This window comes from Podarcis bocagei (genome assembly GCF_964188305.1).
Source record: "Podarcis bocagei genome assembly, chromosome: 14".
Lineage (NCBI taxonomy): Eukaryota > Metazoa > Chordata > Lepidosauria > Squamata > Lacertidae > Podarcis > Podarcis bocagei.
In genome coordinates, this window is record NC_138139.1 from 29,754,527 (window position 1) to 30,299,335 (window position 544,809).

At 51.4% G+C, this 544,809-nt stretch overlaps 36 protein-coding genes and 4 long non-coding RNA genes across 80 annotated transcripts in view; 17 read left to right on the plus strand and 23 right to left on the minus strand.

The window, feature by feature from the left end:
- Window positions 1-663: 663 nt before the first annotated feature.
- Window positions 664-31,010, minus strand: ANPEP (alanyl aminopeptidase, membrane). Of its 4 annotated transcripts, none has more exons than XM_081170127.1 (21): window positions 30,867-31,010; window positions 18,799-19,629; window positions 17,564-17,706; window positions 16,211-16,347; window positions 15,915-16,041; window positions 14,635-14,789; window positions 14,171-14,284; window positions 13,093-13,236; window positions 12,700-12,765; window positions 12,343-12,408; window positions 9,739-9,911; window positions 9,411-9,487; window positions 7,878-8,017; window positions 6,676-6,731; window positions 5,438-5,585; window positions 5,091-5,182; window positions 4,197-4,307; window positions 3,073-3,240; window positions 2,323-2,463; window positions 2,132-2,213; window positions 664-1,238 (listed from the first exon to the last, which is right to left on the minus strand). In XM_081170127.1, the coding sequence occupies exons 2-21, from the start codon at window positions 19,455-19,457 to the stop codon at window positions 1,089-1,091; spliced, it is 2,949 nt and encodes a 982-aa protein (XP_081026253.1). In that variant the 5' UTR covers window positions 19,458-19,629; window positions 30,867-31,010; the 3' UTR covers window positions 664-1,088. The 4 variants fall into 4 exon arrangements, with proteins under 4 accessions (XP_081026253.1, XP_081026255.1, XP_081026254.1 ...); XM_081170129.1 differs by having other exon boundaries at window positions 18,799-19,636; window positions 30,871-30,969; XM_081170128.1 differs by lacking the exon at window positions 30,867-31,010 and adding an exon at window positions 21,843-22,169 and having other exon boundaries at window positions 18,799-19,636.
- A 3,967-nt stretch (window positions 31,011-34,977) lies between these two features.
- ARPIN (actin related protein 2/3 complex inhibitor) lies at window positions 34,978-47,065 on the minus strand. 2 transcript variants are annotated; one of them, XM_081170277.1, is made up of 6 exons: window positions 46,812-47,065; window positions 41,907-41,982; window positions 38,391-38,523; window positions 37,742-37,948; window positions 37,183-37,346; window positions 34,978-36,970 (listed from the first exon to the last, which is right to left on the minus strand). In XM_081170277.1, exons 1-6 carry the CDS (start codon window positions 47,003-47,005, stop codon window positions 36,962-36,964), a joined length of 783 nt encoding a protein of 260 aa, XP_081026403.1. In that variant the 5' UTR covers window positions 47,006-47,065; the 3' UTR covers window positions 34,978-36,961. The 2 variants fall into 2 exon arrangements, with proteins under 2 accessions (XP_081026403.1, XP_081026402.1); XM_081170276.1 differs by lacking the exon at window positions 46,812-47,065 and adding an exon at window positions 42,460-42,803.
- ZNF710 (zinc finger protein 710) lies at window positions 42,898-65,377 on the plus strand. 3 transcript variants are annotated; one of them, XM_081170267.1, is made up of 6 exons: window positions 42,898-43,165; window positions 46,122-46,277; window positions 61,646-63,101; window positions 63,529-63,720; window positions 64,133-64,307; window positions 64,548-65,377. In XM_081170267.1, the coding sequence occupies exons 3-6, from the start codon at window positions 61,677-61,679 to the stop codon at window positions 64,715-64,717; spliced, it is 1,962 nt and encodes a 653-aa protein (XP_081026393.1). In that variant the 5' UTR covers window positions 42,898-43,165; window positions 46,122-46,277; window positions 61,646-61,676; the 3' UTR covers window positions 64,718-65,377. The 3 variants fall into 3 exon arrangements, with proteins under 3 accessions (XP_081026393.1, XP_081026394.1, XP_081026392.1); XM_081170268.1 differs by having other exon boundaries at window positions 42,898-43,099; XM_081170266.1 differs by lacking the exon at window positions 42,898-43,165 and having other exon boundaries at window positions 43,939-46,277.
- Window positions 53,246-54,848, minus strand: LOC308573404. Its single transcript, XR_014002073.1, has 2 exons — window positions 54,492-54,848; window positions 53,246-53,598 (listed from the first exon to the last, which is right to left on the minus strand). It is a non-coding gene; the product is annotated as an uncharacterized lncRNA (long non-coding RNA).
- Window positions 65,378-65,516: 139 nt separating the features above from the next.
- On the minus strand, window positions 65,517-73,772 carry IDH2 (isocitrate dehydrogenase (NADP(+)) 2). Its single transcript, XM_081170274.1, has 11 exons — window positions 73,544-73,772; window positions 71,933-72,024; window positions 70,941-71,106; window positions 70,395-70,555; window positions 68,900-69,043; window positions 68,585-68,721; window positions 68,225-68,376; window positions 67,327-67,439; window positions 66,656-66,753; window positions 66,080-66,172; window positions 65,517-65,959 (listed from the first exon to the last, which is right to left on the minus strand). Exons 1-11 carry the CDS (start codon window positions 73,656-73,658, stop codon window positions 65,875-65,877), a joined length of 1,356 nt encoding a protein of 451 aa, XP_081026400.1. The 5' UTR covers window positions 73,659-73,772; the 3' UTR covers window positions 65,517-65,874.
- Window positions 73,773-83,893: 10,121 nt separating this feature from the next.
- Window positions 83,894-120,035, plus strand: SEMA4B (semaphorin 4B). Of its 4 annotated transcripts, XM_081170333.1 has the most exons (16): window positions 83,894-84,013; window positions 85,598-85,704; window positions 93,395-93,705; window positions 109,167-109,327; window positions 110,185-110,247; window positions 110,427-110,525; window positions 111,309-111,420; window positions 111,676-111,792; window positions 112,513-112,670; window positions 114,081-114,259; window positions 114,722-114,872; window positions 115,111-115,324; window positions 116,892-117,007; window positions 117,517-117,683; window positions 117,818-117,903; window positions 118,331-120,035. In XM_081170333.1, exons 3-16 carry the CDS (start codon window positions 93,612-93,614, stop codon window positions 119,116-119,118), a joined length of 2,505 nt encoding a protein of 834 aa, XP_081026459.1. In that variant the 5' UTR covers window positions 83,894-84,013; window positions 85,598-85,704; window positions 93,395-93,611; the 3' UTR covers window positions 119,119-120,035. The 4 variants fall into 4 exon arrangements, with proteins under 4 accessions (XP_081026459.1, XP_081026458.1, XP_081026457.1 ...); XM_081170332.1 differs by lacking the exons at window positions 83,894-84,013; window positions 85,598-85,704 and adding an exon at window positions 92,788-92,858; XM_081170331.1 differs by lacking the exons at window positions 83,894-84,013; window positions 85,598-85,704 and having other exon boundaries at window positions 93,234-93,705.
- Window positions 120,036-120,554: 519 nt separating this feature from the next.
- On the minus strand, window positions 120,555-126,594 carry CIB1 (calcium and integrin binding 1). The gene is made up of 7 exons (XM_081170335.1): window positions 126,003-126,594; window positions 125,575-125,609; window positions 124,860-124,962; window positions 123,894-124,047; window positions 121,836-121,954; window positions 121,600-121,688; window positions 120,555-121,404 (listed from the first exon to the last, which is right to left on the minus strand). The coding sequence occupies exons 1-7, from the start codon at window positions 126,051-126,053 to the stop codon at window positions 121,383-121,385; spliced, it is 573 nt and encodes a 190-aa protein (XP_081026461.1). The 5' UTR covers window positions 126,054-126,594; the 3' UTR covers window positions 120,555-121,382.
- A 93-nt stretch (window positions 126,595-126,687) lies between these two features.
- On the plus strand, window positions 126,688-128,688 carry GDPGP1 (GDP-D-glucose phosphorylase 1; the record flags this gene model as incomplete). The annotated part of the gene is given in 4 exon segments (XM_081170336.1): window positions 126,688-126,702; window positions 126,704-126,908; window positions 126,911-126,960; window positions 127,333-128,688. Coding segments are annotated over 4 exon segments (1,482 nt in total). The 3' UTR covers window positions 128,545-128,688.
- Window positions 128,689-130,008: 1,320 nt separating this feature from the next.
- Window positions 130,009-140,616, plus strand: TTLL13 (tubulin tyrosine ligase like 13). 2 transcript variants are annotated; one of them, XR_014002090.1, is made up of 17 exons: window positions 130,009-130,123; window positions 131,746-132,045; window positions 132,333-132,373; window positions 132,736-132,854; window positions 133,769-133,899; window positions 134,116-134,272; window positions 134,453-134,596; window positions 134,959-135,044; window positions 135,517-135,742; window positions 136,622-136,806; window positions 137,266-137,454; window positions 137,579-137,750; window positions 138,442-138,642; window positions 139,082-139,448; window positions 139,575-139,653; window positions 139,817-140,054; window positions 140,162-140,616. XR_014002090.1 is itself a non-coding variant. In XM_081170352.1 (16 exons), exons 2-16 carry the CDS (start codon window positions 131,759-131,761, stop codon window positions 140,172-140,174), a joined length of 2,556 nt encoding a protein of 851 aa, XP_081026478.1. In that variant the 5' UTR covers window positions 130,009-130,123; window positions 131,746-131,758; the 3' UTR covers window positions 140,175-140,616. The 2 variants fall into 2 exon arrangements, 1 of the variants encoding a protein (XP_081026478.1); XM_081170352.1 differs by lacking the exon at window positions 139,575-139,653.
- On the minus strand, window positions 140,570-141,657 carry LOC308573445. The gene is made up of 2 exons (XR_014002091.1): window positions 141,581-141,657; window positions 140,570-141,217 (listed from the first exon to the last, which is right to left on the minus strand). It is a non-coding gene; the product is annotated as an uncharacterized lncRNA (long non-coding RNA).
- A 58-nt stretch (window positions 141,658-141,715) lies between these two features.
- NGRN (neugrin, neurite outgrowth associated) lies at window positions 141,716-144,682 on the plus strand. The gene is made up of 3 exons (XM_081170353.1): window positions 141,716-141,851; window positions 141,939-142,049; window positions 142,228-144,682. Exons 1-3 carry the CDS (start codon window positions 141,736-141,738, stop codon window positions 142,736-142,738), a joined length of 738 nt encoding a protein of 245 aa, XP_081026479.1. The 5' UTR covers window positions 141,716-141,735; the 3' UTR covers window positions 142,739-144,682.
- Window positions 144,683-146,214: 1,532 nt separating this feature from the next.
- HDDC3 (HD domain containing 3) lies at window positions 146,215-148,314 on the plus strand. Its single transcript, XM_081170399.1, has 4 exons — window positions 146,215-146,473; window positions 146,696-146,751; window positions 146,979-147,219; window positions 147,770-148,314. Exons 1-4 carry the CDS (start codon window positions 146,359-146,361, stop codon window positions 147,898-147,900), a joined length of 543 nt encoding a protein of 180 aa, XP_081026525.1. The 5' UTR covers window positions 146,215-146,358; the 3' UTR covers window positions 147,901-148,314.
- Window positions 148,315-149,543: 1,229 nt separating this feature from the next.
- Window positions 149,544-158,584, plus strand: VPS33B (VPS33B late endosome and lysosome associated). Its single transcript, XM_081170726.1, has 23 exons — window positions 149,544-149,704; window positions 149,799-149,879; window positions 150,297-150,358; window positions 150,570-150,619; window positions 151,318-151,385; window positions 151,930-151,975; window positions 152,537-152,631; window positions 152,794-152,898; window positions 153,234-153,330; window positions 153,819-153,896; window positions 154,069-154,142; window positions 154,334-154,420; window positions 154,507-154,597; window positions 154,949-155,023; window positions 155,690-155,754; window positions 155,871-155,925; window positions 156,018-156,064; window positions 156,252-156,384; window positions 156,555-156,628; window positions 156,714-156,815; window positions 156,939-157,014; window positions 157,556-157,672; window positions 158,073-158,584. The coding sequence occupies exons 1-23, from the start codon at window positions 149,609-149,611 to the stop codon at window positions 158,150-158,152; spliced, it is 1,854 nt and encodes a 617-aa protein (XP_081026852.1). The 5' UTR covers window positions 149,544-149,608; the 3' UTR covers window positions 158,153-158,584.
- Window positions 158,585-161,294: 2,710 nt separating this feature from the next.
- On the plus strand, window positions 161,295-170,225 carry PRC1 (protein regulator of cytokinesis 1). Of its 4 annotated transcripts, none has more exons than XM_081170795.1 (14): window positions 161,295-161,464; window positions 161,661-161,793; window positions 164,071-164,193; window positions 164,281-164,514; window positions 164,605-164,775; window positions 164,881-165,030; window positions 165,284-165,431; window positions 165,533-165,669; window positions 165,799-165,894; window positions 166,010-166,156; window positions 166,696-166,806; window positions 167,625-167,723; window positions 168,183-168,362; window positions 169,047-170,225. In XM_081170795.1, exons 1-14 carry the CDS (start codon window positions 161,454-161,456, stop codon window positions 169,122-169,124), a joined length of 1,818 nt encoding a protein of 605 aa, XP_081026921.1. In that variant the 5' UTR covers window positions 161,295-161,453; the 3' UTR covers window positions 169,125-170,225. The 4 variants fall into 4 exon arrangements, with proteins under 4 accessions (XP_081026921.1, XP_081026920.1, XP_081026923.1 ...); XM_081170794.1 differs by having other exon boundaries at window positions 161,296-161,464; window positions 168,120-168,362; XM_081170797.1 differs by having other exon boundaries at window positions 161,296-161,464; window positions 168,183-168,285.
- On the minus strand, window positions 170,127-174,515 carry RCCD1 (RCC1 domain containing 1). 2 transcript variants are annotated; one of them, XM_081170798.1, is made up of 8 exons: window positions 174,314-174,515; window positions 173,674-173,874; window positions 173,402-173,555; window positions 172,312-172,433; window positions 171,475-171,579; window positions 171,181-171,339; window positions 170,720-170,749; window positions 170,127-170,636 (listed from the first exon to the last, which is right to left on the minus strand). In XM_081170798.1, the coding sequence occupies exons 1-8, from the start codon at window positions 174,498-174,500 to the stop codon at window positions 170,494-170,496; spliced, it is 1,101 nt and encodes a 366-aa protein (XP_081026924.1). In that variant the 5' UTR covers window positions 174,501-174,515; the 3' UTR covers window positions 170,127-170,493. The 2 variants fall into 2 exon arrangements, with proteins under 2 accessions (XP_081026924.1, XP_081026925.1); XM_081170799.1 differs by lacking the exon at window positions 171,181-171,339.
- A 3,320-nt stretch (window positions 174,516-177,835) lies between these two features.
- Window positions 177,836-189,040, minus strand: UNC45A (unc-45 myosin chaperone A). The gene is made up of 20 exons (XM_081170263.1): window positions 188,984-189,040; window positions 188,737-188,904; window positions 188,068-188,104; window positions 187,774-187,949; window positions 187,522-187,614; window positions 186,693-186,860; window positions 185,544-185,712; window positions 185,218-185,388; window positions 184,963-185,134; window positions 183,739-184,039; window positions 182,685-182,779; window positions 182,262-182,403; window positions 180,576-180,716; window positions 180,164-180,291; window positions 179,791-179,857; window positions 179,563-179,676; window positions 179,345-179,460; window positions 179,102-179,219; window positions 178,867-179,022; window positions 177,836-178,728 (listed from the first exon to the last, which is right to left on the minus strand). The coding sequence occupies exons 1-20, from the start codon at window positions 188,996-188,998 to the stop codon at window positions 178,450-178,452; spliced, it is 2,826 nt and encodes a 941-aa protein (XP_081026389.1). The 5' UTR covers window positions 188,999-189,040; the 3' UTR covers window positions 177,836-178,449.
- Window positions 189,041-194,961: 5,921 nt separating this feature from the next.
- Window positions 194,962-210,110, minus strand: MAN2A2 (mannosidase alpha class 2A member 2). Of its 3 annotated transcripts, XM_081170262.1 has the most exons (24): window positions 209,643-210,110; window positions 208,715-208,869; window positions 208,018-208,275; window positions 206,941-207,085; window positions 206,434-206,605; window positions 205,742-205,869; window positions 204,950-205,123; window positions 204,368-204,554; window positions 203,643-203,820; window positions 203,193-203,395; window positions 202,889-203,071; window positions 202,645-202,759; window positions 202,374-202,441; window positions 202,030-202,195; window positions 201,423-201,659; window positions 201,193-201,315; window positions 199,879-199,993; window positions 199,382-199,515; window positions 199,127-199,268; window positions 198,270-198,403; window positions 196,955-197,032; window positions 196,531-196,725; window positions 195,895-196,005; window positions 194,962-195,641 (listed from the first exon to the last, which is right to left on the minus strand). In XM_081170262.1, exons 2-24 carry the CDS (start codon window positions 208,844-208,846, stop codon window positions 195,486-195,488), a joined length of 3,534 nt encoding a protein of 1,177 aa, XP_081026388.1. In that variant the 5' UTR covers window positions 208,847-208,869; window positions 209,643-210,110; the 3' UTR covers window positions 194,962-195,485. The 3 variants fall into 3 exon arrangements, with proteins under 3 accessions (XP_081026388.1, XP_081026386.1, XP_081026387.1); XM_081170260.1 differs by lacking the exon at window positions 196,955-197,032 and having other exon boundaries at window positions 209,643-210,108; XM_081170261.1 differs by lacking the exons at window positions 196,955-197,032; window positions 209,643-210,110 and adding an exon at window positions 209,220-209,358.
- Window positions 210,111-211,950: 1,840 nt separating this feature from the next.
- On the minus strand, window positions 211,951-226,348 carry FES (FES proto-oncogene, tyrosine kinase). The gene is made up of 18 exons (XM_081170264.1): window positions 224,352-226,348; window positions 223,998-224,171; window positions 223,668-223,764; window positions 222,299-222,482; window positions 220,894-221,031; window positions 220,677-220,802; window positions 218,875-218,997; window positions 218,556-218,742; window positions 217,800-217,883; window positions 217,359-217,568; window positions 216,260-216,382; window positions 216,093-216,146; window positions 215,622-215,740; window positions 214,858-214,952; window positions 214,150-214,273; window positions 213,524-213,681; window positions 212,696-212,818; window positions 211,951-212,302 (listed from the first exon to the last, which is right to left on the minus strand). Exons 1-18 carry the CDS (start codon window positions 224,562-224,564, stop codon window positions 212,160-212,162), a joined length of 2,475 nt encoding a protein of 824 aa, XP_081026390.1. The 5' UTR covers window positions 224,565-226,348; the 3' UTR covers window positions 211,951-212,159.
- A 148-nt stretch (window positions 226,349-226,496) lies between these two features.
- On the minus strand, window positions 226,497-246,820 carry FURIN (furin, paired basic amino acid cleaving enzyme). The gene is made up of 16 exons (XM_081170265.1): window positions 246,264-246,820; window positions 242,313-242,647; window positions 237,778-237,876; window positions 236,684-236,779; window positions 234,887-235,015; window positions 234,323-234,399; window positions 233,870-233,958; window positions 232,883-233,055; window positions 232,542-232,754; window positions 232,343-232,443; window positions 232,112-232,215; window positions 231,902-232,019; window positions 230,928-231,107; window positions 230,710-230,834; window positions 229,695-229,811; window positions 226,497-228,186 (listed from the first exon to the last, which is right to left on the minus strand). The coding sequence occupies exons 2-16, from the start codon at window positions 242,490-242,492 to the stop codon at window positions 227,642-227,644; spliced, it is 2,346 nt and encodes a 781-aa protein (XP_081026391.1). The 5' UTR covers window positions 242,493-242,647; window positions 246,264-246,820; the 3' UTR covers window positions 226,497-227,641.
- An 11,537-nt stretch (window positions 246,821-258,357) lies between these two features.
- Window positions 258,358-262,281, plus strand: MFAP1 (microfibril associated protein 1). The gene is made up of 9 exons (XM_081170275.1): window positions 258,358-258,552; window positions 258,735-258,954; window positions 259,289-259,418; window positions 259,987-260,178; window positions 260,426-260,530; window positions 260,619-260,779; window positions 261,062-261,221; window positions 261,508-261,597; window positions 261,763-262,281. Exons 1-9 carry the CDS (start codon window positions 258,471-258,473, stop codon window positions 261,943-261,945), a joined length of 1,323 nt encoding a protein of 440 aa, XP_081026401.1. The 5' UTR covers window positions 258,358-258,470; the 3' UTR covers window positions 261,946-262,281.
- An 806-nt stretch (window positions 262,282-263,087) lies between these two features.
- Window positions 263,088-266,624, minus strand: HYPK (huntingtin interacting protein K). Its single transcript, XM_081170278.1, has 4 exons — window positions 266,410-266,624; window positions 264,030-264,085; window positions 263,442-263,493; window positions 263,088-263,310 (listed from the first exon to the last, which is right to left on the minus strand). The coding sequence occupies exons 1-4, from the start codon at window positions 266,581-266,583 to the stop codon at window positions 263,215-263,217; spliced, it is 378 nt and encodes a 125-aa protein (XP_081026404.1). The 5' UTR covers window positions 266,584-266,624; the 3' UTR covers window positions 263,088-263,214.
- A 9-nt stretch (window positions 266,625-266,633) lies between these two features.
- SERINC4 (serine incorporator 4) lies at window positions 266,634-284,494 on the plus strand. Of its 5 annotated transcripts, XM_081170270.1 has the most exons (14): window positions 269,946-270,365; window positions 270,437-270,947; window positions 271,152-271,316; window positions 277,853-278,020; window positions 278,983-279,161; window positions 279,296-279,375; window positions 280,311-280,404; window positions 280,536-280,747; window positions 281,380-281,475; window positions 281,574-281,700; window positions 282,089-282,161; window positions 282,944-282,995; window positions 283,324-283,465; window positions 283,571-284,494. In XM_081170270.1, the coding sequence occupies exons 3-14, from the start codon at window positions 271,215-271,217 to the stop codon at window positions 283,776-283,778; spliced, it is 1,533 nt and encodes a 510-aa protein (XP_081026396.1). In that variant the 5' UTR covers window positions 269,946-270,365; window positions 270,437-270,947; window positions 271,152-271,214; the 3' UTR covers window positions 283,779-284,494. The 5 variants fall into 5 exon arrangements, with proteins under 5 accessions (XP_081026399.1, XP_081026396.1, XP_081026395.1 ...); XM_081170269.1 differs by having other exon boundaries at window positions 269,946-270,947; XM_081170273.1 differs by lacking the exons at window positions 269,946-270,365; window positions 270,437-270,947; window positions 271,152-271,316 and adding an exon at window positions 266,634-267,112.
- A 2,797-nt stretch (window positions 284,495-287,291) lies between these two features.
- On the minus strand, window positions 287,292-288,831 carry SERF2 (small EDRK-rich factor 2). The gene is made up of 3 exons (XM_081170337.1): window positions 288,675-288,831; window positions 288,327-288,429; window positions 287,292-287,576 (listed from the first exon to the last, which is right to left on the minus strand). Exons 1-3 carry the CDS (start codon window positions 288,679-288,681, stop codon window positions 287,498-287,500), a joined length of 189 nt encoding a protein of 62 aa, XP_081026463.1. The 5' UTR covers window positions 288,682-288,831; the 3' UTR covers window positions 287,292-287,497.
- Window positions 288,832-291,598: 2,767 nt separating this feature from the next.
- On the minus strand, window positions 291,599-298,127 carry LOC308573454 (peptidyl-prolyl cis-trans isomerase FKBP8-like). Of its 2 annotated transcripts, XM_081170365.1 has the most exons (9): window positions 297,682-298,127; window positions 295,215-295,349; window positions 294,821-294,990; window positions 294,251-294,339; window positions 293,909-294,126; window positions 293,423-293,595; window positions 293,006-293,083; window positions 292,600-292,719; window positions 291,599-292,170 (listed from the first exon to the last, which is right to left on the minus strand). In XM_081170365.1, exons 2-9 carry the CDS (start codon window positions 295,249-295,251, stop codon window positions 292,141-292,143), a joined length of 915 nt encoding a protein of 304 aa, XP_081026491.1. In that variant the 5' UTR covers window positions 295,252-295,349; window positions 297,682-298,127; the 3' UTR covers window positions 291,599-292,140. The 2 variants fall into 2 exon arrangements, with proteins under 2 accessions (XP_081026491.1, XP_081026490.1); XM_081170364.1 differs by lacking the exons at window positions 295,215-295,349; window positions 297,682-298,127 and adding an exon at window positions 295,958-296,401.
- ELL3 (elongation factor for RNA polymerase II 3) lies at window positions 296,705-302,930 on the plus strand. 3 transcript variants are annotated; one of them, XM_081170362.1, is made up of 12 exons: window positions 296,705-297,358; window positions 297,809-297,853; window positions 298,404-298,537; window positions 298,625-298,755; window positions 299,297-299,472; window positions 299,544-299,665; window positions 299,856-299,946; window positions 300,349-300,592; window positions 300,979-301,018; window positions 301,364-301,535; window positions 301,616-301,660; window positions 301,738-302,930. In XM_081170362.1, the coding sequence occupies exons 1-12, from the start codon at window positions 297,224-297,226 to the stop codon at window positions 301,873-301,875; spliced, it is 1,473 nt and encodes a 490-aa protein (XP_081026488.1). In that variant the 5' UTR covers window positions 296,705-297,223; the 3' UTR covers window positions 301,876-302,930. The 3 variants fall into 3 exon arrangements, with proteins under 3 accessions (XP_081026488.1, XP_081026487.1, XP_081026489.1); XM_081170361.1 differs by having other exon boundaries at window positions 301,616-302,930; XM_081170363.1 differs by having other exon boundaries at window positions 299,297-299,400; window positions 301,616-302,930.
- PDIA3 (protein disulfide isomerase family A member 3) lies at window positions 302,844-312,085 on the minus strand. Its single transcript, XM_081170359.1, has 13 exons — window positions 311,805-312,085; window positions 309,750-309,828; window positions 309,278-309,395; window positions 308,851-308,955; window positions 308,277-308,406; window positions 307,606-307,722; window positions 307,375-307,500; window positions 305,992-306,174; window positions 305,666-305,774; window positions 304,119-304,247; window positions 303,800-303,879; window positions 303,466-303,523; window positions 302,844-303,261 (listed from the first exon to the last, which is right to left on the minus strand). The coding sequence occupies exons 1-13, from the start codon at window positions 311,945-311,947 to the stop codon at window positions 303,142-303,144; spliced, it is 1,497 nt and encodes a 498-aa protein (XP_081026485.1). The 5' UTR covers window positions 311,948-312,085; the 3' UTR covers window positions 302,844-303,141.
- A 4,755-nt stretch (window positions 312,086-316,840) lies between these two features.
- LOC308573737 (zinc transporter ZIP1-like) lies at window positions 316,841-318,670 on the minus strand. Its single transcript, XM_081170974.1, has 3 exons — window positions 318,550-318,670; window positions 318,323-318,453; window positions 316,841-317,720 (listed from the first exon to the last, which is right to left on the minus strand). Exons 1-3 carry the CDS (start codon window positions 318,662-318,664, stop codon window positions 317,037-317,039), a joined length of 930 nt encoding a protein of 309 aa, XP_081027100.1. The 5' UTR covers window positions 318,665-318,670; the 3' UTR covers window positions 316,841-317,036.
- Window positions 318,671-322,225: 3,555 nt separating this feature from the next.
- On the plus strand, window positions 322,226-338,570 carry STRC (stereocilin). The gene is made up of 28 exons (XM_081170972.1): window positions 322,226-323,126; window positions 323,209-324,243; window positions 324,366-324,390; window positions 325,069-326,365; window positions 327,121-327,183; window positions 327,461-327,577; window positions 327,798-327,964; window positions 328,760-328,949; window positions 329,384-329,499; window positions 330,225-330,357; window positions 330,655-330,825; window positions 331,462-331,500; window positions 331,946-332,113; window positions 332,210-332,353; window positions 332,628-332,686; window positions 332,771-332,894; window positions 333,025-333,116; window positions 333,596-333,734; window positions 334,199-334,401; window positions 334,486-334,576; window positions 335,623-335,782; window positions 335,908-336,077; window positions 336,831-336,986; window positions 337,295-337,440; window positions 337,625-337,773; window positions 337,872-337,969; window positions 338,175-338,322; window positions 338,457-338,570. The coding sequence occupies exons 1-28, from the start codon at window positions 323,069-323,071 to the stop codon at window positions 338,549-338,551; spliced, it is 5,553 nt and encodes a 1,850-aa protein (XP_081027098.1). The 5' UTR covers window positions 322,226-323,068; the 3' UTR covers window positions 338,552-338,570.
- Window positions 338,571-338,822: 252 nt separating this feature from the next.
- CKMT1B (creatine kinase, mitochondrial 1B) lies at window positions 338,823-348,665 on the minus strand. Its single transcript, XM_081170973.1, has 9 exons — window positions 348,367-348,665; window positions 345,933-346,131; window positions 345,747-345,842; window positions 343,324-343,545; window positions 341,128-341,213; window positions 340,101-340,224; window positions 339,733-339,867; window positions 339,365-339,490; window positions 338,823-339,052 (listed from the first exon to the last, which is right to left on the minus strand). Exons 1-9 carry the CDS (start codon window positions 348,519-348,521, stop codon window positions 338,936-338,938), a joined length of 1,260 nt encoding a protein of 419 aa, XP_081027099.1. The 5' UTR covers window positions 348,522-348,665; the 3' UTR covers window positions 338,823-338,935.
- Window positions 348,666-355,966: 7,301 nt separating this feature from the next.
- On the plus strand, window positions 355,967-384,564 carry PPIP5K1 (diphosphoinositol pentakisphosphate kinase 1). 8 transcript variants are annotated; one of them, XM_081170832.1, is made up of 32 exons: window positions 355,967-356,041; window positions 357,448-357,586; window positions 357,710-357,887; window positions 358,546-358,741; window positions 358,839-358,929; window positions 359,326-359,411; window positions 360,363-360,517; window positions 360,886-360,987; window positions 361,083-361,244; window positions 361,620-361,741; window positions 361,906-362,007; window positions 362,496-362,582; window positions 363,076-363,151; window positions 363,402-363,511; window positions 363,863-363,948; window positions 365,196-365,324; window positions 365,443-365,564; window positions 365,822-366,004; window positions 368,090-368,231; window positions 369,142-369,365; window positions 369,452-369,579; window positions 371,315-371,429; window positions 372,269-372,376; window positions 372,485-372,601; window positions 373,386-373,550; window positions 373,955-374,042; window positions 375,616-375,738; window positions 377,172-377,234; window positions 378,891-379,073; window positions 381,968-382,111; window positions 382,705-382,815; window positions 383,351-384,564. In XM_081170832.1, the coding sequence occupies exons 3-32, from the start codon at window positions 357,738-357,740 to the stop codon at window positions 383,896-383,898; spliced, it is 4,218 nt and encodes a 1,405-aa protein (XP_081026958.1). In that variant the 5' UTR covers window positions 355,967-356,041; window positions 357,448-357,586; window positions 357,710-357,737; the 3' UTR covers window positions 383,899-384,564. The 8 variants fall into 8 exon arrangements, with proteins under 8 accessions (XP_081026958.1, XP_081026959.1, XP_081026960.1 ...); XM_081170833.1 differs by having other exon boundaries at window positions 356,031-356,049; XM_081170834.1 differs by lacking the exon at window positions 355,967-356,041 and adding an exon at window positions 356,060-356,282.
- Window positions 384,565-386,746: 2,182 nt separating this feature from the next.
- Window positions 386,747-421,542, minus strand: MAP1A (microtubule associated protein 1A). Of its 2 annotated transcripts, XM_081170803.1 has the most exons (7): window positions 421,410-421,542; window positions 415,182-415,283; window positions 400,692-400,774; window positions 399,980-400,120; window positions 391,112-399,449; window positions 389,903-390,135; window positions 386,747-389,385 (listed from the first exon to the last, which is right to left on the minus strand). In XM_081170803.1, exons 1-7 carry the CDS (start codon window positions 421,537-421,539, stop codon window positions 389,230-389,232), a joined length of 9,183 nt encoding a protein of 3,060 aa, XP_081026929.1. In that variant the 5' UTR covers window positions 421,540-421,542; the 3' UTR covers window positions 386,747-389,229. The 2 variants fall into 2 exon arrangements, with proteins under 2 accessions (XP_081026929.1, XP_081026930.1); XM_081170804.1 differs by lacking the exons at window positions 415,182-415,283; window positions 421,410-421,542 and adding an exon at window positions 408,864-408,988.
- On the plus strand, window positions 415,276-421,366 carry LOC308573723. The gene is made up of 3 exons (XR_014002158.1): window positions 415,276-415,387; window positions 416,371-416,470; window positions 417,836-421,366. It is a non-coding gene; the product is annotated as an uncharacterized lncRNA (long non-coding RNA).
- Window positions 421,543-424,322: 2,780 nt separating the features above from the next.
- On the plus strand, window positions 424,323-445,952 carry TP53BP1 (tumor protein p53 binding protein 1). 5 transcript variants are annotated; one of them, XM_081170811.1, is made up of 25 exons: window positions 424,323-424,354; window positions 427,040-427,098; window positions 427,388-427,543; window positions 428,700-428,742; window positions 429,497-429,666; window positions 430,608-430,713; window positions 431,381-431,472; window positions 431,757-431,911; window positions 432,302-433,448; window positions 434,611-434,730; window positions 435,553-435,777; window positions 436,091-436,142; window positions 436,631-436,726; window positions 437,552-438,041; window positions 439,081-439,233; window positions 440,204-440,487; window positions 440,995-441,171; window positions 441,287-441,681; window positions 441,791-441,982; window positions 442,214-442,408; window positions 442,639-442,839; window positions 444,241-444,335; window positions 444,846-445,045; window positions 445,164-445,309; window positions 445,630-445,952. In XM_081170811.1, exons 1-25 carry the CDS (start codon window positions 424,338-424,340, stop codon window positions 445,812-445,814), a joined length of 5,151 nt encoding a protein of 1,716 aa, XP_081026937.1. In that variant the 5' UTR covers window positions 424,323-424,337; the 3' UTR covers window positions 445,815-445,952. The 5 variants fall into 5 exon arrangements, with proteins under 5 accessions (XP_081026937.1, XP_081026933.1, XP_081026935.1 ...); XM_081170807.1 differs by lacking the exon at window positions 424,323-424,354 and adding an exon at window positions 426,467-426,959; XM_081170809.1 differs by lacking the exon at window positions 424,323-424,354 and adding an exon at window positions 426,467-426,959 and having other exon boundaries at window positions 431,760-431,911.
- On the minus strand, window positions 424,399-426,373 carry LOC308573724. Its single transcript, XR_014002159.1, has 2 exons — window positions 425,555-426,373; window positions 424,399-424,476 (listed from the first exon to the last, which is right to left on the minus strand). It is a non-coding gene; the product is annotated as an uncharacterized lncRNA (long non-coding RNA).
- Window positions 445,953-446,377: 425 nt separating the features above from the next.
- Window positions 446,378-459,438, minus strand: TUBGCP4 (tubulin gamma complex component 4). 2 transcript variants are annotated; one of them, XM_081170856.1, is made up of 18 exons: window positions 459,247-459,438; window positions 458,905-459,147; window positions 458,164-458,268; window positions 456,730-456,783; window positions 454,339-454,395; window positions 453,922-454,001; window positions 453,501-453,702; window positions 452,844-453,009; window positions 451,688-451,812; window positions 450,951-451,001; window positions 450,697-450,802; window positions 450,315-450,422; window positions 449,867-450,005; window positions 449,528-449,705; window positions 449,217-449,351; window positions 448,096-448,212; window positions 447,564-447,703; window positions 446,378-447,060 (listed from the first exon to the last, which is right to left on the minus strand). In XM_081170856.1, exons 1-18 carry the CDS (start codon window positions 459,421-459,423, stop codon window positions 447,045-447,047), a joined length of 2,199 nt encoding a protein of 732 aa, XP_081026982.1. In that variant the 5' UTR covers window positions 459,424-459,438; the 3' UTR covers window positions 446,378-447,044. The 2 variants fall into 2 exon arrangements, with proteins under 2 accessions (XP_081026982.1, XP_081026983.1); XM_081170857.1 differs by lacking the exon at window positions 458,164-458,268.
- A 3,035-nt stretch (window positions 459,439-462,473) lies between these two features.
- On the plus strand, window positions 462,474-509,679 carry IQGAP1 (IQ motif containing GTPase activating protein 1). Its single transcript, XM_081170824.1, has 38 exons — window positions 462,474-462,701; window positions 467,355-467,454; window positions 479,957-480,113; window positions 480,666-480,743; window positions 481,048-481,124; window positions 481,955-482,022; window positions 482,411-482,524; window positions 482,874-483,052; window positions 484,219-484,309; window positions 484,757-484,920; window positions 485,354-485,438; window positions 486,278-486,441; window positions 487,194-487,354; window positions 487,866-487,990; window positions 489,114-489,277; window positions 490,088-490,178; window positions 490,947-491,114; window positions 491,374-491,519; window positions 492,487-492,657; window positions 493,476-493,559; window positions 494,611-494,682; window positions 494,877-494,946; window positions 495,475-495,683; window positions 496,303-496,458; window positions 496,560-496,723; window positions 497,485-497,709; window positions 498,488-498,628; window positions 498,733-498,817; window positions 500,195-500,427; window positions 501,098-501,230; window positions 501,891-501,993; window positions 502,339-502,477; window positions 503,903-503,990; window positions 504,218-504,430; window positions 504,634-504,800; window positions 505,174-505,296; window positions 507,592-507,700; window positions 509,349-509,679. Exons 1-38 carry the CDS (start codon window positions 462,647-462,649, stop codon window positions 509,460-509,462), a joined length of 4,986 nt encoding a protein of 1,661 aa, XP_081026950.1. The 5' UTR covers window positions 462,474-462,646; the 3' UTR covers window positions 509,463-509,679.
- Window positions 509,680-510,248: 569 nt separating this feature from the next.
- On the minus strand, window positions 510,249-516,161 carry GNPTG (N-acetylglucosamine-1-phosphate transferase subunit gamma). The gene is made up of 11 exons (XM_081170924.1): window positions 516,008-516,161; window positions 515,721-515,772; window positions 515,548-515,615; window positions 515,321-515,375; window positions 515,153-515,236; window positions 514,493-514,586; window positions 513,752-513,866; window positions 513,205-513,287; window positions 511,955-512,086; window positions 511,485-511,566; window positions 510,249-510,867 (listed from the first exon to the last, which is right to left on the minus strand). Exons 1-11 carry the CDS (start codon window positions 516,111-516,113, stop codon window positions 510,743-510,745), a joined length of 996 nt encoding a protein of 331 aa, XP_081027050.1. The 5' UTR covers window positions 516,114-516,161; the 3' UTR covers window positions 510,249-510,742.
- A 30-nt stretch (window positions 516,162-516,191) lies between these two features.
- On the plus strand, window positions 516,192-521,477 carry TSR3 (TSR3 ribosome maturation factor). 3 transcript variants are annotated; one of them, XM_081170922.1, is made up of 6 exons: window positions 516,192-516,634; window positions 517,929-518,122; window positions 518,775-518,948; window positions 520,162-520,225; window positions 520,370-520,554; window positions 520,884-521,477. In XM_081170922.1, exons 1-5 carry the CDS (start codon window positions 516,216-516,218, stop codon window positions 520,536-520,538), a joined length of 1,020 nt encoding a protein of 339 aa, XP_081027048.1. In that variant the 5' UTR covers window positions 516,192-516,215; the 3' UTR covers window positions 520,539-520,554; window positions 520,884-521,477. The 3 variants fall into 3 exon arrangements, with proteins under 3 accessions (XP_081027048.1, XP_081027049.1, XP_081027047.1); XM_081170923.1 differs by having other exon boundaries at window positions 521,226-521,477; XM_081170921.1 differs by lacking the exon at window positions 520,884-521,477 and having other exon boundaries at window positions 520,370-520,858.
- A 261-nt stretch (window positions 521,478-521,738) lies between these two features.
- On the minus strand, window positions 521,739-528,107 carry UBE2I (ubiquitin conjugating enzyme E2 I). 2 transcript variants are annotated; one of them, XM_081170954.1, is made up of 7 exons: window positions 527,932-528,107; window positions 527,218-527,296; window positions 526,327-526,410; window positions 525,567-525,639; window positions 524,129-524,238; window positions 523,036-523,115; window positions 521,739-522,384 (listed from the first exon to the last, which is right to left on the minus strand). In XM_081170954.1, exons 2-7 carry the CDS (start codon window positions 527,281-527,283, stop codon window positions 522,321-522,323), a joined length of 477 nt encoding a protein of 158 aa, XP_081027080.1. In that variant the 5' UTR covers window positions 527,284-527,296; window positions 527,932-528,107; the 3' UTR covers window positions 521,739-522,320. The 2 variants fall into 2 exon arrangements, with proteins under 2 accessions (XP_081027080.1, XP_081027079.1); XM_081170953.1 differs by lacking the exon at window positions 527,932-528,107 and adding an exon at window positions 527,579-527,691.
- A 538-nt stretch (window positions 528,108-528,645) lies between these two features.
- The window catches only part of PDPK1 (3-phosphoinositide dependent protein kinase 1), a 42,008-nt gene continuing 25,844 nt past the window's right edge, over window positions 528,646-544,809 (minus strand). For both annotated transcript variants that reach the window (XM_081170917.1, XM_081170916.1), the window contains 5 exons: window positions 543,212-543,320; window positions 542,650-542,741; window positions 542,196-542,291; window positions 540,875-541,000; window positions 528,646-534,021 (listed from right to left, as the gene is read on the minus strand). In XM_081170917.1, coding sequence (XP_081027043.1) covers window positions 533,992-534,021; window positions 540,875-541,000; window positions 542,196-542,291; window positions 542,650-542,741; window positions 543,212-543,320 — 453 coding nt within the window. In that variant the 3' untranslated portion in view covers window positions 528,646-533,991. The remainder of the gene's footprint in view (window positions 534,022-540,874; window positions 541,001-542,195; window positions 542,292-542,649; window positions 542,742-543,211; window positions 543,321-544,809) is intronic.

A 544,809-nucleotide genomic window follows, 5' to 3' on the forward strand; every position in this document is an offset into this window, starting at 1 on the left:
CCTCATAGGGTTGTTGTGAGGATCCACAAGGCCACACACTTAAAAGTAGCAAAAAAAAACCTTGTATGATTAATAAGCGGCAATCTTCTTGCTTGAATCCAAGGTTATTTTTGTTTGTTTTAGACCAGCGGTTCCCAAAGTAGGCAGAACTGCCCCCTCCCCAGGGGGCTGCTAAAAGGCAAGGGGGCAGCCAGGGATGCTGGTGGTGTAAATGACTATCAGACTTTGAAAAGCTGGTATCACCGGATCAATTTCATCCATTTTGTTGAATTAATTAAACTTAATGGTTTTACTTGGATTTTGAATAAACGTGCAATTAATTGTTACTGCTTTGAATTTTATTGTGTTATTATCTTCCTAAGTGAGTAGTGCAAGCAGCTTTTATAGGGTAGAGCACTGCACTGGGGATGAGTTTATGGAACCAAGGGAAAGTGGCCTGAAAAAGTTTGGGAACCACTGATTTAGGTTCTCTCTCTCTCTCTCTCTCTCTCTCTCTCTCTCTCTCTCTCTCTCTCTCTCTCTTTCTCTTTCCCACTCCCCAACCCCAAAGACTTGGTCTCTTTCAATTCACAAAGATATTTTTTTGGGGGGGGGATACACAGAGCTACAGAGAACCCCACCCCTCCCACTAATAAATTAAAGAACAGCCTGGGCATATACCGGTAATTCAGGATACTATTTTTAATTTATAAAGTTAGGGTTTAAAAATTTATAAAGTTAGGGGTATAAAAATATACAGAGCTTTCTGGGTGGGGGAACATCACCATGGTCGAGAGGGGGACCCCTCTCTCTTTCCCCTCCCTCCCCCCTCCCAGGACCCCTGAGGCAAATGTGGAAACAGGCAGTGCAAGAGAAGAGGCTTCTGGGCAGTGCGAAGAAGCAAGCGTGGCCCGTTTGCCCCAGGGCAGAAAGGAATCTGGGGTGGTGGACACGGCCAGGCCTCTTCAGTGGCCAGGAAGGAGCAGGACGAGGTTCACAAGGATGGGGGAGAAGAGACAGCTTTGGCAGTAAAGGGGGACTCCAGAGCAACGTGGAAAGACAGGCAGCAAAACTGCTTGCGGACAACCTCAGCCTGATCCCCCAGACCTTCACAGCTGGCTCTGGAACCACTTCAGGGCAGGCTCCTTGTTCGCAGCCACCCACTGAATGTTGGCCTTCGTCTTCTCCAGGGCCTGCTCCAGCGCTCGTGTCCCTGAGCCAAAGCCCACATCCGCGTTGTCTGCCTTAAACTGCTCCAGCTGCCGGGAGGGAGAGAAAGCAGGCAGGGGGTCGTCACTGTTATCATCGGAGAGTGTGAGGAAGTGGTCAGAATGCTGGACTAGGACCTGGGTGACTTGGGTTCGAATCCACACCCCCCCCCCATTCAGCCAAGAAGCTCACTGGATGACCTTGGGGACCAGCCCCAGTTTCTCTCAGCCTAACCTACCTTGCAGGGTGGTTGTGCGGATGAATTATCTATCACATTTACGTATATTCCACTTTGGAGGGGAGGTGGAATATAAATAAGCAATTGTGGCTTTTTAACTAAAAAGTGCCATGTGCGTTACACTGGGGTAACCAACACCATCCTTTGCTACGTGAGCAACCCATATAGAACAGAACCCATTTTGTTTTGTAAAGAATTGGCCCACTTCTTAACATTTAATCTTAAATTGTTGCAACCTGCCCTGGGACCTGCTAGTGGAAGGCAAGTAATATATTTAAAATGAAAAAGAATGAACACAACAGTAGCCACAGGGGTGAGTGGGGTGGGGGGTGGGGGGAGAGGATGGATGTGCAATTCACCTGAGCAGCCCCTTTAAAAAAAATCCTGTTTTTTAAAAAAATCAGTTGCTTAATTTACGCTATAACCCTTATTGATTAAAGTGTGGCTGCCCAGGGCAGGTTGGAAACCCCCACTTCAAACAAGTGGAGGACAGATGTGATGGTGTGGAATTGGGGGAGGCTGTGGCCCAGATCCATAGGGCAGTTTTTCCAGCACCCCACCAAGCCTTGGGTGTTCTGCTCAGTGCCTGGCATCCTTTGGGTGGCCTGCGAAGGGTCATGGCTTCTGGCTCATCAAGGTGTTTGCCCCCCACCCACACTCTGCACAGGCCTCCCTCCTGCTCCTCCAACTGTATACGGTCCTTACCTGCCGGAGCTCAAAGTCGGAAGCGAATCTCTGCGTCACCGCCTGGATCAGGTTGGAGAAGGAGAAGGAGCCTCCGCCGTACCTGGTTTGGTGGGTAGGGGGGTAACGGGAGGAAAGGGTGAGCCTGGGCACACACAAACACACACAACCAATGCCCCTCCCCTGTCACCAGCTCAAATCACCCCACTCACTGGTTAAAGAGCGTCTTCCAGTTGGCGCGGACAAAGTCCCACACAAGGCCCTGCCCAACCACGTTGCGGGAGATGCTGATGATGGTGGACGTGGCATCCTGACGGCGGATTTTCGTGGGGTCCAGCGAGAACTCAAGGTACCTGTGGAACCGGATGGGGGCAGGTCCTTCAGCTGGCACCACTGGCAGCAACTCCAGGGGACCCTGGGGGTCTGGTCACACACAAAACCTCACCCTTGCCCAACCTCCCCACCACCACCACCACCACCACCGCTGCATTACCTCTGGCATTCAGGCGCCTCAGTGGCGACTAGGCCAGGGCCTGCACCTCTGCCATGGGCCTCTGTTGGGGCCCACTGCAGCTGTAGGTGGAGGCCGTGTGGCAGACAGAGATCCCACGGTGGAGGCTCAGGCCCTGGTTCAGGCGTTGCTGTGGCTCTGGAGCGCATGTGCTCGCACTGCGCTGCAATGTCATCCCATCACAGTGAAAGCGGGCCCAAGTTGGCGCCACTGGCTGACCCTCTCCTGGCTGAAACCTGGCCCTCACTCCACCTTATTCAGTCCTTGAAGACCACATCTGCCCCTTGACGCTTGCTTCCTGGGAGTGCATCTCCCAGGGGAAAGGGGCCACAGGCCTGACCAGAGGAAGGTTGGCCCCTGCTCGTCCCTAGGTTCTGAAGAAGCCTGGCGCATCCTCCCCATCCCCACCTCCACACCCTACAAGGGCCTTGTCCGGCTGGGGCCACCTCACCTCTGGAGGATCCAGGGCTCCTGGCTGCAGGCCAAAGCAGAACGGAGCTTGTCAGCCTCAGACACCACGGTGGCATTCAGGAACATCTGCCAGCCAAAGTCCCAGGCCTCCTCCCCACCTGTAGAAATGGCACTGCAGTAGATGGCAGAGCGCAGGTTGGGTGCGATCCTGAAGGCGAGAATGAAGAAACGATTCATTTTCTGCATAATTTGTATTAAATTTTCTGGTTTACAATTTAAAATACTCATTTTATGCCCTTAAGATATGCATTTACACGCCAGTGAATATTTTATGCTACTATTTTATTGCTGTTATTAACAGATCCTATTTTTAATGGATTTATTTATATATATATATTGTTTTAATCCTATTGGTGTTTAGTTGATTTTTAATGATTTTTAGTTCTTTTATTTTAGCTTTGTTCCGCAATTTTTATTTGTAAGCCACCTTGAGCCCTGGTCCAGGAGAAAAGAGGGATATAAATAAACAATAATAATACTAGTCTGCAAACCACTCTTAGAAATGTATTTGTTTTTGATTAAGCGGCATATAAAACTTGCTAAATAAATAAACTAAATTTATGATTAGCTGGCAAAGCAGCAGCTGAGAACACACGGATCACTCGAGTGTCCTGAGATCCTGCAGGAGTGGAATTTCTTTGAAAACAAAACAGAGAGGCAAACTTGCCTGACTGGCCTAAAAAGGCACTGCTGTTACACTTTGATCTAGAGGATTTGCCTCTCCAATGCAACCGTGTGCATGCTTACTTGGAAGTAAATCTCTCTGTGCTCTGTGGGCGTTACTGGAAATGATGTATCTGATTGCAACTTTTACATTTGGAAAAAGCGAGGGTCACTTCCACACTTAAAGCACGTGGCTTCCTGCAAAGAATCATAGGGACTGTAGTTTCTTAGGGGTAGCGGGAATCATAGCTCTGTCAAGGGTAAACTACAGTTCCTGTGATTTTCCTGGGGAAGCAGTGACTGTTAAAGTTCTACAAATGTGCTTTCATGGTTTGGTGTGGATGTGACCCCAAACCAGCCTGAGGGATTGGTCTGCTCAAGGGGCGGAGGGCTCCCCAGAGGTCTGTCCTGGACCATTCAGGCACAGCCACAAACACTTACGGGTTATTGCTGGGGTCATTCATCCAAGTGTTGAACAAGTCACTGGCCAAGTTCTGGCACTCAGAGATGCCAAAGGAGCAGGCTGTGTTGATGGCAGAGATCTCGTTGTACCTGGGCAAGGAAAGGAAACTCAGGGGGTTAGACTGGATGAACCTTGAGGTCATAGAATCATAGAATATTAGAGTTGGAAGGAGAGTCCACAACCTCCTGAGGGAGACCAATTCACTGTCAAACAGCTCTTAGCGTCAGAAAGTTTTTCCTGATGTTTAGTCTCCCTTCTTGTAACTTGTAGCCATTGGTTCGAGATTAACCCTCCAGAACAGGAGAAAACAAGCTTGCTCCATCTTCCACGTGACAGCACTTAAGGTATTTGAAGATGGCTATCATATCTCCTGTCAGTCACCTCTTTTCCAGGCTAAACCTACCCAGTCCCTTCAGCCATTCCTCATAAAGCTTGGGTCCTTTCCAGCTCTACAATTTGGTGGTTCTCTGACTTGGAGCTAGAGAGAAGAGCAACCCAGGAGGCCTCCTGGCTGCAGCTTGGACCTGGAAATCCCAGGCACAGTATGTTCCCAGCTTGGAGCACCATTCCTCGGGCACAGAGGAAGCCTCTCAGCCTTTTCCCCTGGCACTGTGAAATGATGGGATGGAGGCTTATCTTCCCACCTCCCCTCTGCCCAGAGCCAAAGTGGGAACTGAAAAGAGGAGCAAGAGGCAACAGAGTCCCCCCCCCCCCCGGTGCTGCATTGCAGAGACACTTGGCCAGTAAGATTAGCCAAACCTGCTCAGCCCCTCCTTTGAGGGTCCTCCTGCCCCAAGCAGGCCAGTTGTCAACCCCAGCCTAGCCCCTCCAGTGCCCCCCTGACACTTTCCCCTCGTTCCAAGGAAACTCACTGGTCCATCAGGCCATCTGGGATTTTGGTCCAGTTAGCGGTGAGGTTCTTATAATAATTGAACAGAGGAGTGACCTGCTTCTGGATGTATTTCTGCAGAGGGAGAGGAGAACAATGCAGCAACGTTCTCTCTAAGAAAGAAATGGACCGATGCCTGCCTTGTAGCCCCCTGCCCAACTCCATCCCTGATTAGCACTAGGCTGGGAATGCCCTTCCCCATTTGTAGGGTGAGGCTGGGGGGGAGCTCTCAGAGGGTGCAGGAGTGACACTCTCTCCTCCTCCCTCCCAGCCCACCTGGCACCCCACGTCCCTGGAACCCCACCCATGCCTACCATGACCAGAGCTCACCTGCATGGGCCCATACACCTGGCTGCGGTCGAACATGAGCTGGAAGTAGCCCAGGTTGCTGAGTGCTGCACTCCAGGGCAGGTAGTCTCTCTCATTCCCCAGGTAGAGGGTGGTGTTCAGGGCCAGCTCCGTGCTGGTGTAATTTGCCCTGGAAGATTGAGACCGCTTTGGGTGGAGGGTGTGTGTGGAACAGACTGGTGGGGGCCCTCCCATCCCCTGCACAGATCCGCAGCCCTGCATTTAAGGCCACCAAGACCACAGGAAGTCATTACCCACACCCACCCCACCCCCACAATTCTTGGATCAAAACCTAACCCAGAGTCCTGTTTGCAGTGCCAGCAGTGAGACTTATGCAGCCTTTTGCAATCTAGAGCCCTCCAGGTGTTTTAGACCAGTGATTCCCAATGAGGGTGCTCTGGGGGAGGATTGCCTAGGGGGTACTAAGAGGCAAGGGGTTAGGGTTAAGTGGGTGGTGAAGGTGTAAATGACTATCAGAATTTGAAAAGCTGGCATCACTGGTTTGAGTCCATCCATTTTGTTGAATGGATTAAATTAAATAGTTTACACTGAATTTTGAATAAATGTGCAGTTACTTGTTTCCTCATCACTTCCCTTCTTGCAAAAAGCCAGTTTCTTTTGGGAGAGCAGCTTTGGCTGTGCAAAACTCTCAGTCAATATAATGAGGCAATCCAAATTTGCAAAGATGTGACTGAATCCCATGCAAAAGCTGCAACAGTCTGAAAGTGCCCGTAATCCAAAACATCCAGAGGCATCAGGATGTAGAAGGCTGGCCCAGGAAGATGTGAAGCTCCTGAGCATGGGCAAAATGCCCTGCTGTCACTACTAGGGGATCCAATGGACCTTTGCAAGGGGAAATTTCTGGGCAGACAAGCTCTGGCACCTCACACTCTTTCGATTTTACACAAGAGCAGCAGTAAGCCTGGGTGTCTTGGAAAAATGAGAGCATGCACACTCCACATAAGTGGGTGGGGGTATGTGCGTCAACTCCAGACTGGCTCGCTGGTTCCAGAGACCAGCCCAGGAAGGACCAGGCAGGTTGGACCTGAGATCACCGACAATAGCCACTTCTGCATCCAAGCAGCACAAGAACCCTGCTGTATCCTCATACGCCACCAGAGGGCACTTGGACAGAGGTTTGGCTTGAATGGCGTTGCGGGTGTATATGGAGATTAGTGACTCCCAGATACAGGGGAGCTGTAGGTAACCCAAAGTCTCACCTGGCCAGGTTGAAGGAGTCATCAATCAGCTGAGCACGGTTAAGAATTGGGATTTTCTGGAAAGCAGCAGAAGTTGCTGGTCAGGATGGGAGGAACAGGAGGGAGGGGCAGGCTGGTAGGAAAGGGTGAGGGCAGGAAGGGAGCTGAAACATTAGACCAGTAGTTTTCAACCAGTGTGCCGTGGCACCCTGGGGTGCCTTGAATGATGGTCAGGGGTGCTGTGGGCAACACTGGCCTCTATCCCTCTTTCCTTTCCTCCCTCCTCTGATGCCCTCTTACGTCTGCTCCACAGGCGAATGGTGCTTCTGGGAGGCACCTCTCTTTGGGGTGGGGGCAGCTCAGAGACCAGGCACGGCAACAGCAGCTGCCCTCGGGACTCCCAAGGAGAGAGGAGAGGAGACGAGGATGAGGGAACACTCCACAAGGGAGGGTGTGTGAAAAAGGGTGAGAGGCTGCCAGCTCTGCTGGCAAGGGGTGACATAACTAGGCTCCTGAGCCCCACAGGGGTGCCAGAGAAAGAATGTACTGTAATTGGTCAAGGGAGCTGTGGACTCAAAAAGGTTGAAAACCTCTGTGTTAGACCAAGCCAAATCCAGCCATAGGGGAGCCCGGCCCCACCTTCCTTGCAAGGCCAGGTTCCCACATTCGCCCGAGACTCATGATGAAGGCAGAACACTGCTGACATTTCCTGCTAGTTCAGAGTTGCGGACCAGTCCCTGGTTTGGGGTTCCCAGTCTGTCTGAAACAGCCCATTTCCTTTTGTGCTATGTCACTTAGATTCTAACCCTGAGAGCAAAGTCAGTCTTATAGCACTACTGGTTGTTGTCAGCCACTCTGGGAGCCATTTTCAGCAGAATAATTCCCTCCCACCCTTGATTTTACTGTTTTACCTTTTGTAAGCTACTTTGATGGTGTGTGGGGTTTTTTTGCAATCAAGTAGTGTATACATTTTATGAAATAAATTAATACTGAGTCAGGAACAGTATTTTCCCCACCCCACCCACACCCCTCCATCAGTCACCAAATTTCAAGGGCTGTGGGGGAGAAGGGGGGGAGCCTTTGCCTCACAGACTCTCCAGTTAAACCTTGAAGAAGTTGAACTGGAGGGAGATGGAGACCTGCCTGGGCTCCTGGCTGTGTTCAGATGAATGGGACCCTGGTTGTGTAGAGAGGGGAAGAAGGGAGTCCAGGTCTGTGGCTACCTGGTGGTCTGTCTTCAGCTGGTCCAGGAGCCTGTCCCAGTTCCCCTGGTCATAGTTCACCCGGAAATATCCTGTGACGTTAATGTTGAGGAGCAGCCACGTGTTAGGATCAGCCCCAATTGAGAAGTTGGAGTTCTGAGCTGCAAAAAGAGAGAGAGGGGTGACCTTGCGTGTGATCTAGAGAGACCCATTCTCCAGAGCCAATTCCCCTCCCCCTGCCAATGTGGGCTCAGAGTGGCCCAGCTACAAAGTGTGATTCTAGGAAAGATGGCTAGAAAGGCGTCTCTTGGCAATGGGGATGGCTGTCCCTCTTCTCTAGCTAGCCAGGGAATAGTATGGTGCCACTTTTGCCTACTTGACTACAAAACTTACTTAAAAGCCTCAACCAAGCAACCATCTTGCAAGGTTGGGGTGACCCAGTACTTTGGTCTGAAAAGCCTAATATATTGTTCCCTGCAGACCCTCCCAGGTGCTAAGATCAGCAGAGAGGGCCCTCTTGGTAGTTCCTCCACCCTCAGAAATTTGTGGGGGTGGCCCAGTGTGTGTTGAACCAAAGGTGAACTGTTCTGGACGCTCTGCAAACACCATCTCAGTAGTCAAGATAACCCCATAATTTATTAGTAGTTGTAGCAACGAACTCATATATGTTTATATTTTTTGCTTTGATGTTATCCTTATCTATGGGCTTGGGTGCTGGGCTCTCAGCCCAGAAAGGGGAACTATCTGTAAGATTTGGGTAGTTGCCACCTGTCGTCTCCTCTAGTCAGGTGAAGCGATGAGAAGTCCTAGACAAAGTGACATATACTGCTTTGTGTATTTAAAAATGTATGAATGTTTGCTTGGGTGAGGACAATCTGTCCCCTTGCTGAGGTGCCCGTCCCACATCTGTAAAGGCTAGGAGACCTGGCAGGCTGATTTGCTGCAAGTCTACACCCTTCTTCTTAATAGAACACTAGAACTGATCATTCTGGCATTTTGGGCATCCTTCTTTGTTATCCTGCACCCAACCACTCCCATGAGGCCTCCTTTGGGTCTGCAGTTCAGAACACATGGGAGAAGAAGGCATTCTCTGTGGCATCCCTCCCCACATGTATGCTGTGAAATTCCCTCCCCACATGTATGCTGAAGATGAACCTCTTTACCCTGGCCTTTCACACCCAAGATACATGTTTTCAGGACCCGCCCTACTCCTGTGACTGCAACTTAGCTATTTTAAATATTGAATATTGAATAGCTGTAAGCTGCCCTGGGGCCTGTTGGTGAAGGGTTGGTAATACGTTAAAGGAGGAGGAGGGGAAGACAGAGGAGGAGGAGGAGGAGGAGGAGGAGGAGGAGGAGGAGGAGGAGGAGGAGGAGGAGGAGGAGGAGGAGAAGTTGTATTCAACAAACTTTTACCCTTTGAAAATTAATGGTCCTCAGTTAGCTATGGCCATGAATTTCAATGGGTGTATTTTGAGTAAAAGTCAATTGAATGCAATAATAATCCCAGCGACATCACGGTAAAGCTGGGAAGATGGTCGCAGTGAAGGGTACCTGTTGTGCTTGTGAGCCAGTACAAGGGTATTGGATTATCTGACTTCATTGAGGAGACAGGGACGATCCAGGTGTAGCTGCAGAAAGAGACAGACAGGTGTGTCCTCCCTTGTTCTGAATCAAGCCAAAGGTCTCTTGGCTTCCAAGGAGGAGGAGGAGGAGGAGGAGGAGGAGGAGGAGAGTGCACTGGCCAGGAAGTCTAGTGATGCCCTGCCAGGAACTGCCAATGGCCACAATGCTCTGGACACAAGCAGACTCTTTCCTCCAGGTCGTTCTGGACTGGATATGGCCTTTCCATGGAGTCTGTGGCTCAGGGTTCCCTACTTACTTGAATTGTGAGGTTCGGTTAACAACAGATGTTTGGTCCAGCAAGAAATGCTTCTGAGTGAGGCTCCCAGTAGCAGTGTCCACAGTCACCACTGGGAAGCCCATCTGCAAGGTCCACCGGTCCATGATTTCTTTGACTGTGCCAGGGAGTTCAAACCTGTCTTCATCTACTGCCTGTCCAAGGGAGGGAGTGTTAATGAGGCACCGGGATTCATAGCAAAAAAACAATCAAGAAGACTTGTGGCAATGCAAAGCCTACCAAGCGCATTATGGCATCATAAGCTTTGTCAGATGCAATCAATGCAAAACACTCAGCTGTGGCTTCTGGCCACAGTCACACACCCCTTGCCAAAACTCTATGTTGCTTCAATGTGCCTGCCTAGGGCTGAGCCCTCCAGCCCCACATAAGGGTTTAGCCCTCATAGCTATGGATGGACAACCAGGAAATAACCCAATTCTGTTGAAAATCCCAAAGGTAATATTTAAGGGGAAAGGGGAAAGGGCAAAGCTCAGCATCTGATTTGCATGCAGAAGGTCCCAGGTTCAATCCTCAGCTGGGTGATACTTCCTTCCTGGAAACCCTGGTGTGCTGCTGCCAGTCAGTGTAGACAATACTGATCTAGATTGACCTAGACTCTGACTTGGTATAAGGGAGCTGTTCCTCCCCTTTTCAGCCTCCTCCATCAAGTCGTGTGCAGAGGCAGAAGGAAAGGGAGGGGGGCTGTTGGCACAGGGTCACATGCCAGAAAGCAAAGAGTGCCCAAGAACAAAAGCTACCATGAAAAGCTCTCTTCTTCCCTCCCTCCCTCTCTGGAGAATGAAGTCAGTCCAGTATTTAGCACAGGAGACACTGGCTTGTTGAGCATCACAAGCAAGGGAAAGGAAAGTCTCTGCCCCCAGCAGCTTGCAGTCTAAACTTCAACAGTGAGAGGTGCGACTGAAGGAGGGAAAGGGTGGCAAAGAGAAATGGAAGCAGGTCACGGTCACTGAGGCTCCTGTGGCTGGAGAAGAGGCTGGTGGGAGTGAAAAACCTATGGCCTGGAAGAAGAGGCAACCTTTGAGGGAATATGCAAAAGCAGAGAGTCGGCTGGGGGAAGGAGGTGGAGAAAAAAGAGAAAAGGTAGAGCCAATTAAATAAGCAGGAAGGGTGAAAATCATGGGGTGGTGGATAATGCAGGAACAGAGCAGAAAGAGAGGAAGGCTGAGCTATACTCAGATCCTGTGGATTTCCCTCCTCAGCCAAACTTGACACCTGTCTAAGTGGGCAGTGCCCAGGGCAGAAGATGGGCTGACTGGCAGCCCTGATGTAGGGGGACGTGTTTAAAATCTGTTGACAGCAAAATGCCAGCAGGAGAGGAGGATTCAAAATGAGCTCAGGGTTTGAGCAACGGCTGTGCTGCGGGATGCCAAATGCACAGCTGTAAGTTGTTACACACATGGAAGCAGAGCTCAGCAAAAAGCCCAAGAAGGAGATCGTGGCCTGAAAGGGAGCTGCACTGCAAAGGAGCCAACCGGGCAGAGGGGACATTTGGGCCCAGGGAAGTCAATCAATGCAACCATCCTGAGGCAGGCAAGTCCAAGACCCAGGCAGTTGTTGGACCAAGACACAGCCAGTCTTGGCCAAGCCATGCTCATTCGAAGACCTGAGTTCCTGGCATCACAGGGCCAAATGCATGCTTGCTGAGGAGAAGTCAGTGGCTTCAAGGAAAACTCCAAAGATAACCCAGAATCTAGAAAGCCCATCCTTGAGGGTGGGGGGAGAGGCTGGAGGAAGGCCAGGGGAAATATATTTGGCCAAGGAGTGTGTGTGTGTGTGTGTGTGTGTGTGTGTGTGTGTGTGTGTTCGTGTTCACAGTTTCCAGATGTTTCTGAGAATTCCAGAAATTAGCTAAGAGGATGACTGTTTGCCCGCTGAAGACAAAAAGCAATTGTGTTCTTATAAATAAGGATGGGCTTTTGAAAATGGATTAAGCAACTTCATGCAAGACAGCAAACAATATTGTGTCTAAGAACCTTGTGGATGTGTGTATGGTCTCACCCAAACTTGCCCTTGCCCCCGCTGCCTTTCCCCAGGGAAAGCCAATCTTAACTGCCAAATCGGAGCAAATGTCACTTGAGTTTTCCCCAGATTGATACTTGCACCGATCTATTGCTAATGAGGGTGTTTTCTGAGAGAAAGCAGCAAGAGAAGGGTAAAACCTCTCAGACCTGTGCCTAGAAAGTGCAGGACAAATGGGAAACCACTCATATCCACAGGACAAGGGCAAGTCTGGATGAGCCCTGTATAACCAGCACGTTGAACAAACCAGGATGCAACAATGGTTGGGAGACCTATGAAAGCCCTCCTCCCCCTCACCCCCACCTACAACTGAGAGAAGTAGCCTCCAGACACTACCTGGCCAGGAACACAGGAAGCTGTATTGTTTACACTGACTGGCAGTAGCTCTCCAGGATTTTAGGCAGGAGCCTCTCCCAGCCCCTCCCTGGAGACATCAATGGGTATTGAACCTGGGGCCTTTGATTTGCAAGGCAGATGCTCTCCCCACTGAGCTATGGCCCTTCCGCCCTAACTAAAAGCAGCCACTGGCATTTTAAATGGACGTACCCACTGGAGGTGATGCCAGAGGTCATCGTAGACGGTGTTTCCATATGCGAAGGCCTGAAAGTATGACTGCAGAGAGAACAGAAGGAGAATGAGAGAGAGAGGGAGAGAGATTGACGCCCCCCCACCCCAGCTGGGCCCTTGGGAAGCCCATACCTCCTTGGTGTGCAGCCCACATTGCCTTTGCTCCATTAGAGTTTGCTGGGGAAGTGGGAACGCACAGACCCTCCCCTTTGCTCACCCAGGTCTCTCCCCACTCCACACACCCCACCCCATGGCAAAGCAGGGGGAGGAAGTGCCAGACCAGGGCAGGGCAGGTATCATTATGAACGACCCAGCGCTTGCCAAGACAGGCCTTACCTGCAGCCCCTTTTTGAAGCGGTCCTCAGTGAGGAATTCGGAGAGCATCCGCAGGACTGAAGCTCCCTGTGGAGAGAGGAGAGGGCAGTGAAGGGAGAGGCCACAGGATGTCCTCTCTCACTCCCACCCATGATGGGGTTCCACACCCAAATGTAAATCCCAAAAGCCAGGCTTGGATAATTCCACAAGCCCCAGTAATGCAGCAGATCCTCTCAGAACCACCACCTTTTCATAGGTGGGTAGCCCTCTGCCAGTCTTAGCTTTGAGGTACCAAGGGAGAGGCGGCGGCTGCTCCCAGCTCAGTTCTCTGCAGCCAAAGTTGCTCCATCTGGGAAGGGAAGAGAGGCAGGCACTCCACCTTCCCCCAGACCCAACCACCCAAGGCACACTCACCTTGCTGTAGGCGATGGCATCAAAGACTTCGCTGATTTGCGCTGGTGTGTTGATCTCCGCTTCGGGGAAGGACAGCGGGTGCGAGGAAGCCAGTGCATCAATGGCCATCACACGGTACATTTCGTTGGAGACCATCAGGTCTTTCTGCAAATCAGTTCCCCAAAATCTCATGGTCCATCCTCACAACAAACGCTCTTAGGTAAGAGTGTGTGGTGGGGGACAGTGACTGGTCAAAAGCTTTATGGCTGAGCAAGGATTCAAATCTAGTTCTCCCTGGTCCAAGCTCACTGCCCACTATTTACATCCCTTTCTACCTGGAAAGTGGACCCATCATGCTCTGGAGGCTCTTCCTGTGCCACACAGGAGCTCCTTCCAGTGGCAACCACACCATTGCCACAACATAAGGAAGAGACCAGCTCTCCCCTCGCTCCTACATGGGCCACATCCACACTCTGCCTCTGTGTGGGTTTATTTTCATAGAATCATGGAGTTGGAAGAGACCACGAGGGTCATCCAGTCCAACTTCCTACAATGCAGCAATTATTCTTTTCTTTTTCTTTTTTTGTCCAATGCAGGGCTTGAACCCTGAGATTAAGAGTCTCATGCTCTTCCAACTGAGCTAGCTCTCTTCCTCAAGCCAGCTTAATTCTCAGAAGCCATGAAAATTATAGTTTTGCGGGGAGATTGGGGTTGTGTACACCATGCATTTAAAGCACCCCCCAAAAAAATCCTGAGAACTGTAGTTTGTTGAGAGTGCTGGGAATTGTAGCTCTATGAGGGGTAAACTACAGTTCGTAGAATTCTTGCAGTGAGGTGAAGGTGTTTTAAATGAGTGTATGAAAGACCTTATCAGCACCTTCAGAGAAATCCAGGGACCTTGAGATCACTTGGAAAGCAGCCATCTTTGGTTTCCAGGGCGAATATGTCTCCAAACCCCCCACTACCCAGCCCTCTCCTTTTGCCAGCTACCTTTGCAGAGCTCAGGCTGCCTGAGAAGGACTTGGGTCAGGAGCTGCATTATTCCTCAGAAGCCTCCCAGCACCATCCAGCCCTGTTCTATCTCACAAAAGCAACTTACAATATCCCATGTGGGCTCCGCCGCATCAGCACCAAGATATTCCACATAGGATGCAAAGCCCTCGTTCAGCCACAGGTCATTCCACCAACGGAGGGTCACGAGGTTCCCAAACCACTGGGGGTGGGGAAGCAGGAGGTTAGTCGGCCTTGAAGCCCCCTCAAAGACTCCCTCGGTGCATGGTATTGGGTGGGTTTGAAGTGTGTCAGGTGCCCAGCCAACAATCATCTCATGGGCTGGGAGAAGGTCTTCAGAAAACGGCCAATGAGAGTGAAAAGGGTCTATTGACTGAGCAGGAGCTCCTGGGAAGAGCCTTGCAGCTAGACCATCCTGGTCTACAACACAGCCCATCCTGCCCAGCACTCGGATCTCCCAGTGGCCAACCAGGTGACCCAGGGGAAAGCCCATCAACAGGACCCCCTCCCCACTCAAGTGGCCCGTGTGGTTCCAAAACCCGTAGAGAGTACCTGATGGGCCACTTCGTGAGCGATGACGGTCAGCACCCGCTCCTTGTTCCCAATGGAGGAGAAGAGTGGGTCAAAGAGCAAGGAGTTCTCACGATAGGTCAACAGCCCCCAGTTCTCCATGGCGCCAGCATTGAAGTCCGGGAGGGCGACCTGGTCTGGGGAGAAAATGTTCCATGAGCCAGGCTGGGACCACCAGCCAGGCTTCCACAGCTGGGAGTCAGCTGTCACTCCTAGGCCTTTTTACAAGCAGTGCTGTGTATATTAAAAACCACTTGTGAACAACACTATCATACTGTAAAGAGTTGGCGGGGCTGCAGACCTGCCCTATCATTCAGCCACAGGGAACTGAAGTCCCAAGCCAGGTTTCCCCACCTTGCTGCCTTCCAGGTGTCTTAGACTACCTCTGTGATTCCTGCATTGCAGGGGCTTTGACTAGATGAGCCTTTGGGTCTCTTCCAAAGCTACCATACCGTCATCCTATTAACTTCCATCAGGCCCAGCCAGCATGGATGTATTGTCTACTCCAGCACAGCCAAGCTGGCTGCGGCTGATGGGAGTTGCAGCCCAAGACTTCCAGAACATCCTAGGTTTCTCTAAACATGGTCTGTGGAAACAGGAGAAGGAGGTTATAAGAACCAAGGAGGGCCCATCTGGTCCAGCATCCTGTCCTCACAGAGGCCAACCAGATGTCCCAATGTGATGCCCAGAAGCAGGACCTGAGCGCAACAGCAGCAGCAACACTCCCCGCTAGTGATTCCCAGCAACTGCCATTCAGAGGCATTTAATGTCTCTGACAGTGGAGATCAGGCTTCAGAATAAGCAGGAACAAATTGTGAGAGCAGAGGTGGATTTAGGGCAGCGTGAGTGGTGCAGAGGTCCTGGGCACGCAGCCAGAGGGTCTTCTCAAAGCCCAGGAATTGCTTGCCCAGCTTCGGGGAAGGAGGTGTGAGGGCTCTGAAAGGGTCCTAGAGCCCTCCTTCCTAAAGCTGGGCAAGCACTCACAAGGCTTTGAGAAGGAGTAAGGACCCTACCAGAGCCTTGCATGCCCTTCCCAAAGCCTGCTCCTTGTTTAATAGGCTTAAGTGAGGAGGGGAAGGCATCAAATGTTGGCCATGCACAAGGCAGCATATTACCAGGGTCCACCTTACCAACGTGATTTTCACCTTCCTTGACAAGGGTTTCTCTTCTTTACTGAGATCCTCTTGCAGGCTCCCCCAGCCCCCGCTACCCGCTTCCCACCCGAGCCTCGCGTCAGCCCTCCCTCCTGCTTCTGCACCAACCTAGTTTGCTCAGTGGGTAAGGTGTGGTGTAATGCTTCTCAAAGAAAGCCAGGATGGGTCCAGTGACACTGATGCCGTAGTCTCCCTGGCCCTCTGCAATGGCTTTGGGGCGGCCCCAAATTCGCATCTGAAACAGAATAGGGATGTCTCAGCAAGGATCGTCAGCGGAGGAGCAAGCCTGGGTGGGAGCAGGGCCTGGGGTCCCTGCCTGGAATAGGTGCCCAGAAATCCCTCCGAGCAAGGAGAGCTCCCAAGGCCCACAAGAAGGAGGCAGTCTGCCCCACTGCCACGCCTACCAAGGTGTTATTCTGTTCTCTCTGCACATAGTTAAACTGGCTGACGATGAAAGCAAGCAAGTAGGTTGACATCTTGAGTGTGGGATGAAATACTGTCCGGTTCCAAGGCTGTCCGTCCAGCTGCATCTGTGTGGTGCCTAGAGTGCGGGGAGGAGAAGAGACCATAAACCTGCTCTGCTGATCATGCCTAAAGTCAAGACCCAACCATGACCCCTGTTTATCTCCAAAACCCCATAACTTTTTGTCTGCATTTGCAGTTTCTGGAGTCCAAGGGTACCAATCCCAGTGCAGTTGGTAGACTACATTGTTGGACTGAATGTGGCCATCCACCTTGTGAGTGTCATCAGTTAACACCAGGCAAACAGGCATTGTTACCCCAGAGAGAAGGAGGAGACAAGAGGGACCTGCCCTCAAATGACAGCACCCAGCTCAATGCTGTGCATTGCTCTCATAGTTCCTTTGCTCTGTGGCTGAGTCCATTCTGAAGCAGGATTCTCTCCCTCCAGCACGTTTTTCCAGTTGCCCTCACTTGCTTCCCTTTCTCTCATTTGGTGGACAGCTCCCAACAGTGCCAGCCCTGATGGCTGAGGTGGAATTACTGTTAAGCCCATTAATAGTGAGGCCAGTGTGAACTGACCACAAGCCTGGGAAGAACCAGTTAAAGAGGAACCTGACAGCTGACTGTTAAAGGGGGGAAACCAATTCCATTCAACATACAAAGAGGGGTCGGACAGGCACAGTAAAAAAGGGGAAGGGGTTGAGTCAGTTGTGGTTGGATGAGAGAGGGTGGAGTGCTGGTGTGGCAGAAGGTGATTGGGTAGAGGATGAACAGGTAAGATGACATATCTGTCTATATAGCGTGCATCCTAATGGACTCTTTGGACTCTGGCTGGGAATTTGGTGTGAGCCTCTGTACTTGAGCTCCCAAGGGAAATCGCCTCCCTCCTCCCACACAGGCTTCTTCCCTTCAGGAAGGCTGATTCAGCAGCTCTTGGACCCCAAACTTCTGGTGATTCGAAGACTTCTCCCCCTCCCATTCCACTGGACACAGAGCCACCCCCCAACCATGTCCTGACTCCAGACTCTGCATAATGGGAACACCATCCAGTACCTGTGGGAAGCAAGAGGCACCCAGTGTGGGCACAGAAACCTCCCCCTCAGTCTCCTCCCACTTCCAGTCTGGCTCTCCCCTCCTGCCCTTCTACCCATGCAGGGAAAGAGCAGCAATCTCTTGGGAGAGGAGGGAGGAGGTCATGAAAACAGATGGAAACTGAGGAGGAGGAAGTGGCAGGTGTGCTTCACCACCACCACCAAAAGGAGTCCCTTTGCCCCACCCTCCCTTCACCCCCTTACTCTGCACAGGCATGTTGGAGAGAGCCACATGGTCAGATGGGTGGATCAACACGATGGTGAAGGTGGCCTTCATGGCCGGCTCATCAAAGCAAGGAAAGGCTTTCCGGGCATCAGCCGCCTGCATCTGCGTTGTGGCCACCACCCTGGGAGGAGGACAGAGGCTGGTCAATGCATGTTCCCCCAGGTCCACCCGCCCGCCCGCCATGCCATGTCTTCTTGATTTATTGAGACAAGGGGGCTTGTGTCTTCCAGGGTCTGCCCTGCTTCTTAGCTGCCCAGATATTTTCAAGGCAAGTTGCAATGCAAATGCCCACCATGGGAGGAGGTAGGTGTGGGTGGAGCTCCCCAGGTTGGGTGCAGGTGGGGAGTACCTGGAGCTCTTGAGCAGGGGCGTGGGGGGCATAGCCCCTTTTCTGAGTCAAGTGGCAACAGTCTCCATCCCAACCTCAGAAGTTCCAGGCCTGATTTGACCATTAACCTGTCCTAGAACGGGGGTGGGGGGCATTTCAGGGGTGGCAGTCCAAGAGCTCAACTCTGGAACTTTCAAGCAATGCCACCTAGTCACTCACCACAGTGGCACCAGGTCCCTGATAACGGTGCTATGTCACATCCGTCCCACTTTGCTCTCCTGTAAACTGGTCTCCTCTCAACATAAGGCAAGCAGGAAGGGGTGGCAAGAGGGCTATGGGGGATCAGCCGCCCTGGGTGGGGCACCTCCACATCAAACTAAACAACAGGTTGTGGTTTGGGGTTCTACAGAGGCCCTAGGGAGGACACATCAAGGACTTGCAAAAGGGAAAAAGGAGCTGTGGGCAGGTAGGAGAAGCTTTGGAGTGTACAAACGGCTGGGGAGTCCCTTGCCTTCATCCGCAGCACCACCTTTTGCTGCAGTGTCCCATTCTGGGTGGAGTTTCCTCCAGGTCCTTGCTAGGGATCTCTGTGGCTGCCCCAGAGCTGCAGGGCTGGTGACCTGGTGCCAGGTGGGAGGAGAAGCCCAACCTGTCCTGAGGGCAGGTGGGTGCCAGGCAGCAGAGAGGGATGGCTCTGGCCTCCCCCCTGCTTCAGATGCTGCTAACACAATCCAGTGTCTATAGCCTCCCCAACTCGCACCCTGCCAGGCTTGTCCAGAGATCTTCCCAAACATGGAGACTGGCTGCAGGAACTGTATTTTTCATAGAACCATAGAACTGTAGGGTTGCCCCACCACACAAACACACACACACAGTTCCACCTACCTGGGAACCCCATCCTCCACGTATTCACTGCGATAGAAGCCAGCCAGGTCATCCGCCAGCTCCCCACGGAAGATGCTCAGCAGCTCATAGGACGCATTCTGCTGGAGGCTTCCGCTAAGCTGCACCACCAGGTATTCAGTGTTCTCCTGCAGCCAGGTCCGAGAGATGGCTGGTGCTGTGGACCCGTTTACCCCACGCAGAGAGACGAGGTTTCCCGCTTGCTCGGTGTAGCTGAGCTTCTTGCTGTGGATGAGGATGAGGTCAGTGGGCTCCACGCACACAAATTGCACTGTGCTGTTGCCCGTGAAGACATAGAGTCCTTGAGCATCCTGGGTCAGGAAGGGTTGCAGGGTGACATCATAGTGCACGGGCTCAAGGGTCTTGGGTAGCCGCATTTGATTCCAAGGGTCGTTTGGGTTGGCCGTAGTGCCAGGAACACTGGGGGTGGCAGCACTGGTGGTGGTAGCAGCGGTAGCTCTGGTGGTGGTAGTGGCGGTAGAGATGGAGCTAGATGGGGTTGGATCAGACACATCATTGCTTGACTTCTGCTTCTCCTCTGCATAGACAACCGCCAGAGCAATGATGGTGGCCACAGCGGCAACCGCAAGAACGATCCCAACTATGCCCAGCGTCCTGCTGATGAAGAAGCCTTTGGCCATGGTTGAGGATGGCAGGAGAGTGAATCTGTGAGAAAGAGAAGGCAAGGACCTGCAGGCCTCTTATATGTAGGCTCTGGGGTTTTACTGATCCTGGTTCATTAGTTAATCATCAAACAGCTGAGAGATGGGCGAAGGTCACTGAGGCTTCCCAATCTTGCAGACAACTTCTTCCCTTGGCCCTGTGGGAGAGTTAATGGGGAACTGAGAGCCAGCAGCTTCAAAGTGCATGCAATCTTTCCCTGCCTCTCTCTCACTCCTGGAGGGTGGGGCAGGGTGGGTGGGTGTGAATCCTTCCTTCCTTTCTTTCTTTTTTATAAAATATTTATTAAAGTTTCACAAATTATACAGACAAACACAACAATACAAACAAACACTAACAAAAAAAGAAGAACAAGTATCATTTCAAACCCTTATTTTCTTATAACTTACTTCTCCGACCTCCTCATACCTCCCCTTTCTGCATTCCAATTTCAAATTTCAGTGCTGGTTCAGACCCCATAAGCGAATATATTAAGTTAGGATGTTTCCTCCAGTGTTCATCTTTCACTTACACCGAATCACATTTGTCATTTTAATGTCCTTTCACCTAGTTTTGCAAAGATTCTTTCGGAGTTCTTTCTGAAAGCATAAGTACACTATGTCTACAGAATCACCCCTCTCCGGTGCCTGCCCTCAACAACTCTGACAACATTATTACAGGACCTAACTATGTCATCTGCAACATGAGGGGTTAATTCACCTCTTCTGGAGTGATCTGCATATCATCATCTGCCACCTGTGCCTTTCTAGAGTCTGCATGGGACAAACAGGCCAGTCTCCACTCAGAAGAACAAATGGACAGAACTCTGGTGTCAGCAATGGCAATAACTAAAAATTAGCAGGGGAACATTTTCTCCTTCCAGGACACTCTGTAACTGGCTGTAGAGCAGCTACCCTTAAACAAAGGAGTTTCAAAGGAACTGCCTGCAATACGAAACCACTGAATTGCAGTTCATTAAAGGTGCAGTGCTATCACTTGCTGTGACAAAGGTAGTTCTTTTTTTAGATGAATGGCATGTGCTGATTGGCTTATGAGTGCCAAGATGCCTGTGTTATCAAGAACTTTTTGAGTGAATAGCCTCTATTAATACTTATACTGGTAATCTTTTGTACGTTTTTTGTTTGTCTAACACTTCCTTCTGACCTCACTGCTCACAATCCCCTTCCCAACCTCGTATATATGTGCCTGCAACTCAGGGTCATCCTTCTTTCATGTATCTGACAAAACGAGCTCTTTAGTCTTTAAGGTGCCACAAAACCCTGGAGCAGGCAGAAGCTAACCATCTCCTGCACAGGACAGTATCAAAATTGGCCGGCTGTATATTATTATTATTATTATTATTATTATTATTATTATTATTATTCCACCTTTTCCTTGACTCAAAGCAGTATACAGCTAAAGTAGAAACAGCTAAAAACATAGAACTTAACAATCATTAAAAAAAAATAAGAATTAATGGAATAAGCACGCACAGAGAGATATCATTGCAATAAAAACATTATAGCAGCAGGGCTTTCCTTAGAAACAGCCAGTTCCCAAAAGCCTGTTGGAAGAAGAAAGTCTTCACCTGTCAGCAGAAGGACAGACAGGAGCAAACCAGTCTAATTTCCCTAGGAAGGGGCAGCCACCAAGAAGGCCTTCTCCTGCGTCCCTACCAAGCATTCCTATGAGGGTGGTGGGACCAAGAGAAGGCCCTCCCCTGAAGAGTTTGGATGAGGGAATACAGTCATTCAGACAGCCTGGACCTAAACCATATATGGCTTTATAGGATTGAGAATGTGTTATGAGTTGAAAAACAGTCAGTTCCTTATGTATAAGAAAAAGCTATAAATGGTGGGCACAGCAGGGAGGAGGGCAAAGGACAGTCCAAAATTTGTTTAAAATCTCAAGTTCCTTATTTCTCCCCAAAACCTGGGAGAAAGATGTTTCAAGCCACCTTTCCCAGTCAGTTCCCTGCCAGATGTTTTGGACTACGAATCTCATTGGTCCCAGGTGTCGGTGTCTGTGCTAGCTGGAACTGATGGAAGTCCAAAAGACGCTGAGGGCACCAGGTTGGGGAAGGCTGTGTTCAGGCATGTTGCAGGAAAAAGCAACGTTTTGAAAAGCGAGTGCCGTGGCCCCCCAAAGGGCGCTGATTTAAGAGCTCTGGGGCACATAAACACTAGCTCCTTCTCCAGGCTGCTCCTGCAGCTCCGAATAGTAATAATAATTTATTATTTTGTCCCCCGCCTATCTGGGTTGCCCAGAGGCACAGGGACCTGGGCGCCCACGTCAGCCTTGCGGAAACCCCATCATCGTCATCATCCGCTGGATGATCCCACACACCCCTCCTCTTGCCTACTCACCTTGACTCCCCCATCCCCAGGCTGGGTTCCATTCACAGCCAAGTTCCTAGTTGGGGCAGCTGGGGCGTTCTCCTGGCCCACGGCGCCTGGCCTGCTCTCGGCTGCTCTCTCCAAAATCAGTCACAAGGAGAGGGCTCTTTCCAAAGCTCCGAAGGAAGTAGCCAGCCCTGCGCTGATCCCTCACCGTCTTAACCCCTGGGCTGCTGGGCGGGACAGAGGAAACCAGGCTCAAGAGAGCACTGCCAGGAAAGAGAGGGAAAGGAGCGAGGAGGCTGCCTTTGTCCTGGCCAGTCGCTCTCTGTCATCCCACACTTGTCCCAGGCTCCTGCTGCGCCTTCAACTCTGCCCCACAACGCTGGACGCACAAACACACACCCCGGGCCCACCTCCTCTCCAGCTGCCAGACTGTCACATCTGGAAAGGATTTCAGCGGGGAGCGGAGTGGAGGCTCCTGAGTGCTGGAAGCAGGAAGGGGAAGCCTGGAAGTGGAGGTCCCTTTTCTGGGGAGGGGACGTTGGGAATCCTCGGGGTCATTTTGCAGGGCCTCTCTGACTGCAGGATCCCGGGGCTCCGAGCTAGAGCAGCTTTCGCTGCACACCCAGGGAGAGCTAGAGAAAAGGAGCCAGCGGAGGGACTCGCCTCTGGCTCCTCTCCCTGTTCAGGGCCCAGTTTCGGGCAGGCTGCACCAGCCTTGCCTCCAAAGTGCCAGCTTTGATCTACACGTTCCTTCTGCCAGCGACTCAGGGGCAAGTTGCTTTCTCCCAGCTTGAAATCCTAGTCTGTGAAACAGAGATGCTAGCAGCCCACCTCGCAGGGCTGTTGTTACAATAAACAACAGGTAATGCTCTACTTATTTAAAAGGCTGGATTAATGGGGAGGAGGAGTGCCGTCACCACTAGAGCCCACTCAAATGCACTAGGACCACTGAGGGTTGGAACTGACTCTTCCCCCAAAAAAGGGCTATGGGGAAAATGGACAGATCTTTCCCTGGGGGAGTCAAAAGAGCTCCCTCCTAAGGCCTGATTCCAACACACACAAACACACACACGTACCTGGTCTAAGCAAGATTGTACGGCAGGCAAGAAGGCAGGTGGGTTAGTGCTCCCTGCCCAGGACACAGCAGCTCCTTCCTAGCTGGTGTCCATGGCTGGAAGCGTTATTCTTATCCCTTGGCAGGAAAGTGGGGGCGCAGAAGGTGACCACAGGGAAATTCCTTCGAAGCCCTGTCATGCCACGAACTGTGAGGAGGACGTGCCCCTGGAGGGGGCCTGGCTGGCTAGCGGAACAAGTACAGGCTGTGAGCCTGATGCTGGTGACTAGTCCCCAGTTCCTCATTTCCATGAAAGCTTGAAACACAGCTCAGTCTGTAAAGAAGTCATTTTCTTCTTGCTTTATTTTGTTTAACTTGCAATTTACCGGCACGGCCAGAAGCAATAATGCTTCTGAATACCAGTTTCTGGAAACCACAGGAGAAGGAAGATCTGGGGCAAAGCTTACTCTGGGCTGTAGCCAGCTAAGTCCTGCGCAGAGTATACCTGTTGGAATCAATAGGACCAAGTTGTGTACATTAATTTCAATTACCCTACTTTGAGTAGGACTAGCACTGGCTGCAGTCCTTTAGTTCCTAAGTTTCTGACCAGGCTGAGTTTCAGACTTCCATGCACATCAGGAGCTGGGAAATAGCCACCAACTTAAGCATCTCCCAGAAGCCCAGCCCTTGGAACTGGAGCCAGGATGGAAAGGGCCATTGACTGGCTGGATTCTCACAGACCAGGCTGGGGAGCAGGAGAGAGCAGCACACACCCCCTTTATGCCAAGTGTGCTCACACCAAGAAAAGTTACAGAGCATAGGCAGAAAAGGCTTTAGAGCATGACAGCCACCTTCTTCCACTGAAGAACAAACAGAATCCAACACTTTGTTGTCACCTAACTTTTCAAAAGCTTAAAGCTTTTGAAAGCTTAAATGGCTTTTTGGGAAGAGAAGACTACTAGACAGATTTGTGGAATAGAAGGAGAGCTCTCTCAGGTCCTAAATGGAGCCCCTATTTTCAGAGGCAGTCTACTTCTGAGTAGCAGGTGTGCAAGAGAAGCACCAGGGAAAGCCTTTGTGTTTATGACCTGCTTGAAAAAGTCCCAAAAAGCTCTTGCCTGGCCATGCCACAGCTGGAAGCAAAACTGCTGGTGAACTATGGAGAGGGGGGGTCCTGCACCCATCTGGCTAGGTGACTTCTTGGGGTCTTCTTTACTACTTGTGTATTTAATGAGTATGTAGGGAAGATAGCAGAGCATAACCAAAAGTCAAAGCTGGCACCACTTTTCTTGTGGGGAGTGGCGGTGGGAATAGATTTATTCAGAAACTAGTTATTTCAGACCCAACCCTCAAGCGGTTGGTTGTGGGAGGCCAGTGAATGGTTGGTGAGTCACTCCAGAACTGTGACTTAGCAAAAACTCTGATGCAGCTGGATATAGGAAATGATAACAGGTTGCCTCCATGTTCTCTTACCTGCCTACTTCTATGCAAACGGATATCTTTAGCAACTATCTACAATTTTCAGGTGCATTATGTCAGTGGTCCTAACCACCACCTTTTAAGGTAAATAAATATTATCCTCCCCAGAATGCTGATGGGGAGGCTGATGTGCTTAAAACCTGGTGAGTTCATGACAGGGGTGAGATTTCACTAATTGTTTGCTTTATCAAGGGGCATGATGCCATTGAGAGATTCACAACCAAAAGGTTTCTGCACCCAAGGAGCCTACATTCCAGAAAGATGCAGACTCCAAACCTTCAATAATATGCGCCAGCCCTGGCTAGCTATGGGTCCAGTTCTGTTCCCTATGTGGGTGCTGAGTTAACTAAGCATGTTTAGCTCCCTGTAATTAATCCTACGACAGTGTCAGTGTTTTAAGCACCAACACAAATTGTGGTTAGTGTCAAACTTGGCAAGGCATGAGAGATCTATGATGGGAGCCCTTGGCATTTCCTTTGAAGAAAAATATTTGTGGTGGTGACAATGCTTGGATAAGAGCCACACTTTCAGAATAAAAAAAATGCTCACGCCACACTGATTTTTTTAATTGATAAGAAATACATTGGAAACCAAAAAGAAACGACTCCTATGTTATAAACCAAGCACTGCTAGAACACAAGTACTTTAAAATATGATCATGGGACATCCAGAAAGTATAAAACAATGCAGCTACACAAGTACATGCATCATTCCCAAAATATAATTATAAACATGCCTCTCACATATGTACCTTAAGTATGTGTACAAACTCAATGTGCATTTGCCAGGTAATCTCATTTATATCAGGTCTCATTTGAGACAAACTCTCCTCATGAACACAATACTCTGCTACACTGAAATGTTTCAAGGTTTCTTTGGTTCCTTCCTGCCACACTTGCCACCCTCTCCTGTCACACCAGTGTGGCACACCACCCCCTTTGAGAGCCACTGCCCTAACCCCTATGCTGTGCTCAGGATGAAGATGCATGAGTTACTAAGACACCTTATGGGTCAGTTCTTGTGAGATGCTCCAAGGAAAGTTCTCTCTGCAGCAGAGAGATGGAGGGTTGGGTTAGAGAAAGAGTGTGGGGAGAGGGGAACGACAGCCCAATCCATTTGACCCCTCCTGGGCTTCCCTCCCCCCTTTGAGATCCAATCATAGCTCGCCTGCTATGTCACCTAGTTTAACCCTTTCTGTCTCTGTGAAGTTTTAGAATAGAATTGCTTTAATGTAATGATGGTTTTACTGTTTTACTCTCATTTTAAACTTCTCTGAATTGTTTTCTTTTTTTTTAAACAATCAAGCAGTGTGTAAATTTTGTTAAATAAATAAATAAATAAAATTTCCACCATGAGCGCGGACTGCCTAGCAGCAAAGCCACACCAGGGCTAAAGCATTTTCAGGAGGAACAGAGATTGAGGGAGGGTCCCACGCAGAAGGAGGCGGATGAGGGGATGCGGCAAGAGGAGCCGGGTGCTGTGCCCAGCGCTGCCTTTGCAGAGCCAGGGAGCCCGCTTGCTCGGGGTCAATGGGAGAGAAATCCCAGCCTGAAAAGGCAAAAAAAAAAAAAAAAAAAAAAAGCTCCCGGCCTTTAGCAGGCGAGGAGTTAACCCAGGCTGGGAGGCGGGTGGTCCTGCTGCAGGTCCGGCCTTCCGGAGAGGCGGCTCGGAGGGCTGGGCCAGGCTTGCTGCCAAGCCCATGGGAAAATCTGTCCCGTGGAGAGGATTTCTTCTTCTTCTGACTCCTTGCTCTCGGACTAAGTCACACAAAAAGAGCGGCCTAGATCCTGGGCTAGACCCCCTCTTTCAGAGCAGGGGTGCAGAAGCTGGGGCGGGTCGCTTCGGGAGCTGTTGCTGCTGCACGGTTGGGTCTGAGGCCAGGATCGGGACCAGGAGACCCATTCTGAACCAGCAGGAACCGGGTTGAGGGACACAGGATGCTTGATCCCAGCCGGGGGGCGGGGGGCATAAGAGCATAAGAGGCAGGAGCGGCTGCTGACTCAAGCTCTGTGGCAGAGCAGCCCCCCCCCCCCATCAATCCACCCAGGGATAGGCGCCCCTGCAGACGCTCCAGGCACCCTTAGGATAGAGGCAGAAGCAGCTTCGGGCAGGGGTGAATAAAGGTGTCATAAAAAAGGACAAAGGTCCCACCCGAAAACAAGTAATCAGCCCAGCCATGTTGGCTGGGAAAACACCAGCCAGACTTGGCACAGGTTTGCTTCCTGCAGCTCTCCATAAGCACTGGAGAGAGCGAAAGAGATGGGGTGCCCCCACCCCGTGTGCCAGTTCCAGTTGGCAGCCTCCCAAGCCCTCCTGTACTCCCAGCAAGGAGGGCTGGGCTTGAGGGGCAGGTGCTGGGAGTGGGCCTGATACCTAGGCTAGGCTTGGAAGTTGCACATCCTTTCTGGCAGTGCTGTCTCCAAGGTGGCGTAGTGACACAGCCTTTCCTAGCCTGATGCCCTTCTGGTTATTTTAGACAGGCAGTGGCCAGGGACGATGGGAGTCTCATGACTGGAATGTAGTAAGTGAGGGGTATAACCTATAGGCCAAACAGGAAGGGAGGGGGGTAGCATTATGTGGAAAGGTGGATCAGGGGTATGCTTTCAGTAAGGCTTTTGACAAAGTCTCCCATGATGTCCTTGCAGAGAAGCTGGCAATGTGTTATTGTTAGGTGGATTTGTAGCTGGTTGACTGACTGAACCCAAAGAGGGCTCACCAGCAGTTCTTTGTCATCCTACAAAATGACAACTGGGGTGCTACAGGATTCTGTCCTGGGCCCAGAGTTGTTAAACATCTTTATGAATGACTTGGATGAAGTAATTGAGGAGATGCTCCTCAAATTTGCAGATGACACCAAACTGGGAGGAGTAGTTAATATCTCAGATGATAGAAACAGTACTGCTCTATTCTGCCTTGGGTCAGACCCCACCAGGAGTCCTGTGTCCAGGTCTGGGCACCACAGTTTAAGAAGGATATTGACAAGCTGGAACATTATGCAGAGAAGGGTGAACAAGATGATAAAGGGTCTGGAAACCAAGTGCTATGAGGAATTATAGCCATCTTCAAATATCTGAAGGGTTGTCCCATGGAAGATTGAGCAGGTTTGTCTTCTGCTGCTGCAGGTTGTAGAACTCAAACCAATGGATTCAAATGACAAGAAAGGAGATTCTGACTAAACCTTAGGAAGAACTTTCTGACGGTAATTGCTGCTTGACCATGGAACACACTACCTCAGAAATGGTGGACTGTCCTCCACTGGAAGCCTTTAAATAGAGGTTGGATGGCCATGTGTCAGGGGTTCTTTAGCTGTAACTAGATGACCCTTGAGACACCATCCAATTCTATGATTCCCAACATTTGAAGGCATTCGAGGGCACCAGGTTGGGGAAGGCTGACTGAGAACAAATCCAGACAGTGGCCAGATTCCCCATGCAGCACCTTTATTTGCTTGCTTGTTTAGATTTCTGTCCTAGTTCAACTTTAAAAAGTGACGCACATTGGGGCAAAACATCCTAATTTCACATAGATGTTTTGGGGGTGACTGACCAGAGGATCTTGGGGTCGTGGTGAAAGCTCAAAATGTCAACTTAGTGTGTGGCAGCTGTGGAGGGGAAAGCAGCAAAATACATAGGGGTCATTAAGACAGGGGCTGAAAATAAAACTGCTGGCGTCATAATGATGTTATACAAATTTATGCTACAAACACACTTGGAATACAGTTCTTGTTACTGCACTTTAAAAGAGATATTGTAGAGCTAGGAAAGGTTCAGAAAAAAGCAGCTAAAATGATGGTGGATGTTGGACTTGGCCCCATGCTCATGGCCCTCCTCTTCCCGAAACCCCCAGCCAGGCCACTCTAGGGCTCTCCTGCAAGGAGTGAGTGCTGCCTTCGCTTTCCTTGTTCAAGCAAAGCAGCTCCTTTCCTGGCAGCCCTGACTCAACATTCATCTGGGGCAAGCAGGAGGAAAGGGAAAACCCTCTTGAACCTCTTTTTCAGGACCTCCCCACTGGTCTGCTTCCCTATCTGTACTTAGCCCTTGCAGGGACACAGGATGCCTCCATTCTTCACACAAGGACCACAGCTCAGTGCCCACCCAGGTGCCTCTTCCAGGATTTCCCCCCTCTGCCTCTGGCTCCATAGGGATCCAAGCCAGTCTGTCGGCTGACCGCTCTAGTGTTTCTCCCCCTTCCCTTCCCCCAGAGCTCCTTTTATAGAAGGATATGAGGCACTTGAGAACATAGAACCTAAGAATAGCCCTGCTGGGTCAAGCTGTGGCCCATCTAGTCCAACATCCTGTCCTCTCAGTGGCCAACCAGATGTCCCGATGGGAAACCTGAAAGCAGGACATGCATGCATTCCCTTGCAGCTGCATATAACTCCAGCTGTTTGCTGTCAGGGATTTGCTCCCTGCAGAATGAGGCTCTGACTCTGCATCCAAGTAGGTGGGAAACATAGTGGGATATTCAACTGAGTTTTAGTCAGAGCAGACCCACTTCAGTGAACAATACTAGGTTAGGTCCATTAATTTCAGCTCTAGCAGGTCTACCTGGAGAAAAACATAGTTGAATACCACCCATAAGGGTGTGGCAGGGTGGTCCTTAGCAGCCCTTCCCTACAGGGATACAGCAAGTCCCCTATAGAACCATAGAGCTGGAAGGGACCCTGAGGATCATGTGGTCCAGCCCCCTGCAATACAGCTGCCCCATACGGGGATTGAACCAGCAACCTTGGCATTATCAGCACCACGCTCTAACCTGCTGAGCTATCCATGAGGAAAGGCGCTGAGTGGTGTGGGGGAAAGTGAGCAGGGAGTTCTGAAAGCTGGGATCATGAAGCTGATTCAGGATGGACAAAAAGGAAGGACTTCTTCACACAACATAGCGATGCTATGGAATTTCCTGTCAGAAAATGTAGTGATGGTCACCAACCAGGAAGGCTTTAAAATGAGATCAGAGGAATTCATGGAGGACAAAGCAATGCAGTGGCTACTAATCACGGTGGCTAGAAGCAGGAAGCCTCTGCATACCAGTTGCTGGGAATTGCGTGTGAGGAGAGCTGCTCCTGTTGCACTCAGGTCCTGCTTGTGGGCTTCTTCTATTTGAGGCATCTGGTTGGCCATTGAGAAAACAGGATGCCGGATTAGACTGGCCCCCTTTGACTTGACCCAGAAGTCAGCTCTTCTTATGCTCTTATGCATCATAACAACAAAATAATAATAGGTTCCTTAATGGTCTTAGAAGAGCCTGCTAAATCAGGCTAATAGCCCTGCATCTAGCCCTGCATCCTGTTCTCACAGATGCCTGTGGGAAACCAACAAGCAGGAACTGAGCAGAAGTGCACAAGCACATCCTGCAGCAACTGGGATTCAGAGAAGCATTGTTCCCTCCAACAGTGGAGGCAGAACATAGCCATCATGGCTAGTAGCCACAGATAGCTCTCTCCTCCGTGAACTGGTCTAATGGTCTTCTAAAGCCATCCAAGTTGGTGGCCATCTCTGCCTCCTGTCGGAGCAAGTTCCACAGTCAGCAGCCTTTGCCCCACACTTAACACTTGCCAAGCCTGCAAGATAAGATGTTCATCAGGAGAGTATATATGTTCGTGATGCAGTTGATTATTGCTGCTGAATTGTTTTATGGGCTTCCTCAGGGTCACTGGCAAATCGGGAACCCACGAGGACAGACGGCTCAGGGGAAACAGCAGTTGAACTATGCCGAGATGGTTGCTCATACCTGCTTGCAGCACTGATGAACCTGCGCCCTGCAAGGTGCCAAGAGAACAGTTGGCTATCCTGTTTTAGAAAAAGTAGCTCTTCCCCACTCTGGGATGTGTCCAGGGAGTTTGACTGCCTGTAAAAGGGCTTATCCTCTGCTTTGAACATTGCTCAATTGTCACCCTGGCTGATTCAGATCAGGAAGTGCTCAAAGTTTTTTTCCAGTCATCCATCAATGCCCTGTTATCACAGCCTAACGAAATAAAATAATACAACGGGGAAACAATAGTTGGCAGCAAAAGGAGGGCACTTATGCCACCCCGACCTCAGTAAACAGCCAAAGGCGTCACAAGTCTGAGTGGCCCAAGCAACTGCTGAGAATGGCCATAGCTACTGAGCTTGCATGCAGGAGGTCCCTGGTTCACTCCCCTTTAGCATCTCCATGTAGTAGGGAAAGGAAAGGACAATACTCAGCTGGATGAGCCATTGGTCTGGCTTGGTATAAGACAGCTTCCTCTGTTCCTCTGCTGACCATCAATTCCCACACATCACACCTAAGCAACTCAGAAGCTTCTGCATCCTGCAAGCTGCTCCAATGCATTCATGTTTACATTTTAAAATGTGCTCTAAGTTGCTCATAGGGCTTTGGGTAACAGGCAACTAATGAGTCAAACAAATTATAAATAATCCCAAATACTAACTGGCCAAAATAGGAAGAACAACAGCTTCACATTTTCCAGTCCTGACAACCCTTCACATCCCATTTATCCACTCTGATTTACTTGAAGAATGAGCAAAATGAACCAACCTGCAGCTTCCTGAGGCAGAAGGGAGAGGTCTGTGCCAGATGACCAAGAAAAGGATCCTAACGTTCGTTAGGTGGAAGAAGTCATGGCTTGTAAAGTGAAACCGACTTCCAAAGAGTATCAAATTGGGTAACCTCCTGTGGGTGGAACGTCCCGCTATCGGACTTGCTGAGCTGGTTCTAGGAGTGCCACTGTGGTTTTGAGGAAAGGGAAGCTGATGGATCTACGATGTGCCAAAACAAGATAACCACTGCCTCCACCCACCCACCCAGAGAGGCAGATGGGAAGGGAGCCCTATGCCCAGCAAGGGTTCCACCATTACCAGGGGCAGCAGAGAAGAATTAGGCAAACATGGTGGTCACAGCCTGGAATAAGGGAGCCTTCTCTCTTCTCAGTCACAGGGTGGATGGGAGCAGAAAAAACAGCAAAGTATTGTGCCTCCTTAAAGACCAACAGATTTCTTACGGCACAAGCTTCAGTCTTCTGCAGTCCATGGAAGCTTATGCTAGAAGAAATGCTGGTCTTCAAGCGGAAAACAATATTGTTTTGTTACTATTTAGGAATATGACCCTCTTGTAGGATTGGGTGTTGGTCTGGATATTATTTTTGGGTCCCCTCCAAGCCTGTGGCTTGATATCTGTCAGATGGGATTCTGTAGAAGGAAGTTCTGAAGTGGTCAGACTAGTCTCTTTGTTAAAAAGCTGACAGCACTAGCCAAGTCTCTTAAGCATCTTTTTTTACATGACAGAAGAGCTGGCCAAGTACAGGTGCTTTGTTGCCAGAAACACCCACCTAGCAGGGCTTCCACAAGGAGGGTGCAGACTCTCCCTCACTCGCTAGGACCACAGAGAGCAGGTTCAGGCCATAGAAAAAAAACAAAACGTTTTGACCCCCACAGCAAGGGCAGATTGGCTAAAAATCTTTATGGGATATACAATAAATGTGTTCTCATTTTTATGTTAATAATAATATTCATACTTGCTAAGAATATTAAGATCCTAATGATGCCAATAAAGTAAGCAGTCAAGACAATCATTGCTGAACCAGCAATGCACTTTAAATGTTTAACTTTTATGTGCAGCCCACCACAATGTGTATCACACAACAACTTTGTTGTATTTGCACAGCGTTCACTAAGGAAAACATACTAACGAGACTAGGCATAATACAATGAGACTGCAGTCATACTGTCAAAGCACAGCAATGAATGTTCATATAGAATCAGAAGTGCTTAGTTCACGACGTAAGTTTGCAAGCCATTATACAGAATTGTGCATGCATCGATCATGAAATATATGCTTCGTTAAGAATTACATAAAACCAGTGCTATTTTTCTAGAAAAAGAGGTGCTGGAGCTCATCACGAACTTTTCCTTTGTTAGAATGGCAATTGCGCCCACCTGAGAGGTGTTGGAGCTGAGCTCCAGCTGAAAAAAAAAATCCCAGCATCAAACATAGGCAAGGTAGTTGGACCCTGGATCCCCTTTCCAGATCTCCAGCCCTGGTAATTTGTACCAGTTCCCACCCCACCACCACCACGCTTGTCACCTCTGCCATCACCTGGCTGGAGGACACTTCAGCCTAAGCATAGGGGAGCAACTGGTCAGAGGCCAGTCTTGGCTTGAACTGGGAAGGCACAGTGGCTTGACTCACTCTCTCTCTCTGCTGAAACCGAAGTGAGGACTTTGAGATCATCCTGGTAACCTAGCAGGGGAGCAAAACCTGCTGGGGGCAGGGAATGCTGTGAGCCCTGCCATCTAATGCTCAGGATAGACATATGTGTAAATAAACCTGTATCTCACCAAGACACTTCCTTCTCCGGTGACCTTTGTTCCTAGGAAACCTAATCCGAGGTGGGTGCTGGCAACCCTAAAGCCTCCCACCACTTGAAAAGATTTAGGACGCTCACTTTGTTTTGTGTTTACTTTTCTCATAGATCAAGAGATGGGGTGTCAATGCTGTGTCACATGCTATATAATTGTTTTTTCCCCTGTAGTAGGTGATGTGCCACCTCCTTGACTTTGCAAGCAAAGTTGGGGGAATCTTTCAGGGTGGGACAAAGCCTGGTGAGAAAGTGGGAGGGTGGTCCTGCTGGACAGCCCGTGGGCATGGTGTTCCTGTCCCTTGTTTCAAAGAGCTCACAAGCATTCTCCTTTACCTCTTTAGGACTTAAAAGACCAAGGGACAGAGCATCGTCCCCATACTTTTCTTGAGCTTCAAAAACAGTCTCTCTGCAGCCTCAGGGGAGTGAAGTCCAGAGGCCTGGGCAGAAGGTTGCCCTAGAGACCTGCCAACAGTTAACTCTTCTGAGGCTGGATGACTCTTTCCCTTCCCCCTGGACACTCCACCCCAGCTGGCCACACATGAGTCCCCTTCCAGCTTCGGGTTTTCCCAGAAAGTTTCCCATATTTTATGATTGTGGAAGTTTGTGCACAGCTGTTCTGCGCTGAAGGAAATTGCCTCACCCAAGTGACACAACAGATCACTTTCAAGAGGCCTCATCTGGGCTACCCTCTTCCTGCTGAGAACCATGGCCAAGGCACAGGGAAGGCAATGAGTCAGCCAAGCCAGGCAGTGTTTGAGGCTACAGCCAAGAAGCAAGGAGCAGGCATGTGGGAACTAGTCCTCAGTGGCAACCAACCCTTATTTAATCCGCCTTGAGTTTGCACTGACACAGCATTCTGCTTGCCAGCTGCAGCAAAAACAAGTCTCTTGCAGCACCTTATAAACAAGTGACAATAAAATAGCTTGTCTTGGAAGTGCCAAAAGGCTTTGCTTTTGAGATTGTGGCATTATGAGGGGAGGGCTGCCAAACCAATACACAGGCTTAATTGCCGCATACAGGGCTGCCACTTGGAAGAGGCTAGCTGGTACAGAATACCACAGGCAGATTACTTATTGCCACTGGCTGCTTGGAAATACATTGCACTGGTTTCAAAACAAATCCAAATTGGCTTCAGCTGTTTCCAGGCACAATTCCAGGTGCTGATTTTTGACCCCTAAAGCTCTGCATCGCTTGGGATGGATCTGAGCTCCCAGGAGAACCTGCCTGTTTGTTTAGAGTTCAGTCAGAGGCCTTGCCACAGGTGCCCTTGGCTGCAGGTGTCAGATGAATGCATGACAACCAAAGACACCCCCTATGGCATTAAGCCCTCCCCCAACACACATCCCAGTAACACTTGCCCTGACATTCATATGATCAGCTTCCAGCCACCAGGCAGAGGTTTATTCTCCTAAGCTTTTAAGTGGAGCAGTCCATTTGGGGGGAGGGGGGAGCCTTTTTTGACGTTGCAATGGTTGAAGGGGTCAGAAAGCCTTTGCCAATCAAACACAAATCTCCCCAGAGAACTACAAGGAGATCCTCTCCTCTCCCTCCTGACTGCCCATGCATGTCCTGAAGACATGCAGGCAGAAGCTCTGGCATAAGTTCTTCACTCCAACCACCCTTTGCAGAGAGATGCCCAGGGCAGAATTTGCTGCACTTCCAAAGGCTTCCTTTGCTTTGAAAGCTTATCCTAAAGGCGCCACCTTCTGGCAAAAGGTCAGTAAAGCAAAGGAAGAGAAAAGAGGGTTGTTCTCAAAGCCTGTCCAGTCAAGGAGCCTAAGAACCTGCTTGTTTGGGCCAAAAGGGGCACATCTAGTGCAACGACCTCTCCCCATAGTGGCCAACCAGATGCCCCAAAGAGAAGAAGCCCACAAGCTGGTCCTGAGTGCAAGAGCAGTGTTTTCTCCATTTACGATTCCCAGCAGCAGGCATTCAGGAGCATACATCCTGTTCCTTACAGAGGGGAAATAGGCATTGTGGCCAGGAAGGGCAAAATTAAGGGATGGAGGGGCCAGCTAATGAATGCTGACTTTTTAGCCCCCAGCCTAGCCTATGTTGCCATAAGGATTCAACCTTTCCACAACAATACACCATTAGGGGTCTACAGTGGCTTGGCTCATTGATGCAACAGAGTCTAGGAAATCTCCCCCACAACCACCTGGTGGTCTTTCTGGGCCCAGAGGAGATATATTTAGATCAGGATGGAGGGTGGTCGCAGTTGCCCAAGAAACAGCCAAGGAAACAAACTTTCCCCAGACTCCCCCCACAGAAAGAGGCAGGCAGACTGGGGGGAAATGGAAATATTTTATTACAGAATGTATACAGAGCATTGAGCAGAGCTGAGGTTCTCCTACCAGGCCTTTCCCAGCTCCTGCCTGCTTAGCGCAGGCCCAGAGGCCAAATGGCAACTGTTTAGGACTTCCTCCACCAAGCTGCTGCTGCCCCCAAAGACAGCAGCTGAAGATCGCATCCTGTAGCCATCTTTTGGAAACATCCAGAAGGAATTGGTGGAGGGGCCGTAGCTCAGTGGTAGAACATCTGCTTTGAAATGCAGAAGGTCCCAGGTTCAATCCCTGGCAGCATCTCCAGGTAGGGCTGGGAATGCCCCTGCCTGAAACCCTGGAGAGTGGCTGCCAGTCAGTGTGACCAAAACTGAGCTAGATGGACCCAAGGGCTTGACTAAATGTAAGGCAGTTTCCTGCGTTCCTATGTACTTAAGGTAAGGCCTCCACCCACCTTTCATCTTGTACATACAGAGAGATGACCAAACTCTACCACCACAATCACATGTAAATCTCTAGTGTGAAATGGGTAAGTTATTATGCTCTATGGACTGTTTTCAGTATTGATGAAACAACCATCAAGTTGTATTTTGTTAAATGTGTTTATTGATTTCACACACACAAAAAAGTTATTTACGAAATGGGTCAGCCTCCATCAATAAGGGTTATGTTCCATCTCTTGGTACAATATATGACAAATCTATTCAGCTGGTCCAGAAGGATCAGACTGAATAGTGGGCGATTATTTATGTATGCAATGACAGCAGCGCGGATACTATTGGCTCAGAGACGGAAAGAAGATGAAGTCCCGACCAGAGATGAATGGTTGATAAAGATGATGGACTACACCGAAATGGCAAAAATGACTGGGAAAATCAGGAAGATAGAAACTTTAATAAGGAATGGGAGGAAATTACAACACTGTAAACAACTAAAACTTTGGCAGAATTTGAGTAATGTGTGTAATGTATAAAAAACTAAGGTAAAAAATGGGCTATTTTAAGAAAAATAGAGAAAATATAGAATGCAGCAGGAAAAGTTTGATAATGGAAACCATGGAGGAGTGGAGGGAAGTCTAAGGGTTCAAGGAATCCTAAATGTTGATGGTTATGATTAATCTTTGAATTCAAATGTACAGTGTAAAAGTGAATAAAAAAGTTTTTTTAAAAAAAGAAGAGTGGGCTGAGCATGGGCAGGAATACGGGAGAGAAGCAGAAGGAAGGAAGGTGTTGTCCAAGCACCAAATAAAAGCCCCATGAAGCTAAAACCTAGGCTGCCCCTCAAATCACCAGCACATGATGGTGAATCCCGCTGCTGCTCCGAGGAGGAAACAGTCCACTGAAAGGTAAGGCGTGTGGCACCAAATGAGAACACAAAGCAGAACCGGACCAGCAGGCTGCCTTCTGCAGTTGGTACCACTAGCCATTCAAGCTGCTATGGTGACACAGCCATCGCCTGCTGCTTGCCCACAGCATTTGGTACTCAGAGATGGAAGCTCCCTGTTCCAATAGCCTATTTCAGCACTGTGGCCAGAGACACTGACCAACCTGTCCTCCACACTTGTGGCTGGTCAAGCTACCTCTGCTGCTCCCGGTGGTTCTCCCACTGCTTGGCGCTCAGTGGCTGGCGGCCATCACTTTCTTTGGTCTTCCTGAAACTGCTACCAGTAATTTTTGGTATGCTGCTGAAGGGCTGAGGCTTTTGCTCCAGGGGCTGTGGCAGTGCCTGCCGTAGAAGAGCCCACAACTAGCCTGGGGTAACGTTTAAAAGTAAAATCTTCTGATCTGCCACCCTCGGGCACCCAGGAAGAATCATGTAAAGAGATTCAGGAAGGCTGCAGGAATCCCAGCCCTGCTGAGAGAGCACACACCACTCCCTCCCCACCCCCAAGCGTCCCCCTCCTTCCCCAGAAGCTTTGGAAACAGAAGAATAGAGATGAGTCCAGGAGCTGCAGGGAGTCATTTGCTTCCTCTCAGTTCTTCTTGCCTCAGTCATCCTGCAGAGAACAGCAGCAGTTATTCCAAGGGACCCCTAGACAGGCTTTGTTCCCACCCAGGGCTCCAGGCACAGGCCCCTGAAGTCAGCCCCACCAGAACAGGGTCAGTCTGGCTCCTGGGCTGGAGAAAATCCATGAGTTTCCAAGTCTCAGCCCATGCCAGACAGAACCCCCTGCCCTGGCTGCTCAATCTAGAGTGGTCATCCACATACCCATTCGGCATCTTCCGCACCATCCCCATGCCCTCGGGGTTCATCAGATGGCTCCCCGTGATCCTTGAAAGCCAAGATGTTGTCTGTCCAGGAGGCCCCAGCTTGCTGGTCACCAGCAAAATTGCACTTGGTCACTGTCCCCACATCCAGCTTGGCTAAGGAGACTGGAAAGAATAAAAAAGTGGCAAGAGCTAAGTGGCAGCGCAGCTGCTTGGCATGGGGGTTCAATTCCCCATGGCACCTCCAGGTAGGGCTGGGCAAAAGTCCCCTGTGGAGAGCTGCTGCCAGCCAGTGTAGGCAGTACTGAGCTAGATGGACCAATGGCCTGATTCAGCTGCAGGCAGCCTCCTACGTCCCAGAAGTTTCTACATGGAATATAGACTGGAGGAAGGAGTCTAGTCACACCAGGGTGTCCCCTTCCAGAAAGTGTCGATGCTTTGGCAAATCCAGGTCCTATCACAAGGAAGGCTCATTCCCCAGGCTGGCCCAGCAGGGATGGTAAATGGGTAAAGGGGTTGACCGGGGAAAAGAGTGCAGCAGCTCTGCCTGCAGCACTTACAGACAAAGGGTCCATCTCCCAGAGTCCTCAGGCGGATCTCCATCCCCACCTCCAGCTCCATCTTCTCCATCTCACTCTCACGCAGCCAGAAGGCCACAGCCTGGTTGGGTGTGTAGGGCTGCGTCACCTTCACCAACTCTGGCTTGGTCACCAGGTGCTCCAGCTCTTCTGGGGTCAGCCTGTCGGTCTTGCCCTTGGCCTCCACCTCTGTCCATCACAACACAGAAGGAAAAAAGACAGATGAGTACAGGGAGGGCCTTACCCAAAGGCCCAGGCACACACACACACAGGAGCCATCAACTCCCATCTCCTGGTTTTAGGCTGGGGACCACACCTGCCCTCCTTGAAAAAAGCCTTCTACACCCAAGCAGATCCTAGAGCAACCTTCTCCAACTTGGTACCCTCCAAATATTTTGGGGCTACAGTTCTACAACCATGCTGGACAGCTTGTTCCACTGCTGAGACGCTCTCAATCTCCCTACCCCACATGGCAGGAGAAATTCATGCGACGAGGAAAGGCAGATCACATGCTGAGACAACCCAGTTCACTACCCAGGAAAACAGGGCAACCTCCCAAGTCTGCTCTGCGGAAACACTACCCTCTGCTCTGCTAAGGCAGACCAAGGAGAGACTTCTGGGCAAAACTCACTGTAGGATGCCATGAGGAAGCCAGTATTGACCTTCCGAGTTTCGCTGAAGTTGGGCTCCAATTCCTTCCCCTTGGGGTCAAATTTGCGGCGATGAACAAGCCTTGGCCTGATGTATAGCACGAAGTAGCGCTCCTGGGGTTTGGGAAGGACAGAGAATCTGCTCACTCTGAGTCTTCAGAAAACACCATCACTTTTGACTGTTGTTACCACCTGCCAGTGCTATTGCCACTACATTTGCAACTCTCTATTACTGTGGATGCAGAAAAACTGGAGCATGTTGGCGTTCACCAGCCAGTGTTGACAATCCCCAGCACCAGCCATTGTCAACAATCATCATGAAGTAGACAGACACAAAAACGAAAACTGCTCATTTCTAGTTTCCAACAGTCACAGAACCAATGCAAAAATTACAGTGGGTTGTGCAAAAAAAATCACACTCACAACTAGCAAGAATGAATTACTCTATATTTCTTCCTCTAGAACAATATGCAGGGTATCAGTGTCATACTGGATGAGGGTGAGCGAGCTGGAACTTGAACCAGACAAGGCAGAGCTGCTCCTGCAAAACTGAAAGTCAGATCAGGAGAGTTGGTTTTGAATGAGGCTGCACTTCCACTGAAAAACCATGGGGTTCCTTGCTTAGGGGCTGCTCCCTAGATTCTTTTCTAGATCCCCAGGTGTGTTTTTTACTCAGCTGAGGTTGGTCCATGGAGGTGTCAGCTCTGGCCCTGGTGAGACATGCCTTTGTTACATCTTGTTTGGGTGACTGCTACATGGGTGACTCTACATGGAGCCGTCCCTCAAAGATTGTTCAGGAATTGCTTCTGGCAATTGCCCCCTGGACCTTGACAGGGGGTGAGAGAAGGCCTGGGACTCTAAGGTGACAACAGCTACCATTGCCTCCCAGACCATTTCCAGCACAATTCAATGTGCCAATTGTGACTTATAAATCCCTAAAAGGCTCAGGGATAGACTCCCTGAAGGGCACTCTACTGCACAGCCCTGATCTGGTATTGCGGTCTTCAAGAGAGGCCTTTCTATCTGTCCAGCCAACATCTGATGCACACTGCTGGGAACTCGAGAAAAGAGTTTCCCCAGAGACTGCATCCAGAGGCAGGGGAAGGCCATATAGTCCCCCTGAGGACGGACTCCATTTAGCCAGGATAAACCATCTTCATTCAAACAGGTGTTTGGCTCACTAGGCTGGTTTGTTTGGTTCTGTTGCTGTGTTTAAATATGTACTTCTAAGTTAACTATGCTTTCAATTAACTGCCTTTTTCTATATGCTTTTATCCAGTTTTATTGCCATGTTGTCTACAGACTGATCCTTTTTTATTGCGGATTTTATTACTGTTAATTACCTTGGACGAAGTACTGTTAGTTACCTTTTGATGGAAAGGCAGGATGTCAAGGTAACAAACAAATATCCAAGGAGAAACGTCAGCAATGCAATCTGGCTACATGACACAACCTTCAGATTGTGTCAGTCCCCTCCCTTCTCTCCCCATCTGGCAAATAATCCAGTCCACCAGCAAGGAGGATCACCTGCTCATCCTCTCAGGGTGGGGCAGGGCAGGAGGCTTAGGACCCAAGGGCCTCTCCTGTTTTGAGGACAGACTCCAGTTCCTAATCTCACACACACACAAAAAAAAAACCCTTGGATCTGCAGGTTATTCAATATTATCATCAAAATGTGCACTATGAAATATTCAAGGCAGCCTAAAATAAAAATAATATGCATTAATAGCCAAATCTGATGAAAGCAGCAGCAACAAAACCATCTTTTTTGGAAAAAGTCCACTGAAGCAACGCTGCCTTTACTGCCCTTCTAAAAGTGATGGGAAGCAATCTAGTCAGGCCAAGGAATTTCTGCAGGGAAGTTGTTCCAAATCTGGGTGCCACAACCACAAGGTATATACTGGCTTTATTTCTGAAGACTGCGGGACTCCCAAAGCAGAGTCCCAGCAGATGAATAAAGTTCTCAGACAGACTTGCATACAGGGAGGCATTTCTTGAGATATTCCAGTCCTGGGTGCTTTAGGGTTTGATGATGATGATGATGATGATAATTTTTATTTATACCCTGCCTATCTGGCTGGGTTTCCCCAGCCACTCTGGGCAGCTCTCAACAGAATATTAAAAAATGATAAAACATCAAACATTACCGTAAAAACCTCCCTAAACAGGGCTGCCTTCAGATGTCCTCTAAACGTCAGCTAGTTGTTTAGTTCCTTGACATCTGATGGGAGGGTGTTCCACAGGGCAGGCACCACTACCGAGAAGGCCCTCTGCCTGGTTCCATGTAGCCTTACTTCTCGCAGTGAGGAACTGCCAGAAGGCCCTCGGAGCTGGACCTCAGTGTCCGGGCTGAATGATGGGGGTGGAGACGCTCCTTCAGGTATACTGGGTAGAGGCCATTTAGGGCTTAAAGGTCAGCACCAACACTTTGAATTGTGCTCGGAAACATGGAAGCAAGTGGCAGTAAATGTAGATGGAATGAGACTGAAGTTAATTTGATCAGAATGACTGGCCCCATCAAAACCATAGCAGCTGCATTCTGAAGCTTCTGAAGGGTCTTCAAGGGCATCCCCACATACAGCACAATACAGTACAGTGGTGCCTTGGTTTATGAACTTAATCCGTTCCGGAAGTCCGTTCTTAAACCAAAGCTGTTTTTAAACCGAGGCACTCTTTCCCTAATGAGGCCTCCCACCACCAGTGCTCTTCCACCATTTGACTTCTGTTTGTAGACCGAGGTAAAGTTTGCTAACCGGAACACTACTTCTGATTTTACGGAGTTCTTATACCGAATAGTTCGTAAACAGGGCTGTTCTTAAACCGAGGTACCACTGTAGTGTAGTTTGGAGGTGACAAGACCAGCCTTGGTTTCTTAAGAAAAGAGCACAGCTGGCATTTAAGACACAGCTAGTAAAAGAAACCACTCCTGGCCACTGGTGCCACCTGGCCATCTAGAAGCAAAGCCAAAGCCAGCTCTCCCAAACTGCTGTTTATTGCCCTCATCCCGTCTAAAACTGCTACTTAGCAGGAACCCATTATCTCTCCAATTCAAGGCACACAACCTCGACCTGCCAGGAATTGTAAGAACTGATATTTTTTGTTATGGCAAAGGTTATGTATCTTTTACTCCCACACCAGGATTCGCAGGTGGGATTATTGTATTTGTGGTGCAGACACATCCCTTCATTTCCCACAGCAAAGGCAGCATTCTGAGTGGTGCAGATGGCACGGAGAGGGTCACACGAACCGCTTCAATGCAAACTACCTCCCAGTGTAATGCCGTGAACAAGTGAGAACTAATTCATGGAGAATAACGCTATCAATAGCTTTTTGTCTTGATGGCTGTGTCAGACTTCCAGCACCAGAGCCTCAGAACAGGCTATGGCTTTCCTGCCCTGCACTTATGGGGCTTCTCAGAGGCACCTGCAGGGGAACAGAAGGCTGAGTGCTGGTCCAATCCAGCAGGAGCACTCTTCTGCTCTCATTAGAAACCTCACCTTTTTGTCAGCATCATCCAAGATGAGATGGCGGGACACGTCCAAGAGCTGCCCCTCCACAATCACACCGTCACCACTGCAAGGGAGAAAAGTTAAGACACAGGGGAAGAACCCCAAGTGAAGAGTTTATGTCAATCGCCCCACAATCCCCTGGGGTTATATCGTATCAGGGAATTTTGATGCCATAGAGGGGAAACTTATTTTTTTCACTTCTCCATCTATGCCATTCCCTCTCTGCCTGACCTACCTTACAGGGCTGTTGTGAGAATAGCATTAAAGGACCCCATAGGTCTCCATGATTCTGTTCTTGGGTGGTCCAACTTCCTAATTGTCCAGTATTCAATGGGTGGGGGATTCATTCATTTCTCTCGCTCTTAAGGGGCCCCTCAAGGATTCATTCTTGGTGCTCAGCTCTTTTCCCTCCACACAAATGTCCCTGGGCGACCGCATCAAACCCGACCCCTCGACGCTGCACCCCCTCAGCCTGCAAGCGTCTCTGCGCACTCTGCACATGCTCAGAGGCCCCTCCCCGCTGAAGCGGCCCACCGCCTACCGCTGCCAGGAGGCGGGGTCCCAGCGGCCGCGCAGGCGCTCCGTGTGCACAGCCTTGGTGCTCAGGGCGCCCTGGTCGTAAATGCGGCTCATGATGGCGGCGAACGCAGCAGGGCCGGGGGAGGTGGGGCTACGGGAGACAGCGGCTCCGCCCACACCCTCCCTGCACCTGCGCAGTAGCGGCAAAGGGGGGAAAAACCACCGCCAAGGACAGAACTGTGATCGCCACTTGAGCTGCGTCAGGGCTCCGAGTGTAGCTGCGGGAGAGAGAGTGGAAGGATAGAGGCGAGTCGCCGTCGCCGCGGGGTTGGCCGATTCCGAGCCAGGCATTGGTCCGCCGTTCGGCCGGTGAAGGCATTGATTGGGTGATTAAGAGGGAGGACGGATGGACGAAGCCCCGCCCCCTGCACGCGAGAGGAGGAAAATGGCGGGAAAGAAAAGGGGGGAGGAAGACAGGGGCGACTACGCACTTGCGCACTTTAACCTACGCGTGTTTCCCGTGAGGCGAGGCACCCACAACGGCCCTGCGAGGGAAGCCAGCTCAGGGGACGTTTCAAAGCATGCAGCTGAAAGCAGCTGCCTGAGGCACCCCGTTGAGGCTGCCTGCCTGTGCCTCTCCTTGTAAGGCTGAAGCGCCCCAGGTGGGCCGTGGCAAGGGCCCCCCCTTCTCTCTTGCCTTTTTGGTAATCGAGGCCCTGTGGCCGCAGGTGAGAAGAGCAAGGGGCTGAGGGGACTCAGAAAGTGGCTCTGTATAGCCAGGAGGCTCAGCACTGCCAGCGGCTTTTTGCTTCACGCTCTCTGGCCTCCATAGTGAGAGTGAGCAGAGAGGAAGGGGAAGGAAGTGCTTCAGGAGCCTTTAAAACCTGGCAGGATGGCAGGTGCAGAGGTGCCGTGCAGAGCACAGAAAAGCCACATAAGGATCCTTTTGGCACCCCCCACCCCCGAGCTCTACTATTAATACTGTTATTATTATGCACAATTTATTTATATCTCACCTCTTCCCCAAATTGGGATTCAAGGCGGCTTCCACAAATCAAAACGACACAGATTAGATACAAAACGCTAAAAATATACAAAAGGCAGTTGTTAAAAAGCAGTTAAACTCTAATAGAATTAAAACAATATGAAAAACAAAAATACTGTACACTGTTAAAAGCTCTTTCCTTTAAAAAAAAAGTTTCCAAAGGCCTGTTTGAACAAAACAGTCTTCACCTGCTGGCAGAAGGAAAATAAGGAGGGTCGTCCCTCCCCAGGAACCTAAGCAGAGCTGCTGGTGAGCTGATGGTCCATCTGGTCTAGTATCCTGTTCTCACAGTGGCCAACTAGATGTTCTGGGGTCATTGTGGATCACTCCAAGGACATTGCCCCAGAGTCCTGTAGCAGTAGAAAAGTGAATTGAGTGGTAAGATGTGGGAAAAGCCTAGAAGCAAGGATCATGTTGCTCTTATGTCCATCCTTGGTGCCACTGCATCTAAAAAAAAAGAATATTGGGAAAATGGGAATTGCAACCAGAGGGGTCACCCCTTACTTTCCGTGGCAGCAGCCCCCTTAATGTAATGTTCTTAAAAAGTCATGGGGGGGGCAAATGTTTGACTAAAATTGAGGGAAGTGGAGTGCAGTTTGAGGATTTCATTAAGGCAGTCTTTGCCAACCTGGTGCCCAGCAAGTCCAAAACACCTAGAGGGTACTATGTTGGCAAAAGCTTAAGAGCCCATTAGCTCTACAATCACAACTACAATTCCTTTGTCGAGGTATGCCCACTGGATGGCAAGGAATCACTTCTAAAGCCCCTTGCACTACCAGAGGGCAACATTCTGCCAGCAGGGGAAAGTGGCACCCACATTAACGTCAATAGGGAGCCTCAGATGGCTGCCACTTTGGTCCTCCTCCCCCTGTTCCACCTCCCTTGCTGCAGTGCAGATCTCTGCATCCTCCATCCCTCATTACTGCTGGTGTGATGATCAATCTAAAACTTGGGACTGCATGAAGTGGAGAGTGGGAGCAGCAGGTTGGGTATGCAGCTGACCTGGGATAACAACCAGCAGACACTGGAAATAAAAATGAAGCTGTGTGGCTGTTTGAGATTAAGGGGGCTACACAAAATGAAAGAATCCTAAACCTGAATGTGATTATTGGGTCATAGGCCAATTACACAAGCTATCAGGCTGCCTTGATCCATATCAAGTGTTTTTTGCAGCTATTTTCCGTGGGAGTCCATAGCCAGGGTTTGAACTCAGGATCTCATATGTGCTGAGTCTCTGCTTTTTCCAGCTTAGCTATGGCTACATGGAAAGCTAGTCTATGGGTCTGAAGGAGAAGAAAAGAGGGGGATACCCTAGGAAATTAATACAATTGCTCCATCATGGCACTTTCTTCTGTGTCCGGCTGCCTGGAACAAGGGGCAAGGCCTGCAGTCTTGCTGTGCCATCCTTTTCTCACCTAAAACTATTCTTCCCACCAGGGCCTCCAAAATAGCTTTTAGATCTCCCTAACGTCCAGGTCCTGTATCCTTTTTATTATGTTGCTACTAATCCCCACACAAGGTGGGCGGTGCCAACCATAGTCTTACCACTGTCAGTTCCATTATTCCCCCTTTTTGTGTGGTGTCCCTTGTCCCCTGCAAAAGGCTGGTTCCAAACACTTTGTGCATGGCTGCTGCAGAGGAAGCATTGTTTTGCCAGCAGGGCTTAAATCCTGCATGGGGCAGAGGGCTCTTTGCACAGGCTGCTTCTTATCCACAAGTACCTGGCTGGCTTGTGCAGGGAAAGACAATATAGCTTGTTCTGGTAGCATGGCCAGGGTTGGGTAGCCCCACAAGGTCACCTGAATATTGCTATGCAGTGCTAGGAGCCTTCCTTGCCTGGCTGAAGATGTGTTGTTGGTGAGCATAATCTTTGTGGTTGGTGGCAGAATTGCCAGGCCCGCTGTGGTGGGTGTGTCTATTCAGTGTTGCTGTTGACTCTGCTGCTGGTTCACCAGAGGAGGAGCGTGACTGTGTTATGCTTGGCAGTAGCTGTGGCCTAGCAGCTGCTGGGGGAGCACAAGGGCCATCTGATGGCCCTGCGTTTGGAGCACTTCAGTGTAGAGGTTTATAAAACTATAAATGAGAACAGCATGAATGGAGGGTAGTTTTTTCTTTTCTAGTAAACAGAACTTGCAGGGTCATCTATTGACAGTGATAACCAAGCAGGATCAAGAGGCAAAGGCTTGTCTCTGGCTGCCTCACACACAGAACCCATTAGAAGTCCCACCTAACCCCAGACATGGAAGGTTATTAGAGACAATTAGAGGAGCCCTTTTGGGCTGCCCCTCCTCACCTGTGCAAAGGCCTGGCTGGGTGCACTTGCACACCTCGCTTAGAGAGACTAGGGTGGGAGATTGGGGGGGGGGATTCTGTGGTGCTGGGAAAGGAGGGCAGAGAAAGAGAGGGAGAAGCTCTGTGGGGAGGAGGGAGAGAAAAGGAAACTTGGCCAGGGCCGGAGAGAGAGGAAGTGCGAAAACAAAAGCGAGATAAAAGGGGCTGCTGCTGCTGCTGCTGCTCTCGCTCTCCCTCCTCTGCGCCTTTCTTTTTCTCTCTCCCTTTTTCTCTGAGCTGGGTTAGGAGGGGCTGTTTTGCATCCCTTCACGTCAGCCCTGCCTCATTCCCTTCTTCCTTCCTGCTAGAGAGCCAGAGAGAGAAAAGAGAAAGGGAACTGCGAGCAAGCGAGGAGCCGGCAGCACCCAGACGAGGATCTGCCCCAGAAGGAGAGGTGAAGCGGCCTCCCTTGCCTGCCTGCCCGTTACCCGCCCCCCTTGCCAAGCCTCTTCGAGAGTCCCAGGGTGAGTTCGCCTCAGCCCCAGCCAGCTGAGCCAAGCCCTCTCTTCCCGGGCCGGAGAGGAGGCGGGCGCCGAAAGCCCCGCGGGAGGCCCGGTGGGCTGCCCCAACCGCTGCCGCCTCTATCCATCCCGGCGCTCTAATGCCAGAGCAGGGAGAGAGAGAAAAGAGTGATGGCGTCTGGAGAAGGAGGGAGGGAAAGAAGGAAGGAAGGATAGAAAGAAGGGGGAGGAGGGAGAGGAGGACGCACAACTGGGCTTGGACTGCGGCGCTTCTTGTCTTGCTGGGGCTCGCAGCACGTGGGGGCTAACACTCGAGGAGCCTCCCCCACATCCTTGTTGCTCGCTTGCAACTTTCCCCTCTTCTTGCTGCTTTGCAACACAAAGTTTTGCTCTGCAGGGAGCCGATCCGGGGAGGAGGGAGGGAAGCAGGCAGCGGCAACCGCGGGAGGGGAGTCTCGGGAGGTGCCGGCGTGGAGCTGATGGAGTGGACCCCTCTTCGGTTGGTCGGCTTGCAGGAAGAGGCAGCCGGTGGGTTACCTGTTGCCGTCTCTGCTGTGCTTGACCATAGGGGGACGAGGCCCTCGTTCTCGAACCGCCCCTGGAGAGGGAAGTGCCGGCTGGACTTTCCCATTCTGTGCCTGGCCGCGGTGAACTTTCCCTTTAACAATCCTCCGGATAGGATAGGAGGGGACGGAAAGAAACTGGAGGGGGACGGACCTGGTCCCTTGCATGTTGGCGGAGGCTCAGTAGTAGCGGGGTTCGCTCTCTTGGAAAGCGCGCCGCCTCAAACTGCAGCCTGCGGATAGTGCCTGAAGCTTCTCTGCCTGCTGTTGGTTGGCCTTGCCAAAGAGCTAGGAAGCAGCTTTCCTGGAGCGGTGGCTGCAAAGGAAGGGGGGACTTTGCTCTTTGTCTGCCCAACCCCTGTGCCTTCCGTTAACTCTAACAGATGAGAATGTGTTTTTCCTTGACTGATTCTGTGGACTCGCATGTGTTGGGATCTGCGCTGTTCAATGGGAGTCATTCTGTGCAGCATCTTTGCTTTCTCTCTCCTTGACTGCCCTGCAGAGGTCTGTGTCATTGAGATGGTTCTTAAACATACTCAGAGGTGTTGCCCATAGAAGCTGCTCTTGCAGAGTGGGCTGGTCTGTGCTCTTGGGCACCTTCCTCAGCCCTGTCCATGTCCCTTCCTCTCCCACTTCCAGAACTATCTGAAGAATTTAGTACTATCTAGATACTTTGAGGAAACGAGTGGTGGGAAAGCAGCAGATGATTCTGTTGATAGACCTCTCCAATGATGATTTCCCCTGCCGCTGCTGCCCCCCCCCCCAAAAAAAACCACTGGCAACATAAAATGTTTATCTCAGAAATGCTTCAGCTACAGTTGTCTCCTTGAATGGAGGGTATGGTCCTTGCAGTATAGGCTAAACAGTGTGAACAACAAAAACTCACATCTAAATTCTAAAGTGTTATTGGCACTTGAGTATCAGGTATGCACTGTGTGGGGCACCCCAGATGGATTGCAGCAGGCAGCACAGAAAAGGTTGCTTGCTTGCCATCTTCCAAGGACTGTTTCAAAGCAACTCTGTCCTGGCAGAAAATCAAAGATTCACCTTTTAATCAATGCAACCTTAGACTTCCGATCTGCTTTTGGAATGGTGTCTGTAACTCTTTAAGCTACATTTGCAACTGGCTGTGACTGTAAAATGACTGCCTGGTGAAGATGGTGCCTCCTTCCTGACATAGCTTGAGAGGAAAACTCTAACAAGGGAGGGTGTTTCATAGGAAGATAGTAATACCTATGGTCTTAGATAAGTTATTAGATAATGTATATCTCTAAAGCAAGGATTTCATTTCCCCATATAGAGTATGTTACTGTTTTTGTTAATAATCGCCATCCTTGTATGGAACTGTTACTAAAGCACTTGTCATATATCAAGGGTGGGGAACCTGTGGATGTTCTGGTGTTAAGAACATAAGAAGAGCCTGGCTGCTGGATCAAGCCAATGATCCATCTAGTTGAGCACCTTGTTCTCACAGTGGCCATCCAGATGCCTCTGGGAAGCCCGCAAACAAGACCTAAGTGCAGCAGTGCTCTCCCAGCTCTGTACTCCCAACTCCCATCATATTTGTCCCTGCCAACTGGAGCTGATGGGAGCTGCAACAACATCTGGAGGGTCACAGGTTCCCCACCCCCGACATACATTATCTCAGTAATCATTACTCCCTTATGAAACTGAGGCTCAGAGAGAGTACCACGGGTCGGCCTCAAGAGGTCAGTGCCTTTTCCTTATGGAGCTCAGAGATGGTCTACTGTGTGGAATAGCTTGCTGTTTAATAGCTTTTCATGTCATTGGAAGGTGACGTTCCTATGAGAAATGCTTAGAATCGTAGAACTGTAGAGTCGGAAGGGACCCAGTTGTCTAAAATGGTGCATCACTTTTCTAAAAGCATGCACATACCTTTCTCTTCTTTTAAAGTTTTCCTTTATTCTTGCAGTAGAAACTTTATAATTGGAGTGTGTCTAATTAGAAAAGAGGTTGAAAGTTCACTGGAGACTTTTGAAATGTTTTTTTTTCCCCTGTTTGGGGTGTTACAAAGTTTTCTTGGTGTAGAATTTAAGGTTAACCAGAAAAAAGGAGAGAGAGATTGTTCAGGGCTAAGTTGTAGGGCAGTGGTTCTTGAACTGTGGTGGGGAAGGTCCATGCCTCAGCGGCAGAGCATCTGGATTGCATGCAGAAGGCCTCAGGTTCAATCCCCAGCATCTCCAGATAGGGCCAGGAAAAGACCATCTGAAACTTTGAGAACTGCAAGTCATTGTAAATACTGAACTACATGAACCAGTTACCCGGCTCACTATAGTGAAAGGCTGTAGCTTACTGTATAACAACTGTTTTGCATGCAGAAGGTCCCAGGTGCAGTCCCCAGCATCTCCAGGTAGAGCTACGAGAAAACCCTGCATGAAAGCCTGGAAAGTTGCTGCCTACCAGTGTAGAAAGTAGTGAGCTAGATGGACCAATGTTCTCTCAGTATATGGCAGCTTCATATACTTGGGTGGTGTGGAGAATGAAGTTCCAGGAGGAATGATAGAATTGTAGAGTTGGAAAAGATCCCGAGGGTCATCTAGTCCACACCCACCCACCCTGGTAATGCAGGAATCTCAACTAAAGCATACACGATAGGTGGCCATCCAGCTTCTGCTTAAAAACCTCCAAGGAAGGAGAATCTACCACCTCCTGAGGCAGGCCGTTCCACGGAGCCCAATTAAACTTTTGAGTATACCTGCAGAGCATGAGTTCTCAAACTTTCTACCCCCAGAGCCCACTTGAGACATCTGAAAATTACTGAGACCCACCAGTCACAAAGTGGTAGGAGGTGGAAGCTGAGTTTAGCATAGCAGTTGCAGACATTTTCTGATAGCTAATCCATATTTGGAAATTGCTAGATTCTATGCCATTGACATTTCCTCATGGCAAGGAGTTCCACAGCTCAGTTTTCCTTAAGCTAAGTACAGACATCTGCTCTGATGAGATTGTGAGGTCTTCTCTTTGTTTTTTAGGCATAATATGCTAATCTAGAGGCTCTTAAATGCAGAATACCTTCCTTTCCCTTTCCCTTTCCCTTTCCCTTTCCCTTTCCCTTTCCCTTTCCTTTCTCCTTCTGCCCTCACATGCCTCTCAGAGTATTTTTACTCTTCTCCTGTAGTTTTATCTTCCATTCTCCTGCCACACTCAACTTGAACCTTATTCCTTCCTCTCCCCCACAAAAAGTGCCATTTTTAATCTCTCCTCTCTAGCGCTGTTACATTCACTCTAACATTCCTTCTCCTACATTCTTCCTCTCTTATCCCCTTCCTTTCTATTCCCAGTTATCATCATCATCAGTAATATGTAATTTTGTAACAACATTTTATCTCACTAGCTAATTTCCTTCAACACCTCCTCCAGCCCTTTCCCATCAGAGGAAGTAAGCCTTCTTCCTTCCTCCCACCCCCCTCTCCTGACCACCTTTAATCAGCATATAAGTTGCTGGTGCTGGTCCAGCCAATTACTATGGCATGGCTAGGTGGCAGAGGGAGGCCAGTCAGGAGACAGTGGGCAAGCTCTGGCTCTGAGGCCAACCTGGAAGTGCTCAGTGTAGCAAGAATGGCCTATGTATGGAAAGGGTTGACAGTCACTGTTTCTCGCCTTGATACCATTATGCTAGGTTCTCCCAGGCAGGAGTTTCACTTTCTCTTGGTCCTCAAAGCAGCTACAGCTGCAGCTTCAAGCATCAGTTAAAGGTGGGGAACCATTATCAAGAATTCAGGATGTGAAACTGTCTCATAGAATTCCACTGACTTAGCTTTTGGAGCAGAAACACACAAGCATGTGATATTGTAGTTGGTTTCTCAGCAAAACATTTAAAATGCTTTCAGTGTATCCAAGAAGATACCGGTAATATTGGACCTGTCAGTGAAGGTCTGGTCTGCAGTTTTGGTGGCTATCCCAAGTGATCAAATGCAGGAATGAAAAGGACGGAAGGAAGGAAGGAAGGAGGGAGGGAGTGCTAGAATTACAGAAGGAAGAATGCTAGCTTGTTCTAATTTTATCTTTCCTGTTTCGCTCTCTGTCTTGTGTTGCCTGTGCATGTACTCAAATATTTTACAGTATTCCTGCCACAGACACATTTTCTGTCTTTCTGTTATCTTCACAGATGCGTACTTTGGTGTAATTTCCTTCATGTTGCATAGACACTAGGTCTTCTCAGTCCCATCAGCTTTGTAGCTGTTTTGCTCTGAGGTTTTCCTTCCTATCCCTTCCCCCTGCCTGTCCAGCTGAAAAATGTTGAGAACTGCTATACAACTCCCCCCCTCAGTTCCTTAGCCATGTCTGCAGTGTGTGGGGGGGGAGTGTTTCCATGGGAGCTATTCCCCTCCCAGGATCCAGTGTGCCAGCTGTTCTGTGGATCTTCTTACAGCCCTTGAGATTAAAGGCACTTTGGCTTCTGTGTGTTCCTGGGTAACAGCACTGAAATTAAAAGAAGTGAGCCTATGGGAGAACAGAGCAATGTTTCCCTTGCAGAGGTCTTTGTTCACTAAACTTACTCTGCTGCTTTCTTGTTCTCAAAAACTAAAATATGGATGTTTTCAAGCTTGCTGTCACATATGCACTCTGTTCTTTGGATGCTGAGTATTATTCCCACCTCTGCTTCTTATCAGCCTTTTGAGTTAATCCCCCTGTCACACCTGTTCCTTTTTCTAATATCATCTTTTTGCCTGCCATTCTGTGGTCTGCAACCACTGACCAATATTTAGACACATAAGCTCCAGAAGTATTCTGATCTCACATTTTGGTCTCAAGATCATCTCCGACTGGCTGCCCGTTGCATGTGAACTTCCCTTCATTTTGAAAAAGTTTGATAATAAAATCCAACTTGGGATGATGTGGAACAAGCAAAAAAAGTTTCATCAGAAATGTTCAAAAAAGTTTTTAACAACCCAAGACAGAAGCTCTCCTACAGTTCATGGTTGTTGGTCATTGTGCTTCTGTTGTTTGAGCATAGTTCTTTAGTGCTTGCACAATAGAGTGTGAGCAGGTTGTGGTCTATTGGGGTTGCAGAACTATGCCCCAGATTGTGAAATCTGTGTCCCTGGAGGAATTTGGAACCTCAGGAAAGCCTTGTTGGATTAGACCAAGGATTCATCTTGTTCATCATCCTGTCTCCAGCAGAAAGGTACCCCTGTCCGTACGGGCCAGTCGTGTCCGACTCTGGGGTTGTGTGCTCATCTCGCTCTAGAGGCTGTGAGCCGGCGCCGTCCGAAGACACTTCCGGGTCACGTGGCCAGCATGACGAAGCTGCAGCTGGCGAGCCAGCACCAGTGCAGCGCACGAAAACGCCGTTACCTTCCCACTAGAAAGCGGTCCCTATTTATCTACTTGCACTTGAGTGTTTTCGAACTGCTAGGTGGGCAGGAGCTGGGACCGAACGACGGGAGCTCACCCCGCCGCGGGGATTCAAACCACCGACCATACGATCGGCAAGTCCTAGGTGCTGAGGTTTTACCCACAGCGCCACCCGCGTCTCCAGCAGAAGCCACTGCCAAACAGATGTTCCTGGGGAGCCCACAAGCCCAGGCATGAAGGAAAGAGACCGTTCCCACAGCTATGTGGACCCCTTGCCTCTTGAACATGGAGATACCAGTGGCTAATAACAGTTGATAGGCCTCTCTGCCATGAACTTGTCATTGCTACATCTTGAGGCAGCAAAATCTGTGGATTAATTATGTGTTGTGAGAGGAGGTACTGCTTTCATCTATCCAGGCACTACTGTCAATCAGTTTAATTGGTTCTAGTCTTGTGGGATGTTTTCCATGAAATTTCAAATTTTCCCACTCCCCTAAATCACTTGAGATCTGACCTGGCATGTTTATTGGTTCATATTTAGTAAACAAGTGAAAACAAAATGCCATGTTAATTTTGTGTACTGTAAGTACCTCCAACAGTCAAAAGTAGTTGAACTGAAATATAAGGGTGGGGTGAATCCATAAAACACACTTGCAGCACAATCCTATAATCAAGTTAGGTCAAATGGGAGCTATAAGGTACAGTATAGTGGAAGCCCCACTGTCCTAGCATAACTTGAAGATAGTGCCTGTTGGACTGGAGATAACACCAACACACCTGCAGCACCAGCAGAACTCTTCTAGCATAAGTTCAAAACAATGCTGAGATGTGGATGGAACTGGGGAGAAGCAGAATTATGCTGAACCTTGTAGTGCTTCAGATGTTTTTCCTGCCCCAACGCCAGAAAAAAGTCCTGACCTCAACGCTAACTTCAGAACAGCTGTATGTGAAATATCACCCACTCAGTGGACTGGAGTAAGAGCCACTGCTCCCCATACCCTCCTGCCCTACTCATGATGCCACAGAATCTAATCACAGCACACCAATATCAGTGTCAAAATCCCAGGGAGAGAAAGACCACAACTCAAATGACGGGGCATGAGACTTTATTGCTCTGATCTCATGTCATGCATATATAGAAAGAGCACATTGGTAACACTTCTTTCCCAGACCTCTTACAGGTACTTTGTCTTGGGACATCAGGTCAAAACACTCTACTCCCTCTCTCAAACTGGGCAGGCCAGAACAAAGCATCCCTACAACAAGCTACTAAGTTTAAGTGTTGCAGCTGTCTTCATCACCTCTTGCTGGAAGCCTCTTTCCTCTGGACCAGCGAGGAGCAGCATCTCCCACCCAGGCAACGTGAGGGTCAGCATGCAGAAGTGTTCTCTGCTGGAGGGTGCTGATCCTGCCCAAGAACTCTTGCCTTGCAGGATCACAGCCTGGACATAGGGAACAGAACAAACAGCCGCTGCACACATGCTGCAATCCCCTGCAGGGGAAGGGGTGTGTATTGCCTACTTCTTAGGGGAGACTGAGGCAAGGGGGCTGGATGAGTGCTTAAGTGGCACCACTCCCTCTCTTGCTGTCACCCTCACAAGCACCTCTGCATCCAGGGCCCAGTTGTTCCAGTTGCTGATCACTGCTCATTACTCTCTGTGTGTCTCCCTTCACAGCTCTCTAACAGAGGAAGAGGGCAAGAGGGCCTTCCTTATGCCCAGCTACATGCAGGCTTCCAAGAAAGCTGCACCTGCTGGGATTATCCTTTCTACACAGCTATGAAGCCTTGCCCACTTTCCCACCTGACCACCCCACACTTCCAGTTCTTCCTCTGTAAGCAGCACAATTCCTGCTACTCTGTTGTCTGTCATGCAACTTTCAAAGGCACAGGAGCCCAGCTGGGGCTACCAGTCTGAAAACAGGCCTATGTTTGTTTAGGCCTCTATCTCACCCCCCACTTCCCCAAAGGCTATTCAATAAAGGCTATAACTTTGCCATGTGTGGTATTTTTTTATTACCAGGGCTTCGCCATGTCCTCCCTATCTCAGTCCTGTTAAGCTGGCCTCAGGACGGGAGAGGGAATAGGAAGCATGTTCCTGTGGGATGGATTTTAATGGATAGGAGAGCATATATTAATTGCAATTTATCTATCCAGGCGCCACATGTGTAGGTTGAACAGAGTTTCAAAATCCCATCCTTGGCAGCAAAATTAAAAGCATAGGAATTAGGCTGCAATGTCTTGTTTTGGACAAGTCCAGCTGGCTTCCCCCTTCTTACCCTGCTTAGCAAAGAATCAGCCAACAACTTGCAAAGTTTAAAAATATAATTTACTCACATAATCTTGCATTGGTTCACAGCAATGGCAGTAGTAAAAACTATGCAGGAAAAAGATATATATACATTACAACGAGCTTCAGGCATGTGCCTAAAGCTGAAGCAAGCAGAGGCATGTCTGCATCCAATGCTGGTCAAAAGAAGAGAGGAGAGAGGAATAGGAAGCACTATATGCTCCTTCCTGTCCAGGAGACGAAGGGAAATGACACCAATTGTCCTGTCTACCAATTGTATTTCTATGGTCTGAGTATCTGCCTATCAGCAATACAGCTCTGTGGTATTCGCTCCTCCTATTGCTAACTAGTAAGAATATGCATTTTTTTAGGTTTGGCTGCTAATCTCCCACAGTTCCTGCAAGAGCTCACTCTCTGCCTACTTAGACTCCAAGCATCATTAGGGTGGCAGACCTCTCAGACTCTACAGAGGTCATCAATCAGCGGTAGAGAATTCGCTTTGCATGCAGAATGTCTTAATCTCCAGTATCTCAAGGTAGTAATTGGAATGTCCCCTGTCTGAAACCCTGGAGAGCTGCTGCCAGTCAGTGTACACAACTCCAAGCTGAGTGGATCAAGGTTGTGACTCAATATAACACAGCTTCCTATGTTCCAACTTGGGTTGAGTGCTGCCACCGTGATGTATGAGACAGTCAGTTGAGGTGAAAGGACTGTGAGACCTGCTGGGATGAAAGCCAGAAAACTGGGTCTGTCAGAGAATCAGTATAGTGGCAGTTGCTTAGGTTGACATATTCATTCAAAATGCATATTGAATGGCCAGTGGTCAGGGAAGAGTCCAGCAACGCCTGGAGGACACCATGTTGGCCAGGCCCAGGTGGAACTTGTCCTGTTAGAATAAAGTTATAAACTCAAACACACAAAAAACCTGCTGGTCATTGGCGGAGGGCCCAGCCAGCTTAGCCCACTGTTACAACCACCCCAACCTTAAGCCCTCCAGATGTTTTGGATGGCAACTCCCATCAGCCCCCAGAAGTTATGAACTGAAACTGCTATTAGCTTCAGCCATCATGGCTGTGCTCCCATCAGCTCCACCATGCTACAGTTGTGGTGGCTGGAGCTGAGATGGGAATTGTAGTTCAAACCATCTGGAGGGTACTGGGTTGGGGAAGGCTACTCTATTATGCATTTCTCAGTTTTCCAAACTAAGCTTTTATGGATTCCTTGTAAAAAGATAAATTTTGATTACAGCAGTTATAGGAAGTGTTAGTTTGTGCTCTTGGAAAGTCCATTGTGGTGGCTGCTCCAACCTGCTGAACTTGGCAAATCCTCTGTGTGATGGCTTAAGTTGTCGTGCAGACTCTTGCTGATTTGAAATGCATTCTTGACTCCTGTCTTTCTGCAGAGGGGTTGGTTCTTCAAGTTAGAGTGCATGCAATTAATTTTTAAGATTGGAACTTCAATCTCAGTGTTTTGCTAACTTCCATATCAATCAGTCACCTAGAAAAGCATTTGTGTGCTGGGGCTGATGCAGTTAACACTTACTGTATTATATTGCAATCAGTGGCGTAGCGTGGGTTGTCAGCACCCGGGGCAAGGCAAGTAATTTGCACCCCCTAACCCGTGGATTTGCGCCCCCTAACCCATGGATTTGCGCCCCCTAACCCTAACCCCCAGATGTTGCGCCTGGTGCGGCTGGCCCCCCCTGCACCCCCCACGCTACGCCACTGATTGCAATGGGTCAAACTGGGACAGTACACTCCAGCTCTAAAGCATTTCCCACTTATTCCTTCACCTTCTGTGTCGTGGAGCTTACCTGAAGAAGCTTGGATCTCCCTGTACTCCCCCCCCCCCCAAACTCCTGTATTGGGTTTCACATTGTGCAGGGAGGAAGTCCACTGTTGTGAAAGGGGAGAGGCATTGTCTTTGCTGGTCCACAGCTGCGGCTGGTAGATCTGCCTTCAAATGGCATTCCTTTGCTGTGCATGTTTCTAACACTGTATCACAGAGAGTTTAGGTGTGGGAAATAAAGCTCAGACATTCACACTGGAACATCCACAGGAAGTTAAAATGATGATGTGCCTTGTAGGTCTGACCTGCTGCAGGTTAGGGCAGACACACCTGTCTGCCTTGAGAAGCATTGACAACAATGCTATGACTTAAATAGACAGCAGAGGGGTGGTTGTGTTGTGTGGACTTCATGCCCTCCCAGTCATTGTGTAGCATGCGGAGCAACTGAGCAAGGAAATCGCAGCCCTCAACAGACTAGCTTAGCAATGCTGTGTGTGTCAGAAATTACTTTTAAATGCTTTTGTAAACTTACATAGCCTTGTAAGCCAACCAATGATTTACTATTTCCTTTTAAAAACAAATCCTCAGTTGTCTTTAAAGATACTGCCTTCCAAGTGTGTAATTCTTCTGAGTTATGATTTCCATTACTTGAGTTATGGACCCTCCCAAGACCCCATCCCTGCTATTCCCAAAAACCCAATGCTTTTTTATTCTGGTGCTCTGACTCTAGCAATTCTTGGATGGAAGATGAGCCCTGCCAGCATTAACCCACCTGTGAGGAAGGTGGCGCAGAACCCTTCCAAAGTTGGCCAGTAGGCCACAGTTTTCTTCCTATTGACCAACCAACACTTTGGTCCAGTTGCAATAAATCTAAAATGTTGAGAGGTTGTTGAAAAATATTTGAGCTGTTTTGGCTGCTTGAGGGTTTCAAGGTTTATTCTCATTCATTCTGTCTCTCTCTATGGCATGGGACCTTTAAGGACCAGGCAAAGGGTCTCATCTCCTCACCAACACACATGCCCAGACAGACACTCTTGTTGTCTAGTTTGGAGGTTCAATGGAAAGCAACTTGTTCTCTGCCAGCTCCAGGGCTGGGTGTTTCTGACAAGCAGGTCCCTGTTTCTGTTGCCTCTGAATATTTTCCCATAAGAGAGAGCCCTTCTCCTAATCTGTAGGAGGCTTTGTTAAAGCAGAAGCTTTCCTCTTAAAGAACCTATTTATTTTTCATTGGATTGTGTGTGCTTTTTTTCAAACAAGGATTCTTACAAGTCGCTTCACCATCCATTTGGCCAGATTTATTTTCTGCTAGGTTGAGAATCAAGTCTCTTTCCCTCCGCCTCCACTGGAAAGAGGGAGAATGTGGGGGGGGGGGGGGAGAGAAAAAAAGACTTTTGCATTGTGGTGATTGGCACAGCCTGTGAATCAAGGGTCATTTTGTGTAGCTGTTTCTTTTCAAGCATTCTCTCTCTCTCTCTCTTTCTTTCTTTTTCTTTCTTTCTCTCTCTCTCTTCCCCCTTCCATGCACAATCTATTCAGGCTGGAAGCATTCTTTCTTTTCAGAGCCTTTTCTGCCTCTCTCTCTCTTTCCCCCCTCCTTTATTTTTCATCTCTTTTCATTCTGTTTCCCTCCACCCCCCCCCCTTAGAGGCTCTTTTTTCCCCTTTCCTCATTCCTCTATTCAGTTCCTTTTTTTTTTGGTTGCTTCTTTTAAAATAGCTTTTCTATTTTCAGAGAGGACAGGGAACATGTAGGAAGAGAAGTCGTTTCAGAAAGGAGGAACCTGAAAGTCTTTCTCCATTTATTTCAGCAAATGTTGTTTTTAAAGCAAGAGAACCAAGGGCGACAAAAAGAAACCCATCTTTATTTTGTTCCTGCCTCTTCTCCCACAACCCCCCCCCCCAAATATTCATAAGTGATCACATCTCCAGTAATATGCTAAAATACTGGCAGCTTTGCTTCTTTATTATGTTGCCCTGGGCATTTTGGTGCAGAGACTAGAAACACAAGAGGCATGGCTGCTTTCCTGGATAGACCCCATTGATGCCCCTCTTTGCAGCTTCTGACATCACCCATTTCTTTTAGCTCTGCACCAAGAGTTGTGGGCTGCAGGGCCCACTTGGGTGCTGGATGCTGCCTTTAGAACAATTTGTCCTTCATGGTGAACCTTCAGCAGGGAGCTTAGGAGATCTCCAGGCTAATGCAGAGAACAATTTTGTGGAAAGCAGCAGTGAAGACTTAAAGTTGTGTAATCTCAAGTTTGTAGATCTCTAGATGTGCATTGCTTAAAGCATTGACTAGCCCCCAATAGCCACATTAATCAGAATTTTTGTGCTCTGGCAGGATGCCACGAATACGGGCCCTTTGTTCATTACGACTTCCCAGCCTCTTATCTCCTGAATTTCATTGTTGAATTAGTGCCTTTTAGTAGTAATTGTCTTCTGTAGTATTGATAAACACTTTGCTTTGGGGAAAGAGTGTGAATTCTCCATTCCTGCTGGAGAGGATCAGGCTTGCAGGTGGTGGAAGGAGAGGTATAGTCAAGGGCAGCAAACTGCAACTCAAATACTTCTTCCTGTGCCATTAGAGAGAAACCAAGTTCTTCTGTGAAAGCCTATGATACAAGAGTGCCTGGCCCTTTCTCAGATGGTTCTCCTATGGCAACCTTCCCTAAACCAGTGGCCTCCACATGCCACCGCCCATCAGCTCCAGCATCACATGGCTGGACTGGCCGGGGTTGCAGTCCTACGTCAATTCCTCAACAAGAGATGGTTGGTCAAGAAATGAAGACAGGAGTCATCCAGTAGACATGGATTTCCAAAGAGAGAAATGGAACAAGTCTTGGGAGCCAGAGTGTTGGGCTAGGTAAACCTCTGGCCCAGTCCAGCAAAAGCCAATTCTTAGGTGCTTATGCTTTCATTCATGTCAGGGCATAAAAAGTCTGAAGGGGGCTGATGTAGATGCTTGTTTTCTGTGATGGAGATGCTCTCAAAAGTAGGAGGGTTGAGAGAACCTGCTTCAAATGAAAGCAAAGGTACAGATGACTAGGGAGCAGGGACACACCTGTCTGGAAGCCAAACCTGCACCTGGGTTGGTTGTATGGTGATGGTGATGTGCCTGCTTCTGTGGGAAGCAATCCTGGCTGTCCCTACGTAGCAGTTGGATCTGGTTGGTTTCTTGAAGGTTGGCTTGGTGTGAAGAGTGTCCCCTTCAGGTAGGAAAGTGGGTCTTGGTGTGGGTGGTCAGCCCCACACTTTGGGGATTAAAGAGGGAGGTAACCAATGAGAAGGGACCCCATCCAAAATCCATACACCTTGCAGAGCCTGGCTTTGAAAGTTTCTTCCACCCACCCACCGAAATATGTGATTCAGATCTAATATCACCTGGAAGCTGAGATGGGACATTAGAGGAGATGGAGGTGGGTGAGAGAGCGGGGTTGGAATACAGAAGGAGATTAGGAGATTGATGAAAGTGAGAGAGAAAGAGAGAGGAGATAAGAGAGGCACACAGGACTGAACTATCAAGCTGAGAGAGGCGTTGCCAGGGTAACGGAAAGAATGAGGGAGAGAGAGAAAGATGGAGAGAAGAGGCAAGAATCAGAAATGGAAGGGAAGTGGGAGGGAGGGAGGGCAGGCAATGGATTTTAAAGGGTGAATGAGAGAAGCAGATGGATTTTAAAGACTGAAGTGGCTGGACAGGCTGACTCCCTCCCCCAACCCAAAAAAAAAAAAGCTGCCTATGCCCACAATCAGTAATTCTAGGTGGGCTCCCCTCTGGCACCTTTGCTCAGGATTGCTACCATTCTGTGCCCAGGACATGCCGGCTGGTACAGAAGTGGCTGCCATCATGGCCAGTCTCCAGCTTCAAGGCTGCCTCCTGTGAGGAGGGAATCAATACTGTTGTTCCCCTTTGCCTCTACAGCCCATTGACATGAAAGTGTGCTTAACAGGGGCCCTCTTTGCATTGTGGTGCAGCTTGCATGCAAAATGGGTCAGGCACTGAGGCCAGCCTGCGGGTCACTACATGGCCTTCTCCTGCTTGTCTCTGGGTGACCTGATGGGCCCCTTCTTGGCCCTGCTGCGCTCATTGCCGCCTCTGCCTCCTCTAATCCTCCCCCATACCCAGCCTCCTTCCTTCCTTCTCTCTTCCTTTCTTCTCCGATGCCTGCCAGCCCCCTCTTCTCTTCTCCTTCCTCCTCTCTCCTTCCTGCCTCCTCCCCTCTCTCCTTTGTTTTGGCTGCCTCCATACACTGCTGTCTCCTTCCCCTCCTCCCCCCACCTGCCTCTTGCTATCTTTCCCCCCTCCATTTCCTCTTTTTGTCTTCCCTTGTTCACATTTCTTTTCTCTGCACCAGCCATCCTCACCCGCACAGGGTTTAAGAGCATGCAGGCAGCTCTGGCGGAGAATGAGGTTCATTTATTTCCAGTGGTTCAAAAGTGGGAAGTTCTGAGGTTGTTCTGTCTAGCTGTTTCCTTTGCCTCAGGGTTAGTCCAAGCCTGGCTTGTCTTTCTGCTCTGCACCCAGGAAGACTGGCTTTGTATTTCAGGCGACGAACAGTTATTCTGGCTCTTCTGGTCCTGCTAGCCCCATACTGGGGGAAAGAGCAGTATCCCCCCCCCCATGCTCTCCTCTCTCTGGCTTGGCTTTCTGGTGCTTCCCAGTCACACAAAAAGCACACACTGAAAGGGGAGGTCCTAGGGTTCTACGGGCTGCCTCCTAGGTGTGAGTCCTGCCTGGCCCTGCTTGCCACCTTCACAACCAAGGAGGCTGCTGTGCCCTTTCTTGTAGAAAGGAATCCAGCCCAACCTGGTGGTTGACAACATCCCGATACCTGGGGAGGTACAGTCATCAGACTGCCTGCTCTTTCTAGAAGTGCAGAATTTGCCACATTTGGGGAGGCTCCTGACCTGGCATGCAGAAGCCTCCCCCCCCCCAGGTATCAGATAGAAGGCCACAAGATTTTGCTACACACTGAGCCCTTTACAATAAAGAACAAACACAGCACAACTGAGCCATTGTACAGGGCTCTATGGAATATATGGTTTCTACTAGTCTTGGGAAATGGTAAGGATACAAATGTCTGGCCTGTCATCCGGCCACTAGGCATTCCCACCACCACCATCCCTCATCTTGCCAGTGAAGCACACCCATGTTTAGATTTCAGGTTTTGCTCCAGTTTCAGGAGTGCAGAATATTTGTTTAGCTCCAAAACATGGGATGCTTTCAGGTTCTAAGCTCTGCCCTTTGGTGCTCCTTTCATTTTAAAGGCTATGTCCAGAGTAGATGCCACTTTCCATTGCCATGATTTTGGAGCTGCCAGCTAGGGCCCCTGCTGGCCAACTGGGTTCTCTCAGCCCACAGCCCTCTGCTTGGCCAACAGGGTAATGGCTTCTCTTTCTCCCTTTTGTTCCTGCAGACAACAGAAGCTGTGCTTGATGGTATGAGCCATGGACCGCTTTGCCCACTCTGGAACACAGACAGATGCCGTGGTGGTGCTGTCTCTGGCCCAAGCAGCCGTCCTGGGCTTGGTGACTGAGAACGAGTTTTTTGGTGCCACTGTCAGCCCCGGAGGTTTCTTCTCCAGCTTCGCAGGCAGGCTCGACAGCATGTCCATGGTTGAGTTGAAGCAGCCGGAAAGCCATTGCCCTCTGGAGAATGAAGGCCAAGGTCACATCGAGCCAGCGGAGGAGGATGAAGCAGCAGAGGCTTCCTTCGGGAAACATGCCCGGAGGAGGAAGCGCCCGCCTGTGAGGCTGGTGCCAAAAGTGAAGCCCGAGAAGGGGGAGTGGGGGCAGGAAGACGGCGCTTACGAAGCATCAGTAGCAAGTGAGGGCAAGGAGGAGCAGATGGGCAGCCACCCTGTGAGCCTGGAGGAGTCCCCCTGTGAGCAGACGGTGCAGAGCAGCGCTACCAAGATGATAGATCTCAGCACGTTCAACAGGAAGCCTCGACGCCTGCGGCACCTGCGACAGCAAGCCCCAGAAGAGCTGTCCCTGGGCGGGTATGAGGAGAGGCTCCCAAGCACCCCACAAGCCACCCTGGACAGCACTCCGGGGAGTGCAGAGGCCTTCTCCAGTGACTGCGGCTTCCAGGCTGGTGCTCCTCCTCCCTTGATCAATCTGGAGCACCCTGTACCACACTCTCCTCCGGGGCAGGGCAAGAGCGAGCTGGGCTTTGTGTGGCAGGAGCCCCTGGACTTTGAGGCGGAGGCCCATGGCGAGCACAGCAAGAAGGTTCAGCTGGACCGCCTGGACATCAACGTCCAGATAGATGACTCCTACCTGGTGGAGAAGCGTTGGCAGTGCCGCCTGTGCGAGAAGTCCTACACGTCCAAGTACAACCTGGTGACGCATATCCTGGGCCACAACGGCATCAAGCCCCACTCCTGCCCGCACTGCAGCAAGCTCTTCAAGCAGCCCAGCCACCTGCAGACCCACCTGCTCACCCACCAGGGCACACGGCCCCACAAGTGCCAGGTGTGCCACAAGGCTTTCACCCAGACCAGCCACCTTAAGCGCCACATGCTGCTGCACTCCGACATCAAGCCCTACAGCTGCCGCTTCTGTGGCCGCGGCTTCGCCTACCCCAGCGAGCTGAAGGCCCACGAGGGCAAGCACGAGAGCGGGCGTTGCCACGTCTGCGTTGAGTGCGGCCTGGACTTCTCCACCCTCACCCAGCTCAAGCGCCACCTGGCCACCCACCAGGGGCCCACCCTCTACCCCTGCCCAGAGTGCAACAAGTCCTTCCATTATCGCAGCCAGCTGCAGAACCACATGCTCAAGCACCAGAACGTGCGGCCCTTCGTCTGCACCGAGTGTGGCATGGAGTTCAGCCAGATCCATCACCTTAAGCAGCACTCGCTGACCCACAAGGTAGGCCGGGCAGCAGAGCACCAAGTTGAAGGGCATGAGGGGGGCTGTTGGATAACCGAAGCCTTTTCCCATCCGTGGCTCTAAGGGCTTTTATTGAGGAGTATGTGTGTGTCTACCTGCAGTGCCCTGAAGGGGTACCCAAAGGGTTTCACCTTAGCTGGCTTGCTGTTTTTGTTGTCCTCGGGTCACCACAGACCTGGATTCTGAAAAAGAGGCCTTGCCACAATTTGGGTTAAAACTGCTTCCATAGGAGGGAGGGAGTGGGGATCCAAAGTGCCCTGGTCTCTTCCCCCTTGCTCTGAAATCCCCCAAACACTACTGAGCATGAAATCACCATGGTTAGCACTGTCCTCCTTGGCCAAGGTGGGATTGGGTGGTACCTCTTGGCTGCAATGAAGCCTTGTTACCTGCCTGCTGTTGTCTTCAGGGCGTGAAAGAGTTCAAGTGTGAAGTGTGCGGGCGAGAGTTCACGCTGCAGGCCAACATGAAGCGCCACATGCTGATCCACACCAGTGTGCGCCCCTACCAGTGCCACATCTGCTTCAAGACCTTTGTGCAGAAGCAGACACTCAAGACCCACATGATCGTCCACTCGCCCGTCAAGCCCTTCAAGTGCAAGGTAGGTGGCAGAAGTGCAAAGAGCAGAAGCTGCCGCGGGTGGTGGACTATGAAGAGCCTGAGATCAGGGCAAAGCGGAGTGGCAGAGGCTGCAAAGACAGGCCAGACTCAACTCCCAGAGTGGCAGTGGTCATTTCCAGAACAGACTTCCCACATAAGCAACATATCCACCCTCCTCTCAAGCACAGCTTAGTCATTCCGGTTTTGCCAGCTGCCTGGACTGAGCCCGGAAATTATTTTGCTGACGGCTTTCAGAGCTGAGTGTGGAGTGGATCCTGGTTCTTGGCCATTGGCCTGGAAGGGCAACTGGGGTGGATGCAGGCAGGTGAATCCCACCCCTGCTGCCCACAGTCCAAGCTGCCCCAGCCTCTGCCGACAGGTGATCATCTCCTTTCCCACCCCACCTTCCGCAGGTGTGTGGGAAATCCTTCAACCGCATGTACAACCTCCTGGGCCACATGCACTTGCACGCAGGCAGCAAACCCTTCAAGTGCCCTTACTGTTCCAGCAAGTTCAACCTGAAGGGCAACCTCAGCCGGCACATGAAGGTCAAGCATGGGGTGATGGACATCAGCCTGGACAGCCAAGGTAGGTGGAGTGGGGAGGGAGCTGGAGGGATGGGTCTAAGGCATCCTACCCCCCCCCCCCGAAGCCCTGCAAGGCAGAGGCAGCCTTCTCATGCTGAAAGGCTGCACTGCAGCTCCCTCTGCAGGCTGTCTTGGCTTGCTGGCAAAGGAGGCTGTGGTGGCCAGTGCTGAATCCACATTGCCTGCCATTGCAGCACTACCGCCCAGGTGCTGCTCACTTCTTGTCCTGTTGTCCCCTCAGATCCCATGCTGGAGCTGGCAGGTGATCATGCAGAGCTGGACGGACAGCAGGAGATGGAGGACTACGAGGAGGAAAACTCGTATGAGTATGGGGTGGTGGGGAACCCTGCCAACGAGTCTGCCTTGACCGAACACGCCATGAAGGAAATGGCCTACTACAGCATGTTGTAGCCTGGGGCAGACTGGGTGAAGAAGGGGACAGGCAGCGGTTTCCACCCCCTCCGAAAAGCTCTGTTCGGGCAGCACGGAATTTGATACTCTTGTCCTCTTCAGCCGTTTAGTCCTGCACTGGATCTGTGGAAGTCTTGCTGCCACCAACCCTTGACTGGGCTCTGCTGCTGGGCTGGGCTGGCAGTACTATTCTCTCCAGCTTGAAAGGACCAGGAGGGGGCAGCACTTGCCTTAGACTACCTCCCACAGCACCTTGCACCCAGCACAAAGAAGCAGAAGGCCTTGTAGTGGTGCTGATAGGCCAGGACCAGCCAGAGCTCAGTGCTACAGACACCAGGCTGTACTGCAGAGCCAAACTGGATCAGCTCCTGTATGTTTCTCTTACAAACTACCTCTGCCCTGCGCACAAAAAGAGGGGGACACAGAGCAGGGTCTCTACCCCAAAACCAAATGGGTCTTGAGTGCCCCTTTGCCCATCCCCTATCCCTGGCAGAGCAGTTAAGCCAGCCTGCTGTGGAGAACATCCCTGTGCAGCCTGTGGCCATCTTAAATTATTATGTCATTTCCACAAGGTGGATTGTCCCACTTGTGCATAGATCTACTGTGTTTATTTTCTGTTCTGAAGAAGTTCAGCAATAAAGGAATACTCTTTGGAAGAAGAGCCAGATGAGTTGGTGCTGAAGCAAAAGACGGGGTGTGGGGAGAGGTTCAAGGGGGGCTGAGACTTGCCTTTCCCCAGAAAAGAGTCACCATAACAGACAGTCGACACTGGGCATCAATAAAAACAACAAGCCATGTGTAAAAGCTATAATTTAATAGCTCTATTTGGCACCATGAGGCCCAAACCACAGTACATAAATTACAGCACAAACCATTATGACCGCCTGGCAGGGGGTGGGGGGTCCAGCACTGAGACCTTCCCCCAAGCCAGCAGTAGCAGCAGGTGGGACATGTTATTGGAGCCCAAGTAGGGCGGCTAAAAAAGTTTTTAAAAAACAACCAGGTTACAAAAATGTCTCTGGTTGACAGTACAAACAGCCATAATTTGTTCTGTTAAAAATGAGGCAATCCCCCTTCCTTCATCATGTGCCTCCATGCTATGCTGTGCCCTCCTCCACCCACTACCAGCATGTTCCAGCGCCCCCCTCCAGCTCCTCCTATTTGCCCAGAGCTTTGTTCAGGTTGTTCTTGATAGCTTCCAGGAAGTCGGTGGTGTTCAAATAATGCTCGTTGAGCTTCACACTGAAAATGCACAAGGGGGAGCATGAGAAGCCCAAGCCGGTGGCAAGTTGGGCTTCCTCAACTCGTGAGAGAGAAGGTAGGAGCCACAGGCTAGCCCTGCAGCAGCCCAGGAATACTCACTTGTTTAATCCATGAATGCAGCCAGCCAGATCCTTTGTCATGGCACCACTCTCCACCGTCTCAATGCAGACCTTCTCCAGAGTCTCACCAAACCTGGCCATGGAAAAAAGAACAGCCTCTAGCACAGGAGGAAAAACAGCAAAGCCCAACATCTCCCTGCAGCCTCTGACGGACAGGCCAGGCCCAGCCTCACTCTTGTTTTGCAGGGAGCAAAGCTTGTTTGTTTTCTCAGTCTTGCTGTGCTACTGCTGTTATTTGATTTGTGCATCACTTGTTGAAGCAACTAGCAGATGCAGCAATATGCAATATGGAGTGTGCCAGCAACACGCTTGACGCTCACCTTCAAGCAGGTCTTTCACAACACCTTCCAGGAGCCCTGCCTTTCCTTCTTCAGGGTCCCCCTTTTCCCCTGGGGGGCCCAGGGCACTCTCCCATTACAGTATCTGGGTCATTCTTATGCCTGTACTTCAGAAATCTCTGTCGTGAGCCTGACATAATTGCAGCCCTATTCCCTCCCCGCCAACTTGCTCTCCCACAGCTATGTTGTTTTTCATGCTGATGGGCAGTGGCCCTTACTTGATGAGGTCAGCATTGCTGTCCAATTTGCCTCTGTGCTTCAGGCCTCCTGTCCAGGCAAAGATGCTTGCGATAGGGTTGGTACTGGTGGGATTGCCCTGCAGGGGAGGAAAACAGGTAGGCACAGTTAATTGCCAGCCACTGCTACAGAGGTAGCAGACCAAGCATTTAGCTTGAGAGAGGGGGAGACCTGTGTCCCTCCAGAGGCTGTTGGACCCCATCAGTCTCAGTTAGCATGGACAATACTTAAAGAGACTTAAAGCAACATTAGAGGACTACAGTTTCCCTATCCCTGCGGTGAAAACGCAGATGCAGCAAGTTGGCCAGAAGAGGGCGCTCACATCCCTCCCACTGGTCTATTTCATTCATTTATTTTATTGGCCATATTTATATCCTCCAATCACAGTGTTCACTGGGCAGCTTACAGCAATAAAACATTAAAATAAAATGGCAAAACTATAATAAGCAGCATATTTTCAGCCAGAAACAAGCAAACTAGCACATCTTCACTAAAAGTACATGACGATTCTAAGACTCAGTGGATTAAAAGGGTGAAGCTATTTGAAGCCTGGGAAGCTGAAAGGGTCTTCACCTGGTACAGAAAAGAGTGAGACAATATGCCTAAAGAAGGGGCCAGGTGAGCCCCCTCCACAGCCACCCAGTTGACCCACCTTCTGGTGCTCCCGGTAGTGGCGTGTAACAGTGCCGTGAGCTGCCTCCGCTTCGATGGTCTTCCCATCCGGGCAGACGAGGATGGAAGTCATGAGGCCGAGTGAGCCAAACCCTAGAGGAAAAAAAAGCCAAACTCCTGTTGGCTGTTTCTGCAACAGCAGCTTTCCACACCCTCCTCTGTGGGGAAGGGGAGGTCCCTGGGCCACTTTGTTCCTGTGCCTATGAGGGGCTCCCCTAGGGCATGAGGTACCTGGCACTCTATATCAACAGATTAAAGCCAAGTGCTCAGCTGACTCGCAAGGAAGGAAGAAACATCTGAATTCTCCAGCTTCACCATCAGCGGGGCATCTGATCTGCCACCTGCACTCTGCAGAACAGACAACTGCAGCACAGCTGGAGAACAGCCACAGGGAGAGAAAAGCCCATCTCCTGAAATGCTAGTCAGAAGGGCATGAAGCGGGATGTAAAATGTTCTGGCCTTGCCTTGTGCAGTCTCCCTTCTGAGAACCATTAATCTAACGAAGACCTCAGCAACATTGCTTCCCCCCTTGAGAGCAGAAACCTGCCCTTTTGAGTGCTATGCAGTCTTGGAGAAAGGCAATAGCTCAGTAGCAGAGTGCGTGCTTTGCGCATACAAGATCCCAGGTGCCATCTCCAGAGAGGGCTGGGAAAGGCTCCTGGTGAGGTGCTGCCAGTTAAGATGAACCAGCGGCAGCTCCCTACATGGGAGGGTCAAGCCCCCTGAAGTGCCCTGGTCACACAGGAAGCCATGTTCTGCGGTGCTATTGCAAGAATAGAGAAAACTCTTTCCCCCTGCTTTCCGGTCCCTACAAGTTGCAAGCACACACACCACTTGCAGCCTTTCACAGCTGCCCTCTCCCCTGCCCAGCGCCGCACCTTGGGCCAGGATGTCAGACTGGACATCTCCATCGTAGTTCTTGCACGCCCAAACAAAGCCACCTGCGGATTTTATCACCTGGGCCACCATGTCGTCGATGAGACGGTGCTCGTACCAGATCTTGAGCTTGTCAAAATCAGTCTTGTAGTGCCTGGCAGTGGAGAACAAGAGGTTACTTACTCATGCAGCATCAACCCTCTAATCCTCCTCACACAGCACCTCCAACCCATCCCAACAGGGAGGTGCTCTGGCACTTAGGATCTCAGCAGGCAATGCTGGGTTTTGGGGAAGGTGGGAGAAAGCAACTCCCACCCACAGCTTCCTGGCTTAGGCCAAGAGGTGGGGTCAGAAGCGCTCACTTTTCAAAGATCTCCTGGAAGGTGTCCTTGAACCGCCCATCGTAGGCCTTGAGGATGGTGTTCTTTGTGCTCATGTAAAGGGGCCACTTCTTTTGGATGGCATACTGGAAGCAGCTGTGGGCAAAGCCCGAGATGGACTGCAAAAGGAAGACAGGGCCCTCAGTGGGACGTAACCCAGAAACAGCAGCCTGCAGGAGCTGCCACCCTGCTATTCAAAGGGGAGCAGCAGGTCCCCAGGATGTACCAGCCAGCCTCGTCCCATGGAGGGGACCCAGGAAGCAACTAATGCAGGGGTCCAGCTAGCACTGCCCTCACCTCATCTGTATTGTACATGCCCATGCCGACGCCTCCGCCGGGGAAGTTGTACACCTCCCACTCCTTGACTCCGCTGCCATCCTTGGGAGTGAAGACCATCTTAAACGTCCCAGACTTGTCCACAACGAAATCTGTGGCTCTATACTGGAAAGCAGAAACCCACATGTTAGGAGAGCCCAACAGTATCAAAGTGTCTCAATTCCCCACATCAAACCCCCTAATTAGCCGCATGCTGGGGCCTGCTCCCTCCCAATGTATTCTGTAGCTAGGATCCACAGTACTGTCCTGTAGAAGAACAAGGGGGCAGCTTCTGGAATCCTTTGGGTTTACCCCACCACCTGTAGGAGGCAGGGGCAATTTGAGCTGAACTTCTAGCTTCTAGACTAGCCCTGTTTCATGAGCCCCTCACTAAGGGATTGGGTTTTTCCAGTTAATTTCGGTTTTTATTTTTCTCTGCTTACAGCCACCCACCTCCTCCACACACCCTAGAGAGGGACATAGCTTTTTTAACCACATGGGTGAAGGTGGAGGAATTGGGAGGCAAATATGCCTGCCCCCCCCCCCAGTTATGACCTGCCTCTGGGAGGTTCAAGGGAAACCGAACCAAAGGAAGTTATGGCAGCTGTAGCTGGGCATTTACAGTGACCATCCATCCTTCCTCCACCATACCATGCTCATCACCCACAGCAGGGCTTTCCAGGCTGCCAAAGTCTGAGTGAGGGTCTGTTTGTTCCCTGCACATTTTTTGCAAAGCCTGCTTTACAGAGAGCATGGAGGAGTCAAGTTCAAGGCAGCTGGTCTCTCCTCCTGAAGATGGGAGGATCCAACCCCAAAGGATTCCAAATGTCCTCCTCACTTCACTGCAGAACAGGGCATTTACTATAAGAAAATTCTAGTTTTTTCTCTTCTGATTCTATTCCTATAGAAGATTATACAGCATCTGAATTTAGGACAGGTATTTAAACCAAGTACAGTGGTACCTTGGGTTACAAACACTTCAGGTTACAGACTCCGCTAACTCAGAAGTAGTACCTCGGGTTAAGAACAGAAATCGCGCGGCAGCGGGAGGCCCCATTAGCTAAAGTGGTACCTCAGGTTAAGAACAGTTTTGGGTTAAAAACGGACCTCTGGAATGAATTAAGTTCTTAACCCAAGGTACCACTGTACCTAGTACTCAAGGATGAAGGAGATTTATCAGTGAGGTTCTTTCAAAGCTTTCTGTACTCTTGCCATCACTTCCTGACGCAGCCAGCAGGATTCCAACAACATTCCCCCTGCTACTCCTGACTTTGTGCATGCCTGTCTGAGGTGGGGAGCAGATTGGAGCCAGACAGATAATCAAAACACAATTGCCAAGGGGTAAGAGAGACTGACTGGCCCTGCTCTATCCCAGAGTGTTTGTAGAGAAGAGAATGCTCTACTCTCCCAGTTGTACATCCCACCTTGTTCCCAATCCAGCAGCCCATCCACCCACCCACTCTCCCTTCCAACCCACCTGATCACCATGGGCATGCCTGCCAATGACGATGGGCTTTGTCCAGCCCGAGACCAGGCGAGGAATGTTCTTGCAGATGATTGGTTCTCTGAAGACTGTCCCACCCAGGATGTTCCTGATGGTGCCATTTGGGCTCCTCCACATCTTCTTTAGCTTGAATTCTAGGGGAAGAAGAAGTAGTTAGGTGCAGAGCAAGAGACCAGTGGTGGCAGTTCAGCAGAGTGCATCTGCTTTGCACATAGAAGATCCCTGATTCAGTCCCAGGCTCCATCTCCAGGTCCCTTGCCTGAAACCCTGGAGAGCTGCTGCAAGTCAGTGGAGCCTGTTACACCAAGAGCCTGACTCAAACAAGGTAGCTTTAATGGCTCCTTGCCAATCCACTGCCTTAGCACCAGCCACTCCAGCCATCCCAAGAGAAAAGAGGAACATTCCCCACAAGAAAGTGAGCTGCAATCTGCTCTGGGCTGAGGGACTCTTGGGAGAGGGGGCCTGGAGTGCAGGTCATGCCAGATTCCTTGAACCCTGCCATGGGCATTTCCCATGTACCTTCCACGCGGGCTTCATCGGGGGTGATTGTGGCACACTTGACAGCCACGCTGTATTTCTGGGTGGCCAGGGCAGAGTCTATGGTGACCTGGTCATCCGTCTGGTCCCGATTCGGCAGCCCCAAGTCAAAGTACTTCAGCTGGACATCTACGTTGGGCAGGATCAGCTGTGCCAGGATGAGAGGAAGGCAGTGAGGACAAAGCTATAGAGATGCAGACCCCGCAGTAGAGATCAACACACCACTGAGCAAGTGCAGAAGGCTCATCAGAGACATGCCCCAGGAAGCTTCGACGCACTACCATTCCCGTGCATGCAAAAAGCACACTTAAAAAATTAATAATAATTACATGTTATTCACACAATTTCTCTCCTGTTGCAAGGATGGTGTCTTCTCCAAGCTCCATTTGGTCTGTGGGGAAATGGGACACTAACCTGCCCCAGCCTCCCCAGCTCCAAACCTGGTGCCTTCCAGATATTTTGGACTACAACCCCCATCAGTCTCAGCCAGTATAGCTCTGCTTCCATCAGCCTCATCATCATACAGCCATGTTTGCTGGGACTTAAGGGAGCTGTAGTCCAAAAGAGCTGAAGGGCACCAGGTTGGCAGGGGCTGCCTGACTTTATATAACTCATTCATTGCTGCATGTGGAATACAGCTGTGTTAGATGTCATCATCTGGTTTACCTAAGATATATCCAAGGATGTTGAAAATTGTAAGGAGAAAACCCGGCTCTCTCCCCACATCATTCGTAATGTTATAAATCTCTTATCATACTTCCCCTGGGAACTTTTTCAAAGCTGAGAAGCCCAGACCGCCTTAGCCTACTGGAAGAAACATCTTCCAGTCCTCTAACTTTATATTGCCCCTTTTCTCACCCTTCCACAAACTGTGAGCATGCTAGAAACATGACTGTGCTACCAATGTACAGGCCATCACGACGTGGTCCTTGCTGCTTTATTCCCAGCCCCTCGGATCCAAAACTTCCAGGTACCTTCTCCTTGATGCCGGCCCAGATGATCCGGGTCATCTCGTCACCATCCATCTCCACCACAGGGTTGGCAACTTTGATCCTTTTGTCAGCATCTGTGGAGAAATGTCAGAATGCTGAAGAGACACCAGAGACAACCTCCAGCACCCAAACAATTGTGTGATGTGGGCTGTGCCAGGGTGCAGCTGCTAGAACCACTGGAAGAAAAATCCCAGGGCCTTGGCGTGTGTCTCCATCCCAGCACACCACTCTCAAAACAAATCCTTGTTGGGGTCTAGAGACTGATAAACTGCCTCCCTTGTGGAAGCTGCCTGCGCTTCTCCTGCAAGCCTTTCCCCCTTTGTATATGTAAACAGCAGCTGACTCCGGTGCTTCTTAAGAATCTGAAGTATTTCCCCAGCTCTACTGAGAATAGGCACAACACAGAGTGGAGCTAAAGCAGTCAGGCCAAGGTGCCTGCTGTGTCTACCCTGTGATTGACCCTGGCAGGAGAGAAAGTGAATTAACTGCTGCCCAGTGGCTCTCTAACTAATCCCAGCTGAGCCCAAAGCCCTGCTGACTTTCACAAGCCATAATCCAAGCACATTCGCCTGGGGTGAGGCTCCTCCGCTGGGGATCTGCCCTCAGCCCCTTTTCCACAGACTGGACCTGCAACTCCACGGCTCCAGCCAGCTGGTCAAGGGACAAGGTCACCCTCAGAGGACAGCAGGGGAGCAGCAGGCACACCCTCCCTCTGCGGTTTCCTCCGTGCCCCTCCGAGAGTGAGCTGGCACGGCTCTCCAACAGGTCCTGGAGCCAGCTGCTAGCTGTTCAAAGCAGGAATGGCAGGGCAGGGGGCAGCCAAATCCTCTGTTCGAGATCCACACGCAGAGGAAGGAAAAGGAGTCTTGGTCAAGCTGGAAAGAGGCCTCCACAGGGGCATAGCCTTAGGGTGTCCATGTGGGGCTGGGGGGGGGTCTTCCATGGCGACACAGAAGCAAAGCAACTGCCGGCCTACATTCCCAGGCCTGGCACAGCCTCAATGAGTCAAGCACGTATATGCAGACAGGGTCTTAATGCCCCCTCCAGGCCAGCTGTGTGCTGTGCCAGTTTCTGCTCCATGCAACAGGAACCCGCCAAGCTGGCAAGCCTTCTGCCCGCCAACCCCCCCACCCCACCCGGGCCACTTTTGAGATGGGGCAAAAGAGGGGCTGGCATGTGGGCCTCGCGTCCCCCAGCTGCAGGTCTCTCCTCCTCCAAGTCTCCCGGTGCCCCGAGGCCGCCCCGGAGTTGAGCGGGAGCGGCTCCACCCGAGGCGGGTCTAAATATAGTCCCTGGGGAGGCCCAGCATGGCAGGCGGGGCCGAGCGAGCCCAGGCGCAGAGGAAGGCAGCCGGCGGGGCCCGGCGGGGCATCGCAAGGTCACCGGCGGACAGGGGGGCCGGGGCGCTCCAGGACCCCGCCACACAAGGGCACGGCCATGGCGCCGGGCAACTTGGAGGGGGCAAACGCCTGGCCGGCTTCTGCGGGGTAGAGAGGTGGCTCCCGTCGCCAGGCCTTCGGAGGGGGGCAGCGCCGGGACCCTCTGCTCTAACCCCCCTCCCTCTTTCCTCCGCTCCCCCCCCCCGCCACTCACAGTGCCGGTGCGGCGGGCGCTGCGAGACGCTTAGCACCGGGAGCAGCGCGGCAGGAGAGCGGCCCAAAGCGGCCGAGGCGACGGCCGGAGCAACAGCGCGGAGGTAGTGGGCCATCGTGGCGGCGGACGGAGGAAGAGGAAATGGAGGACCTGCAGGCGGCAGTGGCGGCGGCGGCGGCAAAGAGGAGAAGCCGAGCAGCCGAGGCGCGCCAGGCGGAGCAGATGCAGCGGCCGCCCGCCTGCCCTGCCCCCTAAGTCCCCGCGCTTTGGGAACCTCCCCGTCGGGGCGGGGCGCCGAGGTCCGAAGCGGGCCACCCGGGAAATAGACACGCAGCGGCAGCAGCCATTGTTCTTTTACTGCCCCTTTGGCTCCCGTGAGTGCCACGCTCTTGCCCTCCCTTGGGCGACAGCATCTCCACTGCCTTTGTTGCCCGCCCGCCCCGCGTTACAAATGTGGCCTTCGCGGGGGCGCTGCGCGGTGGGGTGCCCTAGACGCCCAGCACGGAGGGCTACCCAGCTCACTCCCCACTGCTTCGCCTTGTGCTTGGGTAACAGTAGCTGCAACCGCCAGACAGGCGGGCGGGAGCGCCAAGGCCAGGTCTGGCTGCTGATAAAAGACATCCATCGAGACGAGAGGCGAAGGCCAGCTTCCCAGGATGCGCTTCTGTGCTGGACGTGGCCTGCCTGGGCCGCCGTCGGGGCTGAAGGGCATTGGTAGAGCCGAAGGGCATTGCGCCATTTGTTTGCACACAGACGGCAGCCGCCGGTCGCCACTAATCCAGGCGCTCGCAGCAAATAGCCCCGGGGAAGAGGGGCCGGAGCGGAGCAGATCAGGGTCCAGGCTGGGCTGGAAGGGCAACCTTGGCACCCCTGCCTTGCAGGGTGGTGCCCAAGAGAGAAGCCCCGTGGGGACTTCCTACGAGGGCCCCTCCTTCCATTCCGCCTGGAGGTGCAAGAAGCCCTCTTGACAACCCAGCCAAAGGGAGGGGGGAGCCCCTTTGGGAAGGCAGGCACTGGGCCTGGAGGGTTAGTACCCGTTGGCATGGTGGGGGTCGGAGCTGGCACTGAGCACAGTGCAATCCAAGCAGCCCTTGCTTTGTTCTTGGCTTGAACCACCCAGGGTCAGCACTGGTTGAGCTGTTAAGGTCAAAACACAAGAACAGTCTGGCTGCTGGATCAGTCCAAAGAGAATCCTGTCCTCATGGTGGCCAACCAGATACCCTAAAAGGAAGGCCATGATCCCCAGCAGCTAGCATTTAGAGGCATCCTGCCTCCGGCAGTGGAGGTAGCGCAAAGCAATCTCTTCCTTGAATTTCTTCAATCCTTGTATCTGTGGTCAGCCTCAGTTGGAACTCATCACTGTTAAACATCTGTTAGTCTGCCCCTTATATAGAGACCCAAAAGATCATTTTCTGAAACCTTTGTTCACAGAAGCAAGCAGGTGCATCCCGGCAGAAACAGTCCAGTTTCCTTTGGGTGACAATAATAGCTTTGTAACACACAGCGTGGCCCTCTATCCACAAGCTGCAAATAACTATCAGGAAAAGGGAGTTCGATAGAACACTATAAAGTTGTGGTGAGGTTTAATTTTAAATCAAACTGGATTTGAGTTTGTGGGTGTATCTGGCAACCTCTGTCTTACATCACTGATGTTGCCTCATATTATGGATGTATGATCTCTATTGTTTTATTGGGACTGTGGCTGCAGGTTTCTAGCCTTTGGCTAGAACAATAAACTTTGATTGACTGACACAGCCGGGACCTTGCATGCTCTCAGGGCAGAAACACAAGAAAGGAGTCACACAAACACACTCACCAGCAACACCACCAGTCAGGAAGCAGCCTGCCAAGACCACCCCAGCTTGAGTTTTGGGAAAGAGGAGGAGTTGCCCCTCTGCCCTCTTGGCTGCAAGGCCTCAGCCAGCAGAGCAGTTGAGCAATTTAGACTTTGGACTTAATTCAGTTTAATTCTGCCCATCACCCCCTTTAGAGTTGTGTGCTGACTGTGTATGGGGTGGCATTGTCCTGCCCATTCTGCCAAGTGGGGGCTTCTGCCCCAAAGCTCTGCCTCAAGGGCACCATATAGCTGACCCCTACACCTCCACCCATCAAAGTTCCAACTAAACGGGAGCTGGGGAGTCCAGCAGCATGTAGAGGGCCAAAGGCTCGCCCCACTCCAGTCCTGGTGGAGATGCCACTAAGTTTGATGGACCAACGTTCTTGACTAGATCAGAGGCAGCATGCATGGACTGCAACTCCCATCAGCCCCAGGCATAATGAGGCAACAGTGAAGGATGATAGAAGTTGTAGGCAAAGGTCTGCTTTAGAGCTTCCCCCTTACCCAGCCTCGCCTACCCAGTGGTTGGCCAGTTGGACATCCCCCTGGGGAAGAGAGGAGAGGGGGGCAGGAAGGCTAGGGGGCACCAGGGCAGAGCCAGGGTTCCCTGTGTGTGAGAGAGAGGGAATCTCCAGGGCTGTAGGGGTCACTCAGTCTGGGCTGCACTGGCTCATGCTGAGTGTGAGCACTTGTGACAACAGAATATAACTGCTTCTTTCCTACATGCTCAAAATTCCTTGACCTTTTCATGCATGAACAGACCAACTGTTTGTTCTTCGGCTTCTTTCAGTTCTCTGTAATGGATTCCCATCCTTTAGACTACCTATCTGTGAAATGGGTAGATGTCTTCTAGAATGACTGTGCATAAGACTGCACTGGACCTGCAGCTTGACATGCTATTTGCCACAGGGCTCACCAGCTGCTTGAGACACCTGGACTGGGCTCACTCATAGTTGCTACTCATGAGACAATTGGCATCTGAACTGTGTTGTGCTGCTTGGCCATTGGAGATTAGAAAGCACATGTTTTTTTGGCAAACTTCATCCTTGAAGCACCAGCCTCTGCTTCTTGCCTCCTGGGCATGGCTTGTTTGCCCTGAGCCACTGGGCTCCTCCCCTGGCAGCATGCTGGGCTCCAGGCTAGAGTTACTTGGCAAGAGTTGGCCGCTCTGGCCATGACTGGCTTCATCTTGGAGGAGGCCTCCTTGGTGCTGGACAGGCTTAGGCAATGGATCCAGGAGGGGAGAGGGCTCATCTGCTTGAATCCTGCTTTCAGGTTTCCCACAGCATCTGGCTGGCTGCTGTGAGTACAGGATGCAGGACTACATGAGCCCATTTGGCCTGATCTGGCAGCTTCTTCTTATGTTCCTAGTATTCTTTGATTGGCTGAGCCAAGGAGCCAGACCCAGAGGCACTCCAAGAGGCCAGCCTGTTTACCTCCCCTACTTAGGAAGAGGCTTGGTACTGCTCTCCTTCTCACTTGGGCCTCCTTGACTCTGCTTCCCACGGGGCAGGAAAGGGTGCCAGTTCGGCACCCTGGTTGGTTGCAGGCAGGGTTGGGCACCCTTCCATGCAAACTCTGCATTTGCCCAGGATCCCTTTCAACAGCAGCTGTGATCTTCTGGAATTGCCAGCCTCGCCAACTTTCAGACAAGATCTTTTAATTGAGCACAGACTTGATGACTTAACAGACATTAAAGCACAAAGTTTCCTCATAATTACGGCGTGTAAAATCTTCTCATGGGTTGCAAAAGTTGTCTTGTTGGATTTAGGCACCGCCTAGACTGTGGTCCTTTGCAGACCGCAATGTGCTTTTCAGGCAGGCCTGGAGAGACAATACGTGTCTCTCAGCTCCAAGATTAGGCATATTGCATGTTTAGGAGAGGGTGAAAATGGAGTGGCTCTGGCTGCAAAAAACGACTCACCCACCTCCTGTGCCTATACACAATGTGTGGCAATGCACAAGTGGCTCTTCTGACATCTCTCGCAGAGTTAGAGTGAGAAAACAGAAATAGAACTTGAGTGGAATCTACACACATATAAAAAAACCACTGTGAAAATGCTTTTTTAAAAAACGTTTTGAAAAATACATTGAATTTGCCATAGCTCACTGTCACCATCTAGTGTCACACAACACACTTAAGATGTTTTATTTGCAGCTGTGCAGCTGGAGTCCTAGCTCTTGGCAGGGCCCCTATTGGAACAGGCTGCATACAAACCCCCTGCTTCTGGACAAACCGAAAACTCACAAGTGTCTAAATCTGAGGCCCGATTTGAGCTTGAGGACCCTGGCCAAATGGCCATCCTGCCTGCCCGCCCCCCCCCCCCAATCGCCCTAATTGGCCCTGACTGTAAAAAGATGCAGCCACTCACCAGTAGCAATGAGGGCTAGATTCTGGCATTTCTTCTTACCTTCTACTTACCTATGGTGCAAATATCTTCTGCACTGCATCAGGTACCCAGAGCCTGAGGTTCCATCTGCAGCATGGACAGATCTGCAGGGTCTGTAGGCCCATGTGTGTTTATGGTACAGAAGCAAATACACTAGCTTAGATCCAATGAAGCCATGTTTGTCTCTTGGACAAACGAGGCAAGATTGCAACTTTTTTAATGTGCAGATATTTATAAAGATTCTCTCTCTCAAAAAAACCCCACCTATGCTGCTTGCTAAGGCTCATGCCCATATGGCAATGCTTTCAAAACCAGGATGGTTTAAACAGAAATGTTTCAACTGGATTATAGAGGTTGGATGGCCTCCTGTCAGGGATTCTTTAGCTGTGATTCCTGCATTGCAAGGGGTTGGACTAGAAGGCCCTTGGGGATCCCTTCCAACCCTACAATTCTATGAGTCTATGATCTGGGCTTGGAAAGTTCGGTTTTGGTCCCATTATATAAATGAACCAATTTATTTGGGATTGGTCTTGGTGACCAAAAGTTGTTGGCTTTTTTTTAATAAGATATTTATTAAGATTTTCAGAAAAATTACAGAATAAAAGGAAAAAGGAAAAAAGAAAAATACAAAATACAAAATAAAAATAGTTTTAAAAAAGTTCAATCTTTCTATCACATATTTTTCATTTGCTTATTTCCCAGACCTCCTCACGCCTTCCTTTTCTGTATTCCAGTTCCAATTGTTAATTCAGCAAATCCCTCCCCTCTTCATTCATCTTAATCTTCAATTTTTAAATGTTTATAGCATTAATTTTTTTTACCTATTAATAACCATTTTCTCATATTCCCTTATAGCATTACAGCAAAAGACCACTTAGTTTCTATCCAACATCATTCTAACATTCATTAATTTTACAATGTTTCTGTAAATAATCTTTGAACTTTTTCCAATCTTCTTCCACTGACTCTTGTGGTTCTTACTGTGTCTTATTGCTGCATGGTGATTTTATTTAAATTTTGTCATTGGCATCTGTGTGTTCCAGACTGGAAGAGAGGTGGGAAGGAAAAGTCACAAACAAGCAGAAATAATCTCAGAAGCTTCATGGGGGATATTGATCAGTGAGAACAAACAGGCACCCAAATGCAGAATAGCCAATGGTCAGGGGAGATGGGAATTGTCCAAAAACATCTGGAGACCCCCCCACGGGATACCCCTTCCTACCCAAAGGGCTCCCCATACAGAAAGGAACACCTGAAAAAAAGGAGAAATTACCGTATTTTTTGCACCATAACACTCACTTTTTTCCTCCTAAAAAGTAAGGGGAAATGTCTGTGCGTGTTATGGAGGGAATGCCTACGGGTGGCATGCCTACGGATTTTCCTCCTCTAAAAACTACGTGCGTGTTATGGTCGGGTGCGTGTTATAGAGCGAAAAATACGGTACATACTTAGTGGGATGGAATGGGACATAGCATCAGTTGGAGAGCAGAGCAGGAAAGAACAGCCCAGGAAACAAGCAAACAAAGCTAACCCATGACTTCTCTTGAACTTATAACACATGATAAGCTTCTAAGCTTGACCACTCAGACAGCAGTTAAATGAGGTCCAGGCAACTCTTAAACAAACTGCAAACATAGGAGATAGCGCAGCTGAGCTGCAGAACAAAGTACACGATGCGTTGTAAAAATATAAATGAAGAGTATCTCAAACAAGAAGACCTTGAAAAAGATGGCCACCAAAAGCTTCATTTTCTGACTTTGCTAAAGCAGTAGGGGGTTCAGGCACAGAACTCTCCCTTGGAAGTTGACTTGGCCAGCTCCTGGAACTGGAAGAAATGGGCAAGGCCTCCATGCACTGAAGGTAAGTCCTGAGCAGGCTTGGAAGCTGGTGCCCCTGAGTCCTGACATGTCTGCGGCCTCCACAATAAAGCATACACCATCTTTCTCCTCTCATGGAGAAGCAAAGATCCCAGTGGAGGGGACTTGCAAGATTTATGCACAATAAAACAAAGGAGACAATATTAGCTGAAGCCAGAAAAAAGATGCTCACTCAAAGAATTGATTCTACAAACTCCTTATTCCTGAAAAATATTTTTATACCACCCTTCATTAATAATACCGTGGTGGTTCAAAACAATGCAATTATATTAAAACTGGTACATTAAAATATATACAGTAATAAAATACATCACAGGCCAGCCAGATGTCACCCAAAAATGCCTTCTGGGTTGACTTCAGCAAGCAGGAAAAGCCCATCAACGCTGGTGCCTTATTTCAAAGGAGAGGCCATTCCAGAAGCTGGGTGCCACAACAGAAAAGTCCCTTATTTGGGGTGTTGCAGGAAGGATCTCAGCACATACGCAAGACAAGCTCATCCAAGGATCCTTGAACTGGGCTGGTACATACAGGAGAAGGCCTTCCTTCAGGTTCTCTCACTTCATTTATACATCAAGAATAAGAAAGATAAGCACAATATTTAAGGAAACAGTTTTTTTTATCATCATCATCCACTTTGCATACAGAAGGTCCTAGGCCCAATTTCTGGTGGCATTTCCAGGTAAGGATGGGAGATAACCCTGCCTGAAACCCTGGAGAGCTTCTGCCAGTCCGTGTAGACAGTGCTAAGCTAGATGGAACAATAGTCTGGCTCCGGGAAGGACACTTGCTGTGTCTCTGTTACTTTTTCTCTCTCCGTTTTGTCTTTTGCTTCACAACCGGCCTGGAGAGGAGGCCTGGAGAACCTGGAATCTCCCTCCCTCCCTCCTGCCCTTTCTCCTAGTGAAGTGGTTGCTCTCTTGTGGTTTGGAGGTGTTCTCTTCCTTGCAAGAACCAATACAGCTCAGGACACATTTTGCTCTTTAACCTTCGTTTTCTTTGGCTGGTTTTCTTGGCATAATTCTTGGTGGGTTTGAGCTGGAAGCCAAAGACAGTCAATGTCGCTTTCCTTTCTTCCACTGCTGGCATTTTGCCAAGGAAGATCACTGGAACAGACACCTGTCCTTGTAGGGCATGGGTTGGCAAACTAAGGTCCGCGGGCCAGTTCAGGCCCAATTGCCTTTTAGATCCGGTCTGCGGACGGTCCGGGAATCCAGACAGTCAGAGTAGTGCGAGAGCGCGCATGATGGTTTTTGTGACTCAGCCAGGCTTGGGGGTCAAAAGTGAGGCTAGTGGCTGCTCAAGACAAGCCCCTTCTTCGTCCTCATGCATGCGCAGCAATCATATATTCCAGGACTGGGGGTGGGGAAGAGGGAAAAGGATCCACAGTTTGGATTTCCACCATGGAGCTGCCGGCAACTGACCTCAAGAAGGGCAGTTGCGGTGGCAGGCGCTTGAAGGCGCCTCGGGAGTGATGCCCGCTGGTGTCTGTGGCGGCAGTGCTCCCCACCAAAGGAAGTGGGTAGCACCTGGGAGGCTGCACTCCAAAGCAGTTCTGCGCTCTAATGGGGAGGCCGCTCGTTAGCTACACGGTGTGAGCCATGGAAAGGTAAATAGCAAACTTAAAATTTAAGTTATTGACGGATGAAAAAGAAAGAGGTGGCTTCGCCCTGCCAGATATGAAATTATATTATGAAGCAGCATGCCTATGTTGGTTAAAAGAATGGATAAAACTAGAAAACAAGGATTTACTAGATCTTGAAGGTTTTGATAACAGATTTGGTTGGCACGCGTATCTATGGTGTGATAAGAAGAAAGTTCATAAAGGCTTTGGAAACCACATCTTCAGGGGTTCTTTAATAGAAGTGTGGGATAGATATAAAAATATATTGGAACCAAAAACCCCACATTGGTTATCTCTGCTGGAGGTAATGGCTGTCAAGAAAACTAATATGAGAAGTAAATGGAGTACATATGGTGAATTGGTAGTTAAAGAAGGAGGAAAATGGAAATTGAAACCATATGAACAAGTCAAAGATCAGGTATATGATTGGCTGCATTATTTTCAAGTAAATGAAATGTTTAAAAAAGATTTGAAGGAAAAGGGCTATGTAGAAAAAGAATCTAACTTTCAAAGGGACATAATAAACAATGATTATAAAACGCTGTCAAAAATGTATAAGGTACTGTTGGAATGGCATACGAAAGATGAAGAGGTTAAAACGGTAATGATACAATGGGCAAAAGATTTTGGGTATAATATTCAATTTGATGAATGGGGAAAATTGTGGAAAGAGAATATAAAATTTACTGCATGCACGTTACTGAAAGAAAATGTTATGAAAATGTTTTATAAATGGTACATTACACCAGTAAAGTTAGCAAAAAGAAGGGACGTTTTTTCATGTGTGGTGGGAATGTAAAAAAGTGAAAAGCTTTTGGGAAATGATATGCAATGAAATGAAAAAAATGTTAAGATATACGTTTGTAAAAAGACTGGAGGCTTTTCTCTTAGGGATTGTAGGAAAGGATATAAGAAGACAAGACTGTAAACTCTTTCAATATGCGGTAACGGCAGCCAGAATCTTGATTGCCCAGAAATGGAAACGAGGAATTACCAACGATAGAAGAATGGAGATTGAAATTGACAGACTATGCGGAATTGGATAAATTAACTGGGAAAATCAGATATACCAAAGACCAAAAGTTCATCGAAGACTGGGGAAAGTTTGTAGATTATCTGAAAAACATATGTGGTGTGAACACAACGCTAGTGGGATTTCAAGAGGCACTGTAAAAATGGAGAAGTATTGTTAGCAGTAAATAGTGGGAGAAGGGAAGTGTAATGGCAATACGAAAGGAGGAATGTGTAATTTTAGTTATGAATACGGATGATTGTCAGAGACGCTGAGGGAAGTTCAAAAAAAATAAGAAGTAATCGGTTGTATTTTGGAAAACTGTATAATTGTTTGGAAAATTAATAAAATTTAATTTTAAAAAAAGGAAAGGTAAATAGCCGTCGCCGCCTCGTCTACCCTCACGCAGGGAAAAGAACATTTTTGCTTGAGCGGCACTGGCCTGACTTAGCGTGGCCAACGGCTTTTCCCTGCACACACATGCACACACGCTCTCCAGGGCTGACAGAAATGGTGCACTTACCTCAGCCTCCCACCCTGCCTTATGAGAGAAATAATAACTGTCAACGATTAAAACGCAAATGAAGCAGTGTGGGTGTATGTGGGAACACCCCCCCCTCAAAAAAAAAATCACATTTGGGCAACGTTGGGGTTGGTCCCAATAAGGGTTTTTGCCAGAAATGTGGGTCATAATCATGGCAACATAGAGTCCGGCCCCCTACAAGGTCTGAGGGACAGTGGACTGGCCCCCTGCTGAAAATGTTTGTTGACCCCTGTTGTAGGGGCTTCTCTGGATGAACAAAGGCGCCCCTCCAGGTACCAACCGCCTTATAGGGCTCCATGCGCATCCCGCCATTGCCCGCCAGAGGGCGCGGCTTCCTCGCTCCGTGGCGGCGCCACTTGCTTTCACGTTCGGGAATCCCTTCGCTTAATTCCGCATTCTGGAAAATCCTCCCTGCAGGAGCGCCCCCTGGAGGGCATTGATCGAGTTGCATAAGGAAATGGAAGGAGCGATCTCTGCCCGCAAGCGGCTTACAATCATCCTAATAGGCAGCAGGGAATGCTATGGGCGGGGGAGGGGAAGGATTTGAACTCGACCCAACCTGGGAGCGGGGAGGAAGCCAAAATCGGGGAGCGGCGCTCCTGCTGCTGTCCTCAATGCAGCCCTGGGGGGTTGCCGCTGCTCCGAGCGGTGGTCAGAAGGGAATCCCGCTCCCCCCTGCCAAGAATCAGCCCCACACCTCTCCCTCTTCCACTTCCCCTGACAGAGATTAACGCGCGCCTTGTCTGTTTCCTCCACTGATTTGGCCAGGAACCGACAACGGGGGGCGCAGGGGGGTCTCTCTTGCTGTTTGAAAGAGACCTTCTTTTGCAGCATCTTCGGCTGACCGGGGTGAGGGTCGTGCTTACCTGGCATAGGGATAGGAGGCGATTCTGTCCAGGGGGCTGGGTGACATTTCGGGGTCCCGCCCCCTCCCCAGCCTCCGAGCAGCCCGCCACACCCCCGCCTCTGCATTGTGTGGACCCCTCCCCGTATTCAACCCCCCCCCCATCTCCTCCCTTTCTTGATGTCACCAGTTGGTCTGGAAGCACCGCCCCGAACCCTCCCCCCACCCCGACGGCGCCCCGCGATTCCGGCACAGACAGGGAGGGACGCACCACAAAGAAAGGCGACGGCGGGCCACGGCAGGAGAGGCTGGGGCCGGGGAGAAGGGGTCGCGTCTGTGCAGGAGGTGAGAGAGAGAGAGGCGGGCGGGCGGGCCGGGGGTGTCTCTGCCTACAAAGGCTGGCTCTGTGACGGGACTCAGCCCCGAGACCTGTTAGCAGGCAAGACAGACAGTGCCTCTGCCCATGTGCCGAGAGTCTTTTTTCCCGGCAGAGGCAGGACAGGCGGAGGGAAGCCCCTCTTCCCTGGCACAATAGCGCGCCAGGAATTTTGCCCCCCCCCCAAGAGAAAGCCCCTGCAGTTATCATCGAAATTTAGCGTGGGAGCGGCAAAGGCATTTTATATAGCTAAAGGGCTTCCGAGATTTGGGGTGTGTGTATGGCCGTCTGAATGGCTCTTTTCAACATTGGAGGGGCGCAGGTGATGGCCCCTCTGGCGCCCCCCCCCAAGTTTAGCCTTAGGCTGGTGATGTGACAACCAACAGAGCTTGTAACGGAGCTGGGACTGACCCCTCCTGAACTCTGGGGTTCAGCCGTGGACCTTGGCAAGCGAAACAACCTGATGCCCACGTGCCCCACCCATCTCAGCAAGGCGCTGGACCAGACCCCCGGTTACCCCACAGCCCTCAAGGGCCCTCAAGGGCCACCCTGAGGCAAGGAGAGGAAGGCATCACAAGCGGGGTTCGAATGCCCCCCCACCATATCGCCTGCATTTGCAAAACCCCACAGCCCTCAAGGGCCCTCAAGGGCCACCCTGAGGCAAGGAGAGGAAGGCATCACAAGCGGGGTTCGAATGCCCCCCCACCATATCGCCTGCATTTGCAAAACCATTCATCTGCTGTTCCCCTACACCAGGCTGTGCTGCCAATCTGGGCACCCATTAACAAATGTTTGTATCTGTCTTGGATAGAGCATGCTTGCCAACTCAAATTTTGCCACAGAAGCTGTGAACAAAAGTGCATTTCGGAAGGACTCTCTGCTACAGGGGGGTGGCAGAGAGAGAAAGAGAAAGGGAGGGTGGGAAAGAAAGAGAGAGGCTGTCCCCCCAGAACCCTAGGAGAGCACCTGCTTTATAGGAACATAGTTTTTTATTGCTTTTATATTCAATCTTGTTCTCCAGTGAGTTCAAGGTATGGTTCACTCCTCCTCAATTAATTCTCTCAAACCTGAGGCTCCATCTGTTGTTGTACTACAACTCCCATCATTCCTAGCTAGAGCACCTGTGGTCAGGGATAATGGAAGTTGTAGTCCAACAACAGATGGGGACCCAAGTTTGTGAAACACTGGATTAGTGTGTCAGACTAGGACCCGGGAAACCAGGATTCAAATCCCCATGAAGCTCATTGGGCCAGGTACTGTGTCTCAATACATGGTTGTCGTGGAACGGGGATCCACATGCACACCACCTTGAGCTCCTTGGAGGAAAAGCTGGGATAGAAATGCAATAAACAAATACCAATCATCCCCAAAACCTCTTTCCTGCTGCACAAGCTGCCCATGTTGCAGAGAACTTTGCACTTCCTGTCAGTGGACCATGACATCTTGAGAGCTTCAGGCTGGGGAAGGCTGAGATAGACTACATCTTTCAACTATTCCAACTTGGTTGGGAATTTTCATATTTGAAACCTTATTTCCTTCTCCCCCTCTCCTAGGTCCATTCTGAAAGCCTCAGCTGACCTCAGCATTGCTGGCCTCCTGGCCAGGTGAAACTAGTTCCTTGCATCTTTGCACTCATGCCAGCTGCTCAGAGCTGAAGGAGGTGAGTGTGAGGACCCTCCGCCTGTCTTCCTTTATGAGATGAAGCCTTGACAAATGGGCAAAGAAGTCGAAGCAGCTGCCAGCCAAGAGGGTATTTGGCATCTTCTGGGAAAGGCTGGGCAATCAATGAGAGAACCTGCCTGCAAAAAAGCCCCCCCCCTCCAATGAATTTGGGGCCTTCCTTGGCCAAGTGCCATTCTGTGAACCCCAGCCTACAATAGTGGGACCCACCAGGGTTATTGGGAAGGGCTTCCCCTGGTGTCATGTGGTGGGAGGCAGCACACGGCCACATATCTTTCTTTCTGACAATATCCCGAGCTATTTAAGGATAGTGTGTGTGTTGGGAGGGGGGAAGGGAGAAGGGATTGGGAGTCACCATGTTTTTAGGGTGGCAGACATTTCCTTCCTTCTCTCCAACCTCCCTACCAAAATGTTTGAGAACAACTCAACTTCCACCAGGGCATCAACGGAAATAAAGGAAGTAGCCTGGAACAGCCAGGTCAGAGTATTTTCCCCTTGGCTTTATTGGAAAGCTAGAAGCAGGGAGGAGTGGTGATAATTTATTAATTTATATACCGCGTAGATGCCAAAATGGTTTCTAAGCAGTTTACAAAACCAATATGCAGAGTACACAGCGGCATCAAAACACCCTTAATTTGAATTTACAATGAAACAAACAATTTAGAAAGCATGACATTTCAATCAAGTTTGAAAAAAGCAGTGAAAACAATAAAACCACAAGTTCAAGGAAAGGCTTACCAAACAGGTGTGTAACCAGGTGGTGGCAGAATGCCAACAGTAATGGGGTGTCTCGAATTTCATCAGGGAAGGCATTCCACAACACTGGTGCCACCAGCAAAAAAATTAAATAAAACCCAACCTCTCTGTTACCACAAGCCGATAATCATGAGATTGTGGGCCCTGCTGTGGTGCTGATGGCCTGGCATTTGCCCATGGGAGCTGCCTTACAGAATTGCTGTTTTGTTTTATGTGGCTGAATCTCTCCCTCCACCTGCCTTTGTTTCTGCCACCCTTGGTGCCCTCCAGGAACCAGCAGCAGCCATGACTGTACAGCCCTCTGTGGGAATGCTGTGACTTTAGGGGGGCAGATTCCAACAACAGTTGCAGTTGCAAAGAGGAACAGCCTCCCTGGAAGCCTGCTTGCACTGTTTGGAGTTATCAGTGGCCTTTGCTGGGTCTCTCTGCCCTGGGAGGAGGGCACAGGGCATCTTGATTGGGTTAGCGTGGCTTAGGACATGGCTCCTCTGAGCTGCTCCCCACATGCATGCTGACAGTACTGGGCAAGGAAGAGGCAACCCAAGAAGGCACGCACTCATGTGTGTCCTATCCAGCCTGGTTGGCAGTGACTGGGGAGAGTTCTTTCTCCCAGGGAGGAGAGGGGGCATCTGAAGGTCTACATTGGGTCATCCGACTGGACCAGTGGCTGGTTCTTGCTTCAGCATTGGCAGTAGGACAGCACCCAGCACTGCAGTGAGTCACACCCACCCCATACACATTGAAAGTGCGCGGTTTTCCCCAAGGAATCCTGTAGTTTATCCTCAGAGAGCTACAATTCTCAGCACCCTTCAACTGTAGGATTCTTTGGGGAAAGTCATGCACTTTAAATGTGGGAGAGTCCCTGAGGGCAGGCAGTGGTGGAGGCAGTGCTGCAGGTCATATGGCACATGGTGGTCTGTCTCCCAATACTTTGCAGGGGCTCCTTCTCCCCCACCCCCAACACAGCACCTGGATCCTATATAGGCGACAGGGCATGGGCTTGCCCTTCCCTTGTCTGAAGGCTGAAAGGGCCAGTGCTGAGCTCCTACCCAGCCTCTACAGGCTGGTCTCCCAGCTGCCTGCCCCTGCCTGCAACCAGATCTGGGCCCTGCCCTGAGCTAGGAGATCAAATGACACCATTGATTGTGTGCTTGATCCGCTGGCTTCCAAAAAGATCCCTTCCTCCCAAATCCCAGGGCACGACAATAGACCTGGGCCAAGCAAAGCTGGCTGGCTGCATTTTTCTCAGGCCCAGAGGTCTCCTGTGGGTGGGCAGCCAGCCAGCTAGCTAGCCGCCTGGGCAGCCACCTGGAATCTCAGCCTCCAGGCTTCCCTTCCTAATGTCCGGAAGTGGAGGAGAGTCCAAGAGAAGGCTCAGCAGGGGACTAACTGCCTTTTCGATAGGGAAGGAGTGCATGCGCACTTTGACATTTGCCCTCCTGGCCACATTGTTCCCAACAGGAGGCTCCCCAAGGTGCTAGTCCACAATAAGCAATGAGCCCCAGCACGGGGGTGTGGCTGTGAGGTCTGTAGATGGAAGAAAGGAACCCAAATCCACAAGGGCACCTCCTTACTCCAGGCATGGGCTGCCAGTCCCCCCCCCCCATTTATCCATTGCCTCTGCCCAGTTGAATTGACGCATTTGTTTCAGTGGTGGTGTTGTGTAACGATAACGGCATTAGAAACCCACCTGCCGCTGGAGATACCTGAGCACCTCTGCAGGCAAATTGCAGGATTGCAAAGGGAAGGGCAGAAGCGCTGGGCTGTTTGGTTTCAAGCCCTCTAGCCCCCTCCTCTCTCCCAGCCACTGGCTGCCCTTGGAGAGCTTTGCTCCCTCCTTCCATCTCTCGGCCCAGGAAAGGGGAGGCCTGGGGTGAAGCTGGCCTCTCTCCCAAGTTGCTTTTGTCCTGGCTGCCAGGGCTTTGCCTCCCTCCTTTTGCAGTGGGTGCTGCTGCTGCCTCTGCCGCCACCGTTTGCTTGGGACCAATCCAGAGCCGCCTCTTGGCCACCCTCCCTCTGGGAAGATGAAAACAGCCACTGCCTTTCCTCCTCCCCCACTTCCTCCACCGCCTCTCTCTCCCCCCCCCACTTCGCTCCGCTGGGCCCCTGATCCTCCCCGTGCTGATGCCAATGCTCATTGACCCACCACCTCGACCCTTGCTAGTTCCTGGGGCCATTCTCTCATGCTCCTCCGTTGCCATGGCAAACCAAGTGGCAGGCATTCATCACGGGTTGCCGTGGTTACTGCTGGACGGATGCAGCGAGGAGGTCCTCGAGGGGGCTCCTGAGCAGAGTCCCACCTGGACCCTCTTCATCCTCCTCTCCCTCCTGACAGCTGTGTTTGGGAGGAAAGAAGCCTGCTCAACCGTCCCAGCACCCCAAAGAAGGGGAATCAGGGAGAATCCTTTTTGTTTAGGGCCAAGCCTGTGCACTGAAACCCTCCCCCATCTCCTCGAGTGCTTGCTCCTCTTGCTGCACAGTTTGTTTTCCTAAAGTGAGGGGAGAGGTGATGGTTCTGTGCACTCCCCCTTTTTTTTCTTTTTTTTTTGCAAAGACAGGGTGTGGATGGGCCCCTGCCAGGGCTCCCAGAGTCATAATTTCCCTGGAAGAGTTGAGAGAGCAAATATCTGCACTGAGTTCAAGGCAAGAGTGGGAGATCTTCCTTTCTGAAAGTCACGTGGCGGTTCCTGCCATGATGCTCAGGAACTGCTCCTCCATTATATGTGAACTGGAAGGCCACAGGAGCCATGTTCTCTGCCATGAGCATGTCTCCCTCTCTGCTTCTCCCTTTAAGATGCAGAGGCCGAGTGTTGGGCATGAGCAAATGATTCTTTCACCACCATCCTTGGCAGAGCTGCCACTACCCACTGGGGGACTTAAATGCAGGCAATGCCAAAAGGTTTCTCCTTCACACAGAACCACCCCACAAGGGTGCCGTGGTTGCTGGATGTGGAAGGGAAGCAGAAAGATAGGGGGATAGAGTTCTGTGCATAGGTGACTTGGGGATTCCCTGAAGTACAGCCTCTATTTGTTCAGAGTGATGGTATCCCACCCTTTGCTTCAGCTCTAAAACCTCTCAGGGCAACTGACTTGTGAAATGAAAGCTAATGGAGTATTATTATTATTATTATTGCTGTGGTTGGGGATGCACACATCACAGGCCCTGCTGGGTCAGCATCTGGAGCCTTGCAGGGTCTGCCATGACCAGTTGGCTTTGCATTTTGCTGATGAAATTGCTCATACCTGTTCCAAGGTGCTCTGGGTGGGACTGTCTTTGAAGGTGGTTTTGAACCTGTAATAGTTATAGAAAGTGGCAGCCGAGGTTATATCGCACCTATACTGTACTGGTTAAAGTGACTGCCTGTTCATTCCTGTGCCCAGTTCAAGGTGCTGGTTTTGGTCTTCAAGGTCTTAAACCATTTTGGACCAGGTTACCTGTAGGGCTGTTTGCCCACCTGAACACTGAGATCAGCGCCTGAAGTCCTGAGGTCTGGCCTGCCAGCAGAAGAGGTTAGATTGGTGGGCAGCAGGGACAGGGCCTTTTGAGTGGGGATCCCACATCTCTGGAAGCCTCTCTCCAGGGAGAGATGTACATCTTGGACACTGATAGCCTTTAAGGAAACTCTGAAGATGTTTCTGTTCCAGCCTGTGTTTGATTATTTCATATGCTGTGCTTGAATTTCTTTTAAAATTAGTCGTTCTATTGAAATTGCTGCTGTCTTTATGAGCTTAAAACAGCATGTGAACAACTTTTAGAAGGTGGTGGGTTATAAATATTTGAATAAATAAAAACTCAAAATACAGCACAACAATACAACACAGCATTACTGCCCTGAAGAGGAAACACACGCATAATGGAACAGCACTACCAAATCATTGCTCAACTCCTTCTAGCTTCTCCATCGTTTGACTGCTATTCCTGAAGCAAGGAGCTTCCTGTGCTCATGGATGCTCCCCACAAATGCTCCTCCAGTGCAGGAGGCTTCCTGCATCAGAAGGAAGGGACTAAATAGTGCCTGAAGAGGACTTCAGTTAAAACCAGCTCCAAAATATGTTGGGTGAGCAGTAAGAGCATCTTTGCCTGGCACCCAAAGGACATCAGCACCAGACGAGAGTCTTGGTTGCAGATGCTGAGGTACTGCACTGGGTCATCACTCTCTCTCTCTCTCTACAGTTGCCACCCACCGGACTTCAGAGGGCTTCTACTGGAAGGCTCAGGTGACAAGCATAAAGTCTAGGTGGGCTTATCTGTGAGGAGGAGGAAAGATCCACAGCTGTGCCTGCCTGATATTGTAAAGCTGCTATTACATAAAAGCCCCCAGGGTGACTTCCAACAGCATAATTGAAAACAGACACACGTAGCAATAAATATAAAACCAGCAGTAATAAAAAAGAAAGCAGCAAAACAACAAAAACCCATAGCCAGTTTACAGCTTAAAGCTGTAAGGAAATGCAGAAGTCCTTTGCCTGGCACTGAGATGACATCAGGCCTTTAATGGCGATGGGCAGCACTTTGAATTGTGCCCAGAAATGGATGGGCAGCAGCCTGGTGGTCAGGGGTCCTCTCTAGAGCCAGTTCCAGCCCAGCAGCTGCATTCTGACATTTCTGGGGAATCTTCCAAGGCAGGCAAGCAGGCCCATGCGCACCGCAGATTGCAGCTGTGGTTTAAGCTAGGAAGCTTCAGCTCTCTAATTATTCTTGATGGAGGGGTTGAGTTCTAGTCTGAAGAACATCAGCAGAGCCTGCCTGCAGCAGCTGGGTCACACCACAGGCTCACCTAGTTCTCTATCTTGTTCCAAACCAATGCGGAACTCATAAGCAAGCAGGCCCTGAGCTCTCCTTTGCACTGGGCAGCACATGCCGCTTGGAAGCAGGGCAGAGCTGCACACTGGCATCTTAAAGCTTATGTGATGCAGGATTAGGCTTCCCAGGTCACCTTCTGAAAGGCAGAGGGCTCGGCCTGAAAGTGCACCCAGGGCAGAGGCAGAAGAACCTTCAGAAACCATCTAGTCAATAGCATATTAAAGAAGAAGAAAAAACTGGCACACAATTAAAGCATTAAGAATTAAAAATAAACATGTCCAAACAAGCTGACCAGGAAACTCAGCTCAGTACAGGGGTTGCCATTTGCAAGTCAAGGCCCATAGAACTTTCTATTGTTTGTTACAGCTTTTGTACAGCCATAGACAAGGAATTAATCCGTTTATTCTTAGGTGAAACAACTTATATACAAAAAAACTCTAAAATATTAAACCAGACAATTCAGCAACAGACAGAAGACAGGAAACGCATTCAGCTAATATTATAGTCACCATTTTAATTTATTGTCTGTTGTTTGTTTAACAAATATAGAAATATAGGATGCTCAATCAAGTGGTCCCCCACCTCCGCCCCGCCCCAAACCATGGGTCTTGGCATCAGGATCAGCATGGGAGAGTTCCTCAATAAATAGTTACTGTGGAAACTGGAGGGGCAAGAAAGATTAGTGGGCATCAATGGAGCTGAATGTTGGGAGACTGAAGACAGATAAGAAAAAGCACTTCTTCATGCAGTGCTTAGTCAAACTACAGAAATTGCTTCCACAGGAGACAGTGATGGCCACCAACCCAGACTGCAGTAAAAGAGGGTTTGCAATTTTGGGAGAGGGGAGACTGTGGCACTGGGGAGCGGGCAGGCTGGCGAGGCCCCCTAGACTTAGAGGCCTGAGTTGCCCTCCCCTCGCATGAAGTATTGGGTTTGCAGTTTTGGGAGAGGGGAGACTGAGGCACTGGGGAGAGGGCAGGCTGGTGAGGCCCCCTAAGTAGGCTTCAGCCTATACATAAATCCGGCACTGCCACTGGGACATGATAATCTTGAAGGCTCCACCCTCCAAGGCAGATGCAGTCTGTGTTAAGAGATTCAGCTCATTCAGGATAAGATTTTACATAAACAAAATCAAGGAAAGGGGTGTGATCCCTGCTCGGGAGTGTTGTAATGATGGTGTTGATATTTCACGTTTTACTTCCACCCTGCTGGTGGAGAGAGACGTTCAGTGGTCCCTGACCCAGGCAGCTGTTAGGGTGGACTCTCAGCCATTCACTGCTGGTGCACCAGAGGGAGTTGCAACCCAGGAGGAGAAGGAGGTCAGACTGGGCAGAGCCAGGTGCCCAGGGCAGGCTCAGAGCAGCGGGCCAGTTGCCAGGGGAACAGGCAGGAGCCTGTTGCAGGCCTGCCTCTCTGAGGCTGCCCTGCTGGTTGGCCCCACAGCCTCTCTCCCTCTCTGTTTGCCAGCCCTGCCTGGGCATTCTGCCAGGGCAGGGTGGGCATGGTGCCCAGGAGAGCATGGAGATTAGCCCAGAGTTCAACAATGCCCACAGGGCAGAGGAGCTGCCAGGGAGGTCTGGCCCAGTGCGGGGGGCAGGGGGCATGCGGACACTCCCACTCCTTGCTTCTCCCCAGTGGGGTGTTCTTGAGATGCCCCCATTCAACCTAGCTCCCGGGAGAAGCAGGCATGGAGCCCAAGGAAGAGTTGTTAGGAGAGGGGGTAGGGGTGGGGCTGTCTTTGTCATAGTGCCCCGGGGGGAGGGAGGTTGCTTTGGGCCCAAGAGACTCTTTTGTTTTGGGCTGCAGTTTTGGGGTTGGCGGGGGGGCACCCATGGGTGCTAAAGCTGTCGCGTGCTTTGGTTCGACGGCACCGCCAGGCAAAGCCCCAACGAGGGTAGCTGCCTAGCTCGGGATTGGGGCGTCAGTTTTGGAGGGCGGGAGAGAGGAGGAAAAGGAGGAACCGCATGGGGGTGGTGCGGTTCTTGGAGAGATTAGCAAAGGGACGTTCAGGGCTGCTTTCAACGGCCGGGGGAAGATGTTGGGGCGGGACCGGCCCTCGGAGCTTCACCCACATCTCCTCCTCCTCCCTTTCCCTCTCCCTCTCTCTCAGGTCCGGACCTGTCTCTTCCCGAGGGAGGGGGCGGAGGCGCGGCCACTCCCGCCCCGACGGGGGAGGAGGAACCAGAAAGAGCAGCAGTCCGAGCAGCTCCGAAGTTTTGCAACTTGATCTGCCTGCCTGCCTGGTCGAGCGAGCAAAGCCTCCGACGCTCCGCAGCCCGCCGCTGCTGCTGCTGCCCAGGCCCCGCTCCCCTCGGACCCACTGCGCCATGGGGCTCCGGGAGTCGGCGCTGCTGCTGTTGGGAGCGCTCCTGGCCGCCGCTGCCGAAGAGGAGCCGGTGCCGCGCCTGAGTCTGCGCCTCGGTAAGCCTGAGAGGTCGGGGGCGGCCCAGCCACAGCGGAGGCCCCGTCGAGGGATGCTCCTGGCCGGGGAAGCGGCGGGGGAGCAGACCGACGCTGCTCTCTCGGCCTGCCCCTTCGGGGTCTGATTGGTGGGAGGCGCTGATATTTCACGCTGCTGGTGGGGAGAACATCTCCGCAGGCTGATGGGGTGTTTTAGTATCTTGCGGGGGCTCGAGAGCGCAGAGCCCAGGGTCTTTTCCTTCTGCTCTTTGTAAAGCACCTCGAATACTGACACACACACCCCGAATACCGTGAGAGGCCCCGTGAAGAGGTTTTACCTTTGGGCCTCTTCCTCGATGTGGCGAGGACTGCCATGGCACTTTTGGTCTCCCCATTGGAGTCGGAAGCCTTGAAAGGGGCCGCCAAGACCATCCAGCCTTTCTCAACCTTGGGTCCCCAGATGTTTTTGGCCTACAACTCCCATCATCCCTGACCACTGGTCCTGTGAGCTAGGGATCATGGGAGTTGTAGGCTAAAAACATCTGGGGACCCAAGGTTGAGAACCCAACCTCTCGCGTTAGGAAAGGGTTCCTTGACTGGAGAGCAGTGCCGCTCCATGAAATCAGGAGCTGGGCCTGACTTGGCCCATGGCTGGACTTGGTGGCCAGCATCCATATGATAACTACACATGTCTTGCACCCTGGTGGGTGGGTGGCACCAAAATCACCTTGGCCAGGGCTTTGTTACCCTTGTTTTCCAGCTCACCCAGTACCAACCCCCTTTGATCCAGTGGGGGGCTTTGGCCAGAGGCTCCTGAGCATGTCCCCGGGGAAACTGTGGCTTTGGACAACTGTGTAGATGGGGTCTTTTGGAGCTGAAGGGGAGTCCAGCTGAGCCTGAGAAGGGGGCTCCCTGTCCCCTGGGCACTGCCATTCATTGCCGGAGCAAGAGTAGCTGCCAGCCTCTCACGTTCCAGGGGGTCCTACAGTGACTGCCCATCATCTCTTGCTCCATAGGGCCTGGGCAGTGCAGGAGGTCCTTCCTCCCCTGGGAGGTCACTGCAACCACTTTTGTGGTCAGTCAAGGCCTCTGCTGCTACCCCACATCCACAGCAGTCCCCTGCAGTCCCCACTCTCCCTGGGCTGTGTTTTTGTTGCTCCCCAGACCAGCAGGGGGCAGAGAAGGAGGGACCTGAGCACCCTCGCTCTCTCAGGTTTGTCTGAAGGTGGCGGGACCTGCCCCAACAAGCTTTTCTGGCAACTGCATTTTGCTTCAGTGGAGCTGATGAAATAGAGGCTGGGTAGCTACTGGGGACCTCCAGAGATCCAGGGTAGGATTGGGGCCTTCTCCTGAGCATGTGCCAGCCAGGTGCCAGCTGCAGTGGGTGACCCGAATGGTCCCAATAGACTCACCTGAAATACTTTCTTTTGTGAAAACCATTAATTATCGTATGGGGAGATGGTTTATGGAGGGGATTAGTAACAAAGAACTGCTTAGCAAAATTGGGTATAAGACAAAACACCCATCTAGTGGGCAGACTTTGGGGTGGCTGCTATTTCCTCCGGCCTTGGTTGGGTGTGTGCGTGCAAGAGGCAACAAAGTGCTGTCTCAGCTTGCAGGTTGCTTCTTCCAACACAGGGCCAGGTGTGCAGGTTGAGTGGGTTTGAGGAAGAGGCACCTGTCCCTCCGACAGCTGCCACATCAAGTGACAACATGCCCATAGGAAGCGCTCATCACGTGCCACAGGGCACAGCCCTATGTGACCTCAAAAACAATCCCTTCTGATAAGGGTGCTTCACAGGACTTTGTTTAGGAATAAGCCACTGGGAAATGAGATGGGCTCACCTGGGTGCCTCTACCTGGAAACGCCTCTTGCTGACCAGGAAGGGGTTGGAGTTTGGAAGACTCTGCTCCCTCTTGCTGTTACTCCCCTCACAGAAGCCAGTTGGCCACTCCAGCAGTAAAGACGACCTGTCATGTCCTGGAAGACCCAAGCTGGAAGCATCTGCAGTCAGTTCAGACAAGCTGTTGCATCTCCTTCCCTCCCTTCCCACAGCTTGCAAGGGAGAGAGGGGGCAGTTTTTTCTAGCGAAGCTACACAATTTGAGGTTCAGAGCAGGTGCATAGTTAAACTGTTGAACTCGCTTCCACAGGAGGCAGTGATGGCCACCACCTTTTTCAGTTTTTAATGGAGGTGGCTTGTCAATGGCTACTAGCCATGATGGCTGTGCTCTGCAACCACAGTTGGAGACAGCAGTGCTTCTGAATGCCAGTTGCTGGAAACTGGGGGGGGGGGGGGTGCTCTTGTGCTCAAATTCTGCTGGTTCCCAAATCCCAGAGGGACCTGGTTGGTCACTGTGAGAAGAGGATACTGGACTAGATGGGCCATTGGCCTGATTTTACATTCTTATGGAAGCTTTAAGAGATGATTAGACAAATTCATGGAGGAGGATACCAAATTCATGGTGCCCATGGCTACCAGCCACAATGCCTATGCTTTCCCTCCGCTGTTGGCAACAGAATGTTGCTAAATGCTAGTTTGGGGATTGTTGCTACCGTTGCGCTCAGGTCCCATTGGGGCGTCTGGTTGGCCACTGGGGGAACTGGGTGCTGAGCTAGATGGACCCCCTTTGGCCTGATCCAGCAGCCACATTCTTCTTAGGGCCTTGTATTCAGTGTCCATGGAGATGTTGAACCCCACAGCAAGTCCTGAATTCGTCTTGCTTGATCATAGGTGTGCGTCCCTAAAAGACTTTGCATCACAGCCGGTCCTTTTCATGGACACTCTTGTCTTTTGGTTGTGCCTTTGGACTCTCTTTTGCTGGTGTAGGAACTTGGCAGCCCAGTCCTTCCCCTCATATTCACTCATTTCCTAGAGAGCTGCTGCAGCAACAGAGTTGTCTGTGTAATACTTTGGAGTCCAGACCAGGAAATTCCTGGATTGGATAGACTGGTGGGAGTGGCCCTCTGCCAGCCTCTGCCCCTTCTGGGTCACAAGCGAGGGCAAGAGATTGCCCAACCCTGTGACGAGGTACAGAGTCACAGATGTGTGCTCTGCTGGTGCCCACGGATCACCATCCTGCGGAAGCTGGCTCATCCAGACTGGCAGGTAGGTGCCTGTTCCCCAGCGAGAGGCAAGCCTCCTGTTCCCTGCTCAGCTGTTTCCCTCTTGCCTTTCCCATAGTTGGACCATCCGTCCTCTGCTGGTGAATGTGAGCTGGGGCTTTTCTAAGGGATACTCAGAACTGCGCAAGTGCTACGTGATTGTAGTTTGCAACACACACCTCTGCATTTTCTCTGCGAGTGTGCGCACACACACTGTTGCTTGGAGTCCTATTCCAATGGCATTTGGAGGACAACACAAGAGTAGCAGAGAATCCTCAGAACTGGGAAATCTGGCAGCGCTAATGCAGAGACGTTTTATATTCAGGGTTTTTTATTTAGTTCATTAAATTTATATAGTGCTTGATTGTAGAAAACCTCAAAGCGGTTTACAGAAAGAATGAAACAGCAAGGTCATTAACAAAGCAATAAAACATTCAAAAAATTAGAAAGCAGCAATGAACTAACAAACACATCAGCATTCTAACATGTCTGGGTATGCTTGTCTGAACAAAAATGTTTTTAGCAGGCACTGAAAAGAATACAGGGAAGGCACCTGCCTAATGTCAATAGGCGAGGAGTTCCAAATTTGTAGGTGCTGCCACCCTAAAAGATCAAGTTACTATAAATGTGGAACAGATATTATGTGCCGCCTGTAATGGTGCCATTCCGTCAGATCAAAGTGGTCAAGAGGTCACATATGGGGTAAGGCAACCTCGCAGGTAGACTGGTTCCATGTTATTAAGGGCTTTATTTGTATAGTAATAGTAACACCTTGAACCTGGGCCTGGTAGCAAAGCGACAAACAATGCAGGTCTCTGAGCATATCTGTTATATGCTGGCCCAGTCTCACTGTCAGTATTATGCTGCAGTATTCAGCTTCACACAAGAGATGTCATGAATGCAAACAAAACTATGTTTGGAATAAGAGATTTTTTAAAAGTCAAGGGATGCACGAACATCAGTACAACGGAGCTCAGCTGTCCCACTTCCCAGTACACAGGCTGTATTGGAACCAGGAAGTGAGCTCTTAGAGAAATAGTAATCTTTGGTATCACAGAACCCATTCATCACCCAGAGACGAAAGTGTTAGTAACTTCCCAGGCACGTGGTCAGATTTGTTAGCTAGTTTCTTCCTGCTTCTGGGAGGCCACAGGGCTGGAAAAGTGGGGCAACTGAGACAGGATGGAGGAAAACTCTTCTCTCTTGCCTTGAGAAGCACACAATCGCCTTCTAGGGCAGTTGCAGGAGCTCCCAGTGTTTACAGAGCTGGCCTGCGTGAGCTGCTCTCTCGATTGGAGGACTTTGCTGTCGCTCTGTGTTGGAGTGGGGAGGGTTGGGCATGGTTCGCTCTTGTTATATGTCAGGAGACAGAGATCATGTGTGAAGAGGGTGACTTCAAGAGCTTAGAACATCCTTCCCTGGGGCCTCCTTGAAGTCAGGATGTGGCTAGCTTCTCATTGCTGTGACAAATCTAGGCAGCAGATTTCTGTAAGTTGAACAGTGTTGTTCCTGAATGTTTGTCGTCTTGTAGTATTTGGAGGAATCTTGGGGCGCTTCCAGATGAGAGTGTCATGTTGCGAATGAGCCATTCAGATCCAGTTTCTTGGTACATTCTCTTCCATACACTGTTTGGGTATTTGTTGCTGCACATTCTGGTGGGCAGAGATTGATGGAATATATTTGTGCTATTCTGGACATGCACACAGGTTTTTCTGTACCTGAGCACATGCAGGGTTTTAAAAAAATAATAATCACCAGAAGCACACAAGCAAATGTCAGCAGCTGTTAATTATCACATTTCACAACAGGCCAAATGGAGGGCTGTGCTTTGTCGGGGAGCAATATCCATTTCCATTTGAGTTTTTTAAAAATAATACTGAGGTCTTGCACAAGAGTGATTTCAGGTGACAAGGAGAAGTGGAGTTGAGTGTCATCAGCAAATCAATAGCAGCTCACTGCAAATCCCCTGTTGATGGTATCAAGCAGCTTTGTAAAGATAATAAAAAGCTGGGGGGGGAATATTGTGGGACCCTCAAAGCGCAAATGCAACTGATTTAAGTGGAAAACTGCTCCGCAAATAGGAGCAGAACCTCCACGTCTCGTGAGTCCCCTATTCCCAATTACAGGTTTGGTCCAGCAATACACTGTGGTCAGTGATATCAAAAGATATCAAGAGTTTTAGGAGGGTGAAGAGAGCCACAGAGGTCATTTATCAGGGCAACCAGCGTGTTTTCAGTACCAAAACTGAGCTTACACCCAGCTTGAAATGGATCTAGATCCTCAGTACCCTCCCAAGATGCCTGCAGCTGAGTTTCTCCAAGTCCCTGCCCCAAGGGAGTATCTGGACAGTAAATGACCATATTTCTTGGGTCAGCCACCTCTTTCAAGGCATCTAGGACTACCCACTCTCTGAAAGAGGTGTTGCTCATCTCTCAGACCATCTAGCCCAAGGATCAGCAAACGTTTTCAGCTGTGGGCCGGTCAGACCTTGGGGGGGGGCAGACTATATTTTTGGGGGGAAATGAACGAATTCCTATGCCCCACAAATAACCCAGAGATGCATTTTAAATACCGTATTTTTCGTCCTATAAGGCGCACCGGCCCATAGGACGCACCTCATTTTTTTGGGGGGGGGAATGAATTAAAAAAAATTATTTCCCCCCCCCCAGCCCTGGCTGCCGCCCCAAGCCTTGCGCTCACCTGCCGGGCAGGAGGGACCTCCTGCCGGGTGCGCGAGGCTTGCAGACACTCGCCCGAAGCAGGGGAAGCCCTCCCGAGGGCTCCCCGTGCTTCGGGCGACAGGCTGCCGCCCCAAGCCTCGCGCACCCGGTGGGACCTCCTGCCGGGTGCGCGAGGCTTGCAGACACTCGCCCGAAGCAGGGGGAGCCCTCCGGAGGGCTCCCCGTGCTTCGGGCGACAGGCTGCCGCCCCAAGCCTCGCGCACCCGGTGGGACCTCCTGCCGGGTGCACGAGGCTTGCAGACACTCGCCCGAAGCAGGGGGAGCCCTCCGGGGGGCTCCCCGTGCTTTGGGCGACAGGCTGCCGCCCCAAGCCTCGCGCACCCGGTGGGACCTCCTGCCGGGTGCGCGAGGCTTGCAGACTCTCGCCCGAAGCAGGGGGAGCCCTCCCGAGGGCTCCCCGTGCTTCGGGCGACAGGCTGCCGCCCCAAGCCTCGCGCACCCGGTGGGACCTCCTGACGGGTGCACGAGGCTTGCAGACACTCGCCCGAAGCAGGGGAAGCCCTCCCGAGGGCTCCCTGTGGTTCGGGCAACAGGCTGTCGCCCCAAGCCTCGCGCACCCGGTGGGACCTCCTGCCGGGTGCGCGAGGCTTGCAGACACTCGCCCGAAGCAGGGGGAGCCCTCCGGAGGGCTCCCCGTGCTTTGGGCGACAGGCTGCCGCCCCAAGCCTCGCGCACCCGGTGGGACCTCCTGCCGGGAGTGCGAGGCTTGCGGACACTCGCGGGGGCTGCAGGCTGCTGCCCGCAAGCCTTGTGAGCCAGCGGGTACTCCCACTGGGCTTGCAAGGCTTGCGGATAGCTTCCTGAAGCCTGGAGAGCGAGAGGGGCCGGTGCGCACTGATGCCTCTCGCTCTCCAGGCTTCAGCGAAAGCCTGCATTCGCCCCATAAGACGCACCCCGATTTCCCCTTCATTTTTGGAGGGGAAAAAGTGCGTCTTATGGGGCGAAAAATACGGTAAAAGGACACATTCTACTCATGTAAAAACATGCTGATTCCCGGACAGTCCGCGGGCCGGATTTAGACGGCCCCCGGGCCTTAGTTTGCCTACCCATGATCTAGCCAATGCCACTCATCCCCTGACTAGCGGTCAATAACCAAGACGGGCAAGGATCAAGGGTGTGGTCAGCCACACCTTTGCCAGATTCTTTATCCATATCCTCAGGCTGCTTCAGTTGAAACTGTTCCCATAAAGAGACTAGACACCATCATAGGAGCTGCATCCAAGTTGGTCAGGTTCACAGTGAATACGAACCACTTTAAGACACAAATGTTTCACGTCGCTTTCCTTCAATAAGGTCCCTGCTAAGACTGCTCTGTTTTCAGTCTTCCCTAGCTTGGAGCTGTCCATAGGTTTTGGACTACAGCTCACATCAAGCCCAGCCAGCACAGCTGTAAAATAAAAACACCTGGAAGGCACTAGGATATTATTATTATTATTTTATTTTATTTTGCTATAATCCTGGCACCACCACCCTCATAAAAACACTTGACAGTTCATGACTCTATTATGGAAGGGATCCCTTCAACTTTGAAACATTGGGGAACCTCTTGAGGACTAGAGTAGTGTGGAGACTGCAGTGACTGTGTTTGAGGAGGGGAAGAGAGATGGGTGGCCTGATCAGGCTCTAGGGTTCTAGAAGAGCCCAGACTGCTCACTAGATGCCCTCACTTTTTACAGCAGTAAAAAAATACAACTTCCGCATGATACTTGAATTTCAGAACTGCACAAGCATTTGGAGGGGGAAGTACACATCTCCCCTCTCCACAGAACATCACACTTTGTGTCCATCCCCCATTGGAAGGTAGGTTGGAGGGAGTTTCCTGGTCCTCCCTGAACAGGTTCTTCCTCCTCCTCCTCCTCCTCCTCCTCCTCCTCCTCTTCTTCTTCTTCTTCTTCTTCTTCTTCTTCTTCTTCTTCTTCTTCTTCTTCTTCCCACCCCTCTGACTGGGTTGCCCCAGCCACTTTGGCTGGCTTCCAACATATATAAAAACATAATAAAACAATACACATTAAAATATGATGGACTCTGCCTTTCTCTGCCCCATGGTGGTCCCCACAGACCACCTGAATGGGTAGTCTGAGACACTCCCTCTGTGTCCCTTGCTAAAAAATTTCGCAATGCCTGCAGTGGCCCTCTGAGATGTTGGCTGTTTTCTGTGTAAACACAAGCTGGCTGTGTTATCAGTGGGTTTGGGAGGCGTTGATTTGTCCAGCTGCTGCTGTGGCCATTCAAGGGGCAGGAAGTCACGGGGCGGCCCAGCTCCAGCAGGCAAATTCTGGTAATTCTCCTTCACCTCTTCATGCCTGACCTTCCCGCTAGCTACACTGTGCTTGGGCCTCTTAGCCGTTCTGTTGCACTGCCCCTCAAACTTGCTGTTATCCTGCTCTATGAACACCTCCAGAAAAGCCAGGATTTCAACAGTCAGCTGTTTTTCTCAGGGATGAGGAACATGTGCCCCCTTCCCAGAAATGGTTGCACTACAATTCCCATCATCCATGAGCCATGCTAGCTGCTGGGATTTGAAGTCCAGCACCTGGAGGGCTTCAGTTGTTCCCCATCCCTGCTGGACAAAATTGCATTGCTTACTTTAATAAATGTTTCTAAATGGTTGACACAAAAACTATACAAATACCACAACTCAGAAAAATGTCCCAAAACTAGAGAAAACTAAAACGGAGTAATCTGCAAAACAGAGAACTTTGAGTCAGAGTTCAAGACAGCTTGAGTAAACATAAAGTTTTAAAAGAGTTGTTTAAAGGTCATTCCTGTCTCCTCACAAATTACCCAAGGGGAGGGCATTCCAGGGGTTGAGATGGCTTAACAGACCTGCTTCCATGTTGTCACCATCAGCTGGTCATGAGATGACCAGGAAAGCATCCTGAGAGGATCACACAGATATGGGCTTTGGGGGTACAGTATTGGTAAATTTCCTTCCCCATACTTTCAGGGTTGAGATTTTTAAATGCCCTAGATCAGGACTGGCTAATCTATGGGCCTTCCAGATGTTGGACTACAACTCCCATCCTCCCTGACCCTTGGCCACCCTGACTGCAGCTGATTGAGGACCACAGACACACTCCACACCTGCTCTAGGTCTTTGGCCTGGGTCTTTCTGACACCCCAAGCTGAAGTGGCCGCCTCATACTTTGCCCTGCCCATTTTTGCTAGCATCCTGTTTCCTGCAGTAGCCAAAGAGATGCCTTCATCCCACAAGCAGGACATGAAAGCAACAACTTCTCTCCTGGTGGAGGGCAGGGAGGGGGAGTGCTGCTCCCCAGCAACTGGTATTTAGGCACAGTTGCATATAGCCATTATGACGGATGACTACTGACTAATGATAAGACTTCTCCTCTTCCTCTGTGAATTTGTCCCTCTTTTCTATAGCACTGATTTGGGACTTTCAGAATACAGTGGTACCTCGGGTTACATACACATCAGGTTACATACGCTTCAGGTTACAGACTCCACTAACCCAGAAATAGTACCTCAGGTTAAGAACTTTGCTTCAGGATGAAAACAGAAATCGTGCTCCGGCAGCGAGGCAGCTGCGGGAGGCCCCATTAGCTAAAGTGGTGCTTCAGGTTAAGAACAGTTTCAGGTTAAGAACGGACCTCCGGAACGAGGTACCACTGTATTCTGAATTGAGGTTTTATTTTAGGGATGGGGGAACCATGCCCTGATTGAGCTCTTTAGGATGTTGATTTGACTTACATTTAGTAAACAAAACTTGTAATTTAATTTTACATTTGTAGATAGACGAACAGACACTTCAAATGTGTTTTCAATAGCCAAAAGTAGTTAAGCTGAAACATTTGATTGTGGTGGGGAGATCGGTAAAGGGCACCGTGTGGTTTATATTCAAATGAAATGAGAGCAATTCTTGGAAACTGATTTTATGGGAATACTTACTTGGAAATGTCTCAAGAGATGTCAGCTCAACAGTTTGAACTTCCCTTTTATATTAAATTTGGATTTGACGGAATTTTAGCCTGCTTGAAGAACTGAGCGGAATAATATCTGCCCTTCCTATGGAGAGTCGCCTGAAAAGGTTAGTTGCAACTTTGACTTTAAGCTGCGGCCTGCCACTGTGCTGCTGCACTCAGCCAATGCATTCCCTTGCTGGTTAACTTTATGAAGCAAGGCATTTCTAAAGGTAAACTTTGCATGGAGAAATGCAGCAGTGGGGAAATCTCTGCCCCACTTTATTCAGGTTTGGTGCCATGGAGGAGGGCATTGGCAGGGAAGCCTAACTTTGAATTGTTGGTGGAAATTGTCAGAATTGGGACCTCTCCACCCTTCCCAGAATGCTGCTGTCACCCAAAAGGAGTTCATGGTCTCTAGAAAGCAATGCAGCAGAGAACTCTAGCTAGCCCCTCTGTGATTTCATAGCCCTTTTACTGTGTTCATCTTCTCCTCCCCTCACCCCAGCTAAACTTGTTCTCCTGGGATAGAAGGGGCTTTGCTGAATCCCACCCACTCATCCAGCCTGCCAAAAAGGGTTGTGCTGCCCTCAGCAAAACCCAGCTGGCTCTGTTTGTGCTCACAGATCTCTTGCCAGGTGCAGCTTGTTGGCCCAGTCTTTGAATCTTAGGGAGAATCCCATAGGAGAAGCAACTGCTGAGCTGGAGGGAGATTCTGTCTAGCGCTTTGCTTTGCTTGGATGGGTCCCTTTGCTGATGCAGCTCTCTGTGCTTTCTGTAAGCCTGCTTCAAGCTTAGTCAACGCTTCAGGGCACAGTGGCAAGAGGGAAAGTGTGTGTGAGAGAGGGGGGGGGGAGGTAGAGAAGCCTGGCCTGTGACTTGCACCTCAGTTCATGGCTTCCACAGTTGCATAACCTTTGCCAAGCTGGATCCTTTGGAATACAACTCCCATCTTCTGGACATGGGGGCTGAGGCTGCTAGGAGCTGTAGTCCTAATCATCTGGAAGGCTATGGGTTGGTGAAGGCTGCCAGAGAGAGGGGGGGCAGGGAAGACATGACACCTTGCCTGTGAGAATCAGCTGACAAACTAGGCATTCTTTGTGCCTCATTGGGTACAAAAGGAGGAGCCCCTGGGAATGCTGACACCTAGTTGTGGGCCAGGGCCTCTCTGTGCTACACAGAAGAGGCTGAGCCAGCTGTTCCTTCTCAGCCCAGCCTGACCTTCCTGCTGACGGAGCTCCAGGACTTCCTGCAAAGTTTGCCTTAGGGGTGCCCAAACTTTTTTCAAAGAGGGCCAGATTTGATGAAGTGAACACCAAAGCGGTTGACCTTTTTTTAGGATTGAAGTTGTTGAGCTTTTTTAAGGATTTTACCCTTTTACCCCAGGAAATAAACTGCCACAGGGGCCGGATTGAACCGACCAGCGGGCCACATTAGGCCCCCAAAATGGACTTGGACATGCCTGCTTTAGGTCCAGGCAGGTGGCAGCTTCCTGCTTTTTGGGGAAAAGGAAGAACTGCTTGAATGACAGAGGGTGATGTGACTGGAAAAGGGGAAGAGGAGCTGGGCGCAGCCTGGTTGGTGTCTTCTCCCGCCCCCCCTTGGTGGGATGCTCTACCCAGGAAGGCCCACCTGACTTTGTCATGCTCAGTTTATAGTCCCTAAATTTAGATGCTTTTGTCTCCATGTTCTGGCTCATAACATTGGACTGTTTTGAAATTTGATTTCTATTATAATTTTTATTTATGATTTTCAGTTGTATACATTTCAACAATAGCTTAACAGTAGTTCTAACATTTCAAACCTTGACTTACTTCCTCCTCTTTCTGCAATTCCTTAAATTTATTTTCATCATTCCCTGCATATTTTAAATTATCTTAATCTATTCTTTTATTCATTTACTTTGATATACATTTTTTGAAACTGCCAGTTATTACAATAATCCTGCCAATGTCTTTATCTGTTTACAGTTTGCTTGTAAATATACAACAAACAATTTCCATTCCCTTATGAAAAGTTGATTATCTTGATTTTTATTATTTTGAAATTAGATTTCTGACCTTTTCATACTTATTGATGGATGGGCACTTTTTGGTACAGTATTTGTGTATTTGGCTTGAGTGTTTCTTACACTATTCGTATTTTATGAATGGCATGTTGCTCTGAGGCATCTTTTGTGAAAAGTGATGAATAACTCGATTAATAGATTAATGTTGTAGCTTCCTGGGGTTGGACAGAGCCAGCAGGATCTGCCCCCTGCTCAAATGGCTGCCCAGCCTCTGCCTCAGAGAGAGATCCTCACCATCCCTCCAGGTCTCCATTGACGAGCCACACTTTTAATTCCAGAGTTTCTCCGAATGTGTTCCTGCTTCTTCTGCCCATGAGATCTATAAAGGCCCAGTGGTATCCCGACAGGCAGAGTGCCCTGTTACTCTGGCCAGCTGCTTCTTAGCACGGCCAGTTATCCAGGGACAGTCCCTCTTCCAGTCCTCTTCACCTTTTGTCACACATTCAAGGGGTGACTCAGCTGCAAGAGAGCAGGTCACCTGAGGGGCTATTGGGAACTCCTTTGGCCTCCTTCTCTTTCCTCTCATTTGCCTATGATGAGTAATTAGTGGTGGAGACAAGGCAAGACAGACTCTTGCTGTCCCTTTGCCCCTTTTGTATCACACCTATGCCACCTGTGGGGCTCAAGGCCATTAGTCATCCTTGGGGGATGGGCACCTGCCAAAGCTCTCAGCTGGGAAGTCTTTGGGAAGAGGCATCAGTGTCTGCATGTCCTCCCAGGTGTTCTTTTGATCCCTCACTGTACCTGTGAGATGCTCACCCACACAGCCTCACCAGTGAGACCAATTATCGTTGAATCTTTCTCACACTCACCTGTGTGGGAATGTTTTCCTTGCTCAGTTCATAGGAACACCAGTGCTCAAAGTGTCACCTTTCAGGTTCTCAACCAGATTCAAGCATTTTCTCTTGGCTAGGGCTGGCTGGCAGGTTTTAGATGAGGCTTGTGTTGTGGGAGAGCCAGGTGGAATGGGAAGAGTGTCACAAGGTGGATTGATGGAGGTGTGCAGGCACTCAGGTGATTGATGCATGGGGTGTTCTTGTAGCACTGCCTGTTTCAGCAGGCAGCTTCCAAACTTGAATGCAGTGGCGGGGGGATAAGCAGTGTAATCTGAAGGTGGCTGTGTTCTCTATTTGAAGAGCATCAGAGAGTCAAGTTTAAAGACAGAGAAGCTTTGGGGTAGGGCATGCCACCTGGGCAGCAGACTGAGGGTGCTCACATGGCCACAGACTTCCCCGTTATGCTGAGATGTAGTTTTATTTAAATGGCAGCAATTGTTTCTAAATTTGCATCTGTACATTTAAACTAGCGTATGCACATTTTATGCAGATCTGTGTCCGCTTTCTTTCTTTGGGGTGATGCATTTACTTTCCTGTCTGTTTTGGTGACCCATAAGTGGACCACCCCTCTGTTATCCTTTAATTCAGTGGTTTCCAAAGTGAGCAGTACCACTCCCTGGGGGGCATTGAGGTTACCTAGGGGGACACCAAGAGGCAACGGGATGACAGGGGACCCCTGTCTATCAGACTTTGGAAAGCTGGTATCACTGGATCAAGTTCATCAATTTTGTTGACTTAATTAAACCAGCAGTTTAATTAGAATTTGAATAAGTGTGCAATGTTGCTGTTCTGAAAGTCACTGTGTTATTACCTTCCTTAGTGGATCATGCAAACAGCTTTTCTTAATACTGCTTTTTATAGGGTAAGGTAGGGGGCACTGGGGATGAGTTTGTGGAACCAAGGGGGCGGCAGCCTGAAAAGGTTTGGAAATCACTGCTCTAGTTTATTAAAGAGGAATTTACATTCCTGCATTGTGGAGGCTTGAACTAGATGACTCTTGGGGTCCCTTCCAACTCTACAGTTCCATGATTCTATGAATTTCCAAACTCCCAGAGCCCCTCAGCTATCAAAGGAGCAGCAGAAGGGCACTGGAGGCTCCTCCTTTCTCAGCCACGGTCCACAGAGCTGCAGGGAGATGGCTGTTGCCCATGGCTGGCTGGGAACAAACTGTGTGGCTCTTTGAGCCACGTGTGGGCTGAAGTTGGGAAGCTGCTCCGGGTTCCCTTGGCAGGGCCGGAGCACCAGCCGCCCTCACCTACGCCAGGCCTGTGTTGCCACCCAGGAGGAAGAGCAGGGCTGGGAGAACTTTTCAGCCTTTTAGTGAAGCAGGAGCAGGAACGGGCTGGAACTTGTCCAGTGGCAAACAATCAGGCACAGGCTTGCTTGAAACACACAGAACAGGCTGTGCTGCAGAGCTGGAGTCGTACAACAGGGAAGGTCACCCAAGGTCAGCTGGGTTGGGCTTCGCAATCCAGCACCGAGGCTGTTTCCCAGACTCTGCAGGCAAGCTCCCAGGGAGAGTCCCTGTGATGGGTGCCACACCCAGGTGCTCTGCCCTTCCCTCCCTTCTGCTGAAGCTACGCAGACCCCGCCAGCCTCCCCAGCCAGTCCTCTAGGCGTCCAGAGCATGGTAACTCTGGCTCACGCTCCAAAATGAGAGGCCCTGGGGCTGAAAGCTGTGCCCTTGAGGCCTCAGCTGTGTGCCAGTTCAAATAGAGTTGGGTGCCAGTTGGGCCAAGAATGGCAATGGGTGACTCACAGGTGTGTCGTCGTCCCCCCCACTCAATAGGGTCCTATCCTGCACTGCAGCTGAATCATCCAGCAGTTTCAGGTACCCTCAGGCAGAGGTGAGTCATTTCCTGTTAGCAAGTGCCCTGACTGGAAGCCACCTGCAGGAGGGTCTTTCCCCCAGAGTCAGGTACCACCTCTTTGCTCCAAAGCGGAAGGGGAAAGGAGCACAGACAGAGTCATCCCAGGTGTGGAGGTAGAGGGGAATTTTGAGCAGCAGCCAGCTCTGCCTTGGGGCATCATTCATCCTCTGCCCCTCACCCCCCCCCCAAAATAAAACTCCATCATACATGCAAGAGGGAACCAGTAAGCCAGTTGTGGAGATTTTGGCATGTGCCACACAACAGCCTCTGGGAATGTTGCCTTGCCCAAGGCTGTTGTGGAGACGATGACACCACGAGCGCCACCAAGAACCATGGAATGGTAGAGTTGGAAGGGACCCTGAGCATCATCTAGTTCAATCCTCTGCAGTGAAGGAATATGCAGCTGTCCCATATGGGGATCAAACCTGCAACCTTGCCATAACTCTATCAGCACAGAGGTGGACATGAGAGAAAAGTAACTGCAAAACCTGTAGTGGGTAGAAAAGACTGGGAGCAAATAACTCCTTTTGATGATTTGAAAAGGCTGGACTCCTGTATTCTGCCTTACTGCTCGGGTGGATTATTGAAACTCATTCACCTTTTCTGTATTTGTGTGTGGCCAATTCCCTGAGCAGAATGCTGCTCTTGGGCATTCTGCAATACTGAATGTTGTTTGCAACACTCAAATGCCTTTTTGGAGTGTTCTGACCTGTTATGTCTACCTTGAGCTTTGTTGAATGAACTTTATTACGGTCACAGACCAGGATAGCCTTGAGCTTTGTTTTGACAAATGAAGTTGCAGTAGAGACATGCTTGATAAGTTGTTGAAATGTGGCAGCGCTTTTGTTCTCTGCTTGGTGAGGGGGCAGAACTACTTGGGACACTGGGGTTCAACCTGCCACTCAAAGGCCATCTCTCTCTTCTTATCCCCTTCCCCCCAGGCTCCCCCCTTCGGCCCTTGACCCGCTTTGAAGAGCCTGGAATCGCCAACTATACCACGATGATGCTGAGCCCAGATGGGGGCACCTTGTACGCAGGTGCCCGTGAGAGGCTCCTTGCTCTCAACACCACCTCCTTCTCTCCTGGGCCACAGCACCAAAAAGTAAGTGCAGGGTACCCACTGGCCACTTTAGAGCCCCCCAGTTCAGATGTGCAGTGGAAATATACAGGAAGGACATCACTGGCTGACGGACTGGCTGGTTGTTTCCGTTGTACCTCTCAGTCTGATGGGACCAGCAAGTCCCTACTCATCCTGGAAGCAGTTTGGGCCGCAGTCAAGGAGCCAGTCCTCAACACTTGCAGCAGAGGCTGCCTCTCCTTCCCCCTCTGAGGGTTCCTAGCCTGGGAGGGTTCCAAACCATTGCCACACACAACTTCACTCTTTGGGTTCAGGCACAGAAACTGACAACCTGAGGATCTTGGAGCCTGTGGTCTTTCTAAAAGCAAGCTGCTTCAGCCTTTGATTGAGGAGGACAGTTTGGAAATGCTGGTCAGCACCCCATGGCATTCCAGGTGCCAAAGGAGGACTGGGCAGCAGCAGCTGCTGCTGCTGCTGCTGCTGCTGCTGCTGCTTCCCTTAGCCCTGCCCCATGGAGGTTACTCTAGATGCCAGGGTCCTGCTCTTGGCATAATATTTGGCCACTTTAGGAGAATGCTGGGGTTTTCCATTTAATGCATCTGCAGCCCTGGCACTGGACATCACTGGGCTGGCCCCCCTTGCAGTGGGTGAGCTGTCTTTTGGGGCAAGAGACTGCCACAGATGAGGTTCACTGAGAGGCCCCAGAAAGTACCAGTGGAGAAATCAAGGGTCCATTGGGAATGGGGCAAGAGGGGCACTGCTGGGGCTCACAGCCTGCCAAGGATGGCTCTGAAATGCCATTCTAGAAACCGCCCTAGAGGGAGGCAAAGGGAGTGCCTGGACTAAGCCCCCTGGTCACCGCCTCTCTTCCTGTCTTGCAGTTGCTGTGGGGGGCTGAGGAGGAGAAGAAGCGTCAGTGTGTCTTCAAGGGCAAAGACCCCCAGGTGAGTGCCAGGGATGTGACTCCCCCCTCCCTACCAGAAGTGGGTCTGCCTTTCCTGTGCCAGGGGGGCTCCTTCTGCCCCTTGGATTGAGCTGTGACCCGCTCAAGGCATCCCCTCCATTGCTGGGGGGCATTCTGAGTTCGTCAGAGCTCAAAGCTTTCCTCTTCTGTCCCTTGCAGAGAGACTGTCACAATTACATCAAGATCTTGCTGCAGCTGAACAGTACCCACCTGTACACCTGTGGGACCAGCGCCTTCAGCCCTACCTGCACCTACATTGTGAGTAAGCTTGTGGGGGGAGGCACACCCTGCTGCCAGTATGGGACCCCTCGCCTTGGAGAATCAGAACTATCAGGTTGGGCCAACCAGATCAGCTTTCACCAGCCTGGTGCTCTCTAGGTATTTCGAACTACAACTCCCAGCAGCCCAGCCAGTGCGGCAGTTCCCCCATCAACCCCTGTATCACATGCAAGCTGGGGCTGATGAGGGTGGTAGTCAAAGCACGTGGAGGGCACCAGGTTGGCAGAGGCTGAGCTATCTCAAGAGACTCTCCCATACACCCTTCAGCAGGATCAAGCAAATGCCTTTTGGAGATGTTTGTCCTGCCAGGAGTTTCCACTACCTCCCTGGGCAGCCTGGCCCAGTCCTGTATGGACCTTCTCGCACTGGATCAAGCCCCATTCATGAGGAAGCCTCCAGCTGCCAGTTGTGGGCAGACCCTGGATGGGAGTCCTGTTTTCTGGGAAGGAGCCAGTGCTGTTTACTGCTGTAGTGTTGAAAACACAGCTCAGTGCTCTCACAGGCCAAGACCCTGGCAGGATTTGCACCTGGAGGCTGTGCAAGGGTCTTCTTGAAGGCCCTAGAGTTAGAGTCTACATGGTCAGGGAACCCCAGCCCCTACTATTTGGGGTTAGTGGGAAGGGTTAGGCTAGGTCTTGTCTCCTGGCCTATTTGAGCCCCCACACCTTTTTTTTAAAAAATAAATCAAACGTTTTTGCCTCACCACCACCCCCAAATACATACTTCCTGACATCTTCCTGACTGCACCATCCTCCCCTTTAGAACATTCCAGAATTCAGCCTGAAGCGAGAGGCCTCCGGGAAGCTGTTGCTGGAGGATGGGAAAGGGCGCTGCCCCTTTGATCCTGCATACAGGTCCACGGCCATCATGGTTGGTAAGGAGATCCTGCCTCCCTTCCTTCCATGGAACCAAGGAGGGAAGGGCCTGGGCCACCCCCAGGACTGGAAGAGTCATAGAATCATAGACGGGGGGACGGGGACCCAAAGGGTCAACTAGTCCAGTCCCCTGCAATGCAGCAGGGAGAGGGGAGCCAGCCAAGTTTTTCTAAAGCATTGAAGAAGAGGAGACTGTCCCTGGGTGTCTGGTAAAGGGCTCTGAGGGTCTCCCTGATGGGGATGCTTTCTGGCAGATGGAGAACTGTATGCGGGGACCGTGAGCAACTTCCAAGGCAACGAGCCAACCATCCTGCGGAGTCACGGCAGTCGCCCGGCCATCAAGACCGAGAACTCGCTCAACTGGCTGCAAGGTGTGTGGAGTAGCATAAGAACATGAGAAGAGCCTTCTAGATCTGGCCCATCTAGTCAGTCATTCAACCAGAGGCCCCAAAGGGAAACCCTGCAAGCAGGATCTGAGCAGAATAGCCCTCTCCCCTCCTGCGGTTTCCAGCAGCTGGTATTCAGAAGCATGGCTGCCTCTGACTGTGGATGCAGAGCCAAGCCTTTTGGCTAGTAGGCATCCATAGTCCTCTCCTTCGTGGAGATGGGTGAGCAGGGAAGCTCTGCTGCTCAGTGAGATGATGGGGAGCATGTTTATTGCCTCAAATGGCTCGGACATCAAGACCTTCACTGGCCCTTCCCATGGTCTTGGGGGCAGGAGTGAATTTGCAAGAGCCATCTTCAAGCCAAGGTGTTCTTCCACCGGCTAGACTCTCTGCAGCTCTGGTTTGGACTCGCCATTGGGATGGAGGGCTCCAAGCCTCTTCCTTGGATTCAGATCCATGGGATGAGGGAGCAACTGCAGAAAGGTCTCTGCCATCAGGAGGGCTGCAGCTCAGCAGCAGAGCTTCTGCCTTGCATGCGGAAAGTCCCAGGTTCAGTCCCCAATGGCATCTCCAGGGAGGGGGTCGGAGCGACTCCTGCCTGAAACCCTGGAGAGCCGCTGCCCGCCAGTGTAGGTAATGCTGAGCAAGATGGACCAATGGTCTGTCTCTGTATAAGGCAGCTTCCTATGTTCCTATGTGCCACAGATCCCTTCTTTGTGGGCTCGGCCTACCTGCGAGAGAGCCACCCGCCCAGCAGCCCCCAGGGGGACGACGACAAGATCTACTTCTTCTTCAGCGAAAGTGGCAAGGAGTTTGACTTCTTTGAAGACACTGTTGTGTCACGCATCGCCCGCGTGTGCAAGGTGAGGAGGGCTTCGTCTGTTTGGGGACCGGGATGTCCCCCCCCTTTTCCCTTTTTGCTCTTTGCAAAAGTTTGGAGAAGGTGGAAAGCTCCCTTTCTGCTGGGCCAGGGCCAGCCCAAGACATTTTGCTGCCTGAGCCAGAGCAGTAAATGGTCCTCCCCGCCCGCTTAAGTCAAGGTTCATTGTGCCCAAGGCTGGCCGAGTTATTTTGGCGCCTGAGGCAGGAGATTCTACAAGCGCGTCTCCCTGGGAGAAGAATGGTCATAAACTAATAAACTAGCAATATGCTGCTGCTCTTGCTGCTGCTCTGAGCCTGCAGCGTCCCCTGGTGCCCATCTCTTGGAACAGCAAGGAACCAGCAGGAACAGCAAGTGGCACCTGGGAGCTCCCAGCTGGGTTCAGTGTGGGAGAGCTTAAAAAAATTAAAAAGCCACCTTTCTGTCCCAGGTGGAGAACTTCATTTTTATGTGCAACAGGTTTCGACCAGTTCCTCTCAAAGTTTTATTGAAGCATTTCTTATTTATTGGATTTAAATCCCACCTCTTCTCCCTGGAGCTCAAGGTGGCTTACATGCTTCTCCTCCTCTTCATTTAATCCCCACAACCACCCTGTAAGGTAGGCTAGGCTGAGAGATTGTGATGGGCCCAAGGTTACCCAGTAACCTTGGCCAAGTGGGGATTTTGAACCCTGGTCTCCTGACTCTCTAACCCAGGAGTCAGCAAACTTTTTCAGCAGGGGGCCAGTCCACTGTCCCTCAGACCTTGTGGGAGGGCCGGACTACATATTTTTTAAAAAATGAACGAATTCCTGTGCTCCACAAATAACCCAGAGATGCATTTTAAATAAAAGCACACATTCTACTCATGTAAAAACATGTTGATTCCCAGAGTGTCTGCAGGCTGGATTTAGAAGACAATTGGGCCAGATCCGGCCCCCGGGCCTTAGTTTGCCTACCCATGCTCTAACCACTACACCATCCTTTACTGCAAGTGTAATCCCAGACTGTCTTACAAATAAAAGTGAACCCAGTTACACCCTCAAAGGACTCAAAACAAGGCAGGTGTTTCCAAATAGGCTGCCAGGGAAAATTCTTCTGGGCATCCTGGGCCTCTGCTCTGTAACGTAATACAACTTGGGACCAAACTAGACGTGAGCATCTGGGGTGCAGGAACTTGCCTCCTCCCATTGGGTGGGTAGGTGGGGAGGGGAGGGAAGTACAATTTGCATCTAGCCACATCTCATTTGGCCCCAAGTCTAACCGTGTTCCACCAAGCTTGTCTCAAGTCCAAAATTAAAAGCCCATTAGATGTCCTTCCTGCCACACTGTGGCTTTTCTAGGCCCGGCTCTTGCAACTTGGCATGACAGCACCACCCCTCCCCCCTCCCTCCCTTCCTTTCTCTCCCTGCCAGGGCGACGTTGGGGGTGAGCGGGTTCTCCAGAGGCGGTGGACGACCTTCCTGAAGGCCCAGCTGCTGTGCTCACACCCCGAGGACGGCTTCCCCTTCAACGTGCTGCAGGACATGTTTGTGCTCACCCCAGGCGAGAGATTGGCAGAGACCGTCTTCTACGGGGTCTTCACCTCTCAGTGGTGAGCAGTGAGAGGAGGCTGCCTCTGTGGGCTGCCAGGTTCCCTTGGCAGAGGGCACTTGGTGCATGCCCCATTACGTCTGCATGCCTGTGGGTCCTTGACTGCCCCAGTTATATATTTATTGTCAATTAATTTTTATTCATTTTTCAAATGTATAACACATCAACGCCAAATTAAAACCAATACATTCCCCCCCCCCAAAAAAACTGGCTTTGCACTCTCTCAGATATTTCCGTTTCTTACCCTTTTACATGCTGTTTATTTTACAGATTTATCTCTAATTAACACCTATTATTCTTTAGCAAATTCCTCATCTCTCAGCTGTGCCTTTACCAGGTCCTGCATGTAGATCAAACAAAATTATATCAAATGACAAATGAGGTTATAGTAGTTTAAATCTTTCATTCCTCTTTCTCGGCTGTCCCATCCTTTACCCTCCTTCTCCTTCCTCCTCTCTCACAGGGACAGGAAGGGCGCTGGGGGCGCTGCAGTCTGTGCCTTCTCCATGGCGGATGTGGAGGAAGCCTTCAGTGGGCTGTACAAGGAAGTCAACCGGGAGACCCAACAGTGGTACACAGACACCCACCCTGTGCCGGAGCCCCGGCCTGGAGCGGTATGTCCGTCACCCAGCGACCAGCTCCATGGGCTTGGGGGCGGGAAGGCCTTGGGACTGATGCTGGTGGGTCTGCCTGCCCTCCACCTTGAAGGCTACTAGGCTGCCTTCGGCTTTTGCCTGAGATCCTGCAGAGGGTAGGGGCTGCCAGAGTCCAGTGCTGGACAACTTATGCTGCTGCTGCCATGCACCCCTTTGCTTCAAGATGGCTCTTTCCTTTTAATCCCTCTGCCCACAGTGCATTAACAGCCAGGCCCGGCGGATGAAGATCACCTCCTCACTCCAGATGCCTGACCGGGTGCTCAACTACCTCAAGGACCACTTCCTGATGAGCAGCCCCATTCGGAGCCAGCCACTCTTCCTCCTGCAGGGTCAAGCCCGCTACCAGCAGATCAGCGTCCAGCGTGTCCAAGGCCTGCACCGGGCCTACGATGTCTTGTTCTTGGGCACAGGTGGGTGGTGGCAGCGGAGGCTGGGAGGAGGGAGGCAGGGGGAGGCCCTCAGGCAGTGGCTGGAAGGATGGACCCTCCAAGGTGCTATCTGCCTCTTACCTGCACTTCCTGGATATAATACCGTATTTTTTGCTCTATAAGACTCACTTTTTCCCTCCTAAAAAGTAAGAGGAAATGTCTGTGTGTCTTATGAAGCAAATGAAGGCTGCACAGCTATCCTAGAAGCCAGAACAGCAAGAGGGATCGCTGCTTTCGCTGTGCAGTGATCCCTCTTATTGTTCTGGCTTCTGAGATTCAGAATATTTTTTTCCCCTTGTTTTCCTCCTCCAAAAACTAGGTGCGTCTTATGGTCTGGTGCGTCTTATAGAGCGAAAAATACGTATATCCTATACACACACACACACACACTGTCCATCTGGCTGGGTTTCCCCAGCCACTCTGGGTGGCTTGCAGCACATAAAAATTGTAAAACATCAGACATTAACATTTCCCGATACAAGGCTGCCTTCAGATGTCTTCTAGAAGTCAGATAGTTGTTTATTTCCTTGGCATCTGATGGGAGGGTGTTCCGCAGGGCGGGCGCCACTACCGAGAAAGTCCTCTGCCTTCCATGGCTACCAGCCATGATGGGTATGTGCTGCTTCCACGGTCAGAGGCAGCAATGCTTCTGCATGCCAGTGGCTGGAAACCATAGGAGGGGAGAGGGCTCTTGTGCTCAGGCCCTGCTTGTGGGTTTCCCGTAATGGGCATCTGGTTGGCTGCTGTGAACACAGCAGGCCGGACTGGATGGGCCATTGGCTTGATCCTGCTGGTCTCCCCTTATGTTCCTCTTCTCAACCGGCTTAGATTTTCTCTTGGAAACTTGCTCCAAGCGTCCTTAGAGAGGAGGCATCCTGCAGAGAGCACGGCTGCATCCTGAGTACTCTTTGAAGGCGCCCCGGGCTGCCCCCTTTCTTGACATTCAGTTCTATCCTGCCTATCATGGAACCCAAGGGAGGAGGCACCTGGCTCTCAGGAGGTCCCCCACCCGCCCTGACCAGACTTGGGCCTGCTTATCTTCAGCAAGGTGGTGGTAGTGAGGCACATCTTGTCTTAAAGGCTGTTGATGGGATAGCTCAGGGTTTCCCAAACTTTGGCCTCCAGCTGTTTTTTGGACTACAACTCCCATCATCCCTAGCTAACAGAACCAGCGGTCAGGGGTGATGGAAATTGTAGTCCAAAAGCAGCTGGAGACCCAAGTTTGGGAAACCTTGGTCTAGCCCAACCTAAGGCCAGCCTTGCCACAAAGGGGAGTCTGTGCTGTTTCCACTTACTGTACTCAGAATAGCAGACAGGAAACATGCCCAACAACAGGAAAGAGACCAGGCCGTTGGATGTCTAGGAAGGCTGTCAGCCGTTCTTGGTTGGGACCTCCAGACTTCAAACATGCAGGTTTTGGTTCTCTGTGGCTGGCCCTGGACAGGTAGGGAGGGAGGTAATGGAGCTCTTCTGTGTGGGACTGGCCGGCAGGTGGGAGACAGCTATTTGCCCTGGCCCTCATCGCTGGGTTCCCCTTTCTGCTTTGCAGATGACGGCTGGCTGCACAAGGCTGTGGTGATGGAGCAGCAGGTCCAGATCATTGAAGAGATCCAGCTCTTCCCTGCTGGGCAGCCTGTCCTCAAGCTGCTTCTGGACCCTGCCCAGGTAAGACAGAGGGGCATCCTGGGAAACTCCCGCCAGCATCCTCATCAGAAGAGGGAAGCCGTCTCCACGAGAGAGAGAAGTGGCCAGTCTGGGGGTTGTGTGCCTTCCAAGAGGACTCAGCCCTGAGCTTCAAAGCGAGGATTCTCTCCTCAGTGGCTGCTGTAGATCCACCCTTGCCTTGATCTACGTGGGCACCTGGGGTCTCTGGAGGGAAAGCTGTGCCATATCTTGCCTCCACTCCTTCCCAGAAGCATTGCTCTGTGCTAGCCTGGACTCAGGCAGATACTTCTGAACCAGCAGGGACCCCCTTAGCTAGGCACAGTGGGCAGGACAAGGGCTGGTTTTGAGAGCTTCTGTTGCCTGGTGGCCAGCTGCTCTGCCCACAGGGGTCAGGTGCTGCATGACTGGCTTGTGGCCGCTGGAGACCCTCTGACAGGTGACCTACAGGGGGCACAGTGGGTCTGCTCTGTGGAACGAGCCTGACTTAGCTCCTCCTGTCCTCCCCGCAGGGCCTCCTTTACGCTGCCTCCTACACTGCGCTCGTCCAAGTGCCGCTCTCCAACTGCAGCATGTACCGGACCTGTGCCGAATGCATCCTGTCTCGGGACCCCTTCTGCATCTGGAGCGGAGGGGCCTGCATTCCACTTCTCCCAGACCGCTCATGGCCCCATGCAGGGTGAGTGCTTCTTCCACCAGACTTAAGTGGGGATGCCCATCTCCTTCCTCCCCCTCCCCCTCAACCCATGGGTGGCCTCTGCCCCCTCTCTCCTTGCCTCTCCCTTCACCATTGCTGCCTCCATCTCTCACCAGGCCCAGCTGGCTTCAGGACATCGAAGGGGCTGATGCCACCCAGCTTTGCCAGACGGACAATGGGCAGCCCAGCCGCTCAGCCACAGGTAAAGACCAAAGCTGGGGTGGGGGCTTTGAGAACTCTGGGAACAAAAGAGGGAAAATGAGATGAGGGGTTACAGGCACACTCTTTCTGGATCTGTCCTGCCTGCTGGCCTAGAGTCTCTCTGGCAACTTATTTATTTATCACATTTATATTCCACCTTTCCCTCAAGCAGCTCAAGGTGGCATACATTCTTCTGTTCCCCGCAATTTTATCCTCAGAACAACAAGCCTGTGAGGTAGACTAGGCTGAGAGACAGTGACTGGCTCAAGGCCATGCCCAGTGAATTTGATGGGGGTGAGGGGATTTGAATGCTGGTCTCCCAGGCCCCAGTCTGACACCGCACTGGGTCTCCTGGGCTCAGCTACCTGGCAGCCTCCCTGTGGCACCCAGGGCCTGACTGGTGGGTGTTCCTTCTCTCCCCTCTGCAGAAGAGCCCCCATGCCAGGCGGTGGTGATCTTGGGCTCCAGCGCTGTGCAGACGCTCCCTTGCCCACAGCTCTCCAACCTGGCTTCTCGGCACTGGCTGCACAATGGGGTTGCCATCAACACCTCGGCTGTTCTGGTGCTTCCCAAAGGGGAGCTGGTGCTGATGGGCAGCCCAGCCCAGGCAGGACGCTATGACTGCTGGTCGCAGGAGGGCAGATTCTGGCAGCTGATGGCCAGTTACTGCGTGCGTGTCGAGCCCACGCTTGGAGCCCGGATTGTGCCCCTCCAGAACCCCCTGGAGACCATCAGCACCTCCAGGAGTGTCTCGGCGGCAGCCGCGGGGAGCAGCATGTCGGCTCTGCTGGAGGGCAAGACCTACTGGACGGAGTTCCTGGTGATGTGCGTGGCCTTTGCCGTCACCGTGACGCTCCTGACCCTGTTCGTGCTGCACCGGCACCGCAACGCCGTGAAGACCTTCCTCAAGCAGGGCAAGTGCACCAGCGCACATCCCAAGAAACCCCGCAAGATGGGGCTTCCCGCGGAGAACTTGCCCCTCAATGGGGCCCATGCGCCCAGTGCCATCCTAGACCACAAGGGCTACCAGGCTCTCCACGACAGCCACGCGACCAACACGCCTCTGCATGCCGCTCCGGCAGCGCAGCCCAGCGTGGCCTTCTCGGAGTCCGACCGACGCCCACTCAGCGTCCACGAAAGCGTTGTGGAGGTCTTGACTCCCGCCCAGCGGCCGCGTGTGCGCCTTGGCTCCGAGATCCGGGACTCGGTCGTATGAGCCGCATTGTTGCATCCACAGACCCTGCTGTGCTGAGCCTTCTGAGGAACCAGGAGCTCCTGGTGCCTCCGCCCAAACCAGAACTGCCCTACGGACTGTGAATGGACAGAAGAGGCCCTGCGGTGTTGGGCACTTGGGCCGCGTCCTCTCGCCCTGCGCTGGGGCACCTGTGTGTCTCTGCGCTGGCCTGAACTCCTTGCAAACAACGGCCGGAACCTGCAGAGAGCAGAGTGGGCATTCCTAAGCCTTGAGCAGGGGTGGCCTGCTCCCTGGCTGCTGCAAGGATGCTCAGCTGGGCAGAAGGGGAGACACTTTGGCCCGGGCTGTCGTCCTAGGTCAGAGGAGCCAGACCCAAGCCCCACTGGGCTGGGGCAGGACGAGAGACTGCAAGGAGACTGCAGAAGGAGGCCCTGTCCTTGGCCTGCCCAGTTCCTGCACTTCCTTCCAAAGAGAGCACCCTATGGGCCAAGGAGTGGCACCAGCGAGCTCTCTCAATGGGTGGGTGTGTTGTATTGTGTGCATGGGGTGGAGTCTGGCTTCTCGTGAACTCTGTGGGGTTAGGGGGAGAACCTGTTGAATGTTTAGGGTGTTTGCTTGGTATGTGGAAGTGTGTGAGTGGGGCTCAGGTGCCATGTTGTGAGAGGAGAGGGACACACACACACCGAACACAGATACCAGGCCTGCCCTTCTGACTCTTGCGCACTCTAGGTTTGGCTGTCTGCCACTGAGAATTCTGCCTGGGCTCCATCACAGAGCTGCCTCCTGCCCGGGCCAGGTATGTGGAAGGGCAGGACCTGGCTTGGTCACTCGCAACAGCAGCCCCAGCGCACCCCCACGCTTCCCACAAGTGCACTTGCACAAGCCTTGTGTGTTGGTTGTGTTTATTTTTACATAAAAGTTGACGTCTCCTTTGACAACAGCTTGGGCCTGATCTCTCTCGACGCTGCCCAGCCTTCTCGCAGCAGCCAAGGCTCCCTGATCCCTGCCTCTCAACCCTCCCTGGCAGCCCCGGGGGCAGGGTGTATCCTTTGGAGCCTCCAAGTCCCACCAGCATCCCTGTGTGCCCCTTGAAGCGCTGGGAGCTGTGGCACATACCTATGGGCAAAGCCTCAGCCTCTACCACCAGGGGAATCCGGGCAGAATGGCTGCTGCTGCTGCCCTTGTGGGCAGCGCAGCAAACCTCCCCACCCCCTGTCTCTTTCTGGCTGCATGACTTGAAGTGGTTCTGAATGGGGCAAAGATCAAAGGGTAGAAGGAAACAAGAGGCAGAAGGAGCAGGGGCCCTGTTGGAGGAGGCAGTAGAGCTTGCTCCAGCAGCCTTTCCCACTCTTGTCACGAGGGGCCGATGCAGTCACTTCTCCTTACACTCTGCCAACCTGGGCTTAGTCCTCTCTCCTCTGAGGGGGTAAACAAAAGCAGGCCAGGGGACTTATAGGTGCCAGGTCCTGAGTTTTATTAGTAGCAGTGTAGAAACAAGATCACAACAGGTTTTGTAAAAAGAGGGTGGAGATTTAAGGCTTTCGGAAACAGCCACCAGCCTCGGGATTGCAAGTGCGCCCCCCAACCCCAGCCCCCTCCGCCAGCTCAAATAACTGGCCACAAAATTCAGATCCAACACCCCACCCCAACCTGCCTATATCACAAGTGGGCCAGCACAAGTGGGCTATATGACAAGTCTCCCAACAGCTGATCTCCAAGTGGGGAAGGTGAGAAGCTGGAAAGAGTTTGCAAAGGAGTGGGCAATCGTTAGGAGCTGCTGTCCGTTTCCCAGGGTGCGCAAGCCAGTCCAGGGCCCACAAAGAGACAGGCAGAGTTGGAGGCAGTCCCTGCTGCAGCAAAGGCACGGAGTCGGTGGGAATGTCAGTGTAGGTACAGCAGCGCCAGGGAATAAGGGTCGTCGTCGCCCAGGATAGAAACCTTGGACTTCCCTGCTGCAGGTGAGAAGAGTCCCATGCTCAGCACTCAGTCGGGGTCTTTTCTGTCCCAGGCTGCAGTGAAGCAAGAAGTCAAGAGTACAGACCATGGCTCCCAGCATGCCTTGCTCCACACCCGTCTCCTCAAGAACAGTTGTGTGGGGGATGAGGCTCAAAGACACCCCACCCTGTCAAGAGCCTGGTTGCTGTCTGGACCTAGAGCTTGGGTGGGGTTGCAAGGCAGGATCTTCCCCTTGGCACAGCTGTCCTCGGGTGGCTAGAAAGAGGTGGTTTGTTCCCTCTGTAGAGAGATAGAGGCATCTTCCAGCAGGAGGGAGAAGTAGGGAGGAATCAGAGCACAATTTTGAAGGAACTGGGAGAGAAAAGGGGAGAGGAGGAATAATGAGTTTGATTTTGCAAACTTGGGACTGCAGGAGCTCATAGGCAGAATACTCCCAGAGCAGGCTCCTGAAGCATTCACACATGCACACACCCCTGGCTGTGAGGTAGCTGGTCAGCCTGGAAGCAAGCCCAACCCCAAGTGAAGCAAGGGAAGGGCAGAAGGTACCTGGTGAAGTCTGGGGAGCGGGAAATTATGTGCTGGAACTCGGAGAGGTTGATGGTCCCGTCTTTGTCGATATCGGACTCCTCCAAGATCTGATGGAAACAAAGGAGCCTCGTGGGACAAGAGCAGCAGCAGTTCCCAGATTGGGCTGACCTTCCTCTTCACCCCACCGAGGGAGAGAGGTGAGAACTCGAACCCAGCTCCCCAGCAGCACTAGCCCCACCTTGGCTGGTACTCACGTTCTGGATGAGCTGGTCCATCTCCATGGCACTCAGCCTGCTGTCCTCGCCTTCCCCCGTCAGACAATTCACCAGGTTCTCCAAATCCTTCTTGTCAAGGGTTCCATCATCATCAAAATCTGGGGGTGCGGGAGGAGAATGGACCATTAGTTGGCACTTGCTGAGCTTACCAAACTTGCCTGCTCCCAAGGGTCCTTTTATTTTGAGGGGGGAGGCCTGCTCCGCTTCTAAGAAAGAAGCAGGCCACATTCAGCAAAGCTCTGAAGGATATTCTGGATTTCTCCACTGCTCTGTTTTTGAGAAGGGACAAATGGATACTGTAAGGGACTGCGGGGGGGGGGGGAGCAGCCCTGCCATGTAGGGCAGTCCAGGGGAACCTGTGGCCCTCAATATGCTTCTGGGTAATCCCTCACCCACTGTCCATGCTGGGATTCCAACCAAGTCTGAAAGAATATGGATTCTCATATATCCCTGGTGTGGGGTCAAAGAGGCAGAGACCACCTTCCTGCCTCCGTGGAAACGACCACCTAGGCATCCCCAGGCAGGAGCCTACGAACAACCTGCTGCATCAGGCCAATGGCCCATCTTGTCCAGCATCCTGTTCTCACAGTGGCCAACCCGGTGCCCCAAACGGAAGCTCACAAGCAGGACCCAGGCACAAGAGCCCTCTCCTCTCCCCTCTTGTGCCTTCCAGATACTGGCATTCAGAAGCATTACTCTGCCTGACCGTGGAAACATAATATACCATGATAGCCTTAGTAGTGCTCCTTGGGGACTCAAAGGGCCCCCCCAGGCTACTTCAAATTGAATTTGAAAATTGAATTGAAATTGAAATACTTCATTGTTACTTGTACAACTTGTATACAGTGAGATTACACAAGCACTCCGCTCTCTTAGTCTTAGTTCCCCTCGTTTACTGATGCACACCTACCAAACCCGAAAGTCAGTTGCCCTGTTGTTATCTTTTCATTCAGCAGCCTAACAGCCCACGTATAGAAGCTGTTCTTTACCCTGTTGGTGCGACTAATCATGCTTCTATATCTTCTGCCTGAGGGCAGGAGATCAAGAAAGTGCTGGCCAGGCTGTGAATCATCCCTGAGAATTATCCTCACTCTCCTGAGGCAATGTTATTCCGCTGTTTCATCCAGTGGATTCACAGGACAGCCCATAATATCTTGTGCTGTATTCACCACCCTCTGTAGGTACTTCCTATCAGATGATGTCAAACCAGCATACCACACCGTGATGCAGTATGAAAGGACACTTTCTATTGTTGACCGGTAGAAGGAGATCATCAGATGTTGATTGACATTGTTCTTCCGCAAGACTCTGAGGAGATGGAGTCTCCGTTGCGCTTTCTTAACCACCTGGGTTGTATTTATTTTCCAAGGAAGGTCTTCACTGAGATAAACTCCTAGGAATTTAAAGGAAGAGACTCTCTCCACACAGTCCTCCCCGATGTACAGCGGGGCTAGTTCTCCTCTCTTCCTCCGAAAGTCCAACACCATCTCCTTTGTCTTGCTGATATTAAGGTGCAAGTTGTTCTCTAGGCACCATGTAGATATTTTTTGGACCTCCCCTCTATACACTGATTTGTCTCCACCTGTTATTAAACCCATTATGGTGGTGTCATCTGCAAACTTAATAATTGCAGTAGACGGATCAGAAGGGTTTCCCATTGCTCATCAAGTCCAGCAGTGCCCAGGCAAGGGAGATAAAAGCCACTTCCCAACTGACCCCTTCCTAATATGGGGTAAGCAATGAAATATGCCACCTCCAGATGTAGAGAGGGTCCTTCACCCATGCCTGTTGCTAGCCATCAATCCTCGAATTTTTCTGATCCTTTGACTAAGCTGCTGGGAAGCCAGCACCATCCTGTCTTGAGGCTATGAATCCCATAAGCTCCTTTTGCACACTGTGTGCCTATCCCCGCACGGCTCTTGCATTTCAGCTCTTTCAAAGACAGTGCAGCTGCACTCTTGGCTCATAGAAAGTCTCCCAACAAAGTGCTTCCGCTTTCTGTGTCGCAGACTAAGCCCCAACCAGGCTGGAACTCACCAAAGATGCGGAAGGCGTAATGCGATTTGATCTCTGGCGTTGCAGAGTCACTGAAGACGCTCAGCATGTCCAGAAAGTCCTCAAAGGACAGGCCGCCTTCCCTGTCATCCGTAGTAGAGAAGACGTGGCAAATGCGGTGCCGGAAGGGGTTTGCCTGGAAGCACAAAGAGGGGAGGGGGGACTGTAAGAAGCTTCCTCCAGTGTGTTATGCAAAGCCAGTGCAGGTGGAAAGGAACAGAAGGCTAAACCCATACCAGCAAACTGGCCCTACAGATCGACCCATGGGAGGGATGGAGAAATGTGTTGGACCCTCCAAGTGACGCTGGATGCCCCCTGCCCCCAGTGATCATCTCCAGCCTACACAACCAATTATCAGAGATTAGATTTATTTGCAATACTTACACCTCCACTTTCATTATAAATGATTTCAGGACAGGTTCCAACAGTAAAAACTACATAAATCCAATCAAAAATTGGGACAAAAATCTGCAGCTTACAGTATAGTACAAAGATCACTCCCCTCGTGCTCCCTCTTATACAGGTCTAAACTCAAAAGACCTAGAGGAAGGCACCAGCTTACTGGAGGATGTGATTGTTCCACAACCAGGGTGCCACCACCGAGAAAGCCCTATCCTGAGTCCCAGCACCCAGGACCTTGTTTGGTGATGGTACCCCCAAGATGGCCATCCTGGCAGATCTCAAATCACAGGCTGGACAATACAGGGAGGGAGAAGACTGCCTTCAGAGGTGGGCTCTGGGCCCTTTAGGGCTCTACATATCAAAAACAAAACAATGAATTGGGCTCACTAGCAAATAGATGGGATGTGCAGCCCAGCCACAGCTCTTGAATGCACCCAGCTGCAGTCTTCTGTACGGGTCACAGAACAATAAACATGTATCCTGTACAGACCTTGCCCAGGGCCTCTCCTGAGAGGCAAACAGTGTTCCCCTCCCCTTCCAGCATACCCGCAGTTCAGGCAGCATCAAGATCTTGCTCTTGGGGATCCTTGTGGTGAAAGCCTGATCCCGGTCCTCCTTGGGCAGCAGTTCACTGAATCGCTTGTGGGCCCTGGAAGAGAAGATAGCGGGCAATGCCAGCCAAGTTCCTTCCTCCCTGGACGGATGCCCTGCCCAGCTGGCGCCAGCTTTCCATCAGCCCTGCAGCACCAGCTCCTCCTCTCTTTGGTGGTGGTGGGGGGGTGTTTTCCCTGTGCTGCACTATGCCTGGCAGTGCCCATCCCACTTATCTACCCACACTCAGCTTGGGGAATTCCCACTGTCATCACTACATCCCTCCAGGTGAAGCTGCAGGTGCCTCTGAACCCTTGAGCAAAGTCCGCCTGTCAACCCAGGGCTGAGGCCAGGGTGAGGGGACTGGACCTTGGCATTCCCAGGGGAGAGGGAGGGCCACGGCAGCTCAGTGATGGGACACCCAGTTCAACCCCTGCTGGTATCTCCAGCCCCTCCCTGTGCCAGTAGAAATGGCTTGGCTACCTTAAAATCATAGAACTGCAGGGCGGAAAGGGACACCAAGGGAAATCTACTCCAACCCTCTGCAATGCTCTTGGGAGTCAGGCAAGCTTGCTCAGCAATGGCAGGGTCGTTGGGATGCCTGTCTCCCCACTGCTCACTCCGAGGCACCGTAGAAAGCCTCACGAAGGAGGGGGGGGAATATACTCACAGCAGGATCTCTTGCTTGGTCAAGAAGGTCAGCTCCTAGGAAAGCGGGACAGGGCGGAAAGGAGGGAGAGAAGGTTAGTCTGCTGGAGAAGAGGGAGGGGTGGAGAGGTCCCATCATGCCCCCCTCACCAGTCTGCCCCGCGCCCTGGGGCTGCCCTCCAGACGTGGCTGGACTCCTCCTCCTCCCAGAAGCCTGCACCATCTATGGGCAACAGGGATGAGCTGGAGTCCCGCCACATCTGGAGGGAAGCCCTGGGGGGGGGGGGAGCTGACGCCCACACACAACTTCTGCTCCTCAGCTCCACCCCCACCCCGCCAAGCGAGAAAGGTTTAGAGACCCCAGCGAAGACGTCCATAGGTCCCCTCCCCTCCTCGGACGAAGGCAGCCCAGCGAGCTGCACAGCGAAGGGACGAGGCGGGAGTGGGTACCTGGTATTCCCCCAGGAGGTCTCGGGGTAGGCGGCTGCCGGAGGCCCCCATGGCGACGACGGTACAACTTGAAGCAAACTCCGGGAACTTCCTTGTCTCCTCCTCCTCCTCCTCCCCACTCCCCTCGACGGGACGTCACTGTTGCCAGGCAACCACTCCGTAGCCCCGCCCATTCCGAAAGGAGGCAGGCGGAGCCCGGCATGGCCCGTTGCGGGGGGTGGGGTGTCCCGGGATTCGTCGCTGCTGGGAGACTCCGAGGCATCCCCTCCTACGCTCGCCGGCCGGCAGTTAGGACAGGATGAATGGAGGCCCCCTCTCCCACCGTTCCCCGCACCAGATAAGCTCCGGCGGTCGGAGCCGTCGAGGGAGAATCAGCAGCGATGGCATCCCGCGCTGTGGCCAAGCCGGTGATGGGCTTCCTTCCCCAGATCAGTCGACGCTGCTGCCAGTCCCGCCCGACGACCGCGACTAAGGAAGCGCCGCCCGGGACGCGGCCACGTGGCCCACCGGCAGTCCGACGTGAGCAGCACAGCGGCGGCAGGTGAGGAAGAAGAGGGAGGGAACCGGCCGGACTTCGTCTACGGGGCCCAGGAGAGGTAGGAGGCTAGAAGCGGGCCGGGCTGTGTTGCTTGTGGGGCAGCGGGGAGGCTGCAGTCTGAGCCCTGGGCGGCGTCCCCTCCTGGCGATGCTGCTGCGGATCCCCCAGGCGGCGGCCCTCTGGACGCGACCCGGAGCACACCGGGCTTTTTCCCCAACCGAGGCTGGGGCTGGCGAGCCCCTTGTGCGTTAAGGAGCCCGAGGGGGACGCCATGGTCGAGGAGTGGAGGACACCCACTGGCGCTGCCCGGACTCACAGCATGAGGAGCTCCCCCCATTTCTTTTGCTTTCAGGAAACGTACAGTCCAGCAGGCCACAGAGCAGTAATGGGATGGGGAGTTTCATTCTTCACACTGACCCAGTAAGCATAACTGTCAACTTTTCCCTTTTCTTGCGAGGAATCATATTTGGAATAAGGGAATTTCCCTTTAAAAAAAAGGAAACGTTGACAGCTATGCCCAGTAAGTCTGGCTTTGCCATCCTGGTGCCTCCATTTGTTTTTGACTACAACTCCCATCAGCCCCCAAACATCAGGAGGGTACCAGGTTGGCGTTTGCAAAGGAAGATGGAAGAGCTGGTGGTGCCAGCCTCAGACTCCTCCTCCACATATGTTTGTCCTCCCAGTCCAAAGCTGAGTTACCCAGCCAAACTGCAGGCACTGAAAGCAACCAAGAACAGCTCTCTGGGGCTTCATTGTGGCTCTCTATAATGTTGGCTCTTCTGTCTTTCTTAGTTCTATTTCAGAGTAGCAGAGGAGCCTCTGGTTGCCTCCACCCTAACCATGGAGCTTGGCCCCACCAGCCATGAACCTCCGAGACCCCAATCTCAGAAGGGCTCCGATCTCTCCCCTGCAGAGGTTTTTGCCTATGACGAGAGGGACTTTGTGCTAAGTGGAGTAGAGTGGCAGGAAAACAGAGGGAATCGTGGACCCCCTGGCCACACCATGTCCCGCTTTGACAGAGTTCTTCAGTCAGGCTGGAAGGACAGACAGAACCGGGGACTCTTCCGCTACTACTTGGAGGAGCTGCAGACTCGGATCCTGCCAGGGATGGTAGGATTTGTGGCCCAGCTGAACATCCAAAGGGGGTCAGAGAGAAGGAGACCCCAGGAGATCCAAAGCATCCAGCAGAGATTTGACCCCCAGCAGTTCAACTTCAGCAAGATCCGGCCTGAGGAGATTCTCTTTGGCATGTCCAGAGGCCAGACTTCCTCCAGGCCCTGCTTGGCGGGCGCTCAGATCCCGCCTGGCTCTGCCTTTGTCCTTGTAGTGATCAATGTCAGCCCTTTGGAGTTTGGGCACATCCTTCTTATCCCTGATCCCACACTCTCATTGCCACAGATCCTTACCCCACAGGTCGTCTGCTTTGGCCTGGATGCTGTCCTCCTCAGTGGCCACCCTGGCTTCCGTGTGGGTTTCAACAGCCTTGGGGCCTTTGCCTCGGTCAACCACTTGCACCTGCATGGCTTTTACTTGAACTGGGAGCTGCTGGTTGAATCAGCCCCCTGTGAGCCTCTCCTGCCCGAAGCAAACTTCTATCTGCTGCAGGAGGTCCCAGTTCCCTGCTTCGTCTTCTATAATGAAGGGCAGCGGTTAGAGGAGCTGGCACAGCGTGTTTGCCAGGTCACCAACTATCTGGTAAAGAAGGAGATCACTCACAACCTGTTCATAACCAGGGGTGCTAAACCAGAGGGGCCCGTCCACTCAGGAGCCCGACCTGGAATCCGGATCATAGTCTGGGCCAGGAAATCCTGTTTTGGTACCAAAGAAGAGTCTGCCTTCAATGTGGCTCTCTGCGAGCTAGCAGGGCACCTGCCCATCAAAACTGCCCAGGATTTTGAGAGTCTCACAGAAGCACTGGCCATTCACACCCTTCAGAAATGTCTCCTCCCAGACTCTCTGTTTTCCCAGCTCCAGTGTGAGCTGGTGGCCCTCCTCAAAGAGTGATGTCACAGGGATGGTTGTGCTTCTGGAAATTCTGCTAATGTGTGCCTGTTCAGTAAGGAGGGGAGAGAGACCTCGTTTACCCACAAATGCCATGGTAGGAGGACATGCAAAATTGCTGGTCAATAAAGCATAAATTCAACTGAATTCCCACCTTTGTTCATTTGACTCACAAGCTGTAACACAATATTTGCTTTCCTTAAAGCGCTTACACAGAATCAGACCAGTATTGTCCACCCCAGGAGTTGCCAACATAGCCAATTAAGGGAATCATAGTCCACATCTAGGTGGGCACCACGCTTGTTACCCCTGGTCTACAATGTCAGGTGTGAGCTCTCTAAGGTATCAGATAGGAATCTTTCCCGGCCCCACTGGGAGATGCTGCCCGCACTTGAACTAGGAATCCCGTTCTGCACTGTTTGAGTGCTAAACTGAATATGTGTGATCCCTAAGCATTCCCAGTTAGAGCCCCCGTCAGTGTAGACAATACTAAGCCAGATGGACCAAGGATCTAATTTGGCACATCCTTAATTTGACATCTTCATAAATAAACTGTTGCAAAAAAGTAGGGTTGTATACAATGCCATGCTACTGAAAGCCAGGGTGGGATAAGCATGAGCCTTGGGCACTGGTTGTAGAGATCTTGTCTATAGAAAAATGCCCTAGTATTGCCTGAGCCACCCCTGAATAACAGGTTCTGCAGCTGTTGGTGGTATTTATTTGCTCAGTACACCTCCAATTAAGAACATAAGAAGAACCTACTGGATCAGGCCAATGGCCCATCTAGTCTAACATCCTAGCTGAACATCTGTCTGTGAGAAGCTGGCAAGTAGGATTAAGCACAAGAATAGCACTATCCCTTCTTGTTGCTTTCAGAAACTGGTAGTCAGAAGCATTGCTTCCTCCGACTATGAAGGCAGGGGAAAGCCATCGTGGCTAGTAGCCATTAATGGTCCTTTCCGTGAAGAAGAGTTTTGGATAACTCTAAAACTTGCACACTTGGCATGACAGAGGTGATTTCGGCTTCCTTCAGGGCCACCTTTTTATTTTACATCTATTTAATGACGCTTTTTTAAAACAAGGTCAAGTAATGCCCAGATAAACACAAGGAAAGAAGACAGGAGAAATGCTGCTCATTGGCTTTCTAATGCTGTCACAGGCAGCAAGGACTCTAAACCGGGATCTCCGAGACCGGATATCCGCTTCCACACACACTCTCTCTCTCTCTCTCTCTCCCCACCGCCATGTCAGGGAAGAGACGTCCAATAGGAATGAGCAAATCCGAGAAGCGCGGCTTGATTGTCCATGTAAATCGAATCACAACGCGGGCCAACGGCGAGCGAGATCCTGCCTTACGTCACAAAGAGCAGGTCGCCAGGCGATGACGAAATGCAGAAGCGCAGTGGGAAGGAAGCGGCGCTCAGTCCTTCGAACCGCCCTTTATGGTTGTGGCGCTTCGGCCCCGCCCCTTCGTCTGCGTCCGCCCGAGGGGGCGGGGCCCGCTGTCGGCATGGTGACAGCGTCAGGGCCCGAGGCAGCCCGAGGCCCAGGCGCCGCCGCCTCGGGGGAAGCCGCGGGGCCGGTAAGGAGCCGCCAGGAGGAATGAGTGGCGGTGGGGCAAAAGAGCCCACAGGCCTGCCGGTGGCAGGGCAGCCCTGGGGTCTCCCCGGCCCGGGAAGCCTCGAAGGTGCCCCGCCGACCCCTCTCCCGCCCCCGGTGACTTCTCTCGTCCCTGCGGAAGGGGGCCGTCGAGGACCTTCCTCCTCGCAGGGTGAACCTGAGGCCGCTTTAGTGCTGTCCTACACGCCGAGGCAGTGTGTGGATGTGAACCGGTCAGACCCCAAAGCAACCCCGGCCAGCCTGCCGCCTCGGAGCCCAGAACCGCAGCCAGTACCACTAGAGGTCCTCGCAGGCCCAAACACCTGGAGGGCGGCGCCAGGCTGGCTAAGGCTGCCAAAGATGGGGTCGCTGGTACCCTGCAGGTGTAGCTGGGAACAGCTCCCACCCACTCTTGGCTTACCTGCCGTCTGCTGGTATTTGTCCAGTAACATCTAGAGGGCTACAGAAGGTCCCCTGCCCCTCCTCTCCCCAATATCTGCTTCTCCAGAGCTTCTCTCTGTGGCACACCGCCCTTCCCCTTTTGCAGGCATGCAGGTCACTTGTGTATGGGCTCCTCTCCTGGAGGCTGTCTTCCTCTATCTGGTGCCCTACAGACTGTTTTATGACTTCCATAATCCCTGACCATTGACCATACTGGTTGGGGCTGATGGGAGTTGTCATCCAATACATTTTGGAGGGTGGCCAGTTGGGGAAGGCTGTCTTAATGCCTTCCTTCTCTCCCCCCCCCCCATGCCTTTGCAAGGAGAGCAAGTTGTGCTGAAACTGGAAGTGCAGAGTTGGCTACAGAAATAATATTTTAATTCTTTGGTTGTATTCTTTTGGTTTAGTTACTATCATTTACTTTTGTTTAAGATGAATAATGTAAACAACCCTGTGATCCGGACAGCCTAGAAATATAGTAAATAAACAATGAATATTATACTAGTACAGTAGTGCTCAATCTATGCTTAATATTGCTAAGGCCAGCACAAGTTTGTGCCACTCCCTGCCACACTTTGCTGTAGTCTGGCTGTCCAACCTCTCCAAGCTGCCCTCTCCCTGTCCCTTTCTTGTTCAGTGTCTCTGAATGTCCCACTCTTCAAGCAGGGCAACTCCTCTGTCTTTGGCTGCTAAACTGCATCCAAGCCTCTCCAGTAACTTGTGGGATATGTGCTCTGCTGGTAAACTGAATCAACTGCAAGTAAAATGTGGATTTAGAAATGCTTCAGTTTTAGAATCTGGAGAGTTACTGCTAGTCAGAGCAGGTATTAATATGAAAGTGGACCTGCCATTCTGATTCATTATGAGGCATTTTGGCTGGAAGTTTTAGAGGAATGGAGGATGTCCTAGGTGGCTGAAGAGGCTTGGAAGAAACCCACAAAGATGGTGCTACCATTTTAAAATTTACCTATACCCCGCATTCAGGAACATCCCTGGGCAGCTTACAAATAATTAACATTCCAGTAAAACAAAAGCATTAAAATACCACAATACAAAGGAGCATTATAAAGAAGACAAGTTTGCTTTGGATTATCAGTAACTAGTAAGAAATGCCAGAGTGGCAGGATCTGCTGACAATCCTTCTTCCCTGTGCTCTTTTGCAAGAGTGCCTGAGAGAATGAAGATCAATACAGACGAAAGCAGTGAGTCTGAGAACGAAACTGATGAAGACGAAGATGAGGATGACGAAGGGGGCCTGTCAGATGAGTCTGCCAATGAATGCCTTAAGAGGCTGGATGCAGAAAACAAGGAAAAGCAGCGAACCCAGGGCCAAGGGCACAAAGGCACTAAGCCACCAGGGCAGAAGAGTGACCAGCCAGGGGTCTCCCTGATCGATTTGGAGGAGCAACTGGCAGACGAATGTGAGCTGGAAGAGGCAAGGAGGAGGAAGAAGAAGAAACACAGGTGGGTCACTTCCGGGTTTTCCCCTTGGACCCCCTTGTGAATCTCTTCGGGGCAAGCTATGCAGTTTCCATTTGCACTTAGGAGTGCAGACACCGCTGCTGTTGGAATCCCAGTTCTTTACTTTGGCCCCCCAAGTCATTGTGTTCTGTGCCCCAAGGCCACGGGGGTCAAGGCCTGGTGGGTTGGCCCCATGTTTCCATAAGCATTTCCCCTCCCAGCAGCCGCTGCTTGTCAGCTCAAAGTTTGCTCTCCCCAGCCACTGAGCCACTGTTCCATCTCAATTCCAGGCTGCTGTCCATCAACCTCGCCAGCTGCAAATATGAGAGTGGTAAGTTAGGGTTGCTTCTTGGTGGCTTTCTCCTGTACCCTGAGAGCATCATCACATGGGCCCTGGTTATTGCTTGGTCTCTTGGACTGGCTTTATGCCATTCACAAGGGAAGGAACCAACAGCAGTCAGGGTGACTCCAGGCAGCTTCTGAGTTGGTTGGGCATGGGGACCTGTGAGGTACCTGCATTAGGATAAAAGTTCCCAGGGTCACTTTTGTTTTGGAGGGTTGCTTCCCCCCACCCCCCGCCAAAGGGGTGACTCCTGCTGCTCAGGTGGTTGCTGCACTCCTGCTGCCACCAGCAAGATCCAGAGGGGTTCCAGTGCCTCTTGGATCCATGTGGCCCTCTTTCTTTTGCTGCAGTTAGGCGTGCTGCTCGACGCTGTGGTTTGAAAGAAGTGGGGGAGGACGAGGAGTGGACCGTTTGCTGGACTGACTGCTCAGTCTCCTTGGAGCGTGTCATGGAAATGAAGAGGTTTCAGGTAGCTGGAGCAGAGCCAGAGGGGAGGGAGCTGTGGCTGGCAAGCAGGTTGGAGTCAGGAAGGGAGGTAGTTAGTCTCTGACATGTCACAGCACTTCTGATCTCTTATGCTGATTCAGGCAGTTTTGGGACTTGAGTGGCTTGTGCCCCTCTGCTGGGGGAAGCCCCTGGTGTCAATCAACACATTTGTCCATGGGCATAGCCAGGATGTTCATTAGTGAGAGCAGAACTTCAGTTGGCTATTGATTTTTATTCATTGGGGGGGGGGCAGCTGCCCATGCATCTGTCCGATTAAGCCCTGGCTCTTCCATGGCTTTGTCACTACCAGGAGGGCATGCCTGTGTGCACTCCACTGCCTTGCTCTGATCCAAATTATCACAAGGAGAGGGTGGTGGGCAAGGTCTGGCTACAACCCCTCCTAGACAGACACTGCTTAGCCACAAATTAGACTACCAATGGCAAAGCATTGTTAGACGGGCTCCCTTTACTTGGAACCTTTGCTTGGTGCAGAATACAGCAGCTAGATTGTTGACATTTATGTTGTGAACTGCCCTGAGATTTTCAGATGGAAGGTGGCATATAGATTTAATAAACAAACAAACAAACAAACAAACAAACAAACAAACAAACAAACCAATCACTTGCAAAATATCCTGCCATCTGCATCTCTCGCACTGGTTCCTGTGTATTTCTGTGTTCAATTCAAAGTGTTGGTTTTTATGATTGGTTGTACTCAGTTTTAATATGGAAGCTTTCTAGGGAATCCTACAAGAAAATTCCCCAGGCAGTTCCTACATTCCAATATCCATTAAAATGGATATTGGAAGGTGGCATAAAAAATACCCTAAACAAACAGCAACACTCCTTTCCAGAGATGCTGCTGATTCTCTTCCCCTGTCCCTGCTCTATTTTCAGAAAATCAACCACTTCCCAGGCATGGCAGAGATCTGCCGCAAGGACCTGCTTGCCCGCAACCTCAACCGCATGCTTAAGCTCTTTCCCAAGGAGTACAGCATCTTCCCACGCACCTGGTGCCTGCCAGCTGAGTGAGTGAGGGGACTCTGATCCAAGTGGTGATGCTGGGGGAAGGGCAAGCAGTGGGCCACTGTTGGGGAGGGGCTTCTATCACTTAGTCATCCTATGCCAGTTCTGGAGTGCACACACACACCCTTATTCAGATGAATAATTCCTGCCACTGGCTTGAGAGAGGGCAGCCTTTGTGGAATCTCCCATATGCCAGCTTCTGTGTTGTGCCTTTATAGCTATGGGGACTTCCAAGCGTATGGGCGCATGAGAAAGAACAGGACTTACATCTGCAAGCCAGATAGCGGCTGCCAAGGACGGGGCATCTTCATCACACGCAATCCCAAGGAGATCAAGCACGGCGAGCACATGATCTGCCAGCAGTACATTGCCAAGGTGGGCCTGTTGGACACCAAGAGAGAACGGCCTCCCTTTGCCTAAATGCATAACTCCTGCCCTCTTAGCATAGCTGGCTGAGAAGGCTGGCCTTGTCTGGGGATTTTTGGTGCAAGACTCCTGAGCTTACTGGCTGTCTGCCCCTGACCACCAATCACAGACCCACCCCTCTCTCTGCAGCCCTTCCTCATTGATGGCTTCAAGTTTGACATGCGCATCTATGTCCTGGTCACCTCCTGCGACCCACTGAAGATCTTTGTCTATGAGGAGGGGCTCGCCCGCTTTGCCACCATGAGGTACATCGAGCCCAGCAGCAGCAACCTGGTAAAGAAGGGATGTTTCCCAGGAACTGGCATTTGCTTTGTAGAATAATAAGCTGTTGTGGTGCCTGATGTGATTTCTGGGAGCTCTCCAAGAGGGGGTGGATGGATGTAGTGTCCCTGTGGCACTTTGCAAGTGAAAGATCAACCCAGATCCATTCAATGGAGACTTGCTTGAGAGATGCTGTCAGGAAAATGAACTGCCGTCCTTGCATCCCATGACAGGCAGCACTGAGGCATGGGGGCAAGAGGGTTCTGACACTGCTCAGGCAGGACTGATGAATGCTGTTGGTCCAGGGAACCTAGGCAGGAGGGGAACGGGCCCCCAGGTGCGGACAGTAAACCCTCCCACTGTCTCTCTTGCAGGAAGACATATGTATGCACCTGACCAACTATGCCATCAACAAGCATAACGAGAACTTTGTGCGTGATGACAATACAGGCAGCAAGAGGTATTTTCCTTGCCAAGCCCCCTGCAGGAGCAGAGCTGGGCCTTCTGCTTGGGGGAAGCTGCCTTCTGCTAAAGTGACTGCTTAGATGGGCAGAGGCAGCTGGAAGCAATGCAAGCTAGAAGGACAGTGCAGGGTGGGGGGGAAATGCACAGGTTCAGGTTTCCTCTTAGCCAGAAACTTATCTAAGACCACTCAGGCCATCAGTATTATGGAGGAGGGGTAGAGGGGACACATTTCATATGGAGAAGATCTCATGTTCAATTTCTGGTAGCATCTCCAACTAAAAAACATGGCTGAAGGCAGGAAGGGTCTTAGTGCTTGTTTGGAAATATGCCCTGCCGAAAGGGGACTGTTCTGGTTGTCCTGCTGAGCCCCTTTCTTTGTGGATGTGGGGATCAGGGTTTGGGGTTTGGCCATCCTCAGGAGCAGAGTCTGGCCTTGACATCCCTGCAGCCCATTTTCATCCCCATAGGAAGCTGTCCACGCTGAACAGCTGGATGCGGGAGCACAGCTATGACACGGCCGAGCTGTGGCGGGACATTGAGGACATCATCATCAAGACCCTCATTGCTGCCCACCCAGTGCTGAAGCACAATTACCGCACCTGCTTCCCCAACCACATATCGGGCTGCGCTTGCTTCGAGATCCTGGGCTTCGACATCCTCCTGGACAGGAAGCTCAAGCCTTGGCTCTTGGAGGTACGTGGAGTGCTGTTGTCCTTCTGAAGCAGAATTCCCAATGGGAGCATGCACTGCTTCTCTGCAGCAAGACCCTTTCATCTCTGCAATTCTATGATTTTGAACACTCTTTTGTTCTTGATCCCAACGAAGTCTGGGAAGAGTCTCAGCCTCTTCCTTGATAGTCCCTTTTCCCTGATCCAGCTAGTCTCCATCACTCAGTGGTAGATGGTAGATGCAAGCAGGTCCCAGGTTCAGTCCAAGTAGGGTTGAGAGAGAGACTCCTGCCTGAAACTCTGGAGAGCTGCCACCAGTCAGTGTAGACAGTATTGAGTTAGATGGACCAAGGGTCTGACTCGGTATAAGGCAGCTTCCTCTGTTCCTATGTCTACTCTTTTGTATCTTGAAAGAAGCAGGAAAGGTGTCTACAAATACCTTGGAAGTCAGAGGTGAGGTGGGGTGGGTATCTTCAGACAATAGTAACACAAACAGGCACATGAGACTGAGTCAGGATGCTTCCAGATCTGTTTTAAAATTGTCAATCCTGATTGGCTGCAAATGTCAAACTTCTCCCCACACCCTCCAGGGTATGCCAGCCTGTCGTTCATTCCCAGTCCAGCCACTTCAGGCCCTTGGGGAACATGTTCCATCTCCCTGAAGCACCCACTGTGATCGTGACTGCTCCAGTGTCTTACTACCCCCTACCTAACTAGCTGCAACTGTATACAAAAAACTGCAAACTATCTCTTGAAAAAAACTAAGCATCAGAATAGATGCCTCTGTCCTAGAAGGAGTGGAGGTCCTGAAGTCTCATGGGACAAACCAGATCCCAGAGTGGCCATCTTGTAAGGAAGCTGCATGTAAAACCCAGGCCCTTCCCCATTGCTCTTTCCCCTCCAGGTCAACCACTCCCCCAGCTTCACCACTGACTCCCGCCTGGACCGTGAAGTGAAGGATGCCCTGCTCTGTGATGCCATCAATCTTATCAACCTGCGTGCTTGTGACAAGAAGAAGGTGCTAGAAGAGGACAAGCGGCGGGTGAAGGAGCGCCTCCTCCAAGCCCACCAGCCGCCCCGAGAAGCCAGGTAACCCAGCCTTGCCCTGGCCATGCTGCCTCCTTCTCCCCCCAGAAGCAGCTTTTCCTGGCTTTGCCTTCAGAGATGCCCAACACCCAGTTCCTGCAGCCTTGTCAGGTTGCACGTCGGCCTCCAACCACCACGAGGGAGGGGAGAAAATGGAGCAAGGAGCCAATCAGATGGGTTTGCCTTTATTTCTATGGTCCTGTAATGGGCCATTTGGCAGTGCAGGAGTCCTGGATCCTGGCATGTGGGTCATTGGTTGCCTTGGCCGAAGCTGTGCAACACCCCATGCAGACAAGGTGGGGGAGCAGGGGGAAGAGAGGGAGGAAAGTGGCTTGAGTACCAGTGAGAGGGGAGGCCAAGGGGGACGCAGAGGACAGCAGTGCCCATTAGTCTCTCCCTCCCCGGCAGAACCTAGGATTTCTCTGCTGCCGGGGCCCCAGCCTGAACTCTCTCAATCTGCAGGCGGGAGCAGTTGGAGAGCAGTCAGGCCGCCTGGTTGGCCCAGGCCGAGAAGTACGAGAGCAGCCACCTGGGTGGCTACCGAAAGATCTTCCCATCACGGGGCACAGAGAAGTACAACCCCTTCTTCAAGCACAGTGGATCCCTCTTCCAAGAGACTGTGGCCTCCAAGGCCAGGGAAGAGTGTGCCAGGTAGGGCAAGGGGAAGCCATTCCTCACAGGGCAGGCTGAGCCAGGCCTAGCCCTTGCATGTACACACACATGGACATGCAAAAGGATGACACACCCACACACAATGTCTTGTGTCTTCTGTCAGGCAACAGCTGGAGGAGATTCGCCAGAAGCAGGAGCAGAGGGAGAGTACAGCTGCGAAGAAGAAGAGGGATGTGAAGGAGAACTTGCAGGGGGAGTCAGCAGGGGAGAAGGGAAAGGGCAAGCCAGCCCTAACTCGCATAGCCTACAGCCACAGCAAGACCTGGAACCCAAAGGTACCTCATGGGGGAGTGAGGAGCAGCTCTTGAGTCCCTCCCTCTTCTAACACCAGGGAGGAGGAAGGACTTTCAAGGCCAGCTGCTGCACCTAGAGATGGAACTATTCTACTTTAGGAGCCTGGTGAATGTTTCTTTTTTTTAACTTGCATGGTTTAAATCTTCTGCCTGCCCCAGGGAAAAGTGAGAGATCCCATAATCCCACCCCAGCCTCCCTGCTCCTTTCCATAGCTATTGCCCTCATATATTTAGCCATAAATGCAAGCAGCCTCTTTTTGCTGGAACTGAGTTTGCAGTTCTGAGGGAGCCAGTGGCTTTCTACATGCAGTGCAATTGCAGAAGGGTCATTTTTTGCCTTTGGGCAACCTGGAGCTTGAAAGAGCCTGAGTCCCGCCAGACCTGGCGATAAGGGCGGGCCTTGTGCTTTGTCTGGCATGGCTGCAGAGGAGCTGGCCAGAGGGCTCTGTGGGATACAAGCTGCAGGGCAAAACAAGATCTGGGGGCTAAAGCTGGAACACAGCGTCCTCAATCTTGGCCTTACCGAATTAGATCTGGTTTTGCTTCTTATGTGGAGGAGGAGGTGTGTTGTTTTGTTCTCTGTAAGCTGCTTGGTGAGCTATTGAGGATCTAAATATCTAAAATGAGCCCAGCTCCTCTTCTCAAGTCTGACCCAGGCTGCCTTTTTCCCTAGATATCCTCCATACCATATGACAGCATGACCCCCCAGGCCATTGTGGAGGAAGAGGAAGTGGAGAGGGTCAAAGCCCTCCTACGGAGGGAGAACCTCATCCGAGGGCTGGGCATCGTCGACCAGCTGACACGCCTGCTCCGCAACACGGAACCCAAGCCTGTGGAGGTCCAGAGGCCACACATTAACATCTCAGAAAGCCAGGTATGCAGGTGCTGTTTCCAGACCCCAAAACACACACTGGGTGGAAAGTCTTGGAGGAGATCTCTCTCCAGCAAAGGAGGAGGGTTGGAACAAACATTGTTCCCTGGCTTTGGAGGGAGCTGGGTTCCTGCTCCTGCCTTGCAATCAGCCTGCCTTGCTCTCCGGCTTTGTTCTCTGCCTGCAAAGCAGAAATCCTTCTGACTAGTCTGAAAGGGCCAACTGTTGTGCCTTACCAAGGCTACGAAAATGTTTAATGGCTGGTTTGGGGAAACATGACCAATGGGGAGTGGATGCCTGCCATTCCCTTTGGATGTGCTATGTGGGTCTTTGTAAAGAAGCGGTCAGTGTGGGAGGGGACACCTCAAAACCTGACAGCAGCCACAGGTGACTCCTGTAGGGTCCCCTTTCCAAGCCTCACCCTGCTGCTTTTTTCTTCCAGCCTCACTTTCTCCAGGACATGTTTAATAACCGAGAACCACAGAATCTGATGACCCTCGTCCCCCTCTCCCTCCTAGGGGGCTCCGTCCAGGAGCTGGGCCAGCAGATCATGCAGCAGCAGCCCACAGCCCGTGTCCAACTACTGGGAAACCAAGGCTTCATCCCAACCATTTTGGGTGCCCTGTCGGGCTTGGGCTCGTCTTCCCATGAGTCCTATTCCACACACTTCAAGCCGCAGCTCCACATCCAGCCCCCCAAGAACATGAGCTGGTTGGGTGCGGCCATGGTGGGCGAGCCGGGTTCTCTGGCCCGGATGCTGAAGGCAGGAGGGCGCCGGTTTGGCAGCGCCAAGAACAAGCTGGAAGTTGGTGAGTATTGTGGGTGAGAGCCTTGTGGTCCTCTGGTGCTGCCCCAGTTGCTCCACGACCACTGCCAGCAGCAGCAGGAGGGTTGAGACACCAGGAAATGTAACCTTTCCCTGTCTGCGTGCTCAGGAACCCCAAGACTCGGGAACAGGGGCAACATGAGGGCCACAGCCTGCAGTGGAGACAGGGCAAGCAAGTATCTTGGCAGGTGTGTCCAGCAGTGGTTCCAAGGGGCAGCCAGACCACTGAGGAGCAGGGAGCACAGGCGGTCTTCTTCAGCACCACCACCTCCTCCTCCCTCCCCCAGCATGTTGCTTGCCCTACAGGCATGGAGCCCGGCCACCCATGCCTCTCTCCTCCTCCTCTTTCAGGCAGCCCTGCAAGCAAGCGGCCCCTATACATGAGCTCCGGTTCCCTGAACTGCCTGTCACACGGTGGCAAAGCTACCAGCCACATGTACAGCAGCTTTCCCTTCCCCTCTGCGGCAGCTCCGCTAAACCGCACTGACCTGCATGGACTGGCCATTAATTCTGCGTCTGCTCCACTCATCCGACGCACCAGCCCACACCGCTCCAGCAACATGGCCACTCTGCATCTCAACCAGCCCAGGTAGCCTCCTCATCCTAGGTCCGCTCAGGCAGCAGCAGGATGGACCCTGCTAAGAAGGTCCTCCAGCCAAACTTCCTCATGATCTCCTTGTCTTTCTCCTCCCCCAGGAAAGGCACTTGACTTGACCTCTTGGCGGAACAGCAATCCAGGAGCCAGAAGAGCTGGGGGACTTTGCTGCTGCGGCCTGTGCCAAGAGGGGCAGTAGAGGAAGTGAAGCCCCTGCCCTGTGGAGGCAGTGGCAGCAGCAGCAGTGGCCTGGTGCCATGGCCCTGGGCACAACACATCCACCCCAGCCAGGCAGTTGTCCAGGAGCCCCTTGCCAACCTACTCCTCCATGCCAAATTCATTTCCCCCTTTCCCCACTCCAAAGCAGCAGCAACAAATTCTAATAACAGTATTAGACATCTTTGGCCGTGCCCCCACTTCCTCCATGCCAACTCCCCTGCCGCCAATGCCAGTCAGCCTGCCAAAGGCCAGGTCCCAATCCTGAAGAGCACTATGGGCTGGGAATGGAGTTTCTTTTGTAACCGACTTTGTATTAAAGTTTTATACGGTTATACAATCTGGGGTCTCTCTCTCTCCTTTGACTCTCAAAGCACAGCAGCTTGTTCTCCCAGACGGTAGTCTTTGCTGGGAGCAGGAACAGGGACTTCCTTACCCCCAAAAAAGTTTTTATCCCTCTCTCATAGCACTAGAGCTTGCAGACACCCAATGAAGTTGAATGTTGGAAGATAAAAGGATGTCCAGCACACAGTGCAGAGTTAAAACTATGGCACTCCCTCCCGCAGGAAGCACTGATGGCCACTGAATTTGATGGCTTTAAAAGAGGATTAAACAAATTCATGGAGGAGAGGACTATCAATGGCTACTAGCCACAGTGCCTATGCTCTGCAGCCATAGTTGGAGGCAGCAATGCTTCTGAATACCAACTGCTGAAACCACAGGAGGGGAGAGGGCTCTTGAGCTCAGATCCAGCTTACAGGTTTACCATGAAGGCATCTGTTTGGCCACTGTGGGAACAGGATGGTGGGTAGATCCAGCAAGCTCTTCAAAGAGGCAGAGGAATACAAATAATTCATTGTTCTTTGCCCTTCATCATACTTGAATTTCAGTGAAAGGGATGCAAAGGGGGCCATGGGTGTAGGCAGGGAAGCAGCTGCCCCCTAAATCAAGTAAATAAATAAAAATACTTAACTGACCAATCGTATCGCAGATAGCTCGGTTCTCCCCCCCCCCCCATAAATCCTGGCTGTGCCCATGGATGGGGGCTCTACTATTTACTTCTAGGCAAACTGTGGCAGACCCTACCCCACCCAGGGCTAGCCTCCTGGGTGGGATGGAAAGCATAAGCCTCCGGGCCCACAAGGTTTACAGGGGGAAAACGGGATGGACCTTATTTTAGGAGTAGAGTATCCAGTTTGCATGCAGCAAGTCCTAGGTATATTCAATGAAAGACTCTCCTGAAGAGCCGCTGCCAGTCTGTGTAGACAACACTGAACTGCAGGAATTCTGCATCAGGCCATTACCTCCGAGGCGCGCTTTTCCTACTGAAAATCAGATGGGCTAAGCTCGGCCTCCGTGGCGCCCGTTCCGGATTGCGCCCGCCTTCCGGAAGAGCCCGGCCCGCCCCCACGTGCTCCTAAACGGCGCGGCCTCGCCAGTCTCTTTCCTCTGAGCTACAATGGCCGGGTCTGGACGCTTGGTGGGTCTGAGGCGGGTGGCTGCTCGGCTGGCGGCGAGAGAGGCAGAAGGCAAACTGCCCGAGGAGCAGCCGGAGGTGGAGCAGGAGGTGGAGAGGTAAGGCCCGATCCCTCGACAGCTTCCCTCCCTGGCCCAGGAGCTCGCCTGCCCGAGACGCTCATCTCTCTCTCTCCCCGCCGACAGGTTGCTGAAGCGCCAGGAGAAGGCGATCCGCCTGCGAAAAATGCAGAGGCTGATGGAACCGCGCGGGCCCCCTGAGCGCACCTTGACCCGCCAGGCCATGGAGCAGATCCGGTAAGAGCGGAGGCCAGGGAGGTCGACCGCAGGGAAGGTGGCGGAGGAGGAGGAGGAAGGGGAGCCCCGACGGCAGCTCGCGACGAGCCGCGTCTCTCTCTCTCTCCGCCCCAAGCGGGGCGCGGGCGACGCTTCTCCAACGCGCCCCTGCAACTTCTCTTTCTCCTTTTTGCGCCAGGTACCTGAGCCAGGAGCTGCCGGAGGAGTGGCCCGTCTCCCGCCTGGCGCGGAGCTTCCAGGTGGAACCTGGGGTCGTCCTTCGAGTCCTCCGGAGCCGCTTCTCCCCTTCACCGGAGCGGAGAGCTAAGCAAGACGCCAAGGCCGCCGCCGCTGTGGCCTCGATCCCCGAAAGCAGCGCCCGCCCCAGGATCGTCGTGGCCACCGAGGCCGCCGGCCGTCTACTTCCCGCCCCTGGCGCTGCGGCGGCGCTCTCCCGGCCAGTCGCCCCCAGGGCGGCACGTGCGGGCCCCTCTGCGCCGGAGAAGCAGCAACAAAAGCAGCAGCAGCAGGAGGAAGAAGACGAGGAGGAGGAAGGTCGGGGTTGGCGGGGGCCGAGCCCGGAGGAGCTGGAAGCGATGGTGGCTGAGGGCACCTGGGAGTCCCAGCTGAAAGTCGTGCAGAAGGGCCGAGAGTTCTTCGACAGCGATGGGAACTTCCTTTACAGGCTTCCCCAAACCCAGCAGGCCTGAGCATCTGGCAGTGCTGGAAGGCACTGGCCTCTTTTTGCATGTCAAGGGCAATACCTTGTCTGGATTGTCCCTGTAGCTAAAATGGCCACATCCAGCTCCTAAAAAGGGGGTGGGGTCCTGTTGTGGTGGCCCCTCCTCACTAGAGTCAAAAGCTGGCCCTTCAGGGGACTTCCTGCTCAGATTCTGCTCCCAGGCAGCTAGGAGAAGTCTGCTGCCTGCAGTACAAGGGACCACCCTTGCCTAGGCTTTTTCTGTCTGCTCAGAGCAGAATCATCAAGCATTGAGAGGTGAACACCAGGCTTATATAAAGGGTCCTGCTGAGTTTCGCCTTTACAAAGTGCTGTGATGCAGGTGGTTAGAATTTCCCTTGGACACATGCAGATGAGAGACTCAGAAAGAGCCATGTGGCCCTGCAGGGACTCAGCAGTAGTGACTGCAGCAACAGCAGCAAGGTCTCCCAGGCCTATGAAAGCAAGTGCATGATGATAAGCCTCCATGCCTTTCTGAAAGCATTTTGGAAGGGATTAATAGCTTGGGATTCTTAAAGTTCCTCAGATGCCTGTTACCCCTTCTTGAGAGGAAGCCCCAGCCACCTACTATGAAAAGCAGGTTGGGGAAGCTCACTTACTCTTTTTAGTGTAGAAGTTGGTAGGTTGTTGTTTGGTTTTTTTGCAGGCGCCAGAGAAGTAATTCTTAGCAAACTGCCCAGCTAACCTGGGCACTCAGCCCCTCCTAACCTGCTGCCCTCCTGGTGTTCAGGACTATAATTCCCATTGGCCCCAGCCAGCACAGCTGATAGGAGCTAGTCCAAAATATCTGGAGGGTACCAGGCTGGGCTAGCGAGGCCCTGCTTGAATGTCTGTCTCGTGGCTGGTGTGTGAAAGGGTAGCCCATAGGCTCAGGGCTTGGAAGTGCCTTGCCTGCCCTCTCCCTTCAATTACTTGGAGCTGGGTGAAAGCTGTGCTCTTGCACTGAGGCCTCATTTGGGTGCCAGAACGCTCCTGCCCTGCTCCTTGGTGACAGTTTGGCCCTTCAGATCATGAAAATAGTTACCTGAGCAGGATTGGTGGCAGGACACAGCATAAGCAATTAAAAGGATTTTTATGGATAAAATTCTTCTCAGCCTAATAATAGGAGGGATCCATATTCTGTGCTCCTACCCATGTCTGTCATGTCAAACAAGCCCAAACCAGTTCATCCTGAGCATGAGGGAATTCCTGTGTGAGGAGCATGAAGTGCCTGCTGTCAGAGGGAAATGACTTTCTGATCCTCCTATCAGTGATTTGGGATGATCAATAAAAGTGCAAGATCTGTAGGGTAAGAGGAATGAAGAAGATGTGAGTGTGCTCTACCCTTCAAAACCTCAATTTTCTGTTGTTGTTTTTTATTTTACAGAATGTAAAAGATTGTGCTACAGGCAGAGGGGTCTCCCGTTTGCTGGCTTGGTGGGATACTTTTACGGGTTTCTAAAGTTGAGGTTTCAGAGTTCCCATTCTAATCAATAGGAGGTGAAGCCAAGCTGGGGGGGGGGGTGCTCCACTGCATGTGTCTGGTGAATGGGAAGCACATGATGGTCTTTGCTTCCCTCTGTCCTCAGAGCAGAGAAGAAGATGAGTGAGGCTGAAAAACCCAGGAAAAGAAAGTAAGCTATACTGGGCAAGGCTCACCTTTGTGGAATTGGCATTGCTCTTAGGAAGACTTCATGGGACTGGAAAAAATGGGATACCAATATGCTACATAAAAAGTCTTTACTACTTCTGTGGCATGGAAGTGGAAGCAGGAAAATAAATTTACACTTTCCAAGTTCATGAGTGAATTATAAGCAATAAAGATATGAGACAGTCTCAGCTCAAAAGTTTTTTCTGTTATCCAAGCATTTCTTACAGCTTTTTCTACCCTCAAATCCTTATTTAAGTAATAAAATACTTAAATATTTCAAGTTAATGCTTCTGTTTTATTCTACAAATGTGCAGTTAACTGCATTCTTATATAAAGCAGCAAGGGGGGTTTTTCCCCCCTTTAATTGGGTGGGGGTTGAGGCTTTATTGTAAGGAACGTGCGTGGCGCTGTGGTCTAAACCAGAGTCTAGGGGTAAGCTCCCGTTGCTTGGTCCCTGGTCCTGCCAACCTAGCAGTTCAAAAGCACATCAAAGTGCAAGTAGATAAATAGGTACTGTTCCGGCAGGAAGGTAAACAGTGTTTCCGTGCGCTGCTCTGGTTCACTACAAGCGGCTTAGTGTGCTGGCCACATGACCCGGAAGCTGTTTGCGGACAAACACCGGCTCCTCAGCCAGTAAAGCGAGGTGAGCGCTGCAACCCCAGAATCGTCTGCGACTGGACTTAACGGTCAGGGGTCCCTTTACCTTTACCTCTGAGGCTTTATTGCAGTCGGTCTGTGAAAGGGCTCTGCCCTTTTATTCATTTCAGTGAACTTGTGTTGCAGAACCTCCAGGTACCCTCATTGCTTTCAAGATGGGAAGGGCTACCACCTGGTAGCAGAACAGCAGCGGTTGCTTTGCATGCAGTCTCCTGTATCTCTAAAGGGGAAATACATTTTGCCAGAGATCTGGAAAAGTGGGCTGCCTGTTGGAGATGCTAACTGCTAGATGAACCTAGTTCAGTAGCACCTTAGAGACCAACTAAGTTAGTTATTGGTATGAGCTTTCAGGTGCATGGATTTTTAAAATTTTGTTTCAACTAGTCTTGTCAGTATCAGTCAGCCTTATGTCCATCAGTTGAATAGCATGACCCAAACATACTACCAGGGCTAGAGTTGCATACATTGCCCTGTTTCTGTGATGCCTTCGTTCGTTTTACACTTTGTAGAGAACAAAAGAACAGTGTAGCTGCAGGCTGAGTCAATAAAAGACCCATTACTGTAGGTAGCCAAGACAGAGGTTTGGGGAAGACTGGCCTTTTGCAGGGCATTCAAAACACCCTCAGCTGAAAGGGAATGTGGAGCAGCGGTTATGGTCCACCACAGCATTTTAAAGCCACATTTAACAACTCCAAGTATACATGATGGTGATTGTGTTTTTTAATGGAAATTCTGGTTTAATGTAGGTTGTGTACTTGATAGCAACACGGAGAGTAGGATGATTTATCCTCAATGCTACCCTCCTCAGCTCATTTCCCAGGTGCATAGAGAAACAGAGCTGCTTAAAGATAGGGGAACAGTTGGGGATGATCTTAATTGCGAAAACGGCCGCGTGCTGCTGCAGTCAAGTTTGCACAAACCCCTTCAATCTGCACGCCCCTTTTCAAACAACTAAGCTTGGATTTCCCTGCCTAGGTCGAAGTACGTATTGGATTTAATAGTCCTTTCCTGGCTGCTACCATTTGGTTGAGAGCGGTGGGGGCGATCAATTGTCCAGCTGATGCCACAGTTTCCTCTGCGTCTCATTTCCACCCCTGCGGAGGCGACGGCGGTAAAAGAACCCGGAAGGGGCCTTTCCATCCCGTTGGCAGCCCTTTCCCTTCCCCGCCAAACCAGCCCACCGCCCTCCCTCCATCGCCTTTGCAAAAGGGCTACCGGAGTGCCTGCCCGCCCCGCGTGCTCTTGGGCATTAGGCCGCCTGCGCTTTGCATCTGGGGAGAGCAACCGTTTCCCCGGCGGTGGCCATGAGTGCCCCGGACGCGGTGCGCCTGCTGGACGCCGCGGACTTCGCGGCCCGGAAGCACGCGGCGCAGCGCCGCAAAGACCCGGAAAGCACGCCGTACATCAACCACCCCATCGGTGAGCAGCCTCCTGAGCATGTGCAGTGTGCGCTTTCTTTTGCAATGCAGTGGGGACGGGGCTACACTTCCAGTTCGTCATCTGTCGTGGATGCATTAGTTGAGATTCCTGCATTGCAGGGGGTTGGACTAGATGGCCCTCGGGATACCTTCCATTTCTACAATTCTCTTATTCCTTTTAGAAGCTAAGTACTACCCCTCTGTCTAACCCCCCCCCCCCCAGGTGTAGCCCAGATACTGGCACAGGAAGCTGGAATAACGGAAATTGCAATACTACAGGTAAGGGCACTCCCTCTCCCTCCCCCTCCCTGATATTTTCCCTGTCCTAGTTTAAAGCTTCCAGGCACAGCGTGGCAAGGCTTAGCCTGGAAAACTCATAATAAGTGTGCCATTAAGCATGTGTGAATGGCCTTGCATTCCTGCAGAGAAGTACTTCAAAGAAGAGGGCAGGGTGTTGGGGATCAAAGTCTTTTAGAAACTGAGCATCAAGAACCTCCTATTTCCAGGCTGCTCTCCTCCATGACACTGTTGAAGACACAGACACCACCTTCTCAGAGATCGAGGAGCACTTCGGGGAGGAAGTGAGGCGAATTGTGGAGGAAGTGACGGATGACAAGACTTTGGCCAAGAAGGAGCGCAAGCGGCTGCAGATTGAACAAGCTGCTCAGAGCAGCCGAGAGGCCAAGCTGGTGAAACTGGCAGACAAGCTGTACAACCTGCGAGATCTCAACCGCTGCACACCCCGAGGTCCGTCTCTGGCCAGCCACCTTGGGCAGCCCTTCTGAAAGGAGGGGGAGTAGCTGGCATGGGATGGCAGGATCCTTGCTGTCCTTTTCTGTGTTACAGAACAGGAGCTCAATAACTAATTTATTAAGACTTCTGCTCTGAATCTATAATCTGGTGGGGGCAGGATCTAGTACAGCATTTTAAAATATTCAGCTTGGACAAAACATAATACAAAACCTTCCTATGCTGTACACAGTTCCGGCCACACACAAAAATGAGTTCAAATATCAAAGTCATGTAGCTTTTCCCAAATTAGTCTCTGGTGAGCTCTGCTGTCAACTGAAGAGTCAAGCACCTATGAGAACAGGTTTAGCTAGTAGACATCAATGCTGTTGTGGAACAGGTCAGGGAGATCACACAGTCTCCACCCCACTTCTTGAGCGGCTCTGATCCCCTCCTTAAAGTAGCAAAGCAAGTCCAGCTGTCACAGTGTGTGGCAAAGCAGTAGTCAGGCTTGTGTATGGATGCAAGTGTGAATTTCTGACTTGTGGGTTTGTCTCTCTTTGGCCAGGCTGGTCCGAGAACCGAGTCCAGGAGTACTTCCACTGGGCTTCGAAGGTAGTGACGGGCTTGCGCGGGACAAACCCGGTGTTGGAGGAAAAATTGTGGCTGCTGTTTAAAGCCAGAGGGCTACCTGAGTGACATGGCTAAGCTGCAGTCAAATCCACTGGAAGGGAAAGGAGGCCACAAAGCTTGCTGAGCTACTAGATAAAAAATGGAGAATTTCGCCAATTTGTCTGCGGTCCCACTTACTCTTATCCTGCCTCACTAGGTACTGTCAGTGTAAAGTGATGCCCTCTACATATATTTGGAATACTCTGAAAGTATGCTGGAAACAAGGCAACCTCGCCAGATGCCTTATCCATCCTCTGGAACAAGTGTAGACATTATGGCATACAAGGGGAGAGGATGAAAGTAGCTCACTTCTTTCTCTGCCCCTCCACCCCCAGTCTCTGCAAATAAAGAAGAAGGCAACCTAAGGGTACCACTTGGCCTACTCCTTTCCCCACGTGGCCTGGCTATTGCAGCACCTTTGGAGGGCAAGACTACAAAGAACTCTCTCACACCTGCAGTTCAAGCACAGCATCCTTCTTCTCTCAGCTCATTATGGGCATCTACAGAAGATCACATTGCACTATGGTTCCTGGAGCATAATGGAGTGTCTCCGTTCCCAGGATCTTACTTCTCTTTTTTTTAATAAATTTTTTTATTGGTTTTTCACAATTTATATAAACACAAGCAATACACAATACAAACATACATACACAAAAACAAACATGTATAATTTCATATCCTTTTTTTCTTAAATCTTATTTCACCGACCTCCCCATACCTCCCCTTTCTGCGTTCCAATTCCTAAATTTATTTCAGCAAATCCTCACCCTTAATTTTATCTAATTGTATTCTTTTCTTTTCTTTTAACTTAATCTTTACAGCTGTAATCCACTTACTTTTTATAACCATAACATTTTAGCATTCATTAATTTTACAGTATTCCTTAATATAAATTTTAAATTTCTTCCAATCTTCTTCCGCCGTCTCTTTCCCCTGGTCTCGGATTCTGCCAGTCATTTCTCCAGGATCTTACTTCTCTCACCCACCCACTTTGCTTGGCTGGATAGCAAAAGCATGCATGTTGAGAGTGGTTCTCAATAAAAGCCTTGAGCAAGTTGTGACTCCGCATTGGCATCAGTCTATAAAACTTGCAAGGAGGTGGGCTTATTCCCTGGCTATCGGTGAGGGGTAGAGGGAGGGTTTCCAGCTTCAAGGATGGGGTGAGTGGGAGTGCTGCCCCTGGTATAAATCACCAAAACAAAGTTTCTCCAGGTGATAATGCTTTTCTCCTTGGGCTCATGGAGCTGACCAGGCATTAATGCAGCAATGAAGTGGCTGGCCTGACAACGTTAGAAAAGGAAACTGCCCCAAGGGTGGTCACAGTTTGCTTTGGGACTAAGGAGGGGAGAGATCTCCGAGAGGTGAACGCTCGCCTAGGAAGGGAGCTGGCTGGGTTGGGGGGGCAGCCCCCCTCCCCCAGGGATGGGGCAGTATGCACCGAAGCAGCCTGCTGCGAGGAAGGCAAGTAGCGTTCCCTCTTAGCAGGGAAACAAATGCGGCCGCGGTTGGCTCTGCCCTCCCAGCATCACCGGGCAGCCAATGAGAAGTTTCCCCACCACCTCAACGAGGAAAAATGGGGGAGTCGGAACAATAATAACAGCGGACGAGGGCGCGAACGGAAGCCGGCTGGGCCGCGTTGTCATGGCAGCAGGTCCACTTCCGGGCTGTCCCGGCAGCAACAGCGTTCGCTGTGGAGGGTTCCGGGAAGGAAGGGCGACGTCCTACCCTACCAGCCATGGCATCCCCCGGTCACCGCGACGCCCCGGAGCTGCCGGACTTCAGTCTTCTGAAGCGCCTGGCGCGGGACCAGCTGGTCTACTTGCTGGAGCAGGTGGGATGGGCGGGTACTGGGGCGAAAGCGAAAGCTGCTCCTCATGGCCCTTGCCTGGCAATGACGCTTCGCCTCTTTCTCCGTCTCGCTGCAGCTCCCCGGCAAGAAAGATTTGTTCATCGAGGCCGACCTGATGAGCCCCCTCGACCGTATCGCCAACGTCTCCATCCTCAAGGTGCGCGAGGAGCTCCCCGCTCGCTCCCTCTTCCTGTTCCTTCAGGCAGGCAGAAATTCGGCAGGAGCAGCTTCTCGCCCCCGCCCCCTTGTAGTACGGACAGCGGTGGGAAGGCTTCCCATGTTGCGACTGCCCGGGCTTTAAGGCAGCTGCTGAAAGCACAAAAGCTCACCTAGGAGAAAAGGGCAAGGGGCGGGAGACTGACATGAGGGTGCTGGGGTGAGGAATTGAACGTGGAGGATCCCACTTGAGCTGTGCCTACTGGCAACTTCTGTCCAATTTAGTTGCTGCATAAATCAGAGGAAATGGGGAAAGAGGAAAAGGGAGTCACCCCACCACCACCACCACCACCCTCAAGAAGCAGGGGTGCTGTGCAGGATGTGGAGCTGATCACTCTGCTTCCATCTCTCTTTGCAGCAACATGAAGTGGACAAACTTTACAAAGTGGAGAATAAACCAGCCCACAGTACCAGTGATCAGTAAGTGTGAGGCAGGAGGCCTGCCCTGTCTGGCCAGGGCTTACTGAGCCTGCTGCATGGGGTTGCCTGCCTGCCTCTTTTCTGCTTTCCAGGGAAAGGTGGTGTTTCTCCATCCCTGAGCCATGGGACAAGGTCACCCACAGGCAGACAGAGCAGAGCTGTTTCTAAGACTACTCCTTTCATGTTGTCTGTTTTGTTTCTTTCTCCCAAGATTGTGCTTTTTGGTGCGGCCACGGATCAGGAACATGAAGTACGTGGCAGGTAAGCTGGTGGTTTGCATGTGCTGGCCTGAGGGAGGAGCAATAATGGTAGTTGTCAGTGGTAGATCTGATTTACATGCCAAAAGTTCCAGGTTCAATCTCCAGGTAGGGCTGGGAATGTCTCCCTGCCTCAAACCTTGGAGAACTGCTGCCAGTCAGTGTAGAAAATACTGAACTAAATGGACCAAGGCTGCTTCCTAGCTCCCAGGCTTAGCAGGAGGTCCCAGTATGGACAGTCTGTGCTGAGCACCTCTGAAAGAAATATGAACTGTGTAGTGGTCTGATTATAGCAGTGCCCTGAGCAATTATGGAAGAAGGGTATCATGACTAGGTTAGAGCAGAAGTCTTATCTACCCTGCCTATGGTAATGTTTCAGGCTGCTACCAGAATTCAGGGGGATGCTGAGTAATTGGGGAGTGGGTTTCAGCCTGTCTCTTCTCCTGGTTCTTGGCAGTCTGCCTACCTGCATCTATCTCAACAGGTATTTCTACCACACACCCCAAGCTGCAAGAGTATGGGACTAAGGGGTCTTTGTGCAAGTTCCTGGGGTGTTCTGTATTATTACAATCTGTTGCAAAGCTGCCTTGAGATTAAATTAAAAATATTCTAAATAAAAAAATGTGGACAGCCTTTTCCTGGATTGCCTAGAAAGGGCTTGGCCAGCCTTGCCTGCTCCTTGACTCATTTTTTTTTTCCTAGACATAGTAAACGCCGATAAGGCAGCTGGCCGGACCCGCAAGTACAAGATTATCTTCAGTCCTCAGAAGGCGAGTCTCTTGTAGCCGGGAGTTGTGGGGTCGGGTTTCTTGGGATTTACCTTCCAAGTAGTCCAGGGGTAGCTCAGCAATGATGTGATGTGTGGACCTTCTGAAGTGCTGCTGGCTGGCTGGTCCCTCTGGCTGGGTGGTATTTCCCAGTCTGGGCTGTGGCTGCTGCCTGGGCTGCCCAGCTCTAAGATGCATTGATTTGTGGGCAATACTGAGCTAGATGAACCAATGTTCTGATTTGTTATAAGGCAGCTTCCTGTGTAGTCTGGGCAGTGGGTGGTATGTGGGTGTAGAATTAGGCGGCCTCTTTTATCTCCCAAGCCCCCAGACGTTTGGTTGAGCTTAACATGTTTCAATTTAGCCACCGCCAATTTCACTCTCTGCAACAGTTTAGAGGCTAAAATTGGTTGTGCCTGTAAAACACCCTCCTCTGCCCTTGGAGAAGTCTCTTCAGTTTTTCTCAGTAGAAGGGGGTTCTAGGGGCACTTAGACTGCTTGTTCCCAAGGCTGCCTGGAGCTGATTGTCTTCTCCAACCCTTTCCAGTTCTACACATGTGAGATGGTGCTGGAAGAAGAGGGGATCTATGGGGGTGAGTTTCAGAGACAAAGAACAGAGATTTTGCTTGGCAGGACATCAGGATCAAAGTCAGAGGGTGGGGAGGGGGCTGTACTTGAGGAAAGCAGCAGTTCAGCTGGTGATTGGCTCCCCGGCATCCCCTACCCCAAGCTCAGAAACTTTGAGCAACGCTGTCCTGTTCATGCTTACTCAAAAGTAAGATGCACTGTGTTTCATAAGGCTAACTTCCAGTTAAATGGCATAAGATTGCAGTCTGAATATGCCAGTGTTCATTGTTCCATGTATGGGATTGATCTGTGTTGTGGTTAGTTAATTTGTGGTTAGTTTTTCATCTTTTAAGGTATTTTGATCATGTTTTAAGATGATTGTTCACTATGCTGGGCAACACCAGGAGGAAGGGTTGTGTATAAGAAGAATGAATGAATAAGTAATATTGCTACGTTTAAAATAAAATTTAAAAAACACCTCTGACCAGTCACCTGAGTTACTCCAAGCAGCTAATTTAAGCCAGTGGAGAGGTTGTATCATGGGTCAAAGGCAAAATCCCCCTTGTGTTGTCCTGGTTCCTTGGCAGACGTGACCTGGGATGAGTGGTCCTTCTACTTACTCCCTTTGGACGATGACATAATCAGCATGGAGCTCCCGGAATTCTTCCGTGACTATTTCCTGGTCAGTATTGACTCCTGCAATGTCCCTATCTATTCACACTGCCCTCCTCCCCCTTGTTTGCCTCAGTGTCACACAGCAAGTACCAGCTCAAGAATTTTAGGCACAACTTCAATTTCCACCCTCTTGTGTCAATCACAGCTTCCTTCTCTTGTGGCCCAGTAGGAAGGAGACCAGCGCTGGATCAGCACCGTGGCCCAGGCCTTGCAACTGATGAACTCTCTCTATGGACCATTCAGCAGGACCTACGGAATTGGCCGGTGTGCTAAGGTGGGGCCTTGAGGAGGATCAGCTGAAAGAATGTGAGAGGGGCCTGGTCCAGAGAGCAGAAAGTCTCTGGGTAGGATGGGGTGGGCATGTATTGAGTATATAAGCAGAAAGAGCTCTGAATACAGATGTTTCCAAGAGCTTTCCTCCACATTGGTGAGACCTTAGAATCATATCATAGTGGGTAGCAAAGTTAGTGCAAGACAAGCAAGCAGCTGGATTCTGTCAAGTCACTTAAACGGGGCTGTTGGGGTCAGAGGCAGGATTCCTGCCTCCTTGATGGGGGCTTCTCCCAGCTACACTGGTTGGGCTGACGGGCAGGTCTGATCTTCTCCCAGATGGTCCATGAACTCTGGCGTGAAGTGGTGGAGGAAAGCGACATTGACAGTGTGGGCCGGAAGCCAGAGATTGGTCACGTATTCCTTGTGGACAGAGGTAAGGGCATGAGAAGTAGGTTCTGTTAGACGGGCAGATGGGGCCTGGTATCATGCCTGGAGTCCTGGCCCAAGGTTGTGACTGGAAGTTTCTGAAAGAGCCTAAGCATTCATCTGTGTAATTCAAGCAAGTACAGCTATTTTTGTTAAGCTGAGATGCATGAAATGCTGTAAAACAAAAGAGATCTCCTGGACGTGGGCCCCTGGCTTCAGTGAATTCAGATCTTTGGTCCACCTAGCTCTAGGGGCAGCTATTCAGGATTTCAGGCAGAGTCTCTCTCCCAGCTCTTGCCTGGAGATGCCATTGAACCTGATGCCCTCTGCATGCAAGACAGTTTCTCTGCCTAGGATGGCCCTTCCCTCTTATGGGTGTGGGTGGGGAAGAAGCCTAGGGTGTACACCCCCTCTCCTCCCAGGAGGTGTCCCCTTCTGTTCTGATACTCTTTTCTGCCACCTGCCCATCTCACCCCCTCCTGGCTCTCTTTTCAGACGTGGATTATGTCACAGCCCTTTGTTCCCAGGTTGTGTACGAAGGCCTGGTGGACGATACTTTCCGCATCAAGTGTGGTAAGTTTCCATTCCTGGGGGGGCTGCTTCCCCACCTGCTACCTCTCCAAAGGTCAGGAGGGCCTGCCTGCCTCCCAGAACAGTCATTGATCAGCTGACACTTGGGGGCAGAGGCTGCTCGCAGGCCAGGTGTCCTGTCAAGCGAGCACCCTGGTGAATTCACTTTCTGCAGGGAGCGTTGACTTTGGCCCAGATGTCACCTCCTCCGATCGGAGCATCAAAGTCCTGCTAAATGCTCAGGACAAGGTGAGTGTCTGCCTTCCCTTCTCCTCCTGAAGGCAGGTTTGGTCAGGGAATTTAAGGCCTCTCGATAGCAGCAGAAGGTGCTGCCCTGTTGTGGGGGCAAGTGGTGGGAGCACTAGTGCTGTGAGCTGAGGGTTGGCTTAAATGGGGGGAGCTAGGTGCTGTCTGGCCACCCTACTTGCCTCTCCCTGCAGGTCTTCAGTCAGATCCGCAACGAGCACTTCTCCAGTGTCTTCGGTTTCCTGAGCCAGAAGGCCCGGAACCTGCAGGCGCAGTATGACGTGAGTGGGATAAGCAGAGAGGGGCAGTGGGGGGCGGGTAGGATTCCTGGATGCCTCAGGATGCAAGAAGTGTTCTACCTTTGCAGCGACGGCGAGGGATGGACATCAAGCAGATGAAGAACTTTGTCTCCCAGGAACTGAAAGGCTTGAAGCAAGAGCATCGCCTATTGAGTCTCCGTAGGTCTCCTCCTCTCCCTCCTGGGGCAACAACATCAAATGGGGGAGGGGCAGCTAGGAGCAGCAGAGTGTCATCACTGACTTCCTTCTACAGACCTGGCCCGGTAGCCTCGTTCTGGGGTGGGGAATCTGTAGCCCATGAGCCACATGCTGCCTTTTGCCCATGGAGAGCAGAAGAACAATGGGGTTGAAGTGGCACAAGGAGAGAGGGTGGGAAGAGTGCTGTGCACCCCTGCAGTGCTGTAAACTCCATCCCCTGTCAGCAACAGCTTGTGATTTGTCTTTTTCTCTGGGTCAGTGCCTCCCTTGATTAGTGCTGCCCTAGTTCAAGAGTCTTCCTTGTGCCTGCAGATATTGGAGCATGCGAATCCATCATGAAGAAAAAAACCAAGCAAGATTTCCAGGAGCTGCTGAAGACAGAGCATGGTGAGATTCTGACCTTTCCCCCCTCGATCTAGCTTCCTGAGCCCTAAGAGCCTCATTTTCAGGCATGTAAAAATCCAGGTGCTCAGTAGCTGAAGAAGCCAGGAAGCTGGTTTTACATCTTTTCAGGCTTCTAGAATATCTTACTGCCTCCTGAGTTTTGGAAAAAACCCAAAAGCCCTCAGTGCCTTAGATGTTCTTGTTGCTATTTCTCTCCCCTCAACTGAAATTCCATGCTTGCTACACCCAAGATTTGGACCACTAAACAATCAAGAATTTATCTATTGCAGTTGAAGACCTATAGCGGTTGAACTTGATGATAATACTCAGGTGCTGAATTTGGGGAGTTAGACTGGAAGACAAGAGAGACAATGGGGTGACCGGAGAGGGAACCCCCCATACTTGCCAATCTCAGGGCTCCTTTCTGTTTCAAAACCGGTACAGTTAAGAGGGTTCTCAGCCTCAACTGATGGATTCTTATGGAACAGTTTGTGCTTTCTAACCCAGAAGGTTTACAAGTGCCTCTGAGCATGGCTGTTGCAAGATATGCTGCTGGGAAGCAAAGGGATTTTTTTGAGGGGAGGGGGAGCATACTGAAACTCTCTAGTAGAGTTAGAAAGCATGGGCTGATTCTGCTCTCCCCGCCCCCTGCCCCGCTTGCCTTTGCAGCCCTCCTGGAAGGATTTGACCTCCGCGACAGTATCAGCTTCATTGAAGAGCACATTGACCGACAGGTAAGGGAGAGGCCCGGGGTGGGGAGAAAATGCAAGCACTGACCTCAGTTGGTGTCTGGGTTCACCAGATCATATAATTGTACAAAAAGTTAAAATTTCTTTCTCCCTCCTTGCAGGTCTCCCCCCTTGAGAGTTTGCGCATGCTGTGCCTGCTGTCCATCACGGAGAACGGTGGGTGCTCTGCTGCAGGAGGAGGGGAGCCATGGGAGCGTGCAGGGGTGTGCTGCAGCACATTCACATCTCCTTTCTTCTGGTTGCTCCAGGGTTCGCCCCCAAGGACTATCGCTCCCTGAAAACCCAGTACCTCCAGGTGAGGCGGGAAGGAAGCAGTCCTCCTTTGGGCAGGAGGAGAGGGAAATTGGCTTTCCTGAGCCTCTGTAGATGTGCAGTTCCTCCTGGCTGGTGCTGGTCCTGCTGGACTCATGCTCCCCTTTGTTGTGATCCCCTGCAGTCCTCCTCTGCCCTGATGCTCATCTCCCCCCACCCTTCCCTTCTAGAGCTATGGACCAGAGCATCTGCTGACCTTCCATAACCTGAAGCACCTGGGGCTCCTGACAGAGCAGGTGCCAGGGGAGACCCTGACAGCCGTGGAGAACAAAGTCAGCAAGCTGGTGACGGACAGAGCGGCAGGTACAGCATCCTGCAGCAGCAGTTTCCCTTTGGAGCCTCTGTGTGTCCTGTGGAGGGGCATCCTGATGAGCCAGGAAGGAGCAGCTCCTCAGCAGAGCAGACAAGAGCTCAGTGCTCCTTGAAACCTTGTTGGCCCCAATGACCAGCTTCCTTTTGCCCTCCTCTTCCAGGGAAGCTCTCGGATGCCTTCAACTCACTAGCCAGGAAGAGCAATTTCCGAGGCATCAGCAAGAAGCTGGGACTAGTGAGTGCTATGCGGGGGGTGGAGCCGTGAGGTTGGTGTGGGGCAGCAGGCATCCTGATAAGACAAATCTCTCCCCCTTCTCCAGATCCCCCGTGTGGATGGCGAGTACAACCTGAAAGTGCCCCGGGACATGGCGTACGTCTTCAGCGGTGCCTACATCCCCCTGAGCTGCAAGTTGATAGAGCAGGTGCAAACCAGATCTCCCCTCTTCCCTTGTGGCCCTGGCCAGCCTCCCAAGACAGGCCCCAGTGCCCATGTCCCTTATTGTGGCTTCTGCTAACTCTACTGCCATCTTGGCTGCCTCATGCAGGTGCTGGAGCGCAAGAGCTGGCTGGGCCTGGAGGAGGTGGTGCGGCTCCTCGGGGGAAATGAATTTTCTGTGGCAGGTCAGTGGCTGGGAGCAAAGAGTGGGCAGCACCAACATGCTCTGTCAATACTCTTTCACCCCATGGGGTATTCTCTTGTTATCATTTCCCCCACGTGTGATAACATACGTCCTCTGGGCATGGAGTGGTGTGGGGATTCGCCATAGCCTGAGCAGTACAGGAAGCTGTGTACGTTCCCTCTGTTGTATCTCTGGAGTGGTGGTTAGACATTATACTCATTATTTTAAAAAAATGCAGCATGCCTTCTTGACTTTTTGAAAAAACTAACCAAAAACTAATACATTTTTGTAAAACACGACATTATCAAGCACCAGAGCTTGAAGTGAGGAAGGTGCTTCATACCATCTAGGACACCGACTGAGAGCAGCTCTCTGGGGATTGAGGCAGAGTTTCCCCCCCCCCCAGCCCTCCCTGATATATAACACTAACACACACAAATACACCTGCTTCAGTTGTGTGTTCATGCCTGCCTAGAGCTTAAGCATTTCCTTGGAATTAAACCAAGGGAGACCAGCTGCATCCTCCTCTGTTCTCCTTGCAGAGACCACTGTGGAGGAGAATCCTGCCTGGGACTCCCAGCGCATCGTTCTGGCCATCTTCTTAGGTGGCTGCACCTTCTCTGAGATCTCAGCTCTTCGCTTCCTTGGCAGAGAAAGAGGTAAAAGCAATCCTTGAGCCAGAGGCAGCAGCGGCTTGGGAACTGGCAGTGGGCCTGCCCTGTTTTATGATCCCAGATAACTGTTTGTTTGGCATAATACATCTTTTTAAAGACTATTTTAAATGTAAGAGGAAAGCAAGAATTTAGCTCTTATGAAGTTTGAAAAAGGGATCAGAAGCTGGAGAGGCCTCTCTGTATAGCTCCTTGTAATACATTGTTTAATAAATTATGCAGATAAGCAAACACATGCAAGCTTCCTAAATTAACATATTTTCAAGGCTTTGAATTTAGCTATTTTTGCCTCTCTTAGAGCAAGCCAGTGGAGGCTTTTGTTCTCACCAGACTCCAGGCAGCCTGGTTTGCCTTTTGCAATTTCATTCTCTGGCTCCCCTTTTTGCAGGGATCAGGTTCATCTTCCTGACGACAGCCATCACCAACAGTGCCCGGCTGCTGGAATCAATGATAGAGACAAGGGCATGAGAGCTTCTGCAGCAAGGCATGGGCGATGGGCATACTTCAAGCAGCTGTGGCAGCCCTCGGATATTGCAGCAATGCTACCTGGAAAGTCTCCCCACTGCTTCCTGTAGGCTGGCAGCTGGCAAGTTGTTTCTCTACCCAGCAAGAAATCTGGGCTTGGACGTCTCTTCCTTCTTGCTCAGCCCGCCCATGGCAGGCAACGGGCTGCTCTTTCAGGAGCTTGACTCTCCACTGCTTTGAACTTTGGGCTGCCTCCTGTCCAGTGAGAGGGCCTTTCCTTCACCCACCCTGGAGACACTTGGCCTTCCACTGCCCCCTTCCACTGCGACTCCTCCTGGCCTGCCATAGCACTGGGAGTATGCAGGGAGAGGTGGTCACCTGCAAATGTGACTCCTCCTGCCAGTTTGAGCAGTGCAATAAAGATGTGTCTGGTAACTGGTCTGAGCACCTGCTCTTTCTTCTTTCTCCCTCCGTCTCAATATGGGGAAAGTGTGCTGGCAGGGAAACTGCTTCTTTTGTCATTGACTACCCGGTTTAAGGTGCTTTGGAGCTTCTGCCAACAGATCAGTGAAGCCAACCAAGAAGCGGGGGGAGGGAAGGAAGGCTGCTGTAGCTGTAGGGGAGTGGCACAAAGCCAGTGGGAGCTGGGAAGGGCCCTGGCCCCCAGGGAGACTGCCTCAGCACACAGGAGAGAAGAGGAAGCCATTGCAGACCCTCTCCCCTCAACGAAAAAGAGCCTCTTTCAGCCTCAGGGTCTGTGCAAGATCCAAAAGAAAACTGAGCTGCAGTTGCCAAAATGACTACTCTACACAACTATTTACATTTATTACTAAGGTTTTATATCCTTTTTTTTAGTTAAAGTGTTAGGGCTAAGGGATACATAAAAATAAAAATTTCAAATAAAATAGATCACGACATAAAAGCACAAGAGTGAAAAAGCAACAGAGAAGGGAGGTTCCCAAATATCTGAAATTCTACCTCCTTCCCTACAGACCGTCTTGGGGGCAGTGGGGGCCCTCTTGGTAGTTCCTCCACCGTCAAAGGTGGAGGGGGGGCAGCCCAGAAGAGGGCCTTCTCTGCAACAGTCCCTAAGCTGTAGAACTCCCTACAGAGGTGCATCCAGTGCCTTCATTGTATAGCTTTTTGATAATGCTGAAGATGCACTTCTTTGTCCTAGCTTTTGACATTTGAGGTGTGTTTTTAGGGTGCACCTTAATTTTATGGTTGTAAGTTGTATTGTTTTTTAATATTGTTAATGCTGAACCTATGCTGGGACCTCAGGGTGAAGGACAGGTAATAATAAAAAAGGAGGAAAAAGAGGACCCCCCCCCACTCTTTAGAAGAGGCAGAAGAGATAAGAGAAACTGTCACCGTACAAAACAACTGTGCATAATGGTGCAAAGAAAGCTCATGTCTGCTGGTGTATTGTGGAAGATAAGAGTCATAGGCCATTCAGACCTTTGGCCAAATGAGACCTTAGGACAGTATGTCAAAAAACGCTTTCTGCTTCTGGGAAACACACAGCAGCACTTTCCTCTATCTGCTTGCTTTCTCGACTTTCTTTGCTGCAGGAGAAGCTGCCTACTCAGTCAAGGTGTGGATATTTTTCCCTTGGGAAGGAAGGTGAGTAATCCAATGCGCAAGCTACAGCAAGAAGTGGAGAGAATGGCTGGCCGCCAGATCCTACAGTCATGGGGGAGGGGGGCTCAGGCGGAACAAACACAACCCTCGGAAGGAAATGCACCAAAAACAGAAAGGATAGCAAGACTGGCAGTGCCCACCAAGCATCAGCTGCCAGAGTCATGACACCCCATGGAGGGTGGCAGCCCCAGGACCATCTTCCCCTTTTGGCATACACAGCAATGGCACTCCAGCATCCCATCCCTTCCTATGGCAATAGTGGTAGTGCCTGCCACCCGCTGTGCAAGCAAACAGGAGTGCAAGTCACACCATTTTTTGGAGGAACAGCACAGCATAGACTTTGGTCCTTTGGCAGAAGAGATGCACAGCCTTGTGGACAAGCACTCAAGACCCCCTGAAGGGGAAAGAGTGCCTTTGTCAAGAATGCTGGGCAATGCAAAACGCTGGTGGTTGGTGCCCACTGGGACTGGCAGGAAGACCCAAGTAGGTAGAACCAGAGCCAATTTTTCTTTTATTGATTACATTTCTATCCCGCCTTTCTTCCTCCAATGATATCAAGACAGTGCATGTGCTTCTACCCGCTTCTCCATTTTACCCTCAGAACAACCCTGTGAGGTAGGTTAGATTGAGAGCAGTCATAGAATGTGGGGAGCAGCCCGAGGTCACCCAGTGAGCTCCATGGCTGAGCAGAGACTTAACCTCCAGCCACTAAAGCACACTGGCGCTCTAGGACTGACAGGCTAGAACAGGCTTCCTTAACCTCGGCCCTGCAGATGTTTTTGGCTTGCAACTCCCATGATCCCTAGCTAGCAGGACTAGTGGTCAGGGATGATGGGAATTGTAGTCTCAAAACATCTGGAGGGCCGAGGTTGACGAAGCCTGGGCTAGAACCACCCTCTGGTCGTCAGGAAGGAGCCAGGCAGGTGGGGGTAGCCTGAGGGTGTGGGGCAGCGCCCCATTTGCCTCCATGGCCCACGAAAGGGGTCCCGGGGCTATGGCAACTGCTCCCTCTGTGCTGGCTGCAATCGCCTGGCCGTTGCCGTTTTCCTCCCCTCCCCCTGGCCTGGGCAGAGACCAGGGGATGGCTGGGTGGCACCCGTCCCCGTCCCCTCCAGCAAAATCAGTGCGCATTCGGGGAATCCCCGGGCCAGTTTTGCAGAGGGAGGACCCGCTCCGTCCGGCCCCAACCCTACTTTTAAAGCAGGGGCTGGAAAAGCCGGTGGGCGGATCCCCACTCCAATCCACGCTCCGCTTGACCGGGCCGGCTCCTCCTCCGCAGCGCTATGTCAGAGGAGATGCTTGACACATTGAGATTCGCCTCGCGCAAAGCACCGTACGTGTGCAACTGTTACGTTCCTTCCTTCTACGTTGCTACCCTCCGATAGGCTACAGTGAAAACAGCGCTTCCCTCTCATTGGGCAGAACGAACGCTGTGACGGAATAAACGCCAGGGAGGTGTCGTCCGTCTGGCAGTTGGGGGCGTGGCGGCGCCTTATACGGAAGCCAATCAGGGGGCGGCGGGGTAGAGTTTGAATTCTAGGCGGAGGCGCAACGGCTAGCGGAGTTGCGCGACGCGGAGCCGAATAAGCAGCGGCGGTGGCAGCGAGCTAGAGAGCAAGAGGGAGAGAAGTGGGCTGGCTGGCCTTGGCGGATACCCGCGGCCATGAGGAAGAGGTGGGCATTTGGAGGACGAAGTAGGGGACACTCTCTGGTTCGCAGGCGGCTGCCCGTCCGGTGTAACTCCGCAGTCGCCTCGCTGCGAGCCAGGAGCGGCCTCTGCCCCGGAGCGTCGCTCTCTTCCCAGGTGGCTGGTCGGTCATGGGGAGGGTTCCTTTTCCGCCCCTGACGGACTACCTTCCCTCTCTCGCAGCGAGGTTTTGGCCAGCGAGTCGGTGGCCTGCCTGAACCAGGCGCTGTTCCAGCTGCGCGACATCTGGGAGGAAATCGGCATCCCCGAGGACCAGCGCCTGCAGCGCACCGAAGTGGTGAAGAAGCACGTCAAGGTGAGCAGGGCCGAGAGATCCTGCCAACTCTGCCAGCTGAGCAAGGGCGAGGCCATGGGATGCCTTATGCTGACTCAGAGCAGTGGCCCATCTCCCCCCGCATTGGCTGCACTGACCGGCAGCCAATGCTGGGGTTTCAGACAGGGCCTTCTCGCAGCCTGACCTGGGAGTTGGACTTTCTGCATACAAAAGCAGGTGCACTGTCACTGAGCTGACATGGTCCTTTCCTACTAGGGCTGGCATAGATATTAGGCAGGGTGAGGCTGCCTCATAGCCCCCAGGGTGGCAGGGCGGGGCACTGCAGCTGGAGGCAGCAGGGCAGGGTGGCATTTTCCATTTTGCCTAAAGTGACTAAATGAGACACCCCATCCCTGTTCCCCATTGCACTGTTCAACCAGGTGCTTCTGGGCTACAACTTCCACTCTCCCCAGTTAGCTTAGCTAGTGGTCAGAAAGGCTGATGGCAGCTGTAGGTCCAAAAATATCTGGAGACTGAAAATGGAAAATGCTGTTCTGGAGCAGGGGCTCGCAAACTGGTCAGAGGCTCTTCATTCAGGTCACTGTGGCATGTCTACTTTAACTGTTCATATCGATTTTTAACCATAATTTAATTGCTTGTTTCATTTGTTTGTGTTCTTCGTATTTTGTTGTATTGCTATCAATCTGTTTGTTTGTTTGTAGTTTGATTTATATACCACCCTTCATCTCAGAGCAGAATAAACCGCGGAATAAAATCATACAGCATCTGACAATAGAGCATTACAATTGCTACAGAAGGTGGAAAAAATCATTAAGCAGTCTGGGTGGGGGGAACAGAGAATAGAGGAAGCTCACCTGGCCTCACGGTTCAAGGTCAAGACCTGTAAGATGAGTTCTGTGACTGGATTAGACCAAAAGCCCATCTTGTCATGCAACAGAACACAGGAAAGTGCCTTAGTACTTTGGTCCATCTAGCTCAGTATTATTCATTGGCAACAACTCTTCAGATTTCCCAGCCCTACCTGGAGGTACCAAGGATTGAACACCTGAATGTAAAGCAGGTGTTCTACCAGAACTGTGGCCCTTCTCATCCTATAGTAGCCTCACTGCCTCCTGTGGGAGCGAATTCCGCAGTTTAACTGTGTGCTGCATGAACAATTTTCCTTCTGTTTGTCTTGAATCTCCCTACATTCAGCTTCATTGAATGACCTGTTTGGTTATCACTGTCTGCTTTCTCCACACCATGTGTAATTTCCTACTACTATATTGTAAACAAAATCTGCCCTTATTCCTTTATGGGGTACACAAGAGCCCTTATAGAGTCCTTTGTAGGTTCTCCATTGGTAGGAGAAAATAAAAGGCCAACCAGAGAATATTGAGAAGCAAAGCAGCTAGTATTCCTGATCTTTATTAAAGCTGTTGCAGCAGGGTGCTCCCCTCACAAGCAGGAGAGAGGAGGAGGACCCCGAACAATGGCGCACAAGGCCTTATATAGCCATTTTGAAATTCCCTGCCCTGGAGCTCAAAACCATCCCTTCATACATCATACCTAAATCACAGAAAAGGCGGTCTACAACAGAAATTTGAATGCTGTTCTGCCAGGTTATCTGACAATGCCTTATCTGATTGCCTTTCCTGGTAGTCTGGCCATTCCTTTGAGATGGTAATTACTTAATTCCTGAGACAATGGGAAGGTTTTTTCACCTCCTTCCTCCTTGCAGAGAAACACTTGGTCAGCTTGGGAGTCAAAATGGTTTAAGGACGGTCTTCCTGTGCTGCTTCAGACATGTGGTTTATATGTTTATTTATGTATGTGTTTCCTTGGTGCATTTATGAACATATATCTCTAAGACCTTAAAATTCTTATAACAATATCATGCCTCCCGTTATCACCTTTTTTCAAAATGCTGTAACCTATCCTCACAAGGGAGTTGCTTTAGCACCTTGATCATTTTGGTTGCCCTTTTCTCTACAGTTTTTCTAAGATGCAGGAACCAAAACAACCTCACAGTCCAAGTTCAGCTGTACCACATTTGTATGAAGATGTTACAATATAGGCAATTTTATTTTTGGCCCCTGTCCTAACAGGTTCTCTTTGGTGAAGGACTTGTGCATGATCATCACAAAAAGCAAGCCCACATGTACAGGGCTTTCTTGGGAATGATCAGCGGGGGCCTACTGATGTGGAGCTGCAAGCACCAGGGGAGGGGGTTTCCTAGATTAAATTGACTGGGCTCTGCAGCTGCTGTAGTGTCCTTGCTTGCTCTGGGTTCAATGCTGCTTGCTCTTGTGCCACCAGGGCTTGCTGGACATGATGATTGCGGAGGAGGAGAACCTCAAAGAGCGTCTCCTGAAGAGCATTGCAGTGTGTCGCAAGGAATTGGTGATCCTCTGCAAGGAGCTACAATTGGCTCCTTTCGAGGTGAGACTGTGGGCTGGCGAATGTGGCTCAGACGCCGTCTCTTAGAGGGTGGTCCTGCTGAGCTCAGGAGGACTGTTTTTATCACAGGAGGACGAGGAGACCACCATCCTGCAGCTAGAGAAGGACCTGCGCACCCGTGTGGAAGTAATGCTGAAGCAAAAGCGGGAGAGAAAGCAGGAGCTGAAGGTGCTGCAGGAGCGAGACCGGGAGATGTGTGACCTGCTTTGCACAGCTCCCTATGACATTGACAGTGAGGCTGTGCCCAGCTTGGCGGAGCTGGACCACTTCCGGCGCCACTTGGCAGGACTAGCAACTGAAAAGGTGGGCACACTTTGTGTGTGCATGAGCGAAGGGGGGGAGGCTGAGCTTGGGGCTTGATGGGTAATGTCCTGCTTTGTCCTGCTCCTCCAGGAGCGCCGGCAGAAGGAGTTCCTTGACACCAAGAGGCAGATCATCCTGTGCATGGAGGAGCTGGAGCACACCCCTGACACCAGCTTTGAGCGAGATGTCGTGTGTGAGGAGGAGGACGCCTTCTGTCTCTCGGAGGACAACATTGCTGCCCTGAAGGATCTCTTGCAGCAGGTCAGAGGGTGGGGTCTGGGGGAAGGATCTGGGGGGGCCTTGCCTGTGACATCCCATCTCTTCTGCTGCCTTTAGTTTGGCTAAGGCTGGTCTTTCTGCCCCTAGCTCGAGAGCAGGAGAGCCCAGAAGGAAGCCTTGTGCCAAGAGCTGCGTTCCAGGATTCGGGTGCTGTGGGAGCGGCTGCAGGTGCCTGCGGAGGAAAGGGAAGCCTTTGCCCCCTACATGGTGGGAGCCAAAGCCGCCATCATGGATGCTGTAAGGAATACTAAAGGCCTGAGGCCTCGGACCAGCAGCAGTGGTTCCTGTGCCAAGCCAACAGGGAGAAGGGGTGCTTCGTGCTGGGCAGTTGCGCTCAGGACCAAAGGGGAGCTGTTTCAAACCTTCCTCTGCCTGCTCCGAATCCCAGTGCACCATGAGAGCCCCCCTCATGTTCTGTGGTGCACGCAGGAGGGGAGAGGGGGTCAGTGCCATCAGGGCGTGTGTTGACCTTTTGCTCTTCCCCGTTTAGCTGAAACTGGAAGTGGATCGTTTGCAAGAGCTGAAGTTTCAGAACATCAGAAATGTGGTGGAGGCCACCCGGGCTGAACTGGCAGACTACTGGGACAAGTGTTTTTATGGGGATGAGCAGAGGCGAGCCTTCTACCCCTACTATGAAGGTGAGCAAGTAGACCCTTCCCCAGCTGTTGCTGCTGGGTATAGATTGATTGACTGTGGCCTCTTCCTACTGGGCATCCTGTTTTTCCCTTCTCCTTCCCAGATGACTTCACTGAAGAGCTGCTGCAGCAGCATGAAGAGGAAGTTTCCCGGTTAAAGCAGTGCTACGAAAGGCATCAAGAGCTGTTTGAATCCATCCACAAGTGGGAGAAGAACTGGCGCCTCTTCCAGGAGCTTGAGGTACAGCCAGAAGACACACAGGTGGCCAGATGTCTGGTGCTGGGCCAGGTGGGAAGCCACTGAGGGCCAGCCTAGGGTGGCTTCCCAAGCACAAGAGGCCTGCCCATTTCCCAACTTCTCCCTTTTCAGAGGAAGGCGACGGACCCCAGCCGCTTCACCAACCGAGGGGGTAACCTTCTGAAAGAGGAGAAGCTGCGAGCGAAACTTCAGAAGACTCTTCCAAAGGCATGTGGCCCTTTCTGCCCTTGGGAGGGACTGAGGCAGTAGGCCCAACCAGCCTGCTGTTTGCTTTGCACCCTGGTTGTGTAGCTTAGCTGAAGCCAGTTGTCTCTCGTTGCAGCTGGAGGAGGAGCTAAAGGGGCGTGTGGAGCTCTGGGAGCAGGAGCAGGAGCAGGCCTTCCTGGTGAATGGGCAGCGCTTCATGGAGTATGTGGCAGAGCAATGGCAGCTCCACCACATGGAGAAGGAGAAGGAAAAGCAGGAGCGAGTGAGTGAACAAGCTGAGAGCCCTCAAGGAGCTTCCATCTCCGCGTCGCTTAACAAGGACCCCTTTGTCCTCCTTGCTTTAGTCTGAAAAACAGACTCCTTTTTCTCTTCTCTGGCTGGTGACTGAAATCACAGGCGGCTTGGCCAAGGTCTCCAAAAGATGGGAATGAGCTGAACCATCCGCACTGGGTGTTTGAGGCCTTGCTTTGTGCGTCTGAAGTACAGGGGAGAGGGAGATATATTTTGGAGCAATGGTCCCAAAGCTGACACATGCTGCTGTGAGAACCACCCAGTAATTTGAAGCTTAAAATTAGCTGCTGGGCTATCTTGGGCAACCTGAGCAGGAGTCATCAGTACCCCTCTGGCAGTGGGTAGGTAGGCTGAAGAGAAGATGCCTGCAGAGGACTTCAGTCCCACCAGTCTTGTAGCCAGACATGAAGGACTTCTTGCTGCCTTCCCTTTTGTGGCTAATCTAACTCGCTTGCCATCCCCTTCTGGGGCTTCTGTGGATACCAATCACCCAATTCCTTTTTCTTCCAGCAACTCAAGAAGTCCCGCCAAATTGAGGAGGAGATGATGTATGGCAGCACCCCACGGACCCCCAACAAGAGACGGGGCTTGGGCTTCATCACACCCAGCAAAGTGCGGAAGGTCCGTGTTGCCATGTGATGCTTCATGCAGAAGGGGCACTTTCTTTGCTTGTTCATTCCCTAGTACCACATGTGCAATGAATTATGAATTTTGGTGGTTTTTTTTTGTTATTCTTGAAATAGTTATGGGATGGCAGTGTGGCTTTTGTTGAGCATTTCAATTGCACAGTAATGTAGAAAAGTGGTGTACAAATTAGCAATGAAATAAAAATGCTGGAAATGTAAACATTAGTGCAATAAAACCAAATGATTTTCATTGACCAAGGAAAAAATGCCCAAGGAGCCAAAGAGAATTGAGAATCCCTCACAGTGGCTGTAAGAACCTGTTTTTGCAAAATACTGAGTGGAAACGCAAATTCCAGGAATAGCTGAGATAAAAAGCAAAGATGTGTGAATCACAAAGCTCACACAAGAGGAAAGGAGGCAAACCTAATAAATTTCTGTAGAACTACAGTATATTTACTGATTGATAGTCTAGCAAGGTATACTCCTCAGGAGATGATGTAATAGTAAATAACATAGCTATAACCCTTTATTAATCCTGACCTTTTGCACAATATTTTCTTTTATATAAAAAAACCAAATCCTATGGTGCAGCCACATCCAGAGCATTATACACGGTTCTGCTTGCTCTTAATATGTATCCACACACCCTTCCGATATTTGATAGGGTTGGAGATGGTGTAAAAAAGGGGGGGAGCTGCACCTCCACTGTGAAGAGATGTTTTATTGCTAGGCGCTTGGGGTGGAAAAAAAGTGCTTTTGCCACCTGGAGTTAGGGAGAGCGCACTTGTGTTAACTCATGGCTTTTTCTTGCAGCTTAACACCACAGCTACCCCGAACAGCACCATCCGTTCAGCATTTGGGGGCTCTCTGTTCCACTCCCCAACACCCCACCCAGCACTCTCTGGAGGAAAAGTAAGCAGCAGCTGCTGGTATCTTAAATTCTTCCTGTTTCCAACATTCAGTCCTGGGTGCAAATCTTTATAGCTACGCATGGACCCAAGAGGGAAATTATCAGCAAGGGCTGGGGGCAACCTCATGGTTTACTGAAGTGCAAGAAAATTTTTATTTTTAAAAAAGTGTTAATGCTTATTACTTGCTTTGTAACACATTATTTAGGCAGCATACATTTCTTCCTCCCAACCATCTTAAGCAACGGGTACTGCAAGTAGAAAAGAGGCCACTTTTATGCCAAGTCAGAAGAATGCAGTGCCCTCGTAGAATGTTGTTCTGTGTTGTCCCCCACCCACCCCTGTGGCTTACTGGTTCTTGGTTGCTCAGTAACCTTTTCTGTGTTGCTTTTCTCTGCAGGGCTCCAGGAAGCTTGTTGTCAAAAGCTCTAACCTCCAGTGCTGCTCCCCTCTGCCTCCGCAGCCTCTCCGGACTCCCAGCCGCATGGCCCCCAAGTCCCCTCGCCCAGGACCCATGGAGCACAACAAGGAGAACGTCGCTCAGCTCAACAGAACAGTTCTGAGCGGTGGGTGCATCCCTGCAGCCCCTGCCCAGAGCACCTGCAGCATTAACTCTGTTGCCAGCACCTATTCCGAGTTTGCGGTAATTTCCCTCTTCTCTCAACGCCTCTAACCTGACAGCCACCACTCTCAGCAACTGGGCTGCCAACTGCCCTTGCCTGCCCCACTCATTCCCTTGGGGAGCCACAGGCCACCCAGGATGCTGTGAGCCACCCTTGAACTGTAATGAAGCATGCAGTACAACGGTAATCATTTCACATTTTCCTTCCCAAGAGCACCCCCTCCCTAGCTGAGCCAACCTCCTAATGCAACGAGCCAGCTGTCCACTCTCCTCTGCCTGGTTGGTCTCAAACATGGATGGCACCTGGCCCCACACCTGGCTTGCGGTGGCACTTTATGGATAAACTCAGGTTGCATGTGAGCCTATGTAATAAAGCCCTAGCCCCATGTATGTGTTTTATGGAATGGAAAGCAGCTTTGGGGAGGGGTGTGAACAAGCATAGAGCAGTGGGGAGGGAAAGAATGTACCTGGACACTGGGAGGGGGGGACATTTGGAATGGGGTTAAGCACCTCTTTATTCCCCTTGCATGTGTTTGCCTGCAATATACCTGCACGGAGCTTGGTGTCAGTGGGAAGGTGGGTTGTGTGGTGTTGGTACACCTTCCCTTCTGCCCTGGGCTGGGACTTCCACACTCACAAGAGGGTCTCCACTGCTCTTTGATCCAGCTTGCTCAGTTACATCACATAGAATTTATCTTTTCACAGCAAGAACTTTCAAAGGCTTCCAGATCTGACTTCAAATCCCGCATCCTTAACTCCACGGTTTCCAATGCTGAGAGCTGACGGGGAGCTTGTACACAGCGGCAAAGGAAGGTAGCCAAAGGAGCTGGCACCACTGGACTTCCCTCCTGGGGTTAGGCAAAGCTGTGTGCCTCCCTGCTTGGCCCTGTTGCCCGTGGCAATGGAGGCAGGGCCACTTTTAACTATTTGTTCCTTGTTTTTACCACACTGATTTTTTTAAACAATTTTTTTTTTTTTGTATATTAAAAAGAATAAAATGTAAATGTTGCAAAGGGTTTCTTATAAGTAAGCCTACTCTAGTGCACAACTTGCTGTCTAGTCTAGGGTTCCAGCAGCAAGGGAAGAGGGATCCTGGCCCACCCCAACCTATACTCTTGCAAGCCTCTGGAACGTTGGCTCCTGCCCTCTGCTAGGCAAAGGGTGTGAGAGAGCCCACAGTGGCAGCACTCCCTCCATCCTGTTTATGCAGGCAGAATCTTTACTGCCCTCCTTGGTGCTTATGCGGTTGCTTTTGGGGGAGGGAGTAGTTGCAACAGAAGTGGGGAGGGAAAGCAGGCAGCCCCTAAACTTGCTTGCAGTAGGAAAAAGTGATCAAGTCCTGGGGCTTTTTAGGACGCGTCCCCATGCTTGCTCCAGAGGTCTTGTTCCACTGGAGAGAAGCACAGCTCACCTTTAGTTATGACAAATGGGACAGGGCTGACTTCTTGCTGCTGCCTTTGAGCTGGGCTAGTCCTGCCTTCCTCTTGGGGATGGGGAAGGAGGAGGAGAGGCTTCTGCCAACCACCCCCACCCTCCCCATCATCGTGGCTAGATTTGCACCTTGTTTTCACTACAGTGTCCTTTTATTATTTATTTGTATGACAGTATGTTCACATCTTGTTTATCTGCTGTTCTGTATAATGACTAATCAATTGTATTGTTCTGATGAGGGCTCTTAGCTGAGGAGAGCAGTCTAACTCTACTCCACTTCTACCGCAATGTCCTGCTGCCTGGCATCTGGCTTCTTGCCCGAAGAACCATGACTGTGTTGCAGGCTAGTAAGGATGACGGTGGCAGCAATAGCTTTATTCACAAAATGACTGTTCCAACATCTGTTTTGTCCATCATGGCAATTTAGCGCTACATAAAATATGCTCTGTATAACTCTGCCTCTGTTGTGTTCTTGGAGGTGCTAAAACAGCTCCCTCTTTTTTCTAAAGATGCCCTTGTGTTGTCCATTGAAGTAGCTGTTACTGGAAGGCAGGTGGAGGGAGGATTAGATGAAGCCACTACACCTGATCTGGGACTTGGATAAAGTCGGATTGAGCCTCTACTCAGACAGTAGAGCATTGGACTGGAGCAGCAGTAGGAGTAGGTCCTGTCCATGCTGTCTTCCCAAAGGTTTCTGGATTCTTGCCCTCCATCTCACCTGTTATCGGGCCACAGCATGTACATAGGTAGTCCATGGTCCACATACCACGTCTACTACACGTAGACCCCAGTCCACAAAGCAGGACACCCTCTTTGCCTCATCAGAGCCGGCTGTCTGCCCATGCCCCAGTTGGCCATATTTACCTGCAACCAAGAAGAGCTATTGGCACCAGTTTGCCCTTGGAGCAAGAAGAGAAGACGGAGTACTAACCCCCCAGCTTACTTACCCCAGCCCCAGGTGTAGAGCTCTCCTGCACCTGAAATACAAGGATGACCTGCGTTTAACTTAGGTTGTTGAAGGATAACAGTTGAGCACCTCTTTGGCGGAATGGGGCAGATCCAAAAAAACAATGGAAAAGGAGAAACCTTCAGGACACTTTTACGCTATGTTGTGATTTCCCAACCATGCAAAAACCAAAGAGCTTGCGCTGTTTAGGAACTCCATGCGCAGCAATTTTGACAGTAAGCATTTTTGGAGGGCTGCTGGGCATCCTTACACATAAACTGTGTTAGACATCACACACATTTTACGCTTGTTTGTCCTTCACTCTTGGATGTTTCCCCTTCCACAAATGAGGCTCAGGCGGACAGCAACAGCCCCAGGATATTTTTCAGGTACTGGGCAGTGAAGCCTTCATCCTGCTGTCCCTGTGCTCCCCTCACTGAAGGAAACCCAGCGTCCTCTTACATGTCACAGCAGCGGTGTGTCGTGAACCACAGCTGATCTTACAGACATCTGCCCCATCTGGCATATCCAGCAAAGCAGGGAAGGCTTGGATCGAAATGAATGCAGCCTTGCAGGGTCCTTGTGCTGCCTCCTGCTCTGCCAAGCTCAACTCCATGTTCCCTAGAAACAACCCAGTATAAATAAAACTGCCAAAGTCAACTCATACCCCAGCAACAGCTGTGGGGTGTAGTGTATGTTTGCCCTGGGCCAAGTTTGCCAACAGAGCATCTAGCTCTGTCCCAGGAGTGGCCTCACCTCTCTTCACCTCTGCCGTGGTGGCTCTACTCTCAGCCACAGATTTGGAAGGTAGGGCCAGTTGTCCCGTCTCATTCCAGCCCCAGACGTACAAATCACCTGCTTCTGGCAGAGAGTGAGAAAGAGAGCAGCTAGGAGCTCTGTCCAGGACCAACGTGGCCTTTTTCCCCAAGGAAGAGGCCTCATAGGGCTGGCAAAATGTATTCTCCAGTGAAAGCTGGTTCTGGCCCTATGAGGGATTTGGCTTCCCATGCAGAGGGGAGTTTATTATTTGAAAGCGATGGGAATGGGAAGGGCTGTAGCAGAAGCCTCACCCCCATATTTATATTTTTGGGTTTATAACTTTAAGAAAGATTAAGACAGAAAAAGTAAATAAGGGCAAAGGAGGTAACTGTTAGCAGTATCTTTAACAGCTGTGAAGAAAAGGGAACTTCACTTCTGTAGGAGATGCATCTCTCAAAACCCCCATGAACAATTTAAGCAGCGGCAGTGGCTGATTGATGGTCTTAAGTCAGCCCTGGCCATTGAGGGAGGAGGTCCAACAAAAATATGTGGACAGCCACAGGGTCCCTGCCTCTGTTCAAGGAGCAGGAGCCCAGTTAACCCCTGACACCACATCAACAAGCCTCAAGAGGTTGGCATCAACAATTCTGTTGAAATTTTTGTTGCTATTGTTATTACCAATGTAAAAAAGCAACACACAAACACACAAAATGTAAATGTAAAAAAGCAACACACAAAAGCAACACACCGCAAGTCTATTTTGGGGTGCTGGAATCCCTAGCTAGTCATTGCTTAAGATGGGCCACTACAGACCATGCCCTCCTGCCCCCTTACCACTAATGCCAGCTGAATGCCATCCTCCAGCCGCCACATCCACCAGGGGCACCCCATACAAGGCTTCCACCAGTTGGGGCTCTGTCCTGCTCTCCAGCTCCCCATGGCCCAACTGCCCGTGCCTGGGAAGAAAAGACAGGAGGAGGAGGAGTAGCCACCATGCTTCCCCTCCCCCTCCCCCCAATGCAGAAGCCCACCTAGCACTAGGTAAGAACCTAAGAAGAGATCTGCCTGATCTGGCCAATGACCATTCTAGTCCAACATCCTGTTCTCATATTGGCCAACCAGATGCCTGTGGAAACCCACAAGCAGGATCTGAGCCTAAGAGCACTTCTCCCTTCCTCTACTGGCTTCCAGTAACTATGGAGGCAGAGCTTGCCATCATGGCTAGTAGTCATTGTGAGCTTTCTCCTCCATGCAGCAGCGTAGCGTGGGTTGTCAGCACCCGGGGCAAGGCAAGTAATTTGTGCCCCGCAGTGGCGTAGCGTGGGTTGTCAGCACCCGGGGCAAGGCAAGTAATTTGTGCCCCCTAACCCGTGGATTTGCGCCCCCTAACCCTAACCCCCAGATGTTGCGCCTGGTGCGGCCGGCTCCCCCTGCACCCCCACGCTACGCCACTGGCGCCCCCTAACCCCTAACCTGCCGCCGCTGCCAGCTTCTTCTAGCTGCTGCCTGGGCTGGTCTGGTGTGGTTCTCTCCCGCGCTCAGCGCTGCGCTGGGCAGCCGCTGCACTGTCCCTCCCCCAGATAGTCCCTCGCTCTCTCTCCGCACCACACGCCTGGCACCCACCCCCTCCACAGTGGGCGGCGACCCAGCGGCTCGGATCGGATTCGCACAGCCAGCACTACAGTGAGAGAGAGTGAGTGAGCCAGGTAGGGGCAGAGAGCTGCGAGTGTGAGCGCACCCCCCGCAGATGTTGCGCCCGGTGCGGCCGGCCCCCCTGCTCCCCCCACGCTACGCCACTGCCTCCATGAAGTTGCCCAACCCTCCTCTAAAGCTGCCAGCCATCACTGCCTCCTGCGGGAGGTCGGTTGCTAGTTTTAACCATAGCCCTGCTAGGAGGGCAACACTAGTCCTGCCCCAGACTCACCTGCCGCCTCCCCACGAGAAGAGGGCCCCCTCTGTGTTGAGCAGCACCGCATGCTCGTAGCCCAGGGCCAGCTTGCGAGCCTGCAAGGTGGAGGGCAGAGGGGTGAAGAAAGGGGGCCGAGGGGCCACGTACCCGCCAGGCACCAGGGGCAGCTCTGGGGCAGAAGAGAGAGAGGGTTAGGGGCAGAAGGGATGGCTCATCCTGGGGTGCAGCAACAGCTTCCTCTTCTTTCAGGACGGCGCTTCTGCCAGCACACCTACCTACCTACCTACCTACGGTCGCTGCTTCCTCGGGGAGGATCTCGCACTTCCACGCCGGCTCTCCTTCCAGGACCAGGGCCGAACCCTCCACCGGCCAGCTCTCCACCGCCGCCTCCCGCAGCACCAGCACGTGCGTCTCCGACGGCAGCACATCCCGGCAGTCCTCCGGCAGCGCCGCGCACACCGCGCCTTGCAACAGCACCGGGGGGGACCCTGCGGGAGGCAGAAGGCAAGACGGGGCGAGGGGGGCGGATTGGAGCTCTCAGTCCAAGCGGAGCAGGAGGCAAAGAAAGAATATCGGGGCCACAGAATAGGAGGAACCCCCCCCCCGCCGCCGCCGCCACCAGAAAGGCGGCTTGGGGTCACCATCAAGGCTCATGGAGAAACCTCCCGCTCTCCTCTATCGACGGGATGGGGCTTCTGTGACCTGCCTGGCGTCGTTGCATCTCCCGCAGCCCCAGCAGGCAGGGGAGGAGTTTGGGGGTGCTGATGGGGGATGCTGAGCAGCATCTCCCCCACGGCCGGGACCCCTTAGTCTGTCCCTTCCATATGTCTTGGAGCGCGCGGTTCCCCGCTGCTGCTCAGCCTAAGTAAAAGGGGTGGGGAAGCATGAACCCCGCATGGCTCCGGGACTCTAGTGGGTGCCTCTCACCGCCGGCGCGGACGATCCCGGAGAAGCTCCAGCTCGGCCTCACGCAGCGCACTGGCCCGGCCTCGCCCCCGACCAGCAGCGGCGCCACTTCCAGCCCGGCCTCCGTCGCCTTCCCGAAGCAGAAGCCGAACTGGAACCAGCCGCCGCCGCCGCCGCCGCCGCCGCCTCCCTGAGCTCCCTCCGCCATCTCCGCCGCCCGGAAGGCGAGCGCCTCTTGCGGCGGGTCGAGTACAAAAGGCGCCTCAGTCGGCAGTTTCCACTCTTTCTCTGGCTCTGGCGGAGGCTGCCTTGGGCCGCCCCGGTGTCCCGCTACCCTCCCCCCACACCCGAAAACAACTTGCTCTTTCCGCTCAAAGTTGATGGCTAGTGCCGGGACTGGGTAAAAGGCGGATCCAGATGATTTTTAACGTATCCTCATGAATTCATATTATTTTTTCATTCAAATTAAATAAAACCACCATGATACTGTAGACCATGTCTGTAGGCAGAACCAAAAAAATCACGCACCCACTGTTTCGTGGGGCCACTATGGTGCAAAAGCATGGTTAACAAAACACGGATCCTCATGATTTTTGCACTAGATCAGCCTGAAGCCACCATCAGATCAAACATCATGGCCATGGGCACAGCATGCACTACAAAAATCACAGATCCATGGCTTCCTGGCCATACCGTGGCCCAAAAACATGGTTCTGAAGCACAGATCCTCATGGATCCTCACGCTTTTTGCATTGGGTCACCCCAAACACACCATCAAATTACACATCATGCCCACGGGCACAGCCTGCACTACAAAAAACTCGGATCCACGGCTTCCTGGCCATACCGTGGCCCAAAAACAAGTGGTACCAGTCCTTGCAGTTTCCTTCACAGTAAGCCATAGTTAGGTCACCACTCTCCTTCATGGATCACTGCCTTGTCGTGGCAAAAGGGCTTGAACAACTCAAAGAAACTATGAATTATGCTGTGCAGGGCCACCCAAGATGGACAGGTCATAGTGGAGAGTTTTGACTAAACGTGATCTACCTGGAGCAGGAACCGGCAAGCCACTCCAGTATCCCTGCCAAGAAAACTCAATGGACAAAGACAACAGGCGTATAAAAGTTATGACGCTGGAAGATGGGCAATTCGGCTCCAGGGGCCACGCATTCACTCCATAAGATGCAGAGACATTTCCCCTTACTTTTTAGGAGGAAAAAAGTGTTGTCTTATGGAGCGAAAAATACAGTAGTTTATAAATGTTACCCAAAAGGTAGACCTCTGTTATGATGGACTCAAGTTCTGTCCTTTCTCTGATTTAACTGTCTGCCATACAGTCTTTGCTGAATCTGGATATTAGTTGAGAGTATGTAAGCAGTTTCATATTTTTTATCCTCTTTAATACTTCGGCATGTTTTTGATCTCTTCTTGAAGATGAACCATATCTTAGTAAAATATATAGTCGGACATTCGTCTCTTGGCTCAAATAGTAATGTCCCAGTAGTGACACTAACAGTGCTGGTGAGTGCCTTTTTATGATTTTTGTGGTGCAACTCATGATTTTTGCAGTGCATGCTGTGCCCCTGGCTATGATGCGCGATTTGATGGTGAGTTAGGGGTGGCCCAATGCAAAAAGCGTGAGGATCCATGAGGATCCGTGCTTCAAAACGTTTTGGGGCCTGTGTTGCCAGGAAGCTGTGGATCCGTGTTTTTTGTGGTGCATGCTGTGCCCATGGCCATAATTTGATCTGATGGTGACTTCGGGCTGATCTAGTGCAAAAAGCATAAGGATCCTTGAGGACCCGTGTTTTTTAACCATGTTTTTGCGCCATTGCGGTGCGACAAAACAGTGTATGCGTGATTTTTTTGGTTCTGCCTACAGACTAAGATGTGGTCTAAAGTATCATGGTGTTTTTATCTTGTTTCAATATAAAAAAGCTGTAGGTGCCTGAGACAGTGAACTGGGGCAGTACTGGACTTATAGTGCTTCTTAGAAGGTAATAATGGTTGTTCCTTCACATCTGTCATAAGCTACAAGCAACCCAGGTTGCCCCAAGAGCAGGCACACAGGAGCGCAGTAACTGCCTCCCCACCCCCACCCCAGTACAATGAAGCTGAGAAAGACAGTGGTAGAAGGAACTCCTCAACATACGGCTACAGTCCTTGCGATAATTACCTGGGTTATGTCCCCCTGGGCTTCCTGCTCAGTAGGCAAGCCTAAGAGTGCACATTAACTCTGCTATTAAAATCACTCAAGGCTTTTCTTCCCTGCCCCTTACCAGAGAAACAGCTTGATGCTTGTGTTACATGTGTTACCTTGAATGAAGCTGTGGAGAGAATATCCTAAATAATTCAAACCAGGAGCAGAGAGGAACTATTATGATGCCCCTACTACTGCCAAGCAGCTGGTGAAGCTGGACCACAGAAAACCAGGGCAAGCCTGAAACCAGGTCCCCTTTCCCTGTTTGGCAAAAGGTGCTGCTTTGGCAGGAGAGGGGCCGGGGGCTGAAGTACCTCTGCCCAGCTACTGCTGATGGTATTGCTAGTGAAGAAAACAGCTAGTGGAGAGAACCAGGAGCACTTCTGTGGCTTTCTTTGCAAAGGAGTTTGAAGGATTCTTCATTCTTTTGAAGTTTCAAAAACCTCTGTGGGATGGCAGACCCTCCAGATCACCTGAGAAACTTAACCTGACAGCAACCCGTTGCGCCCACATCAAATTGGTCCATGGCTCTCTCAAGGGTTAAAAACGAAAATCTTTCTTTCCCTAACGCATGAGGTGATATGAGGTGATACAGTCATACCTCATGTTACGGACGCTTCAGGTTACGGGTTTTCAGGTTGTGGACCGCGGGAAACCTGGAAGTACCGGAATAGGTTACTTCTGGGTTTTGCCACTCGTGCGTGCAAAGTGCTAAATCACGCTTTGCGCATGCGCAGCTGTGCCAAATCGCGCCAGCACCTGTGCAGACGCGGCGCTTCAGGATGCAAACGCTGCGGGGTGCGGACGTGCCTCCATCACGGATTATGTCTGCAACCTGAGGTTCCACTGTATCTTACTCTTTCCTGCAAATGACAGTTCATGCCATGACACCTAGAACCAGCTCCAGGCCCAGTTTTAAAGTGCAAAGGCAGCTGGCCTGAATTATGAATGTGCTGCAAAGCCCCCATCCCACCCCCGCTTGGTTTTTAAAAGTAAAATGGGGGGGGGGAGTTTAAAACCCTCAAAAGTATGCCATCTATTAGTACATGGCAAGTGAGTGGTTGCTTTCAAGAGTTTAATGTAAAGCAGGAGGGAGGGTGCTTCAGCCTTCGCTCCTGGGCCTAGCAACACCATAGGACACGGGCTTGGTTGTTCTTCCTTGTGGGAGGGAGGTTGGTCCAAGTGGGAAGGGGTCTGATCATCTTCTCCCTCTGCCTGAGTCACTCTGGAGGTCAGACATATCCCTAAATGGTGATGGGTCCCATCCCCTCAATTTACATACAGCCTAGTTCAGTTCCCTCCCCATTCAATCAATGCAATATTGAGAAACACACGAAATCAGATTTACCGAAAAAGTCATCTGTATAGTTTCCCATAATCTTTTCATACAGTTTACATTCTTTCCCACATCATATTTGCTTACAATAAACGGTGGTCCTGTTTGCCACAGAGGGCAAGAGGAATGGATTGTCAGTAAGGCAGTTTCTTCCTACCCCAAGGGAGGGGAGGAGGCCTCAGGAGCTGCAGCCTCAGACCATGAAGGAGCAACTCCAGAGGGACAGGAAGGCTGTGATTTCCAGCAGCAGGAAATTAAACAAAGGCAGCCATGCAGCACAAGCAGCTCCGTGACCCCAAGCCTAGGGGTAGTTGGGGAGCCCACCACCCGTCACCACCAGCGCTGCCAAGGTGTGTGGCAGCAGCAGCCCAGCGATACCCTCCTTTAGGTGAGAGACACCTAAGAGCACCAAGAGGCTGCCAAACAGCCCCTGGAGCTGCCTTCTGTGCCACAAAATGGTGGCACCAGCCCCTGTGGCTCTGAAGGGTGCCAGCAGCAATCGCTGTGGCTCACTCCCCTGGTCCCAGCAGCCCCAAGCCCCCTCCCTCCTGTGCCCTGGTGCTTGTGCCCAGCAGCAGCGACAGTGCAGTGTGCCCAAGCAGGTTGGGAGGGGGGCAGCTCTCAGTCCCCCTCCTTCTCGGCAACTGCAGGAGGGTTGGGCTTGATCAAGCCATAAGCCACAGCCTGCGCCAGGCACTCCTGGGCCACTTGGGCAATCTGGGGCTTGTCCTTGGCCTTGGCCATAACAGACAGGATCTCCATCGTCTCGCTCTCCATCAGCTTCTCGGCCACCTCCTTGTCAGCAGCCACCATGTTCCTCACTACCACCACCCCGCGGTGCTGGAGCTCGGTGGCAGGGCTGAGGAGCAGGGCCTGCAGGATCTCCAGCCAGTGAGTCGTCTGGGGAAAGAGAGTGAGAGGTCAGTTAGCAAGCAGGAAGGAAACCCAGCATCCACCCAGTTCCTGGAGACCCTCCAAAGGTCTGCCATGCCCAGTGGGCAGCTGCTGGGCTCAGCCCACCCTCCAGGCGGTACTCACCACTTGAGGGATGCGGGAGCAGATCTGGGGCAGCAACGAGGTCAGGACGGCCAGTGTCCCTGAAGCTGCCCGCTGGAGCCTCTCGTCGTCCTCCCCGCTGTACAGGACCAGCAGCTTCAGCCGGTCACTGCCCTCCACCAGGAACAGCTCCCCGACCTGCCCAAAAGAGAGATGTGAGTGGAGATAAACCTCCCGGGGCCCCAGCACAGCCAGGTGGCCCAGTACCCCTGCTCACCTCTGGGCTCAGCGCCATGTTGCACATGCACTCAGTGGCTGCCAAGCGGATCATTTCGTGCTCCTCAAACATGTAGCCCTCGATCATGGGCACGGCCTTCTCCTTCACAATCTTCTGCCTGCAGGAGGAGGAGCCAGCAGGAGAAGGTAATGGCCCCTGCCTCCAAGGAACGTAACCCTCCCAGAGGACAGGGCTGGGACCCACGGAGATGGCCAGCCTGCCTGCCTGCCTCTCCAGCCTTACCGGAGCCGCTCACTGGTCCCCGCCAGGTTGGTGAGAGCCATCAGCCCTTCGAAATTCTGCAGGGCACTGCGGTTCAAGTGCAGGAGGCCCACCAGGGGCCGGACCACCTCGTAGATCTGCAGCAGGAGAGACAAAAGGCTCAGGGTGGGGGGGAGAGGAAAGGGGAACCCAACCCCATCCACTGCCTTGCTGTGATGCTGCCCTCACTCCACACTGACCCGTTCGCCCGGAAAAGCCATTTCGGGGGCGGTGGTGATGGTGATCTTAGCCAGGGCCTGCGCAGCCTTCGTCTGCCCTATTTCAGTGCCTTCCAGGGCCAGAGGGATGAGTGCCTAGTGGTGGAATAAAATCCATATTCTGCTTGACTGTGAAAAGCCTTGATGCCCCAGTACTGCTGCAGGGCAAAGCCAAACAGGAGAGGGTGTGTAGGCATGTGTGAGGCTCACCTTCCCGCCTCCAGCAGCCACCACAGCCCCTCGGTCCTCAGGGTCTTCCACGACAGCCAGGAACACCCTGAAGCACACAATAGCAGGCACTGAATGTGGGACCCAGAACACTCTCTCCATACACACACAACACACATCAATTTGAGATTACAGGAAGGCGTCATCTTGGCTTGACTGAATTTTCTGAGCTCTTTGGCTAAGCAGAAACCCACAGGTAAGAAGGCCAGCATGTCTCCTCTGTGTAGCAGGTCTGGAGGACTTGCCTGTGAACAGCAATACCCGCATTGCATGGGGTTGGGCATGATGACCCTTTGGGTCACCTCCCTTCTATGAAAGCTCTACAGGGGTCAAGGCCTGTGGCCGCTGGCCTCACCTGGAGATCAGCTCCCGGCAGGCAGGGCTCAAGGAGGGGCTTTCACTCTTCACCATGCAGGTGAGCGCTGACACCACACCGGCAGCCAGCAGCTTCCTCACACGTTGGCGCACGAACTCTGGCTTGTCCTGGGCAGGAAGAGATGGAGAGAGAGGATGAGAATAGGTCGTGGGATGCCTATTATCCACCTCCTACTCCTCCTCTCACCCTCCTTGCTCCATCCACCAGCATCTCACACAATTGTGGTCTTTGCATCACAAATTTCTAAAAGCTTCCCACTCCAACCTCAACTCCCCATTATCCAAAAAAACATTCCTGAGGAGGGCAGAGGAGCCAAGCCCAGCCACACACACCCCAGCCTGCTAGAAGGCTTCCACTGGCCCCCTCAGGGCACTCCTCTCCCCACTCTCACCTTTGGGTGCTTCTCAGGGATGTGTTGCTTGGCATACTTCGCCAGCTCCACCATCTGGGGGTCAGGCTCCTCTTGGTCGTAGCTGCTGGTGCAATTCACCAGCGTGGAGGCCACTGCAAAGAGGACGCTTCGGTTCTCTGACTGAGGGGAGCAGATCGGCGGCAGGAACAAAGACAAAGAAGCAGAAGAAGGTGGTAAGTCGGGATCTTCATGATTCTTTGGGACCAAGGGCCACCACTTGTGCATTTGTTACTTCAAGACTAGGCTACTGCCAGGCAAAGTAAAGTGTGCGCGCCCTTGAGTACTATTCAGAAGCATCAGCTAATGCAGAAGAAGACAGCCCAGCCATAGAACACCAGAAGCTGATCAGAAGTGATCTCTTAACATCTCTGCACCCCTGGACGGACTGAGTTGGGCAGGTAGGTGGGGCCACCCACCTGTCAATCACCAGATGTAATGGTGATGCTGCACTTTAAAGCCTCAGTTTCCCGACTTCAAAGCACAGCATGGTGCTGTGTGAAAGGCTTTTTGGGAGCTGCCCTGCCCTGCTCTTGAAACCTCTGGAAACTGGAGACTGAAAGAGCAGTGCTAGGAGGAGCAGTTTTTCCTGAATGGAATCCACTTTCCCGCCAACTTGAGCAAGGCTGATCAGCTGATGAGAAGCTGGGAACAAGCCTTGCCTCAGCAAAGGAGCAATCCCCTTTAAGCTCTCAAGTCTTCCTTTGAAGCCCCCCCCTTACCCCCCCACCTAACATAAGGTGGCCATGCATGGCTTACCCAAAATGGTGGACCAAGTTTGGCTCACAGGCCAGAAGTTGCCAACCCCTGCTCCAGAGCCTGGTCTGGATTTGAAAGCCCTAAAGGGGCTGGTGGGCCAACTCTACCCCCCTGGGCTGGTCCTCCTGGAGGCAACCAGCATGTCTCTGGGCTGTACAGAGCCCACTGCGGGGAGATATAATCAAAATGCTTCCGCACAAACAAGATATTCACACACAGAGAAGAGGTGTGTTGTGGCAAAGGGTTCTCCGAAACACTCATTTCCTATGTGGAGGAATCCTTTTCTTCTTGGGTGCTGTTGAAGTGGGGGAAGAATTTCATCATGTGAAGCTCCAGTTATGGATCTGAAGTGGTACAGTAGAGACACTTCACTGAGACTCGGGAAATTTTGCTACAGAACAGCATTTTACATCTTAAATCTTCAAATATATGAAGGGCTATCACATAGAAGACAGAGCAAGGTGGGTTTCTGCTGCTCCAGTGGTAGGAACCCAAACCAATGGATTCAAATGACAAGAAAGAAGATTCCCACTAAACATTAGGAAGAACCTTCTGATGGTAAGAGTTGTTTGACAATGGAACAGACTCTCTCGGAAGGTGGTGGACTCCCGCTTCACTGAAAGTTTTTTTAGCAGAGGCTGCATGGTCATCTGTCAGGGATTTTTAGCTGTAATTCCTGCATTGCAGGGGGTTGGACTAGATGACCCTTGGGACCTCTTCCAACTCTACAATTCTAAAAATTACTGGGTACCATATACTACAGCTGGGTTGCTATTCCTAAGCAAGGGAAATTCAACATAAACAAGGCAGAGGCAAAAAGAGCCTCTGGACATGCCCAGCTGCCCATTCCTCCCACAGGTACCCCACCCACCCATCCACTTTACCCTCCCTCTTGGAAGAGGACCTCACCCTGGCCAGCCAGAAGAGAGCCTGCAGGGCAGCCTTGTCCTCCAGGAGCTCCTCCTTAACGTCCGCATCCAAGGAGAGGAAGGCCAGTCCCTCAGCTGCCCAGTAGCGGGTGCCGGCATCGATGGCCTCATTGCACAGCCACCTGGAAGCAGGAGAAGGAGAATCATGATAGTGCCTCTACCAGCTGAGACCCTAGTGGGCAAGGAGCATAGGAAGCCCCACCACCCCAGGCTTCAGTGGGGCATGGTCTGTTGTGCAGCTGCCAGAGGGACTCATTCTTGTCATCCATCAGCTCCCACCAGCTCCCAAGATTTTGAGAAAGGGACAGGCAGCCTGACCTCCTTCTAAAGGGGAAGGCAGTCACATGGCACAGAAGAGGCTAAAGCGCCTGGGACATGGGGGAAGAAAGCAGCGCTCACTCACTTTCTGCACTGCTTGGCCAGCTTCAGGGTAGAGCCTTCCGCAAACTGCTTCATGCTGAAATCTGTGCCCCCCGCCGAGCCCAATTTGCAGAGGCCCTGGAAAGAGAAACCATGATGTGCCGCAGTTGCCACCTGACCCCAGAACTTCCTTCAGTCTGGGAAGATGGAAGAGGAACAGTGTTTGGGCCAGAGATTTGGGTTATAATATACAGTTTAATGATTGGATAAAACTGTGGAATGAAAATATAAAATTTACGGCATGTACTGTGTTAAAGGAAAATGTTATGAAAATGATTTATAGATGGTACATCACACCTGTAAAACTGGCAAAAATGTATAAAACATGTAATAAGTGTTGGAAATGTAAAGAAAAAGAAGGAACATTTTATCATATGTTGTAGGATTGTAAGAAGGTGAAGGGCTTCTGGGAAATTATATATAATGAGATGAAAAAGATGTTGAAATATACGTTTGTTAAGAAACCAGAGGCTTTTCTTCTAGGAATAGTAGGAAATGAAATAAATAGAATGGACTGTAAACTTTTCCAATATGCAGTAACAGCAGCGAGAATATTATTGGCCCAAAAATGGAAACAGGAACAACTGCCGACGCTCAAAGAATGGAGAATGAAACTGATGGAGTATGCTGAACTGGACAAACTAACAGGAAAGATCAGATATATACGAGATCAAAAGTTCATTGAAGACTGGGGAAAATTTTCAGACTATCTGAAAATAACGCTAGTGGGATTTCAAGAAGTTCTGTAAATGATAGAGGACTATTGTATTGATGAAAACTAAGTGTGTGAAGGTTTATAAAATGCAATATAAAATTAGGAAATGCGTATTTCAAAATTTGAATAATGGATGATTGTCAGAGAGGTTGAAGGAAGTCTAAAAGAGAAAATATGTGATAAATTTAGATTGGATACTATAAATGTATGTTGGAAAATTTAATAATTTTTTTATATATATAAAAAAGAGGAACAGTGTTGGGTCCCACTGCAGCCAGAAAATGTCTCCCTCCTTCTCCAAGATCTGCTGCCTCTTGCTCACCACCAGGGCCCGGATGCGAATGCTGTCGCGCTCGCTGTGCTTGTAGATCTCCTTCAGTAGTGTCACCCCATTGGCAGTGATGAAGGTGGCCCGCTTGGCCTTGTCGGCAGCATGGATCAGGGCCTCCACGGCCACAAGCTGGTCGGCCTCCTGTGACGAGGCGCACAAGGCCAGAATGCTCTCCATGATGCCACTCAGCTCCAGCACCCTGTTCCCAGCCTCGGAGGGGCCTTGCAGGAGACAGGAGGCCGTCTGGATGGCCCGCAATTTCCCAGGGACGCCATGGTCCTGGAACCAGCCCCTGGGAGGTGAAGGAAAGGCGGCCCGTCAGGAGCAGCCAGGAAGCTACCACAGACATTCCAAAGCTGAAACCCCAAGCTCTGCACCAGAAAGAAGGCTGGAGTCTCAAATCCGAGATCAACCAACGGCACCTTCTGGCAGCAAAAGTCCTCCTCCCACCCACTATTATGTATTTATTTCATAACATCTATATATCACGTGATTGTAGAAAACCTCAAAGTGGTTTATAAAAAGAAACAGTAAGATTATTAGTACAAACAACACATTCTAAAAATTAAAACCAGCAATAAACTAAAAGCACACCAGCATTTTAAATATATGGGTAGGCTTGCCTACACAAAAATGCTTTCAGTAGACGTCAAAAAGAGTAGAATGAAGGCGCCTGCCTGATATCATCACACTAGAAGATCCATTTATTATAAATGCAGAACGGGTATTATATGGCACTTGGAACAGTGCCAATTCTGCAGATGGAAGTGGTTGAGTGAGCATATCTGGGTTAAGGCAGTCTCACAGGTAAATTATTAAGGGCTTTGCATACTAATAGTAACCTTTTGAACTTGTCTCGGTAGCAAATCAGCAACCAGTACAGATCTCTGAGCATGGGTGCTATATGCTGACAAGTTTTTGCTCCTTTCAGCAATCAAGCTGCAGCATTCTGCGCTAACTTCAGCTTCCAGATCAGATGCAAGGGAAGCCCCATATAGAGCGCACTACAGTAATCCAGTCTTGAAGCAACCAGTACATGAATTACAGTAACTGGGTGTCTCTGGCCAAGCTGATGGGCTGTTATGACGCTTTCGATGTCTGTCAGCAACTAAGCGCTGAGCATCACTCCCCACCACTTCATTTGCCCCCCATGCCTTCCCAGCACCCCCTACCAGAAGCAGCAGTGGGCAGCCCCCGAGTCAGTCACAGGCCTACCTGACATAGTCCTCGCAGAGCCGGTGGAAATTCTCCCGCTCCCCGTCACACTTCAGGTCCCCATAGAGCTTGCTGAGGAGGACGGCTGCGCTCATGAGGGTGTTCTCTGTCACCCGCAGGCCCCCGGGGCTGTGGCTCACTGTGCCCCCCACCTCCAGGATCTGCTTGAGACCTAGTGAGGACAGACATGCTCACTGGCGCTGGCGAGGGACCCAGGCCAGGAAGAGGAGGGGCTCAGGAATGGGCTAGACGTACCCTGGTCAATGACCCAGAGGGTCAGGCAGTTGTTGGGGTCCTTCAGCGACTTCCGGGGCACCACACTGATCAGCAGGTTGAGGATGCTGTCCCGGCCATAGGAGGAAATGCTCTCCCGGGTCAGGGCTTCCAGCAGCTGCTTGAGGAGCAATTTCAGCTCTTTGGATGTATCTACAGGAGCAGAATCAGAGTTGAGGAGGTCTGAGCCTCCTCTCTCCAGGCCAGCATTCGCAGCCCAGCTCCACCCAAGGCATCAGCACGAAGATGAGCTTGGCACGACACAAAGTGGATGCTGAGCCCAGCAGGGAGGCACCCAAGAGACTCACCCAGGACCACAGCTTCCTCCTTGCCACGCACATCCCTCTGCAGCCCCTCCTTGAGGGCATCAAACATAACCTGCAGCAGGCTGTAGGTTGCCAGCGAGACTTGCTCGTCCTCCATCTCTAGGATAGCAAAGAGGCGCTGGGGCCCCAGCTCAGCCAGGATCACTGCAGTCTGAAAGAAGGGCAGCATCCACTGAGACTTGGGGAGGAATCCAGGCCTGTCTCTCAAGAACCAGTTACCTCCCCCACATAGCTCAGAGCAGAGCTGGATACCTGCCTAGTAGGCAACTCCACAAGTGCAACTGTGGCTTGTCAGTAGGAACTCTGAGGACCCATAAACCTACCCAAGGAGACAGAGTTCAAGGGGGGGTTTTTTATACTAGAGGAATATCTAGGTTATCTTGCAGAATGTATTCAACAGTCTTGCTAGCCCTCTGTCCACCACGGGAAGTGATCATAGACTTGTAGGGTCGGAAGGGACCCAATGAGCCTTTCAGTTCAACCCTCTGAAATGCAGGAATCACAGCTAAAGTATCCCTGACAGAGGCCATCCAAACTCTGCTTTAAAACCTCCAATAAAGGAGAGTCCACCACTTGGAGGGTGTCCATTCCAAGAGGCTGAACAACATCAGGCCCTGCAGTACCCCACTTGTCACTGGACAAGGAACTGTTGGGGAGCACTCTTGGTGAACCACTGGTGGTTAGCCAGACTCCAGCAAATAGGAAGCCCGAGGTTTCCTCTCAACACTGGAGCAGCAGAGAGGGAGGGGTGATTCCATCCCCTTCCCCAGCCTGAAGCATGGGCGGAAACTCAAGTCTGTGCCTGCCAGGTGGATGGTGTTGCAACCTATAAGCAGGTGCAGAGGCAGAGAAAGCTCGGGTGCCTCTGCAGCCCCTCCCTGGCTCTGTGCTGGAGGGGGACAGAAGAGACCACTTGGTTTGCCTCTGACCTCCTGAGGCATTTCAAAGATGCAGTACAAGGTCAGGGACAAGTTCCAGGCACACACACCCTCAGAGAAGTGGCATGCCCTTGAAGCAACAGGTTCTGGAGAGAGTTTTATGCATAACCTGTCAGCAAATGGACTGAACCTGTTACCGCCCCCCCCCAAAAAAAAAGAGTGAAGAAGCTTTCATCTTAAAAAGTGGACATACCCGAGAACGATGCCCACTGCAAAGGCCAGTGAGGGTTCGCACAGCTGCTAGCACCGTGTCTGCCCGACCTGTATCCAGCAGCTGTAGCAGGAGGCGCACTCCGTCATTCTGGAAAATCTTCTCAGCACCAGGCTCCTCGCGAGCCAAAACAATCAAATTCTGAGCTGCCTGGACAGGAGAAGAGCCAGTTAGCTGGACAAAGGGACTCGCTTTAACCGCTCCCCATCAGGCCACACAGCTGTTGGAGGGGCACACCCAGAATTTAGAGCTGGAGAGGTTTGGAGATTCTGGCCCATAATAATTCCATTGTCCTTGCTTCTCTAAGAGCCATGGGGGTGGGGATCTCCTCCTTGGGCAGAGCTGGGAAGCCTGCAGAGTCCCTCCAGGTGCTGCTGCACTGTAACGCCCATCAACATTAGGATGACTTGATGTTATGAACCGCCCTGTGATTGTTGGATGAAGGGCGGTATACAAATCCCATGAGACAGAATGAATCACTCTAGACTGAGACTGATCGTATTAAAATAAGCACCACCCTAATATATTCTGGTTTTGTCAGTCACGGAAAAGGAAGTTACGGTACAATGACTCAAAGTCCTCCTCCCTTCCTCCCTCAGGTATCCTGATCCAGGCATCAGAAACCCTCCCTCTGGCTTTTGCCTACAGGCAAATTTGGAAATGCAAAACTTGCATTTTGAAATAGAAAACAGAATTGGAGACTGCCTAATTCTACAACTGCATCCCATATATGTACAGCTGCAGCACACCTAAAATTGCTCTTCATCAGGGCACATCACACCTCCTACCTGCTTGCTGATTAGAGGGGTACCTTTTGTTTCTTGTCCAGATCTTTTTCTTCAGGGTCCAGCAGCAACTTAAACATCTGCTCCACTTTGGAGTCTGTGCGGGACATGGCTGTCATCTGAAACAAACAGGCAGTTGGTGAGAAACCCCACAGTCGTACTTCAGAAGCCCAGTACACACCTGAAGCCCAGAATCCTTCCTGGTTGGAGAGCTAGGCTGCCCCACAAGGGAGGCGCCTACCCTGGCAATGCCCACACTCCCCCAATGCTTCTCCTACCTTCTCATGCATGCTGCTGCCAAGGTTGCGCAGAGCCTCCTGGAAGGCCTTGTTCTTGGGCTCCAGGCTCACACACCTCTGCAGGTCCAGGAGGGCCTGGTCGAAGCGGCCCAGTTTCTGCCGGGCTTGGCTGCGCCGGAAGAGGCTCTTCACATCATGCCCATCAGCTTCTATAGCTGCAAACAGGCAAGAAAGTATTAAGAGGCAGCAAAGAGAAAAAAGGCAGCTTCTGCAGAGAAAGAGACTTTTGGAAGGAGAGTAATCCCCCACCCCACCACACCCCTTGCAGCTCACCTTTAGAAGCGTCCAGTTCTGCCTGGACATAGTCCTCCTGCAAAAGAAGCAGAATGCCAGAGAGGCATTGGTGAAAGGAGATGTAAGCGGGGGAGCAGGGCGGGGGAGTGAGGGGAGAAGAAAATACTCAAGAGGAGCTCAGGCTGAAAATGACAGCCCTGACCACCTTTCTGGGGGACATCTGTCAAATCCTAAATTCTCTGCAGGTTACAGGAGGAGAAGGAGGAGGCAAGGCATCAGGCTGGCCTCTCACTATATGGCCACTGTCTTCTCAGTCCGTCATAGCCAGACAGCCAGGCCCGAGGGCTCCCCTTGACTGTGCATAAAGGCACCTCAGCTTCTAAGGAGCAGCAGGGTGAAAAGAAGTCCACCTAAAGGGGCTCAGCACAGTTAAATGAGAGATGCACAGAAACGTTGACACTGGGGGCAAAGGGAAGCTCTGTGGCCATTTAGGGGAAAACACACACACAATGCCTGCTACCTTCTGATGCGTACTACGTCACTTGAGAATTTTGAGAAGAAAAGACAATAATCCCTTAGAATCTCCCCAGGAGTGTCCAACTTTTCTCCTCCTGCAGAAGAGAGCGGCAGGTAGGCAGGCTGGCACTGCCCCTTGGGGGGCTCCCATAACTCAGGCAACCCTCCCGCTTTCCCCACTTCCCCACTCACCAGCTTGAGGTGGCAGGCGGCGCGGTTGCGGTGGAGGACAGCGCGGTGCGGGTCGGGCTCCTCGCCATCCCCAGGGCAGAGGCTGAGGGCCCGGGTGTAAGCGGCCAGCGCCTCCTCATAGCGGCCTGTCTGGAAGAGCTCGTTGCCCTCCCGGCGGAGCTCCGGGACCTGCGGAGATAAGAGGGGCGGGGTGGATGAGCGATTCGGTTTGGGGGTCAGCTGGGCTCCCACCGCCCACCCCACTCACCGCCGTCTCCTCCATGGCGCGCTCTAGTGACGCCACGCGAGCGCGACAGCCGCTCCCTAACCGACCCACGTGCTGGCAGCGCCTCCCTTGGAGCGCCCAGCGGAGAAGAGACCGGGCGGCCCGGGAGCGGAGCTGCTCCACCTCCCGCCGCGCCCGCCCCGCGTGCCTTCTTGCCGGCTTCCTGTTTCTTGCAGGGGCACCTCCCGAGGATTCGTCGGTGGAGGAGGCGGTGGAAGCTGCGCTGGTGAAGGCGGTAGAAGTGAAGGAAGTCGACGGTCATGAGGGCCAGGACGAGGCAGCCGTAGAGCCCCACGCCCAACAGCGGCCCCAGCGGGCTCCTGTGGAGGGAAAGCGGGCTCAGACGGAAGGACGGGAGGAAGAGGGGAACCCCCAACACCCCTCTCGCCCCCCCGTCCCCCCACAAGGGCATCTCACCGGGGCGCGGCTGGCGGAGCAGAAGCCGAGGCATTGCCGCGGAGCCTCTCAAATTCGGGCCGTGGGCAGCAGGACTTGAAGCGGCGAGAGGCGGCAGGCAGGCAGCAGTAGGCGTGGGTCGGGGGGTCGGTGAGGCGTGGGCAGTAGAAGCCGGCGTGGTGGAGCCCGGCGGGGTCCCGGTAGCCCTCGCAAAGGTGCACGTTTTGGGTACCAGCTGGAAAGAGGAAGCGATTGGAACAAGCTGGGTGCTCGGGGGGCTGCCCTCCCTGCCGGGGCTCGCGGGAGAATCGCGGGGAGGGGGGAGGATACTGCCGCTCCAGCCCTGCTGAAAGCCCATACAGGAGGACCCCGGGGAGGGGGCAGGCAGGCCCAGGACTGCCGTTTCAGCGTCTCTTCGGTCGCCTGGCTATAGAGTGGTTGGCAGTCCTGTGGAAGCGGGCTGAACAGCGAGGGAAAGTATCCTAATAAAAAAGGCTGCAAAGTCGCGGACACTTCTGCTAGAGGAGAACCACTTCCTGCCCTGAGCCAGATCAGACCTCAGACAACCAGTACCCAGGGTCCAGGGACATTTGTTTCCCATAAAGAGTAAAGCCAAACCCACTAAAGACTGAAAGTGACTGGTTCTGTGCTAAGGGATTTGAGGGTACCCAGTTCCGATCAGACAGATCTGCATTGGCAACGCACAGAAGTCTGTCTGGTGAAGTTGTCCTTGGGTTGGAAGATGCAAGGAGCTGGGAAAGGTTTTCCTCATACTGACTGGGAAACTGAGCAGAGCACTTGCAGGCAAACTGGCCTATGAACACAAGCTTAACTCTCTGTCTCAAACACATTCATGCACGCACTCCAATTGTCATGCACACAAACACAGGCCCATCATTCCTTGTCAACATGCTTGGATCCTAGGTTGATTCCTTCCTTCAGCTGGTGGGACACCCCAGAGCAAGTGGCACCCTGCAAACAGGGCTTTTACTTAGCTCTAGGGTGGCCCTGAAACCCCTGAGAGTGAGAGTCTTGCTCGAAGCAGATCTGCACATGGGCTGAGAAGCCCCTGGGAGACTATAGAGACTGCAATTTCAAAGTGTGGGTTTGGCACGGCAAGTTGGAGCTCCTGGGGGGCTACTGTGCTGGTGGGGAAGGGAGAGAAGGGAGACCAGATGCAGGTACCTGTCCTGAGAAAGGCCAGCAGCAGCAGGCAGGGCAAGAGCAGCATCTTCCCGGCAGCGGCAGCAGTGTTGAAGGCTGAGGCAGCACTGATTGTCTCCTCCTAGGGAGGGAAAGCAAAGAAACCACACAGAGCTGCCTGGCTCCCGCATCCATTACCGGGTACCATCAAGCACCTCCCTGCGCCATTAGGCCAGGCTGCACTTAACGGCTTGCCTCTGCAGGGACCTTGCCAAGCTGGGGGCAGGGAAGATCCATTAGGGAAGCGACCTGGCTAATGGGAGGGGCCAGAGTTTGGCCTAGTAGTGGGGAGAAACGATGTGGTCAGGAGCCTCCCCAGCGGGGTCTTCAGCTCAGGAGAAAGGCCCAGGGGGCTTTTTACGCCAAGGCAGGCCTCCACTCAGAATCCAGGCACCTGCTGTGTTCAACATCAGGAAAGACAGACAAGCACTTTCTGGGCAGCATCCCATATTGGCAGGGGCAGGGGGCAGGCTTCTACAGAACAAACAGCCAAGAATCCAGGAGCACTTCTCTTGGGTATGGGTTTTACTGGGCTAGATAATATTCATCTACTGTAAGAATGTAAGAAGAGCCTACTGGATCTAGCCAGCATCCTGTTTTCACAGTAGCCAACCAGGTGCTGAACCCTAACCCTGTGGGAAACCCCCAAGCTGTAGGCAACAAAAGTTTGCATTTGGCTTCCTAACAGTGCCACTGGTGTTCTTGGTTGCATTTGTAACACTCAGGGTTTTGTCATTGTCTAGAGCTACACCTTTTGATGAGGGTAACTGATGGGTCTCAAACCCTCCATGAGTTAAGGACTTTCCCTGCATGTGAAGACAGGCTCCAGCGGATTGAGCGTACGAGACCAGTAGTGGGTCCAACAGTCAGGAGGCAGTTTCTGCACATGCTGTAGTAGAGGGAGTGAGGGTCAGATGTGGCTCGTCAACCTGGGAAGGTAGCCTACGTAGGAGAAGGAAGACATTGATCCTAAACCTCTACTGCCTTGTGGGATATCTTCAGGACAAGAAAAGGAGTAAACCCTACAAAGAATGAATGGCACCTCGTACACTTGCTTCTGGCAACACTTGCAGCCAAGCTGGTGCCAAATGTTTTGCTTTCCTTTGGACCACATCAGCAAGGCCAAGAGGGTGGTCTTGTCACCTGGGAGATAAGGACCTCTGTATGCACTGCCCAGGCTTGGGCTCCATGGAAGGTCACTTCAGAGCTACCAATGCAGCGGTTTGACTCTTCAGGAGAGATTATGTGTGGTTCCATTGTCCCGTTTGTGAAATGGAACTTCCCCTCCCTCTGTCTGTGTTGTCTCCTAATACTATTCAGAGTGGGGCAGGGATTCTGGAACAGATTTAGGGGGTGCATGGGGAGAAGAAAGGGAGGAGGGAGCTCTGTGATTAAACCAGAGATTCTCACACTTTGCTGGATGCTGCCCTATAGAATCAAAACATTGATTGTGTCCATTAAAAAAAAATCCATTATTGTGAAATTTTGGGACATGAAACATTGGGTCAAACTGAAGAAGTAACTGGATAGAGAATCCCTTTAGACTCATTCCTGGTTATGTTATTTGAACGTTGTGGAGGGAGCTGCCAAACTGAAGACTGCATTTAAGTGTGAATTATCTACCTGTTGTCTATCACAGATGTGGGTTGCAGAGGGACCTTCTCTGCTCTGAATAAGCTGACTGAGAAGGAAGGCAATGGAGGACCACTGCTCAGGCTTTGCACACAGACGGTCCCAGGCTCAATCCCTGGTGGTATCTCCCCCAAAAGGTTTTGGGCCATAACCACTCCATACTTCATTTCCAGGAGTTCTGCTCAGATCCTCATTTCTCATTGACCGCAATCAGAATTAGATTGCATTAATCATTCATAAAGCTGGCACAAGTCCTTTCAGAAAGGTTTGTAATTAGGGCTTTGTTTTTTCTCTTAACTGGCCATATTTCTTTTAAGGGTGGGATCTGTGCATGCTTGCCTATGTCCTGTCATGCTTCCAGTTAATGATTCAGATGACCTTGCAGTTCTACCTTTTCCACTGCCTGCTACCTGACCTTTTTGTTTTTCCCCTTGAGCTGCTCCCAGGGATTGAATCTGGGACCTTTCAATGTGCAAAGGCGGTTGCTCTACCCCCAGTTTCCATTCTTTCCTTTTGGAGGTGCATAAAACCCCATGAGGCACATCCTGAGAACTCCCTTACTGCTTTCCCTGCCAGTGGCCTAAGCCCACAGAGCTCCCAGCATGATTTTTTGTAAGGGGTGCCTCTTCACACTTCTTGCAGGATTGGCCCTTCACTGAGAGCTCCTGCCTTCTGTTTATACTAGGAGTTTAGGGAATAAAGCATGGGATGGGATGGGTGTGGTGTCTCTCACCTTTTGAGCACATTTGCAAGGAGAAATGAGTCCTCTTGCCTGTCTACTGACTGGGGCAGGGGAAGCAGGCTTGAGGCCAAGAAGCTGCTAGCTTGCCAGGCACTGCTCCTTGCAATGAGAGACTGGCTGCTTGACAGGTGCTCCAGTCGACTTAGGAAGCCCTACCTTTGCCCTGCCACCCCTCCTGATCCCCACTTGAGACCCTGCACCACAGGTAAGGAAACAACATGTGACCTCTTGCTCCTTCACCCATCCTTCAGGGGCTGCCACCCACCCCACAACGCCTGAGCTCAAAGGTGCCATTCCCATCTCAAGCATCAAAAAGCAGCCGCAGCACATGGAACCAGCCTACCTATCACAGCCCAAGCCTCTCCGCAGCTGATGTCCACATCAGTTTGCTCTCCTTCTGGCCAGAGTCTCTACAAACCCAGGTACAATCTGGTTCTGGCCGCCTTGGTGCCTGCCCCATGAGACACGGATCACTTCCCCTCACAAAGGGAAGCCGCATTTTCTGGTTCCTATCCTGGGGTCAATGCAGCTGTTCTATCCACTGTCCCATTGTGCAGCAAGAAGCAACCATCCAGGAGCCACTAGAGACCATTCAGCTTGTTCAAAGCATGCCCAGGAAGACTTTTTCTGGTGCCGGATCAGTGCTGCAGGTGGAACACGGCTCTGCAGTGACCAGCATGCCCACTGGACAGAGAGAGCAGCTCTCAGGCGCTGCCTCTGTCCCTTCCTGGGGAGTTGCCTGAGCTTTGGTGATGCTGGTCCCCATGACAACCCGAGGTGCCCTAGAGGCAGGAGCTGCCAAGAGGGGAGGGAACTGGTGCCTGAAATCACCAGCAAGGGCTGCAGTCTTGGCAGGTGCCCTCTGTGCCTGCAGCCAGAGCAAGGCCCTCCTTAACAGCTGTACCTGGGGGGAAGGAAAGCATCCAGGGAGATATCCTTCCCACATCTCTCTCCCCTAACCCCAAGTAAACCTAACCTTTGGTAATTAGCCAGTTGCTCAAGTGAACCGCCCTGAGACCCCCAGGTATGAAGCAATATATAAATTTGATTAATAATAGGTAACATCCCATGCACTGCTCGGGGTTACAGGGTGTCATTTGGGATTCCCTCATATTGAGCCATAATGGCTAGAGGCGGGAAGGGAGTGGCAGTGCTGAACCCCAACACTGGGCAGAATGGCTTGGGCAAATCACAGCACAGTAAGTTTTTCCACCTGTAAAGTGGGAATGCCGGCACCCGCTTGACAAATGTTAAAAACCACTGGAGAGATTTTAAACCACCTGGCTGTACAGACAGCAGTAGACACACTCTGTCACTGTCTTGCTTGTTCTCCCACCCCACCCCAATCCCTACCCCCTCCTGGCCACCATTTTCTTGGGACAGAGAGAAGGGGAGCAAAAAGAAGCAGAGGGGGTTCCCCTTCCCTATCCAGTTTGAAATGGCTGTTCTGGGCTGAAAACTAGCATTTTGCCCTGAAAAAAGCATGAAGTTTCCAGCATGCCTTTGCATTTTGAATCCTTCCACTGCAAACTTGAATCCGGAGGTGGGAAGGGAAATTGCCAGCCAAAGTTGCTCTGGATCCATTCACAGCAGGGACATTGACACTCAAGAAGGTCTTCCTGATAAGGCAATGGCACTCATGCACTTTTCATTTTGGAAATTAAGCAGGGAGAGGGGCATGGGGATAGCCAGAATTTTTGTTGGGGGGGGGGGACAGAACCTTTGTTTGCTATGTGTATTTATTGAATTGTATTGATTGGGGGCAGCTGCCCCCCTTGGCTATGCCCATGGAGAGAGGGTGAGTCTCAAGGATTTGAGAGGGGTCAAGTGGCTCCCTCTGGTCACACATCCTCCATGACCTTTCTGCTCTGGCTTTGCAGATCTAGAGGATTGTGCACACCCACACAGAACTACCCCCGCCCCCACGTTCCCTTCCTGAGATCTGGACCACTAGAAGCCAGGCCCAAAGCACAACTCGAGAGCCAAACACTTTAAAAAACATTTTATTTTGGTTTTGTTTCCTAAAAACTTGTTCTGAACTCCAGGAAGCTCACAAGTTGTAATGTCCTTCCAGTATTTGCTACATCGAGTCTGCCTCCCTCTTGAAGGAGCTGTGAAACGGAGCCTCCAGGGTGCGAACGTAGAGATCTCCTTTCCTGAAAGCTGAGAGGGCGGGACTGAGCCAAGATCTTTGCTGCTGCACCTGTTGCCACAGCATCCCATCCTGACAACACAGCCAGTCACCTCCAGCATCTAGCACCCAACTGCAAGGGGTGTTGTGGAGCCTTTGCTCAGGAGACGTCACCATGCCAGGCCAGCCTGGTCTGGCCGGGCCTGTGGTGCCATACTGTCTTTTAGGAGCAGACAAATAAATAATGAGTCTCTGGATCCTGGCAGCCTCCTGGTGCTGGGCCACATCCTGTCTGCCCTGGATACCAGTGGGGGGAAGTGCTAACGTCCAGTCCAATGCCTAACTGGCCAATGAAATCCAGTCTGGGCCAGCGAGGCGTCTTATCCGAGACGGAGGCGGAAAGTGGCAATCTCCATGGGGTCCAGGTGGACAGAGGTGCTGTTGGGGGAGGTCGTGGCCAGCGGGTACATAAGTGTCAAGGAGGAGGGCTGCAGGGAGGCCAGTTCAAGGCCCTGGAAGAGGCCGCCCAGGGATAGCTGGTGGGGACACAAGAGGTTAGGAGAGGGGGGTCAGCGCAAAAGCAGACTCCAGTCCACGCATGCCAGAGGGAAGCAGCCTACCATTCAGTCAAGAAAGCAAAGCCCAGCATCATTGGCTGCCTCCTGCAGTAGCCCAAGGAACCCATCCTTCCACCCTCCCCACAGCACCAGAGCTCTTGCTCCCTCTCCCATGGGTTGCCCATTCCTGCCCCCCTCTCCCTCAGAGGCCCCATGGCATCTCCCCGCTTACTGTGCCGTGGGTGGTGGTGCAGTTGAATCCCAAGTTCCTGGCCTCCAGGCCACAGTCAAAGCCCTTTCGGTGCAGGATCAGAGCCGTCTCAGTGGAGGGCAGTGAATCGTCCTGGAGAGAAAGGCATGGGTGTTGGTCATAGAAGTGGGCGGGGAGAGAAAGCAGGGCCCAGTGCAGGGGAGAAGCAGGCAGAGGCTGGGTCAGGGTGAGCTGTGATTCCCACACTGGGCAAATGACTCTTTTTGTCCCTTCTAATGTTAACTGGCTCCTGGTACATTTCTGAGCACAATTCAAAGTGTTGGTGCTGACCTTTAATGCCCTAAATTGCCTCAGCCCAGTATACCTGGGCCTTTTTCATAGTGGCACCTGCCCTGTGGAACGCCCTCCCATCAGATGTCAAGAAGATAAATAACTATACAACTTTTAGAAGATATTGAAAACTTTAAGAAGGCAGCCCTGCATCGGGAGCTTTTTAATGTTTGATGTTTTATTATGTTATAGAAGCCGCCCAGAATGGCTGGGGCAACCCAGCCAAATGGGTGGGGTATATTATTATTGTTGTTGTTGTTGTTGTTGCGCTTATAGAAAGCTGTGATTGATCCCCACCAGTGCCCTCCCACCCAGGGGGCAACTCACCTCTCCTTGCAGGGTGCGCAGGTTGAGAAGATGGAAGTCACAAGGCAGGGGGCCCGAGAGGGGCAGGAAGGGCCTCAGGGTGGGGGGCGGTGGCTTCTCCTGGGCAACAGGCATCACCAGCACCTCAGCATTCAGCTGCATGGAGGTCAGGTGGCTGAGCAGAGATGGGAAACTCGTTGCCTGGTCAGCTTCCGCCTGGGAAGGAAGGAAAGCCCAGCAATGACAGGCAGGTGGGTGTCCCACCCCCAGGGGCCAAAGATGCTCCGGGGGCCAGGAGGTCACCCACAGGAAGCCCGCCCTCCCGCCTTCTAAGCTATGATGGCCACTGAGCTAGGAGCCGGGCTACCACGCACACACGGGCACAGAGGTGGGCCCAGCAGCTACGTCACCACCAGCTAGCACACCAGACAGGGCCGGGCTTTACCTCTTGGCTGTTGGCCTTGTGGATGGGAAAGACCAAGTCTCTAAGCATGGAGGCCAGTTTGGAAAAGAAGCTGGAGCTCTGGGTGGAAATGGGGGCAGGGAGAGGGGCGGTGAGAACAGCCATGTTACAACACGATCCGAAGGCGCACAGCCCTTGCAGAGCAAGGAGGCCAGGAACAGGCCGTCTCGCCTGGGCTGGAGGGGCTCCTGGCACATGTGGGGGGGGGTAGGTTCCACCCCACCAAAACCCCCCTCTCTTTTACATGCTACTCAAGGCAACAGTCTGCTTCCCACTTCTCTTGTTTTGAAGCCAGCCTGCCAGGGACTTCCTTCTGCTGACTCTGCATGGTGTTTCTTCCACTCACTGCTCACTGCTTTCTTCGGCTGCTCCATTTCACACACCCCAGGGCTGATCTCTGGGGGCATTCATGCTTCTCCCTAGGAGAAACTGACCACCCCACTCTCTCAACACTCAGTCTTCTGCCTTTTTACCAGCGGCTGACTGGTGGAACCACCTTTACGTCTCTACTGCAATTGCTCTGAAGGAGACCCTGCAGTTTGCCCTCTGAGAGCCAAAATCACTATTGCAAACACTGTTGGAATGTTTTGAATTTGTATCATCCAGTGTTATTTTGTACTTGCATGCATCTGTTTATTGGGAGCCTTTCAGCTGAAACACAACAAAGCAATCCTGTCCCCAGGATGAAGAAACTCACTTCTCCTTTCTCTTCCCAAACACAGCAGACAAAGATTGTAAGCGTTTTGTGTCTAGCATGTTTGATCTGATTAAAGCGCTGCTGGAATGAACAAATGGGTGCTCTGCAGTGTGTTGCAGGCAGGAGTTCCAAGGAAAAGTGAGGGAAAGGGCAATATGCTGAACATCCTGGCATGGAGTAATACTTCATGCAACAGGGCAAATGTAGGGATTTTGAGCTAGCTCAAGGTTCCATCAGCCTGGGACGGGTGGTAGAACGTAAGACTTTTATCATGCAAGATGAACTCCCAGCTATGGGATCATCCATGTGGGAACTGCTGTGGCTTCCCAAACACAAAGGAAAATCCTTCCTTAGGGGTGCTTGCAAGAGGTGCTGATGCCCAGGAGATTGGCAAGCAGAAGCAGCCCAGTGCCACTCTTGAGCTGTAGGGCTGGCCTGGGCCCCAAAGGAGCCTCAGATTTCGTGTCCTTCTGAACGTATCAGATCAAACTCTGCACGCTTATTGGCACTCTGAAAAACCCAAGTCAACTAGCAAGGGAGAGACAGGTGCCTGGGCAGAGTGGCCAGATGCAAGGGGTGCTGAGCACCCAGTCCTTGTACCTTGCTTGCCGCGCTGTGTCGCTCCAGGAGGAGGCGGAAGCGGTTGCAGGTCCGCTTGTTGTCCTTCAGGCCTTGCCCGAGGCCACGGTTGTCATCCTGCATGAGGCGCCGGTCCAGAATCACCTCCAGCTGGCCTGGAAGTTGAACCGGGGAAGGGAGAGGAAGGAAAAGGGGGAAAGTAAGAGGAGCTCCAACCTAGACAGGTGACCCACTTCCGACACACAGGCGGATCCTGCCAGCACAACAGCAGCTGCTGAAGCCCCAACACAGACCCCCTGCAGCTCATCTCCCATCCCACAAACTGCTCCTCCTCCCCACTCAGGCTTCTGGCTCAGTCCCAGGAGACCCTACTATCCCTAGAAATCAGAAGAACATAAGAGTCTGCTGAATCAGGCCCACGGCCCATCTAGACCAGCATGCTGTTCTCACAGTGGCCAGTCAGATGCCTGTGGGAAGCCTGCAAGCATGATCTGAGCACAAGGGGACTTTCTCCCTTCCTGTAGTCTCCAGCAACTGCAGTTCAGAAGCATTGCTGCCTCCAATTGTGGAGGCAGAGCACAGCCAACCTGTCTACTAGTAGCCATCAATAGCCCTCTCTTCCATGAATTTCTCCACCCATCTTTTAAAGCCATCTAGGTTGGTGGCCATCCCTGCCTCCTGTGGGAGCGAGTTTCACAGTTGAATCTGCCTTGCAGGAAGAAGGACTTTCTTTCCTCTGTTCTGCATCATCCAGCTTTCAGCTTCACAGGATGTCTGCATCCTAGTGTCTTGGGAGAAGGAGAAGTCCCAGGCCTGGTGCTTCCCGTCTGCAGCCACCCCAGGAGAGACAGCTTTGCCCACTGTCCCAATCCACTAACCACTGCTGAGGCTGGAGACGCCCAAGGCTTGGGCCGTGTGCAGCGTCAGGCGGCTCCGTGCATCTTGGATGTAGGCCATGACCGGCATGGGGTAGAAGTTGGCCTGGAGAGGCAGCTTCTTCAGGTACTGGCGGGGCTGGATCTGCCAGGAGAGGAGAGTGCTGAGAAGCCAAGGGGGCAGGCAGTCCCTCTCCAGCCTCTTTGCAAGGGCGGCAGGGTGTGTGTGTGTTTTCAGCCTCCCTCCCTGCCCATTACCTGAAAGCCGTTCAGGTCAGTGAAGAAAGTGCCTTTGCTCTCAATATCTGTGCTAAATCGCAGGGCCAGCTCCTTGTTGATGTGGTCTCGGATGTCCACCAGGCAGGAGATCTCTAGGGACAGGCCATCGACCCCTGCAGGGAGGAGCTCAAATCAAGCAATGATGGGAAGCAGGGCTTGCCTGCCTGCCCATGAGGCAGGTGGAGGCAGCCGCCTTGGGTGACCGAAGTCCAAGAGGAGGTGCCCCCATGGGATCCGCAGCTGCCCCCCCCCACTGTCGCTGGCAGAGAAGTGGTGCTGGCAGTGGCTTCTGCCATTGTTGTTGCTACTTTATGGCTGCCACCCTGGTAAGGGAGGCTTTGGCGGGGGCAGCACAGTGGGATGGGGTGGCACCTTCCCTTGTCGCTTCAGGCGGCAAAACAGGATGCATCGCCCCTAAGGCAGGGATGGGACAAGCTCTCCACTGCTGCTCTCTCCCAGTCCCCAAAGCCCCATACCTGCCACGTTGTACAGCCGGACCACCTCCTGGATGTGCTGGTAGTAAACGGCCACCTCTGAGAAAAAGGGTCCCTCCGTCACCCGCACCACAGGGGGGTCCTTGGGGACATAGGGCTGCAAGGGAGAGGAACATCAAGGAACTCTCTGCCACTAGAGATTCAGCAGATGCCTCCCAAGCACACTGTTTAAACACCTGCTGATTATTATTTTTTTAATTCTGCCAGGCCTATGCAAGCAATTCAGAGCAATTCCTCCCACAATGATTATCTGATTGTCAGTTTTTAGCTTTTGCTCTGCTTTCACTGTATGGTATTATGTATTTTTGTTGAAAACCACCTTGATTTTGATTTTTTTAATGAAATTGTGGCATGGTGGTGCTGTGGTCTAAACCACAGAGCCTAGGGCTTGCCGATCAGAAGGTTGGCGGTTCGAATCCCTGCGACGGGGTGAGCTCCCATTGCTCAGTCCCTGCTCCTGCCAACCTAGCAGTTCAAAAGCACGTCAAGTGCAAGTAGATAAATAGGTACTGCTCAAGCGGGAAGGTAAACGGTGTTTCCATGCGCTGCTCTGGTTCGCCAGAAGTGGCTTAGTCATGCTGGCCACATGACCCGGAAAAACTGTTTGCGGACAAACGCCGGCTCCCTCAGCTAGTAAAGCGAGATGAGCACCACAACCCCAGAGTCGTTCGCCTGGACTTAACGGTCAGGGGTCCCTTTACCTTTACCTAACATTCTAAATAAATAAATAACCAGAACAGGCAGGCGTTCTTACCAGGGGGAGGCTCTGGATTTCATTTCCCACCATTTCTAACCTGCCTTTTCTTACCTCCCTTTTCTTACCAAAGATGCCCCTTTACCAAGCATGGCATAGGTTGCCTGGAAGCCCAAGAATGAAGCAGACAGAGAGGAACATTGGTCCACTTGGGAGATTTTCAGGGGCGGAATGTCTGACATGGAGGACTCCACCTCCCTTAAAGGCAGGAGTCCAGCCTGCCCTAACCTGGTGCCCCTCCAGATGTTCTGAACTACATCTCTCATTAGCCACAGGGTACCGTATGGAAGTGCTGGCTGGGGCTGATGGGAACTGTGGTTCAAAATGTGTGGCCTGGCTATTTTGTCTTGAACCGCGTTTATAGTCCAAAAGAGAGGAAGTGGGCTGTCTCCTGTGCCAACCAGGACGATAATAATGCCAGCCACAGAAAGTGAGACACCAACACCTGGTCTAAGCTGGGAATCATTTCCCCCCAACCAGCCCACCTACCCGGGAGATGTCCTACCAACCCCAGCCCCCACGGGGGCTAGCCCTGCCCAGACCTTGGCTTCTCCGTCAGGCAGGAAGAGGTAGGCACCGCTTTTGTCTTTGGTGCTCCGGGTCCCATAGATGAGGAACTGTCTGCTCAGCTTCTGCTCCTGGGCGTCGCCTGCCCGGTGCACACTCTGCCAGGGAACAAGTGGAGTCCTAGTGAGCACAGGGGCCCACAAGGGGCCCTCCCCGTGGCCGTCAAGCTAAGCTGCACCTGCCCACCTGGTGGGCCCGTCCTCACCTTGAGGGAACCGCTGCCCCCAGAGAAGCAGGCTCGCATGTGCTGGTTCTCCAGGCAGAAGTCCTCCGTGGCTGTAGGGATGACCCGCACCGGGAAGGCCTCGTGTTTGTGCACAGGGAGGTCGCGCCCGTGCAGGAAGAGGCGCACCGAGGACTTCAGCGTGTTGTGGCTGTCAAAGGACTTGCTCAGCTGCAGGATACTGAGGCCCAGGGCCGGCAGGCGCATGTTGATGGACACCTGTCAATCGGAGCACAGGCAAGGGCAGCAGCAGTTCCCATTGCTCCCCCCAAGCACACACATTCGATGCACTACAAGGGGCCCAGCAGCCACCAGGTGAGCAGCAGAATTCCCTGTACAAATCCTTGGGGAAGAGGCATGCCGGTAAGGCTTAGTGCGCCCCAATGGTAAACTCACAGGAGCAGCCCAATGGGAAGATGGGAGCTCATCAGCATGGAAGGGCACCTGGGCACCTTCTCTAGCCAATTTCCACCTCTGACAACGAAGAGCCTGGTGGCATCTAGAAGATTATCAAGCTATGGCGCTCCCAAGCCCCAGGTGGCTGAACACCGTTGTCCCCACTTCCGCCTTCCTTCCCTCCAGGCTCTACCTGGTAGACATCGGGGGCCATGTCTGTGGCAGAGGTCCACTGGGCGCTGAGCTGCACTGCTAGGGGCTGCCCCTCCTCATTGAGGACCCGGATACGAGGCGTGTTCACCAGCAGGGACACAATGCTCAGCCGCTCCTGCTCCAGGGGGTTAAACACTACCACGAACCTGCAACAGAGAACAGGGAGGTTGCAAGATTGGCCAGTTTGGTCCGTCCCTCCCAGGCTCAAGTCCGTAACCCCATGATGTCCCAGCCCAGGGCCCGGGATACCCACTTCCCTGCTGTGTCTCCTGCCTGCTCCCCACCCTCTTTTCTCAAGGGCAACCCTCCGCCCCACTCACCCACCTGGGTGTTGCATCCAGCTTAATGATGGTTTTCTCCGGCAGGGAGTCCTGATTGAGGCGGGCCTCATCCTGGAAGAGAGAGAATGGGTCAGGCTGAGTGACCATGGGGTCTAGAAGCACAGGGTAGGACCTGGCTGGGGCCAGCTCATGAGCTGCAGCCCCCTTGCCATGGTCCCCTCTCCCTGGGGGCAGCAGAGCCAGGCCTCCCCATCCCATATCTTCTAGATCGCTCCCTCTGGGCACAGAGGAGCAGGGGGCAGGCTGTGACTCACTGCGCCAAGGAAGGGCACCGCCAGGTCGTAATGGTAGGCCTCCTTATCTGCCAAGACCAGATAATGGGCAGCGTTGATGATGACCCGCTTGAGGTTCATTAGCGAGTGCAGCAGCCTAGAAGAGGATGGGGGAGGGGAGAGAAAGATGACCATGAGGCCATAGGGCACAGAGCCCCACTGCCACACCCTGGTTGCAGGGAACCCATGCCAGGCCTTACCAACGCAGGCCAGGCCTTACACACACCTGACCCCATAGTCCACTACCACTGCCTCCTTGGCAGTGCCAGTGATGGCATCGTGGTGCTGGAAGAGGCCCAGGTTGCGCCGTGCGTCCGTCAGCATGGCGTAGTCCGAGAGTGGGTACTTGCTGTCCATGCCAGCGTGGCGGGCATGGCTGAGAGCCAGGCTGTACAAGATCTCGGCACCACTGGAGGCAAAGACGGGGTGGGGGGAAGAAAGAGGCTGTGAGTAAACCTTGTTCTCCCAGCAGAAGATGCCAGGCAGGGAGTCTCCTCCCTCCCCTCTGACCCACCCACCCACCCCCTCACCGGAGATGAGCCTCCAGCACCCTGCCCATGCTCTTGTAGAAGGGCCGGGAGGTGTAGTAGCCAGTCCAGTAGTGGTCCTCTCGGTCCGCGTAGGAGAAGAAGTCCCCGCTGACCACAGGGAAGCCAGGTGGGCGCATTCCAGGGACGATGCCCACTTGCTTGTACAAGGCGTCAAAGTAATCCGAGAGGGTCCCAAACTGTGCCTGTGGGGGAGGCATAAGCTGAAACTGCATCAGAATCCTTGGGGGGGGGGAGACACCCAGTACCTTGGGATGGTGGGGTGGCCCCATGCATGGCAGGAGAAGAAACTGCCCCCCAGAGCCCCAGAAGGAGACTCTGCCCCAAGGATCTGGAGTGAGGCACTCTGCAGCAGCCACCTCTTTCTCCCATGGGGGCAAACCACCCCACCCTTTCCCAGGAAGAGCCCCACTTGAGCCAAGGCGGCTGTACCTGCACATGGAGATCCGGGTGGGCGTTGAGGAAGTCAAAGAGGCGCTGATAGTTGAGGAACTGGGCATCCCACTCCTGGGGCTTGTCGTAGCGGAAGTCATCCCCCAGCGGCACCAGGAGCACTTTGCTGCGGTACAGCTTGGACTTCTTGCGGTACTGGTCAAGCAGGAGCTGTGCCCTGAAGAGAGGGTGGGTGGTCAACAACCAGGACCAGGACATGCCTGTAGGCCTGGCTGACATGGTCTGATCTTCATGGCCAGAGCCAGAGAGACAGGAGGAGGCATCTAAACTATGGCCACCAACTTGGACAGCTCTAAAAGCGGGTCGGAAAAACTCAACAGGGGAGAAGGGTCTATCAATGGGTGCTGGCCACAATGGCTATGTTCTGCCTCTGAATACCAGCTGCTAGAAAGCACAAGTGGGGAGAATGCTGTTGCGCTCTGGCCCTGCTTGGAGGCTTCCATAGAGCACCTGGTTGGCCACTGTGGGAACAAGATGCAGGACTAGATGGGCCTGTCCCAGCAACCAGGCTCTTCTTAGGAGATGCTGGAATCAGGAGGAGGCAGTTGGACAAATGGTCCCCAAGCACTCTGGGCTCTGTGGGGGTTGCATCATCCCTGGAGGCACAGAACCCAGCTAGGAGAGCAGAGGGCAGGTGGTCGATGGAAGAAGCAAGCAGGACCACCACCCCAAGGAACCAAGGACGACCATGAGAAGCCACTCACCGCTCAGCCACATTGGCACTGGTGATGGCCTTGGGGGGCACTTTCCAGGGGCAGTTGATGCGCCCCCCTGGCAAACGTTTGAAGTCGAACTGGCAGCAGATCTTGGGGTCGGGACCGCAGGTGTGGGGCACGTCGTAGCTGTAGAAGGGCATCATGTGGCACAGGATATCGGTGCTGGAGTCAGGATCTGAGGAGGTCAATGCCAGCGTCACTCAGGAAGGGCCCCGGGCAAACAGAGACTCAGGAACTGTCAGGAAGAACTTTCGCCTGCCACCCGCAATGCAGACACACCAGCAACCCGCAACAGCACACACCAGGAAAGGGAGGAGTCCAGAGCCCCACATAAGGTGTGTGTGGAGCAAACGACTCCCGGTGGCCGGTGCTGACTGCAGTGGGAGGAAGCCCCAACTGTGGGGACCAGGGACAAAGGACGCATTGGCCCCTAATGAGTGGGTGGAGGACACTGGCAGCCAGCTGCTCCAGCTGCCAGGCTGTGAGGGGTTCGCAGGCAAGACTCTGCAGAGCCAAAAAGGGAGGCTGGGGCATAAACAATCCAAGGGCCTCCACTCACACACCCCTCACCCCAACTCTGCCGCCACATGAACTCCAGATTCTGGGTTGCTGCAAAATGTTTCTTGATGGCGTAGTGGACCCGCTGGATGAGCATGCTGGTCAGATTGGCACGACGCAGCAGGTAAGGCATGGTGGAGCTGTGGCCAAAGGGGTCCACTGCCCAGCCAGAGCGCGGCGTCACCCCTGAAGAGCAAGGAGAAAAGGCAGGCGTCAGCAGCAGAAAAGGCAAGGGCCTGTGTTTCAGTCGCTGTAACCTGCCCCACTTCAAACACACTTGAGATTCTGAAGAGCCATGTGAAACAGGAGGCTTGAATGCAGACCCGAGCTATAATGTGGCATGCCCTGTACAGTGGTACCTCAGGTTACAGACGTTTCAGGTTGCAGACGCTTCAGGTTACAGACTCCGCTAACCCAGAAATTGAACCTCGGGTTAATAAGTTTGCTTCAGGTTGAGAACAGAAATCGCGCGGTGGCAGCACAGCGGCAGTGGGAGGCCCCATTAGCTAAAGTGGTACCTCAGGTTAAGAACAGTTTCAGGTTAAGAATGGACCTCCAGAACGAATTAAGTTCTTAACCCGAGATACCACTGTATCTTGTATCCTACACACAGCAGAGGGCTTCCCTATCCCCATCCAGTCTGCAGACCTCCATGGTGCTTCTCTCTATTCTATACCTCCCAGCACTCTCAGAGCTTCTGCCCGGCTCAAGCACTGACTGTCAGAAGAAATGTGGCTGGTGCCACCCTGCCACCCCTGATCCGCCCGCCCCCCAAACTTGGCCCAGTCTGTGCACAGCACTCACCAATGTTCTTCTCCAGCCACTGGTGACCCTCAATGAGCTGGTCAATCATGGCAAAGTAGTGGGAATTGGCTTCATCTGGCATCACCCACCCGCCAGTTGCCATTTCTAGCTGCCCATTGCCCACAAGCCTGTGAAGGAGAGGTCAGGGTGAGAGGCAACCACCATCAACAGCAGCAGCAACAGCAGCCCAAGAGTGGACCTTCCCACAGAGGAGGCAATCAATCAAGTCTGCCACATGAATATCAAGCCTACTTCAGGATACAACACTAATACCTCATATCAAACGTAACCGATCTGTAGAAAAGACTTTACAATGTGAAAAAAGAGACAATGCATGTACTTTTGTATATTGGGATAATCTTTAATAAAAATTACCTTCTTTTTTTAAAAAAAAACTTACTTCAGCAGGATTTCTTATTTGCATGAAGTATGTTCTTTCCATAAACATTTATGTTGTTGTTGTTATTATTTATTAAATTTCTATACCACCCTCTGTCCGTGGATGTCAGGGTGGTTCACAACATAAAAATACAAGAACTGTGTACGCCACACCTTGAGCTCTTTGGAGGAAAGGTGGAATATAAATGCCTTTTTTTAAAAATGAAAGAAATATTGTCCTAAACATCTTCCTACCAACCATCCTAAGAGAAGGGGAAACGATGAGAGTTAACCCCTTCCTCCCCTCTTGTTACCTGCGGACAGCAGCCCGTTTCTGGGCGCTGATGTTGTCCCACCATTTAGAGAAGAAGGAGATTTCGGACCAGATGAAGCGTCGTCGAGGATCCTCCTGCAGCTTCACCACCATGCTGTTGAGGATGTGCTGCGTCTGGTCAAAGTAATACTTGTCAAATGTCTTGATCCAGCCTTGGGGAAGCAGAAAAGGGAACATCACTGCAGTCCTGTTTAGAGCAGCCTTCCTCAACAATCGCCCTCCAGGCACTGGACTACAACTCCCATCAACCCCTTGACGGCACAGCCAATGGCCGCCAGATTGGAAGAAGGTCAACGTACCTCCACCTGCACACACATTTTGCTTCCTATCTTGAGTTCTACAAGTGTTAGAGACTCGGGATTGTGGCTCACTGGGGTGAGGAGGTTGCGACTGAACCCCCTGCCTTCCCTGCAGATGCTCCTGGCTACAAATGAGCCTCTCACCAAGCAATGGGGGAATGCTGCCTGGTGCCCCCCAGCTTGCTTACCTGGGTCGTTGTGGGAATGTGGCACCACAAACACTTGTAGTGGTTCGGCATCCCATTCATGTGGCTCATAAGTGATATCAAAGCCTTGCTTCCACACCCCGCCATCCTGGTTGTCATAGGGGAGCAACGCAGACACAGCCAACATCTGGGAAAGGACAAGTGTCAAACCGAGGCATAGCAATGGAAGAGTCTCCTTTCCACCCACCCCAAGCCAGTCTGCCCTTAGCAGCCTCGTAGCTCAGGGCACCAGCTACTCCCCTTGCCTTAGGAGGCCCTGGGTCCTGCTTGTGGGCTGCCCGCCGGGGCATCTGGGTAGCCACCGTGGGAAACAGATGCAGGACAAGATGGGTCACTGGTGGTGTAAATGACTATCATACTTTGAAAAGCTCAATGGATCAAGTTCATCCATTTTGTTGAATTAATAGTTTTAATTGGATTTTGAATAAACGTGCAATTAATTGTTACTGTCCTGAATTTATTTGTATTATTATCTTCAGCGCTTTTTCCCTAAAAAAATAATATTTAGGGGTACTCTTTATTTTCCTACTCATACTGAAATACTGCCCCTCAATGAGGCCAAACTTAGAGTCACAAAATATTTAGGGGTATGCATACCCCTGCGTCCCCCCCCCAGAAAAAGCATTGATTATCTTCCTTAATGTGTTGTGAAAACTACTGTTCTGAATACTCCTTTTCATAGAGGAGAAGTGTCACTGGGAATGAGTTTAGGGTAGCATACTTCTGGGAACCTCTGTGCTGTCATGTGAACACCAAAGGCACAGGGGTCCTGCTTCCAATCACAAGCGCTATGTTCTCCCTCTCCCTCCACCAAATAACACCAATTGTTGGAAATGGCAGGAGGGGAGAGAGTGCTCTTGTGCTCAGATTCAGCCCCAGAGGTATCTGAGGCATCTGGAGGACACTGCAAGAACAGGGTGCTTGGCTGGATGGGGCCCCCTTTGGGCTGATCCAGCAGCAACTAGGTGCTTCTCATGCTCTTCACTCCTCTTCCCCCCTCCAATTCTTTCAGGCAGCACCGTTTACACAGCCCTGTCCCCCACCCCCAACCCAGCTGACCTGCAGGTCTTCCTTCTGGCTGTTGCTCTTCAGTGCAAACTGACAATCCTGAGAGGAGATGGAGTAGAAGCTGGGCCGGCTCTCGGGAGGCAGGACCCAGGAGCCATTGGGCATGTGGAAAGGCAGCACCACCGGCTGGCCCTCCGCGTTGGCCGTCAGCTCCAGCACGGAGTCCTTGATGTGGCTGATGATTTCGTGGTTCTCCTCCAGGAGCTGCTCCAGCTGTTCAATCCGGTTCTGCAACACCGAAATCTGGCTCTGTGCGGGGGCGGGGGAGAGGACGAGGAGCAGAAGAGGTGGCACAAGTAGGAGGAAGTTGTGAGCAGCCTGCCAACACTCAAGGCTGTCTGCCTTCTTCCTTGCCTCCCTTTGCCAAACATTGCCTGGCTGAGCGAAAAGGGATGTCCAGCGTGGCATGGCCTCCTTCCCACTCTTGCCAGCAGTTGTGCAAGTGCAGCCAAGGGACTTGGGCTGGGGAGGAGGTCTTTAGAGTGTGGCGGGGGGGGGGGGGGCTGCCGCTCTTCTCTGACCCTGCCGCTTCGGACCAGAGATTGAGCCACTGCTGCGGAGACAGTCAGGGACCCCAACCCACCAAGTCACTCTTGGAAGCCCTTGGCAGTGGCTCCTGTGTCTCTACAAAGGGCACAAAGAGGGCAAAGCAGCAGGTGGAGGAAGGTCTTGCCCGCAACACACTTACCCTGGGGAAGTTGCCCCCATTCTGGTGCCGAGCAGGATCATGCTGGACCCTGTCCAGCATCAGATAGAGGGAGAAGACAGCCACGCAGAAGATGGCTGCCCCACACACCGTCACCTGCTTCTTCAGCTTCATCCCGGGGGTGCCAGAGGGAACATCTGCAAGCAAGTCAGGACAGGACACAGGTGTAGGCATCAGTCCAGGCGGGGGCACTTCTCCGGGCACTCCCCCTTTGGGCTCCCTTTTGCAACAATGCAGCCCCCTCCCACCCCACAAGGCCAAGGACCCCCATCTCCCCCGAGATCTCCCCTGTACCAGGGAGGCCTTGTCCAGGCAAAGAAGGCTGCCTGGCACTGCCCAGCCCCTGCTCCTTCACAGCAGGACTTGGTGGGGCTGCCGGGCCTTTCAGTTCGCTGCCCCACCAGCCGAGGAGGGAGCCCAGTGGCGCCAGAAGCCGAAGCCGCCAGGCCTGCGCTGTCCAGCTGGGAAGGCACCGGCGCCCACTCACCTGGCCTGGCGCTGGAGGGGAAGCCGCGGCCTCTCCCTCGGCGCCCAAGCGCTGCCTGCAGCAGGCGCGGCTCCCGCAGGCCGAGCAAGCGCCGGCCGCAGCGGCCGCGATATTCTTAGCAGCTGCCGGGCCTGGAAAAGGAGGAGGAGCCGCGGAGCCGGGCCCGAGCGATGGGACGCTCACAGCGGCTCGGGAGCTGCACGACCCGCTTTTCCTCGCCTGTGCCCGAGCGGGCAGCGCTGCAGGTTGCTCGGGCGCTCCGAGAGAGAGGGAAAGGCCGGCGCTCCGGCCGGCTGGAGGCGCATCGTCGCCGGGCACTGCTCGGCCCCTCCCGGCCCTGCGCCTCCCGAGCTGGAGTTCCCCGGGCCGCACGCAGCCTCGTCCCCGCCTCGGGGCTGGCCTTGGGGTAGGGAGAAGGCTTACTTCGGGGCAGGTCTTTTTCAGAGCAGGCGCCTCGGAGCAGCCCCGGCGTGCAGCCGACGCCGCCACCGGCCTCTCAGCGCAGGGCTGGCCATGGCGGAGGCGCAGCGAGAGCGCGCCGTCCCCGCACCCGCCGAGGCCACCAGCCTCCTTCCACACAAGCCCGCGGCGAGTCCCAAGACGGAGACCGGAGCCTGCCAACAGCTCTCTATTAATAGAGAGGCTCTTCCCTCCAAGCTGGCGAAGGGCGCTGTCGGCGGGCCGGGCGATCACGTTTCAGGCAGGGAGAAAGAAGAGGAGGCGGCCGCTGGGCGGGCTGGGGCTGCTGGGAGTCGGAGTCCGAAATAGCGGGATCGCGGGGAGGCGAAGGAGCCTCCTGGTGTCTTCTGGATGCCCCGCTCCCAAGACCCTCCTGCTCCTGCTTGGGGGTTTCTCCCCATAGAATTGGGGCCCTGTGGCTTCCCCCCACCCCGCATGTGCAGAAGGGACAGAACCAGGCGTGGGTGGGTAGCTATTTATTTATTGCGTTTAAATCCCACCTTTTTTCTTTAAGGAGCTTAAAGTGGCATGCATGGTTCTCCCGCCTTCCAAAGCAAATCTTGTGAGGAAGGTTAGGCTGAAAGGCAGTGCCTGGCCCAAGCTTCCCCAATGAGCTTCATGGCTGAATGGGGGTTTTGAACTCTGTGGTTTCCTAGTTCAACACATTGACCACTGACCCACCCCTGACTCTAGTGTCAGACTAGTTGAAGGGCCTGGCGGTTCCCATGACAATCCTGCTTGTCAGACTACGGAATGACTCTTCCGTTCCTCCTCCTCAGCCCTCCTGAGAAGCCCGCTGGGCTGGGCACAGGAGAAGGGCAGCTGCCTTGCCAGGCAGAGGGCAGCAGGCACTGCCAGTCAGTGTGGACAATACTGAGCTAGATGGGTTCTGTGTAAGGCAGCAGCATCCTGTCCACCTGTGATTTTTTGAAAGATCTGTATCACCTTCAGGGATGGTAAGTAGGTGGTAGCAGCATTCACTGGGTTTTGAGCATAATCCCCTCTTTCTAGGCATCAGCTCTATCACTTTAACCCCTTCACTTTGCAAATACTGTAGAGTTGCTTTAACAGTACTGTAGAGTACTGTATATCCATTGCAGCAAGGGATCCCCCGATCAAGGGTGGGAGGAGCATCTCACTCTTCCCCTATATGCACCGGTGGCAATTAAAACCCCTCTCCCTTAATATTTGGGACTGTCCAGTCAGCTACAGAATGTTATTTGGATCCCAGAAGCAGCCTGCTATTCCACTTCTGCCTTAAATTAAAACTGCTGAGGTCAGGTGCTGCTCAGTCATCCATGCCTTCTGAAGGCAGAAGAGCACCAGTGCTGTACTGTAGTTGTCATTTTCTGCTTCTTTTTGAGGCATTCTCACTAAATTCCTAATAATAGCAGCAGCAAATACTATTGCACACGAAAATAGTGTTTGCTGCTATTAATGATAGCATTGTAGTAGTAGTAAATGCCATCTCTAGCAATTTGCTCCTCAACTTCCTTCCTCAGCGTCCCACCCTACTTTATATCAGGGCTTCTTTCTCCTCATGGGGAAAATATGTAAAATGCATAAATCTAAATCAAATAAGTGTTGGAAATGTAAAGAGAAAGAAGGTTCTTTTTATAATATATGGTGGTCTTGTAGTAAGCTTAAAGCTTACTGGGAAATGATATATAATGAATTGAAAAGGATGGTTAAAATAACATTTGTAAAAACAAAACAAAACCCAGAAGCTTTTCTTTTGGGAATTATAGGGAGAGAACTACCTAAACTGTATAGAAACTTATTCATGTATGCTACTACAGTGGCAAGAATGTTACTTGCCCCAAAATGGAACTAAGTAGAAGTCCCAGCAAAGGAAGAATGGATTTAAAACCTTATGGAATATGTAGAAATGGTGAAACGTACCAGAAAAATAAGAAATTAAGATAACAAACTTTTTATAAAAGAATAGAAATGGTTTATTGGATATTTACAGATAAATTGTAAACAGATCAAAACATTAAAGTAGAGGAATAAATGAACAAATTAAGTTAATTAATTGTTAATTTGGATATGCAGAAGATATTAAAAATACATTTAAGGAACCGCAGAAAGAGGGGGAAGGAAGTCAAGTTTTAAAATGTTAAAATGACTGTAAAATTATTGAAATGTATAAACCTGAAAATCAAAATTTTTTATTAGAAAAAACCATCCCCAAAATATAATTATGTACTAATTTATCTGATTGTCCTTGCATCTTCCTGCCACACTTGCCATCCTCTCCTGCCACACTGGGGCAAATCACTGGGGTAAACAGTCTACTAGCCATGGTGCAGCTGAGACCATTTGGCTGACTTTGGATGGAAGACTCACTGGAGGGGGGCGGGCAAGGTATTCATGGCCAGAAAGGGGTGCCAAGAGCAAAGGTTTTGCATGGATGCAGCCTTGGTGCAGGAGATGGTTGCCACCCCTGCTGCCTCCCAGTGGGTTCTGGAGCTAGTTCTCTCACCGCTGCTTCTTCAGAATGACAACCAGCTCTTGGTGGATGGTGCTGAAGCTCGGCCGGTTCTGTGGCTCATATTCCCAGCACTTCTGCATGAGCTGGTACACCACCTCAGGGCACAAGTCTGGGATGCTCAGGTGCATTCCTGGGATTGGAAAAGACACAGCCAGGTCACAGGAGGATGGAGCTGGCAGGTGAAGTAATAATGTGTTTTGGTTGCAATTTCCTGGGACTCCCAATGTGTGGATTAAGTGCAGGCCAAAAGATTTTCCATTAACATTTCTGTGCATTGGTACTTTCCCCCATTCTTGCTCACCTTCAAAGAGCAAACTTTTGAGAGACAGGAGAGGCACAATGCACACCTCCTTCCGTTTTATTAAAAAATACTTACCACTCATCTTCCTTGGTGCCAGTCCATAGCATGTCTTCAGTGAGTGCCAAGAGAAGATGGGTGCTGGTAGAAACCCAGACCTTCCAAGGAGACCAGAGACACAGCTTCCCCCCACCTCCCGCCTAGCCTACCCCGCTAGGCTCTCACCCTTCTCCACAGCCTCGCGGGTCTGATGGTTGGTCATGTTGGGGTACGGTGTGGCTCCCAGACTGAAGGCTTCCCAGAGCAAGATCCCAAAGCTCCAAACATCACTCTCTGAGGAGTACCGGCCTGAGGAAGGAGGAGAGAGCAGGCATGAGAGGTGGCTTCTCCTAGATCAGTGATGGTCAGACTTGGCCCTCCAGCTGTTTTGGGACTACAACTCCCATCATCCCTGTTTACATTCCAGAGATTCCATACTGTTGGAAGTCTCACGGGAGACGGATGTGACGTTACTGGTTTCCTGTTCCTTTGTTGTTCAGTTGCTCTCACAGAGAGATGATGTATTTTTTTCTGTCTGCATAGCTAGAAAATAAAGCATAGCAATGTAGCCATAAATCTTATCACTTCCCCGTGCTGCTTTGATTCTCTGCTGAATGGGAATGTGCCTGGAGCCTCATCAAAGGCTCAGGTCATTAATCACGTCGGAGGGCAATTCCGGAAGATGAGCTTTATCAGCTCGGTCGAACGGAGATTCCGACAATCCCTAGCTAGCAGGACCAGTGGTCAGGGATGATGGGAATTGTAGTCCCAAAGCAACTGGAGGGCCAAGTTTGCCCATCACTGTCCTAGATTAATGGTCTCAGGCTGGGTTCCCACGAACCCATATCTGCCTCTGGTAAGCTACACATCTGTACCTAGGAGCTGATTTGATCCAAAAGCTCATTAGGGTATCCCTATACCAGTTTGGAGGACAAGGGGCCCTGCCCCCTGCCTGCCAGCCAGGCTGGAGGATACTACTAAAGCAGATGGGCCTGGAGCCACAGCTGTGGGTACCGTGACTGAGTGCCTCTGGGGCTGTCCACTTCACAGGGATCTGTTTCATGCCACCAGTGGAGGCGTAAATGCCGTCCTCCTGCTCCCGCGACATCCCAAAGTCACTGATCTTCAGGGCGTTCTTCTCTGTCACAAGACAGTTCCGGGCCGCCAGGTCCCTGCAAGGGGTAGCACATCCAAATGTCTGACTGGTGCCGAAGACTTCAGGGAGGGGGGCAGCTTCCCAGACACCAATGCCTGGAACTTAACTCCCAGCTCTTTCCCGTACCTAGGCAAGAGACTCCCAGCTCCAGCCCCAAACATCACCTGGTGGGTTCTGTACATGTAAACTAGCCTGTGCACATTGTAACAGATTTGCAGGCAGCTCATTCCCTCCTTGATCAAAGATGGGAAAAGCCCACAGGCGGGAACTCTGCCTCCTTCCCCAGGGAAAAAGCCTCTCCACCTGCCTGCTCCACCCTTCAGGTTTGGAAGTGCCACCAACCCCACAGCACAGTCTCTGCCAAAGCAGAGAAGGAAGGAAGGAAGGAAGGAAGGAAGGAAGGAAGGAAGGAAGGAAGGAAGGAAGGAAGGAAGGAAGGAAGGAAGGAAACCCTTTTTGCACAGACAGGGGCAGGGGTACCTACCGGTGGATGCAGTGCTTGCTGGCGAGGTACTCCATGCCTGCTGCCGCATTCTCCATCATCTTGAGCAGGTCCTTGACTCGGAGCTGAGATCCCTCATTCCGCAGGAAAGACAAGAAGTCACCCCCTGTGAGATGAGAGAGGGAAGCTGGGCTGGGAGCCAGCTGGCCAGTGTCACACTAGGGAAGCTGGGAGCCATGGCAGGATAGGGAGCAGAGGCTCTGGAGCTCAGCCTGAGAGCTCCTGGTTGAGATTCCCTCCTGGACAAACCATCAGGGGCAGGAAATGCTTCTGAATACCAGTTGCCGGAAACTGCAGGAGGAGGAGAGGGCCGTGACCCTCAAGTCCTGCTTGTGGGCTTCCTATCGGCATCTGGGTGGCCATAGTGAGAACAGGATGCCAAACTAAATGGGCCCCTGGACTTATCCAGCAGCCAAGCTCTGCTGAAGTCAGCAGGGAGAGAAGTAGAGCAGCTGGAGCTTTGTGAATAAATGCCTCTAGACTTCAAGGCAACACAGAGTGCCTGTTCTCAAGAGGCCTTTGCAAAACCAGGAAGCTTGCATATATCTCGTAATGGGCAAATGTTTCTCCCTCCCCCAGCTGCAGTGCAGAAATCTTCCACCCAGAAAACAGACACACCCTATAAACGGCTGGGGGAGTTTAAAACAGAAAGCCTGAAGGCTATGGAAAGCCATGAAATGCTGGGCTTACCCTGAACTAGCTCCATGACAATGTAAATGGGGTGCTTCTGGGTGCAGACACCAATGAGCCGGACAATATTTGGGTGGTTGTATTGCTTGAGGATCCTGCAAGGGGAGTGAGAGGAGACACAATGAAGGGAGGGCACGCCAAGTGCCAGCCAGGTAAGGGATTCCAAGGGGCGTCCCCAGCACCTCACCTGTCCTCGCTACCCTACCCCCAGTACAAAGATGCTAACGGCAGAGGCAGGGTGGGCAATGCTGCAACTCTGCGGCAAGGCAGCAGCACTGGGAGGATGCAGTGGTCTTGAAGCTCCCCCAGCCAGGCAGGTCATGACATTCAGCAGAAAAACGGGGGTCAGGGCAAAATGATCAGTCCCCACAATCTCTGCAAGACTGGAATCTCTGCCACTTTTCTCAAGGAAGGTGGGAAGCCTGCCTTTAAAAGGCTCCGTTCAAAGAAACCATGGGAGTGAGGACCATGGAATCTCCCACCAGCACCACTCAGCTTGGATTAGGACATCTGCCCTGCATGCAGATGGTCCCCTCAACACTTCCGGGCTGGGCCTGAGGGGAAAAGATCCTTACCTGAATCTCTGGAGAGCTGCTGCCAGCACTGAGCCAGGTGGACTCAGGTAGAGGCAGCTTCCTAAATTTGTTCCAAAGAGTTGGGAGGGAAGATCCTGCCCTCGCAACATGCCCCAGAGTGTCCAGCTCAGACTCAGGAGGAGCCTAGCAATGTAGTCCCTGTTGCTCACGAGTTTGCTCGCTACACACCTGGCCTCTTGCAGGAATCGGGCCTTGAGCTCTGGCGGGAGAGTTTCACGGCAGGACTTCACAGCCACTGGGGTGTTGTCACAGCGGAGGCGCCCACTGAACACCTCTCCAAAGTTGCCCTGGAGAAAGAAGACAGATGGCACTACTTTCCTCTCCCTGCCCTTTTGCCCACAGAAACAGATTGCAAAATCTAGTCCAGGGATGAGGCTGAGATGGTTTGGACTGCTTCCCTTCAGCAAACAAGGCAGCAGCAAGGCTTGCCCCTGGCCAGGCCTCCAGAAGGCAGGCTGCTGCTCTGCCTCTCTTACCTGGATTATTCCCACTTAGCAAAAGGAAGGCTGAGGGAGAGAGGCAGTCAGCTGCTCCACAGCGCACAGCTTTTGTCAAGAGTCCAACAGTGGGACTCCTGAAGGTGGTGCCTAACCAGAGCATGCCTTCCACCGCCACCACCATTGCCAGGGAGTCACTCACCTGCCCGATGCGCTCCCCAAGCAGCACGTCCTCATGGTCTAACACCCACTTGTCCTGCAGCAAGAGCAGCCACTTAGTCACAGGTCAGGGAACTCTGCAAGCCCAACCCTCCCTTCCTTAGCCTGGCCCAATCTAGTGGCAGCAGAGGGTGAGGCAGAGAGCAGTACCTTGATGATGGGCTTTCCCAAGACAACACCACTCTTTTTAGTGATGGGCTGTTTGGTCTTCAGGAAATGGTCAATCAGCAGCGGAATGGTGGGAAAAGCTTCGCCCTCCAAGCGATACATGTTCTAAGGGGAAATCCCACAAAGAGCAGCCGTCTTAGTTCTGGCACAGTCCTAAGGCAAACACCACTGCTCTGGCATCTCCAGTGCAATCTTTTAATATTGCAGCACTTAAACTCTGGAACTCCCTGCCTATTGACATCAGATAGTACTTTAGCACCTACTAAAAGCATTTTTGTTTAGACAAGCCTCTCCAGATATGTAGAATGCTGAAGGTTAATGTATGTTTTAATTTGTTTTTAGTTTATGGCTGATTTTACCTTTTTAATATTAATTGTTTTTACAGATAACTTTATTTTATTGTGCTTGTAAACCACTTTGAGGGGTGTATACAAACAAGTGGTGTATACATTTTATGAAATAAAAATAAATTGATAAATCTCCACTGTGCTAAAAGCTACCACAGGCAAGAGGAGACTTAATTTCTTCCTGTTCATTCACATTAATTGTTCAGTTGCAATGTGTTTTTTTAAGTGAAAAGTTGATAAGCAATTGCTCTAGCGGCAGAAAGGAAACCAGCAGTTACAGTCTCATTCTACAGGAAACAGCTGGCAGAAACTAATTATAGGAATGTCTTGGTTGGGCAAGTGAACAAGAAGGAATTAATTAAAGGGGCACAAGATGAGAAGTAGAAACCACTGAAAATGAAAAGGCCATGGAGGAAGCTATTAATTAAAAGGCCAGTGGCCTGGAGAAAGCCCAGAGTTTTCTTTAAAAATCCCACAAATTGAGTGTAAAAAAAGACCAGAGTACAAGCCCAAAAACATAGGAATGTTTTGGGATGGTCACAGTGTCATCTGGGTTCTCTACAAAAATTGACTGAAGAAAGGATTGTGATTCCAGGTGGAAGTAATAGCAGGGGCACCACGTAACCAGAGCCACAACTGTAGTGGCTACATTTGGGCTAGAATGTCTGCCTGCCTGCTTCTGTCTCTCCTCTGCCCACTTCACCCAGCACCACCACCCCTTTTACAACACTCACATCAGCAGATTGGAGGATGAAATGCCGAGGCTGAGCATCCCACAAGACTGAGAGGACGTATTCCTGCTTGCCTTGGCTCTCGCGCACCAGGAAGTCTCCGCTGGCCTGCAGCAGCCTCTGTACCTCCATGCGGGGGATGGCGCCATGGTACCAGGCTTGCTGGCCCAGGGGCTTCTGCACCTCAGGCAGGAGGGGCACCGGGGGCGGCAGCTGTGGATGGAGAGAGGGGGAATGGGCACAGCCAGCCACAGTGGCAGCTCCCTTTCTAGTAGAGAAGGCCAGGAAGGGAGACCGTGTGGAGGAGCATCTCCACGCGCGTTCCCTCCACCCACCCCACTCCTCCCAGTTGCTCCCAGCACATCCTTGGCACTGCCAATTCAGAAAGCAGGGCAGAGCAGGGACACGAGTGAGTGGGTGGATCAGTGGGTGGGAGGCACTCACTGTGAGACGTGGTCGGAAGATGCCCGAGAAGTGCTGCTTCAGGACCTCCAAGGCCGGGATCCGACCCCCATCACGCTCCGCCTCCTGTCCAAGAAGGAAGGCACAGAGTGAGGGTCAAGGTCAGGGTGGACTGCTGCGCACTGGCTCAACCAAGCTAGAGACAGTGTGGCATAGTGGTTAGAGCATCAGGCTAGGACTTGGGAGGTCAGAGTTCAGACCCCCTCTCTCATTGGGTGGGTGGCCAGTCACTGCATCTCAGCCTAACCTACCTCACAGGGTTGTTGTGAAGATAAAATGGGAACAGGGTTAAAAACACATGCCACCTTTAGCTCCTTGGAAGAAAGGTGGGATAGAAGTCAAACATTTGCCAGGTTTGCTAACCCCAAAGGCCAAGGAGCCAGGAGCATAGCCAGCTGCTCTGGCACCCAAAGCGGTGGGGGCAGGGCGATCCGCCCAGGGGGGAGGCGCGGCGAGTTGCCCACGGAGTCCACCTGGCAGATGCAAGCCCCACGCTGCCATTTCAGGCAGTGTGTGACCCCGAGCCACTGCGTCACTCCCAAGAGAGACGTGTGGCTTGGGTGCACTGTAGGCCAGGCCCCATGGTAAGTGCCGACTCCCGCGGTGTGCCATTTTTTCATCCCCCTCAAGGATGACACCCATGGCGGATCGCACCTCTACACCCCCCTCTTCCTACTCCCCAGCAAGGAGCTTGCCCCATGGGCTTGCAGTGATCACACCCACGCTGGCTCCACGCACCCCAGACGACACCGATTGATTGTCCTCCTGCAGGGCTGGAGCAGGCGGAGGCTCACGGGTTCCCAGCTTGTCCAGCCTGTGCCACAGCAAATCCCGCTGTGCCTGAATCTTGTCCTGCGTGCCCTGGGCCAGGTGGCTTTGGTGCTGGGCTTCATGCAAGGCCTGGCGCTTTCCCAGGAGCAGGATCCTGCAGGAGAGAAAAATGGGGAGGGAGAAACGCCCATGCACAGTGGAGCAGTTGAAGCTGGTAGGGCACAGCGGAGCTCCTACCAGCCCCTTCCCTCGGTGCCCAAGGCCTTGGCCTCACACCCAGCCTCACCGTTCTCCAGGGCTCACAACTGCCTCTTCCTTCTGGATTTCAGCTTTCAGAATCTGGGCGAGCTGCTGGTGATCTCGGGTGTTTTCTGTGGCATTGGCCAGCTCCTCCTCCAGTGAGGTGAGGCTGCAACAGGAGAGAGGCATGGAGGCTTCAGCTAGCCCAGGGACCAATGGCGCAGACGGTTCTGCCTGGCTGCAACTTGCCTCCAGGTCATAGAAAGATCTACATTGGCTTGAAAGATCTACATTGGCTCCCAGTACGTTTCCGAGCACAATTCAAAGTGTTGGTGCTGGCCTTTAAAGCCCTAAATGGCCTCGGTCCAATATACCTGAAGGAGCATCTCCACCCCCATCGTTCTGCCCGGACACTGAGTTCCAGCGCCAAGGGCCTTCTGGCGGTTCCCTCACTGCGAGAAGCCAAGTTACAGGCAGAGGGCCTTCTCGGTAGTGGCACCCGCCCTGTGGAATGCCCGCCCACCAGATGTCAAAGAGAAGAAGAAATACGAGACTTTTAGAAGACATCTGAAGGCAGTCCTGTTTAGGGAAGCTTTTAATGTTTAACAGACCACTCTATTTTAATACTTTGTTGGAAGCCACCCAGGGTGGCTGGGGAAACCCAGCCAGTTGGGTGGGGTATAAATTATTTATTATTATTATTATTATTATTATTATTATTATTATTATTATTAACATAGAATGGTAGGTGGGAAGGGACCACGAGGTTCAACCCCCTGAAAGGCAGGAATCTTTTGCCGAACATGGGGCTTGAACTCGCAACCCTGAGATTAAAAGTCTTATGCTCTGCTGACTGAGCTATCCCAGCTGCTTCTTAGCAGAACATCTCTGTCTTCTGGGCTCTCAGCAAGGCAAGAGAAACACCGAGAGCACAGAAAAGAAGGAGGCTGGCTGAGCCAGAGCTCCTTCTTGGCCCTCCCCCCACCTGCCCAAATCATTAGCCTCTGCTCTCCCACCCAAAGTGCCGAGCACTGATCTGTGCTCCATGAGGCTGGAGTGGATCTCCCCAGAGATGGACCTTCTGCGCCCTTTTTGGCAGGAGAAAGGGAAGGAAAATTTCTACAGGCACAGCTTCTCCCCCCTGGCACTGCAGCGGTGGGGGACGCTGCCCTTGCTCTCAGCGGTTAGGACTGAGCCTGCAAAAACCCACCCTTACTCCCCCAACCAGTATTGGAAACTCAGATATGTAAGCTATTCACCAAGTGGCACCTTAAAACTAGGTTGTGGTCACCACAACGGAATATCTATTTGCCAGGGGGTTGGACTACATGACCCTTGGGTTCCCTTCTATGCCCTCAACTCAGGGCCAGATTTAGGCCTTAAGCTACTGAAGGTAATGGGGCCCTTTGTCAACAACAAACTGTCACTGTTTTTTGTGTTGAATAAATGCTATATGGTAATTTATGGACCTAATAGGTATCTAAAACCATTTTATTTGTTTTTTATCATATATTTTGGAAATGTACATCTGATTCCCCCCCCTTAAAATATTTTTTTGTGGGGCCCAAGAGAGTGGGGCCCTAAGCTATAGCTTGTTCAGCTTATAAGTAAATCTGGCACTGCCTCAACTACATTGCTTGACTACAGCTTGCTCTTACAGCAATTCACTTGTCCCAGGATGCAAGAAGAAACATACACAGTGGAAATGGAATTAACTATGGGCTAAGGCAGAGGTTTTTAAACTGTGGTTGCCAACCTGGCACCCAGAAATCTCCACATAGTCACAACTGGAACCTGTGCCACTAGCAAAACGCTCCTGGCTAATTTCTAACACTGCCCCCAACGCACGTGTGCTGCATGCTTTCCAGTGTCAGCTCATTCAGCTGGAGCTCCCCGGCTTTCAGGCCCTCTGTCTCCATCTCCTCCAGCAGGCTCGTGTCAAAGGTCACCACAGCAGGGGCCTCGTTCCCACACCTGGAGAGAGACGGACCAGAGGAAGGTGGCAGAGGCTGCTGGCTGGGAAATCCAGCCCCCAGAATCTCAGAGAAAGCACAGCAGGCGCTACCTGCACTGGGGATGAAAGCCTTCGTATTCCACATCCGGGCGGAGGCGCTCAATGGCTCTGCCCATGGCTTGGTGTACCGTCACCATCTCCTCCTGCACCAGGCTGGTGATGCTTGCGTACTCCTGGAGGGTCCCCTTCCTGCCAGCACAGAAACAGGAAACTGCTGGTGGAAAAACTGAGCTGCTGGGCCTAATTCAAGGTGCTAGTTCTAGTACACAAAGCCTGAAATGATTTGGGACCTGAGTACCCAAAGGCACAGTCCCCCCAATAGCAACCATCTCAGGCTCTGTTAGTAACGCCACTGGGGCTGTTTCGCTGTCCTTGAGCCATGACAGGGCCTTCTTGGTGGCAGGTCCACATTTGTAGGATGCCCTCCCTGGTGGGGTGTATTTCCTTCTCTCCTGATTGTTTTAAACTGTTTTAAACTGTTTTTTAAAAGAAGATTCCACCTAAACATTAGGAAGAACTTCCTGACAGTAAGAGCTGTTCGACAGTGGAATTTGCTGCCAAGGAGTGTGGTGGAGTCTCCTTCTTTGGAGGTCTTTAAGCAGAGGCTTGACAACCATATGTCAGGAGTGCTCTGATGGTGTTTCCTGCTTGGCAGGGGGTTGGACTCGATGGCCCTTGTGGTCTATTCCAACTCTATGATTCTATGATTCTAATATTGTTTAAAAACAACAGCGGTGGGAACATACAATGAAGTGTTGATGAGAAATCAAATCATCATCATCATCATCATCATCATCATCATCATAATCATTCAGGGGTTGGGCTAGATTTGCAGGATTTGCAGGGGGTTGGACTAGATGACCCTCCGGGATCCCTTCCAACTCTACAATTCTATGATTCTAAAAGCATTCCTATTCATCCATGCCTTTGATGGCTGAAATGTACTGTTCTTGGCAATCTTGAGGGCATCAGCTGTGAGGGCATGGGACTGTTTTAAAGGTAAAGGAACCCCTGACCATTAAGTCCAGTCGTGGCTGACTCTGGGGTTGTAGCACTCATCTCGCTTTATTGGCCGAGGGAGCTGGCATACAGCTTCCGGGTCATGTGGCCAGCATGACTAAGCCACTTCTGGCGAACCAGAGCAGCGCACGGAAACGCCGTTTACCTTCCCACCTATTTATCTACTTGCACTTTGACGTGCTTTCGAACTGCTAGGTTGGCAGGAGCAGGGACTGAGCAACGGGAGCTCACCCCGTCGCAGGGATTCGAACCGCCAACCTTCTGATCGGCAAGTCCAAGGCTCTGTGGTTTAACCCACAGCGCCACCCGTGTCCTTATAGACTGTTTTACATGGAGTCAAATGTGCTACTATGGTTGGTGCCACTGGGCTCCTTTTCTCAAGGTCCCTGGCCTTCTCCATCTCACCCCCCCCCAGCCCTTCTGGAGCCCCTCTTACGTGATGTGGGCCATTTCCTGGTGCAGGCTGTGCAAGGACTGGAGCACTCCAGGCAGGGTGTGCTGGTAGTGGTGGTTGTGCTGCACCTCAGCCGCCTTCAGGGCCAGCACATACTGATTGTGCAGGGAGTAGAGCTTCCACAGGCTCCGGACGTATCTGTCCTTGGCCTTCTCTCGGTCCTTCTCTGCAGGGAGAGCGCAAAAGCATAGGAGGGTCAGGAGTGCCAATGCAGTCGTGCACAGTAAGAGATTTGTGTCCTGTGGCTGACATGGTTAAGATGCCTGGGGCTGGCAACTAGGTGTCATGGCACAGGCTATAGCCTGCCCCAAGAGACAGAAGGGAGGGAGGGAAACAACCCTGCCACTCAAACCACCCCCTCCTTATGATTAACTTCACCACTGCCACCAAGCATAGCTGTCAACTTTTCCCTTTTTTAAAGGGGAATCCTATTCGGAATAAGGGAATTTCCCTTTAAAAAAGGGAAACGTTGACAGCTATGAACCAAGTAGATCTCTCCATTTTTATCGTGCAGTTTCCACTAGGCAGTCCTTCAGCCTTCTGGACTCTAACTGGCCTTCCCCGCTCCTAATAATGGGTAGAGTAGTACATCACTTAGATGAATGGGATGAATGACAAGACTTAGATTTTTTTAGGGGGGACCAAAATAAATAAACCACTTACTTAAGTAAGGCAACAAGTTTAGCTAAACTTAGATTGGCTTGTTACTTTACTAAAACCTCTACAGTTTGGGTGGTTACACAAATACAAATAAACAGATACAAATTCATCCTGCTATGCCTATTCTAGACAGTTTCCCTAACCATGTCAGTATTTTATCAACTCTCATCTCTTGGTTAACCTTCTGGATCCTTTAATGGTCCACTCCCGGCTCCTGCATCGTGAAGCTCTTGAAGGTTCTGACTCCACTGCTCTTTCCTTCTTTAGTTCTGCAACTTATGTTCCCGGTCAACTTGCATACAATATTTTCACTCCCCATCCCAACCTTTTAACCAATCGGATAGAGAGTGGACATCTGGTTACATTTGTGTTTCCCTTTAATTGCCAGGCTCCTAGACTTTCACATGCAAACACACACGGAGAAACAGGACATCCTGAGCAAAACTTCCCTCCAGACTTTTGAAATACCAACTATTTCATAACTATTTCGAGTTCTTTCAGGCTAGGTGAATGGGCAAGTATTTGGAAGCTGCCTTTTAGGCCAAAAGCTACGTTCAGAGGATGCTGCATTCCTCTGAATAGCCTTGGCTGGAGGGAGGATGGGAGGAAGATGCTCCAGAACAGGTCACTGGCCGAGGCAGGTCTTTGGGCTGACCAGTTGGGTTCTGTGGGGGTCTCCAGCCACACCCACCTTTGCTGGCCTCCTGGTATTTACGCTTGGCCTGAGCACTCTCCCGGACATGGCTGCGGTACTGTGCCTTCAGGCGCTCAGGCTCCTGCTGGGTGGTCTAGAAGAGCCAAGGAAGAAAGGGGGCTTAGAGGTCTCCATACAGAGAGGGTTTGCAGTTGCGGGCTTCCTGCGGAGGGATGAACTAAACGTCCTTTGGGGTCTGAGTCCAGCCACATGCAACCTTGGCACCAAAGCCCCGATAGAGCGCCACCGCAAGTGCCCACCAGGGGCCGCTGCTGCGCAGCCCGGACGGGACGGGCGGCGGGCGCGAGGGTTGGTGGGCTGCCGTACCCGGAGGAAGTCCTGGCTCATGTGCTGCCACTGCTCGCTGTAGCTCCTCCGCAGCTGCTGCTTGTCCCGAATGAGCTGGCCCAGCTTGTGCAGGGGCCCCGAGACCAGCGCCTCGGCGTGTCGCTGCAGGAGCTGGCTCAGGGCCTCCGTCTGTGTTACCAGCGACCACCAGCACTGCGGACAGAAAAGGACCAGGAGGGCAGATGGAGAGAGAGAGAAAGACGCAGAGAGGGAGAAGCTGCCCAGCCGCCCCCCTCCTAATGGAAAGGGGACGGGGAGCCTCCCCAGGTGAGGATGGAGGGAAGGGTCAAGGGGGCTCCGCGCCAGATGGAGGGGGGGGTCCTGGGAGCCTACCTGGGCGACCTGGCTGTTGCTAGGCTGGCCGCCGCTCTCCTGCTTGCCGGCCTGGCTGTGCATCTGGTGTAAGAGGGCGGCGTACTCTCGGTCGCTCTTGGCGCGCTGGCCCATCCACTTGCGGAGCCCCTCCAGCAGGCGCAGCTCAGCCTCCTGCAGCTGGAGCAGGGCGCTGTGGCCCTCGGGGCAACCCAGCGCGAGCTCAAAACCCATGGTCAGGCAGGCAGACCAGCAGCCTTCGCCCTGCAAGGGAGAGCCAGCGCCGTCAGCCTGCCCCGACGGAGCGGACTCCCTGGCATTGTTTTCCTGAGAAGCGGCCCGGCCGCTGCAAGTTCCCTTTTGCGGCCGCAGCCTCGCGGCGCTCCCTAACGTAACACCCCAGCAGTTCCGGAAAGTGCCTGCGAAGAACCCAAGTCCCTACTCTGAGAAACTGGACTCAAGGCAGGTGCCGGTCCGGCTCGGGGGATACCGCCGCCCACTCACCACCGTCAGATTTGGTATCCGAGAGCTCCCTTCCCCCAGTCGAGCAAGTTTTGCAACCTGTTCAGAGTTCATCTCCCTACCCCAATTTGCAAGAGGCTTCAGCCAGGCTGCACTGTGGTGTTGCAGTGACACCCAGCACTCAAGTGCGCCTGCTGTGCATTGGTGCCCTGGGCTGCTGAGGACCACCCGAACTCCATCTCCTGTTTTGGAGTTTCTGTCTCCAGTTTCGAAGGCAACAGGAGTCTCCAAACATCACATTTTCTGTAGAAGGCCCCCCCATGTTGGCTGGTGGTATATTAGGGAAGGGGGCTGGTTGGGGGTCAGTGGAGCCTTTCTTGTATCCCTGAGGAAGCTCCCTTCTGCCCTTGGACATACCTTGCCCGGGGTGCTGTCTGAATCGGCACTTGACTCCTTCCTGGGCCGTGAGCACTAAAGAGGAACAGGAAGACTCCACAAAACCTCCAGGCATTGCAAGATCACCCTTCCTGTCTCCTGCACTCTCTCTGTGGCTTCTACCCCCACCCAGGCACTTGTACGCAATACCTCCTTAAGGACCAAGAGGCTCCTTCAAATTAAACTGCTTTTTATCTAGTCCTGTCCTTGTGAGACAATTCATCAACTCAGCTCCACCAGGTTGCCTTCACAAGATGCCTGCAGGCAGGACACAAGTGTCATCACCTTCTCCAGCTGTTTGGTCCCAGTGCCTACTGCTATATTCAGAAGCACGGGTGTGTGGGTGTCTGCTGGGCATCATAACTAGTGGCCACGGAGAGCCTTTGCCCCTAGCGATTTGCCTAACCCCCCTTTTAAAAATGGGAAGTTGGCAGCTGTGACTGTAGGTCATGGGAACAGATCCCAGTTTCACTATTATGCTGTGTGAAAAAGTATTTCCGTTTGCCTGCCCTGAATCTTCCACCATTCAGTATCATTTTGGAATGCATTGGGGAAAGTTGCCCTTGTCCACTTTCTCTAAGACATGGGCAATTTTACAAACTTCTGTCGCATTTCCCTCTTCCCTACACGATTTACTCAATAAAAAAATTTCGGTGTGGCGCAAGCAAATTTTTATTCTGAAAGTGTAGCTAAGAGAAAAAATAGTTTGATAACCACTGGGTTAAACAAATGTCAAATTTCCAGGTAACGTAAATGATGCACATTTGACAGTGAAGCAGTTCTGTGAGCAGGCAGGGTCGCTTGTGTGGCTTTAAAAGAGGATTAGACAGATTCATGGAGGAGACTATTGGCCATAATGGTTATGCTCTGTGCCTCCAGGTGGAGGCAGCAATGCTTCTGAATACCAGTCGCTGGAAGTCACAGGAGGGGAGGGGGCTCTTGGGCTAAACTTCTTAGTGTGGGTTTCCCTTTGGGGCATCTTGCTGCCTACTATAAGAAGAGGACGCTGGACTAGGTGGGTCCCCATTTGGCCTGATGCAGCTGGCTTAGGTTCTTACATCCGGACTGGACTGTGTCTGGGCAATACGTTGGCCTCCTTGATTCTGCAGCAGACCCTGGCCAGGGAGACCCAAACCAATCAATATGGATCAGCCAGAGGCGGCCTGTTAGCAGCCTGGGAGGTGTGAGGCAGGCCTGTGTCTGTGGCCAGGCACCTGCAACCCACCAACACAAAATCTCTGTCTAGAGAACACAGCGGGACACAGCAAGTTTGCATAGTTCCAACATTTAATAAACTTTAATCTCTCTAGCGTTATATCCACATCCATTAAATTAAAAAAACAAAACAACTGGCCACAGGAATTGGCTCCTTGTTTAAATTACAAGAAATTATTTGTGCACCAAAAAAGTTATGATAGAAAACGAGTCCTGGGCAGCCCGTTCTTTCCCCTGCCTACAACTGCACAGCCTCCACCTCCGCCAGCAGCAGAGAGCAGGGAACAGACCTGGAGGGAGAGAGGCAGGCGAGGCGGGCAGTGCAACCCCAGGACCAGCAACAGATTGTCATCAAGGAGGAAGAAGAAGAAGAGGAGGAGGAGGGGGAACAAGGCACATGAGGAAAGATGGAAGCTCCAGTGACTTTGGGCAGATCCAGGGAGGGGCTGGGCACAGCTCAGTGGTCAAGCAGCAGCCGCCGCCCCCAGGCCCCCTCCCCGTGGCCCCAGAGGAATTCCTGCTCCTGCAGGAGGGAGGGCAGAGCCGCCCGCCTTGGGTTGAAGAGACACACCCATGGCATCAATCGTCCATCTCAGCCCCAACTGTCACGGGTGGGGGCAGGGGAAGAGGAGGAGGAGCCCAGCTCACCTCCCAGTCTACCAAGGCATGGGTAGGCAGGTGGCCGGCTGCACAAGGAAGAGGCCCCAAACGGTGGCACAAGCTCCGTGGATCAGTGGGAAGGGCACGGAACGGAGCAGGAGAGGAGGAATCAGGCTCTTATTGCTGCTGGCAGGGCAGAAAGAAGGCGACGGAGCTGGGGGCCTGTGCCACTTTAACCCCCCCTGCCCCACACTGGGCGGGGCACTCTCAGCCACGCCACTGCCTGGAGACAAAGGCTTGAGGGGCTTTTCCTGCCCCTTCCCAAGCAGTGAGGAAGGCAGCCCCGCGCAGATGCCCCTCCAACCACAGCGGAGGCAGGCAGAGAAACTGGTTCAGTCTTTAAAAAATCACTTTGGCGAGTTAAAACCAGTGCCTAGGGTGCCTGGGCGCCTTGTCCTCCAGCAGCATCCCGGCCCACACGCAGAGTGCCTCTGTCCAAGGTCCCCACCCAGCCATGGGGGGGGGGTGAGAGAGCAGACCGGTACAGAGCCTCTGGCCCCTTGGTCTTGCCCCTGATGCGCCGGGGGGCTGCAGGCTCATCAAAGGGTGCTTTGGTCTCTGATGAAGGCAGTCCTCTCGCCCTCCTCCTCTTCCTCAGGCCCCTCCTGCCAGGCGTCCGAAGGCAGCCCCTTGTAGGCGATGATGCCTCCGCTCTCCAGCGAATACACCTTGACCCCGCGCAGGCACAGCCCGGAGCGCAGCTGCAGCACCAGGAAGACCAGGACGAAGACCAGGACGATGAAGGCACAGCTCAGGATGGCCACCACCACGGGCAAGCGGGAGGGGCCGCCGGCAACCTGCATGCCCTCCCTGAGGAGGGTGGGTGAGGCCCGGCTGCTCTGGGTCTGGTGGGAGCACATCTGCTCCTGGCTGTTGTAGTGGGCGTGGGCCGGGCAGGACAGACACTGGGTGGCTTCCGGGCCCAAGCAGGTGGCGCAGGACGGGTGGCAGGGCACGCAGAGGCGGGAGCTCAGCTGGGGCTCCAGAATGTTCTCCAGAGGGGGGGCCACAGTGCCCGGCGCAAAGGCAGGGGGGCACGTTTTGAGGCAGGTCTTCTGGTGGAGGTAGAAGCCCTCTTCGCACACTGCAAGGAAAGAAGGGGCAAGAGAAGGGGTCAGGCCTCCAGGCTCTGGAAGAAAAGGCATTCAGGCAGTGCCAAGGAGCAAGGTCCGCCCCTTACCTGCAGTGGAGAGAGGGTGTGGGGTCTCCTGTCCACACAGCCCCCTCTGTGGGGGGGGGCCCTTTGCCCAGGGACATGGGCAGAAGATGGCATGGTTCCCATTTGCGCCAAACACATTGGACAGCTTATGAAAGCTGCCCTCTGTACGCCCAGTCACTCAGAGCAGTGCCTAGTGGGAGGAACCTGGTGGCAACTGCAGAGGGCCTTCTTGATAGTGACACCCTCCCTGTGGAATGCCTTCCTTCAGATGACAGGGAGATAAATAATTACACAACTTTCAGAAGACACCTGAAGGCAGCCCTGTATCATGAGGTTTTTAACGCTTGATGTTTTATGGTTTTAGATATGCTGTAAACCACGCAGAGTGGCTGGAGAAACCCAGCCAGATGGGCGGGGTATAAATAATAATAATAATAAAATAATTCTTGGTATGAGCTTTCGTGTGCATGCACACTTCTTCAGATACAGTGTATCTGAAGAAGTGTGCATGCACACGAAAGCTCATACCAAGAACTAACTTAGTTGGTCTTTAAGGTGCTACTGGAAGGAATTTTTTTATTTTGACTATGGCAGACCAACACGGCTACCTATCTGTAATAAAATAACTGTTGTTGTTGTTCAGAGCAGGGCTCCAGCATAGACCTTTCGAGTGGAGCAGGTTTGGGGGCCAGTGGAGGTGTAGTGGTTGGACTATGCCCTAGGACAGTGTTTCCCAAACTTTTTTGGGCAACGGCACACCTGTTTACTGAAAAAAAATCTCGCGGCACACCACCATTAAAGCCCCGCCCCCGTGACGTCAGCGCGCAGCATCACGCCGGGAGGGACGCACGGAAGTGAAAGTTTTTTCCCTCCCCCCTCAGTCCCTCGCTCGGAATTCAGCTCGTTTGGGGCATCGCTCCGGCTGCTCCCTCTCCCGCCGCGCAGGAGCGATGCCTCTCTCTGGCTCTCCCTCCGCGCAGGCTGAGGGAGGGAGGGAGGTGCGCGTGTGACCCGTCTCTGCTGGGAGACCAAACCCAGTGAGGCAGAGTCGCGCGGAGGCGCCCAGGCAGCGCTGCCGGCTGCGAGGAGGAGCGCCAGGCAGCAGCAGGAGGCGCGGCCTCTCCTCGCCGCCGCCGCCCCGCCTCTCGCCGCCCGACTCGCCCGCCTCCCTCCAGGCATCTCGCGGCACACGAGGCAACGTCTCACGGCACACTCGTGTGCCACGGAACACCGGTGGGAAACACTGCCCTAGGAGACCAGGGCTCAAATCTCTGCTCAGCTGTGAAGTTCCCTGGGTGACCTTCGGCCATTCGCTGCCTCTCGACCTCACAGGGTTGTTGTTGGAAGGGAAAGACTGTGGCGCCACCTTGAGCTCCTTGGAGAAACTGGTAGGATATGGATGCAATGAAACAAATAACTACAACAAAACTTACCAACGCAGGCCTGGCTGCTGGTCAGGGTCTTGCAGCCGCTGCTCTCAAACTGGTTGGAGAGGCTGGGGGGGTCGATGGCCGTCCCGTACAGAACCAGCGTGAACTTGGTGAGGGTGCCTGCAGGTGGAAGGGCAGAAGATGTGAGGAGGAGGCAGAGCCACCCAACCTGCCCTCCACCCTGTCACTCAAGGAGTTCTGCCTGGCACGCTCTGCTGCGCAACAGCCCCCAAGAAGGGCCTAACGCCGAGGAGCACTGGTTCCCAAACTGGGTGGTGGGATTACAGGGGGAGGAGGACACTAAGAGGCAAGGGGGTGACTTTCAGACTCTGAAAAGCTGATATTGCTGGATCAAGGTCATCTGTTTTGTGGAATTAAATTGAATAGTTTTAATCGGATTTTGAATAAAGGTGCAATTAATTGTTTTGAATGTTATTGTCTTATGATCTACCATTAAGGGGGTGGTGCAAACTGCTATTCTGAGTAATGCTTTTTATAGGATAAGGGGGGGCACTGGGAATCAGTTTATGGAACCAAGTTTGTGAACCGCTGCTGTTGAGGCCACAGGTGGGGAAGGGGGCCACATTCAGGAGCTCAGCACAGCATCCCCATCCCTCCCTCATTCTGTCCAGCCGGCAGCCTCTTAAACAGGCAGGGATGGCAGCTGGGGAAGCCCCCCCCCCGCCTTTCTGGGGTTTCCGTCACAGGGAATTAAAACAGAGCAAGAGGGAATTAAACAGCTGTTGGGGTTGGGGGGGCGGGAATGGAGGGAATGCCCACAGCTGGGCCCAGTAAGCAGGGGGAGGGAGGTGAGGCAGTGCTCCCAGGAGGGAGACCAAATTGCAGCTGATGTGACAAGGAGCAGAGGAAGCTGAGGGGGTGGAGAAATGACAGGTGGCTGTCACGGGGACTGGAGGGATTTGAGACAAGGGGCGGGAGGCACAGGATGGTTGGAATATTTTTCTTGCCACAACAAGTGGGTCTGGGCGTAGAGAAGTAGGTGCCCTTTCCCCGTTACCAAAATTGTTGGCTTCACTGGTGTTCTCAATCTCCAGCACCCACTCGCCAGTGGGGTCCTCGTCCCACGAATGCGTCGTCATGAAGGCCCAGTCATTGAAGCCGTCAGCCGAGTAGTCGTGGGGCCTGGGGAGAGGACAAAAGTGAGAGGCATTGGGGGGCAGAGCCCAGAGGCAGCTTCGCAGAAAGGAGTGGGTCCAGGGAAGGTAGGGGGCTTACCGGGCAGCCAGCAAGGTGGAGCGGGTTCCCATGGGACTGACAAGGTGGATGGCTAGGTCACCCCGGCGGTTGTAGGAGAGGGTGAGCCGGGCCTGGACGTGCTCCAGCTGCCCCACATAGCTGGCCTTCCCCAGGCAGGCATCCACTTTCTGCCGCACCTCCAGGCGCTTCCCAATGTCCCTGCAGGAGGCAACAGGCACCCATGGTCAGGGCCGGAACAGGATGTGAAAGGAGCAAGAGCCCTGCCACTCCCTTTCCCGCAGGAGCTGAGATCCCTAGCCTGGCTGGAGGAGGCTTTGCCAGCCAGCACCAGCCTCAGAGGGCAAATTCTGCAAGGCAGAACTCTGGATAAAAAAAGGATTTCAGTGGGCAGGAATGCTGGGGCTGGCCTGCTCTAGCAAGGACCACCAACCCAGCCTCATCCCTGCTCCACCCCCCGCACCCTCTGATCCCCTGAGGTCCAGTACCACAGGACCACAAGGTGTTGTCCACCAGCAGCAAAATATCCTGAATTAGCCTGAAAAGCAAACTCCAGCCCGGTCCTTGGCACTCAGCAGTGTTTGGAGGGCAGGGCAAGAGATGGGAGCAGCCCCCGCTGCAGCAACACCCTGGAGAAAGGCAGCTCTGTCCTGTCCTTGAAAAGCCTCCTCTGTCTGGTTCATGTGGATGGATGGACACTCCCTCCCTCTCTCCCTCCAGCCGCTTCCAGCCAGTTCCAGTCCACGCCAAGGGAAGCTGCAGCCACCTCTCCTTCCCCGATTTCTAAGCCACTGCCCGTTTCAGATCAGATGCTCCTTAGGATTTCTACACATTGTTTGTGCGATGTTCAAACACAGATGACGCAATAGTCTAGTCCTCAAGGAGCCCGACGCCCCAAGCTCGTTTCACCCTCAGTAACTGGCCACATGCAGGCTGGCCCTAAGGAGGGCCTGACCCCAAACCCACCCCCTCCCCGCTCCACTGGGGGGACGCACTTTGGCTCGGTGAGGATGTCCAGGACACACTTCCGCTGAGGCCCCACCGAGGTCCAGTTCCTGGCAAGAGTCACCATGGCGCCGGCGTCCAGGAGTCCATAGCCGTACGAGTGGCTGACTGCAGGCAGAGGGAGGAAGAAAGGTGTGTGAGAGGCTCAGGACCTGCCCCTGCACCCCAGAGTGGCATGTCCTTGGCAGGCGCCTGCTTACCTTTGCGTCCCACCCCGTTGGTGGCCCAGTCGTTGGTGTTGAGGTGGGCGGGCTTGGAGGTCTGCACAACCAGGTGCTGCATATCGCGCCAGGTCAGGTTCTTGCTGCGGAGAAGGAGCAGCCGTGTCTCACCGGAGAGGGCAAGGGTGCCAAACCCCTCATCTCCATCAGGGACCAAAGCAGCACCCGCACCGCCACAAGCCCTTCTCCCCTCCCTCCCGGCCCCCTTACTTTGCTTCCAGTGCCAGGGCAATGATCCCAGCCGCCAACGGGGCAGAGGCGGAGGTGCCTGTGTGGGACTCGGTGCACTTCTGCCTCAGGTCTGTAGTCACCTGGGGAGAAGGAGGCGGAGGCACAGGGTGATTGCCAGGTTGTGACCCAAAGCCTGCACCCAAACCCCAATCCCCCGTCAGGCTCGATGGAGACTCACGATCTGCTTCTCGTTCTGGCTGCCGCTGCTGTAGGTGGTGGCAAGGGTGGAGGAGCAAGCCTCGCTGTACCAGGGCACGTTCCCGTACTGGGTGGTGCTGCTGATCGAGAGGGTGTAGATGCTGTTGGTGTAGCCGTCGCAGTTGCAGCTGTCGTGCTCGCGCCCGCCATTCCCAGAAGCCCAGACGAAGATGGATCCCAGCCCGTTGCGGCCCTGGGGTGGGGTGGGGACCAAGTCAGGCAGAGGCAAGACTAGGGGTGGAGGTGGGAGGCTTGGGAGCAGCCCAATCTCACCCCAAGGGCCACCCTTCCTCCTCCCCTGGCTGCAGACCACAGGCTCACCTGGCTGACGCCCCGGTAGAAGGCCTCTTCAGCCAAGCGGGCCGGGCCGTCCACCGTCTTGCCGTCGTCCTCAGGGCCCCAGCTGGCGCTGTAGATGTGGATGTGGTTGGGGTTGAGGCCCAGGGAACGGGCCTCCACAGCATCCGTCACCTCTCCATCCAGCATGCGGACACCTAAGATGATGGCACAGATGGACATCACTAATGGCACTGCTCTGGTCTGCCTTGGCGGGGCCCCACCTGGAGTCCTGTGCCCAGTTCTGGGCACCACAGTTTAAGGAGGGTATTGACAAGTTGGAAGAAGTGCTTAAGAGGGTGACCAAGATGATCAAGGGTCTGGAAGCCAAGCCTTATGGGTAATGATGGAAGGAGTTAGGTATGTTTCACCTGGAGAAGGGGTGATATGGAAGCCAACTTCAAATATCTGAAGGGCTGCCACAGGGAGGATGGAGCAAGCTTATTTTGTGATGCTCCAGAGTGTAGGACCCAAACTAACGGATCCAAATGACAAGAAATGAGACTACAAGAGCTGTTTGACAGGGGAACGACCTCCTGTTCCTTTAAAAGACATCTGAAGGCAGCCCTGTTTAGGGAAGTTTTTAATATCCAATGCTGTATTGTTTTTAACACAATAGGGAGCCGCCCAGAGTGGCTGGGGAAACTCAGCCAAATGGGCAGGGTATAAATAATAAATTATTATTATTGTTATTATTGTTGTTGTTGTTGTTGTTGTTGTTGTTGTTGTTGTTGTTGTTGTTGTTGTTGTTGTTGTTGCTGTTGTTGTTGTTGCTGTTGTTGTTGTTGTTGTTGTTGTTATTATTATTAATTATTATTATTATTGCTGCTTTGCAGGGGGGTTGGATTAGATGACTCTCGGGGTCCCTTCCAACTCTACAATTTATGATTTCAGGCCCCCTCTGGGCAGCTAACCCAGTGTGAGAAGCTGGATGAGGAGTACAGCCCAAGGCGGAGACAATGCCCTCCTCACCTCCAATCTTGGCGTTGTAAGCAACACCTACGCCACAGATGCCATTGTTTGCCACGGCAGCTACTTCGCCTGCACACCGAGTACCATGCCTGTAAGAAGGAGAGAGGGGGGTCGGACTTGAGCTGGGTGGGGAGGGACTGGCGGCCATACATTAGAACAGGGAGAAAACAGGGAGCAGGGGACAAGACAACCTGCCCCAAACTTCTCTCCCTCTCAGTGCAGCCTGAACAGTCAGGGTTCAAATGGGCAAAGGCGGGGAGGGGGACAAAGGGGGGGAAGTGCAGCATTCCCAGGCGGTAGGAAGCTCCATCCACCTTTCCTTCTGCACAGCGCCGTTCCCAGCCCACATGTTCCCAGTGACTGGGCTTCCAGGACTGAGCCGGAGTGGTGTTCCTCTTTCCCTACCCAATATCTCCCATCCCTACCCAACCTCTCTCCGGAAAGGCTCCCCACCTGTTGTCATTCATTTGGGTGTAACGCGGCTGAGGGTCTGAATCCTGATCGTTCACATCAAAGCTGGCGGCAGGATCCTGAAGGAAGGCAGAATTACAGTATTGTAGAGTTGGGAGGGATCCCAGGGGATCCTTCTAGTCCAACTACCTGCAATGTAGGAATCGCAACGAAAGAGCCCAGCATCACCTCTTTCCCTGCTGGAATTGCCCTCCCCACAATCACGTTTTCTGCACCAGCAGTAAACTCCCAGTTCCGAAAGCTCCAGTTGTGACCCCAAGAGTCCAGAAAGGACCACTGTTCCACATGTGATGCAAAGTGGTGCTGCAAGTAGCCACAACCAGAGGCTGAATTTGCTTGGGCTCATTCCATCACAGGCAGGGCTTGATGGGGCTCAGGAGGACTCTGGGATTTTGTTACTGCTACAAAGCTTCCCTCAGCTTGCGTGCAAAAGTGGCCTCAGCTTGGATGGGAGGGGGTTGTCCCAGGAAGACTTGCTGCCCCTTCTACCAGCCGTGCAAAGTGGGCACGGCATGTGCCAATGGAGCCTGCTCACATCCCACTCACATAGTTGGCCTCCAGATCCGGGTGGTTCTTCTCAATGCCGTCGTCCAAGATGGAGATCACGATGCCACGCCCCGTGTAGCCCTGCTGCCAGGCCTCCCGCACGTTCAGGTCTCGCTGGTTCCCATTGGACTGGAGGGCAAAGGGGCAAAGGTGGGGGGAGCAGAAAGCTAGTCAGCACAGCCAGTAGGGCAACTCTAAAGGCTACGGAGCCGTGGCAGTGTTTCGTCACATGGGGGTGGGGGAGGCAACCATCTCTAACTAGACCCCAGATGCCTGGCTCACAGAATCATAGAACTGCAGAGTTGGAAAGGACTCCAAGGGTCATCTAGTCCAACCCCCTGCCACGCAGGAACTACAGCTAAGTCTTTAAGGAAGACTCTGTAGCTGAGCATTGGGGAACGCTGGCTGCTGCTCCCTTCACTACCCCCCTCCCATTTTCCTGGAAAGTGGCAGGATCAAGCCCCACATATTCATTGGGGCAGGAGAATGCCAGTTCCAGCCTCTTGGCCCTACTATTCTATGCTATGCAAGGAGGACTCTACAGTGGGGAGGAGGGGTGGGGGAGAATCTGCTCTGCAGCAACACCTCCTTCAACGCCTGACAAGTCCCCAGTTGGAAATGGACCGTGAAAGACCCCCAGCTTTGGGGGAGAAACATTGGCACAAAGAGAACGTGCTGGGAAACAGCCTTCTCTGTAGTGGCCCCTAAAAGCTGTGGAACTCCCTCCGCAAAGAGGTTCGCCTGGCACCTTCATTGCACAGCTTCTGGAGAATGCTGAAGACACACCTCTTTCCTCTGGCTTCTAATTCTTATGGTGGGAAGTTGTTTTAAATTATTTGTAATGCAGGCAACTCCCAATTTACACGGGGATTATGTTCCGAGGCACTGCCCGCATCAGTGAAATCACATATACTTGAAACACCATTGGAAATGCCTGCAAACCCCCTCTAAACCAGTGTTTCCCGCACTTGGGTCTCCATCTGTTTTTGGACTACAACTCCCATCATCCCTAGCTAGCAAGGCCAGTGGTTAGGGATGATGGGAATTGTAGTCCGGAAAAAAAAAACAGCTGGAGACCCAAGTTTGGGAAACACTGCTCTAAACCTATGGAAACCCTTGAAAAACCAGCACCACTTACCAGACCACCAAAATCCACCACAATCACTCCCTCCAAACCTCCTTTCTCAAATTCAAACCCTCCACAGGCCTCAAAGGTCAGTGCAAAGGCTGGTGGGATTCCTGGGCACTGTTTCTGGGCTCTCTGAGGGCCCATTTTTGCTGTTTTAAAAGTCACTTCCGGGTTTGGTGCAATGCATGTGTATGCAGTCCTGCTGAACACGCGTAAACTGAGAGTTGCCTGTATTGTTTTTAATGCTATGACCTGCCCTGGGACCTTGGGGTGAAGGGCAAGTAATAAATAAATTAGCAACAACAACAGCAATGATGTTGCCCCATTGTTTAGGACAGAATCCGGATGGTGCCCCTCAGTGGCCTCTGGGAGCTCCTGGCAGTCCAAGGGCCGGGGCAGATTCTGTTCCGGGGCGGTGGCAGCTCCTGTGAGCTCAGTCATGGAGGGGGCTTTGTTCCCAGGCTGCCACTAATCCTCCAGGCAGGGAGGGAGGGAGTGATTAACTCTGTGGGAGGGGATTAGCAGTCACATCAGGGCGCCCTTGCCCAACCACCATGTGGGTGGAAGGGCATGGCTGGCAGCAGCCCTGGGGAGGGCAGAATCCAGTGCCTGTTGCCTGGTGGCTTCTGCTTCCCTTCATCATCACGCCGCCCTCCCCTCCCACTTACCAGGTACCACTGCTGAGGGAACTTGGGGTCTGAGGGCTCCAGGAAGGTGTCCCGCTTTGTCCGGCGCTTGGACACCTGCTGCTCCAGCCAGTGCACCTGGGGAGGCAAAAGGCAGAAAAGGCACTGAAGGGCAGCCTCCCAAGTGCACCCTTGGGTGCGAGGAGCAACCAGGTCCCCATGGAGGTGGCTGGCGGGGGCACAGTTGCTGGCAAGAATGACAGGATGCTTTGTGGAAAGATCTTGGCACCAGCAGGGGTGAAGCCACACACAAAGTGGACTCTCGAACCCCACAACGCCCAGGAGGACCAGGGTCAGTCAGGCCAGGGACATCCTTGGCCAAATGTGGAGGGGACCCATCCCTTCCCCTACTGCCACCCATAGGGAGACCAGAAGGACTCAGGCAGCCACCAAAATGCCTGGCAGGGTGGGCTCCACCCTCTCATCTCTTTCTTGGACCAGGTCAGGCCAACTGGCCCACCTAGCTCAGTGTCGTCTGCACTGAGACTGGCAGCAATGTAGTGCCATTGTAGTTATTGCAGTGTCAGGCTAGGATTCAGTTCACATCCCCAGGCATGAGGCTCACTGGCTGGCCTTGGGCCAGTTGCTGTATTGCCCAGCCTGCCTCCCAGGATTGTTGTGAGGGTGATGTGGCAGGAGACACCTTGGAGGAAGGGATGGGTAATGAAGAGCCAGAATTGCAGGGGAGGAGGTGGCCCAGACAGGCTGCTAATCCTCTGGGCTTTCTTCTGCAGCCCAAAATGGAACCAGGCTATCAGGCCCATCTGGTTTAAAACCAGCCTGATTAGACACCCTCCACAGCCTATCCCAGAACCAGCCCCAGGCCATGTGCAGAGCACAAGAGTGCCCAGTCGAGGCATGCTGGAGGCAGAAAGCCCTTCTGCTCTCTCCACCGTGGGAGCTCAGCCAAAAGCCTCAAGCAGGAGCCAACCCCAGCTGTCTCCAGGAGAAGTGGGTGCCAAAGCCCTACAGCGCATCAGGCCTGCACTGACCAGAACCAGGGCTTCTGTGCTCTGTAGCACCCCCATGTTGACTGCCTCTCACTTGGAACAGGTTCCCTGCTTCTGTGGACTCACCTGTGGCTCTCTGCCCAGATAGCTGTGGTGGGACCGGTGTGGGGAGAGGGAACGCTTGGCCACCCCTCGGTGATGGAAGTGGTAATAGTCTCCAACGATCTAGGGTGGGGGAGAAAGGAGGAATGAATGAGACAAAAAATCTCCCATGTGTCGGTCCAAGCAGGGCAGCCCGTGATAGCACAAGGCAGAGGTCCCATCCAGGGGAGGCTCCCCATGGGCAAGTATAGCCCCACATGCTGGCACCCAGTTACATGGAGGGGAGGGAGGAGAGGCCAAATCCAGGAGCTCCTCTCCCCACCGCTCATCCCCATGAGGGCCACCAGCTGGCTCCTGCTCCTTCCCCACATGCTGCCTGCAGGGCCTGGCTAAGATGCTAAGAAGATTCTGATGTAAATCTCTAATCTTTAAACAAACCCCTCAAAAGAAGGGCAGGGCGAGAGCAGCAGCTCCTCAAGTGACCTCATGGCGCTGGGCCCAAATGGCAGAGAGGAGGAGGAAGGAAAAGGGCAGCTTGCTGGCCTCCCTAGAGATGGCACAGGAGGAGGAGGGGGAGAGCTATGTTAAGCGGACACTTGAGGGACCCCCACCTAAGCCCTGCCAGCGACGGGCTCCTACTCCCTTCCAGCGTCCAGTGTGCAGCCTCCCAGGCAACAATTTCTGAAGGTCCCCTCTCATTTCTCACACCCACACTCTTAGCGGGATATCAAATCCAAACTCTTATTCTTAGCAGGGTACAGACCACCACTGCAGGGCAAAGGCAGGAGGATCGGGTATGCCAGCAGGTCAAAAGGGTTGCCCTCTGCGAAGAGGAAGCTCAAGGGAAGGAAGAAAGCAGGCATGGAGGTCCCACAGCAGTTGTGGTTGACCCCTCTTGCCCTATTCTCTTCTTGGCTGCAAGGCTCACAGGGGAAGTCCCTTTTAGCCTAGCCAACCTCACAAGGTTGCTGTGAGGATGAAAAGAGGGAACTCCACGACCACCGTGGAATTGTCTCTGCTTGGAGAAAGATGGGTACAGGAGTATTTATCAGCATCCACAGCCCAACAGCAGCCCCTGGCCCCTGGCCCCAACAGACCCCTTCACCAGAGGCTCCTCCTAGGACATTTTCAGCCTGCACATTCCAGGGGCTGAAGCCTCCACTCCCAACGCTCAACTGCAAAAAAAGAGGTCGTGCAATTCCCCCCTCCCCAGAAGACAGCTGAAAAGAATTGCAGGGCATTTTGCCATGGAAACAAGGGCTTAAGTGTAAGGGGACACCAGCTCCTGCCCCGAGAATTGGCACTGTGCCAGCGGTGGGGGCAATTCGCAGACAGAGCGTCACTGCCAGGCAGAGAGGAGAGGGAGGTGCCCCACCCTGGTGGGCTCCAGCCTTAGCAAGGAGAGGCTCTTCTGGTCCCCCAGCCCCTTGCTGAATGCAGCACAAGCCCTCAACTGGGCAGCTGGGGCCAGCCCCAGGTCTTCAAGGAAGGGACTCCCCTCTTCCCAGATCCCTTTGCCTTCTTCCTGGGAGCGCCTCAGAACCCCGAGCTAGTTGTTGCCTGCCCCACGCCTGGCTGTGCACCAGCCCCTGGCTCCCTGCCCTATTTTCCCCAAAACAAACAGGATTCCCCTTTGCAGGGCCTCTTGCCTTGGCTGCTGCCCGCAGGTGCCAGCACCACAAACCTGCTCAGCCTGCCCTAGGAAGGATCCAGGAGCCACAACGGGCACTTAGGGGGTACAGCGGCACAGGCCAGGGCAGGAAGGAAGAAGCATGACCCACAGAGGACTGACACCCCACTCCTTAGCTCCGCTCCTGGGCCTTAGGCTGCGCCGGACTGAGCCCTGGTCCATTCCAGTTGTGCCAGGGGCAAAACATTCCTCACAGATGAACAAAAGGAATTTCACTGAACAGCTTCTTTCCTGCCTCCGGAATCAAAGGCCCAGTGGCAGAGAGAGCCCACTTCTGCATAACTACCTCCTCCACATGCCCCCTGCCCCAGGGGTCTTGGGTTTTCTGCAGAGTATTCTACCCCTCCACCCCAGCCCAACTGAGCCTGAGCCCCAGCCTGCTGCACAGCACCTCCCCTCACTGGGCTCTCAGGATCTGACCAGGACTGATACTCTGCAGAAGCTCAGCACCCGGAACGGAAGACTCTGTTGCCGCCAGCACCCACATCCAGCTCCAAGGGATAGTTCAACCCCCAGAAATCGCAGCAGGGAAAGGTTGTTACCTCATGTGCAAGGCCAGAACGCCTGGCTCTCATCGCCTGGGCGGTGGAGGCCTTGAGTTGGTGAGGGAGGAAGCGGTGAAGGGGTGATTGCAACCAGGAGCTGGCAAATGGCAAGCAGCCTGCATTGATCCTCATGCGAAGAAGAAGACCAAAGTGTGATAGAAGTTTATAAGAATTATGCATAGCATGGGGGGAAGTGGGTAGAGCAAGTTTTGCTCCCTTCTCAACACTAGAACTCATGCATGGACATCCAATAAAGCTGACTGTTGGAAGGTTCAAGACTGATAAAGTGATTCTTCATGAAATTTAGCTATGGAACTCATGCCCACAAGAGGCAGTGATGGCCATCAACTTGGATGGTTTTAAAAGAGGACTGGACAAATTCATAGAGGAGAGGGCAATCAATGACTACTAGCAGGGTGGCTATGCTCTGTCTCCACAGTTGGAAACCACAGGAGGAGAGAGTTGCCCTTGTGCTCAGGTCCTGCTTGCAAGTTTCCCAGAAGGGGCACCTGATTGCAGGACGTTCACTGTGAGAATAGAAAACTGAATAGATGGGCCCCATTTGGCTTGATCCAGCAGGTTCGTCTTACATTCTTAGCTCCAAAGGAACAGCTTGCTTTGTCCCCCGAAGATGCTCTAGCAGGCCAAGCCCCCATCCTGCCCCCCAACCAAGCTTCACTCTGGAGACAGGGCTTATCAAGACTGTGCCATGTTTTGCAGGCACAGGTCCACACTTTCTAGGTCCATGTGGTTTTTTGAGTGTGTTTCACCGCTTCCCCTGGGAAAACCCACTGTTTACTGTTGAATTGGAACAAATGGTAATCAGTTTTTCCACGGATTCCCTTTTGCTCCAATTCAGCAGTTTTTCCAAGGGTAGCGGCAACACATACATATAAAATCACTTGGACACGGACCTAGAAAGTGCAGGCCTGTGGCAGGAAAGTGTGGTGCAGAAGGAAGTCTGGGTGAGCCCTAAAACAGCTGGTGAGCTCAGCAAGTGAGGAAGCCTCTGGGCCTCCCTCTAAGGCAGCCATATGACCAGGAGATGAGGTGGGAGTGGGGTGCTGCACCTCCCTGTCAACACGTCAAGTGCTTTCAACAGAGCCAGCCCCAAAAGAGCTGGACTCATCTCCCCCTGGAGCAAGAGATCCAATCCATCCCGAGTGCCAGTCCCACCCTGCAGTCAGCCCTGCCTTAGGTGGGCTTCAGTGAAGCTCTTCAGCCCGGTTGTCAATGCTGGTCAATGCCACGTCTTCCCACTCAAGGGTGAAATGATTCAAGAGTTGCAGGGCAGCAAAGAGCATGGCATGAAATCCCACCGGATGAGAACAAGGGGTGGCCTCAAGGTAGGCAAACAGCCCCAGGGCACACAGTGTCCGATCCCACATGCAGGTGAAGTGCAAACAGCCTCAGGGGGCAGGCTGTGCTTTTGACCTTTCCAAATCTGCCCAGAAGATGATGCAACTGGCAACTCCATGCCTGATGCCAAGCAAAGCTTGCATTAGTCGTGCGTCAACACAGGGCAGCTGGGCCCACCACCACCTCCAAGATACGAGGCTCCTGGGGAAAAGAGAGCCAACCAGCCACCCGCAAAAAGTCACTTTTCAAGAGGCAGCAACAAATGCCCTTTTGTAAGGCGCACAAACGTCACCTTTCCACCTGTAGGGAGTTTAACTGAAGCACATTCAACTAGAAAGGACAAGGAAAAAGGTAGAGCAGCCTGCTGCCACTAGAGCCACATTCTACCTTCAGCACATCAAGCAACACCTCCCACCCACCACAGCCAGCCCCTCTGCAGAGCACATGAAAATATTCTGCCAAAGGCCTACAAAAAACTCAATGCAACTCCTGAAAGCAAATTGAACTATAGGTTGTAGGAGAAGGAAAACCAATCATATGACACCATAGTCGCTGGCCAATCCCACCTGGGCAAACATTGGTTCCTCATCCCAATCTCAGCTAGCTCTGAACTCCCAACAGACTTTCCCAGGTGGAGTTTCCAGCTCGCCCACCACAGCCAAGCACCCTGCCTCTATTGTTAGCACCTCCCAGTGCCTCCATGCATGGAAAAGAGCCCCTCTCCCAGACCCCAGCAATGAGGAGAGCAGCAGGTCTGCCTCAAACCCAGCAAGGCTCTTGGCTTCAGCATTTGTTTCATGGCTTAAATATCTCCCTTCTAAAGGCAGCACCACCACACCTGGCCTTCTTCTTTACCCCTTCCAAGCCCCGAATCAGGGGCTGCTCCCTCCCTCCCTTAGCCCATTTCAGCTTCCCTTCAGGTTTGGGGTTGCACTAGCTCCAGGGAGGCTGCAGGCGTCACTCACCGGGCCCAAGTTAAGGAATCCATGCTTCCTGGCCAGCCGCTCCGCTTCCTGTGGCCCAGCAGGGACTAGGACGGCCCAGGTGTTGGTGTAGACGTGCTGGCCAAGCACTTCTCTGGCCAGGAGAGCTAGGGCCCCAATCAGAGTCCACAACAACAGCAGCCAGGGTGGCCTCAGATCCATGAAAGCCGGGAAAGGGGGGAGCCCAGGGAGCACCTCAAAGCAGGCCTTCACTCTGCCGCCCAGCAAGCCCCCAGTCAGTCCGAGGCAGCATCAGGGCTAGCGGTCAGGAGAGGGAGAGCAGGAGGCAAACCTCGAGGGTGTCACCTGCGCAGCACCTGGGGAGAGAAAGGGAGAGATTCAGATCCTGGACAGAGACTAGCAAAAGGTCAGGATGGTGATGAGGAGCCACACACAGACCTGCTCATGGGCACCTCAGCACAGGCTTGATGTGCCACCACCCCAAAGGTCTGTCCCACACCCCAGGATGCAGAGAAGTGTGACAAGTAAGCTGTTCCTGCACCTAGCATGCTGAGATCCCTTCCCAGAGCTCTTTGCCCCCCAATGACCATCAGATGCCTCCTCGTCCCCTCCCTTAACCCTCCCCAGGAAAAGGGCCCTGCTCCCAAGAGCTGAAGAGGCTGCATGTTCAGGAGGGGCGGGGAACGTCCAGGGCTCTTTTGGCCAGACAGGCACTCATCCACTTGGGTGGCCTAGCAGGGTTGAAAACTCCAGCGGGAGGCTCCTGGGCCAGGCTGGCCCCGGGGGCAAACTGACAAAAAGAGCTCCCCTACCTACTTCACAGGCCTTGAGCGAAGAGAGAGGCTGGGCTGCAGCTGAACTACCTGGGAGTGACCCAAGGAAGCCACGCTTGGCTCAAAAGACGGTTTAGGGAAAGTTTCAAGGCCGGGAGGCTCTGACTCGGGTTCTTGAGCAGCCAAGAAGGGATCAGCCCCCCACACCCATTGCTGAGGCAGCTTAACCCTCATCTAATCAGAGGCTCTGGAATCCTATGAGGGGGAGAAGAATGTGCAATTAGACTTTGGCAAACTGTATTTGCATATGGTTATCGGCAACTGTGAGCTGTCCTGGGATTATTATTTCTAATTGAAGGGGTATAAAATATCTTAAGCAGATACTTGCAGAATGTGGAAATTTGCAGTTCCGCATTTCCCACACTTCTTTGGAAAGCTATTGAGAAGGCAGAGGTGGGGCTTATGGAGACACGAGATAAACAGGGGTCAACAAGTCTGCAGGGATGGGCAGGGACCAACAACGCCCACAAATTACCTCCTCAGAATCCCTCCTGCAACACTTGGGGAAACTCAAAGCTCTATCTGGCCCTGGGCTGTCACCCCAGTTCCACCTCCCTATGCTGCTCTGTCAACCTTCTGCACCAAGGCAGGCAGAGCGCAAATTGCTCCACTCACCTCCCAGGGACACAGAAAGCAGGGGAATATCAAAAAGGCACACTTGATAGAGGGTAGGTGGGTAGAAGAACAAGAAGAACCTGGGACTCAGGACCACTGTGAGGCCAACCATGCAGCAGACAGAGACTACAAAGCACTCCATTGTTGGCTTAGCAATAAGGAACTTAGACTTTGGAACAGAACCTGAAGGATCGTTTGCTCTCTGCAAGGCCAGAGTCTCCTCTCTTCCATGTCACCCAAACCATCATACCAACAACACATGACCAGAAGTGACCCAAGGTGGGATGGATCAGAGGTGAGCTTCTGTACTACCAGTTATGAAGTTGCTGTTGCTGCCACCACCAGAGTCAAGCCTTTGGTCCACCTGGCTCAATATGGCTTCCTCCAATGGGCAGGGTCTCAGGCACAGAGGACGGTCTTTCCCAACAGCACTGGCCACCTGCTCCTGCTCCTTGGAGATGCTGCTGGGAACTGAACCCAGGAGGTTCTGCAGGCACAGCAGCTGGTCTGCCCCTGAAGCAGAATCCAGCCCCCTGAGATCACGGTCTCCAGGAGGCTTGGCTGCTCCCCGCAGATGGCAACCAGTTCCTAACACATGCGCCCTGTGCCATCAGCTGTGCTCCTGGGTCCTTTATGACCTGGCCCTTCTAGGTCGGTCTGTGGCCAGGGCTGCTCTGCCACATCTAAAATCCTGACAATAAAACTTGTTCATTGAGACAATGCTGCAAAACGAAGGGCCCTCAAGACACTGCTAAACAACTCCCATATGGCTAAGAGGAGGGACACAGATGTTGCCCCGCATGCCTCACTCTATGGGAAGAAGCTTATTCCTTTAACTGAGGGGCCCAGAGGGATAGGGGAACAGAAGCAGCTCCTGTGGTTCAATGCCAGGAAGTTTTGAAATGCCATAAAGAGGAGAGGGAGTGGCAGCTGCATGCCAGGCCAGGCAGGAGGAGATGGAAGAGTCTGTCTGAATGGAAAACCAGAGGAGTTTCCATCCCCAGGCAACAAGGCAGCAGAAGAGTGTCTCTTACAGCAGGAAGGGAAGTGAGTTAACCCTTAGAGGTATGCAAACCCAAACTCATGACACACCACAAAAGCCTCATCTTCTTTGGCGATCACTTGTAGCCGAGTAAAATTGTCTTCCATGAAAACGGTCTTAACAAGGAGTCTGTAAGTGACTGTGGAGGCCAAAGCCTCATACCATGACCCTGAGAGAAGGTGGCTTAGGGACTTTCATCCTGTGACCTCTTTGGGCACAGCACCAAGCTGGGCAGAAAACCAGAGGCCCAACAACCACACTATGTCCACAGGCAGCTGAAGAAAGAGCACCGGGGTGGGAGGACGGTTGACATCTTCCCTCCAGAGCCAGCTGGAGAGCTTCCGCAGGCAGACTCAGGTACACCTGGCTACATCCCTCCCACTCCCGCCTCAGCCTCCAGCATACTCAGATTCCCCTGAAGACACAGACCCCCCCCCCCACACCAGCTTGCCCCACATGAGCCTAGGCACACGAAGAGGCCACCTGTGCCCCGGGAATATCCGCTGAGCCTTCTAGCCCCAGGAGACTGCAAGCAGGCAGAATCCAGGCGCTCTTGACAGCACACCTACAGAGGGAAGGGCTGGGGAAAAGAGCACCCAGAAGTGCCGAGGACTATGACAGCATCGACTCATTTCCTTAGAAGCGGGAGGACAGTGCAGCTGGACAGAAAGCAGTCAGCCTCGCCAGCTCAGCCGGCAGCCGCCATCCCCACCTTCCCGGTGGAAGCTAAGCAGTGGCCTTATATCCCCCCCCCCTCCTACTCTAGGACAACTCCAGAGTAGCCAGGTCCCCCGTATGGTACCCCAAGATATTGGCAACCCACTTCTCTCTGTTTATTAAATGGGGGTCCAATCCGTGGGACCCTCTCCCCCGTTTCATAGGGGGCGGGGAAGTGGTCCGGGGGAACTTTCTCGGGGCAGCCGGGCCGTCGCTTCCGTCGGGAAGGCCACGTCCACGCCGACTTCTGCCTGGCCCCCCAGCGCAGCGCAGCTGGCCGCCCAGGCTCGTCTGGCAGGCAGGGTGACTCACGCCTCCCCTCGCCGCGGTTAAAGACGGAAAGCCGGAGGAGACGGCGAGGGAGGAAAACAAGCCACGCCAAAGAGGGGAGGTTGCCGTTGGGGGTTCCTGCCGCCGACAGGCCCGGCTGAAGACGGCCTCGGGAATGTGCCATGCCCCGAGTGGGCATTGCTCGGGGAGGCCGGCAAGGGCCAGGCGCCACCTGCGCCGCCTCCCGGGAACCTCAGACTACTCGGCTTCAAGCGTCACGGCCGCGCCGTCGGGAAAGACCTGGCCGAGCCCTTCTCCAGTCAGGGCCGTCGAGGAAGCTTCCCTCGGGAAGGGCCCAGGCGGGTCGAGCGAGAAAAACCCCGTCCCGTCGCCTCCAGGGGGACGGGCAGCAGCAGCAACAGGGCGGACGGACCGACTGCTAGATAGCTCGCTCCCCCCCCCCGTCCCTGCCCGAAACACCGGCCGCTGCCTTACCGGGCCGCCGGCGGCTGCTCCTCTCCTCCGAAGGGCTCCTGCGTCTGGCAGCGCCCGCCCGCCCCGTCTGGCCCCTTTATGGGCGGCGGCAGGAGCAGCGTCACCTAGACGGGAGGGAAGGACCGGGAAGCCCAGCCCGGAGGAGCCCCCGCCCCGCGGGCAGCAGCAGGAGGCGGAGGCGCAGCACTTGTTTACTCCCAGGAACCGCCGGACGGACCGGAGAGGGGGCGGCCCTCTACGGCTCCTCCTCCCGACGAGGGGCACCGAGAGCGCAGGCGAAAAGGCAGGCAGGGAAGCGGGCGGGCGCCCCCGGATGCCGTCACTCCCGACTGCAGCAGCGAGCAGGAGAGGCGGGCCTTCTTTGGACCCCCTGCCCGCTTGCCCGAGAGGAGGAAGCGCCCCCCGGGCGGGCGAGCAGAGAAAAGGAACCTGGAAGCGCCTTTGGGCCGCCCCATCTGCCAGCATCCGCGGCGATTCCAAGGCCGGCCCTTCGCCTGTGCCAAGCCTGCGGCTCTTGGCTTGGCCTGGCCTGACCGCGGCTCCCGGGCTTGGCCCGAGCGCTTCCCGTGCATGAAGCGAGTGATCGGTCCTCTCCGGAGCGCTGAGCAGCTGGCCTCTGGGCACCCGAGCAGGTCACCGGAATCCTGCGCAGCTTAGCAGCAGCAGCGCCGGCCTCGGCCGCCGATTTTATGTGCCCTGCGAGGGCAGCTGTTTGTTACTTTTATGCTTTTACTGCCAGGGAGGGGGCGAAGTGCTTGTGCCAAAACAGCTTGGCTGCCCTGAGCTCGCTTATCCCCCCAGAACGTCAGACGAGCCCTGCTGTGTCAGATCAGACCCGCATCTAGCCCAGCAGGTGAACCGTCTTTCCTCTCCCTCCCTTGGCAGGTAGCTGCCCGTTCCTTCCCCATCCGGTCCCCTCTGGTTAGTCTTCCTTCAACCAGAAATCAGACGGGTGGGACGGGGAAGCTCAATTGCACTTCTCATGGCTCCACCTTTTTGTTAACTTTCAGACCTCCGTGGGCTTTCTAGTTTGAAGTGGCAACAGTTAATTTGTGCCTAGTTGGCACCTCTAGAGCTGCTAGCACGAGGGACCCCCGTTATGGCCGCCCCCCACGGGCGGGTGAGCAGAGAGATGCTCCAGAGATGCTGGAGGGTGGCGGGCTCATCAGGCACCCCCTCACATACAGCGTCTGTGGCCTAAAATGTGATTTCCAGAAGCAAAGCACAGAGTTCTAAGCGGAAAGTGGGACAGAGCAGAGAGCTGGTTTCTGCTGGGAGTCAGTGCTAGTCCTGTTGTGCTCAAAGGAAGGGGGCCAAAGGGTCCTAGCCCTCCCTTGCAAAGCTGGCAGGCCTGAGAAAATGAAGGTGGCTGCAGTCCTAGGCTTAGTTTATGTCCATAATTTATATCCTGCATCTTCAGCATTCCTAGAATTCTAAGGGACTAGTAAGAATCAAAAAGCACAATTTAAATAAAACATTAGAAAGTAAAACACAAAAAATAATTCAACAAACTGAAAAAGCAACTGTCAGTTTAAATAAATGGTAAAATCAAACACTTCTGCCACCTCCAATATGTCAGCTCAAATGAGAATCAGTTCCTATCAGTGTTCTTAACTGGAGTTGTGATGCTGTTTTGGTTGATCTGCTGTATGTATTGTATTTTGCATTTGTTGCATCATGCTTTTACAATATATGTTAATGTAGCAGTCTAGGAAAACCAACATGCTTTTGCCAGTTCTCTAAATGACAGCAATGAGGTATCCATGTGGACCACCATGGGGAGGGTCTTCCAAAGTGAGAAGCCACCACAGAAAAGGCTCTTCCCTGTTGCCATCTGCCACATTTTGGGTGGTGGAGGCACCCAGGGAAAGGCCTCAGGTGCCCAACTCATTGGGCGGATGGATTGATACAGGTAAAGGTGGTCCAACAAATGACTGGATTCAGATAAGACATGTCAGGGTTTAAAGAGCCCTTTGAATTGGCTCAGAAACTCGCTGGGAGCTATTTCAACATCGGAAAGGTTTGCATTCTTCGCTCATTTCCTGTCAGCAATCCAAGCAGCAGGGGCGTTCCAAATTGTCTTCAATGGCAGCCCCATGCACATTGCAGTAATCAAACCACAGCCAGGGCATGGACAGCTCTGACTAACTACCTTGTCCAGGGCGGGTTGCCATTAGTGTATTGGCCTTGGCTGATAGGCAACCTTTTGTGCCACAGAGGCTACTTAAGCCTCAAGAAATAAACAGCAATCTCCCAACTATGCACCTTATCACTTAGATAGTGTTTTCAAAGGGGCTTCAGTTTATTGTGAGGACATGCAAAGCCCCTTTCAAAGCAATTTGCAGGCACAGGTGATGGGTGGCGCCTGCAAGCCCACTTGTGTCTGATCCAGGTTGCTGCCTGCCCCCTCCTACCTGACACAGTATATGAGGGTACACCAAGCTATGGCCTTTCCTGGTATCTTAAAACATGGACACATCACAGGCAGACACTGCAGCATTGCAGCCTTATTCTGTCAAATCTCTTTCCTAATCACTCTTAAGATCACTTTGAGCTTTAACTGGGATGGGCTCAGAAGCTAGACCTCTGCAGCCACAACCAAGGAACTACCCATGACTCTTACTTCCATCACCCAGAGGTGATAAGACACCCTCAGGCTCCAGGAGGCATCTTACGTGAGCTTCTCCTCACAGTGCACAGGAAATCAAGCAGGTAGCTTTGCTGTCACTAAAATACCAAGCAGGCAGGAAACCTCTTACATTAACCAGAATTGGGGTCAGCTTAGTTACTGGAAATTACTGATAATTTTGTTTCATAACCCAAATGCTGATTCAAGGTGGTTTTCAGGGGAAAACAGAGATATGCATCGGAAACCCAAGAGGTCCCAGGATTTCCTGCTAATGAAGCAAGTTCTCAGTGTGCAGAAAACAGGCCCTGCTAAGCACAGCTCACCTGTCGTCGTCCCCCCCATCCTCTGGAAATGGTCCTTCCTAAAATGGCAAAGAGGCACCCCTTCTCCCCCCCCCTAAAAGAGGCAGCAGCATCCATTTCCCCACCACTGAAAAGCTCTTGGCTCTTGCACGTTCTCCACATATTGGTAGCAAAGGCTATAAACAGCCCCAGTATTTGGGCCCTCCTACAGAAAGCAATCACACAGGCAGGCATCCCCTGAAAAGAACTGCTTAGCTTATCCACAAATGCCACACTGAGCCTCACTAGGTGGCCTTGATCATAATGCTGTCAGCTTGGTACTTCATCTGTAAAATGAGAGCAATGGTGAAGCCATCTTTGAATTTGAAAACTGAATTTTGGACAACTGGCAGCAAAGTACTTTACAAATTCAAATTGCTCTAAAACAGATTAAAAGGAGCAGCTAGTAAATTCCTCTGCTTACTACCGATTATTGAATGGGTGAAAGCACTACGGAACAGCATACTGAGAAAGAAACCCCACACAACGCCACACTGCCAACATCCTGCATATTCCCAGGCAAACCTGAACAAGATGTCTGCACAGCTCTGCGTGCTCTCAGGTGCTCAGGTTTCAGCTTCCCTCTGTGGCATCATCATGCCTGCACTTTGGTAGCTGCCAGCTGATTTTGCTGGAGCAGGAAACTCCTGGCTGAGCCTGACTTGAGGAAATAATGCCTCCTTGCGGAGAAATAGCTGAGAAGGTGGATTTTTTCTTCTTCATTTAATAATGTATGTAAAACAGAGAGAACAAATGAAAATTAAAAGATGCAAAACAAAACTGTAACAGACAGATAGAATGAGTACAGCTGCACATGGAATAAAGTAACAAAGTTCAAATAAAGACTATCAGCGTTAATGGATGAGAAGTTCCAGTAAAGCTGAGTCAGATTTGTCAGGCTTGTGATAAGAGTTGCTGGGATGCCTAGCTGAACATCCTAGGCTCCAACCCCTGCCATTGCTAACCCTAACCCTTCTCACCACAAAGCTACAGGGTTGAGGGACAAACTCTGCCAACATGAATTCTGAGAGGCAATTTCTCATATTCCCTTTGCTCAGTCTTATCTACTGCTTCATGCATGAACTCACAAATCTCCACAGAAGTGGAAGCTCATTCATTTCTGCGAAACCTACCAGGATGTATTAGATGATGAAAGGCTCCACTCCCATCTTCACCAGTTTTGTGAATTGCGGCTTTGTTCAGGTGTTAAAGCTTGAACCTTGGCAGAAGAGCTTGACATATGGATCTGCCAATGTGTGTAAGTGTCGGAGATAGTTACAACCACTTTGGCACTTGAAGAACCCAGTGAAAAGGCAACGGGGTCCTCAGGCCACAAAAGACTAACCACCTCAGCTCCAGAGCCGTCTTTCCCAATCTGGCATCCTCCAGGTCTTTTGGCCTATCACTCCCATCATCCTTGGACCACTGTTCATGCTGCCTGGGCCTGACTGGAGCTATAATTTAAAAATATATATCTGGAAGGCACCAGGTGGGGGAAGCCACTTCTAGAGAGTCAAATGGAAACAGTTCCCCCCCCCCCACACACACAAGGCTAGAACTCTCTGGGCCATCCAATAGAGCTGAACATTGAGAAATTCAGTACCACTTCATACAATTAAACATACTTAAACACACACACAAGAGGTAGTGATGGTCACCAACCTGGATGGCTTTAAGAGAAGATTAGATACATTCATGGAAGATAGGGCCACCAATTGGCTACTAACCACAGTGGCTCTTTTACCTCCAGTACCAGAGGTGGTGTGCCTCTGAATACCAGTTGATGGGATGATATCCTGCTAGCAGGCTTCCCAGAGGCACCTGGCTGGACACTCTGGGAACTGGCTTCTGGACTAGATGGGGCCTCTTTGGTCAGATACAGCCAGCCTCTTTCATGCAAACAGGAGTGCCTGCCATGGGGGGCACAACAAAGGGGAACAAACACTGGGAGGAGCAACTTCCACAGAGATCTTTGCCCCATGGCCAGAAGCCAAATTGTACAAAACATCAAAGGGTCAGATTTGGAATCCCAGAACAGGAACCAGACACTAGGAACCCTGAGGTGGGAGCCAGCAGAGCACTGTCTATGGGGGACCCAGTACAACCTCTCACTGGCATACCACAACCCAATCCCTACATTCTCATGAGTCAGAAAAGAAAGCCATTTTTTAATTATTTTACTTTTCTTACATTACACTGGGGCTTTTCTGCCATGCCTCCAACCACCACCAGTACCCGCAATTTTTAATAAACATTCAATCTAAAAAAGAGTCCAAAAAAACTTATGTCATAACTTTTGATTGTCCTAATAAAAACACTATCCTGTTGTTCTACTGATCCAATGCAGCAGCACACACTTCATAAACACTTTACAACTTTATTTTTTTCAACAGCAAAGAAGGATAGAACCTTCTTTATGTATGCCACAACAGCAGCAAGAATACTTATCGCAAAGTATTGGAAGACACAAGATCTACCCACCCTGGAAGAATGGCAGATGAAGGTGATGGACTATATGGAATTGGCAGAAATGACTGGCAGAATCCGAGACCAGGGAGAAGAGTCGGTGGAAGAAGATTGGAAAAAGTTTAAAGACTATTTGCAGAAATATTGTAAAATTTATGAATGTTAGAATGATGTTGGATAGAAACTAAGTGGTTTATAGCTGTAATGTTATAAGGGAATATGAGAAAATGAACTATTAATAGGTAAAAATCCAATGCTAAAATATTTTAAGATTGAAGATCAGGATAATCAAAGAGGGGAGGGATTCGCTGAACCAACAAACTGAACTGGAATACAGAAGAGGGAGGCGGGAGGAGGTCCGGGAAATAAGCAAATGAAAGATAGGTTATGGAAAGATTGAATTGTTTTTAACTGTTTTTATTTTGTATTTTTCTTTTTCTTTTTTGTAATACTTTGAAAACCGTAATAAATATATTTTTTTTAAAAAACTTTATTTTTTTCCTGGACTTTTCAATTGCAAAATCATGTACCATCCCCCTAAAGTTTATTTATCTTGCCAGTTTACTCTCAAAAGACAAAGCACACAAAACAGCCAGGTGGCCTAACTGTTCCTGCCTAGTGTGTGGCTTGAACTAGACATTCCCCAAACACATACTTTGGACTTGTCAATCCGCCTAGCAGTGCTGGCTCCGTCCCTGGGATGAATGTCCTTGATTATTATGCTTTGCCCCTTCCGCAAACTTGTACCTTCTTCCTTGTGCACAACCAAGTTTGGATCAGGCCAAAAGGGGCCCATCTGGTCCAGCATTTTGTTCTCACAGTGGCTAGGCATATGCCTGTGGGAAGCCCGGAAGCAGGACCACAGCACAAGAGCCCTCTCCCCACCTGTGGTTTCCAGCAACTGGTATTCAGAAACATTCCTGCCTCTGGCTGTGTAGGCAAAGCAAATAGTTTGCTGCACTGTAAAGAGAAAGGCAAATGTTGTTCTCTCTCAAAGAGCATGTCCTAATTTAACTACCCAAGCTCACTCTCAGAGATAGGGACGGGCCTGGCCCCACAACTCACTGTTCATAATGTTGTTTGTCCTGCTCTAACACGGCTTCTGATTGGCTTCAGCAAATCTCACAAGATATCTAGACAATAGAGGCACAGATAATGTCCATAAATATCCTCAAGCATAATCCACAATTTAGCCTCCATTTCTTTTCCATGCAGCAATGGGAATGTAGCCTAACTTGCCTCCATCACAGATCTCTGGATCCTAATAAACTGTACCATTTCCCCTAACTGACTTTCTAATACTTGGGCCTGAAATGAAGGGGAGTGAGGCATGTAAGGAGTGAGGGAAAAGATGATGGGAGACTGAGAGACTATGGAGCAAGCTCCCAGGCCACAACAAGACCCCCAACCAGGAAAACCTAACCTCACATCTCCACATCATGTCAAGTAACATGTCAAGTAACCTGAAGATACACAGACATTATGTGGTGGAACAGCTGCTCTAGCAAGTGCTCAGCTGGGAGAGAAAGCCCAACTCCAGAAAATCCAAAAGCAGTGTTGGCGACTTCCGGGTTGGCGCCATTGCCGAATGGCGGACTCCCTCCGAGCTCCGGAGGGAGTCTGCTCGGCAGGGGCTGGGTCCTACCGCGCCGGCGACGCGGGGACCCTCAAAAACCACGGGCACGGAGCCCGTGGACATGGGGACTCGGCTGGTACCATCAGCGCCCTCCCGACTCGTGAAGGAGCCTTTTTAAAGGCTACGGATCGGGTGCCGGGGAGCGGCGTGGTGCTGTGAGTCTATCGCTTCCCCTGCCGAGCGCAGCCGCATGCCATTCGTCGGAGAGCGCTGGCTTCTTCCATTGAAAATTCGGACATTTAACAACAACCCGTGAGTAATTGGGTAACCGGGTATAAAAGGAGAAAAAAAGGAATTTTTTTCGGATTCGGCACGAGCGGGGGGGATCTAAAAAGGAAGTCAGTCCCCTACCTGATTGTAAACATGCTAAAACAAGGACTGAGAAACCAAGATCGATTCAGAAGTTTATTGCTGACAAAAAATATCAATTCCACGATGGGATATTACAAGAATTGTGCTGGAGGAGAAAAGTCGAGGGTGAGAGGGAAAAGGCAACCCCCCCTGGGAACCGGGGCGATTCGGAGAACCTGGCGGAGAGAGATGGAGAGTTTGACAGCTGTCAAAGTAGCTGTCAAATCTTGAGAATACAAAGAGGACTTTGTTACAAGTATTTTGCTGGTTAATTTTGTTACAATTGGACATAAATATGGATACAAAATGTCGGGGGGAAAAAGAAACAACAACTTGACTTTTGGATTAGAGGACACAAAGTTACTGCAACCCCCCTAGAGGGGCTTTGGGACATTACAAGTGGCGTATGTGGAAAACTACTCTGGGATGTGTACTGGTCTTAGCTCCTGGGAAAGTAGCAAAACTGAAATATTGTTTTGTCTACAGAGGTGACAACACAATAGAATCTTTCTATTGAAGTAAGGTAGGAACTGGACGTAAGTTTTTGTTCCTGAATAACAAACCTCTGTAGAGATACTAGATTTCAGAATAAGAATGGTTTTGCAGCTGAACAAGACAGAAACCTGAGAAAGTAAGAAACAAAAGAGCAAAGGACCAACTATGCCACGGAAAGAATAATGGGAGGAGCAACAATGACCAAGGGAAATTAAAGGCCTCTATTAGACTGGATTTTTGAAGTTAAACATTATCAAAACAAGCAAATTCAAAGAAAACCGGCAAGATGGATTGAGGAAAATTTGGTTGTGGACTTGAGACCTCCAGGCCGACAACATACAGACTGATGGACATGGGGAATCCAAACCGGGGAAGGGAGGGGGAATTCTAGAATCCAAAGGCTATGTAACCAACTTTTGGAATCTTCTTCTATCTTCTATCTTTTATCTTTCTATATAACTTTGGTATTTTGATTTAACATGTTTTGGGGAAAAAAGGGGGAATTCGTGGAAGGAAACGGGGCAGATCTTGGGGGAAAAATCTTTGTTCTATTTTGTTAAAGATGAGGAGTGATGTTAAGATTGTAATTTAAATTGGCTAATAGGTATAACATATTAGGTTTAAATTGGGAATGAGAACTTGTGGAACCAACGTAGGGAAAGGGGAATACAGTCGGGAGGGGAAGGAGGGAGTCCCAGAAAGAAGGTTATGAAAATAAGGGTTTAAAATTGGTCTTTCTTTTTCTTTCTTTTCTTTATCTTTTCTATTTTTTCTATTCTGTTATTATTGGAAATTTTAATAAATATGATTATAAAAAAAATAAATAAAAAAGAAAATCCAAAAGCAGTGTTAAAAGAACAGGCATCCCTAACATCCCTGACACAGCGCACCAACCAGAGATGATGGCCTAGTCTCCATGTGACATGAAGGCATACCATAGCTTTGCATGAACAAGAGAGCATGCAAGTAAGTGCATGAAGCAAAACTCCCAGCTCCTTACTCCTCCCTTCATCCTGCTACCACTATCATGTTACCCTGATTGAAACCATAGTTTGGCTTAGCATTAAACCATAAGCTCAGGTTCAGATGTATCTCCCAGTGACTACGGCCAGTGTTAGTAACTAAAATATGAAAGCTAGGAGCTAAATGGCACCTTAAACCTAGGTTATGGGTGCAACAACGGAATGTCTAGATGTGCTTTTGTATACAAGAATGCAAAGCTGAAAATGAATGAACTGCAGTTAAAGTATTATATTATGTTCATTTTTGACATGGTCTAGTCCTTCCCCTGCCCACCCTCCTAATATTCTTAAGAGGGTCTCTTCTTCAGTCTTCAGAGAGTAGTTGGAAGTGGGGATGCAGAAAAAGGTCCCCCTTCCCTTCCACTCTGTATTTTTAATCTGAATCTTAGACACAATGCTGCGTCCAGAGCTCAGAAACTGCTCACGCTAATGAAATTCCCTGTCGCAAAATGCACCTAGAACAATGGGAGTTTCCAACACTGGCTATGGCTTGTGGCTTATCTGAACAGCAGTACCAAGTGAGGGAACTCTGTGGTTTAGTCCACAAAGCAGAAACAAACAAGTTCAGGATGTTGCTGATTCTAATCCACCTGGGGCAATTTTCTGCAGTTGAAAAGGATGTTGTCAGCACAGCTATGGAGAAACATGAGCAAATGCACACACCGGTTCCTGTGGAAATTCAATTACCCCCAGGGGAAAGCATGCATTACGCATGGCAGATGCTGGCTGGGAAGGTCTGGCATGTCCCCATGGTCCCTCAGGAGGCAACACTGCACCAGGGTGGGGCTCCACTTGACACCCTGGTCCACAAATGTGTCTCGAGGGAAGTGGAAGGGTCAGAACTCAGGAGTCAAACAGGAAATGAGTACAACAGCACTAACCCAACTTGTGTGCCCAAGCAGGTGGTGTCCAGAGGCATGTTGTCACCAATACTAAAGGTAGTACAGAGCCATTATGGCTTGTAGCCAACAGACTCAGTCTCTGCGTAGTTTGAGATTAATAAGAAGCTGATCAGGAAAGCCCTAGGGGATTCAGGTGTGCAGGGTTACATTAAATGAATTCCATCCTTTGGTACTAAAGCAGGTTGCTGAGAACTTCTGTGTATCATGTCTGAGAAACCCTGCAGAACAGGTGAGCTGCCTCAGGACTGGGAACAGGCAGCTGTTGCTCCGAACCTGATCCCTCAAGAAGACCCTGTCCAGTCAGTCCCTGCTGACTCCTCCTCAGCAGACCAATAGGTTTCCCCATCCACACTACCATCACCACACCTGGATTAAGTTTCAGCTTGTTTGCCCTGGCCCATACCACAACTGCCTCTTTCAGATGGCCTCTCTGGAACCAGGAAGTGGAAAACAGAGGCAGAGCAAGTTATATGCACACTGATGACGTTGCAGCCCAAATCTTAGTCACAAGTAACAATAGTTCCACTTTGCTCTGCCCTCAGACCACACCTGGGGTTATGGAGGATATGCAGACTGGAGCAGGTTCAGAAGAGAGCAAGAAACATGCTCTGAGATGTATAGGGAAGAAGCCCTATGAGGGAATGTTGAAGAGATTGAGCATGTTTAGGCTGGAAAACAAAATGGGTGGGGAACATGACTGCACTCCTCAGGGACCTGAAGGGCTGCTACATAGAAGAGGGCAGAAATGCATCTAATGGGGCTAAAGGGGAGGTTTTGGTTTAACACTAGGAATAACTTCTTAAGAGAGCAGAGACAAAAGAACCACTGGCTCTGGAAGGGATCACTGGGTGGGTGAGCTCCTCGCCCTCCATGTAAGTATTGGGTGGGCAACCACCTGCTGCAGGAGCTTCTAGTTGTGGTGTTCTCTAGATCAAGGAGTGGGTGGGAACACATGGCCAACAAGACACCCCTCCCCCTTGTAATAAAAAAATTAAGATCTTTTATATATATAATAAATGTTCATAAATGTACCAAGCAAGCATGTACAATATGTGGACCACATATCTGGAGCAGCACAGGAAGACCGCCCTGAAACCATTTTGACTCCCAAACTGACCAAATGTTTTCTCTGCAAAGAGGGAGAGGGTGAGGGAACCTTCCCATTGTCTCAGGAATTGGGAAATCACCATCTCAAAGGAATGGCCAGACTACCAGGAAAGTCAATCAGATAAGGCATTTTCAGATAACCTGGCAGACAGGAAAAACAACATTCAAATTTCTGTTGTAGACCATCTTTTCTGTGATGTAGGTATGATGTTTGTGGGGGTTACACCCCTTCAGTGATGTATGTATGATGTATGGAGGGGAGGTCTTGAGCTCCAGGGCAGGGAATTTAAAATGTCTATATAAGGGCAGGCACACCTTGGTTCTGAGTCCTCTTTCTTTCCTGCGTGTGAGGGGAGCACCCTGTTGCAACAGTTCAATAAAGATCAGGCTTACTAGTTGATTTGCTTCTCTATATTCTCTGGTTGGCCTCTGTTATTTTCTCCTACCGATGGAGAACCTACAAAGGACTCTATAAGGGCTCTTGTGTCCCCCATAAGGGAATAAGGGCAGATTTTGCTTATTACACCCCTCTGATTTTTCTAACACAGATTTTATTTCATTATTATTTTTTAAAAAAGAAAGGTACTTTTGGGGTGGGTTAAAAACGTCTATTATTAATTGCACTTATTAGTGGCTTTATTTAAATAAGTATCAAAGCGTCTTAATTATTAATTTCATTAATAATTAGTATTAATTTCATACTATTATTTAATAGCCTTGCAAATACAGAAGCAAAAAGTGCTCATAGTTCTGCCCCACCCCGCGCCCTCACGAAGGCTGGACTGGTTGAGAGTGGCTCACGACACCCCTGCAGTGCAGGCCAAGATGAATAATAGCCTGGAGGGCGAAAGGGCCTCTTTCAGGAAAACGAAACGGGGGCAGGAAGCTGAAAAATGGGTCACAGGACATGGGGAAGCGGGGGAGGAAGGAGAGGAACGCGCTGCTCAGCAAGACCATTTTTCCCCGTGTGGAGGCGGAGCCACACGGCCCCGCCCTCACCCTCACCCGCGCGTACGTAGAGCCAGGGGGGCGCTTAAGGAGCGTCGAACACGCTACGGCGGAAGCTCCTAGTCTGGGTCAGGCGACAGCGGAAGTGACGCCTAAACTTGTGTGCTGACATGCGTAGTGGCGTCCTACCTGGCTTCCGATTCCGGTTTGTTCTGGACAGAGCTTCCGGCAAGAGCTTGGCGTCTGTGTTTGTGTGCCTGGTTCAGTGAGGGCTCCTTTCGCCAGACCCTGAGGAGGAGACACCGCCGCCATGTCGGGCTCCAGCAGCGCCCTCATGAAGCAGCCCCCGATCCAGTCGACGGCGGGGGCCGTCCCCGTCCGCAACGAGAAGGGTGAGGCGTCCTGGGGCGGGGAGCGGGGCATAGGGGGAATCATACGTATCCTGGACGATGGGGGGGGGAGAGAAGCAGCTGAACCTAAGCTCTTCTCCCTCCTGGGGCAGGGGCTGCGGGGGGGGGGTGCGCCCTGGGGCAGGCTCAGTTTCTCCCCTCCTGACCTCTCGCTCCACTTCCAGGGGAGATCTCGATGGAAAAGGTGAAAGTAAAGCGCTACGTCTCGGGGAAGCGGCCAGATTATGCCCCCATGGAGTCCTCGGACGAGGAGGACGAGGAGTTCCAGTTCATCAAGAAGGCCAAGGAGCAGGAGCTGGAACCGGAGGAGCAAGAGGAAGAGCTGGCCAGCGACCCCCGTTTGCGCCGCCTGCAGAACCGCATCTCAGAGGATGTGGAGGAGAGGTGAGGGGCAGCAGAGGGTTGAGGGCAGAGTTGCTTGGGAGGTTGCGCTTGGCATGAAGTGGAAGAGGACAATCTGTGGGGGAAAGGCTGTAATCACCTGACATAGGAGGGGTGTTTTGTGAGCTGCATGCCGTTTTGTCACGTTAAAAGTGGGTTAGTGTAAGTAGAGCTTTATTTGACTCATGAAGCACCTGCCCAAACAGTATTCTTGTGTCACATTCCATATTGCTTTCCTTGATTTGCTTGTTTTATTTTCTTTGATCTTATTTTGTGAGTATTGCAACTATAAAAAACAGTAAAAAATATAACAAAAAGGTGGGTGTCTGTGTTCTAGGCTGGCGAGGCATCGTAAGATTGTGGAACCAGAAGTGATAGGGGAGAGTGACTCAGAAGTGGAAGGAGAGGCCTGGCATGTGGAGAGAGAGGACACCAGTGAGGAGGAAGAGGAGGAGATTGACGATGAGGTATGAGCAGGCCTGAGGAGCTACATTTTCCAGTCTTGGTGTTGGGTTCTGAATCTTGGGTGGAAATGTGTGTAGTTGGCCTCCTTTATAATGTTTTTATTTTGAAATCTTTAAGATGATATATTAATTTCCTGTTAAAGCATTCCTGTTTCGTTTGTATATTTTATATATGACATTTATTCTGGATGTTCTAATGTAGGATGTAAACCGCTTTTAAGATTTTTTTTCTTAAAAAATGATAAAGCAGTATAGAAGTGAAATGATGATGATGAAGTTTACAAGAGACTCCTTGCTCTTCAAGGATATGGGCACTTTCCCCAGTTCTACTTGGGAGATGCTGATGGGGACCATTGAGCTATGGCCCTTTTCCAGATATGAACATATGAAAACTGCTTTATACTGTGTTGGCACATTGGTCTATCTAGCTCAGTAGATCTACAGTGACTGGCAGCAGTTCTCCAGGGGCTTAGATAGGGGCCTCTCCTAGCCTTACTTGGAGATGTTGGGGATTGAACCTGGGACTGCATTGATGCAGATGCTGTACCACTGAGCCCTTCTTTCTTGATAGGAAATTGAACGTCGCCGTTGCATGATGCGGCAGCGTGCACAGGAACGTAAGAATGAGGAGCTGGAAGTCATGGAGGTGGAAGATGAGGGCCGTTCTGGAGAGGAGTCTGAATCAGAGTCCGAGTATGAGGAGTACACAGATAGTGAGGATGAGACTGAGCCACGCCTGAAACCTGTCTTCATCCGCAAGCAAGTGCCATCAGTCCTGAGCAGGGAGGGGGGAGGCTGGTTTCTAAAGCACAGTTGGTAGTTAAGAGCCTTCCTATCAGAGCTTCCCGGCTTGGGCTACTTTCAGAGTTGCCTTCTGTTGACAACACATAAATGCAAGTCTGTGGGGTGCTTCTTAGGAGAAGGTTATTACAAGGGAGACGATTGGTTCTAGTGAGCAGCTGGTTTGGCTTGGGTGGTTTGAGTTGATCTCCAATGTCTTCTACAGGAAGGACAGAGTCACAGTCCAGGAGCGTGAGGCCGAAGCACTGAAACAGAAGGAACTGGAGCAGGAGGCCAAGCGAATGGCTGAGGAGAGGCGCAAGTACACCCTGAAGGTATTGTTAGGAAAGGCAGACACATGGGTTTCAGGGTTAGAGGAGCCTGAGTACCCCAAAACACTCACTCTCTGTTAACTTACTGTAGATTGTTGAAGAAGAAACCAAGAAAGAGTTGGAGGAGAACAGGCGCTCCTTGGCAGCCCTCGATGCTCTGGACACTGATGATGAGAATGATGAGGAAGAGTATGAGGCCTGGAAAGTGCGGGAGTTGAAGCGCATCAAGCGGGACCGAGAGGAGCGTGAGGCGTAAGTGAAATGGGATGTGGCACAGTCCATTTGAGGAGGGAGAGGTCTTCTGGGTTGCTCCAGCCAGGAAGAAGAGGTTCCTCGGGTGTGGGTCTGATCTTGCTGATATCCATTCCCCAGCTGACGGAGTCTTCTGCAGTGAGCAGAAAGTTGGGGAGTGGACATCCGTAATTGAAGTGGAATGGATTTAGATCCATCCACACTTCTGGAGAGGGATGTTTACAGAGATCTCCTGTGCAGAATCAAGTGTCTGGAGTGAAGGATATGTTCTGCTTCACACAGGTTAGAGAAAGAGAAGGCAGAAATTGAACGAGTGCGTAATCTGACTGAGGAGGAACGACGGGCTGAGCTCCGAGCCAACGGCAAGGTCATTACCAACAAGGCGGTGAAGGGCAAATACAAGTTCCTGCAGAAGTACTACCATCGGGGGGCCTTCTTCATGGTGAGTTCCCAGTCAAAGCCCTGCCATTGAATACACAGCAAGAACTCAATGTGCACTGGAAAGGAAAAGGCTGCTATCCAGGATATAGCCGCCATGGGGAGAGGGGGGCTGAATTCCATCACTTCTCTCAAGGAGTCCCTGAACAGTGGTGTTCTTTTCTGTTTAGGCTATACTATGCAGACCTTTTCTCCCAAGGCCAGCCTAGGGATGCTTGGTAAAATAAGGGTGGAGAGGCTACTGTGAGCAAACATGTCTCTACTTACCTGCTGTGCTCTTTGTTCTCTAGGATGAAGATGAGGATGTATACAAGAGGGACTTCAGTGCTCCAACTCTGGAGGACCACTTCAACAAGACCATCTTACCCAAAGTCATGCAGGTACATGAGAAGGAGGGGGTTCTGTTGTTTGGGCTCGGAGCCCCAACTAGCTTTGGCTTGCTGGTGTTGTATGCATGTGCCCCCTCCAACCAGAATTCCAGAAGGGTTGAAGTAAAGTGAATTCTCTTTGAAGCTTCTCCATTTCTTAAACTCTTTCCTCTGCAGGTGAAGAACTTTGGGCGCTCTGGACGAACAAAGTACACCCACTTGGTAGACCAAGATACAACCTCTTTTGACTCTGCATGGGGACAGGAGAGTGCACAGAACACCAAGTTCTTCAAGCAGAAGGCAGCTGGTGTGAGGGATGTCTTTGAGAGACCCTCTGCCAAGAAGCGGAAGGTTACCTGAGTCATCAAGAATAATTTGGGGCACTGTTAGGATCTTGGATCAGTTTTGCCCTGTTTCTATGGCATGGGACTATAGATTATCAAAGGCCTGGACCCACTTTTTCTGTCATCTTTGGATGGAGGATTTGACTCATAACCATAACCCGTTTTTAAGGAATTAGCACCAGCTCAGCAGGCTCATCATTGCCCTTGAGGTATGCCAGCTCCCTCTACAGCCCTGCTTTTAGTTTTGGGAGGCATTTGCCAATTGTAAATATTTCTCGTTCTCTTTAGAGGCACTGTAGGGCGGGGGAGAGAAAAGCAAGGTGACACCTGTATTAAATGTATTTCTTACCAAGCTGTTGTTGTTGTAATGTTCTAACAAGTAGGGAACCTGTTGTGGCAGACATGATGCTCTAATAAGATAGTCAGACCCACTTCTAGTAGAAAGGGGGCTTGGCAGTGCTGTGTGAGAAACACATTTTGTAACCTCTCTGGCTTGTGGGCAGAATTAGGCCCCACACTCATAGGACATCAGGTGTGGGATGTAAAAGCTATGAAAGCACAAACAGGAGCTTCAAGTTCTTTGTAGGTACAGCTTCCCTTTGGTGCTGTTTAAATTGGCAACAACTGGATAAGGCCCAGCACCCCAGTGTGCAAGATGTAAGTTTTTAAATCATCTAGGTATAGTTTCCTGAAAGATTTCAAAACTGGCCTCCTGTTCCCACAAACCCGTTCATTCTTCTGAGTTCCATCTAAAGGATTGCCGATAGTAGCTTAGGAAAATTCCAGTACTGGTTGCCTCAAAAATAATGGCTATGGGGAATTAAGGGCCCACAGTATAGTTTACAATGCAACTCTGCCTACCCAAACTGGAAAGGGGGGGGAAAGCTGCCCACTTGTTGATTTCTCTTCCTGTCTCCTGCGCGTCACTCCACTGTTTCTCCTTGTCTGGAAAAGAACACCCAAGAGCTTTAAAAGTCTGAATTTTAGATTGAATTTTGCAAGTTGTTGTTTTAATGGAACAAAAGGATCCCTTTTGTTTACCACAACTAGTCCTTCAGTCAGCTGAGAACCACCCTGGGATCTTTGGATGAAGGGCAGTATACAAATTTAACAAATGATGATGATAATAAACATCTTATAAACCACATTAACAGCAACTTCAAAAAAATTGGTATATTTATTCCAGCAGCTTTAAAATATCATATGCAAAGAACCTGTGCAGAACAGGCCAAAGAGCGGCTATCTCCTTCCCTTGCTCCCCAAAAGTCCATCTAGCAGGTGGCCCTCAGTTGGTGAGGGTAATCAGTGCTTCCACCACGTTCCCCATGTGTTCTCGCAAGCTGCGTTCTGCTGCTGCCCTGGATATTTCCATCTCGTTCATCTGCAAGGAAAAGAAGAAGATTTTTCACCAAGAGGTGACAACTAAAATGGCCTGTAGTGACATCAGAAAGCAGCCCCTGTCAATGCTGAGCCACCACCCAAGCTGTCCAATCAACACTGTGCTAGACTCACAATCAACTCCAAATCTTCTTTCTTGATTGTGACTTTGGCCAGTTCTTTTTCCCTGAAACGGAAGGAAGGAAAGAGGAATTAGGACTCTCTTATCCTGCTCCACTTTCTAGTAATGGAATGCAGACCTTACTGCCACCCCATCCCCACTCCAAGTGCTCTGGTAGGGCAGAATGGGAACTACACATAATAAAAACAGCTCTGGCTTTCTGCAACCAAGCACCGCTTCACTGGTGTGAAACAGCTCCCCCCATTAATGTCAAGTGCAGCAAAACAAGCCTAACTCCTAAACAATTTTAGAATATGGAAATGTGTCCTTAAACAGCAGTTTAGCATGTAGACACCATTCCACTGTGGTGTGATGTTCATAAAAACACTGCTACCTCCAAGCTTGGTCATGGTTTTTAATGTTTTAATGCTGTAACCCACCCTAGGAACTTCAGGTGAAGGGTTGATAATAAATTAGCAATAATAGTATGCATGCACATCTGGCACTGAATTTTGTTTACACATTGTGTGTCACCTCTACAGCTCTGGCTGAAGCAAACAAGGCTGCTCTCCCTTAGCAGGAGATGAAAACAGGGCACTCACCGCTCCTGCTTTGCTTTTTGCTCTCTGGATCTTCGATCTCCAATCACTGACATTGCCTAAACAAGAGAAAGCAAATTAAACACACACCCTCAGACTTTAATATTAATAGCCAGACCAAAATATTGTACTTTAAAGAGCAACCAAATTATCTCACAGTGGCGCTGTGGGTTAAACCACTTGCCGATCAGAAGGTTGGCAGTTCGAATCCCCGCAATGGGGTGAGCTCCCGTTGTTCGGTCCCAGCTTCTGCCAACCTAGCAGTTCGAAAGCACCTCAAAGTGCAAGTAGATAAATAGGTACCACTCCAGCGGGAAGGTAAACGGCATTCCCGTGTGCTGCTCTGGTTCGCCAGAAGAGGCTTAGTCATGCTGGCCACATGACCCGGAAGCTGTACGCCGGCTCCCTCGGCCAATAAAGCGAGATGAGCGCCGCAACCCCAGAGTCAGCCGCGACTGGACCTAAAGGTCAGGGGTCCCTTTACCTTTTATGAGCTTTTATGTAACACAAGTATAGAGAAAAAACAACCAGATGGCAGTGAAATTCAAAAAATGTAGTCAAATGGCAATGAAGTACAGTTTACTGTACACTTTAGTACACTTAACTGGGGTGACGGTAGGCCTGGATGATGTATCAATACAGTGCCCGGGACTGGTTTGAGGGCTAGAGTGCAATGGCGCCTTCACCTGGCAGTATATCAATGTTTGGTTGGTGATACATTGCGATATTGAAAAGCTGATCTCTCCCAGCCCTAGATGATGGAGCCCAAATAATTCTAGGTAGTCAAAATCAAGCAGTCTATGAAAACTCCAATCTATTCTCTTCTAATTGGGTGGGTGGCCAACAGAATGGATGATGAGATTCAGTGCATGTCAATTCACAATGATACACTTTCGGGTAGACGTCTGGCTGTGAACAACCCTGAAAATTAGGCTTCCTGTCACTGAACTGCTGCTGTTGAGGTATGTAAAGAGAAATTGGTGCAGGGAGTTTCTAAGCTCAATGTGCACCTGAAAAAACACAAGTCTCATAATTATGCAAAAGTTCTCTGTGGGAGAAATTTCCACACCTAGACAATGTGGGTAATCTACAATGCAAATCTGAATTGTATTTTTTTAATGTTGACTGCAAGGAATGTTAGGGAAAGGGGTTGAACCAGATGGTTCAGATAATAATTTGCTGATGCATCAATTCCTTTTACACATCACAAGTACTGTGATAAGGCAGCCACAAGTACTGATTCACAAAGCACAGGAGGGCTACTTTTAATCATTTATATTAAAATATTTTTCAAACCAGCTTACAACAAGTAGTACAACAAAATACCAATTAAAAATAGTGTGAGAAGTATAAACAACAACAGCACTGAAACAAGCAAAAGAAACTTCAAAACAGCAGGGATCAAATCAAAAAGTCCTAGATTAAAATGACCATCCTTGAGAATGTTAAGGGAAAGGGTGTGGATCTCCCTAGGTAGAGAATTTCACAGCTGTGGCGCCACCATCAGGAAGCACAAGAGTTTCTCCTTGTTTCTCTTTGCAACAGCCTGATGGAATGGCAGCTGCTACATGGCAGATGCAGGAAGTAAGGCTGTTCCATCCTCTCTGGTAAGAGACCAGTGCCATTTACCGGTACCTCTTTCTCTCCATCCCAGCTGATCATTATGAGTACTACTATGTAGAATCGGTGCCTACTTGTCTTCTTGCTTAATTTTATTCCTATTTGCAATGTGCCTCTTAGACTGTAAACCTGCTGGCAAGGACATCCAACTGAACAATTGGGGCGGGGAATCTCTTGTCTTAAACCTTGGGCAGGCTCACAGAAGTGAAAGCAACCCTTAAGAACAGAAGTAGGGAAAAACAATTTTCTCTGGTGGGCCAAATAAAAAAATGGCCACCACCCCCAGGGGCTGCCTACCTGTCAATCACCTGATGCCATATGACATCGGGTGGATCTGAACCTGCCAGAAAACTGCCATGCCCTCTTACAGATGCGATGGAAGGAAAGGCCCGCACAAGACTGGCATGAGGCGTTTTGCTGTCTGAAGAGGCGAAACAATGGGCTCCCACCCAGAGCACCTCGGGAAGGCCAAATAGTTCCAGCCCCAAAGACAAAGGACACCGCAAGCAAAAGTCCCCAAACCGGCAGTAAGAGAGAAATAGCAACAAGGTGGCAGGGCAGGCGATGCTTCACACGGGCGGTCCAGCCATGCTTGCAGGGGCCTCGGGCAGCCTCCACACATGCAGGGTTCCCCGTTCCCACGTACGGCGCTGGGGCTCCAAGGGGCGCTTCGGCAGCGGTCCAGTCCAACCGGCTCCGCCCCGCCCGCGGTCACCATGACAACCAGAGCCCCCCAACGCGGCCAAACGCATGCGCTCATCACCGTTTCCAAGTTGGAGCTCTGGATCTCTTTCTCCTCCGCGTAGTCCGTGACGCGCTCGAGGTCGGCCGCTCCGCTGTCGTGCTTCCGCGGCTTCTCGGCTGGTCGCTCTCCGCTTCCTGCCGAGCCATTGGGCTCCGCTTCTAACTCCAGCTCGACATCCCCTTCAGCCGCCATCGCTCCGTCTGCCTTCCGCGCTCGTCACGTGGTAAGGCGCGCTTCCGGAAGCAGCGGAAAAAGGAGAAAGCCGCACTAATATAGAGATCAGCGCAAGATCCTAGAGCGCCGATGCAAGGCTCCACCATAGAGTGTGGAATGTAGATTGGCGAGCCAAACATCTCTGCGGGTGGAGCTTCCAGGTTCATTTTGACCTTCTTGCTCCCACCCCAATAGCTGTTCAGAGAAAGCACTATAGAAACCTAGCAGTTATAAATAAGTGTGGTGGGCGGAGGACAGAAAACTGAACGAGAGCAAGAAAAGCAAAGGGCTCTACTCCTTTGGAGTTCTCATAGGAATAATGTGGCTTTCACAAGATTTTCAAACACTAAAAAGTACCATGTCAATGCAGCCCATTGTCTCTTTATTGGGTGGGGAACCGTGGCTGAGACAGCTACTGAATGACATTCCTGCGGTGTAGACTACTGCAATGTATGCTGTACAATAGAGATGGAGGCAGACTGCAGATATTGAACAACAACCCTGCAAGGTAGCTCAGAATTATTTGTTCATATTATTATTATTATTATTATTATTATTATTATTCAGTCTCTTAGCAGGTTTTATTTAAAGAAAATGCGGATTGAGTGACTGTGGAATTGATCACAGGAATGGCCCAGAGGGAAGAGGTGAATCACTGTTTCCACATTTTTGCAACAAAATTCTCCCCACTTCCTATATGTTATCTTGCATGGAGAAAGCAACTGTGAGAGTGATTTTGATAGCAAAACAGGGGTAGAGAGAAAGCCTTCACCCCTGGCTCCCCTGGGATCATGTTTGCAAATCTTCTCTTTGTCTCCTTAAATAAACATGTGCTTTCTTTGAGCACTGCATTACTAACTGCTTCCCCCTTTTCACTTTGTTTTCCCCCCACCCCCAATGTCCCCTGAGATTGGAGGATAGGTCAAGCTAGTTCATTGACCCTCCTCCTCGCAGCCCAAATCCAGAAGCCAACTGTATGCCATTCATCCAATGGACAGTCACTTTTAGATGCTTACAAACTAAAGCTAAAATAAACAGCACCCCATTTACTGGAAACAAGACTGAAAGAGCAGACAAGCCTCCATTTTCTGGGAAGGGGACACAAACACTGCTGCCCAGTCCCAGCTATGATAAAAGCCTGGCTTTTTGTATTGCTGCTCACATTTTTGTCCAGGGGCCCCCAAAAGAAACAGTCAGCATTTAACCCTGAAACTGAACAACCTGCATCAGTCTAAATGTTAGGGACAGGTATTTCTATACACCAGTTATGGTGGGCGGCAGGCATGGAGATAAGCTGCCACAGACTTCCAAACACAACGTTAAGAAAAAACAAAGTGTCTTGTGCCACCTTAAAAATTAACCAATGTAAGCCTTTGTGGGCCTACAGGTCATGTCCTCAGTGTTGTCCTGAGTTATCCTGGAAGGGCAAGCATGTGGGTAGAATTGTAAACAGTGAGGTCAAAAGAAAAAGCAGAAAAGTACAGATGGCGGACCTCTTGTGGATGTGGACTGAAAGTCCATCTAGTCTAGAATCTTGTTCTCACAGTGACCAACCAGATGTCCCTAGAGGAAGCCTACAAGCAGGGCCAGAGTGCAATAACAGCACTCTCCGCACTCGTGATTCCTATGAACTGGCATTCAGAGGCATATAAGAGAGTACAGGTAGAACACAACTATTGTGGCTAGTAGCCATTGGTAGCTTTTTCCTTCTTTAATTTATCTAATAATTTTATTTTAAAGCTATCCACATTGGTGGTCATCATTACATGTTGTGGTAGCAAATATCGTCGCTAAACTATCCACGGTGTGAAGTGTTTTTCTTTTTCTCCTGAATCTCCCACCATCCAGTTCCATTGGACGGGCCCCAGTGAGCTCTTAGTATTACGAGAGAGACAAAAAAATCTATCTGCTTTCTTCACAAGACAGCAGGCCTGGAAAGAATAAGAGGCAGAGTGTGGGTAAGGTGGGATGTGCCTAATGTCACAGGGGAGGCGGTGTTTGTTAGGCGGAGGGAATTATTATGCCATAGCAGAGAGCTCAGAGATCAGGCAGTTCATGGGGAAAGAAAGATCAGAGGGTGTGGCAGTGGCTGGGTGAGGACAGATCCCAGGGAAAGCAGGCTGAGCCTTTCAGTGGACCTGGGGCCCCTCCGTAGCACATTGATGGGGAGGGCACAGGAAGGGAGTCAGCAGAGCCATCTTTCCCATAGGGCATAGTGGTGTGTCGCGCCAGGGCGCCGGCCTCTCAGGGGCGTCCCAGCAAGTGGGGGAGCTTTGCGGCTTTGCCTGCGGCCTCCCCTCTCCCTGCATACCCGCCAGCTGCGCCCCGCCAACCATAAGGCTGGCGGACGTGGAGCTTCCCTCCCAAGCCTCCTCGGGAGGTGAGCGATCCCCACAAAGGCTTAGGATAGAAGCTGTGCCCCACCAACCATATGGCTTGCGGACGCACAGCTTGCCTCCCAAGCCTCTGCGGGGATCGCTCTCCTCCCGTGGAGGCTTGGGAGGGGCGCAACTTCACTCCCAAGCTTCTGCGAGGATCGCTCTCCCACAGCGGCATGGGGGAGAGTTGTGCCGTCCCCCCCCCGGATGGCTGGCACCCCAACACTGTCCGTGGTAATTTGGGGGGCGCTGGGCGGATATTTGCACCCCAGCGCCGCATTTGCTAAAGACGGCCCTGGGAGTCAGATACCCACCCACACTTCCTTGCAACAGCTAGGGTGTGGAAATCATTCTCTAGGACTGGATAAGCAGGATGGTAGAGCGATTGTCATTCTTGTGGCCTCCCCACCTTGTTTCACAGGGATTAGACATCTGGCAAATCCCCAAATGTCAGGTTCTCACCTGTTTGTCTTCAAGGTGACCCAAACCTGTTTGTTGCTTTAGAGTTGTTCATATCATTAATTATTATATTTATTTATATCCAGCATTTGCCCCCGACCAGGATTCAAGGTGACTTGCACAAATTAATACAACAGATAAAATACAGAAAGCTAAAAACATATACGCCCTGATTGCTTAGTTGGTTAGAGTTTGGTGCGGATAATGCCAAGGTTGCAGGTTTGATCCTTGTATGGGACAGCTGCATATTCCTGCATTGCAGGGGTTTGGTCAAGATAATCCTCATGGTCCCTTCCAATTCTACCATTCTATGATCATCATTAAAAAGCAACTAAACTCCAATAGAAGTAAAACAATATAAAGAATAAAGCTATTAATAAAAACAGTAAAAATAAACAGTGGTATTAAAATACCTTTCCTTCAAAACCCCCACAAAACAAGTCAGTTCCCCAAGGCCTGTCGGAATAAAACAGTCTTCACCTGCTGGCAGTGGACAAGGTGGGAGCCATTCTAGCTTCTCTAGGAAGTTCATGGGAGCAGCCATCAAGAAGGCTCTGTGTTGCCACAAAGCATGCCTGTGAGGTTGGCAGGACTGAGAGAAGGGTCTTCCCTGAAGATCTCGGAGTGCAGGCAGGTTTATGTGGAAGAATATGGTCTTTCAGATAGGGCTTTATTGGTCACAACAAACACTTTGAATTGTGCCTGGAAACAAACTGGTAACCAGCGGAGCTGTTGCAACAAGGGTTCCTATAACCTGCCCCAGTCAACAGTCTATCAGGGGTCAGCAAACCTTTTCAGCAGGGGGCCAGTCCACTGTCCCTTGTGGGGGACCAGACTATATATTTTGGGGGGAAATGAACGAATTCCTATGCTCCACAAATAACCCAGAGATGCATTTTAAATAAAAGCACACATTCTACTCATGTAAAAACACCAGGCAGGCCCCACAAATAACCCAGAGTTGCATTTTAAATAAAAGGACACATTCTACTAAGTAAAACCGGCTGATTCCCAGACCGTTTGCGGGCTGGATTTAGAAGGTGATTGGCCAGATCTGGCCCCTGGGCCTTAGTTTGCCTACCCATGGTCTAGCTTCACCTTTTTGGACCAGTTGAAGTTTCTGGGCACTTTCAAAGGCAGCCCAACGCAGAGTATGTTAACAGTAATCCACACAGGGATGCAACTAAAGTGTGCGCCGCTATGGCCAGATCAGTTTTAGTTCCCTGATGGAAGTCCTGCCCAGTCTCTGGCAGCCAAAAGAGGCCAGTAGTCCTGCATGGCTGAAGGCTGGTGGAGTCCTCTGCCTGCCTGCCACCCTCCCTGCCCTTGGAGCAGGTTCACAGAGGCTCCCTTGCCAGGCAAGGCCCTGGCGAGGGAGCTTCTGTGGCTGCTACTTTGCTCCCTGGGGGGACCTGAGGTGAGAAGGCTCCTGTCCCTTCCATCTTGCAACAACAGCCTGAGATTCACCTAACCCAACGGAACGGCTAAGCTCTCTATTTCTGCCGGGTAAGAGGGTTAAAGAGGCAGATTTGGCTCCTGACATAATCAGGCAGAAAGGCAAGTGGAGGGGAAAGGAGCACCATCCCCCCACCCCAGGAAGGCCAATCGCTGGTCCCAAGGATCAAAGGTGGAGGCAGCGGGTTGCCAGTTGGCCAATCTCAGCCTCTCAACTAATTGGCTTTCTCTTTGCAACCGCTTTCTGGAGAGCAGGCTCCACCTGGTCCCAGGGATGCGCTGCTGAGCAAAGGGCTGGGCCCACGGAGCCAGGAGCAGATGACTGGGGGACGAGGGCAGGACGTCCAGCCGTTCCCTTGGGGAGCTGGGGGCACCGGGAACAGAGGAGGAGGGATGGTGCCAGGCTACTGCAAGGCCCAGGTAAGCAGAGGGGAGGCTTCAAGACTTGTCAGCTCTGGGGTCTGGCCAAGGCCTGGCCCAAGAGGCCCCCAAGGGAGGGAACAGCCAGAACAGGTGATGCCAGCTTGAACACGAGCTGCCTCTTCTACCCCTGGGCCACACTGACTGGCAGCACCTCACCAGGGTATCAGACAGGGGGCATTCCTAGCCTTTCCTGGAGATGCCGTGGGTATCAAACCAAGGACCTTCTGCCAAGCAGGTGCTCTGCCACTGAGCCACAATGGACCTTCTGCTGTTCCTGCAAGGCCCAAGCTCAGGCCAGAGTCCCAGCAACCTCCCCTCAAGTGAGAAAGCCTCTAGCCGTGGCCAATGTTGGGAAAAGCAAGCTAGCCATTTGCCCAGCAGCTCACTTGGCCCTTGCCCTCAGATCCAGGACCAGGGAAGGATCAGGCCTCCCACGGAGGTTCAGAGGATAAAGGCTTGTGAGCCTCAGCCTTGATAATCAACACAACTAAATGAAAGATAATTGGACTCACAACGAGAATGTAGAAAAAAAGACATGCAGAGGGTTCTTGGGATGATGCATGTGTGGCCGGGGGGAGGGGGTTGGGTCGCCCTTCTTGCCTTGTTCACACAGTCTGTCCAGCACTGTTCCCCAGTGCTCATGGGGACTTCCAGAAGGGGTTTTCTGTTGCAAACGGGTCCTGCAGGGCTGGTTTTCAGATGCATGCAATTGGCACGTGGCCTTCCACACATCTTGTTTATTCAACCGTGGATTTTCACTGTTACCCCGCTTGCCATCCACATCAGAGGGTGGAGCCTGGCAGAATTAATTCAGTTGGTGGCTTTTTTGCCCCTCCTCTGCATCGCTGGCAGCACAGAAGGAGGCATAGCTGTCAACATTCCCTTTTTTTGCAAGAAATTCCCTTATTCCAGCGCCGTTTCCCACTGCTATCCCGGATTGTTAGATATCCCGTAGGCTGTCCCCGGGACAGGTGAGGCTGCTGATCCCTTATTTTCAAATCTGAAAGTTGACAGCTATGAGAAGTAGGCAAGAGGGCAAACTTGGCTAGCCCAGTTAGTTGTCGTGTTTCACAAGGCACAAAATGGAGGCCTGTTGGCAGAAGGGGGAGCGATATCTCTTGATTCTTTTTTTGATACTTGGGGAAGTGCTATATTGATCTGCTGTTTGGTTTTGTGTGGCTGGGACCAAGTGGCAACATTTTTTTAAAATATGGCTAATCTTATCTATATATCCCTGTAACCATTAACAGCACAGCTATGCAGTCTCTTCCCCCACCCCACCCCCAAAGCGCAGCTTCAATGAAAGACTGAAGTTCTCTTATTTAAATAATTTTTATAATAATTACAAAATTATTGTAAGTATTAAATAATTACAAAAAAATTAAAATTCATTATATATCATCTCCTAGAATTCCTTTATCTTTTTACAATTCCACCACATATAATAAAAGGTGCCAAGACTGAAGTTCTAAGGAGGAGGTTTTGTGCATGAAATTCAGATTAAACCTTTTAAAAGAGAAAGTCTGGTGTATGTGCTGTGATTACAGTCTGAAGAGGTAATTCCCCACAATGACTTGATATCACAACTTCCTCTCATCAGGCCACTGAAATTCAAATGCACCTTCAGCATTGTAGTCATTACTGGGAATGAACATCTTCTGTCTGTTACTGGTGTATCTGGAACAAAATAGCTTAACTTGTGCTCTGGAGAGGAGCTGACGAATGCAGGGTTTATGTGTGTGATAGAGGCCACCCACCAAAACTTCAGTCAACACCACACACATGACAAACTACCCCTCCCCACCCCTCAAAAAAAAACCCACAACAACTCTGTGCCAAGAAATTTCTACACCAGACAGTGACAGCAGATGTTTAACAGGTTGTTTCTACTTATCGGATTTCCCAGAGGAAGGGGAAATCCGGATTAAATGTAAATTTAAAAAATGTGGGCTGGGATTTTGATGGCGGTGATGTTGTATAAACAATGCAGAAAACTTGCGTGCCTGAGCAGCATTGTTTTCCACAAAGAATTCCTGCCTGGAAGGAGCCTCCACAGGGATGCTACCCCATAACCTGGTGCCAGCTCTTGCCTCTAGAAGCTCAGGATTCACCCACTCATCCATCCGTTTTCTAAACTGGTACACTTTTCTCCTCTGACATGTTCCTTGGACCTTCCCCTTCCAGGTATCTACTATCCCTTCCTCATAGGGGCTGTCTTGATTCCTTTTGCAGTCACAATATCAAGGCCAAAGACAGTCCTGGGTGCTTCTTGTAGGTCGTTAGCTGCCCATGAGAGCCAGTGTGGTGTAGTGGTTAAGAGCGATACTCTCAATCTGGGGAACTGGGCTCGCGTCTCCGCTCCTCCACATGCAGCTGCTGGGTGACCTTGGGCCAGTCACACTTCTTTGAAGTCTCTCAGCCCCACTCACCTCACAGAGTGTTTGTTGTGGGGGAGGAAGGGAAAGGAGAATGTTAGCCGCTTTGAGACTCCTTCGGGTAGTGATAAAGCAGGATATCAAATCCAAACTCTTCAGGAATGGAACATGAGCACCTTCTTTGTGTAGAGTAGCTTCTAGGAAGCAGAGCACCAGTTTCCCTCTAGGTGTGGTCCCCTGCCTCTCTTGTAACAGGAATCCAAGGGGGTGTTTCTCTAAGATGCTGGTTGGTGCCTGGAGGGGTCCTCTCCATAAAATCTCCTTAAGCTGATGGGCAGCAGTTTCAGGCCCCTGGCTCTGGGCACATGGAGAATTAAGCTCCCCATCTTGAGGTGATATCCCAGCTGGGTTGAGGAACACATTTCATTCAAACTCTTTCCCAGGTGTGCTTCTTGACCGAGGAGGGTGAGAGGTGTTCAAGGAGCTTCCTGAGGCAGGCCAAAAATGTGGCCAACTAGACTTCCGGGTTGACGCGATCTGGAAATGGCGGATTCCCTCCGAGCTCCGGAGGGAATCGGCTCCACTGAGGATGGGTCTTTGCCGCGCCGGCGACGCGGGGACCCTTAAAAACCGCAGGCGCGGAAGCCTGCGGACTGAAGACTCGGCGGGTGCCTTAAGCGCCCCCCCTGATTCGCAAAGAGCCTTTTTAAAGGCTGCGGAGGGGATACGGGGGTGGCGTGGCACTGAGAGTCGATCGCTACCTCGGTGGAGCGAAGCTGCGAGCCATAACCAGAGAGCGCTGACTTCCTTCCTTGAAAATTTGGACTGAAAGAATCGCCCGTGAGTAAGACGGATTGGGACTTTATAAAAATTCTACCTTGAATTGGAGACGAGCGGGGGGTGTCTAAAAGGAAGTCCGCACCCCCCCCCTTGCAGACGATCTAAGCAACGGCGCAAGAGCTAAGCTGGAGAGCCTACCCCTGGTGGGGTGAGTTAAAAAGGACATTAACTTCCGAGATTTAACTAAGGGAAATTTTGGGCTGGAGAGTGGAGTTTTGGGAACCTTCTTTTTGCTTTAAACAACCCCCCCTCCCGGGCCCGGGAACGTCCTGCCTTGGTGCCTGTGTAAGAGCTGCGGAGTTTGACAGCTGTCAAAGCTGTCAAACGGCCGATTTAAAGTGGAAAATTTGTCATCTAAGATCCCTCTGGACTAAGACGAGTTATAATTGAGCTAAAACTGTTGGAAACAAAGTAATAATAATCAGTTAAAGGATTGTTGGTGAAAAGGCTAATAAGTAACCAGATTCCCCCTAGGGGGAATTCTGTGAAACTACAATGGATACAATGGCTGTGGAAGGAAAGTTACTAGTGGAAATCGAAAGGATGTTTCAATTGGTGGGAATCTTACAAGAACAGAGCTTGGCCATGAATAAACAACTTGAGACTATGACCTTGGGAACAGGCAACTCTGCTCTTAGTATTGAGGACCTCAATGAGAAAGAATCCACAGCTGAATGGGAAACAATACCTACAGAGCTGGAAGAGACTAAACAACAAGAAAAAGAAGAAGTAATCCTGGGAAGCAACAACCAAAAGCTGACATCTGCGGAACACAAGCAAGGAAATGCTGGGAACATATCTACTACAACTCTGCGAAAGACACAGAAGAAGAAGGAGGAGGTCCCGGGACAAAATGGAATACAGAAAACTAAAATAAAGAAATACGATTGGGGCCTCCGTTTGGACTTTGATTGTGAAGAGATAGGCTTTGTGGAAATTCTCCAGCAGTTACTTTTGAACCCCCTTGTGGGAAGAGGATACACTTTGATGGTGAAAGAGGTTTTCCCAGACCTGACGACTGACATAAAGGACTACCAACAGGACAGGCGGAGAGGGACTGAAAGGGATTTGAAAGCCTCGGACGTGAGGAACCCAGGCTGAGAATCTCGAATCTGGATCTTTATTGGGAAGGGACAAAAACCGGGGATGGGAGGGAGGGAAGAAGAGACTCTTAAAAACTCTTAAGACTTCTAGGTTTGGTTAATATGACTCTTAATTAAGATAAAATGAAAATTGATGGAAGAGAACTTAAGTCCAACTTAGGAAAATTAATTTTTATTATAAAAAAGGTAATAAGATTAATAAGAATGTTGAGAGGAGAAATACCAACTTGCTGATATAATCTTGAAACTGGGATGCACGAGGGGAGGTGGGGGGAAGTCAGGGAACAAGTTTATGAAACGGGGATTTGCTGATTTTATACATGTTTTTGTCTTTTGTCTTTTCTTTGTGTATGTTTTGTCTCTATAAAACCAGAAAACCAAATAAAAATTTTATAAAAAACAAAACAAAAATGTGGCCAACTAGCAAAAGTGGTCCCTTACCCTGCAATGCGTCCCTAACTTCATTGGCCCAATTGCAGATCATGGGGAGGGGCTCTGCTCAGCTCAGGTGGGAGGAGGGGGTGGGTGCTGTGCCTGTGTCAATTAGGAGTGACTCTAATCCCTCTCTAGGGTTATTGGTGGTCAGCTGGGCAGGATGCTCAGGTGCAGAGCTAGGGGTGGGTGGGTGGCTTTGGCTGGCTCCTCTTTGGGGCCATTGCCTTATGGGATCCAGGTGTTGTTGTGCTAGACCCAGGGAAAGAATAAGAAATGCAACAGCTGCAAAACTGGTTGGAAGCAGCAGGCAGAGAACTCAGTGACTCAGGAGCTTTGGAGTCTTTGGAAAGTGGGCTAATGAGAAGGTTGTTAGCATCCAAAGGTGTCCTGCAGAGTGATAATAAGGCAATGCAAGCAAGTTAAAACAATGAGCCTTAGGAGTGTCAGGAGCCATCTTCTACTGAATCAGACTAGCCAGCTCAGCATTGTCTACACTGGCTGGCAGCAATAGCTCTCCAGTCTTCATTCAGGGGCCTTCCCAGCCATACCTGGAGAAGCTGCTTGAGATTGAACCTGGAACCTTCTACATGCCAAGCAGATGCTCTGCCATTGAGCCACAGCCCTTCCCGGTCTTAAAGTGTGCCATTCAGTATCCCTGCTTGGTATACAAACTCATCTTCCTGTATGTGCTCACTGAGATTTACCTTTAAAGTATTGCACTGTCAATTGGACTTATTGACAGTGCCAGAGCAATCCTCCTGGGCACACGTGAACTCCAGATTACAGGGAAGCCTGTGGAGTCAGACTGGAAAACCCATCTCTGCTCACAGATCGGTGCCTATTATGCTACTTCCATAGCAGACTGCTCAGCTGGCACGTCTCAGTGACAGGAATGTGCCCTCCCTTTCTAACCTATTGTGTGTTCCACAGTCTCAGGATGGGTGGCACAAAACTTTCTGAGGGCACAGAAACATTGCAACCCACAGCTGGTTTTCCCACAAGGGAGAAACCATGCATGAATTGTTTTATTTATTAACTGCAGTTGTATAGCTGTTCCATAAGAGGAGCTGCTCTAAAGTACAGTGTAGAACAGCAAAGAGAAATTACCATTAAGAACTAAAACACCATCTTAGAAAGTCTGTGTCACTGCCAGTTCGTGACCCACAGCTGGCCCCAAGAGCTGGGTTGCTTGTTTTGCATATTTTGTCTGGCTGAACCAGAGACTGGTGGGTTGGTGGAAGCACGTTGGACCCTGAATGTGATGCCTGCCCCCCTCCAGCAGCAACAGATGGCACCTGAGCTTCCCAATCCCCTTAATCCTGCCTCCTGCAGGCTGTGCCCCTCACTCACTGCTCAAGGACCTGCTCAGGGACAGCCTTGTGGGTGGGCCAAGTCTAGGGACTGACCCAGGACAATCCGGCTGCCCAGCGCCCAGTGGCGTAGCGTGGGGGGTGCAGGGGGGGCCGCCCGCACCGGGCGCAACATCTGGGGGTTAGGGTTAGGGGGCGCAAATCCACGGGTTAGGGGGCGCAAATCCACGGGTTAGGGGGCACAAATTACTTGCCTTGCCCCGGGTGCTGACAACCCACGCTACACCACTGCCAGCGCCTCACCCATGCAGGCAACAGACCCCAGCTGCTTTCTGCTGACAGAGGTTTGGGGTGAAGGGTCCAGTGAGAGGCAGGGAGTCCAGCTCATTGTGGGTAGGGAGGCAGAGGGTTGCTGGGCATGCAGAGAAGGTCTAAGTAGGTAACACTCAACTTCCCTCTCCCCTGCTCAGATTTGCTGCTGCTGCGGCCCAACCCCTTGCACCTTGTGCTGTCCCTGCTGCCCTGGCATCAAGGTCTCGACGGGGACCCGGCTCCTCTACATGCTCTTCCACATCCTGGCCTGTGCCAGCTGCTGCTTCATGCTCTCCCGCACTGTGGCCGAAGCCATCAAGGAGAACGTGAGTGAGTGAGAAGCCACTGCCATTGGGAGCCTCCTCCACCTGCATCTGGAGGCTCATTGGGGCGGGGGGGGGGGGGAGGAGAGGACAACTGGCCACTATTCCGAGAAAATAATCTCCTCCAAGTGGCAGGGAGGGGCTTGAATGACCAGCTTCCTCTTATTAATTCACTTCCTTTTTTAAAATGCTATTACTCTAGTTCTATTTAAAAAGAGAAGAAAGCAGAGGATGGGCTCTGCAAAGCAAACATTTTAATTCCACACTAAATAGTGGCACAGGGATGCGGGTGGTGCTGTGGGTTAAACCACAGAGCCTAAGACTTGCCGATCAGAAGGTCGGTGGTTCAAATCCCCGCGACGGGGTGAGCTCCCGCTGCTCGGTCCCTGCTCCTGCCAACCTAGCAGTTCGAAAGCACATCAAAGTGCAAGTAGATAAACAGGTACTGCTCTGGCGGGAAGGTAAACGGCGTTTCCGTGTGCTGCTCTGGTTCGCCAGAAGCCGCTTAGTCATGCTGGCCACATGACCCGGAAGCTGTACACTGCCTCCCTCAGACAGTAAAGCGAGATGAGCACCGCAACCCCAGAGTCGGTCACGACTGGACCTAATGGTCAGGGGTCCCTTTACCTTTACCTTTTAAATAGTGGCACAATGGTTAGCATGTTGAACTCGGACCAGGAATACAAGGGTTCAAATCCCTACTTGGCCATGAAGCTCACTGGGTGTGATTTGGGGGGCCAGTCCCCACATTGCAGCCTATCTTGCCTCACAGGGTTTCTGTGGGGATTAAATGAGATGGGAAATAGCTATGCATGCTGCCTTGAGCTCCTTGGAGTGGCACAAAGTGGGATATAAATGCAATCAATCAATCAATCAATCAATCAATCAAATCAATCAAGGGTTCCAGTGTGGAAGTTCTGGCAATGCTTCCCCCCACCCTGGGTCTCTCTCCCTTCCTCCCATAGGTGCCTTTCTACGCAGTGCTGTGTGAACACCTTCCTGGGGGCAGTGACTGTGACATCCTGGTGGGCTACTCAGCTGTCTACAGGGTCTGCTTTGGCACCGCCTGCTTCTACCTGGGCCAGGCAGCCTTTTTGGTCAACATCAAGTCCAGCAGCAACGTCCGCGCCCTCTTGCACAATGGGTGAGGAGAAGGGAGGTCCTGACACAGACCTGGCAGCCCCTGGGCTGTTACGGAGAAGCAGGCAGAGGAAGCCACAGGCCCGTCCATCCAGGGCTCACCCTGGTTATTCACCGCCTCTTTGGGGTCTGTTGCAGGTTCTGGTTCCTGAAGCTCCTCATCCTTGTGGGGCTCTGCGCAGCCGCCTTCTTCATCCAAGACCAGCGCTTCCTCCGAGGTAAGGAGAATAGAAGAGCAGCCCACTTGGCTGCTGGATCAGGCTCGTGGCTCTGCAACTTGCTTTTGCCAAGAGCCCACCCCTTCTCACTGTAAGGACAGCCCTCCAGGTAGGAATGGAGGGAGGCAGCCATTTCCCTTCTTCAGCAGCCTCATTTCCATTCTGCTGCAGTTCAGTTTCCACCAAATACGACGTAATTTGTCTTGCTGCCTGCAGTTTGATGTAGGTTAAAATTATGTAATGTGAATAACTGTTTGGGTAACTTACATGCATTTCAAGGTGAAAGAAATATCAAAAGAATGTAATTAAAGAAAGAAACACTTATCATCCATTGTCATCTGCAGACTTGAAAACAACAAGGGGAACATATATGGACCCTTTTTGCTTGACAGATTTCTGAACAGGCAAAAATGAGCCATTCCCTCCCTCATCCTTTTCTGTTTCTGTCAGAATCAGCATCCCTCCCTCTGGCGGGGCTTACTTCCTTACTGAGAATCCTCTGAGGGGACCCATAGGAGGCGGAGATGGCCACCAGCTTTGAAAGATTGCTTTAAAAGATTAGACAAATTCATGGAGGCAGCTGTACTTCTGAACACCAGTTCCTGGAAAGCACAGAAGGAAAGGGAGTTCATGTGCTCAAATCCTGCTTGCTGGTTTCCCATTGAGGCATCTTGTTGGCCACCATGAGAAGGGAATGCTGGACTAGATGGGCCCTCATTGGCCTGATTGAGCAGGCTCTTCTTCCCATCATCCTGCTTCTCAGCCAAAAAAGGCTTATCTTTGAGGGATCTAAGCCAGAAGAGCCTCTTTCCTGGCCAGAGCTGAGCTGGCTTTCCAGAGAGGAAAGAGCCTGGCAGGACAGCCAGAGGTGGCACTTGGCTTCTTTGGTCCCCCTGACCACCGCCCACATTTCTGTCTTCCTTTGGCCCTTGCAGCCTGGCACTTGGTTGGTGTCTGCGGAGGCTTTGCCTTCATTCTGGTCCAGCTGGTGCTGATCACAGCCTTTGCCCACACCTGGAACAAGAACTGGTGAGTCTGCCTTCTGGATGGAATGGGTTGGGGCACTTTCCTGAACCAAGTGCCCACAAGGGGGCTGGAGAAGGGAGGGAGCTGGCCTCAGGTCAGTGCTCCAAACAAGCTTTTCCCTCGTTCTCTCACAGGCTGACAGGCGCCTCCACGGACAAGCGCTGGTACCTGGCTATCTTCCTGGCCACACTGGGCTTCTACACCATAGCCTCCACCGCTTACACTTTCCTGTACAAATTCTACACCCACCCAGGCGGCTGTTTCCTCAACAAGGGGCTGCTGGCCTTCAACGGTGCCCTGTGCCTCCTGATGTCCTTCATCTCCATCACTCCCTGCGTCCGCCTGCGTGAGTAATGGCACGTGTGGATTTTGCAGCACAGGGTGGGATTGGAGGGGCGGGGGCTTGCAGCCTTCCGAGGCCTGCAACAAGCAAAGTGTAGAGCACTCTCAGGACTTAATTGCCCAAACAAGAAGCCCTGAACCAGTGCCCTCTTCTCTCTGGAAGTTCCTCTCCCAAGGATGTTGAGTTCTAGGTGGTTTCCTTAGAGGGATGGGTGCTAGGAGGGTAAATAATTTTATCAAATACTCACCTAAGAAACTAGGCTTCTAGGTACACAACAAGGTGAAGCAGAAAGAATAGGTCCAGGTGCAGAAGGTGATTCAGAAACAAGGTCATGAGACAGTCCCAGGACCCTGTCACAGGGAGCTCAGCAAGGAAGGGGATCAGAGAGCCGGAGGCCTGTGATGTTTCCAGCAACTGGAAGGGTCAGGAGGCGGCTTATATACTCTGCCTCCTAAAGCACACCCTAACTACAGCTTCTGGCAGTGAGGGAGCATCAGGAATCATGTACACACAAGTAGACCAATGACTCTGGGCCGATAGACACAGACTGCATTTTCACTCTTTATTGCTGGGATGGGGATGTTTTTTGAGGACACTGATAACCCTTTATTCCCCTTGCACCTGTCTGCTCCCAGGACAGCCAAGCTCCAGCCCCTTACAGGCCTCCATCATCTGCTGCTACGTCATGTACCTGACCTTCTCCGCCCTGTCCAGCCGGCCACCAGAGAAAGGTCTGTGTCAGCTCGGAGCCTTTGCCTTCTGGGGAGATCCACGGGGGTGAGGCAGGCCCTCAATCAGCTAATGGCATTTTCCTCCTCCTCTCCCACAGTGCAGTACAAGGGGCAGAATCTCACCATCTGCTTCCCCAGTGTGAGCAAGGACGGGATGCAGACTGAGGACACAACGGTGGCTATCCTGGGGGCTGGGGTCATGTACGCCTGCGTCCTCTTTGCCTGGTGGGTACCTGCCTATGTGCCCCCAGAGGTCTCAGATCCCAAGCCAGGGATTGACCCCAGCTTGCCAGAGTGGGGTCTGGGAATAAGGGACCTGCACTGCCACCCATTCCTGTTACAAGATAACAGACTGGTGGAGAATGCGGGCAAGTTGCACCCTGGTCACATTGGACTTCTGGGGTAATGCCCTCAGGCTGCCCACCAAGTGATTCTTTCCTCAAAGTAATTTGGGGCAGCCCTGGCATACTGGGATGGATTCTGTGTCAGAGAAACAGGACATGCTGTCCATCCCATCCTGTCAGCCTGTCTACAATGGCTGGGAAGAGGATGGGCTGTGCTCAGGAAGGGCTCCTGCTGCTGATTTGCTCATCCTTGTCCTTCTCTCCTGCAGCAATGAAGCATCAATGCTCGCTGAGCTGTTTGGACCTCTGTGGATGGTCAGGATCTACAGCTTTGAGTTTAAGGTGGGTTCCAGAAAGGGTCCAGTGTGGGGCAGAAACCCTCGAGAGGCAGCTGCTGATCTTCAATGCTTTCCCCCCTAACCTCCAGCTCCTGAAACAATTCTCCATTGCCTGAGAGGATTCTCTGCTCTTTTATCATTTATTTGTTATTTAGCATTTCAGGTTGCAACCATTGTATGTGTTTGGGCAGAAAAGCAGGCAATAAAATGAATTTCTCAGTGCCTGATGCCTGCTTCTTGGGATACTGCCTGTGTTCAAGTTCTAATGTCCAAATGCACAATCTGCTTTGTTCCCACAATGTATATCTCATGGATTTCCCCTGCAAAACACTGGCAGGGGTGGGCCCATTCCTAGCCTGGTTACCACTTCCAAATACAACCAGAGTAGGATTCCCCCTTTTTCAGCTAGAGGGGAAAAGCCAGCACCCCCTGTAACTGATACTAGGCTCCCTCTTTGTTTCCTGGGAAGTCAGGACTCCCCAGACCACCCTCAGGATGGGGATGGAGAGCCTCTAGCCTTCCAGGTGTTGCGGGACTGCAACTCCCATTCTCTTCTCCCCATCCCCAACCCCCTAGAGCTACTGGCCAGACAGGCTGAGGCTGATGGGAGCTGTAGAGCCAGGGGTCCCCTATGACCACCATCGTGACTTAAGGGTTGGGTGAGGGTGCGACCCTGGCAGTTGCCAGCTGTGTTTCCATTGTGAGCTAAGGGGCAGCCAGAGAAACCACAGCCAGGTGGCAAGAGGTTGCATGAGCAGTGGATGACCCATCCTGTTCTCTTTGCAGAAGGCGTCCTGTTTCTTCTGTTGCCCTGATAAGATGGAAGAGGAGGTAGCAGGTGAGTGCAATGGAGCCCCAGCAGCATCATAAGCCACTTAGGCCTTCCAGTGCCCCCCCATCCACTGTTGGGGTGCAAGGCAGGTATCTCAAGTATGCATAGCAGGAGGAGCATCTTTGGGGACACTCCTCATCTCAGTCTCTCCTGAATCTTTTCCCCAGATGCTCAAATAAGGGACAGGGGATGTGTACAAGACTCCCCAACATTGGGAAACCCCATAAGAGTCAGGATAGCTGGTCATTCGACTAGACATGGCTGTTGGCGCAGAGCAGGGCTTTGGATCCCTGAGCTGTGTGAGCAGGAGGGCCCTTTTTCACCCCTGGCCTAGGGCAGAGAGGTGAGCAGGAAGGGTCCCCAGTGGAGCAGCAGATTGTGCACGGCGACCCTGTGGTCTACAGCTACTCCACCTTCCACTTTGTCTTCTTCCTGGCCTCGCTGTACGTCATGATGACTCTCACCAACTGGTTCAGGTAGGAACAAGATGCCCACATCCAGGGGGAGTGGCAACTTGCGTGGCAAAAGGTGGGGGGCAGCTTTGGAGCTTGCAATGTGACCTGCCTCTGCTCTCCTTGCAGCTATGAAAATGCAGTGCTAGAGACCACCTTCACTCACGGCAGCTGGTCAACCTTCTGGGTTAAGGTCTCTTCTGGCTGGGCCTGTGTCCTCCTCTACCTCTGGCTTCTGCTGGGCCCACTCTGCCTCCCAGGCTCACGCCAACGCAACAACACCTCCCTGCGTGTCTTGCGGCGGCGCAACCTTCACCGCATCAGTGTTGCTACGTAGCTGATGCTGCCGCCACCGCCAAAAGGGCCTGGAGGCTCTTTTGCTTTTGCCACAGCCTGCCGTGGGCTCAGCCGCCTGCCACGATCACCAAAGGCCGGTGCCAAGAGACCCACCTGGTGCCAAGAGACCAGGCCTGGTCCGAAGACTGCCTGCCACTGGGTGCTGCATGTGAAGGCCGCCCACGATGCCACGTCCCGGTGCTGGCCACAGCATGCCTTGCCCCAGCGGGTACCTTTAATGTGAACGAGCCAGCAGAGGAGGCAGGTGCTTTAATGGAAGGAGAGGATAAGGGTGGTGCTGATGCCCATCCATCCATCGTCCCCCAGTGTTGGTTGCAAGGCTGGACAAAATACAAGGCAGAGCTCCAAGTGGCGAAGTCCCACTAATATGGACCAGAGAACTCCAGAGAGAGGAAGGAGGAGGGTGCACACAAAGAATCAGACACAGGAACACAGCGCCTCCCCCCATTATCAGACACTGCAGGGTCTTGGCAGTGAGCAACATTTGACCTGTACTGGGTGTGTGTGTGTGTGTGAGGAGGCCTCCTGCTGTGACACCTCTTCCCATGTGCACAGGTGGTGGAAGGATGATCCTGCCAAATGGGGGGAGGAGGGTCCTGTCGCGGTGCTGATTAACAAGGAGAGACAGACCCAAAGGACTGGTGCTCATTGTGGACGTTGTATTTGCTCTGCCAATAAAATCTTGTTCAACTGTAATGCCGCTGGGTGCATTTGTAGATTCAGGGGCCCACACAGCTCTCCTGAATCCTAATGTCTGCTTGTGGACCTGCTTCCCCCACCGCTACTTCTTTCCTTCCGTATGAATTGCCCAGCCTTAGAACTCACAGCAGAGTAGCTGAGACTAATGCGCCAACTTGACAGGGTGGTTGTTGTTAGGCAGGACCTTTTAGTGTCGGGGGTGGGAGGATAGTAGAGGCTGGGCTTGCAAGACTCAGCTGAGGAAACGATGGAGTGAGCCCAGCATTGGAACAGCCTTCTCTCTCTGCTGGCTCCACCTGTGGTTCCTATTCCCAGTTGTACCTGGAGAGGCCATCAGCGACTGAACCTGGGACCTTCTGGCGTCTGAAAAGCCCATGACGGCCCTTCCTGTAAATGTTCCTACAAAGCATCACCTGGGAGGACTCTGTCCCACAGCCAGAGAACTCTTGAATTGGAACTTTGGTTGCCTTCCTTTCTCTTGGCTCCTCAGGGGCAGGGGAGGAATGGGGAAGAGCACCTCAGCAGAAGAGGCTAGTGCCACTCTTTATGCCAAAAATTCCCCCTATCCTCTTTATCCCAAAGCACAGCAGGGAGACCTCCTATGGCCAAACATACTGTGGGTGTGGGTGGCATTGCCTCAACTGAGGCTGCGCAAGTTGCTGACAGTTAGGAGATCTTGGGTTATTTCCCTGGGAGAGGAACTTTTGTTTAGAGTATCTCACCCAGGGCAGGTGGAGAGGGGTTAGAGCATCCTCCTTAGGTGTGGATGGGGAATGCTCTGCCTTGCAAATCTGGGGCATCCTGCCTGGTTTGGGACAGCTGCAATAGGAGGAGAATCAGAGGACAGACTCATCCAGGCCAGCATTTGGGACAGGCTGTGGCGACCTGACAAGAGCCAACAGAGCATAGTCTCTCCGTGGGGAAACTATGATCCCTGCAGTCATGGTAATCCCAGCCTTCTACCCAGGTTCTTCTTCAAGGTCCATTGCCTCTGAGGCAGAGTCCACATTTTGGGAGCCACTGGATGGGCAAGATCCAGTTCTGTGGGATTAAACCAACCTGAGCCCCTTCCATTCTTTGTCAAGCAAACAGGTGATGCAAGGTCAGTTGGGGAGGGCCCTGTGAAACCCAGTATGCGAGGTACTCCTGTGCCTGTGGGATGCAGCAGGTCTGAGATCAGGCCCCTCCTGATGACCAGACACAAGGTTGACCTCCCTCTCCCCCAGAGATAATCAGGGTCTGTGCAACTCCTGGAAGGAGGCTGGCCACAGAAAGGGAGAGTCAGAGAAAGCAACTACAGGTGACCAGCCCTGGGTACAGTCAGTCATGGGCTAGGCCCCGATTTTAACTTAACTGGTGCCCTGGCAATGGAGCAAGGCAGGCACCGCACCAAACTGAATGGGAAAAGCAACTATTCAAAATATGGCCAGGAACTCAGCTCTATTTAATTTTAAAAGGGAGGATTCTTTATCTTTTATGGAGGAAGGCTTTGCTCTAAGAAAGCCAGTTCAAGAAAGTGACATCACTTCATTAGAGGTAATTTAAAGCCACCAACGTAAAGCCTGAAATAAAAGTTGGTTTACAGTCTAGAGGAGATCAACTTTATACCACAGGATGCCAGCATGGCTAAGCAAGAGGGCTGTAAAAGGCAAGAAGGGATACAGGAGAGACGACCACAGTCACACCCTGCCTGCATCTGAGCTTACACAGACATCTCTCTGGGCACAGGGTGCTGGACTGGACCCCTGACCCAAAGAGGCAATCCTGGGTTTTTATGGGAGTCCTGGTATGAGCTGGTCACTGACTCTTGTCTGAACCTGTCCTGAAGAGTAATTTTCTTGACTTGCCCCAGCTGGGTTCTAGCATTATGACAGAGAAGGAGAAAAGCTTATCTTTAAAAAGCCCCAAATATTGCAACCTTGCCTCTTAAAGGATTTACTGTAACCACTGGATTGTTTTGACTGCTCTTTCTGAACCTTTCCAGCTCTACTATTTTCTTTTCAAAGGTGTGGTGAGGAGGCACCAGGCAAAGTCTCTCCTGTTTCTTGGGCTTTAGGGTAAAGGCTGTGTTTATGTAATTTTATATTCTTAGTCTGCCTGCTTTGCATGGCTTATCGGCTCGTGGCCTGATCTCACAGCTTTAGGGTCTCTACATTGTTTTTAAGCATGTTGTTGTTGTTTTAAATCAGGGGTGACCAACTCCCACGAGACTGCGATCTACTCACAGAGTTAAAAACTGGCAGTGATCTACCGCCCTTATGGGGGTTCAGGTCAAAGTTGTTGAGCTTTTTTGGGAAGGAAAATGGCCCATTTTTTAGGGGTGCAGGGCACGAAAGTTGAATTTTTTTTTAGGGGAGCCAAAGTTGTTGAGCTTCTTTTGAGGGTCCAGTGATCTACCTCAGACGTTCAGTGATCTATTGGTAGATCACAATCTACTTGTTGGACGTGCCTGTTTTAAATCATGACTGTCTAGACGTTTTTATGAATTGTTAAGTCAGTTTAAATGCTGTTTATGCCCCAAAGGTGGCAGACAAGCCTTTTAAAAAATCAACATAAGAAAATCTTCCATGAAGCTACAAGTCAGGACTGTCTCCCATAGGCACCTCATCCTTACGCTGTGCCAAATCTCAGCTTCTAGCTGTTGGTGATAGGATAGGCCCATGACCACTGTACAAGGCTGTAAACCACATAAACACACACACGGGTGCGCACAGTGGATAAATTGCTCCATCTCACTTCAGTGCAGCTGACCTGGCCCATCTCATTTCTTGCAGTAATTTTTTCAGCCTGGACAAATGGGTAAAACTACTTTAATGAAGTATCTTGATTCTAGCATTTGCCAGCTCCCACCAGGCTGGGGCTCCTCCTTTCTTCTCCAGCCTCAGCAGGAGGTGGTCTGGTGGCCCCCATAATGCCACTGTGGCTATAAGCAGGAGTGTGAGCGGTTGAGGGAGAAGGAAAGGGAGCCACCACCTGGGCAGGCCCCCTCAGGGCTCTTGCCTACTTTGGCTGCTGCTGCTGAGGCTCTTCCTTCTTCTCCTTGGCAGCCTTCTGCTTCTGCTGCATGATTTCTGAATCTCTGGGGAGAGAAAAACAGGCAAGGCAGTCAGGCTGTGGCCACTGAGTCCGGAAGGGGCACCTGGGCCTGAGGGCAGGTGCTGGGCTGCTGGCAAATAAAGGTGCCACTGGGTCGCCTGAGTGAAGGGGCTGTCACTCTGGCCTCTGAGGGCTTTGACAAGGGGCTAGGCTAGGATTTGAGTGGAAAGTAAGAGCAGGGATGGAGCAGCAGCAAGGACAGTTCAGCGGAGCCTCCATAACCAGTGGCGGAACCTCAGGCACAGCTGCATGGACGTAGTGTGGGGGGCAGCTTCCCCCCTAAATCAATCAAAATCAATATAAATCTGAGGTTCCGCCCCAACAAATGCCTCTCCCCCCCAACAAAAATCCTGGCGACACCTGTGACTGGCAGCCTTAGCCTTCAACAGCAATGCCATGGAGAAGTCTTGAGACACCTTAAAGACAAGCAGACTGAGGGCATCCAAGGAAGCGGATGCCAGGAGCCCCGGAAAGCTCACCCCGCCCTAAGGTGCTTCTATTTCTAGTGCCACGAGAAGCCTCGTCCCTATCAGAGAACAGGATGATGCCCACCGCTCACCACCAGGGGCGGAAGAAATAGGAAAAGCAGGAAGGGTGGGGAGGCAGCCAACCGTTCCTGGCTCTTGCCCCGGCCAGGTCTTTTATGCTAAGGGGGAGGCGCCGCCTCCGGGCTCGAGGCCCGGCCCAGAAAGACAGCCAGTCCGACCTTGTTCCCCTCCCGCCCGGCGCTCACCGTTGCTTGCGGGCGGCGGCAGAGAGGCCGTCGTCGCGGCGCTTGCCCTTGTCCGCGTTCTTCTTCATGTTCTTGCTGCGCGCCAGTTCGCGCTGGTTGCCCCCTGCACCGCGGAGAAAGGTAGTGCACGTGTAAGCGCGGCGGGGGCCGGTCAGGCGGGGCCCCGGGGGCCACTGCGGGCCGCCGAGCCTTGACGGGCGGGGGGAAAGGGCGGCAGAGGCGGAACTCCCCCCGCCGTGAGCAAGTCAAGGAGGCAACGGGACCTTCCAGCCCATATCCTCCCCCACCCACCGGAGGGTAATAAGGGGGCGCGAGACCGGACCGGGAGGGGGGGGGAGTCCCGCTTACGCGTCATGGCTCCGCTTCGCTCGAGTCCCCGAGGCAGCTACGGCCACAGCCCTGCCCTGCTCCGCCCCTGTCGCCTGATTGGCCAATCCGCACAGAGGCCAGGAGGCTATTAGCCCGCCAGCGCCAAGAGGCGGCTACTGGACCAGGCGGACCATTCAGCGATTGGCTGCAGGGGAGGACGGCCAGAAATGAAGGCGGGGCATCATGGAGGGCAACAGGCGCAACGTGGCGGTCTTGAAGCCCCTCCCCTGCGCCGCGAATGGCTGTGGAGCCAAGAGTGGCGGGGCCCGTAGGAGCTCCGCCCTCTCCTCTCCAGTCCTGGGCACGGAGTTAGTGCTAGCAGTGGCAAGATCGACGGCCAAGCTCCCCCAGCAGCGGTGGTGCCGCGCGGGTTCCGTCCCCGTGGGATGGAGGAAGGACCGGCTCAACCATGAGTCAAAGTGAAGCCATTGTCTCAGACGGCAACGGATCCCAAAGCCCTTGTTTCTGATGTAGATCTTCATTCACTCCCTTCTTATTTGGCAGGGAAGGCACTATTATGCGGTTCGCCTCAGGCACCAAAATGTATTGGGCCAGCCCTGGATGGAGCAGAGGGTCAGAGGGGGGCTTCCCAGCTGCTGCTCTGTCAAGGGGTCAGGGAAGGCTCATTCTGCAAGGAGTCAAGTTCTTTACCATAAAATCATAGAGCTGGAATGGATCCTGGGGGTCATCAATCCAACCCCTTTGCAATGCAAGAATATGCAGCTTATCGAACCTGCAACCTTGGCATCATAGGTGCCACACTCTAAGCAATTGAGTTATCCCTGGATTATTCTGGGGCAGTGGTGGCAGGAGAGGAGTGGAACATGTTTTCAGTACCTGGTTAGGGTGCAGCCTCAATCACAGATTGGCCAAGTCAGGATGGCTCTTGTGCACCAAAACCCCTCTCTCAAAGCCCAGACCTTATGCAGGAAGCGCAGCGGCAGAGGAGATTTAGACTCACCATTGTCTGCCCTTCCCCCCACACACGCCAAGGGAATCCTCATTAAATAACCAACATTGTCTAATCTCCCTGTGAGCAAATCAGGATCAATGCTCCATAAATGGATTGCCTGGCAGCACCACCTTCTCTTCCTCAGGAACCAGCTCCCCAGCTCCCACTCGCTCTCTCTATATATAGAATTTTGATTTATGACAAACATTTCAAACAGAATCAACTTTACATATTATATTTTGACTTTCCACTCCCTTTCTCTCTTCCTTATATTTACTCTTATTTTCCTGCATACCCGAATCTAAATCTATTTTATATTTTATTTCCATCCATTTCATATATGTTTTCAATACTGCACACTTTTACATTAATCCTGCTAATGTTTTAATTTGTTTACAATGAGTTTGTAAATATTCAATAAATGATTTTCATTCCCCTTTAAATACTTTGTTATCTTTATTTCTTATTCTTCCGATGTTTCGCCATATTCCATTAGTTTCTGTAGCCATTCTTCTTTTGAGGGAACATCGCCAGCTCTTTGCCCTCAGCAGCAACACCAGGAAGACTTCCTCCTGCAGGCAAGGCTCTTTCTTTGACTGCCCACCTGTGGAACTCCTGACTGCTTCAAAGAAGGCTGCTCACTACATTTGAGCACCAGGGCCTCTGCTAGGCTCCTTTTCACCGAGGCATGCCTGTTGTTATGAGGCTGAAGCTGTTCCTTTGTCCCATCTTCAACAGAGACTGGACGCTTTTAGGCCAAGCACCCAAAACAAAGTAGTTGAGTTGCTCTGCAGCCTACATCCCTTGCATGAACTCACTATTGTGGTGACCCAGCACCTAAAGGTGTTCCTCCCTGAAAAACCAGGCCATAAGAGAGTCCTCCTGAGAGTTCTTAGAGGGAGGTGGGAAATGTTGTTCCTAACTGAAACTGCAAGTACACGCACAACCCTCTATGAAAATCCAGTTGTTCAGAGGTTATCTGCCTTCTACAATTTAGGGGATACTTTTAGGACAGAAGAGAAGTTATTCCTACTCTCCTACTGAAGAAGGAGGACCTTCTCTGTACTTGACCTGCTACAGCTCATGAGTGAGGCTGCCACAAGAGAGGTGATGGTGACTGGTGGTAAATATTGTGTGTGCAGATAGAACACAGACAATTTCAACAGCAGGAAGAAGAAGAAGAAGAACCCTGCCAAGGGAAACAAGGCAACTGGGATATCAGAATGGCCTTTGGTGGATCTTCAGAGCAATAAGGAACCCTTGAAGTACATGGCCCTTATGGTGCACATAGATGTACATCCTGAGGGGGGACAAGGCTGCTCTCCATACAACCAATTTTCACTCTTTTCAGCCAAACTGCAAAGTGCTGCCTGGCTGGCCCTTGTGGCAGTCATGAAGCCCCTCCTTTGCCCAGACTTGTGTTTCAAAGAGGTATGGGAGAAGAACACAACACAGTAAGAGTGGTGTTTGTCTGCTTTTAGAAAAGGGAGAATAATCATGCCAGAAGCAGAGCACCCCACCCCACAATGCAGAAAACCCTTTGCCAGTCCGTGCAGGGAGCTGTATGTCTGTCCACACCCTGGAATTTGTTCTCCTCCTCAGCCATAGGCGCCGACTCCATGGGGCTTGAGGGGGCCCGAGCCCCCTCAAAAATTCGTTTTGGGGGCTCCGCCCCCCAATAATCTCCGGCGCCCCTCCAGCAGAGCGCCATCGCCGCCCCTCCCCCAGCCCAAAATGCACAGGGTCGGGCTGCATGACTCCTGCCCTCCCTCCCGAGCATAAGCTCCACCCAATTTCCTTCGGAGCTGATTAATAGGCGCAGCACGCTCTCCCCTATTCGCTCACGAGGAGGCGGCGCCACTTTATTTGCATATTCATGAGCTTATTTATTATTCATGAGCTTTCCCGGGGCCCCCCCAATATTTTTTATAAGTCCGCGTCCCTGTCCTCAGCTCAACACTAGGAACAGGCCAGTCTTTGGGGTGAATGAGACATGTATTCCAAGGTGGCTTCCCTGCAGATTGGCAGGGAAATGAATAGAGCACAGAAGAAAATATAAGCAGCAAGCTGGGTTGCAGGGCAAAATCCAGCCTCAGAGTATCCAGCTTCAGCTGGAAAGGATCTTCCCACCCTTTCACAATGATAGCCTTCCTTTACGCTTAGGGAACATCATCATCAAAGGTGTCAATGAGAGCCAGCCACTTGACTTCGGGTGCCATGTTTCATTCTTGGATAAACTTCGCTTGCAAACCTCTCAATCACTGGTGGTGGTGGTGGTGGTAGAGAAAGAGGAGGAGGAAGAGTTCCTTTTGGGACTTAGAGCCACACAGTTCCATAGCAGCTGTGGGTCTGCCCCATCCCAGGAGAAACAAGTGGGCACACACAACAAGTATTTGGCCCTGATGCCCCTCAGAAGTCCTTGCTGTCAGAGAAGGTGGAACTTCACACTTCTGCAAGGCTTTCTAGGGTCAACCCAGGAAAAGAAGCAGCAACTCAGCTTGGCTGGGGAGCAGGAGCATCTGTCTGCAAAAGATGGCAGTGAGGAGACACATGAGCTTTCACAGCCTCACAATTTCTTATTTATCTCTTACATTTTTTCCACCTTTCCTCCAAGGAGCTCAAGGTGGCATACATCTCCCCATTTTATTCTCACAACAACCCTGTGAGGTAGATTAGGCTTGGAGGCAGTGACTGGCCAAAGGTCACCCAGTAACACTAATGGCTGAGTGGGGATTTAAATCTTGGTCTCCCAGGCCCTAGTCAGCACTCTAACCACTACACCACACTGGCCAAACAACATGCCCACAAAGGCAGCTGCCACAAGGCCACGGGAACAGTCTTGGGGAAAAAACCCAGCAGCAGCAACACCCCGCAGGATAAAGGGGCAGGAAGGCACCTGCTAAGTGACAAGGACCCTCAATCCTTTGCCTTAACTAGGCCGTGATAACAAACCTGAGCACTGTGAGCAATGGTGGGTGTTGCCATGTCTTCCGGAGTGGCCCCTCCTGGGCCAGTGCATTCCAGCTGCCCCCTCTGCCGCCTTGCTAGTTTGGAGAGCTCAGCATGGATAGCCTAGAGACAGCCAAGGTCATTTTAATCCTTCTGGGGAGCAAATGGTTAATACACTTGGAAGACGGGGGGGGGGGAGAGGGATCACCTCCAGTGCCCGCTGAGCACCCTCCCACCAATGCTAGGAATATGATGTCATCTCAGCGCGAGCTGAGCAAAAGAGGAGATGCCAGTCGCAAGTGCCGAAAGTGGCAGAGGATGAAGCTGGCCCAGCAAAGATGGACCTTCCCCACCGCCTCTGCTATTGTCCCTTGCCTGCCTTTGCCCCTAGTGTGTCCTGTTGCCCCACCTTGGTAGTTGGCTCCAGCTGCAGGGCCCTCTTCAGAACGGCGGTGGCTGCCTGGTCCTCTCCCCGCTCTGACAATAGCTAAATAGCAGAGAGAGAGTGACAGAGATAGGATGGTATATGAATTGGGTAGGGGTTGGGGAAACCTGCCCTTGTCCACCTCTTTCTCTGGCTGTTCTCTGCAGCTGTTCCTTGACCCTCCCTCATGCCTTCTCTCACCTCTTGTGGTCACAACTCCCTTTCCCCCACTTCAATCCAGATATAGCATTAGGTCAATATTGTGGAACAGGGACCTTTGCCACCACCACCCCACTCTGGATCTCAGCCAGCTGTACGGCCTTCAGCATGCCGTTCCCTAGCCAAGTTCTTCCCTCCTGGCCCTGGAGCAGGTGAGGGGCTGGGAGGTGTTTCCCTCATCACCTTCCCTTTCCTGTAAAGTGCCTTGATGTTCTCTGGGTCAAGCTGTATAACTTCATTGCAGGATGCCAGGGCCTCATCCAAAAGCTTCAGCTTCAGCTGGGCGGCTGCACAGTTGTTGAGGCATTTGACCCGATGGTCATGCAGCTCCTCTTCCTCCTCCTGGCTTGGGCAGTCTAGAGAGAAACACACATAGGTGCAGCATCACCCCCAGCCAGGAGGTGCAGATGGGGCTGAGCCCCAGAACTGGGCTTCTGCAGTAGGGATGGGTCAAGTGTGCCTTTGCGGGAGAGCACTTCTGGGACAGGGTTCCTCTCCCTTTTCATCCAAACTGCCCACATTTGGGATCACGGCACTATTTCCAGGCAAGCTGCCCGTCAGCTCTAATTGAACCCTTGCCAACCCCATGTTTCCAACACGCACCCACATGGCTGCGTTGGGAGGGCTTCATCCCCCAGTGCATCCCAAGCCCTCAGAGCAGTGCCTCACCTGTCCCCGGCAGGGAGAGGACATGCAAAGCCTGCTGATAGGAGTGCAGGGCCTGCTGGTAGTCCCCCCGCTCAAAGTGGAAGTTGCCCCACTCCCGCTTCTGGTTGCCCAGGCTGAGGCGCTCCATGGTGGGCAACAGTGACAGGTCCGGGCTGTCCTGCACGTGCAGCAGAGTCACCTCGTACAGCAACGTGGCATCTTTGGGAATATCTGGCTCTCTGCAGGAGGAGGAGGAGGAGGAAAGGCCTCTGAGAACACACAGCTCTCTTCCCCCACCAAGGACCCAGATGTTGCCCCCTCCCTGCCCAGCAGTCACAGTGCAGAGCAATGATTGATGACTACCTGCCCAGGTGACCGTAGGCACAAGCAGGGCCAGCGAGGAAAAGGGCTATTTCACCAAGCTGCATGGAGAGGACGCCAAGGTCCAAAGCCTAGGGAGAGAAAAAGGAAACAAGGACCTGACCCAAAGTGCCCCCCCAACACACACACACACACACACACACACACACACACACATCCTGCTGTCACACCTCTCAGCACCACTACATGCAACAGTACATTGGCTTGGGAGCAACAGCCATTCTCATGTGGTCTGCATTGGCCTCTGCTATGATAGCGCACAGGCAGAAAAGGTGAGATCCTATGTAGAGGGAGGGCCCTATGAGCATGAGGTTGGGGGTGGCTGCAAAGCTGACAGTCCTTTCCACTGAAACAGAACAGAAGCAGAACGACAGCAGGATTCCCCACCATTTGTGCCATTCAGTTGCTCAGGCAACGGAGAGAAACGGGGGCTGAGAATGGGCTGCCCCTGTGGGGCAGGCTGCCAGGCAAAGCCAGGGGAGAAAGGATCAGGAGGAGAAAATGCACAAAGGAACAAGGGAGCCCCTGGGCTGCAGCCTTCCCACACCTCACCTGTATTGCCTCCCCCTGGCCGAGGACAAAGGTGAGCTTTTGGTCCTTTTCCACCAGGCTGTGGTCCTCCAGGATTCCCAGCATCTTCACAGTAACCTCTTGGCCCAGTTGTGGCCAGCTGCCTCCCTCTGGACTGCTCTTCACCAGCCGCTTCCGTAGGGACTTGTCCTCTGGAGGGTGGAAAGGGGAGCATCAGTTCAACTACAGGTGCAGGTGTTTGCTTGAGGAAGTGTGTGGAACTCCAACTGCCCAGGTGCAAAGGAAGGAAGGCCAAGGGAGTGATGGAGGATGAGGAAGTTACAGCCCCTCTCTCACAACACAACCTGCTCTGGCCAAATGGAGGGGCCTTTTCTCTCCACCATGAGGTACTGCAGTGTCCCACCTGCCCAGTTACCTCCAAATGGTCCTGGGGCAGGGTCTGATTTACGCATAGGTGAAGTACACCACAGTTTAGGGCTTCAGGTGATGAAGGCCTCCAAATGCAAAAAAGGGACTAGTTTGTTTTCATTTGCCTTCTCTGTACTCATATCTACGCAAAAACAAAACACTTATTCCTCTCTTTGGCCTTCCCGATCTGTTAGACTAATATACTTTTGGGGGAAGGAGTAGAACAATGGGGCCTCTCAAACTTGGCAGAGCTGAGGGCATCAGAAGGTCTTAATGTGGTTCCCCACACCCACCAGTTTTTCTCCTGCCTGGGGGAGGGGGGGAATCCACGTCACCCAGGACTTTAAGCATTTGCATTATGCTGCCTTCGTTTATCCTCTTATTCCTTTTGATGCACCACCACACATTCTGTGGGGTGCTGAGGTGGGCATCAGTCAAGCCACTCCTCATTCTGATGCACCTCTAGAACCCCATGGGTGTGAGGGCAGCCCCTGGTCTGGGTCGCTGAGGCGGGGGCAGGGGGCTTTCTGGCTAAGAGGCAGCGAACCCAGCAAGCATCTCCTGCCCCCAGTGGCTTCTGGCTGTGGCGCTTGTTAGCCAGCGATGTCACCCTGTCCCCCAATGACTGGCACCAGAGAGGATCATGTAGGGTCTGAGAGGCCGAGCCGCCCTGTTGCCTCCAAGGCCCTCTGGGGAGCAGCGGGACCCTCCATCTCCTGGCCTGAAAGCCCCCTGCGCTCCGGGCCTCACCTCGGAGGTCCTCCCAGCCGTCAGCCGCAAAGAGCGCTGCAAAGCCGCCTCTTTCTCCTCCCAGCAAGCGCTCCAGCCGCTGGTAAAAGGCTCGCTCCTGAAGCTGGGGCGGGGGCTCCTGGATGATAGTGTGGGGCAGCAGGAAATGGACCCTCCGTCCAAGATGGGGGCTGCCTCCCTCCAGCAGCACCGGCCCGAGGCTGGCGCCCGCCCCTTCACCTTCCTCCTCCTCCTCGCCCTGAAACATCTTGACCAAGAACATGGTGGGCTGCTCCTCCGTCCTCGGAAGGGGCTTCCCGGAGCGAGGGGTTTTGCCGGCAGCCGCGCATCAGGATCTCGAGGGATTTGCTTCCCCGCCTTGCATGCGACGGTCGGAGCAGGCCGGCAGCGGCAGAAGCGAGAGGCCGCTTAGCCGTCTCTCCTTCCCTCAGTCTACACTTAGCGCCTGTAATTCAATTATAGAGTAAGCCCCCCTACGCCCCAGCTGCGCTCAGGCTTACTTCCAAGGAGGATCTGGGCGTCAGGCTGCGGCTGGGTTTAGCAGGGATCAGCAGGGCCCCCTCCCACATCTCAAGCGGGGCCCCTCCCTTTGGGCTGCCTTAGTAAACCCAAGTAAATGCCTTCGCGTCTATAACAGAAGAGGCGGCGAGCAGCAACCCGCTGTTCACCCAGACGCGACGGAAAAGGGGGTTTCCTCTTATACTACGCGAGGCCCCAAAGACTTGCGCTAAGAGGGAATACCTCCCGTGGATGAATGGGTTCCTCCCCATCTCCTGACAGGCTAGATTCTGAGAAAACTCAGTTGGCTTTGCCCTCCATCCCAATTCTCTCATGTATGAGCAAACCACCCAGAAGCATAAATGCCAACCTCAATAAAAAATCGGGGGAGCAGGTAAGCTCCGCTCGCATAATTGATCACATGATGCGGTGCATGCACACTATTTGAATAGCAGTGCCCATCAACTGGGGGGGCGGCCCCCGCAAATATTTTCTGGGGGCTGAACACCCCATGGCGCCTAGGAGTTGGCTCCTATGCCCAGAAGTAAACGTCTATGAAGGTCTTCTGGGCGAGGGAAGCCGCTCAACCGAAGAGGCGCATCCGAGTTTTGGCGGTTCTTAGGGGATGCTGCTCCGCCCCAGATTATTGCCCGGTGACCTGCGGGGCTCTAAGAGGCTTAGTGGAGAGTCCCAAGAAGCACGTGGCCCCCACTGCACGTGGCCAAGCGTCCGGGGTCGGCTGCCGCGGGGGGCTTTGGAGTAGAAGCGATGCCCGGGGCCCAAAGGGGGGCTCAGCCCCGGGATCTCCGGTCTGGGGGACCGGGGACAATGGGCAGAAGCTCCCCCGAAGACCTGGATAACGGACCGGCCGTTCTTCCTCGGGGCAAACTGTTGAGGTGCTTGGTGGGTAATCGGCGGCGCCCTTCTTCTGGAAGGGACGGCAGACTAAAGCTCCGAGGTCTTTTCTTGCTCCGGGCCTTTCCCACGCCCCAAACGGAGGCAGGTCTGGCCAGGCATCCCGGGCTGGGCACGCGCACCGGTTTGTGGAGCAGCAACGGCTGCCGAGCAAGGAGCAGCGGCCCCGCCCCGCCGTCGAGCCCAAGTCCCGCCCAGGCGCCGCCGCCACAGCCGCTCACTCTAGCAATGCCGCGGCGGGCGACGGAGCGCCTTTCCTACCGCCCCGGCTCGCGGGGCGCCCGCCTCAGCCTCTTCCACGTGAAACTGACCGACTCGGCCCTCCAGGCCTTGCTCGCCTACCAGCGGTGTCAGGTAATGGGCTGGCTTGGAGGCGATTGCCGGACGGCCGGTCACTTGGCGGGAGGGGTGGTCTCACTGCCCGCTTTTTTTCTGCAGGTGGCGGCGCCTCCTCCCGTGATCGCCTTCCAGGGCAGCCAAGGGGTAAGGATATTTCCTAGCGCCGTGCATTGGGCAGAGGTCCTGTCGAGTCCCATCGCCGGGGCTGGGCAACGGAGGGGCGCCGTGGCCGTTGCTATCGCCGTGGGCGCCGCCTGCTTGCTAACGAGCTCCCCGCGGCTTTCTGCAAGGCGGCTAACGAGTCTCGCGCGAGCGGCAGACCGAGCCTGGCTGCGGCGTCCTCCCCGCGGAGTGCTCTGCTGTCTTGGCGCTGGAACGGGGCAGCCCGCCCCGTCGAAAGCCACTTCTTTTTCGGGCTGAAAGTCCCCTTTAGTAGCAAGGGAAGAGGGAAAGAGACGGGGTGGGCAGGAGCCGCGCCTTCGCTGCTCTGTATGGGGCGCTCCGCCCACTCCCTTCCTGCGCAGGGCCAAGACTGACCCCTGGAAAAGCACCGCCGCACAGTGTTTTTCACTCAGGCAGAGCCAGGTCCCACAGACACAGAAACAGCCCCCAGCCACATGTCTAGGGTCAGGCCCTGCTCCTGAGGCCAAGGGGCCAGACCAGATCCCCCCTCTTCTCTTTCTATGCTGTCCAGTATCTGAAGGTGCCCTGCGGCGCCACTGCTGGCCGTCGTGACCCACGGACTTTCCGCTTCACCTTCTACCTCTCACGCTATACGAAGGAGCAGCCGCAGGCCAGCTTTGATTGCGTCCGCCAGGCCAGTACCAGGTAAGCTGGCCCAGCCCAAAGGCTATTTCCCTGGGGGGTGGGAATGGGGGAGAGAGGCTTCCCTGAACCTTGCTCTTCTTTGCCCAGATGGCTGGAGGGCAGAGGAGCCATCCAGGAGAAGATCACCATCTGTGCCATGGTTGTGGAGGCCTCCCAGTCCAGATGGGGGGTAGAGAGGTCGACCTGCCATAGGGCAGGAGCTGCGTTCCCAAACCCAGGTGAGGAGAGAGGGGCAAGGGGCAGCAAGGGCTTCTTGGATAGGAGCTGAAGGGGGAATTGGCACAAATTGCCACCACCTCTCTCCCCTACCCACTTCCTGAAAGGAACAATTTGTGAGCGCTGCCATTCAAAGGTCTCTGGTTCTAACCTAGAATGTATATATCCTAAGAAGCAGTGGAACTTGTTTTAAAACCACCTAGCAAACTGTTTTTACTAACGTGTGATCATAATGGAACAGTTTAGTTTGGTATCTTAACGAAAACCTTATAACTAGTATAAAGCTACCCTGGATTTATGAAATCCTTCCATGTGTGAACCACCTTGAGATCTTTGAATTAAGGGTGGTATACAAATTTAATAAGTGGATCTGAAGTGCAACATCCAAATTTCAGCTCAGTTGCTATAGACAATCACTGTGGATGAAGAATGGAAACTGTCTTCTGCAATTAGCATTGGGGAGGGGGTTGAGCTACTGACAGCCAAGGCTGGCTCTATTCCCTCACTCCCTTTGCCTTGACTTTCTGCTTTTCTGCACTGTAGAGACTGGCACCCTCCTCCCAAGGAAAGCAGCCTCAGAGAGCCCCAGAGGGAAAGGCAATGAAAGCAGTCCCCCAGCCAATGAGCCCCCATGGCCACCAGTGCAGGTGCTGGACGGAAGTGACCAGAGGGCTAAGAGGCTGTTGGGCTTGTTGGAGAGGCCACAGTTGCAGGCTGAGGTAGGTCTGGGAGAGGCCACTGGGCTTCCTCACCTTGCTGGAGCCTCCCTCACCACCCCTTTACCCCACAGATGGGGCAGCTGAGCCCCCCAGAAAGAAGTTACAGCTTGAAAGAAGACAGTCTGCAACCTAGAAAGGAGGCCTGGACAGGTGCTCTGCAGCAGCACCAGGAAGCATCTGAGCACTTGCGCAGGTAGAGCAATGAGTCTGGGAGTTAGAGTACTGGGGAGGGATAGGGGATCCTTGTGGTCTTAGTCCTCATTCTCTCTCTCTCCCCTCCCTCTCTAGCATAATCCTGTCTCTTTATGTGTGGGTGCATAGTTGTTCCCACTATTCTGCTCTGCCATGGTTAGCTTTTAACAGTTCTCTTTCCACTTCTGCAGGAAAGAGGCCCAGCAAGCTTTGGCCAAGCCCTTCCCAAGCCCTCCATCTGAAAAGTTTGCCCCTTCTCAAGGTGGTAGTCCTTTAAGAGCGGTGAGTCCTGCAATGGTGGTGCTTTAATTCAGAGTCCTGCAACAGTGCTTTAATTCAGAGCAGTAGCAGCAACAGCCGATGATGCCATGGCAAGGCTGTGGTTGCATCACCCCCTCTGGGCAGCCTCTCTAATTCCCAGGCATTGCAGGCTCCTGTGGGCACAGGGGGAAAGGGACTTTCTTGTCTTCCATTTCTGTTCTCATTTGCCTGCCTGTGTGTGCTACTGCATGGTGGTTTTCAGTTGGTCTTCCTGCCTAGAGGGAACCATCATTATCCTGTTGTTCCTAGTATCCACTTGGCAGATTAGACTGTAAGAGAGGGCTTATCATTTGCCATACTCAGACACAGTGCTTTAAAGTGGACTGTGCCTGGAAAGAGTGAAGTGTGGATATTATTTTTCAGAGACTACAACCTCTCCGAGCTGCACTTGGGCCAAGATCCAGGAGATGGCAGGGGCCTCACTTTACAGGAGCCGAGAGCAGCTGGTGGGGACGCAAAATGCAGCCTGCAGCGGCAGTGAAAAGCAGGGCCCAGACCGATTGCAGTGACATCATAGGAGAGGTTCAGAGCTCGGATGAGGAACCTGAAGCAGGAAGTCATAGAGCACCAGAGGTTGAGTGGCCAGGGGAAGAGGAGAGGCAGGCAGGTGAGGAGTCTGGCAGATGCACTCCCAGCAGAAACATCAAATATGATGGCAACTGGAACCTCTGCAGTCTGCTCCTGACCTTGAGCAAAATGGAAAGCTCAGCCTTCCCAGTCTGGCAGAATGGTTTAAACCAGGAGGTACCTGTGCTGTCAACTTGGGCCTAAAAAGCTGTCTAGAACCACCTTCCCAATCTTCCCAACCTTCCCGGTGTTTTGGACTGCAGAGCAGTTGGGCTGATGGGAAGTTTAGACCAAAATATCCAGATGGAATGAGCCTGGGAAAGCATTGAGCAACACACACTGGTGGGAGATGCTGGTGTCCTATGCAGGGCTGCAGGGCGACTGCTGCCACCACAATGACTCTGCTTTTTCTTTTTCCCTCCCCAGACCATGCCAGCACCTCAGAGGAAAACCTCAAATACTACTTGTAAGTATTTAGCTGCACTGCACACAAGGCAAGGGCATTTTTCATAGGCCTCAGCCATTTGGGAACCAGCATCATTTTCACTGGTGCCCAGCCTTGTTGTACATTTGGTGTGGGGATCTCATGCCTAGGGACCAAATGGAGCTTCTGGAAGACTGTCCATGCTGGAACACAGTCCTTGGGACCAAAAAAGGTTCTACTCCTGATGTTGGAGATGGATTGGAGAGGTGGCTGCTGCTGTTGGCCTTCCCAACCAATACAGTGTTTGATACCTTGGGTCAAATTCCCCAAGGGAGGAGGCTCTCCCTTTCCATCTTCTGACTCACATAATGTGTCTTTTGAAACTAGGAAATATGTCCCCATTTGCTCAGTAAAGCAGTACCGAGCCTACCAGGAGGACTTCAGTGCAGACTACACCACATACCGCCACCTCCATGCCAGGATTGGGAGTGTGAGCAGGAGGTTTGTCCAGCTGGGCACAAGGCTTAGGCGAATGCAGCAAGGAACCAAGGAGTACAAGGTAACAACATTTCAGGAAACAAAAGGGAAGGGACCTTTCCTGCCTGGGTCCTGGGCTGAACTAGCTCTCTTGGGTTACAGGTCCTAGAAGATCAGATTTTGCAAGAATACAGGCACTTCAAAAAGGTGAGGAACCCAGACTGGCATCAGGGAGGGGGGTGCTTTCTTTCCCCCTGGTGGCTGAACTGTTTCCTTCTCTGCAGGTGTATCCTAACTACCAAGAAGAAAAGAGGCACTGCGAGTATCTGCACCACAAGCTCTCCCACATCAAGGCTCAAATCCTAAACTTTGAGCAGAATGTCCCTCCGGCTGGGCAGAGGGGCTGTGGCGAGAGGAGATGATGAGGGCAGCATCACCTGCAACTCCTCACAGCAAGCACAGGGGGGCTCTAGTGTTTCACTGCAACTGCTTGCTCTTGGAGTGAGCTTTGTACAGCTTAAGAACAGGCCTGGCTTACAGTACGTTCCTCTTATGTTTTGGTCCAAGTCTGCTCTGCAACATCTTGCTAGCTGAAAGCAATTTGAAAAGAAACACTTAAAGCAGGGCAAGGGTGCTCCCTTTTCCCCGTCCTTCTGTAGCAACTTGTTTGTGGCAGCATAAAGTAACTTCAAGCTATCCACAACCAGAGCAGCCATCTTTGGCTTGAAACAAAGCTGTGCTTTAGAATTGTTTCATAGTCAGCAAGTATATTCTTGTGCCTTAATTGGAAAAACTGGAGTGTGGGTAGTCTTGCATTTTTAGGTAGGACAATCTCAATATGCTAACACTTAGCTTGTCCAACTCCAGTTGACATTTGTTCAGACACTCACACCCAAGGCAGTAGGAACTTTGCTAGAAACATTTTCTTCAAGGAATACTTTAATCTTGCCTGGCTTATGCTGCTTTGTTTTCAAAGTTTCGAGTGGCTGCAGAGACAGGTCTTTGTCACACAGGCTTAAAGCTTGGCACCTACCACATCTCTCAGAGACTCTCCACATGAGAAGTTATACAAAAAACTGCATTTTGTGAAGATCGTTTAAACAGATATGACATCTCCCTTCACTTCGTATCAATCAGTTATGTTATCAATCTGCTACATGTTCATTTGACAATGCTGCTTAGGCCCCTCTGCAGAGCTAGGCTATCCCAAGCTAAAATCAACATGCAAAGTTCTCAAGAACAGCTGAGTTGTTCAGTAACTTCTATGGGGAACAAAAGTTATCTGGCAGAGCAGCCTCCCAAGTTAGCAAAGTACCAGAAACAGGTAAATGTATCCCGCTCAAAGAGACACGGAGAAGTCTTTCCCCTTCCAACATCACAGAAAGGCAACTTGGGGCCTAAGGGGGTCATTTATTGATTCACTTCTTCAAATGTACAAAAAATTAGAAAACAAACCCTCCCCCTCCCCACCCACAAATATCAGCCAGTCCAGGGCATTCAAGGCCAGTGCAGTTAAGAGATGAGGGGGCAGGAAATTAAACAGAACAGCAGCAGCAGCTGGGTCCCCTCTGCTCAATGTGGCTTCACTTTCCAACAGCTTAGACTGCCCCACAGGGCCCCACCTCCAGGAGCGGCCATGGGCTCTTCTGCAGACAAGGGCGATGATGACACCAAGCCCCCCTCCCCGCTCACAGATCCTCCTTGGGCGCCTTCTTCTTCTTCTTGGGTTTTTCATCCTCCTGTAGAATGGGTGGGTAAGTGGCCTCCCGTTTCAGGTAGCTGACAAAGTCATTCACCTCACGCCCCCCCTGTCAAGAAGACACAAGTCAGGCAAAGTGCAACAGTGCTCAAGGCATTAAATTCCAATCACTAACACACACAGCAACCTCAACACATTCCACTTGATCATTTATGCTACTTGCCATATTTTAGGATTACTGGGCAAAAGAAAAAAGACTTCATTACAGCTGATGATTATTACTCTAGGGAACCCGGTATAAGCATGAACTCACCTCATATTTCTTTGGACTTTGCTTGCTCCCCGCAGGCGAAAAATAAATTGTGGGGAAGCTGTCAACAAAGAAAGAAAGACCACTCAGCAGGGCATTCAGTGCTATCCGGAATGACTGCCCTGGAGGAAATATGCCTGGTGTTTACATGCATAAGCCTCCATACAGCAGCCATTCTTCAAGGGGGCATAGTGCAAGCACACAATGTAGGTGTGGGTGGGGCGCAAAGGACTCCTCCTAAAAGGCCCAAGACTGTGCCTGCAGGACAGCTACTCTATCATTGACAGCAGAGGGCAGGCAAGAACCAGCCAGTGGCTACCAAGCATAATTCTCTTACCCTCGCACTTCATAGGGAGAAGGCACATCATTGGCTGTAGCATCCATCTTGGCTATAATAATGTTGGGATCTTTGCTGAGCTGTTGAAAGATAATCCAATCAGCAATTTCACACTGGTAGAAGCAGTCAATTCATGATAGCAGAGCAGTGCCAGTCCCCTAGGGGCTATTCCCACACCCAGGAGAACCTTGCTCAAATACACAGTATCAAGGCCCCTGCAGGTAAGATCCCTTCTCTATGGTCACCTATGAACAAGGACCTCTATTAAGGGAGAGAGACACTCAGGCACTCAGATCCTCCTCCCGCACCTTGGGCATACCTTCTCTCCAAGCTCCTTGTATTTGGGTTCCAGGTTCTTGCAGTGGCCACACCAAGGCGCGTAGAACTCCACAAGCACATCCTTGCCCTCAGCATTCACAATTTCGTCAAAGTTCTCAGCCACAACCACCTGGGGGAGAACATACAGTCTCAAAAGGGGAGGTTCCCAAGACACACTGTGCCTAATTTTAGTGTTATTACAAGCTGAATAATATGCAGGAAGCTTCTCATTTTCCCAGCAGTTCAATCAATATACAGATCACATAAAAATCTGCCTGTTTCCCATCTATGAATTGAATTCCTGAATTCCAGGTGTCCAGAAACAGTTTTGGTATGCATCAAGGACATATAAACTTAAACTTGATTCAGAGAAAACATAGCTACTTTAAGATTTCCTTGTACTTCAAATTTTGGGTTTGTTCAACCCAACTTGTAATTTCAATTTGTCTTTTTCATGTTTGTTGATGAAACTGCCCAGCAGCTATTAACATCAGCCACCCTGGGAAAGCTACAGCCTCAAGACGTAGCTCAGAAAGAGCTGAAGTTAATAAATGTGCACAATAATCTTATTTAAACTGCATGAAACTTAGAACAAAGTGGAGAAATTTGTGGGCATTTTGGAATTTGATATGGAATGTTTTGGGGTGTTGCACATCAGTCATAACTTGTCACCTGCTGCAACATGACCCAAAATACAACAGAGGAGTCCCCTTCTTGGTTAATAATAATAACAATAATCAAATTTTATTTTTATTCCACCCTCCCCAGCCAAAGCCGGGCTCAGAGCAGCTAACAACAGTAAAATAATACAGCATTCTAAAATCAATTCATTATAAAATCAGTTCAAATCAAATTGATGGCAACTATTGGGCTAGAGTTCTGTGAAGAATTACCAAAGGAAGGGGTCAGGCTGTGCCTTGACCAAAGGCCTGGTGGAACAGCTCTGTCTTGCAGGCCCTGCGGAAAGATGTCAAGTCCCACAGGGCCCCAGTCTCTTGTGACAGAGCGTTCCACCAGATCGGAGCCACAGCCGAAAAAGCCCTGGCTCTGGTTGAGGCCAGCTTAACCTCTCTGTGGCCTGGGACATCCAAGGTGTTTTTTGTTTGAAGACCGTAAGGTCCTGCATGGGACATACCAGGAGAGGCAGCCCCGTAGGTATGAGGGTCCTAGGCTATATAGGGCTTTAAAGGTTAAAACCAGCACCTTAAACCTGATCCTGTACTCCACTGGGAGCCAGTGCAGCTGGTATAGCACTGGGTGAGTGTGATCCTGCAACGAGGATCCCATAAGGAGTCTCGCCGCAGCATTCTGCACCCGCTGGAGTTTCTGGGTCAGTCTCAATGGCAGCCTCACGTAGAGCGAGTTATTCTTACGAGATCTAGTTTTTTTAAAGCTAGAAGCAGGGGACCCTCCAGCTGCTGTTGACCTATTGCTCCCATAATCCCTTATCTTTGGGCAACACTGGGTAGGGCTGATGGAAGTTCAATATCATCTGAAGGGGCCCAAGGCTCCCACCACCCTTGAGACAGAACAAGCAGCAGCTCCCACCTTCACAGGCCCATCATTGTTCTCTGGGATGGGCTCAGATTTCAGGTATTTCTTCAGGTTTCCATCAAAATAATCCTGGAGGAATCTCTCCAGGGCCTTCCCATCACGGCTGCAAACCAAACAAGAGAATTGTTTCAACCAGTCCTTCCCCAACTTGTAACCCCCCCTTCTAAAGTCACTAGAAGAAATCCCAGACTTTCTGTCCTGGATTGGCCTATGATGCTTTGTGTGCAGAATTGCTCAGGAAAAGGCAGTGGGATGTCCCCACTCCAGACCACCCCAGAAGTAGTGTGCACCCTTGCAGTATAAACAAATGCTCCACTTACGAGAACTCCTCCTGCATGACAAATTTCTCTCCCTTAGCTGTCCTGATGGCAACAAGAGGAACATCGGTGGTAGAGCCATCCAATCCAAACTCTGAGAGCTCATGACCGAAGGTCTTCCGACTAGCAACAGCAAAGTTGAGTTTGTGTCCAGCATCCAGGAAACTCCGGGCTACCTTCATCACTCTGCAGAAGCAATAACAAAACTTTTTTGTGATAGCCCAAGATAATCAGGAGTCACAGTGCACCTGTCTTCTTCAAGGCATGCATGAAGGCAAGCAAACCATTTTAATTAATTAAGAGCCAATTTCGGAAGTACCCTGGCTCAGGCAGAGGTGGTAATGTGTTCAGGTCAAAGCAGTTCCAAATTATATAGCTAAAGGATCAAGTGTGCTTGGAGCAGCCTCAAAGAGCCACCAAGGTGATCAATGATTGGCCAAGGGCAGAAGTGTCACTGCCCAGTCTCCTTCCATAAGTTATTTACTGCTGATGGGGGACCTCCATAGCTTATACTACTGCTGGCTTCTTTCCCCCCACTCTTCCTAGGGAGGGGGATGTTTGCATGCTGGAACTGCTGCAGCCCTTCTGTTTGGGCTACAGAGCAGCCACAAGAGGCATGGCCTCTGGCACAGACATGAGTCCACTGGATTAAGACAAAGTGTCCTGCTCTCAGTGGTCAACCAGATGCTCCAGTGCAGATGTTTTCAACCTTATTGAGTCCACTGCTCCCTTGACCAACTATATTCTTTCTGTGACACCCCTGTGGGACTCAGGAGCCCAGTTATGTCACCCCTTGCCTGCAGAGCTGGCAGCCTCTCACTCTTTTCAAATACCCTACCTCACAAAGTGTTTTCTCAGCCTCTCCTCTCCTCTTCTTGGAGTTCTCTGGCCAGGTCTCTGAGCTGCCTCCCCTGCCCCATAGGGGCCTAGGACTTGTCTGTTCATTCCCAGCAGCAAGGGCTGGTGAACTGCCTGGCTAGGCTCCCTCACCTGCTTGCTTGCTTGCTTACTTACTATGAGGCCACCTCAGCTTCTGGCAACTAGCAGAGCTTGTAGCCAAGGATGCTGCAACAAACAGTCACACAAGCCTTTGGGAGGCAGAGACATGAGAGGGCATCAGAGGAGGGAGGGAGGCACCCCTGACCATCATTCAAGGCACCCCAGAGTGCAATGGCACACTGGTTGAAAACCACTGCCCCAGTGGGAAGCCAGCAAGCAGGACCCGATTGCAGCATCAGCAGTGATCTCCCTGCCTATGATTCCCAGCAACTGGCAGGTCAGGCACATATTGCCTGTGACAGTGGGGGCAGAACATATCAGTGGCTTGCAGGTCTCTCCAACCTCACTCATTTCACTTCCCCAGGGAAGTGCTTGCTGTGTTCTCACCTGTTGCGCCAGTAGTTGGAGCCCTTGGGATTCTTTTCATAATCTACGTCATAATAAGCCACCAGCAGGTCCTTGCCTTGGATCAGCTCTTTGTTGTCTTCCGTCATGTGTGGGCAGATGCCAAAGCTAAAGAACAGAAGGAACCCCCAAATCACGTTAGCATGTGGATCTCACGCTGCGGACACAGACACTCACTATAGACTGGCAGGAGGGAAGCTGCCATGCACTTACATGTTCTCCTGAAGGAACTTCTTGATCTTGCCAGTTGTGATCTTGTCCTCTGTGTATCGCACAGTGTTGTCCTCAAATTTGTTTTCCAGGTGTGGGGGACGGAACAGGATAATGCCTCTGTGGAAAGTTGATCAGTGCAACTTGACAGTGAACGAAGCACACATCACCCTCAAACAGGCTGTGCTCTTGCTAGGGCTTGGCTCACAAACAGGACTCCCTTGTTCTTTCAACATGGGCTTCCAGCCACATTTGCTAGCAGGTGTCTCAGCTGCTTAACCAACTCCCCAAGGAAAAGCTGAATGACAGTCAGCAAGCACCTCAAGCTCTGACTTGCCTGCTCCCTTCAGGTGGCAGGAAAAACAAGCAGGAAGCAGCCCAGCAGGGACTTGAGTGTTGGCAGGGGGGGAGGGATGCTGCGTAGGACCGTGGAAAGTACAATCACTATTTTACAAAGACAGTTGCTAGGAACACGTTTGAGTGTTGCTCAAGCTCAGTTCAAAGAGAACCAATGGTCTATCCATCAGAAACAGCTTGCTATACAAGTGGGGGAAATTCATTGTGGGGAGCAACAGGAAGCCAGCCAGAGCTGTTATGCCCAGATGCATTTCTGAAATTTGTTTCTTATATTTTGGTAGACCAATCAGGAGAATAGAGGCCCATGTGCTACTTACTCGCCATCTGGCTCATATTTCTTTACTAGATCCTCATCACTTGTGTGCCCAAAGCGGTAATGGTCTCGCAAGTTGCTCGCTGCTTTCATGTACTCTGAATGTGCATCACCAAACAACTCCTTGAAGAAACCTGCAGAACATCATAAAAGGCAAAGGACTCCATATGAAAGAAGAGTAGAAGAAGCAGTTTAGCTATTACATCTGGACACAAAAACAACTTGACTGCCCAAACCAGTGAGCCATATGCAAGAACCTACAAATTGCATCCAAGGAACCCATTCCCCGGCTTCTAATACTTGAAGCTGGGAGTGGCTCAAATCAACACTGCAGAACGTTTTTATCTGAACATTTTTACTACTGAGATCAGGTTAACAGGGTGCCACACTTAAGACTGGAATAGAAAAGGCAACTCTGCACTGCCAGTTCAAAGCTCTGTGAGATACTGTGCTAACACCTGCAGTCTATGATGCCTAATTCCAGAAAGACTGGAGATCCCCCTCCACATCTTAGCATGTGAAGGCTCAGGGGAGAAAATCTGATCACCTCCCCTACCCAAAAACCCCTCACTACTTACCCACCACAGCAGGATCCTTTTCACTGATGAATTTTTCAAAAGTATCAGAGCGGAGAGCAACTGAGGCTGGCCCAGCCTGTTTCTTCAGGTGGCTCACAATTCCATCTTGGGAGAGAAGTTTGGCATAGTTAGTGGCAGGCTATATGTAGGGACTGCTTTGCGGACATCCAATGTCTTCAAAAACTGCACTATACAAGGCATTACACAAATACCCTTTAAATGAAGGCTTCAATCAGAAGAGCCCTATAGCTAGATCAGAACAATGGCCCATATTGTCCAGAATCTTGTTCTTGCAGAGGCCAACCAGATGATGTTGGGAAGTCTACAAGCAGAATATGCATGCAATAACCCTCCACTCTGTGCCAGGGCTGCTGCAGACTATTAACCAGCTCCTCCAGCACTCACAGCCTGGCCTACAGTTCCTTACCAGCTGTTCTTGGACCATCATAGGTACCAGACTCCTCCCCGTTCCTGAAGATCTTGAGAGTTGGATAGCCACTCACTCCATACTTGTTGCAGGTGTTTGAGTTTGCTGTACAGTCAACCTTAAAGAGAATGTGAGCAGGGTTTGCCTTTTCCACAGTAAAGGATGGTAGCATCTCTAAAAAAAACAACCATCTAGTCTGCACATTGCCAACACCATAGATGCATGCAAACATCCTCATCCAAGCATTCCCATCTAACACCAACAGAGGCTCTTCCTATACCTCCAGGGACTTTGATCAAAAGAACAGCAGACATAGATTCAAAGCTTTTTATCCCACGTTACTCCCCACCACATTCACACAGGCATCAATAGAACTGACTCCCAACTCCACTATCAGTAGTCAAGCAATTTAACTTATGGAAAAGGTCCCTTTTCTGCATAGTTTCATGCAGTAGCACATTACAAAACTAACCTTCACAAGTGGCACTATTCCCTTTAGCCTGGTGGCAGCAGACTCATATTCAGGAGCAAGGCGTTTACAGTGTCCACACCTATAAGATTAAAAGTTCAATGCATGGTTGACATACCACTTTCTTTCATCAGCAAGGACTGTTTGGCCCAAGATCGCACTTGTATCTCAACAGGTCAGATAAAAATCCATGACTAAAACTGTGCAGGGTTTTAAAATTTAAATTTGTTTTAAAGGAGTCAATACTCTTGAATAAGTAGGTTAATGTGACATAATCTAGATATAAGCACATTAGCCCATCCTTGTATTCAAGTACTAGTCTGGCACAGACAACCAGAATTTATTTATTGTGATTATTAATATCCTGCCTTCCAGACGATGAATGCTTTTGAGGCATGCTGCAATTAACATCACTATCCATGGGGGCAAGGGAGAAGAATGAGCAATATGGTAGAACACAGAGAGTTACGAGAATCCTTCCCAGAAGATAGCTGGTAGTTGATGGCCTTATAGCAGGGACAAGCCAAGTTAGACAGAAGCTGGCTCTTGACCTTCTTTTTGTCTGCCTCTCTTGATTTCCTGAGATCCTTCCCTCATGGCAGTTGTGAGTTCTATGCAAGTGTGATGGGAGGGATGGAGCAAGAGACTGAAGCAGTCTCTCCTCTGTGCTCAACACAGAAATCAAGTGGGTTGCTAGACAACGGAAGTCTCCTCTTCCATACACCCAGCATAGGCTTAGACCTGCAGCTTCCTATCTCTGGTCAGCCTTCAGTAGGCTAGCATTTAGCTGGCTTGTAATTTTGAGTGGTTTTCTCTACAGTGAATCATTACCCCTACCAGATGCACATTCAAAAGGAGGATTTATGAATACACAATTTGATATTTACTAAAATATGAATACTTTCATTAAACCTACAAAATGTAGGCATTTCATTTACTTTCTTGAATTTCTATCCCACCTTTCTCACATCATAGAACCCATGGAGGCATAAATATGGTTCCCTAATTCCTGTTTTGGCAATGATCAAACCTGATTGTCTTCAGCAAAGTATTGGCCTTGTGTACCAAGTTTCATACCACGGGATTTTATGCTAAACTGTCTTTTATTGTTCTGTGAAGGGCTATGTTTTGCTTTTATTACAAGTATACACTGAGATTCATTTGCATCAAGGACCACTGAGACACTTGAAGCCAGTGGGCTGGGCACCATGAATCATCCATCTTGCTTGGCAAGGGCACCCCGCTCCCGCAAAAAGGACAAGCTAATAGTGGCCCCATCAACCCCATGAAGCGGACAGAGCGAGGAGTCTTCGCCGTTCTCACAAGGGCAGCACCTACGGTTCACCCAAGAACCAACTATCCACCGGAAGCTAGCAGGCGCCCCAACCCTTCCGTTTCTGCCGATAAGACGCCCTGATGGCTGCCCCAACTTCTCCGCAAAGGTAGCGGGCACTTCCCAGGGGACCAACAGCCAATCCCTGATAGTGACAGCCCAGCGGAGCAGCCAACCGGGAGCAGCCACGGCAACAAGATCCCGCCCTCCGCAGGCACTTGCCCCGGTGTAGCCTGGGGGCTGCAGTTTCAAAACCGGCTGCGGCACCAGCGCCGGAGCCACCGCGGCTTTCCCCGCCCGATAAAGAGGCCGCTACCAACCCAAACCAGCTGCCCTTCACGGCGGCCGGGCGAATCGCGGAGAGGCTTCCGCGGATATCGCGTCCGGAATGCGCAGAATTCACCCCCACAGGCCTGACAGACAAGAGGCAGCGGCGTGAGGCAGATCGGCAGGCGGACTCCCTCCTTCCTTTCCTCCCTCGCTCTTCCCATTCTCGGCTCCGCGCCAGTTAAGGCAGCGGCAGCGACGAAGGGATCCACCGGCCTGCCAACCTCCCTCTCCCCGTCTGTCTATGGACCTGTGGGAGGCGCGCGCACGAGAAACGTGCCGCTCCTCTTCCTGCGCGCGCAGAGCCGAAGCAGCGGGGGCCTCGCCGCCCCGCCCCCCATGAGCGCCCTGGCCCCGTTGCCCTCCCCGCCCGCCCTCCTTCTCTCCCTCCGACCCACCATGGGGCGTAGAACTCGACGAGGGCGACGCTGCGGTCGGCCAGGCCGCTGTCGAAGTCCTCATCGCTGAGCTCGAGCACGTCAGAGGCGCGTCCCGGCAGCGGCACAAGGGCGAGGAGCAGGGCGAGGAGAAGCGCCTCCATGAGGCCCAGCCGCCGGCGAGCGAGAGCGAGAGAGGGAGAAAGGCGAGGAATACGGAGAGCGAGCCGGAGAAAGCGGCGGCTGAGGCGAGTTTCGCTTTCTCTCGTTCTCGCCTCAGCGGGAAGCTAAAGAGGAGGCGGAAGTCCCGCCCCTCCAGGAGACGGGGCCGGATTTGCAGTGTGGCAGCTGCTCACTGGCCCACGCCGGCGGGAGGGCGGCCAATGAGGAGGAGAGATGGTGGCAGGAGGAGGCTGGGTGGCTCTGCGCTCGTCGTCATAGCGATGCCGCGAGGGGCCGCCCTGGCCTCGCGCTCCAGAGCGGGCTTCGCGTGTTGGCCCCGCCTCCCGCCATTGCGGCTCCCTCGTCTCCCCCTCAAGAGCAGCGCCTGAGGGCCAGGGAGATGTCCGTGCCTTTTTCAAAAAGTGCCCCCTGTTGTGAAGAGCTGGTCCCTCAGCCGAGAGGCTGAAGCCAAACTCTTTTATCACCCTCGTTGCCCAACTGCAGCACAACAGCCCTGCAGTGCTGCCAGTGGGCCTTTCTCTCCGGTGCCTGCCGCCGCCGCCACCCTCCCCACTTACTCCTGCATCCCCAAATGGGAAGGAAACTGGGATGCATTAAAACAACTACTTTAAAAAAATGTTTTGAGCCAGTGGCCTAGCACTTCTCAGTCAAATCTACGCACACAAATTGCTGGGGAAAGCAGAGCTAGCTAGCTTCCAGCTGCCTTTTCTTTGTCCAAGATCAAAGCAGCTAGCTCATTTCTCTGACAGACCCCCTTCAACCAGGAGCTCTGAGACCAACTGCATCTCTGTTTCCTTATGGGCTACTGATCCTAAACCCAGTAACCTGAATGCCATGCAGCTAGGCACATGGGAATTCTATGGCAAACAGACCCACTTCAGCAGTCAATTTGGGAGACATTGTTAGGAATAAAAGGGAAGCAGACAGAAAGGAAAAACAATATAAGATGAACCTTGGTATTATGGCTCTAAACTGAACTAACCCTAGCCTATTCACTACATTCACTGTTCAAGTTCACTCATGAAGAATAAGCAAGGCTGTCCTGTGTGGTCTAGTTGAGATTTGGTGAGTGATTGCCAAAGAAGTTGAGATTCCTGCATTGCTGGGATTTAGATTAGATGACCCTGAGGTCCCTAGCAATTCTATGATTCTAAGGAGCAGCTCAGCTTTTTAATCTCTTCTCCCCTCTCACAGCTCTTCAGATGAAGGGTGGTATACAAATTTAATAATAACAATAAGCCTGTATTTCTGTGCATTTTCTTGCCTGACATGTAGAGATCCTGGCTTAGAGATGCAGCACCTTTGTTATGAAGGCGCTCATTTCATTTGACTGCACATGCCCTGTTGTTATGCAATTCCTTTAGCTATGCTCAGCAATGCAACGTGTACATATTGGTTGAAGAGGAGGCAAACTTTTGGCTTAGAGTGGCTGCCCTCACTGAAAAGGGATTACGTGTAGACACGGAATTGAGAGGAACAAGAACTCCAACTTTATGCTAACACGTCATTATGCACCTGTTCATTAGCCAATTGCTAGCACAAATGCAAGTCTTAACTTGAGGGGCACTTGAACAGGACCACGTCAACCCATTGCAACACCACCAGAGACTAGCAATGAGCCTGGCCATCACATGCTTGCACACATCACCCCTCACACATCTAGCAGAATCAAGCAGGGACAGAGTGGTTTTCATGCTCAGCACAGCAGAGTGGTTTAAACCTTTCTCCCCAGCCCAGTGTTATGATGGGGGATACCAGTTGTCCCATCCCTGATAATCATATCAGATCATGTGAGGAAGAAGCTGTGATGTCACTAGCTGCTACCATCTTGGTTGCCGTGGGAAAGCACCTGGACTGGACCCTGTATGTATGACCAATGCTACCTGATGCTACCTTGGCTTGGGGGGCCAACCATGGTCTACAGGCCAGTGGTCCTTCACCATCCCTGCCTTTTTTGTATTTGCTATACAAACACATTTTGATTCTGTAAATGGGGAACCCATTGCTCCCAAAATGTTCTGGCAGCTCTGACCTTCAGAAAGCTATTGCTAATATTTCATCAGAATCTCTTTTATTGTCACTTGCTTTGGGTCCCACCCTCCAGAGCAGCAGAAAACCAACTTGCTCCATCTTCCATGTAATAACCTTTCAGATATTAAAGGTAAAGGTAAAGGTAAAGGGACCCCTGACCGTTAGGTCCAGTCGCGGACGACTCTGGGGTTGCGGTGCTCATCTCACTTTACTGGCTGAGGGAGTTGACGTTTTTCCACAGACAGCTTCTAGGTCATGTGGCTAACATGACTAAGCCGCTTCTGGCGAACCAGAGCAGCGTACGGAAACGCTGTTTACCTTCCCACTGGAGCGGTACCTATTTATCTACTTGCACTTGACGTGCTTTCAAACTGCTAGGTGGGCAGGAGCTGGGACCGAACAATGGGAACTCACCCCAGTTGCGGGGATTTGAACCACCAACCTTCCAATCAGCAAGCCCTAGGCTCAGTGGTTTAGACCACAGCACCACCTGTGTCCCCTGAACACCCATGTTCAGATATTAGAAGATGGCTATCATATCACCTCTCAAGTTTCTTGTTCTCCAGGCTAAACATACCCAGCTCCCTCAACTGTTCCTCATAAGGTTTGGGTTCCAGCCCCTTGATCATTTTGGTTGCCCTCCTCTGCACGTTCCAGCTTCTCAATATGCTCCTTAAATTGTAGTGGCCAGAACTGAACACGGGACTCCAGGTGGGGTCTGATCAAGGCAGAATAGAACAGCACTATTACTTCTCTTGATCTAGACACTAGATTTCTGCTGATGCAGCCTAGTATTGCACTAGCTGGATCACACTGTTAACTCATGCATGCTAAGGTTTTGATCTACCAAGACTCCTCGCTCCTTTTCAAGCCAGATGTCCCTCATTCTATATAGTGTACAACTGAATATTCCTTGCTAGGTGTAGAACTGTACACCTATTGAACTTGTCCCTATTGAGATTTTCTCTATTGTGCAGAGGATGGCAACCAAGATGATCAAGGGTCTGGAAGCCAAGCCTTATGAGGAACATTTGAAGGAGATGGGTAGCTTTAGCCTGGAAAAGAGACTGATAGGATATACAATAGCCATTTTCAAATATCCTATGGGCTGTCACATGGAAGATGGAGCAAGCTTGTTTTCTCCTGCCTGGAGGGGAGATGTTTTATTATTTTATTTATCAAATTTATATACCGCCCTATACCCATGAACAAATGACTTCAAGTTACAAGAAAGGAAATTCTGACTAAACATCAGGAAGAACTTTCTCACAGTAAGCACTGTTCAACAGTGGAATGGTGTCCCTCAGGAGGTTGTGTGCTCTCCTCCTTTGGAGGTTCTTAAGCAGAGGCTGGATGGCCATCTGTCATGGATGCTTTAGTTGACATTCCTGTGTTGCAGGGGGTTGAACTAGATGGCCCTTGGAGTCCCTTCCATATCTATGATTCTATGAGGTATTAGCCTCCCAGTTTGATGTCGAATTTGATGAGCACCCCCTCTATTCCTTAATTCAAGTCATTTATAACGATATCAAACAACACTGGGCCCTGGAAAAAAATCCTGTGGCACCCCATTTGTCACTTTTCCAGGATGATGAGGAACTGTTGGTGAGCATTCTTTTGGTTAGTCAACCAGCTACAAATCCACCCTAACAGTAACATTGTCTAACCCACATTTCACCATTAACGTCTTGCTGTTTTAAAGTCCAAATTGGTAGTGGAATTTGTGATTTTTTAAAAAGTCTGGTAATAAAGCAAGTTAAGTTACAGTACAATATACCCCCACTACACGGCAAGGGAGTTCCATGTTTGAAATCCCAGATATCACTCTTATAATATGTATGCCACATAAAGTGCAGTCAGGTACACATGTAGGTTTGGCAACACCTTTAGTAAGTGTACAGTTTTGATGCGCCTACAGTTCAATTCAGTGGCGGAGCTTCATGCTCCGGCATGGGGGGCAGAGAGCAGGTGGGGCGGAGCTGACGTGCCACCCGCAGGGACGTGGCGCATGTCCCAGGGGTGTGGCACCCAGCGCACGCAGGGGGGGGAGGGGAGCCACGATGGCACCCTGCCGGGATTGCGCTTCTGGGGGCGGTGTGCTCCCCCCGCACTCCTCTTCTTCTGCCAGTGGTTCAATCATCTGATGCTGACAGGAGCCCAACTCTGCCAAAAGTCTATCAAGGCACAAATGGCTCCCTTTCCACTTCAAGGAAAGAGTCAGAGATGAGCAAAACTCTCTGATCTCACCTAGTTTCATGAGGTGCTGCTTGCACATGCTGCCCAGCTAGAAATGTCTCCTTTCAGGTATCTGCACCCTTTGCCTTTTTGGTTTCAGAAACAAGTATAGCATCCTCTCCGGCTAGTAACTGGTTGCAAACTCCCCCATGTTAGTTGAAAACATGTCAGAAGCAAAGCCTTTGGAGAAAGGCCACAGCCCAGTGGTGGAGCAGCTGCTTTGCATGCAGAAGGTCACAGGTTCAAACCACAGCAGCACCTTCAGCTAAAATGATCCAGTAGGGGGCAATGAAAACAACCAGTTTCTCTGGCAGAGACCCTCCTAAAAGTTGCAGCCAGCAAAAGTAAATGTACCAAGCTATATTTGGCAGCTGCCTATATATCTTCCCAGCAGGGGGTGCTGCGGCCCTATCTGGTTTTGGGTCTCCGCACACACCCTGCTCCAATTCCCCTTTCCTAGCTGTCTTCCCAATTGCTGTGGGGGACTGAGGGGAAAGACCAAAGCAATTTCTTATCACCTGAGCAAAGAACAGAACTATGCCGTGAGTCTTACTGTCACAGGAATTTGGGTGAGGTGGAAAAGCAAATAAGAGCCGGAAAGGCCTTAGTTCCAAAGAGTTATAAAGTGGTCAGATCTTTAATAAAAACATTTGAAGGCACAGCCTATCAGTGTCCGCTTGGGAAGAGGGGGGAAAGGGAGGAGAGAAGCCACCATCCCTTCATTCTAAAAAGCTGCCTCCTGGGAAGCCGAGCCTGCCAGCGTCCATCTCTGCAGGGAAGAGCATCCCACTCAGCTGCTGACCCTCAGCCCAAGAAGCGCAGGCCAGCCATCCCTGAGAAACCCAGCAGCACAGCAAGGACTTTGAGCAGGCGTCTGGCAGGATCGTTCAGCTCCTGAGGCAAGATTTCCAGGAAGGTGATGTACATGAAGGTCCCGGCAGCCACGCCTTCCAGCACACTCCGGGTCATGGTGGGACTGCCGCTTGCATCAGGACTATGCATCACAGCCATGCCCAGCCCCACACCCAGAGGGGACATCAGCGCAAAGGTGATGATGGAGGCTGCCAGCCAGCGCAGGGGGAGGCGGCTCTGGAGCAGCAGCAGGGCCAAGCTGGCAGCGATGATGGTCTTGTGGAGGAGAATGGCCACAGCCAGCTGGAGGACCTTTGATTCTGTGTCTTGCAGGCCCACCGCCAGGCCCTCAAACACTGAGTGGAAGGAGAGAGAGAGCGTCAGCACCAGGGAGCGGAAGGACGAGGGTGCTTTGGTGTCCCCCGTGTGGCAGTGGGGGGTCCCCGCCTCCAAGCGCGGCTGCTGCTGCTGCTCAGCCAGGCTGCCCTCTTCGCCGTGTGGGGGAGAGGGGCAAGGCAAGAGGGGCAGGGAGGCCTCATCCCCCTGCTGCTCGCTGCAGGCCAGGATGATGTGCTCTAGGACCAGGACCAGCAGGAAGCCCAGCGCCAGGACCAGTTCGGGCATCGGGAAGTCCAGCTGTGGGGCAGGGAAGAAAAGGAGGCACCATCAGGTTAGGAGAGAAACCGTTCCCTCGAGGCCCCGATGCCCACCCAAGGGCGTCTCCCCTGGAGCCAGGAGGGCCAAACCACCAAAGGAGCTCCAGAGCCTGTGGGTTCCTGAGAATTCTTCCCCAGAGCCGCAACAACCCCTTATCTTGGGCATTAAACAGGAAAGGTTTCAGGAATGCTTGGCTACTGCTTTCAGAAGGTTACAGGGCAGCCCTGGTGTGCTTAATATGGAGGGGAGGTAAGCAACCCATTTGAAGATCACCCTAACCTTTCCCACAGGGCAAATCTGAGAGCAACTCAGGCCTTTGTCCAGTCAACATCTCGCGGCCTCTTCCCTCCTCCTCCGAGCATAGGAGCGTGTGAGTCAGCTCAGCCCCATCACATGCTGTCTCGCAAAAGCTGGGCGGGCAGGGCCAGCGGGACTCCGGCGACCAGCAGCGCCAGCAAGATGTTCGCTGGAGCCCCCCTCCCCACTTTTTGTTCGGGGGCTGCAGCCCGTGATGCGGCTCCAACCCTCCGGGCCCGGTCACAGTGTCCTGATCCCCCGCCCTACTCTTCCCCGCTCGGTACCGGGGGAATCTGTTGGCTCAGGTCCTCGCGCAGGTCGGCCAGCGAGTCCGGCACGATGTCCAGCAGGCAAGCGGACAGGAAGACGCCCCCGGCTGCGCAGCTCAGGACGCCCCGCCAGCGCGCAAAGAAGCCTGCGGAGGGAGAAAGAAAAGCGGGCGCTGAGAGGGGGAGGAAGGAGCCCGGCCGCGACCCCCGCCCAGCTTTGCCCTGCTCTCGCCCTCACTCACCGGTCCCGCCAGCCCCCCGGAGGCTGAGAAGGACGGCAGGCAGGAGGCCGCAGAGAAGCGGCAGCAGCGCCAGCCCCAGCAGGCAGCCCAGCTTCAGAACCTGCAGCGAGCCCATGGCGCAGCCTGGCCCACGCGCCCCGCCCCGCCCGCCCCGAGGGGTATTTAAACCTTCGCGCCACGTGATGGGTACCGCCCATGGGTGGGCGCCGATTGGCCGACTGCCGCCTATGGGGCGGGGCTCGCGCCCACGTGCACCAGGCTAAGCCCGGGAGCGTGGCTGCGGGCTCACTTCTCAGCAGCTTTATCTCCACCCGAGGGGGAAATTATGACCGGGGAGCGGACTTTGACCCCGGGAGCAGAGGTGGCCTCCTTTACGCGTCTCTCTTCTGGCCGCTTGGCACCCGCTGGCCAGAGCTATGGACAAGAGTAGCTCATAGCTGTCAACGTTTCCCTTTTTTTAAGGGAAATTCCCTTATTCCGAATAGGATTCCTCGCAAGAAAAGGGAAAAGTTGACAGCTATGGGAGTAGCTGCAGAGGCAAGGGGGCGTCGTCTGGTTCTGTAGCCTCTGCTACCAGAGGCCCCCATGGGAGGGAGCCCGCAGGCAGGGCCAGAACAGCCCCTTCCCCTCCTGCTCTTGCTGGCCATCTAAGAGCATAAGGAGAGCCTGCTGGATCAGGCCCGTGGACAATCTAGTTCAGGATTCTGTTCTCACAGTGGCTGACTAGATTCCCCCAATGGGAAAACAGCAAGCAGGATCCCAGCACCCTAGCAAATCTCCCCTCCTGCAGTTTTCAGTAGTTTCTGCCTTTAGCCATGGAGGCAGACTGTAGTGATCAATAATAGCCATCAACTACCGTGAGTTTATCTAATGTTTCTTGAAAGCCATCCGAGTTGGTATCCATCACTGCCACTCCTATTGGAGTGAGTTCCACAGCTGTGTGAAGAAGGACTTCCTTTTATTTGTCTTGAATCTTCCATGTGCTTCCTTGGGGGTTGGTGAGAGTTGCCTTGAGCTGAGTCAATTTGACCTTTAGCCCAGTCTTGACTGCTGGCAGGGCCAAAGAGCCTCCCCCAGAGTGTGCAACGGACTGCAACATGAGTCATGGAAGGCTCTCAGAAAATCTGACTGGGTGGGCTGTAGGGCCATTGGAAGCTTCAGTCCAAGGCAGTGGCGGTGTGGCCACGTGACTTTGGAACCCTCAGAAGTAGATGAGGGCTGTTTGGCTCTCTGTCCTGTTTGGGTGTGGACTCCATTTAGCAAAGGGAGTCCTTAATGCATCCTCTGGCACTTCTTTCCAGAAGAGAGGTCTGCTAGGCTTACTTTGTGGGAGCCTTTGTGGTGATGGTTATCATTTTGTACACTGGAATTTGCTCTGTTGCATCTATTAGTTTGTAGACTTTAGACACAATCCTATACAGTGGACGCTCGGGTTGTGAACATGATCCATGCGGGATACACGTTTGCAACCCGAAGTGGCACGTCTGCGCACGTGTGGGTTGCGATTCGGTGCTCATGCGCAAAGCACAATTTAGCGCTTCTGTGCATGCGCGACCCCCGAAACCCAGAAGTAACCCATTCTGGTACTTCTGGGTTTTGGCAGGTCTATAACCCCAAAAAATGCAACCTGAAGCGCCTGTAACCCGAGGTATGACTGTACTCGAATTCTGACAGTTTGTGAGCTACAGCAAAGGCACCTCTGTGTTAGTGTAACTTAAGATACATCTCCATCACTTCATACAGAGACAGGAAACTTGTGGCCCTGCAGTTGTTGCTAGACTCCAGCTCCCATCACCCTGATTGTTGGACATGCTAGCTTGAGCTGTTGGGAGTTAAACTGGAGGGTCTCAGGTGCTCTGTCCCAAACAAGCTATGCCACTACAACGCTGCAGTGCAACTCTGCTGATACAAAATCTTATGCCACTTAAATCTCCATTCAGGTTTCCCACATCAGAGTGGGTGGCTTATGTTAAAAGGCATCCATTGAGCAGAGTGGTGTATTGGTCTAGAGTTGGAGCCAGAGATCCTTTCCTATTTCTGCAGCAGAGTAGCTGCCATCTTCAGCCTCCTAGAGCTGCCCCTTCAGCTCCAAAGGGGAGCTTTTCAGCTACTGTGTGCTCCAAAGTCAAGGGCAGAGGAACACTGAAAAGACAAGCCAGGCTTCCATTTCAAGAGAACAGGCTGCAAGTTCTGTTATGTGCAAGGGAACTTCACAGGAAGCACAACTTAAAACACACCAAAGGAATGTACTGAAGTACTTCAAGGCATTTGCCCATGTACATGCACAGAAAATAGTAGATTTATCTGGGAAGCAACACATGGAAATCTGCACTGGTTGTTGCAATGCATTCCTCATTACTGCATAATCATAGGATTATTTTCTAATCTTGGAAGGGGCATGACTGTCATGATCGTGAAGGGACCCTGCACTTCTGAATTTGCCACCCCCACAACAGAAAGCAAACACAACTAAGTACTGGACCCACCTCTCCCCACTCCAAGCCCAGGCCATCACAATAGACAAACTCTGCACCCAATCACAGGGCACCAACTGTGTTAAATAACCCCCCCTCCAGCCCACTACTCAGAGGGCAGGGCATGTATCACCTGAGTCAGTTGTATCACCTGAGTAGTTGTATCACCTGAGTCAGTTTTTAAGATCTTCTGAAGAGACCTGCTGGCTGCTCTGTGAGGGGCATATTGCTGACACTATGGAAACAGGCTTTCTCCTGATAACCCCCACTGTGCGCACAACTCGTGAGGTGGAGAATTGGAGACAGCCATGACCCTTAAATGCTTCTTAAAAACATGTATGTTTACTCAAGTTTTCCCAGATTCCAACTCTTCAATTTATTTGCTTTGCACACTGGTTTTGTAGGATGCATATTTTTTTCCTGGGTTTTTAAGGACTCTCTTTGAATGCTGTAGTTTGCATTTTTATGGTTTTCAAATGTAAGCTGCTTAGATTTGTCCTACTAAGCAGTATGCAATGTTTATAACATACATAATGGAGATGGAGTATTTTTTTTACAGAAAGTGGCACACGTGCTTGAGGGCATTGCTGATTTGGATTCCTGGCATTTGGAGCAGCTTCCCCTAAAGCTAGGCAGAGTAGAAAAGGTGAGTCCTTCTTAGGGGCATGGACATAACCAGGATTTATGTTGGGAGGGCAGGCTTCATGGGGGGGGGGGGAGAGAGCAGAACTTCCATTAGTTAAGTATTTTTATTGATTTACTTGATTTAGGGGAGCATCTTACCCCTGCCCCCCTTGGTTATGCCCATGCTCAAGGGGTCTGGGAGTTGACACCCACATGGGACGAGGGGCTTTCTGCAGAGCTGAGCTGCCTTCTAAAGGGGATTCCCAAGGGGCTGGAACTAGCACTGGTCTCTGGGATGACTGGCCTTTGGCTGACTCTGAATCAGCACAGGGCCTTGGAGCTCAGGAGACGAAGTTCCAGCTTCTTCCTCTTTCTCTAGATCACAGGCAACTTTGCCTGTCTCCCTCCTCCTCCTCCTCCTCCTCCTCGAGTGACAGGCCCCATACTGCTTGCATACCCAAGGCATCAATAATGGATCAAGCCCCCATTGTTCCCCTTGATGTGTCAGGATGGTGGGGCCAGCCTCAGGTTACCAGGGAGGGAAGGAGAGGGCAGGGTAGCTGCACCTGGCAAGCTAAACAGGCACATTGGTTTCGTGGAGCTCCTTCTGTGTGGTGTTTGGGCTTCCTGTGGGGCTTCTGTGCACCAGAAGGTTCGGGTCACCTCCCATAGACCTCTAGAAACAGCAGAAGCCTGGGCTCACACTTGTGGACATGAAGGATCCTATAGCTCTGATCTCACAGCCTGGCACCCTTGAAGCATCTCAATTCCCACTGTTACTTTCTGGGTTTATCAAAGAGAGCGCCCCAGTGGCCTCTAGGCCTCCTCATCTTGAAGGACTCCATAGTTTGTCATAGCATGGAAGGGGGGCAGAGTTGCTGCCTAAGAAGTAGAAGGAGATATCTGAGGAAGCAGGAAGCAGATCCAGGGGCTGGAGCAGCTTGTATGCCAGAGCAGACAGGCAGCATTCTGCCCTCTTATGCAAAGGGCAAGATGGTGCATCCCCTCTCCCCAATTCCACATGGAGCAGCTGATCAGGTTGGCAGACGGGTCTCATTCCCAGCCAGGCAATGGGATTGCAGAGCCTCCTTGTCTCATCAGGGCACCTTTGTGGGTACAGGGCAGATGGCAGGGCTCCACCCCCCAGCATGGGCGACTTCCCTCTAGGGTCCAAGGGTAGGGAGACCTAGCTCCTTGCCATCCTGTGGGGGTTTTGTTGCCCCTGTGGCTGGACCCCCCTCTCCTGCATGTCAGGCTGGGCTCCTTTCCTTCCTGGATGTAACTAATGCTCTGGATGGCAGAAAGGGATCGGCTCTGCAGGACCAGCACCGCATCTCCAGTGTCAGCTCCTATTTCAAGCCTCTCGGAGCAGCCGCCTTTTCCCTGGGCCCAGCCGCTGTGCGCATGGGACGGGTGCCAGCATGGCCCCTTTCTTCTGGGGCCTCTGGGGGCTCTTCTTGCTGACACATCCTCTGCCAGGTACAGGGGCGTAGCAGGGAGGGGAGTTGAGGGTCTGTGTGCATTTGGCCGTGGCCGGTGACCCCTGTCCCCTTTCTCCCAGCAGGGGCAGCAGGGGAGCCAAGCAGAAACCTGCGACAGGGTTTGGCAGGGCTATTGGCACCTCCCGGAGAGCAGCGCCAAGGGGGCTCTATTTCTCCCGGGCCCAGCCCAGGCTCGGCACATCAGCAGCACACGAACCCCCTTCTCCTCAGCCTGGAGTCCCTGTGGGGCAGGCAGCCTCCCTCTCCCCAGGCCCGGAGCCCTGAATCCCACCTGTCCAGCTTCCTCCGCAACATCTCTCTGTACCTCCAGGGCGAGGAGGAGCAGGAAGCCCCGGAGTCCTGGGAGAGCCTCCTGCTGCCACTGCTGCTGCCACCACCCAACGCCGAGAAGCCGCTCTCACCAGCAGCCTCTGGACGCCGGCTCCTCCAGGACATCCTCTTTTCCTGGCAGCGAGGCAGCTGGCATTGGGATGGGTGGCTGAGCTTTGCCCAGGACTTGCTGAGCCTGCTCCTCAGTTGGGCCCAGGACCCCCCTCAGCACCTCCATGGGCAGCAGGGCTGGGAGGTTCTCAGCAGCCTGATGGAAGCCCTGGGCCAGGCCGTCCTCTCTGGGTTGCTTGGCCCACAGGGGCCCCTTTGCCCCCCAACAGGGCAGAGTGGGTGCCAAGTGAATGCCAGTTGGCTGGGGCAAATACTCAGGCTCTTTGAGGGCACTGGCTGGACAGCCATCCTGCACATTCACCCAGCAGGTTTTGCTCCCACTGATGGCCAGCTGAAGCCCCTTGGCCTGGTGCCCGCGACCCCCCGAGAGCTGCCCCCTGCCAACCGCAGTGCCCCCAGCCTCCCAAAGACCCTCTACCGGACGGAGCAGCCAGGCACGGGCGGGAAAGTGCAGGAATCGGCAGGAGGCTCCGAGGGCAACATCTTGTGGGAGACGCTGGAGGAGCTGAGGCAGACGCTGTGGCAAAGGGCAGGCCCTACCCTCATCACCAGCTTCCAAAGGAGGGTCTTGCATGTGACGGGCCTGCTGGCAGCTGAGGCTTCAGAGGCACTGGGGGTCCCCCAGCCTGACCCAGATGGGAAGTGCTCTGTAGGTAGGTGGGTGGGTGAATGAGTGGGGCTGCAAGCCATGGTAGGGAGGGCACAAAGGGAGGGAGAGATGGGCAAGGCCTCCTAGGGAGTCACAACCCTAACTACTCCTCTTCTCTGTCCCTAGGAAGCCTGCAGCAGCTGCTGCTGTGGTAAGTGGTTGTGGGGACAGCTTCTGAATACCAGCTGCTGGAAGCCGCAGGTGGGGGAGAGTGTTGCTTTTGTGTTCGAATCCTGATTACTGGTTTCCCACAGGCATCTGGTTGGCCATTGTGAGAGCAGGATGTTGGATCTTTCTCTTGATGCAACAGGCCCTTCTTAAATGTCCTGGAAGGGGGTGACCAGCCTCATTTCCCTGGACTAGGTGGTGGTGATGCTGTTCTTGTTGTTACTCTTGGGCTGAGTTTTGTTGTTCCTTGGGCAAAGGGTAGCAAAGCCACGGGGTATGACATGGCATAGAGTTACATTCAGAAAGGGTGGTAGTGCTGCCAGGGCAGTGACCTAGGCAGAGGGCCATTTGTGGCAGGACCCTGGGAGCATGTTTAGGGAAGTTTTTAAAGATTTAATGCTGTATTGGTTTTAAGACTCAATTGGGAGCCGCCCAGAGTGTCTGGGGAAACTCAGCCAGATGGGCGGGGTATAAATAATAAATTATTATTATTATTATTATTATTATTATTATTATTATTATTATTATTATTATTATTATTATTATGGTGGTGGTGGCGGCTGCTGGCTTGCTCTGCTGGTCGCCACTGAGTGACCTCTGGTATGGCACTGAGTCATCTTGTGCCTGGTAAGTGGTGGACCCTTTTCTCTGCTGTTCGCAGGGGAATCAGACACAACATCAGCTGGGACACCCTGCGTGTGGAATTGGCCTCCAGGGCCTCCTTCCCATGGCCTCCCGCGGTGCCCAGTTGCTTGCTGCCTGCTGGGGGAGGGCACAGGGTGAGCGAGACCCTCCCTCCAGCCCCCCGGAGAGCATTTGCTGAGCCCCCTTCCCAGGCAGAAGTCCTGGAGGCCGCCTGCAACGAGAGCATCCCCGGTTTGCCAGGAATCTCCAACTTCACCATCTACTTGTATTGCACCCTCTTCAACGGCTCCAAAGAGCCCCACCGGCCCCCGCCGGACCTGGAAGCCTTATGTTCCAGCACCACCTGGTACTTCTCCTCCATCGAGGGCGACCCGGTCTGGATACGAGCCTGCAAGGAGTACTTCCCCCAGCAGTTCAACAGCACAGTGTGTGGCAATGCCTCTGTCCTCTTGCACCTTGGGCCCCACCAGGAGCTGGTGGAGGAGCTCTGTGCCAACCTCTCCATGCCCTTCCGACCCAACCGTTGCTCAGAGGCTCTGAGCAGGCCTCTGCTGGGCCAGGAAGACTTCTGGACCTGCCTCTCCCTGGAGAACCAGACCCTCTGGACCCAAAACCTCTGCAGCAGCAGCCTGCGGGAAGTCTCTGATGCCACCAGGCAGTGGCTGGGCACCCTCTGCCACAGCCCGCTGGCCCAAGGGGCTGGGCTGAATGCCTCTCTGCGCCAGAGCATGGAAGCAGCAGGGTGTGGTGCCAGGGCCTGGAGCCCCCAAGCGCTGCATAACACCAGCTTCCTAGCTCAGTGTGGGGATGCCCACCTGCAGAGCTTCCAGGAGCTTGTGTGCAGCAACGAGTCCCTACTGGAAGCCCTGCAGCTGGCCCTCCCCTGGGTGTGGGTTCACTGCTTGGCTGTTGAGCAGGATAGGAGCTGCTCCCTTCCATGGCTCCCAGGGGTGCTGCCACTGCCCCTGCAGCTCTGCCAGGATGCGCCGGCCTTCCTGACAGCACTGGTATCCCAGTTGGCCCGGTGCAAAGAGCCTTCCCACTCCTCTTCCCAGTGGGCTCCCAGTGCTGGCTACCTGTTGCGGCTGCTGGACTTCCTGCTGGCTTCTCCTGCCCTTGGCGAAGTGGGGCAAGAGGGAGCCAGGCAGCAGCTGGGCCAGGCTCTCCTGCTCTCCAGCCTCCTGGCCAACAGCTCCTTTGGGACTTCTCTCCAAGCCAACTTCTCCTTGAGCATCCTGGAGGATGTGAGCCAGTTCCTGCAGGAAGGCGAGCTGGATCCAGCCACCAAGGAAGACCTGCTTAACTGCTTTGGGGTGGGTGATGCTCTGGGGACAGGAGGAGGGTTGGGAGGCTACTGCCAATAGCCACATGGGGAATGCCTGATAGGAATTTGTCCCCGCCCTAGGGGAACACACTGGGGAAGCCCAAGAAGGGGGTCTACCCTCTGGGCTGCATGAATGGATTTAGACATGAGGAGAGGATATATTGTTTAGTTATTACCATTCATTTCTCATGTGAGTCAGATCACGGGTTCAGTCCCTTCCTCTTCCAGGACAGTTTCACAGAATCATAGAATTGTAAAAAAATCTGAAGGGTCACCTAGCCCAACCCCCTGAAAAATCATCAAGAAATACTAAAATGTACTTATTTTTCCCCATTGAGGGAACATTTAGTGGACCACATACAATCACTGCAAACTACATCAAGCACTCTGCTTCTCTGTTCAGCATACAATGGAAAACAAGGTTTAACACTTTTCTCCATGGTACATCTTACACACTTATAGCCACCTGTCTCACTCTCACCTACCAACCTAGATGGCTTTAAAAGAGCATTAGACCAGTTCATGGGAGGAGAGGCCTGTTGATGGCTACTGGCCACAAGGACTAAGGCAATGATGCTTCTGAATCCCAGCTTCTGGAAACTGCAGGAGGAGAGAGGGCTCTTGTGCTCAGGTCCAGCTTGTGGGTTTCCCCTTGGGGCATCTGGGTGGCTACTGTGAGAACAGGATGCTGGCCTAGAGAAACCCCTTTTGGCCTGATCCAGTTCTTCTCTCTCCTCCTTGCAGCCTTTGCTCTGGAATCTGCTGGAGAGGGAGGAGAACATCTCAGCTCTGGAGTTCTTCATGCAGGTACCTTCCCTCCATCCCAGTCTCCAGTCCTGTTGGTCCTGAAGCCACTTGACTTCTTCCTTGGCCCAATACTGGTCCCTGGAGCAAAGCTGCACCTCTCCTCCTCATCTTCCTCCTTCAACCCCAAGGCTGACCTCTCCCCCTTTCCCCTCCTTCCTGTCCAAGGCGCCTCCCTGCACCATCTTTCAGGCTCCCTTGTGGCAGCTCCAGTGGGGCAGGGAAGGGAGTGGCACTGCTGTTGCTGCCTTGCCTCCTCCTCTCCCTCTCACTTTTCCAGGAATACCTGCAGATGCCCCATAAGGTTGTCCAGAGGCTGCTGTGGTCAGCGGAAGGTGAGACCATCCAGAGGTTCCTGGCCCTGCTGCACCGTTCCTGGGATCACCTGCAGATGAAGGTAGGTCTGTGGCAGAAGGGCTGGTCTTGCTTAGGGGTGCAGCACCTGTGCACCTGTAGAGCCTTGACATGCCCACCAGGCTCCATATGGAAAGGGGTTTTTTTGTTTAATGTAGGTCCTGGTTGGCAGCTCTAGACCTCAGTGCCTGGAGAGTCCCAGGTGGAGGACAGCTGCCCTGTGAACCCCTCCAACCCCCTTTCCCTCTGCTTCCCTCCACCAGGTGCCTCCGTGGGACGAGCGGGCGGTGGAGTCACTGGCTGCCCAGCTCCTGAGCAAGTTCCCTCAGCCATCCCCACAACTCTTCCTCCACCTCTCTCACTTTGTCCCTTTCATGGCTGCCTCGGACATCCTTCGCTTGCCATCCGCCTTGCTGGCCAATGATAGCGTGTGAGTGGTCCCCCAGGCACTTGCATGGCTTGGCCCAAGCCTTCCTGGGGCATCTTTCCCCAAACCACCTCCAGAGCCCTCAGGTCCTCCCTGCCCAGTTGAACCCCTCTGAGTTTAGCCCCAGGTCCTAATTAAGGTGGGGTCAGTCCCTAAACCCACTTTCAGTCTTGTGGCAGGAAACCTTCAGGAAAGATGGTGCCTGAGCATTTATTTATTAAAATTGTCAGTCACTTTATCATGCCCAGGGCAACCCAAAGTGACTTACTACCCAGCAAATAGACAAGAAATCCCACATAGATACATTAAAACCAAGAGGAAGGAGAAATACGTTAGAAACATCCCACCTACTTCTAAAAGGTCACAGAGAGCTCAAGGCCAAATGCCTGGTTATAGAGGAAAGCTTTTGCCTGGTGCCTAAAGATAAATGATGATGGTGCTAGGCGAGTCTTCCTGGGGAGAGCATTCCACAAATGGGGAGCCACTGCAGGAAAGGCCTGTTCTCATGTTGCTACCCTCTGGACCTCTTGTGGAGGGGTGGTCAGAATAGAAGGTCCTTTCTGTCACTTCTGAAGAGCCACAACCAGCCCCTCTTACTGCAAGGAGGGTCCAGGCCCTCTCATTTCACCTGCTTATGTTGGTCTTCCTAGGCTGTGCCCACCCCCCTGACCTCATGCCTGGCATTGGGCCAGGTGGTCCTTCACTCAGCATGCTGTCTGTGTGCCTGTAGTTTTCTCAGGTGAGGGGTGGGGGAACTTCTCTTGCTAACATGGCCTCTTTCTTCTCTTCAACCCTCAGCTTGGCCATCATTAGCAGCCAAAGTGCCCGGATGACGCTGGCACAAAAACGGGCCCTAGTGCAGCGCCTCCTGCAGGCCGAGCACCTCCTAGGCGAAGTCCCTTCCTGGCCCCTGGAGTTTCTTCACAGCCTCCAGCCTCTCCTTCCTCACCTGCCACTGGGCCACTTCCTTCAGCTGACACCGCAGCAGGTGGGACCAGGGTGCAGAGGCTGAGAGCAGGCGGGGTGGGTGTCCTTCAGTTGCCCCTGGAAAGCTGGGCAAGCTCTCTGCTGCCTCTGTGGGGATAAACCCTTTGTGAGAAGGTGCAGTCCCTGCCTCCAGGCTCTTCCCCACAGGACTGGAAGCTGGTGGTGCACCCTCTGGAACCCCGGGGGGGGGGGTTAGCATGCCCCAGAGTACCCACTTATGCCAGGGATGGTGCTTCCATAAAATAATAGAATTGTAGAGTTAGAAGGTTGGTCATGTTGTCCAACCCCTGCAATGCAGGAACCACAGCTAAAAAATCCATGCCAAATGGCCATCTGACCTCTGCTTTAAAACCTGCACGGAAGGAGAGTCCACCACCTTCCAAGGCAGTCCATTCCACTGTCAAACAACGCTTAAATGTTGGTGTGTCCCTCCAGATCCAGAGCTTGGTGAATGGCTGGCAGGAGGCTGAGCTGGGCCTGGCTCAAGGGCGCCATGTAGCACGTAGTTTGCTCAACAGGAGCCATGAGAGCACTGAGGAGCAGATGTGCAGGTGAGCAGTAGGGAGGCAGGCTTGGGAGCAAACTGGCGTGGGTGATTTTGTGTCCCAGGGTATCCCACTTATTGCTGGGTGCAGCTGTTCAAGGCAGGAGTTCACAGGGGAAGAGATTTCCTCCCAAGGCAGCACTCCACATGGCTTTGGGTCCAAGGGAGAGCAAGGCATGCTTCATTCAAGAGACAAGCCAAAGGTGACCCCGGGGACATCATTGTTGCTAGATCAGACAGGAGTTATGTCCCCAAAGTATTTCCTGGCAAAGATGTGTCATGGCAGCAGGAGTTGAGGAACCCCAGATGGAAGGCTATTTGTCCACATGGTTCTCTTTCAAAGTCTATGGACACATGGGGTGTACAGAACATGTGAACTTCAGAAGGGCCCTGCAGCAGCAGCTGGGTCAGGCTGAAGGGGTCCATCTGGTCCAGCATCCTCTTCTCACAGTGGCCAGCCAGATGCCCCAGTGGGAAGCCCAAAAGCAGGAGCTAATGGCGACAGGAACTCTCCCCAACTTGATTCCTATGAACTGGACCTTTCTTGAAAGAGCAAAAGTTATTCAGAGGGGGAGGAGCATCACCTTTTGCGTATCTGGAGCAAAAACCGGCCAGAAGCATCAGAGTTTGTGGTCTCAAACAGCAGGCAGGCCTACATGGGGTGTGGCTAGCACCAAGTGAGCAAGTCCCAACAGCCCACTTCTGCCTGTGCCCCCTCCCCCATCCTCACAGGCTCGGGGCTCTCACCTGCTTCCTCAGCATCGGGGACTTGCGTCTGATCTCCCCCTTGCAAGATCTGTGGGGGCCGATTGAGAAGCACCTCCTGGAGTGTGTGGCCAGAGGGGTGGTGGACCCTCATGGGCAGGTGAGTGGTGAAGAGGACCAGGCTCTCTTGGGCACAGCAGAGCCTAGCCTAGGGCCAGTGCTGCTGAGGACTTTTCTCCCCATTGTCCTTCAGCCTTCTTCTGGGGGCAAGCTACTCTTCATAGAGATCCAGCTCTGGTGATGCTCTCCCAACTGGAAGCAAACCTGCAGAACCCTCCTCTGCTCCAGGACTGAAGCCTCCTTTACCAAAGCTGGCTCCTTCCCTTGGTTAGGCCACCACCTCATCTGACTTGCCATTGCCATTGCCTTTATCTCCTTCTCCTCCTCCTTCTTCCAGCTGGCCCATGCCCTGGCAGAGCTCCTGCCTTCCTCGGTGGGCTCCCACGAGCTGCAATCCTGGCGGGGTCTTGTGCCAGCCATGGGGGTGGAGTTCCTGCGGGGCCTGTCAGAGTCTCAGGTAGGGGCTATCCTCCCAGAGCTGCAAGCAGCACAGCTTAGCCGTGCCCAGGTGAGTCATCCTGAGGGTATGCCCTGCATCTGCTGTGGGGGTGGGTTGGTGTTAGGCAAATTTGAGCCATTCCTCTCCAGAGCTGGGGGCAGCAGCAGCCTGCCTAGGTCAGTCCCACCAACTCCCTGTCATGGGGATGGGCTAGGGCTTCCACTTCCTTATGCTCAGGCAGCTTCCTTATTTGTTGGGGTTTTTTAAAGCCACCTTCTAAATATAAAACAATGGCTATCAATAAGAAAAATTAGCAACAATCATTTTAAACTTTCAAAAAGTTACAACAGCAAAAAAACCTGAAAGCAGATTTAGGGGCGGATCTATCCTCATGCTTTATAACATTAAAAATGTCTTATTAAAGTGTGACACCAGAGGGCACTGCAGAGCAGCGAGCCACCAGCCATGGGAAACTGCATTAAACGTTACAGAACATTACGTATATTTAATAATGTTTAAAAGGTCGATGTAGATCCAGCCTAAAACTCAGTCAACTTTCTAAGCATCTGGGTGGGCTTATATAAATAAGAATGTTTTTAGCAGGCACTGAAAATATAGTACAAGGAAGGAGCCTGCCAGGTATCAATAGGCAGGGAGTTCCAAAGTGGAGGTGCTGCCACACTGAGAGATCCTTCTTCCCTTCAGGCTCTCCTGCTGCTCTCGCAGGCCCTGCGGATGGAGAATGTGAGTATCACCCAGAAGGTGAAGCTCAAAGGTGGATGTGGAGGTCTGGGGCAGAGGCCTCCTTGTTTGACCTGGTCCAGACAGCAGGGACAGGTCAGCAGTTGGTAGGCCCACAGCTCTGAAGACGGCAGACCCCAGCTTGGCTTGGAGAATCTGCCACCTCACTATTCTTCAGGAAAGAAGAGCTGAAAAGAACTAGTGAGAAATAAAGTCTAGTCTGGGACGGGAGGAGTTCCCTGGGAATCTTGCCTCTATTATAACCGTTTTGTAAATCTGCAAGCTACAGACATGCTTGTTCAATCCAAAATGGAAAGCAAAGCATCTCCCTGTCTGCTGATACTGTTAGGCAGGGGGATCCAAAGCCCCACCAGTACCACCACTCCACCCCTTGGTTGCCAGTGATGGATCTGTGGCCTCCCTCCCACCCTGCCTTCTGTCTCTGCAGGTGACACTGAGTGGGGCTGAGCCTCTCTGCTCCCTCCTCGCGGGCCTGGGTCCCCAATCTCTGGAGGTGGCTGTGGCTGCCGTCTTGGCCAGAGGCTGTGCATGTGTGGGCCCCACTCTGCCCCATCTCTCAGGAGCTCAAAAGGCAGGTCTGCTTCAAGCTCTGCAGGTATCTGGCAAGGCCCACAGGGATTCGGGTGGGGGTGGTGCCCTCAAATGGCTTCAGCCACCCTAACCGCATGTCCCCTTCTTGTGCCTGTCCCAGAGGCATGGCCCAGAGTCTCCTGTCCTCAGTGCCCACCTGGACTGCCTCCTGCCTGCTGTCCCCCTCAAGCTCCTGCAGGTGGACACCCAGGCCCTGCTGGGGAGGAGCAGCTGGCACCGGAAGGCACCTTGGTCCCCACAGCAGGTATGGGAGAAGAGTGCTGGGCAGGGCGATGGGAGGCCAAAGCAAAGGGTGCCGTTTACTCCCTGTGGTGTCTCCATAGCCCAGGGGTAGAGCATGCAGACAGCCATAGGCTCAGCACCTACCAGCATCTCCAGGGGAAGCTGGGAATTGTTCCCTGCCTGAAAGCCTGGAGAGCTGCTGTCAGTCCATGCTGACTATGCTGACCTAGATGGACCCACAGTCTGGCTTGGCACAAGGCAGCTTCCTAGCTTCTTTTTATGTTCCTCTTTCTCAGGCCCAGTTCCTTTGGCAGAGCATTGAAGCCAGTGCCAACATGACGGGGGACCTGATCTGGTGAGAGCCAACTCCCCTCCTTCTCCCCTCCTCTGCTAACGGGATGCCATGGGTGGCGATGGCTGAACTCTCTCCCCATGGCAGGGCACTGGGACACCTGGCCATGGGACTATCCTGCACCGCTCTGCAGACCTTTGAAGCTGGGGCAGATTTTCTGGCTGTTCTGGAAGCTCTCTACAGCCAAGACCTCCACCTGCCCTGGAGCCTGGTAAGAAGGCATTAGGGACAGGCCTACCCTGGATGGAAGCAGGGAATGGGCTCACCGGGTGCAGAGCAATGGGCCTGGGTACATAATGCCCCCCTCCTCAATTAATGTCAAGCTGTGCCTTTGCTTCCAGAAAGGATGCATCTGGGAGGAGATCCAGAGGAGACCCAGCCTCTCTACTGCAGAGTTGCTGGGGCTGGGACCCCAGTTCCTCATGGACTTGCCGTAGGTGACCTGCTTCCCTACCCCGAGTTCCTGTCCTCCCTCCCACTCAACACACCCGGTTGGGTAGGTGGCGGCAAACCTCTTGTGCTGCCTCCTTGTGACCAAGGATTTGATGGGCACCGGACCTCTTGGCTGCATGGAAGCTCCCCCTAGTGGCTAAGAAAGACATCAAAGGTGCTGCATATGTTTTGGCAAGAGAAGAGAGAGCCATATTCAAATATCTGCCACGGAAAAGGCTTTAGAGACTGAGGAATCTATAGGAAGACCTTCCTGAGTCTTCAGGCTTTTCAGCAGTGCAGCAGGCTGCCTCACGAGGCAGTGGGTTTCCTGTATTGACTGAGGTGGGGGGGGGGCGTGTTCCTTTCACCCCCTTGATTCTGTGCTACTAGGCCAGATCAACATCCAGCGCTCCTCCCTGCCTCCCCTGCCTTGCCTGGCCTGCTTCTTGCTGCTGAAGTGAGGTGTTCCTTCCTGGCCAGGACTCACCTGCTGGACAAGCTTCCTGGCAAGTCCTTCCTGCTGATCTTGGACTATGTAAGGAGCCACCCACACAACCTGCTGGTCTTGCCACCCCCTCGACGGGCCGCCCTCGCCCGGCACAGTTTGCAGGCACTACTGGTAAGGGGGAGAGGAGCAGCAACCAGTTTTGAGAGCCAGAGTAGCACAGCTGGAACCCAGTGCACTTCTCCACCTCCCCACCACCACCACCAGCTCTGCTGTGGGTTTATTGGTTTGCTTGGGATCTGTGAAATGCGGACAATAGTTATAGTGTGAGGTCCAAAATGAGCCAACAACCGGAGGCTCACCTGGGACACATTCCATCTTTTCCAGGTGCAGGAGGACCACAGGGAAGGGTGCAGTGAGGGAAATTCCTTGGGGCACACTCCCCTCCCTCTCTTTCTATGCCAAAATGCAACAGTGAGCTCTGATGGAGTGCTGTGTCTTCAGGCACCCTTTCCTTGGGCTCAGGGATGGGGCAGCAGCAAAGTTACCCTTCCCAGGCCAAATTCCTTGCAGCACCACCACTCCTGGCTGGGACCAGTGGGAGCCACCCACCCATCTCCCTCCCCTCTGTATTTCAGCAAAGGTCCCAAGGGGAGGCAGACATCTCAGTGGAGATATTGAGCTTGCTTGGCCCTTTGGTGGGCTTCCTGGAGCCCGACAACCTGGTCCATGCCAATCCTGCAAATCTGCTCCAGCACCTGGATGAGCTACGGGAGACCTGCCTCGATAATGGTGTTGCGGAAGTGCTTGGGCAGCTGCTGATGGCAGATGGTGCTTTGGGGTGAGGAAGGTGCTTTTTTGGACTCTGGCTGAGCTCAAGGCCTCGGCTTGCCTACATGACCACCTCACTGTTTCACCACTACAGGGACCCAGAGCACTGGAGCCAGGTGGAGTTGGAGCAGCTGGGGCATTTGGTGTTCAGGCTCCCTCCGGAGAGCACCCAGCGAATCCCCGAGGTGAGGCAGGGTGAGGGTCTATATCCATGTCTATCTCCTGCGCTGGAGGGTCCTTCAGCATTCTGTCTCACTGCCAAATAGCTCTGATTGCAAACTGTGGCCGTGGTGGGTGTGTTCTCCCCACCCTCATCCCCATCCAGCAATCAGCTGCAGACTGCCTCTGGACATGGAGGCTCCACCTAGCAGCCAGGGCTGACCTCCAGTGGCATCCTCACCAGTGGTGGACCTACATTTGGGGGGCCCTGAAGCTTGGAATGTTATGAGGGCCCCTTCACAACCTGGAATGAGGTCTGGGTAACCTCTGTTACCTTCTTCAGTGGGATTGTTCCACGACAGATCACTTAAAAATAATAATAATAACTACTACGTCTCAGTTTTTGATTAAAATTGCTGTCCTCGATCATCTCACATGTCAAAGTCATTGGTGTAAATAAAATTTTCCTATGCCTTATCATTTTCAAGTTACTGCAACAGTTCACCTTTACAACATCTGTGCTGCTGACTCTCAAATTTTGGGATCATTGAATTATATCCAACAAACAAAATAATCCATTTTAGTCATGCAAATTGGGTCTACTACACCCAAAATTGTTAAGCCATGTGAACTAAAATCACTTCTGGGGCCCCTCTGGGATTAGTTAAGCTTCATTAGTTTACAGTAGATCTGCCCCGATCCCCACCCTCTGGACCTTTGCTCATGCACTGCTTGGCAAGTAGTTCTTTATAAGAATTATCACACATTGCATATGTAAAATGCACACACACACACACACACACACACACACATATTTGTCAGACATTGCATGAAAGCGCTTCCTATTGTCTCATCATCTGATTGCTTGGGGAGGGGGGTGGGCTGAGAGGGTGAAGTGGGGAGAGGGGCCCCACAGATGGGCTCTGCTGTGTCAGTGTGTCCCTGCCTCTCTGGCTTGCTTAGCTGTGATTCCTGCATTGCAGGGAGTTGGACTAGATGATCGCTGGTGTTCCTTCCAACTCTACAGTTCCATAATTCTATGACCTGCCTCTCCCATCCTGTTATGCTCCAGGCGGTGCTGAGCAAGGACCTTGTGGAGCAGCTGCTGCAGAGCCAGAAGCTGTGGGAGGAGAGTGAGCAGGGCCGGCTGTGTGACCCTCAAGGGCCAGCCGGGGGGCTGCAGGCCCAGAAAGAGGCCCTGGTGAGGAGGAGCCTGCAGGGCTCCCAGGAAGGTGAGCTTCTGTCTGAGGAGGTGCCTCTGAAGCACACTCAGACCAAGGGGAGGGGTTAGGGACCCTCCCTGTCCCTTTGGGCTAGCTCATTGCCCACCCCCACCCCTGCCGGACTCCCTGTGCAGAACCTGTGCCCAGCTGCTCCGACATCCGGGCCTCTTTCCCCTCGGCCTGGAGCGCCACCCAGATCAGCGCGATGGAGCTGGACCAGTTCCATGACTGCCTGAGCCTCATCAGTCAGGACCTCGCCCTCCGTCCGTATCAGCGCCAGGCTGCTCTCAGCAAAGCCAAAGAGGTGAGTTCTGCACCAGACTGTATTCTGACTCCCAGTGGCGTAGCGTGGGGGGTGCAGGGGGGGCCGGCCGCACCGGGCGCAACATCTGGGGGTTAGGGTTAGGGGGCGCAAATCAACGGGTTAGGGGGCGCAAATCCACGGGTTAGGGGGCGCAAATTACTTGCCTTGCCCCGGGTGCTGACAACCCACGCTACGCCACTGCTGACTCCAGAGGGTCCCATGGCACCGGGGGGCGGGGTATTAGCCAACTCTGACTCAGAGCAGACCCTCCAAGTGTCCCTATTTTCAAGGGACCACCCCAGATGCACAGAAGCTGTCCCTGTCTATGATTTGACCCCAGAATGTCCTGTTTTTCCTTAAGACGTCCCTATTTTCATTGGAGAAATGTTGGGTATGTCAGAGTAGACCCATTGGAATGAATGAGCCTAAGTGAGTCTTGTCAATTAACTTTAGTAGGTCCCTTCCAGTGTGTAGGCCAGGCCTTGAAAGCCACCCAGGGCCTTGGCTGAAGACAGTTCCTGCCATAAATAGCCCACGGACATTTTGGGCCTCCCTCTGCCCCAAAGGGGCGGGTGGGGGGTTGCCCGGGGGTCAGCCTGTCCAGCCTACAGGGAAGCCTTTCATGCAGTTGGACCTTGAAGCCCTCTTGTTCAGGAGTGGGACATCCATGAGCAGGTTTTGCTTTTGGGGGAGGGTGTCTCCACGGTGCGAAGGAAGGGACGGTGGCTTAGGAGGGTCCCCCTGTGCTTGCAGGTTCTGGGGCCGACCTGGGCAATGGGTGCAGTGGAGATGCTGCAGTTGGGTTTCCTGGCCCTCCAACTGAGCGAAGAGGAGCTACAGGAGCTGGAGATTCCTGACTGGGGAGCCTTGTCAGTGCTGGGGGGCCTGGAAGGCTGGACAGAGAGGCAGGTGAGGTGCTCTTCATTTTCCTGGCTCACCCACTGCATACCTCCCAAGTGTCCCGATTTTCCAGGCAAAGTCCCGGAATTACGAAAGCCATACCGACTTCTGATTTGATCCATGGAGACAACTGTGTCCCTGTGGCCAGGTTGAGCTTCAGAGGGAATATGCCACCTTCCATCCCCTTTTGTGATCTCAGGCCTTCTGAGCCAGCCTGGGCAGAAGCTGCCATCCAGCCAGCCACAACCACGTGGCTTTGCCTGGGTGCCTGGCCATAGTCCTGATGGGGCCTCCCCATTGTCTCTCTGCACACCCAGATGCAGGCCGTGGTTGGCAGCCTCCTTGCAAAGCAGCACAAGGTGAGCGCAGAAAATCTGGCACTGCTGGACTTGGTGTCTCTCGGGCACCTCCTATGTGGGCTACAGGTGGCGGAGATCAGGCAGCTCAACAGCCAGGAATTCAGGTAGGGAGGCTGGAAGGCACAGGGATTGGCAGAGGGCCTGGGAGCCCTGTAACCTTGGAGGGGTTGCTGCTCCCAGCCTTCTACGGTTGCAGGCAGGACACATGCACACCCAGTTTCTGTTTTGGTGCAGAGGCCTCCACCTGCCTCCCTGTACCCCGACTACAGCCCTCTTCCTTCCCCACAGCAAAGCGGCCTCCTTCCTGGGGTTGCTCCATCTCAGCTGCTCTGAGGAGAAACTGGAAGCCCTGGCCTGGCTCCTGGTCACCCCCTCTGCCTTTGGGCCTGTCGCCATGTGGGGCCCAGGGATTTTCACAGAGATTGGGACGCTGGCAGGTCGGTGGCTGTGTGGTGGAGGGAGTCCTTGCTTCTGTCTTGCTTTCGGGGCAACACACCCTGGGTGGGCACCACCGGCCTCTTTCTCTCCTTCCCAGCGGGGCTGCCGGACATCGTCCTCTCGTCCCTCGTCCCAGAGCAGCTTCGGGCTCTGACCCCAGAGGCAGTTGCCTTGATCCCCGCCCCCAAATTTGCAGTGAGTGCCTTGTTGTCCTGGGGGTCTGGGACGGGGAGGGGGAAGCCCGGGACGGGCCTCTCAGCTGGGGCTCTAAATGTGGGCCAGGCAGGGGCTGCCCCTCCAGGGCTGGGCCCAGCGGAAAGGGGTGGGGGGTGGAGCATCATCCCCCTTGCGCTGGCAGCTCCTGGTGGGTTCTGCCTCGCCTTTCTCTGCTCCCCCTCAGGTGGTGTTCAGCCCAGCGCAGCTGCTCAGTCTGACAAGCCCCCAGGCATCGGCTGTGACAGCCCAGCAGTACGGACTCCTCAGCCCTAAGCAAAAATGGGCCCTGGAGCTGGCGCAATGTGAAGGGGAGCCTTGCCAGGACCACAGGAGTATGTGCCCACCCCTGCCTTGACCCCTGCATGCCTCACCATGGGCACTGCCCCCTGGCATGCCACCTCCCAGCACTGCTGCCCCTGGCCCCTCCAGTGAAGCTTTGCTCCTCTTCCTCCTTCTTCCTCCACAGGCAGAAGTGGCTCAGGGCTTCGTCCTACTGTTTTGCTGCTGCTTCCATCTTGCTGCCTCCTTTTGACTTTCGGGGGGCCCCTGGCCTTGCAATAAAGCTGCCCCTTTGCACTGATTGACTGGTGCCTGCGACTGTCTTGTGCCCCCCCCACTGCCTCCAGTACCATGGGGCAGACGAGGCGACCAGTGTGACCACCTGTCTCAGAACTGTCGACACGGACTGGCAGCATCTCTGCAGGATAATTTTGACTGGGGATTGAACCCTGGGTCTTCTGCATGCTGGGCAGGTGCCTTGGCCCTGTCTGGCCTGGGGCCCCTTCCTCCCCCCTGCCCTCCAAGTGGTACAAATCTCAGCCAGAGACAGGAGAATGTTACAGCAGCCAGAGTTTTATGGGGTTTGGTGCAGTGCATCGTGTGCCTCCTGCCCACACAGGACTTCTGCCCACTGGTGTCTGCAAAGAGCCCTGGGCTGAACTGGGCTCAGCTGCGGAACTGGGCCACAGGCGAAGGGATGCGGATGTCCTGGCCCCGCTCCAGGCGCCGTTCGCAGTCAATCAGGTAGTTGACACCGTCAATCACTAGCTGCACCAGCTCCACCTGGCAGGGGCAGGAACAGAACAAGCCAAGCTGGAGAGGGCAGCTCAAAGGAGACCCACCATGGGCCTTTGAGGCACTGGTTGTTGCTGCCACCCCACATCCATGGCTCAGCCCTGTTGCTCCACCGAGTTCCTTCTCCTCCCCCAGCAAGCTGCAAAGGGAATGAGGGCCTTCCTTGCAATCTCCCTTGCCACATGGACATCCCGCTTCATGCTCCCCTCCCTCCACCCAGGATGGCAAGGATGCTCGAGTGCCAGACCCTCTACACTCCACGCTTTGCACCCAGCAAAGCTGACTCTCCTCCCCAGTTACCTCTGATTTGCCCAGGCGATCCAGGTTGGAAATATCAAAGGTGCCCCCCGTGGCGGCTGTGTCCACACCACCTGTGCCACGTTTCTGCAGCCTCAGGTTCTCCAGGATCTTTGAGAAGCGGCTATCCTGCAGAGGGGGTTGCAGGTAGAAGTCAGTGCGGCAAAGTATTTGGGGTTTACAGAACTGTGACTGTGGGGTGGGGAAGCGTTAGCTTGAGGCTACTGGGGGCAGTCTACGGTGAGGACTAGATACCTGAAAGGGAGAGTCCTGCTTGGAGTTTCAAACATCCTGTGGGGAAGGAACTGTTGGGGGCCTCAGCCCAGGAGCATCACGCTGTATAGGACCCCTCCACCCACCCCAGGCTTTACCTTGCTCAGCAGCGGCAGCTTGATGTGCACCCCAGCACGCAGTCCAGTGCCCAGGTTGGAGGGGCACGTCAGGATGTAGCCCAGCCTCTCGTTCCACATGAACTCCCAGCCCCTTTCCTGGATCAGGCGCTCCACCTGTATGCAGGGGAAGCAGGCAGAAGTCAAGGACAGCACTCCCTGAGACTGGGCCCCTTCTCCGGGCCAGCTCAACCCTTGGAGCAGAGCCTTCCTCCTGCCTTGCGATGTGGCCCAGGACCAGATCCACGGTGGCCTGAGCTTTACTAATCAGGATGCTGCCACCATGTTCAGCTGAACCTGAGATGCCTTGGGCAGGGTGGGGCTATGGGGCCAGAGGACTTGCTGCTCACCTCCTTCAAGCCCCGGCAGAACCTCTCAAATACTCTCTTCATGTTGCCTCCTTTCTCCATGGAAATGACACGGGTGTGGTCCTCCTCATTGACCCAGACCAGGAAGGTTTTCTCATGGTTGTGCCTGAAGAGAGGGATTGGCAGTTACTGGGGTGGGGTGGGAATGTGCCAGGCTAGACACTGCCTGGGCTTGATTGGAATCAGGGCTGGCCAGAGGCGGAGCTGGCTGCTCTGGTACCCAGAGCGGCGCACATGTTGTGCACCCAGGGGCAAGGCTAGCCACCCACTGGGGTGGGGCTAGGGTCCTGGGGGGAGGGGTGCCACATGCAGCAAACGTCCCAGGGGCGTGACGTGGCAATGTCACCCCCCTCAGGGATGACACCTGGGGCAGACCAAACCCCCGCACCCCCTTCCTCCGCCAGTGGGGCCGGCCCACACATGAGGCAAAATGAGGCAACTGCCGCAGGTGGCGATTCACTGGGGCAGCAGATCCTGATGTAGATCTTCCACCTCCCTTTCTTCCCTAGTGGGGGGTGGATGCTGTTTGGGGGTCTACCTTAGGTGCCAAAAGTTCTTGGCCTGGCCCTGACTGGACGTGTCTCCCTGACCTGTGCCAAGCAGGGGTTTGAACCAGATGATGCTTGGGGATCCTTCTAACTCTATGATTGTTAGCTCTTGCTTTGCCCTTCATAAGTCTGGGCTTCCGGAGTGACCCGCTTCCTGCTTGAGATGCAGCCTTCCTCTCCAAGGCCATCTCTCTCCAGGTCAGCAGGTGAATATGCGGAAGAAGGGGCCCCCTTCAATAGACCTTCTTGAGAAGTAGGCACTCCCCCTCTGCCCCCTGCTTTTCATTTCATTTCTAAAAGATTAAAGGGGGAGCATTTGAGTTTCAAGAAAGGCATGTCAGCTGCTGGGGACAGAGCTATTGATCTGAGTGACTGGGGGGGGTGCCTGCCTCTCAAGAGGGTCTATGGCTGGCTGCCCACCCACTCTGTACCATACCAGAAGAAGAAGCCAGAAGCCATACCAGATTCCTCGGGCATCAGGCCAGTCACGAGCCATGCCTGCAGCTGTCAGCAGAGGGGAGACAGGTTTGTCAAATAGGAAGTGATCCTGGGAAGGAGAAGAGGTGATGATGAGCTGGGGTTTTGCTAGGACCCACCCAACTGGGCAGGCAGGAACTAGGAATTATGGCCAGGGTCAACCTGAGATGTGGGGCAGTGCCTAGGGATGTTCTCCTGAGGACACCTGAGGGGGGATGTGAGGGTGCAGCTGCCGCTGACTAGAGAGGGAGGCAATCAGCACAGCAGCAGTTCCAGTCCCAGGGGAAACAAGAACATCAGAAGAGCCTGCTCTATCAGGCCCATCTAGTCCAGCATCTTGCTCTCACAGTGGCTACTCAGATGCCCATGGGAAACCTGCAAGCAGGATTTGAGCACAAGAGCAACTCTCCGCTCCTGTGGTTTCCAGCAGCTGGTCTTCAAAAGCATGTCTGCCTCCAACTGTGGAGGCTGAGTATAGCCATCATGGCTAGTAGCCATCAATAGTCTTACATGAAATGAATGGCATGCCTTGCCATGCTACACCAAAAGAGGCAGTAACAGGCTCCCAGCAAGAAGGGAGAGCAGTCTAAGGCCAGGCTGCCTTTGGGCTGCCCAGCCCAGTCCTGCCCACTAAGAAGAGCTTGGGTGACAGTCCACACACAAGCAGGCCCTGATTCTGCACGCTAGTGTTACCAGAAAATTGGAAAGGGGGTGAGAGACCTTCCCCCCACCACAAGTCAAAGGCAGAGACAACAAGCCTCCATTACCAAATGAAGCACTGATAAATGTATCTATGTACTGGCTCAATGGGAAAACTTTAGAAATTCATATGTTGTCGGAGCCAGCCGTTACAAAATGGTGCTGTTTAGCATAAAATAAAGACACAGAGAGCCAGCAATATTTTCAGGATGGTATGAGCAGCTCCTTTCGAACGTCTCCCTCCCTCCGGTAATTTTTTTAAATCCTTTTTCTCTCTCCAGCCGCATGGCCGTTTGCCAATGTCTCACGTTACCTCATCTGGTCAAGGCTTTTATTACGCCCATCACCATATAGGGTCATCACTGCCCAGAGGAAACACAACTCCATTTAAGGTCAATACATTCCAATACATTGTAACGCTCAGAGTGCTGGTCAGCCGAGGTCAGGGGGCACCCTGCAATATTACAAGCCTTTACCGTGGCTTTATGACTCCCACAATATGTGATGGATATACACCATTCCAATGTTGTTCTACTCAGAAAGAAAATGGCTAATAGGAGAGGAGCTTGGGACATAGGTAGGGGCAGCTGTAATCCCTGAAGCATGAGACCACGCACTCAGTAGCCCCACTGCCTGGGGGTTGATAATCGCTGGCATCCTGGCACCTGAGTGCTGGACAAGTCATTCCAAGAACAATCGCAAACACAACTTCAGTGGCTTGGGGTCTCGGTCAAGATAACGGACGTGCTTAACTTGGCTGGAAAAATGTAAATACCCTTGTTTCACCTAAAAATTGGGAGGTGGAGGTCATGTGAGGGACAGGACAAGCCTGGTGCTCGGGTTTCGGCCAGGAGACCCGTCCCAATTTATGACGTAGTTATGACAAATGTATGATGTTTTACTAATGGTGTTATGGGTAATTTGGGAAACTTATAAAAAAAGGAGCCATCCTTTGTTCGGAGCTTCTCTCTGCTTCTTCTATGTGGCAATTTGAAGTCTTGTTGAAACAATAAAGATCAGGCCTACTGGCCGCTGTTTTGCTTCTATCTCCTGGCTGAAGTCTCTTGCTTGTGACCCCGACCTGAACCTATGGAAGTCAAGGTTAGGCAATTGTGGGGTGCTCCAATGTCTCCCTTTTACACTAGGGCTGGGCAAAATCTGGTTTTCGACATGGTGATATATCACCAGCTAAACCGCAATATACTGATATATCATGATGTCTGAAATAAGGATGGAGCAATGTAGAGACATTGGCTGGTGTCACGGTTTTCCCTGCATCATGATTTTTGCATAGTGCACACATACACACACATATCATGATTTACAATATATTGCCAGGTCAAAAACTATGAAACCGATAACCACAATATGGACTGCAAACTGGTTTTGGACGATATGTTGATATATCGCTCAGCCCTCGTGCACACCCACCAACCCACAAATGCACCCCACCCCGGCCACTGGGCTTCCCCACCACTCACATCAATGAGCTGCTGCTGCTCCTTGTCCGTCATCTCACTGAGGCGGTAATATTTGCCAGCCAGGTCTCCACTCAGGCCAGCCAGGGCTTCTGCCGTGACCCTCTCCACCTCTCGGCGCTCGGCCCGGCTGCAAGCTGGAGGCAAGCTGAGACCCCGGATGCTGCGGCCCGTCCGCACTCGTGAGGACAGCACGTAGCGCTCATCAAAGTGGCCTGCCTTGATCTGCGGGAGAAGATGTACCCCAAGGAAGCGGGATGCAAAAGGCAGTTAATCACCAGGGGGTGACACATGTGGGATGGGGATGATATAAAGGACAGGACCTTTGTTGCCTCTGGGAGCTCAGGGGTCTTGTTTTGATTATTTTGTTTTGATTTATATTGTTTTGATTATTTTGGCTTTTTTTTGTTTTTGCTCCTGAATTTTAATTTTGTTCAAATTTGGAAATTTTAAGATTGATTTTTAATTGTTTTAATGGAAGGAGGGAATTTAGTTGAGGCAGAAGGCCCCAGACTACCCAAGCTCAAGCAGGATAATTTCTTACACTGGAAGAGGTGTTTAGAGATATGGCTGGACTTGAAAGGAGTTCTGGTCTGCATTGGAAATCAGAATTCTACTGGCACCACTGCAGAAGAGAGAGCCTTAATTAGAGCATGGGAGCAGCAAAATAAATTGGCAATATCTATAGTCACGGACAGCATTTCAGTTGCATGGATGGTCCGTGCTAAGGAGATCCTGCAGCTCAAGTGACTGATAATTTGGAACTGGTATATGGGTACACAAGTAAATATTCCCATAGAACATGGATGAGAGATTTGTTTAAACTAAAGCTAGAATCCAGGAGGGACTGTAGCAACCATGCAACACAATTTATTGCCATTTTTTGGGAAACTGGAGATTGCTGGTCTGAAGACAGAGGGTGATTTGAAAGTTTGTTATTTATTGGGATCACTAGGATCTAAATTTGATGCTTTTGCGACTCTCATGGATGTAGCACAAAATTTAACAAATTAGCCGTCTGAGAGAGGAGTGTACAGAAAGGAGAGGAAAAAAACTTTGTCACAGAAGATTTGGCCACAGAGACATCAAAGCCATTATGGATTTGCAGAGCAAGGAGCTTGCAAGAGGAGTAAAGGTAACTCAGGATGCCTCAAACACAGCAAAGTGCATAAGTTGCATCACTGAGAAGAGTGTTAAGCCTTCATTTCCTCTATGTACTGAACAGATAAGCACCAGGGTGCTTGATGTTGTTTATAGTGATGGATGCAGTACTTCCTTCCTGCCTGAGCTCACCCTCTCTTTCAAGTCAGAGATGTGAGTCCAGACTCCAATTAAAAACTATTTTTTTTAACTAAGAAGGTTTTTTATTACCTGAATACAACTTTGATGTATTTGCTGCCTGCATTGAAATGTAAGTAAACCTTATGTTTATCTTACTAAAATGTGTGGTTCATTTGTAGCAATGAGGACAAAGAGGGGAAAGGTCAGCAGACCACAAATAAACAGAGAAAACAGATGCAATTGCCTAATTCCTAGCTTTCAGTAAACTGCAAAAGCATAAGTTTTCTTACTCTGCTAAAAGGGTTTTACAGCCTGTTTACTTTCACATTTCTCCCACACACGTGGGACAGGAGGTTTAAATCTTAATTTACATAGTTAATCCTTAATCCATCTCCATCAGGATGCAGGGGGCAAGACAAGGGATCTTGGCAAGTTTTGATAGGAGTAAACTGTCTCTTCTAGTTTCCCAGGGAGAAACCTGGCCTTCTTCCCACTTCCTAGAATGAAAATTTTGGTTTCCTCTTGAAGCGAATTGGTAACATTTGGTCCTGAGCTGATGGTTAACTGGGGCTTTAATGTTGCCTTTCCTCAATTTGATGTTGTTTTGTGTTTTATACTGATTGCTTTTCACTGTTTTATGCAACTTGGAAAAACATACACACACTCAGAGGGCTTTTTTTCAACAGGAACTGCAATTCTAAGAGAATAAGGGAGGCATTTATGGTGAGTTCCGGCACTTCTTTTTCTAGAAAAATAGCACTGTGTGCGTGCATGTATGTACACGGTATGTACCTGGTTTTCGAATGTAATTGTTCCGGAAGACCCTTTGACTTCCGAAACGTTCGAAAACCAAGGATCAATGGGTGGTCGGCAAAATCCATTAAAAAAATGGAAAAACACGTAGCAGAAGCTGTTCAACATGCGAGGTGTGTTCGAAAACAGAAGCAATTGCTTCCAGGTTTTCAGTGTTTGGGTTCCAAATCGTTCAGCTTCTGAGACGCTCGAAAAACGAGGTTCCACTGTATATGTGTGTGTATACACACACACACACACACACACACACACACACAGATATACATATACATATGAGAGAGACTTTGCAGTGACCCTTGGGCAAGGGCTCCTTCCTGGGGTGCTGAGCATACCTTACTGGAGTCCAAGTCCGTGGGATGCTTCATAGTGCGGGGGTTGTAGCCATTGTGGCGCTCCTCAATCACTGGGTCGAAAAGACCTGCAAAGACCTAGAGCCACAAGGATGGGGCTGGGGTTAATGGCAAGCTAAAGGGAGCCCAGGTGGGTGGGTGGGTGAGAAGGGCTGCTTGGGGACTAACCTCATAAGACTCCTCATCCCCTGCTACCATGCCTACAGTCTTGATGAAGGGGTGCCCAGGGTTGTCCACGCCGGTCTGGATGCACTGGTCCAGGGTCCAACCGGTGGGGGTGGCCTTGTCACAGAGCTGGGCGTAGATGGTTGGTGTCAAGTTGCTGGCCATGCAGTTGTTGTGCTTCCGCAGGTCAGGGTACTCAGCACTGCGCCGGGGTGGGGGGAGGGGACAGGATGTGGGATAGAATTAACATACTGCAGGCAGTGGGGCACCCATTGCTTCTTTGGCTTTTGTTGCAGGCTTCCCCTTTCCTCTGAGAGGGTTTTGTATAGAAGGAGGCAGCCTGAGAGCCATTTATAAATGTAGGAGGAGGAGGATCCCCTGAGCAGTAGCCTCCACATTTGCTCTGAAATTTCCTGTAAGTGAAATTTTGTGGCCACACTTTTACATCCTTTCAAGGAAATGCACTCTGCATGTGCCCAGATGTACCAATGTATTTATAATTTATTTCACATGTACCACAGCTGAGTCCTGATACAGGGAAAAAGATCTGACTTGTTGTGTTGTGGGTCCTTCCTGCCCCCTTTGTCCCCACCACCACCCTTCAGTGAGAAGGGTGGGAGAGAGGGAAGCTCACTTGCTTCTGGGCTTCCAGGACTCCACCCCGCACAAGCTGCGATATTTCTCTTGTTTAGCTCTGGTTTCTAGTCATGGATTTCATCTCTGGTGGGAGCCTGTCTGAGCTTTGCGTTTTTAACTGCGTTGAGGCAGTTTGGGAACCAACTTGCAGGAGGCTCGGCTGCTCTCCACTCCTGGCGCCCCTGCTTCACCTATTACCTCCCACGCAGAGCCTACCAACAGCCCCTGCAGGTGATGGGGCGTGGATGCTGGACCTCAATATGGAGCAGCTGAGAGGGCCTGACCCCAAAAGGCAGCCGCAGCAACCAGTGAGCAGAGCAGGAGGCGCGCGGGGGACTTTATTGCATTAAGAAGACTCTTAATCCGCTTAGAGCGGCCGTCTCCTGACCTCGTTCCCAGTTTAGAGGGGCTTTGTGGTTTTCCTGGCCTTCCCTGGAGTTGCGAGGGGGCGGGGAGGGTGAGAGGCTGGAGCAGCTGAGCGAGGGAAATTTCCCTCTCCCAGGCTTAGAGAGCTGAAGGAGGCCCCGCTTGAGCCCAGAGGGGCGCACTGCAGCCCCCGCAGCTGTGAGTGACCCGATCCTTCTTCGCGAGCTCATCGCAGTCAGTGCGGGATGCCCTCTTTTCTTGGCAGTGACCGGGAAAAGAGCTGCATGACAGGCAGGAGTTCAGCAGGTGTATTTTTCCTCCTTGGTGCCTGTGCATTGGCTGGCCTATAGGGGGCAAGGGAAGCAGTCGGGACGGTTGCGGAGAAGTCCCAATTCTCCTCCCTGGAGGCCCAATTCTCGGGAGCACTGGGGGAGCGAGCAACCGGCGCACCAGTCTCCCGCAAACGTAATAGGCAGCAGCCGAAAGGCTCCTCTCATTCTGCTGGTGACATTGAGATCTCGGCGTCCTCCTGTGGGAAGGGTGTCCCTGGGGCCACTCCTCCCCCACCGCACCGCTTGCAGGAGCAGCTTCTCCGGCCTCCTGTGCGGAAGAGTAGCAAGCCTGGAGGTGTGTTGCCCAGAGGGGTAGATATTTCCGAGCGGGGCTGGCACTATTTTTTCGGTGCTGAGGACTGGGACGAAAGGGGGGACCCTGGATGACAAAGCTGTCTCTGGGCGCTAGAGAAAGCTCCACCGGGTTCTTTCGGTCCGGCAAGGAGGAGGACCAAGCAGAACCGGCCCCGCTGCAGCCCAGCCAGAGGCAAGGAAGGGGAGAGTGTTCCAGAGCATGTGTAGAGCACCTTGCCCTTAGGGGATGTGCCCAACAAGCCCCTTGAGACAGCTCTTCCTCTGTGGCTCTTCCCGCCCCAGCCCCTCCTCCCGCCAATGCCGCAATCTCGGGCTCTGGGCCTCCTCCTGGGAGTGAACAACCATAGACCACGCGTCTGGATTTAGACCAAGCCCGGGTCGGCGGCTCAGTTAGGCTCGCATTGGCTCAGGACCACCACTGAACCGAGGGATAGTCCCGCCTCTGGCTCGCTCACGGCGGACAGGCAGAGCGTCCGGACTACGGCTTGCTCGGATCAAATCACCAGTCTCTAGCCACTAAACCAGACTGCCTCAATGCTGCAGTGCTAGAGAAAAGGTGGGGTGGGGAGGCGCCCTGTTTGTCGCCTCTTCCTACATATTGCAGGTGACTGGGGAGGGAGCTGGTGTGGGGCTCCCCCTGCCCTGGCTCTTCCCGCGGCCCCTTGACCGCGAGCGGACCCAGCGCCATCCGCGTCGGAATGTCCCCGTCCTCCCTTCCCGACCGCTCAGTTCCCTGAAGGCATCTCTCCGTGTGTGAGTGTGTGCAAGGGCTGCCTGAGGAGCCATACCTAGCCGGGTAGCGGCGCCGGTTGGCCACCGCGGCGCCCACGGAGTCCCGGGAGAGGAGGAAGCCAGCGGCGGCGAGTGAGCCGGCTGCGCCCGCCAAGGCTAGGAGGCCGGCGGATCTTCGGGCCGAGACGATGCGGGCGAAGGTGCTGGCCATGGCGACGGCGAGGCCGAGCGAGCAAGCGAGCGAGAGAGCTGAGCAGGCAGGCAGGCAGGCAGGCAGGCAGGGAGTGCGCACAGTGAGGCGGGCGGGGACGTGCGGCGAATGGCAATGGTTCGCGGGGGAGGGGAGCGCGGAGATTACGCCGCCAGCCCAGCCCAGCCCAGCCTAGCCCGGCTCGACTCAGTCTGGCCGCCCGCCAACCCGCCCGCTCGCCCGATGCGCTGCAGCGGCCGTGGCGAGGTTTCTGGCACGCTTCAGCACCACCGCAGTGGACAGCGCCTGCAAGCCGGACGCCCGAGCGGCAGCCCACGCGGCGTGTGTGTCTGTGGAAGTGGGTGGGCTGTGCCCCACCGATCGCCTATGCCTCCACCCCACCCCACGCGGAGCTTGGCTGGCAAGCATAGTCGGCGCGGAGGATGTCTGGCTGGCACTCCCGGAGGGACAAAGTCCACTCGCAGCGGACCCACCTGAGCTGCGGGAGAGGCAGGTGCGCCTCCCTGCCCAGCCACGCGCTCCTGCAGACATGGGCTGGGGAGGCTAATACCGGCCAAGTGAGTTCCTAAGGAGGCGGTTCCCCTCCAGGACAGAGGGAGAACCCGATTGATTGCTTCGCAGGCCCAGAGCCGCGGAGCTGCCGAGTCTTCTGCAGAGCGCGCGCCAGGAGAGCGCGCAGGTGGGCGAGCCGACAGCTGGCCCATGTGCTCTGGCCTGGCCTTTGCGCTCGCCCCGAGCAGACTGAGGCTCAGCAGGGCTGCTCCGGAGGACTCCTGCTTCTGCCGGGCTGCCTCCACCCCCCACATACCTAGTTAAAATAAGCCTGCCTATGCGCGGGGGTGGGGGGTAGAGAATGCGCAGGGCCAATGCGCTGGCACAGATCCAGCCCGGGCAACGCACGCTTGTGCCGCCCCCTGCCCAGGGTGCAGAGTGCCCCCTGGATTGTGCCCTGGCACCCACCTGCCCGGGGCCAGCAGCAGAAGGGGCAGGCGTCGGAGAAGAGCGCGCGCGCTACTTTCCACGGCCAACTTTTCTCGGGAAGTGCCACACCACCAGTTGCGCTCTCAGCCGGACCAGCGGAGCGGAGAGATCGAGTATCAGATGGCCTCAGGATCAGGCCCTGAGGAGGGCAGGCAAGGCGTCTAGTGGACACAAGGGCGGCAACGGAGCCGCCTTCCTCCCTGCCTCTTCTCTCTCCTCCCTCAGGGTCCATGGATTGTGTGGGGCTTCTGGGGTGCCCAAGGTGGGTGGGTACTGCTGCCTGCGGGGAGGACGAGGAAGTCAGCTGCGGGAGAGGAGGGCAATGAATCCTGCGGAGAGGCTACCTCTTAGAGTTGGTTTATTGGGCAACGGTGTGGAGGGGAATGGTATTATGGGTTGCTAGGTGTAATGGTGGCTCAATGAGCTGACTGGCTCGGGCACGCGCCAAGCTTTTGGGGGGGAAGGTCTTCTGCTGACGGCTAAGGTGTGCGCCGGTGTATCCTAAGCTTCTCCCCAGGCTGGGGCTGCGGCTGCCTCTCTGCCTTTCCTGTCCGTGGCTGGGTCCGGAGGGCAGGATGCAAACGCCTGGTGGCTGTGACTGAGCGGCTCTGGGTTGCCTGCAGGGCAGGGCCGAGTTCGGGCAGCTCCTCAGCCGTGGCATTGTTGCCCGGCGCGCAAGAAGCTAGGAAGCTTAGATCTCCCGGCTTGCTGCTTCCCCCCACGCCCCCGGAGGCTGCTGCGCCGCGTCAGCAGCCGTCTTCTGCCAGGCCAATGTGCCTTCCCTTCCCTTGGGACGTGAGATTCCCAGGGGTGCTCCTGCCTCAGGTTGGCTCTCCTTCTTCGCCTTCCAGCATTGCGCTTAGAAACAGGTCCTGCGGGTGCCAGGAGTGCGCGTGCTGTCCTGAGGGTGTGTGTTAGTAACCAGGCAATGGTGAGAGGAGACGCTGGCTCTGCCTCCCGGGCTGCTGGAGGGAGGGGCAAGCGGGCGGGAGTGAGCAGGCGGGGACGCGACTGCGGGCTCACCCTGAGCCTGGTGCTTTGATACTGGGATTCCTGTCGTCCTGAGCTCAGCCCTGTTTTCCTCTATACATGTTTGTGCGCGCATGTTTTGCAGCTGACGCAGCCCCGCCCCCATGCGCTTTGGCTGTGCACCCGCGGTCTCCAAAGTAGCGGGGGTGGGTGGTTTACACCTACTGTCGTCCTGCCATTTGGGGATTTGTGGGCTTCCCCATCTCCCCTCCCTGGCCAAGGGAGTCCACAAGGCAGCGCAGCTGGGTAGTCCCCCCTCCCCCACCTTGGCAGAGGGGGAGGAGAGTGCTGCTCCTTACCCTCCTCACTTCTCTGGGCTGCAGAATGAACCGCGGGGTCCAGGGCTGGTGGCAGCTGCTGGAGAGGGCAGTCTGGGCGCAGCAGGGACGGAGCCCCTGCCAGGATGAAAATGGTCCATGCGGCCTGCTCTGGAAGAAGACGGGGTGGGCAGGGCAAAGAGAGGCAACTCCAAAGTGAGGGGCTCCGTGAGGGAGGCGGAATGAGGTGGAGGGTGAGCTGAAGGGAAATTCTGAGAAGGGATCTCATTGATGGGTGGATATATTTATTTATTTAGCATTATTTATATACCACTTGATCACCCATAACCTCTAAGTAGTTTACATACTTGTAACATAACATAATGATGAAATCAGACATTAAGAGCAAGTGAACCCAGAATTTAGTAAAATGGAAGTAAAATTGGCATTGACTAAAAATATACCTAATAATCTAAAATTATGTGTCTGGTTAGGCTTGCCTACATAAACAAGTCTTCAGCAGTGGCCAAAAATAATGCAGCAAGTGCACCTGACTAATATCAATGGGCAGGGAGTTCCAATCCACAAGGAAGGATTGTTTCCTTACAAGCATGGAAGAAGCATTAGGTGGCATTTGTACAGTGGACTGGTCCCAAGCTGTTAAGCGCTTTATATACTATGTATACTTATATACAATACAGTATACCAATTATAAACATGTCTCTCCCGTCTCTACAGCCTCAGTAGGCACTGCAACACTCCAACGGTTTAACTTCACCTCTGAAGGCACACTCTTCCACTGTTTCCCGAGAGACGGATGCCAACAATACTAATTGTAACAGCTTGAATTTGGCCCAGTAACAAATCAGCAGCCAGCACAGATCTCTGAGCAGGGATGTGATATACTGACAGATTCTGACTCCTGTCAGCATTCACGCTGCAGCATTCTGCACTAACTGCAGTTTCCACACCAAGTGCAAGTGAAGCCTCATGCAGAGTGCATTGCAGTAGTCCAATCTTGAGGCTACCAGTGCCCACACCACTGCGGTCAAAGCTGGGAAGAAGACAGGGACCCAGATTGTGTTGCCACAGACTTAGATTATGCTTCTCCACCATCACAAGCCCTTCTGTAGGTCTCTCCCATGCGCTGCCATCTGCCCAGCGACTCTCAAATAACTCCACTCCACCAGTCCCCCTTGCCAGCTTCAGCAGGCCTTTGAGGGTGGGCCAGCCATGTCCATATGGTAGTTGGAGGAAGGACGCCTTCTCTCATAGGGCCTTTCTTCTGATAAGGGTCCCTTTCAGAGTCTGCTGATAACAGCCACCCACACCTGAGTTCCTTTGGCAGCAAAAAAACTCAGAACTACCAATCGTGCTTGCTGAGTCAATCTTTCCAAAGAACCAGAAGCTGCTGCGGCCGCTACCTGAAGGAGTGCCTGCCCTTGCTTACCTGTGGCAGGTATGCTTAGGTGATTCCCGTCACGTACTCCTGATGACCTCATCACAACCTTTGGTCTCTGCGGCAAGTCTCTGGCTGGAGCCGCACCCTGGCAATGTCTCAGCCATAAACTGCCAAGGGGGTGGAGATAAATCTAGCTGGAAGCATTTGGTCTCTCTGTTTCCTCTGGTTTTCTGTTTGAGGAGCCTCCCAGGAGCATGACTTGCCTTTGGTTTCTTTTTAATTTTTTATTAACAATTTCAACATAATAAATTATTAGAACAAATCTTCTTAACTATTTCGCCGCCTTTGCCCCCCCCTCCCCGAAGAACCCTCCTTCCTTCTCCCCCAAGACTTCCCTCAGCTCCTCTCTCTGATTTCTCAACATGTTATTCTCTGCATACTGTAAAATTGTATATATCCTTTTATTATCTGTCTAGACTTGCCCTTGGTTTCCGTGGCTTCCCCCACCCTGCTACTTCTTCCCTTCCAAAGCAGAAAGATGGTGCCTGTCATAAATCAAGCCACAAAGGGCATCCCAGTTGGCTTGGGAAAAGGGCCTGTCCACACTTTTGGGCTACAGGGCTTCTGCAGCAAGATGTCACCAATGTGAAAAGCGCCAGAGTTGCAGCAGAAATGGTTTTTCAAAAGCAACGCTAGATGCCATTTCCACCTCAGATTACAGTGTCCCAGTTGCCACAGAGGTCCACAGACAACACTGCTTGCCTTTATTTCCTGCTGCTCACCTTGGCTACATGTGGCCTGTGGAGGCCTGGTGAGGATTTTGAAACCCTGGGATGCTGGTTGTGGGGAAGTTGGCCAGGGCAGGGTGCAGAAAAAGAGGCCATGGGGAGCCGGGGAGCCCAAGTCCTGTTTAGCAGCTACTCTGTAGTGGTGAGAAATTGCCCAATCTTGAGTAAATAATCACCCATGAGGAAACAGATTTTTTTTTTTAAAGAAATGTTTTTATTAAACATTTTATTGGATTTCAAAAGTATATAGAGCATCTCTACCTTCAGTTCCTCCCAATCCCTCCCACCCCCACGAAGAAGCGGATTTGTAAATGTTAAGGTACAATCCTGTCTCTGAATGTCTCCTTGGTACAGTGGTACCTCGGGTTAAGTACTTAATTTGTTCCGGAGGTCAGTTCTTAACCTGAAGCACCACTTCAGCTAATGGGGCCTCCCGCTGCCGCTGTGCCGCCACCATGCGATTTCTGTTCTCATCCTGAAGCAAAGTTCTTTTTTTAATAATTTTTTTATTCAAAATTATAGCAAGACATATTATCCAAAAACATATCATCCTTGTTCCCCCCCATATTTCCTCCCTCCCCCCTTCCACACAAAACCCACCCACCCCCCGACTTCCCTCAGTTCCAGTCTTTGGTTTCTCTAAGAATGCTGTTTTCTGCATGTTACAAAGTTTTATGGATCCTCAAACTATTTAGCTGATTATTATCAATAAAAAGTTTGTGAATGTTTATTCAAAACCTGCCAAGGAGTCCAGTTCGCTTTGTTGCATGTTCAGATATTTTGTAAAGGGTTCCCATTCATCCTTAAAGTCACAGTTATCCTTGTCCCATAGTTTATATGTCAGTTTTGCCAGTTCTGCATAGTCCATCAATTTTTCTTGCCATGATTCTTTAGTTGGGGTTTCTTCAGTCTTCCATCCTTGTGCTACCAGAACTCTCGCAGCCGTGTTCGCATACATGAAGATGTTTTTCAACTTTTTTGGCAGGTCTTTCCCTACAATCCCCAACAAAAATGCTTCGGGTTTTTTAACAAATGTTAAATGGAACATTTTCTTCAATTCATTGTATATCATTTCCCAAATTTTTTTAATTACCTTACAATCCCACCACATATGATAAAATGTCCCCTCCTTTTCCTTACGTGTCCAACATATATTTGAACTAGTTTTGTACATTTTCCCTAACTGCACTGGTGTTGTGTACCATCTGTACATCATCTTCATGTAATACTCCTTCAATAGGGAACAATCTGTAAATTTTAAGTCAGTTTTCCATAATTTTTCCCAATCTTGCATCATAATGTTGTGACCTACATCTTGTGCCCATTTAATCATGGGGGAGCCCGGGAGCCCAAGTCCTGTTTAGCAGCTACTCTGCAGAGGTGAGAAATTGCCCAATCTTGAGTAAATAATCACCCATGAGAAAACAGATGATTTTTTTAAAGAAATGTTTTTATTAAACATTTTATTGGATTTCAAAAGTAAATAGAGCATCTCTGCCTTCAGTTCCTCCCAATCCCTCCCACCCCCACAAAGAAGCAGATTTGTACACGTTAAGGTACAATCCTGTCTCTGAATGTCTCCTTGGTACAGTGGTACCTCGGGTTAAGTACTTAATTTGTTCCGGAGGTCTGTTCTTAATCTGAAACTGTTCTTAACCTGAAGCACCACTTTAGCTAATGGGGCCTCCTGCTGCCACCGCACCACTGGAGCACGATTTCTGTTCTCATCCTGAAGCAAAGTTCTTAACCTGAAGCACTATTTCTGGGTTAGCGGAGTCTGTAACCTGAAGCGTATGTAACCCAAGGTACCACTGTATTCTCTGGGTTTGAGTGTTCCCATTTCAAGGAACAGAATGGAGAACACTTTATAAACAAATGGCACCTAAAAGTTGCACCCAGAGAATTTAAAGCTGGCATTTTGCAAAGTGGAGGATGGTTGTGCACTGATGCAGCATTTGCAGACACAGAAACTCACAGTGTGTGTGTGTGTGTGTGTGTGTGTGTGTGTGTGTGTCATTTTCTTTGCCCTGCTTTTGTGGAACTAATTTGCAACACTTGTCTCATCACAAGCCACACAAGCCCTGGACATAAGGGCACACACGTGTTGGCCCGGGAGGATGGTCTAGAAACTCCCATGACCATAAAACCTTGATTCCCCCCCTCCATTATTTGATTTAACAGCATGAAACGTGGGGGGGGGGATACTTAGAGTGTACTTCACGTTTCAGATAGAGAAACACCCTCACACTGTATATAGGTCTCATGATTCACACTGTCACTAAAGATAAAAAACCCTGTCTCATCTGGCCTGTTTTACATATAATCGAGTGCAAGAAGTATCAGTCACAGTAACAAATGTACAGTACTGTGAGAACATTAATGGAAAATGGTGTGTGGCCGTCCAAGCTGTGTCCCAATAATAATGATAATAAAACTTTTATTATTTATACCCTGCCCATCTAACAGGGTTGCCTCAGTCACTCTGGGTGGCTTCCAACACGAACAGTATAAAATAATAAGACGTCAAACATCAAAAGTTCCCCGATACTGGGCTGCCTGCTGGTGTGGGGCTGGATGGCATAAGACAGCAAGAGCAAGAAGATGGGGATGGGCGGCCACTGGCCTCGGGTGCTGAAGGCCAGGAGCCCAGTGGGTCCTCCGCCTTCTTCCCTGCACTTGGATGTCCCCTTTGGGGAAAAGAGCACTCAACGGCGACTCCTCATCCTCGCGTGTCCCGAGGCTGCAGGCTTGCAACGGAGAACACACCCCGTGGCTGGGATGAATGAGCCTCGGGCGGGGCACGCTCCTGAGCCGCCTCCCCTTCGGCCTGCAGGGGGCGCCGCTCGCCCTCTTGCTCCACCGGAGCCACTTCTCCTTTCGTCCACCAGGGGCCGTCCTGGCGCAGCGGAGAAGCCCAGGGGACAGGAGAGCCTGACCTTGCCGCGTCCCGCCCCTGCCGCGCGCCAATTGGCTGCCTGTCGGCAGTAAACACGCGCCGATTGGCTGGGCGCGGTTCGGCGGAGCTGCCGGGTTAGGCTGTCCCGAAGGCAGGCAGGCAGGCAGGTAGGCGGGTGAGCGAGCGAGCGCGGGGCCGAGGCGCCGGCAGGGAAATAACGGGCGCGCGCCACTGGGCGCGCCCCCCACCCCCGGAGAGGAAGCGGGACGGGGCGCTCCTACCTAGCACCGCCCCCCTCGGGGCCCCGGCTTCAATGGCTGGGGGGGAGGGGCGGGGAGAATTTCCGCGGGAGCCGCTCCTCCCCCGCTCCGCGCACAGGAACCTCCGTGGGAGTGGGGAGCTCTCTGCGTACGAGGGGAGGAGGGGGCGCTGGCGCGGGTGGGGTGTGGGGGCCCATTTCTCCCCGCTCCTGAGGAGCTTACTCTCTGCTTGCAGGGATCGGGCTGGGGGCCCCCAGTTGTGAACTCTTTCCCCGTGTGGCGACGACGGGCATGGAAAAGTTTCCCTCCCCCTCTCTATCCCACAGTGAGTTCCAAACGAGAGCTGGAAGATCCCGGCTAGGGAAAAGGCAGGACTATGGAACTGCCTGCCACTAGATGTAGCCATGGTCACCTACTTGGACGGCTTCAAGAGTGGAGGTTTTAGTCCTCAGAGTTACTAGCCACTATGGCTAGTTTCCGCCTCTGCTGTTGGAGAACCAGTGGGTGTGAGCTTATGAAGAATAGTCACTGGGAGTCACAGGTGGGGAGCATGGTGTGGGGGCTTCTGCTGCACTCCAGACATCCTTTGGGACTGCCCCTTGGATGCGTTTACGGGGCCAGTGTGGGAACCTGGATGCTGGTACTGATGAGCCCCTTTAGCCTGACCCAGCAGCTGAGCTCTTCTTGGAGAATGAGAAGTGCTGGGTCAATGAGTTCTTCATCCTTGCACGCCACAGTTGAGGCTGTGTCAAGACTGACCTTCGGCCTCTCTGGGAGCAGTCATGGCTGGCAGGTGGCATCAGCACCAGTCACTTTCCCGGCAAGTGCCAGTGCAGTCCAAAGTGTGTTTTCTCAGAAGCAAGTTCTAGCCAGCATCTTTTCCTTGGACCTCTGCTTCTCATGCCCAGCACTGACCCACTCTGCTCTCAAGGATCTGTGCCCTTGCAAAGAGGATATTTTAAGTTAAAGGTGGGGATCCTTTAGCTCAAGATGGCCTTTTCCTTATTAAAAATTTTCTGAAGTCTGCAAGAAAAGGGGCGGTCCATTGTTAGGAATTATCAGGGAAGAGCCAGCAAAGCTGTGATGGTCCCGAGACCCATTTTCTTGTTCTGTGGGAGTGGCGAGGGCAGTTCTGCTTTCCACCCTGCTGTGGCTGCCAGCTTTGCAAGTTGGCATGCCCATGCCTCCCTCTCTGGCCCTGGCATCCATCAGCCTCCTTCGCAGGATGGACAGGGCTGGCGTCCTTGTCCAGCCACGTGCCTCTTTTGCGACGCTTTGTGGCTGCCATCCTCAGCACTTCCTTCTTTCCTTAGGCTGCCCAGATTGGCGAAGAGCTGGCGGCGTTTGAGGAAGCTGCCTGTGCCCTGCGAGGCTCCCTGGTGGAAGCAGCTGCCAGGCCAAGCGCCGCCTCTGCCTCCTTGATTTAGCCAGCAGCCTGAAACATGCAGCAGTGTAAGACCACCTTGCTGCTTCCTGTAGCGCTGGAGGGTTGGGTGATTCTCCCTCCCAGCTGGCTTCTGCTGCCACAGGGGAGACTCCTCTCCCTGTCCCCTTTTGATTCTGGCTTGCTTGCAGAGCGGGATGGTTGGCCACCCAGTCTGGAATGTCGTCCTGGACGACCACCGTTGAGGGCGACGGCACGACTCCCAAGTTCTTTGTGGGCTCCCGAGATGACGAGGTGGACCTCCCGGGATCAGACATGAAGATGGATGAGATTGACTTCTTTGAGGATGACGAGGAGGAGGAAGAATCAGTAAGGAGCCTCCTTGTGTGGCTGGCATAGGTGCCAATGGGCTCCCTCAACATATGGCTTATGCCTGGGCCTCTGGGATGTGTGTGTGGTGTACAGATGGGAGCCTGTTGCTGTAATCTGAGAGGGAGGACCTTTTGGCTTCCCCAACTTAGGCCAATTGCCCTCCTGCACCTGGGGAGGCTGCAGCTCTCTTGAACAGATGCTGTTCGTTGCAAACAGGGGCACCTCTCTGCACTTGGGCAGAGGCTGCCCTATTTTGGGGCTTCTGGGGGAAGGAAGAGGTGCTTCTTCCACCTTGGTAGTAATCTGCTCTCTTACCCCCAAAGAATCCCATTTAAGGCAGTGAAACAACTCGGTGCCTATTGTGGAGAAGGCACATAGGGGGCTGCTCATGTGTCCTCTCCACTTAACTGCTTGTGGATGGGATGTCTCCTTTAAGGCAGACTCTCCCTTGGGCTACCAGCTGCCTCTTCCATTGGGCAAAGGGACACCAACCCCCCAGTCTCCCCTTGGAGCGGCTCTTGGACCAGGGTCTGTGCGTTTGTGCGGCCCCTTCTTGGCTCTGTTATCCAGACTTGCTGAAGGCACTCCTTGATGATGCAGCGGGTGGGCAGTTCCCTTTCGTGGCTCTCTGACGATCTCCTGGCATTCCCCTCAGCCTCCGGAGCGGCAGATTGTGGTGGGCATTTGTGCCATGACCAAAAAGTCCAAGTCGAAGCCCATGACACAGATCTTGGAGCGGCTGTGCAAGTTTGAATACATCACGGTGGTGATCATGGGGGAGGACGTCATTCTGAATGAGCCTGTAGAGAACTGGCCGCCCTGCGACTGCCTCATCTCCTTCCACTCTAAAGGTAGGATGCCTCCCAGGCTGCCACCCCAGCTCCTTCTCTGCCTGGTTCGTGTGCCCCCGACTGGCCAGCCTCCTCTGCTCCTTTTTATCTCTTGCAGGCTTCCCGCTGGACAAGGCTGTTGCTTACGCCAAGCTCCGCAGCCCTTTTTTGATCAACGACCTCAATATGCAGTATTACATCCAGGACAGGTAGGAATGCGGAGATGCTATGGAGGGGATATTGGTGGCTTAGGATAGACTGCCTCCTAAGGCAAACTGTTGGATTTAGATGAGTAGGAGAGGTTATTTATATTTTATCTCACTTGCGTGAGAATGCAGATATCTATTACAGCTTCAAAGGTCCAGGGTCCAGCATGTGTGCAGCCTAAGATAGCCTAGCCTGAGGTCTGGGTAGTGTCTTTCCTGGGCTTCCCTTGCTGCTCCACAGCAGCAGAGAGGGAGGCCTGTCGGGTCATGTCACAGGGGAGAAAGGCTGGCTGGCTGGCTAAGCAGGATGATCTGTGAGATGATCTGCTAAGAAGCAGGGTCTGGCCCTGTAGCATCCTTCAGGTGGTATCCTTGCTCTCTGGTCCGCTTCCTCTGCAGGCGGGAAGTGTACCGGATCTTGCAGCAGGAGGGAATTGACCTGCCTCGCTACGCAGTGCTCAACCGGGACCCTGATAAGCCGGATGGTGAGTGGCCTGTGAGCGAAGGGTGAAGGTGAGGATGACGACTGCAGAGTCTGAGACATGCAGATGGCAAAGGCTCCCTTCTCTGGTCTGAGCTTGCGATCTCTGTCAGTGGAGCTGCTTCTGGAGCAGACAGGTGTGGTCTTGAATGCCTTCATGGTCCAAGCACCAGGGGGCTGTTCTGAGCATCCTTCTCTGGCTAGATGCTGCAATAGAGGTTTGATGGATTGCTGCATCCTCCTGCTGTTGGGGTTGTCCTGAGCTGCCACCCTCCTTGCTCAGGCTCTTCTGGAGATGGTTTGGCGTGTGTCCTGGACGCAAGAGGGGGAGCAGATGCCAAACAGCAGAGTCCTCTTAAGAAGGGCTGGGGAGCTTGCTGTGGCCCTCCGGACTTTGTTGTTGGCTGAGGTGTGTGATGGGAATTGCGGTCCAAAGAGACACCTGGAGGTCTGCTCCCCATCCTTGCCCTTAAGGATGAGTGATCCTGAGGCAGGCCTTGTCTCCTCCTTGCAGCCAGCCACCCACCCTCCCTGTAGGGATTTCATATTTTTGTTTCATTTCCCTTTTCCCTATGAGGACCCCAAAGGGATGTCCATGCCCCCCCTGCCCCATTCAGGCCGAGTTGAGGTCAGTCCAGGCCTTGTCCCACAGCCTAGGTGCTGCACCACCATATATAAAAGCCCGATGATTTTATAATTTTGTGGTGCCTACATGATTTTATTGCTGTGGTTTTTTTAAAATGAGCCGGTGATTTACGAATACTCCTATAAATAAAGCCTCAACTCCACCTACTTGCCTCCTTTGCAGGGCAGAGGCTGGCTTCACCATCTGTATCTCTGTAAAGGGGAAGCAGTGGGGCTGCCTGGCTGTGGGGAGGGGCAGGGGCTGGAGGGCTTGGGTAGCCTCTCCCACCCCCCACCCCCACAAAAAAACATGGTTGTGCTTTTGCTGCAGAGTGCAACCTCGTGGAGGGGGAGGACCACGTGGAGGTCAATGGGGCCATTTTCCCCAAGCCCTTTGTGGAGAAGCCGGTCAGTGCTGAGGACCACAATGTCTACATCTACTATCCCACCTCAGCTGGTGGGGGCAGCCAGCGCCTTTTCCGCAAGGTGAGCAGGGTGGGAGGGTAAAGCTGGGAGCCCAGCCAGATTTGGCCTCTTGGTGCTGCAAGAGAGGAAGAGAGAGAATTTGTCGGATTAGCTGGTGGGATTCCTGGATGCTCACTGTGGTTCTAGGGTGATAGAGGCCCCAGTGGGACTCTGTCCAGAGGTGAAAGGCCACAAGGCCTGCCCCCCACTCTGTTTTCTGGTGCTGCTTGGCCAGAATGGGGTTGGAACAGGGCAGGGCACTTGTTCTGAAGGGCTGACAATTGCCCCCTTGACTGGGGAAGGAGAGTTCTGCAGCCGTGCCCCCCGCCAGCACCTCCACCCCAGACATGCACCCCACTCCTACTGTTTGAATTCCCTGCTTCTTTCAGATTGGGAGCCGCAGCAGCGTCTACTCCCCTGAGAGCAACGTGCGGAAAACTGGCTCGTACATTTACGAGGAGTTCATGCCCACAGATGGCACAGATGTCAAGGTATGGCCTTGAGGGGGGAGGGGCAGAGTCGCCACCTGATCTCGGAGGCTGCGGGGGAGGGACGAGGGTGTAACTTCTCGACTTTGGTGGCTCAGGTGTACACGGTCGGCCCAGATTACGCCCACGCAGAGGCCCGAAAGTCCCCGGCTCTCGATGGGAAGGTGGAACGGGATAGTGAAGGGAAAGAAATCCGTTACCCTGTGATGCTGACAGCTATAGAGAAGCTGGTGGCCCGGAAAGTCTGTGTGGCTTTCAAGGTTGGTGTTGCTCCTCCTGCTGAGGAGTCCCCTGTGCTCCTCTGTCTCCGAGGCCTGGGCGTCCTGGGGTGGAGCTTTGGAGGAAGGCCCAGCTGAGTAGTAGGGGCCCTGTTCTCCCTCCTCCTTGGCTCCAGCACCTTCTGGTTGAGGTTCCTCAGAGCCACCACCGAGGGGTCCTTAAGCGCTCTTGGGAGGCCTGCCAAAGGGTCATGGTGCTGCTCCTGACCTCAGTGGCTGCAAGCAGGGGGAGGGGGCTGCTCCTTGCACCACTGCCTCCTCCTCATCCTGCTGCTTGGCTTGGTTCTGCCTGTGGCACCTGCTGAGCACTTTGGCTGCTTTAACTCTTCCCATGCCCCCCCATTTCTCCCCCTGCAGCAGACAGTGTGCGGCTTCGACCTCCTGCGGGCCAACGGCCACTCCTTTGTCTGCGATGTCAACGGCTTCAGTTTTGTGAAGAATTCCATGAAATATTACGACGACTGCGCCAAGATCCTGGGGTGGGTTGCACTTTGTCGTTCCTGGTTTTCCTTGGGTGGTGTGTTCCTCCCACGTGGGAAGATGGTATGCCCAGGGTGGGGGACCTGCCTGAAGCAGCTACCAGGATGGGAAGATCCGAAGTGGATCTCTGACCAGGTCTGGCTCCTCCCTCTCTCCCTGACAGGAACATTATCATGCGTGAACTGGCTCCCCAGTTCCAGATCCCCTGGTCCATCCCCACGGAGGCAGAGGACATCCCCATCGTGCCCACCACCTCGGGGACAATGTGAGTGTCATTGGGCTGGGCATTTCTGATGTGGCTTCTGGGGCATTTTTAGATTTTACTCTTGGCAAGCGTTCTTACTTGCCACTCCTTGGACTACAACTCCCAAAATCCCTGAGCTCTGGCCTTGCTAGCTAGGGGTGATGGGAGTTGTAGTTCAACAACATCTGGGGACCCACAAGTTGAGAAAGACTGCCTTAGAGGATGGTGGACTGGTTCTCAGAGCTCTGGCCTTGACTGGAGAGGAGGGAGAAGAGGATGGAGGCCATCCTTGGGTGGGAATACGTGGAGTGGGGTTGTCCACTGCCCTTCTGTCGCCTCTGGTGGGCAACTGCAGAGCAGGGCTTTTCAAAGCTCGCCATCTTCTTGCACAGCCTTCAACATATTCTCCACCTTTGCAAAGCTTTCCTTGCTTGGGGAAGGAGTTTGCCTCTGCTAAGTGTGGCTATTTTGAGAGCGGGGCAGCCTGAGATTGGTATCTTTTGCCACAGGATGGAGCTGCGCTGTGTGATTGCGGTTATACGGCATGGTGACCGGACTCCCAAGCAGAAGATGAAGATGGAAGTGAAGCACCCCCGGTAAGAAGAGCCCCCCCTGGGGCTACACTCTGGGTGGGTGTCTGTTTGTGCAGCCTCTTCTCTGAGAGAGTCTTTAGTAGGGCTGGGCGATATCTGGTTTACAACATCTATGATATATCACCAGCTAAACACTGCGATATACTGATATATCACAGTGTCTGAACTAAGGATGGAGCTACATAGAGAAATTGGTTGGCTTCACGGTTTCCCCCACATTTTGATTTTTGCATAGCATGCAAACACACACATCATCATTTGTAATATATTTCTAGGTCAAAAACTATGAAACCAATATCACGATATGGGCTTCAGACTGGTTCTGGATGATACATTGATATACTGCCCAACTCTAGTCTTTAGCTGATTTCCCTTAAACGCTTCATCACCCCTGAGCAGCAACATAAGTGGCCACCTCATTCTGGACCTTGTCCAGCTCTGCATTTCCCAGCCCTTTCCTTCTCAGACCCTGGACCCCCTCTAACTTTGCTGCCAGGTTCTTTGCGTTGTTTGAGAAGTACGAGGGCTACAAGGCTGGGAAGCTGAAGCTGAAGAAGCCAGAGCAGCTTCAGGTGAGGAGGACTGGCGGCTGGTGGGGCCAGGGGCCCTGGGGCACCTCTGCCTTTGCCTTCCTGGCTTGGGCTTTGCTGTGCAGGGGGGACCTCAACACACGGGCCTGGCTGTTGGGGGCTGGCATGTGGGTCTGTGGGGGGTAGGGAGGTGGTGAGGCCGAGGGCCAGGTGTGGGGAGCTCATGGCCCTCTGGGCCCAGAGGATGTGCTCGGCTGCCCTGCCAACCCAGCCAACCCTTTGCCCTCGGCAGGAAGTGCTGGACATCGCCCGCCTGCTGGTGCTGGAGGAGGGAGCTCATGAGGACTCTGAGGCCGAGGAGCAGAAATCCAAGCTGGAGCAGCTCAAAACTGTGCTGGAGATGTGAGAAGAGGGGTGGGTGTGGGTGGGGGCAGGTGGCTTGATGGGCCCCCAGTTCCTGGTTTTGAACAAGAGCTCCGGGAGGGTAAGGTCCAGCGGCATCCCCTGCCCTCCCCACTCTCTACTGGGGTGGTTTCCTCTACTTGGCACCCAGCAGTTCATGCCACCTGGTGGCTGTGCCCTTAGAAGGCCCAGCCCCTTGTGAACCTGTCTGGCACCTTCTCCCAGGCTCTCCCTCTTGGCATGCAGCGGTGGGTGGCCTGAGTGGCGAAGGAGGGAGGAAGAGGCCTGGCTTAGCTGGAGTTATCAAGGAAGCCCTTCCAAGCCCCTGCTTCTTCTCTCTCCTCCCGGCAGGTACGGGCACTTCTCTGGCATCAACCGCAAAGTGCAGCTGACCTACCTGCCTCACGGGCGCTCCAAAGCATCCAGCGAAGAGGAAGGCAGGTATCTGGCTCCTGCGGGGGCTGTGGGTGCCTCAGGCCTGGTGCTGGCAGGAGTGGGGGGCAGGTGGGAGTTTGCCCCCTACCTATGGCTGCCCCTGATGCCACCTTGGTTGAGCTGGGCCTTCCATCTCCTGGCCCCATCCCGCTTCTCTGTGGCAGCGTAGCTGAGCAGGAGGGGCTTTCGTTTCCTTGACTTGCTGGAGTGTTGTGGCAGTTAAGAGCATAAGCTGCACAGGACGTACGTATTTGCACATGTTAATTTTATTTAGAGGAATTCTTCCTTGCCTTTTGCTGCACTGTCCCATTGTTGGGTTCGAACAATGTAGTATAAAAATGGATGAAAGCAGATATAATTATAGGGAGAGTCCCAACAAGTCCAAGCGTTCCAAATGGAACAGAACTGATTCCGCAAGACCTTCATTGTCAGAAGCAAAGAGGTGTAGATGGCAAAAGCTGTGTACGAAGGCACCAGGTGCTCCTTCTTCTCCAAAACTTGGAGGAGGTAGAACTGCCAATCTTAGCACCTGAGAGGACCTGTAGGCATGGAGGCTGTCTTTCAGACATTTTGGACTTACAGAAGCCTCTTGAATAGAAATGAACTAACAGCCAACGCAGCTGTTTTAACGTAGGAATTAGATGAGGTCTGAACAAACCCCAGCCAGTACTTCGGCTGCTGCATTTTGGACCAGTTTAATCGTCTTCAGGTGCAACCCCACATAGAGTGTATTGCAGTAGTCCAGTCAGGAGGTTACCAGAGCATGGATAATCATGGCCAAGTCACCTGTCCGAGAGGGGCTGTAGCTGGCAAGCCAACCAGAGGCGGAAATAAGCATTCCTGGCCACCAAGGTCACCTGAGCCTCCAGTAACCATGATCTGGGAGCACCCCCAAGCAATGACCCTGTTCCTCCCAGGGGACTTCAGCCCCCTTCAGTGGAAGTCATTGCCCCACCTTCCAGACTTGGGAGCTCTGAACGCAGAACTCCTCCAACACCTCTTTAGGATTTTGAGTGCTCTGTCAACACAGAATCCTTGGCCAGAAGCCATGGGTGGGGCTTTGGGCATGGCTCCTGTGGCCTTCCCCAGCCCATTTCCCAGCAAGCAAGACTGACACCCACTTTGGTCCCTTGTCCCTCCTTCCTGACTGGTCCCTCCTTCCTGACTGTGGTGGTGGGGAGGCCATAGCGGCTGCTGACCTCCCTCCTGGGGATACGGGGTCTGACTCTTGACTCTCTGCTGTCTCCAGAGGCCCGCAAGGAAGCCTCCCCGTCTTTGCTGCTGGTGCTGAAGTGGGGAGGCGAGCTGACTCCCGCCGGAAGAGTGCAAGCTGAGGAGCTGGGGAGAGCCTTCCGCTGCATGTACCCGGGGGGCCAAGGTGAGGCCAGGTGTGGGGAGCACGGTAGTGTGATGGGAGAGGGAGCTGGGTTTGGCCCGGAGGCCTCCATGCCTCAGCCACTATCTTTTGACCTTGAGGCTCTCCTCCCACCTTCCAGGGGACTACGCTGGCTTCCCAGGATGCGGCCTCCTTCGCCTGCACAGCACTTACCGCCACGACCTCAAGATTTACGCCTCTGATGAGGGCAGAGTCCAGATGACTGCAGCTGCCTTTGCAAAGGTCCTTGCAATCTCTGTCTTCCCAGTGACTGGGGGTGGGGGTGAGGGTACATCTTGACCTGGCTGTATCCTCTTGCAGTGCTGCTGTGGGTGCAGTGGCAGCTGAGCCAAGGCCACCTGGGGATGACTGCTGCTCTTGCCTGTGGCCAGGCCAGGATGGCTTTCATTCCAAAGGACCAAGCGATGATCTGTGGCGTTCCCTTACCACCACCACCACCAGGTGCTAATGCCTGTGCCCCATCCCATTTCGCTCTGCAGGGCCTCCTTGCACTGGAGGGGGAGCTGACCCCCATCTTGGTCCAGATGGTGAAGAGTGCCAACATGAACGGCCTGCTGGACAGCGACAGCGACTCGCTCAGCAGCTGCCAGCACCGGGTGAAAGCTCGCCTCAGGGAGATCATGCAGAAGGACGCCAACTTTGGGGAGGAGGACTTTGAGAAGGTGAGGAGGACAGGCAGCTAGGCTGGCTGGCTGGCTGGTTGACTGGCTGGCAGGAGCCACTGGTAAAGGGGAGGGCAGCTCCCTGGGCCAGGCCCGCTCAAGGCTTTGGCCCTTGCATCAAAGAAAGAATGTCAGCTTTCATGGGACCTGGTGCTGGCAGTGAGGCTGGGAGTGAGGAGGTATATCCTATCAGCCGTTCCCTGCTGTTCCAGTTGGAGAGGGGGCCCAGGGGTGGGACTTCTGCATCCGTGATTTGGCCAGTGTCCCTTGGCATGATGGGTAGGCAGGTGAGTAGAAGGGCCTTCCAGCCGGCAAACCTCCTGCTCATTAAAACAAACTTCTGGTCCTGATGATGGAGGGGGAGTCTGTCTTCCCCTCTGGAAAGCTTTGGGAAAATGGGCATCAAGGCTGCAGGATCCGGGAGGAGCAAATGTTGGTCATATGGCACCCGGAGGGAGGACAAAATTTGCCGCCCCTCACAATATTTCATATTCATTATTTTTTGGCACATCTGCTTTTTTAATGGATCTTCTCCGTAGGTATCTGTATAAATACAGATTATGATTCTAATGCACGGGGGGTGGGGGTGAGGGTGGGAAGGGAACCATCTGCACCACCTTAAATCTGGTGCTGATCCAGGGCAGGGTTAGGGGAAAATAACTTTGCATTGTTGGTGGGTTATTTCTAAGGGCGGGGGGGACAGCATGTGGTAAAGCAGGGAATTGCACCTCCACTGATCTTAAAAAACAAACAAACCCTCTCTGAATACAGTGGTGCCTCGCAAGACGAAATTAATTCGTTCCGCAAGTCTCTTCGTCTTGCGAGTTTTTCGTCTTGCGATGCACGGTTTCCCATAGGAATGCATTGAAAATCAATTAATGCGTTCCTAGGGAAACCGCCTTCAGACCAGGCCCGGGGACAGTCTGTCCCCGGACCTCTTCTGAAGGCTGGGGGGGGGGCAAGGGCTTTTCTTCCCACCCCCAGCATTTTAAAAAACCCCGGGACAGCGGAGGACAGCGGAGGACAGCGGAGTGTCCCCGCCCCCCCTCCCCGCTTCGGAACAGCGTTCCGAAGTGGGGCGGCTGGGGCAGGTAACCCGCCCCCCCTCCCCGCTTCGGAACAGCGTTCCGAAGTGGGGCGGCTGGGGCAGGTAACCCGCCCCCCCTCCCCGCTTCGCAACAGCGTTCCGAAGTGGGGCGGCTGGGGCAGGTGTCCCCGCCCCCCCTCCCCGCTTCGGAACAGCGTTCCGAAGTGGGGCGGCTGGGGCAGGTGTCCCCGCCCCCCCTCCCCGCTTCGGAACAGCATTTTAAAATGCTGGGGGTCGGCAGCGAACGCTTCGCTCCCGACCCCCAGCATTTTAAAATCTCCCCGGGACAGGGGGAGATTTTAAAATGCTGGGGGTCGGTAGCGAACGCTCCCGACCCCCAGCATTTTAAAATCTCCCCGGGACAGAGAAGTCTCTGCTGTCCCGGGGAGATTTTAAAATGCTGGGGGTCGGCAGCGAACGCTTCGCTCCCGCCCGCCAGCATTTTAAGATCGCCCGGGGCAGGCGGGGGGAAGGCAGGGGGGGGGAGCAAAGACTTTTGCCCCCCACCGGCCTTCAGAAGAGGTCCTCTTCTGAAGGCCGGCTGTGGGCGAAAGTCTTTGCTCCCGACCGCCAGCATTTCCCTATGGGCTTTCGTCTTGCGATGCAAGCCCATAGGGAAATTCGTCTTGCGAAGCGCCTCCAAAACAGAAAACCCTTTCGTCTTGCGGGTTTTCCGTCTTGCGAGGCATTCGTCTTGCGGGGTACCACTGTATTAGCTTAGCAGTCTTGAAGCAGGTTTCTAAGAAAAAAGGGACAAAATAAAAGATAAAGCATGCAGCTAGTCCTCAAGAGTGTGGCGTTTCTAAAAGCCATAGGTTACCACTAGAAGCCCAAAGGCATCCAGAGAGGGAGCCAGCACCAGTTGGCGCTTGTGGGGTTGGCTGAGCCAGAGTTTGTGGAGGGGAGGGAATGACTTCCAGAGCCCTCCCCACATTGGGAGGGGAACTGCTGGCTGGGCCCATGCTTCAGCTCCCCTTTCGCTCTGATCCTACCTTCAGCTGGCGCCCACGGGCAGCATCTCACTCGTCAAGTCTATGAGCATCATCCAGAACCCTGTGGAGATCTGTGACCGGGTCTTTGCCCTGATTGAGAGCCTCACGTCCCAGATACAAAAGCGCCTGGAGGACCCCAAGTCTGCAGGTAGGGAGTGTGCATTGCGCCGTAATAACATTGTGTCGTTTGAAGCAACTGGAAGCATAATAACTGACTCCTTTTGGAAGAAATCGTTGTCCAGGCCCATAGAAATATCATTCAAACTTTTACTTGCAGAACTTGCTTCATAACAGAATTAAAACATCAAATATACAGTGGTGCCTCGCAAGACGAAATTAATTCGTTCCGCGAGTCTTTTCGTCTTGCGATGTTTTTCGTCTTGCGAAGCACAGTCCGTCGCAACTTCACCTCTTCAAGCGGCTTTAAGAAAAAAGCGAACAAACTCGCAAGACGTTTTCGTCTTGCGAAGCAAGCCCGCAGGGAAATTCGTCTAGCGAAGCAACGCAAAAACCGAAAAACCCTTTCGTCTAGCGAGTTTTTCGTTTTGCGAGGCATTCGTCTTGCGGGGCACCACTGTACATCCGAAACATTCATACATTTTCTAGTGTTGTCCAGCACAGACTCAGCGTCTTAGAAATGCAGTCGTACCTCGGAAGTCGAACGCCTTGCGAGTCAAACGTTTTGGCTCCCAAATGCCACAAAGCCGGAATTGAGTGTTCCAGTTTGCGAATGCTCTTTGGAACCCAAACATCTAACGCAGGTTCCACGGCTTCTGATTGGCTGCAGGAAGCTCCTGCAGCCAATCGGAAGCTGCACCTTGGTTTCTGAACATTTTGGAAGTCGAACGGACTTCCAGAACGGATTCTGTTCGATTTCTGAGGTACGACTGTAAAAGATAACTTCAAAAATCAAAACTATGTGTAGGGCAGGGGGATAGCTTGGCAGTTTGTGTTTGTGTGTGAGCACTTTAGTCCTTTATCGGTCCTTGTGTGAGTGTCCTAACCTTCCCCCCGCTCCGTGGGTGGGATGACTGATGCTGCTGCTGCTGATTCCTCAGACCTGCAGCTGTACCATAGTGAGACACTCGAGCTGATGCTTCAGCGCTGGAGGAAACTGGAGCAGGATTTCCGCCTGAAGAACCGGCGCTATGACATCAGCAAGATCCCCGACATCTATGACTGCGTCAAGTACGATGTGCAGCACAATGCAGCTCTCAAACTGGAGGGCACCTCCGAGCTGTTCCGGCTCTCCAAGTCCCTGGCGGATGTTGTCATCCCCCAGGTGAGGCCTGGCCCTGTGAGGGAGGGTGTGGTGGTGGCATGGGGCTTGTGGGTTGCCCTGGGCTGAGTCCCTTCCTGCTTCCCCAGGAATATGGCATTAAGAAACAAGAGAAGCTGGAGATAGCTGTGGGCTTCTGCCTGCCTCTCATCCGGAAGATCCAGCTGGACCTGCAGAGGACCCACGAGGATGAGTCTGTCAACAAGCTGCACCCCTTGTAAGGATCACCTCTTGTATTTTTATACAACTTAAATCTCCTTACTAGTTATAAATAGAAGAGCCACTGAAAATTGTGACCTTCCGTTATCAATTGTTCCCTTGCTTTAATTTTTTTAAAAATAATTTTTATTGAATTTTCAAATCATAACAACAAATTTTCCACAAATCTTAATTAAACAATTTATATATCCATATTCCCCCCCCCCTCACTCTTTGGCTTGCCCCGTATTTCCGTATTGATTTATTAAACAATTTGTATACCTTGCCGGTTTTACTTCTTATATAGTTGTGATAGTTTAGTCAAAACCTGCCAATGAGTCCAAATCTTTATACTGTCTTTTTATATACAGTGGTGCCTTGCAAGACGAAATTAATCCGTTCCGTGAGTCTCTTCGTCTTGCGGTTTTTTCGTCTTGTGAAGCATGGCTATTAGCGGCTTAGCGGCTATTAGCGGCTTAGCGGCCATTAACGGCTTAGCGGCTTTAAGAAAAAGGAAACAAACTCGCAAGAACTTGCAAGATGTTTCGTCTTGCGAAGCAAGCCCATAGGGAAATTTGTCTTGCGGAACGACTCAAAAAAACGGAAAACTCTTTCGTCTTGCGCGTTTTTCGTCTTGCGAGGCATTCGTCTTGCGAGGTACCACTGTAGTTTATAAATGGTTCCCACTTATTTTAATGGTTCCCTTGTTTTAATTTTTTCATCTCCTTGATGCAATTCTAATAACTCTTAATAGGTTAACCATTTCTCTTTGCCTGCCAACTCTTTTCTGTAGATAGCTTCTTGTGGTGAAATCCATTTGGGGGTGGGTGGGTGTTTGTGCATAACACATTTACTTTAACTGTATCGTACCACAAATGCCCATGCCATCCAAACCTTGTTGCATCCTTCTAATTCCAAAAGTTTCTAAATGTCATCCATTCCTTCATCCATCCTAAGCAACAAGCTACAAAATACAGTTTCAAGTCAGGCAAGCCCTATCCTCTTTTCCCCTTTGCATCTTGCAGAACTTCAGATTTAACTCATGTTTTCCCCTGCCATACAAACGTAAATAAAGATTTTTGCCATTGTTTAAATGGTATATCAGTGGTCAAAATAGATATTGTTTGAAACAAAAAAATCTCATTCTAAGCAAGACATTCATCTTTGTCACAGAAATCCTGCCTAACTTGACAATTTTAGTTTCTCCCATCTTGATATATCTTGTTTAATTTCAGCCCATGTCTTAACATAATTATTTTGAAATGACATACAATTCGCATTTGTCATGGTTATACCCAAATACTTCACTTTTTTATTAATTTGAAACCCCATTTTCTCCATCAAAATCTTTGGGTCTTCAGTTGTCATATTCTTTATTAGCATTTTCATTTTCTGGTGATTAGCCTTAAAGCATGCTAGCGTACCAAACTCATTTAATTTATCCATAAAAGTCTCTGCTCCCTGTAGTGCATTTTCCAAAACTGTCATCAAATCATCGGCAAATGCCTGTAACTTACAAGTTTCTTTTTAAATCTTTGCTCCCCAAATTCTTTTGTCTTGTCTAGTGTCTCTAAACAAAACTTCCAAGATCAAATTGCAGTGTAATGGGCACTGTGATTGCCCTCTTTCCAAAAGACGTCTGTCTTTTTCTCCTTGTGAATCTGCGTTGGCCTCCAAGCCCTCTTGGTGACAGAACTCCCAGAATTGTTGGTGAGCTTTTGGTCCCCTCACTGCTTTGACTTCTCTGCCTCCAGGTACTCGAGGGGAGTCCTGTCTCCGGGGCGCCATGTCCGGACACGCTTGTACTTCACCAGCGAGAGCCACGTCCACTCCCTGCTCAGCATCTTCCGCTATGGGGGCCTCCTGGATGTACGTGAGCCAGCCATGGTGTTGTGTGTGTGTGTGTTTTGCCCATGGAGAGGGGCTGACCCAGGGCTCTCCAGTGCCCTCTGCTGAAGGGGGAACCCTTTGTCTCCTGATAACTCTGGCAGCGCCCTCTGCTGGTGGCTCCAGAGTCAGCCTTGAATTTCGTTCAAGTGTCTGGAGGGTGGGCCTGAACTGTCCTCCAAACACGGGGGGGGGGGACGGGGGACAGGAAGATGCTCCCTGCAGCCTTTTCCTCTGAGCCATCCTTGGAAGACTTGCTCAGTAGTTCACCTCCCTGGTTTGACCCAATAGTCACTGAATATCATTTATAGATGTGCTTTTCAGGTGAACCCACAAAGCAGTTTACATAGAAATACTTAACCAGCCAGCCCCCATTAAGACTTTATAATGGGAAGGCCAAGGCCAGCTACCAAGGGAAGAGAGCACCTTCTGCCATTAGGGCAAGGGTGTCTTTGGGCAGCTCAAGGAGGCAGCTATGGGAGGAAGAGGCTACTCCATGGACAGTGTGTGTGTGTGTGTGTATTGGTGAGTTAAGCCACTTGCTTCTGCTAGACGGTCACCTGGATTTTGGCATGTCATGAGAACTGGTTGGAGCTGGTTCATCTGAAAGGGTTCACAGCACAGTGGGTTTTTTGGCCAATGCTAGAAAGAAAAGCTGTGGGCTGTGAAGTCTGCTTTGTGTTGAACCCCTTCAGGAGGGTTTATGCGAAATTCACTGGGGGGAGGAGTGCTAGAACCCTTCCAGGTCCCTTCAAGGCTGAGCCCGCCCCCCTTCCAGGCCCTTTAATCCTGCCTGCCCTTGTCCTCCTCTTGCCTTTCAGGAATCGAAAGACCCTCAATGGCAGAGGGCCATGGACTACCTGAGCGCCATCTCGGAGCTGAACTACATGACGCAGATTGTCATCATGCTGTACGAGGACAACAACAAGGTGAGGGAGCAGAGGAGGAGGAGGAGGAAGCTGACGGGGGGGGGGGAGGCCGAGTGGCCAAGCCACTGTGACTTCTTCTCCAGCAGAGCCTCACTGCTTTCTTGGCAGGACCCTTCCTCTGAGGAGAGGTTCCACGTGGAGCTGCACTTCAGCCCAGGGGTGAAGGGCTGTGAGGAGGACGGCAGCGCCCCGGCAGGCTCTGGTTTCCGCCCGGCTTCCGCAGAGGTGAGTCCATGGCCTCTGAGGCTGCTGGGAACAAAGGTGCTTGTAAGGCAGCTGGTATGACCAGTCCCCATTGCTCCCAGACGGTGCAGGAATGGCCGTCTGCTGGGAAGGTGGGATGAAGGGCAGCTCTGACCTGATCTGGCGCAGGTGCTGAGAGATCCCTTCCGACTACCAGAGGAGGGAGAGAGAGGGTGGACGCTGCCTCTCTGGGCTGTGTGTCTTGCTCTGCCCTGAGGAAAGAGATTATGCTACCCATTTTACCTCAGGCTAATGATGGAGGCACATCCGAGTGACTGAAGGTGCCTTGTTTGATTTCTGCATTATCACAATGGTAGTATTACTAGAAAGAAAGTCTCTGTCCTCTCTGGCTGACCTCTTTCCTCACAGTGTGGGGCAGGGGGGAGACTTTCCCAGCCCAAGGGTTCCCTCCCCTCCTGGACCCACATGCCATTAGTGGGCGGGACCAAAACCTAAGCGGAGGATGCAAATTTCCCCTTTGTTCAGTAGGCCCATTTCTGTACACCTTCACACACAGAACCTGTTCTGGATACAGGCATGTGAGAGGCAGAAACTCTTGTGCAACGCAGGGCCAGTCTGGGATGTGGCTTGGGGAGCATGCCAGGGGCCAGAGAAAGGGGCCCAGAGGGCCACTGCATTCTACCCCAGGTCTGAGGTTCCCACCTCTGCATCACCGCCTCCAACCTCCTTTTCACTGCCTAAAGTTTCCCCTCACTTCCAGTTCTCAGCCCTTACACACCCACCCCCTTGTGCTGCTTTCCTGCAGAAGGAAGCCAAGAAGCCGGAGGAGGGGAGCCTGGAGGAGCTGGCCAAGCCCAAGGCCATTGTGGAGATGGACCAAGCCCAGCACCTCTCCTCTCCGCCCCCGGAACCCATCTACGTCCAGCGGAGATCCCCTCTCATCCGCAACCGCAAGACCGGCTCCATGGAGGTAGAGTAGAGGGGCTAGACAGGCTGTGTGTGTGTGTGTGTGTGTGTGTGAGAGAGAGAGAGAGAGAGAGAGAGGGGAGAGATGCCTGCCAGGACAATGAAAAATTCACCTGAAGACATAACGAAGACAAGAGAATGTATTGTTCTTTACTTCTACCAAAACATTTGTGCTATAACCAAAGCTCTGGTTGGTGGGTTTGCCTGCATCTTCTAGAGGGAGGATCCCCAGATGTCGTGGCCCAGAAGGAGGGGAGGTGTTTTTCCCTCCTCCAAGAGCTGCTTCCTCCTCTGCCCCACAACCACTTTCTGTCTACCAGTTTGTCCCTTGCTGCTGCTGCTGCTGCTGCTGCCCCCGGCCAAGGTGCCAGAGGCCTCCAGAGCCACCTGAGTGCTTGTTTTCCACAGGTGCTGTCTGAATCTTCCTCCAAGGCGGGTGGCTATCGCCTCTTCTCCTACTCACGGCATTCCTCAGAAGTGAAGCAGAGCGGGTTAGGTAGGAACTTCTCTGTTCTCTCTCTCTCTGTTGACAATCCTGGTTGGTCAGTGGGTGGGATTTTGTATGTTTTTTCTCCCAGCCAGATAGGATCTGAGGCTGTCTCTGTAAAGTGCCCCCCTCCCCCTGAGCCTGGGCTGCCTGCCTGAGGCCCTGCGCTCCCTTCCCTTCTCTAGCTGGCCTTTTCTCCTGTGGTGCTGCTCTGGGATCTCACAGACATTTTGAGAGTCCAGGCAAGGAATGTCTCAGGTAGGTAGGTAGGCAGGCAGTTTCTGACAGTCAGCAGGAGGGACAGGGAGTCTTGGCCTGAGGGCTAAATGTGGTTTTTCTTTTTTCAAAAAACCTTTGGGATTGGGGGGGGGGGCAGAAACACATAAATGGATTATTACCAGCCCTTCTCGGGTGAAGAAGCAATGGCAGTGGCCACCCTGTGCCCTCCAGCTTTGGCAGGCTGTTTCCCTGGCACATAGGAATGACCCCCTCCCTGCAAAATGAAAGGAGCTATATTCATGTAATGAATGACTATTACATCTTAACGTAAGAACAATAGCCCCTGTCTCATTGAAAAAGCCCTGGCAGTGGAGAACCCTACCCCCAAGACACGAGTTGTCTTCCAAATGCCTCGTGTGTGTGCAATCACTCAAGAAAAAAAGGCAGGTTCTGATTTAGAGCTCTTTTTCTGAGGCGGGGGCAGATTCAGGGGCTTCCTCACAGGCCCTTCCTTCCCAAAAGAAGGTCACTGGCCAGGGGACCCCTTCCCATCTCCCCAGAGCCAAAGACAGAGGTGGGAGGAAGGAGCTTCTCCAAGGTCAAGATTGGAGGGTGCGGGGTGTGTGTGTTTTGCGCCGTCTGTTTGAATCCGGGCACTGACCCAGCACCCAGGCCTGCTTACCTGCACCTTGAGACCATTATTCCCCTTACGTAACAGGCTGCTTGCTAAATCTGGAGTCTAAATTGGGGGTGGGGGACACTCTGCAATTGGCTCCAGCCTGCTCTGCCTGGCCTTGCTGGCGGGGGAACATGGTGTGTGGTCCAATCACGGTGCTTGCCTCAGCCAGTAAAAGCCCACCCACCCTACTCCACACCCAAACCTGTGTTGTGATGCTCCCTCTTGCATCTGCCCTTGCTCTGATCCACAGGGCTCTCTGCCTGGGTGGTCAGCCTCTTCCTCTGTCCCTCGGGCTTGGGAGTGTTTTGGTCTGGTCCTGGGCTTGTGGGCTGGACCACTGACCATCGCTTCTGGCCACGGCATGTGAGAAGATGGTGAGGCTTTGAGAAGCTGGAGCAGGCTGGCTGTGCCCTGGGCCACAAAGGTCTGCCCCTGCTCTTCTGTTTTGTGTTGCCCTTCAGAGCAGATTTAGGAGCTGCAGACCCCCTCTCTCCTTCTTCCTTTGCCACTTGGAGGGGAGGACGGTGGCAATTGGGGGCTGCGGCGCCTTCTTGGGCCTCTTCCTGCAAGGGCTGCTCTGCTGCTTTCTGCCCCACTAAGCTGGGTTGCCTGAGCTGCATGTGTCTGTGTGGGGGGTGTTTGTGTGCACACGTGTGCTACTAACAGCTTGATGGACCTTTTCAGGGTCGCAGTGCACGGGTCTCTTCAGCACCACGGTCCTGGGGGGCTCCTCCAGTGCCCCCAACCTCCAGGATTATGCCCGCAGCCACGGGAAGAAGTTTGCCTCCAGCTTTCTATACAAAGATGGTAGGTGCACCCTCTGCAGAGACATCCTGAAGCTTGGGGCTGGGCGCTTGGCGGGGAGGTTCCAGGGAAGCATGGGGGCTGAGCACTCCGAGGACCCCCTTGCCCTCATGGGTCCTGGGAGAGCAGGGCTGGGAGAAGGTGTCTCCACATCCTGAGGGCCTCTTGCCTGGAGCTGCCTGGTCTCACCAACACCACAGGTCCTCATAAGGACAGAGAAGCAGACTTAGTCACGGCATCCATTAGCAGGGAGATGGAGAGCAGGTTTGAAGCTCTCAGGGATCAGCCTCACTAGTGAAGTGCTCCTTCCCCTCCCAGAGCAGGATGGGAGTTGCCTAGCATTGAAGAGAAGCCGCAGGTGCCAGGAGTTGTTCTGGGCGGCATCGTGGGGCAGGGTGAGCAGCTGGGTTGGCTTTTCAGGTGAAGCAGAACAGGAGATGGGGTTGCCGCTCTGCAAGTCTCTACCAAACAGCCTGCAGGAATGATTCTCCTCCTCCTCAGTGGCATTTACTGGGTCTCTTGGGGTTTATTCCTCTGGCAGCTGCCTTCAGCCTTCAAGCATACACAAGGTTGTTATAAAGTCCTGGCAGGGTTTTCACACCAAATAACACCTTCCCTGTTTGAGAGGGGCTTGCTTTCTGCCCCTTGCAGCGGAGAATTCTTCTCGGCTCCAGCCCTGTTGTGACTAGCCTGTCTTGCAAACTGGGCTTGGAGCATGGCTCTCAAATAGTTGGGGAGCTGCTCAAGAACTTTCTGAGCCTCTTCTGGCACCTTCTGGTCCTCCCAAGGTCTTTTTCGCTTCTTGCATTTGCTTGGTTGTTGAAAGAGAGAGAGAGAGAGATTCTACAGTGCTTGCTGAGGCCTGGGTTGGCATGGCAGAGGAAGGGGAAGCCTGTTTTTGTGGGCTATTAAGGTTGGCCTCTTGGGGGCTGCTCCTAGCACCATGCTGGGGTGATTTCCCACAGGGTTGTGTGGTGGGTGCTTTCTCTTCTTTCCCAACCAGAAGCTTAGGGGTGTCAGTAACACTGTCTGACCCAGCTCAGCAATATTGGCAGGTGAAGGAGCTGGGCTGATGCTGGTCCTTGGCCAGTAGAGTGTTGGTGTATTCCTGCACCCTTCATTGTGGCTCTGGACAGGGAGGTTGAAGAAGCAGGGTCTACTGCCCTCCTCCTCTGCCCTTCTCTCCCATGGGACCCATCTGGGGAGTGCTTGTCTTCGGTCTCCTGTTGCGCCGCTGTCCTGTGGTGCCCATTGCCCCTCTGTGTGTGTGTGTGAAACCGTCCCTTGTGCATGTTGCTCCTCCCAGCAACCTCCTGGGGGAGGGCAGTCTAGTGTGGGGTGAGGCCCCTTCCTGTGGTGGGCCTGTGCTTCCAGCAGGGGGCGCCACAAGCAGATGTGCGCCTAACTGACGCGATGCTCTCATCTTGTTTCCTCAGAGCTCTTGTCTATGCCAGCTGTAAAGCGGTTTTCTGTGTCATTTGCAAAGCATCCAACTAACGGTACGTTTGCTTCTTAATTTGACGCCCCTCCCCGCTCCTCCTGCTCCCTCCACCCTTCCTATGTCTTCCATCCCCGCGTGAATGAGTGGGCAGCTGTGTCGTGCTGTGCTGTCCCCCCCCCCCGCCGCCGCCACTAACCACCCTCTTGGCTCTCCCTTCTGTGTTCTCACGGGGATGGGGTGGGAGCAGAGGGACCCCTCAAAACACAAACAGCAGCAGCAGGGAGGGCAAGATGAATTACCTGCCCCGCCCCCGGCTGGAGTGACCTGATGGGAGAGAGCCTATGGGGTACCAGCTGCTCCCCCCTCGCTGTGACCCAGAGTGGGGAGAGAGCCTTGGCCAGTTCCCCCCTCTCTTTAGGCTGCTTGCCTGCTTGCTTGCCTGCCTGCCTGCCCTCCAGTTCTCCCACCCCCAGGCAACAGGTCTTGCTGGGCAGTGTGAGTTCAGAGGAGGGGAGGTGCCTCTCTCTTTTCTTTGGGGTCTTTGCCTCTGCCGGGGTGTCTGGCTCTTGCCTGACTGCAGGAGGTCTTGGCTGGCCCTGGGCAGGCTTGGAGGTGTCTGGTGGGTGGAAATTGGGGTGGGGGAAGCTGCTCACAGCCCCTTGGGGAAGGTTTTCTTTCAGAGTAAAACATGCTAATTGCATTAGAGAGATTTCCAACTCTTTTTGCTTCTGGAAAAGACAGGTTCCTTCTGTTTCTGCTTGCTAAAGTAGAGGGCTGCAAACTCCTTCTAAGCCTCAATCATCTCCCTTTCCTTTGTGCTTATTGTCACTTTCTTCTTTGCTTCCCTCTTCTGTTATTTGCCAGCTAGCAAAAAGTCTTGCTTAAATCACTGGAGGGACCAGTTGGAAGACAGGGCTGATTGTAAACTCCAAGCCTCATATTTGGTGCTTCTGTAGTTCTACAATTTATTCATTTAAATTTATTCATTTCATTTTATTCATTTAAATTGGGCTTTTTGGTTTCTAGGAGTTAAAAGCAAGGTTTTAAAAACCAGTCTATGGTGCTTGAGTGCATTTCTCTCCTCAGTAGAGCTGAGGAATATCCCTGCCTCCCCTGTGGCTGGCTGCCAGTGGAGGGGCACCCCCACATTTTGCTCAGTGGAGTCCTTTGCATCCCATGTGAGGTTTGAGAATGAGCGGTGGAGGGACTCTGAGGAGGAGGGGCAGCCCAGAGCTGCGAGGGGGGGGGGGCGAGGAGCAAGAGACTCAAAGGCTGTAGGCTTACATGCCCCTTCCTTGCATGCCGAACAGCAAGGCCAACTTCTCCTCCTGACTGGCTATTTCTGCCTGGGGGAGGGTTTCTTCCAAATGGGGGCTTCCCTTAGGGACATCTGGTGGGCCACTGTGGGAAGAGGATACCGGGTCCTTTGGGTTCTTCTGATGATTTTATGGAAACTGAATTGGTGCTGACCAGACGATGCTTCTGCCAAATGTCTCAAAGGGCCTTCAGGTGCCCAGAAAGTGTTTGCCTGTGTTGTCTCTGAAGTTGGAACAGAGTTTGCTCCACGGCGGGTGGTGCTGGCAGCTGTCCTCCCTCCCCATGCTCTTCCATGGTCCAGGCTGGGCTCCCCCCCCTTCTCTTCCCCTCTCTGTTGCCTTGGCTTTGGCTCTGCTGTGCCCCTCCCCCACTCACCCTTTGTGGCCCCTCCCCCCAGATGAGCTGGAAGGCCCCTGCGGGCGGCTGCTGCTGCGCCACTTTTCCTCTGACTTTGCCGCCAGCCAGCCTGCCTCCCTCCTGGATGCCGCCCTGGCACATCACCTCCGCCAGTGCTCCTACCACTTCCGCCTCTTCCGGGACTGGCTGGTCTCTGGCCGGGGGGACCTGGAGAGCCTCGACGGTACGGCATGGCACTGCATGGTGCCTTGGGGGCCTCCTTGGCTGGGCCCTCCCTGCCCAGGGGGTCCCTGTGGCTCTGCCTCTTCAGGGGCTGCTTCCTTCCCTCCCCTGCCCAGCTGCCCTTTGCCTGGAGGAGGCCAGCCAGGAAACCTCTTCTCTTGTCCTGCCGATTCTTTCTCCGCTCCTCTTCACCGGGCTACAGCAATGTTAAAACACAACGTTAAAAAAACAGCTAAATTCCTGGCTACCTAGAAAGGCTGCGAGCCCTGGTGGGTCTCGCTTGCCCCTTGCCCACCCCCATGGAAGCCGGGCAACTGAGGAAGGGCTGCCCCTGCTGCCGCCGCTGCTGCCGCCGCTTCTTTGCATGAGGTTTGGTTTGGCTTCTGGGGGCCCCCCCCCAGGTCCTGGGCGTTGTCTCCCCAGCCAGCCCAGGCTGTTCTGCACCTGGTGCCAAAACCCTTGCAGAGTGTGCATGTGTGGGTGTGGGAATTGTGTTGCATGGGCAAAGCAGCTTCCCTGCCCCACAACCTGCCAAGGGGGAGCAGTGTGGGACTTGAAGGATGGAGGGCTCTTGGGCAGGCCCATAGGGACCCTCCCTTTCTCTTTCCCACCCTGGCACACAGGCCCAGCCACTCCCTGCATGGCTTTGAGCACTGGGCTGGGCTTTCTTCCCAGGAGGCCAAAGCTTGATTTTAGGGCAAAGCTGCCCAGGTGGCTCTTGACTGGGAACCTGCAGGTGGGGGAGGTTGGCAGCTGCCTGCAAGATGCCTGGCTTGTCTTCCAGAGGAGTCTACTGCTTGGGTCATTGCAGACCAACACTGCCCAGGAATAGCCTTATTCCTTCTGTCTGTCCCTGCGTGATGGCCAGGCTGGTTTGTGTTCCACTATAAGGGCAGCTCAGCAGGAAAGAGGACCAGGCCTCCCCTCCCTTTGGCCTGCGTCTTCTTGGCGGGAGCTTCTCTTCCACTGGCGCCGTTCCCTTCCTGGGGAGAGGAGGCTCACTTGCAGGCTCCTTTCACAACCCTGCCTTATTTGCAGCACAAGTTTAAAAGCCAGCAGCTCTTTTGGACTGGTGCAAAGCGCCCCCCCCCCCGAATGGTGCTCAGCATCCAAGAGAGGAACAGTTTCAGGTTTGTGTATAATTTGCACAGTGGCTTCCTAAGAGTTTCTTGGGTCATAAATGCAGATTTTGCAGCTTCAGAAAATTGGCTCAGCTCCCCTTAAGACGGTTGAATGTTGGTTTGTGATGCCAGAATTTGTTAGCGGATGTTCCGCTGGTTTGACCGACGTAAGGCACTGGAGTCCAGGCTTCCTTACCTGATGCAGCCCTTTCCCTTCCACGCAGACCCACTAGAGTATTGCTGAGCATTCTGCAGCATCCTCTGCTCAGGTGCTGCAGCGGCAAAAGCCACCTCCTGGATTGGGGACCTAAACAGCCTGCAGGTGGGAGGCAGCTCCTGAGCAGCTATTTGCAGACTGTATAGCCCTAAGCCATGAGGGCCTTGACTCCAGAGCTCAGTGCATGGTGGGGCTGGCTGACTGACAAGGGGCAGGGGGCTCTGGACCCCCAACTCCTCTGGAAGTGCAGCGGCCTCTCCCGAGGCCCAGTGTTAGAAACTGAAAAATGAAAGCTAGGAGCTAAATGGCACCTTAAACCTAGGTTATGGGCACAACAACGGAATGTCTAGGACTAGGTACATTTTTTCAATAACAAGAATGCAAATCTGAAAATGAACGAACTGCAGCTAAAATATTATGTTCATTTTTCACATGGTCTAGTCCTTCCCCTGCTCACCCCCCCCTAATATTCTTAAGAGGGTTTCTTCTCCAGTCTTCAGAGAGTAGCTGGAAGTGGGGAGGCAGAAAAAGGTCCGTTGCTTCCACTCTGCAGTTTTAATCTGAAATCTTAGGCACAGTACTGCACCCAAAGCTCAGAACTGCTCGTGCTAATGAAATTCCCTGTCAAAAAAATGTGCCTAGAACAATTGGAGTTTCGAACACTGTTCAGGCCCAACCGCTCTGCCCTTCTTATCCCTTCCTGGCCAAGCTTTCGTCCCAGCCCAGCTTGGAGCAGGCTTTGTGTGGGGCGCAGGCTGCATAAAAGTACAGGTCCACAGGGTGGGTGTGGGGGGTGATACTGGAAAGGGAGCAAGGAACCAAGTGTGTGTGTCTGTTGTGTGGAGAACAAAGCGGTGACCTGCTCTAAAATTTTCAGAAATGCTTTATAAGAAAAGAATGAGCAAACTGTTGTTGATGGGACATTTCAGAAACAGAGTGGTGGGGGCAGGGGCTTCATCCTTCCCTTCCATGGGAACCAGGAGGCAGGAAGCTGAGGTTGTACAGTATATCCCTAACCCTAACGCTCTCCCTCTCCCATCTGCTGGAATAGCTCCAGGGTTAGAAATGCCAGTTCACCCAGCAGGGGTAACACAGACTGAGAATGGCTGCCCAAAGGTTGGGGAGGCTGGGGCTACCATCACCAGGACCAGTTACGGCGCACCACTAGAGTCCCTGGGCAAATTGGTTTTGAAGTTTGTCGCATCACCTCTAACAGCCCCCTAGGCAGGTCGAGAAGAGCCTTTGGGAGTCTGTTCAGGGCTCCAGGTGCCAAGGAAGGACTTTCCCTTCCCCAGGGACAGGGAGGAGCAGCAGCCAGGCAGCGGGAAGGTGGGCTAGGTGAGCTCCAGGTTTTCCTCCCAGCCCCTGCGTGCTTTTGCTTCTGAGATGCTGGGCTGGGTCTGGCCTGCTCTTTGGTGTGTTTTTGGGGCTCCATGCCTGTGGCTCGAGGGGGACATTGGGGCTTATTTTGGGCGTCTGGTGGGGAGGCAGCCGCCACTGAGTTTTCTCCTCTGCAGAGGTCCTTGACGCTGGGTGGGGGGTCTGCTCTGCCTGCAGGCTTTGAAGGCTGCTCCATGGTGCCCAGCATCTACCCCTTGGAGACCCTGCACAACTCGCTCTCCCTGCGCCAGGTCAACAGCTTCCTGACGACCGTCTCCAGGACCTGCAGCACCAGCACTCCCCACTCAGGAGCTGCCCCAGGTACCATCAGAGGCAGGCAGGTTGGGCGCTATGCTGGGGTCCCGGGTGGCCACCCCCTCAAACTGAGCCCCCTTCTGCCCCAGGGCTTCCTGCAGGGCAGCACCCATGTTTTCCAAAGCAGCTTTGCCCAGCTGTGTAGAAGCAACACATTTCACTGCACGCAGAAATAGAATACCCGTTTTCTGGGGTGCCACCACCGAAAGGGCATCCCATCTCAGCACGGAGACCCTTTGGTGTCTTGGTATTGCAGCTGCATGAGCTAAGGAGCTGCAGGATATTGGAGAGAAGCCCTTAATCAGCGAAGGAAAGCTTGAGAGTGAAGAAGACATTTATGTTTACTGAGAAGTATGTGATAGATGAGCAGAATTTGGCTAAAATAGGAGAAGTGTGGGGGCTGGCCTAGGCTGGGGAAACACCTGGGGGCTTCGACAGAAGTGCCTTCCTGGTCACCAGGAAAGCCCCAGGCCCCTCAAAGGTTAGCCTGAGCAAGGGGCATCTTTGACTCCAAGGTGGGGGTGGGCAGAAGGGGTGGTGCCCAGAAGCAGGCCCTTGCCAGGGGGCTCACAGTGTTGTCCTCCTTCTCTGTCCTGCAGCGCTCTTGGACTCCCTGATGGAGAGCCAGGGGCCAGGCGAGGACTTGACGCCGCAGCAGATTCTCTCCTCTTCTCTGCCTCTGCGCCCCCGCTCAGACAAGCCCCCCTGGTGTAAGTAGGCACGGGGCTTGGGAGGGAGGAGCAGTTTGATGGAATAGACTCGGAGGAACAGAAGGCAAGGCTGCCCAAGGGGACCTTACAGGCCTTTGGGGTGGTCTTTGTGCCAGCAGGAGGAATCCCAGCCAATGGGAACAGAAGGAGCGGGGGCTAGGGGTGGCAGCAGCAGCAGGTAGGTAGACTGGGCTGGTTGCAAGGTTGCCAGGGGCCCTCAGCCCAGACCTTCCTGGTGCTTGGAGTTGGTCAGGGCAGCATATCTGTCTGTGGGGGAGCCTCCCTGCGGGCTGCACAGGATGAGACCCTCACCCTAACTTTGCTTGGGGCAATATGCACCCCCACCCCGCCCGGATTGTGTGGCTACTATTAGATGCTGCCCTGGGATCCTCCTGGCATTCTTCAGGGTGGGACAGTTGCCAGGTCCTGTGCCCAAAGCTGTGACGGTGCCAAGGAAGGGGTTTGCAAGGAGCTTGGGGGGCATTCTTAGCACCTCATCCCCCCCCATGACCACCTCGTTCTGATTGCCTTGCAGACAGCAGCGGCCCCTCCAGCACCGTCTCCAGCGCAGGCCCTTCGTCGCCCACCTCCTCTGTGGAGAGCTGCCCCCGCTTCAGCTTCGTCTCTCAGACCAGCAAGGAGCGGCTGGCAGGGCCCATGGAGGGGAGCCAGCCGGGCAACAACGGAGCCTTCAGGGAGAAGGGAGATGAACAGAGCCTTGCCAGGAAAGCCTCAGCACAGGAGGAGAAGGAGGAGACAGAGTCTGGCGGGCAGGCAGCCACAACCATACTGCAGAAGGGACTGGAGGGAGGGGAGGAGGCTGCCTCACCCCAGGAGGAAGAGGAGGTGGCGGCTGTGGTGACGGGGGAAGAGAGTGAGCAGCTGCCCGCAGCACTGGAGCTGCTGGAAGTTGGGAGCAGCAGAGGTGCAAGGGAAGGGCAGGCAAGTGAAGGACGGAGGGAGCTGGACCTGCCAGAGGAGGAGGAAGAGGAGGCGGCGGCAGCAGCGGAAACTGGCTCAGGAGAGGCCACCTGGGAGGAGGCCCTGCTCAGTCCCTTTCTCCCGGTTGGGGAAAGCACTTAGGCAGGAGAGGCCTGCTGCCAACTGAGGCTGCCCTAGTGGGAACCTTTCTTGCCCCTCCAGGAGGCTGCCTGCCTGAGCCAGGGCCCCCGTCTTGCTCGGAGTCCACCTGGCGGGGATGGGCTCTGTACCAGCAGAAGTTGGGGCTGTTCCCCACTTCTGGGACATGAGCCTCACTGGCCCAGCCAGGATGGCCTTCTTTCTCCAAAGTGTCTGGCTGCAGCTGCGCAGAGTGGGGGGAGACTTGAAGAGACACCCTCCCCCAAGTGGTGTCCCCCTGGCTGTCTGAGTGCGAGAACTGAAGAGGTCTTCCTTGCTGGCGGCAGCGGTGGGGGTGGGAGGCTCTCAGTGGGGGGGAGGTCCTCCAATCCTGCTGGCCATTGCCAGGGTACAAAGCTGCTTTGGAAAAATCAGGTTTTCTTAGAAACACGTGGATGAGATGCCAAATGGTGTACAGTGCAGAGCAAATATTTAATATATTATTCGTGCTGGCAGGTGGAGGGGGCTGCTGGAGGTCCCCACTCCCCCACCCCCGCTCCATGGCCAGGCATGTGTCGCCCGTGGTTCAGATGTGTCTGTGTTTCTCTTGCGAGGGATTGTACAGCCGTCCCCTGGAGTCCTCCTTGTGCTGCATTTTGTGCGTGGAGTAAAACGCCGACACTCCCAAGACGGGTGGCTTGTGTGTGTCTCTTTGGAGGGAGCCGCTTGGGGGTCTCTTGGTGTGCCTTTGTGCGGGGGCAGCTTGGGGGGTCCGGGAGGAGGAGGAGGAGGCTGCACAGAACAGGGCTAAGCTGGCAAGAATTCCTGAAGTACAGCTGTCCTGCACATTGAGAGGCCGCCTTGCTGCACAGTATAGAGGGGATTCCTTAGGCAGAATTGGCAGCTGCACTAGAAAGGACTTAAAATGCCCCTGCTGGCTCAGGCCAGCGGAAGCCCATCTAGCCCAGTGTCTTGTTCTCACAGTAGCCAACCAAGTGCCCCAGTGGAAAGCTTGCAAGCAGGACCCGAGCACTGTTTCCTCCTGTCGTTTCCAGCAAGGGCTATATAACTGCTAAGAGAAGCTGCAGAAACACAAAAGGAGGGTGTCTGAAAACCCTTGCAGGTCTGTTTGTGTGAGAAGGAAGCAGTCTTTCTTGAGGCAGGGGCATTTTGCTCAAAGAGGACAGCTTGGCCACCATCGCAACATCTGGGTGGTTGGTGGAACATGTTTTTGAAGTGAAAATTACAAAGCATCATATAGAACAAGGGGAGCCAACACGCTCCCTTACAGATGTTTTTGGACGCCAATTCTTTTTGGCTCCATGTAGCCTGCCTGACACATCTGGGATGTTGGGAGTTCTTCCAGTTGAACAACATGGGGGGGCACTAAATTGACTACCCCAATATGGACGAACAAATATGGCCTTGCTAGACTTTTGGAGTTCTTTTTAGCATGTCAACAAACACGTGGATCCTGCATACTTGTATTTTCAGTAAGACTTTAACAGACGCTTGCCAAAGGCTCCTGAGCAAATTTAGCAGCCTTGGGGTGAGAGGACAGCTCTTCTTTATAGGTCAGGAACTGGTTAAACAACACAAAACGGAGAGTAGGAATAAACCTGCAATTCTCAGAGGGGAGGGATTCTCTCCTCCCCCAACTCCTACAAGGCAAGGGCCTGCACTGGTGCTGGTGCTTTTTAATTTCTCCCTCTGGAGGTTGGAAGGAGCAGCCACCTTAGATGCCGTTTTGGTGTGGGGTTTTTTGTTTTTTTTTAGTGTGTGTGGGTATGTAAAATCAAACTATATTGTGCAGCACCCTAAATGGTTCTCTCCAGGTTTGGTGAATGGGCAAGAAAATGGCAAATGCTGCCCAATGTAAATGTAAATTGATATGCAAAGAACAGAACAAAAACTATGCATGCTGCCATGGTTATCAAGGAAATACATATGGAATACTGTGTGCAGTTCTGATCTACCCCACTGAATTGAAACACCTTCATGCAAGGAAAGACAAATATTGGTGACTCTTTAGTTTGGAGGGGGAAGGCAATTAATGAAATGGACTGAACTAGATTCGGGATGAGTGAGAAGAAAAAATTGCACATAATCGGTTGTGATGGGGATACAGAATTTCACAGGTTCAGAGGTGGGATTCAACAAGCACAGTTGCAGGAGGCAGCTCTTTCCCTCACCTTGAGGGTCTCCCAGCTGTCTGGCCTGTGTTGGTGGCCCAGCTAGAAGGTTGCTCTGCTCTTGCACTCTTTGTTGGTGTTCCATACCTACAAGGGAAACCAGTTGTTTTCTAGGGTGCCATTCTCTTCTGGATTCTTTTGCTCTGGACTAGGTGACCCTTGGGTACCTTCCGACTCTTAAGATTCTGTGATTCTATGGCTCATGAGGAACGTTACACAGACAGAGGCCAAATCCTTGTTCCTGTGCTGCAAACATCAAACCTGAGCAGTTTTCTGGAAATGCCGTTTTGAACAAAAGGTATGTGGACAACAAAGCAGGTTGTTCTGTTCATTCCCCACCAAGCAAAAAAGGAGATAAACTTTTTGGCCTGCCCTCCCCTGACCCCTTTAGGCCTCTGCTGTGTGGGGTGAGGGAAGCAGCAGGAGCAAGGCCCAGGCAGGCAGGCAGGCAGCTGCTCTGGAATGCCCCCAGAGGGGCTTTGAGGGAACAGAGCAGCCCTTCTCCTTCCCTTGACCTATGGAGCTCAATGCCATTGGGCCGGAGAGACACTGGGTCATGGATGCTGGCGGAGGAGCAGAAGCCCAGCTCCAAAAGGCTGGAAGAGACTCGGCGGTGGGTGGAGGATCAGGGCTGGGCACTTTGCCAGTGCATCAGTCAGTCGAAGCAGGACAGGAGCCCCTTCTGAGTCGCAGTTAATGTGGCTTTATTGGTTAGTGCAGGCCCCTCCATTTACAATCATTAGAATTACAGAGAGTTGCACACAGAAATGCGAGGGGAGGGGGAAGAGGAAACTCAGGACCTTGGATTGTACATAACATGGAGGAGAGGAGGATGGCAGGGGGAGCACTGGGCTCTATTTATACAACATTCAGTAGCAACGGGAGCTGGCCTAGAAGTCCTTCTCGCCGCTGCTGCCTTTGAGAAAGGTCCCCATGAGCATGACGCAGCAAAGGAGGAATTGCGTGCTGGGGCCCCCATGCAGGAACAAGCAGAAGCAGGAGCTCAATGTCTTTCTCGGCATTTCTTTCCTGGGCTCCCCAACGGTCCCTCTGGGTGGGGGGTGGTGGGATTGCTAATGGAGCTCAGTCTGGGTGCATTATAAACAGCAGTTTTTACAAGGTTTGCCGTAGAATGTGAAGAAGGGAGATGCTGAAGCCAGCTTCAAAACTACAAATTTTGGGGAAGGACTCAAGCTGGTTGGGTGGGGAAATTGGGGTTGTGGAGAGCAGATCATTGAGTAACCATGGGGCAGGGAGGGATGTGGGGGAAGATATTCCCCTGAAGTACTTTCTCCTCTGATGGAGCAGTGGGTCTAAATCCCACTGGCCCCTGCTTCAAGTTTTAAGATAGACACATTCATAGGTGGGTTAGCGCAGCAGCTTGTCTGTCCAGGCCCAGAGACCCACCACCTCTGCTGCTGGGCCTGAGCATACATGGCTTGTAGGCACTGGTCTCTGGCTGCGGCCTCATCACAAGCCATGAGGGCAAGTCCAAGACCCAAACCATAATGGATAAGCTCAACAGGAAAGCAACAATTGGGCTTGCTGGGCCCCTTCCTGCAGGGCAGGGAGCTGGAGCATGGAACTGAGCCCCTGGAGGCTGCAGAACCAAATGCCAGGGGGAAGGCAGGGGGGCAGGGGCTTGTCTATCATCTGTCAAGCTTACTGCATTTAGAAATGTGATGTTTACCCTGTGCCCTGAAACCCAGAAGCCTTCACTGTGGTGATGGCAGCTCACAGTAAAAATATTTTAAATACACACACACACACACACACACGCACACACACACACACACACAGCATACACAGTTCCAATAAAAGGTCAGTTCCAATTACAACCCAAAGAAACCCAAAATAAATATATAGACAAGTGACCAGAAAAATAGTTCCTATGGGATTCTCCCCAGCTCCACTTTTTCTTTTCTTTTTTCCGTTTTTGCCAGTCTGATGGCAGGAACAATTTAGACCAGCTAAGAGGGCTGAGCACATTCTTTCCTAGACCAAGAGCCACACCCAAAGACTCGGTAAGGCTTTTTCAGAGCTTGCCCAAAGCTTCACACCCATGATTTGTGACTTCCCAAGTGTGCTCTGCCCTCTCCCTCCCTGTGGCTACAATGTGCTGGGCCATCAGCCCTGGCTTTGCCAGCAGCACAGAGGACAAAAACGGGGCCCCTCACTGTGGCTGCTGACAGCTTGAAGGGCCTCTAACGCTATCTGCAATAGCTGCGAGGAGAATGGCAGTGCATGCGGGGAGCCTGCAAACACCCCCTTCACTTGGTTTGGCCCTCAGTTCTAGCAAACGGGAGGAAAGGATGTCCTTGTATGTGCAGCAGTGCCAGCTCCATCCCCAGAGGGATCCAATCCCCACGCACCTACCCCAATTTCCCCCCTTCTAGCCACCGTTTTGCTCACAGGGAAATACTGGGACTTTATAAACATGATCCTCCTCCAAAGGGCACAGTCACTTGGCAGGGGCCAGCTTCGCCTCTGGCACTGCTGAAGATGCAGTATTTGGCATTTTCTAACTGCAGAGCTGAAGGGCTTCTCTGCAATGTACTCCTTGGTGCGCCAGGCTGGATTCTTTTTCCAGCACAGCTTTGGCAGAGTGTTGGGGGGCAGGCAAGCCGGTTTCCACTTTTCTGTGTCATCATCTCCTCCTCCCAGCTCAGTTCTCACTTCACACCTGAGAGGCAGAGGAATGGTGTCTCTCTTTCTCTTCCTGCTCTCGTCCTCCTTTTTACTGGTCTCTTGTGCTGCTTCCATCTGAAGCTACCCCGTGGGCTAAGTCGGACAAAGTTCTGGAGGTCAGAAGAGCCCTCAGGCAAGGAAGCGGGGAGGGAGGGGGCAGCGCTTTCGCAAGCAGCATCAAAGCAGCTGAATTATTCTACAGCAATGACGGAGGCAGCAAAATAAATCTGGAAAAGTGAAGCAGCTCCCAAGAGGGTCCCTCCACTCCACACACATCCAGGCATGCTGGACACGTCCTGGGCATGGTGGCAAACAAGAGCCACGTGCAGGCAGCATGTGCCCAGCAAATCCAGACCACATTTGGGACAGGAAGGAGACTTGCGCTGTGAGTAGATGGATCTCCCAGTGCTGCATGGGGTGGGGGGTGGGGAAGGCGGATGGACGGATGAGACGCGCTGCTGCAGCCAGGGGGGCCTCAGAACTCGATCTTGCATGCAGGAAAGGACTCATCCTGCATCACCACTGTGCTGCTGCTGGCCAGGACCATGATGCTTAGCTCCTGCTGCTTCTCGTGGGTCTGTTGGTACCATTCCCGGGTCACTTCCGTGTCGTGTGTTGGGATGAGAGTCACCTGAGGAAGCACAAGAGACAGGCTGGGAAGGGGTTTCCCTGGTGCTCTGGCCAATCACAGCAGGGACAGGAAACAAGACAGCTACCTCTGGCTAACAGCATCCCTTGCAGAGGCAGAAGGAGGTTTGCTGCAGGGTTGGGTCAAAGGAGCAGGCTGGAGCTAATTTTTCCAGCAGCTAGAGCAGATCTGGTGGGGGTGAGTGGGCCTCCCTCTTTGGACTTGGCTCAGAATTATTCTAGGCCAAGGAGAGGTGGCTGGGTGGGCCAATGGAGACAATGCCTTCCTGGCCAGATCAGACCAAGCAGTAGCTGAGCACTGGCTTGCCTGGTGGCTTGCCAGGACTGACTTAGGCAGTTTCCCTTCAAGTGAACAGTTCTTGTTGCACTGAGAAGTCATACTTTGCAGAGAAAGTAAGCTCTCCATGAGCCATGCTCTGCTGTAGCCCTTAGGCATGCTTGCAAACTCTCGCCCTCTCCTCCCCCCACTGGCTCCACAGAGAAGCCAACCCAGCCCATACCTGCAGGTTCTCCCCCCACTGGGCCTTCCCTTCCAGGAGGGCGTCCAACACTGCGCGACTGGGCTCCCCGCTGCCTGGGTCGTTGCCGCTCATGACGTAGTAGGAGGCCCGGACCCTCTTGAAGAATTCCTGGTCCGTGTTCTTCCCACTGCAGTGATTGGGGATGTAAGCCAGGTCCACATAGATGGGGGGCCCAGGGGGCACAGAGGAGCTGCTTTTGGGGTTGCTGGAGACTTAGGGAGAGAGAAGAGGGAGAGGACATTAAACCAGCTGGTGGCAACTGAGCAGGGTAGTTGCCAGCCCATCAGCTCCTGGTGAAAATGCCCCAACTAGGGATCTCTCACATAACATCGTTCTTTTTTTAAAAAAATAGTATGCAATCACAGCCCACTTTGCCCAGTTCTGCAAAGAGGTGTTCTACTGGGAGCCCAAGGACCACCTTCCACTTCCAGCATAGCACCGCCTGCTGGTGGAGGAAAGGATCAGCTTCCAACTCTTTGGAGCAAGTGAAGGGGCCTCCCTCCCCCTCCACACAAACAAGCCTGGCCCTGCCTTCTAGGGTTCTCTGAGATTCCATCCTTCATCCAATGTGTTTATAGAAAGGCAGACTATTATAGGGCCCAAGACAGAGCTCCACAGTCTGAATTACTGCCTAAGAAGAATCCTGTAGCTGCAGTAGGGTCAGGCCAGAGGAAGTTCATCACAGTCCAGCACTCTACTCTCCCCTTGGCCAACCAAAAGCCCCAAAGGGAAGAAGCCTCCAAGCAGAACGTGAGCGCAACAGCAGGACTCTCCCTGCTTGCAGTCTGCAGCAACTGGGTCTCAAGAACCTATCACCTCTGACAGTGGAGGGCTCACCTGGCTGGTGATCCCTTTGCATCTCTGCCTGAGATCCCCCCAGAGAGATTCCCCCTCATAATAATGTATTTGGTAATAGCCACACCAGAGTGCAGCGTTTCAGAACTGGAGACAGTGTATTTTCCATCAGGAAAAGGTAGGCCTGATTTGTCATTCATGCCCAAGATTAAATCCACAGGAAGTGCTTCTGGCAATCTTTGTGCCTAAACCAGGGAGCAGAAGCAGCACATCCTGGTTCTGGGAAAGTCTCCCCGACTTTGGGCAGAAGACAAATGGCTTGACAACCAGAGCTGAAAGCACAGACGCCCCCACAATTCCCACCAAGAGGGCCAGGCCTCTGCTCAGTCTTACCTGGGCTGGTTTTGACGCCGTTGACAAGGTTCTTGCCAGGGTTGGGGGGACCCGTCTCTTCTCCATGGGCCTTCAGGGGCTTCTCTCTCTTGGCCAGTGCTGGCTTTGGAGGCCGGTCTGGTGGCTGTTGCTTCAAGGGGGTCGGGGACCATTTCTCAGGCTTCCGGGCAGGGGAAGAGGACTTGGGCTTGCCCAGCGGCTTCCTCACCCCTTTGTTTTTCTCCTTCAGATCCTTCTTGGATATTTTGTCAGGCCTGCTCATGTTCTGATCGTTGAGCAGCACCTCAGGGTCCATCATGCAGACATCTGGGTGTGGAGGGTGAGGATGGGGGTCCACCAGGGTGATGGGTGGGGGATCATGACCAGCTCTTGTGCTGCTGCTGCTGCTGCTGCTGCTGTGATGGGAGCTGCCCACAGCTTTGTCGACTGGGAGGAAATCGGCGTCTTCGTCGGAGTCCATGGCCGCATCAGCTGTGATGGAGGGGCACTCCTCTGTTTCTGGAGGGACATCCGAGTCAGACTGGGAGGTGCCAGAGTCACTTGCGGAGGTGGGGGGAGTTTCTTCTGTTGTGGCAGGGGGTTGCCTATGGCCACCAGGGATGGAGTGTGGCCTTCCTTTCACAGAAGGGTGACCTTCAGCCTGGGAACATTCACTCTCCTCTGATGAATCTTGAGGACTGGGATTGATGAACGATGGGGACAGCTCTCCCTTCCTTTGCTTATACTCACACGAGAACCTCTGCCCGTACTCTGAGGTAGCTCCCAGAGATGGCTCCAACTCATGGGAGGCGTCACCATGATCCTCTGCTTGGCTGCCATGCTGGGCATCTGGAAAGAAAGGCGGGAAAGCTGGCTCACAGCTCAACAAGGAAGAGGGACGGCTTTGTCTCTCACAGTCCTCCTTCTCGTCATCCTCCTTCTCCTCCTCATCTTCCTCCTCGTCGTCCTCACTCCTTGTTGCCCCTGTGAGATGTGGCCCACCATGGAAAGCAAGGGGGCTGAGGCTCACCTCTGTGGGCCCGTTGGCAGTGGCAGCTGCCTCCTGCTGGCAATGGGGGGAAACAGCCAGGATGTCAGGGAGGGGAGTGGCTGCTGGCCACTCTCCAGGGCTTGGGGGCTGCTGTGTGCAGCTAACTGTGCAGCTGGACTCAGACTGCTGATTGGGCAGAGAGGGCAGGCCCAAGCTGGCAGAGGCATCTCCTCCCATTTCACCTGAAAACATCTTTGCAGAACCTGCTGGAAGCTGTGGAGACGTGGGTTGCTGTGCTCCCTGGGCATCTGGCCCAGCAGCTGTTCCTCGATAGGGGGGGAACAAGGGGCTCTCACTGACTGCTGGATGTGTTGAGATGGAGCCCCTCAAGAAGGTTTCCTCAGGAGAGCTAGATGACTCCCTGTGCAGCTGCTGCTCTTGGGGTGCCCCAGAGAGAAGCTTCCCTCCTCCTGCTGGGAATGATGAATCCTCACTAGAAACCTTTTTGGATACCTCCAAGTATTCATCTCTCTTGCCCTTTTCAAAGGGGTCAGAATCAGGGATGCCAAAAGCGAGGGATTTGTCCCTTAAGTGGGACGAGAAATGTGCTTCGTGCCGGAACAGGATGGATGGCTGGTGCATGCCCAGGGAAGAGAGTTCAAAGCCCGAGGAAGAGCAATCCAGCCCTTTCGTCAGCAGCGCTGGGCCCTTTGGAGGGTCCTTCTCTTTAGCAGCAGAACCAAAGCAGAAGCCTTTGGAGTCAGTGTCACCAAAGCCTTTCCCTATAGAGACCTCTTCCTCTTCTTCTTCTTCCTCCTCCTCCTCTTCTTCTTCTTCCTCCTCCTTTTTGGAGCACGGCTTGCTTGAGGCCCACTCCTGCCTTTCTGGACCTGCAAGGCTGCCATAGGCAGCAACATCCTCAGCCTTCAAGGCTCTTCTCTCTGTCTGACTCTCCTCTCCCAACAACGCACCATAGGATGCTCCTTGCCATGTCGCTGACAGACAGTCCTCCTTCTCCAATCCCGAAATGTCTGCATAGGGTTCCTCTTCCCTCTCGCTGGCTGGCTTCAGAGCTGAAGGGGGCTCCCCTGGGTGCTTGGATTCCTTTTCAGACTTCTCCTTGGCCCCCTTCTCCAGCTCTGAGTCGCTGGCGCTCTCTTCTCCCCTTCTGGCTTGCTCATAGTACATATCCTTGGGCAGGGAGTGCTTGGGAGAAGGAGACCTTTGCTCCTGGCTGATGTTTGCATCTGGAGGGTGGGCACCTTCAATGTAAAGAGCTGTCTCCTCCTGCTTCAGCACGCCTGCCACATCAGTGTGGGAGGTAAAGCCCTTGTCCCCCAGAGAGGCTGCAGGCAGGGAGCTCACCAGACTTCCTGGCAGAAGAGGTGAAGAGTCTGCAAGGCTCTCATCAGGCTGCGGGTTGTCCTGGGCTGCCAAGCTCTGTGGTACACTGGGCTTCTCTGCTCTCTGAAGAGGATGGCCCTGGGCATGGACCTCTGCATACTCAAAGGAGGGCTCTGCTTTGTCCTTTGGGGAAACTGGAGACGAGAGCTCTTTCTCAGTAGGAGTGTAGAGGCAAGACTCTTCTTCCTTGGAGGAGATGGGGTAAAGGGATGTCCCTATCTTGAGACCCACATCTTTTCCAAAGTGGCCAATGCTAGACATGACAACATTCTCATAGATATCTGCATAATGGAAAGTCTTCTCATGAGGGTAAGGAGTTGCTTCTCTCTCTTCCCCTTTCCCAAGAGTGTCAACTTTGGGTTCACAGAGCCCAGACTGACTGGGAGAGTCTGTGGTGCTGAGCCAGGAGTGACGCTCTGCTTGGTCAATGGAGACTGTGTCCTGCAAAGAGGTTGTGAGGTCTCCACTTCCTCCAAAGTGGGTGGACTCATTCTTCCCTGGCTCCACAACTGCAGGGGCCCTGTCTTCCTGGGATCCTACTGGACTCAGCAGAGCTGCCTTCACAACCTGCTCCTTTTGGCTTTCCTCTGAGCAAGTGTGAGATTCCACCTCAGCCTCCTGCTCTCTGTCCTGCATCTCTTTGGGATCCCACTTGCTTTTGTAGACATCATCACCCTCTGATCTCCTCTCTGTGGTTCCTGATTGGAGTGTGGGCACACTTTGGTCTACTGCAGGGGACTTTCGCTGCTCTGGTCCAGATGCTTCTCTCTCCTCTTCCAAAGCAGGAGGCTCCACCACAGAGCTGGACCATGGCTCTGTGGCCACTTCCTCCTCAGCTTGCCCAAGCGGGGACTCCTCCCTCCACCCTGTTGTAGGTGGAATCTTGACAGGGTGTGGAGGGGACAGTATGGCCCATTCCAGGCCGGATGTTGACACACTTTCTAACCCAGAAGATGGGGGGCTTTTGGAGCCAGGCATCTTGGATTCCTTTGTGTCCATGGCACTGTGTTCAGCAGCTGCTTGTGGAAATGCCTGTGTTTGGTCAGATGTTGTTTCTGGCATCTGCTGGGCCACAACCTTGTCACTCACATGGGAAAAGCGATTCTCAGGAGGTGTCTCTTGCTTCAAAGTTGCAACGTTTTCATGGAAGTGCCTGTATCCTGAGTCCCAAATGTCTTTCATGGCCAGTCCAGAAATGTCATCTTCAGACTCTGCCGCAGAGTGAGAAATCACTCCCTCTTCAGTCATGGGAGGAGGAGGAGCCTTTGTTTCATGTTTTTCTACTTCCTCGTCCAAGAAGGTACATTCCCCTCTTTCTTTCCCATACTTTGGCTTTTGCTCTTTGCGTGGCACTTCCTTCATCTCCTCTGTAAACCACACTTTCTTCTCAGAGTTTGTGTCTTTCAGATAAATATCTTCCATTTCAGGAGATTCCTCTTCTTCTTCCTCCTCCTCCTCTTCAGTATCCTGCTCCTCTTCCAGCAACCGACAAGGCTCCATCTCCTCAGAGGAGACTTGTGAGGGCTCCTTCTCTAGAACTGGGCTTGGTTCTGTGAAGCTTGAAGACTTTGAACCTGGGCTTTCTTTGGGGGAAGGTCTTGGAGATGGTTCTTTGATGGGCTCTTTTTCAGCTAAGGATACGGCTCTGGCATCTTCCATAATAGTGTCTGCAGAAGACATCGTGAGGGTGGCATGACTGTCTTGGAATGGATCCTTCCCATGGAATGAAAGGGAACTAAGTGAATTGTCTTTGGCCAAAGCTTCAGATGTTTTGCTTCCAAAAGGGCTCTGATCTGTGTAAGCCTGGTTGCTCATTTCAGGAGAGAATTGTTCTGTGAACACGTCTGATGAGGACTTCTGAGCAGGGACCTCTTTTGTAGACGGAGACTGAGCATCAGGTTGAGAACTCTCTCCTGTGAACATGTGCAAAGAGGTTTCTTCACTAAGGCTCACAGAAATGTCGCTGCCTTCTGGGGAAGTGTATTTGATAGCAACTGTGGGGGGTCCCTCTTGGCCTAAGCTGCGCTCTGTGAAATGTAGGGCATTCCCATCTTCTGGCAATTTTTCCATGGCAAAATCATCTGAATATTTTGCTTTCCCAGGAGTGTCTTCAATAAATGGGAACACCTTTGCTTCCTCTGGTGAAAGCGATGTTGTGGGCGCTTGTGAAGAACTCTCACCAAAAGCTCTATCGGAAAGTTCCTCCCACCCTTCTGGAGGAGGAATTTCAGCCGCAGAGAAGAGCACCTCATGGGCAGGGCACTTCATGCTTTCCTGGGAGGCTTCCTCGGTAGTGTCTGCTCCCTTCAATGGAGAGCCCTCTTTGGGCTCTAGAAGTGTGTCTTTGGTGAGAGGATAAAGGTCAGAAATGTCCAGGGTCTCTTGCTTGTGGTAGAAACTGATGGCCAGCTCCTCTTTCTCAGGAAGCAGTCTCCGATCCTCACTCTGGACAGGTGCAGATTCTGATGCAGTTACACTTTCTGGGACAGGCTTGTCCTGAAGGAGAGTTGATGCCTTTTCCCCCCCAGAAAAGAGCCCCTCAGTAGCAGCGATCTCTCCTTCAAAAGCCCTGGAGATCTCAGTAGCTTTGCTGGGACTTCTTTCTTCATCCCATTTCACAGGGGCCTCAGAAGACTTGTCAAACAGCTCAGCCTCCACAGTGTCTGATTTCTCCTCTACAGGGGACTGGTGGAAAGGTGTGTGCCCAGCGCTGGTGGGGCCCGACTGGGTGGGAGATGCCATCTTGACTGTGCTGTCATCAGGGCTCATGCACCGCTCTTCAGCCTCACCAGAGCCTGCAACTACCTGCAGCAACTGGGCTTCTCCGTCGAGTATCAGCATGGCCTCTTGGGATCCTTCCACTGGCACTCCTGTTAAATCATCTCCCAGGGGCCCTTGCTGAGAAAACAAAGGTGCATCATAATGACCCTGCGCTCTCCAAGGCTTCTCAATATTTGGTGTCTCATCTTCTTCTTCCTCCTCCTCTTCCTCCTCCTCCTGTTCTGGTTCCTGTTGCTGCTGCAGGCCCTTTTTGCAGGCCTCAAGCCTTCTCTCACCTTCTGCTTGTATACGGAAGTCTTCTGGAGGTGGAGACTTGAAGCCTTTGTCCTCCTCTAGTGAAGATGTGGGAGAAATGGTGCCAGCGGAGGGAACATAGTCCAGACCTTGGGTAGCCTCTGTTCTAGAGGAAGGGATGCTGTTCACTGTATCCAGCAGCAAGGAGCTTTTGCCAGTATCCTCTGTCTGCGGTGCTGTTATCGAGGCAACAGACTGGTCCTCTGCAACAGAGGTGGCGAAAGAGGAGAGCTTGTCACATTCTGTGATGGATGTTGCTGAAGAAACATGCTCCTCTTCCGCCAAGGGGGCAGCCACAATGTTGGTGGGGTAGGCAAGGACTGCAGGGTCTTGGCCAGCAGCTGCCATGGCCTGGATCCCGTGGATAGCTTCAAAGGAGCCGGTCTGGTCTGGCACCGCAATGTCAGAGGAGCTAATATCTGTCTTGAGCTGGGGCAGCCTCTCCTCCTGCTCATCATGGATCTCTTCATCGGAGATGGTCTGCTCTGTCTCTGAGTAGCCAGGGATGGTCTCATCCTGGATGTAGGAGATGTGTTCTCCAAGTGGGGCTGGAGCACCACCCAGGCAAGATTCCTCCTCCTCCCCCTTGCCCATTCTTTGCTTCCCAGGCAGTCTGCTTTCCTCCTTGGCCTCTTTTTCCTTCCCTCTGGAGGGAAAGAGGGGACCTTCTGGCTGCTGGAAGAGAGAAAGCTCACTCTTCTCTGCCTCTTCCCTTTTGGCCTCTGCAAGGGGCTGTTCGGTCCCTTCCAGCTCTGCCTGTTCCAATCCCTTATCTCTCCTGTCCATTTGCCTCTCTGCCTGTGTCTCCATCCACTTCATTTCCAAAGGAGAATATTTGTCTTCCAAGTAGTCACCAGAAGCCTGCATTATATCTCTCTCTCCTGCTTCTTTTCCGGAGACTTCTTCTGTTCTCTCAAGGGGCTCCCCCAAGGCGGCTGCTCTCTCATCAGGTCTTTTGGGCATTTCACCTCCTCCCTCCTTGCCCGTTTCCTCCTCTGTTGCACCTTGGGACCAGGAGTCTGGGCCACTGACCCCTTCTGGGATCAGGTCTGTCTCCTGAGCAGCCACATCACCAGGCCCCTGCTTTCCTGCCTCTCCTTCTGCAGGACCAGGTGCCTCTGGAAGCCTGGCCTGCTTTTCAGCCTTCAGCTCCTCAAAGTCCTTGGTGAGGTCTTCTGGGGAAGACAAGACCAGCCTGTGCTCAGCCACGCCTGCTGGTTCTGGGGGCTGGCTTGGTGGCTTCCTGGGCACAGGCAAGGCCTTCTTTGGCTCTCCATGGGCAGCGTCCTTCTCAGCTTTGCTGCGAGCTTTCTCTGCTTTGATCCGGCCAGGAGCTTTTGCCTTGTACAAAGTCTTCCTCACTTCAGGGGTGAATGACTTCAAGTCTGGCTTTGAAATCTTTTTCAGCTCTGGCTTGGCTTCCTTCTTTTTCTCTTCTTTCTTTGACTCCTTCCTTTCCTCTTTCTTCCCATCGTCTTTCTTAATCTCCTTCCTCTCTTTCTTGATCTCTTTCTTCTCCTTGTCCCTTTTCTCCTCCAGCTTAGACACTTTCTCCTTGAGGTGCTTCTTGCCCATTTTGTCTTTGTTGTGTTTCCTTTTCTCTGCTTTGAGGGCATCGCTGGAGTCCATTCTTACTTTCTCTGCCTTGGGGGGCTTTTCCAGTGGCTCCTTAGCCTTCTTCTCTGTTTTGGTCTCTTTGAGGACCTCGGACTTCACCTCCTTTGCTCCCTCCTCACCACCTGTCTTGGCAGCTGCTGGCTTAGAAGACTTGAGGCTCTCCTTGCTGTCTGTCCTCTGCTTGATCTTGGTCTGCTTGAGTGCCAGGGTGGGAAGGCCAGAGGCAATTTCTTTCTGCGTAGCAACAGGATACTTCAGGAAATCCAAGTGCCTGAGTTTCTCAAGCCCTTCCAAAATCTTGTTTTGTGGTGCATTCCCAGGGAACAAAACTCGCACTATTTTTTCCGTAGGACTTGCTGGGAGCCACACAACCAAGGCGGTGATGGAGGTCAGGTAAGGTACAGAGATCTCCCCTTCCTTCCCATTGGGCAGAATGATGCCCGTTTTGGCCTTGCTGTTCCCAGCCCACTTCTGCATGAGGAACTGCATCTCCTTGCTCTCCTTGACTGGGTTCAAGACATACATGTCCAATTTCCCAACACCCATTTTGTGGAACAAGGTGATGGGCTCAATTGTGTTGCTGACCACCCTGTAAAGGGGCTCTGGCTTCATGCCCAGCCTGTTGAGGTACTGCAGGGTCAGGCTAGCCTCCTCAATGCTTCTCTTGGCCTTCATGGAAGACTCGGGCATTTTGAGCTTCTCAGGGACGTTGAAGAATACCACCCCAAGCTCAGGGGAGATAAGATTCTTCATCCAGTCACTGTAGTTGGTGGAGCCCTGAGACTGCTCCTCGTCCTGCTCAGCGATCTTCCTCTGCAAGAGACCATTGATGCCAGGGAGGTTATCGGCCCCAATGTGGGTCAGGAGAACAGAGTCAATTCTGTCCAGGTGCCGCACCAGCTTCCAGAAACAGGACTTCCTCTCTGAACCGCCATCCACCAGGATGTTGAACCCATTGACGGCAAAGAGCGCTGAATCCCCCCTCCCTCCAGGGAAGATGTAGCAGCAGGGCTTGGACAGCTTGAGGAAGCCTCCTGAGGTTGGGGGTTCCAAGAGGTCAAAGGGAGATGGGACATCCACTGTCTCAGAGACATACTCGGCAAACTCAGAGACCCCATCCATCTCTGGCAGAATTGGGTCAGGGTTCAGTCTCAGACTGAGAAGGTCTTGGAATCGGGGGTGTCCTAGGTTGCTCCAATCTCCCTCTCCTAAGCACGACACAGTCAGGGAGGCCTTGGAAGCTGGATCTGTGTTGCTGAGAAGCTGGGCAACCTACAAGAGTCAGAAGCAGGCAATAGTCAGAAGCACCCCAAAAGGTCCTTGACAAAAAAACCCAAAATGTCTTTTTTAGTCAAATCCATGCAAGCTCAACTTTTAACTAGAAGTGGAAACCTACCAGTCAACCTATGTAACAAACTATTGTTCTTGGGTGGCCAGAGGTGTCCACCAGATGTATCAATAATAGTATCCTGGAAATATGTTACTCTGTGTATGTGTGTGTGTTGGAGATGTGTGTGTGTTGGAGACTAATAATCTGAAAGGGGCCTCTGCAGGAAATTGAGTGTTTCCCAAGCCTACAATAGGCCAGGAGTTGGGATGCATGGTGAAGAAAGTTCTGGTAACACATCCTGAATGCCTGGGAAGATTTGTAACGTGTACAACAGTAGTAGCAGCAATCCTCATTTAAGGTGGTCCCAAACTCAGTACCCCAAGTCAACAGCCTGAGGATGGCCTCCAAAGCCACCTATCTCAGCCAGATTCCTACACATACAAATCCCAGATTCCCCACCCACCCAATTTACCTCTGGATCTGCAAGGATCTCAGCAAATTTCTGGTAGGTGAAGGTCCCAGCCTGCAGGATCAAATCTCCTTCTTGGTCTGTGCTCTGTCCAGAGAGCACCAGCAGCTTGTAGGCAGAAGGGTCACATATCAAGGAACGAACCTGTTTGCAGCAGGAGAGACAGTTTCAGCTCCTGAGTTTTGGACTTGCAGAAATGCTGCCCTCACTCGGATAATGCAAACGGCCATGTCTGATGAATGAGCTTGGAAAGGCAGTCCTCTTTGCATGTTGCCTAAACATGCTTGAGTCTGGGCTCTAGACACAGCCCCATAATATCCCAGCCCTGCCCCAGGCAAGGTCACAGGAGGGGTGGCAGGGAACCTAAATACTCCCCACACCTGGTCAGGATAATCTGTGCAGTCAAATTTAGCTGCAGGCAGAGAGGAAAAGCAGAAAGGCAGCCAGGTCCCTAGAAGTGGGGGGGGGGGAACTGGGTGCAGTCCTGAGCACAGGGCTTTGCAGGAGGGTCTTTGTTTTAAGGCCTTTATCTACTCCCCTTCATAAATATTTATCCTGACGGGGCAGGAGGATGGTTTCACAAGGGATTTGCAGCTGGTTTGCCCCCAAAGTCAAGAAGCGGGCAACTTTTGCACCATGCCACTGTAGCAACTCTTAGAGGTGTAATTCCATTGGTTACATTGACCCCAGGTAGGCAGGAACCCCAGAGCTTTACCTCTGACACAGTGCTTTGTTCATCAGGGTTTACTAGGATGACTGTGTCCAGGTCCTCGCTCTGGTGGTGGAGGGTCCTCTGACCTAGGGAGACAGTAGAAAAGGCTATGTTCAAAACAAGTGCTCGTAGTCAGTGCCCAAGGGCAAAACAACTGCCTTCAGAACCAGGCCATTGTGGCTATCCAGGAGAAGCTGGAAGGGCTGGCAGTTTCCAAGCTGGCTTCAGCTTTCCCTGCCCTCTTCCTGGGGGAAGTGACCTCCAGTACAGTAGCCCAGACCAGCTACTTTTGAACTCCCACCCCAGGGAAGCTGCAGGAAGATTCCTTGGTGAGTGGCTTCAAACAACAAATGAAAACCAAACTAGACCAATACATTTTGGCACAGGCAGTATAGCTCTGCACAGTTTATGCTAACCATTTGGGGGGCTGACTTCAGCTTTCAGTGGGACGGAAAGTGATTTGCTTTAGGGCTGAAAGGCTGCTCTGGAGTCCTGCAAATTTGAGATGTGTGCTGATGAGGAAGCTTCTTCCAGCACTGCTGGATATGCAGATGTGTTTGGATGTTCAATGAGCAAGACATAAACATGCCCATAGCATGGATCTTGCAAATGCTCTAGCTTCAGGCAGCCCCTCCCCGCTTCTCAGAATTGTGCAGGCAGTTGTGAGTTTGGGAAATGAGCAGAGTGTGTGTGTGTGTGTGTGTGTGTGTGTGTGGCGAGGGTTCCTCATGAGCCTGCAGTGATCCTTGCAAAAGAGATGAGCTGCCCAACCCGATACTTTCACTGGGAGCCTGGACTCCTGCTGCTGAGTTGTAAAACACTCCATGGGTTGAGCTCTGTGGCCAATTTAAAATGCATCCATTAAAAAAAAAAAGACAGACACACAGTGTGTGTGTGTGTGTGTGTGTGTGTGTGTGCGCGCGCGCGCGCCCGCCCAGGATTTTGCACTACAGCAGCTGTTCCTGCTTGGCATCCATCGTACAGCAGCTGCTCTGGGCTCCAAGGACTGAGCTGAAGCCATGAGCTGCTCAATTCCCCTCCCCTCCCTGGCCCTTCCAGCTCTCCGTATTTCTCTATAGATGAAGATGGACAGAGGATTTTGAAAGGAGGGAGGGTGTTCTGGAAATGCTTTAAAGGAGGGAGGGTGTTCATAAAATGATTTTATGACAAAAATCAAGCACACCTTTCATTCTCTAGGGTCAAGCTCTGGAAAAAATGAGTCATGCTCATTGGAAGCATGAGGCTGCTCTGCCCAGCACTGTGTGACTAGCAACCCAGGAACTTATTAAGAAAGAAGTGAATGGATATACAAACAAACGTTCCTCCAAGCCACTAAACAAGGAGGTTGAGCCAGGCCAAAGCTGAGGACCACTTCTCCCCAAAGGCCTCTGCTTAGGAAACCATCTCCCTCTCTCCCTCTGCTGCATCCCCTTCCTCTTTCCTTTCAAGGTCTCTTGGGAATGCCCCCTCACTTGCCTTGCAGAGAGGATGCAAAATCTCTTGTCAATACTGTATACATTTGCTGAGCAATGGTTCCCCCCACTTAACTTTCTTCTGTTCCCAATCCCAAGGGACCCAGAAAGTGGTGGGAGGGGTGTGGGTGTCTTGCCACTGAACCTGCAGCATTTCATGGATTGCAGGCACCGCAGAGGAGGATGCTCACCACACTGCTACTGGTCCTCTCCCACTGAAGCCCAGCAGGGAGCGTTTCTGGTTGGCCTTGGCCTCTGTGCCTGCTGCACCAGCTTCAGACTAAGCCTTAAAGGACAAAGCTGGCCACCAGAGAGCACCCTGCCTGCCTCCAACCCTCTGTGGGCCTGCCCAGCTGCTGGCTGCTGCTGCAGCAATTCATGTCAGTAATCTCTCCCAGGAAAACAAAGCTTGGCTGCTTAGTATTCTGCTTGCATCAGAGGATTTCCTCTGCTCACAGCTGATATTGCAAGAAGTGGGCAGGGGAAGGAGGCAGGCCAGGCAGGGGCGTGGAGAAGCCACTGGGTCAAGGACAGGTGTCCAGGAGATGGCAGCCTCTTGTTTGCTGGCCTTCCCACCCACCCCCCATCTCCCCTCCCCAGCAGATTCCAGAAGCCTCTGCAGAACTCCTGGCTGCTTCCACCATCTCCTGGTACCTGCAGCCTGCAGCCCATCTCTCCTTTCCTCTTGTACTCTCCTCTTGCAGGCCAAGCATCCCATCTGACAAATGCAAATGAGTTGGCCTGCTTACAAATGTGGACCAAACTAGGTTCTCCAGTGCCCCAGTGGGCAGAAGAAGCTGTAAATGCCTCACAACCTGGTTTCAAGGCTGTCTATGTAAAGCTCCCCTGCAACACCTTTCAGGCCAAAGCTCTTCCAGGCAGCTTGCAAAAGATCTTTAAACCATAAAACAGTTTTTAAAATATAAAGGAAAGAATCCAGTTACAAAAACTAAAAACAGCAGCAGGGTAAAACCCACCTCACCACACTTCTAACAGAATGCAATCTGAAACAAGTAAGTTTTAAAGTCTCATTTTAAAATGAACAAAGATGTGGCCATGCAGACCTCTTTTGAGCAAGAATTCCAAAGATCCAGAGCCACTCCTAAAAAGGCCTCATCTCTAATGCCTGTTAACCTGCTGTATCTGGCCACGAGCCTGCAAGGAAGGCTTCTGGGGCCCAGGCAGCTTCATATGCAGATGGTCCATCAAATAAAACCAACATTCAAACCATTTAGGGATGGAAAGGTCCAGATTAGCATTTTAAATTGAGCCCAGAAGCAAATCAGAGCTAAAGGCATCTGGTATGTAGTAGTGGTGACTTATTTATTTATATTTTTAAAAAAGTAATTCTAAACTACTTAATATTTCAAAAATCTCTAAATAGTGCACGTTATATACAATATAAAATCTAAAATACAGCCAATAAGACAAACACCTAAATCAAGCAGAAATTTAAGGGGTTCATACCCATAAAACAGGGTCCAAACCTATGGGTCAGGGAAAGCCCAGGCTTCTTCTATGCTTTTTTATGCTCTCCTCCACATGCATTTTGTTTCATTTGAAGTCTCCATATTACAGCAGTCTATTCATCTACTATAACATGCTCTACACAGAAGAGTTTGATCAACTGATCTAAAGAAATCTAAGGGAACTGGAAATCTGACAGCTCCTCAATACCCTGCCTGGCCCTTGAGACATGGTGCACCAGATCAAGAAGTTAGATGGCGCTAGAGCTCTGGACTAAGCCATGCATACTGTGGCTGGGAGTTCTTTGCATCCTCCCTGCCCATAGTTAAATTTATTGCAAGAAAACCCCAGCCCCACCTCTACTTCTGCCTTCAAACACCCATGCAAATGGGGGAGGGTTCCACTCTTGCCCTTTGGAGAGGGGGCAGACTAGAAGCTGGGCAACGAGAGAACCCTTGGCCCTGTGAGTGGGCAGGAACTCCTCTCCTTGTGGCTGACAATGTGTGCCAGGCCAATGGCTCCAGCAGGGCTAGACAAAGCACAAAGCCATCATCTGTTCTGGATTCCTGCATACCATTCTGATGGCTGCTGGGATTTGGCTCTGTGGCTGACCATGTGGGGGAAAAAAGAGAGTTTGGCCCTAGAGGGGGGCAGTTTTGCCATTGTCTATTCGCTTCTTGGCACTGCCCAGAAACCTGTGGGGCTCAACTGATGAGCCCCCACTCTTTTTCCAGGAAGATGTCCACTCCCTTTCTGATTCTGCTGGTGGTGGCCTGCCTTTGCAGTACTTCACAGCAACTAGACCTACCTGTAGGATGACCTGTCAGTAGCTGATGGGTCAAAGAGAACTAGAAAAACAGGAGACACCCACCCCCAAATGCCTAGGAATCTCTGACTGTGGTGGGAGCAGTGATGCCAGCTTTGCAAGGCGGATGGGTGGCACCCACGCAAAAGAGGGAGCGCAGACGCAAGGTGGGTAACCTAGTGAGCCTTCAGGTAATGTTTTTGTAGATGGAGCCACTCAACTCCTGCTGTCCTCATCTGACTCATCTCCTTGCATTTGAACAATTCCCATCCTAAAGGAGGGGCTGCACCTAGACTAGATTTTTTTAACTTGTTCATTAATAAAACTGCTCAGAGAAATCATGCAAGTTTTGGGGATTTGATGCTATTGATATGTGGAGGACACCCAACTCTATATTTCCTTCCCATCTAAATCTATTCTCCCCCCCCCCAACTCCTACATTAGCATTTGCAGTTAGCATTGGATCAGAAAAGGGCTAACAAAATGATGCTTAATCCCAACAAGACAGATGTTTTCCTAGTCACAGAATGGCAGCTCAGGGAAAGGGGATTCAGTCTGCCTTGGCTGAAGCTGCATCCCCCTTGAAAGCTCAGGTTTGCAGCTTGGAATGCTCCTGGATCCAGCCTTGGACACAGATGTCCAGGTCCTGGCGATGTCCACAAGCAGCTTTGCTCAGGTGAGATCAGTGGGCCAATTGCATATGGTGAATTCCTTTTGAGGGATCTTTAGAAAAGTGGGTGGGTGGGGGGATTTCCCTATATTGTAATGACTTGGTGCAACCACACTTGGAATATTGTGTACTGTTCTGGTTTCTGTACCTCAAAAAGGCCATTGTAAAGCTGGAAAAGGTGCAGAAATGGCCCCCCAAACAAAGGAGGGAAGGGGTTGGCACAACTCCCCTATACAGAAAGGTGACATAGTTTAGGGGGTGAATTGGAATGAATAAACCTAAGGTAGTCATGTTTAAGAATGTCAGCCCTCTAAGTCTTTTTAGTTTAAGAAAAGGGTAAGCAGTGTGTGTGGTGGGAGAGTGGGAGAGAGAGAGAGAGAGAGAGAGGTGCTAAAGAGATATAAAATTAAGCATGGTATGGCAAAATTAGATACAGAGAAGTTTTTCGGAAGACACAAGATTTACCCACCAGGGAAGAATGGCAGATGAAGTTGATGGACTACATGGAATTGGCGGAAATAACTGGCAGAATCTGAGACCAGGGAGAAGAGTCGGTGGAAGAAGACTGGAAAAAGTTTAAAGACTATTTACAGAAATACTGTAAAATTAATGAATGTTAGAAAAATGTTGGAATGAAGTTATATGGCTTTAGTAGAAATGTTATAAGGAATTAAGTATAAATAGATTAATAGAGCATTAAAGGGAAAAATAAGGTTAGAATGTGTTAAGACAATTATAGAATAGAAAACAGGAAGATGGAAAGGAATTGCTGAAACAATTAATAGAAGTGGAATACAAAAAGGGAGGTGTGAGGAGGTCGTGGAAATTAGTGAAAGAAAGATAAGATATTGAAATTGGACTGTGTTTTAAATGGTTTTTGTTTTGTTTTGTTAGTTGTATGTTAGTGTTTTGCAGTGTTGTTGTTTTTTTGTATTGTATTGTATTGTTGTATGTTTTTTCTTATGTACTTGTAACTCCATTTAAAGTTTTAAAATTTAAATTTTCCTCAGTTGGCTGCAAAATACAAAACTATTTTTTGGCTTTAGGAACAAAACCCAGTTCTAGTACTTTATCATATACTTAGGGAAAGTCTCCCTTTCTTTCCTTTCCGCGCAGTCTTTCAAGGTAGCTAAGAGCATTTTAAGAGGGTACATCTTCTTGGAGGGCATTTGGAGGAGAGGCCCGATTGCTGCTATTAAATGTTGCTTAGTGATTTGTTGTTCTTTTAATGGACTGTGTTTTTTATGGATTCTTATTTACTTGTTTTATTGGGAATTACTCTGTAGCTTGGGGAAATAATACAAAGTTTTAAAACATACCATGAAGAAAGCAGCCTTAAAATGATCAAATACAGGAAATGAGTTTGTCCTCCAGAACTCCATGAGGCGTGCCTTTGGGAATGCAAAATTATTTGCATCTGGGGTGCAAAATCCACTCAAAAATTTGCATAGCGGGTTGGCCTCCTACACTGGGTCTACTCTGGCTACTTTGGAACCGCAGTGGAAGCAGTTGCCTTATACAGAACCAGACCAATGGGGTCCATCAAACTCAGTTTTTTATACACTGACTGGCAGCAATGAGACTCCAGGATGTCAGGAGACATTCCCAGGTCTACCTGGAGATGTCATCAAGGACTAAGCCTGGGACCTTTTGCAGACAAAGGAGGTGATCTAATGACTGAGGCACCACTACCCTTCACCTTTCAGAGCTGGAGAAGCAGGGAAGCGATTCTGGATGCAAACTCTGGCTGTATCCTTCTGCATAACTAACCCAGTCCTTACCCTCAGAGGTAATTGCACTGCACCTTGGCCTTTATGACTGAAGGAAGATTAAGAATTCAGTCCTACACACACTTACCTGGAAGTAAGTTCCAGATAACTCAATGTGGCTTACTTCTGAGTAGCCAAGCATAGGGTTGCAACCAGGCCTCCTGGCTCCCTGTAATGCCCTGCAACCTCTGGCAATCAAATTGATATTATTCTCTAGTGTTGAAGCGTTTGCAATGGATGGCCACAGGATGCCACTGGAAGCTTCTGCATGAGGAAGCAGCTTCCCCACCCCAAGATTTGGCTTCCTTTCCATTCTGCCTGATAAAGAGGGTTGTATGGCTCAAAAGCCTGTATCTCCTCCATACCAGCCAGCTGATCCAATAAAGATAATGCCTTGCTTAGGGCACAATCCAGCCAAAGCTAAGCACCTTTAAGTCCCACTGATTTGTTCTTAGACAGATGTTCCAGTAGCTTCAGATAGTGACTTTCACGGATTGTCCACATGCAGGAAGAAAAGCCTTCCATCAGCAGGAGGCTTCTGGGGCCTCCTTTCTTTGGCTCAGCCAGGATGGTCCAGGCCAGACAAAAGGAAGGACTCTTTCACACAGCAGCACAGAGGTAAACCCTGAAATTCACTCCTAGGAGAGGCAGTGATGGTGGCCACAAATGGGGAAAACTTGAAAAGAGGAGTGGACAACTTCATGGAGGGGGATAAGGTTACCAATTAGTGCAAGCACAAATGGCTGTGTTCTCTGTCCAGGGTCAGGATGCTGAGAAAATGTGGAGGAGCACTGTGCTCTTGTCCTGCTTTTGAGCTGCCCCTTGGGGCATTTGCTTGGCCACTGTGAGAACAGAGCACAGAACCAGCTGAGCCCCCTTAGGCCTGATCTTGCAGCTTCAGGGCTCCTCTAAAGTGCTTAGGACCCTTGACTAGGAAGGGGCTTCCAAGAGGAAGTGGGACTGGGGTGGGTCAGAGAGAGAGAGAGAGAGAGAGAGAGAGAGAGAGAGCTTGACCTGACTGGCAGACAAGATGATGCTTGGCACTCAGTCCGGCCTCAGCCCCAGCAGCACCGTGCTGCTGGCATCCTCACTGGCACCAGAGGGTGGGGCACCCATGTTGGAAGAAGAGGGCGAACTCCACGGGACTAAGCTGAGACATCTGAGCAACAACGCGGGGAACGACGGGGCTGGGCAAGCAGGCCAGGAGAAAGCATGTGCGGGGGGGGGGGGCGCAGTGCTTCTTTCCAATCCATCTCCGGCAGCGTTCAAGAGCTCTTGGAGAACATCCCCCCTCCCGCACCGCTTCTGGAAGCATCGGTGTCTGAGAAGGCGGGGGCTGGTCCCGGAGGAGGCGTGCTCCCAAGGGGTCCGGCAGGCCGGAGGCCGCCAAGCTGACTCCCTGCGCCCCCCACCCCCACCCCACGCGGCACTTGGAGCAGGCGGGCGCCAGCTGCAAAATTTGCCGCAGTGTGCGCGCCTCGCGTGCGCGCTCAAGAGCCTCCGCCACCGCGTCCCCCCTCCCCGGCAAAGGCGAAAGGGGGCGCTGGCCGGACCCTTTCCCGGAGGCCTTGATGGGCAGGCTAGCTAGCCAGCCTGCGAGCTGCCCCCTCCGGAGCAAAAGCACCAGCGCCTCCGCCTTCCAGTCCCAGGAGGGCTAGCTGGCCCATCTGCCCAAGACCAGTCCCCCCCCCCGGGCAGGGATACCCCTCGGGGCACGTCCCCGCGGGGGGAAGCAATGAAGCCCGGGGGGGTGGGCAGCACCTGCGGACGAGGATGCTGCTGCGCCCCCTCCCTCCTCTCCCCACTCCGCTCCCTTCCGGAGGTCGGGCATGCGGGGTGCAGCCCCCCTTCCGTCCCCCGGCGGGCCTCCTCTCGGCCCGTGCGATGCGCGGAGGGCTCTGGCCACCCTCGCCCTCCCAGGATCCCACCCCTCTGGCCGGCTGGCCGGCCGTGGCCGGTCCCATCCCCGCTCCCCCCACCCCATGCACGTACCCGGTGAGGTGGCGACGCGTCCCTCCGCCCTCGGCTGCCCTCCGCGACGATGCCGGCTGGGCCTGGGCTGCGCCAGGCAGCTGCTGTCAGTGCAAAGCGGCGGCGGCGAAGTGGGGGGGGGGAGGGGGCGGAGCTGCTCCCCCCCGCCCCGGCAGCCTTAACCCCTCGTGAGCCGCGGCAAGGCCCAAGGCCTCCGAACTGCCCAAGCACACGACTGAGCAGGAAAGGGGCAAGAGAGGGCTGGAAGTGGGGGGCGTTGCACGGCTCTTCCGCAGGAAAGGAGCTCGCTCAGGTTGTGGATGCAAAAGGAGCCACTCCACTTCCCTCCTGCAAGACCTGGGGAAGGGGAGCCCGCAAGTGCTGTTCTAGAGGATGCATCAACAGTGCAGTCAAGTCGTCTCCAATGAGGCTTCCTCCCAAGTCAGCGAAACGGGCTGCTGTGAAAATGGAAAAGGAGCCAGATTCCCTGGGAAATGTGGGGAGCTGTTTCCACACAAGAAAATGATGCCCAACTGCAGAGAGAATTATTTTTTTGGGGGGAGCAGGATTTGGCATGTCTGAGCTGAGCCCCCATTTGGATGTGCTTTAGCATACATCCAATGTCACCATCTGGTGCCCAAAGGGAACCACAACAGGAGGCATCCTCCCATCATTAAACCATGCTTGGCTGTCATCTTGGGCCTGGAAATGAACGTACAGATCACATATGATTAAGAGAACTGAAATGAATTACAGGTCCTCTGAACCCCAGTTGCTGCCCGGAGGGTCTGCTAAGCTCTGCCAGGCTGGTTGTAAATAAAAAGACAAGAGAGATGGGAGGAGTTTGGGGGCTTGAAGCAAGAAGTTCCACTTCCGAGGCCAGTAAGCCACTCTGGCCTCGGAGTGCTGTTCATGGCTGTTGGAAGGATTTGCTGGCCTGGAAGGAAGAGGAGGTGTTGCCACATTCAGAGCAATTGGCAACAGGAAGCCTTTCGACTGGCCAGGCCTAGTATGTGCTTGGCCACTCCTGCTATAGCTTCTGCCTGTCAAGCCCAGCTCAAATCTGGTCTAAATTAAGGTGTCCAGGGAGATGTCTAACCTAGTCCAGGCAAGGGATGCATTTAGTGGACTAGTTCTGCTAAGGTTAACAAGAACAGGAAAGCAGTTAAACTGTTGCTGTTCTTATTGATTAATTAATTTACATGTAGCACCACCATTAAGAAATCACCATTAAAAAACACTAATTCTTAATGTTGCCATTTCTGGGGTCTTATTCGTCTTTTGTGTAGAGGCTGGCCTGTTCATCTTACTCAAAATGTGGAAGATCAGATATTGTCCCAGAATATCTCTAGCAGTGGCAAACACACTTGAGTTCTGCTTCTCTGTCCAGCACTGAGAAAGCTGAACAGGGAGACTGGGACATCATTTCCATCAGTATACTGTAATGCATTCCAGCGAATGCAGCAAAACTCCAGGAAATTAAGATGCCTACAGAACAGGATATCCAGCTGATTCCTGACAGATGACCAGCTTGGTGCCTGTGAGGGTAGAGGTGTGATTTTCAGCTTGGGAAATACATTTGTGTCTTAGAAGGGCTTTGCATATAATGGAATTCCAGCCTCTTCATGGAAGAGAGTAATAGGGAAAATTCCATGCCTCACCTACAGGAGTTGACAGGTGTCTATAACTGACTTGGAAGTGCATGTACTGAGCTGCAATGACTACACAATCCAGGGAGGTTCTATATGGAAGAGTGACACTTTCATAAGAAACAACAATAAATATTGTATAGGTGTGTCATCCTCCTTCCCTCTCTTTGCAAAGATCAGGGGTGAGTACAGATCTGCCTGAAGGCAAAACAGCACCATCCACTAGGGATGGGTGGGTATCATTATTTCAGATTATCAGTTTTCCAATCTTAAATTCAGATTTTCACAGATTAAATTCAGATTTCAGATTGCTTCATATCCACGGAACTTGTGGTCAGTTGGCAAATAAGGCATAAGGAGAGTAGGAGGTGGGCAGCTTGGCCTCTGTGCTGCTGTCTCCTCCTCCAGTCTCTCTTGATCCATTTCACTCCACTTTTTCCAGCAAAAGAGAGACACCCAGATACAGAAAGGACAGAGATGGCCATTGTGTTGATAGGCTAAATTGCTCAAGGGATGAAAGTAAGAGTGACCTATATAAATTAATGGAGAAGTCCAATATTTTAATATAGATAGATTTGGGCAGCAGTGTGTCCATCCACCCTCCAAAAAAATGTTAGAGCAGAAACTCTTTCCTTTATTGCAAATTCATTTCTTATTTAGTGTGAAACATTTTTAAATTATCCCTGCTAATACAAACTCCAAAGCAAATACTGTTCATTAACTCCTTGGCAGGGGTTGTGGCTAGCAGGGAGTGGCAGCGCAGCTCACACTGAATCCTACGGTTTCCAAAAATAGGGGTCTAATACTTGTCCACAGCTGTTAGGCCCCTGTTGCAGGTTGGGTGGAAGCTGAGAGTGCAGCTTACACTTTTGCCATGATATCCATCATTTTATGCTTACATTGCAGATTGAGCTGGGAAGCATTAAACAAGGATCAGCTCACTGTTATACCCCTATTGCTGACTGGAAGACTGTGGCAGGACAGAGTAGTGCATGGCAGACCTTCAATGCTCTTAATATTTCAGGTCACCAGCAGGGCTGAGGCAGATTTGGATTCTCACATTTGTCAGGTTGCAGCAAATCTGTCATGCACTCAGCTCTCCATTGTGGCCTAGCCAAGCACTCAGCTGCATGTAGAAGATGTGGGACATTAGAAATACATATTCTTAGAAATTCAACTTTAGAAATACATATTCTTGCTAGTTAGCATGAGAAGGGGCTAACACTACCGAGATGTGTTGTTGACAGGCTCAGACCATAGAAATACAATTGGTAGGCATTCCCCCCTCCTCTGCTGTAGAAGGCGCATGTAGCATTTCCTGCTTCTTCCTCCCTCCCTTTCTTTCTTTGACAAGCGTTGGATACAGACAAAGCTTTGGGCACATGGCTGAAGTTGGTTATACTGTAGATATGAATACATGTTTTACCTGCATAGTTTTTACTGCTGCCTTTACTGTGAACCAGCAGAAGGTTATAAAGTAAGTAAATCTTGTTTTAAACTTACTTTACAAGTTGTTTCTTGATTCTTTGTTAAGTGGGGTAAGAAATAGAAGACCAGGTTATTTCATAGCTGAACTTGCTCAAAAGTAGGCTTTACAGTGGACTTTAAAAGCAGGCATTAAAGTAGACTCTCCTTCTATGGAGCTTTTTAAGCAGAGGTTGGATGACCATCTGTCATGGATGCTTTAGCTGAGATTCCTGCATTGCAGGGGGTTGGACTAGATGACCTTTGGGATTCCTTCCAACTCTACAATTCTATGATTCTACAGCCTAATTCTTATGCTTTAAATTTTTGCTGCCAATTATGGGATTTTAAAACTCTGTTCAACCTACACACGTGGGAGCCAGAAGGGATAAATTGCAGTTAATATATCCTCTCCTACCCATAAAACTCATCCTACAGAAGCCTCCCGTTCCATTGACTTGCATGGAGACTTTGAAATGTCAAAGAGGTGATGACGCGTGAGCTGAAATCTCCAGGGATCTTGCAGCCCAGAACCTGTTAGAAGCAAGATTGAGCTCTGTGTAGATCTAGCCATGAACCAAAGGCCAGGATACCATGCGTAATGAGCTGCACACAAACTCCTGACTCTCTTGCTATCCTTCCATGAAGGGAAAGCATCAGGAGACAGGCCTGTTTACATCTTTTCCTGCATCTCTGACTTCTCGCATTCTTCAGGGTTGTCCCGCCTTGCTTTAAACAAGCTGCTTCCCCAATTTTTCGTCAGCACTGACCATGGTTGCACGTAAGGAAGTGGATGTCAGTCACCAAAGCTTAGAAAAATAAATGAGATGTCAACAAAGAGTGTTGTGGCACCTTAAAGATGGAAGTGCAACACTCTTCGTTGACATCTCTTTCTTTCTTAGTTCAGTTTGCTCTTTGAGATGTAGTAACATCCTTCCATGAATTAACTCCTGTGGTTTTGAAGTCTCTTTTCCATGGCTACCTCTTCTCAGGTTTCTCCTTCCGTTTGGAGACCTGATAGTTCTCTGTTCTCAGCCCCCTCCCTTTGTTCCTTCTAGGCTACCTCTGTGGTGTTATGCTGATGATATCTAGCTTGATCTTTCCGCCCTTCTCTCTTCATTCCTACAAGGCCAAGGTCCCTTTGGCACCATCCTGAAGGATGCCCAATTTCAGGCTGCATCTTGGGGCAGGGAGAGCATTGACCAGGGCAGCAGCTTCAGCTTTATTTAAAAAAATAAAAAGAGAAGAATAGTTGTAGGCAGTGCTATTTTTCTAGAAAAAGCGGTCCCGGAATTCACCAGGAACACCTCCCCTTGTTCTCTTATAATGGCAATGGGCCCACCTGAGAGGGGCCAGAACTGAGCCCTGGTTGTAGGAGATGTTGGCTCAGAAGAAGCAGAGCTCCAGCTGCCACCACCCTGCTTCCGTCTCCTCAGGATGCCTACCATGACCCTGAACCCAAGCAGTTACCAGGAATCTTGAAGCAGAAGTGGAAAATCCTGCTGCACCAGGCATAGCAGGAATACAAACAGAGAAGGGGCTAAACTTCAATTCCCAACAATGAGCCTTAGTCTGTATCTGACCCCCCACCCCCGTCGCAGACAACCCCACAAAGATAGCACTTCCGGAGCCTGAGTCCCACAAGGAACCCTTGACACCCCACCCCTACCCCACTCTCAAGCACGGGCGATACAGAAAGCGGGAGAGGATGATGATAATAATAATAAAAATAATTTATTTATTTGCTACTCATCTGGATTCGGTTACCCCAACCACTCTCAAGGTAACAGGGTGATAGGTGGGATCCAGGCCAGAGGATTGGCTTCAGGGAGTCTCCACTCTTGAGGATCTAGGGGAGAGACTGAAGGAATGGGGAGATTTGGCCCAAGACCAGGGGTCCTCGAACTACAATCCATGGGCCAGATCCGGCCCGCCAGGGTCCTAAATCCAACCCACACAGCCATTGCAGAACCCAAAAGAGAGGAGGAAGCGGGGGAGGGGGGAAAGGAGGGTGTTTATGAGGCGCCCTTGGAGGCTGGCTCTTCATTCATGTGGTGCGCCACTGCCGCCTGCCTCAGCCCTCCCACTCCTCCTCAGTTGGGTTGCCCTCCTCCTGCGAATGGTAGGGGGGGCACAGCGGGGCTGGACCATGCAGTGGCAGCAGAGCCTACTTCCTGTGAGGAGAAATGGGGGGGGGTCGCCTTCTCAACCCCCCTCACTTGAATGGGCAGGTGTTTTGTTTTTTGGGGGTGGGGGAGGAAAGGCAAGGAGGGTTCTCCCCTCCCACAACTACTTCCCTCCTAACGGTCGGGAAAGGGGAGGGGGTGAGCTGGATGTTTAGGGGGTGCTGCCAGGCGAGAGGTGGTGTGGAGCGAACACCCCCCTTCCCCAATGCTGCTCAGGCCCCCTGCTGACAAGCTGCGTGGTCTCCACCGCCAGCCCTCGACTGCCACAGCCTTGTGGTGGGATCGCAGGCATCTCTTTCCCTCCCTCCTGCCCCCACAGCAATATCTCACCCTTTCCCCTTCAAAGGTGTGTGTATTGAAATGGGTGTTTGTGTGTAACAGCACATTTTCGTAGCCTTCGGTGGCCCCACCCCAAAATATTATATGCAAATGCAGACACTTCGAGATGGGATCCCCCTACCCCACCTTATCCCCCCCCCCAGCTTAGGCCTGGCTTGTTTATGTTGATTAAAATTGTTCTTCATTTTAAATATTGTATTGTTTTTCCTGTTTTTTGTGCACTACAAATAAAATACGTGCAGTGTGCATAGAAATTTGTTCATATTTTTTTCAAACTGTAGTCTGGCCCCCAACAGTGTCTGAGGGACAGTGAACTGGCCCCCTGTTTAAAAAGTCTGAGGACCCAATACAAACATAAAACGCCAGTGGAGTGCAGCATCTCCAAGCTGCCCATTTGGAGCTGTCCATGGTGCTGCGACTGCAGCCTGAGGCTGCTTCCTAGCCCCCAACTTGGACTCCCCCCACCCAACTTGGAGGAGCCCATTGTGCCCCATAGACTCTCCCTTGGGGCTGGGTCAGATGCCACTAGCATCCCAGTGCACTGTAGGAAAGAGTAAGGCTGGCAGCAGGCAGAGCTCTGCTCCTATTTCTGAAGCCACCAGGAGACAGCACATCACCCCAGAAGCCTCCCTCAAAGCTGACAGTAGGTCTGGGCACAAATACAAATCTCAAAAATTAAGATAAACAAGATGGGCACTGACCTTTGACCTCTGATGAAAAATGTGCAAGATGACGCGTAACAAACAGTCTCAGTTGCTGATTAAGGTCACAGGAAGAGAGGTCAATGTCCCATGAGCGAAGACCTGTTGAGACAAAGGGAGAGAGGAATGAGTTCATGTGCTCTCCTGGAAGAGACCAAAGCTGTACATTGTGATTCAGAGGAACACAGGCCTGGCTTGTACCTTGGGTGAGGAAGTGGGTTCGACCACCCAGTAGGAACAAGAGTCCTTTTCTGTGCATTGGATGCTTTGCTCCTTGCATGAGAGTCCAACTCTAGTCCAAGCTTCTACTGCCTAATCACTTTCCCAAAGCCCCTGAGCATCCTGATAGCCTCAGAGTTTGCTCTTTAATCCATGTAATCTATGAGGGCTAATCACCTTCCTATCCCAGCAGGGTGCTCAGTCTGTCCTTCCAAACAGCAGTTTAGCCTCTCCAGGTAATCCATGTGGCTTCCCCATCGTGATGTGGGAGTCACCTTCAGGTCCATGAGGTGAGTTTCTTCCACACTGTCCAGCGAATATTCCTTCAGAGGGACTGTTTGCCTCAGTCACCTGGCACCATGGAAAGCTGAAGAATGGGCTTGTGTATGTCCTATTTCATTTAGCACAGATTTATACTACACTGCAGTGATGTACACTGCATTGACCAGCTTCATCAATGCTGATCAGCTTCATCGATGTTGCCTTGCTGACCAAAGCAGTTTTAGTCCTAAAAGCAGACTGGAAGTGAGATTAAATAAGTCCACATCATCAGCACCATTTAGGAATATTTGGAGCCAGGTCCTTACCACCAATTCAAGCACCTGTATCAATGAGTAAGGCTGGACACACAAAGAACTGGAAGGTACCTCAGCTCAGCCTCACTTGTCAGTCTACTGCTAAAGCATTTATGATGGGTGACCATACAATTTGCACTAAAAAACCTATAATCAAGGAGAGCCCCCCCACCTTCCAAGGCAGTCTCTTCCACCATTGAAAGCTCTTTCTAACGGTTAGTAGAAATCCCGTTTCCTACAATTTTAACCTATTAGTTCAGGTCCTATTCTCTGGAGAAATAAATTGCTCCATTATCTATGTGACACTCTTTAAGTATATGAACATGGTTTTGTCTCATCTCACCTCTTAGTTGTCTCTTCTCCTGGCTACACATACCCAACCTCCTTCCTCATAGGATGTGGTTCCCAGGGGCCTCACCATCTTTGTTGCCCATTTCTGGGCACACTCCAGTTGGGCACTCCTTCAGCTGCTGTGCCCACCACAGCTGGACACAGGTAGGTCTAGATGAGGTCTGACCAAAGCAGAATAGGGTGCCATCATTAGTTTTGTGCTGTGGACATTTTATACTTAGTTAATGCAGTCTAGAACTATATTGGCTTTTTTAGTTACTGCATTGGATTGCTGATTTATATTTAGCTCATGGTGATGGTCCAAGGAAGGTTTATTTGGCAGCAGCTTCCAACAGAGCACAGAAGTGGGAAACTTTGTCTCTCCATGCATCCTGTCTTCACCTTCTGGCTGCAACAACTGAAACTCATCCAAGCAAGTGCTACCAGATGCAGCCAAGGCAGCAGCCCATATTTTTACAGTATTCAAAGCAGAACCCAATTTGAAGTTATTGGCAAGTAAATTACAGTGGGTTACTGAAGATTTATGACCACAAGCTCCCTGGAGTACCAGGGGACTGACCTGGAGCTAAAGTATTATTTTTTTCCTAACACTATTGGGCTTAATTTGCTTGAATAGACCGGGGGTGGGGAGAATACCTTTCAGTGCAATGGGGCACCCTGAATGAAATGCATCTCTTCTACCCTGGGCTATCTAGCCTCAGGTTCTGGTCAAAATTGTACACAGAATATTCCAATTTCAGTAAAGACTAAAGGAACTGGGACAATAAAGAATGAAACTGGGACCACCCAAGTCAGGCTCTCTGGCTGTCCTTTCTAAGGTTATTTAAAATGTACAAGACATACACACAAGAAGCATGTATGTTCAATTTGATAATGACAGAACAATTTAAGACCAAACAATATGTACTAATTTCAGTTGCATACATTGTAATCTATACTCCATACAAAACCAATTTCCTCATTATGTTCCCTAACATTCAGTTTATCATGGTGCTGCTGGAATGAATGAAGTGAAATAGTGGGAATCAGGAAAACGTCCCTCAAGGACCTTCCAGTCTTCCTTGAATTTAGGAGAGGAGCTAAAAGTTCTTTTTTTAAAAAGCTATTTTTATTAAAGCTTGAAAAACAAACAAGGAATAAACAATATAAAGAATTCAGCATTAAATTTCCAGCATTTTTAAACATAAAAGCTAAAATAAATAAGTTACAGAAAAAGAAGGAAAAAAGAAAAGATTTCCAATTCTCCATCTATTAGTTTTAAAAGCTTGTGCAAAAACTTACTCCATAATAACATCCAACTCTTCTACTTTACATAAACCAACTTTTTTCAGTCTTCAAAATGTCAACAATGATTTTTCTCTAACATGTCAACTTTGCAATCTCAGCCAAATCCATTAATTTCAATAACCATTCTTTCATAGTAGGTAATAGTAAGTTCTTCTGTCTTTGTTGTGCTTATTAAAATCTTACTGCTGTGATCATATATTGTATTCCATATTCTTTTTCTAGTTGTACAGCCATTAGTCCCAGCAGGAAGAGCTCTGGTTTCAGTTGAACAAGAGGAGCAAATAGTTCTGAATAGGTGTCAGAGGTCAGTAATGGATTGGATGGGGGCTTATATACTATGTGAGTCCAGGCAAGGCAGAACTGCTGTGGAGAGGAATTTCATCTAAGCCAGAATGGTATAGAAGTTAGAGTGTCAGACTAGGACCTGGGAGACCAGGGTTCAAATCCCTAATTGGCCATGATGCTCACTGGGTAACCAGGGGCCATCACTGCTTCTCAACCTAACCTACCTCACAAGGCTGTTGTGGGAGTTAAATGAAGAAGGAGGGGTACGATGTACACCACCTCAAATTCCATGGAGGAAATGGAGAGTTATAAATGCAATAAATTAATAAACAAATAAAATGTGACTAGGAAGACAGTTTTGGCCTGTTCTGAATGAGATTATACACCACTTAAGGATCAAGCCCAGAATTTTGGAGTGCTGTTAAATCCTTCTAATAGTTTGGATATCCTGGGACATCTGCATCATCAGACTAGTCAGGTTCACTAGCTGTGACCCCTTGCCACTATTGCCCATACTATGCCCATCTATCTTTAGATTATATTTGAAGACAATGCAGAAATGTAAAATGCTGCAGTTTAGGTTATTGTTGGTACTAGTAATGAGGAACACACAATTATGTTCAAAAGTAGCTCCAGATTTCCTATTTCCCTAGGTAAACTGCTAGTCTTAACCCTTAAAATCATTTATGCCTTAGAACCTTGGTATCTGGAAGACCACCTACTCCTATGCAAACCTTCCTTTGCCTGCAGAAGCAAGGCAGGTGGTAGCTGGAGAGATTATGTCCCATCACTGCAATGCCCTCCATATACAGCTGCTCCACATGTTTGCTAAGTTTTCAGTGCCAGATAAAGACTGTTTCATTTGTAGGAGCTTTTCATGAGCAACATTTTAATTTTATTTGCTGAATTGTGTACAGCCTGTTTTATTTTCCTTGTTATGCTGTCCAACTTATTTTATTTCCACTGATCTTCTGAGTTAAAAATTAATAATAATGTGATATTCCATTTACAGTACATTGTGCTCTGTTTTACCAGCATTGTGCGTTGCTTTAGAAATTATTTAAATTTAAAAACAAGAGATATGCATTTTTGAAATTAAATAAGAATAAAGCAATGCCCTTCCAGACTTACAAAGACAGCCCCTCTCCACAAACCCTGCAGTGTAAGACTGCTTTAAAAAGATTCAGCCAACCACAGGGGAGGAAAATAAAAGAAAAGGAGGTGATTTCCATATTTCCAAAGGAGGAGTCAACCACAGTGGCAATTCTTCTTTCATTCCCTTGAAATGACCCATCCACATTGACAAGGTGCTACAAATATCACCCTAAGGAGAGACAAGAGGGCTGCCTTTACTCCATTTCTGGAGAATGCCAGGTAAGAAAAGAGCCCTCACCTACTTCCTGCTCACCAAGGAGGCACTTTCATGCTGCCCCTGCTTCACACTCACTGCAGAGAGAAAGTCCAGGAACTAGCAGGAAAGAAAGCTGCACTGCAGCACCAACTACACACCACAGCAGCCGCAGCAGCAGAAGCAGCCACTACCTGCCTCTTTCCAAGCTTGCCTCCATCTAATCCCCTTATGTGCAGCAAGAAAGATGTGGGTTTCCCATAAGTTGCTGAAAATCAGAGCTGCAACTAGGAGGTCCTTGAATAGCACTGCAGTGTCAATCCCATGACACTGATTTGCATTCTTGGGGGAGGGCCAATATGGGACATTTTGCTGGCAGCAGCTGGGCAAGCACCAGCCACACCCTCCAGGCTGCAGAGAAGGGGAACCTTCCTCACTTACCTGGATACATGGTCAGTGGGGTTGCATGCCTTTCCCCCCTGCCAGGCTGGAGTTCCTGAGGATAGAGGGCATTAAGGGTTCCACCCCAGCTATAAAGCCTTATTGGGAGTGCACTTACTGTCTCATTCCTTATGCCCTTTGCAGGAATGATTACAGTATATGCTTTGTATTTGTTTACTCCTAGCTTTATACTCCACCAGTTCAAGCAGCAGCATTGTGCCAGATAGAAATACAACTACAAGTCAGTTTTCTTAAGAAAAAGTCATACCAGATGAACTTCATCTACCTCCCCCTTTTTACAGCTAACTTGATAGAACAGGGGGAAGTTACGAGATGTAGTATAGCTTGTTTTCAGCAAGGCTTTCAACAAGCTCCTCCACAATATTCTTGTTGACAAGCTGCTAAAATGTGTGATAGACTAAGCTTGGGGACTCTTGGATTCAGGGGCAGAATAGAGACTTCCAGAACTCCTTATCCAACTCTTTAGACTTTCCCCAAGCCAAAACCCTCAAGGGCTCTGGATCCAGTTCCTCCTATAGGGCTTTTGCCTGGCTGAAATGTGTCCTTGAACTGTCTCTGTGGATGGAGAAGGGTGTGTGGGGAAATCATTGGCTTGATTGTGGCAGGGCTGTAGTCTATTGTACTAAGAAGAGTCACATCTGTTGCTTATTTTGCTTCTAGTCCTGCCCACCTTTGACAAACAGTTCCCAGAATGCTGCCTATGAAGGTTCCCCACCCCCACATGAAAGACACTGTTAGGCAGATGTGTAGCTAATGGCTCAACAACTTTGTATAAGAGACTTGGACACAAAAGAGTAGAGAAAATGTTCATCAAATCAGTAGATAACACCAAACCAACAAAATTCAAGGTGAGTCTAGCATGATGAAGAACTGAACCAAAGTAACAAGTTTAATTTCAACACAGATAAATGCAACATTATGCATTTAGGTAGGAAAATCAAGACACACAAGTACAGGATGGAAAGCACCTGGCTTGACAGTAGAGCCAGGTTTCTTAGCACACCATGAGCTAAAAATGAGCCAGCAATGTGATGCTGCTACTAAAAAGGCTAATACAATTCTAGGCTACAACGGAAACATAGTGTCTGGATCATGAGAAGCTATGGGATCGCTAAATTCTGCTTTGGTCAGCCTTCAGCTGGAGTCCTGTACTTCTGGGCACTGCAGCAGTTTAAGAATAAAGGACTAACAGACGAAAACGATGACAGTTCCCGGGCTCTCCCATAGATGACAGAGCAAATTTGTCTTCAGTCACTCCCGAACCGGCAAGATCAAAATGGCAAGACTGACCGCCAGGTGGATCTTCCAGGGAACGGCGCCTCGGGAGCTCCTGCCCAGGTGGCAGCGGGCAAGGAGAAGGGTCCGGGCCAGAAGAAGCCGCCCCGCTCAGCGAGCTTCCTAGGCAGGTCCTGCGGCGGCGGCTGGGCCTGGCGACCCGCTTTCCCTTCCTCCTCTTGGCGGCCAGTGTCCCGCCCCCTCCCCGCCACAGACTCTCCAGGGATGGGGATGCCGCCGCTCTTGGGAATTCCGGTCCAGGGAGCGCCGCGCCAGGGCGAGATCCAACCGGTCACGCGCCCCTCAGGTGTTCCCGACGGCGGCGACACAGCAAGCCCTCTCCAGGGTGCTGAACGCGCAGGCGGCGGCGGCGGCTTCCGGCAGGCCTCCCCCTCTCTCTCCCTCCCTCCCTCCGCCCGTCCTTACCGCGCTCGAGGCTCCGGCGCAGCGTTTCCCGCTCTTGCTCGGTGCCGACCTCGCCGATCACGGCAAGCACCGCGTGGCCCCGCCGCTGCCTCCCCCGCCTCTCGCTGCCGGGCGCCGCCGGCGTCTCCATGGCGACAGGCCCGGCCGCCGGCGTCCCCATAGCAACTGGTTCCCAACTCCGCAGATGCCGCAGCGGCCTCCTGCGCGCACCTCTTAAGGGGAGAGCCGGCCGCGCGCGGATTGGCTCCTCAGAACGCACGTGCCCCACGAGGCGCTGGGGCGGGGGTTCCCGTGGCCCCGCCCCCAGAGGCCGTCCCCGCCCACCTACCCATGCGTGCTTAGGATAAGCAGGGCGTGGGCGGAGTCACAGAAGGGGCGGGGCTCTTTCCACTCCCCGCGTCGAACGGGCTGGGAGGGGCGGGGCGGAATTGCATCTTCCTTCTACTCTCCTGGAGGGGGAGATAGATATACACGCTCCTTCCAGGACCCGAGGCGATCCCGGCCGCTGTCCTGCAGCCCAACAGGCGCTTATCTCTGTTAGCGGAGCCTCCTCCCCCACGCGCCCGGGTTTGATCCAGCTTTTGCTCCTGCTGCTGGGCTCCGGTGATGTACCCCCAGCCGGCACCGAGGAATGAGGGCGACCCTTCCCTCTTTCCATCGGGTGGGGCAAGGGAGAGCGAACCCCTTTGCCTGCCGCAAGAAGGCGATCCCTCCCCGCCGGCCCGAGGTCTGCCCCCCCCCCCCCAGTCAGGCCAGCGGCCTCCAAACGAGCGGAGGTGGGGAAGCTGCCCTTGCCCCCAGCTGCAGCGCCTGTCTACAATGCAGAGTGCGGGGTGGCAACCCGCGGGCGGGACCTTGGAATTCTGGTGACCCTATAGCCCTCCTCCCTCAGAAGGGCAGCCCTGACAGCCAGTTCCCCAACCTTCCTCTTTTACCTCCACGCTGGCGGCAGGTGTCCATCCCCAAGGGGCTGCATGTTCTTGGCACGGCAGAAGGTGGTGCTGAGCATTGGGGGCTTCTTAGCTTAGAAAAGAAGAAAGGCAGCAGAGGAGTGATAGATAATTATACATGGTGTGGAGAAAGGGGACAACTGCCCTTTGGCTTTTTTCAAAATACTAGATCCTAGGGACATACAGTGAAGCTGAACACTGGAAGATTCAGGTCAGACAAAAGGAAGAATTTTTTACACGGCACGTAGTTAAATGATGGAATTCACTTCCACAACAATAATTTAATTTTAAAAATATTATTTATATGCCACCCATCTGACTGGGTTGCCCCAACCACTCTGGGCAGTTTCTAGAAAATTATAAAACCACAGTAAAACATTGCACACTATAGGTGTGGCGATGGACCAGAACTCAGATGCCTTTGAAAGGACATAAGAAAATATGGAAGACAATCACCTTGTGTTTTGCCTGTTGTCAGACACTCATTGGGACACCTGATTGGTCACTGTGGGAAATCAGATGCTGGACCAAATGAGTCTCCTTTGGTCCGATCCAACAGGGCACTTCCTAGCTCTTTTTCTTCAAAGAACCTGAAGTGGGCTGCTAATTTAAGCAGGGAAACAGCACTGAGGGGAGAGCTTTTAATTCTCTCCCCCTGCCCTTTCCTGAATTGTAAGAATATTCCATATGCTTGCATATGCCCCACTGGAGAGGAGGGTAAATACAAGCACCTGTTGCCCCACACCTTTTGCCAGAGGGAGACGACGTGGGACAGGTACAAATAGCATATGTTCACCAGTGCAATTTCAGTCAAAGTAGCAACTATTCTGAAGAAAATAAAAAGACACCAGGTGATCAGATTATACACCTCCCATCTTTGTTGTAAAACAAGGAAGCAAAGGCAGGGACAGCAATAGAACTTGCAGGACCAAGGACAGTTCCCAACAGCAAATAACTTTCTCCAAATGGTTTCAAGAGCTGAGTACTCCTGATTTTCCATCTCCCAATCTTATTGCCTTTCACAGTCTTTTCGACAGTTCATATCTATATAGTATCTTTACTGCTATATCCTAGTTTGTTATTAACCAATAAATTATGTTCTGTATCAGGGCACCCAGCTCCTCTGGATGGATGATCATGGGGCCTCTGGTGTTCCCTTGTGATCAGTGTCTGATCAATGCTTCAGACCAAAGACAAGACAGGGGCCTCTAGTTATAGATTATCTATCTGGTATTGATCCAGGATTAAATTCCTGTTCAGGGAGCTGGAGTCCAGTATCATATGAAGGAGCAGAGGTTGCCCACCTCTGGTGGTATGAGGAGTCTCAAACTTGGCCTGAGCTCCTTAGAGGAAAAGAGGAAAGGAAGGAAATAATGTGAAATAAGTCAAAATCCACAAATGTCCATATATCTGTATCGCTCTCTATCTATTTGACAGCCACAGTGCAAGACTCTCCATTCCTGAAGTGTGTAAGTTACTACAGTAACTGGAATACACTGAGGCTAGACCAATTAAGGCTGTGCTCCTGTGGACATTTACCTGCACGCAGGTTTCATTGATTTTAGTGGGTTTCAAAGTAAACATGCCTTTTATCAGGCTGTATTTATTCAACAAATCTCTTTCTCTTACCCAACAAAACTCCTTAGTGAGCAAACAAAATGTGATTGAACGGGGATTCAGCAGCAACTGAATAAGAGCCTAACTATATTTCTTCCAAAATCTAACTGCTTCAATTTTAATTGGGGGAAAAAGCTCTTTCTTCAAAGTAATTATTTATGGAGGCAATGTACAAAGACCAGTATTTCCTGTTTTACCTATCATGCAGGACCTGGTTCCAGAGCCATCTCTTTCTCTTCCAGGAGTAAATGGCATCATAGAGAATTGATGCTTAGAAGGAAGGCAGCTCCTGCCCAGCTCTGCTTCTTTTAGTTTTGGAATACCAGCATTTATTGCAGGAGAAACCAACTATAGAACAAAAATGTCGTCTCTTAACAGGTAAAGAACATTCTGTTTATTTTAAGAAACAGACTAACTTTTCTTCTTTCTCCTTCAGGTGTTTTGTTTAAAGGGAACAGGCTGCAGACTGGTCTCCAGAGCAGGGTGGGCAAGGCTTCTTCCTAGGATGCAAAACACATCTCTGATGACAAAACCAGAGGTAGCTCTTCTCCTCCCTATGTAGCACCTCAGCATTTTAAAATGTGACACAGTAGGGAGGGGCAATCATCTGGTCCCTCTGGCTCAGAAACTGGCAATTAGGTATGTAGGAAGAGCCTTGCTGCTGGATCAGGCCAAAGGCCCTCCTAATTCAACATCCTGTTTTCACAATAACCGACCAGTTGCCCCAATGGGAAGCCCACAAGCAGAACTTGAGGGTAACAGGACTCTTCCCACTTGTAATTCCCAGCAATTGGTATAAAAAGTCATATAGAAGAGCATTACAAAGCATAAAAAATAACAAGTCTTGCTGAAGATGAATCAGCATGGCTTCTCCATGCACACGGAACTTATACCCAGAACAAACTTAGTTGGTCTCTAATTTTTTTTATTTTATATATATATATTGACTGCGTCAGACCAACATGGCTACCTACCTGAATCATTAACCTTTCAGAGTGTCAATAACTACATTTTTGATTATGTGATTGACACTCTAAAGGTGTTATCTGGTAGACATTGTGTACTTGGAAGAAATGGGATTCCCCAGATATCTGTACTGGGACCGTGCTATTTAATTGCTTCATAAGTGATATGGAGTCAGGATGAACATTGAGGTGGTCAAATATGCTGATGACACCTAGTTATTCAGGATGTTAAAAGCAAAACGGGATAGTAAAGAGCTCCAAATGGATATTTTCAATCTGGGGGAAGGGGCATTAAATTTGCAACACTGCTTCAGTGTAAGCAAATGTAAAATGATGCACATGGGTAAAAAATCCTATCTTTACATCTATATATTTTGGAAAGTTGACTGTTTGCTATGCGTTTGGACACCTCTTAAGATATCATGACCAAATTGTTTGTTCCTGAGATGGAGGTTTTTGTCTATGTTTGGATGCCATTTGGAATCAGATTTAAATAGCACTAATTTGATGGGCATGGTTTGAGGAAAAAGGCCTTGTGGCCAGAAGTAGGATCCCTGTCAGGTCTAATTTGGCCTGGAGGATCAGAGCTCCCCTGCCAGCTCTGTCATGTTACCAAACTAAAAAGTCCCAAATGTTGTAACCTTCTTCTTGCAGGGGAGTTGCTTCTGCCCCCAAAATTGTTGCTTGCCCCTTTGTGATCCTGTACCAGATCTACACCATCCTGTTCCAAATATCCCATGTATGGAATTATGACCCCATAGAGAAGGGCTGGAAGGAAACATGAAAGACTCAGAGGGTTGCAGCAGGGGGGTGTAGCCAGGGGGGGGTGCAGCTGCCCTTCCCCAAATCAAGTAAATAAATAAAAATACTTAACTGACCAACAGCATCACAGATAACTCAGTTCTGCCCCCCACAACATAATGCCTGCCTCCCTGCAAAATAAATCCTGGCTACGCCCATGGCACCCCTCCTTCCTCTGTGGGTGCTGCTATGCCCTTGCACAAAGACAGTTCTAGGAGTGTGCCCTTGCTATCTCAGGTGTGCGGCCAGCCGGATAGTGCCAAGCGTCTTTCCATCAAAATCCCCCTTCGTCATCTGTGCCATCTTTGACAATCCACCTGGTGGAGCTGCATCTATTATATTATTATCGTGTGACCGGGCACACGTGAGCCTCGGTTTGGGGAGCTTGTGCACTGCTGCCTCCTGGCGTGCGCTGCTGGCGACCGGGCCTTCAGCGCCAGCTTGGACTCCCATCAGCGTCACCACCCGCGACCACGGGCCATTCTCTTGCTCATTTATATTCATTGGAAGCGGGGAGGTGGAGCTTTCTGCGAGCCCCGCCCCCTCCCCGGCCTTGGCCGGGGCATGTGGCGCCGCGTTGTCACGGCAACCCCCGCGCAGCGCGGAACGCGTGGGGGCGGGGCCTGCAGCGTGGCCGGCCGAAGCCGCCGCGCGAACGCCCGAGGGGGCGGGGCAAGGCGTTCTTCTCGCGCGTGCGCTCGCTCCCCGCCTTTTTTTTTTTGCCTGTGCGCGCGCGCGCTCGTCTCTGTGTCTGTTGGGGGAGGATTCGCAGCTCTCGCGACCCTCCGTCCTCCCCTCCGAGAGGCCTCCTTCCCCGCCTGGCGCAGGATGGACCCCGCGGGGAGCCCGCTGGACTTGGGCTTCTGCCCGTCGGCGCCCTGCCTGCTGGTAGAGGACTCGCAGCCGGAGCCGGACTCCGCCCAGGACGACGGCGAGGAGCCGCAGGCCCTGCCCGGCCTGAAGAGGAGGTGCCGGGGACCAGGGGCGCAGGACGAGGCGGATGGGCCGCGGGTCGTTCCGGGAGCGAAGGCGGCAGGAGGAGGCCCGGAGGAGCAGCAGGAGGAGGGCCGGGGCTCTGAGGGGGCTGAGCGGGGTCCCTCAGGGGGCTCTGGGCCCGCTCCCTTGCCGCCTCCGCTGCCGGCCTCCGACTCGCCCCGCGCCCTCCTCAGCCAGGTCTTGGAGCAGCTGCCGCCGCCGCTGCTCGCCAGGAACACCAGGTGGGCACCGCCATTCCTTCTCCGCGGGTGGGCTTTCGGCCTGCTTGACCCCTCTGAGACATTGCTTGTCTCCCTTGCAGGGCGGCGGACGACCCCCGCGGCGGCGCTGCTGCTGCACCGGGCTCGCTCTGCGCGGAAGGTAAGTGGCCTCCTCCGCCTGCTGCTGCTGGGGGCTGCCCCTTCGCCATTGCTGAGAATTCAGCCGGGGGGGGGGCTGCACAGGCCGTCGCCTGTTCTCGCTGGAGGCTATCCTTGAACGGTGGGGGGGGGGTCGGGGTCCCCTCGTGACTGTTCTGCAGCCCTCTTGAGTTCACAAGTAACCTTGGCGGGGTGGGAGAGGGAGGGGTTGTTTGCCGGGCCCATTTCCTCCCTTTGGATGCTGGAGCCCTTCCACATGTGCTGAGGAAGTTCTTATCTTCTGATGCTAGAGTCAGGCATGTCGCAGCTGGGCTTCGGTGTTTTGGAGCTCTCCCAGAGCCAGAACCTTGAAGGAGACTCCACAGCTAGTGTGGTTAGTGATAAGGAGCAGCTGCAACCCAAAGTGGCCTTGGAAGAAGAGGAGCAGGAGGAGGATTCCAAAGGCGGTAGGTGAAGTGGGGGCGGCCTCCTGAGTCTTTAGCTGAGCATCCCTTTCCTCTGGGATAGGAAAACTTCACTCCAACCCTTCTGCGAAACTACCCACACTGCCTCAAAAGGACTAAAGGCCCAAACAGAACCTTCTTTCTTTTAAATCATCCTTACTTGTTCATTCATTTGAAGAACATTTTACCCAGTTTACAATGTAGATGGCAAAAGCTTCCAGAATGGCTTACAAAGTAAGCGGTCCCTTCCCTTGGGCATACAGTCTAAAAGACATGCACTGGGCAGCAGGGTGAGTGGGGGAAAGCAAGCTCAGGCACCAGGTTTTAAACATACTATTCTTACAACAATCTGGATGGGATAGAGACAGGCCAGTTACTTCCCCTTCCTGCTGTTCTGCAGCTGGATGGAATGGCTGCTTCTGGGTGACAGATGGGAGCCTTTCAGTTCTGTTCGCCTAGTACTTACCAATAAACTGAGTCTCTGGAGTAACAGTACTTTTGTACACAGTATTCCTGCAAGGCAATTGAGGGACTGTAGTTGCCAGTGGTAGAGCATGTAGTTTGCAGGCAGAAACAAGGGAGCCTGACTGAGCTTGAGCCCTGGGAAGCTGCTCTCAGAATAGACTGTCCCAGACTAGGGGGGCAAATAATCTGATCACATATCAGGCAGCTTCTTATGTTCCTAAATCTTTTGAAGATAGTAATGCTGATTGGATTGTGGTTGGATGTGATGTTATAAGTATCTTTTGGGTTGGCACTCACTGCTATCCTGTTGTCTTCTCCATTAGAGATTGTCTTCTAAACTAACATTGAGTTGTATCCATTGTTAGTACTAATCTGAATAGACCCATTGAAATTAGTAGACATGAGTGATCTAGGTTCATTAATTTAAGTTAGGTGCAATCTTAGCAGTGTACGTAATAAAATTACCAATAAAATACATATAAAACTAGCAAAAAAACCAAAGCCCATAATAGATAATAGGTCATACAGGGAATGCCATCAGCCCTGAATCCAAGCAGATTTTGACTTGGCACCTAGATCGAAATCAGATTTAGTAATTCTCTGGAAAAGTCCTTAGAATGCAACATAGTGCAGTTGTGCTCTGGTATTTCAAGTGAAGCACCAATTCCTGATGCCTTTTTTGCTCTGCATGCAGATCCAGATGAAGTGACAAAGTCTGGGAGTGACTCTCCTGATAGGTAAATATCTGCTTTCACCTCTCATACTTGTTGGCTAACTTGTTGCATGGTTGAACCTTCAGGAAAGGGAGTATGGAGAGCTTGCCCTTTCTGTAGGGGGTGCAGTTTCTTTGCCCATTAAACCAGCTGTGAAGCACATGTGGTTCCATGAAGTTCTTCTTGCTGTCACACATGTGCCGAACATTCCTGCTGCGGGTAGGCGAGAAGCTGCTACTACTTTTCTGCCTTGTTCTTTGTGAAGGAAAGATATTTTCATTCCTGTTAGTTGGGATTTGGCTAAAAGTATCGGAGGTGCCTTGCTGTTGCCTCCTGGCCAAGAAGGAAAGAAAGAAGGGACAGACCTTCCCATTGGGATTTTACAGGAGGGGGTTGCACCAAGGTGCTTACTAAACCTCATTTGAATGAGAAAAAAAGTTCCCTGACTCTTTTCTCTTCTGCATTACCTAAAGAAATGGTGGAGTAGCTTATATCCATTCCAACTGGGATTTTTCAGGCCCAACAGCAAAGTTCTGTTTGCACCTTTGGCAAAGCTCAGCACAAAAGCAAACATTCTTCCACTCCGCAAGTTCTGTGCATGCTTTGTGTCTTGTTTTTAATCCCCAGGGAAGCTATCAGCTTGTTTGTGTGGCATTCTTTCAGCTTGTCGTATTATTTTTCTCAAGATGTAGTCCACCCTGGGGCCTTACAGTGAAGAGCAGGCAACAAATATAAACAATGACACCCTGGGAAATATTGATTACACTTATGTTCCCAGCAGCACCCCAAAAATTCTGCAGTTCCAAAAAGAACCTGCAAGGAGTCCAACTTCTGCCTGCCATCCACTTGACAGAAGGCCAGAAGGGACGGATCCCTCTGGGTGGCATACACAGGATGCTGATGTCTTATCTACTCAGGAGGACATGTTTGGCCAGAGCAGCACAACAGGTGAAAACAGACTGCATGCCTGTGCCGTGGCCCCTGCGACCCATGAGGGGGAAGCAGGTGCAGTTTGCTGAAGCTCTGCCTATCCTGATAGCAAAGGAAGGTTTCCTACTTGATTACTATATAGATAGTGCTACATAGGTTCATGGGACCACATAGACAGCTTAGGGTATGTCTCCTATGCACGACACACAGTTGCTGTGGGAGGAATGGTAGGCAGTTGCTTTGTGGATGATGGGAATTCCAGTGGCACTGATAAAGTTGCCTTTTCAACGGATGTGTTTCTATGTCACCCGTTGCTGTTTCTGCATTTTGAAAATGTCTTAGTGTTTTGAATTCTTCAAATTTTGCCTCTTTTGTTTGTGCAGATGGCTTTGAATATGTAGTGGCACAGATCACCAGTGCTGAACAAGTTGTACAGGCTTGTCAGATTCTAGCATGGACTGCTCAAAACGTAGCTCATCAGTTGCATTGCTGACTTGCGTTCAGCACCCTGAGAGTTCTAGTTTTCAGGCAAATATGCAAAATCATTCTTTGGTGACAGCATTAAAACCTGCCAGCTGCCACTGTGGCTGAAGGACATACTATTTGCCCTTCCAACAGTGGCCAATTAGGTGCCCAGGAGTAAATTTCTCTAGATTTAGAGATAGCAGCTCTTCGGGAGAAATCTCAGCCGGTCATCAATATTTGATGGTGTTGCTGAGGAACGTAAAACATTTTCCATCCCTGTTGGGTTTACTTAAATTTACAGTCATATTTTTGCACACCACAAATTGTGGGTGGTCTTCTGCAATTTTGAGCAGTTGCAACAAGGTATTAAAATTGACTCCGATGTAGGGGAAAGATCAGTGCAGCTGGGAGACAGATTTTCAAGGCAGTGTCCATTGGGTTGTTTGACAAAACTGCTAAATGGTTTTGTTAATTTTAATTGCCTCTTGTTCCAGATGGTGACAGTGCTGTGTCCAGAGTGGAAGCAGCAAATTCTCCAGTGTGCACTCCTGCCGATTCTCTGCATGTCCTTCATCTCTCTGGACAGGGACCTCTTTCCATGTAAGTAACAAGCCTGCTCAGGTTGCTTTTGTTACCTGTTTCCCTGAATAATTGCTTCTAGGAAGCTGCCTTACACTGAGTCAGGTCCCTTACACTGAGTCAGGTCCATCTAGCTCAGTATTGCTCACACTGACTGGCAGCAGCTTTCCAGGATTTCAGATGGGGGGCATTCCCAGCCGTGCTTGGAAATGCAACCCGGAATTGAACCTTGGGCCATCCTCATATGAAGAAGGTGCTCTTCCACTATGACCTTTTTCCTTCTCAGCTAATTGATGATCCACTTATTACTTCCTTGCCTCCTGAATTCACTAATTGAGTCAGTTGCGCAGTTGGTTATCCCTGTATTGATTGGCTCTTATGCTTTCATTGATAGTGTTGTAATTGTGTCCACCTTTCAAAGTAGCTGAGCTTTCTTTGCCTCTACTCCTTCTGCGCTCGTTGGTCTTTGTTGCCTTCCTTTTTCTCCTTTCTGTTCCCTGATGAGACACACAACCGAGCGCTGTTTGTGTTTCATGTTCCGTGGGAGGTACAAATGTGGTCTGTGCCTGCGAGCTGAGCCTTGGCTTCGGCCTTCAGATCTCTGGAATAGATTAGCTCATTGGCTTTTTTCTTGTGACCTTGCATATGCAGACAGTGAGGCAACTGAGTGATCTCTTTTTCTCTGTAGTTGTGCTTCAGGCCTTCCTACGCCATCTCCTGGCATCTCACATTCTGTACCCCTCATCATTCCAAGAAGCCCAACGGAACAGGGAACAGAAGGTATGCCAACTCTTTCTGCTGGAGGCCTTGATAGCCCTTGGCCCAAGCTGTGGTGTTCAAAAAGACAACTTAGTAATGGTGACCCAGGTTTCTTTTCTTTCATTTCTGAGCGAATGTGGAGGCCCCTCCTCTTTTTGAGCACTGAAAGAGGGGTGCAGAGGGCCAGTTGGTACCCTTCAGCTTTTTTGGCAGTGAGGTGTTCTGCTCCAGTGGCAGGAACAAGGCTGTCTTTCTCTGCTAAGGCAATAACGTTAATTTATCCACATCTTCTGTTGTTGTTGCAGCAGCAGCAACAGGAGGAGGAGGAGGGAAGCAAGAAGAAGAGCCAAAGGAGATTCGGACTCCAGGGCTTCCTCAGTCCTCTACACCTGTCGCTCAAGATGTGCCAGCTTTTACTCCAGCATTCACTCCCATACCATCACAACCAGAGTTCTCCCATGTGAGTGGTCAGAAGGTGCCCAGCACTGAGACTGGTCTTCTCTGTGCTGCGTTCATCCTTGGTAGAAGTAAGGAGGCCCCCACGCCTCTTGCCCTACAGTTTGACAATCCTTTCCTTCGCTTGTGCTTTTTTGTCATAGGATTTTCGAGACATTCACAAAGTGTTAGCCTGGCTTTGTGTATAGAAGGGCAAATCTCCTGGCCACCATGTTGGTTGTGGAAAACAGGAAGCAATACTTTATGAAGTATCTTGCTTTGTGATTGCCCTGCTGGTATGTCTTGGTTGCAGTGTCAAGAATTACTTCTGGTTCTCTTGAGAGCTGGCCTGGTTGCAGAATCTCAGGTGTGGAGCTGTCATATTCCAATGTGTTTGTGTTTCCCCCTGTTTTAGGACACTTTCCTCCCAACTCCAAGCTTAGAGAAAGGGCCTGAGGCACAGACAGAGAAAGGAGATGATTGTGGTATCAGTTTGCCAGCAGACAGCTCTGAATTCCCCGAGGCACCTGCATCTGTTGTGGAGGGCCCCTTGTCATGGCCCTCGGGTGAGGCCTGCCTATTGGCGCTGTCTGCCAGTGAGTGCAGCCAGTCCACTGAGGCTGTGCAGCCTGAGGAAACAGCCATGGAAGCTCATGTTCCTCCAGTGGAGAAGCTTGGCTTGGATGGTAGATGTAGCGAGCAGCAGCAGTTTAATGAGGACAGCCATGCCTCAACTGGGCAGCCTGCAGGAAGAGGTTCCACTGCCCAAGTTGGAGTTGGAGATGACCTTGGAAGTCAGGGCCACCTCTTGTGCCAGGGGTCTCAGGAGCCAGAATGTGAAGCTGTCCCAGAAACGCCTGGTGAAGCGCAGGGAGAAGCTGAGCTGCTGAGGGACGGAAGGTCTTGCCTTCACTCTACTCACTCTCAGGAAGAAAAGGTGGACCAGCATGTGGAACCTGCTGCAGCCAGAGAAGACTCTGAGAATGTGCTCCAGGCAGCTGGAGAGCCTGCACACCCAGATCCAGGAAACTTAAAAGGAGACCCCATGGAAGACTCCAAGGAGGAGGCGTCCCTGAGGATCGGCCCTGGGGTGACACTGAAGCTCTCTGACTCCCAACCAGAGCTGGAGGGAAGCAGGTCCCAGGTGAGGTCCAGCGTTGCCCCTGGAGTGGGGCTGCCTGCTGCCATCTCTCCAGGCAGAAGCAACTTGGGAAGTGTGCAGGAGGAGGAGGAGAGCTTGCCACTTCTGCCCTCCCAGGGGGAAGGGAGTGGTGTGCCAACAACAGCCAAGGAGGATGAAACTGCAGAGAGCCAAGCAGCAGCAGCACCTCCAGAGCAAGGCAGTAGGAAGTCTGCTGCCCTTCCATCAATTACTGCAAGGGAAGATTCAGAGCTGGGGCCCTTGCCTGGGAAGGAGAAAGCACCAGCAGTGACTTTGGAAGAGGGATCCCATTCTGGGAGTGCAGAGGACCAGATGGAGATCCAGCAGAAGCCATGTGGGCTGGAGAGAGAGGTGCAGCTGTGCCAGAGGGGTCCTGAGCCACCTGCTAGCCTGCCCAGCGGTAAGTGGATCTGGAGAGTAAGAGCAGCAGTAGAATTGCATCATTGGAAAGCATCCCTGTGGAGTGACCCAGGCTGCCTAGGCTTGAGCCAATGTGGCTGAGAGAGAAAGGATAGTAGCCTTTTGCAGCTTAAGAAAATAATTTCTCTTGCCTCCTTTCCCTATCCCCCTGCCCTATTGTGTGAGTTATTTCCTTGAAATACTCTCTAGTGGTTGCCAAAGGGCATGATACACATAGACTGAGATGGAGGCTGTTCCCTTCCTGCTTCTGTGCCTGTCTGGTGTGTGAAGGGTGCATTGCATCTGTTCTCACAGAGGCTGCATTGGCCTGTTGGCTTTTATTTTATATTTTTTTTTTTTTAAATAATATTTATTGAAATATTTGTTGGCTTTTAAATGCTCCTTTATTTATTGCTTATTAAGTACATATTTGGACTGCCTAATAGCCAGAGCTCTCTGGGCAGTTCACAGAAGAGAAATGGAAGTACAGGCATAATTCAAATAAGCCCAGACTCCTTTGCAGCTGCAGTGAGAGCCTTCCAGGCTGTTGGAACAGAGTTCTAGTGCTCTCTGTGGCTTGATGACTGGCAAGGTCTCACCCCCCACCCTGCTATCTTTCAGCAGTTACTGTTATCTGTTTTCAGTGATTACATTGTTGAAGCACAGCATGTTCTGTAAGTGCCTGCCTAGAGTACAATATGTTTAGCATAGGTGGGAGGAGCTGGGATGTTTGTGCACTGGGGATTTGGGCTTTGCTCTGCCCATGGTTTCAACCTTCTGGACTAGAAACTAACCCCCCACCCCCCCAAAAAAAACATAAAACAGACTTCTCCGGTATCTGCCTTGTACCAGCCTCTATGCAGCACATGGCAGGAAGTAAGAGGCCTGGGCACAGGATTTGCAAAGGAATCTTCTTGTCTGCTTCACCTTGCCTGGTCTCACTCACTGGACTCATTGTTAAAACCGTGTTTATGGAAGACAATCTTACTCTGCTACGAGTGATCACCAAAGATGACCACCTTGCCTGGTAGTGTGATGCCATGCTGTTTTCTTCTAGTCTGGGCCTTTGGCTGACCATTTAGCTGCTGAGAATTTGTGGCAAGGAGGGTGCTTAGTAGCAGAATGTGAGCTCACCACCTGTCTGTTGTAATACCTTGTTCCAGAAACCCCCTTTCATCTCGCCCTGCTGAAGGAGAAGCATGTGACTGAGCCACTGACAGGCATCACCCCACCTCACATTGGCCAGCTGAAGAAAGGCCCCAGGCGACACAGCACTCCTATTGGTGAGTAGGAGATGTGGGGTGGGGTTTCTGTGAGTGATTGAGATGGGCACCAGCTGCCTTCCCAAAGTGGCCATCTTTTGTCCTTCTCTTTGCCTTCAGAAGGTGTGTGTGCTGGTGGAGAGCAAGGAGGGGACTGATCCAAGCAACCACCAGTAAAGCAAAACCCCAGTGGGAGGGAGGCCCTGTGGTAGCTGTTTACATGTTGCCAGAACGGTGTGAGCTTGGAAGATATGACCTTACATTGCGCCATATTGCCTGTTCATTTTGCTCTATTGTCATATCTGACTGGCAGCAGCTGGGGCTTCAAGTGTGAAGAGGATCTCACAGCACCAGCTGACTGATCCCTCTAACTGGAGGGACTGCTAGGGATTGAACCTGGGACCTTGTGCATACAAAGCAAGTGCTCTGCCACTTCCTCTGCCATTTGGAAGCAGCTACAGACCACAAGGGGTATTACGGACTCTGCTCTTGGAGCAGCTGAGAAGTGTGGACAGTTGCTGTCTACACTGCTATAATCTGAAGCAAATCTGGATGCAGCTCCAACTGCTGCTGTGGCTTCCTCCACAGAATTCTGGAAGGTGCAAGGGCCCAAATTCTTTTTGGCTGCCTTGCAGAAGTACAACCCACATAGCTTTGGATTAGGAGCCCAGCTCATTTGGTCTCTCTCTGATGTTAGAGCAGTTGGCCCAAGGGCTAAGGCAGATTCTGGTGCTGCGGAGCTGCCATCTGCTTGGGGGTGGCCAAGAGGCTTTCTGTGCTGGTTCTTTCCAGCAAGCCTGGGTGGCTGTTGGTGAACCTGCCATCTTGCTTTGCTTGTTTCAGAGGCTGGAAACTGCCCGGACAATACCATAGCAACCAGCGATGTCACAGCTGAGGGCACCAACAATGTGACAGTGGAGAGTGCTCTGACCTCTGTTGAGATGGAGGAGAGTGGCAAAGGGAGCGCTGAGGCCGCCTGTGAGGAGCAGGGGAAGCTGTCCTTGCGCATGAACCTTGTGACCCCTGTGACGGAAGAGAGTGACGAGTCCCTGCCCTTCAGCCTGGACAGTAAGAGATTCAGTGCAAGAGCAGTTGCGGAGCGATGGTCCCCTGCCCTGGACTAGTGACTCCAAACAGTACTGACTACTTGACTAGCAGTCTTTATAGTTCTCATGATTCCATCTCTGCCTGGGAAGGGCTGATTTGGCAGTGCTGTTGGAAACACTTGCAGAAACCTGGCCCTTTAGGCAAGGAAGAGGTGGTCCTTGTCCTGGGCAAGTTGTGAAGAAGATGGCAAGGCTTTCTAACTGGGTGGTGACTTTTGATCCAAAGTGTTTGGGAGGGGGTGGAATGCTTCTAATGCCTTCCTCTTTGCCCCCAGAGCCCACATCCAGTGAAAAGAAGAATGGGTCTGTCACAGGAGTTGTTTCCAGGTAATAGGCAGGTACTGGTACTTAAGCCCTTTGGGACAGAGGTGAATGGCATCTGCTGGGAAAGGGGTATGTGTGCTTATGTGCCATCCTTCTGCCATCCAGTATAGGCCCAACTGGGTCAGACTATCAGTATCTCTAGGGCTGTTTTCATCAGTTTTCCCCATGCGTGAGTGAACTGCCCATGTCAGAGAGGTCTGAGCCCCAGAGAGGTATTTGGAGGGGCAGGAAACCGTGTCTTGCTCCCTCCATCCTTCCAGATTCTCTGAGCTGCTGCTAGGGAGGTGAAGGATGTTGGTATTTAATGGCATCTGAGGGGTTTTCTGAACTGGAGGTCCTTTGTGGGTGCTTGAGGCCCCAGCATTCTGGGGCACTTTCTGGGGCCACCAAATACTGGCCAGGTTGCCTCACTGCTAGCAAGCTCATAGGCCTTAGCTATCTCTTTGGCAGGATTGGTCCTTTCTGAGCCTGTCTCTCTCTTCTGCCTATAGCTCCCGGAAGGTGCCATCCGTCTTCACACGAGTCTGTGAAGTACAGCGTGAAGAAGACAAGGCTCAACGCCCTGAGCTGCCTTGTCCACTGTTCAGGCAAGTCCATGAAAGGCCTCCCTGGGGCTGTCTCTGTGCAACTTCCCTTCCACATGAACTAATAACTCATCCCATGCCATGTGCTGCTTCCCTCTGTGTGCAGTAGATACTCCTGAGAAATCCCTTCCCTGGCTAAGGTGCGTCTTGGCTTTGCTGAGCCACCCCAAGTTCTGCCTGTTGGAATCATGTGTTTGTGCCAGGCCTGTTGCCAGTTCTGAGGCACGCAGGATACAACTAGGTCATGCTCAGTGGGCAGTGTTTGTCCCAGGGCAGCTGGTCTTGCAGGGTGAGGGCTACAAAACAGCAGCAGTTGAAAGATCCTTTTTCTGAGCAGGTCTCCTGGACAGCCAGGCAGCTTATTGGGACAGTTGGCATCATGCAAATGCGATAGTGGGATATTGTCCCTGTGTGTGTGTTCATACGCATGCATGGCTTGTTGAGTCATTGGATATACCTGACAACAGCAAAAATACACCTAAACTAAAAATATGCCTATGCAGTCTCTGTGCAATATGAAACTTTGCATACTTGATGGTTTATGTACAGGGATTAAAGGGAAGACTCCAAATCCCAGACCCCCTTAGTCTTAAATGGGTAGGCTAGACAAAGCCATGGACAAAAGGTCTCTCAACACAGTCATTCCAAATGGGGCTGCAGGCTGAGAGTCAGCTTATCTCTTAGTAAGGGAGAACTTTGCCTTTGTATCTGCTTCTGGGTTCCCTAGGAACATCTGACTTGCCCCTGCTGGTGACAGAAGACTGGATTTGGGTGGACATTCATTGTGATCTGGCAGAGCTCCTCTCATGCTTTTCTGATTGCTTTCAGGGGTGACCTGTTCAATTTCCCAAGTTCCCAGGAGGAGCAGGAGCCACCTGCAACCTGGCAGAGCCAGCGAAGGCTTGTGCCCCTGGGTTGTGGACCAGTCCAGGACTCTGGCTTGAGCGCTAAGCGGACAGTGGGTTGTGCGGAGGAGGGAGAGGCCATGGAAGTTGAAACAGCAGGAACTCAGGAGCAAAAAGAACAGAGGGCCCCCCAAAAGGCAGCTTCCGTTCTGGTGGCTGCAGGGAATGATGGAACTCAAGCGCCAAAATCTGGCACCAGCAGCAAGGGGACCCAGGCTGTGGCAGAGTTCCTTCAAGGGCCAACGGAATTCACGTCAGCAGCCACACAGACAGTGCCTACTGGCCAGGTGGAGGTGGGGACCAGCACGGCTGGGTTGTGGCCTGGACAGCAGGACACTAAAGTGCAGGTGGAAGAGGACCATGGATCTAGGCCTGCCAGGGCTGGGCATGCGCCAGGGACCCAGCACAACCAGGTGAGAGGGAGTCGGATTGTGTACTTGGAAAAGGGGGAGGGGGGTGAGAGGTGCTACTGCCTGTAGCAGGGGCGAAGGAGTATCTACTACCTCCTGGTCCCAGCTTTTAGAGTGGGAGGTGGTTATTGCCACATGTGCCTCCCCCAGACTTTCCAACTCTGAGTGAGGTGGGAAGAAGCAGCCTCATCAAGAGAAGCACTTTGATTGGTCAGCCCAAAGGTCCACCAAGTCCCCCTCGCAATAGTGATCAGCCAGATGCTTGCTAGTGAGAAGCCCACAAGGGTGGCAATTGCTATCCTGCCTCTGAGCGTATTTCATTTGTTTGTTTGTTTATATTTAAATACAGTCAAACCTCGGTTATCGATCGTAATCTGTTCCGGAAGACCGTTCGGCTTCCGAAAATCGTTCAAAAACCGGAGCAGTTACTTCTGGGTTTTCGGGAGCCGAGGTTTGGCTGTATTAGATTTATATTTAAATATATTTATAAACATTTATTTCATACGTCACGACATGCCATATAGGTGAAAACCTCACAATCACAATAAAAATGTCAAATCAGGCAGAGCTGTCTGACAAAGAAATCCCAAGCTATTTCCATCATAGGTGAATGGTTTCTGCAAGTGCATGTGATGACCCTGCCCTGTGACAGTGAATTTCAGGAGGGAATGATTGTCCAGATTCATTTTGGGGCATGTCCTGCATTTGCTGCCAGTTGCTTGTATTGGATAATTCTGGTGCTGCAGGAGGCCTCTCTTGTCACCAAGCCATTTTAGTTGCCCTTTTACGTGCCATCTGCAGCTCTGTGAAAGCCGTTCCTGCCTCTAATAGCAAGCTCAGGAGGTGAGTGGAGCTAAGAAACAGTGGAGTGCTGCTGTTGCCTGTTAGTGTCCAGATGGTACTGAGCTGGATTGACTAGTGCTGTATAATTCTGTATAATGCAGTCTCCTGCTCCTCTGATGGCGATGTTCCCCTTTCATTCCAAACAGCAGTGTGCTGTGGAGGAATCTCTGAAAACTTTCTGCCTTTTTCTTTTCTTCAGCACGAGGAAGGGTTTGATTTGCCTCGCCCGCCCCCAGGCAGAGCCCTCCGGCGTCATATACGCACCATCCGCGAAGTACGAACTGTTGTCACACGACTCATCACAGACATCTACTACAAGGATGGGGCAGAAGTGGAACGCAAGGTAGTGGAGGTAAGGCGAGAGATGTCAAGGCCAGGACAATTCAGAAAACTGTTTCTGTGTTTTTTAAAGAGGATTTTTCCTACCCTTGTTCCTTTGTGCTGCCGGATGGGTGTGTGAACCTCAGAAAGGGAAATCTCTGACCTTATCCCAGGTGATCTTGGGACAGTCACTTGCCCGCTCGTTGACTCTAGGCCTCCATCTCCTTCTCACTGGTTTCCTAGGGCTTCTTGTGCTTTGCCAGTTGCTTCTCTGAGTTTGCCATATTGGTCCCCTACTTGAGAATACACACCATATCATGCGCATCCAGGCCATTTTGGAGCCACAAATCCTGCTCCCTATCTTGCACCTTTGAGTGTTGGACCTGTGAACCTTAAGGCACTGTGATCACAAATTACCTATTTGGTGCTGGTTGTTGACGTGTGAGCATCTACTCTTGCGTTGTATTCTTTTTAAGACTTGCAGCAGAGTTTCTTTAACAGTGAAACATTATTATTTACAAAAAAATTACACCGGTCAAATAAAACAATATAATTCCTTCTCCTCTAGCCATTTGGCCAGAGACTCAATTGCTGACTCATTTACAACTTTGTTCATTTACACGCCTTCTCCAGCGAGAAGAACATCATTTTGCCTGTTCTGACCTTACAGGCAAGTATTTATTTTGTGGAGCGGAGGAGAGTGAAATAAAATGCCTTGTGGCTAAAGGGTGGGGCTCTTTCTCTGATAGAGCTGAGCATCAACAGGATGGATACCCAAAGAGTTTCCTGTTTAGAATGTCAGAAAGTAGCTCTGTTGTGGGAAGAGTACTGCTCTGGGAGCTCTGCCCTGCCCTACGTGTATCTGGCTGAGAGTGACTTGCCTGTGGGTGGATCCCTCTTGGGATCTGAAAGTGCTGGTCCTAGGGCATCTCTCCCCTTCTACCTGGCACCTGGCTTGGCCTTCCCTCCCTCCCTCGAATCCCAGTCTGCTTTTCTTTCAGGAGAGAGAGGACCCCATCATGGAGTGCCAGGAGAGCGAGGTGGATGTCTCCCCCTCTCGTACAGGAGGCTCTTCTTCGCTTGCCTCTGGAGACCTTGGTGACATCAGCTCCTTCTCATCCAAGGCCTCTGGCCTCCAGCGCATGTCCAGTGGAGGGAGCAGTGCCTTGTCTGTCACACACAGTGGGACAAGTTCTGGGCAAGGAGGCACTCTTCTGAGAGGAGGGAGACCTTGCCAAGGAGCTGGGCCTGGAGACTTGGCCTTCCCTGGGGTCAGAAAGCTCAGGTGGGTGCAGGGCCTCTGGGAAAGGGACATCAGAGGAAGGCTTCACTTTGGGGGAGCAGCAGGGTGGAAGAGAGAGAGGCCATTTTGCATTCTTTGGTGTTTTGTTTCAGGTGGGGCATGAATATGACTGTCAGTATATTCTTTAACCAGTTTCCAAACTGAAAGCCTGTGCGATACTTTTAAAAGGCCATGGGTTCTAAAAAGAATTGAATTTATTCACAGTTGGCGAGTTAATATTTTTGATGTCAAGAAGGTTTTAAATACTTGAAGGTTGGTGTTGTATTGAGTGATGTTTCAAACTGGGGAAACAATGTGGCAAATCATGTTGGGTTGCCTTGTGAGCAGCTTTATTTGGGCTTTGCTGTTTACCTTGAAATGCAAGGGATAAATTCTTTGTGCCCACAGTTCTGTGCCATGACCCTGGGAGCATGTGGGGGGCCTCCAGGACATTGTGGCTGGCAGGCAGGCTGGCTGTGCAGAGGTTAACGCTGCCTTTGGTTTTCCTAGCCCTAGGAAGGGGGGCAGCCAGCCTCAGTCTCCAGTCCAGCCTGACCATGCAGCAGTTCCTGGGGGGTGTGAGGAGGAAGCGCAAGGTGTGATCAACCAGAGGAGTGGCAGAGCCCCTCCAACTCCTCGTAGACGAGGGCGAAGGGGCCGCCTCACATCGCGATCGGCCGGAGCCAGGTAGCGTGGTGAAGGTCAGCTGATGCTGATGAGGGAGGTGACCCTGGTGGGGTGGAGTAGCAAGAGCTAAAGGCCCTTGCAGCTTCTCCAGCTGTTTCTCTCCCTGGATCTGCAGGGCCAACCTACCAGCTGTGGAGGATCTGTCAACTACAGCCTTGCCAGAAGAGGACTGCCACACGCATCGCCCTTTGAAGGGGCAGGACCGCAGCATCTCCCCTGAAATCCCCTTGCAAGAGCGTCTGGGGGTTTCTACCAGCACAGAGCTTTCCTCTGCCGCCACCTCCTCTTCTGCGAACAGCTTTGTGGGCCTCCGGGTGGTGGCAAAGTGGTCCTCGAATGGCTACTTCTACTCTGGGACTATCACACAGGATGTAGGGGGTGTCAAATATAAGCTGCGCTTTGACGATGGCTATGAATGTGATGTTCCGGGCAAAGACATCTTGCTGTGCGACCCTCTCCCCCTGGAAACAGAGGTGACGGCCCTTTCGGAGGATGAATACTTCAGCGCAGGTAACTTGTCTGGCTGGCAAGTGACCTGCAGTGTTTGGGGTGGGCGGTAGCAGAGAGTTGGGTCCCAGTCTGTGAGCTGCCCTTATGATGCCTTCTGCCTTGGCTGCAGGGGTAGTGAAGGGGCATCGGAAGGAGGCCGGGGAGCTGTTCTATTGCATTGAGAAGGAGGGCCAGCGGAAGTGGTACCGGCGGAGAGCAGTCATCTTGTCTTTAGAGCAAGGGAATCGGCTCCGAGAGCAATTTGGGTTGGGCCCCTACGAACCCGTCATGCCCCTGACAAAGGCGGCTGACATCAGCCTTGGTAAGCAGCCTATAGGCAACTGCCCTGTGGGTCTGGCCAAGAGAAATGGGAACCCCTAGGAACCTCTTAATTGAGGGCAGGAGCTGCAGGGTGCTGGCCTTGGGTAAACTCTTCAGTTTTAAGAGGCGCAAGTGACTTCCTTCTGCTACCCTGCAGAAAACATGCAGGGGGGGCCCTTGGTGCTGCTGCATGTTGAGGTGGGAGCTAACAACATTCTCCTTGTGGGGCTAGATAACCTGGTGGAAGGAAAGCGGAAGAGGCGCAACCTTGGCTCCCCCAGCACCTCCAACAACACAACACCAACCCGCAAGGGCCCTGAGAGCCCCCAGACCCCGCACAGGCTGTCTAGCAAGAGGAAGCTAGTTGCCTCAGAAGAGGAGAGATCCCCTGCCAAACGAGGGCGGCGGGCAACCCCTACAAAGCCAGGTCAGACTGTTTTATGTCTCCTTGCATTGCATCTCTTCTCCCTGGACCAGACTTTCCCTTCTTGGTCTTCTCCAGCCTTTCCTCCCAAACCAGAGGAGCTGGAGCTGAGCTCTTGCACCAGGAGGATCAAGGCTCCCCTCTCTCTCCATGAGAGAACTTCTAGGTTGAGGCTGCTGACCTGCTGTCAGGAGGCAGCCACAGGACTTTGATTTTCCTCCCTCCCTCCACAGGGGCTGCCTGTTCCAGGGAAGCAGTGAGCCCATCTGTCAGTGGAGTGGACTTGGGAGATATCCCGGCACCAGATGACCGATGGGGGCCTATGCCCCACAACAAGACTCTCTTTCTGGGCTATGCCTTTCTCCTCACAATGGCAGACCCCACAGATAAACTCTCCAGTTGCCAGGAGCCTGCAGTGAGCAGCGAAGAGGAAGGTGAGCACTCTATTGCTCCAGGGAGGTTGTTGGGGGCAGGGGTGGCCATCGTTGACTGAATCTGGTTTAGGGTGGTGAAACTCCAGCGGGTGACAGAAAAGGCAGAACTAGGAAGGGACCCAAGGGGGCCCACCTAGTTAAGCATCTTGTTCACATGGGGGCCAAAGGAAGGCAGCTTGGCCAAGGATCCCTGGTAGGGATTCTGCTAGCTGCGGTTTCTGTCCTCTTTGCAGGATAGTGGTGTGCCTACAAGGGCTAAGGAAGTGGCAAGTTGTGGGGCTGCAAGAACTTGAAGTCAACAAGCCAGTATCTTACTGCACTTTCCAAAGTTAGTTTATTGAGGGGATAGTTGAACCTGGGACTTGGTAAGACTGGCTGTATCCTTGCACCTTGCCAGCCAGTGTGCAAGCACATCACAGGAGGGCTGTTGGGCAACATGACAGTATGAAATCCCTTGAAGGCTACTTGAGGAGCCATACCAGGTGGCAGTCATGCCTTCTGCTATTCCAGGTCCTAGAAGCCCCAAAGATAAGGAATGGCCAAGTGTGGGGCAGAACATGTTTGCCATCTTGTGGCCCTCTAAGAGAAATCAGTGATTTCGGAATGAGCTGCAAATCTCTCTTACAACTTTCATGCTCCTTACAGCTACCATTTGGGGCTCACTTTAGGGCTCAGAAAATAATTTCACTAACTTAACAGTCAATTTCTGAACATGGCTCCAAGTGTTGGTGCTTACCTTTTAAAACCCTTTGCAGCAAGGGGCTTGGATTTTTGAAGGACCACCACCTTCTGAATGAATCAGCCCAGGTACTGAGGTCATCACTGAAGGGTCTTCTCTGGGTTCCCCCTCCTCTTAATTACATGGGTGCTGTCTTGAAGGTTTTCTTGGCAATAGCACACCCTTTTGGGTCACTTTCCTCACCTGTTACTACTATCTCTTATGTCATCTTGGCACTAGGTGAAGACCTTTCTGCATTTCTCTAGGCATTTTTAAATGTCTAAATAATCTGCTGCTGTGCTGCACACACGTTCTTGTCAATTGTATTATTTTCTGTTGAGTATAAAAACAGTTCTTAGAGCACATTACTGAACAGTGAAGAATAATTTTTAAAGTGAATAGCTGTTCCTAATCATGTTTAGTCTCTGAACTGAATTTCAATGCAGTTGTTTTCATGTTCTTTATTTAACAAAATTCATAGTTTACAAAGAAAAATCAAAATACTAACTTAAAAATTGACAGAAGCAAGCATTTAAAAGAAGTCAACATGCAGCTTTTAAAATATAAATAAAATCTGAGATTTTATTGTGTGGGAATATTTCACAGTCCTCTTGCAAGGGAAGAGGTGTAGTGCTCTATTTATGCTAAAGAATTAACTCTGCTAACTTCATCCTGTTTTCTAGACTTCTTGGAGGTAACACCTTACAACAAACACTACATTGGACTGCAGCTGCAAGCTGGAGGTGGTTTCATCCTGGATGACTTCAATGAAAGCCAGGTCAGGAGCCAGAGCTGGGGATGCATGAAGTAGCATCACCCAGGTTGGCAGTGGAGATTTATTTGGAGAGGGTGTTGGTGCTTTGCTGCTGTTTTCCTTTTAATTATAAAATTGATGCTTTTCTGGGTGTGGTCCAAGGGTGGCAGGTGTGTGACGGGTGGCAGCTTCACCTGCACACAGGTTGTCAAGTGAGAATTGCCATTTGTTCTCCTTTCAAGAACTGGGATGAGGAAAGGAGGTGCCTGGCCATGATGCTTCTTGGAATGGGACAGATCTTGATAGGGGCTGCTTGAAGTAGAGGCAGAGAGAGCCTCTTTTCCTTCCAGTGGCACATTTCTCACTTCTCTACTTCTGCCAGTACTGAGCCTTCCATTTTGCAGTTAGCCTGGCTGGCTAGTTGTCAAATAAGCATTTGACCACACTGGGTGTTTTATACTGAACCTGCAGCCTCTTCCAGGGCTTTGTGTTTCTATGGAAGCCCAGGTCCCACCCTCCGCTTCCTTTGTCCAGTGCAGTGCAGCCTACCAGTGCTTCCTGATAGCAGACAGACACTGCCGCAACCGGATTTACTTTCTGTGCCTTGCCCGAGGAATCCCCTGTGTGTCTCACGTCTGGGTCCATGACAGTTGTCATGCCAACCAGCTGCAGAACTACCGGAATTATTTGTTGCCAGTTGGTTATAGCCTGCAGGAGCAGAGGTTGCTGGACTGGTAAGTCCATGAATGTTGGAGGGACCATGAGCAGCTTACCCACCTGGTGCAGGTGGAACAGGGTGGCATGTCCAGTTCCCTTGCAGTGGAGCTGCTTCTAACCTTTGCTTCCTTCTAGGCACTCTCGTGAGAACCCTTTCAGTAAGCTGAAGGTGCTTCTGGTGTCCAGTGAGCAGCACGACTTCCTGGAGCTCTGGTCTGAGATTCTCATGATGGGGGGTGCTGCTTCTGTTAAGCTGCAGGAATCTGCCTCATGGAGCAAAGGTACAAGCCCCTGGAAGGCAGCCAGCTGGTTTCTGTGGCGGGTATATTGGCAAGAGGCTCTCCGTTGCCCACTGAGACATACCAATCCCCCTGTGCAGAAAAGAGGCCTGGTGTGGGAGGAGCTTTAACTTAGATTCCAGAGGCTTGCTGAGAAGTTGGATGAGGCAGGGCAAGAATTGATTGGCTGCTTCACCCCTTTCCTTGTGTGGAGCTGCCATCCATCCTTTCCCAAAGGCAGCAAGATCAAGTACCTGGTGCTGTGAACAAGCAAGAGGAAAGGTTTGACCACACAGGGCAATTCTTGTTTTCTATTTCCACAGATGTGAGTCTGGCTGTGTTTGATGTCGTGGTGACTGATGCTTCGTGCCCAACAGCTTTCTTGAAATGTGCTGAAGCGCTACAGCTGCCAGTGGTGACCCAAGAGTGGGTGATCCAGTGCCTCATTGCTGGGAAGAAAGTTGGATTCAAACACCCAAAGTATCAGCTTGATTCTGTCCCCAGTTGAACCTTTTTGCTTTGTGGAGGCTGTCATTGTCACCCAGGTTTTAAATGTCTGTGTCACTTGAACTGTGCATGAAGTGCTGTATATAGTTTTAACTTCTGGACTTTTATGATAATAAACGTCAATTTTCTTGTTGCAGTATCTAGGATTTCTCCTCTTACCCTCTCTAAAGTGGCCCAGCATGATTGCTTGCAGCTGCCAGTGGAGGGAAGAAGGGAAAGTTGCTCATTTAATACGCTGACATCAATTGCTGTAGATGGCCTGTCCTTTTTATCCCTTGGTCCAAGAACGGTCTCATTCAAGGGTTCCCCAGAGTTCCTTACTCAGTTATACCAGCCTACACTCTGTGTAGATGCAGACTAGGATCTGCCAACAAATGTGGAGGTGTTTACACATTGTTGGCGTAGGACAGCTCATGAGTGGGAGGGGCAATCTCCTTGTGGAGACTCCTGCCCCTCAGATAAGAAAAATATATATACACAGTGGATTGGGCACTAGCTAGAGTTCTTCCATGGTATGCCTTTGCTGCTGATCTAAAAAAGCAAAAATAAGGCTGATGGCAGAAGAAAATGAAACAAATAGGGGTGGAGGAGGACAGGTTACCTGAAAGGCACCAGCAGTCTTGCACCACTTGTTTATTCTCCTCCTCTCCCTCACCGTGTGTGTGAGAGGAAACGAAGCTGCACCACCCCCCACCCCCCCACAAAAAGTAGAAGGAACACTTTCATTGGCAGACTCAGCCCAGAATGGAAATATTCGGTATCTTCTCCCTGCTTCCGTATTTAGAGACACGAAATTGCATTTTCAAAAAAGCAACTTTCCTGCAGTTAATCACACTTTCCCATTAAGAGCAGGTCAACGCTCACCCTGATTTGCACAATGTGGCTCCTGGATGATGAGGGCAATGAGACAACCTCCTTTGCTCGCAGCCTTACTTGCAGTGCTAGCAGTAGAAAGAGCCAAATTCGCTGACAAGTGACAGCAGCATTTGAAAACAATTCAAAGCCAATGCTAAGCAGCACTTTCACTTCTGGAAAAACATGCAGCATAAGGAGAGCAGTACTAGAGACACATATAATGAAGCACACACTGACAGAGTCCTTTCTGAGTGCCAGGATGAGGTCCTAATATCTCTCAGCACCTTCTCCTCCAGAAGTCAGAACATGTATCCTGACCAGAGCAGGTTTGCTTCCCAGAAAAGGTGGCAACGGCCTTCATTGTGAGACTGGTGGTCTATTCTAATCCCACACTGTAGAGAAAGAAGGGGCAGTTAATTAGAGGAAGGGCTCTGTGGCTGCAGAAGGGAGAAGGGTTGTGTAAATTGGGCACAGTAGCCAAAACTGTTAAATGTTAGAGATGCACACACATATTATTTACAGACCACAGTGTGCAAAGTTTGAATTGCATTTTTGAACATAGCACACAGCTGGTTATAAATACATTTATATCCCACCTTCTGGGATATAACAAAACAGAAACAGCAGAAAGTCTAGATTATGCCTAATCATCACATCCCTCTCACCAGCAGCTCTCAAATAGGCTTAAGACCTTGTGTGTTTCTGGTTAGTAACAGGCCTGTGTAATTAAAGATTCCCAGTCCGTGGGAAACCTTAAGCCCTAGAAGGCAAGGAAACCCAGGCTAAGGATGGCTGTAGAAGAGTCCACATTCAGGCAGAGCCCCCCACCTCCCACCACCAGCAGGAATATAACTAAAGGGGCTTGTGTGGTTTCCTGGCACTTGCCAAGGCCTACCTGCCCAAGGTGCCTCCAGCCTGGGTATAGTATTTGTTGTAATCAAGACGTAACAGCAACTGAGCCAAGTCTGAATTGATCTGGTGATTGTGAACACTGGAGAGGATCTTGAAAAGGAGTGAAGACTGACAGCTGAAGCCCTGCAAAGGTAAACGGCACCCATGAGCCATAAATTGAGGGCTCTGCCTTAGCAGAAAGGGCTGAACAGAGAGGACTAGAAGGCCACTCGAACCCATATGGGGAGGAAGCATCCCAGGCAGCTGCCCCACCTCATCGCTCACCCTTTGGGAACTGCTGTCCTGGAGGAGGAAAGGCCCCAGCTGTTGCTGCCAGTATGTCACAAGGGCCCGACCAAGGCTGTTTCTGATGAGCTGCATAGAAGAGCAATGGCCAGACTTCTTGTGTTCCTACCCCCACCTCATGCTGAATTCATCAGAGAGCTGCCTGCTCTGAGTTTCCAACATGCTTCCACAGGAGAGATGCCCCAAAAGCTTTGGGCGATGTTTTTCAGGTAGAAAAGTGCAAGACGCACCTTGGCCAGGATGCTCAACTGGGCCGTCCCCCGCTCATCCAATGGTCCCCGGTTCTGGCTGACAAGTGAGCAGAAGCTATGGCATAGATCCAGTATTTCATTCAGACAGTGGAAAGCCTGCAAAACCAAAGAGCAGAAAGGAGATGGAGGGCCTCACCAGAGCAGAAGCTTCTCGTCTTGCCCTTCCGCAGCCTGAGATAATGACAAGATTCAGCAGGATTATTGGACTGGTTTACTCAAACTATTTCACTTCTTGCTTAGTAGAGCAATTCTTAAGGTCTAATGGAGCTGATGCAAACAAACAAAACAAAACAAAAATCTTCATATACTGCACAGCGGCTACCAAAGCCCGAAATTTCTGTTCAAGCATCATAAGCTACTCTAAACATGAGTTTCCAAGACCAATGAACATACAGTGGTGCCCCGCAAGACGAATGCCTCACAAGACGGAAAACCCGCTAGACGAAAGGGTTTTCCGTTTTGGAGGTGCTTCGCAAAACGAAATTCCTATGGGCTTGCTTCGCAAGACGAAAATGTCTTGTGAGTTCCTGCGGGGTTTTTCCCCCCCCCCCTTTCCCAAGCCACTAAGTCGCTTAACAGCTGATCCGCTAAGCCGCTTACCAGCTGATCCGCTAAGCCCGCTATCAGCTGATCCGCTAAGCCGCTAATAGCGCTAAGCCGCTAATGGGTTTGCTTCGCAAGACGAAAAAACCGCAAGACGAAGAGACTCGCGGAACGGATTCTTTTCGTCTTGCGAGGCACCACTGTACTTTGATAGGCTTCTCCAGATTGCCAAATGCTACCAAGTCACCAGGAAAACACTCCCCCCAAAAAACACATGATGAAGGCAAACTGACACAGTTGCAGTTCATTTATTTTCTATCCTGCTTTTCTATACAGACCTGTACCTCATTATTCACTTTAGCAGGTAAGGGCTTTGGTTGTGCTCATGGCCAAGCAACACAGCCATGTTCACAAGGGTCTGGCTTTTGCTTTAGTTCCTTCTTGCCGTGTTTGACTGAAGTGAGCTAGGAGTGCTGTACTGGATGGGCATTTGGACTGTTCGAACAGGACCAGTTCTCCTGGGGACACAAGGCAAACAAACTATGGGGATCACTCACTGGTTTCAGCAGAATGAAGGACTGTGCTAGGAGATTGCTCAAGAAGTGATCATGTGCCAGTCGAATGCTCTCAAAGTCACGGGTGGAGTTGATCTGCTGCAGAAGTTGGGAGAACTGAGACTCCAGAACATCCACCTGAGGATACGGAAAAGTGAGGGAGAAGATACTGCCTGCTGTTTCCAGTCATTTCCGGCCACCAATTTTGGGTGGGAAATTTAGGGTATCGCTGGGAGAAGTGGCTGGTGCATATCCCCTGGAGGAGCAGCACCGAAGCCTCAGAGTTAGCCCCTGAGACCTGTGTTGCTGCTCACCTGCAGGTAGTACTGCAGATTGTCTACAAGGAAAGTCATGTGATGGCGTAGTTGCCACTTGATGGCATCTGTCCTGTTGGATTCCAGGCGCTTGCACCACATCTGTAGAGCCCAGCAGTGCTGCAGTTCAGCCTGGACTCGACGCACACTTAGCAGATACTTGAAGACCACATTGTACCTGCAAGCCAAGAGGAAGGCAAGCAAAAGATAGCTGGGTCAGACCAGGCCAGCATTTCCTCCTCCCACCCAGGAAATGTGTGCTCTGCTACAATCAACCTTTGACACCAAAATGCCACAGAATCCACCTGGAAACAGAAACAGGGATAAAGCGGCCCTCACTTTTCCAGGACGGCAGGAGTAAAGAGGATATGCAGGGGCCACTGCACTCTGTAGGAGAGCCCCAGAGCAGCCCAGCCTGATGCAGGGGATTCATGGGGAGACAGTTCCCGAGAAGGCGTATCTCGAGCTTGAGCGGCATCTGAAAAGGAAGCCAGGAGGCAGGTGGGCAACAATACGGCTGCAAGGCTTGCTGGACCTCACCCTCCTTCCCTGCCACCCTCCTTCTCATTTTATCAATGGGCAGCCAATGCAGGTGAGAGACTTGCTCCAGGCCACCCAGGGGGTTGATGAGACTGGCATTGGCTTTCAACTCCCAGCTTCCCAGACCTAGGGCTGCCATTCTGCCTCTATGGAACCAAATTGGCTTTGTGGCTCTGTGCTTGGAGTTGTGGTGGGGCCTAAAGCTGCCCTGCTCAGGGCTGCTTGGCTCCCTGGCACCAGCACGCACCTCGGTGCTCCTTTCCATAATAGTGGATGGTCAGGTGAAGAAGAGGAAGCAGGTTGTCATCGTCAAGCAGCACTTTGTGGGCAGATTGCTGGAAGGCGACATTCACATCTGAGGAGAAAAGCCAGACCAGAACGACTTACTCCAGATGAGCGCACAGTGAGCAAGGAAGGCACAGTCACCTGTTTCCACTCTCCCACCCCCATGCCCTTTTCAGAGTTTGTGCCACAACAGCTTACAGAACCAAACTGTGCCTATGCAGGAGCCAAGAGTCTTGGTAGAAAGGCTTGGGAAGCAGGGAAGTATCTGAGTAGAGAGTTGTCGGTCTGATCCACCAACCTCACCAGCTCAGCCTAACGGAGAAGCCAGATCCCATGAAACTCACCATGTTCTGTCACTGCGGTGGGAGGTGTCTTCAGCATCTGCTGTGCGGTGTCAATGAAGGCCTGAAACAGTTCTCCTCTCCCCAAGAGATAAAAATCTTTAATAATCTAGAAAGGAGGAGAGAATGACTAAATGCATCAGGATACAGAACCCATGGGCCCCTGCAAGCAACACTCCACTGGCAAGAGTGAGTCTCCTCCTGCACAAAGAGAGAGGAACAGCTTTGGAAGCTCCATATGGGGGGTTTGCATGTACCTTCAGTTGTCCTATTAAATCCGATTCTTCCACCATGAGCTTCCATAAGTGCTAAGGGAGAGAGAACAGTCCATCAGCATCAAGAACCAGGAATCCCCAGCAGCAGCAGCAGCTCCGAGTTGCTGCTGGGACCTTCCGCCCCACTGCAGCCAGGACTTGATCTGTTTGCTTTGAGTGACAGAGACTACTTGCCCATTGCTGGGCAGGCTCTCCATGCTCTATATGGCAGGACTGACAAACAGCCGGTCTATGGGATATTGTAACAGTTGAGGCTTTTAAAAAGCTTAATTATTGTGCAGGGTGCATTAGCAAGAGACAAATGTTAATTCTGGATCCCCACCTGTCACCCCTCCCCCCGCACCAATTAGACTTTTGAAAAGCAGGGGAGAGGACTAATATCACCTCACTCTATGAATTGATCTGCCATTAAAATCAAATCTCCCACACAGAGATTAGGCTTTATTAAAGCTTTTATTGTTGCTAATGGGAGCTTTTAACATAGTGAGGCTTTCTTGAGAGGGAAGAGAATTCACTGAATGGGTGCTGGTGGTGGTGATCAGGTTGCTCCGGCATGGCATGGCACTTTTGACTCCATTCCAGCAAGTAATCCCAAGAAGGAATGTGACCCTCAGCCTGAAAAATGGTTTCCAACAAGCTCTGGCAAGGGGTTTGCAAATGGCTCTCTGCTGCTACCTCACAAAGAACTTAGTGCATGCAAATCTAGAGCTACGGCTGACCTCTGCCACAGTGCTCCGTATCCAGTCCACCACTGTCTCAAAGTCCACCAGGTTGAAGAGAGGCTGCTGTTTGAGGCGATGCAGCTCAGCTGCAAAGGTGTCCTCCTGGTTCTTCAGGATGGAGCCTGTGAGGCAACGAAAGGCAAGGAAGAGTGGCCTAACCTCGACACAAGATGCCAGTCATGGCCTCCATCAGCAGAGCTTTGCAGAGGACAAAGGCTGTTCAAGGTTGCATCAAGATCCAGCTTGGAAAAGTGGAGGAGAGGAAAAGGGGGGGGGAATTGCTCTCCCACTTTTTCAAGCAAGTTCTTGCATAGGTCAGATTTTAAGACTGGAGAGTGTTTGCATTGTAAGAATTGGAAGCCTTTCAAGCTTCTGAAACACATTGAGCTTCAGTGAAGTTTTGCATCCGTGAGCACCAGAGCCTGTTCTCCTTTTTGCTTCGTGGCTGACAGATGCCAACAACCCGAGCTTATAGACGACCAAAATGCTTGAAATATTTTAAACAGAGGGAAATGGAAAACTGCTTCACTCCAACCCACTGAGGACTGTGCAATGCACACAGTGATAGCAGCAGATGCAACTTCAATTTGGGAAACTGGTAACAAAGCAGACAATGGAGGTGGGCTGAGGACAGTCTTTGTTTTCTCCTGGAAACAGCTGGCTGGTATTAAGTCAAAAAACCTCTTGCTGTTCCAAAGTGGCCTTCCTGAGAGCAGGGTACTGTGGCTCCAAAATCTTTTCAGTGCTTCCCAGTCGTTCTGTATTAAGTACAAATACCAGAGCTAGGAGGAAGCAGGTCCTTCTTCGAACCTGTTTTAAAACGCACGCACACACACACATACACACACTCTCTCTCTCTCTCTATATATATATATATTCCCCTTTCTCTGGCAGAGTAGAGGGGTCCTTTACCTTTACGGAGCCGCCATACTCTACCTCAAGGAAAGAGTGGCAGAGCAAGGGGGAGGGGTGGCTCAAGTGCTTTGCAGGGAGGGTCCATTCCATCTTGCGCAGACCCCTGGTGAGGCATCCCAGCACTTCCCTGCTGTGTCCCAGGGTGCCCTTATGAATGGACAGCCAAGAAACAACCACCCTGCAGTTTTCAAACCTTGCTGCCCTCACGCAGAATAAAATGAGTCAAAGTGTCTCCTACCTTTTTTGGTAAGGCTCACATTTTGACTCTCAAACATCTGGACAGACTCTCCCACAAAAAGGATCTTCTCAGCAACTCGCACAGGGATGTAGGATGGCAGCATTTCAATCCGCAGAGAGAACTGCTTTGGGGATGGTGCCAACATGTTCTCCTCTTCAATCAGCCGCTGTTGGAAGGAGAGGTGAAAATGGGGGAAAGTCAAAGAACCCCACGCACAAACATGGCGGCTCCAAGTAGAAAGCCCCATCCCCAATCCTGAAGACTGTCCATCAAAGGATAGGTGTGTGTTAAGACTTAGCTGGAACCATCAAGCTGTGTCAGCGGGGAGCAGAGCAGGATTTTTGATCCATGAAACAATGGCTGAGTCAGAAAAGAATACTTGAGCTATCAAAAAAGAAAGTTCTAGATCCAACTACAAAAAGATGACTGGAGGGGACTGAACAGGTTTCACAAGGCAAAAGAGCACCTGGCTTGATGGCTGAGCATCTGCTTTGCATGCAAGCAGCCTTGCATGTCCAACCCCCCAACATCTCCATGTGGGACAGGGAGAAGCCTGTGAAGCCCTAGGGAGGGGCTGCTAGGCAGTGTGGACTATGCTGAGCTAGAGGGATTGGGAGGCGGATTCAGCTTCCTTTGCATTTAGCACCCAAACCTCACCATGTCCTGCAGCTCTCGCAGCTGTTTCCCCGTCAGCCCTCCGATCCCCAGGTCCTCCTCCTCCTCTTCGGGCTGGGCAGGGACAGACCCCGAAGAAGGGCCTTGCTTGATGAAGAACTCCTCATGTTGGTCCAGGAGCAGCCCATGCAGCATCCAGGCAGAGAGCTGCTTGTACATGGCAGCATGGCACATGGCCAAGACCCTGGAGGGGGACACAGCAGTAGAGGGAAGGGGGCTTGACCAGGCTGCAGCCACAATGGAGCTGCTGCCATTGGTGGCTGGGGGCAGGGAAACAAACACCATCCAAGGCAACAGTGGGACTTCAGGAACATTAACTTGTTCAGGGGGCAGGTTCCCAGGACCCATAACCTGGCATTCCTCCTTAGCGCATGGGCTGGCCCCACCCAGGAGGGTTTCTTACTTTTCCAAAGCACGGCGCACAGGTGGCAGACCACCTCGGCTATGTCTGTGAACCACCTCCAGGATTTGACAGCCATGAATCTGCAAAGGAAAAGCAGATCCCTTGCAAGAGCTGATGTTGCCATATGTTCCTACAACACTGGCTGGCAGCTGGATTCTGGAAGGTCCAGAGACCAGCTAGCCTGGATGGAGGAAGCTCCTCATCCACATGCAGGCAGCATTTCCAGCTCCCTGCTCTACTTTTCTGTGGATGATGGTACCAGAACTCCTACTTCCCATTTTTCACCTCTAGTGAGGTGAGAGAAATCAGCACCATCTCAGTTACACACAAAATTTGCCCTCTATTATCAAATCAAGCCAGGCAGGTGCCTGTGAAAACAGGGCCACCACCAAGGGAGATCAGGATTCTGAACTGTACCTTCTGGGTCTTTATTTGCTCCACCACAGTCATCAGTGAGGGGAAAAGGAGCTGGAACTGCAAAACAAGAATCAGCTGGTGAGGAATGATTTGCTAGTTTGAGACAATAATGGGGGAAAAAGAGAACAGAGTGTTGTACTTAATGTGACAGATGAGATCTTTTTCTAATGTGGGTTGGGAATCCTCCTATGAGCTGCTCCTCCCACTTACTCCAATAGGCAAGGCTATGAAACAGACTGCGTGGGAAAGAGCCTTTCCTAATTTCAATGTCACATAGCAAAATGGAAGTATCTTCCTTCTTGCACATGGGCTTCATTTGTGTGTTGCTTTCATGTTTTGTCCCCCCCCACCCTGCAGTTGGGGCTCCCCTCGATAGTCCACCTAAATAAGTAGACACCTACTAAGATGACCTCCCTAACTTCATTAATTCTTCAAGGAATGTTATTTGCCCCCTTTTAAGGTGCAGACACTGTACCTGCTGTGTAGATAAAAGTGTCAGATTTCTCTTGCTTAGGACATCAGAAATTGGAAATGGCTGCCAAGATTCTACTCACAGAGATTCACTCTGCCACAGTATGTTTCCTAAACCACACACAATTACTTGCACCACACTTTAGGTTTTTGCAAACTTTCCGCATGATCAGGATTATGTTCCTTAAGATAATGCCTGTGCAAGCCTTTTTCTCAAAACGGGAAAGGAAAGGCCTTCCATGTTGCCTATTGAACATCAGGCAAGGATGCAATAACTAACAAGGATCAACATCAATGCAGGCTATAAATGCAGTTCAGAAGACTAAGCTTCCCTTCAGACCCAAAGTACATATTAAATACTGCACATTAAGATGTGCCACCTTAATGAACCAGTTGGAGGAGGCATGTGGATTGCAGCCTCCTAGTTTCTCTGTGTGTCTACAGAGTTTCCTTGTGAAAAGCTCTGATGCTGCTACCGCCGCCACCTGGCCTGGGTCCAGAATTTTGCTATTATCACTGAAAATGGCCATCTGCCTAAACTAATGTTACCTTTCCTGAGGAGGCCCTTTGCTCATAGGATGGGTACTCTAGCAAAAACTGAGCTTGCCTAGGCAGCCCCCTGCCCCACAAGAATGTGGTCTGATTAACCCCCTTGTCTTCCTTCAGTGCAGCCTGCAATGTAGAATAATTTTCAGTGGAAGGCAGCCAACAGGAGTTAAGAGTGATGCATACATAATCATCCCTAGGCAGCTCTCCTTTCTCTTTGGCGGGAAGAGAGACTGAGTCCCCTGTCAGGATCCGGAGCCTCTCCAAACTGACTAGGTGAATAAAGGTGCTCTGGGGGAAAGCTGGTAAGTGGCCCCTCAGATGGAGCCAGAGCTCTTGTATAAGACCCTCCATTCTCATATTCTAGCCACTCAGGATGATAAACCTTTTATCTCTCTTTCCAAGCTTCCTGTGTCCCAAGAGCCTCTCTCTGAGAGACTCAAGAAAGTACTGTATTTTTCGCCCTATAGGACGCACTTTTTCCCCTCGAAAAATGAAGGGGAAATCTGTGTGCATCCTATGGAGCGAATGCAGGCTTTCGCTGAAGTGTGGAGAGCGAGAGGGGTCGGCGCACACCGACCCCTCTCGCTCTCCAGGCTTCAGGAAGCTATCAGCAAGCCTGGGGAGCCCGCGGGAGTTCCCGCAGGGCTCCCTAGGCTGCGGATAGCAGCCTGCTGCCCAGAGCGCGCCGAAGCAGAGCGCCCCGCGCTTCGGGCAGGTATCCGCAGCCTAGGGAGCCCTGCAGGAGTTCACGCAGGGCTCCCTAGGCTGCGGATAGCAGTCTGCTGCCCAGAGCGCCGGGCGTGCTGAAGCAAAGCGCCCCACGCTTCGGGCAGATATCTGCGGTGGGGGGGGGGAATAATTTTTTTTATTCCCCCCCCCAAAAAAGTAGGTGCGTCCTATGGGCCAGTGCGTCCTATAGGGCGAAAAATACAGTACTTGCCCATTGCTCACACTGGCAGTTCACAGGATGTCCCTTGGGGCAGGAGGGCCCTTACAGAGATTGGGATAGCCAATGAATCAGACTGAGGGAAGGAAGAGAATCCTTGCCTTTATGGAAGTTGTGTCAAGGCTTGCTCCTGCCTCAATTTTTTTATTTATTCCACTGCAGGAAAAGGATCGGAGACAGGAAACTGGCCGTGGAGCCCCATCCCTTGTGCTAGAGCTCCAGGGCTCAGCCAGACAAGAACAAGAGCAGTTGAGGTCCTGCCCTTCAAAACAGACCTCCAGATCTTATTCAAGGCAGTCAGTGTGAACTAATACAGCTCACTCATATAGGCAAGCCTCTTTTCAGCAGGCAACCATGAAGAGAAGGCACCATCCAGAGAAGGCAGCTCCTCCAACAGAAGGGAGGTATGGGCAGGGAGAACTCACTTGATCCAGCGAATAATTGACATGCGAGATGGTAAGGTGAGGATCGGCCAGAAACTGGAAAAAATGAAAGGTGGGTGAGAGACTGGAGTAAGTCTTTGTTTTGACTTCTTGTTTTGCAAATCCTAAGTTGCACAAGCAGGAAAGGAGCACTCTCTGGAGCTTTTTGAATATAGCAGTTATACAGATGGCACTGTTTCCTACAGAGATCCAACATACATGGGTGGAATTAGCAATGCATGACACTGGCTGGCATGTCAAGAACTGTCCGTGTCCAGACCTTTTAGGTCAAAGCAGTGGGATAACAAAGCAAGGTTTATTCAGTATACTCGTTACCTACACTGGCCTGTTGCTTTTAAATTACAAATTGGTAAGTGCTGATTTGAGGCACAGACAATCTTTGGCTGTGGAGCCCTACGCCTGAAGCCAGGAAAAATACAGCAATTTGGTGCAAGTTGGCTTGTCAGGTAAGCACCTGCTGGGTCTGGAACCACCTCCAGCCAAGGCCCCTGCTTCTGTGGAGAAGGGAAACTCCTCCAGCCTCAGCTTTCAATATTACATTAAGCTCCTCTTCCCCATTCTCTCAACTAGCCTTTTCTCACCTCCTCCTTCTGCTCCTTGCCTGCTCTTCCCCCCCAAAAAAACTTGCATGTTGCTGCCTGTTTGGGAGATTCCTTCATCCTCTTCAATTGTGCTTTCCCTGCTCTTGCCTTCCAGTACTGTGTACCTGGGAGATCATGAGTTGGTGCTTTGGGCATCATGGTCAATAAGTTGCCCCAGCCCTGCACTCACTCTGGGCTCATTTTGGGTCTGTGGCTGCTGCCGACCCTTGACTTACACCCAGAGTACTAGGCTGGAACTGATTGGCTGCCAGTAACCAGATCCCCTGGGGCATTTTAGAGCTTGGTGTTAGAACTGCTGTCCTTTTATAGCCATGTCTCTCTCCCCATGCCCCCACCACCACACCAAAGTTCAGGAGGTAGCTGCAACCAGTTCTTCTCTCTGAGCTTCAATTTTGCAACTGGCTCAGATGGGTGGATGCCGTGCCCTTGCTGCTTACCAGAAGAGAAGCTTGTCTTCTCTTGCTTCAAGGGTCCAACACCTCCTCTATGGTTTAGCTGCTACAGAGCTACGCAGCCATGGTGCTGGAATTTAATGCTCATCAGCATTTTTGTCTGCATGGCTAATAATTTTGTCTCTGTTAATAATGAAGGACACCATCAACAGATGCAATCTGATTGGTGCCCTCTCTGCTAAACAAGCAAGTAGTCACTTATGCTCTATTCTTGTACAATGTCTAGTTGTGGGGTGGCTTAGTGAAAAGGAGTCATGAATACAGATTAACAAACCACTATTACTGACAAAAACCTGCAGTTGGATTTGATGGGCAGAGCATCATGCAATATTTACTACAGAAACCCACTGTGCCCTGCTTACCTCCTGCTCCAAGTCAAGCAGGGCCTGCCGATATGGACGCAGCACGGCATCAAGCCCAGTGCAGAAAGCCCGCAGATAAATCCCTTGCTGGGAGGGGTGCAGATCCTGAAAGTGGATCAAGGAAGGGTTAATCTCCTGGCATGCATAAGGCTCTAGAACCACCTCTATTGCCATGAGTGGAAGCGACCCAAAGGCAACGCAACCCCCCCTCCCTCCATTGTTCTAGGACTGCATCCTGCCACAAAAGCCCTTGCACAGGAGGTGCAATTAGGAGAAGGGCTTGTTCAATAAATGCACACATTGCTTTTCAAGAAAGCTCCTCCACAAACATCACTGTTTTTTGACAGCAGTATTACAGACAACGTTCTTCCATAAAAGCAGCCAAAACAATGAACACCCCCAAGGCCCAGCAATTGAAAAAAGAAAGCCAGGGGGAAAATAAACCTCGGAGGACCTCATGGACAGGGATGTGGGGCCCTTCTGGGTATTGAGGGGCAGGAGAGAGAGAGATGCGGAGGCGGCGGGCTGCAGCCCTTGATGTCCTGGCTCTTTTAGGCCTCGAGAATGGACGGAGAGAAACAGCCTGTGAGGGAAAGGGCCGAGTCGCTTCCGCAGAGGGTCACTGCCCATAAACGGCCGGAGAAGTGACAGGCAAGCGGGCAAAAGTGGGGGCCTCGCTTGCCTAACGCCCTGACGCGCCCGCGGGGAAGGCGCTCTGCACATGCTCAGGGGACCGCTCACCTGCGGCTGCACGGGCAGGGCTGCTGCTGCTGAAGGGGCTGACGGGGCGCCGGGGGGAGGCTGCTGCTGCTGCCCGCCCTGCGAGGGGCCTCCTTGCGAGGGCGGCGGCTGGACGTGCTCGGCTGCGAACTGCTCGACGAAGTCGCTGAAGCGAATGTAGAAGGCGCCGAGGCGGCAGACGCGGGCCAGGAGGGCGGCCTCGCTCGGGTGAAGGAAGGGCGGCAGCACCGGCTCCTGAGGCACCTGCGGGAGAGGAGGGCAACGAGAAGCCGGTTAGGGTGGGAGGCGGAGGCGGAGGCGGCCTGGGGCGCCTCTTCCCCAGGGGGCGGAGCGGGACGCCACCTGCAGGCAGACGCTGCCGCCGCCTCCAACGGTGACGAAGAGGCCTCCGGTGTAGCCGCGCAGCGCCAGCAGCAGCTCGTGGATCATCGCGGCGGCCGGCGAAGAGCGAACGACGGCGCCCCGCAAGGCCCGACGGGAAAAGGAGGGGGTGCGCGCGCCTACCGCCTCCGAGCGCATAGAGCTAGCAAAAGGTTGGGAAGGGCAGGCGGCCCTCACCGCGCGTGGCTCGTTGGCCGAGCACTTGTAAAGCTGAGCGGGACAGCGCTTCAAACCGCGAGGAGAGCGGCAGCAGATCTGTGCGCGGCTTTGCAAAAAAACGAAACACAGGCGGGGAAGCCAATCGCAGCAGGCGCTGCAGGGAAGATTGGGGGGGGGGGGCGAGGCGGGAATGTGCTTTCAATGCACTGCTTGTACGTGTAGAGCTAGCAAAAGATAGCAGAGGCAGGAGGCTCTCGGCTGCGGGACTGCGTTCAAACCGCCCGCGATTTTGGATGGAGGAAGGGCGGGTTTCAGAATGGAATTCGTAAGGTGCCCCGCGTGGGCGTAGCTAGGATTTGGGGGGCGGGGGGGGGGCAGGACACTCACCTGTCATCATCCTCTGTCTGGCTCTGTCTAGCAGATTCGGAATTAAATGTCCCAACTACAGTTGTTTTAAATTACTTTATTTTGGCCCCAAGTGTTCAGGAAAATCTCAAAATCTTCAGTCATTTGAAAACTAGAAAGTTAAATTAAAAAATTAACATCAGGAAGTACCTTTCTTGCGGTTAACGAATATATTTCGCAAAATTACAAAGCACTCGCTTTTTAGACACTAGGGCATTTACCACAGGTTCCGATAAAGCAGAATATTTGGCTAACAGAGCGGCAGCAAAGATGAATTGAGCTTTGGTGGCAGCAGAATCTAGCTGGAGTGTCCATTTCCCCGTGTTGCCATTTCCTTCTAGTGATAATCTCTCCAACCCTTCAATGATGCTCATAAAATGCTCTTTAAATTGCTCTTTGAAAACTGCAATAGTTTTAATTATTTGATTTGGGGGCAGCAGCTGCCCCCCTGCCTACACCCATGGTGCCACGACGGGGGGCAGCAATGACAGCCACAGGTGAACTGCACGTGGCTATGTAAAAAAGAAACACTTTCCAACCGCCTGACAGATATATGGGGGACTCCCATTAGTGGAGACACGATTTTGAGGGGGGGGCAGGCTTTTGTGTCCGGATTTTCACTTTTTTAAATATGGAAACTCTATAGAGGGTATTATAAGCAGCTCTCAGTCGGAGAACGATGGTGGACTGGCTGCATTTGCAGGGTCATTTTAAAAATCTGAATTGTAGCCTGAAATAATATATCCGGAGGTTTAAATCAGAACTAAGTTACAAAGAGGAGGGACTCTGATATTGGCTGCTACACGCGCATGTGTAAGTGTGTGTGTGAGAGAGATTGCTACCCAGCGCTTTTTTTCAGGGGGTATGCATACCCCTAAACATTTTGTGAATCTAAGTTTGGCCTCATTGAGGGGCAGTATTTCAATGAGTAGGAAAATGAGAGTACCCCTAAAAAAACCAAAAAACCATTTATTTAAGGTAGATAAGGACAAGATGAAATTATACAATTGAATATAAATATAGATGGGAAATGGCTATGTATTGTGAGTACTTATCTACTTTAAAAAATTTTCACTTATGATATTTTTCTCTTACTTCTTTATTCTTTCTTTGTTCTTTTTTCCTTTTTCCTGATATCTTCCATTTCACTGCTTTATTGTGAATAGCATTTTATAGAGGTATAAATAACTAAATATGAAAAGAAACAAAATATTCTCTAATTTTTTCCCCTTGGTTAGATGTATTTTCTTTTGTTGTGAATATGTATGTTTTCTAATTTGTACTTAATAAAAATATATTAAAAGAGAGAGAGAGTACCCCTAAACATTTTTTAAAGAAAAAAAGCACTGTTGCTACCTAATAAAAAAAAATCTGAATTTTTCTTATGGTTTCCAGTTGGCAGCAGGATTGCCAACTTGAATAAAATATGGGAGGGCAGGCAAGCCCCGCCCCCATAATCGATTACATGACAGGGTGCAGGCACACAATTTGAATGGCAATAACCATCAACTAGGGGGGGGGGCATAGCTGTCAACCTTCCCTTTTTTTGCGGGAAATTCCCCTATTCCAGCGCTGTTTCCCGCTGCTATCCCGGATTGTTAGATATTCCGCAGGCTGTCCCCGGGACAGGTGAGGCTGCTGATCGCTTATTTTTGAGGCTGCTGATCCCTTATTTTCAAATCTGAAAGTTGACAGCTATGGGGGGGCTGGACCCCTCAAATATTTTATTGGGGGGCGGCGAAGACTCATCGGCTTGACTCCTATGAGGGGAGGGGGAAAATTCCAGCAAACCGAATTACGGCCTTGTTTCTTCTTGGGCTCGCCAAAATCCGCCATCATTGAAGGAAACGAACCTTCCCCGCCCCTCTTCTATCAATGTGCCCCGTTGTGAGTTTGATTCCTCCCGCTTTGAGGTGCCATCCCCACCCCCGAGCATGCGCAGAATGTCTCCTCTTTCCTTAGGGAACAAGCAACCGATTTGCTACCAAGCAGGGCTGAAGCACTCCAATGCCTCTCATCACCGCATAGTATAACTAGATCGCCCTGGAGCTGCCTTTATATCGGTGGGGCTCCCTCCTTCCCGAGGAAGCGGAGGCAGCTCACTCCGCGGTGGCGTCCGCCTGTTTGCTGCAGATCCTTCGCGATTGCACTGGGCGAGGAGTTAGCAATGCAGAGTTGCAAACTGCAACGGTACAGAACACCACCCCCGCTTCCCAAATGGGTCCCTTTGCCCCAGTGTCCTGTTTCCAACCGCAGCTAGCCCGGAGCCGCAACAAGGAGGCGGAAAGCGGGCAATACGAAGGCAAGACCTTCCTCGTCGGCAACAGCGGGGTATCCTGCCTCTGGACATGGAGGTTCTCCGCGGAGTCGCGCGTCTTCAGGAAAGGGGCCGTGCATTGCCTCTCGGGCTCTTCTCCGGTGGGAGCCCTTTCCCCGCTGCGGTGCTCCCGTAGTGGCTCCAGCCGCCGCTTCTTCCAGCAAGTGCCCACTGGGCGGGGCGACCTGGCGGAGGCTCCTGCCAAGCTGGTTGGGCTGGGAGGTGCAGCCGGAGACACACCCCGCTGGGCTGGCCCGACCGCCGCGCCAGGAAGGAGAACGGGCGGCCGCTCCCTACCGCCTTCCCCTCCGCCTCCACCTCCTCGCCGCCGCCCAACGGACGGAGCGGACACTCCCCTCCCGCGTTCCGAGCAGCCGCCGCAGCCTGAGAAACAGCAGCAGCCTTCTCGTCCCGGCCGGACGACCGACGGGCTCCGACTAGACGGAACCGCCGCCGCTCCCTCTGCCTTGGCTCGTCCTCATGGCCACCCCGGAGGAGATCGACGGGGCGGGCGTGGCCCGGCCCCACTACGGCTGTGAGTCTCGGGCCGAGGGAGGGAAGGGCGCGTTGCTTGCGGCTTGAGAGATGCCTCGGGCCGTCGGTTTGCTGCCAGCGTCTCCTCCTCCGCCGGGGCCGCTTTGTTGGAGCCCAGGCACAGCCCTTACTGGGCCCGGAGGAATCGTTCCGACTGGCGGGGAAGGAGGACGCTGGCTCGCTTGGCCCGGGGCTGTGGGTTTATTTGGCCGAGCAGGAAGCCGGGCCCGCTGTGAAAGTCTCGGCGCCCCCTGCCTCCCCATCGCCCCCTCAACATGGCGGGCGGGCGGGAAGCAGCGCTCCCCGGATTGCTCGTGTGAACGGCCTGCCTCGCCGAGCGGCGCGCGTTTCTCTCGGGCTCGTTTGCACGCGCTGTCGCTTTTCGCGGGGTTACGGGCTGGGTCCCCTGTTGGGCATCTTTGAGCGAAGCAGCCGCTTTCTCTCGCGCTCTTTCTTTTCCCGGGAGGGCCGGGGGGGGGGGAGAGGAAGAGGGGGAGGCCCGATTTTAGGGGCCATGGGGCGGGGTAAGGACCGCTCCCCTCCCCGAGCAGGAAGGGCGGCGACGTGCAGCTCCTGGGGCGGGTCCTCGGCACAAACTGCCCGTTCTCCCAGCTCCATGGATGCCTCGCTTCACCAAGCGCAGGAGGCTTGGCTCCCACCGAGCAGGGTGGCAGCCTTTGGGCAAATAAAACCTCCATGATTGAGGGCAGTCTACCTTTCCACGTGGGCGTCAGCGGATAACTCGCTGGTCCTGTGAGGAGGAGTTTCAGGGCTGGACTAGATGCAAAAGGTGTCATACCAGCGAGGCAGTGCTTAGCCGCCCTCACATTTTGTAGGAGACACCTTGGCATCCCAGGGAAGTACTGAGAGCTAGAAAACATTTGGAAGAGTCCCAATATTTCAGTGTTGCTGGGCTCAGGCAACTGTGTGTTCCCTATTTCTTGTGAACTCTGTGGATGACACTCCTTTGTGCAAGTGGATGAAGCTCAAGGTTTCTGCCTGCAGCTGAGTGCTGGCTTTAGGCTGGAAATGGGTCTGTGTAGGGGGGCGGCAAGTTAAAGAGCTGAACCTTTGCTATAACCTGTTGGATTTCTGCCTGCTAATCCAAGCTACCCTTTCCATGTAGAAAGTGGGGGAAATGAGCTGTCCATTTTACATTGTTTGCCAGCATTCCTGCAAAGACCTGAAGGTTCTCCCTACCCCATTTCATCCTCCCAACAACCCTGTGAGGTAGGTTAGGCTGAGAGACAGGGCTGACCAGGGATCAGCCAATGAACTTTTGGGCTGATGGGCATTTGAACCTGGATCTCCCCACCCCAATCCAGCAGTCGGTAACTATTACTGTACATCAGTCTGGCTCTCTGTATTGGTGGCAGAAGGGGGATTTTTAAAAATGTCGAAGCCGTACTTTAAAACCCACATTCTTTCATAAGTCATTGTTGCTACTTTTTGTGGGTGGGCTGCATGAATAATGCTGCTGCCAAGTTCCTGCTGTGTCAAACTGCCAGGAAATGGCAGCATCGAAAACAGCCACAGGATCTGTCTACAGGCAATAAGGATGGTGGCTCTGTCCTTTCCTATCTCTCCAGGCATAGTTTCAAAGCTGGCAGCAGGAAGGGATTCCTCTTTGGCGGTTCTGGAACTGCCGTCTATAGAATCAGGCCTGGCTGGCGAGGTGCAAAAGAGGCTATTACTATTATTTATTAAATTTGTATACCACCCTTCATCCTTAGGCCTTGGAACGATTCACAGACAGTGGGGTTTGTCTGTTGCAGGGAATGTTTATGAGCATCACCAGTTTTTCTTCTGTGAAATGGGTACTTCGTGGTGGCCCTGACAGATTTTAAAAAATATATCCCTGGGCCCAGAAATGCTGGGGACCCCTGCTTTAGGGAGAGTACAGCCCTTCCAGAGCACGTGGAGCACCACCATCCTATCAGATGGTTCTTCTACCTTGTCAGGTTGACTTTTCAGTTTACTGGGCCTCATCCAGTCCATTATTGTTTCCAAACCCTTGCCCGACAGATATGGTTTTCACCAGTGGATGAGCTCATTCAGTAGCTTCACATATAAAGGTTGAAAAACATGGGGGCAGAATGGCAAATATCATGGGACAGAAGTACAGTCATACCTTGGGTTATAGCCGCTTCAGGTTGCGTGTTTTTGGGTTGCGGACCGCTGAAACCCGGAAGTACCGGAATGGGTTACTTCCGGGTTTTGGCGGTTGCACATGCGCAGAAGCACTAAATTGTGCATTCGCAGAAGCGCTGAATAGTAACCCGCGCGTGTGCAGATGTGTGTTGCGAACACTGCGGGTTGCGAACGTGCATCCCGCACAGATCACGTTCGCAACCCGAGCATCCACTGTATCCACAAACCTCTACCTGGAACTGGCCCAGCAGGTAGGAGTGGATGACCCTGTTAGAGGCAGTGAGGCATATGTGGGTGTATATATACTATTCATTTAAACACACCCCAGAAATAATCCCGGGAACTGTAGTTTGCTATTCACTGAGCTACAGTTCCCAGCACTCTTACCAAACTGCAGTTCTTTGTGGGATGGTATAGGAACGTGCTGTCAATTACAGCGTGCAGCTGTAATCTGAGCCAGGACTTTTCAGCTCCAGGGTTGGAACTGGAGCATCTTGTGTGCAAGTCTTGCTCATCCTGGCTGCTCAAGGGGTGTCAGGATTGTCTCATTCGGATGACTGAAGCAATGAGTGTGTCTTGAACTGAGGATCTTCTCCCAAACAACTATGTTAAAGGAAGCTATTTTAGGATCCTCTGATTTAAATAGTTGCCTCGGAATATAATGTGCACTTGTAAAATATAATAGAATTGTGGAGCTGGGAGGGACCCCAGTGGTCATCTAGTCCAACCCCCATGCAGTGCAGGAATCTTAGCTAGAGCATCCATGACAGATGGCCATCCAACATCTTCTTAAAACCTCCAAGGAAGGGGAGTCCACAACTTCCCGAGGGACACCTTTCCACTGTCTTATCTTGGGTCCTGCAGGACTCGTTGAGAGGCGCAGGGCCTTTTTGGTTGTGGGGCTAGTGCTGTGGAGTACCCTCCCACTGGAGGTCCTCATTACCCCACCATTATTGCCTTATCTCTCCAACTAGATTTGATTGATACTTTTTTAAATGTGGAGCATGGGACTGTTACCAAAGTCACTGAACTAAAGCTGACTTTCCTACACAAAGGGAATCAGTGGGGATCTTACACCTGAGGCAAAGTGTTATAAATGTTACGATCTGTCAGATATATTTCTGTGGCAAATTATGAATATTTACCACTGTCAGCCAAACAGCCTGGTATTTTTAGATGCAGGGAGGGAAGGTGCCCTTCGCTCTATTCTCCCAGAGGAGTCAGCAGAGCATTCTCATGCCTCACTTTGGCCGGACCATTCCTTTTCTGACTCATGGAGAAACGCGTTTCTGCTCACAAACTATCCTCCCATGCTTCTGGAAGGTTCTGGGCACTGACTGGTCAAGATCTCAAAGTTTTATACAGAAAGTGCCACTGAGAAGCCCCGCCCATTTCCCAAAAGCTCACTTTGCCTCAAATCAAGTAGTTCTGTAGTGCAGAATCTCAGGTGTTGGTCTTTAAGGTGTCGCAAGACTCCTTGTCTGATGCAAAAGGCATGTGGGCTCCAGGGGCCGAAGTCTGCTTTTTGCTTACAGGATTTGGAGTGGCTCTGTTTCATGGCAAACCAGGATGCTGTAATTATTATAACATTCAGTTAGTAAGCTGGCTTGTTCAGCAAAGAGAGGAGGATGGTGATGATGATGATAATAATAATAATTATTATTTTATTTGTACCCTGCCCATGTGACTGGTTGCCCCAGCCACTCTTGCTGCCTCTGCAAGAGTCACTGATTTGTGTCTTGTCTCCCCCCAAGGCATGGGGTTAGTTTGTCTATTTCTTGTGAATGGTTGTGAGCATAGTCAGGAAGTCTCAGAAGAACTTTCAGTTTCAGGCAGTGCAGTGGCTTTATGTTGTCATCAGCTTGTTTTTTATTTGTGGAGGGGGGGGAAGGGAGCACACTGAATGTAAACTGCTCACCCTGTTGTCACAGCAGGTGTGTGCACCTGGCAAGTCTGTCCTTGGACTGGCTCTCTGGATTAGCTTCCTCCTCTGCTGGAGCCTTGGGCCTCTGCTCTGCGTGGTGGAGCCTTATTTTAGTACTTTCTAGGGTGGGCAGGATGCTCCCTGCACTGTGCTTTTGGTTGGCGAGCGTCTTCCCAGCGGAGTCTGGGGTTAAAATCCTGCTCCTGGTTTTTGCAAACAAGGCAGCCCTGGCAATCTTCTTGCCTAAGGGGTGAGAGGGTGGGTAAAAATGCTTTAAATTAAATACATAGTAAAGTGGTATAGGGGGGGTTGACTCCCCATTTGTTGCTTGTATTGAGGTGGGACTTGGAGGGAACAGGTGAGCTATTCAAAAAAAACCAAAAACAAACCCTTGGCACTAGCTGTCCTGTTTGGGGGGAGTGGGTGGGGTGCCGGACCTTGGGCACTTCTGGGCATCCAGTGAGGCTTTGCTCCTTCAGCTCCCAACACCTCCCACTTGAGGACGACCCCCTGTTGAGCTGCACTTTGCCTCGGGGCCTTCTGGCTTCCCTGGACTGACCCTGTCCTGCCTTTTTGCAGCTGTCCTGGATAATGAGAGGATGACTGCAGAAGAGATGGATGAGCGGAGACGGCAGAACGTGGCCTACGAATATCTTTGCCACCTGGAGGAAGCCAAGAGGTAAGGGGGCCCTTTCAGAGGGGTGGTGAGCCCCATGCTGCTAACATGCCCAAAGGGTATCATTGGCTTAAACCACCAGTGGTGCTCATTGCAGCTTCCAGCTGGGGTGGGGAGAGGAACAGAGCATCTCTGAGCTGTTCGACTTGCTGCTTTGTTGCCAGGCCTAACCTTTTGCAGAAACAGCTGCCCCGTTTTCTGGCACCTAGAGACAGGCCAATTAAGCTGCTCCGTTGCTTTCTCTTTGGCTGTGCCACTCCCACCTTCAGTACCCAGTGGATTATTTTTGACCTCTTTTTACTCCTTTTGCTTTCAAAGAAACCATATTTTCGTATCATCTGAAGCTGCTCTGGAAACAAATAGTATTTTAAGCATAAATCAGCATGTGGTCGCCAAATTAATGAGTGCGATTACGGGGCAGAATAATACTGCTGGATACGAAAGCAAAAGGGTAGTGGTTAATAGCCTGGAAGATAAATCAGGTTTGTGGGATATGTCAGAAGGTGAGGGAAGCTTGGGGTTTAATAGGGAAGCTGCTTCCTGCAATGGGGGGGGGGATGTATCAAGTGTGTTTTGGGGTTGGTTATGGGTTGTGTTTGATCTCTGAACTGGCCATGGAACTACAGGAGTGGAGAGGATTTAAGAGCAGGTTCAACACTGCTTTTGCGGTTACTTGAGGTGGATTGATGATGTCTTACGGTCCAGAGGCAGTTCAGGTTCTCCTGCTCTAGGAAGAGAGGAAGCTGCCTCATACCATTGGCCCATCTAGCCCAGTGTTGTTTACAAGGCAAGCCCAGGATTTCAGGAAGTGGTCTGTTCTGCCTGGAAGTGCTGTGGATCAAACCCAGAGACCTTCCCAAGGTAGAGTGGAGCCACCAAGAAGCCTTGCCCTGGAGCATCTTTCTCTGAGCATCTTGCCCCCTGCCCCCTTGGGGCTTCGTGGGAGCCTTTTCTGTGACAAGGCAAGCCCTGGAACAGGAACCAGAGCAAGGGGTTATCTCCACTTGCCAGACTGGTGTCCGGTCTCCCCTCCAAGCAGCACCTGAGATTTGGGCTGATGGGGAATCCCTGGCCCACAGCTCCCATGAGTTCACCCCCCACCAGCAACATTTGCTGCCCAAATTTGTGCGATGTGGTTGATCCTAACCACCTCCTTCCTCTGTCTCTCTCTCTCTCTCTTCCTAATATGACACAGGAACTGTTGGGCCAAGAATGAGATGAGGAAGTGACTCACGTTTTCCTCCCTCCTTTCTTTCTTCCGGGCCCAAAGTGCAGAGCCTGCAGCAGCCTTGCAAGAGGCTTTGCGCTTCTGCAATTTGCGAAGCCTTTCCAGTTAGAAATTTTGGTTTGGTTAGTTGGCAATAGAGTGCCCTCTAGGCCCTTCTCAGCTAGTTTCCATCTCTTAAAGCTGTTGACAAAGGGCTCTCCTCTGAAGGGTGGAGAAGTTGTGGGGAAATAGCTGGCCGGGCTCAAGTGTTTCGTGAACTTCGCCTTGGATTGAGTAAATCTGTGGAGCCTGAAGCTATGATGGTTCCTTTGCCCAGTGTTGTTGAAGTGGATGCAGTTTGTAATCCACAGGGTAGGCAGCTTGTTGGATTGTCTGATTCGGGCAGCCAGGTGAGAGACCCTTTGATGCCGCCTGTCAACCAGTAGTGGGACCAAATACTTTCGAAACGGGCCATAACAAATGGATCAGCACTGCCCACAGAGTCATGTTGGTTTCCATTTATTTCATTGGCCAATGAGAGAGCGTCTCTCTTTTTCTGTGGGTCATTAATCATTCTGATCTGACGTGAGCGATGGATGTGAGAGACTCTCTGATTGGATTCTTAGTGTCTGTCTGGATTTCCTGCTGCAGTCATAAATGTGCTTGGACATTCCTCTTTTCCCTTGTGTTCGATCTGGCTTGCTCTCGTGGTGTTTTCTGAAAAATCTGTAAAAGTAGTTTGCAAAAATAAAACTAAACCTTGGTTTTACCAAGGATCCTCTTGTGGTTGTTCTGCTGCTTTGCCATGTGCAGCAAAAGGTCGGTATTTTTGGCTGGTAAGAGCATCTGCCCTGTGAAGCGTCAGTGGGCTCTGCTTTGTGGACACTGTAGTTGCGGAGCAGCAAAGGCAAAACTTTCACTCCTGCCCTCATGCTGATCCGCAGTTGATCCATCTGGGGACGACAGCCTTATTTTGTGGATGACCTTCTGTTCCTTTGGGGAATAGACTTGGCATGTACAGAACTGCTGGCAAATAAACAGCCAATTCCAGTTTGCTGCTGTTGCAGTTTGAGGCTTAAGTTCCTAGAATCCTCACAGTCTGAAGAGACCTGGGCGGCTGGCACTGATGCAGGATGTCCTCGACTTCATCATCCTTGGTCAGAGGTCGCTGTCCGGGAAGGTGTCCTCTAAGGAAATGAATCTGCCACCTTCCAGCTGCTCCTGGACAGTCCATGCCTCCAGGAAGAACTATTGCATAATATATGCATATTATTTGTATGCTGCGTTTTCATAGTTATAACTATGTACAAGGTGACTTACATGAATAAAACCCACATAATTACAAACGTAATAAAAGTAGTCATAAACAATAAGACCATCAAAAGTACACAACCCATTTAAATAATTTTCATGTAAGTCCTAATAAGATCTAAAATAGACAGTTTTTTCTTCTTTTCTCTATTTTTACTTTTTCTCTTTTTCCTTTTCTCCTTTTTTATCTTTGTTCTTTTTCTTTTTTCTAATTTTCTTTTTCATTTTTTAGTACATGTTTTTTCCCCTCCTTGTTATTTGTACAATTGTTTTCTTTTTGTACGTATGTAATAAACCACTGAGCCTAGGGCTTGCCGATCAGAAGGTCGGTGGTTCGAATCCCTGCGACGGGGTGAGCTCCCGTTGCTCGGTCCCAGCTCCTGCCAACCTAGCAGTTCGAAAGCACGTCAAAGTGCAAGTAAATAAATAAATAGGTACCGCTCTGGAGGGAAGGTGAACGTCGTTTCTGTGCGCTGCTCTGGTTTCGCCAGAAGCGGCTTGGTCATGCAGGCCACATGACCCGGAAAACCTGTCTGTGGGCAAACGCCGGCTCCCTTGGCCAGTAAAGCGAGATGAGCGCCACAACCCCAGAGTTGTTCGCGACTGGACTTAACTGTCAGGGGTCCATAACCTTTTAATATGTATATTGCAAATAAAATTCTTTAACCCCCCCAATAACCCCCACCAAACAGTACCCACAACCCAATGGTTAGCCGTAGTTCCTTCTCCTTGTAATTTGAGCCCATGTTGGCCCTGTTCTGGTGCAACCTATGTCATAAGGGATGAAGGCCAGCTCAGCTGATTCAGCCCTTTACTTTTCAGCTTTTGGGACATGCAAGGTTTCCACTGCTGTGCCATTCAGAAGTTCTAAGCTTGTTCCCATTTTTAAATCCTTTCTCTACAGCCTGATAGATAAAAGCAACTCCTGTGTGGAGGCACCAGGCCCTTCCATCGCCTGAAATGCTGCTCTCTGCTTCCATGGCCAGGGTTGGGAGGGAGGTGAGCTGGGTTGTGTGTGCCATATTCATTCATATACTTCATTAATATCTCAGATGTACCAGCAGGAGCCTACAAAGCAATTTTTTTAAGCTTCTGTAATTTTTTCTTTGAATTGCTGTGGACAGGTGCTTATCAGTGTGCCGTACTTCTGCCCAGAGGTGCTGCACTTCTGCCCAGAGTTCCTCATTTTCTGGCTTGGCAGCCTCTCTTCCTTTCTCTAGCATACTTGGCACGATAGACACCGCCAGCCTGCTGCAGATTCCTTTTGTCCCCCTTTCCAATCTCACAGGGCTTCTCAGTGGTCCTTTTCCGAGACAGCAAAGTGGAGACCAGTAAATGGTAAAGTACTACTGCCAGGTTTGGTACTGTGATAACTGTCCCCTTAGCCCTAGTCTTTCTTCTTCTTTTTTAAAGCCCACTTTTGCTTGGGCGTGGAACAGCAGGTGCTTCCCCCCATGGGCCACTCCTGCCCTTCTCCTACATAGAGAGGTTGCTGCTTGCCTGAACAGGATGAAGTTGAGATGGAAGGAAGCACAGACCAATTTCTTGGCTTCTTGGCCTTTTTACGGGGGGGGGGGGACTTCCATCTTCCTTGCCCACCTGGGTTTGCAGCTTTACTCTCCTAGTTTATAAACTGTCTGTAAAACTCTCAGTGCATTGATGTCACAGGCTCTCTGGGAAGTGGGGACAGGGATGGCTGCCCCCCCACCTCAATGCCTCTTCCCTGAACTTGCCTTGAATTCATAGAATTATAGAGTTGGAAGGGAGCTTGAGGATCATCTAGTCCGACCCACTGCAATGCAGGGATATGCAGCTGCCCCATATGGGGATCAAACCTGTGACCTTGGTGTTATCAGCACCATGCTCTAACCAACAGCTATCTAGATTCAAGCCCCTCCTCTCTGTGTAAAGGTAAAGGGTAAAGGGACCCCTGACCATTAGGCCCAGTCGTGGCCAACTCTGGGGTTGCGGCGCTCATCTCGCTTTATTGGCCGAGGGAGCCAGCGTACAGCTTTTGGGTCATGTGGCCAGCATGACTAAGCTGCTTCTGGCGAAACCAGAGCAGCTCACGGAAACGCCGTTTACCTTCCCGCCGGAGTGGTACCTATTTATCTACTTGCACTTTGACATGCTTTCGAACTGCTAGGTTGGCAGAAGCAGGGACCGAGCAACGGGAGCTCACCCCGCCGTGGGGATTCAAACCGCCGACCTTTTGTTCGGCAAGTCCTAGGCTCTGTGGTTTAACCCGCGTCCCTCCTCTCTGTGTAGCTGGGAGTCAAATGGCTGGGGCGTCTCCTGGGGGCCGATACTTCTGCCTTGGCTAGCATTTGCCTCCTTGTGCCTTCCTGGTTCCTCTGCCTCTGACTGCCTGTATCTTGCTGCTGCTCTTTGCAACACCCACCATCAAGACTGGATAAATCCCAGCAACTATCTAAATTAGGCAGCTGGTCCCCACCCCCCCACCCCCGAATCTAAAACCTGATGCTGGTCCTTAGCCATTTTTCCAGCTCTGAGCCCCAGCCCTGCATGTCTGGGGGATCCTGGGAGGCTTTGCAGTCTTATGCCCTCCAAGTTACTTGCTAGGGACTTGTACATGCTTGACAGTCGGGAGTTTTCAGCAGGTGCCTGGGCTTGTTATCGGTGGGGGAGGATCCTGCGTTTTGGCAGCTGACAACAATGGGGCTCCACACACCTGGCAAGGATCCTCCCAGATGTGCCGTTGGAGATTCTGAAGCAGCAGCAGCAGCAGCGTGCCCAGGCTGATCCTTTTCTTCAGCTGCCGAAGGAGGGCTGTTGTCTTCTCTCTCTCCTCGCACTTTGACTTGCTGTGTGAAGGCTGGCCGTGCGCACCAGTGTGGGCGAGCCAAGTGTGTCAGGAGGATTCAGGCCACATTGACGCAGAAAAGGGATCTCCCAATTCCCCACTCCCAGCTGCTTGAGCGCTGGCCTGGTGTTGCAACCACTGACCCTCAGACAGCCTTTGGAACAAAGCACTCGCTGCTTGCCTGAACAGGCCCTGTGGTGTGGGAACTAGACCTTGAGGCCTTCAGGGCAGAGATCCTGGCTTTCTTTCAAGCACAGCCCATGAAGGCCCCTTTGTGAGTACCGAGTGAGGACAAAACACCTCTTGGAAGAGGAAGTAACGTTTCCCCCCCCCCCCCCGACATGCGTCTTGCACAAGAGAGCCACTCGCAGCAGGGTTTGCACCATGTCTTCTAGGTAGGAGACTGTCACCTTCCTCCCAGCACTGGGTTCAGTTTCAGGCTCTGCTTTGGTTCTGGGCTTCTTCAGGGCCTGATGAGCAGTGGCTCATTTGGCCTTTGGAGTCCTTGCCCCTCTCTCTTCTCCCCTACCCCAGCTCTGGTCCACCCAGAGTTCTCGGTAACCGCAAAGCCTGTTGGTGTTCCACCTCCTCTGAAAAAAATATTTATGTCGGGGTAAGAACCTGTTGTGGCCCTTGGAGTGCCCTTGGTCACCAAAGTCCCTGGCCATGATGGCTCTGCGTAATGGCATAATGCCTTAGGCCAGTCCCCCCACCTTTCTTGTTGAAAACAAATACAGTGGTACCTTGGGTTACATACGCTTCAGGTTACAGAATCCGCTAACCCAGAAATAGTGCTTCAGATTAAGAACTTTGCTTCAGGATGAGAACAGAAATCGTGCTCTGGTGGTGCGGTGGCAGCAGGAGGCCCCATTAGCTAAAGTGGTGCTTCAGGTTAAGAACAGTTTCAGGTTAAGTACGGACCTCCGGAACTAATTGAATACTTAACCTGAGATACCACTGTATTGACAGGGTTGGCTGCAGTCAGAGGTGGGCTCTTTGGTTGCCTGCCCAGTCAAGCTCAGCTTCCTGGCGGGACAGCGGGACAGCTCTCCAGCTGAGGCACAAAATACTGATAAAATACTGCATAAACATGACTTAAAAGAACCCAGCTGTAACAAAAATTTAGTTGTGGTTTAAAACGAAACGTTTCCAGCCTATAGTTCTCACCAAGATGGCACTCTGCTGCTTTCTGCTCTATGACCCTGCTCCTCTGCTTGACTGTTTTCCCCTTGTGACACTGGAGGTTCTTTGCAGTGTCAGGTTGGAGAAGGGAGGTGGACTCATTGTGGCCCATTGTGAATTGGAAGATGACCTTGAAGAGGGCTTGGGCAAGGAGAAGATGTTGCTGCCTGCTGCTACCGCTCTGCACAGATCACTGCAGCTGCCAAGCGGCCATAATGGCCCTGGGGCCCAAGAACCAGGTGGTGGGTTCTGCTGCTGTGCTGAGGGAGAGACCCTGCCATGCATTTTGAGAAGCTGGGTGCTGTGGTCTTCAGGGCAAGATATTTGGGATCGTGCTGGAGGGGAGGACTTTGCTCCCTTGAACGGCTGAGAGCTGCTTTGAATCTCACGTGTCTCTGGTTTTATGGCTGTGGTTTATTTTTTCCATTGCATGCTGCTTTGAATACATGTTGGGAAAATGGAATGATACGCAAAAAGCACTAGGAAGCCTCAGCTGAGGAAGCTTCCAGATGAGAGGCGCAGCTCAGGACTCGGGCCTATGGTTGCCTTCACTTCAGGGCTGGCCCAGTGGTGTGCTTGTGTCTGGAGTCCCAAGACAAAGGACCTCTTGGGGGAGATCTGGGCAGAGAAGTGTTGATCTTTTGGGGGCCTCAGGGCCCCTCTAGCTGTTGTCAGACTCCAGCTCCCATTGCCCTGGATGGAGGGCTGGGAGGGCAACAGACCTGGCCAGTCACCCACAGGCAGATGGGCTGGTGGAGGTCAAGCGCCTGAGGAGTGAGAGGCCAGAGGAGGTCAAGGTCCAAGGCAGTAATGGAGGGCTGAAGGTGTCAAAGAGAGGCAGGGGTCATGATCCATGGCAGGCGCTGTAGAGAGAAGGAAGTAGAAGGGCAGCCCACCTGGCTGGCAGGGTTTTTTTAGGAGGTCAGTTGCCTCCCCAAAGGATGGGGCTGCAGCAACTGCTCTCTAAGGCTGAGGCTGCTTGACCCCTCCCTCAGGGCAGGGGGATGGAGGCTGCCTCCTCCTTGCAGCTGATGAAGGTGGCTGGAACATCTCCCAGAACTACCTGGCGCTCCTCCTTCCTGCACCTAGTTTTCCCGCACGGGGAGGGCGCTTCAGGGGAGGCCAAACAAGTTGGACGGGTTTGCTTTGTTCTTCTTGCCCTTCAGAGGAAACTCCTTCCCACTCCCATTTTGTCCCTGCTGTGATGACAGAGTTTTCTGGATTTGTTGGTTTTGATTATATGATGGGCCTTGATTACCGTTGCAGATGCCTTGCCTTCAATCTGTAGATCAAGGGTTGTGCCCCGTGCTAGTCTTCCTCTGAGTATGCTCGTTGAAATTAATGGGCACAGCTAACATAGGGCTGTGAATTTCAGTGGTGCAACAAATAATAATAATAATAATAATAATAATAATAATAATAATTATTATTATTATTATTTATTATTTGTACCCCGCCCATCTGGCTGGGTTTCCCCAGCCACTCTGGGTGGCTTCCACAGAGACCAAAAATACACTAAAATGTCACACATTAAAAACTTCTCTGAACAGGGCTGCCTTAAGATGTCTTCTGAATGTCAGGTAGTTGTTTATCGCTTTGACAACCGATGGGAGGGCATTCCACAGGGCGGGCGCCACTACCGAGAAGGCCCTCTGCCTGGTTCCCTGTAGCTTTGCCCCCAGCTCCTGCCAACCTAGCAGTTCGAAAGCATGCCAATGCAAGTAGATAAATAAGTACTGCTGTGGCGGGAAGGTAAACGGCGTTTCGGTGTGCTCTGGTTTCTGTCACGGTGTTCCGTTGCACCAGAAGTGGCTTAGTCATGCTGGCCACATGACCTGGAAAGCTGTCTGTGGACAAATGCCAGCTCCCTCGGCCTGAAAGCGAGATGAGCTCTCCAACTCCATAGTCGTCTTTGACTGGATTTAACCACCCAGGGGTCTTTTACTTTACCTTTTTTACAGCTCAGCTGCCTGTAGAAATGGGAATTCTCCTGGTGCTGCTGACAGGTTCTTTTTCTGCACTTGGTGTCATCAGGCTCTTTTTAGATCATTTATATTATGATAACATATTAAATATGATATATTAAAAGTATCTCTAAGCTGTTTACAGAAAACTGAAGCAACTACAGTCAACTTAAACAAAATATTACAAAAAATACACAGTTACATGTAAAAACATATTAATGCAAAGTTTATAATATATGAATAAATCAATATCAATTCATTTTCCTTCTGACACATCCTCCTCCTCTGCCTTCAGCATCCAAACAAACTCTCAGCTCACCCACAAAATTCTCACAACGAGAAGGGTTCCTGGAAACAGTGAACCCTAGTCTCTCACTCTAAACTTGCTTTTTATGGGCAGGCTATATGCAGAAATTCTGATTTTAGTATGCTGGCTGTTTGCCATAATAAACATGGGTGATGGGCAGGCCCAAGATGGATGGCTGCCCACAGCTTTGTCCCATTCGGCTGTCCCGTCTGATGAGAGAGCTTGGGGGATGTGCCCCCCCAGCATCTGACCTCCTCTTCTGCCTCAGAGAGTCCTTTGCTTCCCTTTGAGAATCCCTCCTGCCCGGCTCCCCTTGGCAGGGCCGCTGTTTGCCCAGAGAGCACCCTTCTCTTGCTGCCTCCTTGGAGGCGGAGGGAGGAAGCAGTGCATGCATGAGGCTCTCCTGAGAGTTCAGGAAGGCTTAGCCTTCTAAGGCAGCCCTGTTTAGGGAAGCTTTTAATTTTTGATGTATTACTGTATTTTAATATTTGGTTGGAAGCCACCCAGGGTGGCTGGGGAAGCCCAGCCAGATGGGCGGGGTATAAATAATAATTTATTATTATTAGTATTGGTATTAGCCACCTTCTCAACAGGTGCTGTTGGCGTCCTGCAGCAGAGACTGGTGGCTGAAATGGGGAGGGGTTTTCCGGGTGGGGCTGGGGCTGCCCAGAGCACCTGTTTGTCCTAGCTGGGGTGCATGAAAATGGGGGTGTTTCCTCAGAGTGGGCCCTTTTCCCCTGCAGTGTTAAGAACAGAAAACATCTTGCCTGAGCGCTGGTCTTTCCCAGAGCCCAGCTGCGTTGCTTGGCCTAACTCTGCCAGCACATTCAATGCCACAGCAGCCACAGCAGGCCTGGGTGTGGCCTGGGATGATGTCATGCTTTAAATTTGGTAGCAGTGCCTGCCTGCCTGAGCCGCTCACTGGAAAGTTTCTTTCGGTGGGTGTAGGAGGAAGAGGTTGGAACTGAGCAATCTGAGGATTTGGCCAGAGTTTCTGTGAAATGTTGCTTCGTCCTTGGAAAATAACTTTCCGTTTCAGGACTGCCTCCGGGTGGGCTGGATTCCTTTTCCTAGCTGTTTCTCCGTGTGAGTCTAGACAAGGCAGTTTCTCTCGCACAGATTCACCCTTTCCAGAGGTGTTTTTAAGAGGCAGCCTTCCGCTCCCCGTGCCCCCCCAAAAGCTAACTGAAAGGAAAGACCTGTGCAACAGAGGAAGGGGTGTGGCAGTAGCTGCCCCACTTTCGGAGCTCATGGGACTGTCGGGGTGGAACAGCAGGCCTTCCAGCCACACTTTCCTTTCTGCTCCTTTTCCTCCCAGAGGCTTTTGGTGGCAGACCAAGTCCAAATCCTTCCCTACCTCTCTGCCTGGCTCAGAGGGCATTGGAGAGCTGGAGCCAGCCAGGACAGCCCACGAGCCTCTGGCTCGGAAAGTGGGGAATGGGCCTTTCTGGAGGCTCCTAAAAATAGTTGTTCTCAAAGGTTTTCAAGAGTGTGCCAGCCCTTCTGGAGCCTGCTAAATCAACCCCCACCCCACATCTGCCACCTGCACTTCCTGTGCTGCTTCTTCCAGTTCCCTGCAGTGCCCCACCCCCAAATTGTCTGTCCAGCTGCAAGCTTTGGAGGGCTCTCCTCCTCCTTTCATGGTGAAACATGTCTGGCTGGCGTGTTTGGGTATGTTGGGTTCTGCCTCTCTTCCCTCCTCCTTTCCTGAGCATTGTAGACTTATTTGTCAGAGGCTTCAATGGCTGGTTTATTCCCCCCCCCCCCGCCACCCAGCATGAGGAGCTGACAGTAGGAGGCAAGTGCCCCTGTCCCCCCACGGGCACATGCAGGTAGGGAAGCAGAGCCCTGGCCCAGAGGGAGGGAGGCAGGGAGGGCTGTGGGTCCCCCAGGGCTTCCACTCCACAGTTGGCCTGGGGAAGAGATGCCTCTGCTGGGGTCCTCATCAACGTTCCAAAACTTTCCCCACGTTAGGGCTGAGAAGGAGCTGAGGGTACCTGAGCTCCTGCGGCTCCCCCAGGCAGCTGCTAGTGGGGATCCAGCATGGATGGTTCAGGGAGGCCACAGCCCCCCCTGCAGAAGCCAGAGATTGGCTATTACAAAGGCAGCTGGGCCCCTTCATTCCCCTGCAAGAGACTTCTTTGTGGCTTAGACTCATTGCTCTATAGGAGACAGGAAGGGGCTCAATTGCACCCCCTCTTCTGGCATCATTTTACCCATGCAGAAAGCACCTGTGCCCACCTGCCCCACCATCTTGGAGGATGCCTTGTGGCTTGTTTTTGTAGCCCATAGATGGCCCTTGGCTTACATTTCTTCTTTGGATGTTGCCTCAGACCTGGCTGGAGCAGGCCGTGAAGAGAGGGAGGGGTTGGGCAGCTGCCTTCCCTGGCAATAAACAGGAAGGGGGGTGAAAGAGAAAAGCACCCAGCAGAGGAGGAAGTGCAGAGCTGTGGTTTCTGGGAGAAAAAGGATGGGACCAGTTGTCGCTGGTTCAGCCAAAGTCACCCCCTGCAGATGCGGTAATCCTGCTGCTTCCTGAGTCACCCTTTGCTGTTTAGTATTCTGTAGTCGGAAGGAAGTTGTTGCCAAAGCAGCTCTGCCTGGAAGGTCTTTTCTCGGTCCTTTTGGAATTGAGGGGGCAGAACCTGAAGCTAGCTGGATTGTCTTCACTATGACAGCTTGAGGGAAGCCAGTGCAGTGACTGAAACACACTGTACAACCAACACCCCTGCGAGGAGGGCTGCTGCTGCTGCTGCTCAGTCACTGGGCAAAGAGGCTGAGGGTCACCTCTGCTTATGCTCTGTGGGATGCTGTTCAGCTGTTGAAACCCAAGGTGGTGAACAATGTTCTCAAAGGAGTTTGCCTTGGCTAGGGCTAGGCGATATATTGTTCAAAACTGGTTTGAAGTCCATATCATGATATTATATTGTTTTCCTAGTTTTTGACCTGGATTCAATATGTTGTGTGTGTGTGTGTGTGTGTGTGTGTGTGTGTGTTATGCAAAAATCACAACATGGGAAAAACTGTGAAGCCAACCAGTGCATCTATATATCTCCATCCGTATTTCAGTCATTGTGATATATCAGAATATTGAGATGTTTAGCTGGTGGTATATCACAAAGTTGAAAACCAGATATCACCCAGCCCTACTGTTCACCTCTACATAGTTCCATCTTTATTTCAGACATCGTTATATATTGGTATATCACAATGTTTAACTGGTGATATATCACAATGTTGAAAACCAGATATCGGCCAGCCTTAGCCTTGGTGCCTGCCAGCTTGATTCTTGGCCATCTTTACTTATAACAGGTAGCTGGAGGGGACCACTTGGCTAGAAGGGCCAAGAGACCATTATTAATGGCGGTGCCTCCTTGTGAGAACCGGCAGTGGCAGGTGACTGACCAAGGAAGCCTCTGCAGGAGAGAGAGTTCCTTTCTGGGCCAGGTGCTCAAGCAGGTGCTTTGTCTGTGTGCAGGTCCAGATGCTCTTGGATGAGGGTGTTTCTGGGCTGGACTCCCAAGTGGGGTCAGGAATGCAGTTCCACAGCCCTTCCCCACCGCAGCTGATCTTATTAATTCCTTATGAGCCATCCTTGGTAGTTAATTGTTGAAAGGCAGGCATGCAAGCAAGCATAAAGAATAAAATGCTAGAACTGGGTGGTCTCTTTCCCAACTCACGTCCTTCTTCCCCACCCCTCCCGCTTGCAGGTGGATGGAGGCCTGCCTCAATGAAGAGCTGCCCCCCACAACGGAGCTGGAGGAGGGGCTCAGGAACGGGGTCTACCTGGCCAAGCTTGGAAACTTTTTCTCCCCCAAAGTGGTTTCTCTCAAGAAGATCTACGACCGGGAGCAGACCAGATATAAGGTAGGCAAGCATTTTTCTTCTGTAATGAGGCATCTCGCGGGGGCAGGAATAAGCAATCGGCCCAACTGCAGCTGCTGGAAAGCCCAGAGCAGGATATATGAGAAGATGTGTCACAGTTGGTGTGCCCCAATTTTTATTTCATTTCCTAAAAATTGGTGCATGGCTTTTCACTAGCAATAAGAAAGTATGCAAATAGTCTCAGTTTCGTTTGTTGATCACAGAAAGTCTTCCTTGGAGTATGGGATGCTTTCTGAAGGCCCTTGCAGCTACGGTGAGGCTCAGGCGGCAGCTTTTGCACAGAAATGTGTCAACACGACTCCCACCCCCACCCCAAATCCCTGGCTTCTGGGGTGAAGGGGGCTGATCCACCTGAACACAGTCTGTCTGTGTGCATGATGCTTCTCCGTTGTTTTATTTATTTACTTATTACCTGCCCTTCACCCTAAGGTCTCAGGGCAGGTTACAATACTAAAACACAATACCAAAAGCAGTTTTAAAGAAACTTACAATGCACCTTCCTTCACATCTCCCGCTTTTTCCTCTGCGTTTCAGGCTACGGGCCTCCACTTCCGGCATACAGACAATGTGATTCAGTGGCTGAATGCAATGGCAGAGATTGGCCTCCCCAAGGTAACTTTGCCTGGACTGGGAACGGAAGGAGTCTTTGAAGGTGGGGTGTTGGCAGAAGAAATAGGCACATGGGAACCAAGACCGGAGCACTCCAAACCACTTTACCTCTTCACTCCAGGTTCTTGGCATAGTCGTCATGTTTCTACGTCCTGCCAACTCTTCCTTGCTGCAGAGTGCCCCCTCTCTTCTCCCTGTTCCCCCCTCCCCACAAAAGGACTGAGCTTGTGGGCACAGTGGAGTGAGCTCTGTTTTGCTCTGCCAAGCATGTGGCGGAATCAGTGAGCCTTTTTCTCTTTGCGTTCAGATTTTTTACCCAGAAACAACAGACATCTATGACCGGAAGAACATGCCACGCTGCATCTACTGCATTCACGCACTCAGGTAATCACACAGAGGGGGGGGGGCAGGTGAGGCGATACAACAGATGATGTTTTGAGGCTGGAAGAAACATCCTTGCCTGTCTGCCCCTTTCTCTTTCTCTCTGTCTCTTAGAAAGGTAACAGGCACCAACAGTCTGCTTCCCAGCAGAATCAGTCAATTCTCACTTTCCTTGCTTTGTTGGCAAGGAAATGCATTCTTTTCAACTGCCTACTTAAACCCCATCTGGGCTTACATTATGTTTGTTGATTCTATCAGAAATTAAACCATGCACCCATAGTTCCTGCCTGGAAAACTGAACATGCTAACGCTAACAGTATACAGTATTAGTTTCTAGGGTGGCCAGAAAAGAAATTAAACTTTTTCTGCATCGGTCCTGAATCGGTTGTGCTAACTCAGCATGGATGGGTGATAAATCCTGCCCCCTACAGAACAATTCCCCCCCCTCCCGTTTCTGTCATGGTGAGAAGCTATTTATTCTTGGGAATTTAGGGAGTCTCCCTGCTTCTAATTTGCCCTGTTCTGGCAGGGGGAGATCTTCTATGTGCAGAAGACTTAAGGGCAAGAGGCAACTTGAATCTAAAAGTCGTAAGAGGAAGAGATCCCAAAAATTTCCTTCAAACAGCATTTCTGTGGCTTCTCCTTTAATCTCCCCCAGGGGTTATTATTATTATTTTATTATTTATTGAATTTGTATTCCACCCTTCATCTCAGGAGGTTCATAACATAAAAGCAGTACAAAAACTCAAAATGCATAATAGAAGCAAGAGAAAGAACAAACCAAACCAACCCCACCCCACCCCACTGCCTGATCGTCCTTTATTTTCCCTCAGTTTGTACCTGTTCAAGTTGGGATTGGCCCCGCAGATTCAAGACCTGTATGGCAAAGTGGACTTCACAGGTGAGGGGAGCTCCTGCCTTCCTGTCCTTGAGTCGGTCATGGAGGAAGTAGCTCGAGTTTTTGTTTTTGGAAAGGGCACCGTCTGGCTATTGGGTTGGACAGCAGAGCCTCCCTTTGCTTTCTGCTAAAGATCAAACCCCAGACTTGGACCAGGCCTTGCCTTCTTGAGTAGGGGCCTTCCCAGGTGCTATCTCCTCCACCAGTGGCTGGACCTGTCACTGGGATTTGTGGATGGCAGGGGGGAAGGAGATGGGGAAATAACTGGCTGCCTTTTTGTTGAACCCTTGACTGGCTGGCTGGCTGCCTGCCTTTACCAGGTGTTTTCAAAAGGGCATATGGGCAAATCCTGGGGCTCACCTGCTGGTCCTTTTCCATTGTGCTATTCCAGAGGAGGAAATCAGCAACATGAGGCTCGAGCTGGAGAAGTATGGGATTCAGATGCCTGCCTTTGGAAAGATTGGTGGGATTTTGGCCAACGAGCTCTCTGTGGATGAAGCAGCACGTAAGGGGAAATGGGTTTCACCCTTTTCGGGTTGGTCGTATGAGATAGAGCACTGCCATGGAGACATAATCTATTGGAAGAATTAAATATGATGGAAGGGATTCAGTCTGTAAAAGTGGCAGAGATTTTATATCACGCAGGGCCTGGAGGTTGCCTTCTGAGATGAGCACCTGTTTTGCAGCCACGGGTGCTTGCCAGTGTTGTGCTGCCAGAGCTCCTGTTCTCTGCCCAAGTGCCCACGTTCTCCTCCCAAGAAAAGGAAGGGGCTTGGGCTTGTGGGGTTGGGTTGCTCATTGAGCCATCTCCAGGACTGTGACTGAGCAGAGCCTGTGCCTGGTGTTTCCTCCAGTGCATGCGGCTGTGATTGCAATCAACGACGCCATCGACCGCCAGATTCCTGTTGAAACGTTTGCGGCAATGAGGAACCCCAATGCCATGTTGGTGAATCTGGAAGAGCCCCTCGCGCCCACCTACCAGAGCACCCTGTACCAGGCGAAGCGGGACAAGACAGAAAATGCACGGAACAAGGTAAAGTTTATTTTGTATACCGCCAAATGACCCAAACCTCTATGAGGTTTGCACGTGGCACGTTCTGCTCCATATTGTGGAAGTGCTTAGACCTGCAGCTGGAGAGATTGCTTTGATGGCTTCGACCCACAGGTGCCTCAGGGTAGAGCAGGCTTGCCACAAGGTGATAGCTCTGTCTTGTGGGGAGGAAAGGCTTGCCGTGCCCTGCTCTTCTCTCACACCTCTCCAGGGCATGTGCTTGAATGAGCGCAGTGCCAGAACCTGCCGATGCACATGCCGCATTATGCTTTTGAATTAAAATGGGAAAAGTCTCTTTGCCTAGGAATCGGGACTTGCATGGAACTTGGCAGGAAAGTGACCTAAGCTGAATTTCTTTCTGTCTGTCTGCAAACCAGACTGTGATAGTTAACACACAGCTTTTCCTATAAAGCTCAAAGCAGTAAAGAAAGTGTGATTAAATTGTTACTCTCCCCAGGCCACCCCCCCCCTCCTAAGCCACATGTCTCCCCAGTCCAGTTTACTCTCCTTGAGTGTTTTTGTGTGGTAGGATGTGCACTTGATGTCTGGCAATGCAAATTCTAGGTTTGTGTAGTAACTAGCCTACTGTGAACTGTGCAGAGGTGAAATTTGCATCAGTTGCTCCACCCACTTTTGCCTCTGGCCCTGTGCGCTGCTGGTATGTGGCCTCTGGAAGATTGCCTAGATAGGAATGCTCCCTTCAGTTTAGAAATGCTCCCTGACACTGCAGTAAATTGATTGAATACACGTTTGCAGCGTTGGGATGCAGCTCTGAAAGCTGGTATTGCCTTGCAGCCACGTGTCTTGCACAAGATGCTTCAGTCATTTCTTGCTAGTTGTTTGGGAATGTGCCTCTGGCAGCGCTGCTTGGTCCGGGAGGAGGATTGGGGGGGGGACACCAGGGAATGTTCCCTTTCATTGCAGGAACTCGGTGTTGAGTCTCCAAGCACCTTCCTGCTTTTGGGCAGTGGGGAGGAAGGCCTAGAGGCCCTTGCAGCAGTGTTTCCATGTGGGTCTAGTGCATCCGCCAGCCCATTTAGCCCCATGCCAGCACCTCCCAGCTTGGGAAGCTTTTGCCGCCCCACCCCCCAGGCAGCTCTAAGGAGGTGCTCCTGTCCTGACTGCTGTTTTCTCCCTTCTTCCTTCAGATTGCCTCTGAGGATATGGAAAGGGAAAGGGACGTGTATGAAGAGCTGCTGACTCAAGCAGAGATCCAGGGCAACGTCAACAAAGTCAACAGTAAGCCCATCAGCCCCATCCTAGCACTCCTGGCTTCTTTATGAGACACTCTTTGCTCAAGAAGCTCCTTTAGGAAGCAGAAAATCCCATCTCTGGATGCCCACCCAAAAAAAGACTACACCCCTCCCCAAAAACTATGCTCCAACACCATCCTTCTATGTGGGCTCCATTTGCCTCATGAATGTGCCTGAGATGCTGAACTAGAGACTTAGCTGGGAGCAAGCAGCAGGATGGGGGAGGCAAAGTGCCAGGAGAGACCATCCTCTGTCCATATTGCCACTCCCTCCCCCACTGGCTTCTAGAACCTTCTGTTGTGCTCTGGGACATCTCAGGCATGGGGAGCATTTGGGGTTCTGCATGGGGTGGTGGAGGTGAAGAAGCCCTCCTGAGGAGGCCTACCCAAGGCCATCTCCCTCTAGCTTTCCTTCTCTTTCTCTCTCTCCTCAGCCCACTCGGCCTTGTCCAAGATCGACCTGATTCTGGACCAAGGAGACGCTGTCACATTGTACGCTGTCCTGTCATCGGCAGCCTTGGGTCTCCGGGGGCTGCGGCCGGAGAATAGCGACTGGTACCTGAAGCAGCTTCTGAGGGACAAGCAGCAGAAGATGGAGGTAGGGGAGCCAGCGGGTGGGTGGTCCTGGCGCCTGGCTCACAAGGAGCTCCTTCCGCTGGTGTGCACTTGGGACCCAGGATGTCTTAAGGACCAACAACACAGACCCCGTGAATACATGGTGGCCCTGAGCAACTATTAAGTTTTTGTTCAGCATTGGCCACTGGCTTCCTAATCCGGTTGGCCTGACCTATTCTTGGTCTCTTCTCCAAGAGCAAACTTCCTGTTCTGCTTTGAGATACTGCCCAGCTGCTGCTCTCCATGTTTGGCCAAGCGCTGGGAATTGTGGGAGGCGTTTCACAGAATGCTGCTGCTGCCTCCTCCACGTTCCCGGTCATGAATAAGGGGGTCAGCGGAAAGGAAATAAAGGGAGGTTCTGGATCTGCTGGGGATGTTGGAGGCAGTGCAGACAAGTCTACTCTTTCCCCTCTCAGGCCGGCAGAGCTGGGCCCTTGCAGAAGGAGGAGCTGCAGGCCGGGGTGGACGTGGCAAACAGCATGGCTCAGCAGTACCAGCAGAGTAAGTTCTCCTCAGTGGGGCCCCTGCAGTTTGGGTTTTGCAGCTGGACAGGGCAGGCCTTTCTTGTGCTTCAGCTGGAAAGCAAGTCCTCTATTCAGCCCTCCTTCCTCCCTTCCTGCAGGTTCTGAGGGGTGTCTGGGCAGGGGGCTGAACTCCCACCCAGTTTTCTTGTGACTGCTGTGAGAGCAACCTCCCCAGCTTCACTTTTCCTTCCATTAAGAACACGCCATCTCACTCTTTCTTTCTTTCTTTCTTTCTTTCTTTCTTTCTTTCTTTCTTTCTCCCCTCCTCATCTTTTTCTACCTTCATTTGTTTAATGTGTCTGTGGCTGACACACCCGTCCATTTCCCCTCCCCTGTGGCCCAGGTGCCCTTGAGCATCTTTCCCTTGGGATGTACTGGCACTGCTGGGTGGGGTCAAGTCCTTCCCTCCCACTACCTCACTCCCTTAGGGAAGAACCTCAGGTGAAGCATTGTTCCTGTTGTGAAAAAAGCAGTCCTGCAGCCCCAAAGGAACCGGTTGCCTTGGGCTCTGCTGTGGTTGAAGTGGACAGTTTCCCCGTGAGGGGAAGGCATGGTGCTTTGCTGCCTGCTGCTTAAAGCAGCCAGATCTCCTTGTTCACCTCTGTCCATTTGGAAGAGGAAGAAGCAGGTCAGCCTGGCATCCTCCCTAGGAGTTGTTCTCGGGGGCCAGCAATCTGCCATCGCTGTTATTCTTCTTGGTGCACCTGGCTTGTTCCTGGCAAAGGGGGGTGCCTCCCTGCTGGTATGCCCAGAAGCCTCCAGGGGAGCAAAAGCTTCAGCCTCTCACCTTTCCTTTCTCTCTCCTTGGGCTCCCAGGATTGGCAGCTGTGGGGAGGATCAACACAGCCATCCGCAACGGCCTCGCTGAGAAGACAGTGGTGGAACTGATGAACCCCGAGGCCCAGCTGCCTCCAGTCTATCCGTTTGCTGCTGAGCTGTACCAGAAGGAACTGGCCACCTTGCAGCAGCAGAGTCCGGATGTAAGTCCCTTGAAGGCTTTTGCTGATGGTTTGCTTTTAAGTTGCCCTTGTGAGACGTTGTTTGGGCATTCCTGCCAGGGCTGTGTGCATCCGTGAGAAATGCATGTTTCCCTACTGCATGTGTATGCAGTGTTGAACATGACCTTTGCAGGATGTGGGATGTGAACTTGACAAGAAGCTCTTCCAGGAGCTGCATGTGCAAGCATGCCGGCCACTCTGCCTCCCAGGGGCACCTTCATCCTTCTCTCCTCCTGCAGCATCGCTGGGACTTCATGCTGGGATGAGCATTTGGGGAAGGTGGAACAAGCTGTGCTTGGCTGTGCCTGGCTCTGGGCGGGGGGCGGGGGGGCTTCTTGGCTGGCTGGCTGAACTTGGCGGGGCGGGGGGTGCTGAGGTTTTCTCCTACCATTTGCTTCTGAAATACCTCTGGTATTTTTGCCGATGTGGTGTGGGCTTTTTCCTCTTGTCCATGTCTACTTAATGTACACAAGTAGATCCCTCCAAGTCAGGCTTTTAGTCCAGCCTTCCAGGGATATTGCAGAATGCTTCTTTTGCTCAGAGAGAGGAAGAAATGATAAGAACCTTGAAATTGTTGACCCGGACCCAGATCCCCCCCTTCCCCCCCGGACATTCTGCCAGTGGAGTTTAGCCAGTACCATCACCCCTGAGGCCTTGCAGTCCTGGCCTCCCTTCCCAGACTCCCTTTCCCCACTTTGTGTGGTCAGCATGGTCCTCTTTCTCTGTCTCCTCAGGGTCACCTCACACACCCAGAACTGTCGGTGGCTGTGGAGATGCTCTCTTCAGTGGCCCTCATCAACCGAGCTCTGGACTCCGGGGATGTCAACATGGTCTGGAAGCAGCTGAGCAGCTCAGTGACGGGTCTGACAAATGTCGAGGATGAAAACTCCCAGAGGTCAGACCCCCACCCCACTCCACAACACACCCACCAGCCTTTCTCTCTTGAGAAGGGCCAAGTGCTGCTGCTACAGCAGCAGCTCAAGATGGCCGAAATGGGACCTGTTAGGCCCTCTGGCATCGTGACCCAGAGTCCTCTGAGTCCCAGGTGGAGGCTCTGGGGATGGACCAGAGGGCCCAACAGCACCTCCAATGGCCAGTAGGAAGGAAGTGACAAGTGGTTTCCGGGAAGTGGGGTAGAAATAGTGATTGGACAGTTCAGGCCTGCGAGAGCCCCTTTTGAGGCTCTGGCTTTTGGACCCTCAGGGTTAGGCCAGGGGAGCAGGACTTGAAGGGTTTCCTGCAGGCAAAGCCCTTTGCATTCATGTGCTCCAGATCATTGCCACTGGGAATGGTGCCTTTTGCGCAGGCCTTCCGCTTCCTTCCTCTCCTGTGGCCTTGCCTGCGTCTTCATGTTTTGTTCTCTCAGCGGCCAGCCCCTTGACGTGTGCTGTCTTGACTCTCGGCAGATACATTGAGGACTTGCTGAAGCTGAAGAGTCAGGCACGGAGTGAAGGGGCCGAGTTCGTCACCTGGAATGACATCCAGTCGTGCGTTGACCGGGTGAACGTGGCAGTGCATGAAGAGCATGAGCGTAAGTGGCTCTCGGGGTGTGGAAACTTCCCGGGGAGACGCCCTTCTTGCCCAGGCCTCCATCCAACCCCCATCAGGGCTAGTTGGTGGCTTGGGATCCGAAAGTCCTGCACTGAGATCACTGGTGAAATCAAGGCGCCATTCTGGGAATGGATGCGAAGGCATAAAAGCACAGAAGGGCATATTCAGAGGTGGAGTGTGTGTCTTTTGTGTGGCCAATGGCTAGTTCAATTGGTGGCCACGCAAGGCAGTTTTCTAGCCCAGACTGTCATAGGTTAGTCAGGTGGTTGCTTTATCTATAAAAGTATCAGATCAACAGGAAGTTGTGGGCTGAAAATAACACGGTGCAACCCCAAACAAACACTTGGGATGCTAACCAGGCAAGACAGCATGCCAGGATGTGCTGTTGAAAGTCTGGCCCATCTTGTCTTCCCTGTGCACTCGGCCTCTGTTAGGGCGAGGTCAGTGTCTCCCTTGAGAGAGGAGATGGTGCTCCCCCTCTCAGGGGCAGGAGAATGGGAGGACCTTCTTCAGCCCGGGAACGTCAGCAAGGGCGAAGTGGGTCTCATCAGAGGGAGGCAGCTCCTCCAGGGTCCAGCATCTCTTGTGTTCCACAGGTGCTTCTGTTGCTCTGAGGAACAAGATGCTAGAGGCCTTGTCAAGTTTTAGCTGCCTTGAACTCAGCCGGTCCTGTTAGGGTTTTTATGGCTGGTGTATGGTTTTTACAACGTCTTCTATAGCTCTATAAATTCATATTTAGGGCTAGTATATGACTTTTGTAATTCGTTTTATATTTTAATACTGCATGAAAGCCACCTTGGGAAAGTGGTTTCCCTAAAGGGTGGCATATAAGCCTTTAGAAGGAATAAACGGCAAAGTCAGCACTCCCTGCCTGCTCCCCTCTGTGGGCTCTTCCAGTCAACCCTGGCTGCTCCCTCAGCCCTTTCAGTAAACTGGGGAGGGCTTTCCCTTTCCTTTCCTGGCCTCGTCCTCAGGTGCCTGGCCTAACAGTTGCAGTGTGTGGGTCAGCAGAGAGCAGGAGCAGAAGGTCTACCGGGTGGTGCCTCATGTGCCCCTAGGGATCCCCCTGCCTTCATCCTTCCTTTCTGTCCTGTTTACTCCAGGGATCTTGGCAATCGGGCTCATCAATGAGGCTTTGGACGAAGGAGATGCGAGGAAGACCTTGCAGGCGCTGCAGATTCCTGCAGCAAAGCTGGAGGGGGTCACCCCCAAAGTAGCACAGCATTACCAAGATGTGCTGCTCCGCACCAAGAGGGAGAAAGCTCAGGTGTGTTGGGCATCCCTCCCTGCATCCAGGGGTGGGGAGGTTTTCACTGTCTGACTCCTCCGCTGGGAGTGTTCCACAGCCCCATACTTTAGCAGGGCCAGTCCAGATAACCTGGGCCGTCCTTTGGCGCCCAGGGAGGATGGCAGTGATGCTTCTGTTGGCTCTCAGAGGCCTTTGAGTGGCCTCCTGTCTGTGCACTGACAAGGTGTGCAACTTCTGCTGCAGCTTTGGGGTCCTCGTTGGAATGATATTGGTATGGAATGTTGATGTTTATTAATAGCATTGCTTGTCCCCAGCCCCCTTTATGTTCATGAGCTTCTGTTGGGTCTCGTTTGGCCCATCTGGAAAATTTCTGGTTCTCTGAGGGCAGGGACCCGGCCAATCTCCTTTCACCCACTTAGAGCAAGGGGCAGCCAATATGGTGCCCTCAGGATACTGTTGGACTCCAACTTCCATCAGCCCTTGCCAGCAAAGCCGATGGTCAGGGATGATGGCAGGAGCTGCCACCATCCCTTTCGAAGAGAGACTATTTCACTCTTCATCAGTGCTTTGTTTGAGGCAAGCTGGACTGGGTGCCATTTAGCTAAATGGATTTTAGTTTAAAACTGAGCCAGTCTGCAGGTGGAGACAAATGTTGCTTTGCACGCCAGTCATCTAGCATGTCTAAATTGGACTGGCTGAGAGTGGGGTAGGCTGGGAAGATTGAGAGGCAAAGCAGGCCTTTTGCCCCTCCCCTGGGTATGATATCCTCTCTTCTGTTTGGCTTCAGGTTCTTGGCTGGGGATGAACCTTGCTTTGCTTTGCTTTCAGGAAACTCGGGATGAAACGGCTGTCCTCTGGCTGGATGAAATCCAGGGGGGTGTTCTCCAGTCAAACAGGGACACAGAGGAAGCCCAGCGCTGTGAGTCTCCCTGTCATCTTTTCAGCGGTTTTTTTGGGGGGGAGGAGGCTGCCAATCTCTGTTCCCATCTAAAGATGCAACCATGCCAGTGGGGTGGGAAGCAGGTTCTGTTTGTTTGAACACTGGCATTTCTCTTGGTCACGCTTCCCAGAAACCTGCTTCCTAATACCCAACTGGCATTAGGATCATTTTAGCCCTAGGGGTCAAGGATGTCTCTGTTTCGTCTCTTGGGAGGTTGCAGGTCTTAAGTCAGTAGCCTGAGACCTCCTTGTAAAATGGCCAGTGTTCACTGTGGTGTATAATAATAATAATAATAATAATAATAATAATAATAAAAAATAAAAATAAATAATTTAATATTTATACCCCACCCATCTGGCTGGGTTTCCCCAGCCACTCTGGGCGGCTTCCACCAAAACACTAAAATACAATAACCTATTAAACATTAAAAGCTTCCCTAAACAGGGCTGCCTTCAGATGTCTTCTAACAGTTTGATAGTAGTTTTTCTCTTTGACATCTGGTGGGAGGGCGTTCCACAGGGCGGGTGCCACTACTGAGAAGGCCCTCTGCCTGGTTCCCTGTAACTTGGCTTCTCGCAGCGAGGGAACCGCCAGAAGGCCCTCCGCGCTGGACCTCAGTGTCCGGGCAGAACGATGGAGGTGGAGACATTTATTTTCGTGGCCGCTCAGACTCCCCTCCACCCTTTCCCTGCGTTTTGGCCTGTGTCTCTGCAGAGGTCGCAAGGGCTTCTCTTGCTTTTATCTCAGTTGCTGTAGGAATCCTGGCCATCAACGAGGCAGTGGACCAGGGAGATGTTGGAGTGACCCTGGGTTGCCTGCGTTCAGCTGATGTAGGGCTGTATGGCGTGACCCCAGAGTGTGCCGACACGTACCAGCAGGAGCTGGCGGAAGTCAAGAGGACGAAGCTGGCAGCAGGTGAAGGCGGGGGCTGGAGAGGAATGGGGAATGTGGTCTGCAGGGGCCTGGACTGGCGGAGGGGAGAGGCTGTGTTGGCAGCTAGGCTGTCTTTGGCCATCCAGGCCAGCTTTGCCTCCTCTCCCCGCTCTGCTCCTACCGGAGTACTTGCCTGGCAGTGTCTGCGCACATTGTGCCACAGAGCCCCACAGTTCTCGTCACGGAGGCAGAGAAGAAGGGCTTCCTTGTCCCCCGCCCCACGACATCCCATTTCTTCCAGGAGACAACGGCAGTGAGTGGGTGAAGCACTGGGTGAAGGGAGGCTACCATTATTACCATAACCTGAGGACCAAAGAAGGAAGCTGGGAAGAGCCCCAGGGAGGATTTGTGCCAAATAACACACAGCTCTCCCGGGAGGATATCCAGGTATGTTGCGCGTGTGCCGCCTCCTCTAGTCCTCAGCACCACCAAATCAGGGCCCTCTTGACCTGTTCAGTGCAAGGGAGGGGTGTCATCGCAGGGTATCAGGTTTGTTTTGCCCCCTCTCAAGTGATCCTTGATTTCTTTTGCTCAGTCACTGACATGTGCAAGGCCCTTTATGACTTCAGGGGGCAGCTTTGGGTGCTTCTGCTGCAAGATTTTTTTTCGCTATTTCTTTAAAACAGAACTATGATAGAGTGGAGAAGTGGGACCCACCTGTCATTTGGTTCTTCCCCTCCCTTCCAGCTGCTCATTATAACAGCTATTACGTAACTTTAGCAATGGGTCTTAAGTTTGCTGGTTTTCCTCCTCCCTCCCCATCCCACTTTCCTTTTGTGCCAAGTCTGTTAGATTGTAAACCTGTGGGCACAGCCTGCTTTTCTAATCTTGGTACAATGCCTGGAAAATTGTAAGGTAGTAGCTATATGAGATCGTTGCAGCAAAAAGAATAGCCTCGTAGTACCTTAAACACTAAGAAATGTATTATGGCATAAACTTCAGGTGCTTTAATAATAATAATAATAATAATAATAATAATAATAATAATAATGATGACAATAATAATGGTTTACATTCCAGATAAAAACCATAAAATACAATTATATCAGCAAAATATTAAAATGACATTAAAACCTGGTAGTACCCCTACACAGTGGCAAAAGGGCAGCAAAGGCAAAGTGTTAAAAGGTCCCTGAAGGTACAGTGAATAAACACTCCCTGAGGTGATGCCGGGAGCACCAGAGGCAGCAACTCCTTCCGTTGCAAGCAAAGGCCGTTCTCTTGGGTCACCCTGAGTCAAGGGACCTGCCTCTGGGGCAAGGATGGGTGTTGGTTGCCTTTTGGCTAGGTGCTGAGTGCGGCCTTTTTCCTCCCCCCCCCCCCACTGCCTTTCCCCGGGCCAACGGCGGTCTAGAGCTCCATCTCCGCCGTCACCGCTGCGTACAACCGAGAGCAGCTCTGGCTGGCCAACGAGAACCTGATTACCAGGCTGCAGGCCTGTTGCCGTGGCTACCTTGTCCGCCAGGAGTTCAGTGGCCGGATGCGTTTCTTGAAGAAGCAGGTTCCTGCCATCACCTGCATCCAGGTACAGGGGGAACTGGTGGTGGGAGGGCAGGGAGAACTTGGGGAGAGAAAGCAAAGAGCTGCCGGGGGTGGGCATTGAGGGTGGGGAACTCTGGTTCAGGGATGTGTAAAGTAGCTGGTCTGTGGCGGTACCCACTTGGCAAAGCTTCCTTTGGTCTGTCGGCTGGGCTTCTTCAAGGTTCCCACAGTCAACCCTTTTGTTCTCATTCTGTTGTTTGCGGTTGCTGGTTGGGGATACCATGTTCTGCAGGCTGTACCTCACGGCTGTGGAGAATTTGAGGAGCCCAGTTCTGGTGCCAGAGTGATGGGCAGCTAAGTAAAGGGCCATGCAGCCCCCCTAAGTCCCCGCTTCTTTCGCCCCCACCAAGTCCTGCAGGAGAACAGTCCAGCATTGGCTTGGAAGAGTTTCTTGGTCTTTCCTTCTGGGGTAGGGGAGTGAGGTTGTTTAAGCTTTAAGCTCCCCCAGGGTATCTGTTGCAAGGGTGGTGGATATTTTGGTTCCTTGTTTTCAAATCTGGGTGAGAGATGCTCTTTGGAGAGAGCTGGCCATGCTACTGAAAGCCCAGATCCTGTTCATTACGGTGCCACAATCCTTGGCACTGTTTCTGTTCAGAGTCCCTCGTTTTGAGGTGGTTTGGCTTTCAATAGAGGCTGCTTTTGGTCCAGCAGCTGAGCAAAGCGAAGCAGTGGCTGTCCCCAGCTGAGATCAGTTTGGGGGTGCAGACTGGAGGGAAGTGGGGGGGTGGTGTGCAGAAGCATACAGGAGATGTAGCAGTCAGGCAAAGGAGGCTTCTAACCTCGTGTTGGGTTTGGTTTCAGTCTCAGTGGCGTGGCTACAAGCAGCGAAAGGCCTATCAAGACCGCCTGAAGTACCTGGAGGCCCACAAGGATGAAGCGGTGAAGGTAATTATCTTTCTAGGTCATGCTGCCCCCGCTCTATCTTTCCAGGATGGATAAAACTGGTGGTCTCCTTCCCCTCCCACTTCCTTGCCTCAGCCCAAGCCCTCTGGGACTCCTAGTGGCTGGTCTTTACCCCTTCGTACTCTAAATAACAGTTATACATATTTATGCTTGACAACAATTTTTCACACCCTTTTAGATGTGGCGGCCATTTTATGTTAGGCCATGCCCTCACAGCAGCCATTTTGTAACCAGCACCCACAAAATTCCCGTGTGCCCACTAGCTCCAAAGAGTTGGCAACCTCTGCTTTCAAACAGACTTGATATGAGATCCTCTGGCCCATGGGTCTAATCCAGCCTTCCGGGCCTTTCCACCAAGCCCCAAGCCATGCCCCCTCCTCCTTGGCTGTGCTTGCTTCGCTTCCCCACCCTCTCACAAGAGGCCAGCAATATTCCCATGTCTCTTCCAGAAAAAGGCCGGCAGTGGTTGTCTGCCCTGATCCCCTTTTGCCTGATCTTCTACTTGCTTTGCCTCTCTCAGTTAACCTCTCACTCTCCCCCACCCCCCGCAAAAAAGAAAAGGAAAGGAAAAGAAGGTCCTCTTCCTCTTTTGGCCATCTGCTTCCCTCTTCCTCACTGCCATGGTGCCTGCAGGCAAAACAAAAACAACATCCCCTCCGTAGGGCCAAGCACTACTCAGGCCAACTCCTTCCCAAATGTGTCCACAGTAACCTCCTAGCAAATGACTTGGCCGCCTGCTTTGAAGCCTCCTTTCCCACCTCACGCCCATGCAAGGCATCTCCTGGCACATGGTGTGCTTCAGCCAAGATTGGAAAGCTCAGCCATGGATTGTCACATCACCTGGCATTGTAAGGATAGCAAAGGAGGGGGCTTCATCTGACCCATGTGCAGCCAGGATGAGGATACAAAGCCAGGGGCTCCACCTACCCTTCTCTACCAGGAAGCAGGAGGTCCCAGAGCCCCATTCTCCATCCTCTCCCCCCTACTGAGCTTAGTGCAGCACCCATTTTCAATTTTTTCCCATCTTCCACAGATTCAAGCCATGACCAGGATGTACCAGGCCCGGAAACGGTACCGAGGTCGGCTGCAGTACTTCCGGGATCATGTAAGTGCATTGCAGGTGGGGCACCTGGGATTGCTGCATTCCCTCCCATCAGTCCTGGTGACCAGCAGGGCCAATGGATGATAGTGGTGTCAGTCATGATGATGATCGTGGAGGTTGTCCAGTGACATCCAGGGGTGGAGGGGTGTGGATGGAAGCACAGGATGGCAAAGGGTTTGCTTTTCTCTCTTGGCTAGATCAATGACATTGTGAAGATCCAGGCTTTCATCCGTGCCAATAAAGCTCGCGATGACTACAAGACGCTGAGTGAGTATTGCCAGGAAGGGAGGCCCACACAGCTAGTCATGTCCTGAAACTGTCCAAGAAGGGACTGTTGTGGCAAGCAGGAAGGCTGCCATTTTTCATTGGTTTCCTACAATCCAGTTGTCCCACAGGGGACATAAGGGGACAAAGCCACTCAGTGGAAGCTGATGGACCACCTTTTTCTCTGTAACTGGCATTGGGAGGTAACCATGGCAATATTCGGCCTGGCTATTTTGGTCATGGAAGTGGGTTTGGCATGTGACCTCGCCAAAGCTTATTAAGAAGTGGATTTCTTCACTTGCCTGTCCTGCTTCTGCTGAGAGCCTGCCTTGGCTCCTTGGACCTCCCCACTCCCTCCCTCCCCTTCAAAACGGGGCAAAATGGAGGGGTTTGGGTTCTTTCCTTTCAGTCTGTCTGCTTCTTATGTACACAAGAAAGAGCGATTCTCTCGTGAAAATAAATGAAAGGCCTGCTCCTTTTGTGCCATCAGCATTTGTCACCATTCCTTGGCTGGCGTCTTTCCCTCCACAGTCAATGCTGAAGACCCCCCAATGGCGGTTGTCCGGAAGTTTGTGCACTTGCTGGATCAGAGCGATCAAGATTTCCAAGAGGAACTGGACGTGATGAAGCTGCGTGAGGAGGTCGTGACCTTGATCCGCTCCAATCAGCAGCTGGAGAATGACCTCAACCTCATGGACATAAAAATTGGCTTGCTGGTGAAGAACAAAATCACACTGCAGGTATATTCTCCACTGTCTGGGAGGGGAGCAATCCCCCTTGCCAAGTTCTCCTCAAGCAACAAGGACACAGTTGTGTATGGCAGGTTCTGAAGGTGTTTGTTAGAGCTCATAAAGCAACAGTCTCCCTCTCGTCAATAATTTCCCTGCCAGACCAAATTAGTTATCCATCAGTTGTCCTATGGCTGATGAGAAAGATGGCCACATCCACATAACGTGACAGTCGGGGGTATCCTGTGTCTCTGAATATGGTAGGTTGTTTATCTGTGAAGATAAGAGGCCCCAAACAATTCAAGGGATATCCAAATCCCCCAATTCGGCTATTGCCTTATGTAGCTTTGGTAAGCATCTTTGTTCTTTTTCTGTCCCAATATTTCCATTTCAATGATTGATAGATCTACTGATACTGCTCAGCAGGTAAGGAAAACTTGGATTTGAGGGCCAGAAGGGTGCTAGCTAGTATTTCCAAGTCTACTCTTAGATCAAATGTTCATTCCCGTGGCCAACCCCGACCTCCCACCTGGAGAGTCAGCGGCAGGAGACGAGGCCAGGGTCCCAGGGAAACGATGGGTTGCTAAGCACAGGCTCTGAGTTCCCCTCTGCTCTTCCCTCCTTGCTGCAGGATGTCGTGTCTCACAGCAAGAAGCTTACCAAGAAGAATAAGGAGCAGCTCTCGGACATGATGATGTTGAACAAGCAAAGGGGAGGCTTGAAGGCTCTGAGCAAAGAGAAGAGGGAGAAGCTGGAAGCCTATCAGCACCTCTTCTACTTGCTGCAGGTGAGGAGAGAGGAAGAGCTGTAGCGGGAGGTGACCCTTTGTCTTCTCTCCTCTTCTCTCCGTGAACTGCTCTCCATGATCCCCTCCTTGTTTCGCCGCAGACTAACCCCACCTACCTGGCTAAGCTGATTTTCCAAATGCCCCAGAACAAATCCACAAAATTCATGGACTCTGTCATCTTCACGCTGTACAACTACGCCTCCAATCAGCGGGAGGAGTACCTGTTGCTGCGCCTCTTCAAGACTGCACTGCAGGAGGAGATCAAGTACGTTGGTTGGGAGTCTTTAATTCTCAGGGGCTGCATGGGGCGTAAAGACAGCTCTTAGGCTACAGCTGTTCACCGCACTTTGGGCTCTCATTTTTTTAGTAGAAGTTCAGCCCTTGGTTACCATGGGGAGTCGTGGAGCCCAGACGCCTGTCACAGAGGGCAGCTTTCTTTGGGCTTCTGGTTCCTGCTTGTCACTTTTGGCTCCCAAGTTGGAAGGCCAGGCATGAGTTTGCCATGTGGTCAGCAGTAAATGCTCACATGTGGTTGTAAGGGGAGGAGCAATAAAGCTATTTAAACTATTAAACTGAAATACTCAAAAAGAAAAACATTACTTTTCCCCTGACTTTGCATTCTCAGTTATATTGGTGTGGGGGGCCCCTTTCACATTGGAATAAGTGCACCACCCTGAGGTTTTGTGATGAAGGGTGGTATGTAAATTGGATATAGATAGACAGACAGAGGTACTTGTGCTTCCCTCTTGGTGGGAGGCTGGCCGGCCATTGACTAATAGGAGAGGCGGGGAGGAAACTCCTCCTGGTTGAAGGTTCTGAAACCACCTGCAAACAAAAGCTGGATCTGAAAACCTGAGGATGACAACAACAACAACAACAACAACAACAATAACAGGAATGTATGAAAGAGAAGCATGAAAATTGGAAGGCCACCCTCTGGGCTTGGGTACCAGCATCTTCTGCTGGGAAAGTTAGCTGGTTTTCATCCACATGTGTTTCCAGCAAGCCTTTCTCGCCTTCTTCCAGATCAAAGGTGGATCAGCTGCAAGAGATTGTGACGGGAAACCCCACAGTGATCAAGATGGTGGTGAGCTTCAACCGTGGTGCTCGTGGACAGAACACCTTGAGGCAGATCCTGGCCCCGGTTGTGAAGGAGATCATGGAGGACAAATCTCTCAATATTAAAACTGATCCAGTGGACATCTACAAGTCCTGGGTCAACCAGATGGAGTCACAGACCGGAGAGGCCAGGTATGAGGGGCTGTTCATGCTCATAGGAGGTGCCAAAAGGGGTCTGGATGTTTTTCAGGGGAGAGAGAGAGAAGCCCGGGTTGGGTGGGTCATGCCCTGAATCAGCACACATCCTCATTTGGATTTTCACGTTTTGTGGCGGCTTGTATCTGAAAAGTTCCTTTCCCCCCTCAAAAGTTTTAAAAATAGATTCCATTCACTGATACGTAAGATTAAATATTTTGACTTGAAGGCCTCACAGTCATGGCCTTAGGAAAGGTCATGTAGTCATTCCAGGGCACAAAGGTGAGCTGAACCTGGCAAAAGGTTTAGAGCCATTTAAAAAACACCATGTTCTCAATAAAGAGCGATATAGAAAGCTGCTTCCTTCATTCCTCCCTTCTGCTTTGGGGGCATTTATCAAGGGTCAGATGGTCATAGGAGAGGAATGTCGGCAAAGACCTCAAAACCCAAAGCTCTTGCTGGACCCCTTATGTTCCCCACCCCCTTGCCCTCTGGGCTACCTGCCACCCACCATCCTTTGGGAAGGATGATTGGGACAGAAGACTCCCTTAGAGCCCATACCTGAGGGCCTTTCTCTCTCCCCACCCCCCACCTCAAATAGGGCTGATCTGTCACCAGGTGCCCCCTGGGCAGGATCCAGATGGCTGTTTATGCACATGTGCTGTTTGTTGTGTCTGTCCAGCATAAGCTGGAGGGCTAAGAGGGGGATGCAAGCGGCAGCACCCTCCAGCCAACACTTCCCACCACTCACCTGCCTATGGCTTTCCCTTGACAGTAAGCTGCCCTACGACGTCACTCCGGAGCAAGCCCTGGCCCACGAGGAGGTCAAGACGCGCCTGGATGCCTCCATCAAGAACATGCGGGCCATCACCGACAAGTTTCTGCTGGCCATCATCGGCTCCCTGGAGAAAATCCCGTGAGTGTCCTAAGCTGCCCCTCGGGCGGATGCAGGCGGAGGAGGGTCCTTCTAAGCTTCTCTCCGCCTCTTTCCTCATTCCCGGCCTTGTTCTCCCTCTACAGCTATGGCATGCGCTTCATTGCCAAGGTCTTGAAAGATTCACTACACGAAAAATTTCCTGACGCCAGTGAGGATGATCTGCTGAAGGTGAGGAAGCAGGGTTTCTCAAACACACACACACACACACACACACACACACACACACACACTCCACTTGCTTCGTGCTCTCTTGGTCAGACCACCTGTCAATCACATTTGCAGCTCCAGTGACCTAGGTGAGCATGGAGGTGGGGGCTGCTTTGAGAGCAGAGGGGGTGGACTCGCTGCTTCTACTGCATCTCTCTCTCTCTCTATCTATCTATCTATCTCTGCTGGGCTTCTTCCTTCTCTCTAAAGAGCTGCAGCCAGTGGTCTCACTTGGTCTCAGCAGCAGCCTGTGCCACTTTCCTTTTTTTAAAAAAAGAGAGCTTTTCAGGTAGACAAACTTTTTTTCAAAAAATGTTTTTCAAAAGAGCAAGGATGTCTCTCTGGTGAATGGTCAGTGGCACTCTCTTCTCATACAAGTTTAAAGCCTGAGAGAACTCACGAGGATGGCCTTTCCGTCCAGTGGGTCTGCCCTGTTTTGGGGACTGTTGTGACCTGTGCCTGGCAGTTTCTCTCAAAGATAAAGAGCCATCTTGTGCCTTCTTCTAAAAAAGAGACCTGAATGCTGTTGTTTTCTTCTTCTCTTCTAGTTCTGTGCTTTCCCACACTGAAGCATCGAATCTAGGCTTTCTCTGCAGGTGAATTCCTTTTTTAAAGCATGCCTTTAGGTGGGAAGCAGGCGGAGGAGCTTGCAGCGGCCACAGGGTAGCAGCAAAAAGTCAGGATGGAAGTGCACAATTCAGGGTGGGGGGAGCTGCTAGAGCAGCCAATGAGCTGAAACCATTCAACTTTTTCATTAAAGTGGCCTGTGAACTCCTGGCTTCTCCGTATCTCTGGGGAAAGAGCTGGGAGCCCTTAGCCCATGGATCACTGCCCATTCCCCATAGTCCAGCAGCGAAAACTTCCTAGCCTGTGGCTTTCTTTGACTACTGCCTTTTGAGGCTGTTGGGGAGGCAAGATTATAGCTCCAAGGCACTTCCGTGGGAGCCAACCCTCCCTCCCTTTCTTTCCTGGCGTGTCTCCAACCAGACAAATGGCACCTGCTTAATGTAGCCACCCAGCGGAGCTGAGAAATGATCTGCCCCGGGGCGTCTGTGCTGGATGTTCCGTTTGCCAAGTCCTTGCCTTGTTTCTGGCTCTTCCTGGCTTTTTCCGCGTCTCAGCTGCATTTCCCAATGTGGCTAATTCTCTTCCAAAGTGAGGAAAACAGCAGCTGCCTGCCTGCCTGCTCCCAAATGCCTGTGGCTTCCTTTCCTTTCTAAAGCCCTATTGCCTCCCCTCTGCCTCTTTGTGCAACTGAGCAGGTTGGCGGTGGGGGACAGAATTGGTGAAAGTGGCTTCCTCCAGACAAGGTGAGGTCACAAAGGACTCTTTCCCTAGATTGTAGGCAACCTTCTGTACTATCGCTACATGAACCCGGCCATTGTGGCTCCAGATGCCTTTGACATCATTGATCTGTCAGCTGGAGGACAGTTGACGACAGACCAACGGCGAAACCTCGGCTCCATTGCAAAAATGTTGCAGCATGCAGCATCCAATAAGATGTTCCTGGGGGACAATGCGCACCTAGGCATCATCAACGAGTACCTTTCTCAGTCCTACCAGAAATTCAGGTAAAGTAGAGTGACAATGACTTTCAGCAAGGAATGATGGGGCCAATGACAGTGAATTATTCAGAACAGATAGGAAGGAGGAGATCTGTTTCTCTGGTGGGGGGGACACATTTCCTTGTAAAGTCCCACAAGAAGTTGCCTGCTTCTGACATGGCACAGACATGGCTGACTGGCGTAAATTCACAGTCCAACCTTGCTTGGGAATTTCTCCTGAAATACACCATTGTATTTAGGTAGCCACAACAACAGATTCCCCAAAAGTTCTGTCACCTGGGGAAGTAAGGTTCCTTTCTGAGAATTGGGCACGCAGAAATATTTTTAGCAGGGGAGACTCATTTGAGAACAAGTTTAGTTTTATCTTTTCTTTCACCAAATAGGGTGGGTGAGTGTGCTTCGTGGTCAAACTTAAAAGCCAAGGTTGTTGTGACTCCAGTTCCCATCATCCAGTGTGTTGCATTCCAGTTTTAAAGGATGCTGCTTGGGACTGTTCACCATAGTGATTTATGGGAAGTGTTATAATCGCCCCAGCTGAGAATTTCCTGGTGGACAAATATGGTGCTTGTGAAGACCTATTTGGCCAAAATGGGGCAGAAAAGCATCACCAGCTGGGTTGGGGGTGGCAGGGGTGGGACATTCCAGATTAGGTTAACTCTCTTTTGCCTTTCTGAAGGCGGTTTTTCCAGGCTGCTTGTGAAGTCCCAGAGCTGCAAGAGAAGTTCAATGTTGATGAATATTCAGACTTGGTGACCCTCACAAAGCCAGTGATCTATATTTCCATTGGAGAAATAATAAACACACACACTGTAAGTCTCCTTTGTGTATTGGACTGTTGTGGTGTAGACTTACTCTCTTGGTATAAATAAAAAAGTTTTCCTAAAGAATACCAGAAACTACACAAAAACATCACAAACATCACAAGCACAAATTATTATTATTCATCCTGTACTGTAGTGGTTCTCAACCTTCCTAATGCCACAACCTTTTAATACAGTTCCTCATGTTGTGGTGACCCCCAACCATAAAATTATTTTCGTTGCTACTTCATAACTGTAATTTTGCTGCTGTTATGAATCGTAATGTAAATATCTGATATGCAGGATGTATTTTCCTTGTTACAAACTGAACATAATTAAAGCATAGTGATTAATCACAAAACAATATGTAATTATATTGTGAAATATTTATTTCTAATTACAAATAAATGAAATTTTGTCTTGAAGCATGGTGTAGCATGGGTAGCCTGGTCTTAGGCAACCCCTGTGAAAGGGTTGTTCGACCCCCAAAGGGGTCGCGACCCACAGATTGAGAACCGCTGCTGTATTGTGTTTTTACTATTTCTTGTTGGGAACTGCCCAGAGTGTCTGGGGCAACCCAGTCAAATGGGTGGCATATAAATAAGAAATTGTTATATTATTATTATTATTATCAGCTCACTTGCCTAATCTTTGTTACTCACAAACTAGCTGCTTTTGGACCATCAAGATGCCATCGCTCCTGAGCACAATGACCCTATTCATGAGCTTCTGGATGACCTGGGGGAGGTGTCCACCATTGAATCTCTGATAGGTGAGCTTTTTTCTGATTTAGTAATGAGAAACTTAGTTCAAGTGTATCTATTGAGTGCTAAAACACTAGCCACAAACAATCCAGAAGCAGGGCTAATATGTCTCTCCACCAGCCTTACTCCTGCCTGCATATTGAGGCCTCTGTAGCCAAAGCTATGCAGACACATGTCAACATTGCTGTTCCTAAGGTGATTAAATAGTGTCCTCCAGGTAAGAGACACAGCTGGCACCCAGGAACACACACATTTAAAATCACTTACTTAAAAAATGAGTTTTCATAGGGGAAGAGACTAAATGAGCGAAGCAAACAACCACACTCTCTTCCTGTGCTCTGCTTTTCTCCAAGGAGAGGGATCTGGCAGCGTGAATGATCCAGCCAGTAAAGAGATGTTGGCCAAGACAGAAGTTTCACTCACACTGACTAACAAATTTGATGTTCCTGGGGACGAGAACGCAGAGATGGATGCCAAGACAATTCTGCTGAAGTAAGTAGGGGCCGTGACAGCTCCTGAACCTGTCTCACTTTCACATCCAAGGCACCTGGGGTTGTCCCATTTCACTGAAGCATTTGCCCAGGCTTTAAGAAAAGGTGGCTGGAGGGAGCCCAAAGCTTATCAGTGAGCTTCATGGCTTAGTGGAGATTCTGAAGCTGCATCTCTCCACTCTGAATCCTCTACACAGTTTTCTAGGTAAAACACAAAAGATGGAAACACCCAGAAATAACAGAAGTATTCAGGGAAGTGAAATGACTAAAAATGTGTCTTGCTCTCAACATGTTGGGTTCCACTATTTGATGATCATGTATCTAAGAGGAGGAAGAGGGAGGGAGGGTCCTCAAAAGGATGGCAAAGTTGTTGTCCCAAGGTTCTGATCATCCACCACATGTAATTAGCAGCCATTTGAGGTGTACAGAAGTCTGCATCTCTTTGTACATGTTTGCTACATGTTGATACGTAGCAACTGCTGCGATATTCAGCAGCACACTGGGCTTTTATTAAGGAGTAGTTTAAATTCCTGTGTCCATACAACCTGTGTCCAGAAACTAGGGGTGTAGTGAGAGATAGTGTTGCCATCATGCTCAGTGTGTGAACTCCAAGGAGGAAATTGATTGACAGCTTTCTGAATAAGGAATGCAAACTTTTGATGCAATCCAGAATAATTCATACACATACTTACTAAATATCAGGACTGCTGGGGTACATTCCTCATTCCTGATGTGTCAGTTCAGACTTCTTGTTTTCTTAGCCCAGTTTTCCTAGGAAAGATCCCTTTCTCAAGGGACTCTTTATCCAGGCAGACTGCTGGAGAGCTTAGAATCTTCTGAACAGACTTCTGAGGCCCGCGGCAGGACTTGCAGCTAGCTGGCAGGGCTAACCCACTTGTGATTCACCTTAATGCTGAGCAACCCTAGATTAGGCAACTCGCTTCCCTTAGCCCAGTCATAAGGAACCAGTGGGACTGTACTGGAGAAGGCACTCCTTCAAGTCACCTGGTCCCAAGCTGTTTCAGAGGTTTTGGACATCATAACCAGAACCTTAAACCCAGCCCAGGGGCTAATGGGCAGCCAGTGCAACTCCTTCAGGAGACATGAAATAAGCATTCCATGTGCCCCCCAGTTAGTGGTGTGGGCCTCCTTTTGCAGTAGCTACAGCCCCTGCACAAGCCTTGCGTAGAGTGCATTACAGTAATCCAGCCTTCAGGCTCACAGTTCATAAATCACAGTGGCAAGGCTATGTGTAAGAACATCTCCATCTTTCTGTGCCGCTGAGATGTGAGTTGTCAAGGGTGGGTGTTTCTGTGATTTCCTTCCTCTTTTGAGTATCTCCCTGATGGTGCATATTTGGCAGAAGAGACAACAGGCACTTGCTCAGTGATGGCACGTTGATTCTTCCTTTCCTTTTGCTTTTCAGCACAAAGCGCTTAATTGTGGATGTGATCCGCTTCCAGCCAGGAGAGACACTGACTGAGATCCTGGAAACTCCAGCCAGTGCTGAACAGGTAATGGGGAGGAGGTTTAGTCATGTTGGAGCAGATGCCAAAGTCTTCCTGTCTCCAAGGGGCAAGAGTGTGTTGCAGGCCTGGGGGAACGGCAGTCTGTGACTGACTGTCCAAAGAAGAGAAGGGCTCTGGTCTCCGGTTGTGTATGTTGGGGTGGCGGGGCAGGAATGTGTGTACCAGGACAGACCAGTTGCAACAGCCTTTCTGACACCCCAATCCCCACCCAGGAAGCCGAACACCAGAGAGCCATGCAGAGGCGAGCCATTCGGGATGCCAAAACTCCTGACAAGATGAAGAAATCCAAAGCGGTCAAGGAGGACAGCAACCTGAGCCTTCAAGAAAAGAAGGAAAAGATAAAATCGGCCCTGAAGAAGCTGACTGAACTGGGGACAGTGAACCCCAAGAACAGATACCAGGATCTGATCAACGATGTGGCCAAGGTAGGCGGCATCCAGGGAAACTGAGCTAACAGCCAGCGGGCTTGTGCTGGCAGGTGCATATGCTGTGTGACGGATAAAGGCGACTGGGGATGAGGGTGGCTACTCAATGCACATGTGCACACACACTTGGAATGTCTTGGGTGGGGATGAGTTAGAAGGTAAGCCTGTTTCCCCTTCCCCTTCTGCTCCCCCCCAAACTCTAGGACATTCGAAATCAGCGGCGCTATCGCCAAAGGAGAAAAGCAGAGCTGGTGAAGTTGCAGCAGACCCACAACGCCCTCACCTCCAAGGCGACTTTTTACGAGGAGCAGGTGGATTACTACAAGAGCTATATCAAAACGTGCCTGGATAACTTGGCCAGCAAGGGCAAGTGAGTGGCAGCCCCCGGAGGCGTGGGGTTGTGTGGGTGTACCCTGGGTCCTTGGGAAACCTCCTGACATGAAAACAAAAAATGGAGAGGGGGGGGAGGGCGGATTGCCAGGTGATGAGAAGAAAAATGGTGACTTGACAAAGAGCGTAAGAGCAAGGACGGTTGGCTCTCAAAGAGCTGCCTGCAGAAAGAGCCGGAGTCAGGGGGAGTTATTTCCACCCCCAGGTGTATTGGTGGCCTTTGGGGAGGGAGAGGCAAAAACCCAGTGCCTTGGGTCAAGCCTTTGTCAGCCTCCATGCTTGTCAAGTCAGACCTCAAATCCTACAAATGGGAGAATGCCTCTCAGTGAGGTGCCCGTCCTTCTTTTCCTCAGGGTTTCCAAAAAACCACGGGAGATGAAGGGAAAGAAGAGCAAAAAGATCTCCCTGAAATACACGGCAGCCCGGCTCCATGAAAAGGGAGTCCTGTTGGAAATTGAAGATCTGCAAGCCAGCCAGTGAGTATGTCATTTATCACAGCAGCATGCACAGAGGCAAGTCTCACCCAGTCAGCAGCATTCTGGGATAAAACTGGGAATGAACATTTTCATGGATTAGGGTGTTTGTGTGTAAATATTTGCTAGGAGTGTGCATCAGATTAAGACTAATTCTGAGGCCAAGTAGGGCTCCTAAGAAGGACTTTCGGCATGTCAGAGGCAAAGTGGGAGCTGTAGAAAACCTCTGAAGCACTTCATGGTGCTTCTGTGGACTAGACCAGTGTTTCCCAACCACTGTTCCGCGGCACACTAGTGTGCCGCGAGATGTTGCCTGGTGTGCCGCGAGATGTTGCCTGGAGGGAGGCGGGCGAGTCGGGCGGCGAGAGGCGGGGCGGCGGCGGCGAGGAAAGGCCGCCCAGCGCGGGGCTCTTGCCGTCTGCCTGCCTGGCTGCCTGCGAGCTCGGTGGGCAGCGCCTCCGTCCGCAGCGCCCGCCTCGCGGCTCTCATTCCCTGCCCCTGCCAAAGCTCACCCAGCCAAGCCGCGCTCTCCTTCCTGCCTCGCTTTGCTGCCTCCTCCCCCCCACCCCCAAAGCTTGGAGGTTCCCCGGCAAGGGGGAGGGAAAAAATTTGAAACTTACACTTTCGTGCGTCCCTCCCGGCGTGACGCTGCGCGCTGACGTCACGGGGCTGTAATGGTGGTGTGCCTCGAGATTTTTTTCATCAAACAAGTGTGCCTTTGCCCAAAAAAGGTTGGGAAACACTGGACTAGACATCAAAAACTGTGCTTGCTTGCAAGTCTTATAAAACTGAAAGTAATCTCTAAGCTCCCCAGACATGGCAATGCCATAATGGAATGATGGGGTAAGGGAGAGGAAGGAAACTGTCCGTTGTGACTGACAGGTCAAGTAAGGGACTCATTTTACCTAGAAATACAATTGCTTTCAGTTCTTCCAGTCTGAAATCCACACTGAAGCTATCTAGTGCAGTGTTTCCCAACCGGTGTTCTGCGGCACACTAGTGTGCCGCGAGACGATGCCTGGTGTGCCGTGGGAGGGAGGCGGGTGAGTCGGGCGGCGAGAGGCGGGGCGGCGGCAGCGAGGAGAGGCCGCCCAGCGCGGGGCTCTCGCCGTCTGCCTGCCTGGCTGCCTGCGTGGCGCTGACGTCACGGGGCTGTAACGTGCCCCACATAGGCACACGCGGGGCGGCGAGCGAGCTCCCTCCCACATCCCATCGCCGGCTCTGCACCAGGCGGTAGAGCTCGGCGAAGTCGCCGCGCTGGAAGGCCAGCAGCGCGCGCGCCTTGGCCAGGCTCTCGCCCGCCTGCAGCAGCCCCTCGCACACGCACGAGACCTGCTCCGCCGAGAAGCGCGGCGAGCGCGGAGGATCGGGCGCGGCGGAGGCCAGCCCCGCGCTTGGAGAGGACGCAGCAGCCGTCGCCAAACCCGATCCTCCTCCTGCTCCGCCGCCGTCCTCTGGCTCTCGGCCGGGAGGAGCCTGCGGCGACGGGGCGGGCGTCGAAGTTGGCAGAAGTTGGCGCGCCTCCTCGGCAGCGCCTTCGTCCTCCTCCTCCTGCCTCTGCTCTCCTCCGGCGGCGGGGGCGCGCCGCCCTCCCCGGCCGGGGGGCTCGGCGGGGCCCGCGGGGAAGGAGGCCATGTTTGCGGCGCGCGGGATCGCGGCCCCCCTCCGGCCCGCTCCCATCCCCCTGCGCGCTGCCCTAGCCGTGCGGGTCTCCTCCCCCTGCGCTGCCGTCCCCTTTCCACATCCTAGGAGCCGCGGTCCGCCTTCCGCCCCCGGGCCGCGGCATGGCTCCCAGCCTGGGCTGGCCTCCGCCTCCTGGGACGCGCGCCCACCCCCGCGGCCCCCCAAACTTCGGAGCAACTCTCCAGACGCTTCTCCCCCGCCTCGGTCTCCCTCCTTTACACTTCTCTTCCCCCCTTCCTTCCCTCTTTCTTTCTCTTTCTCTCCCACCCGCCTTTCCTTCTATTAACTTTCCTTTCCCCTTCCCATGTAGAACAGTCCCTGCAAATAAAAACCTAGCATATTTGGAAGAGGCATGCTAGCCTAACCATTACCTTCTATGCTGTTACTATTTTTTTATTTTTTTTTACATAAGTAAAAAGTGACCTTTCCCCATCTGGCATGGTGGTGTGCCTCGAGATTTTTTTCATGAAACAAGTGTGCCTTTGCCCAAAAAAGGTTGGGAAACACTGCTCTAGTGCAAGTACTTAATTCCTATCCAATAACCCTTTATTCTTCACTTCAACTCCCAATGGCACATTAAAACAATAAGCATATTTTTTTGTCCCCAAACTATAGATTCAAAAATGTGATATTTGAAATTAGCCCAACGGAAGAAGTCGGAGACTTTGAGGTAAAAGCAAAGTTCATGGGTGTACAGATGGAGACGTTCATTCTACATTATCAGGTATGGATCTTGATGTTGTCTGTACAGTCCACCCTTATACTGAGTTTGCATCAGGGGATTTCGTTCAGGGTCTCCAAACTGTTACGGGGAAGGAGAGGATGATATTAGATATTTAACAATAAATCATGATGACCTATTCTCCTAGACTGCATTCCAGGTTTATCTAAATTAGATTGAGGAGCACACTTCTTCAAAGGAAGCAGAAAGTGAAAGCTGGGGAACTAATTGAACAAAATGTTGGCCCATCTTCTCCAGAATGAGTCAGGCAGGGAATGGCTGTGCTTGTGTGTCTAGACTCTGAGGGGAGGGATCCAGTGGGCCCTAGGTGATGCTTGAGTTGGATTGTATAATAATATCCAGCTGCAGACCTTAATGAAAAGTGTATTTATCAAAGACAGATGTATTTAAATGTGCTAGCAGTTTTATATAGATGGATTTTAAAAATGACTCTCCACTCCCCCCCCCCCGGGATGGTGGTGGTGGGGAGGTTTATTGCCTGTTTGCACCAGATGATGCAGCAAAATGCCTTTTCACCCACACCCACCCCTGATGCAGGTGGACATTGCAAAACGGTTTGGGAATAGGCTTCTCCTTGATCAGGAGATGGCGTCTTCCAGACTTGTTCCTGGAGGGCACAGAGGCCTCCTTCCCACTCTCCAGGCCTGCCATGCCCAGTGCCTGAGCTATAGCATTTTTTTTTTTTAAATAGTTCATTCCTCCTCTTTTTCCCTCTTGGCCTAATTAGTGAGCAAGGAGATTTCCAGCAGTGATTCTAAGGAATAGTCCTATTATCAATTATTGATCCTAGATTGGAGTAAGAGTTTAGTTATTATTTTCATCTTTTTTGCCCAATTTGGTTCTTAGAGCTCTTTTAATGTGCTGAAATAATCTTAGGGGAGCATATGGGGGGCGGGGAGCAAAGTGGACGGTGCAAATGCATATAACTTGCATAGGAAAAATAACTCCTAAAGCTTAATCTATTCACTGCCAACTTATTCTCTATTTAGCCTGCTATCAGAAAGTATGCAAGCATCAAGCAGCTGGGGTATAATTGCTGGGGCATAACATGGCTTGCTGTTCTCTTTCCATCTGCTGCCAAATGCAACATTCACCAGTCCTTCCTGTGTGCTCCATCCTCATTTCTTGGAAATGAGTTGAAGAGTCAGTGCGGAGGCATTTCCAGAATAATTTATTTCAGCAAAATGGCATGTGTACATTCTTACATGGGAAAACCATTTTTTTTTCTTATTTGGCAGCATTAAAGAAAAATGTGCACTTAAATTACTGAAAACAAAATTAGAATGTCCAACAGGGATGGCATCCATGCTTTTACCAGTGAGGAAATCAGTTTTGGAGAAGTATCAATGCATGGAATAGGGTTCCTTCCCACCCTGTGCAAAACAGAGAACCCTTCACTATAGCAGCTTGATAGCTTCCCCTTCCGCTGTGCATCACAAAAAAATGATGGCATGTGTTACTTGAGAAATGACTGCTGGGTATGATTTGCCCATCTCAGAGGTCCAAACTGGGCAAGATGTAGGAACGCTATAGGCCAAGCCTCTGTACGCTGACCAGCTGTGTCCTAGGAGCCGCAGCTGAGAATTTATTCTCTCTCTCTCTCTCCCCACCCCTCCTCTGGCTCCCACAGGATCTGTTGCAGCTCCAGTATGAAGGTGTGGCTGTCATGAAGTTGTTTGACCGAGCAAAAGTGAATGTCAATCTCCTCATTTTTCTCCTAAACAAGAAGTTCTATGGGAAGTAACTCTTGTCACTTGGAAGTCTGTGGAAAAGGAGCTATGAGTTTCTTTCTGTGAGCTGCTTCACCCACCAGTGGCTCCCAAAACGAGCAGCTCTCTTCCCACATTGCCAACCTCGGCTGGTTCCAGATCTTTGCACCCATCCTGATGTATGGCTGCACCGCCTCCTGCATATTGTTTCCCATGTACTCAACACCCAGAATTAAACCATTATTAGCCTGAGTGGTTTGTTTGTTGTCTTTGGGGGTGTTTAGTTCAAGTCTTGGACTTTCCCTTCTCTTCTACCCCCCCAATCTATTGTAGTGTAGTTTGATATTCCTGTAGCATTATGGTGGCTACTAAGGTGACCAAACCACCAAGACAGCACCTGGAGGCACTTCTGCTTTGGCCATGGGCCATCTCATGTGATCAAGTAGGTGGTTCTTGGTAGGAAGGCAAGATGGGCAATTTTGAGCCTCGTCAAGGTGGATAAACAGATCTGGCCTTTGGAGCAGCAGTCTCCGTGCCCAGTGTCCTGCTGAAATGAATGAAAGCGGCGGCAGAAATCAAGTATGTTGTTTCTTGCTTTAGCAGCCTAGTAGAAACAATCAAAAATATATCATAAAGCAGTGGAGGGGCCTGCTGAATTAATAGGAGTAAAATTAAGCATAGGGGGCTAGTTCTGCTTGAAGTTTTCTTCATAGTGCATGCCTGCAACACTGACTGGTCATTTGTAATGTTCCTTTGGGATAAATCCTGTATTGGGTCCCTCCGCCTATACTGTGGTCTCTATGCACTTTTGTTAAATAAAATTCTAAGGACTGGAATTTATTGGATGGATCCTCTTCTGGCCCAAGACACCACACAGTACTTAAGACTGCTGCTCTCACTTGCAGCATTCTCTGTTACGAAGCAATAAGACACAAAGCTCAAAAAGGCTGCCACAGCTTCAACTTGCCTTCACTCCAAAAGAGTGTCCTGAGTTGGCAGCAGAGGCTCCTACCAGATATTGGCCTGCTGAAAAGACTGTCCTATATTTAACAGTTTCTGCTCTTCCCTGTGGGGTACAGAAGAGGGATAGGAAACTTGTGACATTCTATATGCTTCTTGTTCAATCCCAGTTCCCTTCAGGTCCAGTTAGCGTGGCCTATGCTGAAAGATGGAAGCTATACTCCAGCCTCATCTGAGGGGTCACAGGTTCCATAACCCAAGTACAACCACACAATGTGGATTAAATTCTAATTGCTGTGAAAACCCCAAATGCTGAGCGAGTTGTCCAGGGGGAGTTGTCCAGGGGGATTTTTCCTTAGAGGGAGTCGTTCCATGTTCCCGTGTCTCCACGCAGGTGCCAATCAGCCTTTGAAACAACAGTAAGAGCTGGCTTTTCTGTCACAACTGCCTGAGTGGCACGGTTATCATCTCTGTTTCCATCTAGAATATAAGAAGATAATTACTTTATACCAAGCTCAGACCATTGATCCCATAAGCCAGCTACAGCTTTCCCACCCAACCAAGAACTAATACTAGGACTGGGATGAATTCAGAAGGATGCTCTGTCATTTCCCCTACCCTGAACCTGGCTTTTCCCCACCTCAAGCCCTTTCAACACTTCACCCACCTTGAAGCCTAAGTTATAAACTATACATGTTATGTTACTGAAGGAGTAAAAACAAGTTAAAGTTAAAGACTGCCTCTACTTCATTCTCCCCTCCCCTCCACTGCCAATGTTTGGGCCTGCCACGTTCAACAAGACTTATTCCCAAATAAGTGTTAACTAAGACTGCCAATTCAGTTGTACCTCGAGTTAAGAACTTAATTCATTCTGGAGGTCCGTTCTTAACCTGAAACTGTTCTTAACCTGAAGCACCACTTTAGCTAATGGGGCCTCCCGCTGCCGCCGTGCGATTTCTGTTCTCATCCTGAAGCAAAGTTCTTAACCCGAGGTACTATTTCTGGGTTGGCGGAGTCTGTAACCTGAAGCGTATGTAACCTGAGGTACCACTGTATCAGTGTTGTGTGGGAGGAGGAAATAATTTTGCTCAACTTACTCAGGCTTGTTTCATATGAAATTCCATGTTGAGTAAGTAAATCTGTAAGCCGCTTCAGATCTTTAGAAAGCTCTTTGTACTCCTAGAAAATAAGAGGGCAATGGTAACAATTTAACATAAAAGTTCAAAAATTACAAAATGCCCAAATAGAGAAGCCATGAAAACAAAAGCAAAGCAGATGCCCTTTGCGTCATCAAGATAATGATTATGTCTGGAAGAGTCACTCTAATAGCAGGCTTGAAACCCAGTCGGGGCCTTGCCACTCTTTACCCGCATCCATAGCACTTTTAAGCACTGGGCAACGTTCACTGATGCTATGCATTCCAGCAACTTCTAACACACCTCCCACTCAGTCTATGCCTATTTTTTTAATAGACCAAGTCACTGAAACAGCACAGGAAGAAGAATGCAGAATGATAAACAACAGCCACAATGCACCAGCCTAGCATCCCAGGCACCAATTTCTGTACCTTATTGCACTTTTCCAGTGAATCAAATTCCAGGTGTTGAGGCTTTGTATTCTTTCCCTCACTCACTTTCTCTCCAGTTAATTTAAAAAAGCCTGCTTCTTCAAATATCTCTTTCAACCGTTTCTTGTATCCCTAGAAAACAAAATATCAAATAAAGCCTTATTTTTACCCTCCCAATTGCTATTTGCTTTTCTACCTGTTTTCCAGGAGCCTGGCCTCAGAACTGGGAGCCAGCGTTTCAGCACTGGCCAGCTGGATTTTAATGACTTGGGTAAAATACATTTATGAAAATCAAGTATCCCATTTGAAATCCACGTATTTCCTGAACACATGTACACTCAAGTAGTTACTCTAATAATGAAAACATTTTGGTTTACAATTAAGTAGCAACTTTGCACAACTTGAATACAGCAACACATCTGGACCATGCTACCCATCAGACTTTTAGGTTACTTTTATTTTTTGCTTTTATACTGCCTTCCAGAGGTTGAAACTATGATTTTCTTGCATTCTCCACCCCACCCCTGCTTTTGTAGATTTTTACTGGAATGCTAATATTTTTAAATTGTTTCTGTAGTTACTGTTCATTTCCGTTATTAAAAAGCCTTGGAATACTATATGAAAGAGGGTTTATAAAAAACCAAATCTGTTCCCCAAGATAAGACAAAACAAACCACCCAGAAAAAGCATTTTTCCTCAAAAAGCTTCAATAGTTCCAGGTATATTACATGTCTATCTGCCAGTCCAGGACTTTTTCCAGTCCATTATTAGAATCATCCTCCAATGCACTTGATAGATTACCAACATTCAGTTTTAAGAGATTAGAAGTACAGGCTACAGGATCGGCTATATATTAAATTGAATTATTATTTAAAACCAAGTTGTTTTTAAAGAGAGAATCTATAAACCAATCTCAGTCAATTTTGAGGGGAAGCTATGTCATTGCTTTATTCCACCCACCCACTGTGCTATATACAAACTGCAAGGTTAAATACGGAAGAGGTACCTTAAAGTCTTTCCTCTGAGCAGCCTTCACACCCTAATTAGGGAACAGCTAGGGCAAGACTTTGAATGTAGCAGCACTGAATGAAGGCCTAAGCTGAGCTGAGCTGAGCTGAGCTGAGCTGAGCTGAGCTGAGCTGGGCCTGGAGTGTGCCTGGAAGGGAGGCTCCCTGTGATAGCTGTGTGTGCCTCTCGGGGTTCCACAGAAGCAAGGTAGGACAGAGATGTAACAAAGAAAAGACGCAAACCTGTTTTGTGATTAGCTCAGCATAAAGCAACTGTTCCACTTCATCCCACTTCCTCCGGAGGGTTTCAGGCAAAGCTGGATAGACTGTAAAGAGAAAAGGAAAATCAGTGCACCACCCTTTGGAAGGTTTCAGTCCACCATCTTGATTCAAAATTGCATACAACATTGTCTAAACATAGACAGAAACCTCCCCTTTCTTTAAGGAATCATCATACAAAATTTCATTACAATATCTTAAGAGGTGCCCAAATACATAATGAGCAGGCAAACAACTTCCCAAATGTATAGATGATGAAAATGAAAACGACCATCATCATCTCTGCAGCCAGCCATGCACTGCAGCAGCAATATTGAAAATCTGGCCAGAGAAGGCACATCTTAGAAATCAAAGGAGGCATCATGAGGCTCCATCACTCTTTGCTTTTCTCTGCACCACAAAAGTGGAACCTTGGTGATGGGAACTCTGGTGAAAGGGCCTTTTGCAGTAAAAGCTAGCATCACTGCAGTGCCTCCTGGCACTCACCCAGAAATTGAGGTATTTAACCTACCTAAGAGAGAATGTGGGTGGCAAACTAATGGAGTTTCAAATGTAAGAGAATAAACACAAGTGCTTGGTTCAGACACGTGAGCCAGTTTGTTGTTCTTTCCACAGACAAGAAGAACCTGAAAAGCAGAGAAGTGAGAACAAGTGAAAAAAGCCATTGCTGGCTTCATATTAAGTCAAATCCCGTTTCACCCTGGATCATTTGCTGGAGTAGTCAGTGAGCATCAAGCACTGTCATGAGATTTAACAGCACCAAGTAGTCATACCTTGAGTTGAAGTCGCTTCAGAACGCGTTACTTCTGGGTTTTGCTGCTTGCGCATGCGCAGACGTTCAACATGATGTCATGCGCATGCACAGAAGTTGTGAATCGCGACCCATGCATTCTACTAAGGATGCGAACGGGGATCTGGAACAGATCCCGTTTGCATCCAGAGGTACCACTGTAGTCCTGTTTCTTCCCAAAGACAAGGAACATCACGTAGCTTACCTTGCTGTAGGCAAGCATACAATCAGACTGTTAGGAGAAACTTACAGTATTACCTGAGTGCTTTGTAAAGAAAAATGTCTCAGATACCATTCCTTGGCGGTGAAATAGCCCAATGAAGAACAAAATTCTTCTCCTGTGCAAAGCCTGTCTGCCCCCCTCCCCTTTTTACAAGTGTTGTGATGAAAGCAAGGAACACTTTCAAAACTTGTAGATGGCCAAAAGGTATTTTTGTTCTTTAGTACATCCTTACTGCTTACCTTTGTTTGTCGGTTCCTGGTTTCACACGAATCTCCATCTCTCATCCACATACCAACAAATGTATTGTTTTCAATTTCCCATTCATGCCAGATTCTAGAAAGAAAGTAAACAGGTTAAAAAAATCTGTTTTTTAAGAAAACCTCAAAGGGAAAAGTGGAATTTGATGCCATCAATCATGGTATCAGTAGTTAATGGCCTTTTCTATAAAGTGGTGCTGACAGTCTACTCTGACATGCAGCCTGTAGGGTTCTGTTTTGTCTCAGGCTATGAAGCATCTGTTCCCCAGAAACAAAAGTGTCAGTCTAACAGGACAGTTAAGCAGCTAGGCGACTGCAGGATAAGTAATACCCAGTCACTTAATTTATTTCATGAAAGCACCAGCTTAAGACTAATACAGGCACAGTAAGGGCACTGTGTGCTAGGACTTAAGCCCTGTAATAACTTATACTGCAGTTCTGAAGGTTTGAATCCTTGGGGTGGGCAAAACTGTAGAAATCTAGTTTTCAACTGTATACTAGCACAGGCCACAAATGTGAGTGAATTTGAAGGTGCTGCTTTTAACTCTCCTGTTAAACCAGGCAGTTTTTTGATCCTAGAATACTAGCTTTTAAATAGTCAATAACAAACAAATATTGGAACAAATGTCAGAATCTGCTTACCCGAGAATTCCACTGTAGGCATTCCACCGGAAAGTCTGCTCATGCTGGGTGACATTATGGAATGGGCAGAACTCATACTTGTACCTAAATATTGAAAGCATTTTGAATGTTTGTCTTTTATTACAATGTACAGAGTTTCACTATTTGACATGCCAACGAGATACTCACATGGATTCGACATAACTGAAGCACTTGCCCGCCAGCCTAAAAAGATGTGCCGGTCCTAGGAAAGAAACAAGGAGGCTCGCTCATAAAGGCAGCCCATAGGCAACAGGGAGAGGAAGGCGGAGGATCCTCTTCAAAGGGCTCTCCTCTCTCCCTCTGGAGCTCTGGCCGTGGAGCCCTGCGGCTCTTGCCTGCCTCCGCACCTGCCCTGCCCCAGCCTAGCCACTTACCCGCCACAGGGGAAGGGGACGCTTTGGGCTGGAGGCGGTTTGACGGAGGCAGGAAGGGGTTGTTGAGCCTGGTGGGGAAGGAAGCAAGGAGAGGAAGAGAAGTCCTCAGGGGCGCTCATGGTGGGGTGGCGCCCATTTGGGGGACAGGGCGGGGAAGGGTCTCAAGCGCTCACCCGAAGCTGTTGGGCTCCTCCACGACTTTCATCTTCCCGCCAGCGGCCAGTTCTGGAAAAGAGAGGGGAGCACAGCTGTCAACCTTCCCTTTTTTGCGGGAAACTCCCTTATTCCAGCGCCGTTTCCTGCTGCTTCCCGCTGCTATCCCGGATCGTTAGATATCCCGCAGGCTGTCCCCGGGACAGGTGAGGCTGCTGATCCCTTATTTTCAAATCTGAAAGTTGACAGCTATGGAGGGGAGCGTGAGTAGGGGCGGTTGAGGGGCTGGGGGGGGGCGCCTCCCTACCTCCCATCAGAGGGAGCAGCAGCAGTAGCAACGCCGTCGCGCCCATCCCGACCCTCGTCCCTTCCTCCTCCAGCTTCCTCCTTGCACTGCCAGCAGAGGCCGCCATCTTCGTTTCTCCGGCGAGACCCGGAAGCGCCTGCAGGGGTTGCTCTTCCGGGGCGCCAGGGAGCCGCTCTACCCGCCTCTTCTCCCCTTGGTACACGAGGAGATGGGGCGGAAGCGGCAGCAGCAGCAGCAACGGCGGCAGCGGCAGCCCCGGCCGGGACCCCCTCTCGAGGCCTTCGCGGAGGCGGAGGATGAGGAAGGCCCCGGCGGCGACTCCGGCCCCATCTCGGGCGGGGACCCGCTCCGCGGCCACTCTTCCTCCTCCCCCGTCAAGGGCGCGGCGGCGGGGTCGTCGTCGGCCGAGCCGGAGCCGGGTAGCGGCAGCGTCCGGGGATGCGGCGAGGTCCGGGCCTCGCCTTCTCCCCCGCTGGCCATGTGGGACTTGGGCCACTGCGACCCGCGGCGCTGCACGGGGCGGCGGCTGGCGAGGAAGGGGCTGGTGCGGACGCTGCGCCTGGGGCAGCGCTTCGGAGGCGTCATCCTCAGCCCCGCCGCCACCCGCTTCGTCTCCCCCGCAGACAGGTGAGCGGGGCCGGCGGAGCTAGGAAGGTGTTAGAAGGAAAATCTGCTCCCTTTTCCCTTATGGGGTATCCAAGAGCCCGTATAGAGTCCTTATGTAGGTTCTCTATCGGTAGGAGAAAATAACAGAGAATATTGAGAAGCAAAGCAGCTAGTAAGCCGGATCTTTATTGAACTGTTGCAACAGGGTGTTCACTCAACACATTCAGGAGCGAGGAGCAACCCAGAACATTTGTGTGCAAGCAGTTATATAGACTTTTGAAATAGCCTACCCTGTAGCTCAAGACCACCCCCCAAAACATCATACATACATCACAGAAAGAGGTGGTCCCCCGCAGAAATTTGTTGTGTGTGTTGCTTCTCTCCTGTCAGCCAGGATACCTGATAATGCTTTATATGATTGCCTTTTCTGGGTAGCCTGGCCATCCCTTTGAGATGGTAAATACTTAGTTCCTGAATCTCTTACGCATATTGATAGTGTTAAAAGAAAATATGGAACATGTATTAATATCAATAAAGGTCAAGCCCTTACTTCCTTTTTAGATACTTGCCAGATTGTATTTACAGGCATCTAGAGGAAAGGGGTAGGCAGCAAAGACAGGAGGAGGGTTTCTGCCCGTTTGAGGGGAAAAGGCAGGACCTTTCATCATGCTATACTATACTCAGGGCCACTCAACGGTAATGTTGGGCAGACAAAAGAAAGCAGCTCTTCACACAGCTGGTAATAAACTCTGGAATTTGCTCACTGAGAGGCAGTGATAGCCATCAACTTGAATGATTTTCACTGAGGATTAGACAGATTCATGACAAGCCTATCAGTGGCTTCTAGCCATAATTGTTTTGTTCTGTCTCTATTGCTGCCTCTGAATGAGTGCTGTGTTCATGCCCTGCTTGCAGGCTTCCCTCAGGCATCTGTAAGAACAGGCTGGTCCAGCTACAGGGCTGCTTTCTTCTTAGTGCTCATGTGTAGGGCCAGTATGTGGAGCCTGTAAGACTGATACTTCAGGGTTGAGGTGCGTTCCCAGCCAGTGTTCTTTTGGGGCTGTGTTCCAGTGGATGCTTCCACAAGCTAGTGAGCTGATGAAACTTCACACCTTAGGATCGATGTAACGTTGCTGAGTCCTTGGTTATTCAGATTTGTTCAGATTTGGCCACATCCAGTGTCTTCACATGAGAAGTCTGGCTTGGCGGTCTTGAGCAACTCACATCTGCTATCCTAACTGGATCCCAAAGCAGCTCCAGTGGGGCGAGAAACCAGCAACATCCTGGTTTGAAATTGCTGTTGCTGTGTTTTTAGACAGATTGTGGCTCAGAATGGAATTGCGGTGATTGACTGCTCTTGGGCAAAGCTGGATGAGACGCCATTTGCCAAGATGAAGGGAAGCCATCTCCGCCTGCTGCCCTTTCTGGTGGCTGCAAATCCAGTGAACTACGGCCGGCCATGCAAACTCTCCTGTGTGGAAGCATTTGCAGCTACTTTCTACATTGTGGGTGAGGCTGGAAGAAAAGCTTGTAGGTCTAATTCTTTGCTGTAAAGTGGACTGTATGAATACATGCCTGTGTGCAGCCACGCCTTAGTGTCAAACATATTTCCTTGATGACTGGGACAAGTTTGAAAATGTTCTGTGGGTCTGTGGGATCTGCTGAGGAATCTGGGGTCTGTTCTCTCCACATTCCCTCCCTTCTTTTGAGCACTGCTATAGGCTTACAGCAAGGTGTATGCGAATGTACATATTGCTCAATTACTTTTTAATAGGGACTTCTGTCTTTATTTTGAGCTACCTGCCTCTGTCCCAACTAACTGATTAATTGAAGAATGTGGCAAGATTTCTGAGTGATGCTATAAAATTGTCACCATAGGTCTTAACGTACCTCACAATGTCTGGTCTGGACAGTTTTATCCTAAAGTACCTCTTAATATGTTTCATTAACTGTGTTGTATTTTGATCCATGTATACAATGCACTTTTTATGCCAATGAAGTCTGATAGATAGATACTGATAGATAGATAGATAGATAGATAAAAACTTACTTATTTCACAATGTCACCAGCAACTAGGAGGTATGGGGCTGGACAGCTTCTTTACCTGCAAAGTACCTTGTAATTTTTTTTAAAATGCAGACTTTCTTGTCTTTATTTTAGGATTCTCTGATCTTGCCATAATCCTCTTACAAAAATTTAAATGGGGAAAAGTGTTCCTTGATTTGAATAAAGACCTCCTGGAGAAATATGCAGCCTGTAATTGTGAAGAGGAAGTACTGAAAGTTGAACAAGAGTTTCTGGCTCATGCCCAAGAAAAAGAAAAAGAAGAAATAGGTAAGAACCTACTGACTTTTACTTCTGAGGACCTTTGAGTCTTCTTAAACAATGCCTTGATATTGCCCTTGTCTACCCTGCACCTCCATGGTCAGGAAATCAAGTGGTGCTCAGTCAGAAAGCTGCTCCATTCTTCTGGGATGAACATATGGGATCAGTCAGCCACATAACTTGGGTGCCCCCTAGGAGCGTGGGGAATCCCCAGCATAGAACTATACTACATCACCAACCAAGTGTCCCACATAATTCCATACATTCTAGAAGACAAGACAAAATGAGTACACCTGGAGAGAGACATAATTGAAAATACCTCCACCACAGCTTACCCATTCCTCCCCCAAAAACTAAGGAAAATCCCCACCACACTAAACAGGTTCACACAGACCATGCTTAAAGCATGGAAGGAAGAAGCAGGTAAACTGTCCTCAACCCCATCCCCACTAATCCCCCTGGCACACCACCCCACTATTGCACCACGCAGCACAAAACCTCTAGATAAAAACCTGGCAAGCCAAAGGCTTATACCGCCTAGCAGACTTCTACAAAAATAACAAACCCATATCAACACAAGAAATACAAGACAAACTAGGGGACACTGAAATGCCCTGGGCTAACACACCACCAAGTACATGCCCTTTTAAAGAATCCAGTAGTAAAATGAGCAGCGACTGGGCCCTTGACAACCTTCAAAAACCTCCTCCTAACAACAAAGGGCTGGTATCTACAAAATACTGCTCCAAAATCCCACAAACCCCCTCAATGTAATCAGAAAACAATGGTTCAACATTTGTTGTTGGAAAAGTGAAATTCAAGTATTAAATCACCTCAACTCAACATTTAGAGCTTTGTCATGGCAACACTAACACCTTGAGTTAGGCCTAATAGCTCACTGTCAGCCAGTGATACTGGTTTCCTTGATGCAGTAATTATTGTCAATATAGACGAAAGTCTCTGCCCATCTCCCCTGCCTTCAATGACTACACCAGCTGGACTAACAAACCAACCCCACACTCCCAAATTATCTACCATCAACTGCCTGTGGCAATTATTATTGGCATTGTACTGGTAAATTATTGCATATTGATTTTACTTTTAAGTCATCTTGGAATGATTTGCATTCTGAAAGATGGGATGTAACTGCATACATATTGTTCTAGAGAAGAAGAAAAAACTTGGAACAATAGCTTACCATTCTGCTTTTTTCTCTCCACAGACCCCTTTGATATAGACTCTGGAAAAGAATTTTTTAATCCCAACAGGCCTGCCAGAATTTCAGGGTAAGAGTTTCAGGTTTGCAGTCCTAAACCCACCAGGGAACAAGTCCATTGAATTTAGTGGGGCTTACTTCTGAGTTGACATAGCAGTAGTGTCTCATTTTCCTTTTCCTTCTTGGTTTGTATTACACTGATCTCTATTCATAGAATAACTGCTGGTGATGAAAGTTCCGATGAAGAAACATCTGATGAGGATGATGATGAGGATGATGCTGGAAAGAGTAGCAGCTCAGAGGACCTGAATGCAACATGTGCTGCACACAGCAAGCCAGCTGTGTGGGAGAAAACTAAAAACAAACCAAGGTTCCAATCCTGAGCATTCTTACAAGGAAGTAAGTCCCATTGAACTCAGTGATGGGGTTTGCTTTTAAATAAAGCCTGTCTAGGATTGGGCTTGACTGCACTCTGCTCTGGTGACCCCAGTGGGTTAAGAATATATACAAAGTTGGTTGAGAACCTTCTGTCGATAGCAGTCCCCACTTACTGCTAGCAAATGGGGCCTCACCGTCTCTCTTCTGTTGTAGTGGCCATATGCTGCAACTGTGGCACGCTTTTAAATCACCATTTCAGCTAGTTTCTACTAGTAGACTATGTTGTGATGTTGGAAGGAAATAAACTGGGAGAGGTTCACTGAAAGTAACGCCTCCACCTCTCAATTCAGTACCTCTCCTGATACCCAAGAGAGGCTGTGGCCTGGTGGCTGGGAATGCAGATGCTGAATGAGAAGCTCCAGCTGAGATGGGCAGGCACCCTGACCCTTATACTGCTGAGGGTGAAGAACACAAGGGACTACCTTGCTGGAGCAAGGCCGGACTCCACACCCACACCCACACCCCTCCAGTGTAGCTTTCAACAGTGGCTAATGAGCTGCCTCTGGGGGATCAGATGGTAGCAAAACAAAGGTGGCTGAAATTGCAGTGTTACAAAAGCACCCCAAGCTCATTGCAGCATTTAACCTGTGTCACTTGTGCCTTGATACAAAAAAAAATTCCTCACTTTGCAGGCAAGAGGAAAGATGAAACTGCACTCTAAGCTTCCTTAGGTCACCAGTGGGGTGTGGGACAGTAGCCAATGAGAATGTCACCAGGATAATGAAGCTACTGGGTCTGAAACATGCATTTTCAACCTCTATTGTCCGGCTAAAAGGATGCTTTGATGTGAAGGAAGGAAATCCTTATATTGGCAATGTTGAAAAGCCTACCCCTGCCCCCAACATGTATATTCATGGGAGTGGAATAAACACTAATGTACCAAACTTTGGTTAGTTGTCCTTTCATCCTATTAAGCCAAGCAGCCAAATGATGCGCTATTGTATTTTGGATGCTTGAATACAGCAGTATGGTCACATGGAACTAACTACCGGTGGCTTTTCAAGATCTCACACAGATTTTTTTTTAACTCCTGCTGCCTGGAATGACCATGGCATGATATCTCTCCCAAAGCTATTGAATGCCTGCAAGAGAGGTCACTCCAAAAGTGACAAGTATATTAAAGGAAGAAAGTGAGACAAAAAAGCTTTATAGAAACAAGTTTATTTACTCTAAACAGCAACACAGACAAAACGCCATAAACACAAAGGAAGTGATGCAGAATCAAGATGCTGGCTGACTTTGGATCTGGAGGCTTTTAAGCAACAACAACCTAATTTATTATTGGTAGAAATCAAAAAAGGGGGTGGAGGGCATGTTTTTTTCTTTTCTTCTTACAGCCAAGTAGAGGCAAAATATACTTCTAAACAGTTTAAAGCATGCCTGCATCAGAAAGCAAAGAAACTAGAGATACTAGTGAATTTATAGAAGTATAAAAGTTTATAGTTTTACAGCAGTTGAAATACTGACATCAATATTAAAATAAAAGCAAGTTTTACATAACAATCAAAAATACAAAAGACTGAAGGAAGAGACCCTGTATGAAAAAACGGGGGGCAATTCAGCAAATTTAGAACTGTATACAAGTGGCGAATATGGAAAATGGCACACATACAATCCCCTCCCCTAAGTGACTATTAATTGTACATAGTGACAATAGATTTGCAAAAGTTTTGTAAACAAGTTCTTGCCAATTAATCCCTTCCTTTAAGATGCTGGATGACAGGAGCTTATGATGGTGCAAACTTCTTGGCTTGTGCTCGAACCCTCTTTTCATATTCCACTCTGTTTTGGCTAAAAAGAGAAAGGTGACTTGACTTTTAAAGATCTCTCTGCATGAGGCATTCTGTATCAAGCCCATAGCTTGAGATAATCAAACACTGAAGACCCCACATGCAGAATACTCAGAACACTGGGATCTAACAGATCTCCCAGGAGTTGCTGACTGGAGATGGAAAGGGGTATGGATATGAATTAGGAAGGTGTCATTTTTACAAGCAACATGGTTAACATAGGTGAAGCACTTCACAGAATCGAAGAATTGCAAGGTTGGAAGTGACCATGAGGGTCATCTAATCCAGTCCCCTGCAATGCAGAAATCTTTTGCCCAACATGGGGCTCAAACCCACAACCCTGCGATTGTCTCATGCTCTACCAACTTGCACAGAAGCCTCACTGGTGCCAACAGCTCCTTCCTAACACAAACAATTTTGGAGGAAGGGCAGCGATTCACTCCAACTTCTGAAGCAGCTGCCTCCTGCATTTTTAAAACCCTGCATTTTTGTCTAGTTTAGCCCCAAAGTGTTACACAAATGCTTACCTACTATGATTGACAGGGAAAGAGACATGGTGGATATTTGGTTCTGTCTTTTGAGAGGAAGCACCAGTCTACTGTGACTGCAATTGTCAAGGGGTATCACATCAGAGCAGGTGAAGTCTACTCACCAGTAAATTGTGTAAGCCTCTGCTTGAGCTGGGTCCTGAATATTTGGTTCATTTAGGAGTTCTTGGATTCCTAACAAGATCTATGAGCACAGAAGAAAAGAAACACCCTTCACGCAAGTATTGCTATAAAACAGATTTTAGTCTGCATGAGAAAATGCAGTTGAAACATGAGAAGCTCTCTGTGTGGCCACAATGAATTTGAATCAAATATATACTAAACCATTTTTATTTTAAATCAAATTCTTTATTTAGCTTAGTTATTCAGTGCTCTCTAAAAATAAAGACAGAAATTCCACTCAAAACAGTCTCTCAAACATGAACCCAAGACCTTTCCAAGTACACTGAATTATATCCCGCTGTTCCAATGATTTGGGGTGTACACGTTGACTTCTCATGTCATGGAGAAACATGGACTGTAGCCAACTGAAGTCGACCCCAAGTGTGACTAACATTGCACACTGAGTTTGACTAACGTTGCACGCAACTCATTGTCCTGCCAGAGAGCACTCTTGCTTTCTGGAAAGCTCCAGGCAGGTAAAGTCCAACCCTAAGTATGCTTATGAAAGGGACTTGAGTTCAGGGTGCAAAACGACTGCAGCCTCTCTATTTACTAGTGTTCTTATGGAAACTCTAGATTCCACAATTGTTTTGCTTCCCATAGCAGTTATATATTATCTAGAGCAAAAAGTATGATGGCCACATAACCAGAGGTTTTGGGCTATGTTTCAAGGCAGCAAGACTCCCAGGTTAACTGCAACCTGGTGAGTTAACTACTTCCGCCACTCAGTATGCATGTTTGCTCAGGAACTATGTGAATCAACAGCTGCCAGGGAGCACTGTTCACTGGTAAGATATATGCTTTGGATGCAGAAGGTCTCAGGCTTAATCTCCAGGTACAAGAAATGCACAGTAGGTGAGAGGGAAGAATTATCTGCCTGGAGCTAGACTGCCATTCAGAGCAGGCAATACTAGCTTCCTGCATTTCTGTAATTTTTGCCAAGAAAAGGGGCACTTGGCTCAATTTAAACCCACCCAGGGAAGTGTCTATCCCAGCCTCCTGTAGCTCATTTTTTGTGTAGAGAAATATGCATACCTGTTTAATTGTGATTGCAGGCCTCCAATCCTTATCCTCTTCTAGGATGGACAGACACACAGTGCCTGAAGGGTACACATTTGGATGAAATAAGGGTGGCTCAAATTTGCCTGCACAAGAGAAGACCTAGTTCAGACATAAAGCCAAGCAATTGTGTGGAAAGGCTTCAACTGTCATCATGTGACTACTCCACTGTAGGAGAAAAAAAACTTTTTGCCATCACACAACTTGCGCTTTCCCAGGCTGCAAGGGAAGAGGGTGATTTGCGCTTAAAAACCTGGGTGAGAAAATCCTACTGGGATACATCTGCTGGGCTTCTGCTGCTCTTAGGCAGAAAGCTGAAGCAATCCCTTGCTGAATCAAAGGAGCTTCAAGTAAATTTATTTGGAACAATCACACTTGGATCAACCAATCAACACACTGCTCATCACTCTCATTCAGGGGATGCTGTCTGAGAACAGCTGTTGCTGTCACCACCACCTACAATTTGAAGAACTGCAGCTTAGGAGAAAGGCACGCGCGTGCACACACACACTTAAAGTGGAGGGAGTGGAGAGCAAGTGAGGGGAAAATATGTCCTCTGGATGCATTCCTAACAAGACCAAGTGAAACATTCAAGGAAATAAAGAAAACAGTGAATTCAAATAAGGGCAACAGGCAATGAAGCCTAGAAAGTTATATACCACTACTATTATGTTTATTTATATACCGCCTTTTTCTATCACAGGGATTCAAGGCAGCTTACAACTAAAATAGAAACAGTGAAATACATCGGGGGGGGATCATAAAAAAACAAATATCAGTAGAAATAAACTTTAAAAATTCATCTCTTTATCCTCGTTTTAAACCAAAATGGAAAATATTAAAATATTATTACAATATTTTTTCTACCTGTTGCACAAAAGGTCATTCGAGGCAGTTATTAACAATGTTAAAAAGAAAAAAACTATTAAGAGCAGGAAACTTGGAGCAGCCTAACATCTAAGGATCCTTGGGGACACCAGAAACTGTGAAACAGCAACACAGCTTTTGTTTGTCACTTGAGGGCCACTTTCCAGAGCTTCTATCCATAAGAAATCAAACAATTTCAGGACAAAACGGGGCAAAGGAAATAATGAAGACAGCGCTCCAGTGGTTCAGGACAATTTGTTCTCCTATTCCAGGGACTCCTAATATTTGTACAGGCAAAAACGAAGAAATCTGGTAGAGAAATAATACATTTATTCAAGTACTTTTAGATCTGGCCACTATTGAAAGCATCCTGTGAAAGGAATGGATTTCACAACACAGGTGGCAAACTATTGTGTTGCTAGGGTCACTACATCATTTAACAACCTTAATCTGAAAGTCTTTCATTATTTTGTTTACTTTGCAAGATTTAAATACTGCTTAATCAAAAAATATTTCTAGGCAGTTTATATGAGTTAATCTCACTTACATTTTGGGGGTGAGGAGGGATAATCATCCTTGAAAAGCATCCGTAATTTAAATAAGCCTCCTTCCCATGGTGTCTGTCAGGAGAGCATAGCATAGGTTAGAAATATTGAGTGATCTAGGACCAAGCTGCCTAGGCTAGCATACTCTCCAGAGGTGTATAATGAGAATATCAGGCAGCTACAAACACACACATATATACTTCAAGATAGATAACTAATGCAGCAACGTATTGCAAATCCACTGTGAAAGATTTACACCAGGTTAAAATATTGCTTCTCTTACAGCCGCTTTAAATCTCCCTCATTTTAAGAACATGCTAACATTTCTTTCCATACAAGCCTTTTTAGCCTATTCTACCATTACTGAGTAGATACAACTCCAGTCTTGCCAACACAAACTTTCCTGTTAAGAGCAGAATGACAAGAATTCTGAAAAGCATCTTCATGCTCTCCAATGGAGACACCCAGGCCACTCGGTTCCATTGCCTTGAGAGTTTATTAGGAGACAAGCAGCAAACTGTTTCAGAATGACCAATCAAACATCCAGCTGAGAAATAACTAGGACACAGATTGATTATTCCTTTTTGCAGTTAACAGTAATTTTGGCGTGAATGGACATTTAGTCATTTAACTAAGTATTTTTTACGGATGGGAGAAATCATTTTGATATAACAGAAGTACCCTTAAACTAGTATAGACCAAACATAAAATACTATCTTCCAAGAACAGAACAGTAATGTTTGTAGGCATTCAAAACCTTACCCCTTTCTTTCCTGGAATAGCACATTCCCAATTCATGAGATTCATCGTACCATCTGGATTTTTTGTTGGTACTGCTACGAAACCCTAAAACAATTAAAAGGTTAGCTGAAGATGATGTGAGATATCATGACAACATACAGTGTATGCTAGTGAAAGGGATAGTCACAGAACCTTGTGCTCCTCCAATGTCAGTCCTACTCACAGTAGGCCTATTTAAATTAATGGGCATGGCTACCTTAAGCCCAGTACTCTTAGATCAACTTTGAGTATAGCCAACAATGGATATTACACTGTTTAGGACTTCAGACTCACTGTGGCCGTGTACATACTTTATCAGCATGTTGAAGACATTCAGAGACTAGAATTTCAGAGAGAAATCAAGTGCATTTTTATGCAATAGCCAAGTGATCATCTTTGTTTATTATTTGTTGTAGAACAGAAATGTGTAAAATATTGGTTGTGGCTCACCACTAGCCAGTTTCTAGTGAGCCACTGATAGTGTCCAATAGCTGTTTATAATTTTGGAAAGAATACAGGCAGTTGCCCTGATTAAAGGCACTCAGGGTGCCTTTGAAAACCATTTGTTTACAATGTGCAGCTTTTTTAAAAAACAAAATCATTTAAAATGTGTCTCTTCAAAAAATGTATATATTATTCCTTGGTGGCTATTTCTATTTAGCATTTAAATACAGATTCTACATACTTTTTACTAATGCAAGATTAAGTACTGTGCTTATTCACTTATTATCAACTATTTCATTTTTTGAAAAAGCCTCTCTGCTGAGCTAATGGTTCTTTCGGAATGTTGGAACACCTAAAAGGGGCTGGAGTCATGTTAGAAACAAAACCCTCCTCCTCTTCATCTTCACAGTGGGAGATGCTGCCACTTACAAACGGGTGGTCCTTCCTCCAGGCTTTCCTCTCCTGCGCAAGTCGGCTGAGCGCAATCCCCGACATATTCAAGGTCCTTCTGCAAGACAAAACAGATGCCAGTCAGGGCAGCTGAAGTTTTCCGCATCGCCGCCACCTAATGGGCCGCAAAAAACCGTCTTGGGGCGACTTTGCTACCGCAGCCCCGGAAACTGTCAGCTTTCCCGACGAGGCGGGAGAGGGAGGGGGAAGAGAAAGAAGGATCCCAGGACCCTGAGCCTCTCCCCCCTTCCCCGGGCGCTGCTGCTTCCCGCAGGCCGCCGCCTCCTCCCTCCCCAAGTCCAGCAACCGGGCGGGCGGGGGGAGGAGGTCGGAGAAGTACCGCGGCCTAGGAGTCCCGTGCGAGCCCTAGGAGCACCGCCGCCGCCGCAGGAAGGCCCGGCCCGGCCCCGGAGCAACCAGCCCCGCCTCGGCGGAACCCGGCTATGGGCCCGGCCCGGCCTTCTCCTCGCCCCGGAGGCGGAGCGCGAGCAGCCAGGCCTGACCTTGAGGGACCAGCGGGAGCCCCGGGAGGAGGCCGAGAAGGCGGCCGCTCCGCGGGCTGAGAGGCCTTCGCCGCGCGTTTCCCTCTCCGCCTCAGGGCTGCCTCTAGGCCCAGTCCGCCGCCGCCGCCTCCTCCGCTTCCCGCTCCTGCCCGCGGCCTCTTCCTAGGCGTCCTCCCGCCAAAGGCCTCACCGTGTAGCGGCCGCAGCAGCAGCTCCCGCGCGTGTCCCGGATTCAGGCGACGGCGGCGGCGGCGAATGACCCGGATGTTCCCTACTCGCCTCCCCCCCTTTTGTCTCAAGCCTGGACTTTCCCTCGCAGGAAGCGGAGCGCGTCGGCGCAGCCTGTCCCTCGGCGCGACCCGTCCGCCAAACGGCGCCTGCGCGGTGCGCGCGCACTTCAGCGCCACAGCCAGGCCTGGAAGCTCAGAGCGGGCAGACTCTGCGCGGGTAGAGAAGTAGGTTCCGCCCAGGGGCGGAGCAAATTCCCCGCCAATCCACGGAGCTGGGCAACCGGCGATCCCACCTCTGGGGGTGGGGCTGGTTGCCATGATGACGGGAGTCGCTCTGAGAACCCGGATGGGGCTCGACTGCCCCTCCCCTTCCTCCCCATTGGATCTTGGCTGGGAAGCTCCGCCCCCACCGTGGGCCACACGTGGAGAACACCGGGGAAATCCTGCCAGATGGGGGAGGATAATAATAAAATATGTAATAAATGTAGTAGAAGTAATGCTGCGAGGCCAAGATGCGACCCTCCCTGCGCGAGCAGAGCCGAAGAACGGCGGGTGGGTTGGCTGGAGCAGCGAGGTTGGAAGCCGAACTCCAGCTGCGCCCTGAAGAGGCTGGGACACCGCTCCGACACCGCCCTGCAAGCGCAGCCCCAGAAACCAAGACCCACAACGGCAGCTTTGTTAGAAAGGAGACGTTTATTTCATGCACTTTACAAGGAGCGAGTGTAACGAAACTTTTCTTTAAAACATCCACACATATCAGTAATATATTTGTTCCAGAAGTGACACATCCACCTGAAAACGAACTAGAGATGCCTCGAAAGGGACTCCTCTAAGAAATCTTTCATTTTGTTCTGCTCACAGCCAGGCCAAAAGTACAGAGGTGGGGAAGGGTGCAATGCCAGGTGTCAAACTGCTGCAAAAAGTACTCTTCAAAGATAAAGAACTGGTGCAAAAAAGAACTATTGCTAATCCACTGTCTGGAAGATAAAAATGATGTCACTGCTTCCCCCACCTTGGCAGAAAGCAAACAGGTGGGGTGTGGGGGGGAGGCACAGGGAGAGCCTAATTTCAAACCAGCCTCTCCTCATCAGTGTTTTAAAGGGTCAACCTTTCCAGAGCACAGAGGAAGGCAGTGTGATGATCTCACCTCTCCTGTTGGTTGGTCTACCTGGGAAGTTTTAATGTAGGAAGAACCCTCCTGGATCAGACCAAAAGGCAACCAAGTGCCCTTCCTGGGAAGCCCACTCATACTGCTGTATTCAAAAGCACAGGAGTGCCTCTGCTCATGGATGCACTACACAGCCCCCCCGACTAGTAAGTAGCAATAATTCTAGGTTTGTAGTTAAGTTTTAAAAAGTAAAGCATGCATCAAGTATTCGGATTTGCTTCCTGTCCAGGTGCACAGAAAATCTAGTCCTTTGTAAGCACAGTGAAAATGCTGCCTTTGATAAACTTGGCCCCAAGCAATGACCTGTTTTCTACCCTATGGAAGGACAGAAAACACACTTTTCCACACATGACAATTCAGTTTTGTAAATGATGGAATGTTCACAAGCAAATGCATCTTCTTGATTAGGGCCCCACTGAAATGCAAGCAAACTTTCATTAACTTGCATTCAAGTTCTGTGGAAAGGCCAGCGCTTGACATTCCTACTACATGACAATTAAAGCCAGGTAGCCCTTTCAGCCCTTGTTTTTGGAGCAAGTTGTCACAAAGCTTGAGGCACCCATGTTTCCCTAAGTAAATGCATTACCAACATCTTAAACGGCAGCTCTAAAGCCGGATTCAGAGATGGCCAAGATAGTGAAGGAGCACTGAATAAGCAAAGAACCACTTCCAGGCTTGTTTCAAATCCATTTTCTGTTTGCAAGCAGGTAAAGTAGCCTAGGCTGTGAAAAATATCTCAGTTCAGCAACAGCACTAAAAATGGAATTTGAAGGAAGGTCCAAGAAGTAGACAAAGACTGAACTTGGACTACAGCCTTTCAAAGGAACTCCACTTCTCCTTGAATTGAGGTATTAACTCACATGCAGGGAACTATTGGTTTTAAGCCAGAGGGAGTCCATGCATCTCTTTCTAATGCCATACCAGTCCTACCCTCTGACGGTGACTGATTTTGGCTGTCTGCAAGGGAACCCCTACACACAAGTAGCAATTGCACAGAATGCCTGATGGTGTGGATGTCCTATGTGTGAGCATAGTTTGGCCCTAGTCCTATATTAGTGCGCAAGATCATTTGCTCCAGAGACCAGCATACTAGCAGAAAGAACCTTGCGATGAAACAGAGGCAACAGCTGCCACTCCTGGGGTAGGAGAGCATGTGAATGTTTGGCAACACTCAACTTTGTTAAGTGGCAGCTCTGACAGTGAGAAAGGAGTGTTCTCTCTCCCACCCTCTACAAGGACACAGCAGGCCTTGGGCCGATCTCTCCTCTTGCGACAAAAGCAATTTTCTCTACTCATTCTACCCACCTTTTACTAAAATATGTGAGAGTCAGGGAATGGCAGCATCCGGGTGTCAGGCCATGGTTGTATGTGTGCCTCTAAACTTATCTTTCTTGCAGGGGAAAGTGTCTGAGATGGGACATATTTCTTCCAGACTAAATGACAGCTTATGGCAGCAAGGGATGGGACAGACAAGACAGAAGGTTGCATGGCTAAATGAGCACAGATGTAACTGAAGCATCTATTTTGTTGTCAGGCATCATTGCAGGGCCTCTTGCGCCTTGAGAGTCAATTATCTCTTGGGGGGGGGGGCAGAAGAAGAAGAGTTTGGATTTGATATCCCGACTTTCACTCCCCTTCAGGAGTCTCAAAGCGGCTAACAATCTCCTTTCCCTTCCTCCCCCACAACAAACACTCTGTGAGGTGAGTGGGGCTGAGAGACTTCAAAGAAGTGTGACTGGCCCAAGGTCACCCAGCAGCTGCATGTGGAGGAGCGGAGACGCGAAGCCGGTTCCCCAGATTACGAGACTACTGCTCTTAACCACTACACCACACTGGCAGGCCTTCAAGCCCCTTGTTTACATGAGAAACTTCACATTTGCTCTCCCCACCCCCTTTTTAAATAAATAATTGACATTTCTTTTAAAAAACTGAGTAAAATGAAGGCAAAGCTGAGGCTAAACTACAGCTGAGCAGTGAAACAAAAGTTGTCTGTGTCCACTTTAGTATTTCAGAGTCCAGAGACAGGAGGGCCCCACAGGCAATGGGAAAGTTTGCCTTTTTAAGCTGCTGAAATCTATCCAGTTCTCCAAGGGGGGGATGTAATTTGCATAATGCATAGAGACACTAACCCACTGAAGTGAGGAAAGTGGCAAGTGGCTGAAAGGAGCACCTGTTCTCTCCCCTTAAAGAACGTGAGCAAAGAAGCAGAAGGCACCTGGCTAGCCCTTTACCTGCTGTCCTCTACACTTCATGGTATAGGGTTTTTGGTACAATCTAAAATTTGTACCAAAGAAAGTGATCTTCTGCAGTGCCAATTTAAATACTTCCCCTAATTTTTAAAAGATACCTGGCTTCCAAGTTTCAGGAGCCTACAGACAAGTAACAAAGGGAAAAGGAGAGAATAAAAGGCCTGAGGTGGCAGTTCTGGGAGACAGAAGTAGAGCCACAAAGGATAGAAAAGCCCAGTCCGGCACCCACTTGCTTTCTGAGCTCTCCTCACACTGCCTACATTACCCATCACAAGGGCAAGAAACCTGGATTTTTTCTTAAGCCAACAATGGAAGCTGAGGTTCTCAACATGCTAAGCTTTATACCACAGACCACATTCCACAATCATGAAGAATACAAAAAGATTCCACACTTGCAAGGTTAAATCCTAGGATGCAACTTAAATTTCATACTGTTCAACATGCTAAAACTTTTTCTGCGTTCAGTAAGAAGCCAAACCAATGCAGAGAGAAAACCTTGCCTGCAGCCAAAATCATCACCCTGACAGATGCTGGCTTCAGCCCCTTCCAAAGTGTCTCCTGATGCTTTCTGGCTTTAAAGTCAGAGGGGGAACAGGAGGAACATCAAAAATCCCCTCCTCCAAGGACATAAGGGGACAGTGGCAGCAAGGTGGGAAATCCCACCCCAAAGCAGCAAACACGTTCACTGGCCACTTGATGGACAGAGTGGCTGCTTCTGTGCTCCACCTCCTTCCACTCACCATGTTTTGCTGCTGCCCCCTCTCAAGCCTGAAATTTGTGTCAGTCAAATCCTTTGCTACTTACAGCAAAAACATTCAAAGGCAGTTTCTGGACAGGCATGTGCACCACCTTTAAGGAAAGGCTGTTTGGAGATGGAGGCCTTTCAAGTCAGTCACTCAGGCTGCCCTGGCAGAATGCGTCACAGTAACGGTGGGGCCTGAAGGAGAACAAGGCCTGTTCAGCCAATTCAAGAGCCATCTTTGCATCTGCATATATGTGTGTGTGCAGACACACTCGCAGTAACATTTCTTTCTACGTACATGAAATGTGATCTCTTAGCACATTGGCGTTCGCTTTACGGTAATCAAACACAGATGCCTAAAAAAGTATAAAAGTAGAAACATTTCACCCTTCAGAAGAATTACATTTTAGTAAATTCATTTCAATGCTAATATCTTAAAAAAGACAAACGGATTACTCAATGTTGAGGAGGGCCTTGCAACTTTCTGTGCAGACCAGTCTCCATGGCAAAAGACAAATGGCCCACTTGCTGATCTACTGGGCAGAAAAGGTTTGCCAAAAACCAGATCAAAAATGCAGGCAGACAAGGGATGCTTCAAGATTGTGAGGACTCCACACATCTGAATGGAAAAGGAAGGGGTGTGTATACACACAGCTTCTGTGAGTTGCTTAATGAAAGTTAAAATATAGGTAGCATGTTAAGAGAGCCTCAGACAAGCAAGGGCTCCTCTCTGTGCTCTATGAAGCAGAGAGATCTGTATATACTCTTTTAAACCTATTTTCAAAAGACATGCTAATGGTTTCATTTAAACACAGTACACTAAAAAGCTCCAGTTGTGTTTCTTCACATTTACCACAAGCCTCTCTCAATGAAACCACAAGTGTTATTGACAGTACTTGCCAAACATCAGAAGGAACTGCATAGATAAGAGAATGTAGAAATGACTGTAAACATCTGTTAAAGAATCACAATAATTCCTGCCTTCAGCTGCACAAACTCTGATGCTTTTGAGCACAGAGATTCTCATTCCCAGCCTTCATGATGGAGCACCCATGAAGACTCAACCCCCATGTCTACCTTCAGTGCTGTGAGTCCACGGGGGTAGCAATACTTGCAGGCATTTCTAAAAACGAAGAACGCAACTTTGGTGTGTGTGTGTTTTCGTGTGTGCACACATGTGTGCAAGGCAAGGTATTTGCCATATTATTTTTGTTTAACTGGGGCTTCAATCCTAAAGTATAGCTAAAATTGGAGGTTAACCTTTGCAGGAGCAAGTTACCTGGAGAGGAAGGCTTCCCTAGAGATGTGGGCAAAATAAGACCTTCTTCCCAAGAAGAGAATACCCTCTGGGTACTGAAGTAAGCAGGGTCAGGAGGGGGATGAAGATGCACCCCTCCCTTAGTCTGGGCTAGTGCATTCTTACAATAGATCCCCAAGGAATGTACAGCAGCCGCCACAGTCAACTGGAGCTGCTTAAGGATGTGTGCCCACATGTGGGCTGTAATTTATTCATAGCACCAAGTATGTTGACCTTGAACTGCCTACAATTATTAAAACCCAAATTGTTTCCCTACAAACAGCAAAGCATCGCTATATCTCTTCGGAAGGAAAGCATAGAGTGAAGTCAAATCTTCTTTCCATGGGATTAAGATCAGCACAACCGGGCACCAGAGCCAACACAACCCCTCTTGCTGCTGAAGGCAGGCATCTGCAAGCAGCCAGCTCCAGCTGCAGCACCACCTTCAGGGTTCAAAATCCAGAACTACAGAAATGGTCTGAACAAGCGACATCCTCTTGGTGCCAAGCCTCTTCGTGTGGCAATGCAAAGGAAAACTTGTCAGCATTCAATACTGGGGCACAGTTACATCCTTGAACCTCGCTCCTGCAAGATCTGGAAGGAAACAAACAAAAAGTGGTGAGATTCTGCATGGTAAGGTTCTCCAGCAAGACTCACACAGTGGAAAGACTCCGGCATTCTTGAAGGCAAAACCTTAAAACAGGCAAACAAGCTGATTTTGTTCTCTGACGCAAGACACCTTGGCACATGATGATGAACTAGGCAATCAGCTGCTACTCAAAACATAGGAAGTTAATTAAGGGAACTGCCAACAGGCCAGACTCACCCATTCCCTACAAAACTAGCTAGGCTGTACAACTAGGCCAGTGTATGTGAGTGGTCCAGCTCCCAGTTTGAAAAGAACAGTTGTGGATTAAAAAATGGGCCATTTATGCGATCAACAGCTCGCTTTGCTGATTATGTTCTCACTAAGCGTTAGTGGTAAGAAGCGTTTGAGAGTAGAATGGACTCCCTCGGAAGGTGTGGGCTCTTCTTCCTTGGAGGTTTTCAAGCAGAGGTTGGATGGCCATCTGTCAGGGATTCTTCAGCTGTGATTCCTGCATTGCAAGGAGTTGGACTAAATGACCCTTGGAGATCCATTTCCAACTCTACAATTCTATGACTCTATAGCATTTATTAGTATGACATATGCAATCTGCAAGTAGGGGTGCAGCCACTGGAAATCCCCCTCCCCTCCTAAAGGTTAATTCAAATGAACAACAGTTGTAGATCACAACCTGAGGCTGCAGAACCATGCCTGCCTGGGTACTTTGCTCCAGTTTTGATGCCCTCCCTTTAGTGCTTATTTTACTGTTTTTCAAGCAATGAGGATGTCTTCAGTAGCGAGTGTGCTAGATTTAAAGTTTCTAATACAGTACAGCCTGTCTGCCTTGTCCAAAGAAAGATGTACAAATACCCCACTTTCTGGTGTGTCCAGTCATCAGTCTTAGTTTGCGTATATACAATACTGAAGGATTATGCACTTTAATTGGGAGGGGGTACACTTCACTCTCCTCTTTGAGGCAGAAATGTGTAACACATTTTTAGACAATTGTAAGGTCCCTCTATCAAATTTTCAGCAATTGGGATCTAGTTACTGAGATTTAATAATTCCATAGTATAACTTAACATTCTGAAGGAACGATATGTAAATATCCTGGCTTCGTGGATTTTTCCAGCAATTAAGTATCTTGCCCTGTATCAGGGTTGGAGAACCCTTTTGGCTGCTTCCTCCCTGCATGGAACCTGGGTGGTGATGACATCAACTACCAGAAGAAACCACCATAAAACTCCAAGTCACTTTGGAGACACCTTGGCCAAGAACAGGAAATAAAGGTGTTGCAGTGGCAGGCTGTGCACTCTGACACTTCACAGGTGGCCTCGGTTGCCCACAAGCTGCTGCCTTCCTCCTCGCCTGGGGATGTGCAGTACAGATCAGAGGTACTTTTCAGCCCTCAACTGAAGGACCTGGGAAGGGCACTCAAAGAGCCACATTCCAGGCCACTATTTGTGTTGCTTGAGGAGGACAAGGACTAAGGAGAACTCAGTGCAGTGGCTCTGCCAGAGAATCAAGGAGCCTCACTCCTTGGCTTCACCAAGCAAGGATAAGATAGTTCAAATAATAACATGAATCATCATTATTTTTAAAGACCCTTATCTGCTTAATAGCACTGGCATGTTGGGAACCCAAAACATCTCAGGGCAAAATATCCCTTGTAGCCAACACAGTGTGTCTTGATGTTTCAGCACTGCGTCACTTGGCCAGCAACACCTGCAGTTTCCACTATGCCTCTTCCTCATCCAAAGAATTTCCAGGGACCTTCTCTGTAAAATCCTCACCTGTTTCTCCTCTTTGCATCAGCACTGATGAAAATGGATAGTGTTGGCCTTGAACAGGGACAAATCCCCACTCAGGGCAAGCAGGGAAAAACACAACATGCCTTGCTTTTACTAGATTGTCGCTAGGGAAATAAGAGTCAACAACACATCAGCTGCATTAAAAACAACTCAGGACCTTGATTGTGGAATCCACTAGGTAGCTCAAGGCCAGTCCCTCACACAGTAATGTAGGGCTTTATATACTTGGAGGAGGGGCACACTACGGGTGTGTGAAGCACAGGGAATTTCCAGCCAATCCCAGTGCTGCTTTCAGGTACAGCCGCCATTGGAAAAGTTCACACCTCCTGACTCAGACTCCTGGCACCCTTCTCCCCACCTCTTTCTCCTTTCATCATGGCAAAACAGGGAAGGTGTACACACTTGTAGTCTGCTCACTCAGCAAAAGAACCAGACCAACTTTCTGCTACAGTTCTGGCAGCCATGGTGACAATCCTTCTGCTCTTTTTGAATCGTTAGGCCAGTCTTGAGGCTGGCCTGCAAACATGAGGCTGTTCCCTCCAGAAAGAAAAGAACCAAGATTATTTTTGAGCAGGAGACTCCTCTTGGAATGAACCTACTGGATCTAGTCCACTATCCTGTTATTACAGTGGTCAACCACTGTGAAGCTCACAAGCAGAATATCGGTGCAACAGGTGCACCATCTGCCCACTTACACTCCCCAACAACTGACTCCAATACTGGCTATGGGCCTCATAGCTATCTACAGTCTCCTCCTCCTCCTCCTCCTCTATAATTCTGTCAAATCCTCTTTCAAAGCCATCATCTTGCAGGAGTGTGCACTGTGTTAGGAAGCACTTCCTTTTCTCTATCCCGAATCTTCCAGCATGCAGCTTCCTTGATGACCCCTCTGAATTCTAGTATTAGGAGGGAGAAAGAAACTCTATCCACTTTCTCCACAAACACAGAGTTCTTTCCAATTTGTTTCCCCTGCTCTCATAGCAGATGAGATGCACCCAAACTCAAAGAGAAAGCAATTGTAGACATCTGATTGAAGACAATGTTTCATGGCATGCAATCCGGAATTCCTGAAGGCGTACTAGTTAAAAAAAGAAAAGAGCAAGCAACCCAAAGTCTGTGGCCATCATAGGAAGGCAACCTGGCTCAGACCTTTTGGCCCCTACCTTCCCCTGGTTTTCTAAAGTGAAAAGCAGATGGGTGGAGTCTTGCTTTCCTCCCTGTGAGAAGAGCCACAAAAACACATTTCCTCTGAAGAGGACCAACAGCAGCAGGAAGTAAAGGAGCCAACACACAAGTGGACCACTAGGCAGTCTAGGGGCCTACGGCTACCCGGCAACGAGGTCAAGGCAGCAACTACAAACACAAAACAAGATGCACCAGTGGGAGAGGCCAGAGGGAGGACAGGCAGGTGGGTGAAGTCCTAGTGCTCACCATGGCATTCACACTTAATCTGAGTCATTCATATCGTAATCCGTCTCTTCGTCTTCACTCTGAGTTTCATGAAGCAAGTGCAAAGAGCAGGAAGGAAAGGAAAAGAAAAGAGTGCAAGGTGAGTAAAGTACAAACGTCCCCAGGCTGCCTGAGAGAGGATTCAAGGCTTCTGCTTGGTGATCTTTGGACAACTGGCCCATTCACTTCAACAGCTGCCCTACACAAGGAGATCCAGGAAAGAGATCCGGAAAAGTCTGGCCTGGATTTGTCTTAGCAAGAGACTTCTGGCCAAGCCAGACCCTGAATTGTGAAGGGTGACCCAGAAGAGTCTTCTGTGAGTTGATCCCAGAAGCAATCCAACAGCGCAGCCAGCCAGCCAGTCAATCGTTGGAAGAGCAGCTACAACGCAAGGAAAAAGCCACCACAGTGTGAAGAGGGCAAACCACCACTGAAAACAGCTGTCAAGCTGCCAAGCAGCAGCAAAACACCCATATCCAGTGTCAAGGACCCTCTGGCACAGCAAGGGACATGGCACACAGGGCTGCAATAGGTGGGTGTGTTGAAAACAGAGTGTCTCACCTTGCACTAGAGTAAGTCACTGGTTACCATCCCATAGGTTTCACATCCAGAAGAGGCAAATAGTTTACGGTCAAATCCCACCTTTTGGTGGCTAAACATTACTAGTCTGGAAACACTGGAAATTGAACTTTCGTCCACAGACCAAAAACAGTATTTCTGATTTATGTGCTTTCATGTGAAAGCAGTTTAGTAACTTTCAGGGTGTCTGGCTCAGATGCTGTAATTCCATATTCCCTCTTCCTTTTGTCTAACTTCCCCCAACCAACTTTTTTGGTTAATCAAGATTTAATTGGGCATGGGAGCCCGAGTTGTTTTTTTGTTGATATATTTAAAAGCAAACTCTTAAGGATGTGCATAAGAGCTACCTCTCTGTTCAAAAGAACTGTCCCTTTGCCCTGTGTCCCAGCCACCATCACCCCACCCCCATACAACCTTTCCTGATAAACATCCAAACAGTTTCTTAGCTGGTTAGCAGCTGCTCTGCAGGGTGTGAGCTGGAGAGCACCCAATGCCTGCAAGGACACCTGGATTCCACCTCGTGTGCCAGAGGTCTTGTTGAACTATGACTGGAAGTCATAGTGAAGATGCAAGAAGCTGGGCTTCCTTGTGTCTGCGGGCTCTGCCCTGCACCTTTACTAATTCACCCAACTCCAACATCATCTTCCTCCTTCTCAACAGGCATAAATCCTAGCATGGCCACTTCTCTCTAGCATGCAAATGCCACACAATGCAAGAGTGCCAGATGAACACAAAAGACCTTGCTTCTGTCTGTGCCCTCTTCATTAATTCAGGAGTTCATGCAAGGATCTTGAAGCTTAGATCTTTCTGAACATCACTATAGCATCTGGCACATCATTTGCACCTTCAGAAACAATCACTCTACAATCTGGCTGTCTGTTTACAAAGCCAAAGGCCAAGGGAAAGCATAAGGTAGAGAGTGAAATAGGACAGTGAGACAGAAATCACACATTTGCTTCCAAGCTGCCTGGCACACTGTTTGCCAGCTTCTTGGACAACAGCAGCAGCAGCTTCATTTAAAAAGGTGCAGATGGATGGAAGATGAAGGGCCCAGCGCAGAGAGGATATCCCAGGGAGGGAGGCTGGGGGAAGAGGGGGAAGCTCCCATGTAAGAGCTGGGAGGGTTCACCCGTTTGTGTGTGGAATAAAGGTCAATATATAATTATGATAGAGAACCTTTTATTTTCTTCTTCTTCTCCTCATCTCTTTCTACTTCTTTATTGTCTTCTTTTGTGTGCCTATTTATCTTCTTTTGCTTAGTTTGCTTTCATTGTATTTTATGTTGAAAACTCAATGAAAAATGTGCAGAGAGGGCTGGCATTAACTTATGCCCATGGCACAACTGTGTTAATTAACAATTATGCAAGGATGGTATGACACCAGAACCTTGGTTCATCTCAGTCGACTGTAGCCTGGCATAGGCCTGATGAATCTTAGGACATATGCCCCTTTGCCTTTCTTTCCCCCACCCCCCGGAATTCTGACCCTTTTGTCTCTATTGGATGCCCCATGACATGAATGCAGACATCCTGATTTTAACCGCAGCAAAGCAGCCAGACAATAACACTGGCAACCAAGGGCAGGGCCTCTAATTATAGTCCTGTCAGCAGAGTGCTTTCTCAGGCCAGAGGGAAATTTCTCGCCATGATTTATGGAAAAGCTAGGAGTAGATCAAGGGATTGTTTAACTCAGGGGGGCTAAGACAGCCAGAATTGGGCTCCACGTTGGCCCCAGGACAGGAGATGTTAGTCACACACCGGACTCTCACCACTTTTTCGAAAGTAAGAATATCATTGACATTATTGATCAAGTTTCACTAAAAGTGTATTTCAGCAGCGAGTCTTTGAATTGTGTAGGTGGGGGGAATTCCTCAGAGCTCCACTTTGCCTCTTTCACCCTGCACTCACAAGGAAAGCTTTTGCTGGATTTAAGGCCATGAAACTTTGGGTACCTCAAGTTGGAAACTGGAGAGAAAGAGAACCCCGAAGTCATGGGATTCCCTACCTTTCCTTCTCCCAACACAGGGCATCTTAAATTCTCCAGCTTAGAGTTATGGGTGTGTTAGAATCATAATCAAAAGCACCTGCAAGTCTATATACCGTATTGGCCCGAATATAAGCTGCACCCAAATATAAGCTGCACCTTTAAAATTGGAGGGGGGGGGGGAAAGAAAATATACTTGAATATATGCTGCTCCCATCCTTGCTGCTTCTGGTTGCATACTGGGCAGGGGGGAGCTGCGCTGCATTGCCAGCGGCCTTTCCCCTTCCTCATTCTCTCCCTTCCTGGTCCTGGGGGAGAGGACGGGGAACTACGTGCAGGGCGAGCACTACTTTGCCGCATTCCTGCCGCTGTTTGCCTTGCACTCCTGGCTGCATACCGTAAGGTCGCAAATATAAGCCACACTTTTCACGGTCGGAAATTGGGGGGAAAGTGTGGCTTATATTCAGGCCAACAAGGCATGCCTGTGTTGGCATACATAAATTAGCCTTGACACTGAAATGTGATTTATATGCCTTTATTTTTTGGTTGCAATAAATGAAGGTTTCCGTGTTGGTGGGTGCGTCTGTGTTTTTTGGGTTGCACCCAGATGCAGGCACACCTAGAATAGCACCTGTCATTTTCCAGAAAAAGGTTTAGCTGCTCTTTGGGAGTTGGGTGTTTGAGGATTAGACATCCATAACCATCACAGATTCTTTTTGCATGGGGCAGGGTATCTTCATACAGTTGAGTTTAACAGCAATAAAATGGACAGAAGCCTAAAATGGCTTATGAAGGCACCTCAGTGCTCTATCACACCCAAGGCTGGTTTACTGTAGCTCCTGCAGAAGAGGTGTGATGTTGGAGCCTCCTTTTTCCACAACTGCTCAGTGTGCTCATGTGTGTCTTGTGCTTGGACACCTGAGAAAGGGTGGGCAGAGGATACCCAAGCAAGCTCCTTTCTTAGTAGCAACTGGCAAACAACCTTTGATGGCAGAGGAAGGCAGCAGCTGGGCCTTGCTCCACCCTGAAGATGACTCACCTTTGCCTTTTCGCTGGGCTCACTGGCCGTGCCATAAGGGGTGTTGTGCAGCTCCTTGGAAACAACACAAAGGAATTCGGCCTGGTCTTCATTCCCATAGTTATAGGAAGATCCAATGCTGACTAGCTGGAGGTGGGAAAGAGAGACAACTGAGGGGGGCTGTTCTTGTGCTTCAGACAGAACTTAATAAGGGATTACAACCAAAGCTCTGACAGTCAACATTCTGGGCTATTAAATAAAGGTGGAGCTCTCTCCTTCCTGTTCCCACAAGGGGCATCTAACATTAAGAGTGGCCCCTGTCCCTTCCTATAATTCATGCTCAGGCAGGAGAGTGTGGCATTGTGCAGATAGGAGGCGTCAGTGTTTCACAGGGAGTGTAAGCAGTCCTGACCACACAGAGCACTGACTGTGTAAACACACAGCTGTGAAACTCCTAGAATGTTGCACAGAAGGAAGACTGCAGGCCTAGAGCCATCCACAATGGATGTACAAAATACAGGCCCAGAAACAGAGTTGTGGGGATTCCACACTCTTCTTTGCTCTTGGAGAGCTAGTGCCTGTTGAGGGACAGTTCTGAGCCAAAAAGATTTTGCTTGATTCCTCCTGCTCTCCAAATCTCCATTAACTGAGAATCTTCCACCACAGAGAGCTGCGGTGCTTGTACAAACAAATACCAGTGATCTGATCAGTACTGCAATACTGATGGCAGGATCTGAAGCACTGGCACTGACATGGCATCTTGGTGGACAAACATAACTACATGGCTACAGTTTAGAGCCCAGTTACAAGAATTTCTAATTTTTAGCTGTTTTTTGTGTGTAACAGTGTTCATATCACCACCAGTTAATCCCAGAGGACTATGTTTCCAAGAGCTCTCTACATAAAAAGTGGAGCAAATGGATCTTTGCCTTGAAATGGCCACATGGCACAGTGCTGGAGGAATGAAGTGCTTCGTGCCTGCTGTGTGATTTCCCATGGAAATGCCAAGAAGGTGCAACAGGCTGAGAGTATAAGCTGCAAATCAAGCATCTCCTAAGGCACAAGCTCAGTGGCACATCCAAAGGCTTATTCCCAGTAGGGAAATAATGATATTGACCTTCTCTACAGAGTTACTTTAAGAAAAAACTAGAGTTAATATGTGACACACTTTGAGCAACCAGGCAAACTGCTGTAAAAGAGCAAACATTTGTCTGAGTTTCCTGACCATTCCAGGACCCAAGCCCACAACACCCACAATTATTCCAACCCTCACACTCCTCTGCTTTTTTGTTTGTTTGTATGGTCCTTGAAAGATTGAAGTGTTTGCTTCCCGTTCTCTTACCTGCTCAAATTTCCAGCCATCAGACATGGTGGAGACCATCTGAGTCAACTCCTCTTCCTGGCACTGCAGCACCCTGTAAACGTGCTTGACTGGCACCTTTGGTGAAAAACACAGAGAGACAGCTGAAAGATGAAGCAGGCCAAGAATGGCCACTGGTTTCAACCATCATGTCTTCCAAACGAGTCCCTTCTCCGTTACCATTGAGCTCCAGAGTGCAAAAAAGCCACTTGCCTCAGCCTCTGCTGAGATCTCTCTGCTGCCCTCCTCCCTTTTGGCATTGCCACAAGCACAAACATTTCACTCACGGAAGGAAAAAGGGCATCTGATACCACCAGAAGCCACTTCTCATAATTCCCTCAGTTTGGGCACCAAACACAGCCACACATTCTGAAATGAAGTCAAGCCAAGGCTACCTCAAAAACAAATCAATTTTTAAAAAACTAGCAGGTCCTACCTGTGAGATTTTGCTGTCTCGTTCCCTTATTTTGTCCTTTACAAGTTTGATTAAGGATGTGATGTTGTAGAATTCAGCTTCTTCAAGCACACCTGATTGGAGGGGAACACAAAGTCAAAAGAGGGCCTCATAAAACTCCAGCTACTTGTGAGAAAGTCTGTGTCACAAACAGGCCCTGAGAGGCACTGCATGGCCAAGCAGCAGAGTGTCCCTCTGAAGCACTGCCCTGGTCAGGATGAGGCAGGGCCTCTGCTCCAAGACCAAAGCAGAAAGAGAAAGCCCAGGAGTAAGGAGAGTGTTCCAGGAAGGTCACGCACCAGCCAACAACCTCCCCAAAACAGTGACCTCACAGCACTTCAGGTGCTGGAACCTGGTATCTAAAGGATCATTCAGGTCTCAAGATCTGAAGGCCACTGCAAGTTGCAGAGCAATGCTACAAACTAGCCCAGCCCAAACAGGCTGCCATGCTTTGCATATGTGAAACCAATTACTGTACACCCAAAGTGATTTTTCACAGCTGTGATCAAACATTAAAGCAGTTATCCTAAACAGCAAAACATACCTTCCTCTGCGAGGTCTTTATTGATAACCAGTTTCCCGTGTCGGAGATAATTCAACACCGGTCCAAAGTAGGTTGGATCTCTGTCTATTAAGTAGGCACCTGTTTCATCCTAATTAAAATATGTGTGTTACTTATTTATATAGAAATTGTCTTATCACACTTAAGCCATCCTATTCCCAGATCAGCCAACTAAATTAAAATACCAGATTAAATTAGTGTGAGACCCCACAGAGATCCTGACATTCCAACCCTGACATACCCTCATCCATGTCATAAACCAGAAGCTTCCACCATGGATTCAGTGCACCGCATTAATGAATAATCAGAGCTTCAGTATGAAGGTCTTAATTGTGAAACAGAGCTACTGCTCAGCTGGTTTCTAATCTCTAATCAATTACCGCAAGGGACTGTGAAAATTAATAATTTGGCTCAAATGACAATCAGTATTAATGTGGGGTAAGAAAAGCTTAATAACGTTTATCCAAATGAGAACCATCCATTTTATTCAACCAGTAGTTATGATCTTTATACTAAATAATAAACCTAAAATTGCAACCAAAGCAATAAAGCCCTCAAATCTCTGGGTTAGATCCAGGCTTAGAAATGTAATGAATGGTCCCTACAGTTCATAAAATGCGCTCTGACTGAGTTGAGGTATCCATTGCAGGAAGAGGGCTTTCTCCAATTCTCCCTGCAGACCCCAGCAATCTCCCCTACCCAAAGGTTCTGGTGGGTCCCTCAATCAAATGGAGCAGATTTTTGGAAGGCAAAAGGAACCGAACAGGAAATCAGCAAAAATCTCCTCCTTCTGTCAAGAAGAGTGGCTGCTTAATAAAACATCCAAGGGGCTTAAAAGGTATTTTGTTACACACCTGTACAGAAATATGATTTTGTAGAAGGTTGCCAGAGCCCTTTGAATTCACTTTATTTTTATGAGCTGAACACAAAAATTCACCATCCAATCAAGGCTCACAGCATTTTCCTGAACGACAATTTTGTTATTGTGCTTTCCCATAGGGGTGGTTCCAATTATTAAATTTGCCCTGATATTATTTGTTTTTATTACACTGGCTTCAATATTTGCAATTTATAATATTTAGAGGGGGAAATGAGTTGGGGGGGATATGGCAGAAGTGTATAAAATTATGCATGGTGTACAGAAACCTCTCCCTCCCTCAAGACTCAGGGCCACACAACAGGTTGAACTTTTGAAGATTTAGAACAGACAAAACGAAGGACTTTTCATTCATTTTTCCTTGATATAGAAATATGGATGTTGTGACAATAATAATAAATAAAAGTGAAAATGCAAAAACAACACTAAAATAAAGGAAATCACAAGAACTGAATTTCCACTAGGATTTTTTAAAAAGAAAAAAGGAAGGACTTCTTCACACAGCACATAGTTAAACTACAGAATTTACTCCTGCAAGAAGTAGTGATGACCACCAACTTGAACGGCTTTTAAAAAGGATCGGAGAAATTCATGGAAGATATGGCAACCAATGGCTACTAGCCACAATGGCTATGCTCCACCTCCGCTGTCAGAGGTGCTATGTCTCTGAAGCTCAGTTGGAGGGAAACCCAAAAGGGAGAGT

Coding starts and splice junctions, on each gene's coding strand:
- ANPEP (XM_081170127.1), bottom strand. CDS start 19,457: ATGGCCAAAGGCTTCTTCATCAGCAGGACGCTGGGCATAGTTGGGATC. Junction 13,237..14,170: donor CGGAGCCCACATGGGATATT/GTAAGTTGCTTT, acceptor ACTGATTTGCAG/AAAGACCTGATGGTCTCCAA. Junction 9,912..12,342: donor TCTGGCATCACCTCCAGTGG/GTACGTCCATTT, acceptor TCCCTTGGACAG/GCAGTAGATGAAGACAGGTT.
- ARPIN (XM_081170276.1), bottom strand. CDS start 42,788: ATGCCTGGCTCGGAATCGGCCAACCCCGCGGCGACGGCGACTCGCCTC. Junction 41,983..42,459: donor GACCCCGCCTCCTGGCAGCG/GTAGGCGGTGGG, acceptor TCTCCCTTGCAG/TGGTGACGGTGTGATTGTGG. Junction 37,949..38,390: donor CTTCCTCATGGCATCCTACA/GTGAGTTTTGCC, acceptor TGTGATGGACAG/AGGTGGAGGCCAAGGGCAAG.
- ZNF710 (XM_081170267.1), top strand. CDS start 61,677: ATGGACCGCTTTGCCCACTCTGGAACACAGACAGATGCCGTGGTGGTG. Junction 63,102..63,528: donor AGCACTCGCTGACCCACAAG/GTAGGCCGGGCA, acceptor TGTTGTCTTCAG/GGCGTGAAAGAGTTCAAGTG. Junction 64,308..64,547: donor CATCAGCCTGGACAGCCAAG/GTAGGTGGAGTG, acceptor TTGTCCCCTCAG/ATCCCATGCTGGAGCTGGCA.
- IDH2 (XM_081170274.1), bottom strand. CDS start 73,658: ATGGCCCACTACCTCCGCGCTGTTGCTCCGGCCGTCGCCTCGGCCGCT. Junction 71,107..71,932: donor GGGCCGGCATCAAGGAGAAG/GTACCTGGAAGT, acceptor ATCCTGGCACAG/CTGATCCTGCCCAACGTAGA. Junction 68,377..68,584: donor TTCCAGGAGATCTTTGAAAA/GTGAGCGCTTCT, acceptor CTCCACTGCCAG/GCACTACAAGACTGATTTTG.
- SEMA4B (XM_081170331.1), top strand. CDS start 93,249: ATGGGGGTGGTGCGGTTCTTGGAGAGATTAGCAAAGGGACGTTCAGGG. Junction 110,526..111,308: donor GCCCTACCTGCACCTACATT/GTGAGTAAGCTT, acceptor CCTCCCCTTTAG/AACATTCCAGAATTCAGCCT. Junction 114,873..115,110: donor CGGAGCCCCGGCCTGGAGCG/GTATGTCCGTCA, acceptor CTCTGCCCACAG/TGCATTAACAGCCAGGCCCG.
- CIB1 (XM_081170335.1), bottom strand. CDS start 126,053: ATGGGGGCCTCCGGCAGCCGCCTACCCCGAGACCTCCTGGGGGAATAC. Junction 124,963..125,574: donor ACCAAGCAAGAGATCCTGCT/GTGAGTATATTC, acceptor CTTCTCTTCCAG/GGCCCACAAGCGATTCAGTG. Junction 124,048..124,859: donor TGATGCTGCCTGAACTGCGG/GTATGCTGGAAG, acceptor TTGTGCTTCCAG/GCAAACCCCTTCCGGCACCG.
- TTLL13 (XM_081170352.1), top strand. CDS start 131,759: ATGAAGATCAATACAGACGAAAGCAGTGAGTCTGAGAACGAAACTGAT. Junction 132,046..132,332: donor AGGAAGAAGAAGAAACACAG/GTGGGTCACTTC, acceptor TCTCAATTCCAG/GCTGCTGTCCATCAACCTCG. Junction 132,855..133,768: donor TGGAAATGAAGAGGTTTCAG/GTAGCTGGAGCA, acceptor CTCTATTTTCAG/AAAATCAACCACTTCCCAGG.
- NGRN (XM_081170353.1), top strand. CDS start 141,736: ATGGCCGGGTCTGGACGCTTGGTGGGTCTGAGGCGGGTGGCTGCTCGG. Junction 141,852..141,938: donor GTGGAGCAGGAGGTGGAGAG/GTAAGGCCCGAT, acceptor CCCCGCCGACAG/GTTGCTGAAGCGCCAGGAGA. Junction 142,050..142,227: donor CAGGCCATGGAGCAGATCCG/GTAAGAGCGGAG, acceptor TTTTTGCGCCAG/GTACCTGAGCCAGGAGCTGC.
- HDDC3 (XM_081170399.1), top strand. CDS start 146,359: ATGAGTGCCCCGGACGCGGTGCGCCTGCTGGACGCCGCGGACTTCGCG. Junction 146,752..146,978: donor CGGAAATTGCAATACTACAG/GTAAGGGCACTC, acceptor TCCTATTTCCAG/GCTGCTCTCCTCCATGACAC. Junction 147,220..147,769: donor CAACCGCTGCACACCCCGAG/GTCCGTCTCTGG, acceptor CTCTTTGGCCAG/GCTGGTCCGAGAACCGAGTC.
- VPS33B (XM_081170726.1), top strand. CDS start 149,609: ATGGCATCCCCCGGTCACCGCGACGCCCCGGAGCTGCCGGACTTCAGT. Junction 149,705..149,798: donor TGGTCTACTTGCTGGAGCAG/GTGGGATGGGCG, acceptor GTCTCGCTGCAG/CTCCCCGGCAAGAAAGATTT. Junction 151,976..152,536: donor AGAAGAGGGGATCTATGGGG/GTGAGTTTCAGA, acceptor GTTCCTTGGCAG/ACGTGACCTGGGATGAGTGG.
- PRC1 (XM_081170794.1), top strand. Junction 165,031..165,283: donor AAGCCGCCATCATGGATGCT/GTAAGGAATACT, acceptor TTCCCCGTTTAG/CTGAAACTGGAAGTGGATCG. Junction 165,670..165,798: donor GCCTCTTCCAGGAGCTTGAG/GTACAGCCAGAA, acceptor CTCCCTTTTCAG/AGGAAGGCGACGGACCCCAG.
- RCCD1 (XM_081170798.1), bottom strand. CDS start 174,500: ATGGCGGAGGGAGCTCAGGGAGGCGGCGGCGGCGGCGGCGGCGGCGGC. Junction 173,556..173,673: donor CGAGGAAGCAGCGACCGTAG/GTAGGTAGGTAG, acceptor CTTCTGCCCCAG/AGCTGCCCCTGGTGCCTGGC. Junction 170,637..170,719: donor GCTCTACACCTGGGGCTGGG/GTAAGTAAGCTG, acceptor TCTTGGTTGCAG/GTAAATATGGCCAACTGGGG.
- UNC45A (XM_081170263.1), bottom strand. Junction 187,615..187,773: donor GCAGCAGCATGCATGAGAAG/GTAGGAGAAGCA, acceptor TGTTTGTTTCAG/ATGACAGCCATGTCCCGCAC. Junction 185,389..185,543: donor GGAGGAAGCTGTGGTCCTGG/GTGAGTCTCTTG, acceptor CTGCTCCTGTAG/ATACATCCAAAGAGCTGAAA.
- MAN2A2 (XM_081170262.1), bottom strand. CDS start 208,846: ATGAAGCTGAAGAAGCAGGTGACGGTGTGTGGGGCAGCCATCTTCTGC. Junction 206,606..206,940: donor ACATTCCCACAACGACCCAG/GTAAGCAAGCTG, acceptor TGCTTCCCCAAG/GCTGGATCAAGACATTTGAC. Junction 205,870..206,433: donor AAACGGGCTGCTGTCCGCAG/GTAACAAGAGGG, acceptor TCTCCTTCACAG/GCTTGTGGGCAATGGGCAGC.
- FES (XM_081170264.1), bottom strand. CDS start 224,564: ATGGGTTTTGAGCTCGCGCTGGGTTGCCCCGAGGGCCACAGCGCCCTG. Junction 221,032..222,298: donor CAGGAAATGGCCCACATCAC/GTAAGAGGGGCT, acceptor CTGTGCTGGCAG/GAAGGGGACCCTCCAGGAGT. Junction 215,741..216,092: donor TTGGGGAGCGCATCGGGCAG/GTGAGTGACTCC, acceptor TTCTTTCTCCAG/GGCAACTTTGGAGAGGTGTT.
- FURIN (XM_081170265.1), bottom strand. CDS start 242,492: ATGGATCTGAGGCCACCCTGGCTGCTGTTGTTGTGGACTCTGATTGGG. Junction 235,016..236,683: donor TCCCTCAGCAGTGGTACCTG/GTAAGTGGGAGG, acceptor TTTGCCCTCCAG/TCCAATGGGAACCAGCGAGA. Junction 232,216..232,342: donor GCCCTGGCACTGGAAGCAAA/GTAAGGGGGCCG, acceptor CCTTCTCCGCAG/CAAGAACCTGACCTGGCGCG.
- MFAP1 (XM_081170275.1), top strand. CDS start 258,471: ATGTCGGGCTCCAGCAGCGCCCTCATGAAGCAGCCCCCGATCCAGTCG. Junction 259,419..259,986: donor AGGAGGAGATTGACGATGAG/GTATGAGCAGGC, acceptor CTTTCTTGATAG/GAAATTGAACGTCGCCGTTG. Junction 260,780..261,061: donor GACCGAGAGGAGCGTGAGGC/GTAAGTGAAATG, acceptor TGCTTCACACAG/GTTAGAGAAAGAGAAGGCAG.
- HYPK (XM_081170278.1), bottom strand. CDS start 266,583: ATGGCGGCTGAAGGGGATGTCGAGCTGGAGTTAGAAGCGGAGCCCAAT. Junction 264,086..266,409: donor AGAGCTCCAACTTGGAAACG/GTGATGAGCGCA, acceptor TCTCTTGTTTAG/GCAATGTCAGTGATTGGAGA. Junction 263,311..263,441: donor AAGAAGATTTGGAGTTGATT/GTGAGTCTAGCA, acceptor TTTTCCTTGCAG/ATGAACGAGATGGAAATATC.
- SERINC4 (XM_081170269.1), top strand. CDS start 271,215: ATGACTGGGGGACGAGGGCAGGACGTCCAGCCGTTCCCTTGGGGAGCT. Junction 281,701..282,088: donor GCCTGCGTCCTCTTTGCCTG/GTGGGTACCTGC, acceptor TCTCTCCTGCAG/CAATGAAGCATCAATGCTCG. Junction 282,996..283,323: donor GATGGAAGAGGAGGTAGCAG/GTGAGTGCAATG, acceptor CCCCTGGCCTAG/GGCAGAGAGGTGAGCAGGAA.
- SERF2 (XM_081170337.1), bottom strand. Junction 287,577..288,326: donor GCCGCCGCCCGCAAGCAACG/GTGAGCGCCGGG, acceptor TTCTCTCCCCAG/AGATTCAGAAATCATGCAGC.
- LOC308573454 (XM_081170364.1), bottom strand. CDS start 296,219: ATGTTCTTGGTCAAGATGTTTCAGGGCGAGGAGGAGGAGGAAGGTGAA. Junction 294,991..295,957: donor CGGCTGGGAGGACCTCCGAG/GTGAGGCCCGGA, acceptor TCCACCCTCCAG/AGGACAAGTCCCTACGGAAG. Junction 294,340..294,820: donor GCCAGGGGGAGGCAATACAG/GTGAGGTGTGGG, acceptor TTCTCTCCCTAG/GCTTTGGACCTTGGCGTCCT.
- ELL3 (XM_081170361.1), top strand. CDS start 297,224: ATGCCCGGGGCCCAAAGGGGGGCTCAGCCCCGGGATCTCCGGTCTGGG. Junction 299,666..299,855: donor GCATCTGAGCACTTGCGCAG/GTAGAGCAATGA, acceptor CCACTTCTGCAG/GAAAGAGGCCCAGCAAGCTT. Junction 301,536..301,615: donor AAGGAACCAAGGAGTACAAG/GTAACAACATTT, acceptor CTTGGGTTACAG/GTCCTAGAAGATCAGATTTT.
- PDIA3 (XM_081170359.1), bottom strand. CDS start 311,947: ATGGAGGCGCTTCTCCTCGCCCTGCTCCTCGCCCTTGTGCCGCTGCCG. Junction 307,501..307,605: donor AAGTTCCTTCAGGAGAACAT/GTAAGTGCATGG, acceptor TCTGTTCTTTAG/CTTTGGCATCTGCCCACACA. Junction 303,524..303,799: donor TCTCCCTATGAAGTGCGAGG/GTAAGAGAATTA, acceptor CTTTGTTGACAG/CTTCCCCACAATTTATTTTT.
- LOC308573737 (XM_081170974.1), bottom strand. CDS start 318,664: ATGGGCTCGCTGCAGGTTCTGAAGCTGGGCTGCCTGCTGGGGCTGGCG. Junction 318,454..318,549: donor CCGGGGGGCTGGCGGGACCG/GTGAGTGAGGGC, acceptor CTCCCTCCGCAG/GCTTCTTTGCGCGCTGGCGG. Junction 317,721..318,322: donor TGAGCCAACAGATTCCCCCG/GTACCGAGCGGG, acceptor CCTGCCCCACAG/CTGGACTTCCCGATGCCCGA.
- STRC (XM_081170972.1), top strand. CDS start 323,069: ATGGCCCCTTTCTTCTGGGGCCTCTGGGGGCTCTTCTTGCTGACACAT. Junction 324,244..324,365: donor AGATGGGAAGTGCTCTGTAG/GTAGGTGGGTGG, acceptor CTCTGTCCCTAG/GAAGCCTGCAGCAGCTGCTG. Junction 327,965..328,759: donor TTGCTGGCCAATGATAGCGT/GTGAGTGGTCCC, acceptor TTCAACCCTCAG/CTTGGCCATCATTAGCAGCC.
- CKMT1B (XM_081170973.1), bottom strand. CDS start 348,521: ATGGCCAGCACCTTCGCCCGCATCGTCTCGGCCCGAAGATCCGCCGGC. Junction 343,546..345,746: donor CGGACTTGGACTCCAGTAAG/GTATGCTCAGCA, acceptor CTTCTCCCGCAG/ATCAAGGCAGGCCACTTTGA. Junction 339,868..340,100: donor TCTGCCGGGGCTTGAAGGAG/GTGAGCAGCAAG, acceptor CCCTGCATACAG/GTGGAGCGCCTGATCCAGGA.
- PPIP5K1 (XM_081170832.1), top strand. CDS start 357,738: ATGTCGTCCTGGACGACCACCGTTGAGGGCGACGGCACGACTCCCAAG. Junction 358,930..359,325: donor CAGTATTACATCCAGGACAG/GTAGGAATGCGG, acceptor CTTCCTCTGCAG/GCGGGAAGTGTACCGGATCT. Junction 369,366..369,451: donor CGGATGTTGTCATCCCCCAG/GTGAGGCCTGGC, acceptor CTGCTTCCCCAG/GAATATGGCATTAAGAAACA.
- MAP1A (XM_081170803.1), bottom strand. CDS start 421,539: ATGGAGACGCCGGCGGCGCCCGGCAGCGAGAGGCGGGGGAGGCAGCGG. Junction 400,121..400,691: donor AACAAAGCACTGTGTCAGAG/GTAAAGCTCTGG, acceptor TGCTGCAAACAG/GTTCGTTCCTTGATATGTGA. Junction 399,450..399,979: donor AGATCCTTGCAGATCCAGAG/GTAAATTGGGTG, acceptor TGACTCTTGTAG/GTTGCCCAGCTTCTCAGCAA.
- TP53BP1 (XM_081170807.1), top strand. CDS start 426,571: ATGGACCCCGCGGGGAGCCCGCTGGACTTGGGCTTCTGCCCGTCGGCG. Junction 431,912..432,301: donor CACAACCAGAGTTCTCCCAT/GTGAGTGGTCAG, acceptor CCCCTGTTTTAG/GACACTTTCCTCCCAACTCC. Junction 438,042..439,080: donor CAGGGACCCAGCACAACCAG/GTGAGAGGGAGT, acceptor TCTTTTCTTCAG/CACGAGGAAGGGTTTGATTT.
- TUBGCP4 (XM_081170856.1), bottom strand. CDS start 459,423: ATGCGCTCGGAGGCGGTAGGCGCGCGCACCCCCTCCTTTTCCCGTCGG. Junction 456,784..458,163: donor TGCTTGACTTGGAGCAGGAG/GTAAGCAGGGCA, acceptor CATTTTTTCCAG/TTTCTGGCCGATCCTCACCT. Junction 454,002..454,338: donor AGCAAATAAAGACCCAGAAG/GTACAGTTCAGA, acceptor TTTCCTTTGCAG/ATTCATGGCTGTCAAATCCT.
- IQGAP1 (XM_081170824.1), top strand. CDS start 462,647: ATGGCCACCCCGGAGGAGATCGACGGGGCGGGCGTGGCCCGGCCCCAC. Junction 502,478..503,902: donor GCCAAGACAATTCTGCTGAA/GTAAGTAGGGGC, acceptor TTTGCTTTTCAG/CACAAAGCGCTTAATTGTGG. Junction 504,801..505,173: donor AACTTGGCCAGCAAGGGCAA/GTGAGTGGCAGC, acceptor TCTTTTCCTCAG/GGTTTCCAAAAAACCACGGG.
- GNPTG (XM_081170924.1), bottom strand. CDS start 516,113: ATGGCGGCCTCTGCTGGCAGTGCAAGGAGGAAGCTGGAGGAGGAAGGG. Junction 515,376..515,547: donor GTCCCCTTCCCCTGTGGCGG/GTAAGTGGCTAG, acceptor TTTCTTTCCTAG/GACCGGCACATCTTTTTAGG. Junction 512,087..513,204: donor CTGAGCTAATCACAAAACAG/GTTTGCGTCTTT, acceptor TTTGTTTTCTAG/GGATACAAGAAACGGTTGAA.
- TSR3 (XM_081170922.1), top strand. CDS start 516,216: ATGGGGCGGAAGCGGCAGCAGCAGCAGCAACGGCGGCAGCGGCAGCCC. Junction 516,635..517,928: donor TTCGTCTCCCCCGCAGACAG/GTGAGCGGGGCC, acceptor CTGTGTTTTTAG/ACAGATTGTGGCTCAGAATG. Junction 520,226..520,369: donor AGGCCTGCCAGAATTTCAGG/GTAAGAGTTTCA, acceptor CTCTATTCATAG/AATAACTGCTGGTGATGAAA.
- UBE2I (XM_081170954.1), bottom strand. CDS start 527,283: ATGTCGGGGATTGCGCTCAGCCGACTTGCGCAGGAGAGGAAAGCCTGG. Junction 525,640..526,326: donor CTATTCCAGGAAAGAAAGGG/GTAAGGTTTTGA, acceptor CTCTCCTGACAG/ACACCATGGGAAGGAGGCTT. Junction 523,116..524,128: donor CTGCAATCACAATTAAACAG/GTATGCATATTT, acceptor CTGTGCTCATAG/ATCTTGTTAGGAATCCAAGA.